Source organism: Eutrigla gurnardus (genome assembly GCF_963514095.1).
Source record: "Eutrigla gurnardus genome assembly, chromosome: 17".
Lineage (NCBI taxonomy): Eukaryota > Metazoa > Chordata > Actinopteri > Perciformes > Triglidae > Eutrigla > Eutrigla gurnardus.
In genome coordinates, this window is record NC_139928.1 from 10248063 (window position 1) to 10782577 (window position 534515).

Genomic DNA, 534515 nt, shown 5'->3' on the forward strand with positions numbered 1-534515 from the left:
ATTCTATTTTTTACCCGTTGGTAAGTGTAAGAATATAGAATTTCTCAAATTTAAATTTAAATGCTTTTCTTGTTGTTTTGTTCGACTGCATTCGGGTCTTAATTGTGTTGATAGGCGCTATGTAATTTGTTTTAAGTGCTATAAAATAAATATGTTGATGCAGGTGTAATAAAGCTTCTGGAGAGGTAACATTGTGAGCAACAATGACTCACTTTGACTCAACTGTCACTTCACCACACACACACACACACACACTCACACACACACACACACACACACACACACACACACACACACACACACACACACACACACACACACACACACAAACACACACCCAATAAATGTGTGTCTGGAAGAGTGATCAGGCTTAAATGATGCATTAAGCACTTAATTACTCAGGTGAAGCATTACTGAGCCTTAGCTGTCTGTTTTAATTTTATTAACCGACACATTTACCAAAGTATATCTCTGTTTCACGCTGCCTCGCCTCAGGGACGCGACTCGCGTTCCTTGACGTGTATCACATCTGTGTTTGGTATGAGTGCATGAAGGCACGTACCTTTATTTGAAGCCTGTGAGGTGATATATGATTCACGGCAGTCAACCTTGGAGAATCTGATAACCTGGCTTTGATATAACATCTATGATATAACAGCTGCTTCACTGTTGTGGAGGATCTGAGTAGGAGGCTCAGTGCTTGACTTTTGGTGTTTAGTCCTGTGCTCTGGCACTGATGGTAATGGGATTGACCTAGATTGGAGTTTGGTTCTGTTCTGTTTCGCCTGCATACGTGTGTTTCTGCGTGGATGCTCTCCAGCTTGTCGTTATACTTGCTTGAGGTGTTGTACTTTCAACGTGATGCATGCAATTGTAAAACTTGTGGATTTACAGATTAGAGTTTGCAAACTGGGATTTTCTGAGAACTAATTTTCACAATTATTGCCATCATTTCATCGGATAACCACCGTTCTCAACGTATTAAGCAATTGGTGTATCTTACAATCAGTCGACATATCAACAGCCCTGGTCTTAACGAACAAAATGAGATCCAACTAACCTGTGCACAAAAAAGTTAGATTTTTTTTGTCCACTTTCTAGGTGGAAGGAGTTATTTGATATGAGACTGTTATAAGAGAATAGTTTCTTAGCTTCACCAACTTCTGTTTGTTCCCAAATTATCTTATTTGACACTTTCAGAACAAAATGCATCTTGTTACAGAAATGTTCAAGGTGAACATAAACATGTTAACATGCAGGTTAGGTTAGCTACTCTCACCTGTCTGTCTGAGTCTGTCAGCCGTGATATGATGGCGACCTGTCCAGGGTGTCCCCTGCCTTCGCCTCCACTGTCCACGTGAGGGCGCTATGGTGCAACGGATGGGTCTGCTGAACATTTCACTGTTGCTCATTGACCCCCAGCCCGGCTACACGTTTTCCATGCAGGTCGTTACTTAATCTTGCCGTTAGATGGCGCTAAAAAGAAGCCTCACTTGTTCCTGTGGCCAGCTGTGTGCGCTTGGAGAGAGCAGCGTGGACAAGTTGGCAGTCAGACAGTAAACACAACATGGGCAAATGAGCCATGCACCTCCGGAAGCAATCACTCTGCAACGTGTTGTCCAACTATGCGTTTTATTAACGGCTAATTGAAGGTTCCGTCCTCAGTTGTTTTTGGTTTGGGCTTTCTCTGTCTCTCTCGTTGTCCATTTACACTGTTTCTGCAACAAAAGGAAGCGGTGGTTTACGAAATTGTCTTTTTTTTTTTTTGTCGTTTTGTTTTGTTTTGTTTTGTTTTTACAGCTGATTGGTTCTGTTGCGTAATTGCACCCTCATCATTCTGTGACTTTCTTTCTCAATGCGACGATTAAAAAATAAAACGCTACAATACGCTACTGAGAGAGAATAAAGTGTCCACATTGACTCCCCCCGTTTGATCACAGTTGTCTGAGCGTGATTGATGTCTCCCACCATTGCGCGCTGTGGAGAGATGATCATTGTACCCAGCGGCACAATAATGGCACCGCTGACAGAGTCCCACTCTCTCACGGTCGGCCCTGGCTACTACCTGAACTGCACCTGTGAGCTTCAGCTTCTCTTGTCATTTACGCACGCAACACAGGCTCCAGACACGCGGGTGCGCGCATCACGTGAACTCCTCCGCTGACTGGGGATCGCATTGTGCTGACTTGACCGGAGAGCTCCTTGTTCATACAGCTTCCGCGGTTTAAAAGGGGAGCGACTCGCACATTTGGACGACTTGCGCCTTGGGTAACTTTGATGGGGACTTCGATATTAAGCAGAGAAAATGCCTGTGATGAAGGGATTATTAGCGCCACAGAACACGTTTCTGGACACTATAGCCACACGGTTCGATGGCACTCGTAAGTTTGCTTTTAATTACTCGGATCTTTGTGTGTGTGTGTGTGCAGCTATAGCTTTTGGTTGAGGTTTTGTATACTGTCCTAATCCTTGAGTAGATTACAAGCCCAACACCTGCAATTGTCTAAGGAAAATGAGGGGCTTCTCGATGTATTTTCCTTGATGCAAATGGTCTTTCAATAGGCATCAGGGTACCAGATATGTCAGACCCAGTTTTTTTCCTTTAACTTCAAGCTAACTCCAAATAGTTTCCCGAGGACCACACAAAGAAACGCTGGAGACGCCGAGGCTGTCGCTGTCCGCGGTGCTGAGCTTTCAGCACCGCGGACAGCGACAAAGGGTTAACTGGGCGCCAGCAGCCTCCGAACTAAACACCACACACCTGGACAAGTTGCCGCCTCGGTCATCTCTTTGAATGAAACTTTTCAGAGTTGTCCACATGAGTTTTTCTCTCTCTCTCCATGAAGTTAACCTTTATTAATCCTGCTCTTTGGCCCGACGTGTATTGCGCCGAGTGCGATCTTCCTCCCGCAGGTCTGAAACCAGCAGTTGCATTTATTAAAATTAATTGGTCGGCGGCGGCGTTACCGCTAGTCTTTCCCCGGGCTGAGGCACTACTGAGGCATTTCTAAACGACAACTTTTGTCTGAACTCTCGCCTTTTTATCTAAGTAGACGGTATTTCTCTGGGAGGATTCATAGAAATCAGCATGGTTTACAGCTGACGTTTGCTCCACGTTAGTTAAGCTGAGCTGCCCTGCTCTCATTCTTCAGGCCTTAGTCTCCTTCTGCCTCATGTTAAGGTTTATAACGGGTTACATCTTAGTTCCTTCAGTTTGTTGAGGCAGCTATGCATTTTCCAATAGTTTGTCTTTGCTCTCCGGGTAGTTATATGAGGGATCAGTAGGTTTGCAACTCATTTTTACCAGTCCAAAACTTAAAGATACTCAGTTTAGTGTTAAGGCAAGGAAACGCTGCACATTTATTTGAGAAGCTGAAACCAGTGATTTTTTTGGCATTATCTAAATAGTTCATTCATTTTCTGTCAACCAGCTAATCGATCAATCAACTTATAGTTGCAGGTTCATGTATCAGTGCATCATAGTTCATCTTATTAGAGGGGCATCATACTTTATGGAGAATTTGTACATTGTCGATTTGTCAAAAACACAATGACACCTTTTGTGTCATTATTGGTGTGGGGGAAAGTCACTACAACCTCCCTAACACACTTATTTTTAAATCCCTATCTTAGACATTCAGTGGTAATACCCAATAACCCAAACTCATCATCTGACCCCACTCATAATCCACACTTTGAGACACTATAATAACCAACATCCTTCCTTATTTCAGTGCCCATATCTGCAGGTTGAGCACCACGAAGAGCAGTTTATATGTCGAGTGCCAACAAACATTCAGCTGCCTGAAGAAGCTCTGTTTTAACACAAGGGAATTTAGGAGGTGCTGTACAAATGGGTTGTCCTTGAGCTGCAAAGTAGAGGAAATTAAAGTTGGATTTCAACCGCATGATGGGGCAGACTAGAGGCAGTGGAGCTCAACTGGACAAATTAGGTCTGATGGCCTATCCAGGAGCAAATATAGGGGATGTGCTTGGTTCACTGCTATGTGATCCCCTTTTACGTCATGCACAGCACGGCCAGGCAGGTCGGACCTGGAAACAGTGAATGATAAATGGATGAAAAGTGAGAGTAGGCAAATCGTTGTCCTTTAAAATGGATTAAACCTTTTCTAGTGCTTACAAAGAGCGAGGGAGGAATCCATGCTCATACCCAGGTGTATTTAAATAAATCAATGTGTCCAAGGCATAACCAAGAGAAGCTGGAAGAAGATACCAAAAACACTCCTGCTCATTAAAACAGCTGAGATGAGAGTAGACTGAAAATGTCTTGAAATCGTTTTCTTAAAATCTAAACAGCTGATTTGGACCAAGTGTCTGTTTATTTTGAACAGTGTTTACATGCTTTGTTTTACTGAATGGTTGACAGACACAAACACCTCTGATAACTGTGTTAAGGATCCGTGTGTCCTTGTTTGCCCGCAGAGTCACTGACATAACAGAATCTGTCTGTGGCTCTGCACTGTGATGACTGTGAGGGTGCTGTGACACCTTCTGTCATCACTACAACAGTGGCCCATCCAGGTGACTAATTTCACCACCTTTCTATCACAGGAGCCGAGTGCTGCTCATTACAATTACACTCACTGTCACTTAGCCCATAGTAATCTGAAGCTATGTCAATTTAGGGCTGCAAATATCATTTTTTTATTTTAGTGATTATTTTCTAGATTAATGGTTTAGTTCATGAAATAATACGTTTCAACAAAGCTCGAGTTTCAAATTGCTTTTGTTCAACAAATGGTCCAAACCCCATAGATATTTATATATTTATATAGATGTTTTATTTAGAAGACCAAGAAAACCAGTTAATCTTCACAACAGAGAAGTTTAAAAAGTTTTTAGTTAAAAATTGATATACTGAAATACTTTTACTCCTTTTACAGTGTAATATTGTTAAAGAATATTATATAATTCTGTTGACCAATAATAAATGCATTTTAGAGTTGTTTTTCATCAATGTCAATTTGAGATACTTTGTAGACTACTGGGCAGATTGGTAGTACTACATTATTTCCATATGAGAAAGTACATTAGTGAAGTACATTAGTGAAGTACCAAGTGGCGTAGAATGGTAATGGTCGAGTACAATTATGTTAAAGTTTAACTTAAGTATAATAAATGGACACTTCTGAACTGACGTCACTTATACGGTCTGATCGCCGGTTCCTACTTGCTGACCAATGATGGCTTTTGTCGCAGCGATGGAGAGAGCGTTGCGTTGTCCTGCCAAATTAAGCAGACAGTTTGGTGGTAGCGTTGTTGCAGAAGGCTGTGTAACATCTCCCAATATGTGCTGCGTGCGCCCCGTCCTGCACCATTGTTCCAGATTGCTATATTCTAGCTCTCAGCAGACACTAGTTCCACCTCCACTAGGCAGGTAATTACTGTCACAATCACTGATGCCAAGAGTTGGAACAGCTGCATGGTGAGTTGGTATATTTAAGTGTGTGTGTTTGAACGAAAGAGAGAGGAGGGGGGGAAGACCATGAAGTTACAGGAATGTGTGCAGCATGTCAGCACTTTGCTAGTTTGTGTCACAAAACTTTGTTTTGTGTGTGTGTGTGTGTGTGTGTGTGTGTGTGTGTGTGTGTGTGTGTAGCTGTGTCTTTGGGCACACGGGTAGTAAAGGAGAAGTTTCCTCTCCCCTGATTAACTTATCTAAATGCAGCACACCTTATTGAGCTGTTAAAAGGTGGCTGTGTGGATCATGTTTACCACTCGCTGCCATGTGAGTGTTTAAAAAGTCATCAGAGTATCGCACACAATAGCAGAAACCGTCACGACCACATTCTGCTGTCTCAGAGAAGACCACGGATATACTGTTGCCGTCCCTGTGGATCGGTCTCACCAGCAACCTTGTGACCCGCAGGAAGACCCAGGGAGCTAATTACTGGGTATGAAAGACCACATGCTGACGCATGCTTCAACGGGGTTTGTTAAAGTAGAGATAATCAAGGTCCTGCATTGGGAATAGCCAGGACTATATATGTCAAAGAGTGTCAGAAACATCAGCAACTCTTTAATTCCCTTAATAGACCCTTTGCACGTTGTTATTTTACAATCTGATTAAGCCAGCGTGTGAAAAGGTTCAGTTCTAACGTCATCCTCAGCTAGAGAACGGCTGTGAAAGAAGTAATGAGTGCAGTTATGAGACTGTGAGGGAGTAATCAATCATCATTGACTGTAGTGCTGCAGGGTGCAGAGGGACGCTCACTTACTGCCAGTGGATTGGCACTGCTGTTCCCATTTTCTCCAAAGCCCACTTAATATCGAGACTGTTTTATTTCAGGTAAAAGTAAGCACAAATGAAGACGCTGTGCTATATCCTATGAACAATGTAGAACACGGAAGGACCGTTTCCTATAAAACCGTATCCGTTGCACTGGAAAGTAGCACAGCCAAATTCATTCATGCATTCCTTGTGAAATGGACCCTTTCACAGCCAATCACATCAAAACTCTCCGTGCTCATGTTGGCAACCGAAGTGTCGCTTTGCCCCGGCCCTCCAGATGAGTTAGCAAGTTTAAACGTTTGGTTAAAACTGCTACCAGCATCAACATGTCTGGTTGTTGCATGCTGGACTGTCAGAATCACAACAGAATCACAACAGAATCACAACAGAATCACGGCCGTTTCAGAGCAACAGGTGTTAAAGAGTCGCAGCGTTAACTAACTTATACATATTACATATTTACAACTGATTGAAGGCGTTTACACCGACACATTCTGTTGGTTCAACATTTCACATTCTGCACATGAGCACAGATAACTTGGTTGGAAGCATCTATGTGGTCTCGGTGGTCTAGCATCACATGCTAGGAGTCTCCACCAAATACATTTATTAATCTTGCTACTAAATACTGGATCTGGATCTTTGCTGGTTAATGCCTTTGCCTAACTTGACAAGCTATTGTACTTGCTGTACTTGCATTGCCAAACTGCGTGCGCACACTTATATACATCATCAAATAGCTGCTAACTTTTGTGTGCCGTTTGTTTCTGGGCATGTAGTGAGCATTTACTGGGTTAATCAGAGGGTTTTTGTTGATGAAAATAGGTGCTTGCTGCTCTGATGAATACACTTAAACAACAATTATGTGCCTCAAGACAACATGTTTTAACATGTTTTAATCAGAAAAGGGCTTACAAGTAACAAGATCCTGAGCATCAATCAACTCACTCACTGTAAAGCGACATTGCTAAAGGCATTGGCTCGGTGTGGAAAATGTAAATTTGTGTTTTGAATTAATAGCAACCCAGCAGTATCCACTGGCTTTAACAAGGCGTTGACAAAGTATTCTGTTAAGAGAATAAAGCCTCCATCATCAGACTCAGCAGGCATTTGCTGTCCTCGCTGGAAGTTCATAGACTTTGATATTTCTGTGCACTTAAAGGGGCAGAGGACCCTGTCTGTTCCACCAAACTACTGGGACTTTGGTTCGAGTGCCTCCCAGTTACCACGGACGTTCTGCCTTGTTAAACCCCCTAATTAGCGAGATTCCTCTCCTAATCACCGTCTCTAATGGACTGTCCAAAACGATGGACAAACAGGGTTTAACCAGCGGAAGTCTTGGCCATGTCAGCCATTTTTAGACCCAATTAATTTTTCAAATGACAGGATTGGGTTATGTGGGAAACAGAGAGGGAGGCTTGACAGGAATTTTGAGAAGGCGGAGAGGGAAGTAGCCGAGACAATGGAGGGTTAAAAAGATACTGAGCGAGAAGAGTAGATAACATTTTTTTTTTAAAAGCAGGGAGACAGACTTGCAAATTACAGGAGTGTACCGGTGTAATGTTTCAATTGGTGAGAGCCAGGGGGACTGTATAGTAAAACGCCACAGAAGAGATTAAGGCTGTGGATTTGTCTAACGATTTTCTCTCTACAGTGATATGGCGAGAGAGGATTACCACATGGCTGTGTGAATGTGTGCATGTGTGTCTTCTACCTGTATGTGTGCGCCCCGACTTCAACACAAATAAATTGACAACTCCGATTTGTTGATACAGTACAGGGACTCTGGTGTGTGACATTAATCTTATAACCGCATGCGCCGACTAGATTCAGTACACAAGACAAATTGCACAGTTGTAACCTCCGTTGCTATGGTGTGTGTCAGTGGTTACTATGGCAACTCGAAAGTGACTTTTTTTTTGTGTGTGTGGTTATGTGACTGCTTTGTAGCGGTTTCTCAGAGGCTGCCATGAATTCTGGCAAAGAGGTGAGGAGGTCCTTCCATCCATCTCTCCACTTCCCTCCCAATTTTGACCACGCTGCATCTCCATCTTTCATCATCCCACATCTCGCAGCTCCATCTCACTTACTTTCAACTTTTCACATCACCTCATCACCCTCTGTCCCTTTCCCACTCTCATCGGTCTGCCTCGGTGTCGTTCTCAGGCTCCCCTTCTCTTCCCCTTATCTGTCCACCCCCCATCGATCACTTTCTCTCACCTGTTTCGCCATCCATTTCCACCCGCTGTCTCTCCCTGTCAGTTTCTGCTTCCCTCTCCCTCTCTCTGTCTCATGCTGTGTCTCCATTCCTCCCCTACGCTTGCTCACCCATCATGTGAATTGTTGTGCTGTAAATAGCTCAATGCTTACTTTAGGAATGGTGTCTGTCTAGGAGCTGGCGGATGTGCGTACGGTGCATTTTGGAAGTGTGTTTAAACCAATCAATCTGGGACACCGCAGTGTGTGAACAAGGTAACACAAACTATAACATCGGTTTAGAAGTGAAGGAATTCACCTGAGAGTGCAATTTGTGCCTTAGACTTTCCTCTGACCCACCTAGTTATTATTTTTTCTGGGGAACCATGAATAAAGGCATCAATCAATCACCTTGTGTGGATCAGACATATTCAATGAATCAACACTAGAGTACAAGAATGGAGGCTCTGAAGCCGGGACGCCAAACTTGATCACTCATTTCAACCTTGACAAAGGCAGCAGATGGAATCTTTCTGTTCACATAAACAGTGTAATGATTGATTATTAACAGTTGAAACAAAAATTCACTCAAAGCACTTCCCTAAAAGAAAACTAAATAAAATAGCCAGTAGCTTGGGCTATACAACAATGTATCACTGCCTTTCTGCGTTACCTGAAAATGATTTTGGTTATTGTGCAAGGTAAGCTGGACGTGCCGCATTTATTCATTATTTATCTTTGCTTCGAGATGAACTTTGGTAAAAATCGGCTCATGTGCGACCGTGCAGAGAGATGAAGAGACAGGCCTGGTACTACGAGGGTGCACTGCATCCTCACAAGGGGGTAGATGCATGGACTGTATGGGCGTCTCCATTTCCTTCGTCTTTGGTTCATGCATGTGCAGCAGCAAAACGTGCAACACGGCTGAGTGAAGGTGAATATCGCTGTGCTGTGGTGAAATCACATCACAGGTCCCATAGTTGGAAAGGGGGAACCCTTGTAACCTCCAACACCTTCATAAGGAAGCAGAATATTGAGTTTTAACCAAACAGTCTGGTGTGTGATGTCCGTGTGGTTATACTGTAGCAGCCTGGTGTCGTTTGATATGATGAAGGTAAACACTGAACAGTCGTGCGTAATGGTTCTGCACTCTAGCGCAGCACTTGGCTTCATATTTATCAGCATATGTTTGCCACTACATTCTGTAGCGATTTCATGAACTGAAGGAGAAGCTTTTCATTCAATCTAGAGCAGCTGTGGACAGCAGATACTGTGTATTCCTTGATATTCTTGTTTTTATTTATTTATTTTTAAAATTTTAACTTTGAATTGCCCTGTTGTTGAAAGGTGCTACACAAATAAAATTGCCTTGCCTAAGAATCGACCACAATCATTCACAGATCAATGCAGAGGGAGTTACTGATTTTCCTGCTTTAACAACATGAAAAGTTACTTCCTGTGCTGATTTTGGTTGGAGGGGGATCACAAAAGGAATAGTATTATAATGAGTAACATACTTTCCATACCAAGTAGTGAAGTGATATTCTTACTTGCAGAAATAACCAGTGTTTAACCAGAATGAACAGACATGAAGACAAAGAACAAGCTGCACAGTAGAGCTGTCAATTTTCCTCTATAGATCCTATTCGCATTTCATTCCATATTTTATTCAATATTATATTTCAATATACACTAAAAGGAATGCATTCCAAGGAGGAAGCGGCACTCTTCTGCCAGTGTTTTGATGGTATGATTACACTTGAAATTATCTTTTATTAATAGTTTGTACAAACCGCTCGTTGACCAACAAATACGAAGCACTTCAGTTGACTTTTATTGCATGAGAAGGCTTAGTCTCCCTTTCTTCTTCCCATGTCCCCTTTCCTCCTTTGTCCTTCCTCCCTCTCGCTCTCTTTCTTTGTCTCCATCCTTCCTTCCCTGCTCCCCCTCTTGTGTCCCTGTGGGGTTTCTCCAGCAGCTGTCATGCAATAGTGTGAGCATGAGTGGAGGTGATCTATGGGCTTCTACACCAGAGCAATTAGCCAAAAGAAATTCAGAATGGAGAAAGAGATACAGTAGAGAAATGGGAGGCGATGAAGGGGTTGACCCAGAGTAGGAAAAAAAAAATAGAAAGAGACTAAAGAGAGGCAGTGAGATTTGAAAAGGGCTCAGAAGGAGAGGCGATTCAGACTTTTCTTTAGCAGAGTTTCGGTTACAGGAGAAAAGTAGCAAAAGAAGACAGATGATGCTCTTGTAGAGGTAGTGGTGGGGAAAGGTAAACGTGTGCAAAAAGTGAAAGAAATAAATGGATCGGGGGGAAGGGGGGGGTAGTCAGGTAGAATTCCAAGGGTAGAGAGGATGAAGAGTAATTAGGTGGAGAGATCCAAAACGCTAACAGCTTGTATGGAAGGAAGGAAGGAGCCAAAGACAGTGGGAGTGATTGAGAGAAAAGGGCAGTGTAGAGGAGAGGAGAGAAGGAAGCATAGTTGGGAATAGTAGTGGCTGGGGGAGGCAAGAAGGGGGGTGTAATGCTGGTGTATTAGCAAAGGAGGAAGGGAAGGAGTCAGGGAAAGTAGGACAGAAGGAGGGAGGAGGAGAAATGAAAGGTAGAGTAGGAGGGAGGAGGATGGCATTTTGTGGAAAGGAAAAAGCAAAAAAAGCTTGTAAAGATTTAAAAAAATAAATGTTTTCTAAAACATTAAATATATAATGAGAATTTATCTACGTTTGAGTATTTTTTTTAAAACATCCGATATTCTTTTTAATGAATATAGCACCCCAAAACACAGCCTTCATCGTGATCGAGATACGGTTGATCTGATGGGCGGTGGCCTGGCAACATTACATGTTAATTTAAGTATCGCTAAGTCTTGATTCATGTTTCCAACAAAATTCTCTCCACTGTCTGTCACGAAATAAACAAAACTGTTCCAACATCAGCAGAAATTTTCATATCTGCTCATAAAAGAACCTATAGATTTTTAGGGCCTTTAAAATTGCCAATGGTCATGTTTTTTTCTTGATTATCTTTTCACATTTTTAATTATTTTGTTACTTGTTGATTACATAAACTCTAAAAAGAAGCACATTTATTATGTCTATATAAGGCCATATTGTTGCAACCGCAAAACACATAACTTCACATAAGTAAAAGAAAAAAGAAATCAAATCCAATCTCTCCTGTGTTTGGAGTAGTGCGTGTAAAACTTTCAGAAGTATACAGTATGTCAGTCTCGTACTTTTATCTAAAACAACAAGCTTTCAGGTGAGGACATTTTGCTTGTGTGTCCATTCATGCAGTCAGCGAACATTTGAAGATCTGCATCTCAACACAAGATATAAACCAATCAACTTGCCTCTCCTCTATGCACACATGCATCAAGTACACTCAAACAACATACAGCACATCTGTCAAATATATCCAACCAAACTAATCCCCCGTCAAACACAGTATGGTGTGTGTTTCACTGTAAACATGCGTTTTCCGTCAACACCATCCTCTAATGCTCTGGGGAGCTGCCACCAGACCGGATGCAGGGCTTTGCTCCGGGTCCCTGAGAGGCCAGCAGTCCTGTCCGTTTCTCTCTTGCTTAGCCGGGGCCTGAGGGGCCTCAAGTCTGACAGCCGGTCCCAACGCTGAGACCCGCACTGACCATCTGTCTGGGCCATGCAGTCAGACTATAACTGCTGACATGACGTTCTGCTTTGGTTTTTCTCTTTCATGAATGGGTATCAAAATACAGTATTTACTCCTGTTTGAGTAACTTGCTAAAAAACTACTATTTTCAGCTGTTTTAGGCAATTATTCAGTATTCAGCTCATTTTAAGTGATGAAAGTATGTATTTATGACCCCTTTTTAAAGATGTATGCCTCCAGAAACAAATGGACTTGTGGCTGTCTGAGAGCCACAGACAAGAAAACTATAAAGTAAGGCCTAAAACCTCAGTTGGCCAAATGTTGCCTTGTCCCTAGAGTGTGATGATGATGAAAATAAGACCCAAACTTTAATCAAACAGAACTATCCTTTATTCACTATTGCATAATCCCAGGGTATTTAAGTCCCACATTCCTGATAGTGACATGAATTACAATGTTTAGTGCCAGCAGGCGTGCAGAAGCAGTAGTTGATCGCTGAATGGGATTATAAAAAGGAACATGTTGCTCATTCCTCTTGAGGGACGCATACAAGGGTTTTGCTCTCTCCCGTTGTATTTCCCGTTCAAACCGAAGGTGCTTTTCTTCAACAAAGCCTGACGTATGACATCAAACAATTAAACATCGGGGTAGGTGGAAAAAGGAATTATTGATGCAGAAAATTGATTTTTTGTGATGAAATGTAATTGAAACAAGTCGCTTTGCAGGACGTCTCAAGAAATGATTATAAACAGGCTCACGTCGCTTTGAGTGTTTCTGTATGCGAGTGTGTGGCTAAATGTGTGTGACTCATTTTCTCATTGGGATGATAATAATGTCTGTAAATGTATTGGGGTAGAAATTTGTGAATGCTGCATGTATCTTTAAATATGTGTTTGTTTGATTTGAAACTTAGGGGCTAGTTTGAGCAGGTGCACACACAAACACACACACCTCTACACGCAAGCACATTATAGAATCTGCCGAACCATAATAGCCCACTGTCTTGTATAATGGGTATTGTACGGCAAACATTACCTGTCTATCAGCACAGCTCAGCATCATTCTGTGCTCCGGTGGCTCTGTGGGGGTTTGTTTGTTTGTGTGGATGGGTGTGTTGGTGTGTGTGTGTGTGTGTTTGTGCGCCATAATAGATGGATTCAGGTATAACCAGCTGGTCCACTTCAACCGGGTATTTAGAGCTGGACACAAATAGTCCAGTTAATTGTGATCGACTTCAGCACTAACGTTTTTTTTTTTTCACCGTCATCACTCCCCACTCGTTTCCTCTCTCACTCTTTTCTTTACTCAGATTTCATAACCTCACTTTACTGCAACTCTCTATAAAAGTATTACAAATTCGGGGTCGCTTCCTTGACACGAGGGAATGAGTTTCGAGAGTAGTATTCCATTGCTGTTCAGCTTGCAGATAAATCAGTCGTTTATTGAGGTAAACGACCTTCATGTTGCAGCCCACACAGGCCTCCATCCACCTGAGCTGAGGATCTCGTTAAAACAGAGCCAGAGAGGCACCCGTGGCCACCTGAATTTGTTTCCATTATTATGATCAGAAGTTACAACAGTGGTGGGGGATGAGAGAGCAGAAGGCTGGCGATACAACATCTGAGAAGAACTGTAGTCAAAATGTTAATCTGGGAAAACTAAAATTAAACGGGACATATAATTAAAAGAAAATCCTGTTTCGGTGTTTGTGCACAAACATGGGGGTTTCTGGAGTGCCTAGTAAACCAGAAATAAGGATGAAAGGATAATGTATTGCTATTGTGCACAATGAAATCCAATTGAAGCCCAACTGCTACATGAGAAAAACAAAGGCACAAAACAAAGTAAAAACAGCACTTTTTCATCAGGAGGAATGTAAACAGCGACAAACTTTCTGGGCACATAACATATGACACCCAATAATTGTTTTGTGGACTGAAATTATGATGAAGTAACTCAGAGTCAAACCTATGAGATATTGTGACTACATCTTGCACGGTATCACGGTGAAGACTCCCCCACAGAAAGAGAAATATACACGACAACAACTAGCATCCCCGGGACTACATTTTGCCATGATGACACACAAGGTGAAAACAACACGGATGTCACTGCCGTGGCCAATTAGAGAGCAAACATTTGACTAACATTTGTGAGGAGACCAGAAACAAGACTCCTAATAAAACTTAATGCCTGCTGGATGTTAAAAAAAACACCATTATTTGTATTGTAAGTAAAATGTTCCACTGAGATGATGTCAGTGTTGTGTTTAGAGCTGGTTGTGCTTCTCCCAAGTGGCCAAAACAAAATAATAGCAGGTTTCATGCTTAGTCGACTGAAGTTCAAACACATCCTCACCAGGGTGCCAATTACTATTACCAGTGTTAATTCATTATATTTGCACTTTGCCTCACCGGATATTTGCCGTGCTATGGATCAGTTGTTGTCCAGGGATTATTCCTGGGACCTCTAGGGATTCTTGAAGAAACACAATAATGAACTGTTTAAAACTACAGTTGGGTCTGTGGGGAGTCCCACTACTTTTCCTTCTTGCCGGGTGTCAGAAAAACACACTGAATGGTATTTTATTCTGTCACTGCATTCAGTGTGAAGATATGTTAAACAGGGAAGTTTAACGGTGCATTTCTTTGTTTCGTTTTTTTAAGAGACACTGTGAATTGAGCTAAACTCGCTGCTTGCCTGCTCATTATTTAAACTCAGGGATAAAAAAAAAAGACAACCATGAGTCCAAGTCTGGATAAGCAGGAAACATCAAATAATGCTACTCAAGAATGATATTATCACCTCAGCTCCTTGTCCTCCTCTCACCTCGCCTCGTCTTTCCTCTTTTCTCCTGCAGACAGCAACTTCATCCTGGCCAATGCACAGGTGTCCAAGGGGTTTCCCATCGTCTACTGCTCCGATGGCTTCTGTGAGCTCACAGGTTTCTCCCGGACCGAGGTCATGCAGAAGAGCTGTGCCTGTAAGTTCCTTTACGGGATAGAGACCAGCGAAAGCGTCATCCTCAGCATCGACAACGCCCTGGAGGAGCGAAAGGAATTCAAAGATGAGATCATGTTCTACAAAAAGACAGGTATGCAGTGGAAAGGCCAGTTTCTGCTTTAAGTTGTTGGTTGAATTGTTGTCTTTAGGGCTCACATCTCGCCACTTTACCATAAAACATGCTCAACCATATAACAATTAAGTGTTGGAACCAAGACAAGTAGACCAGCAGAGAAAGCCGGACCGTGCACAGACAGATTCATTAGTATGTTGAACTTTGCCTGTGTATTTCCATAAATGAATGGCAGTTCTCTGTGGCTATTTCTGGACACGCCACATTTCAATCGGCTAAGACGGACCCCGGCTAGATGAAGGAATGGCTGGATTAATGGATGTAGAACTTTTTTATTGGCTCATTCTCATTAAAAGGTGATTAAATTAGGCAATCAGTCACATAAGTCCGGCGGTTATTATTTAACATTGAGACACATTAAATTTTCATATCTGTCAGCTAGTGACTCCTTAACCCTGTCTCCTTTGATCAGCAGCTAGCCACAGTGTGGTTGAGTGTGTGTGTGTGTGTGTGTGTGCCTCGCTGATTAGCCAGCTGGCCAGTGAACAAAAACGAAGCCGAAAATAATGAGCACATGCACCAATGGATAAATGCTGGGTGTGATGTGGGATGGTGCCTTGTGCCCTTGCATGATTAGTTTTCTTCACTTTCATGCTTCACGTTCTTGCAGTAGATTCAGTCGTTTTATTGATCGAGCCAGGCAGCACTTATTCGTTGGTAAATTTCTTCACACCCGCTGTGTCGCAAATCAAGAGAATCATTGATTTTTTTTGTTTTTTTTTTACTTTATCGGCTCTGCAACAGTTCTCCCGTGTCCGGATCACGCAACTACAAGGACTGGACCTGAAAGCTCACTCTGATTAGACTGAATTGCCTTTTCATTTAACTTTACCCTTTCAGTGCGATTGTGTTCACGTTAGGGAGGGAGTGACTTGGACTTGTTTTGCCCTAACCACTCAGTGGAGTGTCGATATATCCCACCAACAGAGCGGCGACAGTGGTTGCACATCTCATTTGTGTACAAAGAAATATGAGTTTAGAGGGGGTTTTTTTAAAGGCACATTTCACAGATGACTCATGCAGTTTGCACAGACACAGCTCTGCTAACAGCACCACAGATGTGACTGTCTACACCAGTCTGTCACGTGCTTTGTTGTCTTTCCTGTCATCCACAGATCTCTTTTCCCCTTCTGTACTCTTTCCTCTTGTTGCCTTTCATCACCCACTGTCACTATTTTCACCCATATACCATTTTCACATCAGTCTGTGCCGGCTTGCCTGTCTGTCTCCCTTGCTTATCATACCTTTTTTTTTTCCCTTTTAATGTCGTCTCATCCCTCTCTTTCCGTCTATCACAGCGGAGTCGCAAAAGTAAACGTAGCTGACTCAGTTTGTTTGCAGCCTGAGAAAAAAGGAAGCTGCATGCTCGCAATCAGGGACGCTATTTCTCTCGCCGTGGGCTTGATGGTGCCGCCTTGTCTCGCAGGCATGCCGACAATCACACACACACACACACACACACACACGCTCACACACGGGGAGAAAACGTCTGTGATTGAGTCATCACCAGGCGAGTGTATTAGTGAGTGGGAGTGATGGGAGGGAACTCCGTGGGAAATCCCTCGTAATCAGTTCAATTAATTTCCAGAGAAATGAAGGGTAGACCATGACCGCTGCTTTGAAGGCACCCAGCTTCACAACATCGATGCGCTACGCATAAGTATTTGAAGGTGGAGTTAAAAGGCGACGAGATAACAAACATATTAGTTGACTTTCAAATAAGGAATGCATTCCGTAATCAAACTATCAAAGAGGAAAGATGAAAAATACCCCACGTCTGATAGAACTACCAGGGAAATAAATATATATACCAGTGACACTGTTATGCCTTTGCCAGAGCATGAGGATGAATTTAATGCGATTCATTAATTAACAAGAATAAAACCCCTGAGACGACATGAAGAAAACCACAAGACCGATCACATTGTTACCTCATTTAGAATATGGTAGCCCATTTAGAGAACAACTCAGACTCCGCTTGTCAGGTTCAACTGTGTGTTGTCCGACTAATTATATTTAGTTTCCCAACTCACAGTGCTTTATCAAAACAGTGTGATGCCATAGTTTATTATGCTGCCGTTCTGCTTACGGATGAGATATACTTGCTGTTAACAATGCATTTGAGGGAACGTGGCGCTGCATCACGTATCCTGTGACCATTTGTATCATCGTATATGTAGTCAGAAGTTAGTCATATTACATAACAGCTGGGGCTGATGGGAATTCAGACAGAAGTTCTGAAGAAGAAGAAGCGCTAAATGAATTAAAGACTAATTGAAAAAGTGATTGCTCACACCTATGCACAGAATTATGTAATACTCTGGCATTTTACAAACCATAACTGGTTTCCTCTCATATCTTTTTGATTAATAAAAAAAAAATGGATACAGTAATGAGCACAAGCACTACACAAGTGTAGAAACACACACACACACACACACACACACACACAAACACACACACAACAACACACACACACGTTGACCCACAGTTCCTCTGAAAAGCAATCCATTTAGCAGGAGATGGGACCTCAGAGATGGGTTCATCTCTTGCTGTGCCTGGAGAACAGGGACTTGGTCTATTTAAGGCTCCGCTTGTCCCCAGGGACGTCCAACTGTGGATAGGCTTACTAATAAGTCTGGGGATCAAACCGGTTCTGCTCTACACACTCGTGGTAAATCCATTCTGAGTACAATCGGAGATGGTGTGGAAAAGTGTTAATGAGAGTGTTTTTCTCTTTCAGCTGTGCTGTTCTGGTGCCTGCTGGACATCGTGCCGATTAAGAACGAGAAGGGAGATGTGGTGCTCTTTCTGGCTTCGTTTAAGGACCTCACCGACACTAAAGCCAAAGCCATCCAAGAGGACAAGAGGGAAGGTCAGCATGTGCACGTGTGAAAGATGTGCCGTTATTGTTGCTGAATGGATTCCAATCGTTCACGCTCACGTTCTCACTATGGGGAAATTTAGTCATCAATTAACCTGCATGTCTTTGGGTTGGGGAGGAAGTCGGAGAACCCGGAGAGAACCCACGTTATCCCCCTCCTGCTGTGAATACCTTTTATGGGGAATGTAACTGCTGCCTAGATCATCCTGAACGGCAATGTGTTTTTCCAGTGGAGGGAGAGTTAAGTCATCGTAGGCACGCGGTGGGTGTAAAGAATGGCTGAGTGGAGGAAGGTGAACACAGAGGCCAGAGTAATCTTCACCGAGTGGTTTTAGTGGAACGTTACACACCAACAAGTCGACAAACAAAGGAGGCTCGTGACTAAGCGTCAAACAGATCTGCACCTGAACTGAACCAACTTTAACTCCAACGACAAACTAACCCTGAGAAGCTTCTACCTCGTGCTTTTAAACATGAAAATCCTCCTTCAGTCAAACACAAGTCAGTGCATCATCAATTTAGACAATAAAATAAAGCATTAGTCCAACAGTCTGTAAACGGAATTATCAACGATGTAGATATAATGTATTTCAAAAGACTATTCCCTCAAACAATGAAACTCCAATCTGTACTTGGAAAAAAAATGGTACAGTCTGAGTTACCACCACTATGAAGCTCATGGAAGATCCCATTTCCTTTTTGTCGGTTTGGAGCCATAACAAGCAGGTTATATGGATGAGAGTTCATTAACAAACGTTGATCACTTGAAATATATAAGTTTATATTTATAACTGAGTGGTTATTTAATTTTTGAATGACGACAGTATGCATGATGACATATTCACTCAGGTGGAAGAAAACATCTTTAAAAAAATGCATTTGCCGTTGGAAAGTAGCACTAAATAAAGGTAATTATGATGATGGACAGTCTGATGAGTCATAATCTCTATATTAGATCATAAAGACACACCTTTGTGATATCCAGGTATTTGCAATTATAGTCGTGCATTTGTAAATATAAAGAGCAACGAGGATGCAACGTTGCAAATTCTGCCCTCAAAATCAATTTCCTCAAAGGTTTACCTTAAGGGCAACATCTAAGCTAAAGCCAAAAGCCTCCTACAAAGCAAAGGACAAGGTCAGTGTGTGTGTGTGCGTCTGTGAAGGCAGCAAACCTGACTTTTCTCATCTGCCTACCCTAGATTTGCCTAATTACTCTCATTACTGTAAATAAGGGAGAACGAAGCAGAAAGCAAAGTTATTTTTGCCCACATAACGAAATGCTTTTCTTAGAAAAGGAAAGAGGCCGATGCAACAAGCCTTGAGACAGAGAACAACGCCTCACAATAATGGGTTAGGATCTGAAAAGCTAGTTTGAATCAGAATATGCCTTTGAATCTTACATTTTTCTTCGTGACGTTCTCCGTGCAGCTGAAAGGGGTGTTGTTTTGTAGTTTTGCATAAGATTTATGAAGTATGTAAGTAAACTTGGCTTGTATGACACCAACATTTACAAAGTTCACAGAGAAGAATGGTATGAATGATGATGGACAGGAATTAAAGGATTTAAGGTTAAAAAGAGAAATATTAGGTACCTGGAGGTATGCAGACACTATGACATCGACGGGACATTTCCATACACAAGGGGGAAGTCTTTCAAGGACTGATAGACACCTCGGATGTGACCCAGTTAGCTCTCACAATGTGGACAGTGTGTGCAAAATGGGGAGACCCAGACTCTGGCGTCACAAATCTCCTCTTTCACCTTTTTTTTCTCTTTCCTCACCTCTCTCTCTCCCTCCCTCCCCCCCAGCCATTCTAGCGCTGCTTCTACAGTACATTCCCACATCTCCTATCTGTCCTACATGCCTACAGCCTCCCCCCTTAAACACAACACCCACCCGTCCCCACCTACACTCCTCCTACCGCCACAGGAAGGACTAAAAAAGCGGAGGGAAATTCATTAGATCTAAAAATAAGCCCGTCTCTGTCTCTGTGCTCCTGCCGTGTCGCGTCCCCCAAGGCTGCACGGTGTTATGGATGGGCTCTGTCTGTTCGACTCGTCTGGGGTCCACACACACACACACACACACACACACACACACGCACACCACAGAACGCACACACTTTTCCAAAGGACACTCAAAAGCAGTTATCACTTCAATTCTCCGGCTTCGTTATTGCCGTTACCCTGCCTTAAGCCAATCTGGCCTCGGCCCATTCCAGTGGGTTCACAACTGTGAGAATGGGGCTCAGAACCCAGCGGCAATAAAGTGCCTTCTCCCATTACCCATCTGCTCCGTCTGAACACTCTACTCCTACACCATCTACTTTATCTACTACTACAATACCGGGCGGAAGAAATACACGCACAAGCACATCAGCAAGCGCACACAGACCCACTCAAACAAAGAGTAGCTACCACACTCCACTTAACTGCCTCTCTGCCCCAGTAGTGACTTATCAAAAGGTGGAAAAATCGCACTGCTTAGCTGAAGAGAGTGTTGACATCATCAACCAATATTTATGGCTGAATAATGTCAAACTGGTAACACATTGTTTGACATTTACAAAAGCAACATTTTGCAATTTGCTGCAGAAACAACACATTCTTCCTTTTGCATATTCATGCTTTTTTTCCCACGTTCATCAAGCAGGATAAGTGATTCTGTCATCAGGAGTTAACCTCGGGGGGTAAAGTATTGTCGGGGGGAGGATGTGTTCTAACTTTTGTCTGTTTGTGTGATGGCAGAGCGACGGCGCGGCAGGGTGAAAACAGGCTCTCCGTTCAGCTCAACTCGTCTGCGGAGCAGCACGGTGCTCTACCACATCTCCGGTCACCTCCACAGCAGAGAGAAGAGCAAGCTTAAACTCAACAAGGTATCATCGGAGCACTTCACACAACGGGGCAAGACACGACGTGAGGAAGGATCATTCAAAAGTGGCTGTGGGTTGTGATAGGGGAAGCAAGAAGATCAACGCTGTTGTTGAAGCACAATGGACACAATGAAAGGACGGGGAGCTGAGGAGAAATATTGTGTCTATGGGGCTCTCCAGTGAACAAAACACATCGCACTGGCTGACGATCGCCATCACAGATTACATTAAATAGCAAGTTATTTGTAGCAATTCATCCAGAAGTGACCAGAAGAAAAACATTTTAGGAAACAAATGTCTACAATAAAAGTAATGAACTCCAGACAGGATGCATCTAGCTGGTGTTACTGTGATGTCTCTGGCTCTCACTAACCTTAACAGAAGTTGATATACAGTATAGTATAGAGTACATGAGTAATTGATTTCTGGCAAATGTGTTAGCAAAGAGCTGATTTATCTTAAAGAAGACAAAAATCCAGCTGACAAATCAGTCCAATATTCTTATTAAAATGCATTTATCCGTCTTTAAGCAGGCACGTTGGAAGTCCTCTGACAATAAACCCGGAAATGCCTTTATTTAATTAATGTAGTGTGGGGAATTACAGGAAACAATTACTTCCAATGTCTGTTTGTTTGTTTGTTTGTTTTTTTATTGTTGACCACATTTGCAACATGTCTTTTTAACAGAGTGCGTAAATGAGAGGGGGGAAACAACGTCAAATACATGTAAAAATACAACCACGATGAAATAACCTGTAAATGTACAAACATACTTATAAAAGGCACAGAATCGTTTGCACAACTCAACACATCTTCAAACCGCGACCAGAATGAATGTAAACACCGTGTCTGTGCTAACACGGCGGTAGCAGTAAGAATGCTAACATTAGCTTACCCCGCAAATGCTAACACAGCGATGGACGACGGGAGCCGGACCTGTGCTAACGACGTGGCATACGCAGGTTTGTTTGTTTGTTTGATTTTACAAGTTCGTATTTAGCTACTACTCCACACGACTAGACAGTCGCCTCGGCAAACCGCCGGGTTGTTCGCACGTAAACGGGAAGAAAGCCCATGATGCACTTGGCGGAGTAACTAAAATGTTACTCAATGCTGCCCTACTGTGGTCAAAGGCTGCAATGGCAAGTGAGACTCTTAACTGCCTGCTTAAAAATCTTAATATTATTTCACATTTTACTTCTGATTCACTCAAAATAAAACAACAAAGAACACATTTAAGAACTATAACATACCTTAGGGTGAATTACACCTAGATAGATTAACCATCCGGTTACATAAAGAAAGCTGGTTTGTGTGTGTTTTTTTTTATTATTATATTTTGTTTGTTGACTGGCCTTATCTTGGTTTATCCTTGGGTGCTCCATGATGATGTTGTATCCCCACTGTAAAATGCAACATGCTCTTGCTACTTCATCACTCCTACTGTTTCATCCTGTCCTGTCCAGAATGTATTCGGGGATCTACCTGCTCTGCCGGAGTACAAGGTAGCAGACGCCAAGAAGTCCAAGTTCATCTTACTTCACTACAGCACATTAAAAGCTGGCTGGGATTGGCTCATTCTACTTGCCACATTCTACGTCGCTGTGACGGTGCCGTACAACGTGTGCTTCATCGGTGATGATGACGACCTCACCCGCAGCACAACTGTCAGTGATATCGCAGTGGAGATACTGTTCATCATAGGTCTGTTGAAAAATATGATTATTATTATTATTATTATTATTATTAATAAAATATATAATTAACAACCAGCATTTGCAGTAACCTAACCCCCACATCCTTTTGTTTGTCTTCCCCGCCAGACATTGTTTTTAATTTTCGCACAACTTTTGTCAGCAAATCGGGCCAGGTGATCTTTGACGCCCGTCAGATCTGCATCCATTACTTGACCACATGGTTCGTCATCGACCTGGTGGCCGCGTTGCCCTTTGACCTGCTCTATGCCTTCAAAGTCAGCGTGGTGAGTAACAATTGACCTGTGGCTTGACCCCCAGTGCATAACATAGAACACAACCAGTGAGCTGCTGTACATTCACATTGTGTGTTTTGATCAATCTTTGATCCAAATAAACTATCTAAACAATAATTTTGTATTAAATACAAGTCTATGAAAAAGAAGAAAAACAGATTAAAGAAACATGGAAGGAAGGATTAAAAAAAAATGTAGATACACTCATGATTGATGGATTGCCCAGTAACAGTCATACATCAAGTGCAACAACCTCCAGCACATTTGATGTTTCATGAGAATAGATTGCATGGACTGTTTTCAGCGCTGCCTCAGCAGCTCTTTGATTCTGCGTATTGATTCCACATACTGTACGAGGGCTGAGAAAACAATCAAAACTGTATCATTAAAACCTTTTTCTATTCTGGTTGAGACCAACACATGGCCCCCTAAAGAATACTCCGATGGAGGAAGAAAGGAAGGAGCAATTAGGAAGACGTTCTTGTCTTGTCCACAGCTGAATGATATCACCCCATTGGAAACAGTAGGGAGCGTTTGATTGGTTGCTTATGGAAGTTTTTGCTTTCTAATTTAAGATTTTGGATTTCTAATTTAGGGAAATATAAACCACTGTAATGTGTGTCAACATTTTCAATATAGTTTGTTTTTTTGGATCCCCACTAGCTGTTGTGTCATATTCTTAGTGGGATCCATATGGAAATTCACACGCTCTACTGCAATACAACATGTTGCACTTATAACATGACAAAATGTCATTGGGATATTACATGCATTGTTTTAAGGAAGAACAAAAAAAAGTAGAGTTTCACTCTTTCACTGCACTGCATCAAAACTCAGATCATTCATATTTCAAAGCTACTTTGTAGTCATATAAAAAAAAAAATCATCTCTGCAAAGTGATCAGCAGTAAGACGACAATGCCACTGCTCTCCCGTAGTGATAATGTCTTTACACCAGGGCCAAAGACAGCAGCTTGTTATTAATACTTAACTGATATCGTTAAAGCTCCTATGAATGTGTCCCCTGGGCCTGGAGGCCTAGTTGCTATTGGATGCATCCTTATCGGCCTGAGACTGCTGCATCAATAAAATAAATTAAAATAATCACGAACAGCCGCACTGTTGTGATTGTCTTGTAACGAGGCTACGGGGAGAGAAATAATCGGCATTTCCGTGACGTCTAAAAGCAGAGGGAAAGCACGTCAATCAAGTAGCTAAATGTAAATTTCACACCTGATGAGAAGAGGAAATGCAAACATGAGCGGCAGAGGGAAATGGCAGAGGGAAACGGAGAAAGTGTCAGGAAGTGTGTGTGCGCTGTTGGATACGTTGCATTGCTTTACTGCTCGTGCTGCTGGAGGAGAATGGGGACGTCGTGTAGGTGGGATGCAGGGAGGTGATAGATGGCGGGGAGGAGATGGAGCTTCTCCCCAGGGCTCAGCAGGTGTCTTCATTACACCTCGTGCGGCACCAGTTCTCTATTTCTCACAGCGAGTGTGTGCAAAAACCACCATAAAACATAGCGGGGACGCAGACGGGAGCAGCTCTGATAAGGACCGTCCTCTCCTCTGAGCTTTGTGCAGTCGCTCTGATTGTGTGCATCCTCTCTCTGTCTCTCTCTCTCTCACACACACACACACACACACACACACACACACACACACACACACACACACACGCCTATCTCTTCTTTTGTCATCATTCTTTTGTTGCCTATTTCTCCCCCCTCCTCCCCTCTATTTATTTGAGTTATTAAGTTTTATATTCCGTTTCCATAAAATTTCTGTCCCAATTTCTCAGTCTCCACCTCCCCCCCCCCCAAACCCCTACACACACACACACACACACACACACACACACACACACACACACACACACACACACACACACACACACAGACAACACACACTACACGAATACACATGAAACATACATGTGTGTGTGTGTGTCTCCAGTGGGGTTACACAATGTTAGAGTGTTGGTGGAGATTGCCTGAGGAGCAGGCGCACAATGGATGACATTCACATCACACCTACAGTGGGAAAGGTAACTTTGCGGGAACACTGTGTGTGTAAGTCAGTCCAAGGGAAGCTAAAGTATTTTAATTTATTAAGCGTGAAAGAACGAGGTGGCGAAGAGCGAAAGTGAAGGAAGCATGGTGAAGAGAACTAGTGTACTCTGATGGTGAGGACCAGGGAGATTAAAAAACAAAACCACCGAAGAGCCTGATTGCTCTAATTGGTCGTTTTATAATCAAGGGGAAAAACGTCACATAGATCATATTGTTGATGTTTTTACAAGCATTCGTCAAGGTCTAATTATAGAATATGAATTTGAGCAGCCACTAATGTTGGAGAGGACATTAAGCCTGGTTAAGAGCTTTGTATCACTTCAGGCAGTGATATTAGCGTGTGTGTGTGTGTGTGTGTGTGTGTGTGTGTGTGTGTGTGTGTGTGTGAGAGAGAGAGAGAGAGAGAGAGAGGGAGAGATTTACTGTCTGTAAAAACGGAGCGGTTGCAGCCTACTCCTCACTTTCACACTGTTTTACTCTCTTCTTTGTGTGTGTGTGTGTGTGTGTGTGTGTGTGTGTGTGTGTGTGTGTGTGTGTTACTTTGCCCTCAGCACAACACCAGGAATACTCAAGAAATGAAAAGTAGGTTATGTTGTTGTGGTACTTGATCACTGCTTAGCGAGGAATAATGCACGTTGCCCCGCGGAGCCGTACTTGTGGAGCGGGAGGTGAAAACAATACGCTGCGTGTGTTTTAGTGGCAATCCCAATGTAGGTCTAACAAACGAGAACTGGATTAATGGTGACATCCGCCCGGGGTCCTTGTTCTTCATCCCCAGGTGTCGGTGGTCCACCTGTTGAAAACCGTACGTCTGCTCCGTCTGCTGCGGCTGCTCCAGAAGATGGACCGCTACTCGCAGCACAGCACCGTGGTCCTGACTCTGCTGATGTCCATGTTCGCCCTGCTGGCCCACTGGATGGCCTGCATCTGGTACATCATCGGCAAGATGGAAATGGAGGCCAACGCCCACAACTGGGATATTGGTGAGTGAAGGAACATTAAGAAAGGAAAGCTCCCGGCTCGGTTGTTGACGTTTCAAAATGAAATGGAGAATTGTAGTGAGATCCACGACGTAATGACTTCCTCTAGGGGAACTCTTACAGAACCAGGAAGTGTGTCTTCAGGCACCGTTGGAGTTTAGATTAGTGTTAGTGATTACTGTTGCTGGGGAATGTCATGCAATTTCACAGGCCTGTGGTATACCTCTTTATAATGTCATTGCCACCTGGTATTAACATGCGTTAAGAAGCGGACAGTATGGTATTAGAATCATGATCCCATTTCATGATCATGATCCCATTTGAAATGACAAAAAGAGTCGCTGGATAGAACACGTCAAGGTGCAATAAGGTTCACCCACACCTGTTAGCTAGCTGACAATACAGATTTGTTCTTGGCATTGTCAGGTTGTAATTTCAATGAAATCAGCCAAGACGTTTGATGGACTCATCATATCTCCATGTGCTTTATGGATATTTTCAGACGTCGTGGAGAACGCCAGCTTATGATTTGATATGGACATGAATGAGTACGTACTTCCGCTTATGCAGAGGAGACATTCATGCGTACACACTGCCAACATAATGTGGCCACACCTCTGGATCTGGTCTGAGCAATCAGATCTGGATGCGTCCTCAGAGCGCCTTTAGGTACTTGAGCTGTCCTCTTGTGATCGGATCAATCAATGTGAACAGAGCCCTCGTTAGCGTGACACTGAATCTGCTGATTCGCCACACAAAACATGACACCTCATAACATTGTGGAAATACGCTTGAATGTATTATCATACAAAATGATTCATGCAGTTAATGCAGCGACAAACCTGGAGGGACCTGGTTGCAGTGAATATAAAGTGAAACAGGACAAAGGTCTGTAAGGTCAAAGTTGGATAGCGTGTGAAGTGTTCCTTGAAGTGTTCAACATGTAATGTGTATATATATATATATATATATATATATATATATATATATATATATATATACACATTACATGTGTGTGAATGACGGCCCTTTAGTATCGACCATAATGCTGGTTGTAGATTGAGGTTTTTTAGAAGGCAGAGATTTGAGATCTCAGTCCAGCAGCCCTTCAAGTTCAGCGGTTTCCAAATGGATGAATCTTCAATGGCTACTTATCATGTGACATACAGGCGGCTTCGTTCCTGATGTAGTTGTTTTTGGTTTGCAATCGTAAGCCAGATTATACATTTTCAGTTGATCTCCATTGTTCTAGCTGAGTGAGACCTTATCCCGCTTTGTCACACTCCGTATTAAATCAATATAAAGGAAACACTGTGCTTTTATGAGCAAAAATCTGTAGAATAAATGGCTCATGGTTTGTGGCTCAGAATAAATGCTGTAAATCTAAAATGCAGATTTCTTTTTTTATTATTGATCACGTGGCATTAATAAAAGAATGCCAGATCTTTCACTGTTTTTGCACATAAATCTCTTTCTCTCCTTTTAATATCTGCTTTATTTCATCTATCATATGTGGCACACCACGTTAACATGCCGATACTCTTTGCAATGTAGTTTCATAGCTCATTATGTCTGAATCAGCAGTCGTTCTGAAATGCTGTCAGTGCATTAAACCTGCAGGCTGTTTTTATCTGGTTTTCAGGCTACCAAGGCAGATGTGTATGTGTGCTGTGTTGAGAGGTCCTTGCTACTAGAACTATATCTGCTCATGCCTCATCATGTGGGTGTTTCCAGTCCTGCGTGCTGATTGTCTGGGTTCATTTCAGTAAACGACTAGATTAAGTTTATGATTTCCTGGTCGATATTATTGATTTCCAAGTCTGATGTAAAAAACCTGATGAGTGGGAAGTGTGAGAGCAACACTTACATCACTTGTGTGTTTGTGTGCACGCTTGCATGCAGGTGCCTGTGTGTGTGTGTGTTGTAAAATTGACTGAGTGAATGGCATGATTCCTCTCGTAATTCCCCCTCAGCCTCCAGGTCCCTCAGATAATGAGGCCCCCTGGGCTGATCTCTGGTCAGTATCGATGAGCCGCACTGCATGCAATTACCTCGCTCCGACGTCTTCATAACTGGTTCTGGATTAGCATTGACCGGGTCATGAGAACGATGCAGATTTATCTTCACCAATTACTGCATCTCAGTGTCATAAAATAACAGGTCAGTGCATGAGGTAGGATTAATGTGTTGTGTCCTAATTATGCGTTTCTGACGCCGGGCTGAGCGTTGGAGTCAGGCAGCTATGAGGGGCTTCCATCCAATTACCATTCATCAGTGTCTGCTGAGAGACTCTCCTGGGATCAGCTGCATGTCTGCACACTGTGCTGACCAGGGACCAGGTTTTGGTTCCCAAGCATCTGATCTGTTCCCACTGTTCTCTCCGTTGTTCTGGATGTTGCATGGAGGAATGCATCGCTTACAGCTCCATAACTAAGAAACAATGGTGTCAGCGTTGTCTGCATTGATATGCTTCCCTGCACCAGACTGCAGGAACATTTAAAATATAGGATGTTTTGTAATAAGGTCCCATTTGCATTAATTACTCTAAATATTGCTCAGAACAGTTAAGGTGTCTTTAAAACTATTCTCCCAAGTTTGCCTCTGAATGATCATCTTAGGATGGGCCAGTGTGACTAGCCTACAAAACACAACGAGAATCCTTACCATCCATTCCTCCTCCCCATTTACACCAGGATGGCTCCATGAGCTGGGGAAGCGTCTGGAGTCACCGTACTACACCGTAGGAGGCGTGAACGGGACCAGCAGCGGCCCCGGCATCCGCAGCGTCTACATTGCCTCGCTCTACTTCACCCTCACCAGCCTGACCAGCGTCGGCTTCGGCAACGTGTCGGCCAACACCGACACCGAGAAGATCTTCTCCATCTGCGTCATGCTTATAGGAGGTACTTGAAACACTAGGTCCACACGTGTAGGAGGATACTTAATATGTATATTTACTTCTACTGGTAATCTATGATGTCAAAATCCAACGTGTAAGCAGTTTTAATATCTTCCAATGGCGAGTGTAATGTATATTAAACAGGCCTTTTGCAAGATGGTCCAGTTTAAACTGGATCATTACAGTAAGTTTGTATTTTGGTGATGAAGAGAGGTCAACGTGGTGGGGTTTTCCCTGTGGACGCTCCCCATTCTGGTTTGTTAAATGTTAAATGTCTCTTGCTGCCTAGGGGCAGTAGCAGTAGCAGTCCCACACACACACACACACACACATCATCCCTCGTGTGTTAACGCGAAATGAAAATGAATACAAAACACCTGTTCATATTTATAGCAGAGCATAGGTCAACTGCAGCGAGTGTGTGGAAGGAATTGAATAACTGCATGTCTGAAGAGGATCAATGGCACATGTCAGGAGAAGGATGTCGTGAAAGTCGACATGTAGTCTATGTTCGGTGCTTTCATGTCCAGAGGCGTGTGTCAAACCTGCGACGCAGCTGGGAACGGGATGACATTAGAAGAACACATTTATATATCAGGCGTATTAAAAGGCAGGTATCTGTCACACCAATCAAATCAGCGCCTGACACTGATGTTCCTGTCTGGGAGGTCGCAAGATATTAACGTAAATATAATATTGGGCTGGTTGACTGGTTTGTCTGTTTATTAGAAATTGGGAATCTGAATCTGAAATTGCTCGGACTGTGTGAAGATAAGAAAATAAGTCGTGACTGCTGCTTGTTGTGTCTCTGGCTCCACCATTGACCTGGTTTATCCCAGACATCCCATTAATGCTGCACGGCTCCCCGTACTGTTACTGAAACACCCCCCTGCTGGTTCTCTTGCTATACTTGTTGAATTTATAGTGAGCTACAACAAAATATTTCACTGCCGGCGCCCCGCTTGTGCCATTAAAATAGCATCAGATGGGTTTTTTTCCTTTTTTGGATCCGCGTTTATTCCACTCTATTTCATTCATGCTTACGCTCCATTATCTCTCCCTTACGCCTGCCTCTCCTCTCTGTCTGCACCCGCAGCACTGATGCACGCATTGGTCTTTGGTAATGTGACAGCCATTATCCAGAGGATGTACTCACGGTGGTCCCAGTACCACACCAGGACCAAAGACCTCAAGGACTTCATACGTGTCCATCACCTGCCGCAGAGCCTCAAGCAGCGAATGTTGGAGTACTTCCAGACGACCTGGTCGGTCAACAACGGCATCGACTGTAATGAGGTACCACATGCACCTGCACACACTGGGGGGGGGGGGTCGTAAATCCTCATCATCCATTTTCAGTTAACTCTTGTTTTTGACACCATGCAGGGATCAATAATTAATTTGATAGGTCACATACTTCTCAATCCTCATCATTCACGTTCAAACTCGTGAGAGTGATAGTATGATCAATACTACATGATCCTCATCGATGTGAGAGCATGACGTTTCCCTCACTGACTGACAAGGAGGCCACAGAAGACAAGAACAGAAAACTGTCTTACATGGTCATTTGTGGATGACGGGATATTTTATAACCTGAGGGGGTTTAAAAACCCTCACACTCGCTTTAAGTGCAAAGTACAATAAATGTACAGACTTAGGAGATGTGGGGAATCTAGGTCACATGATTGCAGGACCGTGCCAATGCACACGAAACGGGGCATCACAATAAAACAACATCAACAACGTGATGACGCGAGGACAGCTTAGAGAAAAGACCGACAGAACAAGGAGGCTGAACAACAGCCTTTCTTGACAAGCCCGGTGAAAAGGAGGCGCCCAGTTAGTAGTCTAATAGCTGCTCGTCTCTCTAGGCTGTGAATGCCTGCGAGACAGCTGTCAGAGCCCAGACCAGCGCTTAGATGGAGTGATGATGATGAATCCCAGACAGATGAATTATAGATGGGCCTGTTGATTAAAGTCGGCCTGGCTCTGATGACTCATTGATCGACTCTGTGTGACGGTGAGCTCCAGATCTTAGTCCCAATAAGTAGACAGACGGATAGATGATATGCAAAAAAATATAGATTTGACTGTAATCGGGCTTTTTCAGTAGTATTTCACTGTTTATGTTATGTGTGTGTAGTAAATGTGCATGCTGTGTTGATTTAAACAGTAGCATATTAGAAATATTATATTAATATTATATTGTCTGTCATGGTTTAACATTTAGCTTTGTCTCAGCATCAATTTGATATCAACATTCTAGGCTCTGACATCATAAATCCATGTTATTTTTTGTTAAATTACAAAAACACACTCTCACACACACACACACACACACACACACACACACATCAACGATGATGATGTCCTGAAGAGGGAGGTTTCCAGGAGGTTTGCTTAGGAAAAAAGCTCAAGGCTTAAGGATACAGGGTGTTTGCAGATTGTAAAATGCTCCGAGGCAAACAATTGGTTTGGGGCTATTTAAATGAACTCATGAACCGGCTTGACACCAATGTTTCCTGCAGTTCCATAGCTCAGGAATCAAATCAAAGGCAGCCAAGGAAATGCAATCACTGAGGTGCAGCATGGCCGTCCTTTCCAGCTTTCCTGTGCTGCTTCTTCATTCTCTCCCTCCCATCATCTCCACAGCTGCTGAAGGACTTCCCGGATGAGCTGCGCTCCGACATCACCATGCACCTTAACAAAGAGATCCTCGAGCTGTCGCTCTTTGCGTCTGCCAGTCGCGGCTGCCTGCGCTCCCTCTCGCTGCACATCAAGACTTCCTTCTGTGCTCCCGGAGAATACCTCCTCCGACAGGGAGACGCACTCCAGGCCATCTTCTTTGTCTGCTCCGGGTCCATGGAGGTGCTGAAAGACGGCATGGTGCTGGCCATCCTGGGTACGATAAAGGATGTGGGGGGAAGACAAGACTCCCTCTGCGCCATCATTATAGTTTTACAAAGAAACTCAGCGGAAAGATTCATAATAGAGCCCCGCAAGGCTTTTTGTGATAAAGCTGGGCCTGTAAATGAGCACCATGATTTATAACTAGGAACATGATGGTGTCCGAAAGGCTGCAGCTCACCACCAGAGCCTATTGTCATTAAACTCCCATAAAAGCAACCCTAGTTGTGTCATTTTCAACAGTATGTTCTAGCAGTTGAAGCCAAATCATTAAGTTAACAATTAGGTGAGCAGAGCTGATCGACAGATGTTGAAACAGACACATTCAGCTGCAGATTCTATTATATCAGTAGCTCAGCCCATTTCATCAACCCAATTCACTGTCAGGGTATTTCAGGTCCATCTTTAGTGCTGTTATGAGCAGTTCATGGTAGGTATAGTTTAAATAAGTCCTCATGGGCTGCCTAAGGCCACATATGCATTTCTCTTCTTTTTTTATTACAGTGTTAAATGAATGTTTGTTGCTAAGGCAGCAGATAATTACAACATCAGCTGCCAGCATCGCCTTTGTGTGCTTTCTACAGAAGCAGAATAATGTAAAACTTAAAAGGTGTTTTCGTTGGTGGAATCCTGAAATCAGCAATTCCAGAGTGATGCCAAAATAGGAATTGGCTACTCATTAATGGAGAAACAAGCTTCTAAAACATTTGCTGGGGCTGCAATTCGGTTCAAATTAAGAACATATTTTTGGGTCTCTTTATTTATTTTAATAATCATTATAATAAAAAAAAAAAAAGGTGTTGTGCAATTACTGCAGTAGGAGTCATGTGAAGTTCTAATCAAAGGAAAAGTCATTGTTACATGAACACAGCAGATGAACGCTATAGATGATACTCTTATCACTGTCAAAGCATGCAATTACCAGATTAAATTAACAGCTCAGTAAAGATTTAATTGGTGTGTAATGTCACTTATTAACTACTGCACTTACATATAGTAAAATGTGCCCCATAATCAACCCCATATGTATGTTAATGCAGATTGTATTCAAGCTGTTTGCAGATTGCAAATTAAAAAAATATATCTACAGACAGCAGCCGGTTATCGTTAGTTAAAGACTGGGAGGGGAAACAGTGTGGCTCTGTCCAAAAGGTAACAACATTCACCTCTAAAGCTCAGATAAGATGTCCATCCTGCCAAGAATTATTCATATGCTCCTTTAAATGACACACATCTGCTGTGTAACACAACCTGTTGTCACCTTAATGACTTCTGCTGTCTGACCGTCATGACAGAGTTATATACCAATCTAGTGTGTGTGTGTGTGTGTGTGCGTGCATGAGAGCAAGCCAGTAAGACAAAGCGAGAAAGATCTGAATCTGAACCTCCATTCATCACGTTGTCTCTGTTGTCGTAGGACTCACGATCATGTTTGTCTCCTTGTTTGCTTTCTCCCCTTGCTTGTTTTCTCCCGCTGAAAAAAAGTTTGCATATGTGTGGGCCGGTGCGTGCATGTTGTAGGCGGAATTGTTTACTGGCGTACGGAGTGTGTGTGTGTGTGTGAGAGAGAGAGAGATGACAGGCAGACAGCATTGTCTCTTTGCTTGCCTGTTGGCTGTGCAGAAGGTCAGGCTGACATTGAGTGTTTGACTGAAGGAGAGAAAAAAAAAGCCCTGTTACTCATTCACTGTCGGCTTGTCTATCTATCTTTCTATTCCCCTCGTGCTCCCCTCGCCACGAGAGTAGCCATGTAGCCACAGCTCAGTACCTCCTCGTAGAGAGAGGGGGAGAGCGAGAGACGCCATGTTGAGAGAGAGGATGAGGAGAAAGTGGGGTTGATGGGGAGAGAGAAAGGGAACAATGTGGGTAGTGGAATATCTGAAACAAATGGACAGAAGGCGGCGAGGATCTCGGGAGATGGTGGGGAAGAAAGAGGAGGAGGGGCTTCGAGATGTGAGGAAAATTGAGAGTAAGTTTGAGGACTGAGCTGAGTTAAGGTATGGATGAGAACGAAAGAAAGGCAAGAAGGAAAACAGGGATGAAGGAAGGAGAAGAGAAGAAATGGAAGGAAACAAAACAGAGAAAAGATGGAAAGAGTGAAAAGGGGACACGTGAACAAAGCAAGTAAAAAGGGGGATATGAAAAGTAAGCAAAGATGACAGAAAGAAGGAGGAAAACAGGGAGGAAAGGAGGAATGAAAGGAGAGATGACGTAAACAGGAACAGAGGAAGACAGAAGGAATGACAGTAAGGAGGAAAGAATGAAAATGGGAAGTAGGAAGAAAACACAAAGCAGGGAAGGGAAATAAGGATTAAAGGAAGGAAGGTAAAAAGGATGTAAAGAAAAGAGATGGGAAAGAAGAAAAGGAAAGACAACAAGCACAAAGAGGAGAAGAATGGAGGCAGATCCAGTATAAGGAAACAGAAGACAAAGGGTTTGATAACACAGGAGGAGTGAGGATACAGAGTGAAGTAATGGCTGAGGTGAGAAGGAGTGGACAGAGGGAGGGAGGGAGAATAAGAACAGTCACGACTGCTGCTCCATCAGCCTCCATGTAATTGAGCAGCGTTCACAGTTCACAATGACCGTGTTGAATATTCTAGCGCTGCTTAAGGGGCATTAACACTAACGTGGTACTTCGTATAGCCTCGTCCTATGTGAATAAAGAGATCAGGAAACAGGGAAATTCACCAAAAGCCATGAGAGTGCTGATGTTTTACTGTATTAATAATAGTGGAAACTCACTAATTGTGTTCTCATTTTGTTTGGTGGCATGTAGATATTGGCGGCTGGTTCCCCAACAATATCTCTTTAGCGTCATGTCTCGTTTAATTTAGTTCTCGATGCAGTCGCATGGCCAGTGCTTTTATTATTTAACATGAGCCGATGAGAACAGTCGACTTGGCAACAGACGACAGTGTTAGTGTAGAAACCGAGGAGAAAACTTGTTGTTGGCTCTGCTCTTTTCCATTTGCCTTGCTTCTAATGTGCAGTCCAATTAACAATTACACACTTGTTAGATTGTTGTCAGAACAATTGTTTAAAAGTCATTTATCATAATTATAGACTTAACATTTGCTGACTTCTTAGAAAGTGACAAACCTGTGTAATATAGTAATATAGCTAGCAGGGAGACAGGTGGTCTTCCTAATGACCGGACTCTCCCTGTGAAACACTGATAAATGGAACCATGAACCATGTTACAGAGTCTACACGAGAGAATCCTAGTCTGGATCTTTTTCCAGAGAACACACAACATGCTGCGACCCTTCCTCTGACCCATGTCCATCTGTCTGAGCAGGTAAAGGCGACCTGATTGGGGCGAACCTGTCCTTAGATGATCGAGTGATAAAGACCAACGCGGACGTGAAAGCGCTGACCTACTGTGACCTGCAGTGTGTGAACCTGAGGGGGCTGTACGAGGTGTTGGACCTCTACCCTGAATACTCTCACCGCTTTGTCCAGGACATCCAGCAGGACCTCACGTACAACCTAAGGGAGGGACACGAGACACATGTGAGTCCATAAAAGGTGTTTTGAATCCTAAATGTGCGACTTCCCATGGAGCTGCTGTCTCTGTTGGGCATCAATACAGTACGACTGAGTTGCTTTTTGTGGATTTACATCCCAAAATACACAGATTCTATAAAAGGAGCTGATTGGTTAATCAGACGTTCACCTTGTTTTCATGTCCCTATGCATCCAAGTTTACAATAGTTTACAATAACCACAAAAAAAACCTTCCACTGATGTGTGGAGTGCATTAATGAGGTGTTGATTATGCACCAGTTTCTCTTGAAGAAATACAAATTAAGTCAAATGTGGATTTGTATTCTTCCATTTTTTATAGGAGTTTGACCCTTTTTTTATAATCTGCATAAAACCTGATAGTCCCTGATTTTTAATTAGATATTTTTTTTATTATGAATAAAGCACAGAAATGAATTAACCCTATAAGCAGTAGTTTGTGTGTGAGAGAGAGAGTGAGTGAGAGAGAGAGAGAGAGAGAGAGAGAGAGAGAGAGAGAGAGAGAGAGAGAGAGAGAGAGAGAGAGATGGGGCACTTGGAAGAGCTCTGCTGCTGTAATTACGGTCAGGTATTTCTGGCTCTCCAGCCCAAACACCTCTGGACCACTTACACACACGTGCATGGATGTGCACACACACACACACACACACACATGGACACACACACAGGCTTTTAGGTGAAGCTAGTGTGCAGATGGTCAGCCCAAATCCCAGGACTGAGCACATGGACATAGGAAAGAAGGACACATTGCTTGACTGTACTACACATATGAGTACAACACAGTGGCATCCCTGTGTTAAAGTGAATTCATTCCCATCATTGGATCATCGCAAGCCATACAGTCTTATTGCGCCAGCTTTGTAAAATAATGTACTGCTGAGCGTCGTGAAATGGCACCTTCGTAATTTAAAACCGGGAAAGGAAAGATCACATCTTGAGTGCTTCTCCCTGCAGTTCATTTACTGTATATTTCCTCTCTGACTCTCTTGCAGGTTAAGGCCCGACTCTCCACGACGGCTCTGGATAGTCAGGTAACCGACGGCAAACACTGATTGATGATGAACAATCTAAAGGAAATACACCCGGCTTTGGCCCGGATAACATTAACTCAAAGGACTTGAGAGACGTTGATCATCTCACCCTATTTATTAATACCAGCCTGTAACATTTTAATCAGCTCATGATAGAAAATAATGACTCCTATTAACGTTCACCCGCAGATCAATTTTTCTTAATCCACGAAAAGTCTGCAGGGCGACCCAGCGGTAGACCTCCATGGCTGATAATGGACTCGTCGCTCTTCTAGAATTAATGATCATGATGGAGATTTTTTTATTATTTGGTAGGGAGATTAAGGGAGGAGATAGATCGATTCTGTACAGACTGGGATAGTTATGAATCCAGAATAATCAGCTGCTCTTTGAATGTTTAAAATCTGCACAATAATCTGTATTCAGATATTTTACAACCAAAGAAAAAATCGATTCAGCTGTCGCAGCCATTAACCTCACTCGTGTGTCAGCTTCCTCTGAGAGGGTTGGGTCATAGGCCGCTGATCAATATGTTACCGTTGACCTTATTTCTGTTATTACCTCATTGCATCCTCAGCTTATGGTTGATTGCATCCATGCAATTTTGCACAACTTGCAGACGTTTGACAGACGAAAACACAAGGCTGATGAGTTCACTCCTGTTTCCAACACTGTTCTGCAGATCAGTCTAAAATGTTGGAAACTTTTGGTCAACCTTGTCTCTCACTGATGCAGCTGAGTGGCTTATCCTTGCACTTAGAAATGTTCTTCTATGTGTTGAAAAGAGCTCAGGGTCAAGGTATTAACTGTGCAAACACAGCTTAGCGTATTCAGAATCTTCAGAGGAATCCGAGAGGATGGCAACATTTGCTGTGAAACAACACACAGACAATCGCTGATTTGTGTCTTGTTTTTTTCAGAGAGGCATTTCACATCGTCAAGGTTCCTTCAGATATATCAACTTGGCATGAATAGAATTTTGTTTTCTGGAATTATGTCATCTCCAAAAATGTTCTCAGGTGATTTGTTGCTACTCTGTAAGGTTCTTTTCATTGTTTTGTTTTTTTTGTGTTTCTCCATTTTATTTACAGTCTGGGGTGAGAAGAAATGGACGAGTAGTTCAGGGCTATCCGTCCGTTATAGAGACACGGGAGGAACATGAGGAAGACGAGGAGGAGGAAGAAGTGGAGGAGGAGGAGGAGGAAGAGGAGGAAGATGAGGGTACGTCTGTGTCATTGGAGCGAAACCGGGCAGTGAACCTCAGAGACACGTGTGGGAAGCCTCTGCTGAGCCAGAAGACCTCAAGGAGGTCTCGGAAAAAGATCCAGGAAATTACTCTCACCACTTTAGCCCCGCCCAACCTCAGCCCCCGGTGAGTTGGATCGCCATTGATTGCCTTTCTGCCTGTGTGGGCTTGTGTCTCTGTGTTAGGTCGATTCTTTACATTCTGTAGCACAGTACATGTGGTGCACAACAATGTAAAAATACCCACATTATTAATGATGATATTAATTTATGTCTCTCTACAGGATAGTGGACGGCACTGAAGACAGTGAGCGAACGGAAGGTTCCCTGGCTTTTCCCTTCTCCACCGGCCGAGGTGCCTCGGCATCGGCCACAGGTCCTCCCATACTATAAAACTCAGCCATTTACCCTTTAAATATGACCCACTATCCATCTGCCTTCCCTGCAACTTCCCATATTCTGTGAAGTGAAAAATACAACATCCACATGCCAGCAGTACTGCTGTATAAGGAGGTTGATTAATGTGAAATTGTACTTCATGTCGATGCCTACAGTGTTTATCAGCTGCCTGGATGCAATAACTGCTGGGTGTAAACTTCTTATCCGTGGAGTGATTTATAGCTCTGCTAATCTGTGTCACAGATATGCTGCAGATGAGCACGGCAGCGTTAGCAGCGAATGCAGAGGAGACCAGAGGACAACTGCGACACCTCGACCAGCAGGTGTGTGTGTTTTCGTGTGTGTGTGTGTGTGTGTAAGAGAGAGACAGACAGGTTGGCTCAGGTAAGCAAAGCCATATAGCTTTATAGCTATATCAGCATGTCAGGAACTAGTCAGGTGAAAGGTGTTAAATGAGGCATTATATGGTAAAAGATTTCAACATAAACCCTACATTTCATTTGCCACTGTAGTCTACTGAAGCTCAGCGAAGTGTCTCTTTTGTATTTTGTTTCACGCCAGCTCTACTGTGCCTCGTCAGTGTCATTGTATAGTATCACATTCTGAGGTAATATGGACTTTGGTGGTTCATTGTCCAGCTTGAATTAATCCGTTCACAGAGACACACAGCCTCTCATGCCGTATCCTATGGTTTTGATTGGCGGGTGGCTAAATTGACATTAGACATTTGGCAGGTGAGAAGGAGTGTTTGCTCCCTCCAGCTAAGCCTCGGTCTGTATCCTGGGATGAGCAGATAGAGGTAGAGAGAGAGAAAAGAGACATGAAGAGAGGGAAATAGAGGGGGAAGGGGAGGAGGCAGATAGCTTTTGGGGGGTAAAAAATAAAAAAGCAAATAAGAGAGGCACGAAAGAAGAAAGTGTGACAGACACGGCATCTTCACAGTTATACACACTGGCTCTGTTGTCCTGTCTGTGTCTCTGTGGGCTACCAGTGTTTGACAGGAAGTCTCTCAGCATGGTCTTGTAGGTTGTTAATCCGCACTTGGATCCATCAACTCTGATCACTATATATGAGCTGAAAAGGGGGTGTTGTTCTCTGCAAACTCAGATATTACTGAAAAATCAGGGCATTGTCCATTATTTGGTAAACGCAGGACCGTTTCATAATGATTTGCAAAAAATGACTGTCCCAAATATTGTAATTCAGTACTTTGGGGGGCTCAGTTTCTCATTCAGTGAAAATAAAATCACCTAATGTTCCACTTCAGCTTGTGTTATTACATCTCAACGGTGGGTAGAAATCCATTAGAAACACTTAACTTCTCAGATGACATATGCAAACAATTCATGATTGCTTGGACTCAGTGTGTTCGTCGGGATTGTTATTTTTCTTAATAAAAAATATAAGAAATTCTGCAACAAGGGCGTTTTGCGACCCGTATCCATACCTGTGAATTAAAAAGCGCAAACTGGGGATTTTGCCGTCCGATCAACCATCTGAAAAAGGTTAATGTCTTCTGTCTTGTGATTGTGACCTGAACCACACAAAAGCATGGCAGCATTTTAATGAATTACAAAATGTGCGAACACGGTAATAAACTCTGCCTTGCTCTGTAACCTCTTGTCCCTACCCTTTAACCTTATGCTACATGAATGAGGCATTACTATAGTTTACGCGTAACGCGGTGACCTTTGCACCGTGTTATGGAAATCGTAATGGGCAGCTGCACAGCAGAGCTGGAGCAGTGGGAGATTTGCCTGAACAGTCAGAGTAATTGGGCTTATGATGACAAGAGGAGACAAATCGAAACAATCAGTACACAACAAATATACTTGAGAATGAGACATAGGTACACACATATGCACAGCAGTGACCCACATGTAAATGAACAGCGGGGAACAACCCATAAAACAGCGGGGACTTGTTTGTATAATCTACTCGCACATCGCTGCTGCCAATATTCACACTCCGTTTTGGTCTCCACCAGCTGAAGAACATACTCTGTCTTTTGAGAAATAAAATAACCGACTTCGTTAGCCTTCTTGAAAAAGCAGCGAATTACTAGATTTGTGTGCTGTAGTACTACTAGAAACATACACATAGGCATGTGATGCTATGACTTGTGTTTTGGGCTCAACACGTACCTGTAGCTGCAGTGAGCGGTCGTCATCCCGTTTTGTCTCACTATCTCCACAGACGGTTGTCTCTGAGGTGGGAGCGCTGGAATCATGTTGACAGCGTGTCAGATTGGACTGTCCTGTCGCTCTCAGCTTTTCTATTTTTATCAGAGCCAGAGTTTAGACACTGGCTTTTATCAGCCACTCCAGAGAGGGAGAGAGAGATGGGAGAGAATATTGTTATTCTGTTTAAACTATTGTCTGGGACCCAGCGTGCTAGATCAAAGTTAAACAACCTGGATGTTAAAGAATACCGACGTGTAATAGAGAATACAATTACGTGTACGCTGGGGACTTTTTAGTGATAAGACAATGAATTTATAACCGTTTCAAATTCACACATGCAACTGAGGGAAGCCGACGTGATGACAATGCACTTGATCACCAGAGCAGCTCCCACCTGGAGCTGTGTGTCCTGCTGAGGGCTGATGTGCATCCACTTGCACTGATGTGCATGATTGGTCTGATGAATGGTCGTGAGTGATTTTGACTGGTAGAAGCAGATGGCGCGTTGGCAGGGCTTCCTGGTCGTGCCCTCTGTGGACATGCCATGTGCAGCGAGGAAGTAATCACCACCAACCCCCGCCCATCAGCAGTGTAATGACCGATTATAGCAGCACGATGTTAACATGGCACATAAGAGATGGAAATATTTTGATTCCAAAGGGACTGACCTGGAAATCGGAATTCATGATGATGTAGCATATAGGCTACTAATCTGCAGTAAAAAAAAAAACATCATTATTATTAACTTGTTAAAATGCTTTTATAACACTACCTACTTGCCACACCCCTCCCATGGAAAAGGAGGCGTGAGGCATTTCTTTTTCTTTTTTAAAATGTGTGTTTGTGTGTGCAGGTGAGCACCCTCGGGAGGGAAGTGGCCGACCTTGGACAAGTCATGAAGAGAATGTCTCAACTTATGGAGACCCTCATGTCATCAGCGTCGCAGACTAGAGTAGTCTGCCCCACGCACTACTCCCCAGTGCATCTCACATACCTGCCCCATCCTACCCCTCCTATGTCGTTCCCTTCACCATGCTCCTCTCAGACTGCCTCCATCTGGACGGACACGGCCATGTCGTTGCCCTCGTCTCCCCTCACGATCCCTCAGCAACATGGTGCGATGTGCCACACAGACTCCCTCGCTCACAGACCGCAGGACCTCCAGCTGGGCTACGCTGCTATCCCCGGCTCGACTCCGCCTCCGACTAGCAACTCATCTGCTCCTCAACTGCAGTCCGTCATCACAGAGCCTTCGTCACCCCTCAGCTCACCAGAGATTTCCCACTACAGAGAAGGGGTTTCTGTCCCCATCAGGTCAAGGGTACACAGTCCACCTCCACAAGGTGGGGGAGATGAGGGCCCTCATCACAGCTCTGGGTATTCTCTGCAAACTGGACTTGGGGGCACCTACCACAACCCAACCAAGGGTTTGTAGCAGCCCTCCATCTGAACTTTTCTCAACTCCGGAGGAATTAATCTGGGATATTTTGGGGGATATGGTCCTGAACTGGAGATGAAACTGATTGAATCAGGTCTGCCATATCATCGGAGGACGTTTGCAGGGATTCGACTCAGATTCCTTTTGCTTTAAAGGCACGTATTTAAAAATCTTGTTGCATGAAAACAAGTACAGAGGTTTAGGTGCATTAGCTTTACCTTATAGAAACATAGTGTTGTTAGACCGAATGTACAGGATCAGTTGTGGAGCTGCATGGCGGCAGCTCCCTGGCACGGCTCACCCACCCAGTCCTCCCCCAACTCCAGTTTGGATTGTGCCATAATGGAGGACAAGAAGGATACAGAGGGGGAGAGCTCTTTCTGCCCTCCCTTTTTTTTTATTTATTTTTTGCTCCTGGCTAATGATGGTTTCAGGTCGGCTGGGCTGGTTGGAGAAAGAGAAAGCATCGTGAGTGGTGGAGGTGGGCTTTGGAGACAGGGAGGGGTTGAGGCTGTTATGCCCCCCCCCCCACCCCTCCACCCTCCTATCTCTGCTATTTCCTCTCCTTTTAACCCTTCTTTCGTCACGCATTCAACGCACACACGTTGCTCTGGATCGCATGTTCCAGTGCGTTGGCTGGTTGGACTGGGAGCACAGAATGGTGCGAGGAAGGAGATGGGAAGTGCTCTTTACCGCTGGCCCTCGGGGAAGAGGGGATGGAGGGTGGAGGAAGTTGGTTATAGAAGGGGGGGTATGTTATGCCTCGGGCAGCACAGCCCCTGCTGTCGTCTGTCACACTGAGCACAGGGACTCGTTCTCCCTCTCTGCTTCCCTTTTCCAGTGTTCTCCTCCCCACACCTACACTCTCTCCCTCTCCCTCTTTCTCTTGCTCTCTGCATGCCTTTCCAAGCCTTTTGAGTGGTGCCTGTAGACACACATTAACATGCTGCATGTCATCCTGGAAATCCAGCTTGCCATTTATCTATCTATTTAAAGGAAACACGGTTCAACCGTTTAATAGGTGAACCTGGCATTTACTGAAGCATATTTATTGGACGTTCAGTTTAAACAACTGGGTAATTTGGGCACAAGGTAGTCGCCCCTGTTGTGAAGTGGCCCGGAGCAAATTGCCGATGCTAAATTGGTTCACGAGCCACGACGGAGGCCATTTCCCTGATCGTCACCCCGGGATACCATCTCCGATATCCATTTTCTCAGCTGTTCAGAGCAAAAGGCAATACTCCCCACATAAAAGCACAATATGGAAATAAAGACACTTTTATATTTCTATGAATGTATCAATACTAAAGATGTATTTTTTTACCTCAAGGAATGCAAGAGTGTGGGATGGCAGTTAATGATGCTACTGTATATGGAGTTATGGCAGTGCTGTTTGCTGGTTCCAGCCAATGCAATCTTATACCAGGAAAATGGTCCGAACTCTCGTCACCACAGATCTACTGTGCTCTTCTGACTGGTTTGCCTCTGCTTCTCTGCAAATGGAATGTACTGTAATAAAACATCTTTTTTTCCCTTAACATTTTTGATATTATTAGATACGAAAAAACTGTTATGCTAATAAATGACAAATATGACTGTTATGTCCCTGGCTTTTTGTTTGTGTTCAATGTTCACAGAAACATTCACTAACGCAAAGAAAGAGAGGTTAAGAGATCGTCACTTCCATGAAGAGTATATTTCTTTAAACCCACATACTAAACAAAACAATCACTATCAAAGGCCTTTATTCAGCTCAGTCAGTTGGTAGGTGTCTGACCTCCAGATAAATGAATGTGTGAACACATAATATGATTAGATTATAACTAAAACAGGTATAGATTACGTTATGCCACATTAACATTTATAAGTCCATGTGAGCAGCTCTGTGTGTGAGGAAGCTAAATGTTAACATCGGCACAAACATGCTCGCAATGACAATTTCCACAAGCTGATGTTAGCAGGTATAATTTTTACCATGTTCACAATCTTAGTCTAGCATGTTAACATGCTGATACTTGTGAATTAGCACCCAATAACTACAGAGGCTGGTGGGATTTAGTATTACATGAAAACTCTGACCTGATGTTGACCGCACTGGAAGTGTTTTGGGAGTTCCAAAGTTCACGATTCATCGTGAGGGAGACATGAAAGTGTTTGCAGAGTTCTATGAAAACCCATTCAACAGCTGGTGCTGAATTGTTCTTGGACTCCCCAACACACAAAGTTAAATCCAGATCTCCAGCTGCACGATGCGTGCTTGTCCACATTGCTATAATAGTGATGTGTTTTTCTTTTGCGGACGTGTGTGTGTGCGTGTGTGTGTGTGTGTGTGTATTATGGAAGTGGAGTGAGGGGAATACTGGCTCTGTCTGCATTAGATGAATACACCAGTAGAGATGATGTGAGATATATTTTATGGGCAACATTTTTTCTGATATGAAATGGCGAGAAGGTGGAAATGGAGATATGTGTCATCTAAAATATCCCCGACTTACCGGTAGATAATTTCTTGTGTGTTTTACTGGGAAGGGACGTGGCCATTGATGTGTGTGTGTGTGTGTGGGGGGGGATGTTTGCACTGAGGATGATTATTTGTGTATTTAGCAGCGCCTCAGCACATCTGTGGGAATGCTGTTATTTAGCCTGGGGTCTTCAAGGCCCATCCATATTTAATGGTGTACAGACAATCCCATCCTGGCTGTTTATGCATCATTTTATCCACCTGCTAGCGAACTCATCTTTTATTCACCGCATCCCACAATCTGTCATGAGCTAACTGAGGCCCATCTGCCTTTCTCCCTTGCACCCTTGCCTTCCTCTTTCCCACCGCTTGTGATTTTTGATTAAAGTTGGGTCCAACTCAAAGCGATGGACAGAATGGAGACGGGGGGGTAAAAGGAGAAAAGCGTTACAGAAGAGGTGCGATGTGGACTTATGTGTGTGCATTTATCTTTATTCCCCAAATGCATCTAACTGTGTTTCATATTCCCCTCTATTGCTGTCTGTTTAATCTACGTTGTTTAATGATGGCCCTGACCCAAATACAGCAACTATTCATCCCTGTCCACTCTTTTCATCTGTATGCACACACACACACACACACACACACACACACACACACACACACACACACACACACACACACACACACACACACACACACACACACATTCACTCTTCCATTCAAATGAGCACTTTATCCCAGTGAAAAGAGCCTCTTCACTTTGTCCCTCGCCCCAGATTTCAGCAGAAAAAAACCCACCATCGCTGTGCAGGAGGTGTGAACTTCCCTCTCAGGTAAACTAAAAAAATATGTCCCTTTCTCTGCTTTCATCTCCATGGACATAATGGAGATATGTTGAAATCTGCCAGCTGTGGTGAGGTGTCTCCGTTCGGCCAATGATAGGCCGCCTGCCTGCTAGCAACAACAAAAAAGACCGAGCTGCGTGCCGAACCAAGGCCACATTATGTTTGTGTTTAAATGTGTGGGCTACTGATTATGTGTACGTCCGTGTATATCGAGTGTGTATGCGCCTGTTTGCAAACATAAGAGCACACATATCGAATAAGGGCAAAGCTATCCACAGAAGGGCTTTACATTCATCGGTTCCACTCCGGGTGACACAGCCGCCACCACTGCACATCTGAATGGTTACATTTGCATGGCGTACAGCAGGAAGGCAGGGGGGACGCTCGCAGGACATCTTGTGTGTTTGATAAATGAGTCTGAGCTGCTCCCCTGGGTGCCGAGGTACAAGTGGTGGTGCTGGTGGGTGGGGTGATGGCAGAACAATGCGCATGTCAGAAGTGGAGATTAATGGTGGTTCCTTCCCTGGGAAGTGCAGGTCCAGCTATGCCCATCAAGCGAGGATACTGGAACGGCTTCTAAATGACCTCCTTTGTTGCTCACCTGTCAGAGACGAGCCTGGCATTTTCAAAGCAGCAGATAGGAGGATCATCACCATGTAGAGCTCTGCAAAATAGTTGTCTCCCATTGTGTTGCATGTAACAGTGATGTAAGGGGTCCTCATAGAAAAGTCGGGTCCAGAATTACGGAAGGAGACAAAAGGCATTCATTTTAATGTGAACACCTGGGAGCGTTTTACTCTTTAAACACAGTTTAAAACCGTTTGAAAGCCGTAGACGATGTTTGCCATCCTGTTGTTCGGCGGGGTGTTTTTCAAGGATAACTATTCAAAAAGTGACATTACAAAATGAAGCAATTTCTTTATAGCCGTCTAATAAGAGGCTGCAAAAACATTTAACTATCTGGTAAGATGGTAGCTGTAGGGCTTGCTGTCTGTCTGTTTGATTTATGTGATGGGTCTCACGGTGTTCAAAGCATTTATTTGTCAGCCTCCGTAGTTGTTTAAAAGAGATTGGGACTGCTGGTTCCAACATACATTTTGTCATTTTTCAGGTGTCTATCAATGAACTTACGGTATCTTAATTTCTTGACGTAGAGCAGCTTAAGGGCCAGATATTCCCCTCTGGATGGGACTTGAACAGGAGTGAGATTTTCCAAAGCAAAACACATATAACTACAACTGAATGATCAAATAACAACGTTTGCAACACTTTCCGTGTCCATTATCAGTGTGACCGTGGGTCACCTTGTCAACCAGCTCTGTGGTGTTAATTAAGGGCCTCTAAACTGTAAGGTGTATTAAATCACATTTGTCTTTATCAACTCATCATTAACCTCCAACTAGGTTGAAATTCAAAAAGATGTCATACATCTTATCATTGGGGGAGAACGCATGCACAGTAAAAGCTGGTCTGCACTCGCCAAAGGACTCACTAGCTGGCACACAAGTGTGCCCAAAAATGTAAGCAGTAGAATTAAGAAAGACTGCAGCAATTATTTTCTCCTTAGAGTAATTCCAAATGTGTTTTTTGACCTGAAAAAAACAGTTTTTAGGTATTTGGTGTATTACGTCATTGAAACACGGATACGGACTTTAAAGGGTGCCCTTAGAAAGTGTTTGTGTCACCAGGACTCGCTAAATGAGACATTCAAAAGCAATTTTTCTGTCTCTGACCTTAATTGCTGCTGCAAGCCAAGTTTTTGTCACATTTTAATGCACTTAATCTTTACTCAGTGTCAGCCTTGGCTCCCGAGGCCCATCCACATAGAACCCTAATTGCAAAACAAGCACATAACCAATCACTCCAAACAACAGTGTCTGTGTAAAGAACACCCAAGGCTCTTAAAGGCACGCACAGTTAGTACAGCCACCACCGTCCTGGGTGAAATAGCCCCATGGATCTTCATAAAGAGGCCATGGCTCCCCGCACCACAGCAGCTGACATCCATCTGAGTCTCACAGGTTCATTGGAAGATGAGTGTGTGTGTGTGTGTGTGTGTGTGTGTGTGTGTGTGTGTGTGTGTGTGTGTGTGTGTGTGTGTGTGTGTGTGTGTGTGTGTGTGTGTGTGTGCAGGTCCTCTTTCAACTTCCTTTTGGTTTTCACACATCCTTGGGTGCTGACTCCATAGGTTTGATGCATGAATCGTGGTCTATCTACTCTCTTCTTATCTGTTATTATGAGTAGTAGTAGCCCGTATTTAATCGTGATATAGACCTGAGGTCTCTGAGACCCCAAACTGGAATGATGTCTCATGTGAAACATGTCCATAAATTAATCTCATAGAAACAGACCATGCGGGTTAAACTGTCAGATCTGTCTGGCTTTGTCCTGTTTTCCTTTAATAGACGTTATAGCTGCAGGCTACCGTGTCCTGCAATCTTCTGGACAAACATGGATCTCTTTTCAGTGAAATTAGCCACGCAGTGACCTCTGTGTGCCCCTGCTGTCCTGGAAACCCCAAGCAGAGAGATGTTGCCATTCTTGTCCAACAGTTCGGCAGCCTATAGTTATGAGACTGAGAGAAGATGTATTAATCAACAACATGTTGTTCATCCAAGTGTTTGACCTATGCCTCCAGGCTGCAGACATACCATATGACTGGTTTTTATTGAAAAGGTGCTGTGTACTTGACTGGGCTAAGTGCATCATGGGTTAAGAAAAGCATTACTGTGACAGGGTATAGGAGGTTATTTGCACTCAACGCCCAGGGGGGTCAAGGAGAGAGTCGCCCCTGCCTGCCAGTTGCCATCCTAACCTACGTGGCTTCAATAATGCAGTTATGATTATCAGAAGATAAATCTCTGACAGTATCCGGTCCTCCCAATCCCATTGGATATCACTGTCACATGGAAGGCTTACTGTACAACATAACAATACCAGCTTCAATCACAGAAAGTCAAAACAAAATAAATGATGAGAACATCCATAATGATCATAAGTAAATCATATGGGGAGGTTGTTGGTGCATAACAATAACAAAGTGATCAGTTGGGGCTTTAGAGAAGACATTTGGCAGTCAGATGGCTCCCTCTGGTGTTGGCAGGTGAGCATTTATTTTTGGTCAGAGACTTGATATATAAACTGTTCAAAATAATTAAGGAAACACTTAATCATCACAGTATTCACCAAGTCTCTAGTTTTGTGTTCTTTGTCTGTCCTTGTCAAATGGGAGCACCTGATTTGCATTTCTGGCACACTTAAGTTCAGTTGCACCTTTTCAAAGAGACATGTTCACATGGAAAGTGGATGTGTGTGATCAATTACTAATCTTACTTTAATCTCAAATAAAATATAATATTATGTGTTATTAATATCTCTTTCCAAAACCAGTATATATGTAGGGCCTTAATAAAGTGACTAACTAGCTTGTCTAACTATCTGTATGCTACAGAAAGTTTCTTTTGGTGTAATTGTGAGTATATTTTACCTGATCCCTACCAGAAATTGAGGAACCATTCAGAAAAAAGAGCCCATTTATTCTTATCTCTTCCTATTCTTCTTGTAAATTGTTTTTTGATTACCCTGTTTTCTAATTCTAATTCTACTTGAAGATAAAGCGAGAGAACGGGCGGGTGGCGCCTGCAGTCAGTTCCTAGCGATGCAATGGTTTTAATGGGATTCTGTCTGCTGAATACTTCCATGCAGGGTTTTTTTAACAGTATAAGATTAAATATACATGAATACAAAATATATTCCTGATTTAAAAAAAATGTAAATAACATTTGTTTCAACATAATCATATGCTATGGTTTTAGATAGTATGTTGTTTATTATTTAACACAATACATGTATTTGCAATCCTTAAAACAGGAACAAAAAGTGGCAAAGTGGCACAAAAAAAGTCATCTTTTGTTGGTATTTTTCTGCACTACTGTATGCCACTATGCACAGTACATAGTATATGATAATATACATTAATAACATGAATCGTTCTATACTTTCTGCATCAGGCACCTTTAGGAGCTACTAGTTGCTCAAAGTGCCACTGTTGCCTGGGGTGATGGCTGCAGGGACGCAGGAAGAGATCTCCCGTCTTGGCGTGGGTCTTGACTTCTCTTGGGCTGCTTTGGGGGAGCCCTCCTTCCTTCACCACCTCCAGACATAACTGGGACTGCTGGTGAACCAGTTGCCCGCTCAGCTGAAGCAGAAAACACACACTGAATTACACCCACCCATCTATTGAGATAGATACCAAAAAAGTTGAGTCTTGCCTTTATAAACTTCCACTGGAATCTGCTGGCGGTCGGTCGATGTGCGGGGCACGGAGACAAGATCACCCTCCCTCCCTCCGCGTCCAAACACAAGGCTCCCATGGGACCCCATCGCACTTCAAACTCAGAGTTTAGATCGCAGTGCTGCGGTGACAAGAGAGATGGTCTTTGCCACTGTGTGTTACCTGTCTACCTTCGATTTTTTTTCAACTGTTGCCGTGGTTACCTGGCTGCCCGTCCCGCTGCAGGGTGCTGCCTTCATGGCCCGTCCCTGCCCTCGGGAGTAGTCTGCACAGCTGCCAGTGCCGACATTGTACAGCTTCATGGGGACACAAATGGGACACGGGTAGAATGAACCGTTTGTGTGTGTGTGTGTGTGTGTGTGTGTGTGTGTGTGTGTGTGTGTGTGCGTGTGTGTGTGTGTGCTACCTCGCCCGACAGCGTCGGTCTGTCCTGGGGGATGTAAAGTTGTGGGTAAACTGTAGTCAGGTACCAGTGGAAGTTCCTGCAGCCCAGACTCCTCTTGAGCCGCAGACGCTCTGTGATGTTTGGGCTCTCGGACTGAACAGAAGAAAGTATCTCCTTAATTATTTTCTTTAATATCCGGTACGCTCACCGACCAATCTGTGGACTCGGTTCCCACACCAAACATACACACCTGCCTGATGAAATGAGCGAGTGTGTCTCTCCTGTAGAAGATCTTCCTGTATGCGTCCATCCAGGTGTCTGCGGTCCGGATCTTGTTCCTCTGAAGCAGCTCCTGGTCTGGGAAGCGGTAAGGCAGGTGGTGGTGGTCCAGGTGGGCCACACGAGAGCAGGGAACCACCTCCATGGAACCCCCACATGACCACACCTAGGGTGCAGCAAAAACAGGCTGGTATCCAAAATGATCTTCTATTTTGTTTGCAAGCTGCGTATTGATTTTTTTACTTCAACAAACTGCCATTTCCAATTTGAATCTGTCACACAACATTACACTACCAAAATATGAATATGTGTACAGTCTTCATAGGAAAACAGGTTTCTTCTCTCTGTGCATTTGTCAACCGGCCCAGACATTCCCAGACCACTTCACAACCTGAGATTCACATTTGCAAAAGGCATCATGTCTCCCGGCAAAACACTCCCGAGGCCCTGACAGACGGCAACTGAATCAGCCAAAGCCTCGCTAACAAAAGCTTGTGAGTCTTCAGATGAGAAACAAAAGCAACCTGTCATCTCTGTAATGTGTGAGCAGGTGAATTGGAGCATTTGGATGAAAAGTTGGTCATATTTGGAAAGGGGGGGGGGGGGGGGGGGGGTTTACCCTGATTGACAGCTCAATTTGTTCCACTCCCCATAGCAACATCCCAGGGTCGTAGGCTCCCACACTCTGGAAGAAATGTCTGTCGATGGCCACAGCTCCGCCTCCTAACGCTGGGCTCCTGTCGTACACAGAATCAGCATCACTTTACTGGCCGAGGACAAACACAGGACATTGTCTCAGTACCACTGGAGCACAGAGATTTCACAAGCTTCAGAGTATTGCAGTCTCAGTTAGCGAGGACAAACGGATCAAAGAACAGGTTTTCTTTAGTTAAGGTGTGACGTCCAGTATTTTTATGAGCTATGAGCACTTAAAGCAAATAGTACCTAACGTTACCTAATGAGGTTAACAACGTTACTTCAAATAAAACTTAAAACTTATACTTGTGTCATGAAAGCCCAGCTGACATCATGTTGCTGTAAACTCACTGCACGGGTCGCACCGCTGAGTCCAGGTCCTTCTCTTGCAGCTGAGGGTTAGATTCCCAGTAGAAGTCAAGTCTCCAGTCGAACACTCCTCTGACCGGCCACTGGGTGGCATTGTACTGAAAGGTCTGCCAGTCTATCACATCCATGATGGGGGACACCACTCTGGTCCTGCACAGAGACGCCACATTCCTCCGTACATTCATTTTTTTTGTATTCAATTGTATCTCTTTGCATTGACATTTACCAAGTAGGCTTCTTCAGAAATGATGTTATGTATGAGAAGCCCTGTCAGTCAAAGATTTTGAAGAATAACAACATTTAAAATTCCTAACCATCCTTCCTCGGTTAGATTTCCACTTATTATTCAAAGTGTGTGTGCGGTGAGACTGAGAAATGGAAAATGTTTCCTCCTCAGCGTGTGTGTGTATTTGTCTGTATGCGTGTGTGTGTATTTGTCTGTATGCGTGTGTGTGTGCCTGTTATATGTCCCAATAGTCAAATCTACAACGACAGACACCATGTCCTTTGTTGGGGTCTGTTCTGGTTCACATATGTTATTTTGAAATATTTGCACCATGAAGCCATGTGTGATGTGATGCTCAGGAGGAAATGGATTGACGAGATTAAAGAGAGCAAGGAATGAGCGAAGGGTCAAACATGTGGTTGAGAGAGTCGAGTGGTTGCAGACTGGAGGTCTGAGAGTTCAGCCTAATTACCTAGTCTAATTAGTGCCACGCTGCAGGCAGCCTGAGACACAAGAGCCAAACCAGGAGAGCAGTAATGTTACACACACAGCACATGTATCCTGTGCCTCACTAATGAGTGAGGACAACTGATAACTCTGAGCCCTCCGTCTTCTCGCTTCTCTTAAGTGCTTCTGTCAAACGGCAGAACACAGAAACGAGCAGACCCACAGAGGTTGGGCACAGCTGCCTTGTTTTTCCAAATCAAATGTTTAGTTATATCTTAATTATTCTTCATTACAAAACTGTGGCCATCTTACAACAGAGGCATTTTTAATTGGCCATTGTAGAATACTCATAATAACACAACAGATTACATGATGAGGATAAACTCCTTTGATATGCTAGTTTTCAATTTTTTATTATTACTTTTGTACATGTTTATTTCCAATGTGTTTAATGTTTTATATTAAGCACTTTGAATTACCTTGTTGTTTAAAGTAGCTATACAAATCAAATTGCCTTGCCTAAACAGTACCTGTCCTGGGCCACTCTCTCCAGCAGCGGTTCCAGCCAACCCTTCTGGCATTCACAGTGGGAGTCCACGAACACCAGCACCTCCCCTGCAGCTGTGGCAGCACCCAGAGTACGGCACCCTCCAACGCCCAGGCGCTTGGTGCTGCGAATCAAACGCACCCCTTCCAGACGAGACACGTACTCACTTAGCACGCTCTTCAGGTGACCTGAGACCAGGAAAAAAAAAACATTGGGTGTCAGCAGCACAGGTCAAGTGGATGGATGGATGGATGGATGGATGGATGGATGGATGATGGATGGAAACTCACCATGCTGGCTCAGGTCGTCCACCAACAGAACCTCCTGCAGATGCTGTGCAGGTGCGGTATCCAGCACGCTGTGCACGGTGCGCAGCAGCGTGGACCAAGCCTCGTCGTGAAAACAGATAACAACACTGGCCGACGGCAGCGACTCGCTGTACTGCTCCCCCAGACACCTGTTAACCACATGCACACTGTCATGCACGTTGTCTGTAACTCGTTTAACACCAAAGTCGGGGAGAAAAGTTCTAGTGCGCCTTTTCAGTCGTGCACTCACTCGGGATGGCGCGCCTCGGGCAGCATGCGGTGCAGGGAGATCCTCTCGCTGACCACCTCGTTGAAGCCGTACTTCTGCGCCGCAGACACCTCCACATCCCTGCCCGCGCCCTCCAGGTGGAGCCGCACCGCTCTCCCCATTTCCCCGTGGATGGGAGGCGCGGGAGCGCGAGTGTCCTTGTTTGCACCGTGCAGGATCACCTTGTAGCCCCCCTTCTTCTGCGCCGGGTTCTTGGTGCCGTGCATCGACGGCACGAATAGAAGCTGGTCTTCTTGCAGAGATTTGATCGGGGCGAGGTCCACACCGAGCTCCAGTGCGGGGTCCCGGGAGTCCACGATGACCTCCAGGTCCGGTGCGTTTGGAATCCGTTGCAGGGGTCGGCGAGGGGGGGCAGGCTTCTGGTGACCGCGGTCGCGGTCCCGGTTGAAGAGGTGTGAGAGTGCCAGGGTGACCAGGACGAACCCGAGGAGCAGAAGCCAGAGCCCGAGCACTCTCCTCCGGACGGTTCTGCCGGACAGCCTCATGGTGAAGAGTGCAGGAGGGGAGAGGGGGATACGAAGCTGTTCCAGTGCTGTGTTGACTTAGACATTTTTTGGAGCTTTGACTCAACTTTGAAGTCAGTTACATTTCATCAGAGTGACGAGACTCTGCGGAGATTATCCAGAAAGTAGAAAAAATAAATAACTCGACCATCAGTCGTCTGGAGTGCAGCACCGCATCCATGGAGTCCCAGACCGGACACGTTTGACAGGTTCAAGTCCTCAACTTCTCCTCATGCTGGAGGTGCGCAGGCTTTGCCTCTCGTCCAGCTCCTCCCGCGGTCCTAAAGCCCGCGGATTAGAGCTCCGAAGATGCACCTGATACACCCACCTGCTCGTACACCTGCACAGCTGATCCTCAAAGCGACCTCAATAGTTCACCTGATAACAGGGATTAGAGCACATTTTAATCAAACAACATCCGATGGAGAGGAAAAAAACAAATTCCAGCTCCCACACAGAGTTTGTTCCAAAACTCATGAAGTTTTTTTATGTCGCAGTGAATCTGTGGGAGCCAATATTCCTGGCAAACACTGGTTTTAAAAAGCCCACGTTGCAGTGAATTGAAACGGTGTTTTCATAGCTCCTCCACTTCGTCTGCGTGAGAGCCGACAACCTACAGGCGTTTCCCCGGTGCGTCACACATCAAAGATGCGCTCTCCGGCCAGCTGGCGGCGGGCCTCGCAGTCCCATGACCGTGTGTCGGTGCTGGGAAGTCGGAGATCTTGGCAGCCCAGGCAGCTGTTTTCAAGCTGAGAATAAGTTTGAGGGTTTTTTTTTATTATTATTTATTTATTTATTTCCTTTATTTAACAAGTGGCTAATTGTTTTCCCACCTTTATCGTAATGAATCTAACAGAACCTAAATGTGGAAATAAAATAAACAGTTAAAGGGAAATCACCCAAACAGTGATGTTAGAATTTCAGTGGAAAGGCTCTAATAATTTCCTAATGTATTTCCAAGTCCAGGCGAAGTGATATTTTCTTTATGGCGATGCCAAGTAAAGGTCAGACCGTACTCCGGTTTCTAGTCAAGTCACTGAAGACGAAATGAAGACCATCTGTGTCAGCCTGCTTCACGCGCTCTGTCGTGGCTGACTGGAGCTGTGAAAGGCCCCACTGCATGCAACTTGGCAGTGCAGCGGAGCTCAGTCAGAGGCCAGATCATCCTGATGGAGGTGACTGTCTGGTCCGGGCCTTGTGGGTGGGATAAGCAGCTCACTGCCTTCCTCCCATTACACAAATAGAAAGCTCAAGATGACAGGGCAGAATGGCTTCTGATGCTTATGATTACAGTACACACCGAGGTGGGAGGGGGGGGGGGGGGGGGGGGGAACACCTGGGGAGACAGTCTGAGAAGTTGAAAGAGCAAAAGAGGACTTCGGGGCAATGAGATGAGGGTGTTGCAAAAGAGGGTGGAAATGAAAGAGACATGAAAGATCACAGGGTCAGAAAGAGAGCGAGATGAGGCGATGCAGTTCTCCACTTCTGTCTCCTTGTGGGAATATGTTCGAAGCCTCGAGACTGAAAGGGAAGAAAGTCTTTGTGTATTTCCAGTGCTGCACAGTGAACACTCCCATATGTTCCATCCCGCAGCCAAAACACACCGAATTGAAGTTTCCACTGCCAGCACACTTTCAGACACGCACATAAACACCAAAAGATCATGGACAAACACAGTTATGAACACACAAACACACACACACACACTCACACACACCCACACATGCCTCGGGTCCTCGGTCCAGTCCACATGCTCAGGAATGTGCCTGCATTCCACCATCTGACTAGAATCCAGAGCTGTAAATGAGAAGGCACGACAAGTACTTGCATGCATCCTCTCTCTCTGTCTCTGTCTCTCTGTCTGTCTGTCTGTCTGTCTGTCTCTCTCTCTCTCTCTCTCTCTCTCTCTCTCTCTCTCTCTCTCACACACACACACACACACACACACACAAAGAGAAACAAAGATTGAGAGAGAGAGAAAAATAAAAGGGACTTTTATGGAATGCTGTTCATTCATATTTCTGTTTTACAACCTGGCTATTTGCCTGGAACAGCTATAGATTCATTATGAATAGATGAAAAATATGGCTATACTTTATATGCAACCCAACTCTATATTACTAACTGTGCTCTTCTACTTCAGGGGAAATCATTGTAGGACTACATTTATTTTACTAGTAGTAATGTTACTGGTTTAGCCGCAGACGCAGATTGACTCACAAAATATAAGAATTTAGATCAAAAGCATTTTTATTCCTTGACCTATCCTGCATCATGCTAGCATTTAAAGCATCTTGGACAGATGTTAAGTCAATTTAAGCACATTTAGCTGATAGTTCCTCTCTTTTACTCTTCACTGAAGTAAACATTTAAATGCAGGACTTTTTTTTATTCATAGTTTTACTTCTCTGGCTCTGGAAACAATGGATGCCCGCTGTAAACAGCAATCTCTGAGAAGGACCTACAGCAATCACCACACCGAAAATAAAAGCAACCATTTTTAAATGACCATTAGAGAATCCTGGGGGAAATATTTATGAAAATAGAATTAAAATCAAGGATCTGAGGCACCTTGTTAAGAGATAATTTGAGGAGAGAAGAGGGCCACACAGAGAAGCACAACACAACTGACTGGAAATAGGAAACTATTCAACGTTGTCACATCATGTTTCACAACACGACAAAAACATCAAATAATAGAAAAACACTTGGTTTCTTGCTATGTGTGCGTGTGTGTGTGTGTGTGTGTGTGTGTGTGTGTGTGTGTGTGTGTGTGTGTGTGTGTGTGTGTGTGTGTGTGTGAGTGTGTGTGTGTCTTGGAGGAGCCCCACCAACTTTTACAACTTTCCAACATACTTAGAGGAGCTGCGGAGTGGTGCTGCCCTCTAATGGAGGACTAGCAGTATTGATCTTAACTGATTTTTTTTCCTGCAATTCATGTTTATTTGACAAAAAAAAGGTCTTAACTCAGGATCCACTTACCTGATTTCTCCTGGAGCTTTCAGCCACATTCCATGGCCTTCATCAGTGGATTTGCTTAGTCGTCTTGGAGATTGAATGAACAACGTTTGATGTTGTGTTTCAGAACGTCCCTCCGTGTTTATAATGATGATACACGCATGAAAACAGTTTAGTAAGTCGTGTGTTTGAAGAAGAGGAACACAGAAATGACAACAAAGTCTGTCAGACGATCGCAAAGAGTTATTCTGGAGCTCCTTGGATTTCAAACAGCTGCAAATAAATCATCTAAACTTTTAACATCTGGATCATGAAGCACGAGAGACACAACATGTCATCATGCTCGCCTTGTATTTTGAATAAAAGCTCTTTGCAGCTAATTTTTCGGTGGTTACGAAAGTCGTGGAACAATTTTTCTTTCTTTTGTTTTTCAATTCATCTTCAAATCAGTGACAAATAATTGATTTAATCTCCCAAATGTTCGCATTCATAAGCAATTAAGATTTTAATTAGTATCTTGAACATTTAAAATCGTACGGTTTTCTTGACGAAACTATTTTTCCTCGACTTTTAAACAGAAAATGTCATCGTGCGTTGGACGTCGGTCCGAAGTTTCCAAACCCTCCTCGTGACACGAGATGCCCGCTACGTTAATGACGTTAATGACGTCGATCACGTGCAGGGTTGCGACTGGAAATCGAACGAGCGTCTCGGCCGCACATCACACGCTGCCCTTCTGCTTTTAGGAGCGCGGCTGTGGCGCAATGAACTCGCTCGGACCTCGCGTCTCGCGCGCTCCTCACCGTGACTCAGCTGGACGAGACGGAATGAGACGAAATCTATCAAATAGTTCCGTCATGTGCTCAGCTGTCACAAGACGTTTAATGTTATGAAAGATAACTCACGATCACATCTATACAATTATTTAATGACGTTAGGCCACATTTGATTGATTCCGATCCAACTCATTTAGGCGCGTGCGTCCCTTTTAATAAATAATATGTCCCCATTCGGGCAAGGGTTCAATTAAGTGGAGTTTTGTTGAAACGTTGACAACATGCATTTCGTGTGAAATTCTTTTTATTTAGATGTGCAGTGAAATAATAATGATTTCGGTCCAGCAAGTTTCAGAATAAAATCATCAAAGATGAAGACAAAGATGACGCATCAAAAGTACAAGTACGGAGAGACATTTGTCGTTTTTTTAATAAGAGACATACAAAATATGCAAATAATAAAAGGTACATGTAACAACTTTAGATCAGTGAATAAATAAACACTCTTTCGAAATAAAAGCTTTCACAATTTCCCTGTCAGGGCAAAGGGAGAGGGAGCGTGCGCAAATAGCGTGTCCGCGCGCACCCCGTCTCTCATGAGTTTCCTGCGCCCAGGAGACTTAATAAGGGATGAGATGCGTCCAGTTAGGACACATCACATGTTTGTGAGGTCGGCGGGCCCCAGATTAAATTATTGAACATCGGGACAAACAGGGGGAAGTACTTGGAGAGAGAGAGAGGGCGAGAGAGAGGCACAAACCCTGACTGAGGGTGAACACATTATTATTATCATTAGGTATTTTGGGGAGGTGGATAGGCGATTTTTGGAAATATATTGACGAGCAATTTTTGCTTGCTGAGGAGTCGAAATGGAAACCCTGCGGTTCGTTTTCCTCCTGGTTTGTGTCTGTTTTGTCTGTCAAGCTAATGGAAGCAAAAGTAAGTTCTGCTGCTTTACTCACTCCGCTTATCTTATTGAAGTTATGATACAGTATTTATTGTTTTGAGTCTGACGTGATTTGATATAGGACTCATCATATATTTGCTAAATGTCCTAGAAATTCATATATTCAAACTGAAATCACAGGCATGATTTACTCTCCTTGATTTAAAACGTGTTGTGTCGCAGCAGTTAGTAAGTGTGATTCGATGTTTGTCACACAGTTTCTGTTATCCAAACTGGTCAGTCATCAACTCTCAGAGTCCCATGAGCTCAATTAAAGCGCGAGCCCTGATGACGCTCTCCGGCCAGAAAACGGAATAAATATATAATCTTGATCTCTTTTAATTAACATCAATTGTTAAGTGGTGTCATATCAGATTACAATGGAGAAAATTAACCCTCAACCAATTATAAAACATATTTTTTGATTACTCCTGTCATCAATATGTAAACAACAAAAGCAATGTTGTTTTATTATTACAACATTTGACGTTTAAAACGTCTGTGATGAACTGATTACCTGTACACACGTTCCTACAAATATCTGGATTATTTTACCTTTAATCCGATCACATGGATGGAATTAGCTGTCTCCTTCTGACAAAATAAATTATTCACTCTCAAATTAAGAGTGAGACATGGGCATGGATAGAGAATAATATAATAATTGCATAAAGGAGATAGAAACGGATTCACATCAAAGGGGGAGCTACTATATTATCTGGGATCAAAATAATGATCACCTCACTCACAGAACAGCCAGTGTTAAAGGGTTATTCCAAATGTCCACACTTTTTTTTGGTTTGTGTGTTTATGTGTTTTATTTCTTTTAAAACTGATCTCATCATTATTATTTAGTAGTTTCACATCATAGATTTTTTTCATTCAAAGTCATGACTTATTGCAGACATGGAATTGAAAATTCTTTTTGCTTTTGAGGTAATTCCTGATGTTAAGAGGAGTCTTAAAACACTCTTTGTTTTCTCTCTCCAGCATACCGGGACATGTTCCCCCACAAGCATGAATTATCAGGGAAGATACCATTTCCAATTCCCCCAATCCCTGGCTGGGACCCTGACACCAACCCATGGGACGATTATCTCTACCCTCCACTAAACCCAAAGCCAAAAGGGCTCACGCACCATAAAGGTGAGTAAAGTCCAATGCCTCTGAATTCTTCCTGTTATGGTTTGAGTTTGTCACCTCAACATTCACTTTTTTCTGCAGGTACTCCGAAGGTTCAGCTGACCAGCGACAGTCCGGCTCTCAACGGCTCTTGCATCTCCTTCACCGCGAAGCTGCAGTACCCTCCGTGCCAGAAGGAGGATGCCAATGGGGACGTTGTATGGGATGAGCACTGTGAGGACGGTACGGATCTCGAGGCCTCAGGTGCTGCCAAAAAGCAAGGCCAGGCCACGCCCCCAAACACATGATATCACTGCCTTCCACAAAACACCACAGCATCACATCGGACAGCCACATTACCACAGGAATGTAGTCATCAAAGACATTGTCTGCCCGTACACACTTAAAGAAGCATTCAGTCATTTTTTGGCCACTTGGAGGCAGCACAACACACTGATATCACATCGATATTATCACTTTATAAAGTTGATATTGTGAACATTTGTCTATTAACACATCCAGCAGACAAAGAGCCCCAATATCATTCATTTGGAGTTGTGTTTCTCTCCACCTGGTGAATGTAAGTACAATATTCACTCACATTATCTCCGTTTGATTGGTGAACATAGTGGAGCATTTAAGAGCTGGTGCTTCCCTCAAGAGTCGGTGAAGTCACTTTCTTTGTGTATCTGCTGTTTGGAGTTTGAAGTGGAATTTATCAAGGATATTCTGCTTTTGAAAAAAAATGGCTGCTGCTGCTAGAAACAAGGATGGCAAGACTGAACCAAAACAATAATGTTGCAGTGAGCTGAAAGAGGATAAAACGGTACATTTAGCTGAGTGGAACTGCAGTATTGAGGGATTATTATGGGACCCCGTTCACATTACAAGTAGTCATTTGAACCATCGTTGATATAAAAATATAAATGACTGTAGCTTTAGTTCTGTATATCTCTATAGTGTAGACATGTTTTTAATAAGACAACCTCTCTCTCTTCTCTTCTGAACAGCCAATGGACAGGTGCGTTCCGGCTACGTGTACAACTGGACTTCCTGGATGGACGACTACGGCTTCGGAAAGTGTACAGACATGAAGAGATGCAACGTGTTCCCCGATGGGAAGCCCTTCCCTCAGAGTAACGACTGGAGCCGCAAGAGCTACGTCTACGTGTGGCACGCAATGGGTGAGGCTGCGCAGGTGTACCGACTCACACACACGCAAAAACAAAAGGAGTGACCGCCTTGACTCTCCGTCCGTCTTCTCTGTTCGTCCCAGGCCAGTACTACGAGACATGTGACGGTTCCTCCTCCAGTTTAACCATAAACACCACCAACATCCCTCTGGGGGCAGAGGTCATGGAGGTCATGGTCTACAGGAAACGTGAGCGCAGGAAGTACAGCCCCCTCACCACTGACAACGCCGTCTTCTACGTCACAGGTGGAGACAAACATACACATTCAGCACTTTCAACATGGTTCAGACAAACGGACACAAACAAGGAGAAACCAGGTAATTAATTATTCATCATTCCTTAAACACCCTCTCTTAGATAAGATCCCGGTGGCAGTTGAGATCTCCCAGAAGGCCGCGGTCAACCAGTCGCAGAATGTTTTCTTTCGCGGCGAGAACGTGGTCTTCAAAGTCCAGCTCCATGACCCCAGTGGCTACCTCAAAACCGCGGCCGCCATTGACTACTTCTGGGACTTCAAAGATGGCAACCAGCTGGTGACGCACCGTGAGGTGACCACACATGCCTACAGCACCCTGGGGAGCATGAGCGTGAAGCTGAGAGTGGAGGCGGCGTTCCCTATAGAGTGCCCGCCTACACCTGCAACCCCGACTCGGACGAGCACCACGCCACCACCTCCCACGGGTACACACACACACACACACACACACACACACACACACACACACACACTGATATAGTGCTTTAAAGTTAATCAGGCTGCTCAATGTCAGATTTGGTTTTACTTCTTCTTTGATATCTTCATTCAGGGACTATTTAGTAACTGCAACATGCCTTGATTAACACAAGCTGCAGCTTGACGGACGAGACAAAGCAAGAAATTACCTTCCCTACAGAGCTCATTGAAGTGTCACTTCTACCTCTCAACTAGATGTGTCATAACTGTGTCTTTTCCTCCAGAGGCTCACACACCTACACCTCCTGGCACTCACGCCGGGACTGTCAGGATGGAGACCACTCAGGGTGAGTTCCACGGCGTCTTTGTTTCTACAAGAGAGAACGAGAGTGAGGCAGACTGAGGAAGTGCTTATCTGAGCGGGAGCTCATTAAACATGAATGAAGACCGAGTTATACTTCCATCACGTACAGAAATTCTTGTCAAGAGAGTGAATACTTTGTCACTTTTTTTCCTCTTTCAGCGCCACCCAAGACCAACCAGCCCCTTCCATCCTCCTTCCCCACTTCCATGAAAACAGGCATGCCCACCACGGAGCCCATCTCCCCAGAGTCCGACCCCACCGCCCAAGCCTGGCTCCGCACCCGGCGCCTCAACAACAACGAGTGCTACCGCTACGCCTACGGGACTTTCATGGGCAACATCACCATCATTGGTCAGTAGACTTTCAAAGAGACATGCATTGCTGTCTGTCTCAAGGTGTCTTTTATATCATAACAGACACCAGATGGCGCCAAAGTCAGACATTTTTAAATTGTGCACATTGTGGCTTTAAGGCATAATTGGAAAAAGTGGTGGATTATTTTAATAGTATGATCCTATACTGAACATGAGATCAGTTTACAATTCAACATTTAATTTATAATTAATTTAGAGATATGGCTGCAGCGTTGGTCAGTCAGTCAGGTGGTTTATCAAGTTAACTAAGATGGTAATCATGGCAAACATGATTAATGCCTGTAAAGTAAGTGTTGTGCTCAATGATTTCAAAAAGTCAAATACCATTCTTAAACTATAATGTAACTAAACCTTGTAAATTTTCAAGTCAACAAGTAGATACCGTAGAGAGTAAACAAGTGAGCCTGTTGTCCAGCTCCGCTGAGGAGAACAGAGCTCCAGTCAGCCAGCTGGCAGGGCGACTAGCCAATCAGCGGTAGTCGTATTAAAGTAGCCTTTTGTGTCCCAAGTTGAATTCTGTAGGGATTTCTGCACAACTCAAATGGAAAAACATGTCCAATTTCATATTCACATTTTCATGTGATGGGGGGATTGTAGTTCACACACACACACACACACACACAAACACACACACACACACACACACACACACACACACACACACACACACACATCACCTTCCACTATAAAACGTTCAGCTTCATCATTTTAATGTCATAAGAAGATGATTAAACATCTAAAAACACTTGAATCATGAATCTGTTCTCCGCAGAGCCCAAGAACGTACTGCACAGCCAGCCAAACAGCCGCATTGTGGATGTGTCGGCTGCCAGATTGACCGACACAGACATCAGCTTCCTGGTGAAATGTCTGGGCAAGTGAGTGCTATTGATTTTAAATGAATGTTAAACAGGCTCAGGTTATATTAGAGTTTCTTTTGTCTGCTGGTGGGTTGAATCCAAAATTGTACCTCCAGAGAGACAGTAGTTCAGGTGTCATGGAGTGACTCTTCCCTCTTAGTAATTGCATATAAAATAAACATTACTAGCCCATAAAAACACAGAGATTAATAGTGTGCCGTTAAATGGGAATTAAGTAATACGTTTATTTTAATTATATTACGGGGTCAAATTCCCAGTAAGTTTTATAATAATAAACTAGGAAATTAGAGATTTATTAGTAAAGTCATAACACAATTCACAGTTCATTTGTGGACATTTAAAAACCTTCTATTCTCTACAGATGTTGATGATTTGGTGCTATAGTACATTAAAAGAAGATAAAGGATTGGTGGTTTTATTTACTCCTTCATCTTTCCTTCAGCATCCCCACTACAGCCTGCACCGTTGTGTCGGACCCCACCTGCACTCATGTGCGTGGCATTATCTGCGATGACTTGCCGCCGTTGACACAGTGCGAAGTGCGTCTCAGGCGAACATTTCCGGAGCCTGGCACCTACTGTGTCAACATCACCATGGGGGACTCCAGGACCCTGACCCTGAGCAGCACCACCATCACCATCAACAAGTCCCAGGATACTCCTGGTGGGTTACACAAATATTTTTAATCTGATTCCTGTTCACAATCTAATCTCTTTAATTTTTTAGGAAGTAGACAGATTGATGTTGTCTGTCTGATCGTGTCTGTCCTTGTAGTGTCCAAGACTTCACACACAGCAGAGGTGGTGCTCTCTTCAACCGCTGTGCTTGTGGCCGTCTTCGCATTCATCGCCTATATGGTCTGCAAGTGAGTAGTCCTATACAACTAAGAAATCTTAAAAGTATGTGCTTATTAATGCACATAAGTGGCATTTCCTCCCGTCTCATATTTCCCACCAAATCTTCCCTCTCATCCCTTATCTCACTCGTCCCTCTCTCCCAGGCGTTACAAGGTGTACCGTCCCATTCGTAGGTCACTGGTGGAGGACGCCTGCCGCAAAGCTGGGGTCGGAGGTCGCATGGTGCGTTTGAAGGAGACCCTCTTCCCCTCCTGTGAGGAGAGCCATCACCTGCTGACTGAGAGACGCCCTCTGTAGGCTCGATGATGCTGCTCCAAAGCACTTCGACCCATAATGGCGAAGATTCTATAGAAAAATCACAATTGACAAATGTACCCAATTTTAATAATTAAAAAGGCAAGATAGCACATGTCTGTAGAGAAATATTAGTAAATAACACTGATGGCTTGTCTGAGTATTAATTGTGTTGTGAACGTTTTGGCTACAGCTAAAGCAGTATATGATTGGATGATTTATTAAAGAGGCTGTTAAATGTCTGAGGCAATGCTCCTTTTCATATCCTTGTTCTGGCACATTATTGGATTAGGTAGTTGCTAGGAGATTAATTGGGTTTAAGTCATGACTGTTTTCTGATAAAAAAAAAATACTTCCTGCAAATTTTGTGCCAAAAGCTTTTTTGTTGTTTACATTAGTGTGCCGTATACTGTAGTATTAATCAATAGTTAAGTATGAAATCCTTGATGGTTTTGCAATAGAAAATGTATACCAGTGACATTGCATTCTCTTCCTCAGTTGAGTGAATGAAAATTAGAATTTAATCATTTAAAAATATGCAAAAAAGAATTAAATATATTTCCTGGAAATTTGACCCAAGGAATAAATAAAAGGTTGTGGACTAAGCACTCGTCTTTCAAAACAGTCATCTCCGTCTTTATAAACTGAATCCTGACCAATGTTTGTTTTTTTTAACCCTTCATTTCAAAGCATTTAAACCAAGGTTGACACTTTTGAATGCCCGACAGCAACATATGCACAATTCAGTTTGATATCAGAAAAGAAAAACGAAACGAGAAAATGTAATTATTTTTTTATTCAGAGGCATTTGACAAGTGGAGCTGTGTGTGAAAGGGAGGTGAAGGGGCACAAGCATGGTTGCAGAGAGGGGAGTGAAGGGAGTATCATGCTGAAGTTGGATCACTTTTCCAAAAAAACTCAGAGACCCAGTCCCTCATATCCGTCTCATACCAAGATGTTCCATATTACACAGCCAAGAAATGCTTACAGAAGAAAATAGCTACCAAAAAAAATCAGCAAGTGAGTGTAGCATCTGTGAAAGACAAAAAGGGAAAAAAAGACAGGACTTGTATCTATTTTGAAGTCTTACAAATCAGAAACAAAAAAGGCAGGCCCTTTTTTTTTTTCTTTTTTAAACTGTATTTTCTCATTTTAAACTATTGAATGCAAAATCAAACACGTGATTTGACCTTTTTCACAAAAAACCCAAGCAAAAGTTCAAATACATGTAAGCCACACCACCAAAAATAGAAAGCAGAAAGAAATAACCATTTGAGGATTTCGATTAAGCCAAAAAGAGTACATATAAACACTGGCAAAAGAAAAAATATTTTTTGATCACTTTCGATTCTAAAGAGTACATGATTTAAGTTTTAAGTTTTTCATTCATATCTGGGGAAGCATGGGGAGGCATAAAGGCGGGGCGGGGGAGGGGGGGCTAAATTCTAACAAATAGAAGAATGCCTCTACTTCAAATACGTGTCTAAAGAGGTAGATCAAAACAAACTGCGGCGGAGGGGGAAGGGGTGGAGAGGGTGGTTTGGCAGGAAGGAAGCAGGGAATTGGGAGGTCTCCGGGATATTTTAAGTATCACTTGTGCCCCTCAGTTAAGCGCAGTGTTAGGATGGCGCGCCCGTGTAGAAAGAAGTGTTCGGGGGGACTGAGGTATCAATGCGCGCTGGCGCTCAGTGGGGGCAGGGTGGGGTGCCTCGTGCCACAACAACCCCCCACCCCCTCAGCTGAGGTAGACGGCGTTCTACTGTGGAAGCATGGATACACTCGAGCACTTTTACCACAATCAACATATTTACATTCTGCATGAAGAGACAAATGAAATAAATTGTATATTTAAGTTTTGGATTCCTTTCCTCTTTTCTTACCCCCTAAGTTAGGGTTCATTCAGTATTCTGTACGCCTTTCCTGGTTGGTTTTCCCCGTTTTAACGACAAATTGAAACATCACGTTACATTTGTGGGTTAAAGAGAATGTCTAATTTAAGTCTTTATCCTATAGCGCAAAAAAAAAAAAAAGTAAATAAAATAAAGATGTTCTGCGTCTATCAGTGTGACTCCCCCTACCCTCACCATGCAGTGAACAACGTTAACATTGACTTGATGGCCTGGCTACAAGGGCCACTCCGAACTGACAAAGCTTGCTCTATGAAAATAAACCTAGTTGGGCTTGGACCTTGCTAAGACACCATCATCAAGAAGGTGGCAGATGGCCTGGGAAAAGAACAGACAAAAAAATTAAAATAAAAAAAAAGACGCTCTGCTGACTGTAGGGCAGCTAGAGAGGACCGTTGGAGTCCACGCTGCCCTGACCACAGCCCTCCTAGGAAGGCGAAAAGGATTGTTTTTGACAAATTAAAGTACCATTACCAATAACAATATCAATCCCAAAACTAAATGGCATTGCTGCAATTATGTACGGTTGGCATTATTTGCATGTCTTTGTTGTTATGTACTTTTTTTTTTTTTTTTTTTTTCATAAGATGGTGGACCCTCAGGGGAAAAACTGAGGCGATTTTCTGGATACTCCTGTCAGCCGCCAGCTGAGGGGGCGCCAACTCTTGCTCCGGGGCTGCTATGTACAAATAGACTTTATGTACAGGGTCATCTTAAGTCACACATACACAAGAACAATGTCACCTAAAGCACCCGAGTTGAAGGCAAGGTCAGTTGGCAGCTGACCAAATTTTAAATTTTCTTAAAAAAATAAAAATGTTCAAAGACCATCAGCTTTATAAAGTATACAAAATACCACAAAAGCAAAATAAAAAAAAGAAAGGAACATTTTTTTTTCATATATAATCATTTTCTTTTCTCTTCTGAGGTACTAGATCCTGAGGTAGTTAAGTAAAATGCATATTAAATTGGTTTTCCTGGGCAGCAGCAGTTCGGCACAGTTTCCCTAAGTGTCAGTCGTGGCGCTGCCCTCACCTCTAAATATATATTCATCTATGTATATAGGTCTATCTATAAAATGCATCCAAATTTATAAAATGCCACTATCATTACAAGGGCAGGACGCCCATATAATCCACCCTTTCAGGGGTCCTGTCCTGAAACAAGAATCTTTCCCCTAAACATGGCCCACCCAATCTGAGCCAACCCTCCCCCAAAATAAACCTCTGTTGGTCCAACCAGGACCTTGATAGCAATGCCGTTTCCTTTCCACAGAAAACTCATGAGAAAGCTTCATCAACCAATTAAACACTAAAAGGAAAAAAACAAAACAACAAAAACAAAAAAAAAACTAAATCTGAAGTCAACCAAAACATCTCGTCAGGTTTGAAGTACCACACCAAGGAGGTGATAGGAGGGGGATCCTTATTTCTTCTTTGTGTTACTAGTGTAAAAAGGACAAAAAAAATTGAACACACCCGTGGGGGGAGGAGGAGAGCGGTCGAGGGGTGTGTACATGTGAGGGCAGGTGACGCTGTTGGGAGCCCTCAGAAGTACGTTCTCGCAGAGATGCAGAGGTGAGGTGGGTGGAGGTTTAGACGTGTAGGGTCTCTTATTGGCCACGCTTGAAAGTTCATCAAGTGAGACGAAGAGGGGTGGATGCTTGGTTGGGTTCTGATAACCTTTGACCCCTGAGATGAGCGTTACGACCCCTTCGCCTTCTTCTCCCCCTGGACTCTGTTGCATCCTTCCATCAGTCGAGTCTTCTGGCATTTTCAGTCACCATTCCTCCAGGTCCGCTGAAGCTTTACTTCCTGCGGGGCTGTGGCGTTTGGGCTCCAGATGTTGGCTTGGGCTGCTGCTGTCTCCTCACCTGGGCCAGGATCTCTTGGATCTTTCTCTGGGCCAGCTACAGGACAGGAGAATGCGTTAATGTGATCACTTTTATGCGGTGAACAAGGACCTTTATTCAACTACACGACTTAAAAACACCCACCTGGCATGCAAAGAAGTGTCCACTGATCTTGACTATAACCTGGTCGTTCTCATCGGGTGTCTGGTCCCTGGGCACCACCACCTCTGCACAGGTCAGGTTCTGCAGCTCGTTTACCTACAGCCACAAAGACACAATGGAATAATTACAGGTGAATGCCGTTTTCACATACAGTCCTCTTTAAAACAAACCAGGCCTCTTACAATGGACCGACAAGAAAGGTCAGTTACGTTTCAGAGGGTTTTGAGCCCTTTTGGTGTGTTCACATGAGCACAAAAAATGCAGACTAATCCCCCCCCCCCCCCCCCGAGTTAGTTTGGAGGAAAGAATTTAATACAAATGCCAATATTTAAATCACTTTAAAAATAAGTGCCGTGTTAAGTGTTGCAAATATCAAGCTTGGGTTACTCTGCTGTAATCCCTAGAAAGAGATGCTGCATTCACATGTATGAATTTGTAGGCAAAAGCAAAAAAAAATTCAGCATTCAAAGCAATTATGGGTTTCCTTTTGTAGTCGGAGTAGTATTGACCACTCATGTTCAAGTGCGTATTCAACTAAGGACTACTCGTACAGAACGAAATACAATCTCTGAAACCAGCGGCTATCGTCTGAAGATGGTTTAAATTGTTAGTGGCTTAAAATTAGCTTGTAAACTGGCTGCTTGTATGTCATCTCCCAACACCAACGACTGTGTTGAATCTGTAGTCGCTAATCAGACTGTAAACAATATGCAGTGCACAAAAAAAAAAAAAGCGTCTTGGCTCAGACATCTGCTGGCGGCATTGAAACCCCAGAAATATGGATGGTGCTCCCAAAAGCTTTATCCATCATCAGACCGGTCGCCGGTGGGTTCAGAGATCGGTTCAGCAATTGTAGTGATTAATTCATTGATAAATGAGTCAATCCCCTTTACCGTTTTCCCTCCTTTCCCGATGACTCGTCCCGCAGCAAAGGAAGGGACCTTGATGTGAGCCTCCAGCTTCACCTCTTCCTTGGGTCCAAAGAAATTCTCTTCCTTCAGCTTCCCAAAGATGCGACACTGAGCCTGCAAAAAGACGGGTTGGAGTGCCGATTACTCATGGTGCACTTAAATAGGACTTTTTTTTCCACCAAAAAAAAAAAAAGGCATATGTTCATACTGGCTGTAAAGAGAATAACAGCTGTAAGTGAAAAATAACATCCAAGAGTGCAAAATAAGTCCAAGAGCTGCCAAACAGCTGCTAACAAATTTAACTGCGGCTCCATTCTTTTATTTCTACCAGTGTTTTATGTGTTTATATGGCTGTGAAGAGGTATGACACCTTAAATTGAGCCTCTGGCGGTCCAGCGATGGTTACTCTCCTCTGTGGTGTTGAACCCAGTTCTTCTGCAGGGGCGATCTGAAGGAGGGCAGACGGTCAGCGTTAAAATATAAAAAACAACCTCCTGTTGCACTTTCAATTCCTATTGGTTAAGGCAACAGGCAGATATCCAGCATCAACACGTCGTCATTGAGATCCCCCCCCACTTCCTGTCCACCGCTCACCTTGATTGAGGCTCCGGCAAAGTGCGACAGCTGTTTGATGTGTTGACCCTGTTTTCCAATGATGGCTCCCACCGCAAGAGCAGGGATGAACAGGTGAACCGTCTCAGACTCCGGATGTCCCTGCTGGGTACAAACACTTTAGTGCGACTGTGACCAGGAGATCACACAGACAGCACCCTGCAGACCACCTGCTTCAGCCACCGCTATGCAAATGCAGACAGTGGATAAAAGCGAAAGCTGTTCAATCCTTTGAGAGACATTGGGAGTTCATGCCCCATGGTCATTACATCCAGTAGGAATTTGTTAACACTGGGTTCCACTTCCTTGTTCCCAACACCAGAGTTTTAGAGTCTGCTTTATTCATTCATTATTTCATTTAAATGTTTTTACGTGTAATAAATGCTGGTATCAAAGGCCACAATCTTGAGTATGTGGCATGCATGACTTTGGTAATTCCATCTGAAAAGCATCTGGATGAAGTTCGTGTTTCATTAGAGACTGCATTTATGGATACCTTGTTCCAAACTGCTCCAGCGTGTCACTTGTGTTTAAGAGAGTGTGATTGACTCGAACTCAGGAAGGGAAGGTGTTTTGGATCACCCAAGAGGAACAAGTAGCACTGTTGATTTTGGATCGAGCCCAATGTTTCAGTCAATATGTCAGCTGAGGGTGCTCCGACAGCACGCTCAGGCTTTTATTGTGGAGATGTGACATATTCTGCAGATATAAACACTGTAAAAACATCTGGTGATCTAAAATATGACTAATAGCCAAGTAACCGTTGCCCTCCAGGATCTAGGTTTCCCCCATGCACAAATATTAAGGCCTGTCACACAAAAAAGGGTCAAAGATCAAAGGGCAGCTCTTTGTCCCTCTAATCCCGCAGCGAGCAGCCAAAAAGCCGTGCAAAGCACTTTGGGACGGGTGACTTACAGCAAGGGGCTGGCTGCTCGCCGACAGCATAGAAGCCCAAAATGGCCCCTCACCCCCATAAGGACTGCACTAAAGGAAAAAAAGAAACATGAAGCGGAGTTGCTAGAGACTTGCTAAAGTCCAAAATCACTCACTACATAGTGAGCTCGCTATTTTGTAGTGCTATCCAAATGTTTAGAAGTATTATATACCTTAAAAGTTAACTCAAAGTATCCCACAAGTCACCTTGAAAAGTTATGTCAAACCCGATGGTCACTAACCAAGCATCATAAACCATCATGCATTGCCTGAAGGAAAAAAAATGACAGATGAACGAGAGAGGAGCCGGATTGAGCAAAAATCCAAGAGTTGTGGCACGAAAAAATTAAATATATGCTCTTACCTTTCACCACAAAAACCCTATAAAAAGATATATGCGGCATCACTGGTTACCAGCGGAACTGCAGGTCACTCACAGCATTCTGACAAGGGGCAACTCAATCAAATAGCTCACAATATGTATGTATGTGTGTGTATTTATTATGGATGGTCCGCCCGCTGCCATTGATCTGACATGGTTTAATTGTGCGACAGCAGTGATGTAATTAACGGTGCAGAGAAAACGTGGAGTAGTGTCCAGTGTTTTTAAATTTTTACTATGAACTCACCATATAGTCCTCTACAAAGAAAGAACTCACTGGATAGAGAGCAGGAAGCCGTGAATGAGAGTGATTTCAGGGCACAACATAAATGTTTTAAAATATTCTCTTTTCTTCACTACAACCCAAGAGTTGCAGAATATAGTTGGACAGGAAAAAAACAGCCTGTTCTGAGTTTGTAATGGAAGTGTGTGGGGCCCTTACTCCAAATGATGAGCATCCACCATGAGCTCCTGGCGGCGGCATACTGGACATGGAGGGACCCATGCCTGGCGCTCCGCTGGGGAACAAACCCAAAGCGTTCAGATTCAAGCCAGGAATCAGGTTCGACTGGAGCTGGAATGAAATGAGCATATTTCCAGTTGTATACCAATCCATTATATATTTGTTTAAACACACAGGTGAGGACTTTAGATAGGAGCTAAAGAAAAGGCAAAGCAGTCCCTGGAAGGTCAATTCTGACAGTTGAGAAAGAATTTACAGAATTTACTTGAAAGTCTGCAATCTCCTTTTTATTAAGGCTTTAAGAGAAATCTGGTTCACGCAAAAACATCTTTTCTGTTTTGTAGTTGTGCGACAGTGACTCAGGACATGAAAGAAAGTTTACAGATCACTGTCATGCATGTAATCTTGTTGAATAAAATGTCTCACGTTCATAGCAGCCATGTCACTTTCATACGATTCCCTGATCTTCTTCATCACTTCCTCCTCGGCTCGTGCGCATGCCTCGATGGTGCCCTTCACTGTGATGGTCCGCTCTGGGTTGTACACAGTCAGGTCCTGGAGACTGGACAGAACAATGAATGGGGGGGGGGGTGAGCACAATTCAGAGGATCAATTCTGACAGCATGGCATGCATTTTTAATGACAAAAAAAAAAGTGAACAGAGTGCGTCAAACAGTCTTACGCAGAGATTGTGATCTTGGTCCCAGTATCCTGCTCAATTTTCTTCAGGTTGCGTCCTTCCTTCCCAATTAACCTTCCTACAAAGTTGTTGTGTGCAAGTATCTTCAGTGGGATCTCTTCAGTGCTGCGTAAGACAGATGGCATGTTGAGTCAAATGTTCCTACAGCATTCAGATGAGACCTCTCCTACAACCGTCTGATTTGTCTGCAGTACATTGTTTCTTTTACATTCCATATAAAGCCATAAAAGCTCATTTTCTTGGCCAATAAAAAAGGTATATCCATCCACACCTGCCAATTATGAACCGACACAGCTGTGCAACACATCGTGCATACATTACTATTTCACATCGTGCATACATTACCATACATGCTCATTTTGGCTAGATTGTAACATGGGAAGATGGCGGATCGTGTTATAGGAGAGAGCTTTGAAAGTTTAAGGCCATCAAAGGAAAGGTGTGTTTAATAAAAATCACACGTTTATAGGTGATAAAAGTGGAAAAACCAAGTTGAACTAAGGCAAATATTCCGTTTCATTTTGTCCAGGTGCAAACTCACAATTTAGTGTCGAGGGCTTCCTTCTGCATGATCTCCATGATTGTTGTACAAGCGTTCGAACAACCTTCAGGGGTGGAGTGGATTGTGATGGGCTTCTCTGCTGCGCCAGCATTTTCTTTCCTATGGATGTCAATCCTGGAGGAAAGGAAAGGTACATTTACTTATGGCACCTTTCATTAACAAGACACGCATATAAGACAGCTAGGATTTAAGATGAAATAAAAGAAACTTGGGCAATATAAAGACTAAAAATTATTAAAACAGTAATATTATTATATTAAAGTCAAACGAAACATTAAAAACAGAAAAATACTATACAGCACAAAATATGAATAAATAGTCCCAAATGTAATCTTGAGCCTAATATATAATAGATCCGGATCTGGAGCAGACTTCAGGTTATGCGGGGGTTTATTCCAGATACCAGTGCTTCATAAACTAAGAGTAGCCTTTTCACTTATATTATTTTACACAAAAAAGTGAGCCAGTGCAAAGACAATGAATAAGATATAAGCAGCTGTCTGATCAACATTTCAGAGAAACCAGTAAAGACAGCTTGACAGTATTTGAGCCTGCTGAAGATAAACAGATTGACAAGTTTGGGTCCGAGTCCATGACTTCGGCAAGGTTTGTGGGCGTTACCGATTGGAGGTATAAATCACTCTTCAGAGTCGAAAGCAATCCATTTGTTCCATCTTTGATGGTACCAAACTCTTCTACAGTTAAATTGCTTGAATAACACCACGGTTGGCATGTCTGTTATATGCCGTGTGCGGACTGCATAATTATGGTAGGACTATGTTCAGACAGCAGGTAAATCCCATTACTTTCTCAAATCAGATCTTAAAGACAGACCGTTTTCACTGTAACTTGCAAGCGATCAGACTTCTGTGTGGTAATGACATAGCTGTCCATAGCTACAAGGAAACATTCCCCTTCAAATTTAGTTTTTTGCCGTCAAGACTTTCTTAATGTCAATCTGGATACAATCTGTATATGCCGACTCAGATTTGAGCAAGGTGTCTGATCAAGGCCAAAGATTGTTATTTTCAATACTCTGCTCTAGGTGGAGCCTGTAAATGTTGAACAGATGAAGTCCGAGAATGGAGCCTTGGGGAACTCCACATAATGTTCATCCTCAGATGTACAATTACAGATTAACACAGTAGTCTATGTCTTTTAAACAGGATTCAAAGCAGGCTAGTGGGCCGCTCTACTCTGGCATTCTTCAACCGCAATACAGACAAACTGGAGAAGTGGGTGGCAATGAATGCAGCAATGAGATCTAATAAATCTACACATCCACAATATGTATTTAAGTGGATGTCATTCAAGACCATAAGAGCAGTCCATCGGCTGTGGTGTGGTCAAAAATAACAACTAGAAAACATCAAAACAATGGTTAAGGGCCAAGAGAGCATTAAGCTGCTGTCTTTTCAATGATTTTACTGAAAATGGGAGGTTTGATATGGGCCTCTAATGGTTTATTTGCGAGTTGTCTAGATTGTTCTTTTTTTTTTTTTTTTTAAAGAGTGGTTTAATAACTGCAGTTTTTCAAGGCCTTTGGGGAAATAGGCCGAGTATTGACCATTTGCAGGAGATCTGATGCCATGCCGTTAAAAACATTTGAGGCACAACAGCAGGAAGATTTGGAATATTGCACAATATCCTCTAAGGTTATATGGTTGACAGGATCAGATAGTGTCACGCTAATTGAATTGACATTGGGTGGACAAGCAGAGCCTATATTGAATTGGTATTGGGTGGACAAGCAGAGCCTATAACTGATATAGGGGAACAGACAGTTCCAAATACAAAAAAAAAGGGCATGTGCATTGTTGTTGTTCCTGGAAATGATGTCAGATAAGGACTGCCTTCCATCTGTCAGTTCTGCATTATACACGTCTCTAAAGTGTCTTGAAAGTTTTCATAATGAACCAGGAAATTTGGTATCCAACACCTGGGTTCAGTTATTTGATATTTCATTATTTTTGACCGGCGTGGAATTTCTCCATTGTGATTTATCTTCCCAGAGACTACCGTTACAGCAGAGTCTTAGTGGGAGGAGAGGAAATAACTTTAAAAAAAATTAAAAAAAAGCCTACTTTAATTCTGGATGTCAACAGTACAGAAATGGGGAAGGACGCAACTCATTGGCTCACTATAATTCCTGACCTCTGTGTACATACTTTGAGTGGGTCTGTTTGGTGATGTTGCGGATGGTGGCGCCTTCCTTGCCGATGATTGCCCCTACGAACTGTGTGGGAACCAGCAGGCGCAGCGGGATGTCCGACTGCAATTTCGGGCGGGCGCCCAGACCTGGAGAGCCGGAACGAGGGGTTCCACGGGCAACAAAGCCTCGCCTGCCCCCCACTGAAGGACCCTCTGGTGCAGCAGTCTCATCTGGGATATACGACACTTTCAAGGCATAGTTCTCCATCATAGATCCATTAAGCTTCTCCATCGCCCTGAGAAGCATAAAGAGCAGGTATGATTTCACAACACAGGAAGGTTGTAGACAGAAATGCTACAAGTGGCCTCTGTCGAGGCAATTGACAAAACCGCAGGTTTTATGTCTCTCATCACCTTACTGATGGGAAAATCCAAGGAATGGAGACTTTTAAAGACAATCAAGAGGCTTCCGTCCAAATTGAAAATGCCAAATGACGAGCACACAGAATACGGGGGTAAGAGGTCCTTTTAAGCGCAACAAACGGAGTAGTGCCAAAACATCACTTCTCGTGAGCTGTGGGAAATTCACTCTCAAGATAGCATTCACACATTATGCACACCCGACTCGTCAGCCTCAAGGATTTAAGCGGATAGTGAAACAATCAATTATGCCTGAGAATCCTACAACCGCTCGTGCAGAGAACAACATTGCAGTGTGATTTATGTACACCAGGGGGCACCAGATGGCTAATTTACCCCCCCACCCCCCCCCCAAAACACATACACACTCCCCCCTCCTCGCTGTCATCATTGCATGTCAAATTAAACTAGACTGTTTTTTTGGAAGGATGAAATCAGGTGCCCTGCAAGAACACTAGGCTGAGGACGTTGATGTAATTTGCGAGGGAGAACGCCGGGTGAAGTGAAGAACTTCAGCAGATCCACGTCAAAGACATCAAGACGGATGAGCTGGAGGTTAATGATGTGAACATGCTGCGTGTATGAGTGTACTCACAGCCTGGCCTGGTCCTTGGCTGCATATCGAACGTTGACTACCGCAGTCTCCGTGTCAGTGTTTACTGTGGGAGAACACGCAGCAGAGTCAATCCACACATTCAATGGCACTGCCACCATATGCTACTTTTACATTGTTTCAACAATTAGTCAGGAAATTGCGATTTCAAAACAAAATTTGCAGTTGTAATTTAAAGCATGGCACAAAAATACTGAACGCAGTGTGAATGATGTGTTGAAGCGAGATGGGATTATATTTTCAAGCAAATCAAAGAGTCTGTATTTACCTTGTTCACAGCTCTCTACTCCACCATAATGAGCAAGCATACCATCCAAAACCTGTGAGAAAGAAAGAAAATCCGCCATTACTCAGAGTCCTTTGAAGGCTTTTAACAAGAACCTGTTCGTGAGCAGAAGCTCATTTGTGGGAACCAGCGCAGCTCACAGCCAGGACACAGTCCATTAATTCCCGAACCCCAGAGTTCAATGTTGAGCTACGTGGATAAATTTGCTGCCTTCTTGTAAAAGCCCATCTACCTCAAATTATGACTGCAGACCTTGCATGTGGCTCCGGGCGCTGAGCTGGTTTGATAACTTTTTCAAAGTGCCAATGTATTCATTGTAAAATCCAATTTCTTTAAAAATAAATAAATAAAAACAAATTCAATGTTCAGATTCACAAGCAGACCGCTTCTCAAACATCAAACATGGATTTATTGGATTTTGTAACAGAAAAAATTATGTTTCTACTGTAGATTTTTTTTAATATTGATAAAAATATTAAATACATTAAAAAACAAAAAAAGGGCAAAACTATTGTTTTACTGGAGATGCATTAAAAAGACAACCACACCACGCTGGCGACCTTCCTGATACTGGAGACCACAGGATTTCAATTCTTAAATGTGATCAAATGTGGGCGAGAGGGGGAGCGAGGGTTTTAAGCTAAGCTAAGACATCCGACCATGCTCAGTTGACTCAATGGCCACACCCCCAAAGAGCTCAACCCCACTTTCTAGCCAACAAGACCGCGTCCCCGCCCCCCCCAACTCCACCACCTAACCAACCATAAACCTCCCGCCTCCCTCCCTTCTCCACTCCCCGCCATTGGCTGCTGCTCCAGCGATACGAGTCCCCTGAAGCCAAGAGTGGCTGGCTGCTGACTGGAAGCTCCGGCTGCCTGTCTAGAAAGCCCGGCCAATGGGAATCCAGGCCATTCAGGAAAGGGTGGGGTACATTCCAGCAGGAAGCAGCGGCTGGGGGAGGGGTACGAGCTCATGCTACACATTCTGTGAATCGGTGCACATGGAAGGGAAGGGGAAACAGTCCAGGCCCACCCACCCACTACAGCTTGTGAACACGCCACTTATCGCTCGCTGTAGGTACACAGACACACACACACATACAAACACACACACCATGACCCATCGTCTTATCTACCTGATAAGATGCATAAAAGGCATTTGCATCAAAAGATCCCATTCTATTCTGTTCCTCCATTCTTCAACCCATCCCCCTCTGGAGGAGCGAAACCTCCATGTCACCTTTTGAGAAAGCGGAGCTCGCTCGCCACATACTAGGAACATGGGTGGATCTGGAGCTGCAGTTGAGGGACATGCGTAGGCAAAGCGAGCCCACCATTACAAAACACTGAGCCTGTCCGTAGCCATTTGATCACACCGAGTGAAAAGAAGCTGAAATCTAAAGCCACGTATTAACCTTACAATTTAGAATAATGCTGAACAATTTCAGCCTCCCATAGTCTTTTCAGAGCAGAAAATTAAACCGCAACACTACAGGCACACGTCGCAGCTAAACCTCTGCAGAGGAATGAGGGGGGAGAAAAGTCACGTAAAAGCTGTGTGACTGGCACATGAGATTCCACATGGAGGTCAACAATGGGATCTGGAGTTTGACTAATTATTTCTTTAAAAAAAAAAAAAAACACACACATACATTTTAAAAAAGCGACAGTGAAATTTGTCAGACAACTTCAAAAATGTTGAAATTAAAGTCCGGACAAATGTACGTGTGTAATCAGAATAGAATGTGTAGCCGACACTGAATAAGAGTTTTAAATTAAATGCTTATCACATGCAGAGAAAGAAAGGCATGACTGCACAGACGCAACTGTGGCTGAACACACTTTTTTTGGGGCTTTTTTTAAATATCAGGCAGTGGCCTTGAAATCCGACTATGCTACAGCTCATGATTTCTTTTATTATTCTTTGCTTTTACATGACATTTTGACACCGGTTAGCGTAAATGGATTATATTTGAGATTAAAATGGCAATCTGACTTTAATTTAAATAAATATCTGTTAAGTCACCATCGCCAAAGGAGTTTACACAATGGTCACTGAGCCGACTGCCCACTGGTGAACATATTGCAATATTAATACAACAGCATTATTATGAATCGAGTGTCTGGGGGTGTCATTCCTGGTTTAAACTGCATTTGTTTCAGGTCTTTTCTGAATATGTGAAGGTCATGAATAAAAAATAAAAAACAATTCTAAATCTACAAAGACTGAAATCTTAAGTATTGCTGCTTGAATTACCCTCAAGCAAATTTTACTGCTTCAAGTCTCTTTAATCTATAGAACCTTGACATAAGAACATCCAATGAACTCAGCTGAGTTCTACTTATGACAGTCTTGTACGATCAATTCAAAACATGTTTTTGAATTGTCACAAAGAGAGTGTGTGTGTGTGTGTGTGTGTGTGTGTGTGTGTGTGTGTGTGTGTGTGTGTGTGTGTGTGTGTGTGTGTGTGTGTGTGTGTGTGTGTGTGTGTGTATTTTTGCCTGAAACACCAAGGGTCACTTCCAGGCTTAATCAAAGATAAAGTCAAATAAATCGTGCAGCTGAAGTTACCTTGAGTGAATAGTTCTGGGGCAAGATCATTTTGGGAGAGTCATGACAAGTTCTGAATTTTTATTTCAGTTCATTTTTCTAATGGCAGACCACTATGTAAGCTGTTTGTATATGCATAGCAGACATGAAATGGGCTTTTTTTTTTTTAACACTTAGAATTTTAATGAGAAACAGCACAATAAATCTGAAGTACTTTTAGAAGGTTTTTACTGTGCTGTATATTAGTAACTGCTTCGGAATATACAGTCATTTGAGCAGATTCATTCTGTATTTTTTAGTTTGACCAGCAAAATGCCTTGTAATATATTCTTGGACACCATAAACTGTGTCCTTAAATCAGGATAGAGTTTTATTTCTTAAATAAATGTGAAGTTTTGAGTCAAACTTCACGCTCCAGACCTTTAGTGGAGGGCTGACCCCTCTTTTTTATGATGAACAACTCATTTCTAAAAAAGGAACCTATGAGTACATAAGGGTAAAATGTGATTGAAAGTGGTGATTTTGTGTGATTCTCTGTGGTTTTACAGATCTAATTAATATTTAGATTACGCTGGTTCATGTAATGGATTATACGGCACATCGTACGTATGAGTGTTGATCGACTAAGCATTTGTCTAGTCGAGGACAGGACTGATTTTGTGGTTCTTGCATGGCCAGAGATTGAATTGCACAGGTGCCGATTTTATTTTCTCCACCCTCTACATGTCAAGGAAACACCCATGTATGTGCTTCTTAAATAAATTCAAACCACTTAAATTCAAGACTCATTTTGTGAAGCAAGCACAAAAAAACTATCTTAAAAATGAATAATGACCAACTTGATTTAGTAAAGAATAGAAATATACCATAAACCATATCGAGATAAGCAGACTTGGGTTAACACGTCCCCCTGTCACATAACTGTTTCAAACATCTCAGACAGTATACTTGCTTTATTCTTATTTAAGTATTTTGTTTTTGCTATAAAAGAAGACTAAAAAGACAGTGTGTGAAAAATAATTCACTTTAAACTAGCATGTGATCAGCGTTGAAAGACAGATCAAATCGAGTCACATTTGACATTTTAGACCGCCGGCTCCCGTGTAGCCCAAGAATCAACTCGAATCAACAGCAAGCGTTTTCAAAATGCTTCAACGACATGCCTAGTAGGTAGCCGAAACATGTAGCCATATACTCAATATGTAATTGCTTCAAGTTTCCTCCTGTGCCTAACCCAGCCAAATCACATGGAGGCCTAACTCTTTTCTTACAGTGACTTTAGGTAAACTATGACCACCTACTCTGGCTTTCCCAAGTTCTTGTAGCCAAATTGTAAAAACTGTACTGTAAAAATCATTAAACCAAATTACAAGTTGTATTTGCGACCATTTCTGTTCTACCAATCACAGTTCCGCCCACCGGCCGGCGCGTTGCACTGGCTTGAGCTTGTTCAAGCGAATCATAAAGCACACGCTCAACTGAAACCCAAAAGGGAGCCAAGGTGGCTCCTGAGGCCCACTAAATGAGAGCCCAGTTGGGCCACCCGGTCCTGCCCCGCCCTGGAAGCAGTTAGCAGCCTGTTAGCACTCACCTCCCACTGCATGTGAGGCGGGATGTTCCTGATCTGCAGCTTACAGCTCCTGGAGAGAGAACAAGGGAGGAAAAAAGGGTGGGGGGGGGATGGATGCAGGAGGAGGGTGAGGAAAGAAATTGATGAAGGTAGATGGGAGAGAAGAGGGGAGAGAGACTGTTAGTAGCGTACAATACCAAGAGCACGACGACACAATTGAATTTTTTTTTTAAAAACCAAATGAACCAACAGGTCTTCATTCTCTGTGCCATCTAGTGAGAGAGATCAGGGTGGAGGAGGCTGCAGCAGCTATGAAGTCTGCTTTAATTCTATTCCCGACCCAGCAGGTAGACTGAGACGCCCTGGGTAAACGTGGGAGGAAGTGATGGAGAAAACACAGGCAAAAGGGGGGGATTTGGAATCACCACTGGTTGGCTTTAATTGAGTTGTGGGTGCTCAAAATTACGGGGAAAAAAATAAATAAATAAAAGGAACGTATGCACCCTTTGTCCCACATCACTGATTGTGTCACAGGGAGCCGGAGGACGAGATAGGGAGAGAAGCTGCTCGACAGAACGGAGTACCAAGAGGCATCGGGAGGAGCTCAAAAGGGGGAGAAGGTGATTGGAAAGGTGGAGATACATCTGAATATTGTGTACACAGTTCATGACAAGCACGTGCCCTGTAGTATTGCATAATGAGGATTCAACCACTGCGAGGTTCAAGGCGGCTCTTTCCAACTTAAATAGACACTCATCCAGGAGCATCCAGCTGTCGTATCACAAACAGGGAAAGGGAGGGGGCGAGGGGGCGGCAGGTGCCAAACTGAAACCAAAAAGGTGGTTTAGTGATGCAAGCCGCGTCACGCCGAATAGGAAGAATCTAAAATGTGTGCCTGTTCATGAGCGTATGTGCATACAGCAGAAGCAAATGGAGACTAGCAGTTACAATGGCACTGCTGTGCTCAGTCACTAGAAACAACCAGGGCAGAAATCCCCAATTCATCCCTTTTAGCTTAAAGGTTCCCAAATTTAGTTGCACGTCGTGTACAGCAGCGTGACTATACTGGCTGTGTGGAGGTCATGCAGACAATGGAACTTGTGGAGTTTCGCAAGTGTCTGCATGCATGTGGATGGTGAAAAAAAAAAAAAAAAAAAAAGTGAGAAAAGTGCAGGCTGCTCCAAAGTCCACTGCCTGTTGATACGCACAGATCTAAAAAGGAACAAAATGTACATATGGCTGTGAGCTGAAGCATGAACACGCGTACACAATGTGGAATCACAAACCCTGACCCCCCCGACCCATTTCCACACCAGCTTTACGCTCGCATACCTGATACATATGCAGCTAATTGAATTTATACCGTGCGCAGACATCATTTCCTGTCTTCTGTGTAAAAACTTTACCTTAAAAAGTGTTGGACTATAATAAAAAATAAAAACATCCAAATGCAGCTCATCATCTGGTACAAACGGCTCCACTGGCAGTTGTTTTCTTATCTGTCGTGTAGAAGCTAACACCTTACAACATGCAGCATTTATAAACTCACTCTTTACACCACCAGCTTAAATTTAGATTAAAAAAAAAAAAGGGGGGGACTACACCCAAACACATCTACACAGTAATGTATCAGTAATGTGCAACAAGGGCCGCAGTAGTTGAAATTCCTCAGCTTAGCCACTACGACCGTAATCAAGTCAACAGCAGTTCGGCAACGTATTTCATTTTGAGGCATTAGGGAAACTACTTCATTCTAAATGGCCAAAAATTGTAAAGAAAATTCCCAAATAACTTCCAAGAGGAATTCCAGCCCTTTCCGGCCCACTGTGCCATTCCTAGCTGATCCGGCCCCCTCTCCCCACACATTCTGTATGCTCTGCATTGCGGTGGGAACGCCATGCGAAAAGTGCAAATGCACCAAGCACTTCCAGTCGGATTAACCTATAGCTCCACACACAGAAGAAGTCAGCCAGGGTATAGGGGGGGGAGGTGGGGGTTGGTATACATTCTCTAGTCCAAGCCTTTGATTTGGGGAGGGGGAGGTGTGTGTGTGTGTGTGTGTGTGTGTGTGTGTGTGTGTGGTTTGGGGGGGGGGAGCCCTGTTTCAAGCAAGGGTAACAAGGGCCCTCTCTGCCCTGTGGGGGTGGGGCCCTGTTGCCATGGACACGGACAAGTCCACTGACAGGAACATGTAGAGTGGGGTTTAAAGTGGGAGGGGGGAGGGAAGGAGGGGAGGGCCAGGAGTGACTGGGATTGGCTCATCATGTGATGGCCAGGAGGAGGCCGGGCTCCTTATTTACTTTTTTAAAAAATGGACCAACATTCTACATGTTGGCCCGCTTCCTCCGCAGCCCAGCTGAGACCTACGGGGCCTGCACCGTGAACACCATGCACACAAGTGGGTGTACGGTCATACATCCATTTATTTATTTAATTAAAAAGTGCAACACCTGTATTCATCTCCATTTATTAATCATCCACTCTTACTGAAGCTTTCTACTCGAACACTAGCCGGACGGTGTGGGACCCACGAGACCTGTGCTCAACGCCCATCCACAGCCACCGACTCTTCAGTATGCAGGTTCTGAATGACTGAACTCCACACAGTTGGTTTCCGCTGCCCTCCAACAGGCCTTATATGCACACGCTGCATCCTATAAGCCAACTTCAACGTTTGTGTTTGGAATTCCCTTAAAAAGACATCAGTTAAAAATTGTTCATCTTCCGTAAACACCTTTCCAGATTTTGTCTAGCTACCAGCTACACAAAATAGAGATTTTAGATGCAATTAAAACACATTTTAAAAATGCACTGTCATTCTGATTTGAGCAGAGCAGGAGCGTTTAAGGAACCTTTGCTTGCAGTCGGGGTAAAACAAGGGGCCACATTCATAATTCTCTGGCACCCCAAGTCTTCATCCCAAATCCCCAATTTTGCAGGTGGGGCCCCACGGTGACCCCATGACCCAGAATTCTTGTAAGTAGAGCCAGGAGACAAGTCTACATAAAGCAGGGAAACGATCTGCACTATCGTCTCAATTTATGGATTTTTTTTCCTTTTGCTTCATTTAAAAAAAAAAAAAAAGGGAAAAAAAAGGGAAATAAGAAAATAGGCAAAGGACTGAAACTTTGAAAACAGACACCACTCACTGACAACAATCACTATGCCATGTACGTTATTAAAGTTTCAAGTTGTTCGCCTATGAACAAAGTATGTTTAACGTCCACTTCCCTCTTGCTCAAGCTCACACACACACACACACACACACTCACACACACACACACGGGGCCACCCCTCCTGCAGCCATGCCATTTTCTTTCCCTCTGAACATGTGGGGATGGGCAAGCTACATTTTGTCCAACAAGGAGCATAATCTGATCCAGGAAGTCGATTCACAATTCGGAGTGTACACAATAATGACTCTGCTGCAATTCAGTTTGACTTATAATAAATATAATTAAATAAAAGGTTGGCTGAAATTAAAAAAAAAAAAAACTTAAATTAATAACTGTTGGCAAAAAAAATAAATGTGGCCCATAGAAGCAAGTCTGTTAATTTTTTGTTAAGAGCCATGTCTGAAGTGAAAATATAACTGCCATTTAAAGCAGTTTTGTCAATTGTGGAAAATAAGGCTGTTTAGCAGCTGTGAGATTCTGAATAATGCTTGGTGTCCTATCACATGCCTTCCCAGTAGTAAAAAAATAAATAATTTAAATAAAAGCTCAAACTGTTGTAAATTATGAGTAGGTGTCATCTTTAAATGCCAGATTTCTTAAAAAACAATTTTCTCATAAGCCAGGCAGTGAAATGTAAATGTCCATACCACTAGAGTGAATCTGAATTTTGTTATGTGGTCAATGCATACAGTATATATTTCCTGGGGGTCACTATTGGACACAGCAGATGCTCTGCTAAATGCACTGCGGAGAATTTCACTGGCCTTTTGACCACATGACAAATTCAGAAGAATGCACGTCAAGGCTACAGCGATTACATGATGTATCCTGTCTCAATGTGAAACGCAGCACTACGCAACACGCCATCATACACATTTGTAGCTCGTTGAACCCCCAAACTGCAGCCACCCCACCTTGATCCCCGTCTGCTGTAGCACTTCCCCTCGCTGATGGGTTCAAAGGTTAAGCCATGGTGATTGGCCGAGCCCCCGGTTGATATTCGTAGGTTGGAATGCAAAGAGGGGCCCCAGTGTGTGTGTGTGTGTGTGTGTGTGTGAGAGAGTGTGTGTGTGTGTGTGTGGCCTATACTCTGAATACTGTTCCCATTGACTGCTGCCATGTTCCATGTTGTAGAGGGAGGGCACGTTTTACTTTTTAGAAGTGTGGCTGAAACACGACTGTTGCTGCCATGGCCACCACAGCAGACTGGGGCTAAAAAAAATCCAGAGTGATCAGGAACATTTTGAGGAAGGTTCTCCTGATTTGAAAAGATCTCCCGTGTCTCACCTGGTTATATTATACTATACTATTTAGACCAATAGGCTGCCATTGCTACCAGGGGGCGTCTATGGAAAATACATTTTATGTAAAGATGTCAAAAAAAAAAAAAAAAAGTCACTACATCCCGCCCCCCAAACTACGTACTTAAAAAAAAAAAAACTAAAAACAATTTAGGTCACGTCTAACCGTCTACAGCCTACGTGTTTCACCTCGACTCTGATTTCAAAGTCACTTAGCGTAAAACAGCAATCATTCAATCAAACTTTTAAACAAAAGAGACCAAAACATGCATATTGCGTGTGACGCCTCTTAGAAATTACACCAATTACCACGCCATTTCATTTAATTCAAGAGACGGATTAATTATAACGATATTGCGTCACGGCCAAAAAAAAAAAATACGCGCACCATGCCAAAAAGCCCGAGTTTTTAACCTTCTCGTGAGAGACTACGTAGACCTTCGCAAAATATATTTACAGCATACGAATCATTGACGAGAAACACGAGTGTCCAAGTTTGGCTACGGGGGTCGGGGCTCTGGAACTAAGGTTTTTCCGTGACTTGGGCCCCAAACCACTCATTCCACTCGCGTTTGGGAGTCCATCTCATGCAACAGCAGCACAATGTGCAGAGGAGGGCGGAAGCGCAGGGCAGGCAGGGAGAATGACGGGCAGATCCTTCTCAAATGGACGACTCCACAAGGCCTGCACGCCTCGAATCCTGCCTGCACACATTTCAACAAGCACACCCGGGCTCCTGCTAGTCGCCCTGCGGGTTGGAGCTCAAGTGGTAGCATGTATACAAAAAAACTAACGTGGAAAGGGGGGCGAACGAGAATATAGCTGGCTAAACTTATGCACGACGGTTTTTTTTTTTTTTTTTTTTGGAGCAGCACCCTACAGTCGCGGCGAGAGGAGGGAGGAAACCATCATACGCCCCTTTCATTTGACCCCACAGCATTTAGGAGAAAAATAACCCTAATTTAACCCCCCAACAAATAAATACTGAATTAATAAACACAGCAACATAACGCAGATTTATGGCAAATATCACTTGAGAAAAAAATAAATACAAGATGGTAAGGGGACAATAAATAAAATCGTAGCTTCCACCAGTTGACCCATGAAGCAAAAGCCTATATATATTTTTTTAAACTCGACCTACCTTTGACGTTTAGGGACCGAGTGCTCCACTTCGAGAAGTTTCCCATGAAGTTCAACTTTACCTAAAAAAAAAAACAAGAAAACAACAATGAGTAGCATTCATCATTTGACCTCCTGAACAACCTCCATTCCTGCTCGTGGAGACGTATTTTAGGGGGTTCGTGCTCACTGGGGCCTACGTTTCAAACAGGCATACACATGGACAACGTCGTGGATATTTCCCCCCAGCATTATGGGATTTTAACACAAATTGCCGAAAGTGTGCGAGCACACGAAGGAGCCAGGCATTAGTCAGATACGTGGACAGGGAAATTATACGTATTTAGCTCCATTGTTACACGTCCCCTCACACGAGCAGGCACTACTCACTGATTTAATAACAAACCATGAGACGACGTGAATTATTTACACAAGCAAATGGTCGTGTGTCTCTGTTAGTTGGCCTACATTTGACCAACACAATTAAACCACCTGGTGTGTCAGCATGGGCGAAATGGCTTCGCAATGTAGGGAGTTTTTGGGCCACTGGAGAAAAGAGGGGCCTGTAGTTTGAAACCTGGGGCAAACTAGTTGATATTGAAGCTGGGTATCAGGGTTTTAAAAAGGCAAGCAACACGCCACGGTCCGTGCTCCCAGTCGTGCCAAAGTGTGTGCGATAAAGCCCCACAATAAGGTTCACTTCTCGGCGTACACAGTCTGCTGCCTGTGCGCCTCGCTGCCCCGGACGACACATAACAGGAAAGCCCTTTGGTATTTCTCATCCTCATGATTGTGTTTACTCGACCATTTTATCAGGCGACACTCAGTGAAATTACAAGAGCACAATTTCACCCGAAACACCCCAATGGCAGCTATTTATCGGAGCCCACAGTGTCAAAAGGCCAAGTAAAAGGTTGTGTGAGAGAACGAAACGCTTGGGTACACCCCCCTCCTCCTCCACCACCACCACCACCTCCACCCTACAGGACTCAAGTAAAGGCAATCTCCGCGTAATTGCAGCAGTTCGTGCGTCTTTCCGAATAACACTTTTCACCCCCAAAAAATTAAATTCTCACCTGAAAGAACATCGATGGCCTTCATTGCAGCTTTCTCGTCCGGGCAATCCACAAACGCATAGCCAGTTTTGACGAGAAACGGACCACTGTGCGGAATCTTCCATTGCTCAAAGATAGTTTCGAAGTCCTCCTCGCTCGCCTCGGCGCTCACGTTGCCGATGTATAGCTTATTCATGTTTCTGTGCCGAAAAAAGGGGGACAATCTTCACGCCGAGGGGGGGGAGATAGTTGCTCGCGGTCGCGGATGTGCAGTGTGCGTGGAGCAGCCGAAATCGCCGTTACTACTACGGAGTGGCTGTGGCGTGCTTCCCGGTCGTTCAAGCCACAGATAGATTTAACCTGGCAGCCTCGCAGTGCGTCGCTCTCTCCCTCGCCCCTCTGTCTCTATCGCGCAATAAATAAATGCTCAATTATTAATCTCGTGTCTCCAAACGATGGCGGGCTGGGTGAAAAGGAGGAGAAACTACTTTGTGTCTTCCTCCAAACCCCTTTGGCAAAGAGACAGAGAATGTCACACACGGTAAGGCTGGCGCCCGCCTCTAAGTCGAGAGCCTAGAATAAGAACAAGAAGAAGAAAGAGAAGAAGAAGAAGAAAAAGAAGGGGGTGAAGAAGAAGAAGAAAATCCTCTGCTATTCCGGCTTTTTTGAATGAGCCACGTGTTCAAACTACAAATCAGCCCACACGTGAGGAATCCCAATTGCTCAATTAAGTGTTTGGGATTGGGGAAAATTGCACGGGAATCTGGGGTGGGGACAGCAGAGGGGAGTGGAAGAAAAAAAAGGAGGGGAAGAGTGGATTGGTGTTGGGGAAAAAACCTGGCGAGCTATGTGCGTAAAGGGATTCCGTGAGAACCCAGTGTATCTTTACTAGAATCACATTCGTGAGCCTTTCTCTGCAAAAGCCTCGACTCTCATTGGTCGGCGGAGGAATAGTAAAGCGGCAGTGCGCTCGCGCACGCCCATTGCAGGAGCGACGCTGATTGCGGGGGCTTGTGCGCACGGCTGTGCTAAGTGCGCTGCTGCTGCTGATGATGACACAGTAGGAGGAAAGGAAAGGGGGTGGGGCCATTCATAAAATGATGTTGCACTATATTGTTAAATTGCACGATGGACACATTTAGTTTTCAGAAACTTGACCAGGGAGGCTCACAGCGCCCGTGCCGCTCTCCTCGGGGTCTGCGCGGCGCAATGCGAGAATGACACGTAGGCCTACTGCGATCCACATGACGGCCATGTTCTCCAGCGAGAGTGGAGCCATGCCCTCCCCGAGCCACAACTCAAAGTCCAACGGCAGGCCCGGTTTGCCCGTGGTCACACAAAATGAGATCGAGGAGGGTGTATTTGGGCGAGATGACACTAGTAGCTGTAGTACGCTACCCGTTCCCCCCCTACAGTTCTAGTCGTTTGGCACGACGAGGAGGCGTTGGCCATGTGGACCGAAGGCACATGGCGAATCCTCTCCGCTATACGTCCGGCATGGATCTGCATTCGCTGGGAGAGGGAGGGGTCTCTGACGCTGAAGTGCCCCTAGCGTCCTGTGTAACGCACAGCCGAATGCAATCACGTGTGGAATCCATGTCTCAAATATAAGCCCAACTGTCCATAAGATATTTTATAAATCATGGGCGAAGGCCGATACGTTACGTAACTGTGTGAATCTGGTCGTGTTAAACGGGGAACTGAAACCAGAGCAGAACTTGTTCTAGTTTTTCAACATAACGAAAATATCTGTCTATCTATCTATCTATCTATCTATCTATCTATCTATCTATCTATCTATCTATCTATCTATCTATCTATCTATCTATCACCTTCATAAAGGTCATAATGTTCAGTAAACAAAATTAAATAAAATGATGATTTTGTGCACATTTTGTTGAGTGAGAGAGGTTTTGATTCAACTTTATTGACATTTTAGAGGCTGTATGTTGTTGAACTGCATTGTGTGATACCAAGTGTGGTTTATTATTTAGTCTGGGGTGGATTATTCAAAGCAACTCTCAGTATATTGTGGTATAATTCAACAGCACTATAAAGAAAAATAGCTGCCATAAAGACAATGAAGTTGAATCAACACTTCTATTAGCCAGTTGAACACAAACTGAACACTATAAATGTTGTGATGGGAGAGTTACCATGTTTGTACTTAATAAACTATCTCTATGGATAGGAAATACTGTGGGTCTATTTATATTTAGCATATTCATAATCTTTAAGTTTAATCCCCAAACTCTCCAGACTGAGGCCTTGGGCTAAACCTGTCTTTAGGTCTGCTAATTACACAGCACAAGTGACAGTAGCATATCTCAGATAGGTGTATTACACATAACACACAGTTTTTTTCTGAATCACCTGTCTGCATGTACACACAAGGGCACAATTTATGAGTGTAACATTTAGTTATGAATGTCAGATTTAAAGACTTTGTATGGATTGTAGCCAGAAAGTAACACTGTAAACTATTTTTAAAAGTTACCTTGACATTACCTTCTTCAATTTCCTGTAAATGTATGTTTTTTTTTTTCATTGCAGCACACACACAGACTACGCTTGTAAAGTCATTCAGCCTTTAAACAGCTGGATTTTTGAAAAGCTGTTTAGCTGTTAAAGAAAAAAGTGATGGAAAAAAGAAGTTTAGGTGGCTGTAACCTCCAGTGCATAGAGCTATGCTGTGAGCTGAAACTATAGTAGCAGTGTCCCTGCAGTGTTTGCTAATGAATAGGCCTAGGTGTGCATGCACGTGTAAAGCAGGTTACAAAGGGACTGTTGGTTTAGTGGGCCCTTCAGCCACTAGCTCAGGCTGGGGCCATGGCTGTCTCAGTGGGTTTTACTCCTCTGCTGCTGAACAAACACACGAAGCGCCCTGATTGGTCGGGAGGGCGGTCCAATCAGAGGGCAGCAACCCCTCTCCGTACTACTGCTGCTGGCGCGGCCTCAACGCGCCCATTCATTGGCTCCTCGGCTCCGCTATTCTATATGAATCAGCGCGCCAATTATGCATTTCTCTCCCGTGTTTCCTCCGCCGGGCTTTGTCATCATAACACATAAAGATGTAACGAAACAAAAAGCCGATGGCCAAATCCGAGGCACTTGTTAGAAGTCTTCTCGGCTTTTTCGGGAAGTTTAGGTTATGTTTACACTCGCGGAGCAGATCCTAGAAATGGTTAAACGAAAGGGGAATAAAAGGGTGCGTTTAAAACTCGACGTGTAGCGTGCCTCCCGCTGACTTTTAATCGTTTTCTAATCGGTTTCGACTCGGAAAAGAAGTTTCTGAATAACTTTTAACTCCACATCGGCCTGATCCGACTGTATGGATCAATATATGGGATTTATTAAACCCGGGCGCTTTGCGTCGGCCTAGTTAGGCGCAAACAATTTTTAGAAACTCGTCTAATATGGCTTTAATGATTTCCACTGCGGATGACATAACGAAACGCACAGCGTGGCGCTCCTGCCTCCTGCTATAGCACGTTACATGGTGGATGTGTACGTATACAGACGGCAGCTCGCCTGACTGTGTCGGTTTAAATGAACCGATGCATGGCTGCAGCCTGTGTGTGCGCGCGCGTGTGTGTGTGTGCGCGCGTGCGGCTGCGGGCTCTGCAGGAGGAGCAGTGAATGTATCGCTGAGGAATGTACAGAAAGTCTCCCCGCCCCCAGTCTCAGGACTCCTCGCCGTGGACAAATTCCATAGGGGGCAAACTGACATAAAGTTTCAGACTAGACTGCATCCTATGTGGGAAGATTTCTGCGGTTTAATGTCAGTACAGGAAAGGGAAAAAAAGACCAAAATCGATGAGGACAAACATAGTCTAGGATATTTCTGGAGAGGAAGAGAAGGAGGTAGATTGTTTAAGTAAAACGCAGTTCATAGCCCAACTTTGAGCCGTTGGCCTGACTCCAAGAGATATAGTCTACGCCGCTCTTTCACCAACAAAAAAACCCTTTAGGCTACACTCAAATCAAGGGATTCTGTCTTCCGGTGAGATTGCTTTATTTCGTATTTATTGCCAGCCGATGCTAATCTTTAACAGTGTTTTCTTCCCACTCGAGATGTGAGCATTAAAGCCACACTGACCGGGCTCGGACAGAGTCCGGGAACACGCTGCTGAACGCCATGTTGAGGATCTGGAGCCTCACAGCAATATGAACTGCTGGGAAGTGGTGTTAACGCAATGCTTTTTTCTTTTTTTTAAGGTCCAGACATATGTTTTCTATTTACATCAATGAGAGAATGCAGGCTCCAACTCATCATCCAAAAAAAAGCAACACAAAAATGGATGTTTTCTCCACAGATTCTCCTGTGTGATGACACCCTTCATCTCATTAGAAAATGGCGGTTTGTGCCCCCTCTAAACACATGCCAAGGAAGACTTTCAACTGTAAATAACAAGTCAGAGATAACTGCTGGAATATTCAAATGTAAATACATTCAAGCCAATATCTTTGGTTGTTTTTTTTTAAAGAATAACACCAGGAAATAAAGTGGAGTTTTTCTCGTTTTCTCATCACGTACTCGTTCTCTCTCTCTCTCTCTCTCTCTCTCTCTCTCTCTCTCTCTCTCTCTCTCTCTCTCTCTCTCTCTCTTCCAAACAAAAGCCAAATATTGCCAATTAGTATGAGAAAGTTTACTCAGTCTTCACCAACAGTTGCATAAACGATTATTTCAATGTGAGGGTATTTTAAAGACAATGTTGTTTTGTTAAAAAATGGCCCTAAAAAGCTATTAATAACAGCCAAACACACACCGTCACACCGTCGTGTTGTTTCACAACCCTCCCTATGTTTTTAAGGAAATATATCTTTAATTTCAATTAATTTGATGCTGTTTTGCGCACACTGCATTCCACCGCCTTGCAGCGTGTGAAGAAATAACTTCTCATTCTTATTTGTTCTTATTTGTTTTTATTTCCCCATTACTTTAATATATATATATATATATATATATATATATATATATATATATATAATTTGTAATACACATCTGTTGATTTTGGGATCTTCAGATGAATACATTTATGTTGTTGTTGAGCATTTGACCAAATTAACACCACATGCTCAGCCAAGTCTGACGAAAGTGGGTGTTTTAACGTAAAGTCACATGAACATTAGTTCAGTTGGAAACATTACATCCATGCTGTATGGCCCTGCATGTATCTATACCTATCTTATATGAGTACTTCCCTCCCATTGTTGTTTGCTCATTCAGCACCATGATTGATTAGTTGCACTGTTTGTGTGTGTGTTTGTGGAGGAAATTGCTCTTGAAACAACCCAAAAGCAATCTTTTTTTTCAATATCTTGTTTTCTAAAAGCAGAGAGAAATATGATTTATTGTGCTTCCAATTTTCACACTTGTAAATTTACATTAGATTATGTATTTTTTTTTTGCTGAATAAAATGCAGGACTTGTTGAAATAGAATGGACTGCTTTGTGAATTCTCTGAAGTGGAAAGGTTTCTGTGCATTCTTGTTAATATATATAGCTTTTATGGAGTGTATGTGCATATGGACTCGCAGTGAAAGTGTCAGAAAATACTCATCTATCAAGGTTACAATCAAATTAATTTCAGTGAAGAAATTATCTACACATTATTTGATGTGGATTCTTAAAAAGTTACTTTTCCACCGTCTGTGAATCAAATCAGAAAGATAAATATGTGCAAAAATATTGGATCATCAGTTTCAAACTTTTGAAATTTATAATGTCCTATTTTACTATGTTAATACAAAAAGAAAAAAAAAACAATTAAATATAAATTAAATGCATTTAACCTAAAGAGAAAACATTTCCCACTAACTAGGATCAAGAATTGTCTCAAAGTTAGTTGATAATAATATAAAAAAGGGTCAGTGCATAATTCTTTTGAACTTCTGTACCATCAAGAAGTCTGACTAATAAGTAATATAATCAGCATGTGCTGTTAATGTTTCTTCTTTTAAGTGGAGCCTCGTGTTTACTGCTCTGATGTGAACAACTCAGAGCTAGGGAATGTAAGCCCCACCCACCAGTCATCCTGTGTTCAAAGCATGTAGGAAACATGGACATGTTGCCTGTTAACCTTCAGACATTGTCCTGTGGGTTAAGAGTGCACCTCCCAGTTTTATTCTCAGAAGCACATGGAGTCAAAGCTTGCACCTGGTGCTGACCTTCAGTTCACCAATACAATACGTTGACCTCTACAGTTAAACTGTATGGGAAAGATGGACGTAGTGTATTTTGATAAAGAACCACAATGCACTGCACGCATCTGGCCCCAGAGTGCAACAGTGCTTTGGTTCATTTTTTTTTCTCTGTCTTAGGTGTGGACGGCTTCTCCCAAGCAAATGGTTGACATTACTCTTGATATTGGGTTTTCTTTGAACGAGCAAACGCTGTCCATTGTGTCCCATATGAAGCTGTCCACCTGTTGTATCCTCTACTGTTCAACCTGCCGCACACATCGTGCAAATTCAGAAGACGCGAGGAATTCATGTCACAACACAACCTTCTAAAATGTTTAGAAAGTGTCAGCACAGTCTAGACTATTAATTCATGGACATTTTTGTGAGTATTACACAAACTTATCAAGATTTTTTTTTTCTGAAGGAACTGTAATGATTGAAGTTCACTTTAAAAGGGGCTAATGTGAAGATGAGCATAAAATGCACACAACAAACATTCAACTATGGTTCTCTGTGTCAAATCTCATCTAGTGAACCTTCCAGTGAATGAACGTGAAACTCCGAGGGGCCCCATGACATGTCAGCAGTGACAATTAACCCCATTTGAATGAAGTGCCTTATTATTGAGGCCAAGGTCTACAGATAAAGAACCCTCGGTTCCTTCAGGATTACTTTTGCGATTAGCCACTCAGCTTCAAGACCGTTTGTCCCGAAAGACAAAAAAATCCCCCCCCAAAACCAATCATTGCAATCTGAAAGGTTTTGTTTAATGCAGGGAAATAGGACCGGCAACATTGTCTTATGTTGAACCAACTGCTGCATTCTGTCATATCTTTATAGTGTAAAACATACATTTGGCTGCTTTAAATAAGGAAATGCTCTAGTATGGTCATCAAGGTGAATCAGTCACATCAAATGTAAAGTTTATGTGCACCATGCTTATGAATTTTGAGAAAAGGCAACCCTTTTGTTGGTGCTGTGATAATGCTCTGAGAAATGTCAGTTTTCTTACATGTGAACTTTGGATCTTATGTAATGAAAGCCACGCAATAAAAGTCCTTTGAATGTCTTCAGCGGTGGAGCCTAAATGTCAGAAACTTTTGAAGAATATATTATGGTTTCCAAGAGATCAGCTACTTTAAATGTGTGTGAACATTAACTTATCATGCACATCGTCTTGTCTGTGAAACTCTCCCAATCGTTTTCCCCACCTCACCCACTCAACTTAAAGCATTCACTCCCACCTAAAAGCTCAACTTTAATTTCATGCACATTAGGTCAGAATAACACATTACAACTTGGGAGTTTTCAGATATTTGTATTTCTATACAAAGAAACAACAATAAAAAAATGTCGTACATGTTAATAAAACTCTAGAGAAACTCAAATGATGACTTCAACTAAAAAAAAAAAAATGAATGTGAGCAAAGAAGCAACAACTGATGGCACTACATTTTACAGCCTGATTTACCTGCTACTTACCAGTGAACTCCGTTAGTTATGGGTGATAACACACACACACACACACACACAGACACACACACACACACGTGTACACACACACACACACACACACACACACACACACACACACAGGTTGTAAAATTCAGTGTCACCATAATTTACAAGTTTCCCATCACAACAAGGACAATGTTAACAGTGATCAGCACGATAAATCATATCCAACCATTACTGAACAGGAAAATGAGGAACCACTGCTGCAGAAAATGAAGAGGGAAGTAAGGGAAGGGAAGTAAGAATTAAGCAGTAGTTGCCGAGTTCTTTGCTCACACTCAACATGGATGCATCAAATTGTCTAAAAATTAAGACATCTACTGCATGTAAACAAGAACCATTTCAAAACGTCAGTTCTGTTGATATAGACATGCCAATTCAAAATGTCCCCCTCAGAAACACCTTGGGGAGTCACATCAATTATCGGAGGGAAGCGGAGTGTTGAAAGAAGCTTAGTATCGCCCTGCAAAAAAGAGAGAAAGAAACAGATGAACATTAGTCCAAAAACAATACTTATAAAGTTGATCTGCTTTCACCAGTAATCAGGATAAATACATCCATTTAAATAGATGTTAGGCAAGCTTTCCATTGTATGCACCCCCCTTCATACTTACGTGGGCTGTAGGAGCGAGACCGGGAGCGAGACCTGTATCGACTGTAGTAGGGGGATGGAGAGCGTCTGCGACTATAAAGAGACGATGACAATTAAAAATATTTACTCCCACATAACAATATATTTCGTACTTTGTAGTCCCAAATAATGACTAACCTGTACCTATAGTCATACTCTTCATATCTGTCGTAACGCTCATAGCCACGGTCATAATGAGAGTCTCTCCCCCTCCTGCTTCCGCCGCTGCCGCCGCCGCCGCCACCACCACCACCGCCGCCTCCTCCACCGCCGCCTCCTCCTCCACCACCACCACTGCCGCTGCTTCCACCACCATTGCTGTTGGAAAAAAAAAAACAAGCTCATGATGTCCAGAGGTCTTATCTCTCGAGAAACACAGCACCATGTCAAAACTGATATAAACTGTTGCAAATCATCGGTTTCAAGAAAGGATGCAGGATTAGATACAAAAATGATGCGAGTGAGCTCTGACGTCAGAACATTACACCATACCAGTTTATCTTTACTCCCGACAGCTCAAATGTACATTAGTGCTTCGTAGGGACTTCAAACAGAGACAATTCCACTAATGTTAAGGAAACACTTTGTGAGCCTTCTACATCTGTGTGGAACTTACTGAGTTGGACGGCCCATGTAGATTCCTGGTGTGGGGGTATGGGCACGTTTAGTAATAGAATAATCCACTCTGATGCGCCTCCCGTCCAGCTCCATGCCATTGGCTCGCTCCATTGCCTGAGGAACACAAGAGGGAGGAGACAAAGATGTGACTGATCAAACCATTTTAATCCTTAAGGTACGAATCATCTCTTTCACAAAGGCCCACCTACATTAAACACTGGAACCCCCTTGCTATGAGATTTATGACTGCAAGGTGAGAGAATTTGTGGCAAGGCAGACACCTAGTGGCTTCCTTACGTAATCACACCTACATTAAAAAAAATATATATATAGCCTTTATCTCAGGCAGAGGACCTTTGAACTAGCATGTACAAATACTAAGAAAACGGACTGCCAGACAGCTGTACAGTTATGAAGTCAACTAATCAAAGCGACAAAGGGCAATAATCTCATAGATTTAAAACTTTACATAATAGTCAAACTCCAGCATTTTTGTTCCACGTGTGTAGCATACATAAACAGCTCTTGGATCACAAACATGGATGCCGCATTCCAAACAGTCTGTAGTTCATTGAGAAAATACATACTGTTACACCGCTGCTAACAGGCCATGACACTGTTCATTTAAGCCATCTGAACAGGGGATATTTTTACACTTTTTAACACCAGATGAATGCAATTAACCAAGTTACTAGAAAGAAAATACATGAGTGGCTGGGACCAGGAATGAAGATTAACAAAAACACAAAAACCTTTCCCATACCTCTTTGGAATCATCAATTCTCTCGAAGTAGACAAAGGCAAAGCCTCGGGAGCGGCCGGTGCGCTGGTCGTACACCACATTGACCCCAGCCAGAGGACCGTAGCGAGAAAACACCTCCCTCAGGTCACGCTCTGTAGTATACAGGCTCAAGCCAAACACCCCCAAACATGTGCTGGGGTCAGGGTTCGCCTGGAAGGGTCAACATAAGGGTTAGTGTTGATGGCGTGGCTTACTGCATCTACCCATCTGATGATTTATATACAAAATCCAATAAATGTTTTTTTTAAATTCACTTCTTTCACACATGTTAAGACATGAAGGAACAAAATGTGTTACCCAGATCCAGCAGTGTACAGAATAAATTACATTTACAGCATTTTAGCTAAAAATAGACCCTCTAAATAAATAAATAATAACCTAAAGCCTGTAATAAATGACATCAGACTATTGCTCCTAAATGCTTAGAGTGAGTTACAGAGGACAAACGTCATGCGACATGACAATTCTAATTAAGTTTACATTTTTATCTTTCCTTAAGCACAAAATACAATACTGCACCAAGGGAATATGACATCATTATTTATTAATCCCATGGTGGAGAAATGTGTACATTTTATATCATGAATTAGCTAATTTAGAACTTTAAAAAAATGATCATTTATAGAAAAAGGGTGGCTTCAGCTCTTGGCTTTAAGACTAAGACATTTATTTTTCCATACACACATGCACTGAATCTGAAATCATCCACATACTATATTGTTGTATTAAAATAAACATATGTAACTAAAATATCAACGTTCTATTTGATCTCCACTAGGTTCTATTTATCCCTCATCCAGTACTACATGTGGAGCAACACATTTGACCCGTGCACAAATATCACATTTCTCTTGCCCAAAACATGTCGGAAGGTCCACATACCCTAACATCAGCATCTCCGCCCTGACTGCTTGCTTCTTTTGTGAATTCGTGGCTCTGCTGGTATAATGAAAGGAATGAAAGGTTTATGAAAAGGTTGTTATCACATGTTTGGTTTCCCACAGCATTAACCACGATTGCCTGAAAAATTACACTCACAAATAAACAAATGAGTAATTAACTTGCTCTAGATTTTTAACAAAATGTTTCTCAAATCAGACAATCCTTGTCAAGATGTTTAATAATTCAACTTGATGCAATATGGAAAACAATTTAAATACATGCAAGTCATTTTGCTTGCAATAGTCACTGATTTGTTTAACTAAGAAGATGAAGAACTGTAATAATTAAGATATAAATTATATATGCAAATTAAGGAGATTAGTCTGTTGATCGTAAAACATGTAGCAGCTTTAAATCGAACTCTAATGTCAACTCGTGTGAAAGTCACTTTATTTTTTTAACCTACAGGTACAACATCCCTCTCAAAAAAGTATATCTTCGCAAAACATTTTGCACATGACTCATTTTGGATTCACTCTTAGTAACAAGTCATGCAGTTTATACTCATGTCCTCAATAATTACAGGCCAAGGTTAATAATAGGCAAATATCCCCAAAAACCAGAATAATATATTTATAATAACTGTAATAAACACCTTGTAAATATGTATGAGCATACACAAAGGGTCATCTGGCTCCCTTTCTATAGCCGACAAAACAGTAAACCATCAGTTGTCACTCACCCTGCTGCCAGTGTTACGGCGCCTGCTTGACATAGGGGAGGTGCTCTGGCTCTTCTTGCGGCGGTACTCAGGACTGTAGGAACGAGAGCGGGATTTCCTCCGGTGGGAATAGGACCGAGAACGTGAGCGGCTGTAGCGGCGATTTGAGTGTCGCCTAGATTGAGACCTGAAAAAGGACGCGGCAGAGGAAGAGAGGACACGTCAGAAATAATAGGGGGCAACGGTATTTGTCCATAAAATACAATCATGGCGGCAAAAAATGTGATCAAAGTATAGCAAGGGCCATCATAAAATGACAACATACCGAGATCTTGAACGAGAACGGGATCTGGACTCGTTGGACCGTTTGGAGGCCCGGGCTGGGCTCTGGGAGCCGGACCTGCTCTCCGACTTGACCCGAGCTGGACTCCCCCGATCCGATTTGGACGGGGAGCGTGACCCCTATTGCCACAGCAGCATGTTAACAACTTTCTCATGGACAAATGAATGTATTTCATTAAAAACACAGTATTGACATGTGGTAGACAGAGTATGTTGGACACATACAGCACACCTGTCTAAAATGTACAGCTTATGTACTGTGGAGGAAAGGGTTAGCAATCTTATGATTCCAATAAATAAATATTTAGTTTAAATTGTGGCCTATTATCGACTATAAATATATATGTATATAAAATATACATGAAAGATCTATTTCCATAACCACCTGGGCCATCAAGAGAAAAATAAAACATGCATTTCATGTTACATAAAGGGAGCATGGAAAAGAAAAGACATTTGTGACACAAACAGTATATTTACTTAACCTAGGGACACATTCATTCTTCCAGATTCTTTACATGCTACTCCCTTTTCTCAGGATTTCTATCCTTCTTCGTTCTTCTTTTTTCAGTTTTCTCATTTTCTGATTCCAGGTCTTTTTTTTAGCCATTACACTGCAAGCGCTTCTATCTGACACCATTCTTCAGTCACATTTCCCCCCTTTCCACTTCTATGTTCTGCTCCCTGCTATGTTCTGTTTTCATTAGCCTTCTTTTATCTTGAAAATTTTCTTCATCATTGTTGGATAAAACTCTTCAAATCCTTCACGATCAATAACCTTAATGAAAAAAGAACATTCAATAAAATTAAGATCATAGGTTTAAGAAGGAGAATATGTTTAAATGAAATTAAAAAGGAACACTGAATGCAGTACAATTACATTGTTGCTTCCATTAAATTTTAAAATCCAGAAATTATGTAAATTAGCAAAGTGAAACAATTTAAGAAAAAGGATTACAAGTTAAGAACTTAGATAAATGCGGGAGCAACGTTTCAACTTGCTAAATAAAAGCGTGAAAGCAGGGAAGGGATACTTAGGACATAGGTTACCTCTAATATAACGGAATGCTAGACCAGTAAATAACTACTTGCCAGGGTGCAATAATGGGCTGCAGCAGTGATATCCGCACAAAAGGGGTCATACACAAACATTGTAGATAATTCGTACTTCTTTATAATAAATATAATGTAAAAGCAAATCAGTCAGGTGCAAAATATTGAATTGCCAGCACAAACGTAGGAATGATAGCAAATGCTAAGCTCCAACCACGGTGCTTTTTAAGCTAACGAAAATTAGCATGCTAGCTACCGTTGTGGGAGGCTGCTTGTAGTGGTCTTGCTAGCAGACACGAACCGCTCGTGTACAAAGAACGGTTGACTCGAGGCAAAACCTGAACACGTCTGCCTCTCAAACACAGGTAACGTTAGCCAACAAATCAATACAGCCTCAACGGTGAGCGATAAAGTAAGCAGTTACGTTAGCTAACGTTGTATTAGTGGTGGATTCGCCATAATGTTAATCGACAGCCACACGGAAGGAGTAGGAAGAAAGGAAGATATTTGTTATCATTCGATTTAATTACTTACCCGTCCCTTATAATGTCCCTCCTCAATATCACTCATGGTTCAATATAGCTAGCAGAGCCAAGTATTTTGACAGAAAATAAACTTCACAAGTGTTGAACACAATGTCTTATTTTTGGACGGTTACTAGCTAGAAGATGGCGGGCGAGTGAAGTAGGTGGTATGTTTATGTACCGCAGGATCGACGTCACTTCCCGTGTCGTCTCCAACGTCCGCCGCTGAGGGCAAAAACTTAGTTTACTTGAACGTCTCTTAACACATGCTTAAAACTTTTCAATGGCTACCTATCAAGAGAAAAATACTACAGTTGTCATATACAGTATGTTATTGAAATATTAATTATTCAGTGGGAATTAAAATGTTAAAGCAGTTAAGAGCTAGTTTTATCCACTCTATACTGTTGGGTAGCTTCATCTGTAAGAATTGATCATATTCTATAAAATATTTCTTATATGTAAAATCCTTATCACTAATAATAGTTGGCCTACTTTACCTGACAGCTGTCAAAATGGAATGGGAGAATTAAAAAAGTGTAAAAAATTGGAAACATTCATATGTAGAAGGTCAAAATCTTTGTAGATGTTTGTTCCACCTTGGTAAGACATGATTTGGCTGGTTAATTGTAACATTAAGTGCCTCAGTGTTTTGCAGTGTGGTCAGTAAAACTTAATCAACTGAAAACTCATCTTTATAAATGCACTTCTGCACACACACACACACAGGCACACACACACACACATCTCATGGAGGATACTCTTTGTCAGCCACTATCTAAATATTTGGACAGAAGCAAATAAACCCAGATTTGATGTCTTGTGAGGTACACAATCTCCTGAATGACACAAAACATAATTTTTCCCCCATCGCAATACAATTTATTTAAATGAGGGTAGAATATTTCTTCCATAAGGTCAATTTATTAGTAAAGATATCTCACAGCAGCTGACTGGCTCACCATCTTTTCTACTTTACTATTATGAAGCAAAGTACATTTATGGCATCACTCAACTCAAACCACAGTTTGATAATTCTGTTTGGACATTTCAATCTGTAATGTGTGAGAGCCATTATGAAGCATTTATCTCCTCGTGTTTTAGTATGCAACCCACATTGACTTTGTCTCATACAATCCCCAAGTAGTATTGATGAAAGTATTGCCCATCTTTCCTGACGTCATCATTATTGAGCAACATGACGTGCAAACTGAAGATCTTATTTCTCTTGCGAGTTGCCAGAGTTTCTCAGTTTAAAGGAAACCGTACTCAGAACCAACAGTAAGACTCCTAAAATACCACTCGTGTCAAAGTTGGATGAGGCCAGTATTTTTAGAAAATATCAATAGAGTCACAGTGCAACATGAACCCTGAACATGTGTAAGCAGGATGTCAGTCATCTTAACAGCACTGAAAGGCTTGACCGACTACACAGTACATTCAATCTGCTACACATTTAAATTAAAATATTTCTCAACACCGGGCATGGGAAACATTAGATTTCAACTGAGACAAAGCGCATACACACTCGTATTTACAGTGGCAAATGGGCATCATCCCATCATAGTCTGCATAAACCTAAAACTGCCTTGCAGTATATTGTTGTAAATACACAATTTACACATTGCCTGCAGATGGAGTGCAAATAACATTCTTTGGATTATCACTTACAGGCGACCTAAACAATTTAATTATTCTTAAAACTAGGTGTAAGCTTAAAATAGAATATTCTTCATACAGTAATTGCAGTTACAGCAACTGCACCAGCTAAAAACGGACAAAAAAAACAGCTGTTCCTATCTATTATGAGTGTACTGTTTAGTTCAGCATTTTGATATATTGAAGCGGTATTGTAAAACAGTTTACAATGTAGATAGGGGATCATTTCAAGCCATTTATATCATAAAGTCTAGGAGAATCCGGTTCGGTTCCAAGAGTAGTTATACCTCTCTGCATTTAAAGAGACACTCAAACAGTCATAAAATTCAAATATGTCATTATTAAAAAAAATGCTAAAGCCAAATAAAATCAGTAATGCAGGTATCAAAAAATGTGCTGGATAGTCTTGGTACAAAATAAATAAATATCAGCATATAGAGCATTAAGAGGTCCTCCTTCCTCCCTCTGGGCTGGTTGAACATTTCTGAGAAGCATCCCAAACTTGACGTTTCTGGATGTCTATATGTCTCCCTATTGCTTTCATTTATCTGATGTTGTTACATCAGTATTACGTACTGTGAAAGTGTGATGTGCTAAAAAAAAATTAATCAATACATCCATCAAGATTATGCTCCTTAATGAGGCCGAGGCCTATTAGGGATGTGTGGGTGGAGGCGTGAAGTCCCTGGGGGGCCGCCAGGTGTGTCCTGCTTTGAGGTTTTCTGCAGGGCAGCGGGAGCGGAGGCAAGCACACCCCCTGTTGTGTGGGAGGTGTTGGTGGAGGAGGCATTGACCGCCAACTCGATTTTCCCCTCCAGTTTGACCAGCCGAGTCAGAATGTCGTCCAGTAGCACAGCGATAGTCCTCTTCAGATCAGCTATGTGTGCATATGAGAGGGAAAGAGAAGAAGGGAGAAAACAAACTGATGCTTGAGTCTGCTTTTCTCACGTCTATGAAATACAATGTTTATACAGAAATAAGCAAGTCATTTCATGCCCATGAAAGAGAGCAGTAACCCCATAGATTGCACAGCATCCCAGACTTCCCCTTGAATGCTTACCATAACCAGCCATGGAGGTTCCCTGCGGCCCACCTGGTGCATTCTGGTTCTCCTCTGTCAGGACCTTGACATAACGCCGGCTGAGCTCCAAAATCTGCTCACGTAGCTCGGCGCTGCTCTGATGACGAGGCTGCTGCACAGTGTAGCGCAGCAGCATCAGTCCCCACGCCAGGCCGAAAACCAGCAGCAGCATACTCAGCTTCTGGGACATGTTCCTCCGCAGGAGTGTACCCAGCATGGTACTGGGGAGGAAAAGTAGAGGGGAACTGCAGAGGCCCTGTCTGAGGCTGGATATACCAATAAATTGATAAATAGAGTGACAATTACTTGATTCCCGCAGGAAGGTTCTCGTTTTTACTGTCCAAGTTCAAAGTCCACTGCGAAGCATACCGTAAACTGGTATGGATTCAGTGCCTCAGGTAAACTTCAGCAGGGCACGTGCTTGGATTAAACCCCCTTAAGGCATCCTGCCCCTCCTGAGAGGAGATGAGAATGTGTTCAGCACGAGCAGAGGCCAGGAAGTGGAACCAGAAGGAAGCTAACGCCTACAGACAACGGCAGTCAGGGTTTTTTCAAAAGGTGATTTGGTTGCAAGATGTCTAACTGAAAATCACCATTGCAGACTGGGCGTCCAGAGCGGGGGTCTGCAGGCATTGTCGACTGTGTTGGAGACATACAAAGGAAAGATAAAATTAACCAAAGGAGAGAAACACAGAGAGACATTTGTAATTATCATCTTTTTGTAATTAAACAGATTATTCTAATCTCATGTTTTTGTATGACGCTTACATTTTCATTGTGCAATGCTGCAATGTTACTAATTGGGAAAAGAAACTCATTCTTCTGTATAGCAAAAAAAAAAAAAAAAAGCAAATAGGTAATTTCTAGCCCTTCTGTTGTTTTTCCTTCATAATGACTATATTCCAGATTTCTGAGTTGATGAATGCAAGATTTTCCACCAGAATCACAAACACCAGTGCGTGTGCTGGATAATGAACAAAGTCCACCTCATCATTATTGGCAAGGAGAATCAAAGTACCTCAAGTGGCTTCCTAGACTATTTAGCCATTATTAAACACATATTTCTTTGCTGCTTTCGGCCAGGGTGCACAATAGCCTACTCATCAACAAATGTTTTTCAGCACTCCGAGAAACCTGATTACCAGTTTAGATTTCATGGGACCCACTTTGCAGCTCCAGATAGGAGACACAGCAATAGATGAGGCACAGAGGGCATTCATTCTCTAATCCCAACTCCATAATGGGTGTGTGACTGACAAATAGCCTGTGATTGCACAGTGCACATGCAGGGGCAGTTGGGTGATCATTTCTCAGTTTTCACAACTTCGTCACCAAGTTCATTCTCTGTGATCTCTATCTCCTGTGTGAGAGAGTGTCACTTCCTATTGAGATCAGAGAGGAGACAGTGAATGAAGAAATTAATAATGAAAAGAAATGTAACAGAATACGTTTAGTGATGCTTCCCTGTCTCTATCCACACATACAGACACACACAAACATGTCCTTCCTACGACCTCGATGCTACTGTGTATCAGCAGGCAAGAACTACAGGAGAAAGTAAGGTGTAAAGACAGTGGAAACTGTTCAGGAGGCAAAACACATTATGACTGACAAATAAGCCATAACGACAAAACCTCTGCCACGCCTTTAGGTGCTGCAACTTTTAGATTCTCTTCTCAACAAGCTAATGAGTTGGCATCATATTCTCAACAAGAAAAGTGTAAACTCTGCTTGTCAAATGAATGTCAAACCAAAAAAACATAAAACATGCAGTGTATGACACATAGGGACCTTATGCACAATCAGGTACAGATAACATACTTTCTGTGGAAGGTGGTGCTATATGGGTGAGCTATTCCAGCCCCAGGGAAATTAAACCCTCAGGAGGATTTTCTGCACCTTCCATATGTCAGGCAACATATCGCATGCATCTTGCTTAATCACAGGGTTGACACTTGATAACAACTAGAAGAGTTTTGGTATTCAGACACTGTCCCATCTTTGCTGTCACGTCAGGCTATTCACCAGGCTTGGTCATTGTTCCATGGAAAGACACACCATTTAGGCCTGGCTTCAGACAATGAATATTCCACTTGTTTAGGGGGCTGTTTAGACACAGTGAGTGAACCATAATGGGAGGAGCGACAATGATAAGGCACAGTCAAAATATCTAATCTGGAGGTTAAATATTGACCACGACTGCTGCCAGGCTGGGCAACAGACTTGACTACTTAAAGCTTAAGTGTCAGTCATGTTAGGAGTGGCGAGGTAAACTAACAACGTAACTAATTAACGAAATGACTACACACTACATAAACACAGAGTCCAAACAACACACAGAAGGACAACTTGGCAAACACGTTGGACTAGCTTAACTTGGCCTGCACAAACAACGTTACATGAAACTAACAGTCCAACATGACATGGACTTTGTTCGGATGCTTCGTATCGAGAAGTTTGCACGTACAATATATTTTTAGAATAACTGTTAGCAGCTGCCCAGACGAAGCTATTTCCAACTCCACTAACATGTCACGTTAGCTCGATATGTTAGGTCGCAACGCTCAAACTTAACGGTCAAAAAAGAAGGATAGTTGTCGCCTGCAAATGTAGCAAATCTGAATCAAAAGGAGATAACTTACCCCAGTGTGTTGTCTGATAAACTACCTTGAGGTTGAAGCAGGAATTTACAGGCTCCAGGGGAGCAGGGACGAGGTACCTGAGAGCTTCAGCTGCCGCTACCTCTGGCTGACACTAAAGATGCTCTTGTTGTTTGGCAACCCTGGGCTTCCGTTGCTCTCGATGGGAAAATATCTCGAGCGCCACACTATCTCCGTTAAAAATGTTAGCTGCTGAGCTTTACGTTGACGTGTCGGCTCATCACGACAGTCATGTCAGCTTCTTCCTCCACGGTCGTGAAAAAAAAACAAGGTTCTTGAAGGCAAAAGTCGGTAGCTAGAGTTCCAAGCATGCAACTGTGCTGACTGTCATGGTTTCCCCTGAACGTCTACTGCCTGCGTCATTACTACGGCATCATGGGAAATGTATTTATATTTTGCTCGTTCTCTCTCGACTTAGAATAAGAAGAGAGAAAACATTTAAGTGGTACTTTTAGTTGTACTTGGCTTTAGAGTAGGTTTTTTAAACAAGAAAACCACTATATATAGCGCTACGTGACATAATACAGTTTGTGGATACGTGTTAGCTAAGCGAAGGTAAATGGCTGCAAATGCAAATGCTAGCTTGATTTGAGTTTAGTTGGGCATCCTAACTCTTCTGCTGTTCTCTTCCTGTATGCGTGTGTTTGTGTGCGTGCGTGTAAATGTGTGAATGAGTGTATGCGTGTGTGTGTGTGTGCGCGCGCGCGTGTGTGTCTGCGGTTCCCTTTGCGACCGTGAGGGACGTCTACGTACATTTCCATGGCAACGACTGTGGTAAATAGTAGCTAGTTGTTAGCTGTGCAAGATACTACGCAGCTATCTCTTTTGTGTGTTCGACAATGGAGACGACAATATGTCTCGATAAATCAGCTTTACAAGCAGTGGATGACTACTGGGAGTACAGAAGGTTAGACTGTATGAGTGTAACTGCTAACTTACCTGATCTATGGAGGGGTTTCATACTTGTGATCAAGCTACCATCATCTGACATGATATAACATGCCTTTTAATGTTAACTATGAGGAAGTGATATAGGTTCACAGCTAGTACAACACAAATGCTAAAATAACACAATAAGTACAGGTAAGCTATCATGCCAAGAAGAATTACTGTTTTTATTTGTGATTTGTCTTTTCAAGAATTGTGGGCGATGATGACGGAGGAAAACTGTTCACACCAGAGGAATATGAGGAGTACAAGCGGAGGGTGCTCCCCCAACGAGTGAAAAACAGGCTGTATGTCAGCTTTGGGGTACCTGGAGGTATCGACTGCAAACACATCGGTCCTGAGACACAGTGCTTTTGTACACATAGGTAGTACATGACTTGGTAACATGAAATCAGACATCCCCTGTTCGCCACCAAACACTAGACATACATGAATTAACACATTTGGGATGTAATGTTATTTTGTCCAGGTACAAGCAACATAAGACAGACTTGGAAGTGGTTCCCTCTGAGCGACCTCTAGCCCTACCATGCCAGGCCAGAGGATGTCATTGTTCTGCCTACCAGTATGTTCCCCAGATTGGAACAAACCCTGTCCGCTGCCGGTGTAAACACTTGCCTCTGGATCACAGTGAAGCTACTGGTCACTTGTGCAAAAAATGTGAGTCTGAAATTACTTCATTTAGAGACAGCACTTGTTTCAGTCAAGCCCAAATTAACAAATATATTTTATGCATGTGTCTTTTTTCAGGCAGTTCCTGTTCTGGTTTCAAGAGCCCCTTAACCTGTTGGTGTGGCCAGGCCAGCTCTGCTCATCAGACCCTGGTGAGAAGAGTCAAACATCAAATACAGATCTTTGGTGTAAAAAAAAAATACTTTACAAAAAATACGTTTGTCCACAGACATAAATATGCACACTTTGAACTCAATTTGAACTCTTTTTTTGAAGGTTGAGACAAAACTAGAAAGGGAGTCCCGTGGTCAGCCCGTAGGCCGGGATGTCCCTTATGCTGCCATGGGAGGGCTGACGGGGTTCAGCTCCTTATTGGATGGTGGCCTTGCTTTGGAAGCCACCACCTCTGGTAGGCATCAGTTATGTAGCCTATATGTGATGAATTATTTTAGAATGGAATTCTGCAGCTCAGATTTTCTTTGAATGATGGAGTTACTGCTTTAGTAATCCAGCCTTATTTAGACTGGATCACTAGATGTGTGTCTGTGCATGCATTAGTTCAAAAAAATTCCTTTAAGAAGCATGTGAGGGCAGCAAAGAGCAGCACAGCATTCGTGTTGAACAAGAAAGTCAGCAGATTATGGATTTGTTCAGGTCAAAGGAGTACAGTGTATATCTTTTGATGTTATTGATTTCTTACCCAGACTATATTTGTAGTAGATCTGTGTAGATGCATATTCGCTGAATATATGGTTATATCCTTAATTGGGTATAAGCAATCTTTGAGTTTATTTCTTATAAATTCATTCTATGCTCATTTGTGAGTACAGATAAATACATTCTAAGAACATCCGTGTGTGAGATTCTAGTACAATCAATAACATAGAATTTAGTTTTAATACTTGTGAGGTATACAGCATCCACTGTTGCTTCACATGATTTTCATAATCTCTTCCTGTCGTGTCTTTTTCAGATCACGGAGACGATGGCTGCCAGCAGAGATGCTCTGCATCAAGGATCAAAGAAACGTCGACTTAAGCATCCAGCATCGCGATTCTCTGCAAGAGAGAAACAGTGAAAAGCAACATTCTTCTCAGAGTCCATCTGTTAAACCGCAATATTTATCATAACAAATAAATCATACACATCTTCTCTTCTGAAATATTTCATTTTTGTCCAAAACTTGAGAACATTTTTGATTTGTTTGTTTCACAGCCTAAGCATTTTATTTTTCAGTGAAGCGACGCTAGTGATTAAATCCCACCTCGAAACTAAACCTGACAATATATTGATCCATCAGAGTGTGGGGAGCATTACTATGGTGATCCATATTTCAAAGTTTGACACAGTTGTTAATTTTAAAGACACATTGCAGGTTGACTGAGGCTGAATCCATTGTAATTCAAGTAAAGCATAGTTGGGAGATCCTACCTGTGTTATTTTCTGTTTTATGGCTGCTCATGTGAACTGCAGAAATACCATATTATCACACACATGTGTCAGGTTAAATAAATTGAATTACTTGGTCATACCCAGTTCAATATATGAACATCATCTGTACATAATTCCTCACAGTCGTATTTGACACCCTCACTAACCCTTGCTTTTATGTATTTCAGTTTTCTAGCAATGCGTTTACACATCTGAGGATTGTTCGATTGATGTTCTGTTATTGAGCCGCCCACTCACCGTGTCCCCAAAATAACACCAGAACCACGGAGCTACGCGTTCGCTGATGTTTTTAATTACATTTTTAGATAGATGTACTGTCTCCGATTGATTAATCCCATTCCTCACGGCAGATCAGCGGTGATGAGAGTTGATTTAATCCACCTGGTGAATGGAGAGATTGAAGCAGGTCATATTTCCTCTATTGGTGGCCCACTTTCTAACATCTTCTGCTGAGAAACAAAATAAAAAAAACGGGGATCTGAATGAGGATTCACTCCCACTCAAATGTTTCCACTGTGAGGAAGCCAAGTCAAACCGGATCAGCATCTACACGGGTGCCGGCAAGTGCATCTCAAGTCACCTGTGTCGTAATGCAAACATTACCTGAGGGTGTGTGTGTGTGTTTGTTTGTCTGTGCGTGTGTTAGCGAGCTCAACAGGTGGTCTCGAGGGAAAAGGAGTAGGGCTACGTCTGAAGGAGGGAGATGGATGCACCTGGGTCTCTGCATGCAGCCGGTTGCTGAAGAGGAAGCGAGTGGAAGGGATCCCATCTGAAAGCTGACACTTCATATCCAGTACAATGGCCATGGCGTCAGGTCGCCACAAGATGTGAAGTATGTACACGCACATTCACAGCTGCATTAAACACTTTAAACCTCGTGTTTCACATCGTTGGCTGCTGGAATCAAACGTCTTTTAAAAACACACTTGGCTGTTTCTCCTGCTTACTCCTGAACACTTTAACTCCCAATTAATTTAAGAGGTAAAGGCCTGACATGTTAAGTCTGGTGCAATTACAATTTAGTGTCCATAGCAACCTTGTTTAGGAGGCCACAGGTAATTTACTTTGGCCATTGGTTGAAGGGAATTACTACTATACTTCTCATGTCCCCATGGAAACCACGCCCAGCTTGACTGACAGATCCAACACAAAAAATCTGGACAAGACAAAGGAAGATTAAATTGGCAATTACTGTGCAAGGAAATACTTACTTACCCCAGTGACAGTTGCAGTACACACACTCTGAGACGAAGAACACACTCCCCTAATTTCCCTGCGGACAGCGAGAGAGGTAACAAAAGTTCAGGGGCCTTGTAAGACACAACCGACTGACAGGTACTGACAAATCAATTGAAACTGTCGGATACTGTTTGGGCATCTAACCCTTGTTCATATGTAGTGATACATTTTACCAAACCCACAGTTCTCCACAGTTCTATGGGACATTTTAGCATCTTTCTGGTAAATGATTTAGCTTCATTAGTCTATTTTGATGCGTTTTTATGCACTATGATCAAATGATGGAAATGTTCTAAGATGAGTGTATACTGCAGTAGAGGTTAGCGGCTAGCAAGTGAACGTAATGGAGCCTTTTCGCAGTTTAAGATCCAGATCGTTGCCTCAGGAGCTGGTGGAGACCTAAAACAGAGCTAAAAGAGAGTGAATGGATGAACTGTCAGATAATAACAAACACTAATGTTACTCTGCCTGCTGGATTTGTAAATAGGCAGCTTGCTATCATGTTCGCCATATCAACTTGATACAGGGATGTTGCATGTATGCTAGTTTACCCATGTCGCAAAACAAACCTGTTATTGCAGATTTAAAAAAAAGTTTTAAAATAAGTTCATATCTGAATGTCCTAAAGGTGCATTAATGCATAAGGGCTTGTTTTTAAATACCTTTCTTTTGTGGTAGAAACAGTGGGACATTGTAGTGCAGCAAATTCATAGAGACTCAGCTTCGAGCCCCTCCGGTGTCAGCAGAATCCGAAAGGGGGGATGGCGAGCGTGTCGTGAGAAATAGATTTGGCTTGTGCACAAAGCGCAGTGATAAGAAACAGAATGGGATCTTGTATAGCTGTGTGTTAAATCAATAGTAATGTTTGACTAACACAAGTGTGTTTAAACACATGCGGACGCATACACTTGCGCACACATTTGCACATATTAATGTAGTGCATATGACCAGAAACACACACACACACACTCACACACACACACACACACGGCATACTGTGTGTTTGACAGAGAGGAATTAATGTCTCTGTAATGTATTTGTAGCTGCTGCTTTTTTGTGAGAATGTAGTGTGCTCCTTGTGTGTAACATTTGTGCTCGCAGAAATTCAACATTATGCGCCTGAATGATAACTTTAAATCTGGAAATGTCCCTTTAATACCCACTCAATGGTTGATTGACAATGACATTTGTTCTTATAAATACGACACGCTGGTGAGAAACAATGCTTTAAAACCACTTTCTAATGCAGCTCATTAACTGCACTGCGTGAATATTTCTCTTCCATTATCGGGCGCCTGGCCAGTGAAGCTTGCATCTAGCATGTCTAACATGCTGCTAATATATTTAACATGGCTGTGCCAGTGATGATCACATTTGCTCTGACCTCCTTCTTAATTCGGTTTGTGTTTAAATACATTCATTCCTCCATGAAAATTAAAGCGTGTTACATGATGACGATTTTTAAAAAGTGTATTATCTATCTATCTATCTATCTATCTATCTATCTATCTATCTATCTATCTATCTATCTATCTATCTATCTATCTATCTATCTATCTATCTATCTATCTATCTATCTATCTATCTATCTATCCATCCATCCATCCATCCATCCATCCATCCATCCATCCATCCATCCATCCATCCATCTATCTATCTATCTATCTATCTATCTATCTATCTATCTATCTATCTATCTATCTATCTATCTATCTATCTATCTATCTATCTATCTATCTATCTATCTATCTATTTTAAATAAGAAATCTATTTTAAATCAGAACTGTTGTATTTAGACACCATATCCAACATAACCTTCTGTCTGTCTGTCTGTCTGAGTTTAGTGCCCTCTGGCGTGGTTACAACTTTCATCAGGTTTCTTAATATCAAGACTTGGGACTCTGACCTGCACACCTGAGCCGAACCAACCTGTCACAGCATGGAGGCTTGACCTTCTGTCCATCTGTCAATCAAAAAGACCGTATATGATGTCACGCTTGACGTGACATCTGTGCTGCTTTCACTCCAGGAGCAGATGTGGCAGACACACACACACACACACACACACACACACACACACACACACACACACACACACACACACACACACACACAGAGATCATAAAAAACAGCAATGAACATTGAGAAAAAAGTTAAAGACAGGTACACACTGAGACTAGATAGGGTGACTCTTATAGCAGTGGGGGCTTAATTAGAGCTGTAAAAGAACAAATGAGAAAACGACAAGGACATCATCATCTCTTGTTATTCCCTCACTGAGCGGTTGTCAGTACTACTGAGAGCAGAGAAAACCTTGTGTTCTCCCAGATCTTGTATGGTTCAGTAATTGCTTGCGAAGGCTGTCAATTAATGTCAAAGCCAAAATAAAGAGGAACAATTTGGAGACTTGCTTCTTTGAAATGTTGATAGTTAAGTGGATGGCAGAAATTATACTTCTTGTCTTGGGTGGTGGACCACTTCTGTAAAAACAAGCCAATTACTGCTGTAATTTATGCAAACTATGAACCAGTAATAAAATCTTAACTATATCTTTTTCACAGCTCAATACCAAAAAAAGGTTTAATTGATCAATTTCATCATTTCAGTTGATTTAATCAAGAACAAACATCCCTTGAGTATGACTAATATTATGACCTCTTTTTACTTAAATCACCTTCAGTTTGAAGCTGCAGCCCACGCAGACAAACAGGGGGCTCTAGGTAATAGTAGTGCTTGCTTACCAGAAGTAACACATTGTCACCATAGCACAATAGCATGGAAAGAAGCACCAATTTAGATGTCAGACGTCTGTGTAAAAGAGCTGTAATAGCCAAGAAAGTACCAACGCTGTATGAGAGTTTGTCTCTTTTCACTTGTCTTCCCAGTCCATACAGGCAGCCTGCTTGTTAGTATTTACTTTTACAGTTGTAAACACTGTAAAAGTGAAAAGTGTGATTCACTGAGAGAACTTATTCTCCAAACCAGGAGGCTGACGGGAGGAGGGGAAAGCAAATTTGCATTTAAACAGCTTGCTCCCTAAAGGACTCGTTCTCCACAGAAATGATTTCTGATAACATCAAAACAAGCTCCAAGAAATAATCTTACACAGCATAACCAAAACATGCTTCATTTAGAGTAGCAATATATGCATGTTACGTTAATTGTATCTGCTTTGATTTAGTGTAAATAACCACCACTGTATTGGAGATGATTGAAACAATTTGTTTTAATAGCATTGATATTATAAGTGCTAATGCCAATCAAAATGAATGACCAGATTTACCCTGAACCCCATTCGCCCCATTATATTTGCTATTTGTCTCCTTTGAGCTGGAAGAACGGCACCCTCTTCCTCATTTGTGCTGCACAGAAATCCGAAAATCTGACCTGGTTGAACCATTTTAATTATAGACCATGTTTTAAATATTGAATTAGTAGAAAACAGGCTGAGACTGATACCACCCTAAGCATTCGCTAAACCACAGTGCAAATTCATTGAAGGCTGATTGCATTAATTTGTCCCCAATGAATGTGGCGATTCACTTATGTTATGTCATGTTTCAGTCTTTCATTCAGTGTGCCGAAGCAGCACTAACATGAAGAGCAATCTTTCTGTGGTCATGTTTTTTTTCTCTCCAAAGTTTCACTATCTAATAAGCTTCTCTTTCTGACTGTCTAAAGACATGTTGGGTTCATGATGGCAAGGATGTTCAAAAGCTGTTCAAAAAGCTTTAATGTGTTTTCATGTTACAATAACCTGAATGGATGACCCAGAGGGCCTTTTTTGCGTTTTTACATTACCTGAAGGCCACTGTAGTCCGACACGCTTGGAAAGGGAGGGGTGAGCAGAGGGATGTCCAGTTGGATGTGGACGCCACTTAAACCTACACAATGCTCCTTTAACTAGAAGCATTAAGCAGCCAAACTATCGTTAGCATTTAGCTTTGTGAGACTGCCCAGGCAACGTAGCGCACTGAGCTAAATGCTAACAATAGTTGCATACTTGCAAGCAAGACAGCAGACTCCATAGTGTCATTTGTTTTGAACAAACAAGTGTTACCCAACATGGCCTCTTCTATTTTAGCCTGCTTCAAGGATCGATGAGTTGTGCATTCAGAGGAAGCAAATCTTAAGCGCTCACCTGTGTCTTAAACATTGGAACCACTGCATTCAATATGATCAAATTGACCTTCCAGTCCCCGAGTCTGATGTTTAAGCAAACACGAACCGACCTCTCAACTTTGTCTGCAATCTTCAGACAGACACTCATGTATGCGCAAGCTGTTTGCTTAAAAAAAAGAAGGTGTTATACCATTGAAGTGAGCCACGGAGCGAGGGTTCGTCTCTCCTGAAGGGGACTAGAAGTTCTGATTCCTGCCTGCGATCATCAGGATTCGGTCATGACTTTGTGCTCGGCGTTCTCTCACTTGCGTCTCATTCCTCATCTCCCCCCGAACATCCTGTGTCACACAAAAAGCCCTCGACGCATCCTCTGCGCAACTTAACATGCCGCACTGCTGAAGAATACTGATTTTTGATAGATAACACGGCTGCGAGTCGGTTCACAAAAGGATTATGAATAGGACGTAAATGAAGCACTCGCTGATACAGATTCATTTGAAGTGCTATTTGGGTTTTCTTATTAAGTGGGTTTTGAGGAGATTGGGCTCTTTACCGACTCGTCTTGATATTCATATTTAGGTCTTTTGTTCACATCGAGTGTCCCAGTCTCTCTTTCCTGATGGAATGAACTGCAAAGTCGAAATTAGTGGACTGATTCACTCGAGCAGCGAGTCAAAAAAATGGATGTACATGCAAGTCTGTTTGAGATCCTTTTTCATTCCAGATCACCCGAGGCGTACTTATCGGGGGGCTTCTTTTGGCGAGGAGGATTCATTTGAAGTTTGCCCCCTGTGTCACATTACTGCCATTCTTTTGTGACTTCAGATGGGATTATTGATCTCGTTGTGCAGAAGAATCCCTACGTGATTGTGAAATCATGTAGCCTATCACCTTCTGCCTCATAGAGAAGCCTCATAAACAGCAAAACATCACACTCGGCATGTGTTTATCTGTTTGGTGGGGCGTGTTTGAATGGTTATCAAGAGGGTGTATGTGGTAAGTGTATGTGTGTATGTGGTAAGTGTGTGTGTTGCCTGTTTATGTGCACGAACAGCTGCATTTCAGACAAAGAATATAATGAAACATAATTATACTCATATGTATTGTTATATTAACAACACAGTAACGTGGTTCAGTCACATTTCCAAACAGAATGTATTGTGATTTTGTTGTGAACTGTCAGACTTTCTATTTTGTTAAATATCCATGTAACGTTCGGGGACATTAGTTTTAATGGTTTATTTGTTGCTAAAATGTAATGGTAGCAGCGGGATTGACATTCTATGAAAAACGACTTCATCCATAATCCCTCTTGACTCATTGGGGGGAAAAGGCTTATTAAATTATTCTAATTTTAGTTTGCATTCTTTTACGTCTATTTAATTTGTGAAAACAGCTTCTTTTTTTTTTAAGCACACTAATGACAGCATCACCGGTGACGTTCACGTGAAGAAAGACTTGCGCTAACCGGAGCGCAGCTCTGACGCGTTTTTCTGCAGCGCGTCTGGCGCACACCGATATAAAACCACGCGGCTCCGAGCACCCAGAAGAGCAGACGAGACGCCTCAGGACAGCGCGCAATCCTCTAATCCTCTGGGAAATGTAAGTAGCACCTTGATACTTGATTCAACCTAAAAAACGGGATTATTATTGTTAAGAAACTTATTTAAAGTCTCTCAACGTGACTTTTCACGATTGTCTGCCGCTGCAAAAGTCTTGGTTAATGAAATATATTCCTAAAAAATAATGTTTGACTATTTTGTTCCAATAAGGATTTTTTTTTAGCTCAATAAATAGAAACAATTTTAAACGGAAGAGGGGATTTAGTGGAAGAAGTGTCGAGTGCTGTATGGACAAACCGTTTCTACGTGTTGATCAGATGCATCCTAATCTGGTGAGCTGGTTGGGGACTCTGGGGTTCCTGCTGTGGGCGCTGCTGTGCCTGGGCGCCCTGACGGAGGGATACCCGGTGAAACCGGAGAACCCGGGGGATGATGCCCCGGCGGAGGATCTGGCCAAGTACTACTCAGCCCTGAGACACTACATCAACCTCATCACAAGACAGAGGTAGGCGGATTGATCACACCTCTCTGCAGGAACAGAATTGTTCACTGGAGGAACTTGATTTCAGGTTTAAACTGGTTGCAAGGAATATATTTTGCACTATTCTTTTCCTCCTCAAATGACTGGAATGGTAAAATGTTTCACTTTCCTTTATAGCCCTAAATACACCAGCTGCAAGGAGGAATGTGGGACTTTAATTTTGGTGGATGGTTCGTCATACAAAAATACAAACAAATAATATATTTAATATGGAGGGAAAATGTTTTTTTCTTTGCTATTATTCAACTGACAATGTTCTTTATAGGAAACATTCCTCAACATTTTAGGATTTTCTGTTTTGTTGTTGACATGGTAATCTGATTTATAAAACAAAGTTTTGCCTGTTGGAGCTGCTAAAGTCCTGCAGATCTGGCTGCAGGTTTTACACCAGTGCAGGGAACACCCGCTGCCCATTTGTCACCTGTAAAAAACCCCAGCATGGCGTGTCCAATCACCCACAGTTTTCAGCTTTCTTCGTGTGTGTCGGGGGCTTGCATGCCGGCTGCAGGCGTTAAGCCACCCAGGGGGACGAGCGCACCAGCACAGCTTATCATCTGAGGGACAGACAAGGAAATATGACCACCTGCGATGCAACTCCTGTCTGTCCCTGCAGGGTCTGGTTCTGGCTGCGTTCAGTCTTCACTGAGATTATAATTGGACTTACAACACAGGGACATGCAGAGTAACGTGTTCCGTTATTTATTTCCCTTTGCTCCATTCAGTCACGGTCTCTCTTTTTTCTCCCTGATGTTTTGTCCCAGATAGTCAATAGGTTAAGCCCTTTAAATTGATGTCTGACTGCCTGCCTGTCTGTCTTTCTTTGTCTCAGGTATGGAAAGAGGTCCAGCCCCGAGATCCTGGACACACTGGTGTCAGAGCTGATGTTGAAGGAAAGCACAGACACCCTCCCACAGCCACGGTGAGTGTAAAACTGTGGGTGTAACATTGTCGTAACCCTCCCCAGAAGCTGACCTCGGGCTTTGCTTCTCTCTCTCCCCAGATATGACCCATCATTGTGGTGATGCTGTCGTCGGTGTCGGCTCCGCCTCGCTGCTGCCCTGCCGCTCTGACATTCTGACCTCGACACATTTGCCACTACACACCCTGCCCCTGTCTCGTCCACCTCGATGAGCCGCCACGTAGATCCGCCCCTTCCTCCTTACCCGTCAGCTACAGTCACAACCGCTTCTAGTATGTGCCATAAAATTGTAAATAGTTTATTCAGAGTTATCATCGTTGAAACTTCAAAGTAAAGTGGGGGGGGGAGGGCATGTTGATTGTATTGTATAATTGTGCTATTAAAGATGAATTGTTTGAAAGAAATGCATTGCTTTGCATCTGTTTGATAGGTGAAATTATTTTAAACAAACTCAGACGTAGCTGAGCAGACTTATAGGGGTATTGGTGCAGTGATTGTTGGCTGACATTGCACTGTGCATTCTATGTGATTAATTATTCGATAAAAAAGGTCACCCAGTTGTCGGATAAGGGAGGGCGTTGGTCCTGAATGCTCCCGTGGTGTCAAAACGGTTTTCACTATTGCTCTCCAGACACATCTCAGACTCTATTCGCCTGATGTCTTCCATCGTGATGAGATCAAATTTAGATTTACTGTGCTGCTCCTCGCCTCCCAGCTGAAATCCTTGACTGTAGCAGCTAATGTAGCTCTACAATAGGTAATTGGGCGACGGGGCATTTAAACTGGGTCTAGCAGGCATGAATGGTCCAGTAAAAGCATAAATGGTCAGAAAACATCAGTCAATTTGAAGCTGCCAATTGGGTAGCTAATGGCGCTCTCTTGTGGCCACAAGGATAAGTACCTACTCTGAAACTAAATGAAGGACGAAATGGCATTTCCAGTAACATCATTGCAATTACACGAGTGGTTAGCCTACCGCAACCTGACATCACATCTGTCCATAGGGAACAAATCAAGCAGTTAAGAGGCAATGCAGACACTCAGTCTGCAATGGAAATGAGATAACCCAAAGGACAGAGAAAAAAATGTACAGGCGGACCCCTGAGTTATTGGTATTCATGTGGTGGTTCGACATTTTAGTGTGGAAAGATATGCAAGCATTAAGAAAATAGTGGACTAACATTTATAACACTCAACCACTGAACTGAGACGCTTCATGGCTCCCTCTCACAGTTTAAGCATTGGATTATCTACGGAGAGCAGATAAAAGTAGATGAAAGATGAATGCGGACATGGAGTCTGGTAAAAAAAATAATGTGCAGGCTGCTATGAGACCATTTATGCTAAGCGTCACTTTGGCTTATTGTTTTAGTGTGTGAATTTGTCTTGTGTCATTAAGCTTTCATTATTGTGATATGCAATTAAGGTTAGTATCATGTTTCTGTTGTTAAAGAGGAAAGCTTTGTATAAGAGAATGTCCCCCCATGGGGATCATCCTTATGTTCCCTAATTTCTATGAAATTTGCCGGCCCATCAAAATTAGTCCCTATGTTCCCTCAGCCCAACATTCCCTCAGCATAGGGGTGGCCCTTCCCAAATGCAAATAACATGTTGTTATGAATCTGAGGGGAAATAGTGCTGAGGAAACATAGGACTGAGGGAACAAAGGGTTGATGGAACATAGGGTTGAGGTTACATGGGGTTGAGGGAACAGGTTTGAGGAAACATAGGGTTGAGTGAACATGGGGTTGAGGGAACATAGGGTTGAGGGAACATGGGACTGAGGGAACATAGGATTGAGGGAACATAGAGCTATAGGAACATAGGGTTGAGGGGACATAGGGCTGATGGAACATAGGGTTGGGGGAACATAGGGTTGAGGGAACATGGGACTAAGGGAACATAGGGTTGAGTGAACATGGAACTGAGGGAACATAGGGTTGATGGAACATAGGGTTGAGGTAACATGGGGTTGAGGGAACATAGAGCTGATGGAACATGGTTGAGGGAAGATAGGGTTGAGGTAACATGGGACTGAGGGAACATGGGGTTGACGGACCATGGGACTGAGGGAACATAGGGTTGAGGTAACATGGGGTTGAGTGAACATAGGGTTGAGGGACCATGTGACTGAGGGAACATAGAGCTGATGGAACATAGGGTTGAGGTAACATGGGGTTGAGGGACCATGGGACTGAGGGAACATAGAGCTGAATGAACATGGGGTTGAGGGAACATAGACACTCCCCTCGCCGTGTAGGTGTAGCTATGCCTACAGCCCTTTGCCCATTTGTTGTCAGAACGAGTAACATTAGTCTTACGCTGTACTTTTTTAAAACTATGCCAGTTTCCTTTTAGCTCCATAGACTATGAAAGTCTAGCACCACATTTACACAATCTCTTTTCCCTGGTAGTCTTCTTTCATACCGACATGTATTTATGTGAATGAACGTGTGTTGGCGATGGTGAGAGAAATATAATACTACATGCTACAATGTATTCACATAGCGAGGGCCGTGCCTACGCTGCCATTGGTCGGTGTGGCGTGACGTCGGGAGAGGAGGCGGGGCGTGTCTGTTTGATTGGCGTCGTGTTCTCTGGTAGTCTGCCGCGGGACCAGGACAGACAGCTGAGGGGGGCCTGAATGTCCAACCGGGACGGTCGGTGGACTACCGCGACCACACACGCACACGCTTCACAGGTAAGTAACGACTCGTGGTCATACTTGTGATATGAAGGTTTTGAATTCATTCATCCTCCGCCTTACAAGCGGGAGGACAAAGAGACTTTGCCGTGTTGGAGATGCAGTAGAGTTTGACAGAAGGGGGAGGTCTGCCCCCAGTAGAGCAGCCTCTCTTCAGACACGTATCAGTCCGGTCGGGCGCCTAGAGTGGAGTCGGACGAGTCCCTTTTCCTTTTCCTGCACATGCAGGACGGATACAGCGGATGAGTTGCAGCCCAGTCGTAAAGTGTGCGCACGCCACGGCCACAATGGCTCGGATGGGTAACAAAAAAATGGCCGCACGTGTGGCGAGGTCGGTGTGAACGTTTCTGGTTGTCTGGTCAGCCGCCAGGAACGGCGCGAGCGTTTTGATGCGGATCCGGCGCACGGTTCGAGTGCCGGGAATCCTGGCGAACTGTCCGGATGCGGCCATGCGTCAGAACCGTGGCGTCGACCCCCCCAACCGCGACAAGGAAGGTATCGGGAAAGAGCCGCAGGTTGTAACGCTGACGGGATGAGGAGGTTGGGACGCGCCACCGTCCCGACCTCGAGAGACGGCGCGTAATGTCAGTAGCGCGTGCACCTATTAAGAACATGCTCTCGTATTTAATTTCATCTAAACCAAACTTTCACAACCAATACCAACATAGCTTTGCTGTAAACTGATGGTGAACATAATGGAGAGGTGGTTTGGCACAGGCTGGCCGACCGGAGACGCAGTCAGACGCTCCTATTGATTTTTATGTTTTGTCCTCCACTGAGATGTATGAGTGCACCACCTAATAATAATACTAATAATAATACTAATTCACGAACACAATGTCTAAACCGCTTTATCGTGAGGGCTTAATCGAAGCATGAAGACCACATACACAACACCACAGACTGCAGCTCTCAATGAGTCCTGGGACTTCCTTGCACACTTGTTAAAGGGTGCTTAGTCTCGTGCACGTGATGGGGGAGAGCCCATGCATGTACAGCATCCTTGGGGATCCTTTCAGGGAGGTGCATGGATCTCGTTGCATCTAAACTAGACTTTATGGATTTTTCTCTCTTCCTTTCAATTTTTGCAATAATCCCTAATCAGATTTGTTGAATCTAATAGAAGGAACAAAAGGAGGAAGAGAAGGAGACTGAGACAGTTTAGTGCATTAGAGGAAATCTGCCATGGGCAGGAGTATCCAGTAAGACTTGGTAAGACCTTCGCGTCCAGGATGACCTTTATTGTTCTGCTAAAGTATTTGGAATAAGGCAAAAAGTTAGACTTCAACCCTCATGCGCATTCCTTCCTGTCAGCAGGGCGGAGGAAAACATGAATTTCAAGTTAAACACATGCTCCCAGTGTTGGAACATACTGGATGAGAGTTGTCAGTGAGTCACTCCAATGCTCGGAAGCTTCTTCTTTTCCATTATTAATAAACGGCTATGCTAGAGATGGTACAGAAAAATGAGGGAGGGGTAGAAAGAGGGAGATGGTCACAGACGTGGCTTGGAGTGACTCACATTTCTCAGTCATGAATATGACCAGAGGGTTGTTATATACACACCTACGATCAACCCTCCCCCGTATAACTAACCCTGTCACCGTTTTGAAGAGTTAATTGCATCTCTGTCAAGAAAGTACACACCTAAATGAATAACCAGTGCAGAGAGGAACGTCGTCTCGGAGGGAAATTTGTGTAAGAATTGCTAGAAGGCAAATGTTTTTGGCAGTTTTTGCTGCAGCCTATAGTGCTGACAAACTGGATTTTGTCCATCACTTAGGCCTTAAAGGGACATGCCACTATAAACAACAACATTCTCCATGACACAAAAACTCTTTCATCAGCTAAAAGAAGACAGATATGTTGAATCAGTTAATAAACAGGCAGCTAAAGATGACAAAATAATACACGTGAGATAATTACCATGTATCTTTCTGCTGAAACGTCATCTGCTGATGAGATTATTTGAGGTTATCGTGTAAGCATATCAAAGTCACTTCCATTTTCACTGGAGCAGCACCGAAGCCCTGAAGGAGATACATGTGTGTTTGCAATTCTTGCCAATATTCAAAAACATGACAAGATGAGCTTGGAAAAAGGAAAACGCGTCATTTGATGTTACTTATCCCTCCCCCCTCGCTCTCTTCTCACACCATATTTTCATCATGCACCATACATTTTTAAACTTTTGCAGTCGTGTTAGGTGCTGTTGCATCACTTCACCCTCCCCCATCCACTCCCTATCTCTCCTTAATGCTGATGAACACTAACAGGAGACTGAGGAGAAGCAGGCGCGGCCATGTGGCGGGTAAGATTATGTCAGGAGGAGGTGCTCATTATTGAGATCACTGCGTGTTCAGTACGGAAGGGCTTTGACGAGCCACGGACGGCCGTGTAATTATATCATCCCAAGCTGCGTGGCAAAGCCCCCCCCCCCCCCCCCCACCCGCCAGCTGCACGATCACGGATGAGGCGAATGAGGTCATTTTTGGTGATGCAGGGAAAGTGCAAATTACGCAACAATTGATGCCCTTGTGACATATTGTGGTAATTTAAACTGCCGTGTCAGGCGTGGAGGTAAGTGTGAATCAGCAAAAAGGTGGATGAAGCTGCATTCTCATCGTTGTGGTCAATTTAGAGACGCTGAGCTGATCTAGTGATCTTTCTGTAGACGGCACCAACAGCTGCAATAATAAGGTGATGACTGGTGAGAAAACAGTTTTGAGTTTAATATTCTGTAGATATTAAACCGCTAAAATGGGCATCTCGGGGGTAGTAGCGTAATCCTCATGTAAGGGCAGCTGTGTTAACACACGGAGTGACCTATATAGGGTTAGTATGAAGGCAGAGGGTGATGGGTGTGGGGCAGGACAGGATGGGCTTCGTTAAGGGATGGTGGTCTTGTGAATTATATGAAAGCCAATTAGGAGCTGCCCCCTCTTAAGATTTCTTTAGTCTATTATGTTGAAGGACTTATTAACAAGAAACGTATCAGCACATCTCTGGGAAACATGGATGGGAAGCAACTAAATCAACAAATCGATTCTAGTTAGTTGAATATGAATTTCTTTAGTCCAGGACAGCCCTATAGCCATTACACATGTACATCCACAAATACACACTACTTCCTTGAATCCCCCTCAAGCACTCTCACTACCATACTGGTTCCATACAGCGCTGCAGCTGAGCACTCAAGTAAAGTTTGATAATTGCCCTCCGCTACCCCCGCAGTCAGCCAAAGAAGCGACATCTGGGCTCCCAGGCGGGAGAGAGCTCGCTGGCCTCTTTTGTGATTCTCAAGTCATTGAGAGGAACTGAGAGTGACGGCGGCTCTGAGAGCCCCTTGCCCCCGGCTCTGTGGCACACAGGAGGGAAAGTTTTAGAGAATAGAGGTGGAGAGAATATATAGAGACGGATTGAATGGTCTCTGCAGGATGGATGCCCGATGGGTTGATTATGTGCGCGTGTTTGTGTTTCATGAGCTCGGGGGGAATGTAGCATCGTACTCCATACGAGAACATGAATTCACAAAATGTGCTCATTGAGACGCGGAGTCGGAGGCCAGATGAGATTTCCCACTTGCGTAAGGTAGAACTGGAGGAATTTAAACCGGCCTGCTGATGTTTGTCTGCGTTGTGAATAGCATGCGTACACACAGGTTTGTGTGAGACAGTAATGATGGTTTGTACAAAAACAAACCCTCTGATTTCTCCCCCCCCTCCCCCATAATCCCACATCCATGAGCTGTCCATCATCTGTGCTTGGCAACTAGGGGGCACTCAGAGGACGTTTGTTGGCTCGTACTTTGCCACGCCAGCCAATGGCAGCCGGGATCGCAACAAAATGACCACTTCCTGTGATTTTCCCCTCCTGTCCCAAGTGGAGGAAAGAGGAGCTGACAGTGATGGTGATTAAAGGACATCTGGGGAGTCCTTTGTCCAGTGTGCGTTCAGAGTTTAAATCAATGTCAGAAAGGTCGACCTGGCTGGTGGAAATATTAAATCGCGCGTCGTAATCATGAACATTCCCCCATCCTTCCATCCATTATCGGTCAACGCTTATCTGCCAGTCCATCACAGGGCTGACACAAAGAGCCTGACAACCATTCATGCTCACATTCACACCTACAGGCAATTTAGAGTCATCGAATAACCAAAGAACAATTTTAATTGCAACGATCACAAAAGAAGCTACAGTTACCTGGCGGTTTCTGGAAACAGACTACAGAGGTGTTTGTATGCGCCGACCACTCCCAATAACCATCTGTTCCCTCTCATCGTCCCATGCATGAGAAGCTTTATTTCTATTTTTTAGGAGTCTCCTCTCTTTCTCCTCTGTTTCATGATTCCCAATGAGCATCTTCCTTATTCTCTGCTCTGAATCTCTTCTCTGACTCCCTCTGCCCGTTTGTATTCTTTCCTCTGAAATCACGTTGCGACCCTTCCCGTCTTTTCCTTCTCGGGTTTTCACCTCCTCTATTCTCTCCTCCCTCTCTGTTCGAAACCTTTGATTGGCCCGGCCTGACTCCTGCCTCGTGGTGCGGATGATTTGGTGAAGAATTGCACCAGTGGCTTTGCCTCCATTAACATTCTTCCAAGGGATATCTTTCACTTTCAATGAGCCTGATTGTAATCTGTGTTGCGTAATGAATTGACCTCTCCCTCTCTCTTCCTCTCTCTCTCTCTCTCTACCTCTCATCTCGTGTCACAATCACCTTGTAAATGCTTGGAAACTGAGTGTTTCCAGTAGAAACTGGGTTGGTATGATGGCGACTAGAGGTCAAGGGTTAAGTGAACGGTGTAACAGGTATACTACTCTACTTATTATCAAATTTTAGGAATAGTTTTGGATGCGTTTATGCACTTAACACAGTGGGCAGGTAGAACCTGTTATTGAAAAGGCCATCCCTCCTTTACTCAGAGCAAGAGAACGAGGGAGACAAAGGAAAAGAGAAGTGAGGCTGAACGAAATGAAGCCTGCAAGAGTGATTATCTTTTTTATTTCCTGGGTGATTGCGGTTATTGGGTATTTGTTATCGCACTATTTCTTTGTTTGTTTTTGGTTGGCTTGCATTTCGTAATGGTCCATTGCACAAAGCAGAGCAGCATGGATTGGTTTAGTGCTCTCAGACTTTGAATTTCTGTGAGACAGATGCTGTTTGAAAACTGTTTGTGTAAAGACCTGTCCACATTCAGAGTCACCTGTGAGTGATCACATGTTGACCTTAGAAATGGCAAAACTAAGATTCCACGTGTTTGTTTTGAAGCTTTCAATCTTCTCTCACAGATTTCATCAGCACATAGTTTCCCAGATGTCTTACAACGGTCTGTGGTTAAAAAAAAAACCTAGGATTCTTCTTGCATGTCAGCTATGAAGACATGTGTTTCTTTTGAAATGCCAATATAAGCATAGCATGATATGAATCCTCCAATATACAGGTCTAGTTCTCCATGATCTACATACAGAAGGTGTGTTTGCGTGTGTTTGCAAGTCAAAGCGAGACTGGAGTTGTTCTGGGGATGAATGCATACTGCCCAGTCATCACTTTTGGAGAACAGTGGCCATTTACTACGTTGGCGGCACCGTGCCAGCTGATGATGCAGGCATCCTTGAATAGCTGAGGACAATGAATCGTCCTGGGTGACTCTGCATTACTCCGAAGGTTCAGTGCAGACGAGACTATATCTTGCAGAAGACGGGGATGACGGATAGATGAAACCGATAATCTGCTGAGAAAGAGCTGATGAAAATGAATGATGAAAACTGGTGTGCGGGAATGCAAGAAGTACTGAATATTAGTGCCTCATAAGGATCTCTCTGTTTCCCTCTCTAGGTCCTCACAGTTGACTGATGAGCAGCCAGTAGGGTCGGGGCTGGGCTACACAGACTGGCACAGGTAAACACAACTTCCTCCCCACCTCTTCCTCAGATCTGACCCTCTGGGCATGTTGGGCGGTTTCCTGCACGCTAACATGATTTAGTCATTTGAGTGGGAGGACAGCCTCTTCAAAGAGAGGATGTGCCGATCATTGCTCTTAAGCCTTTTAAGGGAGTGAGGAAGCGGCTGTTTTTTTTCTGTGTATGGTTATACATCCATGTGGATTACAGATGAGAATATTTACACAAAGGGCCGTGTTAATGTTGTGAAATGAATGTGAAACTGTGAAATTGAAGACAGAGATTTGTATGCAATAATTTACTCCTTATGAATGTTAATTATGATGGTCAGAAATGACATCTGTTACATTACTTGCCCTTGTTGGATACCTTGTATTTATTTAAATGGTGCAGGGTAGTATATCATGTGTCAGACATGGCCCACGAATCTTCACATGGTGATGAATATCAATATCTTGTCCAGGGTGCAGCTTTCTTACAGGCTTCTCCTCCCTTTAAACATACATAAATTGGCTCATTGCTGAATTTATTTGAATCTTATATTTGCTCATTACTCGTAGCTCGGTGATCCTTTATTTTCTTAAAGTCAGTGTTAACGTCCCATGATGCTTGGTTTAAGAAAACAAGACACAGCTGTTCTGCCTCAGTTAAACTCTGTGTGAACTTGGCTGGCGTCTCTCGTCTTCTTATTTTTCTGACAATAAGGCAGACATTTCAGAGGAAAGTCACACACGTGATCAACAAACTGTGAACTGCATTCAGTTCTGCGGGTCTTAATTTCAACTAACTGAGCTATACTCTTCTAAAATCTTCTTTCACACATAAGTTAGAGGCAGTTAGCAAGCCTCCTTCAGCTAAACGCCGAAGCAGGCGGCGTATCGCACCGTTGGCCATGCAGAGATGCTTGAACGCTGGATATTGTGAGAGAAAGAGAGAGAGAGAGATTCTGTAATCCTGTGCTTTCGTGGCCGGATTAAAATCCCATGTCCCAAACTGGGGGGAGGGGTTGACTGGTCATGTTGAGGGTGGGGTGGATGGAGAGGCGGGGCAGATTAAAGCCTACAGATCCGCTCCTAGCACAGCTGTGTTGCTGTGGGAGGGGCCTGTTTTGGTCAACGCTAAACACCGGGACGTATTGGCTGCATCTATTGCGTTTCCTCTGCATGGTGACAGCCTTGATATTTCAGACGAAAGGACAACAAAAACATCTGCTGAGCTTTTGTCTTTTGTATCTTGGACATGTTTACGGTGCAGCTCAAGGGATGGCCCTTCAGTCAGCAGTTTCAGTCAACAAGTACAGGAAGTAATGCGTCCAGCAAAAAAATGGAAATCACCTTGAAATGTTCGTGCATCTATTCTCTGTGATTATTCATTCTCAAGATTTCCTTAAAGTTAAGTCCTACAGTCTCGTGATTAACTAGAAGTTGGTATAAGGTGATAAGGGTGTGTTAATTTAAGAGAGCAAAAGCTCCCGTTAGGCTGACAGGTGCTGTGTTAAGGAGGTGGATGATCGCTGGCCAACACAATCTGCACACGCTGAGAGTTTTCTGCAGTTTTTGCAAAACCGTGAGCAAAGTGAAGGAGAGGAAGAAGGAGGAAAATAATGGGAATGCAGGGTCAGGCCCCCTTCAGTAACACTTATGTAAGATTACTTACATAATGACACATTCAACTGGTGTGTGTGTGTGTGTGTGTGTGTGTGTGTGTGTGTGTGTGTGTGTGTGTGTGTGTGTGTGTGTGTGTGTGTGTGTGTGTGTGTGTGTGTGTGTGTGTGTGTGTGTGTGTGTGTGTGCGCGCGCCTCTGTCTAGACAAGTGGGGCAACGCGACGTTGGGTGGGGTCGGGGGAAACAAGAGGAGGGGTACCCAAGCAAGCCCTTAACAGCAGGAGAGGATTGTGGGATTATACGTGTGTTAGTGTGTGCGCGCGTGTGTGTGTGTCACATCAACGGAGGGGGGTTGATGGTTAGGAAGGGAAGGTATTAAAGCCAGAGTGGAGAGAGAGAGAGGGGGACTGACGAGCGTTGAACGCATGTCCACATCTGTGTGTGCGATCCGGCTCTCTACCTCTCTCTGTCCTTTTTCACGGCCGTCTTTCTGAACTCATCTCCACTTCAGCCTCTTCCCTCTTCAAATGTTTCCCCTTCATCCGTCCTCATCCTCTCCTCCTCTTCCCTCCTGGTATCTTAATATCTCCTGATCTTAATCTCACTCTATTGTCGCTCTCTTTGTGTCTCTTTGCTCCACTCATTCTCTGTCTTCAACCCCCCTCTCTCTCTCTCTCTCTCTTTGGGAGTTTAGCGGGTCAGCAGTGCCAGACAAGACGATTGGAGGACAGAAGACATAGTTGAAGAACTACTGGTGGTTTACTCGTGGTTAGCCTTAGCATACTTGTGGCAGCAGAGAGGCAGAAGGAGGTCTTGGCGATGGTCACAGCTATGGAGGATGCCTGTCCCAATGGGGTACGTGAGGAGGAGGAGGAGGTGACGCCCCCGGCACAGCTTGGCGTGGAGGGGCCCCCAGGAGTGCAGTCCACCCAGGACACAGATACGTCTGGAGGTGAGGAAAGGAGGAGGGTGAGGGGGTGTGTCACCTGGGAGGGGGAAGATATTGTCCTCTTTGTTTTTAAAACTTGAGCAGTATTGTTTGTAAAATGACTCCTACAGAGAGAAGTGGTTTGACAGTTATCTTTATATGGAGATGATGTGATGAACGAGCAGATGAGATGATCATTTTACAAAGTTTTTCATGTCACGTAACACTGGTAATTTAATAGAATAATATTTTCATGTAATTGAAATGTTAAAGTAGGTTTGGTTATGTTTGCATTTGCACTTGTTGTTACTTTAAGCTATTTTACCTCTTTATCCTGTTAAATTAAGTGTCTATTTCAACTATTTAAATTAAATTGAGCAATAACAATTTCAACTGTTTATTCACAATCTCGAGTTTTCAACCTTTCAAATGTTGACCCATTACTTTTAGCTAACATGTGCTATTGCAACCTTTTATTCATTATCTTAAAGTTTTTGCAAACATTGATCTATAACTTTTAACTATGAATTTCAAGCTTCATATACAAACCATTCCTGCATTACCTTTGGATCACTCAACCATTTACCTATTTGTTTAATATGGTAACTGTTTATCCATTACTTTTACTAAATACTAAAGTGTTTGGCTTTTAGCTGTAACTGTTTAGACCTCTCAGCTCCTTCATTAAGTTAGCTAGTTTTAATGCACTCTCAGTTGCAATAGGTGCAGATATTACTGGCTTATAGAAATGTAATTCTTTACTTTTTTCCTATTAGTTTAGCTAGTCTACAATGTTTCCATGTAACCTATCAGCTGCAGGAGGAGTACCTGTTTGTAATCATTGCTTGCTTGGAGAGTTACCTATTTCCCCCAAAGACAGAAAAACACAGAATTAAATATAATTTCCATCTCGTCTCACGTTCCTTGAGAAACAGAATTAGGAATTCTTAAGCAGAGAGGTTCTGTGTTTACAGCACACAGTGCTGGTAGGTGTTTAAATGGTGGCAGAGCCTGCAGACAGACCACAGTGCCACAGAGTGAGGAATTAAGAGCAGGATGATTCATTATGTAAATATGAATGAACCAGCTGAAAAAAAAAACCCCAAAACATTCTACTGGAACTGTCCACAACTTCTTCAGGCCAGGCTTAGCAAGAGGCTCATAGGTGGTTGTATCTCCATGCCATATTTCATGGGATTATAAAGACTTTAGGCAGGAGGCTTTAGTTCATCTCCAATCTCTCACAGGATAGAAAAGCATCTTAGGGTTGCTGTTGGGATGAGTAATGTACACACACAAGTACACGTGGCAGGGGGGGGGGGGGGGGGGGGGGCTGTGGAAGAGCAAACATACCTGTGGCCGAGGACTCGATGACACAATAAGCACCACATCTCTGGATCCAGCTGTTATGTTGAGTCTTTGGAAAACTGAGAACACAGTATTCTCTAAACTTGATTGAATGTAAAAAGTGCGGTCAGGATGGTGGTTTGATGCTTGATCATGTGTGTGTGGATGTGTTTACTACATCTGCAGCTCTGCTCTGAGACGTGTGTGTTTTAGCTTGAGAGTCGTAGTGTGGGGTCCCCAACAGGAACTGAATGTCTTGCTCATACGTACTATTTGTCTGATTTGAGTTTTAGATGTGTCAACATGCAGTAAATGCATTGCTTTATGAATATACTGGTTTTAACAGTCTGCAGTGCGGGTTTAATCTTTCAGTTTGTCCTCCTTTAAGAGGGCCATTAATATTTAAGATATGTTTCTGCTCGAAGCCTTGTGTTGTCGTCCGTGCTCGGTGGTTTTTAAGCCACGGTGAGGTCTTTGATTCAAGAGGAATTGCATTTTCATTCATATCTGACTCCTCTTTCTTAATCATACAACGTGAGGCTTTTGTATATATGGTAACTGATAAAAACCTGACAGTGTTGAGTTTTAGTGGAACGTGTATAATGAATGTATTCATTTTGATGAAAAATACTACCTCCTTACATAACAAGCTTTTTTTCATATCTAGCATGATATGGTTTGTCTGAAAACACATAGAGGAGACTTGAGTGTGACTTTATGACACATGAGTGAAGTTTAAAGATAATAATCATAGTGAATCAGCTGTACCCACGTGCTGACTGGACATATTTACTACCCACATAAGGGTATGATGACAGAGACACACGCTCAAACATAGGCATGCACGTTCCCATGGCTTTAAGGGTCTTAACTGGGTTTACGTGAGCTTTGAGACCCTGGCATTAGGGCGTTAGCTGGCTGATACCTGCGATGCACACCTCTCCCCCTCTCTGTCCGTGTGCACAGAATACAAGACTCAGTAGATTTCATACAAATAATATGTAGGACCATGTGGGGAGTTTTATCATGGACATTTCCCAAACTGATTCAATTGTATTCAGCCAGAACAGACCAGACTTACTATACATCCAGACTTTAATTTGATGTTTTTGGGGCCAAGCTGTGTGGTCGGTGTGCAGAACTCTGCATTAAGATAGTAAAAAATGAACATCAGTGTATAATATTTATATGATATGTGCTTTTTAACCGAGTTGTGCAATAATTGAGTCACTAGTGAAGGTTAGTGTGTATGCAGATTCTGAATTTATCTTGTGTGTGTTTATCCTTCGTATGACTTTCACACCTGGCTAGCTCACCTTATCTCTGTCTCTGTCTTTCTTATCTCTCGACCAGTCCGTCCAGCCATGCAGCAGGTGTTGGATAACCCGGGGGAGCCGCCCACCTCCGGGGGCGCCAAAGACATCGACCTGCTCTTCCTGCGCGGCATCATGGAAAGTCCCACTGTACGTTCCCTGGCTAAGGTAGCACACGCACATAGCTCGGGGTGAGCGGACTAACCGCTGGCCACCTTCGAGCCCCCACCCCTCTCACTCCGCTCCCAGCAGTGCTTTGCTTGCTGTGGCCGAGGTGCACAGAAGGATTGCACAAATGAATACATGAAAAAGTGCTGCAGCTTCACACTGCTTTGCCTATTTTTTTAATGATGTATTGCATCACCTCTGCACACAAAGCGTTTGCTCTAACACACACCTTCTCTGCTGTAGCGAGTCCAGCGAGCAGTGAGTTCAATAAGAGGACAGCTGTTGTTCCTGCAAGACAGGCTGCAGTCATGTTCAGCCATTCAGCTTCTGACTAAACATTAATAAATATTACTTTGCCTTTTAGCGTTGTAACACAAGGAGGCCGCTTGTTTACAGAGCAAAATAAACTCATAGTAAATCACCCGTATGAAGAATCCCACTACACAACAAAATCCAGTTACATTTATCCGTCCGCACTCCCAAATACTACGCGTAACACAGTCATAGTCAACAGTCCTTTAACCAAGGGACCACAATGGAAATAAGCCTACTGGCTGTTTTGTGTTATCCTTTTGACACAATGTACTTATGTATGTTTATCTTTGTACATGTGTCAATGAAGAAATATAAAAAAAATAGAATAGAAGAAGAATTATAAAACTTAAATTCATAAGCCTGTCTGTCTCCCTCAGGCTCACGAACAGCTGGAGGAAGTGAAGCTGGAGGCGGTGCAGGACAACAATGTGGAGCTGGTGACGGAGATCCTCGGCGACATCAGCAATCTCAAGGTGAAAGACGACAGCGCGGCGGAACTGTCCAGGATCCTCACGGAGCCACATTTCCAGGTGAGATGGGGGGCGCAGCACACACAGGTAGAGCTCAAACAGACGGCATGTATGGATGTAATTGTCCTGCCAGTGGATTGAATGTTGATTCACCGCCGGAAGTAATCTACAGGTGGTAAGTGACAGAAATAAACCTCACAAAGGCTTTTCAAATGATGCTTTTTTAGAGCTAAATTCACTGCATGTTTATGTGAATATGAGATTAGTCTTGATAATTTTTTTGTTAAAGTTTATTGTACCGTGAGCGTTAAGCTCAGCCTTTGTTGTAATGTAATTGACTGTAGTTACCGTAGCACAGAGCTGATGTTTTGGATCTCGTCCTCATGCATCAATAGAACGTTAACCTTTATCCTTGGACCTACCAGGGGCTTTAGACAGGCTCAACCAATAGGAGTTAGACCTCTGAGCCAAGCACAGCATCTGCACCAATCAGAGCCCTTTCTGCTGTAAGCTGAAGGATAAGACCCTGTTGACCTACTGAGAGTAGAGAGACAGAGAGGGAGGGAGTTACGGTTAGGAAGAAAGGAGACAGGAAATGAGGGGATATGACAGATATGACATCAAATAGGAAGTGTGAGTTCACAGACTTGTTTTCTTCACCAATACTTTTGCCTGTTTTTCTAATTGTTGGAAAGATATTTCTGAAAGTTGTGCTGGAAGCATCTCAAAAACCAGGCTTTGATTAAAGTTAATGGATGGATACTCAGCAAACCAAGAATTTATTGATGAGGTTTTGGTGCTAATCCATATTAGATTTGAGCCATTAGATTATTAGTTTTTTTGGCCACTATTTAGGCAAATCCACACAGCTTGATATTTACATTTTACTTTGGAAAATCAAACCCGGCAGACACATGATAAACAAACAGATGCCACATCATTATATATTAGTGTATTAGATAGATCATCACTGCTGGTAAAAGCTTCTGCTCTACTGCCTTTCAGTTGACTCAGTTCATCTATCCACATATTATACAGCTATGATCTCATTTTGACTTTCTTACACGACACTTCTTAAAGGTAACACAAAGTTGCAGTTTTGTTGACATTTACACACTCAGCAAAACCTAAAAACTGTGTGTTTCATTTAGCAAGGGTGTATTTTATTCTTCTCTCCTTCTCACTTTTGTCCTCCTCTCTTTCTTGCAGTCTCTTTTGGAGGCACACGACATGGTGGCTTCTAAGTGCTACGAAGTCCCACCCCCGACTGAGACGACCAATGATGCAGCAGTGAACAGCGCTCTGATGCAGGCCGACGCCGTGCGCATGATTGGCATCCGAAAGAAGGCCGGAGAGCCACTGGTGAGCAGAGAAAGAGTGTGTGTGTGTGTGTGTGTGTGTGTGTGTGTGTGTGTGTGTGTGTGTGTGTGTGTGTGTGTGTGTGTGTGTGTGTGTGTGTGTGTGTGTGTGTGTGTGTGTGTGTGTGTGTGTGTGTGTGTGTGTGTGTGTGTGTGTGTGTGTGTGTGTGTGTGTGCTGGAGGGGAGTGATTGAGTACATGATTAAGCAAATGAATGGCTGCCGGTGCAGTAGATGTCAGAACGTAGAATTGTGGGTGGAGGTGAGTGAATCGGGGCGTGTGTGAGTGCTACAGTCATATATCTAGAGGACACACATGACCCTGCTATCTTCTCCCTTTTCAGGGCGTGACATTCCGTGTGAGAAAGACGATCTCGTCATTGCTAGAATCCTTCATGGCGGCATGATTGACAGGCAGGGTCTGCTCCACGTGGGCGACATCATAAAGGAAGTGAACGGGAAGGACGTCGGCAACAACCCCACCGAGCTGCAGGAGATGCTCAAAGACTGCAGCGGTGGGATCACGCTAAAAATACTCCCGAGCTACCGGGATGCTCCCGCCCCTCCACAGGTAAACGACCGGATAGTGCAAACACAAGCACGCACACTTATGTAATGGGTGGCAGATGTTGGGCAGTCGTACAGGGCTGGTGATCTGTCCTATGGCTCTCCCACAATCCCCTGCGCAGGAATGTGAACCCTGGGAGCCCTATTAATAACACTCCACAAGCTATCTGGGTCACACTAGCTGTTTCTGTCTCACACACACACACACACACACGTACGCTTCCTGTGACCTCATGCCCCCTCACATGGAAACTACAGTAATTTACGGTATTTTTAGATATTTCCTCTCATGCATGAACCACAAAATCCTGAAGAAATAAGACATGAACTTGGAAATGCTTGGAGGAAGAGCAGTGAAAGCGAATGAGACATGTTTTAAAATCCCATCCTGCTCCCCGGGCCCAGGGCGTGCTGCGCAGTGTATTTTACTAGCTGGTTTTATTGCCCCCTCTGGTTGCTTGTTTAATCAGATGCATCAGCCAGAGCACTTTACCTTCCTGGCAAAGGCCTCCACTGTTGGTGCAGCGGGAACAGCTGTGTCGGGTGCAGTGTGCGACGTCGGACGTAATGGGTGTGAATGAGCCACCGTTATTGTGGCAAAGTGTGACACCATGCTGGGCTTGAATGTGTGGGTTTGTACGTACGTGAGGGTGGGCATGTTGGGTGTATGGCTTTCTTTTGTTATTCTAAGGAAGCCAATGAGTATGAATTAATTTAAAACTTGTACGTCATAGGTGTATGTGCGGCCGTACTTCGACTACGACCCAGCAAATGACAACCTGATCCCATGCCGAGAAGCCGGGATGGCCTTCAAGAAAGGCGACATCCTTCAGATTGTAAACAGAGAGGATCCTAACTGGTGGCAGGTGAGCTCTCCTCCATGTGTTTCCTTGTAGTGTCCGCCATTTAAAAATCACAGTGACGTGAAGATTTCAAGCCTTAACCGCACTGATCTGTAATCTGTGCCAGGCATGCCATATGGTCGGGGGGGCTACAGGACTGATACCCAGTCAGTTCTTAGAAGAGAAGAGGAAAGCTTTTGTCCCTCGAGACTTCGAGGGATCAGGTATGTGTGTTTCTCAGTGGTGTTGATGACCTGACCTTTGAATTAACACTGTAGATTGTGTTTTTGTTGGAGCTTAAACATGCAGGAGTGTCCTGTTTCTCTCTTTGGCAATCCTGAGGTTGGGAATGTGGAAACGCATTAAGGCTGTCAATTGGTTTGCACTGATTTGCTATTGGTTTTACTTCTGAAAACATATTTATGCAAGAAGGCCTGAGAAGATTTCCAACACATGGAAAATGGTCCATATCTGCCCCCATCTGGCCAAAGGCTGTAATAGCACAGACATACGAGCTCATAAATGTCTTGTTTTGTAGGGATCCTTTGTGGAACCATAGCTGGAAAAAAGAAGAAGAAGATGATGTACCTGACAGCCAAGAATGCAGGTCAGAAGGAAGACTGTTTATGCTGTTGATTTGATATACATTTTTAGTATATGTTGCTCTCATTGGGTAATAAATGTACCTGTGTTTAAACAGAGTTTGACAGACATGAGCTGCAGATCTATGAGGAAGTGGCAAAGGTGCCAGCATTCCAGAGAAAGACGCTGGTTCTGATCGGTGCTCAGGGTGTGGGCCGACGCAGCCTGAAGAACCGGCTGATGGTCCTCCAACCCACGCGCTTTGGCACCACTATGCCATGTACGTCATGTTCGGGTTTTTGATTTTGAAATCCTGCCCCACCCTAACACAAAAATGTGTTTTGAACTTTTACAAACGACTGAACAAACATTTAACCGAGTGGGTGTTTTTTTTTTTCAGACACGTCACGGCGGCCCCGTGATGATGAGCTGGACGGGAACTCCTACCACTTCACTACAAGGACAGAGATGGAGGTGGACGTGAAGGCTGGCCGCTTCCTGGAACACGGCGAGTATGACGGCAACCTCTATGGCACCAAGATCGAGTCCATCCACGAGGTGGTGGGCACGGGTCGCACCTGCATCCTGGACGTCAACCCTCAGGTAAGAGGAGGTTGTGTAGAGGGTCCTCTCGGAGAGAACCATTAGCAGAATTATGGATGGATTGGGGAATGACTAATGAGCCATGGCTGTATTGTCACCTACTGTGTCTCTCCTCAGGCTCTGAAAGTCTTGAAAACAGCAGAGTTCATGCCTTACGTGGTGTATATCGCAGCGCCAGATTTCGACACGCTCAAGGGCATGCACAAAGCTGTGGTGGACGCAGGCATCACCACTAAGCAACTCACGGTGGGTCATCATATCCCCACGGGGCAACGACCTCAAGGCATCCTGATGAAATGAAATTTTCTCTGAGCAGCCCTGATGTGTGCAGGCTATCTGTAGCTTTCATATACTTCCACAACTCACCTGTCCGCTGTGTGTTGACAGGATGTGGACCTGAGGAAGACGGTGGATGAGAGCGCTCGGATCCAGAGGGCTTACAGCCACTACTTCGACCTGACCATCGTCAACGACAACCTGGACAAGGCCTTCGAGACGTTACATGCGGAGGTGGACAAACTGTGCAGTGAAGCCCAGTGGGTCCCTGTGAACTGGGTGTACTGAGGACCAGCTGCAGTGACATTGACCCACCAGCATGTCTGTGACCACAAAGGCCAAAGAAGAGGAGAAGAGGGCAGAGTTACTTCTGCAAAAATAACATAGTTAAAAAAAAAAATCATATTGCTCTTCCTCCTCGAAGGCCTGCACACGGTGCAACTTTTTTTTCTACTCAAAACTCGAAGGGAAAGAGTGCTTATTTATTTTGTAACTTTTTATGAAAGATCTTTCTATTCAATGTGGAATTCCATTGAGAATGAAACAAAAAAATCTGGTCACATACGCGGGCCATATTTTTGCATTAATTTATTGTCGTAGTTACACGTCTTATTTTTTAGTCGTTTTCCTTGATTTAATTGGTTTAGCCTGTCTTCGCGGACATCCAGGATTCACAATCTCCATCCGATCTCCAGACGAGGAAAGGAGATGGATTAGAAGGTCTTTGAGCAGTCATTGTCCAAGAAACCTGTCAGTGTCACGCATCGTTGTCATGCCCGAGCGACCCGCGTAGCTGTTTTTATTTTCACATCCAAACAACTTAATCCTTGAGTGTTTTAATGCAGACGGCCCCAAACTCTGATATCAGTGTCCTCCACGGGATCAACTGGGCAGAAATAAAGAGGTTAGAAATGCCTGTTTGCGCACAAGTATGTAACAGAAAAACTTTATAATGTACTTTTTCAAGATCAAGCACTGTTCATTTTGTCTAGTTTTGTTTTCTTATACTTGTTTTTCATCAGTGTGGTGGTTTATACATGTAGCGTGTAGTGTTTTGTTGTTCCATTGATTTGTTTTTAATGATCCTGTCTGTCTGTGTGGAGTATGACCATCTATGTTGTCATTGACCCCCTTTTTTGCCGTCTACATAAGCCAATTTGTGAATGTTTTATATATGTGAATGTGGCACAAATCCACTCCCTCCTCATGGTTATTCTATTAAGTGTTGCAGTATGCCAAAGCCCTGATCATACTCCAAATAAAGTTTAAAGTTCACCCTATTATTACATTTGGTTGGTATTTCAGCTCTAGGCTTTGTAAATGTAAAATTCAACAAATGACTTAAATCGTAAAATACAACTAGGAATGCAAAAAGTTATAACTAGCAGCATTGTTTGTCTAAAAATGTCTATTCAAAACAAGTAAAACAAATATTTTAAAAAATGCCATTAAAGGTCTGGCCATTTGACTAGTTTTCATTTCAAATTAATTTGTTCTGATACCCGTTTTGGATTTCAGGAAAATACATTTTAGACCCAAATAAATGACTATATATGAATATAATACTGACATAATACTGGGAATGAAACCTCGGTCACCTCATCAAAATGTGTGTGTAAAACCAAGTGTAAAGAACTGTCGAGTACAAAAACTTGCAATTCATTTTCTATATTTTTAGACGATTGTACTTAATCAAAATACTTGAATAACATTTAACATGTGAGAAAATGTTACTCTTCTGTGATTAAAAAAAAATTACTGTACTGGAATGGTGGCAGAATATCTTCAAAACCGGGCAAATAAAGCCAAAACTATCTGCATGCCTAAACACCACAAGCGGTAAGAGAGAAACTGTAATTCCTGTGAACTCGTCCTCTCCAGAGGCCGTTTTGGGAAAAGCACAGGTGTTACTAATTACACTAACGAGCGCTGTGTGCAATCAAGCGTCTTCTGTATGGGAAGCCTGGGCACACAACTATCCGCAAGATGACGTCACTAGAGGTAAGTGAGAACGTTTTTAATTTGGATGAAATTGTTTTGAACAAAATTGCGAGGAAGGCATTGTGTACTTATATGAAAAGTTAGAATATCTGCCTCGCTGTTAGATCTCATGCACTGAAATGGCCGGGTGATGAGGAACCACTGCCTTTAACTGAACGCAGAAGCACTAGTGTGTTTTTAATGATAACAATATTGTAATTTAGTTTTTTTAACTACTAAAAAAACGATTAATTCAAGAACTCTGTAGTTTTAGTGGCGTTTCTGGCAACAGTTTGTTTAAAGTGAGTGAAACATGAGTGATGGTTGAATTCCATTTAGCTTGAATTCCATTTTTACTTGAATATAACTGCGCCATTGTTAATATTACCAGTAACGTCTGCGCTTTTGCCTGCGGTTGCATCCCGGCTCAAAGGCTGCAACAAAAATGGGAGACTAGACGAGATAAAAGTAATAAATATACACATGTATGTCCCAAAATAACTGAAACTAACCAAACAAATGTGCAAAGTCTGTGATGTATGCTAGCTTTTAGACCTGGAGCCACAATCAGGCTCAGCTGTGGCCCATCAACGTTTAACGTCCTCCGAGACGAGGGAAAGGAATACTGACCCCTGCTGGATAGGAGGAGTCGTCACACCAATATGTGAAGTCAACATGTTCAATTTACAAACCATTCTTAATAGGAATCACAGAATGTTTCAATCATAACATCAAATTATTACAGAGAACAGTAAAGTTTTTTTTAAACATTTTTATTAATTAACGCAACTTACAGTCAAGCCAAAGAGTGAGCTATATTAAGTGATACGTATTCACATTATGTCCTAACAGGGTTTACAGCATATCTTGTGTTCTGTAAGCATAATTGTTAACAAAAATAAGGAAATGTAAAATAGAAATCAAAAGCTTACACCTTTTACAACAAGAAACAAGGAGCTTAGCAGTGGATGTGAACAAATTAAAATCAGCAACATAAAGACCCTCACCAGAACAGGAATGACAGCAAATTCAGTTTTGGCATGTCGTGGTTTAAATAAGGGAGAAGATAGAGACAGAGAGAGAAATAAAAAAATAACAACAACTCAAAACTGAGCTCAAAATGACACAGATGAAGGGAGGTTTGAATTCACACGGCTGTGCAGGGCTGCCTTTGCCAAGAGACTTTGGTCACTTTGATTCTCAATCATGGCTTACAATGGAAAAAAAAGCACAATGTATAAAATAAAAAATGGCCTTAGATGAAAAAAAAAAAAAAACATCAAGAAAAATGGAGTGTCCTGGAATCAGTTCTATGAGTGAATGAATGGGGGAATTTATTTCATTTTTTTTATTAAAGAAACTACAGATGATTTGGTTTCCTTAAATGAGTGGAGTACAACTCCAGGACAGCCCCTACATTCATAGGAGGTAGATAACATGGCATTGAGAGGCAAACTCTTCAAGAAATGTGTCGGATGGGAAATAGAGTCTCTGTCAAGTCTGTGAAATTGTCGTGCATAATTTGTTCAACATTTAAGGCCAAATGGGAACCTCACGAGTAGATCTAAGGCTATTTTAAGACAAAGGTGTGGGGGAGGGGACAGCAGATAACAGCCCTTTCACGACAATACCTGAGTCAACAGTCGCGTTATACCGCAGAGCTTCGCAGGATGCTCCGTGTGCATCTACTAAACCCGATATTTATTTATTTTTTTGGCTACACAGACACAGAGAGTATGCAAAAACAAAAAGACAGAGCACAGAAACATGATGCGGCTACAAGTGAGAAATATTCGGAGGAGATTTTGCGTAAAAATTGCATAAATGACGCATTATCATTTGGCCACAAAGTGTAACGTACTCCTTTGTTACAACAGAACTATATTCAGATTTACCAGTTGCGGGGGTGTGCACAGCCTGACGTGACATTCAAACCTCCCAAAAGGGGAAAATTAAAAATTTTATTGGACAATATGAAGTACAGAAAAAAAGTCAATGCAGCATATATCAGGCTTATGAGGTACTTCATGAATATATAGATATATCAACCTTTTTAGAAAAGCTCTTCAAAGTCATATTATTCCTTATAATTCCTATTGATAGCATAAAATACCTCGTCAGTTATTTTTTTTACTTTCTGCCCGACCTTAAGTGGGCAATTTCTTTTTGAGACTGCTTTGAAAGTGCAAAACACAAATACTGATCGTTCTATGCAGCATCTACACACAAGGTTGCATGATAATTAAAAAAGGAAATTATTGTTTGTATGTGGTGCAGGAGATTTTGCCAAACCTTTATGTTGAAAAGACTCACAAACCCAATGGTTGGGATCAGATGGAGAAGAGAGAGAGAGAGAGAGAGAGAGATCTGACAAAAGGCACACATAAAACAACTACAAACACACAGGATGTTTTCAGTTTAGACTAAATCACAACAATCTGTAGTTAATTGCCACACAGTTGCCTCATGTACCTTTTGCAGAAGTTTACAATGGTCTGCTATATTGCAAAGCATGTTCAAATGAGTATATTCCCTTTTGTAAATTGTTGCATGCAAAAAACATTTCATACCCTTAACGAAAACGGCATCAAGTCTGACTAATTCTAGGAGAAACAGAGATGAACTGAGTAGGAGACAGGGACATCCACCCTGATTTTATTGCAGTACTGGGTTAACACGGCAGAGAAATGTAGGCATTTGATCACACGGAGTGGCTCTATCCAGTATGAAACCTTAATTTATAAGCTGGTTCCAACTATTGAGACAAATTAATCTACCCATTTGCAAAGTATTGTGCCGCTAACTAAAAGTAAAATGTTTGAGCATTGACCTGCACAAAGAGTCTGATGTAAAGACAAATTAATTACCAACGATCCACAGCCCACACACCAACGTTATTGCTGCACATACATCTCTCCAACAGAACTTCACCGCTAAAACAAGCGCTCCTCATTATCACCAACACTTTGCTGGAATATCGACGCATTTTCGTCGTGAATAGCAATTCCTTTATGATGGTACGTGTAGTGATTACAGGCTCCGTCACCACATGAACGAGTCCTAGGTTGTGCTGGGTTACTTTTGTCGCTTTCTTTTGGAAAAAATTAAATTAAAATCAAAGCCTCACATGAAACTGCGAGGCTCAATTACAAAAAATTTGGTCCCCCAAAATGTAACCAACTAAAGCAACCGACCAGTCATACATGATTACTTGGTTTTCCATTTATTAAGGTCAAAGAAAAGAACAGTGCTCTCATACGATATTGGCTTGTGTTGGTTTGGTCACAACAATTTTTGATTTTGTCCTTTATTATAAATGAGGGCTAATATTAGCTAGCACCTGACACTGCTCTGAGGTAGTTTTTTTTCCAAGTTGGTAAATAAAAAGCCAAGTCATTTTGAGGACTAGAAATGCTTTGAAGATACAAAGATACCCACACCAGTCTTGCATGATTGGATACATGTAGATCAGCTGGATGGCATTGGTTTGGATTGGTGAAGCTCGATAACAGTCCTACTCAGTCAAGGTCAGATTTACCACAGTCCGTAGCCCAACCCCACCCCCAACGCCACAGCTACAACACATTCAGCCTCATTGGTTCTGCTCTGCCATCTTTAAGCGCCGGGTGTCCCTGAAGCTTGAAATTTACTCATGAACGTACAAACATGCCTGTATTTACTGACCATCGCCATGAATTAACAACCGACAGATACGAAATAAGCTTAGTAATCTTGAGTGTTTGTCACCACATTGATCATATATGAGCTGTAAATGTGTTTTTAATCCTTTACTAAAGCCTGAACAACAGCCTACACTCATGGTATCAGCTCTGTGAGGCTGAACCGAAGCATGACTGTACTTTGAGCTCAATGCTAACATCAGCATACTCTTCACAATTACAATGTTAACATGCTAGCGTTCATCATTGTCACCATCTTAGTGTAGTGCATTCCAACATTTGCTAATAAGCACTTAATACCAAGTACAGCTGGGGCGTGTGGAAAAGCAATGGGTTTTGCAGGTCATAAACCAAAGTTATGTATAAATATAGACTTTTGACACAATTGTGGCACAGGATGAAAAGTTAGGGAATCACCAAAGTCATTAAGATTAATTGTCTTGAAATATTTCACTGGATAAGTGAAAACTTTGCTAGTGGCGTTAAAGGAAAGGTCAGGAGAGCAAACCCTGTGCTTATTCTCTTGGGACCATGAACGTCTCAACCATTGGCTGGATTGCCATGGCATTTCTTTCATATATTTAAGTTGAGTGGTAGACAAAGTAGTGGATTGACCAACATTGGTAATGCGGCTCCTGAAGGACTGCCATAAACGCCCTCCAGGGAACTCTGAAACCAAGTCTTCCTGCCTCTTGTCTGCCAGTGGCATTTCAATTTGTGCTCAATAATTCAGACTTGTAGCTAAAAACAATGAAATAGGCAGTTTAACTGCAAAGACCCTGTTGACACCACACAGATGTCACATGGCTCCAGGTAACTGGGTGGACATTGGCATGATAAAAGACTGTCGAGCAAAGTGATGCTTCAGAAAGGCTAATCTAGGGAGAGGATAAGTATGCAGCACACATAAATCAGAAACTGTCCTTTTTAAAATTGGGGGGATCCGTGTTATAATACAATCACCAAAAAGTAACGAACACAAGCAACACTCAAACAAAAACCTTAGCTTGTTTGCTTCCAGGTATCCCCGCGCCAACGAGTTAGTGAGCTGAATTCTGGGAGGATTTTACAGGACATGGATATCAGACCGGGGGGCTTAAGCAGAAAAACAAATGATCTAAAAGCAAAACGAGATCACACACCAAAGCAACCATCATATATATATATACATATATATATATACACACACACACACACACACACGCACACAGACACACGGCTCTTATGTTACAGCACCTCACACAAGCGTGATGCCAGAAATGGAAAAAGATGACTACTCTTTGCAACAGTGTGAAACATGCCTCCTAAAACTACAGTAGCAAACATCCAAAGACATCTCAACTGTAGACTTGTATACCTCCTGTTTATCATAAGGATATCAGCTGTGACGTGGGCAATATTTAAAAGAAAACGTAATACTTTCTGCAATTCTTAAAGCCTATAAATAAAAGAAAAACAAAACAAAAGAGAAAGGAAAAAGCTGTACACAAGAAGCATATATATATATATATATATATATATATATATATATATATATATATATATATATATATATATATATATATATATATATATATATATATATATACACATATATATATACACACATATATATATATACACATATATATATACACATATATATATACACACATATATATATATACACATATATATATACATGTATATAGAGTGTAAATGTACTGGATGGATAGCCTATACAATATTACAAACCACGCAGGCTCTAAGTACATTCATTGTTATTATTTGGAGCTAAGAAAATAGGTTCTACTCTACAAGAGGTTTCTTTATGTCAGCAATAGGTTTCTCTACAAGAGACGGACGAGAGGCAGAGAGGAGAAACGTTACTATACAGGGTCATGGTTTGGAATAAACTGATGTATAGGTTGTCGCCTCGCTGCACGTGAGGCTTTATTTCATCCCATTTCGAAAGCAAAAGAAAGTAAACAGGCTGATCGTTACACTTGGAGGAATTTTAGCTCAGCCTCTTCCAGCCCTACATTTAAAACATACTTACAAAAAGAACCTGGTATCGAGAAAAATAAAAACCCATCAATTAAATTAGCTTATGATGATATGCCATTTAGTTTATAAAACAGCCGTTTCTACACCCTGCTTTGTCCTAGATTTGGACACAGAAAAAAACGACACAAACTGATGAGAAGTAATGTGGTAAGGGTTACCACTGCAGGTGATTTTGAATGGCTTCCTAAGCTCCTTGGGCACCATCAAACTTAGAAAGTAGTGCCACATTCATATGGGCTGGTGTACTCATTTGTTTGGTGCACAGTCTTGATGTAGCTCATTGTGATCAAGCATATTTATGGAAAAAGCCTCTTCTGAAACTTGATATGTATAGTCTATGGTGGCGTCTGACACAGAAATGAGGCTATAAAAGAGGATTATTTTTCTATGCATTCCAAACAAGGACTGTGACCGTCAAAGCTTTCTGCACATTTCATCCTCACACAGCACTTTGGCATCCAGGCCTCAACAGAAATCTCGCTGTCCATAGCTAATCAGCTCTTTTCAACACCTGTCAGTTTGGTTTGCATAAAGCACCTTTCTCCAACATCACTGTACAAAGGCAACGCACCCACGCAACTACATTTTACTCTTTTGTTAACACTTAAAAGGCATTTTTCTCAAAGACGACACGCTGAATGCTGGTTAACTAGGTGGAATCCCTCTCGATAAATGAATTGCTAGTGTGCACACTGAAGCTCTCAAGCCTGTTGGCTGTACCTCTTTTATTTTTGAAAAGCCACCAATGCCAACTGCTCCTTTCTAAATGAAAAAAAAGAGGCTGCCACCTGATAAATACTCAACAGCTACAAAGGTTTATTCCTGTTTAGTGCAAAAACAACATTATCAAATGTTTGAGTTTTATCTCCAGGAAAAGCAATGCCGTTCTGATCTGCTATTTTAAGGTGCTGGTATAGGTAATGTAAAAGGAGCAGTAACAACAAGTACAAAGCCATCTCCCAAAAACGATAAGTTCATGTCCTGAATTTCAGCAAACTCATTTAGGACACACATTCGCTCTCCTACACAATACGACGTTCACATTTCCCAACACAGACCCAACAAAAGGGCTCCACCTCCATCTGTCTCAAGAAAAGCCAACGGAAGATCGCTGAAAGATTTCAATGCATGATGGCATTAAATGTTCTGTGATGAAATGTAACTGATCAAACGCCTACCTCGATATTTCCACATGGATTTCAATACATGCTCGACTTTTTTTCAAAGAGGCTTTTCTTTGTATTGTATTTAAGTTTGTAAGCAACTTTAGTCCAACAGCACCAAGAGGTTACATTTAAAATTTCTCCAACTCAAGGATATGCAATTATCATAGCTGATGTGGGCTTTGTATTTGTTGTTATACTGTTCAGGTGGAAAATCAAGGTGTCAAAAATTCTCATTTCACTGGTGCATAGAATAAAAGGAAAGAAAGAAAGGGAAAGCTGTGTGTGTGAATACAAACACACTACAATAATTTGGTCGTACAGCTCAACGCTCAAAACCTCTAAACGGAAAAAAAACCAAGAAACATTCTCTCTTATCAGTTTGAGTAAAATATGAAATAAAATATAACTACATAAACTGAGAGCGCGTTCACCGTAATGCACACCAAACATTTAAAACCTCCACTGTCAATGCGAGACTCAAACAAACAATGCCAATTAGATAGATAGCAGGGGTAATTATACAGAAATGGCCAGCAGTGTGATGTTACCATAACACTTAAACAGGTAACAAGAGGTAGAACACGCGGCCATTTCCATACAATTACACCAGTTTCACGCAATATGGCCGAGCCTCCTGCTTCCATTGAGAAACACACATCTACAGAAGTCACACCAACGTTCTGCTATCGACGTTTCTGCTATCAAAAGTGCATCCAAATTTATATGTTGTGAGACCAGCACCAATAACAATATTGACATCATAACAGTAAATATCAAGTACATGATTTTTCAGAATGCCCCACAAACACAGTCAGTCAGATTTCTAGTTGCTTTACAGGTAATGAGTAAAAAGGGTAACACAGAGAGGTTGTCAAAGGGAGAGAAAACTCCTCAAAATGATGAAGCATCTTTTTTAGTAGACAAGTTAAAAAGCCTTGTTGGCCAGTCCAGTGAGGATTTAAGGTGGTTTACAGTGAAAACTTCTAGCACCTAGAATCAAGATGTCCTTTTGTGCTTCCATGTTGTTTGAATCATTGATCATGTAAAAGTTTGTAATCTTGTTTGGCTAAGAAAGAATGTGTGTTACAAAGGATACACCAAATGTTTTAGGCTATAAAATCTATGTTACAAATGACCACAAATACTTCATCCTGTTAGAAAGGCATGAAGACGCTGAAAAGCACTAAGAAACGCTACTAAATGCAACATGCTAAAAAAAAACAACAATAACAAAAAAAAGCCCTGATTATCTACCTCTATAAATGACCCAAATTCATGTGAGATATCCCACTGCTAAATCTCTTGGTTAAAAATGATGCATAGTTAGAAAATATAGACTACTCGCCTCCAATCAAGACTACAAGAACATTCGCCAGCTTAACTTAGTAGTAAAACGTAGGTGGGATGTTAGGAAATGTCTAAAATTATTAGTAAGACTGTACCAGTCTTAGAAGGCAAGAGAATATTTGCATTTAAAATCTGTATACAAATAGACAGTGTTAATTTAGACTACATGTGGGCCAGTCATTTAAAAAAAATCTAAATTTTCAGCAGCCTCCACTGAAAGCTTATTCAAAATATACCTCATTACCAACATTACTATATAGTATAAAGACTCACAAAAAGTCATTTGCATAAAACCCAAGCCTTTGTGCGACGATGGCTCCCAATTCATGGAGCAAACACTAGTTTTGTTTTTTGGGGAATTTCAATCAGTTAAACTCTTAACATGCTTTCAGTCCACTGTACCGAATGCCAGAATATCGAAACGCCACACAAACATCCCGCTCTGAAAAAGACACTGCAGAAAACACTATCCTGCTGCTATATACATTAAAACATAGAAGTTGGGTTAATGTGTAAAAAAAGGAAGAAATAAACAATCGTCACAACTGCCTAAAACATGAGTCAGCTACATGCATATTCATTACAAAACTGATTTGAAATTAAATTAGACTATTAAAACAGAAGGGAACAAAAAAAAAAGGATTTCATCAAGTACCCCTCGCTATGTTGATTTCTAAATCATGTGTCGGTATATCAACACGGCTCAGGCTACATAAGAAAGATGTCCTTGCTGGGAACCGGTCCCAATATACTATGTCTCGGCATGGAAATTGGGGGTTACTGGTGAAAAAATGTTAGTTCAGACTAACAAGAGAGGCAGAGAAAGATGAATTGCTGTTCTTTCAACTCTAGCTGAGCACTAAAAGCCCTCATCTAGAATAAACTAAGTGTTGGTTCAAGGGTTGATAACAAATCTGATGCAAAGAAACTTTTAGTTAATTGTCACCAGATTTGGCATAAAATCGTCATCAGTGTCAATCAAGGAAAAATACTGAAAACCCAGCAAATGCGGGCCTAAGAATTCATAGTTTTACACAGAAATGACAACAGAACGATGGTCTCAAATGGCACTTTTCAACACATAGTGCCCTATGTGAGAGATCACACACAACCCTCAATATATTAAGTACTTTTGTCCTGATTGAAGTACCCATTCTGGTCAGTGCACTTTGCTTTGATTGGCTGATAGATGTTTGTCAGAGGAACAAATCTTTAGGCATATAAATAGTGAACAGGCCTCCTTATCTTTTGATGCATTTGATCCTTCACCATTCAAGCAAAAGGCCGTAGCAAACAGGAAGGTAAACATCATCTTCTTAATTAGAAATCACCCCCAATGTATGATACTGCCCACTAGTTTAGAAATGTCTTCCATCAGTGTACAAACTTTTCCTTTCATACTTTGCAAAATATTCCCCTCTAACAAATACAAACTCACACTAATGCACAATATGTAAATAAAACCTCTTTCAGTGACCCAAGAAAGAGGGATTCTTTTGCCTCGTACAGTCTAATAGCTGGCTTGATTTGGGTGGGTCAGGGGCTGAAGTACAATTGTAGACATATGGGTAACAGACAGGTCTGTTCAGTAAGGAAATCATTATGTGAAACCCCTGAGGAGGGGTAGTGTGTTCCATCAGTGGGGGCTCACCCACGCCAACCTGGGGTTGTGTGCTCAGGCAAAGTACATGGTACGCAGGGTGTCCTGGTGGATCTGCACAGCCTTGGCCAAGGCCTGTTGGTCACGCCCGTTACTCTGGCCTGATGTGTGACTGCCCTCGGCACTGAAACGGCAAAATACAAAAAAAAATGTAGTTATAATTATGTAAAAACTGCTTTCATGACCATTTTAGTATGTTCGATTTACCAGTATAGATGTACACAAGTCTGCCAAAAAAGGTTGGCAAATGGAGCAATTCAGTCCTTACCTGTCATGCTCTTTGTCCACCAAGTGATAGCGAGCCCGGAAAGCAACCAAATGGGCGTAGTAAGCTGGTGCTGGGATGGAAACGGACCGTGTGCAGCGCACATAGGTGTGGCATAGCTGATAGGTGAGGACCTGCAGTTCATCTGAAGTGAAGTGGTTGTCGTCCCAGAGCACATGGTAATGAGATGGCCTGCTGGTACCCTGCAAGGAGTGACCGTTGATGACAGGTGTTGCTTTTGAAATGGTAAACACAGCCTACGAGATCCAGTCTTATAGGCTGAGGATCCACTTGTTTTTGATGCAGACAAAGCCATTCAATCTGCCCATAGCTTTAATTCCTTTCCCTAAATTATTGCACAGGCACAATTTAACTTTTCAGCTCAATAACACTTGATCCTAATTCAGCACTTACCTGAATGCCAGCGTGACTGCAAAGATAGAAGTCAAATTCTGATGGGTGTGTGATTTTGGTGTCCACTGTGGTGCCTGCAGGAATGTTGCCACTCTTCCCAACCTGCAAAAATCCACACAAGAATGCATCAGCGAGTCAAACTTTATTCTGTCACCAAATAAAAGGTTGACCAATGCACAACCACAGTTACAGATATGGGAATGCCATTTCTAAGTAGAGAGTTTAAAGGGCCCGTGTCACCAAATTACTTAGGATTAGCCAATGTCCCCAATGTAGCCACCAACACCTGTGGAAGCTGGCTTGGAACCATCTCTGCAGGCTCAACATCTTTTTCTACTGCTGGTTCACTCTTAGAAGCAAGTACCAAAAAGTAAGTCTCAAACTTATACATTCTCTCTGATTTTTATACTTTCGTTAGTTACAAACCTCCCACCCAAACTAAGAAAACTGACCCGCTCATTTCTGTCCATGCAGAACAGTCGTGTGTGGTGTCTCTTCTGCACGACCACAAAGGTGATGCCAGGCTGGTAGTCCTTCTCTAGTTTTATGCAGGCCTCTCGGATCGCCAGCAGCTCGTGTTGAAGGACCTGCATCTCAAAAATGATTGAAGATTAGATGAAAAGTTGAGGCAATCTGCTAAGTTAAATGTGCAAACTACAGACTGACACAAACACAGCATTAACATTAGGCTCTGTGAAATAATAGCTAATAACACTTTTCTTATATTGGTACTAGTGCCTTTTCTGCATGATCCTTGCTATGTGTATCACCTGGTTGAATTGGCCCTCAGAGATGCCATCGCGGTAGTAGATGATCCTGGTGGGCTTGAAGCGGGTGGACTTGTAGAATTGGATGAGCAGCTCCCTCACCATGGTGGCCAGATCCTGGATAATGTCCTGTCGGTGCTGCTGCACCCGCACTGTGGCACAGTATCTGCTGGGATGGGCATCCATACTACCAACAACCTGAAAGGGAAATATCATTTAGTAATTGAATACAATAAATGTTCCCGCAATAAAATCAAAACAAGGAGTTGAAAGCAGCTGCAGAGATGGTAGGTGCTTCTGGGATTGTTGGCACTTGCATTACACAGGGTTTAATTATTTTATGAAGAGGGTAGAAGGTAGATGTTGTGATGTTACTTACAGCGGCGATTGAAGGCTTTTTCCCATCTCCTGCAGGCGGATGAGTCACATCTGCACCGAGGAAGATCACTGGCTGCTGGAAGACCAATGGCCTTGAACAAGAATACAGAACGTAGACAGGTGAAAGTCAGCACTGGATAAAAGTTGATTCATTGATTGGTCCCAGGACTGATTGGAATCTTCACTAACCTGCCCTGCGGGAGGAGGATGTTATTGACACCGCCCAGCTTGACGTTGATCTTCAGACAGAGGTTGGAAAGCGTCTGGGGTGTTGTCTTTTGGACGTTCTTCACCTGCACACACTGCGTGGCCATGCCAAGTACTGTGTCTCCAACACGTTTCACCTCAGCTGCAAAGCACATCAGGTAAATAAGGAGATGTTAAATGATTAAACAAGATCAGGTACAATACTGATGAGGGTAAATTCTTTAATGTAGTTATGTAAGAATGGGATGGGATTACTGATGTTTAAAATAGTGAGTTGGGAAGTAAATAGGAGAGCTGCTCGGAATAATCAGAGGTAATATAGCTTAGTTTGGTTTTAAGCCTTTCTACTGCAAAATAAAATCCAACAACTAGCGTTTGTGCCTTCAGTTCACTTCACACTTTTTTTAACAACTGAAACCATCCTTCCCTGCCATCATATGATAAGTGTCGTTATCAATCAGGATTTCAATTGACAAAAATTGATTTCTTGGGCTTTAAATATCAATGTCTCCTCTCTGCTGCAGGAATACAATCGATGGAACTCTAAATATCACAACAACAGACTGCATGAGTGAATCCCTCACCGTAGACGGGCGTCTTCCCCGGTAGGATGACCACCACCAGCTGGAGGCCCTGGTAAGTATACTTGAGGTGCCTGAACATGGGCTCCACACTGTCCGCTCCCTGGGCGTACTTACAGAAGCAAGGCTGACCCTGGATGGGCATCCCTGCATCCCTAGAGATCTTTCTCAGCTGATCTGTGAATGCTCTGAAACAGATGAGGAACGTGTTTATGTACAGTGAAGTTTAGCAGGGTAGGTTAGTGACAGGAAAACATCAAAGTGAGAAAGAGTTTGTGTGGTAAAATTCTACTTCTAAAACTTGTGCTATCTTGTGTATCTTGACTCAAGTGTTCAAAAACGAACCAGTAACAAATTGACTTATGACGGAAAGTTAAGAACATTGTTTCCTCTCAACTACAAAACATCTGGAAAGAAAATCATGAAACCCAGATAAAATGGGACCTTTAATTCAGGCACAGGCTATCCTCTAGCTCAAACACGTCAACACCCTTACATAATTACACATATACAAATGACAAAACCTGGCAAAGACATTAAATTGAATGACAGTTATACATAATCAACATGCATTCTTAAGCACCGTAGAGCTAAAACAACTCAGTCCTCAGGGGGGGCAATAGAGAGAGACTGTAAAGTTGGCTGGCTTGGTTTAACAGTTGTGAAAGACCCATAGAGGCACAAATCAAATAAGACAGATTTGGGCTGTTTCTTTGTTCACGACTGGAACATTTGAAACTCCAGGTCATGTTCAATGTATCCTTGTGTTTGTGCACTTCTATAATAAGTCTCAATTGCAATGTTCCCCCACCAGCCCTTTAATCATAGGCTGCCTGCCATCAAACCCAACTAAAAGGTGCACAATCACATGAAATACATGCACTTTATGTATCTTGCTTACTTGAGCAGGAGTTCAGTGCACTGCCTCTGTGGTGCGAAGCAGGCGATGGCCCACACTTTGATCTCGATGCCAGTGTGGAACTGTTTATTCCTCATGTCCCACACTCCCTGGATTGGTGTGGCTATTGCTTTGTTCTGCAAATTGTAACAACAACAGCCACAGTTAGTACTGTTCACAAGATAGTTATTCCAATAACGCTTAATATCAATAAATCAATTGAGTTGCAGCTCAATGCATGAAAAGTACAAGCCACTATAAACACATCCAACCTGGTGATCAACATACCCTGCCTCCATACAGAATGGAAGGTGCTTGTAGGACACGGCCATTCACTTCTGTCATCTCATCCCTCACCATCACTCCAAATTCACGAACGTAAGGATCAGTGTTGAAGTTGGCACTTCTCATCTGGAAAAAACAAAACACAGGTTCTTCTTCAGATGTAGCCACGATAATGATGCATTTTGAAAATGTGTATGATTATCTATCCTTCTCTGAAATGTGTTGGTGTGGACATGACTATGTTGGTGACTACACTGACATGTTGCTATGGCACCAGTTAATTATGACCAACGTCATGAACCCTCTATTCCAGTAGCCAATCGGCAAACACCCCTGAACCTTTGCTTGGCATCAAACTGGAAAAACTTGGCACCATGGGAACAAACTTTTTCTTATCATACCCAAACAGTCACGGTCTATTTTTTTTAAGCTATGTCAAGAACTCCCTGGATCTCGATACATTTCAAACCACAACCACTTTTCTACTGCTACCAATTTAAATTTTCTTGACTCCTATCAAAACCACAACTTACCAATTTACTAATCTCGTCTTGACGGTCTGGTGCTGATCGGGCTGTGGCACGGATCATAGTGGAGGTCTGATTGTCAGTCAGCTTTTTGATGCATCGCTGTCCTGCCACTATGTTACACACCTGGAGAAGAAACACAGGAAACAAAATTAGTTTAGAGGGAAAATCATAAGGGAATGGGGTAACTTTAAAAAAAAGCAAATTAATACTGGAGTATAGTGATGCTTACCTCTAGAGGTAGGTAGGTGTGCTTCTGCTCCTGTCCCACTTGTAGACACGGGAGGTGGGGGTATCTCAGGATGAGCTTGTACTTGTCTTTGAAGTACTGTGCTACTGTGCATTCAATAGTTTGACCGTTCTCCTGCTGCAGAGGGAACCTAAGGGGAAGCACATACCAACAAATTAAGAGGAAAAAAATACAACAAATACAGTTTCCATTTCCCCCCTCACATAATTCAACAATAAAACTATGAGACATCTTCTTTGACAAGACTTATCTTCTAATCTGAGCAACAGATCACATTTATGGACTATACAAAGACCAGATTCAGTAGCAAATTAAACTCGTGGGAAAATATACAGTGGCAGAACTTAATACCAGTCTTTCCACATTTTCTAGCATTTGTAGTACATTATCATATTATGTCCTATCCCTGTGTGCATTATGTTCCGTGCATGTATGCATTAACTACAGATTATGCACTCCAGCAACAGTACACTTAAAAATGATATAATGTGAACAAAGATGAGACAGAATAGCTTTCTTACGTTTGGTGGCTGGCTGGTCTTCTGGTCACGTTGCACACTCTGTACTTCCTCTTCATCTGCCCACAGTGAGTGATTTCCACTTTCAGGCCTAGTTGGAATCATGAGCATGGATAACAGAATTTATTTATTTTTTTAAAGTAAAACTTATTTAAAAAACAAATATAAAATATGTTTTAAATGCCCTGTGACAAAAAGACATATGTCTTAAATCCTTACAGGAAAAAAAAGGTTATATATAAATTGCTGAGGTCTTAAAACTTAAAGAGACTTTGGAATAAAGACTATGACACTAAACTGGACATTGAATCAGGGACACAAATTTGAAACATATATAGATATAAGAAATGGAATCAAATGTTAACATTACCACTTATTATAAATCAATTTCATCAAGAAATAACTAAATAAAACTTCAATGTCTAAATAAAGACTTCAACAGCCACTAGTGAGTGAGTTCCAGAGCTATACTAACCTTTGATTTCCTTTGTAAATTTCACTCGTTGAGAGTCTGTTAAGGGCTTCTGTTGTTCTTCAATGCTTTTGAAATCCAAGACCTCACACATGAACTCGATTACAGGCTGGGCTTTGTAGAATGCAGTGGCAGACACTGCAAATAAAACAAGCACACAGAGGTGAGATTCAGAGAAAATGTTTTACTTCTTACAACTTGCTTACAACCAGCATTAAAGTTACCATCGATGTTGAGCATCATTTTCCAAAGGGAAGGCCTGACAGACTGGTGGAAGCCAAACCACACCTCTCTCCCTCCACCAAGGGGGTTTGAACACCCCTCCGAGGGAGTGAAGAAAGAGCGGCCCACTGGCGTATACCTGTAACAGAGGACGGTCAGTCGTGAAATCCAATTAATATGTTCTGGTTAACAGAAGCTTTTCTACAAACTGGTTAAAAGAACAAACGGTTACACAGAACAAAGTAATATGTCTGAATTACCTAAAATTGACTGTGAAGACACATTGAAACAAATGTAACCCAATCTCTCGGAAGTACGATCAGAAAAAAAATTAATGGGAAAAAAACGACACTTTACTATCATGCTAGGTTTGTTCATTTTGGCTGCTTTGCCTTCATCAGGGAGGTAAATTATTTGGTTTCAACAACACTCATTGTGCGATCAGATATTGACTTTTGGATTGGAGTTGCATTGCTTGTGACTGCAGGTCTGCAACTCACAGCAAGAAAGCTTTAGAAGAATGATCATCAATAATGCAGAGTTTATCCAATTTGTAATTAGTGCTAAAATATCCATCATGGTCATCTGACAACAGATATACAATAAGCCATGCATGCAGAACATTTTAGGAGATATATGCTTGAAACTATTAGGACAGTCAATAATCAATAAATTAGTGAAAGTCCAACAATAAAAAAACTCACCTCATAGAGGGCAAATGTCTCATGACCACATCCAAGGCTTGGACGGTCTCAAAGGGGACGCTGGGTAGCCGCCCTGCTAGTGCCTCGTGCAGCGCTTGCAGGCTTACGCAGGACACCCATTTGATTGATACTTTGAAGCTGCGGTCTTTGCCTTCACCAGGAATGGTTACCTCAAGCTCCACCTGAGTGGTAGATGGGCAATAAAGGGGAAAAACAGAGGCACTGCTGTGATATTTTCAAACTAACATTGCTTAACAAATGTTTATGCAATTTCTCCAGAGGTGGAGATCTTATTTCTGATGTCTTGGAAAATACATACTTTGTCTCTGCCTATGGGCAGGGGCATGGCAGTATAGAGATTCTTCCTCCCGTCGTACACTGGCTTTCGATCACCAAAGATTTGTGTTTTAAAGTGCTGGACCATGTGCTCCACTATTTCACTGAGAACAAAATGAAACGCATAAATGGCGTTATAACAACTGATTGACCATGTAGCCTACCAGGGGTTGCAGATGAAGTAGGCACATAAACATACCGGTTGACCCTCCTGGGGCATTTCTCAGGCTTGATGTCGATGTCATAATGATAGACCTCCAGTTTGGGGATTTCCATCTCGAAGAAGTTTGCCTGGAGCTTGATTGTCCTACCCATGGTGCCAAAGTCCGGCCGTGATGGTGGCTTGAACACATATTCGGGCACTGGGGAGGATGGCGTGTCTAAAACAGGGGGGTTAAATGACAAAATGCAAAATTAGGATAAAATTATACAGACATTAGAAATTTCATACATGCTCTTTTCTAGTGAGACCTTATCAGGAACCCTTCCCACATCTTGTTGGACAAACAGTTGTGGGCAGGCAGGCTTGATCTTTGTTTGTCTTGTGTTTTTACACATCAAAGATAGAAATTATCTCCTGAAATTTTTGATTAACTCTGTGGTGAGACATGAGCATGCAGCTACAGAATCAAGTCTCCTTTTACAACTAGCTTTATCATAGTTTTATATTTCAGAAATATTAAGAGGCAGAGACTCGGGTCATTATATAAACCACCGCTTAGTTTGCTGATTGTTTTGGCCGGCAGATGGCCGACTGAATTGATTGTATTATATTTCAGATAAATATCTTCTGTTGACTATTGAGCTGGCGGGTTGGCTGGCATCACTGCGCCATGTGATCATTTGGACCGTCCCAACTCCAAATTAGAACCGGTCTGTTCAGATTTGTTTTAGCTGTCATTCATTCTTTGTATTATCCTGGAGAAGCTACACTAAGCTTTCATCATAGACGGTCGTAAAAAAGACACTCCATATTTTCAACTACAGATATTACATTGAGATGGTCAGTGACAACTCTCAATTCCCTGCACTGCCTTCATCTTTGTGTTGATTCATGCAAAATAACACAGATAAATGTCACATACTGTATGGTGGCTTTATTGAATAACCTTTAGTGTGTAAAAGTGCACTGCCATTAAGAGCATAAAATTAAGGTGTAAAATGACCTACAGCGGAAAGGCACAAGTGTCTAATTTCCAGGACAATGTCTTTATTCAGTAAAAAGGTTAAATTATACTTCAGATAAGTACATATAGTGAGGCTTGAATGATGTAATAAAAAAAGTACATGATGCCACTTACACTGGACCAAGAGTAAGGCTTGAAAGCCCAAATATTGTAAAAGCTTACCAGAGCTTGCTGACCCAGAGGAACGGGGTCCCTCTTGCATCTCGGTTGCTACAGAGGACAAAAGTAATGTAGTGAACGCTCAAGGCCACTTGATCTCTTATATGCAATGTACTTAAATTTGTAGAAGTGAAAACATACATTTGAGTCACTAACACACGATAGAAATGTAGGTTTACTTCTTAGGTTAACATAATGATTCTGATTCTAATGATAATGACCTTGATTCTGCCACTTTGTGTGGCAAAATACAGAGTGCCGCTCATCTTTACGCATACATCTCCATTGCATGCCACTTAATTTCAGTGTCTTGCTCTCTTATCACTACAATGCCATGTCCACAATCAGGGCGACTTTTTCAAAACTCTTATCAATACGCACACACAAGGAATAAAGCAAGCTGGCAATCTAGCTCTGCTGAAGCCACCCTTTTCTCTGGGAAATAGCCCGATCCTAAACGCAATTCATATTTTAGCAGAGATCCCCCAGCAGCGTAGAAAACAAACCCACAAAACAATTATTGAATTTAACAGAAATACCATTAAGTGTTGCTATTGTTTGTTACTCGTGATAAAAGACAAACGCAGAGTGAAAATATTACATAGCAAATGCTAGCATATTCTCCCATAATTGGTCTAATGGACAGATGGGAGTAAACGGTTACATAGTCATTGTACCTAGCCTGTGTCAAACTTCATATCGCTAACGATCCTCCTTTAAGTGTCCCATGTCACAAAACACTAGCAGAGCCGTCTGGAGGCTTCGGGAAATGTATCTCGTGGGCAAAATCGACACAACATAACTACAATTACCTAAACTAAAGTTGGATACTGTTAGCTAACTACAGTCAAGATCGGTAATGATTAGATAGCATGGTCGGCCGCTGAATACTGTTTTATCTCTGTACTCTCTTAAATTGAGAGACACTCACAACGATGATCCACGCGTCTACACTTGTATTGTTCATCAAGAAAATGTAAGCGAATCGATCCCACTGCGTGAAGTTTGATCGGAAGGCTAACTAACAACAAGTTCGTGAAACGAGGTACCGTTGTAGCTAACTTGGCTAGCAGCAGCTTCTTGTTGTTGCACGCTAGCTAAGCTTGCCTCTACTACTAATGCCTCCACTTAAGACTGGGACGACATGTTCTTGATCAAAGCGTGTGTTGAGTTTCGTAATAACCAGTTCGCTAAATTAACAGAAGCCAATGCTACGTTGTAATAGGGGAGATTGAGCAGTGAAATGCTGCAACTAGTGTGTTAATTCTTGCTAGCCGCATCACTTAGCCGATGCTAACGTTAGCCGCACCACTTACCTCCAGGAGAGGAATACATTTTGTCGACTTTTTTGAGCGTGTCGTGGACGTACAGATACTCCACTTTAATTTGGCAAAATTCCACCTAAATTCATGCGTGGTCGGAAAGTATTAATATGTACAAGAGCGAGGATTGAAGCTCAGTTCGGAAATGAAGGTATTTAGTTAGCCAAGTGGTAAATATTTTGAGTCTCTCATCCTCGGCACGGCCCCATCCCCCCAACACACAAAACGGGAGCCGAGAGAAAAGATAGCACAGAACAGACCCATGCAGGGCAAGATAGTCCCCTCCCTTCTACTTCCGCCGTTGGTCACCTTCCGGCTTTAAGAAGCCTAAACCTTCATAGTTATCATGTTTTATATCTGTTTTTATCCCACGAAAGACGCCTTTGTCAAACAAAGCGTAATCATTTGATATATCAAGCATATAGTATCCGTGATATCGACTGCAGCTTGACAATTCTGTGAAAGAAACTTATTATAACAGGCTATTTTTTTAGGCCATACACTGTTGTTACCCCGGCAACAAGTGATTTACACATGCGGGAAACGCTTACATTTTGGTTTATGTTGACATTTTTCGCAGGGGAATTATCTTGCTAGTTGAACCCGTCAGTGACGTCAGATCCCGCTTCAATTTTCGTTTATGTCGATGTTATTTGGGGGGGAACCATCTTGCTAGTTGAACTCTTCGGTGACGTCAGACGCACGCTGCACGACGTGCGCGCTCTCGTCCTTGACCCGAATTCAAATCTGACAAACACAGCGACGATTGTTTTCTTGATTATAACAAGAAAGAACTTGCCTTGAAGCAGTAGAGAGAACATACATTTTGTTTTATGTTTATAAAAGTGAGGTGTGCAAGTTTACACAGGTAAGAGTTGAAACGCTACAATATTGAAAAACAATATTGAAGTGTGAATAAATGATGAGTCCCAATAAAAGAATGACGAAAAGGAAGCCAGCATTGTGTGGACATGAGACAGATTTCCAAATAATACATGCAGTTAAAAAAGCCGGTCTGTTCCCCCGTCGAACTGTTAAAATGATAGCGCCCCCTTCGGTGGTTAGGGTTAGGGACAAGGGTTTGTTCAGATTTAGGAGGGGCGGAAGCTCTTTTCGATGGGGAAACAGTATTCGACACTACACCTGTCTGCCCAGTGCAGTTCTGCTTCCTTTTCCTATTAACTGTGTAAAGGATGCAGGCAATATATGTATATATCTAGCGATTTATATCCTCGTAAGTGTTGCCCTAAAGCCATCAGAAAAATGGTTTGTTTTAATAAACGTTTATTCTAAGTATATTTTGTATTAGGGGCATGTACAAAGACATCCGTGCGTCTTTTTACATATATATTTGTGGGTTTTCCAAGGCTAAGCATGGAGTGCAGTTCCCCAGTTTGACCACTGGTCGGTGCTGTTCACCACTGAATGTGAGGACTGAGGTCCTGAGCGCTGATTTTGAATTTTCGGCTGCAGGGTTTGAGATAAAATAGGATCAATGTTTAATACCGTTGGGGAAACTGGTAATGTATTTTTCTTTTTGCATGATTATACGTACCAATCAAATAGTACTCTGTATGGATTTGAAAAATCGCTTATGTGGAAGGGTACGCCTAATTATTGGCGTGGAGTTTATTTTATATAGTGCATTAAACATAGCGGATTTGTTGATTAAATATATCAGACATATTGGGCATTTACAATGGTTGCATATAAAGATGTGCATTTTCATGAAAGAGTTCAGGTATAGTGGCTGTTTAAAATCAAAATGAATAACCAGTAATTCGTTATGTCGTATTATTTGTCTTAAATTATTGAAACAATTGATCTGACGCTGTCATTTTTCGAGTTTGTAAAAACAAAAATAGGGAATAACTGAATTATTAAATGTACATAAATTAAGAATAATGAACACAATCCTTTATTAACCGGTCAGAATTTGCAATAATGTTTTGTCCCTATAATTCATCCTCCTTAAAACACGTCGACTGTGACACAGCCAGCAATTTAATTGCTCCCATTGATTGATAGTATAAAAACACAATGCAGCCTCATAGCCCGGGTGGTTTCCCCCCTATAAGAAAGCTGGCTGAGTGAATTGGGTGTAGCTGTGTCTGTGTGCGCCTTGGCCAATGGAACCAGATCCTCCCTGCAGTGCGTAAGAGCGCGATTTAGGATTTAACCAAGTCTTTGCTGCGGGGCTGGCTGCAGTCTTCACCAGAGCCCGACGGCCCAAGAGCCTTAAGACAATGCCAGTGTAGTTTTTTTTTTGTACGCCACTTTGGAGTCAGACTTCCTCGGTTTTTGTCGCTTATCAAATAAAAACGAACCCACGCGTTCCCCCCATCGAAGTATGACTGGAGTATTCGACCGGAGGATCCCGAGTGTGAAAACTGCAGACTTTCAGAGCTCCTTTCAACTCTCTACCATGCACCATCCGTCTCAGGAATCTCCTACTTTACCCGAGTCCACCGCCACGGATTCTGGCTACTACAGTCCCGCCGGTGGAGTCACTCACGGCTACTGCTCGCCCAGCTCCACCTCGTACGGGAAGCCCCTCAATGCCTACCAGTACCAGTACCCGGGCGTAAATGGATCCGCTGGAAATTACTCGACAAAATCCTACACTGATTACAGCTCGTACACGACGCCCGCCTACCACCAGTATGCGGGGACTTACAGCAGAGTGCAAGCCCAGCCGAGTCCACAAGGTAAGGCCCGCGAATGTGTTCCCATTATAATAATATACGGAGAGCTGATGATTTGTTGATAATAAATAGAATAACGCGAATTGCCAATTAGTCAAATAATCGTGTTTTATGATTTTCTTTGCTTTTTTTGCCCTCTCGCATAAAATCAAAAATGTGCATCTGAAGCTAAATGAAGAAATGGGAAATTACTGCTAATTCATTTATTTGACACCACGTCATTCAACGTGATTTTGACGTGACGTTTTACGACAATAGCTTACATTCCTTATTTCTTCTCCCAGCCTCGTAATTTCTCTCGCAATTTAAGAGAAATCGACAACAACCCGCACTAACAGAGGTATTTTAAGGAGTTGTAACACGTGCTTATTCTTGTTGTGGTTATTTCAACAGAAAAAGAGATAAGCGAGCCCGAGGTGAGGATGGTGAACGGCAAGCCGAAGAAAGTGAGGAAACCCCGGACCATCTACTCCAGCTTCCAGCTGGCCGCCCTGCAGAGACGGTTTCAGAACACGCAGTATCTGGCGCTGCCGGAGAGAGCCGAGCTGGCTGCCTCGCTGGGTCTCACGCAAACACAGGTGGGATATACCTTTTCATTATTTATCAACACAGTTTTAGATGTTTATAAAACCTCTTTGATTAAAAAAAAGCAGCGATGCTTTGTTTCCGTGCGCCTTTACGCGCCGCAAGTCCCCCGGAATCTACTGCTATACGAGATATTAATGCTCCTGTTCTTTCGCTCTTTTCCAGGTAAAAATTTGGTTCCAGAACCGGAGATCAAAACTGAAGAAGATCATGAAAAACGGCGAGCTTCCACCGGAGCACAGCCCCAGCTCCAGCGACCCCATGGTGTGCAACTCTCCACAGTCCCCGGCCGTTTGGGACACACAGGGCCCCTCCAGGCCGCACAGCCTACAGCCACAGAACATCAACACGACGGCGTCTAACTTTTTGGAAAACTCTGGCTCATGGTACACCGCAGCCAGCACCTCCATGGCTGCCCACCTGCAGACCCCGAACTCGATACAGCATTCGTTGGCTATTGGAGCAGGGACGTTATATTGAAGAAGAAGAAAAAAATACCCCTGTTGTTCAATTCAAATATTTTTTTTTTTCCTTTTTCTCCTCCTTCTATGGGACTCGTGTTCAGATTTCAGAGGAATATGCAATGTATTTGATGACAGTCATAGAAGAAACGTGTAAAATGTGTAAATGTGTGCATGTAATTTATTGCATTTTTGGAAGACTATTAAACGTTTAAATGGACAATGGCATTTTGAAACCTCCGGCCTCTCTGCAGTTATTTACACTGAAAAATCACGACAAAGGCTCGCAGACATCAATAATGCCTGGAGCCTCAGGTGACATTTCCACACAAGGTGGTAAATCGCATTGAGACGAATCTAAATGTCCTCTTTCTTAGTTTTCATTCGCCATAACACCCACGATTTATTTGATGTATTCTGTTATTTAGTCTTTATTTTATTAGATACATCAGACTTAAAGACGTGTTGGAGAAGGAAATGAAACATACCTTTTGTGAGGAATGTACCTTTTTTTAATTTTTCCTTCATTATCAGGCTGATTTTAATCATTTTGCGAAGACATGGAAAGAAAAATTGCAGTGCAAATGTTTGACTTTATGAAGCAGAAATGAAGCAAAACGCGGAGAAAGCATGGCTGCTACAACAGTAAGCCTTAAAAACACTTACCTTCATTTCATAGTGGTGTTTCTTGATCCATTTGTCATTTATGATTTCTGCAAAATATCATGATAATAGTCCTATAATATTTTATAAATTCGAGTGCATCAGAGGAGGTCACTAGTGGCTCATTCCCCTATTTGTTTTTGTACAATCTGATTTATAGTGATACTTCTAATTGTATTCTGACATATTTTTAAATGAACCCACATTGTTACAATAATCTCACAGTATTTCCCCTTCATATTTAATGTCCTGAAACCGCTGTATTATTATGAATATAATAATTATTATTGATGATCACCAGAACGAGCACCTTTTCCATCACTCATATTGTCTTTTAGTGGAGAACCTGATTGAGTCTTTCAGCTGGTTCCAGCTCGTCTGTAAAGAAAATGCCTGCTTCTTGCAGCAGACAGTCTGCAGTCGCGCTCGCTTTGTGTCCCCTACAATTAGCCGCTTTGAATGGCAGAGAGGAGGCGAGGGGGGCGGCACGAAGATCTGAGACAATCCGCATTCCTGTGGGGGTAGACCGGCTCCAGAGCCCTGCCACTCCCGGCCGCAGCCCACCTTCCGGGTGAAATAAAAAAAAAGAAGAAGAAGAAGAAGACGGGGGAAAAGAAGAGGAAAATCCTCCACAATTTCACCATATTATTAGCAGGCAGTAATACCAGCGCTGCCGCTGCAAACACGAAGAAGAAAGAAACCGCTAAACAAACCGTGCCACTGTGGGAAACGTTGGGGGTTTGAAAATTGATCTAATAGAATTTGCCCGGAAATATGCACGAAGATATAAGTGAGTTTTTACAGACGAACGTGTTGCACAAAAAACACAAATACACCCCCCTCCGTTTCCCACACACACACTGCATCTGCCCCGCACACTGACCCGTGCGTGTTCCCATTTCCACCTGACACAGAATTCCTCCTCCTGATTGCAGCCGACACACACACACACACACACACACACACACACACACACACACACACACACACACACACACACACACACACACATCTTGTTAATTTTAAATCTCCTTGTTGTAGTTTTCAGCCTGTAACTTCAGCTGTAGGCTAAACGGGAGTCCCGTGATTACGAGGCGAGCAGATCACTCGAGAAATTTAGAATTTTCACATTGCACGTGCACGCTCTCAAGAACACTCAGGCGCGCGCCCAGCCTCGTGCACAGATGCAGCCCTTTATATCTCTGTCATGCACCCATACCACTACTGTATGCCCCCCCCTCTCCCTCTCTCTCTCTCTCTCTCTCTCTCTCTCTCTCTCTCTCTCTCTCTCTCTCTCTCTCTCTCTCTCTCTCTTTCATTCAAACACACACACACACACACACACACACACACACACACACACACACACACACACACACACACACAGCCATTATATCGAGAGCCCCCGTTTATTTCCAACCGAACATTTTCCACTCAGTTTCCCCCTGTTTTTGCAAATCGAGTCTAAATAATGACAGTTAGCTTTACTGGACAGATTCAACTGTAACACTCCACAATAATTATTCTCCAGGATTAGGGCCTCCATTATCATAATCTGGACATTGACAATTACCTATAATTTGCAAAGATGCGCTTGGTTCTTGATTGCAGAGGGCTTTTTTTTTTTTTCTTCTCCAAGCTCGCCATCACTAAACAGTGACAGTAATAACAGCTAATTTTGCAGGCAATATATAAGAGCTTACCGGGGTGTGCAAACACTTTCCCACCTGGATTTGCTTATTCAACCAGCAGCAGTAAAGGCGTGCAGAGCCTTTTGGTTATCTATGTTAGAGAAGCGGAGAAAGGTAAGGTCTTATTTTTTCCTGTCCTGTGGCTATTCGTCATCTGAAAGGACTCTTGGCTCAATGTTGCTCTCCGGCGACCCGCGACAGAGAAATGGAAACCATGAGGCATTATTCCTAAAATCATTTTTTATTAATCATGTTTGCATTGTGGATGTGTTGTGAGGGTTGCTCCGGCGCCGTGGAGGTGAACCGTTAATGTGGTGATGTTGTGTGAGGTCTTGTCAGGTGCTGTAGGAGCTTTTATACGTGAGGAGCCATGTTGCATATAGTGCATCAGCTCCTGCTGATAGAGCTTACAGAGCAAGAAGTGACACATCCCTCTGTGGACCCCCACCCCCATATCTGTCACTGTTGTATATCTGTCTATCTATCTATCTATCTATCTATCTATCTATCTATCTATCTATCTATCTATCTATCTATCTATCTATCTATCTATCTATCTATAATTGAGTTATCCATCTATTCAAATGTATCTGATTAAGCTCATCAAAGCCCTTTTTTTCTCCATTTGCAAAACACGAGGAAACGTGTCAGCTCTTGGAGCTGAATAACCCAACTGTGTAGCCTATTTAGGAGCTTTGTTGATGTTTACTGACTGCAGTCTCGGGGCTCCCTGCAGCCAGATCAGAGTGCACGCGGGGCCCCCGTGAGCCGATAGGCCCCAGCTCGGGGGGGCCCAGGTAGGCTGAATGTGCGCCAGTGGGACATCCGCGCCTTGACAGCTGCATGAAGCTTTTCAGCGTTGTAATTTCAGATAATATCCCGAGCTGCCTCACTCTTCTCGGCAATTTGTATGTGAATAACCGAATAATTTCCCCTTTTGTTCCATCTGTGCTACCTCAAATCCAAATAAAGATGCCTTTTAGTATTAAAAGTGGTAGAAAATTACAGGTAATTATCTTTGACGGTAAAAACGCTGTAATCAGCGGGCTACATCAAAAATTACCCTAATTATGCCTGCATTTATGAGAATGGGAGAGAAAAAAAAAGCCTCACTTGGATAAAAACCCACAAATTGTCCCAAATATCTCCTTCATATTGAACGCGGCTGCAGCTGGCTGCTTTGTTCAGCATCGATCCCGCGGAGCTTGGCATTTAACGGCCTGCATTAGGACGGAGACAAGGGAGAAAACATTTTGTCAATACTTCTAATAATTGAGGGTGAAATGACAAGAGGAGCTGGACCTGGAGCAAATGTCTTTCGGGTGAATGTAGACAGCAGCGGGGCTGGGTAAGTTCATTTCCTCCGCTGTTGATAAATCTATATACTTCAGTCACTGAGCGCTTTGGATTTATTTACCATGTTTACTCTGATGGAATAGGCTTTTTCACTGAGCACCGCCATTACCTTTTATGTTCGCGATGTCTGTCAGAAGCTCGTAACACACCAGGGGGGGACGTGGAAATAGGCCTGTTATAATGTGATGTTGGCCCAATGAAGCATTCAAAAAAAAAAAAAAGAGAGAGAAGAATTTATGAAATCATGCAACAGCCGGCATCTGTTTTTGAGTCACGGTTTACTCAATCTGACAAAACATAAAAAGTGTATGTACAACTAAAATCGCAGATTATATTTACAGACAGACATATTTGCTTGGTTTTGCATGTTGGAGAAACAACCCAAAAAAAAGCAGTCAGGGAGTCCACCATGGCGAAGGGCTCCGGGCGCCACGGCGCATGGAGAGTGTAAGCAGTATTTTGCCCAAAGTGGCTAAAAATGTCACTGATAATATTTGGTATATTGACGTTCAGATGTTGACATGAATGAAAGCATAACAAATATGCGAGCCCACTGAACAGCCATGTACGCTTTAAAAAAAAAAACGGTTAGTTCCCTTGTTTGTCATCACGCCGAGGCTTGGCTGCGTGTTTTTATCCTTCAGGCAGAGGAGCAGCCGATGGGTTGTTGCTTCTTTTTCTTTTTTTTTTTCTCTCCTCTCCAGCATCCAGTCTCTGCGCTGACGCAAATTGTAGGCTACGTTGGAAACTGCATGGCGGAGGTCCGGAGGCCTCCAGACAGCTCACTGACCCCCTCGCCTCCTCAGTCTATCTCTGCATTGAATCTTGATGCGGGGAGGAGTACCAGTGAGAGTAGCCGGGCATGTAGCTGTTGGCCGGCATGTTTACTCCTTTGGAAGAGGCCGAGACGTCCCATATCGGAGGGATGGCCGGGGAGCGCGGGGAGAGGGACATGGAGCCCGGCATAGGGTCGCTCTCGTGCGGGTTGCCGCCTTGCTTGAGCAGCTTCTTGAACTTTGACCTCTTATTCTGGAACCAAATCTTTACCTGCGGGAGAAGAAGTCATTAAGTGACGTGAGCCATGTGTGCAGTTGTGAAAATTACAGCTGTTAAATGTAGTGTTAAATATTACAAGGAGTATATGCAAAAACACAATAATAATGTCATAATCGTTATGATAATGACAGGACGCGTGCGTCATACCTGGGTTTGTGTCAGTCCCAGAGAGGCGGCCAGCTCGGCGCGCTCCGGTAAAGCGAGGTACTGTGTTTGCTGGAAACGGTGGTTCAGTGCTTGGAGCTGCAAACTGGAATAAATTGTCCGAGGTTTGCGAATCTTCTTGCCTTTCCCGTTAAAACGAATTTCCCCATTTTCAATCACCGTGGTTTTCTGCTGCTCTGCAACAAAAACAAGCAATGTTATTATTATTTTTAAAAAGCACCAGCCTGGATGTGTGCAGTTCAGCTGAGCAGGTAAAAGCACAAACGCATGAAATACACCGTGTGGATATAAACGCAGGGGAGAAAGTGTCTTGAAAATGGAAAAAATCTCACATTGCCTCGAAGCGCCGCGACAGCCACAATCCTCGTACGCTGTCATATTTAGGATATTGCTGGTAATGACATGTCAATTAAATGCTAATTACAACATTCAAGGCGTGCGTGCTGCCTAATTTTCGCGAGTAGTTGGTTGAGGATCGCACGGCGGCGATGATCACACCCCGGGCATTAAAACAGGTTTTTATGGGAAGCGAGGGGAGTCGAGCTAGACGGGACAGCCGAGCGGGCCGGGGAGGTAATAGGCTGCGTCTCGAATTATCCGGTGCCATTTTACGCACGATTTTCTCCAATGTAATCGCCCACCTACGCCTGAAATGATCATTCGCCGGGAGTTTTGGAGTGGCCGCGCGGCGACTCGGGCGCGACACTGGCGGGGGGAAGAAAGAAGGTAACCGGCGTGGCTGTCGTCGGACGCGCCGCGTTCTCCGCTTGGCGAAAATGGGGGGGTGTTTCTCTTACCTGCGCCGTCTAACCTTGTCTGTCCTCCCGTGTTGTTGTGATAGGACGGCAGGTACGGGCTGTGGTGCGCGTGGCTCACGTACGGGTAGGGTAGCGACCTGTTGTAGGTGTTGGTCCCGGTGTACGCGGTGTTGTCGTGTTGGTGGTGAGCGTGTGAGCCGGAGTGGAGACAGTGCAGCGGGTAGTGGCCGCTGGCCATCGACGGGGAGCTCTGCTGTGAGTGCGACTGCTGCCCAAACTCCATGAAAGCAGACTTGGACGAGTCCTGAGCCTCCAGACCGTCAGCCATCGTAGTCATGGTCATCATCGAATTTTCTTGCCTTGAGAGCACTCACCCCCTCTCTCTCTCTCAAGACCAAATCGCTTTTCTCTCTCTCGCTGTGCTGTTGTCTCTCTCCCCCTCTCCACCGCGAACAGATATTGTCCTATTAACACCCGCTTTTTTTTTTCCTTTCCAGAGGCGTCTTTATTTCCCCCCTTGTTGTGTGATATTCTCACTCAAAGTGGCGGAAGGTAGGCATACGTTAAGGGAGAGATTTTAAGGTGGATTCTGTTAAAATTGAGCCCTCGCTTCCAGACTTGATGCAGACACTACAAGTAAAATGGTTTGTCTCCAAAGGGCAGCGCCTCCCGATTGGTCATCCAACCCAAACGTCATCAGTGCTCTGAGCTTCACGGAGACTTGAGCTGGAGTTAACCCACCTTACCAGCTCCCACCACAACTATGGGGAAATAATATACGGTGGGAAAGACGCATAATTCCTACAGACAAGCTTCACACGTTAAAAAAAACCCCGCTCTTTCGGAATAACCGAGTCGATTTTTACGCACGACGCACAACATATAGCGTAGACTTTAATTTAGCTCGATGAGCCGGCAGTTACATGTGGCTCTTTTTCCCCTCAGCCTTTAACTCCTCCTCTCCTTAGGAATTAATTGCGGATAAAGGAAATCATCATTTTAAACAATATTTAGTCGAAATTGATTGCGATATGAATACGAATCAAATAGCAACCCCATTATTTATAAGGTGGCACTGAATATGAAAAATATGTATCCGCACATGTCACGTAGCGTTTAGAAGGATGAGATATTTTCTATCAAATTTGTTTTTGAAAAAGTGTGAAATAATCAATAATTTCAAATATTAATTTGATTTTTTTTTTTAAGTCACTATACATATTAATACAAAGTGACCTGTTTTATGTCAAGGACGCTCCTGAAACAGGTGGAATGGCCTCGGAAATAAGTATAACTCCATATATTTTTTAATTTACAGATTAAATGTTTACTCCCTCGGTGTTATTTTTCTTTTACAAAGATGAAGTGTTGGTTTCATACTTTCCCCCCCAGTGACGTATTTGCTTTGATGCCTCCTAATGAGCAGTCCCTCTTTAAGCCCCCCTTTGCTCTGAGAGTAACATATATTATAACTGTTAGTTTCCCCGGGGGCTACTGACCATATGATTAAGCATCTTCAGACAATTGAAAATACCGTACATGTGACACATCAAATAACAATATGCCTGAGGTACAATAGGTTATTTTGCACATAGAAGGGTGGATACCGTGATAAACTGACAGTGTCTTTTATCCCCGTTGTAATACGAGGCCTGGTAGAGTCCTCAATATATGTAAATTATACAGTTCCTCTGAGGGCTGCGATGTTCGATTCGCACATACGAATAAAATGCTATTCCCGCATCGCTTTCAGCACACAGTCTTTCTGCTGCAATGTTGAACCATTTCACCGAGAGAGGAGAAAAAAAAACAGGACGATGAAAAATAATTATGGTTGCAATCAAGTTACTACGAAAACCTATTTGATTAGCGGCCACACTTTAGTGAAATTGCAGCTGTAAAATTAAGAACAATTCGCCTGTAATGATTATGGACTGGATTTATTTTGGGAGGGTGGAATAAAAGTGGATATAGCATAAATTATCCCCTAATTATACGCCAGTGTCGCCTCAATTATCCTCTTATCAAAAATGGTTGTCTAAATGCAGCGTTTAGTTTCAATTTTCTCCTTTTTTGTAACAAGAACTTGGTACCTTGCTATTATCGTCGGCTACGGTTGTTATTTACTTTGTGGGGATTTAAAAAGTGCACAACCCCGCCGGATAATCATTTTACAGCCGCGGACCAGGAGAGCAGCACACAGGCGGGGATGTGAGCGCCCAGGCGGATGCTGCCGGACGATTCGGTTAATTTTATTTTTGAAACCAAGGTGCTTCTTTGTCGCCGTGCAGCGCTGCAGGTAAGAGCTATCTTTGAATGCTCTGTCACTGATGAATGCAGTTTCTTGCCTCTGATAATTCTGTATTTTTAGTCTCAGCGTGTGGAGCCCGGTCCTCCTCGGTCACCCCTCACTGATCTAACATAGTGGCCAATTCCCCTGCCCGCGTTCCACTCGGACACGCAGAAGAGAAACCAGATCCTCTACCTTTTCTAATCGCCTTTTGAGTGCTGCTACAAAGACCTACATGCTTCGCGGTGATGTTACCCTCCCCTCCCCTCCCCACACCACCCCCCCAACCCGCGGGCTAAAGTCTCCGGGCTCGATCCCGATGAGACATCTTCATCCTTCAGCAACATCCGCATGCCACCGCAGGATTATTGCAGCGCGTTCTGATGATTACGTTGCGGGGTGCACTGCGCGGGGTGATGCCAAAGTCTTGGTGTCCCGCAGGCGCGTTGGGAGGCTTTTTTTTTTTTGCTAGGCACCACTGAGATTAAGTGAAGTGCTGAAAGGAAGGACTTGTTTGAATAGAAAGAACATGACATACTCGACCTTGGCGCGTTCGAGATGTTTAAAATGTAAGACCTAACGCGTGCGTGCATGCTGACAACCGTGTCTGATTGCGAGGCGCACGGAGAAACCATGGGCCCGCATGGATGTTACCAGCGGAGGGTTTCTAAGCCTCAGTCTCGTTGAAAAATCCAAATGTTTTCAAATGTCCTAAATGACATCATGGCCCCTAAAGCATCCTCCACCTGCTGCACCCCCCCCCCCCCCCACTGTTGTACGGTGGCCCATTAGGGGTTCATAGCCTTATCCTGGAGAGAAATTATTTTATATTTCACTTCGTCAAAATGTCAATCACAAAATGAACTGCGTTCAGCTGCAAATCTAGAAATCACTTTGTCCCTAAGTAGATGATTGACCTTCAGCACAATCAATGGCCGTGGTGGTTTAACAGAAGTGGTCTTTATTTCCAGCTGTCTTATAAACGCTGATGAATGACTCTCTAAAATCACTCTCGGCCTGCAGGATTTCGATGACATCCACTGTCTGTGTCGGGATACAGGGGAACTGAGCATATTTTCATTGCGTTTGTGGAACCTGGCCTTATTTTTTTTATAGCTGTGTCACCGTCATTTTGAAGATTATTAAAGTGGGATGGAGACATTAACCCAATTGGTAATCTCAGCACGCGCCAGGTCCTTTTACGCACATATACCATGTTAGATTTATGCGCAAATTGCGCTAGTTTCCTCATCTTTCTCCTCTCTCTGGATGTGTGTCACTGACTGTTTTTATTCCTGCACAAATGTTTTATTTTTTTGTGTGTCTATTCTGGCCACATGTGTTAATCATATCTGAGCGTTAACGCGGTGTTCCAGCAACACACAGGTCATAATTGTAGCGAGAGGCTGGGCGTTTGCGGTCGGTCCTGTAACAACTATTGACTGGCTCGCATGGAAAGCCACCTCCTTGGCTGCTCTGCGATCCCGGCGGTTTTTTTTGGGGGGGGACGCTGAGGCTTGTCACTGCAGACAGAGACCGGGAGGCACTTAAACAACATGTCTCCCTTCTCCGCAGCGCAAAAGCCACTGGCGCTTCACAGACAGCCAGGCGTCGACGGCTCTCCATCTCTGCTGTGTGAACGGAGCGCATGCATACTCCACACAGCTGTCAGCATAACATGGTGCATTATAACTACATTCAGGGGACCCCCCCCCCCCCCCCCACACACACACACACACACACACACACCAGCCCAAAATGATCACCGATCAGCCTTTAATGCTAGTACAATTCATCCGTGGCGAAATGGTGGCGCGCCACTTTTACGCACTAATGCAAACCCACTTATGCAACGCTTTGATGTGTTTTCTAAAAGCGTGCAACTACACCAAGAAAAATTAGTGCGGTTTTGTCATAAAGAAAGCCATGCGCTCCCGGGCAGAGGACTGTTTACAATAAGTTTTTTGCATCATAAATTGCGATCGCATTATCTCTCCAGTAAATGGCAAAAAAAAATTGGCATATGTATGGCCCCAGGTGCAGACGGAGCGAGGGCCTTCAGATGCACCCAGCGTAGCGTGTTGGTAGCGAAGCTAAATGACCACAAATAAGCAAAGGCCCGCACCGTCGAGTCTTCCCAGCCTCTCATAGACTAATGGATTTAATTTGGCACGACTGAAGCTGCACTGGTCCCACTCAGGCCCCGCGTCCTAATTAAGACTGCTTGTTTCTCTTGTCGCCTCCTCTTACTGCATGTTTAAGTCCAGCTGAGTGATTGCATTGCTCGGTTTCTTGTAGCAGTCAAATGGGCTTCTTCTTCTTTTAAAAAAAATATGTTGTCATTTGTTTCTGAAATAATGAAAATAAACGGAGGCCAATGAATCTGGAATTTTAATTATTCGGTGAAATGCAGTTTGTATGATGATCCTGCAGGTCATATGGCAACAATGTATCAAAACTGCTGGCCGTATCAATATAATAAATACAATAAACGGAGAGGAGATACGCGTTTAGAAACACATGTCAGTTTAGCACGGTGCTGCTGCGTAATGTCTATAAGACATAATGAATGAATGGTCTCTAACATCATGTAAACCAAGTCAATAACAAAGGAGTTATATATAAAAAAGTTGATCTAAATTTTATGTTGGTGACAAATTAGACTATAGTGCCGCGCATCTGTCTCCTTTCCCCCTCTCTGACTTAATACGCGACATTATTAGCTCTGACAGCACAGTGGTCGCTCTTGAAGGAGAGGATTTGGTCGATAGATGACAGACAGGAAGGCCAGCAATCATGGGCTCTTTTTTTTATCAGAATGTACTGTTCGATGCCGTTTATCCCTGATGATAGAAAATTGCTCTGTTGCCAGGACGCTGCCGCCGAAATAGAGGGCAGGAGCAACATTTCCATTTTCCTGTTTGAAAGCCATTGAAATGAATTAGTAAAAATGAAAAAAAAAGGATGAAAAATGAGAAAGAATCCCCTGGTAAACAAAGGAGAGCAAACAAAGATACCATTTTCTTTTGCCGAGAATCCACCCTCCTTATTTTCCCCTCGGTTTTTCTCTCTCTCTCTCTCCTTCCTGCAGCAGAGTGAGGGTTTTACTTCAACAGTTGCAAATCACATGCTTGGCTTCTAATGTAGTCCAAGGCCCGGGCCTACTTCAAAGACAATCATTTATTTCCCAACCTCCTGGAATAATTAGAGCGCTTTTTCATCTGTCGTGACCGAGAGAAGGAGAGAAAAACAAGGGATATTAAGAAAGGATAGATGACGAGGAGGAGCATTAAACAAACTCCTGAATGTTTCATCATTAAGCGCAAATTAAGCGCAAAAACACCCCGAATATTAAATACTTTAGACAGCATTTGGATCCCGTGTAGGAGTTTGCTTTAAATATTTGTGATCCTCCAGTATTTTGCGTTGAGGTATTATTGTTTTATTAGAGAGCTATTATTCCTGATGTTTACGTTGCTGTTGGTCCTGATTTTACCGCCGTAGTTCGTTTGAAGTGTTTTGTATTTGGCATTATGAGTAAAAATATTTTTTTGTAACTGAATATAACATACATCTTATTATAGGAGTGTTTTTAAGTGTAATGTCAGGATTGTGCGTATTTTAGGCCTCATGCGGTTTTTTTTTTTTCGTTAAACTGATATAATTAACTGCAATCTGAGGAATATTCATAAGTGGCAGACGGAACCTGCGGCGAGGCCATCATCGGTCCACGTGGGGAGGCGGTTTACTGTGTGTCCGAGCAGGCAGGTGGTTCGAAACCTCCACGGTGCCCTGAGCTCGAGTTGCCGCGTGGAGACTGATGGAGAAATGACACCCGAATCACTCTAGTGAACCGTTAGGAAGGGATCTAATACATAGTGATAGGAAATGTCCCACCGTGGTAGAGGCATCATAATAGGCTGGTATAGGAGTTAAAATGGACGTGGTGTGCAACCATTAAAGATGACTGAGTAATTGATAAATAAATGAAACGCCTGTATTCTGTTATTATTAAAGACCTATACATGAACAAATATGTTTTTCTGCTTTGCTGGAAGGATTTGAGCACATTTCTGCCTCTCGCCTGATAATGGTGACAATGAGACTCAAAATTTGAAGCATGCTCGATAAATGAAGCTATTATCACCAATTAATATCTCACTCACACCTGAATGTGAGGTTAAAGTGCAGCCAGATGTACCACATAAAGGAGAAATAAACAACGAGGAAGAATACTAAACAGTGAAGGGCTTTGACACTAAAGAATATATTGATTTATATGTTGATGATTGATCTTATGCAGGATTAAACTGCTGGGAAAATACTGAAAAATCCTGTTGGTGGGAATATTTCTGTAGACCTCTCACAAGAAAACATACTCACAGGTCCTCAATGTGCACAAGTTTATAAATTAATAAAATAGTCTGTGTGTGTGTGTGTGTGAGAGAGAGAGAGAGAGAGAGAGAGAGTGTGTGTGTGTGTGTGCTTGGCTCTCATGCAGGAATGAATGGCCCACTGGAGGAAGTGCTGCACACAATGGCCAACACTGACTGCAAAATAAAAGGGCTTGAAATTTAAGAGCTCGGTGTGAAGCGAGGTGGAAAAGAAGGGAAGAGAAAGGGAGTCACACCTGGTGAAATGTGGTGCACTGGAGGACGAGACGCCGCCCGGGTTCTCATCAGCTGCAGGTTGGAGGGGTTTGTCAGCTGATAGCTGTGGACCTTTGTGTGCTGCACCTTAAGACACTCCTACCTGAAACAGCAGTGCAGAGCAAGCTGGGTTTTGGGGTTTGGCCCTGTGCTCTGCCCTCGCGAGTCATCGTCTTGCTGCACAGAAACGCTGGATTAACAGAGCAAATGATGTGTGGCAACTGTGCAAACCCTTCGTTTTCACCCAAAGTATAGGCCTGCAATGGAAAGTTCACATCCCCAGTCTTCACATTCTTCTCAGGTTATTCTGTGTGGAAGACAAACAGGAAACATTCCTCTTCAGGCGGACAAACTAGACTAGTTAGTAAAAGTGCAAAGAACAACTATGACAAATGGTTTGTTTCACAGAGCCGTCTCCTTTTAAAGTCCCCTCTTAAAAGGTTTTCTTTGTCGCATTTAATTCCACCCCCAACATATTAGAGCTGAAGGATGTGGATCCCGATTAGAAATCATGTTTTATGTATATTTAACATATAGTTATACTCCAAAACAATTTAGTAACCTATTTCCCCCCCTCCCAGCTCATCATCACATCACCATTAATATTATTATTATTAGTTGGCTCTTGATGTTTATTTTGGTGCTTCTAATGTTGCTGCTATTATCTTAATCATCATCGTTACATCCATCACCTCCAGTTCGTTTGAAAGTCTTTAAACAATTCCACTAAAAACTCCAAAGTATAGAAGAGGAAAAACATTAGAAAATAGAATATTACTGAATTATAATTGAACAAGCATAATGTCACTGAGCACTACAGACGCATTTCAAATCCCTTCAATAATTCCACGAGATTAAGCGACATAAATAAACAAATGAGAAATTAAATAGGCCACACTGTGATGCACATATAATTCCAGGGAATTTAAAAATGAGGAAATCTGTCTCACAGCTAAACACTGATAAGAAAATGATCATCCTTTCAAATGTGAAAACACGTTACAATTCCATCAATTCAATGGCTCATGAATGATTTTGATAATAAATGCATTTATGAATGATCCAGGACCACGTCAAAATCACTTGGGCTTTGGTATATTAGTCGAATCACATGAACTGCAGTGGAACAATTTAAGCAGGACAGTCCAAGGTCCTCCTTAGTTAACAAACCGCACGATCAGTGTAATGATATGGCCAGGAGATATAGCCATCCTCATAATATCATTGCTTTTAATTCGTTGGCTGGAACGCCCTCAGCACCTTTATTTTCATTTGCACTGAACTGTCAGATTCGAGTGGAGATTTTTTTTAGGACTTTGTCCATTTGGGTGAAGTGAAGGTAGCCAATTATTGCCATCATTGCCCTTGAAAATGCATTACGCCTCACCTGAGGGCTCGCTCAATCAAAGAGACTGAAGGGCCGATTAACAGATGACTTCTGACCTTAATCCATTGCAAAATCACCCAAAAGAGTCAGGCGGCAATCAACATTTCTCCTTCAGTTTCGTGTTGCAAACTTTCTTATTGTCGACTTCTAACCTTGGGCCGTCACAGTGGCCGTTCTGGGTTTGGGACCTTGAACGTGGATTTGCCACATTCACTCTACTCAAGTATTTTTGAGTCCATCAAACAGAGAAATTATAATTTAATTTATTTAAAGTAAAAATGTGTTAATTAATATTATTATTATTATTACAATATTTGTCCGTAATTACCTGCATAAATGCTTTCATGCTGTTTATGAACGGTAAAAATGGACACCTTGTGTGAATTGTTACAATTTCAGGTCAGTTCAGATGATTTCTCATATAAAAATTACACAAAATCAAACCATCAAAATGTTTGAATTCAATTTAAACAATTGAAGAGTGCCTTCTGCCAGGCCTTCTCTGGTGTGTGAGGGCATTAGCAGCTTCCTCACCTGGGGAATCATCATGTCCTGGTGTCAGACTTTTCACTCATTCATTTCCCGAGTAATTAAAATGAGCACAAAGCCAGTGAATATAATGTTTTTAATTTCAACAATCAGCGGAAGGTGAAATTGATTTTTTTAAAATGATCTTTTTAGGAACTGCTTATGAATAACTTTTTTTTCTCTTTGTCTCCCTGTTTTCTCCTCTCCAACCCTGGCTTTTCCATCACGCCCACCTTCCTCTCATGTGTCCCTCCCCCCTCCCCCATGCATGTCCAGCCACTGGTCTCCATCCCTCCTCCATCCCATCCCCTTCTCTCCTCTCCATACTCTTCATACCCACTCTACCCCCTCTTCCTCTCCCCTCAACCTCGCTGCCTCTACCCTACACCCCTCGCCCCCCCCCAAGGTACGCCTCCATCCCCTTTTGGCAGCTCCATCTCCTCCTCGCCTCCTCCCTGTCTCTCCTCCCTCTCCCTGGTTGGTTTCCACAGCTGTGGTGAGTGAGGGGCAGATGACCGGAGAATTGGCCCCTGGGAGAGCGCTGAGCCATCCTGGTGCTATTAGGCTCGTGGCTAATAATAGGTGTTTCAGACCAGGGGAAGATCAATCAGGGGGAATCATGGGGAATGTTCGGAGCAGCGCTTTTTACACATCGGCCCAGATGGATGAAATTACACTTGTCAGTTTTTAGTTGCATTACTCCCAAATTGGTTGTCTACTCTTTTTTCCCCCTCTCTCCCTCCCTCGCTCTCCCTCTCTTTTCTCTCTCTTTGCCCTCATTCATGTGTCAGTGGCCTGCTAAAGGGATTCAACGGTGAAATCCCTGTCATTTTTGTCTTTTCCCTGTTTAGCCCTCAGCCAGCATCTCCGTCACCTGCATACACACTTAAAAGAAATCAGGCAAGTGTGCAACTGACAGTCTGTAGTGCTTTGCATGTGTCATAAAATGATTTGATTGATACTAAAGTGATTCAAATTCATTGGCAGATCAACTATTTTGATAAATAATTCATTATTTTTTAAGACAAAAACCTAGTAAGCTGTGTGTGTGTGTGTGTGTGTGTGTGTGTGTGTTTAGACTGTTGGTCCAACAAAACATTTCAACATTGCATTCTTGGAAACTGTGATGGACATTTTTTTTCACTATTTTAAAAAAAGACTAAAGCTAAAGAGAGAATTTTAATGCATATACCTACAATCATTTTATTGTTATTGCAGAAAAATCTTAATTGTAATGTAATTAAGTCTGTCAGGTGGAAATGAAACCTTTGGGCTGTATCTCACTGTTTGAAATGGAATAAAACTCCCGACACAATACTCATTCTCTCTGGTGTTTATTTGAAATGTATTGATTTGTCCGATGAAAGCCTGAACTGAACTTGTTGCAGAAATGTCTGAAAGTAGCAAATGAGCAAAGATTTCCAGGACCAAGCAAACAATGAAATGATGCTGCAGGAGGTATAGGGCAGGTAGACACCACTGCTTTTTGACTATTTCCACCCTAATACCCTAATACTAATTTGGAAAGGCTTCACCAACGAGGCAGCTCGGAATGCGATGGCGAGGCAGAGATGTGGTAATCGGACGATACAAGCTGTGGTGTTTCTGTACAGTCGCGGGGAGACAACAAGTCCAGCACGGTGGAAAAGGGGGGGATTTACGCCTGGCAGTGCATGCAAGCCACACAGCATATCATCCAAACCCCCTTAAGCTCCTGATGTGTTACATGATAACCAGCGCCGCGTGTCAGTCGCAAAGGTGACTACGGAGGCTGAGAGGGATCATTTCGAGGCAGCCACACAACAGCTATTTGTGTCAGGGATTTCCACTTCTGACTAGCTGTTGACAGACTAAAATGTTTAGTGTTTACAATGCTTTCCTTGCAACTTGTCCTCACATTAGTAATTTCCCCTTGATGTGGCTACCAGCTAAAGCCTCGGGCTCAGAGGGAGAGTGGGGTGGGCTTGATGCATTAAAGTGCTTGCTTGTGTTACTCCTGTGTAAGACAAGCGGCGACTACACCCTGCCATCAAAACACAAGCACGACAATCACAGCAGAAGATTGGCTGTGTGCTAAAGTAGAAGCTCACACCAGAGACCCCCCCCCCCCCCTACACACACACACACACACACACACACACACACACACACACACACACACACACACTGGAAATCAATACAGCCCCCAGATGTTGGGGTCTCCCGGTCCACGCAGCAGCCTGATGATATGCTGATGCGGAGATGTTCCTCAGTGTCTGATTGCACCAGGAAGACTGGAAACAGAAAGGCTTCTCTGACGGAAAGCACGGTGACCGTGGGGGAGGGAACCGGGGCCTCTGTGTGAGAGCGAGAGAGTCTCCTTAGCAACAGGAAGAAAATTAACATTGACATCCTGACTTCCCAGCAAAACTCGTCCCAGGGATTCTGCTGGATATTTTCATGGGGTGAGCAAAATAAATAAATAAATAAAGAGATGCTCAAAAGCCCATATAAAGACACACACTCCCTGCTTGTCTTCCATTTATATTGAAATGAGTTTTCCCCCCTCAGCTCGGCTCGTGTGTAGTGAATACAGAGAGTCCTAATGTATGTATTTTGCTCATTTTACTGTGTCTGGCGTTTCCGCGCCTCTCCTCTGTGACTCTGTGTTTGCCTCCTGCTGTGGTAAACACAACATTGCTATGATAGCACATGCATTTCAGAAAGCGCCAAACACCGCAGAGGAGCCGAAACATTCATTCTTTCTCTCAATCCCCCCCCCCCCCCCCCCACACACACTCCCTCCCTCTCCCTCTGCCTCCATCAGTCCTCTCCCTCACTTCCAGCCAAGGTATTCAGCTCCCATGATTGCAAACATGCATAATGACAGCATCTCCCGGGGGCCAGCGGAGGTACCCCACTGATGCTGAGAGACTCTATCCTGTCGTCACATTGCAGGGAATATGTCGGCATCGCACAGTGGAGCCTGGTGAGCTTTTGGCAAGGCACCGCCAGAAGCTGCGCTGGCTGTTTTTTGTTAATAAAATGAAGTGCAAATTGTGCCGGTCTCGTATGCATTGGAACAGCTCACTGCTTCCTCCCATTACGAGGCCAGGGCGAGCGCCATGGAAGCATAAGCGTGAATACATTATAAAGTAATGAGGAAACATCCAGGAGAGGGTCACGGGGGGCGTCAAGCGGCTCCAGAGGCCTCACCAAGAGCTTTCAGTGTGCTCTGTGATGGATTAGTCATTCGCGTTTGAAGAGCGAGCAGGAGGTGGAGTTCAACAATGTTACACATAGCAACAGTTGCTAAGAGTTGCGTCGAGCGAAGGCCTATTCAGCTTGTGAACATGTACAGTCGCCGGGCGAGCGGGAATATAGGTGAATAGAGATGGAGCTGTTTTGTGTATCAATGATGACGACGGTGACATTTCCAGCAATGCCACATAATATTCATGAGCGTGGAAACGCCGCTAGGAACCATGGGTAGTGGAGGGGATGTTAATGTAAACCATTCACGCCATAGCGGCAGAAGAGCGGTTAAGACAAAATGTCTGTGATATTTGGAACGTGAGGCAAGATTTGCTTTGTGGGTGTTAAAGAATGACATCCCAGTTCCTGCCGTGGCTGCAGATGGAGCATATCCCCCCCCCCCAAAAAAAACCCATACAGACTTGGTACTTGGAAACCCCTGGGGTACAAAATTCATGAATGCACATCATTCCATTCACCAGCAAATCACTTGCCAAACCGGAATTATGAAGCCTTATTTTAAACCCAACTCTCTTCGATATGTCAGTGAAAACGTTTGGGAGTGACACATTTAGCTAACCGAGGAAGCCAGCCCTGAGTTACATAGACTCTCCCTGTCAATCATGCGTCACAGGTCACATTCTATACATTCCCCGGGGGTGGGGGTGGGGGTGGGGGGGTGCTTTAGAGCCACTTTCGGTTTCTCCACGGCACAAACGCCCTCCCGTTGGCATTCAGTCTCTGATGAGCCCGCCGAGCCGCAATGGAGTCGCCTGATGGAATGCCATGGCAACGGCCGACACCTGGCAAGAGTTCATCCCACCTCCTCTTTTTCTCCCCTTCATCATCCCCCTCTCCTCCTCCTCCCCCCCCCCCCCAGATGCTGGAACATATTTCCCTCAGACTGACTGAAAGCCCCTGTGAACAAATAATGGGTGCACGCCAGTCTAAATAAAGTGTGGTTTATGAGTTGCGGTCAGAAACGTCTCCCTCTCTCTCCCGCTCTCTCTCTCCAGCTCTCTCTCTTGCTCTCTTTTTAATGTTCTGCACAAAAAAACATTGCCAACATTTTTTCCTTTTTTTTTTTTGGAGGGGAGTATATGGCTGGTTGGTGATTATACAAAGCCATTTTTTCCTTTCTCGCAGTAAGGCACATAGTCAAATAAAAGAGAGCGGCTCCACACCAGTAGTCTGCAAACCCATTTCGTAGAATGGAACAAGGCTCCTAAGCCAAAACAAACCAACGTGTCCCCTTTGCCATTTTTCAGCCTCAGCTTTTCAATAATATGTGAGACCTCAGCATTGAATAAATCTTCGGCAGCAAGCTTCAGCTCGGCCGTGTTATCAATTAATCAAATTAATCAAGACTGCAGGGAGTTTAGCAAAGGGCCTCGCAATTTGCTGCGAGTAAACCACCGTTTGATGGAAACCCCAGATGTATTAATCATGTAGCCTTAACCAAACGTACCGATGATGGAAGATGTTGTTTCAGAGTTCTTCTCACAGTCAGGTTTAAGGCTTTGTTATTAGTAATATATTAAATCACTAGTTCAACATTTTGGGAATCGCACACATCTTTCCAAGTGTGACCCGAGAAGACTGATATGAATTTCACGTCTTCTACGGAGTCAAAACATGTTTAGACTGGAGACGGCGAAGTGTGGCGCTGTCCAAAAAAGAAGCCTATAACTCAAGTTGAGCAATGAACACGGTGTATCATTGTACATTTAAACTGTAAATAAAATGGAAGGACAGCTTGTGGTTTTGTGTGCTGAAGCTTTGCTAACAAGAATAGAGAAATCTAGCAATACCTGCTGAATGACACCAAACTGAGTATTGTGTGTGGATGCAGTTTGTATTTGACACAGAATTGATGGTAAATGGATTATTTTCTGAGTTTGTCAACTCAACTGCCCCAAGTAATGTTGTAAGGCTTGAAACTAAAAAGGCAAGACAGGGAAATAGCAAACACGCTAGGATTCGTAATCAAACTGTATGATGTATGTTGTTTCTTAACAAGATACATCATAAGACATCTTCAGAGTTCCAGACAAACCTGATCTCCTCAAAACTCACAAATAGATATCAATCAAAAGTATGTTTATTTCCTGAAATGTTGAATTTTGCTTCTGTGTTTTGAAATCTGTTGTTGTGTCAGATTGATAGAACATACTTTACCTTTTGTTTTAGTTCTTGATATTATTAACATGAGTGATGTGTCATTAAGTGCACCTGATACCATCATTGTACACAAAGCATCGATGACAGCTGAGAAGATAAAAGAGGGAAATGGTAACTGACTGTTTCCACTTTGTCCCGCTACACCAGCTATCAAGACTGGGTTTAGCAACCTGCTATTAGTGTCTGGGTCAATGCTATGGTTTGGTGAAATTTATGAATTTATGAATGTAACACATCTGCCAGAAATGATGTCCTCCATTTCATCAACTCCCTTTCAGAGTCAGTGGCCAGCGTAGAGCTTTTTTCTCCATCTCCCTGGTGTTTCAGCGATGAAGCATGTGGACAACATCAAACTATTTCTTTGCCAGAGCCAAAACGCTATGAAGCTAAAGTGGAACGGAGAGAAACTGGAGAAAAAACGTTGAGCGGTGGCTGACAGAATTCTGAGTAATACTTTGAAATACTGTAATGGAGCAATGTTTAATTCTAACCAGTGATCACGCTGCTCTCGCAATAATCTCATTCATACACGCTGGCAAGGTGGGAAAATCCCTATTTGTGAGTCTATTACAACAGTGCTGTACTAACAATCACCACATGAGCCTAACAACCTTCAGCAAGTTTAATATTTGCCTCCGATCCCAGGAACAACAAACAATTGTAACTTGCAGGAAAGGTGAGCAACCTGTGCGTTGTCGTCCTCGTTTAAAACTTTGGAAACCTGGTTTTAAACTCCAATGTCATGTTGCCAGAAAAAATGTTTACGGCTCTTAGTGAATGTTCTGCTTTCAGTCTGTGACAAATAGTGCCTCGTGTGTAATGTAATGTGTGTTAAGTATTTAAGTGGTTTTACATAAATAGCGGTAGCAGTATACTAACTCTATGTTTATGGAGACATATAAGGGGTCTGGATAATATGTTGTGCCACAGGTGTTTCACAGACTGATACACAAAATTTGGGTAACCCAATTTACAAATTGATCTTTTCTCTTTTTATACAAGAATTTGCACCATTCTTCTAATCTCTTACACTTCAGCTCCAGCTTCATGTTGGTTAATGGAGAAGTAGCCGGGCTTCAAAAACCGAGGCCTGAGAGGAGCCAGAAGTGTTAATGAGCATTAAAAAGCTCTTAAAATGCAATCATCTCCATGGACCCTCGCTCTGAGGTAATGCCTATCACATGGCCTCAGTTGGCACCCTCACTCCAACCACAACCCCCTCTCCTCCCCGCCAAGAATCATGAAACCAGAAGCCCCGACTCCACCAGCTCACACTACAAAGTTACACTTTTATAGATGTGAAGAAAAAGAAGATGCAGCATTGATATTATTTTTGTAAAACAATCTACTCAGATATGAAAAACGTCTACACGTCAGTCATTGGAACGACACGTCTCTGGGTTGTTCATTAATTTGTCTTTGTGGGAGCAATTATTAGGTAGCCTGTTATGAATAAATGCAATAATCATATATTTGTTCATTGACTGTGCGGTTCACAGATTAAAAACGAAAAAAGATCCTCCCGTCACGCATGGAAAGGCTGATGTGAATGACAGGTGTGAAGTGGCCAAAATACTCCACACACAACCAGAAACAATAGTCTTTGTGTTCGCTGGAAGAAGACAAACAGGTGACAAAGAGTTTGTGTGTGACATTCTACGTCAATGTCACATTGAAGGGTCTGGAAAAAAGAAGTGGTGGATGCTTGTTTTTCCTCCAATGGACTACTTCGTTGTGGAATTCCACTTAATAGGGAAAGAAAATGAAAAGAGACTGCTCCTGTGTTTTATGGCAAACAACTGCCAAAAAGGCGACGAAATAGTAGTAGTGGATCTGGAGACTCAGCCCTGTTTCATATGCTGCATAGATACCAAGCATTTGTGATCGTGTGAAAAGGAGATTTGGGGGTGCAGGATGCCCTAAAGGTAAATTAGTGGGGGATTACTGGTTTAATCTCCGGTAGGTTACTAACCGGCAGTGCTGGGGGTGTTCGACATAGAGCAAGGCACAATCTCCCCAAAATATCCCAGACATGTTTTCAAGCGACGTCATTTAAATGCGTGTGAATGTTACGGTTGGAAGAAAAACAAACTGTACCGACTGAGAGTTTACGGGGCCATCGACATGAGAATAGCTAAAGTTATGGCTGGAAAATCCCAAGACGGAAACTCGCCTTTCAGCTTGTGGATTCATGCTAAGCTATTAGCATCTATTGGCATTTTGGCTGTATGATCAATGACAACGTAGCACCTGATTTTTAGCTGTCTGGAATATTTGGAATAGGGGTCCCGGCACAGACCAAGTCCAGAGTGTGGACTGGTTGCTGGAGATGTGCCAGTTTGCCTTCTTGGGCAGCTGCCGAGGTGCCTTTGAGCAAGCCAGCTGCCCACTGCTCCTAAAGCTAGGCTGGGTTAAATGCAGAGGCTAAATGTCACCGTGTGCTGTGACAATAAAAGGTTGATTTACATTATTTATAACATGATTAATGCATATGTTAAGCATAATATCCCCAATAAAAGGGCTTCTGTGCTCCCAACTTGAGCAGCGGTCACACAGCAAGAATGTCATCTATGCTAGCGCTACTTGTGTGAGTTGGCGTCTGTGCTTCTAACCCGTTAATGGTTGTTTCATCCTTGCATGAGCTAACGTCGTGCGGTTAGCACGGGCACATGCTACAGGCTGCTGTTCTCTCACGTTAGCGCGCCAGAAGCAACAGATGTCGATCAACGTGTGGCGTGTAGCTAAGCAGTCGTTTGTTTTACGGCAAGTTGCCTGATATCTAAACTGAAAAAAGTCGGCGTGTAAGCTATCACGGCAATGTGGCAACGGTTGTAAACAGGGAGCTGTCTGTATACTACGGCCGACCACACACTCGAAACCCCTCTGTAGAAATAAACATGTGTAGGGGGATACATACATTCAGCACACGTCGATATTAACGTTCTTTTCACTTATAAAGTACATCAACACCTTCTGGGTGTAACTCCTTTTCATCACAACAGTCACGGTAACACTAGCTCACACTACCTCTGGGATTTATTGGCTCTCAGTGCAAAATTAAACAAGTCTGCTTTTACATAACCACCTCAGAATGGCCATCGTAAATTATCGCACGCTCCTGGTGTGTAACGGTGTTGTAGCTCCGCTGTAAAAGGAAATCGTGCCCAACGAGAGACTGTGGGACAAACGTCACTCTGTCCTCCTGATTACAACAAATAAATATCACGGGGGGGAGAGAGATACGTCTTCCTCGAGAGGATGCATTCATGAACCGGAGCAAAGAAACATGACATGTCAATCTCTCCGTGAGCAGCGGGGCTCACTCATTCAGACTGTTTTACAGCGCTGACACCCATGACAAGCAGCTAAAATGCTGCCTAATAAATATCGCCTTCATTTTTATGCCTGCTTTGAGGTAGCCCTAATTAACCAGGCGCTACACGCACTCCCCAGTGACATATGTTCCAGCCCGGGCCAAAAATAACACTGGCCCCAAAGGAGGACGAAGGAGGAGAAGGTGTGTGCTTTGTTGCATGCATAGGTGTCTGTGTTTCTGTGTGTGTTTCTCTGTTGTGTGAGAGAAAAAAAAATGTTCCAAGAGCCACAGTCTCTTTTCTGGCTTTTCAATTTGTGCGTGTCTGCACATTTGCATTGAGAGTGCAGGCCTGGGTCTCTGGTGGAATCTCCCAGAGGAGTGCTTCAGAGGCTGAGGCCCCGGGCGATGAGAAAAGCCTGCTTCCATGTGAGCGAGGACGGGAACAGCCACCTGTGAGAAGGGTGGAGGAGGAGGAGGAGGGAGGGAGGAGGACGAGAGATGGTGAGAGGAACGTATATGGCGAGAAAAAAACGATTCACCTGCCTTAATTTGTTGGTTCATCCCCACATATGGTGACGCCGTGGAAGAAAAAACATAAATTAATACAATATGTAGCACCTAAGTGCGTTGTTAAGATGTCCTACCAACTTCCTAATAAGACATTTTTTTTAGATTATGCCAATGATATCAGCTTTTTGTGCCTGATGATGAGGAGCCAACAGTCATCAGTTGAACCTCTTAATGATGGAAGGTTATTTGATCGTTGGTCACTGGGGCAAAACAACAAGCTGTAAACACAACAATGACTTTTACTTCATCAAGTTGATTCAGCGAACATGTTAGCCAGCAGTTTCCTGCCCTTTCAGAGCAACATTAATAGGAATATAGAGCTTTATTTCTGCTCACCTGGAAAACAATATTCAATCTCCTTTTTAGCTCTGTTTTTGGTCACCACCAACTCCAATGCTGGACATGTGGTAAGAGTGAAGAAGGAAAAGTGAAGTTGCTCTCTGGAATAGCAAAACAATGAGCTGAAAGACATTAAAACGCTGTGCAGAACTGAGGGGAAGGGGCATGTTTTTCATTTCATGAAATTAGTTTTATGTAACTACTGTTTTCAATAAATTTGGGAGTAATGACAGAAGATTGGAAAATGATTGAAATATGGACTTCATAAATTCAAACGTACCCAATTCCTTAAACTAATTGTTACTCTGCAGTGTTAGAATAATATGGAACTGTGCTATTGGATCCAAACCCAGGCGTCTACCACTAAGCCAAGAGCCAAGAGTTGAATAGCTGATCCTTTTAATCCAAGAGTGATAATTGCATGCATCAAGCCTCAACACAAAAGTGTGGTTTCAAGACACAGCTGTTTCTTATACATCACCTACAAAAAAGAAAAACATTAAATCCACATTTACACCTATATGTGCCCCTAAACGCTCAGCCGCAACTTCAGATCCAAAACATTACCTCTTTTTTTTGTAACCAAGGGCTAATTGATATTTTTCCACAAACAGCATCCAGTAAAGTTCTCTAATGGCCTTAAATCTTAATCACTGCAGTTGCTCCAGACCAGACATGACATCATGGCAACAGGTAGCCCGGCCTGTTCCGCGGGTCTTTAATCATCAAGATTGCCATCATAATGGCTGAGTGGGCCACTGGTTCACAAAAGAAGGCCTCTCTCTCTGTGGAGGAGTCAGATCAGGTATGTCTCCGCTTCAAACGGTCTGGAAACAGCAGAGAGGAGAACAGTGTTTCTTTTATTGCGATGTCCTTCGGATAAGATGATACTTCCCTTCGCGAATACCCGGAAGCGGCGAAGAAAATCAACCAAAATGGAAATGATGTGAAGATACTCTCTTAATATGGTGCAGTGCAATGGACCAAAACAACCACAGATGGCTCTCAGATTTTGTGCAATCAACAGTTATAGATTCAAACCCATCACCGATGACCAGATAGACCCCTGCCAAAACACAATCAAGTCCCTGTCAACACATTCACTGCACTCCTTCCTCCTTCCTCTCCCTCTCCTCTTTCCTTCTCTTCTCCTTAGCCCTGCATGTTGGATGCCTCGGTGTCAGCCACACCAGTTATTCCCTTAATCCTAAACAGATTGGCTTCCGCCACAGAAGAAAACCCTCAGTCTGGCCGTCTCCTCGGCGCTTGCTCCGCAGAAACCCCATTAATCGGCAGCACATGGCGATAGGTTGTGGAATGGATTATGGGCCTTGCAACGTATGTGGTCCGCTAGCTGCTCCGATGGTTGCATGGTGGTGTTCAGGGACACACTCCCTGACGAGGAGAAGGAATTGATCGCCGCTTTTCACGCTTTTACAGCCGCCCCGACCAAAAGGAGGGGGGGGGACAGTTGTCAGTCATTCTTAATAGTTGCTCCCCTCAACAGCGGAGTCAATGGCTTTCTCCCTGATGTGAACACTGCATAGAAACTCATGCGGCGGGCTGAACGTGTAATTATCAAACTTGGAGCTGCTTATTAAGATGAGAAAGAGGACAGGGCGATTGTGTTTCTTTTATTTTTTTGTTCCTCGGTACAATGGAGTAAGTGGAGGTCTGTGAAATCATGGCTAGGAAGAAGGATCTGAGAGGAGGAGGACAAGGGAGGGAGAGGGAGGGGGCAGAGGGAGAGAGAGAGACATGGGGAGAACGAGATAAAGGAGAACGAGACAATCAAACACACACACACTAACACACAAGAACACAGGCATACACACACACACAATAGTCGCAGAACATAATAGTGAGGTAACTACAGTTGTCTTGTTTTCTTCTGCTGTTCCAGTAGGTGGTATGTGTGAACAAGTGTGCATGTGTGTGTGTGCGTGTGTGTGTGTGTGTGTTTGTATAAACCTCTTAGGGGGTGGGTGAGGTCTCAGAAACACAGCTGCAAGGCCTGCTCTGCCTCTGTCATTTGTAGAGCACTAGTCTGCCAAGGGTGAAAAGTGACCAAAATTATCCAGGAATCCAGGGTTAACGTGTGTGGTTGTGTGTGTGTGTGTGTGTGTGTGACTGTGTGTGTGTGTGTGTGTGTTTGTGGTAGGGGGTGTCCTAATTCAGGAGGAAAGGGTGAAAATTACACCTCTGCACACATGTCCAGAGAGTGGATCATACACCGGGTGGTTGCAAAGCCTTCTGAAAGGGGAGGACAGTGTGTGTGAGTGTTTGTGTTTGTGTGTGTTTGTGTGTGTGTGTGTGTGTGTGTGTGTGTGTGTGTGTGTGTGTGTGTGTGTGTGTGTGTGTGTGTGTGTGTGTGTGTGGTGTGTGTGTGTGGTGTGTACGTGGATCGGACATTGTCATTTTGTGCATTTGTTTGTGTGTCAATGCGATACCTCAGATTTTGACCTAATAATCAAGAGAAATGCTCCAGCGTTTGGCAGAATTGTTTGTATGCTGCACATTTTATTTGAATGGGAATTTGACACCGGATATCAGGGTTTACGTCTTGCATATTTTTAAGTTTTGGTTAAGATAAAGGAGGGCTGTGGTTTTGGTTATACACTGAAAGGTCGATGACTCCTGTCTCAAGCTTCAAGATGTTTTTTTTGTTTATTCCAATATCAAGCCACACTCTTTCCCAAACTTTAACCTTAAAGAGCTTTGAGTTTCCATAACATAAGAATACAAATCTGTGTCATGCTTAAGTTACTAGGATACTGTAAGGGAAAGAAAAGAAAATACATTGGCAGTGAATGTTTTGTAGATATACTCATTATGACGCGTTAGTGCTGGCTGTGTTTGCACACAAATTCAAAAATAAACAATTCCTCATTATGTTGAATTGCATTTATTTTATTTCCGTGTAAGTTTACATTTTACACAGCAACGCATCACTGAGTAATGTGCTTAAAAAAGGTGCTAATGATGTAACTGTATGCGAGGGATACACTCTTGTTCACTTCGGTAAATCTCAGTTAATTTAACATTAACTCACCACAGCCTCGATGGAAGGTTGACGTTAAAGGTGTCCTGTGGAGCTTTTGGCCACTAGTAGTGCTACAGAGTCATGTTTTAGTCCCTGTTTTGTTAGCAAATGTTTTCACACTGTGATCTACAACGTGGTGGTAATGTGTCAACAAAGGTAACATGGATGTAAACAACGCAGGATTTAAAACGTGTTCCAGTGAGTAATGTAAGCAGAACTCCTGATAGCTAACAAGGTATATTCCACACAGTATATTTAACGGCATCTCCTGTGGGCGATGTAGGAAAATGCTTTTTAATTCCTTTTGCTGTTATGTAATTTCTATAGTAATGTATTTACTTTTTAAACAAGTAAAAATGTAATGAGTAATTTATTACATTTACAATAACCTGTCCAACACAGCTCTCATACATTTAGTTTTAATGATATTCTATTGAATTAGTGTGTAGATTTGCTCCCTGGCATTCAACTGTGTGTGTGTGCGTGTGTGTGTGTGTGTGTGTGTGGGCTTATGTCTGTGCATGCACGGCTGTAAACAATGGGACTGGTTCACAGACGCCACTGCAAGCGGCCCGAGGCCAGAAGTACGTTGGCCCATCAACAGCTCATACAGACGACTCCCTGGCCTCTCGCCCATTATCTTCCCCCAACCAGCCAGCCAGAACTACTCTGTGTTTTCTGGCCTTTTACAAAGGCTAATGAATAGACGCAGTATAGCAAAACATGAGGATGCGTAACAGGCCATTCTGGGCATAACACAACTTCAACAGGACTGTCTACTCACCCAGTAAATAGTTGAGAAGTAGAAACCCAAAGATACACTTTTAAATACGACAAGTGAAAATACTATGCAGATGACAGCCCTCTATTATTTTAAGTCATTTTTCTGATACATCAAAGACCAGGTCAGTATTCCACAGATGGACATGCAAAGTTTAGAGAATAAACGCTGTGATGTTCTGAACCCTTGTGCCTTTCGGTGTCAAGCAATCTGACGCAATCGAGGTTGCTGTCGTTTTTAATTTCGTACAGTATCATTACTATCCAGACTCAGCTGGATTTTATTTCATTAGCGCTTGGGGCTAACCTCTTCACACTGCGGCTGTGTACAGCATGCAGAGCTGCTGATAATATAACCAGGTATGAGCTTTTTTTTAAATGCTCATCATTATTTACTGCGGATGTTCCCATAATGGAAAAGAAGAGGTGTTTTTAACCGAACAGGTCATCGCAAAGTTACATCATTCCAAACTCTTTAGAACCGCTTCACAGAGTTAAAAGCATTTTAAAAATTTGTGCACTTTATTACATGAGGGGATATTTGGGAATCACTCGCATGCATGGCTGTGTTTGTGAGTCCTGCGAAAATTGATTCTGGAGCCTTATCAAATAAACTCTAACACTAAAATAGCACAGCATTGTCAACATGAATGGCATTCTCTGAAATTAGGGGCTACAAATACTTTTATTTATGAATTTGTTTTGTGTTTTTCTTTCAAAATCACCGACATCAAATATTTCATCGACAGCTACAGAACATAATGTTGATGTTGATTAATTGACTCGTTCTGGACCAAAAGACCAGATTATCCTTTCCAACCTTCTTTTTTAGGCAGGTGGTTGGCTCCCCCATTAACTCTGCTGATAATTAACTATAATCTTACTTTAAAATGTCTTTCTAGGAAAATCTCATTTTCTTCTGCAATGGAAAGTGTCCAGTGCGACCCTGACCTGCCCTGCGTTTCCCCTTCACGTGTCTGGAGATCTGAGAACCTCCCACGCAATCCCAGACTGCCTTGCTCTTGATCAAAGGTACGCTGTGTTATTAAGAGAAACTATAATAAAGGGGCTCCTGTTGTAATTAGTGGGAAGTTGTACTTTTTCCCCTCCCATCCTTGTTTTGTAGTCATGTTGATAGGACGATTGTGGACATTAGAGGCTCTGACCTCTGTTTGACAGTAATGATTGTGCCTTGACCCCAGGCTTTTTTGTCTAAGTGATGATGACCCTGCATGTATTTTGTTGAGACACGACAAAGCAAGATATAATGCAGATACTTGGGGGATAAAATGTCCGACAGCACTGTATGTACGATTAGTAACAGGATGGTGAAACAATTAGTGAGATAATAGAGTTTCGCTAACACTCGGCCATGTTGTGACCCTCTCTAACTTCACCTTCGTGGACTCTTTAACCCAGCATGCAGCAGCACTTTCAGATCTCATATCCCAGTATGTATGCATGGGAACTCCCCCCCCCCCCTTCAGTCTCCCCTCCTTACATCCCCCCATCCACTTCCTGCTATCTCCAGGCCCAATCTAAAGCTGCGCTATTATGAGTCCTGTACTTGGTGTGTTGGCGGACGATTTAGAACATCAACACCATCAATCAACCTGCCGATGGGGCCGACCAGCTGGCTGAACCATCCTGTCCCGCTGCCGGACAATTTGTCATCTGATGAGGCCAAGTTGCGTTCATGTAACTACACCCAAAGCTTTCTCCTCTCCGTCTCTCCCCTTGCTAAAAACCTCCCTTGATGACTTTTTGACTCGCCGTTTCAACTACTTCCTTTAAGCCTCGTTATCACAGCTGACAACAGGCTCTTTAGGGAAAGCTTTACAATTACTTCCTTTCCATCGGCCCATATGAACATAGTCAACACTATGAGACCAGGCTCACTTTATGTTCCCGGTCACAGCCTGTTTTGTTCATGTTTTCTTTCTTTTTTTTGACATTCCTTTTGCTGGAAAAAAATACGTTGTGCATTGGCCGTTGCAAATGTTTGCCCTTTTGCTTTATGTGGTTCACTGAAGTGGGTCGTTATGTGCCAAAATATATGGCCAACAAATAAACAAACAAATAAAACATGCATTGGAGACCATGAGTCATCGTCGTATAAAACATTGAATACGGCTATCCTGCTCAAATAAACGACGCAAATATTAAATTTTATGCTCGCTTCCTGTATACTAGAGCGATAATAATAGATTAGAACATACTTTATGTGTTCATAAAAGTCGTAGACACGGTCCATGAAAAGGAAGGATTTTCCCAAAATAATGAAACAGAATCAAGAATGATCTTCTATTTTGATGTCATCAACTAATATGCAAAAAAAGGAAAAAGGGGGTAAACCTGCAGCTTTTTCAAATAAAATGACAAGTTCACTATTTGGTAAATTACAGTATGAAAATCTGAAATACTGCAGCTATACATGTGACAAATGGCTTTTATAAATCTATGACAATGATGTCATAGATTCCTCATCACCCCATAGCTCCCCTAACACACACACACACACACACACTTCCCCTCGTAATTGCTCAGCGTTCACTGCTTTGCCTTATTACTGGGTTGCTCTCACTCTCCAGTCCAGCTGAGAGGCCCCCGGGGGCACTGTGGGGGCCTTAGAGTTGTCCAAACACCCTAAATGAAGGTCTGGGGAAGTTCCTTGCTCTTTTGTCTCAGCCATCTCTGCCGGGGGAACAAGTGCAGCACAGTGCGCAGAGTTGGGAGTGTGTCTGCCGGGGTCATGATATGGCTGCTCCGGCGTCCCTCGTAGTCACGCTACCATTTCTCCCCTCAGCACCCCTCTGCAGTGGCCGGCCAGACCGCTGGCCCCAGCTGCACAACTGGCTGCCCTTTACCAGTTCAATCAGCCAAGGTCACCAACAATCAACCAGTGATGATGCACATCTGTGTGTCTGTGTATGCAGGCGGGAAGGTATCGAGCTGCGTGCCTCCTCTGAATTCTTGAAATAAAATGGTAATGTATCGCCCACTGCACATACACATTAACAAGCGACTGCAAGTACACACACTCTCACACACACACACACACACACACACACACACAAAAGATTGCGTTGTCTGCAGAGAGCTGTGTTAAATTTAGATGATCAACGTTCAAGTGTGTGCAAAGGATTAACAAGAGTCTGCAGCAAATCGCAGACGACAGTGAAAACGATTTCTGCTAAACAGAACCATACACCCAAACTGGGCGGCGTTTTACACTCTCGCACGCAACTTTATTTGCCTGTAAATAATTTTCCGACATCCCATTCAAGGATTGGAGCGTTTGATTTCGGTTTTATGAGAGCATGTTTTACAAACGCTACTCGGGCCAAGAGAAACTGTACCTGGCAGCCGCACTGAAAAAGACTTTCCTCACCTTCTCTCTGTATTAATGAGCCCAGAAACAGCTCGGACCCAAAGCCAAACTAGATTACATACGGCGCGAGGCGGTTGCCAAACATATTGCACGACAAACAATTGGTGCGAATGCTGTTGAAAAGATGCTTTAACAGAGACCAGTTCTAACAGTTCATGTTTGAAAAATGAAATCCAAGTCGTAATTGTTTAGCAACATTATAAAAACATTTCTGGCATTGTTAGAGGAATGTGATATTTTTGCAATTAATGACATACTTCCAGTTGCAACTTACGTGGTGTTCTTTGGATACCTGGAAAAAGAATGTGTTTAGGGGCATATTATAACAATTATAACAAGCATCAATTGGACCCTTGGCATTGGCCTTTCTTTAAAAGTCTTAATGACAAATCACCACTTTCCCTTTCACCTCCTACTGTTTCATGTGGGCTCTACCCAGGGTGCTCTACTCCGATCCTGAGCGCCACATCATTGGCTGAGCCGCTTAAGCCTCGCCCATGGCCATATCCTCAAGAAAACATTTTTTGGTTTTATGCCTGCCTGGACTTCTGTGCTAAACTGACGTTTACTGTTACCACTGGCTGCTGTATCAAAAGGCAGACTGGCAAAGTGTGTGGGAACTGTGGTGTTTTGTTGTGGTGCGATGATTGATTCTGTGTCCTTAATACACTTACACGAAATATTACTGAAATGATAAATCATACATGTCTTAAACTATTTCTTCCTCCTCTAATTTTAATGTGAATGAGAACCGAACTAAGGAAGCATTACAATCGTTCTACACCTGGAGTACTTTGTTGCCTTTCCTCTGCTCAATTTAAGATGTTTATTTTCCTTTTCTCTCCCAGAAACTTGTGAAATTGACGCTGAACAGACTGTGCATCTTTGTTTAAAAGTTCATCGAAGGAGAAGAAACAATTAAGAAACAGTAATGACTTTACCAAAGGGGGAGTTCAATGCCTACTCTTGCATAAGTTCCTCTCTGTTTTATCATTAACTTCCCCCCAAAACAAATAACTGTAAATGTGAAGGGAATTTAAATCGATACCAAAGGGGGGTAACGTGAACAAGGATCGAAAATGCTGAATTCAAATTCTTGACTTCATAATTCCCTATCTTGTGGACAAACATGGATTGATAACATGCAAATTCAAAACACACACACAGGATGGTTTCCTGGTTGTGTTGACGAAGTGCTAATAATTACATCTTTTTACTTGACCAGGCTAAACAAACACACAACCTCTGACCCTGAGTGCAGAAGAGCAGATTGTGTCCCGTTCACAACACGAAACCGCAGTCAGACCTCCAGACCTGACTGATGGTTTGAGGGATGCCAAAGCTAAATTCAAGCCCAGGTGACCACCAGCGGTCCCTGTCTGCAGCCCTCGTCTTGAGGGTCTAACTACTTAATAAGTGGCTGTCCCAGGTTTCCTGGACACAGTCCAGACCCGCAGAGGCCCCCTTCGAACGGACGCCCAAAAGCATAAGGAGGGCTTCATTTATCAATCAGACCAATCACGGACTTTTCCGGGGCTCGGGACGGCCACATGTTGGGGATTAGGCACACGGAATTCAGTGCAACCAAATTGTGGAGGGTTAGTCAGTTAGAGATTATAGCAAATCAACAATGAAAAGAGTTGGATTACACTACAGTTGCAGCTGGATCGATGTGCTCTGGGTATCACCTATCAATGTCAATTCAAGACACAGTGGCCACCGCGGATACAAATCATTTAAAATAAGCTAAAATACTAGGCTATTGTAACGGTAGCATACTGGACTGAAGAAGAGTCATATGAATTGACATTATACAGCAATATTTATACCTACTGATCATACAAAACCAAGTACAGCTGCAACAGCAAAACCCTCAGTGCATTTGTATTTCTTATTGAGGCAGCTTTTCATTTGTAAGAGGAAGAGATTTTTTCTGCTCTCAAAAATAACATTCTGGCTTATAGGGTTGTATGTAGATGGATGGATCTGTCAGCGTTAATCCCAACCTGATTTGCTGTTTTACATGATCAAACATGTGCAGACCGACACTGAGTGCACGTTTCTCCCGTTACTCAGCTAGCACCCGAGTCACGACCCAGGCGACCGACGGAGGAGCCAACGGAGAGAGGTGGGCCGTCACCTCTGGCATGTTGTGTCACTCCTGTTCATTTCCATCTCTGCACACAGATGACAGATGAGGCTCTGACAGGTGTCAACTCCACCCACCACCACCACCACCACCCCCCCAACCACCCCGCTGTGTGGGACATGCACACTTTGATATACCATGACTATAACTAGAGAGCGAGGTAGGTGTTTCTGTTTCTGTGTGTGATAGATAAATAGAAAATGACTGGGGAGAGGAAAAGAAAAAAGCGGAGAATTGAAGAAAAGAGACCCATGGGTGGTGACAGATGGCTACGGCGGCAACAAACAATATATAATGATCCTCTTAAAATATCAAGCAGACAAAAAAAATGAAGGATAAGGGAAGACATTGTGTGGCACGTAGGGGACAAAACTTTTAGAAATCCAGGTATGCATTTCTGCATGGACATGTGACGTGTGTCTGCTCTCACAAAACCCTTTCTGATCCGGGGACACATCACAGCACAATAGGCCTTCAGTTAGCAAACGCTCAATGATGAAGGATAGAGAACATGCATAATGTTTGCCTCCTTAGCCATTCATTTTATTTTTCAAGTGAAATCATGAAACCACAGAGCTCATTAAAATGTACCTGCATGTATGGTGTAATATTTTATACCTGAGCGGCCCACTATTTAATTTACATGAAATTTATTTTGTAGCAATCAAGGAAAATTCGTGTCAATTCGCCGTGCACCGTTGCCAAAGAAATTAATAATGATTTTACACAGAGGACAACTTAAGCTAATGACTTTGTGTCAGCATGAAGATAGACTTTGCAGATAATGGGTACTTCCAATAAGAGTGCTTTGCACAGAGGGGGTTATCACCTATGGTAAGAGTGTGTGAGTGCTTTTCACATACAGTATAGGTCCATGGCATTGGACCATGGACACAGAGGTAGTACACTATTAGCGCACATTACTGGAAATAAATTAGCATGTAATTCTATGATTTTATTAAATGATATTTTGGAGGTCTAAAAGTACAGCTGCTGTAATTGTGATTGAAAGTGTTTATCATGCATTTATGCAAATAAATTGTTAAATCTGAAATGGTTCGCCAAAGCCATTGAGTGGAATTTGTACCGACTCAGTGTTTGGCAACAAAACGAAGCAATATTGGCAAATAACTATGTGAATTTTGGAGTCATATGCTGTTGATTCCAACCCTATAGATGGTCGAGCTCCACCAATAGAGCTGTCATTGTTCTTCAACTCTAGATTTCAAGTAGGGGCTCAGGTAGAATGGAGATAGACCCCCCATATTTCATTTCTCCCTCGCTGATAGCATTTATCAGCAGTTTCCTGATAAAAACAAAATATGCAACTTAAGCCCGAGCAGAGTTAAGCCGCCGAGGTGGACAGGATTACCTAGAGGCTAGCTGGGACAGGCATCAGATTGTACTGTCATAAAGGGCCATTAGCCTCTTGGCAAACTGTACCTCAAGCCCAAGATGACAGAGCTTTTCAAGACGGACAGGGGGGGAAAATATGAAACTTAAATTCGTCGTGACAGACATCTCCATGAATGGGACCCCCAGAAAAATGACTCTGTTGAGCAAAACAACGTTAAAAAAAAAGATCCTTTATTTTTTTTTAGGTTCATTTGACACCTGTGGGAATTTTAATTGATTGTATTACCAAGTTTGAAATAATCAATATCCACTATTCATGCTGAATGTAAGCATTTATATGAAGAGACTGGGTTTCCACACAACACACAATGGAGTAGACTTACTGACTGCCTGGGATTAAATTTAATACAGGATCTTGACAGACATATCCTGGAAGCATATCGCGCTCTCTGCAGATTTCCTCGGAGCAAAGCTTACATGTTTTTTCTAGGATTTGCCTCATTAATTGGCTAGTTAAGTCCCCTTAATCCACGATGATCACTTTCTTGTATGTCTCTACATTTCTTTGAGCTCAAGTATCCTGTTTCTATCCTTTTTTCAATACTGCACAATAACAAAATTATGCTCAAACATAAACTTTCTAATATGCAGACATTCAGTTCTGAGTGGCACCACAGGAAGCCTGCATTAAAGACAAATGACAATGTAAAGGATCGTTGGGAGGGAGTGTCTAGACAACGTGTCCACAGGTACAGCAAGTATACGGTCAGACGACACAGCAGACAGCCGGCTGTCTTCCTATGTCACTTTCTCTGACATGTGGAAGAAGGGGTCTCGTCTGTTATCTCCGGGAGGTGATCTGGATTATTTGGCGAAACACACACACACTTCTCTCTTGTCTCACAAATCTCCACCCCATTTACATCCATCCACCTCTCACTGTGCACCGCCTCAAGGCCATATCATGAGCGGGGTGATAAAGAGTCAGGGAGTATGGCAGGGGGTCAGACTTCAGCTGGAGTCTTCCTCTGTCTGCCCTGTCTGTCTCTTTCAGTGTACTTATAGCGGCTGCCGACCTGTCCTTTCCCAGAGGGCTTTGTGAAAGGACAGAAATGTGATGCTGCTACTCAGATACAAGTTGCGGTGGAGTCTGTCTGCAGTGGCCATGTTGTATCTCCCTTCTATGACCCCCCCATCCCACCACCACCACCCCTCACCCCTCCACCTCCTCCTATATTACCTGAGCAGAGAGACTCCAGGCGCCAGGCGCGGTGTAACTGCAGTCTCAGGTATGCTGGATGGACGTTGGAGCCACTTCCCAGGACTTCACCTGCACCTGAGACTGAGCGACGCGGGCACCAGAATCAGGGAGGGCAGGCTGTCATTCATAATCAAATGTTCTATGCCTTTCTACTGCCTCTTCGGTTATCATTGTATAACTCTTTTTTTTATAACTTATTAAAGTTGCTTGTATCCATCATTTCAATTGTGGTGTCTCTTTAAAAATAGCGAACAGAAATATTGTTATGGTCAAGCCCTGAGAGCAGCTAATAAATGCTATCACCTGTATAGTCTGTCAGCTATATCCATAATCAGTTCAAAATTTTTCAACCAAAAATGTAAAAAAAAAACAACAACAACAAAAGAAATGATGCGTTAATTCCAGCTTTTAGTTGTAAGGATTTCATTTAGGTTTTATCTTTTCCTCATTTGACATATATTTAGGCTTTGGACTGTTGAACACAAAACATTTAAAGATGTAAAGATAGGAATTTTGCAATATATTTGGACACTTTATAAATCAACAATTCATCAGTTAAGTGATAAACTAAATAAACATTAGTTGGAGCCTTAAGAAATGTTACTAAATATATTCTGGTTTAAATGAGGACGCAAACCTAAAACCTTTCGTTTTAAGGCATGCATTTCTATCTCACTGCAACTGGGGTTATTTAAACATAATGGTATTTACTTCCTGCACTTTCTCTCCATGTCTTGTTCTTCTTTCATTTAAATGTTGTGGCATTGTCATGTGTAAAGGCTTAGGATGATTACAAAATAATTTGAAAATAGAATAAGTATGTAGAGCCTAAGTTGAGGTTTGCGCCATCTGTCAACATATGACAGCTGCAGAGCAATTTTCATTGTGGTGCGAGTGGTTTTGTGGTAAATGTGTGCTCTCATTTATCTAAAATACATCCTAAGCTGTGGCTGCCGCTTCATTATTTGAGCAGGCCACATGGGTTACAATGTGCATTTGTTCCTAAACGAAAAATCTTTGCTGAAATTTGACTGACTTGTGTGCATATGTTTTGAGGAAAGAGGACTGCACAAGGCTTTGTGGTGGTGTGGCAGAGAGGGAGCGAGCGTGTGTATGTGTGTGTGTGTGTGTGTGTGTGTGTGTGTGTGTGTGTGTGTGTGTGTGTGTGTGTGTGTGTGTGTGTGTCTGTGTGTCTGTGTGTGTGTGTGTGAGAGAGAGAGAGAGCGAGAGAGAGAGGAGTGAAACTAGCCTATGGAAGAAATTCAGTGGGGTAGAGAGAAATAGTTTTCTGTTTTTCTGAATAGTATCTTATATGCTTTGCTCCACCTTCTCAATTACAAACAACTCTTACTGAAATCCATCCATGCTGAAAACAAACAAACAGATTCTTTACAGTAGCCCTATCTATACCTGCAAGGCGCTGTATCGATTAAGAGATGCATACCTTTTAAAATGTCTTTATCAGTAAGGTCATAAAAAAAAAACATTGTACACGCCAAGGCGACCTAAATGCAAATGTTAAAATAAATAAATACAATTAAAAAATTCAAAATAGTTTTCCCTACTTTTATTTGTACATTGTAATGTAATTCAGACCATTCATTTCTATTAATTCCACCATGTTCAATATTTCTCTTTTCCATTATAAGCATTTGTAATGATCTGCTGCCATCTCTACACATTGTTTGTCAGTTTAGTTTAATAACATTCAACAACATTGCATGTCCATGTGATTGTGTCTCCTACGCAGGTCTTTGCCTTTGCAATAATAATAAAAAAAGAATTGTTTATTTTTGTGAGTTAGCACAACTAATCTAACTTTAGGAGCAGAGCAGCTTCACGTCAGGCGCAGGAAGATGGACATTTATATTATTCTAAATTACATTTCATAGAGATAATAATAATAACAGCAACAATAATTAGATGTGTTTTTATTTATTTTCCCCCTATTTTCCCTTTAATTTGCTGAGGGCCACCCTGTTAAAATCACGAGGTTAGACTGCTGTAATGCTCGTTGCATATCGAGTTTATTTCTAATAAAGTGTGTTAAAAAAAAAACCGTTCTGCTGCGCTTTCCTGCGCAGTCAGCGCAACCTTTACCCGCTCGAACAGCTTCAGCGTCCCACAGTCCTGCCATAGACAGCCATTCATTAACAACAGCAACGCAGCAGCACCGAGGCTAACATGTCAGACAAGAAGCAGACCGTGGACCTGGGTCTACTGGAGGAGGACGATGAGTTTGAAGAATTCCCAGCCGAGGGTAAATGACACAGACTCTGTCTGAAGTTCGCATTGCTCCTCTTTTTGCGGTTGCCACCGTTAACGCCATCTGTTGTTTTCGGGGTTTGGGGCCCTGCCACTGTGACTCAGCTAACCTAGCCATGTTAGCGCGAGCTAGCAGGAGGCTAACTTGCTGATAACACGCCTAAACCGGCTAATTTAGCTCACCCAATTAGTCACCTCATGGAGCTGTTTATCACCACGTGTCAGGATCACCTTAATACTTAACAGTTACCTCTCGGTTATTTTCCCGGCGTGTATACTTTAACTCCGTTATTAACATTAATGCGGACGACCGGCTAACCAACTGCTACAGTGTTAGCCGTTCAGGTAAACAGTAGCGTCAGGCTGCAGCTAGCTTTAACATTAATGCACTGTGGTGCTTTTAACGTTTGTTTTCGTCTCACAAGTTGTGCATTGGTTCACAGTACTTTGTTTACTAATGCTGGTGATATTCCGCTGTTTAATTCCTAGATTGGACGGGGCTGGATGAAGATGAAGATGCTCATGTGTGGGAAGACAACTGGGATGATGACAACGTAGAGGATGATTTCTCCAATCAGCTGAGGTAAGATTCATGTAAATATACAATAAACTTCACACTGTTGAGCTGCACCCCTCAGAGGCTGCCAGTGTGTCTAGGACAGTAGGTCAGGGAATCAACTTGTCCGGCACATGTGGGTTGTTTTAACCAATAATATCACTTTAATTAATAGGACAAGTTAATGAAATCATTGTGTGGAATAATTTGTTGCAGAACACGAGACACAGCTTTTTAAGTTATTTGATGTGTACTAACAGGAACTGACAATGTGACAGGCAGAACTTTCCTCTAACTATTACTGTCATAATGGTGGACAATATATTGATCCTAGAAAGATGTCCACATTTCACTGCATGCTTAGCTACTTGGGTTTTATGTGTTACTTTTAATATTTTTTACTTATATATATATATATATATACACTGTGAAGTATTGCTCTAAAACCAAGAGACTTGTTGGAAATGGTTGTCTTTCATATCATACTTATCAATAAATTAAACAAAATGAGTGAACAAAATGTAAAAATGAAGGAATGTTTCCTCTAATATACAGCTTAAATTGTAGGTCAACAACGGATTTCTATTTGATCCGTATGAATGTGTCTTGTAATGTGGAACTTTTTGGCTTCTCTTTAATATGCTGCTGCATGTTTCACTTGTAACTGGAATTTTGCAATAAACACGGTGTATTACACAACCATGTTATCAACATAAGATCTGTGATCCTTACACACTTATTAACTTATTGGATAATCAATAACAGATCATAGATAAGTGGCTGGTCTGTTTTTATTTGAGTGCGCTTTAGACGGTATTATGCCATTGTTTTATTGAGGCCAATTATGATTGGCTATTGACTTGTTTCTTAAACATATCATTATATATATATATATATATATATATATATATATATATATATATATATATATATATATAAAATCATCAAATCCATAGCTTCACATATTATGCAGTATTTATATACTTTTTTTCATCCCATCTCTTCATGGTTCTTGCAATCAATAGCAGAGGGTACTTATGCCTCACCCACCCACCTGTAATCATCTCTACTGATCTTTCTATTTTCCTTTTCCTTCCTGCAGAGCTGAGCTGGAAAAACATGGTTACAAGATGGAGACCTCTTAGCTAACAAGGCCTTTCAGCATCTGATGATACTGGATATGGACATTTATATACGAATATTACTGGTTGACCACACACCACCGGAAGAGATTTGAGGATGTTAATTTGTTACTTCTTTTTTTTGTAAGAAATATTGATGGAAGTAAATTGTCTGGAGAAAACGGCTCCTTGAGTGATTTTACTTACTGACTGTACTGCAATTATTTTGATGATGATATTTATAGATGATACGCTTGCGATTGTTCACACATTAGGTTTGAATTTTACTTAATCATATTTAATCTGATCTACAGACTGGTCTAACTTGAATAAAATGGAGTGCATTTCTTTAGTAATCATTACTGAAATTGAACAAGTTATGTATAAGTAAATAAATACTCATAATTCCCTTCATACCTCCAATTTAAGCTGCATCGCCAATTGCTAAGTTTAACTGATTCTGGAATGGTCATTTACAGAAATCTGGACTGCGTCCTTGTGTTTCACCTATTCCTTGGACGGCTGCATGAACAAACCTCTTTGCAGTTATTAGTTTGTGTATAGAAGATGACTCAGGGTTTTGCTAAAATATCTACAAATTACAGTCTTTGTAAGAGCTGTTGATCTCCTCAGGAGGACACCTGCCAAGTCAACACAATCTACCTGTAATGGACAGCTTGGTATTGCCCTCTGACACATTGTGCATTTAGTTTGGACTACATGAATTTTGCATATCATCGCTCAAGTTCAAGTGCGCTCAACAGTATTTATCAGAGATATCGGGTATCGTTTTGAAGCAACCACACTTTTATGTAAGGCTCTGTTTATTGAAACTGTCAAAGTGATGTCGGCATGACAGGAGGAGAGGGAAAAAAACACGGGGAAATGGAGATGTGAAAAAGCTGTACGCTTTTACACACAAGCAAATGTGTGTAAGAGTGTTTGTGTTGCATGCTGCACACATAGAGAGGCAGTTCCTCTGCACTGTGCAGTATAACAGCCCCCTTCCCTCTTAGCCCCACAGCGCTGGGCCGAGTCCCTGAAGGAGAGATTATCCACTGCCGTGTTTGTCAGAAGCAGGAGGGGGTCTCAGCATGGGGCCTCCCAGCTTGCCTTGCCTGGGCCTGCCCCTACTGCCAGCCAGGCCCTTCTCTTCCGCTTGGCGCAGCAGGGACTCTTGTACTGAACCAGAGGCCAATTTATCCCCGCCACACTCCCCCGGCAAAATGATTTCTCTCAGTGTTTTGTCGACTCTCAGTCCCAGGGTCCTAATGAGGTGAAATAGATGCCAGTAAGACCAAGGCTGCAAGAGCTTTTATCCTGAAAACAACATTCATCCTCTGCCTCTAGAATTAGAAATAACCTAAATAAATGTACTCGCACCATATTGACATATTTTTTTTACTTGAATGTGCCTAGAAATCCCCATTTAATCAATCCGTTTCTGTTAAGCCCCAAAAATGTTGTTTTAAAATCCAAAACAAGGTCTACAAAAATGCCACACAGTGAGAGACTGTAGAACTGTTTTCAATACAATCAATTTGTCTCGAAGGATTTTCCAAAACTTGAGTATTTTGAAATTTGAAAGAAGAATTAAACGGACCACCTCGGTAGAAACTTGATTTAGAAAAATACCTCAAACAATGATATAAATCACAAATGTATTCAGTTTGTACTGATTGTTTCATCAACAACTGATTCCATGAGAAATGTCTGGCTTTTCTCATCCACATTATTGTGAATTCATCCAAACTGTCTGTTTGTCACAAGACTTCCTGCTTCCAAACAGGACAACAAAAATGAAACATATTGAATCCTAAAACCAGTCTTTATAAATCTGATCGCCTGGTAATTCCTAACAAGTTATGACATTTCATAACGTTGGTATTAATTTCCATCACATTTGGAAGCATTTTTTCCACCACTGCCACATTTCCTCTTCTGCTGCTGAATTTCCAACGCAATATGCAGTTTTGCATCTGTTCATATTTGCAGCGAGTCATTCTGCACTTTAAAGCGTTACACTCAGTTTGGCATTCAAGGCTGGAAAAGGTGGAAGTGGAAATCTGTTAGCTCAGGGTTTTAAATGTTGGCCACTGTCTCTCATTCTCTTCTGGGAAAATGTTTACTATTATACCAATCAGCTGAATGTCACAGCCCAACAGCTCTCCTGGGCCCACATTGCGGTTGAAAGACAATGCTCCAGCTGCTCTGGATATATATATATATATATATATATATATATATATATATATATATATATATATATGTCAATAAAGAAAACAAATATTTTCTTGGCAAGCATTGTGGGAAATAAGGCAAGGTCACGTGTTCATCAAGTGAACTTGAAGAACTCTGACTCGTACATCGGTGATAGTCTGATCTGTTTATACCCTTGAAACTAAGAGCCCTGGGCCAGATGATTATTCTCAGGGTTGGGAAGTCGGTGAAGTGAGAAAATCGGTAAGTGAGAGGAACAGAGGAGGACCTGTGACCATTTTGTTTGTGCTGAGAGCATGAGATTGGTCCCTTGTGTTTGCCGCCATGAGGGCCTCGATGGGCCCTCAACGTCACGCAGCTCGACGGGCTTTTCAGTGTCTCTGCGCTGGTTCTTTAATCATATTCAATCGGGGGATTTAATTTGTGTGAGCATTTTTGTTGTTCCTTTGTGACCCACATGATTCCCCGTGACATGTATGAGAAGGCTCACTGTGGCTGATATTGACTGATTTACAGGGGTCTGAATAACAATGGGCTGGATGAATTATTGAAGGTTTCATGTACAATATATTAAACAATGGATTACTTTTTATAAAAGCAAAATCCAGGCCATGTGTACTTTAACAAATTACATTCTGGATCAGCCTCTATATAATGACTACTGGATGCTGCCAGTTCAACCGAGTCTTGTCTTCATGAAAGACTAGATTCTTCATAAAGCATTTTCTTATTTGAAAATCATTTTCCCTCGGCCCACGCGGTTCTGAGACCACATGACTCCATGCGAGAGAGCAGCCAATGGCACTGTGACGAAAACTATTTCATAACACTTCATGTTGGGAGATGGTAGATCCATTGTTCTCAAGGCCCACGAGCCTGTGGGCGAGAGTCCCTGCTGTGTCTACACGGAGGAAGCACGCCAGCCTCCCAGGCTATATTTTCCTCTCTCCTGCAGACACTGAAAGCTACTGAGACCATTCGAAGTCTCTCCCCACCGCTGCAGGCCCTGATCTCTCCACCTCACCCTCTCCGATCCCTTCTCCGCCACGCCAGGGAGAAGACGAAGCTGTCTCTGCACAGCTAGGAAGCATGCAGCTGCTACTATAATAGCCCTAATTGCACGTTTCTTTTGTTGGGCTGAAATTAGCAGCGGGGCTACAATACTAGCCTAACCCCCCCAAAAAAACGTCCAAGTAAATATGCAAGGGAGAGTAAAAAAAAAAAAAAAAAAAAGACACTCAGGGTGCGTTCACCAGTGAGGCTGCCAACCCACAGCCGAATGGCCCACACCTGCACGCTAGCACCCCCGCTAAAGTAAACACAGATAATAAGGTATAATTACTTTAGAAAATAATAACGAGGAGCAACCCTTCAGACCCCCCCCTACTCCCGTTGACAAAGGGCAGCCTGTTTATTGTGGGGGGTGAGACAGCCCCAAAGGACGCTGGCGAATGCCCTATCAAAGGACCCGAGGGCCCTACTGAGGGTCCGTTATAGGACAGCCATCAGTGTCAAGGAGGACTGGGGCTTTTAAGTCGCTTCTACCCCAACTGCCTCAATTAACCAGTATGGATTGACCACAGGCTACTTTTGCTGCTCCATTCATCCTCATCAAAATGATCCTGTGTTGTCTTGAATGCCCCCCTCAGAAGATACCCAGAGTACGTATCATATGGAAACGTACCAATAACCTCTTAGATATCGTAGATATTCTCTTAACAGTAGATGCGTTAAATTACAGCCTTTCGAACAGGATTAGGGCGTCTGCCTGAAGCCGTGGATGTAACATGCAGGACTGTAGACAGAGGCTTATTTATGCTGCCATATGAACTTGTGCATCACAATGGAAATAAGCCTTTTAATTTTGTGTTAAGCAAAAGTTCAACATTATGGGAAATATGCTGACATTTGGATAAAATTATCACTTTCATATTGTCCCCCAAAATATGAAGCTGCAGCCAATTTAATTCCAGAAAGCAAATACCCATATTTCTCATAATATGAAAAACAATTCCAGTAACTACTGAGTTGTGTGTGATTTATTGTCCTTCCTCTTGTAACATCAAGCTAAACTAAAGTCATTTAAAAACATGGCTGCAGCACAGACACTGTTCAGACTCAGCACACACCATTCCAAACTGAAGCCCCAAATAGCTTTTTAATCTTAATAATAACGTGTATTGTAGCTATTATTAATTTGATCTTTGGAAAATTACTCTGAACCAAAAAGGCCATACCTGGTCGAGGGAAGCATAAATATCTAAAAAGGGAAATATTTGAACTAGTAACCATAACTAACTGATAGCTTCAATATCTGGGTTAGAGACGTCTAACATGTATCAACTTGACGAGGCCATCACAACATGAAAAATGCTTAGAAACGGCTGTATTTTTAAGGAAACTCGAGAAGGCAAAATGAGCATGCCAAGTTTTTGTTAACTTTTCAGAGGAGCAATAGAAGCTTCCTGAGTGGAAACATTACACACTGGCATGAGATGTGGACGGTCCGGGACAAGAGGGCTCTGCAGCGGTTGATTAAAACCAACTTGAATATTGGTAAGAAGAGGTTCCTGCGCAGAGCTCAAAGAATATTAAAAGACAATACTCAGCCCAGTCCATCCTCCTACGAAACCGCTCTGTGTTTTTGTGCGAGTCATCACAGCTCAGCTGAAAATGAGGGATGAAGCCATTTGAACATGTGGACATGACACTGGATATTTGAGACAGTGAAGGATCACGCCACGGCCTCACCGTCACTTAAACCCGCCAAGATTTTAACCCAGTCTGACATGTTGGCACACGGACAGAAACAGATGGGTATGTTTCAGTTTAACGCTATCCCTGGTGGTCGAGTCGCTGTGAAAACACAAGGCTTTGGTTTGATGTCAGGACGGATTATGAGTGCCCTGTTTCAGCCGCGCAGTTTATGACATGATCCATCACGCAGGTCTCTGACAGATAAATGTATAATTTCACAGGCGAAAAACAGAGAATGTATAAAGTAGTCTGTGCTGACCTACAAAACAGAAACAGGTTGGGTACGGACCGATAATATGCCATAGAAATGGGAAATTTGGAGTCCATCCATCCATTATCTGTAACCGCTAATCCTATTAAGGGTTGCTGGGGGGGGGGGGGGGGGCTGGACCTGATCCAAGCTGGCCCTGGACAGGTCGACAGTCTTATCGAGGGCTGACATATAGACACCTACAACCATTCACTCTCACATTTACACCTACAGGCTATTTAGAGTAATCAATGAACCTCTCCTGTAGGAGGCTGGAAAACCCGGAGAAAACCCACGCTGAAAACCGACTAACGCCACGTGGAGGAAGGGTCCGAGCCCCGGCCCCTCTTCCTGTGACGTGGCGTTGCTAACCACCACACCAGCATCTATGTGGACTTTTCTCAACACATTGGGGATAATAGCCGCTCGGGTCTCATGTAAAGTGAATCGTTGTTGCATGTGAGTCATCCTCATGCCATCATTACACCACAATGTGCAACCGAGCCGAACGGCTCCGCGAGGATGGCAGCTTGTTTTTAACAGTGACGTCTATGACAACAACCCCCCCACCCCCACCCCCCCGTGGCGTTTCCTTCCCATACATCCATGATACCTGGCAATTAGGGTGTTTGTTTTATTTATTTTTACTCCCAATTTTTTACACCAATCCCTCTCCAGACCTTCAATAATACACACTGTAACAGCCATCCACCTGTCCTGCTGCACTTAAAAGCATTGGACAGTGAAGGAAGAGAAATTAATAAGGGTGGGGGGGGGGGGGACAATTTAGACACTGGAGAGGCTTTTTCCGCCAGAGCAGTAAAGCACACTTGATGTTATTATCATCTCTGGTGAATTAAGGCCTCTGATAATTGTAATTAATCAATCAGGCTCACTCATGCACTCCCAACAAAACCCAGCATCACCGCTGATCTACCTGAGCAGTGTTGACCTACGAGAAATCAATGTGCAGCCGCGATTCAAGGCAAGACCTACGGAGCCCCCGTTTCACTTGGATCCATTAATCAGAACGCGGTAAATGACATGTCCCGGCATCTGCATCGAAGCTATACGAGGGAGGGGAACAATTGCATGCAAAAGTCCATTAAAGACCCTTTAACGTTGCACAATCCAATTCAAGTGAACATTAAAAGGTTGCAGGACAAATCATCCCCTCAACTCACATCGATCATTTTCACCACATTCGACCAAAAAAAAGCCTCACCACTTCACTGTGTGGCCGGGCTCAAAACAATAGCATGTGTTCCGAAAAGAGATCACAATGACAGACAAACTCGTAAAATAGGACATAACATTCTCTCTCTTTCTCTCTCACTGTCTTTGCCTTTCATCACTCTCTTGCACACACACACACACACACACACACACACACACACACACACACACACACACACACACACGTCTGGTAAGGCTGGGTGGGAGGCCTTGGCCCAGCCACAGTCAACTGGTCCCAGTCCCAACAAGGAAACAATTAATCATGTGTGAGCGGCTGTCTGAGTGTCTGCTCTCTGGACAACAACAACACTCAGCCATTTATCTCCCCTCCAGGCAGGACGGCCAGCCAGCACACCACGCAGGCATGCACTCCCTCATCCTCACACTCTCACAGATGTGGAAGCAGAACAAAAGTGCACACACTTCCAAATGCACTGAAATGGACCAAAATGAACAAAAGCATACGTACGCATGTACAAAAACACATTCATGCATTGATCACTTTCAACAGTGGATGAGAGTAACATTTGGCAATGCGAACACACACTCATACACACACACACACACGCTTGAACACAGGTGCTTGCTCTTTTGTCATCCTAATCAGATAGATGTCAGCACTTCCTAATGGCCGTGGTGACATATACAGGAGCTACATGTTGCTCCCTCACTTCAAATCTCTGAGATCAAAAGCAGACTAAAACAACTCAACTTTCTTTCATAATTCATTTGAGAGCGATGCCTGTTACCGCGGTTGCCTTTGATATTTCCAACTCTGCTGTTCATTATGCAAAAACAGAATGGAAGGAATGAGGCCTTTTCTTTTCTTTTCTTTCTTTTCTTTTTTTTTTTTGCACTCTTCTGGGATGATGGAGCAAAGTTGAGTTGACAGTCATTTCATTTCAGGAAATTTAGTCCTTTCTAATTTAACTCTTGGTCTTCCGACATGGCAAGGCAGGTTAGGAGTGAGCTAAAGCAGGCGAGACTTAGTGCAATGAAAGAGGAAATTTGTCGTTTGGGGGTGGGGGGGGGGGATGATCTATGGTTGAGTGTGTCTGAATATCATGTTGGTTTCCAAGTGGGTATTTTTAGTGTGAGCTTATGTGCATCTGTATATGTGTTAGTGTCCAACTTGGTAAAAAAAAAAAAAAGGGGGGGGGGGGTCTTAAACTTCAAGTGGAGCAAACAAAGAGGCCGGTGTGTGTTCCAGGATGGGGCATCTGGATGGCATCAGGAGAGGCTGGCAGATTGGAAGTGACACAGGTTACTCCTGAGGTCCCTAGTGAGAAACACATCGCCGTAGTCTGCCGTGGAAAATGAGCTTTTTTAGTGCCACTACGTAAAAAGGAGGCTTCTGCATTACAATGTTTTCATGTAGCTCGTCTTTTTTTTTTCATCACACCACCCACCTGAAGATGTGGTTCTACTTTGCAGGTGGACCCGCTGTTGCAAGTGTGTTTGCAGATGACGATGATCAGTGAAAATCAGTGAAAATCAGTGAAGAAAAGAAAAAATCAAGATATGTGTACACGCAATCATTTTAATGCTGAGATCATTGAATGCAAATCCCTACTGTTCGGTTGGATGGGAAGACTATATTTAATACATGATAGTTAGGAGAAGGTTTCTGCAGATCATGAGTGATGCCAAGTTGTTTCAAAGTAATAGTAGTAACCAGCAGCCGAGTAGCTTAGCTTAGCATGAAGACTGCAGGAAAGGAGCAAACCTGGCTCTGTCCAAAGGTGCCGGGCAATATCTTGGCTCGGCGTCCGGTCAAGAATTGTTACCTTTCCAGTCTTTGTGCTAAGCTAAGCCAACCGGCTGCTGGTTGTAGCATCTTATCTACCTTTTACATATTAGAGTGTTATCAATCTTCTCGTCTCGCTCTCTGCAAGAAATAGATTATTCCTGGGACAGGAGCTATTCTATAGACAGCAGATTGACAGCTGAGAGCCTCGGATCAAGTGTGCTGTTAAGATGAACAGCTAACCCACATCTATCCAACAAATCCTTCAAAGGCATTTAATCACACTATTCATGTTACATCCTAAAACTTCCTGCGCCAACTTGAACTTCAATTAAGTCATTTAGTCGAAGGCGACCATCATTCTCTCGCTCCCTCCTTCTCGCTCGGTCCAGGTGGCAGCTTGACAGGAAGAGGAACAGGAAAGGACTTAAAGATTTGCTGCTGCTCTCATTCTCCTTCAAAGACAAATGCCGCTCTGATCATTTCCCACAATGCTGCTTGCACGGAGGCCTCTGTGATCAGCGGTTATGAGAAAGCACAGGAATCTCAGGACAGATAACTGGCTTCGACTAGGGGAAGAAGAAGGGGAAAAAAAGAGGTAAACCCCCTCATTTTCTGCCTCTACGATCTACCCCCCCTTCATTCCTTCAGCCTGGTCGCTCTGCATGTGCGGGAAGCATCTGGGTTCATTTATCCCAACCCAGGCAGGCTGGAGGACCCCTGTGCCCTCTCGGGTTGCAGGGTCTGAGTGTGCTTCAGTGTGGGTCCTTGTTGTTGTGGAAGAGAGGAGCTCGAGCCTGCCCGCTAGCCCGTCTGGACCGTCTCAAAGCTCCCATCCACCCTTCCCGTGCTTCGCCAGGCCCCCCCCCCCCCGGCCCATCACAGATGCCCCGAAGCATGGTTAGTGTAGCGCTTCATCTGAGCCGAAAGATACTAAACAGATTCATCCAGAAGCTGCAGAGAAGACCGCCCGCCTTGGGGCTTTAAGCTGGCAGATTGGAAAGGAAGGAGAGTCTGCAAAGCTGGTGCTTCGAGTAAACGGGCGTGTGTGGGCTGATATTAACTCTGCGCGTCTCACATGTTTATGAATGCACACGTCAACATTTGCATAATGAGACAAGCGGATGTACACTACATCTGCAGTGCGTGCGCATGAAATGCAACTCCCATGTTCCCAAGACCGCAGGTGAAAAACCTGAGTAGTCAATTCAGCCCTACTGCTCGGTACAATCCGCAGTCCACTCCATGCCAAACGTCAGTCCAGGTTATCAGGCTGCACGGCTGAATGGAAGCAGAGTGAGTCTGGCTGGTTACTTAAAGTCATTGAGAAGTTATTCAAACACCCAGTTATTATGGTGTAAACAAAAGTGGCTTGTCACACGTTATTACAGATATGGTGTTTACAAGAAATGCCACTTTAATGCAGTGCATGTTATGTATGATGATTAAGGATAGTGTTTGACAACCGACTGATTGGAGAAATGAAAGTAGATGATAACAGGCAGTGTTTTGTTTCACAGACAGCAGAGATTATGCATAGAAAGAGCTCTATTGTTTTGCTAATAACTTGTATGTGTTAGCACAAAAAAAAGAGAGTAGTCCACCATAAAACAAAGCATGAAAGAAGCACGGAATGATTTTTTTTCTTCTGTTAGATGTATCGGGAGGCAGATTTTTCCTATCATTTCTCTTCTCAACACCTTCTGGTCCTTTATGCAAAACAGATTTGTCTGAGTCGTCTCGTACTATCTGGTTGGTCTGTGTGGTTTTGGGGACACTTCTAAATAATATAAAATTCCCACTTTGGCATGTGTGAAGTTGTCAATGATTTGTCATTGCACAACAAATTTCATCGCCGAATGTGCAGCTTTGAAATACTGAGAAAAACCGACTCTGGCATCAATCTGGGCTCTCACATGAAACATGTTTAATTAGAGGGCAAGTAACGTGGTTATAATCGAGAGGTTGCAGGTTGGTGTGCGACAACAGCAATGTGTCCGGCTGTTGTGTCCTTGAGAGAGACATCAAGCTTCTCACAAATGACAGATATGAATAAGAACATCAGCTGAAATTGCGCAAAACAAAAAAAAAAGTGATTCTGTGGGTAAGGTCAGGGCCACCCATATAGGGGACATAAAAATTAGACATTGCCAGTGTGAAAACACATTTATCTCCACTTTTAAACATTTTTAGAAAACAACCCATCTCTGTGTGCCCACAGAGCTATAAATCAAAGTCACTCAAAGCGGGTCATAATTTTGTCTCCCCAGCACTCCATATGGCCAATGAGAACAATAGATTTGACATGACTCTGCATCCTGGCATTTATGTACTTTTTTTTTACTATCATTTTTTGGACTAATGTTCAAAGAGATAAATCTGATATTAATTTATATTATTCTTACAAGTGTTGTCGTGTCTTTCAATACTTTCTGACTTTCCCGCCTTATCTGTGCATTCATCCCCAAAACGAATGGTTGCTACGGAAGATGTTAACCTTTAAAAATGACTCACACATATAGAGTTATATTTTCAAAAAACTGGTTGGGCTCTGTAGTCGTAGAGTAAACAGTGCATATATTTGGGACTAGTGGATTAACACATTCAGAGCTCTTTTGAGTATTTCCGTCACTAGCAGGCTAGTTAACGTTGGCACACTACTATTTTCCCCATGATTTTTTAACAAGAAAAGGTCTATAACATCGAAAAAACATAAAACTAAGATAATAAAATGTCATCATAACTTTTTAAACCTTTGTTAATTAATCTAACCCTCCATCACATCAAGACTCAGGACACATGCAAAACGGAGGGTTAAGGGCCAAGTGGTTGGGGCAGGGTTTGTATTGGAATCGGGCCTTTGTGTCTACATGGCATATATTTTAAAATAGCATTAGAAATAGTGAGAGTGTCTGCGAAACTGTATTCTTGAGCTGTTGAAAACAGGACAAAGGCATTGCCACAAACAGCCTATTTTTCAGGTCAAAAATGTCTTACAAATTTTAATCTCATTACCTTGTCATGAATACATCTTTGGGAATCCATTAGGCATTTCTTGACTGAAACGACAATAAGAATTCACATTAAAAAAAAAAGAAGAAAAGCAGAAAAAGGGTGGAGAATGAGAATAATCAAGAACATGAATCTAAACCGGTTTTTAGCTCTTTCAGTCCACTTAAGAAGAGGCAGCAAAAAAAAAAAAGAGAAAGATGTGAGTGACTGACAGATGATAGCAATAAAAGTAAGAACAAACTGGCCATTTTACTGCGGTGGGGCCATTTGAGAAGGGATTATTAACTTGTCAGCATTTCAAACTGAGACACAACTTTTTCTCCTACAAAACACATCCCCATGTCTCTGTTACTTTTATTAGAAAGTCTTTAAACCTTTTGACCCCAGAGGGCCTCTGTTATTGGCTGTTAATAGGGACTCACTGGTCAGTGGGGAGACCTTAAGTGCCCTATTAATCATTTGTTTAGAGCTCCGGTCTATTTTGGAAACTCTGTGTTTAGTGTGAGTTAAAAATAGGAGGAGGCAGATCGAGACAACCGTCCACCACTCATCGCTCAGGCTGTCGGGACGCGTGGGCCCTTGGGGACACGCGCAGGAGACCCCTCAAGCCGTTTGAGTTCAAAGGTCACAAGGTTTATCATTATTATCCACTTCCTCTTTGGCGGCTGACAGAATCATTGTTGTTTTGATTGCTAAAAATAGAGGCTGAAAGGGAAAAAAAATTATTTCACTGAAGGTAATTTCTAAAGATTCTCTTTGACATAAACAGTCAAGAGTTTCGTGTCAAGTCTGCGAGACACTGTAGTTTACATGTCTCAAGTGCATTTTGCAACTCATGAATAATACACAAGCACGTCAAATGCTGTTGCATGCTTCCTACCAAATGCCACAAGTAAGTGAGTTGTTTGCTGGCAGATTGACAGTGATGGGAAATAAAATGTCATGGGATCAAATTATTAATCTTGTCAAATATTGTCATATGACAGGGGAAAATACAGGTGTGGAGATTGCATTGGCTGATAAAACATTACTTACAGCCATTTTCCAATAAGTGATGGACTCAGTGCTGTCAATATTTGGAGGGGATGCATGCCCTAGCGAAGGCCATCTTGCATGGAGCAGAGAGCCTGCTGGGAAAAATACAGTGGTTCATGCTGGGTCTCCGGGAAGCTGAAAAGCCACCGGCAAAAAGCTATGAATTATTTTGAGCGCAAAATACATTTTCTTTGAAGACTGTCGGGCCATTAGAGCCCTTTTGCTCCCTTTTAAATTGTTTTTATGCTGTGAGTAATGTTAACCTTTGCTTTTGTAGTCATGAAATTCTCTCTGCACCCTTTTCCCTCCTGGCACAAAGCACAGATGGGCTGGAAAAGCTGGAAATAAAGTATAGGAACCATTTATGGCGAAGAATAGGTGTGCGGAAGGAACTGAGGCTTTTATTCTGATGTCTATTAGACCTATGTTCCTTAGTAGGCTACGGTACAGACTCAATGTGCATTAGAATAAACCCGCACATGGATAACCACGTTTAATAGCTTGAAGTGAATATAGCAGGAAAAACTTTGAATACTTTGCTGCTACTGGCATTCAAAAATCATGGATCACAAGAGCTATAATTGTCCTAAACAAAGGAACGGTCCAGTTGTTGACATGATACCCATGGATGTATGTAATGGGTCCCCGCGCCGGACACTAGGAGCCCCATCTCTACCAGAGCAACCCCACAGCATGAAAAAACGGGCCTGTCATACAAGATATTATAGGAAACCAACAAAAGAGACCTGTGATGCAAATCTATTAAAGCAGGCCAGTTAAATTGGCTTCACTAGTTTTGCTACTGTAGAGTTCCAAGAATGGTAATGTGGATGGATTATAGAACTTTCACCGAATAGGTTAACGTTTAATACAATGAAGTCTCTCGCTCTCAAAAACCCACACTCATTATCAGATCTTCTTATGCACAAGCCGCTGACCAGTTGACCTCTCGTGCACCACGTGCGCAGCTGATCCTCTCTCATCCTACTTTCACCGCACCGGCGCGTGATCTCCATGGGAACGTCGTCGTCACGCAGGAGGAAGTGAACGCGGTACTAGTTCTAGTAGACAGACAGTGGTCTCAGCTTAGCATGGCAGCAAAGGTAAGCTGAGTTTCACCCCCCACTTCAGTGTACCCTCTTCCGGAGGAGCCGTCGCCTCGTCGGGCGGTTCACTCGCGCCTCCTGGGAGTGTCTCCTCTCTGTGACTCTCTAAGAGGATGTGCTAGAGGTTAACGCTCACCACACCGGCGGGTGACATTGAGGCTTTACTGTAGTTTAGCTAGTTAGCCCGTTAGCTAGTTGAATGTAAAGTTGGCTAACGGTTCCGAAGTCAAACTAAACTCAACTGTCATTTTCAACAACGATGCAAAACGCAGCAATGATACTGTTTTTTTTAATGCACGTTACTTTTTTTAGGCCCTGTCTTAAATTTACAGGTGTGTCTCTGCTTAAAAAAAGCCTGTTAGACTGACAGGTGATTCAACGTTAACCTTGGGGTTAGCATTGTGCTACGTGCCGTGACACCCCTGTCATAAACCCACAGGTGTCAGGACTTTTTTCAGGCTTGGTGAGACGTTTTAACATGGTTGTCATTGTTTGTCAACAGTGTGTTGTTTCAGAAACCTGCTCAAATGTACACTGTTTTAATATATAACAGCAGCAACACTTAAGGCTAGTTTCTCTCCCCTCAAAATGTATATTGAATTAATATAGAATATTTTAATCAGAGTTGTTAATGTTACCATTAAGGTCAAGGATGAGTGTCCAAGTTGAAAAATGATGTTTGTGTGTAGTGCATTACTAGATTATTGACATCTTCAGGACATTTTTTTTTTCAGATAAAACATAAAAGATGCAAGTTGGGGCATTATGTATGAAAGATGTATTCACTTATTGTCTTGTAGGCAGTCCTGCCGAGGAGGGCAGACCCCACCGAGTTGAAAGCCATTTTTGACAAGGTAGGATTTTACCTATGTATTCATTGTTTTCCTATGAAAAAAAGAAAGTTTCACATATTATTCGATTTATGCTTGTTTCTTAAAAAAAAATACAAGAATTCTAAAGCACAGCATGTGTCCTTGTGTCTGTTATTCTCTTTACAGTATGCCAGTGTCGAGAAGAATGCCGAGCGCTTCATGTCACCGCAAGACTTTGTGAGCCGTTTCCTTCATGCCCGCACAGACATCCAGGTGTCGGATGAGGCTGCAAAGCTGCTGGCTGGAGTGGTGGATAAGAAGAAAGATGGGTTGGTGTTCTGATGTTTCTTTTTTACAAAATAGGTGATTGTGAGGTTTCACATAAATTCAGACGTTTGTCCACTGAATTTGACACAGAATGAATTCGGTTATCCATGCACTACAGGGTATACTTGGAATAACTGCTATTATAAGTGGAATAATGTGTCACGCATAACATGATTTATTGAGGACTAATATAACCATATATATTTTTTCAAAATGAGGCTAATAGAGGATCAACAACAGCAGTGTCTCATGGGGATTGTTCTGTTTGAAAATATCTCTAAGTTGCTGATCAGACGGTGAAATTGCTATGCTGCGTCTTGGTTTAAGCCACAAATGTGTCTCCTCTCATTAATATCAAGCCAACTGCAAAGTAGTAAGCTTATGAAAGACTCTTATCAAAGCTATCAGTACATGTATTATTTATCTCTTTGATCTCGTGTGACTACCTATCCAGTGTTATTTTGCATTTTATAAACAAACCTATGACCGAAACCTTTGGTGTAAAAAAAAAAATCACACAGAGGGATGTTGATACTTGAATTATATAGGAAAGAGACATCAAACCACCAAAGACCCCTTTCAGGTGTTTCCTTCTTTGTAGATACACCCCCAATTTCACACTTACTCCTCCCCCCATCCCCATCACCCCTATTTTTTTTTACATTAATATGTATGTATTTAATGATACATAATGATGGGTAATAAAATGTTAGGGTAAGTCAAAAAAAAAAAAAAAAACCTCACATTGCCATGGTAACCACCTGGGTTTCTACAAAGAGCAAAGTGCACATGGCTGCGTAGCTTCATGTTATTACATCTGCTTTAAGGTGTGTGTGTGTGTGTGTGTGTGTGTGTGTGTGTGTGTGTGTGTGCGTGTGTGTGTGTGTGTGTGTGTGTGTGTGTGTGTGTGTGTGTGTGTGTGTGCGTGTGCACAGAGAGATGGCATAGTGGGGGTTTTGGAATTGGAAGAAGAGAGAGAGCAAGGCTCCCACACGCACACACACGCACATAAAAAACACACACATGCACTGTAATTGCCCCTGCTATTCAGGAGCACTCGGTTGCATTGTGCGGCTTTGGTGCAGGATAAATGGTGGCCGTGGCATCAGGGTAAATCTATTACGAACCCATGGCCCAGGCTTTGTATCTAAACCTCATTTTGGTTTTGTGGAGGGAAATGGAAATGATATGGGGGGCAAAACAGGAAAAAAGTCTGTTTAGACTGAGTTTTAGGTATGATTCATTTTTGTACAGTTGACATTGTAAAGGCCCCACGGTGCTCATACTTTGCAGTGTGTTATTTTCCTCCTGAACTTTGATAGATAAATTATTTGACAAGACAAAGAGTCTGGATGATTATTCTGAAAACCTGTGTCTCATGAACACAAAACAAATGGATATAAAAAAGTAGAGATGCTGCGACATCAACACTGTCAGTGGTAGCTGGAAACACAAATGCAACACAAAAGCATTCATCCGTGGAAACCATATGAAAAGAACGGGATGCGAGACAAAACAAACCAATTTGGTGACTGTATTTTCATCCAGCTCGCCTGATCTCATGCAAATATATCTGTGAACAATAAGTTCTGTTTGGTACATGTAGCGTAGTATATTTGAAGCCAGTATGCCTGCTGCTGTTTTTGTCAGATAGGACTCCATTTCAACAAGATGAGTCGGGGGTAATAGATTTTGCAGGGGGTTGAATGGCAGGCAGCTTGCTCGCTTACTTTTCTGTTGAAGTGTACCTGTGTGAGAGAAATTTGACTTGGATGCCAGTGTGAGCTTGAGTGTGTTTGTGAGGCGGTTTGGAGTGTAGGCTATGTATGGGGATGTTTACGTTGAAAATGCATTTTGTCTGCCTTCCTGCGTCTGTGTAAATCAGGAGATATAGTGACAGTCGTAACTATCTGTTATGTGGAAATCACTTTTCTCCCCCTTATTCTTGCTGCTCTTGGTGAGACAGAGAGACAGATAGATAGCTATAAGAGAGAGAGAGAGATGTGTGCAATGACGTACAGTGCTACAAGATGGTTTGAAGATTTTCCTCTTTCACTCGACTTATTTATGTCCTCTCTTTTTGCTTTGGACTTTCTTTGCATTCCTCATCTCATTGCTCTTCTTTCTTTTTTTTTACACCCTCTCACATACCATAATGCACTCTGAGCTCTCTCACCTTTCTGCTTCTCTATTCCTTCTCCCCTCTGATATTTTGATAGAAGCATCTGTTCAAGTGTGAAACAAATCCCCCATAGACTCTTGGAGGTTCGAAAAAAAGGAAAAAACTTTGTTAAGGGAGCGTGCTGGGAAAATAGCAGTCTGCCAGCTACTGTGGGTATTCTGGACTTGCACTGGTGGGTGTCCACTCTTAGAAACAGAACAGATACTGGCAGCTAGCACTCATCTCGGTGTGTTTGTTTTTGGGGTGCGTCTGTGTGCAAGCACACTCTAGGTGGGTGGAAGGCTGTCAATAACAATGCCAAGATGCCAGGGACAGGGGATGATTGAAGCCCATCTAGGCCCCTCTTTCCCACTACTATCAATGAAAGAAAGCTGTCTAACCTCACTAAAGCTGCCCTAACCAGCACCATGCATTTATGTGACTTGTAAACAATGTTTCCAAGCCAGGTTTTTCATTCAGAGCAGTGTATTTAGATGCCTGCTGAGAGGAGACAGAGATAAAAGCTAGGTGGCAAAGATAAGATAAAAACAAACAAATATATATGGAATATAGGGTGGAGTATTTATTACGGAAAGGCGTAGCAAAGACAGTCTAAATTGCATTGTAATGGCATCCTAACAAAAACATCATTCAGCTGTCATCCGTAGAGGCACATGCTAGAATCGAGTCTTTGTTTATGTCTCATCTGTTACATCTCTCGTCTGATACATGTCACGGATATCTCAGTGACTGTTTAAAGATTTAGCAAAATCCTGCTGAGTAAAGTAACTACACAGTACAGTGAGGAGATTCCGTACTACAGTATCACATTCGCGCCGTCTGAAGTTCATCCCAGGCTGCGTACATGGATCGGGCAGCTCTGGACACATGCCATAGCAGTTGATGGTTGGGAGATGCTGTCGGTTGATTTGATTATTGAGTGTCTCGTTTGGGTTGGATCTGCACAGCGAAAACGACGGCTTCCCCCTCTCTCATGGTAATCATTTTGCAGCCGTCATGGCGCTGCTAATCAACCATCATAAGCTCCGTCCCTGCTACAGAGCTGCATGTAAATGCTTGCGAGTATGTGGAATGTTTTTTTCTGGTGTGTGTTATGGAGATGCCCCCTGGATCTTGTCTGGAGTGGACTCCCCGGTCTAAACCAAGGTCCAATCCCTTCATGATCAACAGCCCTCTCAGTTACACTAATATGCTGATTATCCACGTCTGGGACGACCAGTGTGCATGTAAATTGATGCGTGTGAAAAAGAAGAAATCTGACTTTTTTTCTTCTCGTCTGGGAACACTAGTGCTTGCTGAGTCTTCGTACTACAGCCTATACCTGCTTAACTCCTTTATTAAACATATTGAGGTGTAATTTCAGAGTGTGCTGTGTGTGTCACAAAAAAATAATCACTTTTGGAGAGTTTGATAATATTCCAGCAGCGTTTGCGCCTATGGAATTAGCCTTGTTTTTAGAGGCGAATCCATTGTCGCAGCAGTGTGCTTTTATGCCACTTCCGCCTACTTACCATCAGCAGGGCCCTGCTCGACCTACTACCTACTTAGTTTATAAAAAATTAGTCTTAACTTTAAAATGACAGCTCATTTTATTTGCCAGGAGGAGAATTCTATGCTCACGTTTTTTCTCTTAGTATCTCAGTTGCTCACTGCAATGCACACAGTGAATTGATGCTATAATTCCAGTATGTATTTCTGATTTTGTGTTGCGTTGACTGGTTTGGCCTCTAACTAGATTTAAAAAAATTTTTTTTATAGTTTACATTTTTGAAGACTGAAAACATGCATCTAAACATGCCTTTTCTTTCTCTGGCAGTACTGGTTTTATATTGATGAACACTACTTTTGTCAGTAGCTCTTCTGAATGTCAGTCTTTTTAATTGATATAGTATTTTTCATATATTTTCATCATATAAGTACATATGAGGATGCACAACAGCACCCACATACAAACACTCAGTGTCCAAACAAACACGTCTAAATTTCATCAGTACCATAATTAATTAAAAATGTAATCATTGCACTCCCCTCTTTATCCATACTCCCCCCTTGGAAATTGAAACAGGTTTAATAGAAAGATGTGCAGGGACCACTCATTAGCACTGACCCCTCCTGTAATTATCAGAGCCATTTGTGAAATTCATAATGGACTTGAGGCAACTGTGAACTAGGGCCTAAATAAAGGCTACACCGCGTGGTCCAGTCCTCCACAGCAGGACTCTCCCATGGGAGCTCTCAGTGGATCCACACAAAAGCGATGTTTATGTTTATTATTTTTCTTGTTAATGATGCATGTGGGCATTTGTGTTTACTATGTAGAGACAGGAGACAACATAGTGTTTATCAAAACAAACTACTACAAACTTGGAAAGAAAGGCGTCGGTGTAATTAGAAAACTAATCGGCTGTGTTTACTTTCAACACGTAGACACATTTATTCCCCATTTAAATTTTTTTTACTGCTTCTATTGACTTGAACTTTAAGGCATCTATTGTATTACGTTTATATTGAATGGAAATATATTTCCTTAACTGGCGACCGACTCTCTCCTCTCCTGCCTACTTGTTTAAAATGGCACGTTTAGGCAAGTTTAAGACTTCATATTCAATCATTTTTTTTCTTCTGTATTTGTAATGTTTGCTCTCTCTCTACCAGCTGCCAGCTCAGACTGGGAACACACACTGAGCTTTTTAAATTGTTTTATTTTCTTGCTGTCACACTCGATGAGTTAATGGCATTACATATGGACAGACTACTGGATAAAAGGGCTCTTGAATTGCTCGTAGCAAAGACTGATAGGCTGTCTAAGTGTGCTGGTTTGCCAATGTGTGGCAGTTATTACAATGGGGTATATTAATGCAGTGTTACAATGACTTATTTTTTTAATTTAAGAATTAATTTTATTAGTGCAACTTTTGTGTATTACATGACTAAATTAATATGAAAGGCCGTCTCACATGTTGAACTAATAAAGTATTTATACAGGGAACTTGAAACATGAATACCACATTAATAAATCAACTCAAATGACAGTGTTTACCAGTCGATCACAGTCCTAGGTGTCCTTTCTCCCCTTTTCTCAGGTTGATCTCCTTTCAGGAGTTCGTAGCATTCGAGGCGGTGCTGTGTGCCCCAGACTCCCTCTTCATGGTTGCCTTCCTGCTCTTTGATAAAGCAGGCAGTGGAATGACCTCTTTTGGTAAGTAACTGACTCTGATTTACAACGTTGTATAGAATAATACTGCAGTCAAGCCTGCAGAGAGAGCATCTTGTTGAAACATTAGCATGTACATTTATTATGTCACGCCCTCCGCTCTTCTGGAAGCATCATTTTCCCGTGTATTGGCTTTTTACTTTGTCTTTATTTTTCAAAAATCAAAGGACGTCTGTTTTACTCACTTCTGTGAGGAAGACCAGGGAAACAGGAAGTTGAAAACATTTTTTTAACATGAATTGCTAATTGTTTTGTAAGTTCAAGTCTCAACACTGCTTTTATTTCTTTGCATTTGACATTTAACAGATACTAATTCAGCCAATCCTGACCGAGTGCTGACCATGCTCCTCTTTAATACACCACTCAAGAAGTTTTCATACAAACTCCTAATTTATTTATGTCAGGGTTTGTCCTTTCTCCTGGTCTATTCTGTTATAGTTGCAATCCAAAAACACAAAAATACTGTATGTGGTACTGTATCATGCCTGTAAAGAAGATAAGGTTAGGTTTGGAGGTGGAGAGGGCTGGTTGCAACTAAAGGATGGAGATGAAGATGGAGGAGGGGGCGAGTAGCTCTATGTGCAATGATTGGCACCATTACTCTGATGCCTGGAAGCGCCGAGGTGAAAAGGGAAGACATTTGTACTCGTTGCTTATTTCACATTTGCCTAATTGATTTAAACAAGTCTAATGCCAGCCTTCTGTAGGTGTGCGAGGCGTTAGCACATTAGGCTTGATTTGAAATGCAGTGCACACATCAAGCTCGCAAACAGGGAAGAGTAAGTGAATTTCAGTTTAATTGTTGCTGTCGACAGGGTGCAAGATCATTGCGGGTGATTATATATGCACATATGTAAATTTTCATATTTAAAAGGATCAATTAGAGTGACGTTGTCTTGGTGGCAATTAAAAGGTCTGCTGTTTTTCTGCGTCTCCCAAAGGTTAATGAATATCCCAAAGCCTGTGAGTTATGAGACTCGCACACAAGTGGAAAATTGCATGAAAAACATACCACACATCATGCCATGCACAAACACTGACTACAGTTTCTGCCACCAAACGCAAATAAATTGTGACTGAGGTTACAGACTTGTCAAAGTGGCTTCATGGTGATACATAACAGAATTCTCCCCTTTTCTCAGATTAAAGAGCCTCCCTAAGGCAAAAAAGAAAGAATTCTTCTTTATGACCTATTTAAAAAACATTAATAGCCGAAGCTTACGTCGCATTAAAGGCCCTTTTGTTTTCGCATGCAATAAAGGTCTGTACTCTGATTTCATTTTTCTATAAAGGCATTTTTATTTGATAATAACCTGAGTAATTTCTGTTAAGTACAGGCGGCACAGTGCTCTGAATTCTTAGCACTTAAAAAAATAAATGCATAATTTGGTGGAATGTCGAGTTCATAAAAATTGCAACGTAACATGGCATATGAAATGCAGTTGTGCGTCAGCCAGAAAGACAAAAAAAAAAAAGAGAGAAAAAACTAAAGAGGACTGAGTGTTGACAGGTCTATAAAAGCTGATAATATAAACGGCGGGCTCTGGAGCGGCCTCTCCTTTAAAGAGTTAAAGGCTGTATATTTATTGCCTCATTAAAGTGTAAAAAAAACAAAACAATGCACAAGCTGTCTCCCTTCACAAGGTAAGTCTGAGCTGAAGTAAATATCACCTTTCTCTCTCTTTTTTTCCCTCCCTGTCTGTCTTTATAAAAAAATTGTTTCTTTCCTCCTTTCCTTTCTCCACTCGTTCAGCGCGGCTTGTTTGGTAATAAGAAACAGGTCGCTCTATTGGTTTGTTTTTGTTTCTTTAGTAAGGCTGTAATTTAGGACTCATGTTCAGTGTCTCTCCACTCCGCTGGCTGCAGAGGCTTATAGGGTTCAGGCAGAGGAACATAAGTGAGAAGAAAAGGCTTTCCTTCTGAATGCAGAGCCTACAAAGCTCAAACAACTTCTGCCATGTGTCATTCAAGACTGATTTGGAGTTAAGGAACATAAGTCTCAATCAGAGCAGAATTGTGTTCTGGAGATTGACGTTGACATTTTGTCACAAACAGTCACAGGCATTTTTCCCCCCAAAATCTAATAATTACATATGTTAACCGCAAGATAGGAAACACATGCTATTTATTAAGACCCGACTCGACAAAGACTTTGTACCGACAGATTGTAGCTCTTCATTAGAGCAAACTAAAAGAGGAAGAAGTAATTGATTAATGTTTGTTATAAAAACACGAACATATAGAAGGGAGCACGAGGAGAGGATTTTAAGGCCTCATACATGGTTAATGTATGGTCATTAGCCTTAAAAGTGGGGTGTAATCTGTAAAACCCAAACATAACTATTACTCTATAAATGTAAAGGATCTGAAGAAAAAATGTTTCGCTTTAGCCTGATTGCTTCCTGATTTGTGTTTACATCTATAAACGTCTATATTTTACATACATCAACACAGGAAATCAGTGGTAGTAGGGCAATTTAATACAGTAACTCAAGTACTGTACTTGAGTACAATTTTGAGGTACTTGTACTTGAGGGCTTCTGTTTTATGTTACTTATATGGCTGAAATTAGCTCTAGCTTGATGAGCTACAACAGTATAATGCTGCTATAAATTGAAGTAAAAAATATCCCATTATGCAATAATAAATGTTTATTTTTTATACTTTATGTACATTGTGCTCATATTATTCAGTACTGTTACTTTCACAAGATTTGTACTTGCACTGCAGTATTTCTGAATACTTCCTCTAATTCCAGTACTGTGCTGTATGGAGTTGTTGCATCTTGTTATTAGGCTGTCAAATGCAATCACCCTTCTGTTGTTATTAAAGCACCATCTTGCCTCTTTTTTTTTGTCTGCTCTACAGAGGATGTGAAGCAGGTCTTCAACCAGACCACCATCCACCAGCACATACCTTTTAACTGGGACTGTGAGTTCATACGGCTGCACTTTGGCACTGACAGGGAGAAGCAGCTCAACTATGGAGAGTTCACCCAGTTTCTCCTGGTAGGAGTCATGTTGATGCCATTTCCCCCCACTCATGACATGAAATTGCATTGTTTTTGTCTTTGTCTTTCCTCTTTGTCTTCCTATGTTTATCTCTTTGGCCCTGTTTGTCGGCATGTCTAATTCTGTCTTACTTACCATTAACCAATGACCATCAACGATAGTCAATACATATATATTAACACGCCTGTACACACCTCACATATTGGTTGTAACCTGTTTATGCAATTGTATTGTTATACTTCTCTAAGCTTGGCCAGACAAATGTGTGCACATGCAGACACACAGGTTTTCCCGATTCCTCTCAAACACAGCCAACCATATTGACCAGATTAGTCATTAATGAAACACTGAGGTTTATATTTGGGACATTTTTGGCATTTGTTTTCCATTAGCTGACGTAGACCCAGCATTACTCCACTCCACCTTCTCTGAAGCAGGTAGAGACGCAGTTCTACCTCCATAAATAGTATAGCTGGAATATTCCTCGTGTATTTGTGGTGTATGAGCCATTTTCCAATATGATGTCTAGACTTAAATCAGGCCTAAGCAGGGAGAGGTGGTGGTGGGGGTAGGAGAGAGTGCCTGCGCTGTGCCAAGTTTGCATCCACACTCACCATGTATCTGAATGAGCTTTTTATATTACACTTAACTTAGACCAGATGGGTTACACACAGTGGGCAGCAGCGCATGGATATTGAGACATTGTTATATGTGTGTGCGTCTTTACGTGTACGAACATACAGTATGTGTGTCCGTACTTACGTGTGTGGTTCTGCGTATGCATGTTTATCCATCTTATCTGCTTTACCATATATGTGAGCAGTGGCATGCAAGCTTTGTGCAACTGTATTTATGCAGGGTTTGTGTGTTTGTGTGGGCTTGTTTTGTGTGTGCGTATGTACATGCATACAAATCGGTGGTGCTGTGGCCAGTAGACGCTGTACTTTGCATTGACAGCATGCCCAGTCCTCTCCCAGTCAGTCAGTCACACAGTGGTTTCCAGCACCTCACAGCAGCAAGCCAGCAGCCAGTCACACTCATTGCTCAATATGAAGTGCACATTTCCTGCTTATGCTTTCTGTATTTGATCGTTCCTCTCAGGTTTGATTCATGCCTTAATGAATGGCAGAAGAAAGTAGATATCCCGTTATTGTAGCAATATTCAACAGAGACTTTATTTAACGTGTTTTCATCTTTTATCTCATGCTTCACCGATCAACAAATAGTTATGAAAACAATATATGATAATGAGAAAATATTATTATATAACCTTATAATATTATAAGGTGCAATGCCATCTGAATAATACCCCAAAACCTTTTTTTTCCAGCTGAAAACCAAAGTTTATGGGTATTTAATATGTATATGTATGTGTTTAATGTTGTTGATTGATTCAGTTCCAACTGATTATTGTTGAAACAGATGCATTTTGCTATTGGGCTGATCTGGAGCCAGCTGACGTGAATATAGAGCCAGCTTTAGTCACCAACTGTCACCAACAAACCCCTCCCCGCGCCCCGTCTATGAAACCGATGGCTTCCTCTCTGCAGACTGTGGAGTGAGGAGTATTAAGAGTAACCTTATGCTTACGCTAATTTCTAATCGCTATCCTACAAGCCTCACACGTAACCACAAAATCACAAATGTTTATAAGAGTTTTATTATAATAAGTAATGCTAGCATTAGTGCTAGCAATTGGCATAAGCATCTAACGGTAAGTTAAAAACGATAACGTTTGGCTACGTGTTAAATTAATTGAGACCAAAGAGAGGGCGTTCCTGTCACTGACACTTCAGCCAAGCCTCTCGGTTGAAGTTACTCTTTAAAGTGTATCACATTTTCACCAAAATATCAATATCACTGGGACAGTATATTACTTAGGTACAAGTAAAATCTAGGTATTGGCAGTTGACTCTCACAGTGTGTTATCCAGTGATGGATGACAGGGCAATTAGGAAAAGTACGACACCATTTCCTGAACCAGGACTCAAACCTGTGCCCAACCACTGCCCATCTACCCAACGCTGTTATGATACTTTTGTTAAAAGGCAGTGCATTCGTAAATGTCTGCTGCTATAAAAGTTGTCAGTGTCGTGAAAACACCATATTCTGATTATTGTTGCATATGTTTTTTAAAATAATTATCTACCACCCAGCGTTCCCCCCCAAGAATGTTCCCATCCTTTATTTCCTCCCCTTCCTGCCATACATGCATGTGTTTATTGTGTTTTTCTGCCATTGTAACCACGCCACTGCCAGATGCTCACAAGATGGGATTATCGGGGAAAACGTTTGCGCCGCATATTTCTCACAAGGGCTCTCTCTGGCCAATTACTGTCTTGATGGAAGCCAGAGATTCTCACCAATTACATGCATTTTTCCCGTCTCACGCGTGGACGCCGGCCAAGGCATAGCTCGCACTGTCGGCATGGTGTTGTCTCTGGCAATGGTATTACTGATGTCCAGAGAAGTGGCACATACTAGTAGCCCATATAATAAAACCTGGCAAGTAAAGGGCTTGAATTACATGGGGCGGGGCGGGGGACACCGCATGTCCCACTTCTTGTCTAAGCACTCAAAAAGTGAATTTTTGGCATTGCTCAGATTTTAAAAGTCCCAATTATGTGTGACTCTCCCAAAAATTTGAGGGCAGCCCTTAACATCACCGTAGAGGGCTCACTGGCACATGTAAATGGGCAGTTGTGCTTAAGTTTCTCCATGTGCAGCTTTAGCCCTGCACTGATGAGAAGCATAGATTGGTAAAGAGATACAATCCTGCTCCGCTCATATCTATTGTTTACGTTTTAATGAGATAGCGGGGAAGGAATCGCAGCCATTGAAAACAAACAGAGGTGGCATGTCATGTGTTTTTAGTCTCATCCGAGGACTATTAAAGCGTCTTAAAATGCCTTAGCGGTCTCTTGTTGGCTGCCTAAAGCCCTCAGCTTTTTGTCTCCTGCCTCGCTCACTCCTCTCCCAAATAAAAACCATGTCCCTGAAACACACATACAGTTGCAACAAGTTAGGGTTTTAAGAGGCTGAGGCTATAAACTGCTCTATCCCCTGGACCACAGTTGTGTTGTTGCTCTGTGTGGTTGGTGTGTGGCTTTTCGGCGTTTGACTTGTCCAGAGAAACAAGATCACATTTTTTCCCCCGTCACTTATAGATGGAGACAAACACTAAGATAAATCCTCACCCTTACATTTGCAAATTCGCAAAACATTTCTCTTTGTGTTTTGAATATTCAGATCTTCTCCCTTCCCTCTCTCCAGTTTCTTCCACACCAAAGTGTTTTGACCTTCTCACAACCGACCGGAGAAGTCATTCACGGCACTCGGGATTCTGAAACCAAAATATCTCACCTTATTTACCTCAGGAGTGTTTACACGTGTCAATCTCTCTCCATTTCCTTGCCTTCCATTCACTTATACGCTCTCCGGAGCCCCTGCTGTGCTCATAGGTGATACTGACACATGGCTGCTACATTTGCTGTTTTTGCAAATTTGGCTCTTTTGTTGCTATCTCTATTCTTACTCCCCTCCGGTCTCCACTCAGCTTTGTGTAAATGTCACTCTTCCCCAGTCGTTTCTCTTGGGTGCTGCAAATTTAGAGTTCGATCAGTTAGGCTGTCAGTGAAATATCACTCAAATTCAACACAACAATAAGTCATAGCCTCATAGGGTTTTGTGTTGCGTTAATACCATTTTTTTGAGTTCCTTTTTATGACAATAACATCTGAATCAATCAATTGAATAATGCCATGCATGTTCAGATTTATTCAGTCCCCCTTCATTATTTTTTTTTTGTCCAACGTGTGGCTTGATGAAAGAGTGTCCATTCTTCTTGGACAAATTGATAAATGTTTATTTTGAACAGAATTATTATTCTGTTACTATTCTGCATCTACACAAAAGTTTGACATATTTTGATTCTTTATATATGTTCTTTTTGGAATAGATGTTTTTTAATTTTAGGACATTTATGACATGTGTATATTAAACATAATATTTAAGTTGAATAGTGCCTTTTGAAGAGATACATAGTCTATATCTACCTATAGGTGGGAAATAGCAAGAGATAATTCAGAAATGCTCTTAAAAACTAAAAATAAGTATATGTCACCATATGTTAAAAAAACTCAGAAATAAGTATAAAAGATTAACTTGTGATTTCTTTGCCTCGTTGTTGTTCTGACTTAAAGGCTATGATACACTGCAAGTGGATCAACAGCCAAAGCAACTAGTTGTAGCTCGCTGCCCTCAAGCTTATGGCTGTTTTTCACACTGACTCTTTATAGATCATAATTATTCTGATGTCCCCATCTTTTGCTGAAACCAATTTTTGTTGTTATAAGATAGAGGAAGCATCGGCAGCAGCGGTTTGTTTACAGCCTCTGTAGACGTGTGGTTGCAGGTACCGATAATGGCTGCTAATTTCTAAGGCCTTGTGGGATGTCTCCCACCACAGCCTGCTGTTATCCCTGTGTACCTTTGTGTATATGTAGAAGAGAGACAAAGTGAGCAGTTGGGTGATTAGTTGTCTTGCCTATGTGTGCACATCTGTGTGTGTGTGTGTGTTTGTATGTTTCTCTCTCAAATGGGTTTAATGGGGATTTGGGGAGGGTGTGAAAAGCCCAAGCGACACCTCGCAGTAGGCAAGCCACTGTTGGTAGAGGAGGCGAGTGAGAAGCCTGGCCAAACGTGGCTCCCCCATAACTGAGAGGTGGAGACGGCGCCAGGGGGCCCATCAAAGCAAATGCTGTGTTTTTATGCATACGTGTTTATATGAGTGAGTTTATGTGGATTTTAATTTATGAAGGCAACTTAAAGAGGTGTATGACCCACACATGTCCAATAATGTGCATTTACTGAATGATCTAACACCTAAACTTCCCTCCTTTCTTCTTTTCACTCCCTTCCACAGGAGATGCAGCTGGAACATGCGCGGCAGGCTTTCATCCAGCGGGACCAAGCCCACAGCGGCTCAATCTCAGCTATGGACTTCAGGGACATCATGGTCACCATCCGGCCGCACATGCTGACATCCTTTGTGGAGGCATGCCTTGTGGCGGTGGGTTTTTGTTTGGCCGTGCGGTTCCCTCTTCCGTTTGTTTCACCGTGGTTCACAAGTGCCAAAGTCTGTTTAAAAATAGTGAGATTCACTGCTGCACCTGGGAGTTATGATAATCTGTCTTTATATGTGAAATAGAAATTGGGTGTTTTTTTATTCAGCAACACCTAAATGATAAATTGGGTAACTGCAAGACTGGGATAATTTTATTTCCAGATCAAAATTCACATTTCTGACCAAATGTGAGACGCACACTTTGGATTTTCAGAAACACGCACATGTTGAGGTGGAGTGCTTCTACATACATACACGATAGGCAATGTCTGCGGCTGATTCAGTTGCTGATGCCAGTTAGGAAGGCAGGCAACCAAACGGTAATCTATTCTCCATTAAAGGGTTAAAGGCAAGGCTGTTTTCTTTTATTTCACTACCTCTTTCTTGTCTTTTCTCTTCTCTGCTTTCTTTTTTTTTCTGTATCTCACACCCCCACAGACCAAACACTTTGGCTTTCTCTTTCCCTCTGGCTGTCCATCTATCATTTCTTCCTCTTCCTCTTTACCTTTTCTGTCACCTCTTATCCGTCCTCTCTCTTTTTCCCCCCTCCCTTCATTTTTTCCCTCTGTCTCAACCGCCCCTCTTTCTCTCCCTTCCTCCCCCGTGTCTCTGTCTCTCTCCCAACTTGTCATTAAGTCTAACCTCTCTGGCAGTGTCAAAGCCGAGCAGACCAGCTGAATGGGACGATAGAGACAGAGATAGATGGAGACTGGAGCTTTTCAGTCCATCATCTTTGCCTGTGTGTTTGTGCGTGAGCTGCTGTGCATGTGTACTCTATTTGTTTTGAACACTTAGATGTTTGTCTTTATTGTATCTTTCTTTTCTTTGTGCCTGTTGGTGTTTTTGTTGAACGTGTATAAGTCTCGCGTCTGTGTCAATGTCTTGCCCCATTTCATAAACACCTTGTAGACTCTGTCATTTTCTCCACTGTGTTTACCTCACCGACCAGACATCTTGGTGTGCTGTAAGCTCTCTTACTCACACTCACACACACACACGTGCGCACACACACCCCATAAACACTGCAAACACATTAAATGTGGTATTATGGCAGAACACAAACAATGAAAGGCAACCTTTAATTCACTCACCAAACATGGCGAATGATCAGCGCATATTCTTTTCAGCCAAATACTGTTTCCCTCTCTGAAAGCCTTTATGTTGGATATCGTGGGAAGATCCATGCCTATGGGCTCATAGATATGAACAGATGCAAAAGTGTCTCTCTGTTTTGGCAGTTTTATCCAAGCCAGAGCTTCCCCCCTCGTTGCAAACGCAGTGAGCTGCAAGCGACTGTCCTGAATGCGTCTGTAAAGCAAACAGTGCCATCTAGTGAAAGGAAGCTCTACATTTTCTGTCGCCTCGACCCTTAAAACTGTTCATCTGATACTCTGACTTAAGCTACCCAAAACAGCATTTATGAAATGTACTTGTGCACCCATTTTTAAACAGACGGTAGTTAGAGCTGCTACTCTTAAGCGCTTGAGAGTGTGATTTCATAAAGATGGGATGCTGTTTCACATAAAAGAGTTTGTGTGCAGTCTGGAATGTCCTCAAGGGCCCAGCGTCTATTTTTAATCTGTTACCTTTTTTTATTTTTCTGTTCTTTTATCACTTCCTCCACCTCATAAAGAAAGTTAATTAAACTCCCTGTGAGTGTTCGTTGTGTGATGGAAAAAGTAGTGGTTGAGGTAGGTTTATTTCTCCCTGTGGAGCAATGGTAAAGAGGAACGTTGATGATTAACCGCCGGTGTTCGTCAAGATTTCCTCTTGACGTGTGTTCTTGTCGTATGTTTCTTCTGTCTTACACGTAATAATTATCGCTAGATGCATTTCGTCTGTTTTGGACTGTAATGGGATTGCGTTTGTGGGGAGTAGCTTGTAATTATAATATTTTATTACATGTTAAAATATGTGTCTCTTGTCCAGGTTGCGGGTGGCAGCACATCTCACCAGGTCAGCTTTTCATACTTCAACGGATTCAACTCGCTTCTCAACAACATGGAGCTGATGAGAAAGGTCTACAGCACCCTGGCTGGCCACCGCCGAGATGTGGAAGTCACCAAAGGTACAAGGGGAGGCGAAAAACACAGCAACTCACACACAAACTTCCAAAAATCAGATGCACATTTATGAATATATATGCCCTCACATGCAATGAGGCGCTCTAAGACAGAATGCATACAGGACACACACTCGCAAATGTCAGCATGCACTGAATGTGCTCGGATGCACTCACATTCCTGCAGTCCTGCACTACGAGCAGTATTAAATGTGTTTTCCAGATAACGTATTTACGTCTGTGTGTGCTGAGGGTGGAAACTTGTTTTTGTTTGGTTTTCTTCCTTCCCGGTAGCATTTAAATGGGCATGCTGGATGTGACCCAGCACACGTACTGCATACCCACAATCCCTGATGGAGCCTGTCTTGTCTATTAGACATCCTGGCACTCATCTGAGGACCACTCTTTTTTCTTTTTCTTTTTTTTTTTTTGTTCTGGGATGCCTTTTGCTGATAATGAGATTGTAAATTATTCCACACAAAAAAAAACAGAAAAAATGACTCATGTTATTATTTAAAATTCTGTAGAGCAAAGATGCAAAGGTGATGGAAATGAGGTATTATTATCTATTGATCCAACAGCCTTTGTCTTTATTAGCAATTTTCTCTATTTCTCTGTTTCCCATGGTTAGTTTGTTCAAATCCTTATCTCTCTCACTTGCTTGCCCCACTTGCTGCCTCTCATTCCTTCCCTCTGTACTTGGCAGGAAGCCCAGTTAGATTTCCCGGTCTCTCTACCTTTCTGTGTCTTTTTCTTTCTGACTCCCTCTCTCCGGCTCTGCTTGTCCATTCTGACCTCGCTCCACATGGCCTAGGGCCACTAGTGTAGCCTTATGATGCTATCTGAAGCCTTATCAGGGGTGTGGACCATAGCAGAACCAGACCAAGAGCCCATATGCTCCCAGGCTGTTCCCACCATGGGTACACCAAGGCTGGGGCTTGGCTCGACCCATGGTGGCCTGTAGCCAGCCAGAACTCCACAGCCACCACCCATCCACCCTCCACTCCCTGAGTCATTAAGGCCTCCTCTGGGACTGCATGTGTACCGCTGGTTGGCCGACAAACACATACTGTACACGCACACCCGCGCGTATCACGTACGTGCGTACTTTGTAGCACACTATTGCAAACATTTCTCGCATACACACAAGCACTCCGATGCATTAACACAGCCAACCATGCACACATGCGTAATAATCCTGATTGATTCCGCATGTGCAACGAGGCCACTGTTTTTGCCTTGGGGACGCCATTACAGTGCTTAACGCCTACACAACACTGAGTGCACACTGTGTGTGAGAATTTGTGTGCGTACGTACATGGGAGACCCTTAAAGAACACACCTTTTATTGAGCCAGCAATGTAGATCCTAAGTAAATCATGATTGTGCATCTTTGCAACCAGGTTAAAAGTCAGACATGATACTGTAAATGCATTTTACAACATAGTATCAGAATTGATGATCACTTCCCTTCTAAAGGTCATTTGACACCACACCAATGATTGTTCTCAAATGTAAATTGCCCAGTAGGGTTTCCTGGTCATGTTACATTGTCAGGTTATTTTTATATCAGATATTTCCAGTCCAAACGGATACATTTCGGATCCATGCCCCCGAGGATGAAGCCTACTGACTTGATGTCTGGTGCCACCATGAATTTGACATTTGTGGTTTTGAGTCAAATGTCTCAAACTATTAGATACTTTCTTCGGAAATCTACTTAAAACAGTTTTCAAGTTGTCATTTTGAAAAAATTTGCATTTAGCATCGCTGTGTATAAGTACAGCTTCACAGATGTGTTAGCATGGCTGTGGACTTTTCTGTAACAGCATTTCATGTTTTACTTACTTCTGTATTTTTCTGTTTTGAATCCATTTGTAATGTGCTTCCTAATTGTTTTCAAACGTGCTGTATAATTAACAACTAATATTATAATACTCCGTTAGGCACTCATTAACAACAAAACAGCAATTATCTTATCAAAGGATGGTAGGAAGAGTTTAATTTGAACAAACATGATATGTAAATACTTGTGAGTAGTTAAGTGTCAAGCTGGAAATGTCAGCAGCAATGTCCAAACTCATTTTTACATGGCATTTTATTTCCATCCTCAGTCACTTTGGAAATATTAGGTTTGTACAGAGGAGAGTGGATAATGCTCTGCTGACTGCTGCACAGGTTTAGCTAATACATATACTATCGAAAACTGTGCGTTAACAAGGTAATTGTGTGGGTCTCTGCTTGTCACTTTAATACTTTATGGGCAAGACCTCTTCACAGAGGTTACTCAGGTGTGTGTGTGTTTGTGTGCGTCTGTGCATGTGTGTATTGATGACTACAGGCTATAGGTAGACAGGCTATCAGCATTATGATCTGTGAACTCCCCGGACAGAACTCTGCCTGTGTGTGTGTGTGACTCCATTCTTGTGTAAGTATGCACTCTTACATGCTTGTGAGCACTACCTCTATGTACTCATGAGAGAGAGAGAGACAGAGAGAGAGAGAGAGACAGAGAGACAGAGAGAGAGAGCATGCCTCAGGGGTAAGCTGAGCCTTGGCGGGGTGAATGGCTCCAGTGTAGGACGACTTTGTCACAACCCCAGCCTGCTGCTCTTTGAATAAAGCGGGTCAAACAATGCTGACTCCTCCACTGTAAGCCAACCTACAGTCAACCTGTTCTTTCTTCCACCAACAATAGGCCAGGTCTTAAGTTACGACATACTAAAGGTGCCTCAGAAGAACTCTCGAAGTCCCCATTTCTCCATGGCCATATTTTTTAATTTTATTTACTTATGAGGAATTCAGCATGCTTTGGCACCTCTCACTTGTAAGTTTCAACCAAGTCACAGAAGGTAACTGGTTGGAGTGACAGAGATTACTTTTTACTTATCTTTTATGTATTTATTTGACCTGTATTTGAAGGAAAAAATATCCACCATCGACTCCGAGTGCAAGCCTGTCTTTTTCTCAGTTCTTAGAAGTTGTTGATACTGTGTGTTTGATGCACTGGCATGAACGGTTTACTGAAAATATGAATCAGATAAGAATAAAAGAGATGTCAGTCACGGGAAACTGCTCGTGTATGTGATAAGAGATTGTGGCTTTAAGTGATTCATTCAGCTCAGTGCTACATATATTGACTTATTTGCATGTTGATGTTATCAATGACGGTGTGTAATATATCATGCAGTCATGAAAGTATATCATGACAAAGTGAACGTAACAAGTGCAGATTGGTATCAAAATCTTTTTTTTTACTCTAGGCCAACGTTTTTCCATCGCTTTCTACAAAAGCCATGACAAACCAATGGAAATGAATTGTAAGAAAATAAGGTACAGCAAGCCCTTGTTCTTAAAGTAAAGACATGTAATTATACAATCCCTGTTTATTGAGCCCTAGATTTAGGAGCAATCCATATTCTGTCCTGCTTGTAAAACTGGGGACCAGCTATTCACCCCCGCATGGAAACTGCTCCGTCAATATGGGGTACGAGGGTTGTTGGTCACAGCTAGTGTTTGTGTAACTGCCCCGAGAGCCGTGTCTGCATTCTGTCCAGTAAGTCAATCATCGTCACCTATCTGGTTTATAATTTTCATGGACAGAATCCCAAAGCGGTGCCGCCTGTTCAGCTGTTGGGATCATTTTCAGCTCCTCCAAATTTTAGGTATTGCTTTGAGTCGAGAGTGAAGGAGTGTGAGATATAAATATACATGTGAGGTTATGTCTTATGGATCATCATAAGATATACTGACGTGGGACCTGAGGCTCCTGAGTTCCCTGTAAATCTACACTCATGTACCAGCGGGCATGAGCTTTGAGTTGGTATCTTAAGACGTGATGCTCTTCATCGAAGTGAAATCTATATAAATACCTGTTTTTCTTGCAGAGGAGTTTATTGTGGCAGCTCAGAGGTTTGGTCAGGTGACACCAATGGAGGTTGACATCCTCTTTCAGCTGGCTGACCTGTCAGAGCCCCGTGGGTAAGACACACACACACACACACACACACACACACACACACACACACACACACACACACACACACACACAGGCATAAACTTCAATTTTAACAGTGCTTTGGCTATATCTTGCTTTCCTGTATTGAATATGGTTGAGGGATGGAGGGTATCATTTCTGAAAAATAATATGGATATGCCTATATCAGGTACAGGCATTAATCCTGAAGAAAGGCAAATAAGTTCAGAAAATTGGAGCTTTGTGACAGCTCGAATGGAGGAGTATCATTTCACAACAGAAATCAAACTTACGTCATTTGATTTTTTCCCTACACTTAGTCAGGGAGTTGAGGAGAGTAAGTCAATCCGACACTTGCACCCCAAAGCGCACCTTCAGCCCCGGGGTCCATACCTCAAAGAGACAAGCGCTTTCTTCCTTCTCAAACTTCTCTGAAAAGGATCAAAAGAATCAGCCACGACTACATCAGTGCCAGAGAATCCTCTTTCAATCCAAGACAAATCTAAACTCCCATTTATCTTTAAAAAAGGGCAATTCCAGTCCCTATGATCCGTGGCACACAACAACTGTATGCGTTTCACATTCCCCCATTTCCTTTGCGTCTGCCTCGCGGCCCAACCAGTGCACTCATAATTCCTAACCCTGGCCTGAGACACCACCTGATTATTATTTCTGGGCAATGGGATACTTTAATAGCCCTCTCCACTCCCCTTGATTGGAGATGCGAGAGATAATAGCCTCAATATTCCCTCAGCCTGGGAAATCTGGGACTGCCATAGAGATGCAATGGAAAGACTCAGAAAGGCAGTCGTTTTACATCCAAAGGTTAAATATCTTTGTTATACTTGGAGGAAGGGATGAAGGAGAGGGAGTTGACTGCTCTGATAGATCGGTTGTCTTTCTCAATCATGCCAAGCACAAGCCTGCTTGTTTGAATGCCACAATATTTTCACATGGAATGATGGCAGTATCCATAAACTTGGAGCAACTTCAGAGTGACAGATTTCTCTTCTAAAGGGTTGGTGATGCACTGATGAAATATTATATTCCTCTGAGACTTTCTACAACAGTTGAAAGTTACTTGAAACCTCTTACTCTCTCCATTCTGTCTCCCCATCAGACGTGTTGGTTTAGTGGACATTGAGCAGATTGCCCCGCTGGAGGAAGGCGCCCTTCCCTACAACTTGGCTGAGGTCCAGAGACAGGTACAGAATATGAAGACTTGTTGATGTATTTGGTTTCCTCTTCCACACTGGTGGCTCTTTTTTTTAACCTCTGTACATTCTCTATAGAGCTAGATGTCACAATGTAGAGGACTAAGATTTATTATTAAGCATAATGATGTCTTCTGTTCACAAGTCATTAATCCCCTATTGATATGTGAATATGGCATGAGTTACACAATTCAGTGAAAGGGAAAAAAAACATAGATCACAAAAACCTGCCAGTGTTCATCAGCCCCGCTCATTTACATTTTTTTTAAGTTCATACTAAGATCCAGACCAAGTTGTATCCAAGTAACTTCCCATCACAGACTTAAACTTAAAGAGACTTTCTTGAGAGAACACTACCAGTCCTCTCCCTGACGTGTGGTTGAAGTTGAAGAAAAATCCCAGACAAAATCTTACAATCCAGGGAAATATAGACAAGCAAGGCTATCCTCAAGGCCTGATGAACCTCAAACATGCTTCACATTGCAAATGATAGATGTGCAGCAGCTAACAAGAGCAATTTGTAATGAAGAAGAGGAAGAAGGAACGCCAGACAGATGAGCAGAGGGCTGTTTTCCTTCTTGGGCTGTTTGGTCAGAGTTGTGTTGCCTGGTGGGTTCCAGCACTACAGTGAAGGCTTGGCCAGGCCATAGTGGAGCAGGCGGGGGCCAAAGGGGAAAAGCAAAGGGGCCCAGCACTACACAGACGCCAGTCCCACCACAATGAGCCACTTTAGGCCCTTGTGGTTTGGCCTCAGGGGCTGGCCGCCAGCTAGCTGCAGCTCTCTCTCCTCATCTTTTGCTACTTCTCTCTATTTCCTTTTTTGATCTACTTCTCTCTCCCTGGTTCTTATTTCTCCACACGTTTGTCGGCTCGCCTTTTCTCTCTTTATATCCTGTTAACTTTTTCCCCTCTTTCTCCCTCAAACATCCCGACAGTTAGTTTTGCAGAGTCGAGTCCAGTCGGCAGGCAGACGGAGGATGGTAAAAGTGTAGGAGGTTGTGTTTAGAGGAGACATTTGGGCAGGAAGAAAACCTTTTGGGGAAGAATTGTAACAGGAGGTATAAGTTCACTCTGACAGGTGGATCTGGTCGAAAGACCCCCATCCCCCTCACACAAACGCACACACTCACACATACATACCTACTCACAACACTCCAGCCCCTACTCTCCCCAGGGTCGAGAGGCCAAGGCTGGGCTGGACAGACAAGGCAACAGGTACCTCAGGTTGAGGGGGGAGTCTGAAGAAAGAAAGAAAGAAAGAAAGAATGAAACATAAAAATCTCGAAAGCGTATTAACTTTTGTATTTCTACACACCACATACTGTATCTCCTGCATTAGATAAGTAGACCCATTTCTACTAACAGAACTGATAGACTTTAAACTACTAATCTACCCCCTGATCAATCATGCAGGCCTTTATATTGCTTATAATTTTGATAATTAAGTATTTGTTTAACTAGCTTTTCTGTTTCTATATCACAGTGAAGTTGAGAAGCATTGTGAGGACGTCATCTTGAGCTGTGGGAAGTGATGATGGGCGTTTTTTCTTTCACCATTTTCTGGCATTATATAGTCTAAAAAAATGATAAAACAACAATGAACACATGAATTGGTTTACTAAATAGTTAGGTTACTGTGGCCCTGATTGTATACTCATATTATATTACAGGTTTGTAATAATCAAAAAGTTGACATCTGGACTGCATATCAACATATTAGTCTTGTGTTTATTTGTTTACTGGTCTCACCTATCAAAATCATGTAGTGACCTTATATTCAAGTAGCTTCCCACTCTCTTTCCTGTCTGCATAGTTTTATTAATTGACCATGCAGTGCATACCTGTGTCCGTCATGGAATTTAGACTTTCTGTCAAACACTATACAGCAGGTGTGACAAATGATTGATTTAAAAGCCTGTAATTTTGCTTGCAGGGTGGTGGAATTAGATATGTGGCATGCTATGTTTTTTAAGGAACAGTATTGAAGGGTATGTGGATTGCAGGAGAGAAATCAATGTCTTAAACAGTGGCACGCCTCACTGTTGGTAGTTTGTTGTGCTCCACTTTTGCACTAATGTCTCCATTGTCTCTCTCCCGCTATGTGAGCAGCAGTTGGGCAGTGACGTCTCCCGCCCCATATTCGTCCAGGTGGCAGAGTCCGCCTACAGGTTCACCCTTGGCTCAGTGGCAGGGGGTAAGAGTCACGCCCCATTGGCTCCCTGCATACCTTCACCCCACCACCCACCCATCCACCCATCTACCTACTTGCGTGTCTACCTGCCCCCCACCCCTGGCTGTCCTCATAAGAAAAGGGTGAGAGAGAGAGGACAATGGCCCCTCTATTGCCCTCTCCCTTCCTTACGAGAGCAACGGTTGCTCCCCTGCTTAAAGAGAAGTGCTCTCTCTCCTTTTCTCTCTCTCTCTCGCTGTCTCGTTCCCGCTCTTTACCATCTCCCTGCCTCACCCTGTCCTGTCTTTCGGCTCTATGCGTGCCATGGGAAAACCCTCCTGTGTGGATTCTTTTGTACCTGTGTGAGTGATCAGGAGAGGGCGGATGAAGGTGGGGGTGAAGGGCGTTGCCTCGGCCTTGTGTTTTGCTTCAGACTCCCCACTGTTTTTCTACTCCTCCTCCTCCTCCCTTCCTTCATTCTTCCCTTCTCCTCCTTGTTCTATCCCAAGGGAGACAGCTTAATAAGGAGGTACGGGTTTGCCATCCGTTCTTCTCTCTGGGTCTCTCTCTAATTAAGTCTGTCGCCTTGGGTCGGTTCTTTTTGTTTGTGTCCGTCTGACGGGTCGAAGACACTGAGACGGAAAACACTTCGACATCTTTCTTAACATTGCCTCCACAGACTTCCCCTTCCTCCTCCGCCTTTTCCTCCTCTTCTTCCTCTTAAAGGGTCATGTCAAACGAATTAAAAAGACATTTTCTCACTTATCTCCAGTGGTATTTAGCAAAGCTACCTTTTCCCCACCCAATGTAATAGAGGTGAGGGGGATTTTGCAGTAATCTGTGGTAATACACAATATTCTAAATCTAAACGTCTTTCTATAAGGTTTGCTTGTATAAGTCTTCCAGTTAGTTAACAGTGCAACCTGCCACCTGTTTAGTGTGTGTGTTTTAATGAGAATTGTCATTCATTTAATCGACATCTCTTGTTGCATTTATCATCAAATAGCATAATGCTAACAACACCATCTTCTTTTTACCAACTCAACCATGTCTGTAGCGTTTTTCACAGTTTTTGGATTAATGCTGTCTTCACCTGCAAAACATATAACATGTAATCACTATCTTAATAATATGTATTTGTTTACTAAATGCTTTGTAGCTATGGGTGCCACAGCAGTGTACCCCATTGATCTGGTGAAGACACGCATGCAAAACCAGAGGACCAGTGGCTCCCTGGTGGGAGAGCTCATGTACAAGAACAGCTTCGACTGCTTCAAGAAAGTGATGCGCTACGAGGGCGTCCTCGGCCTTTACAGAGGTCAGTATGCATGGGCACGAATTTTAACCTCACAATGTTTAACTTGTAATATGAAGTAGCTGCATGCTGGTAATCGTAGCTGGAAACTGCAGTTGATACCTTCTTCGAGGACTCCATGCAGCATATACGCTGCATCAATAGTGCAGCAGCTACTGGTGCTGGAGTGTCTATTATACATTCACTATAGTGCATTACCTCCAATAACAGTATTTACAAAATCATGATGGCTACCATGGTGTTGCTTGACCAGTGTGCCAAGTAGGTTCAAAATCCATCCCTAAAAGTGTATTTACAGACGCCTTGCAGTCCAATCCACCTTTCTTTTAAAAGAAAAAAAAAGAGGTGAGCTGTGAGAGAAGAAAGAAGAATCGAGTAGTAGGGACAATAAAAGAAAAAGAAGGAAGAGGAGACGAGAGGAGAAGAAAAGTGTAGGGTGGACAGGAGGGCTGTGTGAGTCCACCTCTCCGTTGACCTGTCTCCTTTGATGTGATTACAGACTGGCTGGGAATTCTTAGAGCAGGACAATGAACATGACACGCAAGGCCACATACCTTTAGGCCTGTGTCACGATGTTGTCGTGTCGCATCTCTGGACTTACACACTCATACGGTCGCGTACACAGACACTGAGCAGACAAACAAGTAGGCATGCACACACAGACATGCAGGCAACTGCTTTTGCATTCAGGTACACACATATCCCTAATGACTACCTGCCCTGTTTTCAGCTGGAGTTTGGGTGTCTCGATCTGTTTTGTCGGGGTCGTATTGAAGAAGGATTGGGGAGGAAAAGGGATACCCTGGAACAGTGGCAGGGCCTTTTAAAAATCCCATGATTCTGATTGACAGCGCTGAGCTCCCGAGAGGAAACTTGAATGCTTGAATTTCTGTGGGAAACACAAAGGCCATCAAGAGTGGAATGGCTTCACAGACGCAGAGACAGACAGGCCTGGCTCCACATAGATGGCGAGACAGGTATCCTGACAGCCAAACAGTAGTTATGTAATATAAGTTGAAAGTGCCCGCACTGAAGACCTTGGAAAAAGATCTTCCAGCAGGGCAAAATCGGCACAATTACTAATGTAGCACAATCTCTCATAAACCAAAGGGCATGAGAGAAACAGGAGCATCTTTTTATGGGGATGTTTCAGCCGACATAAATTCAGTGTGTTTTCAAATGTCCTGTCGTGTGTATTCATGTATATTCTGTGTTGAAGAAAGTATGTCAAAAGAATGTAAATGATTTTGGTTTGCCTTTTTTTTATGAGCTCCAGACATCAGGTCCTTTTCGCCAACTTCCAAATTAAGTGTATGATTATGTGTGTGTGGCCTCGCTACACAGAAACTACTGTAGATCATTAACTGTGTTTGCTAGTTTGAGGGAGTGTGTGTGTGTGTGTGTGTGTGTGTGTGTGTGTGTGTGTGTGTGTGTGCGTGCTTCTTGGCTTGGGGCTGGGTAGGGGGCCAAGTTTCATTGTGCTCTGTTGTGATTATTTTGTTTATTTTTATCCTGCTCTGGGTTGTAATTGAGGTCTGCGTAAACTTTTGGTTGGTTTGTTTTATACTCTGCCCTTTTTTCCTATTCTGGGAAGCCGTTTCTCTCTCTTCATCCTCTCTTTACCCCTTCTTCCTCTCTCTCTTGTTGCTACTCTGATGTCCCCACACTCCACATCAATAGATTTCATTAGCGTCTGGAGGATCTTAAAGGGTCAGACGCATGCAGCGGGAAGCCACACATCATGTGGAGTGTGTGGAAGTGGTGTATGTATATGCATGTATGTGTGTGAGTGAGTAGGGGTACCACAGCGTTCTTCTTTTTTTTTTTTTTCTAATCATCTCGTCATTTTCTAATGATAGGTCTTGTACCACAGCTACTGGGTGTGGCGCCCGAGAAAGCCATAAAGCTCACAGTAAGTCACTGCATTAGAAAGCACATAGAGACATGGATGCCCACTCACACAGACTGAAATCCAAGAGCTTCCTCCCTTTCTTATTATGTCATACTACACTTATTATTCACCAATGAATGTGAATAATGAACCGATGTATATTCTGTTTATTTTCTAAATGTCCTCTATAAAACGTTGTATATTCATGTCTTGTTCCACCATAACATCTTTAAACATCCTTTGCCTGATATTGTAACTCTTGTATTTTCAGGTGAATGACTTTGTGCGAGGAAAGACCAGACAGAAAGATGGTACAGTCCCGCCGGCAGCTGAGATCTTGGCCGGTGCATGCGTAAGTCTCATGTTAACAGAAACATTGATGCAATTTCGTAATGAGAACTTTCTGCAAGTACAGTGTAGAACTAGGTCAGTGGTAACACCTTTTTTAAGAGTTAGAAAATGATTGAAGACTGATGCTCTCAGTATTTATTACAGAGGAACTTACATATTTGAAAAGAGACCATACTTGACGTAGACAAGTATGGCCCCTATGTGGACATCCACATGCAGCCCAAATAAAAAACAAAAATGGATACTTGATGTGAAGAGAGATTATGCAAGGAGATCTGCATTCATGCACATTTGTATTTCATCTTTAAAGGAATACAAAGACAGCCAAACGGCTGGCAAACAATGTAATGGTATATTAATGCTACTACCTGGAATGGAGTGTGCATTAGGAAATGCACATACAGGGAACGCCACACTGACGCAAACCTTCTATTGTAGTATAAATGGCGGTGTGGCGGATAACTGGAAGTCCACAGCTGTCTGGAAATATGAAATTTGGAAAGAATGTCGAAGGCTTGAAACAGCAGTGCAGGTAGTTTATCTTAATCAGGTGTCTAATCCCATCTAGCAGTCACACTTCTTCACCGACGTAAAGGTTCTCTGAGAACCAAAAATCTTCCCTGCGTTCTTTGAGAGTGTTGTCAAAATGAATATGGCCACAGATATTCAGCATGTTTGGTCACATACATTCAACATAACATAGTTCAGTGTTTGCCTCTTTTTCCCATGAAAACTCAAACCCATCGCCCCTCTCCCCCTCTCTTCATCATCCTCTTCAAAGTGCACTGTGCCGAAATGATGCTGTACGGTGCACAGACAGCGCATGCAGTACTACGGCAGCATACATCTCCTAACTATGTTTACCTGTCTTCCGAGGGCCGCCCCTCTGACAGTTGAGCAGACAGACACGGACCTGTTTGGAGGCCAGACGTCGCTGTTTGTTGATGGAACGTGTAAAGATTACACATGAAAGAGCAAATGCACAAACTGTACATGCTCACAGGACTGTTGCATGTACGACAAACAGAAGAGCATACAGGTGCACGGACACACACACACGCACACACTTGCAGGGAGGAGATGAAGATTGACAGCGGCTGCTACCTGAGACCCCAACCAGTCTGTTACCTGCTCCCTCCCATCATAGGTTTTGATCACTGAGCTGTCACAGTCTCCCCCCAATTCACCCCCCCCCCCCCCCCCCCCCCCCCCCTCACACACACACACACTCACACACACACAGACACACAAACACGCACACACACACACACACACACACACACACACACACACACACACACACACACACACACAGGGAGAGTCTGGCAGCTTTCGCAAATGAAAGAAGGTCTTTCACTCAACCCCTCTTTTGATGCTGATCACTAAAGCAAAGTATTTCAGGATACACAAGTCATTATGGGTTTAGCTCCACTCAGGCACATTCAATTGACCTTATTAGTTCTAGGAATATGTTCAAGAAATGTTTTAGCATGCTACATTTGCTATACATTTTGTGGCCATTTTTGTGTGTGATTTTGTTTTTTGACAGACAAAAATGAAGAAAAATTGCAGTAACCACGGGAAAGCAAATATACTGAAGAAGTATTTTTCTACACTGTACTGGGTGTAAAAAGTAGTGGTTGCCTTTTTTTTATACAACTCGTATGGATTCAGAAGCAAGAGTCATAACAGATGCATAGGGAGAGGAGGGGATAAATGTAGAGGAGAGGAGTGTGGATGGATGGATTTTTCCTCTTTTCCTCTGTGAGCCGTCGTGACAGCTCCTTTCATCCTGGCTGAGGCCCCGGTGTTAGTGCTGGCACTGCACTCTGCCTGCCACTTTATCTTATACATACACACACAATCTCACACACACACATAGACGTCGAACCCTCCTGAACCCTGTTTTAGTGAGACTCCAGCCGCAGCACATGAAATCTGTTTATATCATTTGGTAGCTGTGAAAGTGTTGGTTTGGACCACAGTGTCAGCCTCAGGTCCACAGTCTATAAAGCAAAAGACAGAAAGAGAGAAAGACGAGGGAGAACAGGGGAATAGTAACGTTATATGTTCACTTTACGCAGTCAAAGAGGCTTTATCTCATCTAATGTGCTGCCTCATTCTTTTCTCCGCACCTCTCATCCTTTCTGGCTTTTCATACTCCTCTTAAACATGCTCCTTTCCTCTCCTCTCGCTTCCTCCTCTTACCCTCGCTAAACCTGTGGCTCAGCACCATTAAGCTTCAGTGTAGGTTGCCAATTTCTAATGATTATTTGGTAAGAATGGCATGCTCCGTTGACTGAGCTGGCTGGATGCTTATCTGGCAGTTACTGGCCTGCATTTTAGGACTTAAGTTACACAAAATACTTACTGGGTCATTGCTGAGAGGGGGAGTCGGGTAAGACTGAGAGTCAAAATACAGTAATACTTTGTTCGTGTTCATTGTGAATGTAGCACAGTCTGCACGGTTGGTTTGAATCTTTGTAATGAGTTTCTTATTCGGGCCCGATGTGAATTTTGAAAACATTATCAGAGAATCTTCTACACGCACACACCTAGACCTGCACATGTAGCGTGAAGGGTGTTAAGTGCAAATGAATTGTTATTCATGGAGGGCAACTGATGTGTGTATTTGTGTTGGGGTGGGGGTGGTTTGTTCCTCAACCTTCACTAAGCTGTTGGTATGCTCTCACACACACATGGCCTGGAGCTGGGATGCATAAGGTGCTGACGTCCCAGGTTTCTAAGGATCACCTTGCCTTGTAATTACCTGGGAATCATCAGAGCGCCGCCGACGCTGTCACTCCATAATCACAACCCTCAACCTTGACCTTCCCTCACTTCTCTCTGTTTTGACTACTTATCCCTCTTGTTTCTCTCTCACCTTCTTTGTCATGAGCTCATTTGGTTTATTTGTCCGACCCTCTTGTTTCTATTTGTCTCCCTCTCTTGTCCCGTACGCTCAAAAGTTTTTGAGCTACTTCCCACTTTTAAGTAGGAACGGGGTGGTTTAGCGCATCGAAAAGCTCTGCTCCATCTCTCGTTTTATCTCGTGTTGTCACGGCCTAATTGTCAGCTCTTCTCTCTGAACAATGTTGTTGTTTACCCTCCTTGAGTAAACAACATCTCCATCTCCTCCATCTCCAGTCTCATTAGTATTCAATTGAAGCAGCCAACACTGCTTGGGGCCGGAGCCAATGGCCTCTTGATGCTTGGTATTAGCCAGCATGTAATCAACTCGGTTATTTCCATAAAACAAGTCATAAAGTGTTAGCTGGGAGATGTAGCAGGTTTAGAGCGGCAGCCCTCCTGCTATTCACAGCCTCTCGTTGGGTCTGGAAGGGAAGCTGTAGCCCATGGTACTCTGGGTTATTTAAAGAGTGGCTGCAGACACCTTCAATAAGACTATTGTGATCTCTGTCTCAGCCTTCTCCCTCTCTTCTTGTAGGGTAATATATGGTAACACTTAAAGGGGAAATTGAGCCAAAGAAATGCCCATGTTGCATATTGCTTGATGCCTTCCCGTAAGGCAGGACGCAACAAGCACAATCCGTCATTCATAACGAAGTGACTGAAGGCGGGGGGAGAAAAGGAGAGAAACAACAACAAACAGACCAGGCCTATTTAAGACAGAAATGGAACCATGGCAACCGATTGCTATCTAATTGCGATGTGCCGCCCTTTCGCGTGTAGCTTCAGTAACCACTGGCAACCGTAGAAAGAGAGACAATATTGGAGAAGATGAGAGAGCTCGTTGCATAGAGAGTAGGTCAAAGCATGAAAAGGGAGAGAGGCGATACTGGAAAAGAGAGGAACAGTTAAAGGAAAATGGGAAGTCAGAAAAAGCCTACTTATGCCCAATCTAAATCTTTAAACACTGCAAACATTTCTCAGTATCAAGAAGCATCCTGGAGATGCCGTCATGTTCCCTGACTAGACACAGTTACCATTTGTCTCGCCGCAACTCTACCACAGCCGTTACCTCTTATACTTAAAAGCCCTGCCGACCTGAAAGTCAAAGAAACCAGTCTGAACTCGCCGCGGTACTGTTGCCCTCACAAGTACAGGTTTGGAGAACGGTGCGAAGCGAGAGGTAGGAGAGAAAAAGAGTCCCCGCAGGGTCTGTGTGATGAAGACAAACAGCTGACAGACTCCACTGCATCAGCTGGATTTCCCGGTACTCTCCTCCTCCTCCTCCTCCTCCTCCTCTCTACATGTTTGTTTTGCAGCTGGTTGCTGAGGCGGCACTATTGTTAAAGTATCACTTGCTGTGATTGTGTACAAGTAAGGCAATGGTTACATTTTGAATATTGATTGTATTCAAATGTTTTGGTTTTATCCTTTAAATTAACACGTCTTCAGAAGAACTAAAAAACACACTGAAAATCGATTTGCTGCTGTAAAGTATCCAATCAATGCCTCTTTTTTCTTGAAATGTATTTTATTGAATGTATTTTTTTGTCTATCTGCTCCTCCAGGCTGGTGGCTCCCAGGTGATCTTCACCAATCCTCTGGAGATTGTAAAGATCCGTCTGCAGGTGGCAGGAGAGATCACCACAGGGCCGAGGGTCAGTGCCCTGTCCGTCATCAGGGACCTAGGCTTCTTTGGACTTTACAAGGTGAGAAACATCGTTGGGGTCAGAGGTGCATGTATAGTTTGCATGTCTGAGCTATAAATCATTCTTCAAGTGCCTTTTTTACCCCGATTACAGTATTTGAATGCGTGGTCTGTTTTGATGTGATCTGCTTGCATCTGATCAGAGAATACAGAAATGCAAATGTTATGTAAATGTACAGAAATACATTTTGTTTTCACACAAGACATCATGGTTTCAATATTTCATTCAAGTCTTCTGGCTTCTTCTATACTTATTGTGCTGTAGATAAACAATATTCTCAGTCTTGCCTAATGTTTGCAGATGTGATGTTTTTTTCTCAACTCACAGTAGGATCAGACAGAAGAGTTTCATAATTATTTTTCCTCCATGTTATTTCCTCCCATCAATGCCAAATTATACACGTTGACAGGAAACCAAGAGGATGTGTTGGTTTCATCCTCTTGGTTTCCTGTCAACCTGTTCTCCTGCTCCTCAGCACACAAACCTACTTTTCACATTGTCTCCATCTCAACATACAGTCCGTTTTAATGAATTCCATTGCTAGGCAACAGCTTGAGTCCATGTTTACTTCCTTTCAGCTTATGTCATTGGCATACGCTGCGACAGGAAATAAACTGGGAAACATTTGGAATCATTCATTTTTACAACGGTGAAATGATCTCTATGTAAGAATATAGCTCATTGATTTCTGTCCCAGAAGTGATGAAGGGAGACGCATTGGTTGGAATATTCACTTTGAAACTATCAATAGGCTGAAGAAATGAACTGAGAGGAACAGTCAGTCGTGGAGGAGTAAAGCCATATTTTATGTAACGCTGAATTCAAGATAGATTTGTTGTGACTAGATTAATAAGACGCCCAATATCCAGATTCTATTGTATTTTCATCTGACTCACAATTTCACAGCAATCCATTATTACTTATTACTGTTATGACTAAATCCTATGTGATTTTTCTATTAACTATCATACAATTATACGTTATTTTACCCCACATCAGCTATCATTTAAATCAACAGTTCCATGTGGTCGTCTTGCTAAAAGCTGTATTTAACCTTAATTGCCATAATTGGTATTTTTCAATGGCACAGGGCTTACTATTTCAGTCCATTGTTTGACCATATTAGAGTCATAAGGGGCTAATATGAAAATATTGTTGCGTTGGTGTATTATAAACAGCATTTTCTGTATTTGATCATTATCCCGAGTAAGGTGGAACGGCCACATAGTGGTGTTTTTTATGCTACCAGTTAGAAATGAGAACTATAGGAATCCATGGATGAGTTGTGGCTACCACTAACACGAGCAGCTTAACTAGACAAGGACATTAGCCCTCAGGGTAAAACAGAGCATGTCTAATTAAATTACATAAATAAGTCCTAATGGAGCTCGGCAGGGGACATTGTGCTTCAATTGTAAACACAATCAACTGTGAAAATGTCAATCTCATACCTGCGGTTGTATTAATTTGCAAGTAAGATGATGGCACTTTTGTTGTCAAATAGTAAAACTATTTCTCAATGAAGATCCAGCCGTCCTTAGACAGGACTTTCATTTTGACAGTCTGCTGATTATTTACTACACTGGATATTACGACGGCGACTGTTGGACCGTCCATAACAAGTACCAACATGCTTTGTTTTGGACATTTGGATTTCGATGTGTCGCTCTGCTCACAGTATTATTTTCACTCCACAACTCATGCATTTATCCCAATCACGCTGCTTTGTGCTCTTTTCCATCTGCTGTTTTTCCTTCAGTCCAGTGCATGATGGTGTATGCTGACCGTCGGTTGTAGTACACTACTTGTTGGCGAACTAGAAGTGAGTGATTTCCCCCCGGTCCCAGAGTCGTCCAGGTTTGTCTGTGTGGTATTCTCTCTGTCTGCTGATGTGACCACCAGCTGGGACGACTTCCATGTAAATATTTTCATTTAATAAGGCTGTAGTAGTGTGGAGCCTCCTCTTGTCTCCGTCTACCTGCCTCTTGTGCCTGTGCATGTGCAGTTGTGCACTCACTCACTAGTATTTTATGACTATGAAGTGATTTTGTGTGCACGTGTGTGTTCATTTAACTGTCTGTGAGAACACCGCTCCATGCTACCTATATGAGCGTGTGCATGTATGTGCACATACTTCATTGTGCTCGTCTCCTGCTCCGCGCACAGAGAGGGGACAAAGTGCATTGAGAAAGCGTTAGCGGTGTTGGCGGCGGTGGTGGTGGAGGAGGGGAGGCGGGGAGGAGACGAGCTCCAGCCTGCAAACCCCAGACGGGCTGGCTCCGGAGGGGCTGCACCCAGGCACAGAGCTGCCTTTGTCAGGGTAATTATCCTGACGCTCACCCTCTGCTAGCGGAGCTACCGGTTGGCAGGGTGGCTAACACACTAGCGCCACCATTCATCACTGGGGGAAAGTTGTCAGTGTAGGAGCATCAAAACAGACATTTCCTGGATGAGGTTTTTGTGTGCAGGAGGGCATCCTAGGCATTTTGCATATTCTTACTCAATGAAATAATGTCTTTTCATCTTGGTGGAAGAGGAGTGAATACAAACACTTGCTCAGCCGCCAATCTGCCGGTACATTATCCAAATGGACACCATTGCTCTGGTATTACGGCTTCTTGTCCCAGCCCCTGTGACACTGCTGTCAGCCCTGCCTCGATAGAATCTCCCAGCTTTCAGCAGCAGCTCAGCCCCAGCAGACAACAAGTACCAGAGCAAAGAGTGTGTGTGTGTGTGTGTGTGTAGGTGTGTAGGTGTAGGAACCCACAGATTATCCCATTGGAGTTACATGTCCACAGTTAAATGACCGTCCCCAGCTCTTTAACACCTTGTGCTGACTGTCGTTTTTTTCTATCAAGCAGGTGGCAGCAGGCCAACAGACTTACAGCAGGAAACGCAATAATCTTGATGATATAGTGTTGTTTACAGTGGCAGACAAGGAGTCATCCTCGTCAGCCAGCCAGTCTGTCTTTCTCTGCGTTTCCCCACTCTTTTTGTTTTTTCTGTTATCTTTGCTTGTGGAGCCGTTTCCCTCACCTGCTGCTGAGGACACGGACCGTTTACATATGGAGAGACATGATTTGTTAGACACGTGGTTGATATTTCACTCTGTTATAAGAGTTCCAGGTGACTTTTTTTGAAGTAGTTTCTTTGGTGGTAACATCAGTTGATGCTTGAATATCTGGTTTAGGAAGAGACGGTTGATTTTACATATTGTGGTTCTAAAAAAAACAATCCATCTTTAGGGACGCAGGCCAGAAGACACGGTTCAAATCCCCACAGCCCTATCATTCTCCCTCTGCGCTTTGTTTTCCCTTTCTGAGAATTTAACTCTAAATCTTCTACATCTTTTTCCTTCTGACCGTCTTTCTCTAGGGCTCCAGGGCCTGTTTCCTGAGGGACATCCCCTTCTCAGCCATCTACTTCCCCTGCTACGCTCACCTCAAGGCTTACCTCAGTGAAGAGGACGGAAGGATAGGGCCAGCCAAGATGCTGTTTGCTGGCGTGCTGGCAGGTAAAATACTTCAGCCTTCATACTTCAACAGTACAAATAGTTTGTTTTTAAGTTTCCAGATTAAAAAAACAGTTTGCAGGAATTCTACCTCTGTCAAGGTACTGAACATATTGCATGTACACAAGAATGAAAAGGAAATTATATCCTACCTTAATTTTTTCCCTGGTACTGTTGAGACTGAATGTCGCCAGTAAACATAATTCAATTCGTCTACCATAATTGGTGTGCTGTGGGCATACCACAATTAATCAGAACTTAAACAATATTAAGACGATTATTTCTGGGAATATCACCCCTTCACATAGTCATTGTCATAGTCAGATATATTGCTAATATAAAAATAATATTTATAGCAGCATTAAAGTGGGATTTCATTTCACTGGGTTCATCTCTGGTGAGACTTTGGCGACACTAGACCACCAACAGAAAGTCAGTAAAATCTGAAAATTTGTATTTAAGTCTGGTAATGTCTACATTGCTGTATACATGTCTAGACATTACTGTCTAAATGAATCAACCATCTCATGTTGCATTTAAAAAATCTAGCCTTTTAGACCGTATAAATTTGAAAAACAGCGTTTTGTCTCTGAAAATGTTTGACTTTTCATAGTGAGCCAAAAAAAGCTTCGGTCCCTGAGGCAATATGTAGCGCCCTTTAAGTTTATGAAAATCTTTGGTCTGGTTCAGTACTGAACAAAGTGTGAGAGCAGGTCTCTCTCTGATCTCGCCTCAGACCTCCACAGGCCCTCGGTAACAGTAGCAGGGCTCAGAGTTTGGAAGCGAGGCAGCCTCTGACCGCAGGCTCCATGGCGGTAGCTGCTAATTAGAGCGCTGCTCAGTGATTGGGGACTGGGGTTTTTGGAGCTCTGCAGCAGGGAAGCGCCTCAGATGCCTGCCAAAAGGGAAGCGTTCCAATCCTAATATACTGGACTTGCACATACACATATGAAGGCAAGCCGAAAAACACGCTTACGATACTTTATGCATGTTCACCCTGCAAGACTGCATAGAGTGCTGTCTGAAGGTTAGTCATAACAGTGAGCAAGAAAGGCCAAGAAGACCAACATCCACTGATGACTTAACAACTTAATCCTCTGCATGAAAATATGATCCAAGTTTAAACATTGGATTTATCCCGAAAGTAAATACTAATAACAGACCAGCACTCCCCTGCCAAGTCAAAACGCTTTCAAACATTTGCATAAAAGACCTAATATTTATTTTGAATCCTCTGAGATGTGTCAGCAGCACTTTCTTTTTGACGCAGAGGCACAGCACAACACGGAAAAATCATAAATCCTGCCTGCCTTCTCCCTTTTTACTCCGGTTTCTCACCACAAGACTGGCAACCCTGGCCCACAGACTCCGAGCTGAAACAAGCCTCATGATTTCTTGATTTTTTTCATTACTTCGACACATTTATCATCCCTCTTTCACATGTATTTATCAGCGGTTACAGCATTCAGGCAATTAGTGTTTTACAGTCAGCACAGGAAATTGAATTACACGCTTAGTTAGCTAGCACGGCACTATTTACCTATGAATTACTCTGGTCTGAGTAGAACGCAGTGTTGGCCATCTCTAACTCACAGTGGCGCTATAAAAGAGTTGTGGAGGAGGGAATGTCCAGCTTTATTCCCTGTGGGCTGTAAGCAATATCCATGTTGTTCAGTCTCTAGTTATATGAAGTTGAAACGTGTTCATTCATTGATTAATCGATCGACAGAAACTATTTTCAACTATTTCACTTTTCATGCAAAAAAGCATCTTAACTTTAAGTGTTTTCTGCTTTATATCAGTGTTAAAGGTACCCTGTGGAGTTTTTGACCACTAGTCCGACAATGGGTTCCCGCTTTGTTTGTATCGTACACAAGAACAAGTGTGTGGGGGACAAGATTCACATCCTGCCATTGTTTTCGATGCAGAAACGCAGCAATGCACCAACAAGGGTCTAAGGACAGTGGGTGTTAGAGGCTGTACACGCTTTACTGTAAGCCCTGAAGAAAAGAAAACCATTCATCGGTAATAAAAGTAATTGTTCAGCTCAACATTTTTAGACGCATTGGCCCAGAGTTTACAAGTAGTAACTCCAGCATGGTTTTACTTTTTCTAGGAGGAGGTCGGAAAGTTCCAAGTTGTCTGGAAGGCAACATCAGATCCCTTGTTCCTAAACCTTTTTTTGTCTCCATTTACTTTTTTCACCATACCTCCTGCAAAAGCCACAGGGAGTCTGCTCCCCTCCTCTCTCCTCTCTCCTCACCTCCCGTCTTCTCACTCCTCCTCTCCTCTCTCACCTCTCCTGACCTCTCCTCACCTCCCCTCTCTCCTCACTCCTCCCCTCCTCTCTCCTCTCCTCCTCTCTCCTCCTCTCTCCTCTCCTCCTGCAGGTGGTCAGTCTCCACCGGGTGCCAGTCTGCTACCTAATGCTGAGTTGATTAGGCTCGCTGAATAGCTCGTTTGGCCGTTACAAAAACCAAGAAGTCAGAATAAATTGTCAAGAGGGCAGTTGATGGTAATGACTGAGCCATCAATGATTGAGCCCATTCATGGCTGAAGTGGCTGGAGTGGGGGACTGCAGTCACTCCCTTTAGTCAGCCAGTCACTTTCACCGGCACATGGGGCACAGTGTGCATTGGTCTCATTACCATCTATTGTGTGGCCCCGTTCAAACGGCTGCAAGAAAAGTGGCAGACGGAGGAAAGGGAGAAAAAAGATAGAGGCTAAATAATGGCCACGCTGGTGGTATGGATTGGTTGATGGTGAAGTGATAGGAACTGGCCCCTACTTGTGTGTAGTGTATGTATGCGACAGACTTGCTTCAAGATGGTCAAGATCCAAGATGACGTGTTTTTAAAAGTGGGAACAAAGAACGCTGGAACCACTCTATCACAAGCAGTTACGACGATATGCAAGATTTCATTGCTGATTTTCTAAAAAATCAAGTCATTTCTTTGGGGTTGGTTTAAAACCCCTGCTCTATTTAGAATCAAACACAGCAAAACGTTCTTCTCCCCAGGCATGCCGGCCGCCTCTCTGGTGACCCCGGCTGATGTGATCAAGACCAGACTACAGGTGGCAGCACGTGCCGGTCAGACCACCTACAGCGGCCTGGTGGACTGTTTCTGGAAGATTCTCAGAGAAGAGGGACCACGGGCTTTCTGGAAAGGATCTGGAGGTAACATTGGCGATCGCCATTTCTATAATTTAGTTAGTTAATATAATCCTAAGAAAGTGCTGGAATTGTATATAAGGCTAATAAAGGACTGTGTATCTCAGTGTGGAATTCAATTTGCCATCCAAGTGATGATGGAAGTTTGTTTTTTTCCTATTTAACTGGGGCCTACTTGGCCTTGATGCTTATTTGCATTTTCATTAGTATATATAACTGGAAGGTGCATGTTATAGATGTTTGATAAATATTGTAGGAGTTTTGTAATCCTATTTGGGATGGGACAAATATTTAGTTTGGTATAACATGGAAGTATTTTTTTTTTTTCAATATAATTACAACTATTACACTTATAATATATATATAAATATGAAAATATTCAATATATGCAAGGCTTATATAAATATAAAGTAAACAGCATAAACTTTTTCAATGTATTTCATTTTATAGGCAGACTTCTTCCATGTTCCCCTCATGTCTGAAACCAAACCTTGATTATACGTTTGTGTAGATTGGCGTCTAACTATAAACAGGGAATCTGTGCCTTCCTGTCTGTCTGCCTGTCTGTGGGTATGCGCTTTGCATCTCTCGAGAACCGTTCATTATGGAGCTTTTTTTCTTATCTTTATTTAAGATCTTGGTCTTTCAATTTGAGAGCATGGCTCATTGATGTCTTGTTCAGACTTTGTTATGCTTTCCATCAAACCCCGGTCTTCACACATGGATGTGCTCTGCTTCTGCTCCAACGCTACGCCTGCACTCTGATATATTGTTGCTCCATCTTCAGCCCTTCTCCTCACACTCAAGCTTCTGCTTCATGCTTCTGTCTGCTCTCACATTTCTCCTCTGCTCTTGGATTTTAATGAAATGATCCCGTCTCGTTGTGGATTGTGTGTACTTTTTCGTTTGCTTTTACTATAATAATACTTGGCATCATCTGATTCTCATGGTAAAAGCGGCGGCTACCTGTGCCACCAACTGTAACGTGCTCTGCTGACCGACACCATTGTTCATTCTCCAATAGCACAACGGCAGGAGCTATGATAGTAAAATAAAACAGTACGGGTGTATAACAACTGTACATTTATTCTAGCAAGGGAAGTACAGTTGAAGAACTAGTGAAACTACAAAGCACAGAATCTCTGAACTCTGAATGTAGTGTGAAGCACCTTGAGTAGTTGAAAAGTGGTAGGTCCATTTGTAAAATTAATTAGTTTAATTAACAATCATAAAGTATAGTATGTTACCAACAAACTCCTCGTCGCCTCCCTGGAGTCACCGGACTAGTTCATACACATTCAAATGTACCTTTTCCTGCAGCCCGTGTGTTCAGATCCTCGCCTCAGTTTGGAGTGACCCTGGTGACCTATGAAGTCCTGCAGCGCTGGTTCTATATCGACTTCGGAGGACAGTAAGTCTCATTCACTGTTACTAACCTTCCACCAAACTTAGTTGCCTGTTTTAGTTTGTTGTTGGTCATTAACTCAACCCTCCTCCCCTGATCTACTGCTGAGACCTTATATAACACATAGCTATATCTTCTTGTTTCTTTTGAAGAAAGAATATTAAATCTGTTCATCACATTATCAAAGACCGTCTGCGTTCAGAACAATATAGTTCATTTCAACGTGCACTAGCTGCTCTTGGTGTGCATCCACTCTCCTCTATCACGGAGAAAGAAATGCCACAAGACCAAAAATAAATTATAAGCTCTCACTTGGAGCTTTGGATGTGACAATTTTCTCAAACTCAAGAGTCTTGCTGCGCAGTGATCCGAGCAGGCAGCACCCATTTGACTTGCACATGTACTTTCCCCACTTCTGGAGCGAGCTCATTTTCCTCCTCAAAATAGGTCACTCGGGAGTAATTCAGTCATTTTCTGAAGTTTAAAAAGGTCCAGTGGGGAAGAGAGATGCTGAACCTCTCTCTCTAAGAAAGTGCTTCTTTCACATATATGTCATTGGATGGCTGGTGATTTTTTTACATGTTGCTCCCTCTCTCCCAGAGACTTGCAGGGAAACAAAATCCAGTGCTGATCCAATGAGAATTTGCTGTGGTTTTTGGGCGAGTGGATCTGGCAGCCAATCACAGAGCTTGATGTGAAATCAATAAGTGGATTTGATTTGTTCTGCTGTTCCCCTTCTGGTTTTCTATTAAGACTTTCTCCAATATTTGGTTAAAATTGCATCTTGCGCCGTGTTAATGTTGGTTTCCCTTTAACTCTTACCACACCTCACTCTCCGTCACTGGGCCTCAGGCTTACTACTCCCGTCTCTCTCCCTCTCTCTCTCCACACCACAGAAAGCCGGCTGGCTCAGAGCCCACCCCCAAGTCTCGGATCAGCCTGCCGGCGCCCAACCCTGACCACATCGGAGGCTTCAGGTTGGCCGTGGCCACGTTCGCTGGCATTGAGAGCAAGTTTGGGCTCCATCTCCCACGCTACACGGTGGCAAATGCAGCAGCAGTGGCCCCCTCTGATGCAAGCCGCCCCTGAGCCTCCACGGGTAGGGGGGGTAAGTGAAAGAGAAGGCTTGCATGTTTTTAAACAAGCCATTGTAGTATTTCAAGTTTCTTCTCATGTCATTTCTTTATATACGAGACATATTTTCATATCTATCCGAATATTTTGGTCCACTTTCAATTGTACGCACATTTGATCAAACGCTTCCACAAGAATATGAGCTAAAGTACTTGAATGTAAAGCTACAGTGTGACAATCTGAATGTACACAATGTTTACTGTAAGATGTTTGGTTTCAGGTCTAAATGTATACAGATGTGTAAATATCTGAGAGACAGCTGGCACCGACTGCAGCTCTGTAGTGTGTCATGACTGACTATTTAAATGTGTACAGTACAGAAAATGTAGGAGTTACATATGGTGTGTAATAATCGTGCCTTACTATGCGTATGGCAGCAACATGTGTACTAAAGAGTAAAGAGAAACTTATATTAGTAAACTGAATGTGTGTCGGAGTTTTCATTTACGCTGCGAGGAAAAGGCGAGACAACAGATGGTCAGCTACGCTTTAATAGTAAACATAGCAGGTTTAACAGTCAGCACGCTCCATTACAATATATCTCTTGATAACTAACAGTTGTTGCTCTTATCAGAACAAAAGACAAAGTGCCAATACCACACTCGATTCAGTTTCTGCCACCCTGAAACACTGACACAAAGCAGCCACAAAGCCCCGCGTGTGGAAAACGTCACCATCATAACTCCATGTTTATGCATCTGGAATATTTAAGAAATGTGTCGCATGCAGGCATCACACGGAGAAAAGAAGCACGACATGAAGTGAAAATGACAGTTTGTAAACAATACATGACTAGTCTATGGACCCTGCTTTATTTTGTTTTTTCGGTAGTGCAAAGCGTTGTCACAGTACATCTTCATAAGGCAATAAGACTGCCACTTTGTATATACTGTAAGCAATAAATCACCTTTAAATAAAGAAATAAGGGTGGACAAATCAGTAGAGGTCAACAGTTTAACCATTCACGGACAGTTTTGTATTCACAGGAGCGTAAATGCAAGAATACAATAAAAGCGTGGTCTTCTTTGCACCAGACAGGAACATGTACATGACGAAAAGAAGAAACCAAACTGATTGAGACACACATGCTACAGTGACACCGATAAAAGGGCACCGGGTGGGTGTACCACGAAGCAAGTTCCACCAGGCTCTCTCTGCGGTTCAACAAAACCTAAAACCCCAATCAGAGATAATGGGTATCAGGTTGGTGGTTATCAACTGTCTCTGTTAAGGCAGGTTTTCTTCACCAGGCGCACGTTCCCATTAAAGGGGCCCGTCTGGTGCATCATTTGAGTTTCCTGCAGTAGCAGTGGAGCACAGGCTTGGCAGCAAGTCAGGACCAAGCATATAAACACAAGCCAGAGTGGTGCGTAGTTTTATGTGCCTTTATCATTCTTTTACGTATGATATGCTCAGATTTAAAGTGTTACTCTTACCTGAAACAACAATCAGCAGCAGCTCCACTAAACTATTAATTGATGTTGTTAACAAAATCACCCTCATGTTCCCTTAAGGCTCCAGTGATGGATATGTGGGTGCCATCTACTACACTCGTCTAAACGGCATATTGCTTATTGGTGTAGTGATCATTTGATGCGTGTTACGTGGGATTTTATAGAAGATTCTTTTATAGTTGCTGTGGGAGAATGTCCAGAGAGCGCTTCAAACATATTCAGTGTTTCAGTGAGAGTAAGAACATACAGTATATTAACATACGGCTCCACGCTAACCCATTAATCTTGCTTCATAGTACACCCTGTGGTCTCTGATTCCTTGCTCTTTGGTTGGGAGTGCTGCTCTATGAAGCCAGCTCCATAGGCCCCTCCTCCTCGCCGTCCGCTCGGTTCGCACGGATCTCCATCAGGGTACGAGCGAAGCGGCTCCAGTCGTCGGTATGAGTCACTGACAGCTGGAAGAAGCATCAAAGAAACACAGGTTAAATGACATCAAGCCCTGTTAAGACTGACTTAAGCCGTCCTCTCAGTCATTTGAGAAGGTCAGTCCTGTAGCGGTCTGTTGGTGGCACCTCGTGAGTGTCCAGGGAATCACGTTCTGTCATCACTGCTAGTGCCGTTAGCTAAAGTTAGCGATTTTGGTGGAAAAATCAGCTGTTTAAGGTGGAAGTAAGATGGAAAAGCTACCATGGAAATAAACGCTGTGTGGTTGAGAAGAAAAAGAGCTTTCATAAATGGACCTCGAGGGAAAGATGAAGCGATTTGCACAAAGTGATCGGTGCCTGAAGAATTTAATGCTAAATGCCATTATGGGACCAATTACAAATTTTACTACTTCCTGTGCAGCCTTCAATCATATCCCTAAATTGGCACTCAGCCATCAAAACTCATACAACCCATTGAGGTAATGTCATTGGATCATCACAATCATTTGGATTCATCCTCTGGGGACAATAAATGTCTGCGGAGAAAACAAATTATAACAATCCATCAAATAGTTTGTGAGATAATTCAGATTGCTGCTAGCATGAACTGCACTGACCATGGTGGTAATACAGGATGTCAAATGAAAAGTTCTTTGAGTGTTTAGCTGTGGGAGTCAGAAGGAGTGGGACAAAAGCTGTGGCTGCCACCCAAGCTGTCTGTAACTGCTTTTCATGGCCAGGCTGTAATTAAACAGGAACCAGGAGGAGGGAGGCAGCCATTTTGAACCCCCCCAACCCCCCATGGAGCTGGGATGAACGCAGCAGGGGGCTCCGCCAGAACATACATAATATATATATATATATATATATATAGTTCCTGAGTGACTTCAGTGCTATTTGCGTTAACAGACGCCATGATGCTCAAGTGAAACACGGTGGGATTTAGTGACGTATTTCAGAGCGAAACATGTTATCAGTTAGAAACGGGGAGGAATATGATTTGATCTTTCAAAAGCTCCGTGCAGTGCCGAAGTTGCAGACAGATTGATGGATGTCATGTCATTATTGGTTGTAAATGGTTGGCACTAGATGATGTGAGCATGCATCATATGTTGTTTTCCAGGAAGAAAAAGATATTGGATTTAATATAAATATACAAAACATTTTTATTTTTTAACATTTTTTCGGGGCATGATTTAAAAGGGCCTTTTAAATTTGGTTTGGTTTTATAATTTGGACTCCATAGAGGACAAATGAAAACAGTTAGGTTTTATTCACATGGTGTTCCTAGTTTTAGTTCCTAGTGAAGTAAATACCCCCACAACCACCACATATACAGTCCTCTTTGGAATCATAAAACCTTTCAACCCTGCTCATTTTTATTGATGACTTTTCGTTACCATTAACCCGGTTTGGAGGCCACCAGCTCCACCAAGCCTCTTTCCAACTTACCACACAACAAAAAGATGCTAAATTTAGCCCAGCGGCTAAGCTACTGCGCCCTCACATGGGGATCCCAACCAAAGCCCTCCAAACATGAGAGAACATACAGGCAGGGTGGTTGGCCGCTTTGTGGTGATGGCAAAGTCATGTGGAGGCCATTTTACAGGGCCACGAAAGAGGGAGGGGAAAAAAATCAAACGCATACATTCATGGCAATGCTGACAGTTGGGTAAACATACAGAGCTAAAAGACCTAAAATGAATGGTTGTGGTGCATGTGGAGGATTTTCTGTGGAAAAAAAATGCACTAATTTCTACTCTTGTAGTACAGTGTCAGTCAAGTCAGTGGAGCAAATATACATGAAACGCAACAAGACTACAGTATTATGTCCCTTTAAAACTCAGCAAATACAATCATGTAAATCAAGATTCGGTTAAAATAACAATATTTTGCAGCAGTTTTCTTGGTAAAATAGGGAAAGACGGACACATTACTGATGAGTTGTAACTGATTCTGTGCTGTTTCATCGAGCAAGACCACAGGCACTACTATTTCTGAGTCTACTTAAGTGCACCGGTGCAACACATTTTGGTCATTGTAGTTCACTCATGCTTTGGCACCTACAGTGTAATTAAATTTGAAGTGTTTGAAAACAAAACCTGCAAGAACCACCAGCTCCATGCTATGCAACTCATTGCAGTTGTGATTAATGTACACAACTATGTGCGTATGGTATGTTGAACACAGCAGTTGTTTGCATCCCCTCAATGACTTCACACCTTTGAATGCGTTGACTGTGCCAATAAATAGGAAGGAAAACTGTCCCGGTTTAATAATGTTGTCTCTTTGTGTTTTACAAAGACTCTTAAGGTATACCTTAAGTAAGTTATTTACCTTTTTTGTCCAAACCAAACCCTAAAAGTCACAGTGAAGCATGTCTTAAAAAAGTCAATAAAAAAGCCATAGTGTAGGATGTCGAAAAAAGTATTTTATCGACATACTATAATATAGTACGCTAATAAAAGACTAATAAAAGACCATACTAGACTAATAAAAGTCTAGTACGGCGCAACCCTAAAACTTCAGTGTTAATCTCATCTCATGACCTTGTGTCTCCCATCATGTCTTCTATCACTCTGAGCTATTTGTCCTGTTATGCTACAGTGTGTCAAAAAAGTGATAAAAAAGTATAACGTGTTGAAAAGAGTCATAAAAAAGTCATAGTATAGCATGTAGAAAAAGTCATAGTATAGTATGTCAAAAAAGTTATGAAAAAAAAGTCATAGTATAGTATGTCAAAAAAGTTATGAAAAAAAAGTCAGTATAGTATGTCGAAAAAAGTTAAAAAAAAAAAAAAAAGTCAGTATAGTATGTCGAAAAAAGTTTAAAAAAAAAAGTCAGTATAGTACGTCGAAAAAAGTAATTAAAAAAAAGTCAGTATAGTATGTCGAAAAAAGTCCTAAAAAAGTCATAGTATAGTATGTCAAAAAAGTTATGAAAAAACAGTCATAGTATATGTCGAAAAAAGTAAAAAAATAAAAAAGGCATAGTATAGTATGTCGACAAAAGTCCTAAAAAGTCATAGTATAGTATGTCGAAAAAAGTCATAGTATGGCGTAAAACTTAAAGCTATGGTCTACGATTTGGAATAAAAAAAATCCATTCAGTCTATCAGCCGTAAGCCTGCATAGAAATTGACCAATGGGAGCCATTGCTCCGGAAGGCTCCCATTGGCTCGTACACTCCATCCAGTCCCCTTGTCTCCCCTGCTCCTCATCATCCTGCCTCGTCCCCTCCCACTCCCACCTCGTCGGGCGGGATGCTTTAATTACACACTGCCTGTATGTTATCCCCTTATGTTGAACTTATCACACCTGGGAAGTGAACTCACATCCTCATGTTTCCCAACCTGTCTTCAATCACACTGAGGTGTCCTGTCATAGTACAGTGTATCAATAAAGTGATTAAAAGAGTCAGTATAGCATGTTGAAAAAAGGTCATAGTATAGTACGTCGAAAAAGGTGATAAAAAATAATATATACTGTATGAGAAACAATACTATTCAAAATGTCAGGATTATACCTAAAAATGAGGCGTGCTCATCGCTCTTATTTCTGGATACCAAAAAAGGTTCTGCTCACGCACATGCGGTATGTTTCTGCTTTACACTTAAAGTATTATTTGATTCATCTACTTTAATAAGGATTATTATGTGTACCTCTCCAGTATCGTAGATCCAGACTCGGCCCTCTGAGTCACCAACAGCCACCTCCTTCCCCCCTGACGACCAGCGGACCCTGTTGAGGGCCGAAGCGCCCTCAATGGTCACACTAGCAGTTGGTACCTGGTGGATAACAAATTAAACAGATAAATGTTCCGTTTGTGTATGAACTTCTATGATATAGGTCAACCAGCTGCACTTTACATCCATGTCTGTCCGAAAACATCATCATTTTATCCTTTTAGACATTTAGATACATTTTCTAATAATTAGCAGATGAATTCTTGAGTTATGGCTAAAACACGTTCTGTGAGTTTACAGTGACTTTGACCTTTGACCTTATCAGTTCATCCTTGAGTTCAAGTTGAGGTGAGATATCGCGTTCATGTACCATGTACTTGGACAACCTGGAACCATAATGCCATGGATATCGCCTCCAAGGAAGCACGGAAATGTCATTGTTTAATATGCCATACAAAAGAAAATGTGATTAATAAAAAGTCAAAATATGCTATACAAAAGAAGCCATAATGCCATAATAATTTAATTAAAAAGTCAGAAAGTTGCCATAAACATGTCAAAATATAATATATATAAGGTCATCAAAGGTAGAAATAATAATAATAAATAAATAATTTGTCAAAAGTCATAGAATAGTATTCCATGAGATGAGACAGAGTATAATATGTGTATAAAAATACCATTATAGTATGCCATAAAAAGTAAAAGTAAAAATGTCTTAGTTGTTTGTTGTTGTGGGTGAGCCGTTGCTGTTTCTAGTCAACAGCAGTGCTCGCGTTGCACCTTTAAAAACCTAAAACCATCCGCAGCATTTCCATAAACTGTTTCTGACATGTGGCAGGCGAGTCTGACACATGTCACCAGTGGAGACAGAGGCCTTGGCATCATGTCGCCTCACACACCGAGCTTCTGCGTATTTAAAGCAGCGTTAACCACAGACTGACTGCCATTAGCCTTCTAGCTTCCACCGCTCCGCCCGAGTGGATCTGAACTGGGCGCTTTAAATTGGCTGTATACGTCTGTGTACGTGTGCTGGAAATGAGAACCAGGCGCGCCGCACTGCTCCGTTGGTGTCGTTATGTGTGTTTTTAATATGACGGCAACAATGGAAGTCTGTTGCTATTAGACCCACTGTTTGGAAGCCAGTGTGTGTGCATGTGTTTGGTACATCCGTTTGTGTGTGCCTGAGATTTATGTTTCTCATAAAGAACATTGTTAGCAAAGTTAGGCCACCGATAGTGAACTTCCTCTGTCTGTGAAAAGCCTTGGGAAAAATTGTCATCTGTGCTGCAGAGGCAAGACTGTGCGCTGGTGATGGGATCAGTGGAGGAGAGTGTTGAGGTTAAAACGTGAAGAGGGGATTAGATGAGGCGGATGAAACTGAGAAGAGACAGAAAATTCTGCGAGATGAGAAGTGACTGGGGATGGTACGAAGGGCTTGCAAGAAAACGAGAAGAAGAGTGAAAGGGCATCGTGAGAGAGGGAGGAGAGCATCTGTAGAGATGCAGAGTCGTATGAAGGTTCAAGGTGTTTGTGGGTGTTGTCTCCATGGAAACCAAGAGAGAAGGAGACTGGAGGATCCTTTCATCCCGACTTTTACCTGAGTGATCAAAGCTCTGGTTCCCACTCTCATAGCTGAGCAGAGTTGTGATGAAGTATGCTTTTTAGACTCATGGCTGGAGATATCTTTTCACTATAATGCAACTTTTTCTTCCTTAAATGGGTAGTCCAACATTTCCTTTTCCTTTAATCAATAAGAAAACTGCAAACAAACATGATTTGCAGAAAAGAATTTCCATAAGGTCATAAATAATGCTTCTGTTTTTGATAGACAGGTATGCATTTATTTTATACTACACACAAATTATATTTTATTCAATATTTTATGTGATATATAATTAAACTGAATAATAAGATGATATTTCCTCTTCTGTGATAAATGCTGCCCCACAGCACTGAGAGGCATACCGTTGCCTTTTATTACTTCTTATCTCCAGCATGAGGCTCAGAGCTGGGGCGACTCTGCTCGTGGTCTCTTTCACATCTGTATACTTCGCTGATGGAGCGGCGTGTGCGAGGCAGATGAGACGAAGTGGTACGGTCCTTGGGTTGCCTGAATGTCGGACTGAGGTTGTAGGAATGTTAGCGGGGCGTCTGGCTGGGAGCTGAGAAGAGGAGCTGTCACCCAGTTTGATTTAAAGCGAGGGCTGTGGGAAACGCCCACAGGGGGATCTTGAATCGTGTGCGTGTGTGGAGGGGTTGGTGTTGGGGGCGGGAGGGGGGGGGAGGCTTGTGTGTTTGGTTGTGCGGTTCGTGCTGAGGCCCGGCAACGGGCCCTGAGGACACCAAACACACACGCACATCAGCACACAAAGACATGTCACAGAAAAACACGCCCATAATGACCTATGTTCACCCAGCAGTGCACACACTTACATAACGTAAGCACACACACACACACACCTCAGTGTCGTTGTTGAGGTTCCACAGGTCCAGGCGGCCCATGCCATCCACAGCGGCGAAGATCGCAGGGTGTACGGGCGACCACATGACATCATACACATAGTCGGCGTTGTCCTCGAACGAGTACAGAGGCTTGTTGTGCTGAAAGAGAGAGAAAAAAGGACATCGATGGAAGTGTGTATGGTGTGGAAAAGCATGCACTGTGGAGAAAAAGAGAGATAGTTGCAGAAGATGACACAATGGAGATAGAAGGAAAGGAGAGAGAGAGAGAGAAAGAGAGAGAGAGAGAAGGAATGAAACGAGGGAGCGAGTGAGCTTCAGACAGAGTGGCGCTGCCTCAGCCTTGGGGCCTGTCTGGGTGCAGAGCCTAATTAAAAAGCCTAGCACATTCACACAGCACCATAAAACCGCTGGGAGAGATGAAAGGGAGGGCCCCTCCACAAGGTGTACTGTAACCTCAACACAACAGCTGTCAGAGAGAGAGAGAGAGAGAGAGAGAGAGATGGGAATAGATGGGAATGGGAGGAAAAAGAGGGGTGGACAATGGATGGAGGATAGGATGTGCACACTAGTGTGTGTACATACATGTGTGTGTGTGTAAAAGCTATCGATACTGGATTTTTATCAGCATTTGAGAGGAAACATAAAACCTGATAACAAAAAACAGATCAGCAGAAATCCATCTTTTAACAAAACAAAGAATTCAATAAACGTGTCAGTGCTCTCTGGTGGCCAATTTCATGGTGACACTGTTTCTAAACTGTCTAAAGAAGATCTTTGACTTACCTTAATGCATTTACTTGTGACTTATGGGCCAAACATATCATAGCATTGGATGGTAATAGCGTAAATATTCCACTGATTCATTCTTTTGTCATTTGAGGTTATGGTCAGACATTAGGGAGTAAAGGTATTTTTGAAGTGTCCAATAATTGTGTGAACATTATCATAGAAATGGATGTGGTAATATGGCTAAATAGAAATACGAGTGTGTTTGTGTGTGTCCATCACTCAGAGCGGCTGTTAGGATTCCAGAGGCTCACAAACTGCATTCCTGACAGGTAGAGAGGGAGGGGTGGAAGAGAGGAGACAGGTTGGCTGGAAAGCAAATGAAAGAATGTAGTCTCTCCCTCTCTCTCTCTCTCTGCCTCCTCCTCTTCTCATTCCTTCTCTTTCTCTCCATCACCTTTACTCTTTACATTCTGAAACACTCTGAGACCGGCGGACAAATAGCAGTGCACTCTCTCAAACACACACACACACACACACACACACACACACACACACACACACACACACACACACACACACACACACACACACACACACACACACACACACATAAACACAAACAAACAAACAGAGCTGAGCCAATTTCAAGCCTCGATTGAACCTGTTTTCCAGCCGGCGGGGTGACGGCAGAGGTCATTTCTCTCTATCTCACAGTTTCAGCATTTGATCAGCTGAGTGATTCCAGTTTATGTTCTCTCTCTTGTTTTTCTCCCTCTCATTCTTTTAACCATACTCTACCGCTTGTATTTCACACAAACAAATTGTATTTAAAAAACGCAATGTGGTAACCTGCCTGTTGAACAATGCCTTTTAATCACTAGTAATTTTGTTCAAGGAAACTATGCCTAAATATGCTCGTTATGAATTATTTTCCTTTAATAAGATGAGACGATAACAAGACATCATTTAATACTGCAACTATTTCACCATGCAATATTGTTGATGAACGAAGATGAGACTAAAATCTAGTTTGAAAAATTAAGGCTTTACCTTTCTTTATTTTCATAGACAAAAAAGAGGAGAGAATATATATATATATATATATATATAGTCCCAGAAATAACTAGTATGGAATGAATTAATGATGAAATGAAAATAAAAAATTTAAATAAAAAGGATTATAAATGGCCTGAAAAACGATTATATCAACATTTAATGTAGCTGTATATGTTATGTATATGTATATATAAGTATGTATATGTATATATAAATATGTATATGTATATATACACTTCAAGTAATAAAAAAACATTATACATAAGTTGAATAAAGTCCTATTTTCACAATGTAAACTGATATTTTACTGTAATATGTCCGTAATCTACCCACCTAAAATGAGGTGATTTGGGTAAATAATCTACGGCGACGAGTCTTAAAACTAATCTTAAAATGAAGCTTAATCCTCGTGGCGCCGCTCGTGATGTTTCTGCTTGTCATTATCTTCCCTGTGCTGAGTAGATGGGAGCTTCTTGCACGTTTGAACTGGAAAACGGCTGAAAAACTGGGACACTGATAGATATATAAGAGTGCAGTGCCAAGTTTGGAAATGGATGGATGCAGGTTCAGTTAAGCATTAAAGATTTTAGATATTAATGCTTAAATATATATATATAAAATCGAATAAAATCACACAGGAATTATATAACTTATAAATAAGTTTTAAATACGTATCGTTTAATAATATTTTCAGGAATACAATCAACACAACATCTTTTTTTAAAAGCCTCTCATTACTTGGACTTTCAGAGGGATTCAAACCATCTCATCTCATGTCATAACACTGATGGGACCGAGACGCTGTCGTCAAATTAGAAATGATCAAGACGATCAAGAGTTCAATTTTCAGTACAAACACGCTTGCTAACAATCACAGGAGCTGACTGCGATGTAGACCTTAAATTAACTTCTTAGAGCTATAGCAGAGCGGTTATGCTCCGTCCAATCACTGAGTAGATGCTGGCTTTGCGGGGGTCAAGAGAGCAAGACGGTTCAAGTTATGCACAATCATAAACCCACTCCCAGCTGTCGCGACGATCTTCACACTCCGGCCCGCTCCGAAAGTTTTCACTAACCACAATATTTGCACCGCCAAGTGTGAAAACATCAGCAGACTTCTGTGCGACGGCCTTTTTGAACTGTGAGGGCAGACGTGAATGCAAAGAGAATTCACTGCAAATGTGTGTGTGTGTGTGTGTGTGTGTGTGTGTGTGTGTGTGTGTGTGTGTGTGTGTGTGTGTGTGTGTGTGTGTGTGTGTGTGTGTGTGCGTGCGTGTGTGTGTGTGTGCGTGTGTGTGTTGCAACAGTTGGGTTGAAGGCCAATCTCAGGAGGATTTTATGTAAGCAAAGACAGCTTACTTAAGGTGCATGTGAGGCATGTGTGGTGTGACTATATTTGCACACACACACACACTTTTACACTCACACACACACACACACACACACACACACAGTCAGGTATTCCGCCTGCCCACACACAAATATGGGTTTTGTGGGATAAGAGACAGACACACATTCCTGTGGTGCCCCTCAAAGGAAAGGGAATTCCCAAATCCTGAAAAATAACACGCTCTTCTGATGAAAATCCGCAGAAATGTTTTAATATGTGTCGCGGGACCCTTCGCACAAGACTTATGGTCTAGCTGCATGCAAACATGAGCTAAAATTCATCAGAGTGCTCTACTGCCTGTCACGGCCAAGTATGAAAGCTGTAACCTGATCTCGCATAAAGCTAAAGGTATTATGCAATATGCATTATGTATTTTTCTGTATTTAAATCGGTCTCTCTTTGATTTTTTGACTGCGTTTGCTGTTCGATGTCCTTCAATGTTAGCATCACTCCACTGTTATCCATGACATTTTTTTTGTCTTAAAATGCCTCCTGACGCTTCCCCCTTGTTTAAAATGAATGCCTTATCACACCATATTTATATCTCATCTGTTGTTATTATTATTATTATTTGTACTGAATTGACAATTTCTACTTTTACTGTGAAGGCAACTAGCGAGGATATTTTGTCCTAACAGGCATACCATTCCTTTAATGTTACAAAGACATGCAGCCTACTACTGCAGTACAGACTGCTCACTTTTCTCTGCTGCCTAGGAAACCACTGCATTGTATTCTTGGATCTCACTGAAGGCTGCCCACAGATTTTTGAAGGAAACTGCGTGAAAGGCTAATTCAGGTCAAAATAATCAAAGTTTCAAAAACAATTTGTGCAGCAAAAAGCTTGCAGCTTGTCCAAGTATCAACATCAGAACAGCTTAGTCACATGATCTGAATAGGGGGATTAACAATACCGAGAGATAATTGATTATTGCCACACACACATATACACACACACCATACCTTGGTGCTCCAGAGTTTGACCGTCCAGTCGAAGGAGGATGTGATGAAGAGGTGGGAAAAGTCGACGGTGCCCACTGCGCTGTGACAGCTGATGCCCGTCACCGGCCCCTGGTGGCCCTCGAACATCTCGCAGATACCGGCCTTGCTGCAGAGTGAAGACACGTTACCAGACTACTCTGAAGTGTTTCAGTCTCTGAACTTTAAATACAATGCAGTGAGTTAGTTTTAGTCAAATTAACCCATAGCACAGTAAAGGAGTTTTGATAAAAGTTTCTTTTTTTTTGCTAAATTATTTATACACTGTAATGTTGCTAAAACCAGTCCGAATATACACAAGTGATCCAGCAAAGATATGCCTGTGATGTTTTCTTCATGTGTCCATGTCCACCCACCTTCCGTGTCTGGAGGCAGTGTACACAGTGCCCTCCTCGCTCCCGACCACATAGTTGTTAACGTCTCCCGTGGGGAAAGCCATGCCTGTCACCGCCACGGGTTTGGATTTATTGTAGACCAGTTCCATGGTCTCCTACAGCACACACACACACACACACACACACACACACACACACACACACACACACACACACAGAAGTTAGCACTACTGGGAGCCTATGTACAGTGCACACACTCGAAGACACAAACATTAAATCACTGCAGTGTGTCGGGTGATGAGTGTGTTGTGTACCTGTGGCTGTGAAAGCATGTCCAGACTCCAGGAGCACATCCTGCCATCCGTAGAAACAGTGATCAGGTTGTTGGCATTCTGTGTGCCGACCACGTTCACCGAGTACACTGGGTGCTACGGACACGGGGAGAAAGAGACACACGGGGCACATGAGTGAGATGGGAGGGGATACATGCTTGCCCAACAGAACAGATAAGCTTTCAGTGTCTCGTAACTTACCTCAACTGTGGTGTAACTATGGTAACTATCGTCTAAAATGCCTGTTCTTCTGCTGCATATTATGATCACAAGCATAAATCCTTATTAGTCTCATTGATTAGCATTAAACATTTCATATCATTTATATTAGGATCGATCCTAACTGCACTAGGCTGTAACATATTTAAATGATTTATGCTCATATTAGCTTCTAAACATGCTGAAATCATAATGTGATTTTAACCTTAAACACATGAGATACTCTCTACATGCAGCAGGCATACATGCCAGTGTGTGCAGTCATTCCTTACGACAGGAGTGTGTAAAACCATTATGTCATTACTGGGCTGTAATTGATTAGTGTACTGGGCAGCACAAAGAATCCATTCAGCCGTCAGCACCATGTGAGCTTTCTGGACTGGAACTGACTGGAGAGGATGAGAGCGACAGCCTCATTGTCGGAGATTAAACCTAGAATGGGTGACGTGTTATAGTGTGTGTGTGTGTGTGTGTGTGTGTGTGTGTGTGTGTGTGTGTGTGTGTGTGTGTGTTTGTTCATGCGACACATTTAAAAATCACTTTAACACAGAATGTTCCTACCGAATAATTTTTCATGATTGTTCCATGTAACTAATTAAAGCTCAACAGGGAACTTTTTCCATTTAGGTCAGAGCTTATTCCACCAGAGCTGCAAAAAAACATTAATTGAATTTTTGATTGAAACTTTTTCATTATCAATGTCCTGCGACGTAATAAAATGACTTATTTTGTCAGACAAACAGTCCAAAATCAACATAATTGACCAAATCCGATGATGTTCAACTTATTATCATTTCAAACGGGGAAAATGTGGACGAGTAAATCATTTAGATTTTTGCTTTATAAATGAGTTAATTAATAAGCTGATTATGAATCTTTTTATTGTATTTTCTCTTGATCAACAAATCATAAAATAATTGTAAGCGATAAAACAAACACAGTTTGTAATAAATTAAGAAATAACTTGAAAACTAAGGCACAAAACTGATCTTTTTAAATAATGTTTGTTTTTTGTTAATGTGTGGAAATTAGAGTCTCGGTTTGTTGTGCTAGACTGCATGTCTTACAGTGTGAGCAGCAGCAGACAGAGGAGTCCTCTGGACGGGGGTCCGGCGGTGACTGCGGTTGTCCCACAGGACGATCTGCCCCGAGTAAGTCCCCCCCACCACCAGGTTGGGATGAAACCTGGCAAAGCCCACAGATACTACAGGAGACTGAGGAAGGAGAAGGAAAGAGGATGAGATAACAAAATCACTGCGTATTATTATGCTGTGAGGTTATTTTATTAATTTAACCAACGGCAAAAGGAACACGGCGAGGATGGAAATGGTATTGGTCGGATAAAATATGGAGATAAAATGGCAGACAGTGAGAAAAAGAGCAAAAACAAAGAAAGATACGAAGCAAGAAAACGGTAACGCTAGACGGAGCATGAGTGAGAACAAGTGATCAAGGCATCGTGATGGGTGGCACACATCGGGAGATAGACGGAGGGGGAGATGATGAGTTTGGCTACGGTGAGGGTCCGCTGAGGAGAGGAGAGAGGGGTGACGTAGGGGCGGAGACCAGACAAAGAGGGGAATTGTAGTCCTCTTTCCCCCCACCCGTTTCACATTACAGCATCAAAACCCCAGCAGCCACTGGAGCGCTCACTGTAGCCTCCATCATGACAAGCGCACCCTTGAACTCCCTCCCGTCCCAATGGTGTGTTTATTGAGTCTTGGTTCCTCTTCAGTGCTCATCCCATAAGGGCTTCTGCTTGAAGCAGCTAGCCTTCCCTGACCCAGAGCCACTCAACCATTTGGTCTGTGGAGTTATGGGAAAATGTTTCAGCATCGCATCGCTCCCGCAGGGTAAAGTGGTTATGCATTGACAAATTCATCCCTCTATCCATCCATCCATCTAGTGAAGCTGTGTAATCATAATTTACAGGCAGGACACGGTCTGGAGAGCATTAAATAAGAAGCTTGCAGACACACATCACAATGATAAACAGTGAAAATATGAAAACATGGAGGGCGGATTTCCCAAAAGCACCGTTGCCCAATATGGTCGTAGATTTTGTCGGAAGAACCGCCGTTGAAAGTTTTGGTGCAGGAGACATTTTGAGATTTTCAGAACAGTTCTGTTTGGACGCAAAACTTGTCATGAATTATCAAAATCCTCCCAATTAATCACCTTAATTATATTGACAACATTTATGTGAACACATTGACGGTATAGTATTCAATACAAATGTTGCAAATGGTTGAAACCTGATGATACTACTACTTTCAGTGTGCAGTTCAATAGACAGTAAGATGGATATGATGTCAAGAACTCCAATAAAAGCATATTTGATCTTAATATACATTGAAGTCATTCTAAGAAACATATGGTGAATCACCTCCTAGGAATGACATTTTGTGACCAATTTATATAGAATATTAAAAATCAAACATGACAGTATGGATACATTGCTGAAGCTACAGGATGCCAATTGTGCAACACTTTAAAACATCAGATTTCATCATCATAAACATGCTTTAGGCACAAGGCACTAATGTGCCAGTATGTGATGTGGTCATCGTGGCAGTTTGGGGTACCAGCTGTTACTAGATAGGTCGGAAAACTAACAATGGGGAGTAACATTCTTATTTTTATTTCTTTTTCCATTTCTCTCCGTCGTGCCCCCCGCCTCCCCCCTCCCGCCACCACACCATGTGTGAAGCGGCCAACTCCAAACCCCAGTTCGGTTTGAACGGAGACTGGAAAACAAACAAGAGGGAAAGAAAACACTGCGCACTCTTTCTCTGTCTTTTTGTTTTTCCCGGAGAGTCATGGCTTCCAGACGAAACGGCTCGGGAGTCGCTTCAGATGTCAAGGCTCAAAATAAACCCAACTCTGGCGGTAAAAATAAAGTCCCTCGTCGGCTGGCGAGGAGGCACTCTCACAAAAGTTATTTACACGGGCAGATGAAAAGGGATCACGAATTAACACTGATTTGATCATTCATACTGCAATTGTGTAAATTGCTTTGCCAGATTTATTCTTTACGAAATATATATAGCTGTCTAAAGAACATCTTCTTAATTTATTTGGACAATGTAAGAACATATTCCTAACCAATAATAAAAATCCACAAAGTATTGCAAAAAGATTTTTAACAGTACAACGACTTCAGTCAAGACCACAGCTCTCTCATACTCAAGTACACGTGGCTTTGTCTGCCTTCAGCTTGATTGCTTTCGATATCCACAAGTTTGGGGATGACCTTTACACCCTGTGGTTGTCTGACAGGCTGCTGTGTGAGGTTTGCGGGCTAATGAACCCAAGTCCTGTCCGCTCTGTCATCTCTGCACAAACACACACACACATACAGTATACTAAATAGGTAGATACACACACATGACCAGGGTATACCGCATCCATTTATCAGTCTTCTATATGATATTCATCCTGTGGAAGAGGGAGGAAAACAGAGCGATGGAAGCACATATTTCCTATCCTGTTTGGATGTATCCAATATCCATAAGAGCGAAATGTTTCTTCATTCTGAATAGACAATTTTGGAAACACACTTATGCTTTCTTGCAGAGTCAGATAAGGAGATTGATTCCACTTTCTGTGTCCATTAAATAAAAAGGTAAGTGGGGACGGCATAGCTTAAAAACAAGGCTAGTTTTCCCCCCTGTCTACAGTCTTTATGCTAAGCTAAGCAGCTCAATGTGTTTCCCCAAAATGTCAAAGTGTTTCTTTAAATCCTTTAATACTGTCTGTTTCCTCCATCATCACTTACTCTGCTGAAGCTTATCTTTACGCCTAAAGAGATAGAAACCATAAGGCTGCTATAAAAGTGTCATTCCCCATTTTAATTTCAAACATCTTAGTTATACTCCAGATTGTTCCAATTTAAAAGTACTGTACATCAAGTATATTAATGCAATTATGTTTAAACTCACGACAGACCTTTCTCTCTTTGATCTTTCCAGTAAAAGATGAATATGACCCTTTTTTTTCCTTCTTACTATTAACACCATCGAAAAATTCAAAATAAACACACAAATCCACTAGCATATACAGATACAAATTGAAAACATCCCTGCTCTTTCTTGTCATTCTTCCACCAGTTATCACGCTAAATAAACATCTCTACCCCACATGAGTAATGACAAAGAGAAGCCAAATCAAATCAAAAGCCCTCTCTATTTGCTCCATATGTTAGTTTAACTCCTAAGCCCTATCAGTGTCCCCCATCTTAAGAGGAAAAATCCTGACTACACTCCGAATGCACTCTTTGAGAAACCACACGTTATGCCATCATTCCCCTCATGTACTGTCAGGCTTAGTGAAAGAGCTACTGAAAATTAGCCCGGCTTTGTCCCGATGGCGTACTTTGAGGCGCCTGCCAGCAGTGAGCTTAGACTTAACATAAAAGTAATTCCCCCTAAATGCTTCTAATCAAAATGTCACATCGGCACATATGTTTCTGGAGTTTTATGCCTTTTAAACGTACCGTGTGAAGTAAGATCAATTTGTCCCGCGCTATAAGGAAGTTTATGATTTAAGCTCAATGGGAATTGGGTGACACTCTAAAGCGGCTTCTCAGCTTGAATGTCATGTGGGGAAATTAATGACTGAGTTCAGAGCTGAATTATGGAGCGCTTGCTTATGTGTCGGCTGGATTTCTGTTGTCTTTCCGTTTACTTTTGATTCATTGATGAGCCTCTGCCATCAATGACTCAAACACTTTTTTGTCTCGCATCTTTGAGAGGAAATTTAGTCAATATTCTGAATTAAAAGAAACACATCCACATCACTCTGATGTCTGTATGGTGAATAGAGTCCTAAAACCCGGAAATGTCAGGAAATATCCCACTCGTGGATGTTGAAGCTTTTACTTTATCTTGAAAAGGGCGCTTGCTAACATGTGACTAAATGTGACTGCAGAGGTTGTTGATGATATTTGAACGTCAAAACACTGAACACATCCAGCTAAATGGTGGTGAAGTTGAAGTCATGTGACCGCACAGAAACAGAGCTTATTCTCTGCAGTGATACAAAATCCAATGGAAAAATCTCATTGGCTTTTTGCTGCAAACTTCTGGAGGCTTAAAAAAATGCATCGTTCCTGCAGAATTCTATATAAGGAGGGGGGAAATGGCTAGCCTATTGTCCAGGAGCAGTTCCTTTAAGTTACTGGTCTGCTACATAATGTTCCATAAAAAAGTGAATTGTTATTTTTTTACACATTAAAAACAAACAAGTTATGTGTTAATCCTTGAGCTTTAGAGGCGCCGTTACCCTGGAAACTAAGTTAAGTTAGCCTGTTGCTGGCTGTAGCTTATCAATCTATCTCCTCCAACTCATGAATACGCATTTTTTTCCCCCAAAAATGTCAAACTGTTCCTTTAAATCAAACGCAGCCACACTCCTCCTATTCCCCCGCAGCTCCTCTTCGTTTCAGATTAACAGCTTCGGACATATCAGTCACGGGAGCACATCTGTCTAAATAACACCTCAACAATCCTCGTGTCGACAGTATCAGGGGCTGACTCGATAGCGAGCCTGACATTTCATTTCCAAGACGCGGAGTGGCTCCGTGGATGGTTCTCATCTCGCATGCGGCTCGGGCCAGACACCTGCCAAGTCGTCTCCCGCCAGCCCAGACGGAGGGGATGTGGGGAGTGACGGCTCCCGGAAGAAAAAGCAGTGGAGAGAGTCACTACCATATATTGGACCCCAGATAAATTGTGGAAGTTCTGCAGGGAGACACGCATGCAGTCAGAACAGTGGGCTTCGTTTCTGTTCCTGTACAAGGTCTGCTGTGTGTCTGTGTGTGTGCATGGAACTCAAACACACGGTGTATCATCTACCATATCTCACACAGGCTCACAAGGCTAAGTGCTTCTGGCAGCCCTTATTATATTGATGGGAAGTGTTCTGTAGAGGATAATACACACATGGTAGGCCCTGATGAAAGATGGCACCCAGCAAGAGATTAGGGAGGTTTGAAGGAATGACAGAAAGAGAAAGAAAACTAGAAGGAGGCGAACACTCCCTCCTTTGTTGCCTCCTCCTCCCGTTCGCGTTCTTTCCGCGGGCAACAAAGTGTTGCTCAAGTCGGCTCGGGAAGGAAGAAATGGAGCAAGAGTGCTATGGTGAGAAGAAAGAGGGAGGCGGGGGGGCTGATAGAGCACGCCAGACAGTATATCCTCCCAAGTAGATCCACGCTCCATCCCTCTTCTCCTCCCGCTTCTCCCCCCTCGCTCACCACACTCATCTGTTTTCCACTCTGCCTTATCAGGACCAGATGGATCCGACTGTCTTCCCTTGCATCCCCGCTTCTCAACTTCCCCTCTCCTCCCAACCACCTTTCTCCTCCCTTTCTCCCCCAGGCTTCGCTCGTTTATGACACCCCACGGATTTTGTCACTCTGTGGTTTCTGGCAAGGAGAGAGAAATACCAAGTCGAGTCTCAATTTCACCAAGCAAAGAATGAGGGTTTGAGGGAGCGAAAGCATGTGGAGGAGGCTCTGGGAACACAAACAGGACTTTCTCTGCCTCCAAGAGCTCCTATCCCTTTATTTTCCATATCTTATCTTGCTTGGGTCATATTCACTTCTGCTGGTTTGTGGCTTTAATGGTGGATTTGTGTTCTAAATATAACGATTGTTCAACTCAAGCATACAGTCCTCTATTCTATTCTCGTTCTTCCGTTTCCAAACAAATATGATTTGCAGAAATATTGCCACAAACTTGAGTAGTTTCAGAGAATGTAAAAATATGTCAAATTATCCTCACTTTCTGTAGTTAAACTGCTATATTTGTCTTTTTTTAGTATTGGTGTCGAAACAAGAGTGAAGATTCTGTACAGATCTTAAAAAAGAAGTACTTATTTTAATACATGGTACCAACAGTATTTTTTTTTAAGGTTTACCATTTGGAGAAATGTGCTTATTAGCCTACTTACTGGCAACCTCACAGTTAGGATAACATAATAAGAAGAAACCTGGAAGAAAAAGTCCAGCAAATAAAATAGCCCCTGTTCTTTTTTATTTTTGCAAATTAAATAAACACGATACGTGTTAATTAGTGAGTTTTATGTGGATTTTTGCTATTGTTTCCCTGTTTCCAGGCCTTATGCAAAGCTAACCAACTGTAGCCTTAGAAATATAGCGGTAAAGATTGTGTCTTCTTATTCTCTGCAAAGAAAAGTAATTTCCATATTCCCTAAAACTATTTAACTCTTCAAAGACAAACCAATTGACCTGCTGATTCTCAACAGGTTGGTAGTTTTAAAGTAAAAGTAAAATACTCGTACTCTAGATTGACACATATGAGTATTTCTGAGTTCTTAATTTCCTTTTTCTTCAACGAGCTGATTCTACCACAGACACTGGAACGACTGACTGCCATTAATTTCTCCATAATACCAATAAAAACAACCTCCACTCAGCACAGCCAAAGTTATAAAAAATAATCTAATTTACTACAAAATTCAATAAATTATAAAGCTACATCTGTTTAGTGTGCCACAAATGAAATGCAGTCACAAACTTTTAATCCATGTGTTCAGTGAGCATTTACAAGACTTCTCTGCTTAGCTTTCTCAACACATTGAACCTCTTCCTCCACTGTAATTTCACATGGGTTCCCACTTAGAAAAGGTCTGTGAATAATGCTGTTGCACTGTTCTCTCTTTCTAAACCTCTCGACCGTCGCAGCACCTCCCACTCTCCTCCTGCTCGGCTTCTCTTACTCAACCTTTCTGGAAGTGTTAAAGGCCTAAGGACTGAAGCAAGACAGCAAGATATTAATAAAAATATGACTGAGTCCAATGGGATATGACAGCAGCGGCGGGGGTTGTTACAGGGAGGCGTGTGGTTTGGGGGGTTCACCAGAGGTTTTAAGTCAAACGGGCCCTTTAATGTGGTGTGACTTTGCCCACTTGAGAGGCTGGTGTGAAGTTACAAGATTGGACCCAACTGGGTTGGGGCGATGACGGGTCCAACTGCTGAGACGGCCGTGATGAGGGGAGACACGCTCAACTGGTACCAGAATCCACAGCAGAGGCAGCCCCTTTCCTAAAGCACAAACCCAACCCACACACTGATGGATCACACACTTCCTCCACCATATAACAGATCAATGGCTCCTAAAGTGGCGTCATGAAACTGCCACAGGTGTTTAAAGGGATTGTTAAAAGCCCCCCTTTATACTGATTCACAGTCTAGAATTAAGCAGAGTTAAAGAACAATTATATATTTAATTTGCATAGTTCATTAAAATATGTTTTATATAAACCAGAAGGACATTATGCAACAACACAAAGAACAACAATAGGTGAATGTAGAAGGGGCATAACTAACCATATTAACATGTGTTGATTGTTTCTGAAGCCATGCTTTAAATGCTTTAGAAGCAGCAATAAACGGGCCCTTCCACCTTCCCGTGTGTCGGGGGTCCCAGCGGAACACCAGCCAACACGGCCATGCAGAATGATTTAACTCTGCCGGGTTCAACGATAGACAAGAGTCTATGGCAAAAGGTTCAGGTGTTGTGAAAGTGGGCGGGGCTGTATTACATGGGGCGGTGTACACCAATGTAACAGTAAGTCTCTGCTGAGTGCAATGATGACTCCCACAAGAATGTACTACAAACGGTTTTATGAAAGGGGCGGGGCTACATTGTAGGGGGCGGGATTATGAGTCCATATTGGCATGTAGATGTGTTCAGGCCTGAACTCTAATGAAGCAAGTTGATCAGATGAAACTAGAGGTTCAAAACTAGAGGTGGGGGGCTTTTACTTTGAAAAATGTTTGGGGGTGCTGTGGAGCCGATTTTCCACGCCCAAGGTCAATTTCCATATCAGAGATCTACTTCACCACATCTGACATGTGTGCAAAGTTTCTCTCAAGCCACTGAAAAATCAACTTCCTGTTTCACAATTAAGCATCAACAACATCTTGAAGCTTCTCTGACCACATCTGAGGTGGATCTGGTCAACATGAGGACGAGTAAATAAAAGTGTAAAACATGTCATTCCTTGTTGCCAGTAGTTGGCGCTACGATGGTGAATTTTAATAACAGTTGCAGGTTATGTTCCAGGTAGGTCTGTTGATACATCTTGCAAGTTTCATTATGGTTGGCCCAGTGGTTATGGAGTTAGGTCTATGGATATGCATTGAATGCATTAATGTCAGATTTGCTTGTGCACAACAGAACACCAATCGTCACACCAGGACCTGTCTGTCTAACTACTGCATTAGAATGCAACATGAGTATATTGCCAAAATGTTTGTGCACAATTCCTCAGATTGCACTTGCCTAAAATCACACACGACTGCACCGAAAATCAAACCAACACCAGCGTTTAAATGTTTTACTTCGCACCACACCAGTGGGTCACATAACGACCAATAAAGCTTTTGCAAAGTAAAAACAGAAAGGTTTTGCATTGCTAAGCCCATTCACCAAACTGCACACAGCCAGGCAAGAAATATAGAAGCTTGACCTCACCAAAACCCAATCTGCAACATGAAGCCAACTAATCATAGTCTCATACAGTAAAGCCCCGCTCAACCTCAACCGCAAAACCCCAACCCTCCAATAACAATCGAGCACTGTCATTCTGTTGTATCCTCCACACACACACAAACACACACACACGCACGCTCAACAGCCTTTACATGTGTGTATGACACTCCCATTAATGTAACACAGATAGTACTCAGACATCCACCTATCCACCCACCAGATGAACACTGCAAGGAATGCAAAGGGAAAGCATGGGAACGGTTTGCCTCTCTGTTCCTGTAGCAGACGATGGGGAGGTGGAAGGTGAGAAACGGGAGAAAGCAGAGAAAGAGAGGGGAGGAGGCACCCAGCCTTGTGGTTTTTTTGGGGGGGTTAAACGGCAGAACATGCTCGCACATTAAGGGCCATCTGATCCGCGGCTAACTAGGGAGTCGGGACTCTTTTTGCAAAAGGCCTCGCAGAAAGAAAGAGCAAAACAAAATGTCTTTCTTTCCTCTCATATTATCCAAATCCAACAGTGGAGAAGGCATGTCAAGTCAAAAGTCTTTTTATTTTATTCCCAGTCTATTTGATTCCATCTCCTTCTCTCTCTCTCCCTGTACGAGCACTCCATGCAGCTCAAAACCCTGCTCATCTGTTCCCCACTATATCGTTCTCTGTTTTTCTGTCATTCACTTTTCTTTCTCCCCTCATGAAGAGACCGTGGCACCGGCCCAGGCCACACTAACGCACTGACTAACATGGGGGCGGTAGGAAAGTGGGGCACTTGGGGGTTTCTGTTCTCTCTCAGTTTTTCTTCTGTCTTTTCTCCATCTGATATCACTTCATCTAATGCACGTCTTTCCAGTAAACACTCACTTAAAACAAATCTCTGCATGTGGACAAGTCGACCGTGTTTGAAGAAGTGGTTTGTATGAGCCCGAGAATCCAAATGACAATGCTTTGTTATGGTACAGATAACAGTTTCTGCTTTTCAATGCAAAACAGACGCCATTGTATTCCGGCGATCACATGTCCACTAAAACATGAGCATAGTCCACCTCTGTTGTACACATTTGAGGTAGATTTGTCCCCCTTTTCATAAGCTTTATCAGCCGCTTACACAAATATCTTTGTTCCCAAACGTCTAATATTCAACACTGACAACTCACAGATCAGCATGCTCCGAAACCGCATTGTTAATAAAGTCAGATGTACTGTACATATTTCGTCAGAGAACCACATGGAAAAACTACCGAATCGTACGGCTACAAGATGCATCCCTGTAATCTATCCGTAAGACCACATGGATTTCAGCAGCGGCATAAATTATGGTGCAGTGAAAGAAGGGATTGCTTTAAAAATCCATTATGGAGCTAGACTTTGTATGGCAAGCTTTAGTATTGAAATATTTGCATGCAGCATGTGGCCTGCAGGAATATGTGGTTTTGTATGTGTTTGAAAAAAAAAAGGAGAGAAAAATCTACTTCCCCTGTTTGAATGAAACTTAAATGTGAGAGTATGTGTGCTCATTTCCAACATTATTTCTGAGCAGTGAGGTGAATGTCTGTGACATTAATACTATTATAGGTGTATTTACACATTTAGAGTGACATGTATGAGGAAGGCCTGTCAATTATTGGGAAACACAGCACTGCTGACATTAGACGCGGCACCAGTGTGGGTGGGCTAACACACACATGTGGCAGCATTGGATTAGGAAGTGGTAGGCCACATCACTTTACTACCAAGATGTCTCTAAACGGCCTCGCCTGTCTCGTGGGAGCCGTGAAGCCCTCACACCCAATACTTCCATCCCTTCTCTCCTCCCTACCGTTTTCTCAGTGTCACTTCCTATTAGCATCTCACCCATCAATGACTTTCTTTCCCACCAAAACCTTAAGTTTCCTCCATTAAATCTGGCCTCTAGTGGCAGCGAGGGTCAAATAAATGCATGCAGACCTGCCTCTCGTTTCCCTCTTCTTCACTCCTTATTTTTTAAGTCATTAGAGGGTAAAAAAAGAGGAACAGTAAATAAAGGAGACATATGGTGCTTTTCAGTGCAAAATACTGAGAGCCAAACGGAAATGAGAGGAAGATGGAAGATGTTTTCTATTTTTGTTTTCAGCGTGTAGCTGTGTCGCAGTAATTACTAACGACCCACAAACAGAGAAGAAACTAACTTCTTCCCTACAGCGACCTGCAATCATGGCTGCCATCTTATTCTACAGTATTGGGAATATGTGAGAGGTTTGATAAGTGAAGGTACCTGACAGTGAAAGATGTACTCTGGTGTGGCCTTCTTAAATTTCATGTTCCATACTAGAGCAACACCATCCGGTTCATGAGGAGCATCTTCATTATTGTTGTAAGAGGCGACCAGCAACTCAGGGTACTGAGAGAGAGAGAGAGAGAGAGAGAGAGAGAGAGAGAGAGAGAGAGAGAGAGAGAGAGAGAGAGAGAGAGAGAGAGAGATATGCAGGATTAAAATACATGCTTAACACCTGCATATTTGGTGCTAAGATGTTGGGAATTTAGGAAAGCATAGTTTTGGAAAATTGGTTATCTTATTGTTTGAATTCAAAGTGACCTGTACACCGCAGGCCTCACCTGAGGGGACCAGTCGAGGCAGGTGATCACTCGATGTTTCGACCAGTGTTCATCGTAGAAGAGTCTACTGAAGGACAGACTGGAGCCGCTGCCCAACTCTCTGAAAAAAGATAGACGGGATAAAAAAAGAGATGAAATGTCGTCTGTCTGCAGGAGTCATTTGAGAACAGTATCTCCAATCTGGATATTCACAAAGTGCTCTTCCCCCAGTAAATATGGATGAAGTGCAGGTGCCTTTTAAAACCTTAATGCATTGCGGTTAGGGCCGTCACTATTCATTGATTCAATCAAAGAGCTGCACTTCACTTAACTGATTTCTAAAAGTGGAATTCAAACTCCTTGGTAATAAGGAGTTTGTGTCTAACCCATGAATATAAATAACAGTGATTGAGATATAGCATCATCTAAAGGTCACATAAGTGTCCTGACACACCAGGTTTTTGAGCTCGTTGGCTCGAGTCTGCCCCAAACAGCTCAGCATATTGAACTGACCCATGGTCGACCTAGATCTTTTGCAGATTGTTGCATCATGTCAGAAAGTTGTTATCACATATTTGTGTTTTCTCCTTAATTTCAATTTAGTCGCCAGACCTTACGTTGTAAATTACACAGATTTGGTACTCTAATAAGTGCAAATGATGTAAGTTTTCTTTGATGCTATGTGAGAACAATAGTAATGAAAACAAACTAGTGAAATGCAGTGTTGGGTGTTAACGTGTTTACTGGAATATTAATTACTTTCCCCATTAACAAGAAGCGTATGGGATCACTATTTCCAAAACGTATTATCTTACAGTTATTAATCCAAGTAACGCTGCGTTACCAGAAAACGTTTTGTTATCGGTGTCAGAGCTTTTTAGTGAGTATCTTATCAGGCGCATGTGTGACCGTGCCCCGAGGGAGAGGAAGAGACGGTTTTTACAAGGGTGCAAAAGCACGCACTGCTCTCCAGTCTAATAATTTACACCCTCAGTTGAAATTTGAATAATAAATGCAGAGTGCAAGGTGGTAGGTTCAGAGACTGTGTGGGCGTCTCTGTGCACGCCTTCTACTTTAGTTCATGTATGTGACAACGTGCAAAATGGCTGGATGAAGGTGAACATCGATCAGCAGGTGAGTATATTATTCTCTCTCAGTCAGTACGGTTACACTGTAGCAGCCTGGTGTCATTTTCAGGAGATATAGGAAGTAATATAGAAATATAACGAGTAATGTAGCTAATTAACTTGATACCAAGTCATAATAATACTTTATCAAGGAGTAATAAGTAACTCATTACACTTCCAGAGTAACTTGTCCAACACCAGTGAAAATGTAGATTATGTTGTGACTATTTCATAAATAGCATGTCCATGAAAAAACTGAGGACTGATGTTAAGCACTGGGCCATGGCCTGTTTTAGACATAATCTCTATTTGACCACTGGCTTGATGCTTCTCTGTGGCTACAGTGGTCAAAGTTGAAGTGAGTTGCATTCTTCCATAATAGCAGAGCAGTATACTAAAACAGTTTTGCACGTATAACTTCAACCGACACTTTGATAACATGCATTTGGAGGCAGCTCTTCAGATGGCAAGACAATGCTCTTAAAGATGTGATGGTTGTCAGTTCACAGGCGTTTTTAAGCCCCTGAGACTGTGACATCAGCAGGAAGACATGTATTTGGAAGAACAAAGGAGCCCCCATTCCCCCAGAGTGACAGAGTGGGCATGAGTCAGTCTTTGCACATTTCTTAGTTTGAGGCATGCAAGTAAACACTCACATGTGCTTTCATATCCAAACACAGACTCTTTCCTCCCTCCCTCTTCCTGGCCCCTCTCGCCTTCTCCCTGCTCACCCCTCTTTGTCCTCCAGGTCCCGGCCGCTGTAGTCGAAGAAGATGTTGCCGTCCTCGGCCAGAGCTCTCTCCATCACACGGATGCTGCAGTCGAAGAAACTCTGAAACTCAGAAGAGTGCAGGATCTGCTGCCTCTCCTCCTCTGTCAGCTCCCGCAGAACTGGGAATGAACCTGGTGGAGGGAAAATAATAAAGAAACATAATAATAATAATTTAAACGGTCTAATGCGCATCTTATTCACAGACTAAAAGGTTTCCTGTAATCAATAACACCACAAATAATAATGGCAAAAGTTATGCAATGAAGAAAGTTGACGCTTTTTTTTCTTTTTATGTTTTATGTAAACATTAAACATATATCATTTCTTTCTTCCTTCCTTTAAGCTATTATTTATAGTAACAAATTGACGCATTTGAATATGGAATGTAAAATATAGCAAATATAAGTAAATATTGTTTGATGTGACCTGCAACATAAAGGCACATTTTTATTCTGAAATCAGTTATTTCTCTATTACTGTCCGATGGTCTTCAACTGAGAAATGTGGATTTATTCTATTCAACATTGTGGCAGTGACCCCTCCTGTGTCTCCTTCTGGCCTGCTCACCTGGGCTGATGAGCTTGAACGCCGACAAAGCTGGCCAGTGAATAACATGATTTAACAGTGTAATGTTTGACCTCCATCCTATTGTGTGTTGTCTGGACTGTGAGCCAGTTCATGACTTATTTTCCTTGTAATCACTGACAATGGTACAGATACATCGTTGTATTTTACTGCACCGCACACAGAATCCTCTATAAGTACATCACGTGCTCCCGGAGTCATATTAACATTCATTTCATCTCGATCAAAACCAGAATCACATCCAGGACATAATAAACTACAAACAGTTCCTAATGCATCTTTTCTAATAAAACTCTGGAGCGAGAACTTCATAAACAAGAGCAAAACAAAGCCCTCTGAGCGGGACGCCTCCGCTTTGAACGTAATGGCTGCACAGCACGGCGTCCGGTTTTTGAAGTCACTGTCCCCAAGCGCACATGCAATTTTTACACACACACACACACACACACAAGCATGCACAGACACACACATATATCGACCTTTACCCTGCCTCTTGACTTTGATCCCCCCCATCCCTTTGTATTTCTTACGAGTTGTCAGAAAAGAGCCAGTGAATCGAGTGGCAGAGATCAAAGGCCAGACCTTCTAATAGGCCAGGATGGAGAGGAGGCGGATGACTGAGTGTTTATGAGTGCGTGTGTGCATACATCTGTCTACGTGTGTGTTTGAATCACATCCAGTACAGTCAGAATTGGGCTTATTGTCTGAACGTGAATTAATGTTCATGCATCTGTGTGTCCATCGTGTGTTGTGTTTTTACTCGCCCAAGGTCTTTTCTCCAAATGTTACGACATGAAGCGTCCACATAGGCGCGCACGCACACACATCTCCATTCCTCTCCGCTTTGAAGTGCGGCCCGACGGGGTCAAGTGACAGGTTTTTAATCATCGTTGACCCCCACATGCCATAGAGCTGATATGCTGGACCCGCCTTGACCCCCAACATAACCCACCCCCCACCCCCCCATCATTCCATCTGATACACCCAGTGACTGGCAAAGGGTGTCACACACAAGTGGCCGTGTTTCGTGACAGCGTGGACAACGTTTCAGAAGTCAAGGGAAGAAAGAGACTGGAGGATAAAGAGCTGCAAGTTTTGTCTTTGCAGTAATTGGGAGCAAAAGTGCTACATAAAGTGAATTCATGCAGGAGGAGCCTCAATTAAGAATCACTAAAATTATAAGAGCTGGTCCATTTTCATACTCATATCATCTGTTCTTTGTACCTTCTTTGTTTTCCCTGTTGTCATCTTCATCCTGCTGCTCCGAATCAGGGCCCGGCTTCGCCTCCATCATCTCCTCATCTTCCTCTTCCTCCTCTACTGAAAGAAAAAAGAAGAGAGAGAGAGAGAGAGAGAGAGAGCACTCATGTTAATCAACAGCTGTTCCAATTTTCCTCGACCTCCCGCTGTGTGCTGCCTTCCCCCCCTTCTTAGCGATATAATCATTCCCAGAGATGCACCGGTACACCTGACTAACTAACATTTGGTCCAAATGGGTTTAATTTACAAACACACGCACTCTTTTTTTTTCTTTTCTTTCCAGCAAACACAAAAATGTGAGGCACGAATGCTGCAGAGTTTCTACTCCTGTTGCCGATGTATATTAAGTATGGTCTTGGGGAAACTAACTAAAACAGGAAACAAGCCCGTGCCGAAATCCGTGTTGGTAACTGTAGCATGTGTTCACATGGTTCACATGTGTGGACATTGTGCACTCAAATCACACACACACACACACACACACACACACACACACACACACACACACACACACACACACACACACACACACACACACACACACGCACTGACAGCAGGAAATGTCAGTTGTGTGAGCTCTCCTCTCCTTCTCTCACCTTTGACCCCAAGCAAAAAGATCCAATGATGTGTGTGCGTAAAAGGGGATTCCCTCTGCATTCCCTCCAATCAGGCTGTGCAATTACACTTGCCTCTCCAGGATTTATTGTAAGTGTGTGTGTGTGTGTGTGTGTGTGTGTGTGTGTGGAGGTGGAGTTCAAGTTTGAAGGGTTACTGTCAACATAGGCACCTGCTTGTCAGCTACCGCACCCCCCCAAACAAGCCCCCACTCCCCTCAGGGTATGTGTTGGTAACCCTCGCCAACCTCTCCTCCTCTTTTCTGCCGCTCCCTCCCTCCAGAAACAGATGCTGAGAGTTGGGGGGGGGCCTCTCAGAAGACCTCTTAACACCCTGACACCGTGACCAGACACCTGTGGTCCGCCAACACACACGCTACACACATACAATCTGTCTTTCTCTCTCTCTCAAAAGCACACACCCAGGGCCCTCGCCTGCAGTGCCAGGGGTGGCGAGGGGTTAACTGGCGCGGGGTCAAGCTGACAACAGTCGCTCAGTCCGGTGGGAGGAAGTGACTCTATCACACACTCTCAGACGTGTCATGTCTCTCTCTCTGTCTCTCACACACATACACACACACGTCGGGGTGTGTTTAACTCGGCTGGAGCATGGCCCGGGGCACTGCTAAAAACACTTGCTCCAGTGCTGCTCTTGCACCGGATGAACTGTCCATTCATCACTCCAACGCGCATTAACTCACTGGTGCTGCTTTTTTTTTTTAAAAGGTAGAATGATTAGAATTGGTGGAGCACTTTCAGCAATTTCATTATGATGATTGCAATCATTCCTGGCCTTATTTGATTCATAATGTTAGCCTTCCCGTTGCATGCTCCTCTCACCCTCTCTTCATATTTTCTTTTCTTTTTTGTCTCACAAGTGAAAGTTTTTGATATATGACTTTCATTTTCATCCTGTGTGTATATAATAAATGACTAAGCTAAATCAAACACATGGCGGTGAGGCTCAGTCCAAGTCGGTGGTTAGCAGTCAGCTGTAGTGATCCAAACACCAGTGACCCACCAGAGGAGAGACCGGAGAGGACCAGACAGGCAGACTGCCAGACTAGCTCCATGTCTGAGTTGCCAAAACAGAACACGCAAACACAGACGCACAGGAATACCCTTCTGTCAGGTCCTTTTGTTTCTCCCTCCAAGTTTCAGCTTTAAATGCTTTATTTCTCCTCAAGGAATGTGTTGTTTTTTTTCATCACGCACTGATCCGTTCTCATCACATTTCCTCTCTAACGGACCGCCGTCATTACTCCACAAAGGCTTCAGGATGTGAAACAGCAACCGGGGTCCTGCTGACCAGCATTTGCAAGACGCATTACAAACTCCTATTCTATTTTCTTGACCCTACATGACCGGTCCAGTGGTTGGAATGTGTGGTGATGGGGATGGGAGGAGCGTCAGTAGAGGAGAGAGACCACATTGAGGAGCGGTCAAACTGTCAGCCCCTGGGACCACAGGACTCTGAAGCAAGGCAGCGTGATTCATGGCCTATGGGTTACCTCACCAAGGGGAGACGGTCCAATTCCCGCATGAAGATACTGCTGATGTCGTTGCCAGCGGCCATGCATCAAGTTGTTCTGTCAGAGTCCCGCACCAAAAATATCCCGGCTATTTCCTTTGAATGGAAACTTTCGGAGATACATTTCTGTGTGTGTAAGCAAAGCAAAAGCTATATTGCGATAAATGATACTGGAAAGTACGACTCATGGGTTGGAAATGACAATATCAAACTTTATGTAAAGCGTACACGCGAGCGCACACAGAGGCACTACGGGGTTTCCTGTTGAGTTGCAAAGGAAGCAGGGAGGGGAAATCGAAAGAGACAATCTTCCACAGTTTGAGTGCGTCTGCCTGCTACCCTGTAAGTATCTGCACACTTTCTTGTTTCCACCTCTTTCCAGTCACGGGTTGCCTGCTCTTTCCACCTGCCGTTTAATACCGCTCCTCACTGCAGGACAACAGGTTAACCGGTATCCTCCCCCTCGCCGCAGACGGGGGTCCACCTTGATGAAACTCTGCTTGGGGGCTCCCGTTTTGGCCGGCTACACACCCGGGGTAATGATATCCTCGGTAGCCCAGGGCCGCCGCATCTGGTTGCCTCCATCTTTCCCTGGCTGCTTACTCATGCTGACCGTGCCCAGACAATTCAGCACAGCCCAGCAGGTATGCAGACACACAGATTCACAGCGCAGAGAGACACAAACACCAGTGAACACACACATGTGTAAAAGGTGTTTGTAAATGTCCACACACACACATGCACAAAAAGAGGCATGGCTCACATGTCCGAATTTGTGAAATAGTTTGGAAGCACAGAAATATTACTTGCTGTAAAAAAAATGACGGAAGCGTAAAATATACAGCTTACTATCACAGAAGGCAAAATATTCACATTATAGATGAATCCAGTGAATTGTTCTCATTTTTGTGAACAGAATTAAGTAATAATTAAGAGATGGCTGATTTTCTGTCCATCTAGAGCAATATAATCCTTAACAGTTGCACTGTAAAAATGACCGTAATGTAGTTTTGCCAGTAAAACTCTCATCTCTTAATCGTCCCAGACAGACAAGAAGGAGTTAGCTGTTAATTACAATGCAACTAGTAGTAAATCAAGGCTAATTAACACTTTATTATCATGTTTTCTTATTAACCTGCATTAGCATCATTATTGCTTTAATGAACCAACAGAAGAGTGAAATAGTTCAAGTAAGAGTCATCAGTTTGGGAAATAATGAAAACATAGTCTTAATTGAAGGCCGCTACACTGCTGAGAGGTTCATTAGCTTAAACATCTTTTATTGTGTCACAGTAGGCAGCTACTCTCCAGTATGTGGTATGAATTTTAAGGATACTTAAAGCACATTAAAGATGTCCGCACACTGTCCTCTGCTCCCCTCGGCGAATAAACGAAGCACAATGGCGTGGTGTGTCACGGCAATAAGTTGTTAGCATGCGTTCTGTTCGGGTAAGGATCAAAGTGTTCGCTAACCTTTTATTCTGAACCCAATCCACAGTAAGTGCTAGTGTGCTGAAATGTGTTAGCACATGCTTGGAGCCATTGGCATAGTTATCAAAGAGCTGCTTGGTGTGTGTGTGTGTGTGTGTGTGTGTGTGTGTGTGTGTGTGTGTGTGTGTGTGTGTGTGTGTGTGTGTGTGTGTGTGTGTGAGAGAGAGTGAGTTTGTGTAGAGGGAAGGATGACACCAAGCCCCAAGTTTGTCATGGACTACATTATGGGGGCAGCGCCGCAGACTTATTATAGCAGTATGGAGGTGACTGATAAACTGAGTCAGGCACAATCACAAGTTGAAGGAACTCGTCATTTTTACAGATTTCTATTGTATTAATCACAAAGAAAGCGACACACTGATATGATGGAGAGGAGGCGGCGGAAACAGGAAGAGGGACACAAAAGAGTAAATCCAGCAGGATTTTGGGGGATCCCACGCACTGGGAATAACCCTTCAACATTATATATGCATTCATATGGAGACACACACACACACACACACAGAGTTCGCAGGGGTTCTGGGAGGTTGGCTGTTGAGCCGACCACAACAAGCACTATGCGGAGGAGTAGGAGGAGGCCGACATGACTTGAAAGGCTCCTCTAATGTGGCCCTGGCACGACACACACACACACACACACACACACACACACACACACAGGCTATGCATTAACTTCACTGAGAACAACTCTTATTGTCAGAGACAGACACCACACGCACTGCATCCACCTCACCTCTGCATATATTACAGATGACCTGAGGCGTCTGAGGGGAATTTTCTCTCTTTAATTCGTCCCCACCTCCAGTAATATAATCCTTGTTATCCGAGTAGGAAAGAATGATTTATATAACCATGATCATTTTAATAAATGGATGGAATAATGATATAGGTCACAAACAAAACGACGCAATTCGAAGAGAAATCAAACGATGATGTGAAAGGCCTACGGGGACATTTGTACATCTTATATAGGGTGATTCTGTAAATCTATAAAACAATATAATCTGCCATACTAAATGCATAAACCTGACTGTTCGCCTCACTGAGGATAAATATACCATTAGGTTATGTAATCCCTATTATCCCATAGAGACTGAAGTTGCTTGTCACCACACTTATGATTCCTTTTTGTGAATACAGGGAAGATGTGTTATAGTATCCTGGTCACGATGAGGATAAACTTCCCTGTTTCTTACAGGCTATGTTAATGTTTGAAACGTGTTTTTTTAATGATTTAGCCACGTCAATAAAGGCTTTTCAATATGTCCTTTCTCGTTGTTACTTCCTGAGATTTTAAAGTGCCTGGATTGCCTTCCTGTTATTGAGATGTGTCTTTTGATTTTGGACATTGAAGGAGAAACATGTTGTCAGCCATATGGAACAAGCTCATGGCCTTCGAATAAACACTGTCCTATCTTATTTTTCATGCTTCTAACAGTCAGACCAGCCATGATCTGTGTAAGTACCCACTCACAAGTGTCTGTGTGAACGGCCCGGCCAACCTAAGACAGATCGGTTTTGTTAATACTCAGCTGGACGAGCACAAAAATCACTTTCTGAACCAAAGAAAAACTCCCCAAAATTTTAGGGACCTCTGTTTGTCAGGTTGGACAGCAAATTGATGGGTCAGAGCCAGCCATGCAGTTAAGTTGAACAGATCATTTGCTGAGAGGTGAGAGGGCAAGAATCTCACTGATCCGTAGATGGCCAGAACGACAGGACAGACTGTAGAGGAACGTGGAGCAATATGACATGAACCGAGTCCACAGTTGCAACTTCTTGCAAGTAAATTGAATTCCAGAGACACAAGACCACTTAAGCCTCCTGCTGTTGGATACTTTTCCCCCACACAGTGACCCATAATCTTATTTAGATAGAAGACAATGTGAAAATGCATAAAATGTCAGGGACTGATAATCTGCAAAACACTTAAACCAGTTTGTTAATTGTATTCTTTTGTTGCCTTTCCATTTCTTTTGTATGAAAAGAAAATGCTTAAAATTCATCATGGCTCATCAAGTAATGATTACCACAGTAGGGGTAAAAGTATTTGCCGCATACACTCGCATTAGCAGCAAGACGTGATGTAAAACTGGTGAGGCTAAAACCCGCAGGACGATTAATTCATCTCTTCACCACACTTCCTCAACTGATCAAACGTGTGTGTGTGTGTGTGTGTGTGTGTGTGTGTGTGTGTGTGTGTGTGTGTGTGTGTGTGTGTGTGTGTGTGCGTGTTCAAGTCTATGTACACCCGAGTCTGCACCGTATGCACACATGCATGCCCCAACATAATCAGCTCTCGTTAATGCAGCCCATTCAGGTCTTTGCGAGTTTGCGGCCAACTCTGCTGTGTGCTGCGGCCGCATTCGGAGTAGCTTCTCCGCATCTCCTTCTCTCTTTCAGCTCCCTCCCTTCTCTGCTGCACCCATCCCCCCCCCCCCCCCCCCCCCCTCTCTTTCTAGCAGTGCCACCCAGGCTTGGCCCCGACCCAGACCCACATCTTTAAACTGAGCCATCATGCCACGCCACGCCATGCTCTGAGCCCGGCCACAAGACCCTGATTAAAACCCATGACTTCAAACTTTCCAAACTGTCAAACACCCAGTCAGAGAGAGAGAGAGAGTAACAGAAAAGAAAAAGTCTTACATAAAATCACCGCTGTGGCATCGACTCACTTTTCAACGCGTCATCTGAGCTGGGATTTGTGTCACTCAGAAACAGGGCTCTGTGTGTGTGTGTGTGTGTGTGTGTGTGTGTGTGTGTGTGTGTGTGTGTGTGTGTGTGTGTGTGTGTGTGTGTGTGTGTGTGTGTGTGTGTGTGTGTGTGTGTGTGGCTCAGATGGTGATTGGAGGTCTGTGTTTGCCACTTGGATGACGATGGTGTTTCATTTTGTTTTAATGAGGGACGGACGGACAGATGGTACAAACTGTTTTATAGACCTGCTAAAGGTTAATGCTTGGGGTTGAATCCTTCTGAATTGTACTCAAATAGACAAAAGTATTTACAACAATTTAGCAAACACTGTCAAATAAATCTACAAACCCATATCCTGAATCAAAGAAAGCATTTATCTTCAATCTGATGGGTCAATCAAATTGGCTTTAAAAGGCATCAAATGTTTGGCATTGATTGCAAGGCTGTTAGTTTATGATACCATAATTTAATTCCAGCTGATACTCATTTCTGATAAATATCTCTTGACACTTTTGGTTGGTGAAACTTTGAGGGAGGCCTGGAGTATATGTGCCAAGAGTGCTCCCTGCTGTAGAGTTGCAGGATAGCATGCCACACACAAAACCAGCAGGGCTATCAAATTTCACTTCAATCAACTGTCGAGCTATAAACTGTGATAATGATGTGGAAATTTAAAGTTTGATTCAACGAGAAAAAAAAAAGTGAAAGCCTGTTAAATTTCACCACCAGGGTTGACTGAAGAACAATTGAAAACAAACGTATGCAGATTTATTTGGACTTGACAAATAATATTTGGGCTTTATAGGATTATTTGACAGCCTTTACTAAAATGTGCTATTTTTAAAACCAGGAGTACGAACACATGAAAAGGCATAAATATACCAAACAAAGGGTTAACAAACATCAAACTGAAACAACTAAAGTGGAGCAGAGCCATAAGCTGCAGGCTAGCTGTGGCAGTGAACCGCTACCCTCTCAAATGGAAATCCCTGGAGAGTCGAAGGGATCTCGGAGAACAAGTGAGACCACCCAGGCAAAAGACGCACTGTTGTTTTACACATGTATAAAAACATTTTTAAAGAAACGCTACAAGGAGGGGGGAGGGTGGGGCTCACATGTCAAAAAGTCAAGTTCAACGAAATGCAAGCGAAAAGAAGAAGAAAAAGAAAACACTTGAAAAGAGGCAAAAAAAGGACACGTGAAATTGTATTCCTACTCATCAGATGGCAAATATTATTTTGGATGATGGCCATTTTGCCAAAGAGAGAGGGAGGGAGATGAAGAAGGGGTTCATGTACCTTATTATACGGTGGTCGTAAGGGGAAAATTGCAATCATCTGTGACTGCCTTTGAATACTTTACACACTGTGAAAGACATTATTTTTTTTCTCTAATATCAAGAGTTTGTCTGGGTTTCGACTGCCATGGCCATTTTGACAGAAGCCACTCGGGACCCTGCATCAATTTCAGGAGTGAAACGGGAGTGAAGGCAGCGCCCTTTTGAGGGCGATGAGGATAAAAGCCAAACTCCTGGTTGTTTTACGAGGGGAGGAAGTGAGAAGCGCTGGCCCATTGTGTGTGTGTCTGCAAGGAAAGACGAGGGGAGATCGTGATAACAAAACCCAAGTACGAGTGTGTGAACATGCATGTACAGCACATTCACACTTGGTTTAAACTGTATATCTAGAAGCTGCTACCTCCAGGCAATAACTCATCCACGTGTCCAGGAGTCATCAAACATAAAAAGTACTTTCAGAGTAAAGTAAAGTAAAACAACGGAGTACATTTTCTTCAGTGACCACTGGGTACACTCACTGTGGTTATTCTCTATTTTCTCTATTCTTGAATTTTGCCTTGAAAACACACACACACACACACACACACACACACACACACACACACACACACACACACACACACACACACACACACACACACACACACACACACACACACACACACACACACACACACACACTCTGGTCTGTTCGGCATGTTGTAGCTGCCTGACTGGAACAACAACAATGTATGAGACAAGCACTTCCATATGTGGCTGCATACACATGTATATGCACATTCATATAAGTACCTAACCATGCAAAGCGCAAAATCATGCAACCACATTCCTCCCTCTGGAAGACCTTGAAGAAGCCCACAAACCCCTCAGTCATGTAGGTTTCGTACAGACTGGGAGCGTTAGATTCGCTGTATTTATTTGAATGCATCGCCGCTTCACCGGGTTGTAGAAAATCTACAGACACAAAGCTGCCACGCAACACAGCGATACTTTCCCTCCCGATGACGACTTGTGGGAGAAACTAGACGAAACAAAACAGCTACAATCAAGCTTTCATTTACACGAGCGCAACCACATGGCAACGGCCAATAAGAGAATAGTGTCATTAAGCCGTTTACCCTACATATTACATTACAGTATTTACTGCATTATTGATCTGAGCACCCCCTATATGTCAATATGCAAATTTAATATGTTTCTCTGCTTGCAGCACATCACACAAACTTGTACACGTGTACTGCAAACACCAGTCTCAGACGGACAACATAAAACCCAGTCGTATTTGGATTAAAATCACATTTTGTGTACAAATGTTGATAAAATCCTACCAGTTCAGAACCATATTTGATATATTTAGAAGCTTGTGAAAAAATAGACAGAAGTAAACACTCTAATTGGACCAATGTGCTGCCAATGGTCAGGATCATTTCATAAATTTGCTGTTTGGTTTCTTAACCGCTCCATTATGGGATTACGTAGAGCTCAGGTGACGCTGGTGCGTGCGTGTGTGGCCGCATTGCCGCTGTGCATGTGTGCTTCTGTGCATATTTCTGGTGGTGTGTGTGCATGTTTGTTTATTCCTGTGTATGTCGGTCTGCACATGTGTGACACATTTATGAATCGTGCGTGAGTACACTCGTAAAAAAAAAAAAAAATGGTATGTCTTTTCAGATTAGTGCTTGGAAATGGGTTTTCTCTTGCAATTAGAGGCCATTACCAGTCCACCACATGTCAAAAGAAAGCCACTTATTGCAGTAAATATACTTAAAGAGTGAATTACTGACCATCTATATACTCAAGCTGTACAGACCCTGAAAACTAATGGACCAGAAAATACTAGAGAGGGGAGGGAGGCATGGAAGGAGAGTCATGCACACATACTTTTGCATACGGATTCACGGACATTAATAACACTTTTGAACTTTCAACCCTGAGAAAGGGGGGGTTTCCAAAGTTGCAACATCAAAATATACGCAAACACACACACAGTTGTATTTCTGGAGGCCTACTTGTGGTTCACTGCAAACAATTACTGCTGTAATATCATAACTGCTGCAACATCTCTCAGTGGCCTCCACTGCTTCACCCCCCCATTTGTTTGTCTCTCATTCTTCCTCCTCCTCTCTGTTTATTCTCACGTCACCGTTCTCTTCACCTTTTACATTCTCTTTTTTTCCATTCCTTTTTTTCCCTCTGTTTCTTTAGCTCCCTTTCCACGAGGCCCATTTTGGACGTTTTAATGCTCCAATGAGCGAAACCAATTTGCTACGAACAGGGTCAGGCTCACCCTACACTTATGCCAACCTGCACATGCACGAAATGCCTGCAACGCCTGCTATCCCCGTTGACCTTTCCTGCTCTTGCCAACATCTCAAGTACGTAAGTTCTCTTCAGATGGGTATCAGTAGAAAGTAAAAGAGTGGGTTTGTCAGCGTTCTGACACTCACTCCCTTCATGGCCAAGAGGCATTGGCGGGTCCAGAGGAGGGATCCAGCGAGAAACAAAGAGAGGGGCGAAAAGGTTGCCCACATTTTGCTGAAACTGCAGTATAAATGTGTTATTTACACCTATTCTAAAAACGGTGTATTTGAATATTTCTGCATGCTGGGGTCCCTAAACAGTGTTGGAATTGCATAAATGGAAAATGTTAGTCCTAGTCATTTCACATAGTGAGACCATTTGTTGAAACTTGACTGTATGAAATGACCCGCTGTGACCTCTAGGACAATCACAGCCCCGTGAAACTTTACGATCACAAACTGGAGACTTTGTGCATTCAAAGGATGGATGGCTTTCCTGGATATATTGACAGTAAGGTTTTTTTGATCACCATCCACTCATCAAAAAATGGAATTCTTGCATAAATCTACAAATGTTCAAAGTCTCTGATACTAACTCACCACATGGGGTTATGGTTTTCCCGAAGGCCTTGGTGTCTTACTGTGGTATTTTATAGGGATTTAAAATATTCAGCCATTTTTGAGTTGTAAAAATGGTTACATTTTGCAACAATTCTGTGTAACAAATGGTTTCAACCACCGAAATTGATACAACATAACTGATCATAATGGCCATCATATACTTCCATCATCATGTTCTAAGCCCTTTACACTGTCACAATTTGTTTTCATTCATTCATCTTTATTTCTGATTTATAACTAGAATTACTTGACACACTGCTGAGCACACAAACCAATCTTCAGGTTACACACTTTCCTATTATACGTCTTCGATGTGGCACCTACTGTTGTCCTGCTATCTCCCCTAAAACACACATAATTGTGTTAAAAGCTTAACTCTTACTGTGATCATGCTGATGGTATGAAAATATTCGGTGGTGTGAAAGAGCTGAAAAATAAGAATCTTAATAGTATTGATAGTTGCTGTATTAAAGGAAAAGTTCGGAATTTTGGACATAGGACCTCATTTCCAACTTACCCGAGGTGATATAGGTCGGTGGAGACCGTTTTCAGCACAATTGGTCCAGTCCTTATAGTTGCACAAGTCAGTGTTGCTAAGCTGGTGTTGAGCTAGCGCACGTCAACGGTAACATCCAGCCTGTCACTAAAAACAGCTTTAACTGCTCCGCAGAACACCCGAGACAAATGTATTATAACGTCGGACTATCGATGTACATGTCAGTGTTGGTAGAATAATTTTTGAAATTAAACCAACCTTGCATTTTCAATGATAAAACATTTTGAGGGACTAGTTTCTCGGCAGCAGCAGAATTTTACTTTGCGTGTTAGTAGTAGTGAGTAAAAACGAAACCTAAGCGCCCTACAGTCGTGACAGCTAGTACTCGTAGCAGCGTTAAAACATTTTTTTTAATTATTCTACCAACACTGACATGTACATCGATAGTCCGACGTCATAATACATTTGTCTCGGGTGTTCTGCGGAGCAGTTAAAGCTGTTTTTAGAGACAGGCTGGATGTTACCGTTGACGTGCGCTAGCTCAACACCAGCTTAGCAACACTGACTTGTGCAACTATAAGGACTGGACCAATTGTGCTGAAAATGGTCTCCACCGACCTACCGTATATCACCTCGGATAAGTTGGAAATGAGGACCTATGTCCAAAATTCCGAACTTTTCCTTTAAGGCCCCATAGCAGTGTACTAGTCTTCCGTGTCTCGCTGAAAGGATGCCACAGGTGTAGTGAAAACCATCCATCTGTCATGACCTTGCCTTTGATAATTTATATAGATTATTTTGAAAACAAAAAATAATTTGCAGAATAAAGCTCAAAATCCCCAATCCTGATTCAGTGATTATTGATATTAGATATTATTTTAGGGCAAATAGTCAAGTTGAAATACAAGCCACTTCTTTTCCTCAAGAACATGTCAACATGGTTAGGCACACGAGGCATGAAACAGAAGCTACCCAACACACACTTTGCTTGACCTTAGGTTACTGTCACACACCACATTAGACCTTACTTTATTTCCCTGCTATGTCGTTAGACAAAGCGTCCGTCCCTCACAACAAGCATGTCCATTCATACCCATTAGGATAGCAGTAAATAGCTGGAGCCAACCGTGACTGGGACTAATCTGATTGCCCGACACAATGGAGGCTCAGGACAGACAGATCAGTGAGCAGCCAATGGGAAAAGGAACATACATAGACAGCTACACATCACGATTATAGGAAAGCAATTGGTCACGGAAATGAAAAGCCATATCATTAAATGGTTTAAATGAGAGTCACACACATACACACATCGTGGGAGCTTTAAAACACAAAGTCTTGTGTAAAAGATGAACACACAGAAACTCATATCAAATCTATACAATTTAATAAACTCACGCTTCACACGCACTCAACCAGCGACCTTGGGCATTAAAGACAAATATGAGAAGTGGGGAGGTCAGTAGTTCATCAGATAAGAAGCAAGTCCGTCGATTATTTAAAGTGATTATGATGAGACTACACTACTCCTTCCGTTCACACACACTTGATGTCAATGTGTTTTAATGCCCTACTAACATTTGATAGACATAACAATGCATCTAGTCATAGAGAGAGAGATCATATCGGGAATACGAAAAGCATCAACTGTGGCCACATGTGACCTCGTCAAATCTTTATGATAGATAGACAGGATACAGTCGAATTTTCAGTTGGACAGGTCGAAGATCAAGGTCCACTAGAGTCCAAAAAGGCTAACCGTGAGACACGCTAAATCACAAATTAAATGATCCTTAAACCAGCACACTTTTTAACACACTGAGGGAAGTTAACAAACACACAGGACTCCAAACAAGGTCCCTCCAAAGAGATTTAACAGCCCTGAGACACACCACCATTATTAAGACAACAGATTTACTCTTCCGTTCATTCCTCCAGAGCAGCCAGCTGGCTTTCTCCCCCACTAAATCTCTCTTCTCTCTGTATAATATATGTTTTAACATAACACAGAGGTAGCATTAGTTGCTTTACAGAACAGCCCAGCTCAGACCCCCGAGGGCAGAAAGGAAAGGTAGGAAGGGAGTGAACGAGAGACCAAGAATGTATAAGAAACACAGAAATAAACAAAGCATTACAGGTAAGTATCTAAGAAGAGTAAAAAGGGCGAATGAAATGATTTTTAGTTTCTTGCATTATTTTTGATTTAGCGATGGGATAAATCATTTAAAGTAAGGCTGAATTGCTTTGAGGTCAAAATGAGTCAATAAGTCTTTTAATAAAGAGAATAATTATTTTCTGATAAATACATTAAAAACATTTTATTAAATAACGTTTTGCAAGCATGCACATCAAATCCCAAACTAAACCTAACAGCATTACCGTCGCCCTGCTAAGTCAATTCTCATACAGACTTTGGAAACACTAAACATCTGCATGGGAAAACCACCAGCAGCTTCAAGGTTCTCGAAGCTCAAAGCTACATACACACACACGCACACACACACACACACACACACACACACACACACACACACACACACACACGCACGCACACACACATCCTAAACACACACCTCTGCCTTTGACGCTCAAAGAGAGTTTGTTGTATTTAACCCTAAAGGGGCCCCATTGTCCAACCTTACAATAAGTTGGGTTCAGCAACGTGTTATTAAATAAGAATCGTTTTTACAAATTGATTAAGGATTAGCATCCATTGTTTTTTGGTACTAACAGTTATAAATAACTTACAAGCACATTAACACTTTCCTAATAAGCAATGTATAATCCCCCTGCTGATGAGCCACTAGAAATGTGTGGTGGTGTCTGTATCTACAGAGACCTTTCCCAGCCTATTTTGTCTGATTTTCTTCTTATTTTGCTGGGACATTTCTGGGTGGCCGCCCCTATAAAAACATAGCAACCAGGTGCCAGATCATGAGCACGCATTCAAGGGTGCGCTACGAAAATGGCCGACCAAACAAAGCAAACAAAGCAGGTTTCAAAACGACAGTGAACCTGGGGTTGGCATTTACCTGGGGTGAGCACCATAAGGGAGGAGGGGGCCACTTTAATGTTGACTTTAAACTGACAAATCCTACTCATTACGCCTTTAAGATTTAACCATAAAAACTCAGCGATTCAATAAAAATGTGTAGTCTTTAATTCACTGGGATGACAGAAAATTTCAAGTCGTCACCAAAATAATTATGTACACAACCTGAGGTTGCAACCTGAACATGAGATGTGGGTTGTGTGCATGCTAGGCTCAGTAATCAACAAAAGGAACTGGCCTGAACAAACATACAGCCAGAAGTGCAGGCAGGTGCTACCATTAGCCTCTTTTCCTCTTTCTCCAGACACACAAGCTTTGTGGTAGTCTGCAAAGGGTCTCCTCAGGCCAGGGTCACCTCCCTGTAGACCACCACAGTTCTGCTCTGGCTCCCAGATGTTCTCTCTCTCTCACACACACACACACACACACACACACACACACACACACACACACACACACAACAGACGGACCTCCAGAAAATACTGTTCGTAGCTGAAAACAAACAAACTGAAATTGACCGACACAGAATTACTCGAGCATATTTATTTGTTTGGATGTTTATCTCTTTAGCAAATTGCTCAATTTAAAAGTTGTCTTGTTTGTTTGTTTGGTTGTTTTGGCGCTCCATGTACTGTAGGTAAACTGACAGCCTTCAACAACAAGAGTTCTTGGTCGTATGAGCAGACATTAATAAATGGTGAGTGTGTATGTGTGTGTGTGTGTGTGTGTGTGCATGTCTCCCAGCACACACATGTGAGTCAGTGCCTGTGCACTTGTTGAATAAATGATCTATTCCTGGGTCTGTCAAGGAAATGGGGGGAGTTGAGGCGTGCCATTGGATGCTGATCAGGACAGACGTGTGTGTATGTGCGTGGTGGTTTGCTGTTGGAGGAGGGCAGTGGAATCCACACCAGACCATCTATTATAATGACAGGAAGCAGGAAGTACAACCCCTTCACAGTCACATGGCTGCCAGCTGTCTTGGCAACTAAAAGAGGGAAGACAGAGAAGATGATAGGGAGTGGGATTGTGTGTGTGTGTGTGTGTGTGTGTGTGTGTGTGTGTGTGTGTGTGTGTGTGTGTGTGTGTGTGTGTGTGTGTGTGTGTGTGTGTTATATACATGTCCGACACTCAGTTTGGATGGAGAGTGTGTGTAGGTGGAGTAGTATTTGTGTGAACATTCCTACACGTGAAGATGACGTTTCTGATAGAAGGAATATCTGCATTGGAAATAGGAACAAAGGCTTGAAGCTCAATTTAGTGGAACAACTGCAACTGTCGCACGTCCAAATCTGCCTCGTCCTTCTCCTCCAATAGAAAACTACTCAAATCTCTATGCCTTGAATTAACAACCACCACCGTTATGCCAAATCCAGTGCAGGACTAACCTCAGTTTTCACCATATGGATGTGTTTAGGAGCTGCAGCTCAGCACACATGCGCACGCCCACTCGCATTACACAAATATGCACATATACGTTTCCATGTATGCACATATAACCTCTCATGCAAACACACTCACACACACACACACACGGACAAAAACACACATTTTTCTTGTGTTTTTTGCTCGACCAAAATCCTGAAGGAATGAATGGCAGCTGTTCCTATTCAAGAATACTAAACCATGCATAATGGTAACAAATACATAAAACACACATGTGTGCATACACCACACACACACACACAGCAATGCGTCAGCAATCATCTTGGGTAACTTTCATCTGTCAGCCTTTAAATTACTCCAGGTTTACAGGCTGTGAACTGGCTAACAGAAGGAGTATCAAATTCAACCACACAACGACGACAATCATCCACAACCTGAGACCGACTGTTGCCTCTTATGAACTTTGGTGCCCCTTTGGCCCTAAAACAACTTGAATCGTAGACACACACACACACACACACACAACACATTTACTCACCTTCAGACAGGTGGGCGGTGAGTGGCGTCTGTGTCTCCTTGCAGTAAGAGACCATCTCTTTGGGAAGGAAGTCTACCTGTGTGATCTTAGAGGCTCCCAGCCTCTGCATCCTTCGCCTGAGTAACAGAGACAAGATGTTTCCATCAGCATAGTTATATTTCTATTTGGCCTGTATTCAATTTGCATTTGTTTTTAAAATGTAAAGCAATGAATAACATGTAGAGCAGTGTGTCTGTAGGAACCACTGAATAGTCATTGCATCATTCGAGCAGTTGATCTTTAATTAGATTATTAAATGCCATGCAATAAATAAGGTGTATTTTTGTGTCCTTTTTTGTCAAGTAGAGGAGAGAAGGAAGATGTACCCGAGCTCAGAATCAGCCTGCAGCTGCAGCACAGAGGGGTCTGTGTCCCACTGCAGCGTCCTGGTGTCACCAACAGGGGGGGCAAGAGAGGACATGCAAGTTTACAAACAGACACTTTTGAACAAACACAAACACTGGCACACCAGTGGCGCACAAACACACACACACACACACACACACACACACACGCAGACCACTTATCTAGAGAACAGCTTAACACGGTGATTCCCATCGAATTTCATGCAAAGATGGCACTCTCAGTGGAAATGTTTCAAGGAGTGGATAGAGCGTGGGAGGGCTTTACATTATATTCAAATATTCTTTAATGTAATCTTTATTTAAAGCTCTTCACTCATCTCTTGTGATAGATTCCTTGGTCTTCTACCAGGAAGAAAACACCTATACATTTATGGACAACAAAAAGGCCCCGTGGAAGAAGGTCAAAATGATCCCATTGTATTCAGTGGGGAAATAATTTCAAATAATGAATTTCAAATGGAGGAAAGCTGCAGAAATCTTTGCTTGCATCCACAGCATCTAATTTTAATGTATGACATTAATCCATTTATGTGACCGTCTGTGTCTTGGTGTTTCATACAAACTTGTGCCAAATGATGCATGAAAGCCGTTAACAACGTATCCAGGAACATCTCACCTACAGCACAACATACATCATCTATGTTCTGGACACATGATAATGTTCAGCATGTGAAGATCACATTAAAATGCATCCATAAAAGATTGAGCTGGCTCAATATACATGACAATATAATTGACATGCACCATCGATGCATAATCAATGCTGAAGGAAGTTCATTCAGAGCATTTGCATAGTTCTTCTATTTTTAGGGAAGTAGGAATTGCTTGCTTACAGGGAACTCAAGCAGAAACTGAAACGGTGGTAACTTGGTTGAAATCCACCAACTGTGAAAAGGATAACACTTCCATCATCGCTACACTTTGTTTGAATATACCTATTAGGGCCAGTGAACACGCCCGTCAGACCTTCAGCTTGTGCCACGCGGCGCCAGGTAGGAGTGGCAAGGCATTGCTTTAGCCTGACAGGCCCACTGATTTGCAGTAACAGCGATGACACTTTAAGCAGCGGATTGTCAACCCTGTGAAGGCTGAAATGACTTCTGTGGCTCAACTCATGCAAACAGAAATCGCTCGAGCTGGTATTAAGGGAGACGGTCGGGGCTTCAGACAGGAAGTCACCGGAGGGGAGCGAAGGAACGGAGGACAGAGTGGCACTGCACTGTTTTGATCCCCAAAAAAAAAAGGAAAAATCATGACGGGAACACATCGCTAAGACCACTGACAACACTGCGGGTGTCTCTGTGTTCACATGAGGGTAAACTCATCTAAAGAAAGTGAGGGGGGAGGGGGGGGAGTCCTGGGTTTGACGTGAAGATTCTTACCTTGAGATCTGTGCTTGGGACTTGTTTTTAGAGATACCTGACCTAAGAAGGGACACACACATACACAGCCACAGATGGAGAAGCTCAAAATGGCATGCCATCATCCAGGGTGGATTTGGGGGGGGGATGAATCTTACATTCCAGGCAGTGGAGCTAACTCACCAATTTGTAAAATCCAATTGGTAAAAGCTAAGAAGAAACAACAGGTCTTATCGGAGAGAATGGATTTCAGCGAGGAACTCTGAGCTCCCACGCGTTTTTAGTCCCCAATTCCACCCCTGGCCATACCAGAACAACACATCACTGATGACCCCTGAAGGCATCACTCACACACTGACCTTTGCAGTCAGCTGCCATTAAAAAAAGCAAATGGAAAGCGCTTGATGACCTCTCTCTTTCTCAACTGTAGGTTTAATTCACCGGAGCGGCCGTGGGCAGAACTTACAGGTAAATAGTTGCTCAACTATGTTATGGATTTACAAGCTCATAAATTAATGCAGGGTTATGTATTACACGTGAGTTAGTAAGCACTGTGAATGCACCTTACACAACAATGACAAAGGGGAAAAATTAGGCTCCATATTTAAAACACATCACATTAACTGGCTCACTATGGCTGCTTTCTGAAAATTGACCAATGTTTACATGGATAATATCTGGAAATGGGCATCTCTCGTTATGAGGAGCAACAACCTGTACAATGGGCATAAAACACCAGATGCTGTGGCAAGTGACAGAGACCACAAACAGGGCACCACAACCTGACCATCAGTGGCATTCTCCCTTACCGAAACCTGTTGTGCCATCGACAACAAAAGAGACAGCATATGCGTCAAAAGTGAGTACGTGCCAAATTATCCACAGCCCAATCCAACTGCACATTAGCAGCATTTTATGTGAGTTTTTCCAAGTTTAAAAGTCGGGCACCGCATCCAGTTTATTGGTAACCTCTCAAAAACATGCCTGGTATGCAAGAGAAAGCAAAACCCTTTTGGTTCCAAATTTCAAATTGTGATTATGTCTTTCACCTCTATAATTTCTTGATTAAGTCTCATGAGCCCAGAGAGGTTTCTGACATTGCACTTTGGTATGACGTGTGATTTGGGCCTACCTGCCTGCCGCCGCTGCTGCTGCTGCTCCTCCTCCTTCAGTTGAATCCTGGCTCCCCGTCTCACTAGGTGTACTCAGTGATTTGGAGGGTGACACAGGGGTCGGGACTAAATAATGAAAAAAACATGAATCGAGCATTAACGGCTGCAAAGAATGGACTGGTCAAAAGAAAATTTGGGATGAAATGCAACGAAGCAAAACGAGTGATGGACAAATAAAATAAACGTTCAAAAGAAAGGAGAGGGAGGGCAGGGCATCAAATTCATTGTTTGATTTTGTATTTGTTATATTTGTAGATTTGAAGATGCACTAAATATAACCAAAGCTAAAAACACAAACAAGCAGTGACCCAATTTTTGAGGGTGCTGTTACAATTTTAGACCACTAGAGAACAGTGCTTCCAAACTGGGGGATCTAGATGTGTAGCATACTTTTCTAAATTGATGTTTCAATCACATTGATATTAAATACCAAGGAGGAAGAGGGAATTATAAAAGGGAGTTGTTAAAAAAAGTGACATATCAAAGTAATCCCCTGCGATGTTCAGCACAGTCCACACGATGTGCACAGCAAATAATGGAATCAATTTAGGATAAAAGACAGTCTTTTCTGATGAGACCTGCTAAAATAGTACGTGCAACAATGTTACTGATAATATATAAAACTATATACTAACAACATACTTCAGTTATCTGACCATTTCATTGTCAGTTAGGATATGGATATGACTGATCCCTCTCTGTTGCTAGATTTGTGGCTCTAATTAATGAAATTGTGTGTCTTTTCCTGAACCACCTTGATAACTTTTAGGTATTGTAACAAACATTTTTCCAATACAATCACAAGGGAACGGTGAAATAACCTTTAAGGTTCATTTATTGTGTAGGGTGTAGGAGTGTCACATACCTAGCGGAGGCTCCGGTGAGATGCCGATACTCTGTAGCAGGGCCTCGGTCTCTCTGCGCTTGCGGTCCAAGTCTGAATCCTCTGGGGTGGCCTCTCTCTTCTGCTGGCTCTCCGACTGCTCAGGGTGGATAGAAGTATGTTAGCTACCTCGTCACGGCTTAGAGGACAAGCTAACAACGTGCATTTTTGATCGAAAAGTCCAACACCAACCTTCTGCACACACATAGTTGACTGTATGGACACACACAACCTGGGCCCTTTACGTTCCACGGCCTGACAGAGAGCCACCAGACGCACAAACAACACCCACCAGAGAGCGATGCAGTACAAGTGGCACTTGTGTGACTTTACTCACTTTTTTCCTTACCTCTTTCTTCTTCCTCTCCTCCTCCTTTATCTTTTTTTCCTGTCTGATTTGGGCGAGGCGCTGCTTCTTGCGCTCCAGCTCTGCTTTGAGGTCGCTTTTGTCCGACATGGTGTCCTTCAAGGAAGACAAAGGAATGGGGATGAGCCTCATAAACTTGTCACCAATGATGACTTGATATCGGCAAATACACTTGTCAGAATGAAGCTTGTATCTGACACTCTCAGTCCAGCGTGTGTGGGCTGTATTTAGACAGCCACTACTTCTGTTAACTCACCAATCAATCAGTTGTCATCACAAACATTACAATATTCTACAGTGATTCAACACCTCTATTGACACCATTCACGTTCAATGAACATGCAGGAAACACTTGATTATTTAATTAAAACAAACCAGGTGTCACCTTAGGAACAGTATCTTTTAAAACTGATTTAATTACAGAACGATGGGCTCCCTAAATCTGCACCAGGACCAGTGATTTAGCAAATGAGTAACAATAGATTTTTAAACGTTTTGGAACAAGGCATGTGGAAATAACAGTATATTTATAAACATATTGCAACCAGAACAGAAAACACAAGTCACGTAGATGTGTCCACAAACAGAACAAACCCTTGGGGCGTGTGTTTGACTGGACGTGATGCATTCGCAGCTAGCGAACCACTACTTAACCTACAATGGGTTTGAGGCCTTGCCAATCCTACATACAGTACATTCATAATCATCACATAGACAGTACATGAATAACCGTACAATAATGCACTATTGTACAGTATTGTTTGACTCGAGTACCTTGGTTCACTCGTGCTGATAATGGTGTGTCACCCGGCAAAGATGCTGTCTCACTGCTGCTCCCCGAAATAAAGAAAGAAAAAAGGAAAAATCAACACATCCTCGACCTAAATGACGCTGAGTCGAGGCCTCTCGGGAACCGCCGAACGGGGCGTTTGAAGCTTTTCCGCGTGGCTATTGATGACAGTGGTGAAAACAGAGCATTTTAACAAAAACATAACGCATATAACAGGTGCACCGCAAGCCGATACATCCCTGGGAGGAGTAGGATGATGTTGAGGAGGAGCAGGCGGAGGAGAGGATATCCCACCTCCTTTAACGCGCACCGTCATCGTTTCGTGGCTTTTGCAACGCCGCCATCTGCTGGCCGTTTTGGAGAAGTGCGTTGGAGTGGTCAAAAAACCAACAAACAAATGTTGTCAGACGGTACCGTGCGGTAATACACCGGTCTGTCGTCGGTCTAGATGTGTAAAGAGGCTGAACACGTAGTGAGTTTTAGTTACGGTTAACTAAAAACCTGAAACAACGGTTAGGTTCGGCCAAGTTATGTTGCAATGCCCGGGGACACATTTGTTTCTAATGGAGGAGACCCGTACGGTGTCAGAAATACACGTATACTTCTGCTGGCTTACTCATTACGATAAGCATTCAAAACTATAAAACAGACAACTTTTCTTCTGGTAGCTCGTCGGTAGGGGATGCTGTGATAAAGCTTTGTCTTTTTTACTGCACGTCTTCTTCTCCTTCAGGTTCGTTTTCTTCTTCGTGAGTGTTTATTGGCGGTTGTCAAACCAGCTTAGAGGTGCATTACCGCCACCCGCTGGACTGGAGGGGCGCAACAGCGATTATGCGGGGAAATAAATACAAGAACAAACTGTTTTTTAGAGCATCCCTTTATTAAAACAATTTACGGACATATATCTAATTTCACAGTGCCACATATATTGTCTGCCCTTTTTCCAAAGAGACATGACAATAAAAGGCTGTGCTATGTTTTTATATTTATATGTGCTCTTGCATAATGTTTAGGTTTACATTCTTAATGTCCTGTTTGGCCAAAATAGCCACCTGCTAATTTCCCTCTACTCCAACATGAGCAGTACAGTCAACCCTGCAGATTTTAAGGAATGTGTAATCATACTATCCGTTGTAATTGATAATCTGCAAGATCTAATGCTTCTTTTTAGTGCTGAAAATCTGTCAGATGGAATAGCGGTATTATTTATGTCATTATCCTCTATCCACTGCAGGGATATGGCCAAAAGCTTTGTGTTATGGTCTGGTATTTATTTCTTAATATATGACTCACACACTGGCATATATACCGCTGTGCCTGCACACCCTGTACCAGGATCTTAGAGGCCATCTGTTAATATAAACACAGAATCTGAACAGTGCTGATCCAAATAGTCCCGGAGTTTATGTCATACTGAAAGTTGCTCTGAGGTCTATACTTAAACTATGCTTTCTGCCTTTGCATCACCAATCCACCCCAAACTTTTGAAACGTGTCTCATTATGCTCCATATTTCCCCTGGAGATTAATCCAGTATGCCATATCTCGAGGTGTGATTCAGCTGCTGTCAGCTATACACCCATAGTCAACGTCATGAGTGCCCAGTATATATATATTTTATGATGCTCTACTCTCTCCCTACTCCTGTTCTGAAAAGTATAACGATGACCTTTTTACATTTGTTCATAACTTTATCGAAATTAATATTCCATGTGAGCTTTACGTCAAATCAGACCCCAAGAAATCGAAAAGCTTTTACTTGCTTGTTGACCACACAATTTTAAGTGAAATATTTTTTTCCTTAAATGAGAAACAAATGACCTGGGTAAGTGTTGCTTGCCCAGCCGCTCGGGAACCAGTTTTCCAGGCCGAGAGCCGGCTCTTTGTCTGTGGAAACAGGAAGAACTGGTTCGCGATTGGGCACCGGCTCCGAACCAGCCCTCAAAATGCCTCGGTGGAAAAGGTCTTCGTTCTTGCTGCTTCATCTCCCTTTACCAGGAGGCATGTAGCTCTCTTTTTAGTTGTAAACTCAGTGCCATCCTGACAAACGCCATCACAGAGGTATGGGAACTGCATTACACAGGACAGGATGGCTCTCCAGCGGGGGATTGAAACTGGACAATACATCTAGCAGCCGTCCCATCACCCCAGGACATTTATAACACCCGGGCCATAAAGAGGGCACACACAATCACCACGGACACTACACCCCCACCAGACACTGTTCACATATACCGTCTGACAGACGCTACAGGAGTGTGAAAGCCAACAAGACTCAGAAACAGTTTCATCCACAAGCCATCAAGCTGTTGAATGACCCTGTCACACACAAACCAATACCTCTGTGAACTGTATATTTGCACATTTTTACCATGTTCATTTGCACTCTATCCATAGGATACCGTCATATTTGTCACTATTTCTATACAAAAATTGCTGCTTAACCTTACAGACTGTAAATACATTTTGTTCTTTTGTACATATATATTATTTTTTATGTTTTATACGTTTATACTTTTAGTTCTTAGTATACATTTGTATTTTTTTGTATCGTATCTTCTATTTGAGGTCACTGTGTGAAGGAAAAATAAGAATGTCATTGCTCAGTGCGAACTATGTTTCTACTAATCTTGAATTTTTCATTTGATATTATATTAATCCACTACTGCAGGTATCGATATAAGACGTGTGTTTCATATAAATATGTTTAAAAGCTGAACAGTGTTCCATCTTTCATTATGTTAGCTGACCTTAAACTTAAGGAGTTATTAAGAGTAAAGTCTTTGTAATATGTGCACCATTTAGGTACAACAATATCTTCCTAACTATTATATATTCTACAGTTATAACTGTTTTCAACCAGCACCCTTTTTAACTCTCCCAACTCTCTCTGCTCTACCTCTATGTTTGTCCCACCCATTAACCAAAATGCCCTATTTCTGTTGTTCCCTATGGCCCTTCCATGGTACTGCGTTCCTCTTTAGTTTTGCCTTTGCTCTGAGGGATGGAGTGTTCAAATACCTTATTTAATTTTAGCATCAAGAGTATTTCCTGCCCTTATAGCAGCAATTTGATTCTGATAAACATCACTCTCTTGCTTTAACTTCTCCCAGGTAGTTTCAAAGTCCCAAAGAATAGTTTCCAGTAACATATTGAAGCAATATTATTTGAAACCAATAATAAAAAAGACACACATATCCTTAGCCTGCCTTTCTATTTGAATTGACTTCCACATCCACAGCTTTCTTCTCCTGAACCCACACTTCCTGCAACAAGGGAATCCCCGGCGCTCATTGGTTGGTTTTAACCTCAATCCCTCCTCCGCCCCGCCCAGCAGTGACGTCACACACAGCCAGACCGCTCTCTCGTTGCCTGAAGTTGCACTTGAAGGGCAAACAGCCAACTCGCTGCTGAGATGCGAGGAAGCTGCTCGACAGAAACAGTGATGGGGAACTCGTACCGCGTCTTTGAATAACGATAACAATACGAATGTGACGAACGCGTCCGAGCACGAAGCCCTGCTAAGCTAGCTCGTCAAACTGGAGCGCGCTGCGGTAAAGAAAGGACAGCTCGTCCTCCACAACAACACACACTGAGAGTCGGGAGTCTGTGGAAGGAGACGGGCGCTGGGAAATGAAGTTCGCTCAGCTGTTGCTGAAACATGGCTCCGTCGCCGGGATACCGAAGCAAGTGGAGAGGTTCGCGAAGTTCTCGCCCTCTCCGCTGTCCATGAAGCAATTCATAGACTTTGGTAAGTCTCGGCACACACACACACACACACACACACACACACACACACACACACACAAACACACACACACACACACACACTTGCGCAAGTCCCGTTATGTGACCGTGTGGTGGCAGCTGCAGCTCTCACTAGTAAAGCACACATGCAGTTAGACGTGCATGCTGGCTGATATGGACACATATGCAATATCTCATGTCACTGCTACCTCATACAGATGCACATACACTCTCCGTGGATTTACCATTACATTTATACAATATTTTCGTCCCAAAGGAGAGATATTCGTGTTTTTTTTATTTAATTTGATTCGACAGGGTGAGGTCAAAGTGTGTCTGTCCCCTCATGTGACTGCAGGCTCGGCCAACGCGTGTGAGAAGACCTCCTTTGTGTTCCTGCGGCAGGAGCTTCCTGTCAGACTGGCCAACATCATGAAGGAAATAGATTTCCTCCCCGACAAGCTCCTCGGCACTCCGTCCCTAAAGCTCCTCGTCAGCTGGTGGGGATCTCTAGACTGCACTGCAAATCTCTTATGTAATCTGTTGTACCAAAATCACTGTGGAGCCGAACTGTGGGGGTGATGTCACGTTAGCTCTCCGTCCGGTCTCTCCTGCACCTCTCTGCAGTACGGGAAGGGTGCACAGAGGGTTATCTGTCTCACTCTCTCTATCTATCTGTCTGTCTGTCTCACCCTGTGTTTTGTGTGTGTGTGCCCTCGCTGGCTGCACGCCATTGATCCCGGAGCGCACTATTTGAATGAAGTAGGCTAATGTACTGGCTGGGCTTCCGTCGTGTTGGTATGCTATTCCGGTGTAGATATACCATAATTACCATAATAGATTATTCATAAACTGCAATTTCTTTTTGTAGCGTGAAGGCAGCGATGTTGTTGCAACCCTCAGACAGCACGATGCACACACCCGTTCCAAGGTGCACTCCATAGCTGTTAACACTGAGTGTGCAGCTGGGTACGTGTGTGTGTGTGTGTGTGTGTGTGTGTGTGTGTGTGTGTGTGTGTGTGTGTGTGTCTGGTGTGTGTGTGTAGGACAAGTCGTCGCAGGTAATCCTGGGCGATCGTGATCACTTTTTGGGCATGATGATATCAGAAAAACTGTGTTTTTGCTGCAGACCCAAGCACATTGTTTATGTCTGGTCACATGAGGACATGCTAACCCCCCCCCCCCCTGATAAGAGCCATATGCCTGTATATGGCTGTGTACCTCCTGCACTGTGTATTTCTACTTTCACTACTCCATTACTCTTTTTAATCTGCTAGGATAAGATTTAATATGTCACTTGTTGTTAATCTTGTTGATGGTGGAGGAGAAAATCACGCCTTGATATTTTCCTGGCAAGCTGACAGAAAATACAAGTCTATTTCAAGATGTACATCTGTTCAGGTGACGGGACATAATCCAAAATGTGAGGGCTGAAGGTCAGCTGAGGGACACAAGTAGCTTGTAAAAGTCTATTGCCGGCCACACTGCTGTTCACCTTTCACCCAGTTCCTCTACCAGGAGTATGACAGTCTCAATGAGCTCAGTCTTCTTTATCCACTTATCTATAGATCAGATCTGTGATTAAACGACTGTCTAAAGAGGAGACAGAGTTATTCTTATCAGGGGAAAATGCTTCTCGCTTAATTACACAGTTGTTAAACTGGGTGAGCATTTTTAAACATGTCTTATAACAGAAGTTCCCTGTTGATTAATTCTAATGCTTTCACATATTTTATTGGAGCTTTATCATTTCATTGTTCTATACAGTAAATTAACGAGTTGTTTGTGTATTTTCTTTTGAAATCCGTTCTTTTGTGTCCACCAGGTATTCACAGAGTTTGTTGGAGATTGTAGATTTCTTAGAAAAGGATCCCGACGATAAGAACGTCCTGACAAAGTAAGTCGTTCACAGACATTTACCAGTGCATCCGCATTGCTTATGTAAACATTAAAGTTGCCAAATTCAAAATTCAGAGCCCAACTGTTGCCTCCACATGGCTCTCAGCATGGGGACGGCTGAGCCGGCGGCTCATGGCTAACAGTGCTGGTGGTGTTAATGGTGCAAACAAAGATGGCAACAGTGCTGATGGAGGTGGGACGCTATGCTCCTGTGGCGAACCATCGGCCCTAATGGTGGCTTATGGACACAGAACAGCCGTGGGGAACAGCGGCGGCTGTGGGGAGAAATTAATCCTGTTTACCCAGTACACTTTTCAATATTTGCTACTTGAGTGTACTTTTACTTATTTATAATCAGGTTTCATCTGTAAGAACTAGTTTTACCGCTTTTGAATAGAGTTTCTTCAAATTCATGATTGAGCAAGTCATTAATATGTTATAATTGGCACTGAAACGCAGGTTTATCTGTTTGATGCTCACCTCAGGCTGTTGTAAATGTTGATCTTGTGGGTGTATTTTTCCCCACAAAGCTCAGCCCTGTTACCAAAGCAGTGTAGAGATTCAAATAAACCCAGTGTACTAGCCCTCCGTCCATGTCTCTGCCCTCAGATTCACGCAGACTTTGGTGAACGTCCGTAATCGGCACAACAACGTGGTGCCCACCATGGCTCAGGGCGTGGTGGAGTACAAGGAGGCCTTCGGCGTGGACCCTGTCACCAACCAGAACGTCCAGTACTTCCTGGACCGCTTCTACATGAGCCGCATCTCCACGCGCATGCTCATGAACCAGCACAGTCAGTATAGCACTCTGTGATCGACTGTGAGTTAATCAACACAGTTGCTCACACTCAAAGCTTCACGTCATTCAATTCAACTCAATGAAGTGCTGATAACGTCGGAGAGCTCACACGTAAAAATGTGACGGCACGTTTTGTACCTTTTTGTCTTATTATATTTGATCTCATTTTTGAAGATTTGACAAAAATGCCACATCGTCAACACCAAGCCTGCCTTGATAGCTTTACAGTCATTTTATATTTGATTTAATACTCACAAACATCTACGGAGGGTGAGTTGTGTCCGTATGTGTTTTGAGTCACACACATTTCTTGCATTGTGCCCTGTAGCATTAATCTTCAACGGCAGCGTGAACCCGGCCCATCCCAAACACATTGGCAGCATCGACCCCAGCTGTGACGTCGTGGAGGTAGTCAAAGGTAAAGAACGAGCTTCCTCAGCTCACGTGGAGGGAGCGTTATCTCTTGTCCACTTCTCCGTTTGTATTGATCCATCACGGTTTGACCTTTTATCACTCGATGTGAAAGTGAAAGCGTGTCATTAGGTTGCAATTTTCCCCTTTGACTATCGTGTAAACTGGTTCAGTAAAAACAGAACTTGATGCCCTCTTGTTAAAGTAACAGCAGATTGTCTTTTTCTTTCACTTAGATGCGTACGAGTCTTCAAAGATGCTATGTGAGCAGTATTATCTGACCTCTCCTGAAATGCAGATCACAGAAGTCAATTGTAAGTGTTAGAAAACAAGCAGAATGCTTCTATTTGCAGATGTTTTTATGTCTATCCACATGTTTCAGTCACTCTTGCCTATACTGTATCACCTGGAAGCGTTCTGCTGTTTGAGAGGACAGTTTAACAGCTGGAATTGAACTGAAACTTCTGCTGCTACTAGTTTAGTTTAGTGGAATAAAGATGGTAGTTATTGCTAAAATATGTTCTTTAATCAAATCCACATAGCTTATTACAAACAGAACATGTACCAGAACTTTGACAGACTGTACATACTTGGCAGATATGGTCCGGATTATATGAATCAAAATGATGAATGAAGTCAGGTTTGCTTAATTTGGTAATGCTTTTTCCACAAATGTTGAAAGTGTCTTGTGTCAAAGTTAATGTAGCATTATAGCAGTCATCTTTAAGTACTTTTAAGATGTCAGGGTTATAGATTTATCATAGTTAAAACAAATAAACTAACATTATGATTTGTTTTCACAGCTAAAAACCCTGACCAGCCCCTCCACATCGTCTATGTGCCGTCCCATCTCTACCATATGTTGTTTGAGCTTTTCAAGGTACAGTACCGGACAAGGGGGAAAACCAGACGTACGCTATTCCTCGACACGTGTCTGTTCATTCATTTTGTAATCCACGGTGTATGATCTCTGTCAGAACGCCATGAGAGCTACAGTAGAGACCCACGAGACGAGCCTGACGCTGCCCCCGATCAAAGTGCGAGTCTCCCTGGGAACCGAAGACCTCACTATCAAGGTAGACGGGGACGTTATCGTCCAGAGGGAATCAAGAAACAACACAGAGGAGACCCTTGTAAATCTAACATTCCTCCCCTGTTTTATTTTTAGATGTCGGACAGAGGAGGCGGAGTCCCTCTGAGGAAGATCGAGCGTCTGTTCAGCTACATGTACTCCACGGCTCCCAGTCCAGTTCACATAGACAACTCTCGCAACGCACCGCTGGTGAAGCTCAAGCCGCCTCTTGTGTTGATGAGTGTGTTAGTCAGGGTGCAGTAGGCTACAGGACTACAAGCTCGGGATCTAAAGTAGATGTAGAGTACAGTAATAACTCACACAACTCAGCATGGCTCCTCACAAAGAGGAATGCAGTAAACAACATTGGATTAAACTGTAACCACATGACAAACTGAAGACTTGTTCGCCCGTCACATTATCCCCATTTAAATGCAACATTGCTGTAACTGTCCCTGATAGGCTCATCTGTATTGATCCTGTAAGCCTGTTGTTTTCCCCTCCAGGCTGGTTTCGGCTATGGCCTGCCCATCTCCCGGCTGTATGCCAAGTACTTCCAGGGAGACCTGCAGCTCTACTCTATGGAGGGCTACGGCACCTCAGCGGTCATATACTTGAAGGTGAGAACTGCACACTCGCTGTCAAAAATAAAGCCCCGTCGGTGTGGATTTCACGTACTGTCAACGCCACATACTGGATTGATTGATTGGTGGCAAATGTAGAGTAATTACGTAATACAGACTTTTAACTAGTGTGTCCCATGTTGCCAGTTATATCTCACCACATGCTCCGGGTCAGGAGACCTTTGCTGTATCCGATTAATCAAGCGATGAGAAACGACCTGGATCTCACCCTCACTCATACACACGCGTGATAAGGACAGGGACTAATTTGTTCCCTTCTGTTGCGTATCACAGGCCTTGTCTTCAGAGTCAGTGGAGAGACTTCCTGTTTTCAACAAGTCCGCCTTACGGCATTACCAGACAAGCATAGAAGCTGACGACTGGTGCATGCCCAGCAAGGATCCAAAGAAATTGGGCAGTTCCTAGAGGACTCTGTGGTGGCGGACGGAGGTGGAGGACACTCGAAAACAGATGAAATAAAAGTATATGGAAGTATAGGAAATGGATAAACTCGTACTGTAAGTGGGAGAAAGCAAAAAAAAGGCTTCCAGCTTGCTGCCAGAGGTGGAATGTGGATTATGAGAAAATGTTTTTTTGCTCTCAGTGAACTATTAAAATGTAATTTCATTCAAGTGTACAATGATTACAGGCTGCTAATGGCAATGGTTCAAGTAATAATCTCCTTTGCCAAATTCAATAGATCTACCTTTCAGTCATAGTAAGCGTTATGTTGGCGTTTTATGTTATTTTTATTGTTTCACAATGTATCGTTTTCACAATTTCAGGCAAATAGTCTTTGCTTAATTCGATCACTGGGTTTGCATGAGGTTAAAAGTGTGTCTTGAACGACCCGGCCCAAGCCAGCTGCAGCAGGGTCACTTGAGTTAAACAGAATGGGAACATGCGATTCCAGCATAAACACAAAGGGAGCAAAGTCTGTCCTTCCAGGTTTCTACCTGCAGACCTTTATAACTCACAGCGTTGCTTCACACACACACACACACTCACGTCTGTATTCAATTGCTGTTCAGCTCTCATACAACCACAGCATCTCAGAGACACTCTAAGAAGAATTTGCACTGGTTGTGTTCCGTCTATAATGACATTTTAGACTTTTAGCTTCTTCTATATGAGATTTAAACATGCTTGATGGATGTTGAGTTCTGTGGAGCGAAATGAGAATGTGCCTGTCTGGAGAAGAGGAATTGTTAAAACATAGTATTGCGATATATTTGAAGTTAATATTTTCTGTTGTACTGTGAATAATTGTGTTTTAACTGTAAAAATGGCAACTTAACCTTGCCCTTCCCTATAATAATGTTCAAGGTGATTGAAGTAGCAACTAAAATAAACACCTTTTTCCAAGAAAGTTTTCAGTGTCCTCCAGTAACTGTTATTTGATCAAATCACTAAGTGCTTTGTAATGATGCATGTTGTATATTTATACAACGTTGGCGGGTGTGAAGGCCTTGGTGAAATGTTGCACTGCAGGAAAGTCTAATTGAGCTTTCTGGGCTGATACACACTGAGTTAAGTGAAGCAGACACATTCAGGAACGCCACAGAAAACGCGATACGAGACGTTTATGATTCATAAACAGTCTCTGCACAAACTGACATTTTAGATTTTTAGCCTGTATGTGTAACTGTAACTTGTGGACACCAAAAGGACCAGTGATAGTGGGAAATAAACATAAATGAATATGTAATTTCATGTGCCTTCTGCAGCTTGCAGTATGCTGTTGAACTCAACCCTGTGCTTCTGTTCGGCCCAGAAAGATGTGGAATTAAGCTGTTTATAGCGTGTTAAGTACACAGCCCCATGTGCCACTGCTCTCTGCAACACGTCTGGAAGTTGTTGCTCACCCATTATCCCCCGGATTCCCTCCTCTCTCCACCACCACAACTTGTTTTAGGAAACTTTGCTCTGTTTGTCTGTCACCATTGCAGACACAGGCCAGTGGCTTTTCGTGGCCAGCTGCCAATAGGGGTTTGAGAACAGGCCGTCCCGCTCTGTTTTGCCCCTTCATTAGTGTGCCCACATGCCGCTCTGTTCTGGTTTCATGGCTCTCTGCTTGTCTAGCTCAATTCTGTTTTCGAGTTCGTTCAGGCATTACTGGCGTCGCAAATTCAGCATCATGCAAGCCCGTTAAAGACGAGAGAAAAAACAATAAGAACGTCAGAGTCACTGCAGTCAAGTTCTGTTAAATATGAAACCTATTTTGTCCTTCCCATTACAATGCATAAATAAGGACTGCTGACTTTGAGTGGACTATTTAAAGAGCTCGGTGGCCGAGGCCTGACCCTTTAGTCATCCAGACAATGTTCCCTCTACAGACGATGTCTGATAACCATGCCAACCAACAGCACTCAGCCACACCTGTTTATAATATGTGACCTATGGACTGCCCTTATGTTCAAAATGAAAACATGATATGATAGATAAAATGACAACAGCACACCAGAGGAACATGCAAATGTTCTAAGAAAGTGAGGTCACTGTGGTGGTATTTCATTATATATATTCTTAGAATGGACATATTAAAAATAAAACACAGACATTTCCATTCTTTGAAATGTTTCCAGTAAAAAAAAAAATCTATCATTTGTCTTCATCAAACCTTTTTAGTGACACTTCTGTGTCACTATGATTGTGGATGTAGAAAAAGCTCTTTTTCTTTTCTCGCCTCCTAATTGGGCTTTCATCGTAATGTTTCCTCAGGCTGCTAGTTCATGTTCTCCTCTTTCTCCTTTTCAACAATAACACTATAAAATAGCTCCGCAGCACCTCTCTCTCTCACAAGGCAGCGGCCTCACTCTCATGAATGCTTCCGTCTTTTGTACACTGGAATTATCTCCATGTAATATCATATATTTATGGTTCTCTATACAAAATTCTGAGTATATCTAGAGCCTCCCCACGACTCTCCACACGGCAATGCCTGCAGTACTGTGTTATCACCTGTAATGACTATAGGAGCACGGTGGGCCCAGCTATGTAAACACAGCACAGAGACGCTCAGATAACAACACACACAGAAGCAGAGCAACTTCATTCTCTGCTCAGGTTGACATTATTCCACTATATCTCGACGTAGCTAATACATGTATTATTACATTAGTAATAGTTTTCTACTGCTATATTAATGCTCTGAATATCAAAGTCAGCACCTTAAAGTTACCGTTGTTGTTTTCGCAGCGTGGCCTCTGTTCTGAGGGAGTTGAGAGAAGTATTTATTTTATTGCTGGCCAAGGAAAAAAATCGATCCATGTACATGGCTTTATGTGCAGTCCAGTGGAAAAACAAGCACTTGTGATTGAGGGCTTTGTTAAGTGTTTGCTCAGCGAGTAGTGGGATGTTACGAGAGCATGAGCTCGAGAGTGAGCGTTGAAGCAGGTTGCCAGGTAGATTTGGATCCTCTGAAGAGTGAGGCAGCACTGTGACAGAGAGACGCAGAGAGACTGTATTTACAGACACTCGTGTCACTTTCAAAGAGACGAGCACCTCCTCTGTAGACGGTGAAAGACATAAACAACACAAGGATTACAGAAGGAGAGGCTGTGGGGATTTGACGGCGCTTCCATGTGACCCCACGGAAAGAAATCTTGACAATCACTCAATTATACAAATTATTATTATTGTAATTAGCACTAGCAATTTTTTATTGCAATTCAGTGAATTGCTATTTTGTCACCTGTCCCTTAAATCTCTTCATATGTCAAAGGACTATAATATGTATTTGTTGAATGGCCGTCCTCGGTCATGTCCAGAATCAAACTGCCATCATAAACCAGTTTGATGTGTGTCGTCAGCTGCTGTAAGTCACGAAATCAGAGTTCCACTCCAGCAAAAACAACCTGCACGTAGTTTCTTCTCTGAGGGATTTCTTATGTTCCAGACAAAAGCCTCTGGGAATGATAGGCAAAAATATAAAAGACACACCTTATTAGTACCAGCTTCCAACTAGCAGCATTTTCCACTTTCCTGCAGGCAGGAAGTGAACTTTACTATTAAAATCGTCAGATGACAGGCTTCGTCAGTACAGGATCCCCTCGGGCTCCAGGAGGACATATTTCTTCATGGGAGGAGGCAGAGGCAGCTGGGCGACCCCTCTGTGGCAGAAGCCGCCCAGGCTGGCTCTGATGGCACATCTGGTCAGGTGAAGCAGGCTGCGAGGAGTGTTGGCGCAAACGGCAAACATGGAGTCGTAGAAGTCTTTGCGTCGCTGAGGAAGAAAAGAAAAACAGGTTATCTTACATCTTTCAGTCATAAACAACCCCTAATTGATTTCTAATTAAGGCGACTTATTTTCTCTTCATACAGTTCTCACTTGATTCTACACTGAACACACACTTCTTACTATCCATGTACAGTAGATCGTTTTACTACCTTGTAGCAGTCATCAGGGATGGCAGCTCTCCACTTATTTGTGGGCTTTAAGCGTTCATAGGAGTTGACCATGATTTCCACTGCTCCTGGATAGTCGAAACACGTCTGCAACACCTGCACAAAACAACACGCAACGCTGCATTATGCAGCAGCCCAAAGCTTGCAAGGACCAGCATATAATTAGTCACTGTGGTTAATGTGTAAAAATATTCTCTAAAAGCATCTCTGTACCTTGTGGAACTGAGGCGGGTAGATCCGTGCCGCGTTATGGTTGAGCAGCAGCTGGTAGCAGAGCTCGGGGATGGCCATAGGCCTGACATCCGTCACTTTGAGGACGTACTGAATGGGGGCGCAGCCATTGATGTCCATGGCTCTTGTGTCTGCTCCGGACTCCAGCAGCATCTGCATCAGGACGTGATCACAGTTCCAGGCTGCCTTGTGAAGAGCCGTTTTATTGTCCTCTTCACGGATGTTGGGATCTTGGAAGAGAAGGAAAAAATGTTTCCATAGGATACGACAATCACAGTATGAGTGAGAAGTCCCCAAAACTCACCTGCCTGGTGGTCCAGCAGGAGGCGACAGACAAGATGGTGATCTTGGCTGTAAATTTGATCTTTAGCGTCAAAAGCCCAGAAGCAGGCGGTCATCAGGGGAGTCTCCTGGAGAGAGTTGACCGCATTTACGGCCGCTCCGTGGGTCAAGTAGAGAGCCACCAGCTCTGGGACCCCGAACCTGGCTGCTGTGTGTAGGGGGGTGTCCTCCTCATTGTTGTAGCTGGGCATATTGACTTGTGCACCTCCATGGGGGGGAAAACAACAATGGTTATTTTTTAGTTTACACTTTCATCACGTATCCATGCACGCTTCCCTGCTGACCTTTGAGGATGAGCTGCTTGGCGCAGTCCACAGACTCCCTGGTGATGCAGTAGTGAAGCGGCGTGTGTCCACTCAGCGACAAGCTGTTGACTTTTGACTTGTGAGCCAAGAGCAAGGCGACGCAGTCGCCGTTGGAGACCTCGCAGGCCACGTGCAGCGGTGTCTTCCCATTGGGCATCCGGTTGATGGCTGCACCTTCCTGGAGGAGCACCAGTGCCGTTTCCACAGCATTGTACATCACGCAGACGTGAATAGCCATCGCCCAGGACTTCTCCAGTTTGTAGCCTGGGAGCCAATAACCTGTGGAAAAAAGACAACCAGGCCCTGATAACCTACTTTCTCAATCAGGACCCCAGTGAGTGATCGGGTCCTACAAGCTATTATCTGTCAAATTTTTAAATGTTATTGTAGGTTATTTGTTTGTGCTGTGTCTGCATTTTCTTTGAAATAGGTGGGGCCCAATTAGAACCATTAACATTAATTAAGGATATTTATTTTCTTTTTACAAACCTTTGTTTTCTTTTTGATTGTCCTAGTTTGCTGTCAAACCTGCTTGTAAGTAGATGTACATCATCAAAATGGCTGTGGAGCCGAGTGTGCATGTTATTGTAATTCCCTCAGTATAGAAAATCATATCCAGCTTTAGGATCTATGAGGATTTACCACCATCTAGTGGAAGAACTACACAACACATGTTTGATGTTATGATATTCAGGAGGTGTTTACAAATAACTGTTGTGTATTCTGGATACTCACATCATAACGTAACGTTTGATATATGACAAACATACAACATATCACCATTTTATCACTGCTGGTGATAAATGAGGCTGAATCTGTTTACTTTCTCCATACCTTGTTTGTATGAGGCCAGCACCATGCTGGGGTCATCCACCTCCAGCACAGTGTCAATGTCTAGTTTTCCGGTGTGCAGAATTTGCATAACCTCCTGGGCATTGTTGGTCCGCAGGGCCTCCAGGAACTGTCGCTTCAGCTGTTTGACAGCCAGTTGTCTGGGGCTCAACTCCTCCATGAGCTCCTCGTACGGCCCCGCCAAACCCGTCGTCTCGGACACTAATGTTCTCCACACAGCATGGAGGAGATTGGAAATAAACGCACAGACGGTGATGATAAAGATGTCAATCATTCCTATGTCGAAAGGCATCCATGAGGTAGTGATTAGATACGGGAGGTGTATGAGAAAGGAAGACGGAAATGAAGAGGGGCAGGAGGGAGCCGTTGGAGAGAAAGAAAATAGCCCTGAAGTGAAATTAGGCTGAATATAAATAGAAAGAAGAGGGAGGGACTGGAGAGCTACAGCTGACTGGCTGTCCAGGGTTCAGTTTGCTGAGATGTCCACCAAGAGAATGTCCTCAGACCAGACAGCGAATGGTGACATAGTCAAAATAACAGGTCGTTTGTACATGGTATGGGGATGGCAAATGTTCAGCTGCCTGTTCTCTTCCATTCTAACCCGACTGTCACATTTACCAAGACAGAGAAGAATGAAAAGGGAACAATCATAAACAGTCATAACACAGTTTTACTGAGTTCTGTCTCTAGCTAGCATGACGGCTAAAACTATGTAGAGGAAGTCAACCAAACGGTGAAAAAAGGAAGAAACAAAAGCAGACAATGGACAGTGGCTGCACATTTTATTCAGTGTGACAGGTAGCTGCCCTTTCAAACTTTTTCAGAATGCGAGCAGGGTAATGACAAAAAAAGGAGGAAGAGGAGGAGGAGGAGAATAAGCACAGCTTTTTTTTTAAAACAGTGAAAGCATGGCTAGCAGTTTGTGGTGATTATCTTTTGCACTCTCCGTACAGGAAAGACAAACCCTCCCATGCACGACTTGACCGCCTGCCAGGAGCACCGGGGTCTCATCCATACGTTGGTTTCATCGTGCCAGGCAAGTCAAGCCCCCACAAAACATCCAGGAATCACATTTTGGCCTCAGGTGTGAACCTCTAAGCCTCCTCAGCCCTCAGACAAACTGTGCACACACACGGCGACGCGATAGAAAACAAGGCTTCTTTAGGGTTCTTACAGCATATTGCTCTCAGTGTTTTACTATACATACAAAAGAGTCAAAAGAGGTCAGTCGGCAGACTGAACTTGACACAGGTCGGGGCGGGAGGTATTCACAGAAAAGGTTCAAGTGTTACAAAATATTCCATAAGAATACATCATGAGCAGTTTATTGGAGTTGCACTGGAGCAGCACTACGGTTGTATTAGAGGGGGGGGGGGGGGGGGGGGGGGCACAAGCACGGTGGGGGGGAATATTTCCTTGAAACTTCAAATCCTTCATTTGATAACAGCCATTTTAATCCAAATCAATTTTAACATGTTTACTCATGTTTTGGCAAAAAGAAAAAGGAATTAATCATACAATTCTGGATAAATCTTTAGTTTTAGTTTAAGATGTTAATAATACTCTTATTTTGTATAAGTTATCATAAACAGTAGTCAGTTGCTTCATTAAATACAGAAATAAATAAATAATAACATTAACAAATCGGCGATACCTGTATTGCATGGAGGTATCTGCAAGCCCTACTATTCTTCCTGCTGTTGACCGGTTAACAAAACACCAGGCAGGGGGCTGCAGACAAGAGGCAATCATAACCGAAGCTGCCTTTTATTTTGATCACGGTGACACTGGCGTCTCTGTATTTACTGTAAACCTGTGGAATGGTTCTCGGGAATGCTAAAGAAGTAACACAGGGAACACGTGTCTCGGTGAGCATCATAATCCTAAAACAAGAATTGCATAAAGTACATATGTCAAAATAATTTCAAAAGGTATATTTCTTTTTCTTTTTTTTAATCTAACAAGTAAATCAAAATGTTTCAAGTCTTACTAAACCAGTGTCATAGGAACATTTAAATCACATTGCATCTATCGTGCAATTTCCTGTGTATCATCAGTAGTATCAGGCGCGGTCATCTTTAAGACAATTTCTGGACTCGCTGCATCTGTCCTCCCTCAGATATGGCAGCATTCCTAAATATTATTCAGAATATTCCAAAGTAATTTGCAATGGTGAACCTGTATTTTTTTAAGAATTCATAATAATAATTTAAAAAAAAAACAATTAGAAAGATTTAGTCTACTGTATGTGTCTCAACACTCACACAGAAGCGGGTAGAGTTCAGAAAAATTCTACTACTCTAGAATTTCTAAAGGCAGCGGCGGGGTATTACTTGTTATTGAGAGAGAATATCAAAAAGAGGTCAAAGCAGGTTACAAGCGGTGTCAAAGCAACAGTATGAATATAAGCAGGAAGTTTCAGTTTAACATATTTTTTTTGTTTTGTTTTGTGGTACAGGTTTGGTAAGTTACAAATCTCATGATTACAATGTACCTGAAGTCTCCATTAGAACCAGTCCAGTTTGTTCCAGTATGTCCATGTCAGCATTCCTTCTTTGTGAACTACTTCAGTGTGGTTCATGTACACCATGAGGAACGTTGGAGAAAAACCAAAGCAGAGGTTTAATTTACAGTATTTGTACTTCCAGTGTTCTTGCAAGCACGGAGAGAGTTTGTTTTCCCAGTGAATCTTGGTTCCCACTTCAGCTCCTATTGGAAAGTCCCAGTGTCGCCTCCTACAGTAGTGAAAGTAAGCAGCATGGGGACACCCAGTGGTGGGAGATGATTACTGCCTCATATAGTCCTCCACACAGTCCTGACCAGTGTGTGCTTCGTCAAAGCAATAGAGCAACTTCACTGATTTATGTATTGGAGCGGGATATACATAAGTCTGTCAAATGGCACATCAGACATATTTGTACCTGTATTTACCGCTGTACATGTACGGTGTCTGTGATGGGAAACACAGACGGCTCTGAAGATAATGTGGGATGAGACGGACTTTTCACAGACTTACTCGGGGTATGAATAAATAAACCTAATTTACATCAACAAACAGCTAAATAAATAGAACCGAGTAAAATCTTAAATGACTAAGAAAAAAAAAAGAACACAGGATGGGTGTAAAATGAGGCAACTGAACGGGGCAGGATCCTGTTAACTGCTTATTTTGGTTTAATTTGCTCGGTGAAAAAGTCACTCGACACTTTCCTACAGTTGGGTGTGTAGCTCCACCACTGAGAACTATTGAACTACTGAGCAGGCGTCCCTCAGGGTTCGCTTGCGGGGCCTACTGACGTTCTGTTCCTCCAGATGCTACTTGGTGTGGTGCTACAGTAAAGCCAGAAGTGATCTAACAATTCACTTCACTCTGCTGCGCTCTCGTTGCGCCCCTCCTTCTGCTGCTGCTCCAGTTCTCTCTTCCGTAGCTTCTCGCGCTGTTTCTCCACTTTCTCGCGGTTCCTCTTGGCTTTCTCCATCAGAACTTTAAGGTCTTTGATCTTTTTCTTGATCAGGGCTCGGTCCTGGGAAGAAGAAACTCCAAGGACCTGAAACGACAAATACATGCGCATGAGCATGTTCCTTCCTTTGGTCTCGAGTTTTGATTCATTCTCGGCCAATATCGCCAATATCCCAGTGTTTGTTTTTTAATGCAGAACTTATAGACTATATGTTTTGGGGTTGTGCTGAACATTCGGTAGGAGATGTTTTTTGTCACAGTTTTTCATTTTAAGTCAGGATTGGGTACAAAACTGCTGCCGTGGCTCAAGCTCGAGTCTGGTTTGTACAAACCATACGGAGTCATGTAGGATCAGACCAGATCGTAGCTCTACTTTGGTCGACCTATGTATTTTTTTATATTGATATTAAGTGATCATGGTAAACTGGATTTTCTAGGCTGATACCATTATTGATATTTGGCAGTTCAAATCTGTTAGTTTATCTGTCTATGTTTAGATTTCTATTTATTAGATTTCTTTAAATATAATAAAGACTTTTAAAGGATCTTACATTTATTTTTGTGATATTTTTATACAAATATACTTGTCATTGCTCTTTCTAAGACGAAGCCTTTAATGGCAGCACTGTTTCTATATCCCCACTAACATACATTCTATACTGTAATTGCATGCATACCTTCAGCTCAGGACTCTCCAGCTGTAGAAGCTGTTCTCCATCTATGTTTTTGGCAGTGAATTCTGGGATGTGATGTTCTAAGTTTAAGCCCATTAGCCAGCGGGCCACTTGCTGGGAGGTCCACTCTGTGATGCTGCGGTTCTGCCACTGATGCTGCTTCGGAAGCTGACCCTCGTCCAGGATCTGAACATACAACAGGGAGAGATTTACACCTCTTTCATACCATATTTAACTGTACAAGATATTGAGTGTTACTGAACGCCTCATGAGCTCAGATGAAATAACACACACACATTCAAGCCATTTCCTAAATGATGATTATATTCTGCAGCAACACGTATTTAAAAATCCTTCTTCACCAGGAATGATGTGGGAATGAAACAGACGAATGGTTTACACTCGACGGACACGTGAAGAAGACAAGCATGCAGTTTAAACAGGTCTCACCTCATCATCTATCATATCCAGACTCTGAATGTAGCAGCATTGAAAATAACAGAAGCAGGCTGGTTTGTTAACGGGGAGAAAAACATTATGGCTGACACTACAGCAGCCTCACACTGCATTTGAATACTAATGAGCCTAAACTGGTGCGGTGATTTTTTAACTTGTTTTTTTTTCTGCCGGAGGAATATGAGAGAAGCGTCTTTCCTGTTGGCATAATGTGTTTTCTGTCACTTCATAGCCATTAAGATTATGCATGGGGGCACTGGGGCAAATGAAAAAGTTGTTTGCATTTAAATTTGTATTTTAAAACAGATGAACAGACAGACCTCTACATTTTTACAAAGTTGTGAATCAAAAAGTGGATTCTGATCATAGTTTTTGGACGTCATCTCGACGGGTTTACAGCATTTTGGCCACTTTTAAACCGACAAGGTGTTTAAAATAATCAATTGTATTTTGTAAGCTTGTATTTGGGAGGGCGTATCTTTGATGTGATGAACTGAAATCAGTGTTATTCGTCATCATCATGCAAACTTTTATCGCCGTGTCCCGTTAAGAAAATAAACCATGTAGAGTTTGCATGCATACCTCATCCGAGGAGAGCACCAGTGTGTGCGAGCGCCCCGACATCTTGGCTTCAGTCAGCAGGCCGCTGATCTCCACTGAGCTGCTGCTGCTGGCACTCAGATCATCGTTCAGAGCGGGTCCCTGAGAAATCAACAACACACTTAGAAAACTGGAGGCGAGTGCCAACTGGCTCCGAGCCCGAGTTCAGCTGATTGGATGGAAGAGCTTCTCCATTTCTATTTCTCACACAGAGAAACACGACGAGGAGTGAATGAATCAGGAGGACGAAGACTTCGCCTCCCTTTGAGCATGTAGCGGAATGATCGATGCTACCCTTCCTAATATTTGACAGTTAATAAAAAGGAAATTTAACGAATATATTTAAGCTGTTTGACGGACTACACGGGCTGTACACATCCCTCATTTTCAAGATGTTCCATTATAGCGCAAACTACGAATGTGATTAGTGGCCGAGGAGAGATGTAGCTGGATGCGATCCAATTCAGTGTGCCAGAGTTTGGACATTTATGGAATTAGTGATCTAAGATCTGCACTCAAAGACGGAGAGACAAGCTGCTGCTGAGAAATACAGACATCAGGAGGAGAAAAACCAACAAACGGAGCAATCGCAAGGCCTCCTTTTCTCCTACTGGAATATACCGGATTTCCATTGGTCCTCTGAGTAAAAGATTTTGATTTAAAAGCCGAGAGCTTCATCTTACATTTACTGTACGGCTGTAATTCACTATATGCTGTAGCTCAAAGGAGTCCTGTCTGAGGTTAAAAGCGAAACTAATCTCACAAGCTCAGCCTTCCGAATCCTCTCTTAAAAGCTCCAACTATTAATGTGAATACGTTCTGCATTGATCTATCTGCTGATGTGCACTCGTCTCAAGCTAAGAGCATGCCCTTGGAGAGAGACGGAAAGAAAAAAAGGATTGTATTGGTAGAGGATGAAAAATAATCTCCTTTCTAATCCGATGGTAACCACATCTGATATTCCACAGGATTAGAGACACTTTTCATGCAAGTTCCTACACTGCAACGAATGCCCATGTTAACAACTTCGATCTTATTCTATCAGCATGACGGATTGAAGATGCATTATGAAACAAACATATATTGAAATGTACTTAAAACAGATCGTACAGTTGCTAAAATGGACATTTTGTTACAGAGTCGCTGAAGACGGTTAAGATTAAGAGATATTAAGGATTATCTAGGATTCATTGATTCTCTTGGAATTAATAATGCAATTATGCATTTGTTGCAGTACAATCATTCTCTTCATTATTAAACCCTGTTTTCCTCATTGTCATGTCAGTGGATTGAGGTACAAACAAAACACAAACGAATACGATACCAAGTAATATGAATAGGAGAAGAAGTGGGGCCACGTAAGGGAGTTCTGTTCAACAGAAATAACACAACACGTCAAAGCTAAAGGGCATTCTAGAAGAAAACGACAGCACGGAGGATACACATGTACGTCTGACAACAAGCCTGCTAAGACTCCACTTAGAATCACGTTGATACAAAGCATCTTCTAACGTCTTGGCTGTAAAGAGAATCATTATGTGCAGTCATGGATCCTCATGTACCTTGAGTTTCTCCGGACTGTCCTCTGCTGACGGCTCTGCGGAGCTGAGAGAGGGAAGTGAAATAGAGGTGAGTGGTGATGATGATGACTCCTTCATAAACGGTTTCTGTGCCTGGACTCATTGAAACATCAAACAACAAGCAGGAAAATAACACTGATACAGTTATTCTTTACCTGTACCTGAAGTACTAATACTATGTATGAATACATTTAGGAGTAGCTGTCCAACACAGATACACTAGATACTTTCCGTGTGTATTTTGTGTAACATTAAATTGAAATCCTCATCCCTGGTACTCCTCTCACCATAACAACCATCTAAAATAAGATGTTTAGAAAGACTTAATCAGAAGATTAAGTTTCCTTCTACATGTGTATGTCGTCTCACCCAGCATCCGGAGCTTGTCTGTCTTCCTCCACGCTGGACATCGCGGGAGACTGAGAACCTGTGATCACAAACACAGAGATGGCTGCTACTTACAACAGGTGAGTGATGTGTACGCAGTTACAAATGTATTGGGGACCGTTTGATCTTTAATCATGGGATGTGGCGAGTGTGCAGGAGTGCTAACCTGCAGTGGCCGGTGGCTGCAGCGATCGTCTGGGGGAGCTCTCTGCACCTCCTCCATCGCTAGAGGCCACACTACGAAGGGAACCGGGCCGACTGCGAGCCGGACTGGCCTGCCCCTCTGAGACCTGAAGACAGACGGACAAAGAGAAAGAGCGTGAGATGAAGGGGAGGAAGCGGGAAATGCGAGGAAGGGTGAGATGAGGCCAGAAGACGAGAGCGAGGAAGTGAGAGAGAACATTAAAGCAATGGCTCAGAAGTGGTGACAGAAGAAGGGAAGAATAAAATGCAATCAAAGGGGAAGTGATGTGAACAGCCAAATGCTGCAGACTAATCTGAAAGAAGTCACTTGACATACTTTCACTATTTCTAATTCCTCGCCCTCGTTACCCCCTGGAAGCTTCAGACTCTCTGCTTTCTGTGTTCCTGCCAATTCCGATCCAGCTCTGAAAGTTGTTCATCCCATTTGAACCCATTCCCGCTCTAGCTGAGTTAAGTGACGGCATTAGAGCGACGACAGCCTTTCTTCCAGAAAAACGACAGCGGCTGTTATTATCGCAAGGGGAGAGACAATACGTTGTGACAGCGCCGCGCCCTCAATTTGTGCCGCAGAGCAACACGTAGCAATTAATCCATTAGAGGAATAAAGCGGAATGGACAGGGGTTAAAGACACACCCACACACACACACACACACACACACACACACACACACACACACCCTGTGATGGAATTAAAGATTTAGTAAATTGAATATATTGAGATAAGTCTACTGAGAAACACCTGAAGTTGAGTGGGCTTTCTAATACAAACCTCTCCCTCTGTGGAGCTGATGCTGTCTCGGGCAACTCCTCTGTAGTTCTTCTTTTTGCTGGGGGAGTGGGGAGACCCCTCCCTCAGGTCTACAGTCACACACACAAAGAAAAGAGAGAGTGAAAACGATTGTGATTCAGCAAAAAAGAAACACTCTATAATCCATGTGTTTATTATGTGCATGACTTCTGTTTCAGTCTTATTATAATACTTAATTTGGCTTGGCCCCAGACTCGACACCCCCATTAAGCCTATAACATCAAGTTAAAATATCAATTGTTGTCTGCCAAAAGCAGCACCTAATTAACATTAGGCAGGCAATCCTAATGTTTCTGCTCATTCCCTGAGCGCTCAGGCAGAAACAAATCAGAAATGATTTCACTTATAAAAGACCACATTCAGCCCCTTAACATTGCATAAGGGGCTGTCTCACTGCATCAGTGCGTATCCAATCACTCTGTCGACCCGTCTGCATTCTATAGTAATCACATATGCCACTGATCTGCACACACTCTGGTCTGACAGATGCGGACACTGAAGTAAAACCGGCGGAGTTCACAAAGACTTGATGACAACAAAAGCGGACGTATGTGCTTGAAGGGGATTACGAGCTTGTTTTTGTGTTGTGGAAATCCAGAGTGCGACTTAAGTCAGCGGTGAAAGTGCATGTGAAGGTTAAGGCAGCGGAGGAGACGAGGATGTGTGTGTTTGCCCCTTAGCCTAAGACACTACTACTTCCACAGGACAAGAGCAGTCAATAAACTGCAGGGTTTGCATCATGGGTCATCGTAGGGACAACACAAAGCTACACAGCTACAATAGTTAAACAGTTAAATGCAAGACCTTCATTTAAGGCCACATATCAGACATAAATAGGAGGAGATGCAGGTGTTCACGTTATCGCTTACTCTCCTATTTCAACTTTAAGTGCATTCATTAAATAAATAAAAAAAAACACACAAAAAACACAGGAAAATTGATAGATAGCAAAAGACTGGGCACAGGGGGAAACGGCTGTCCTGCCTCCATTGTCAGTAATTAACATGTTCCTCATGATTCACCCCTAACTCTTTAATTCATTCATTCAAATCTGTCCGTGAGCGTTCCCCTCTCAAACACACCTCTGGCTTGTGGCGCAGCCCTTATGGGGCTGTGCTGCTGAGCGCTGAGCCTCTCGGCACTGTTGCTATTGTTGTTGTTGACCTGGATGCCGTTCTGCTTCATCAGCTGCATCAGCTCGGACTCCAGTGTTGCGATCTGTAGAGAGAGAGGATCCTGTCAATGTTCATCAGCTGCAGGCGTTCACCTGTCAGAACAGCTGCTTTAAAGCTTTTTTTCTCATTCCATTCGAAAATAAGACAAGGGGTCACGGTCTCACATCAAAGGCACAAGTGAAGTCAGTTTAGTTAGAGCACAACCCTCCTGTCTCGCCGTCGTCTTCCAGATTATACAGTTTTTTTTTTGTGCCACACTTCACCCCTTCACAATGCAGTGCCGTGAGAAAACGAGTGCTCACTGTGCAGAATAATAGCAGGGGACAGTCGGGTTGACTGCACATTCAACTGTGGGGCATGGCCCGAGACTTGAGCAGAAAACAACACGGCTGTCATGCTTTATGACTAGGAAAGCGTTAAATCAATACAGAGTTTGACAATGGAACAAACTGCAGGCCTCTGGACACAAAGTCCATCCGCTGTCACTGTCCAAGGACAGAGGCAACCTTTTTTATGTGGCAAGGCTACATTTTTAAACCTTGTTCAGGGAAAGCGGTGTGTGGATTACTGGATTTGGATTTAAATTCTCTTACACATTTACAGCCTATGCTATAAAAGTGCTGCATAAATATATGTAATGTGCAAAACAGAACTGCAGTGTTCAGTCGTTTATTGTCACTTCAGGGATTTCTGGGGCAAATATGCAGAATTGTGCACACACTAAAATAGAAATAAAAATAGAGAGGCACACAGGGAAAGACGGAGGTGAACTTAAAGGATCTGCTTTACCCTGACTTGCAGCCCCTGGATCTCAGACAGGTGAGCCTTCTCAGCCTCCTCCAGTCGCCTCCTCTCCGCATCCTCCTTCTGGATAAACTCCACCTCTCTGGAGAGACGGGAGGGAGGGGAGATCATAATGTGGTGAAAACAAGATGCATTCATGTGTGTGTGTGTGTGTGTGTGTGTGTGTGACATGAGTGCCCCTCGCTCATGGTGAACACATACGTTTCCATCCCTAAGATTACTAAATTCAGCAGTTTCCTCGTGCCTGCCTCGCCCTTGCTTTGTGAGCTCGCCGTCTCTCCTCTGTTGCTCGGCCCACAGATCAGCACAGAGAGTTTGTTTCATCAGTTAGCTTCCGTTTGGCCTGCAGGGCCGGAGCCAATTAGAGGCAGTCAGACCGGAGCTGAGCAGGAGAGGCTGGGACGGGACTGACCAAACAGATCAACGCATGAGAACAGAGACTCGGCTCAGCTCAGACTTCGGCTATAAAAAGAGGTGCTTCGCCTCGCAGATGGAAATATATTTTCATATATATATTTGATTTGTGATTTGTGATCTACATACACGTCCAGGAGCCGAGAGTAGACAAACCGAACACCGACTCTGGGTATCAGATCTTATTAATTTGTGTCTATATTCCTTGTTGAGATGCTGTGGCATGATAATAAATTACACCTGAACGTTAAAAGAAACTTATGAAGAACGAGCGAATGTAGGAGCTTGACAATATTCCGTTCTTTAATTATTAAGTCCTAGGGCATGTTTTGTTACTGGATCTCGGTACCTGTCCCTAACTGCCTCTAGGGAGTCTTCACATTGTCACCTGAAGGCCACCGTAGTTCTCTGGCACACTTGGAAGGGGAGGGGTGAGTGGAGGTGTATATCAGTTCATACAATCTGCAGCCTGCTTTTAAATCCTACATACTGGTCCTTTAAGTGCCTCTCGTCGAAAGTAAAGGAGACAGAATGATTTAAAAACAGTATGTAAGCAAAATGTCTAATGTCATTTAAATATGGTAACCACAGTAACTGACTGATCTGGTCTGAACTGGAATGCTCAGAACAAAGAAGACAGACTAATGAAATATCAACGTGATTTCAGGGCTGCCTGACAGACGTTAGACCCAAAAGACCCTCTTTGAACAGAACCAGGTTTAAGATCTTAACCACCTGTTATCACGTGACCACACTAAGAAGTTGAAGAATTTCAAAATTGTTAAATTCTTTAACTCATTTTAACTAATATATATCACCATGAAACTCCCCCAGTTGATTACTAACATTGAGACAAAACAATTTTAGTAATCAAATATTATGCTATGAATGATACATGACCAAAAATGTAATTATAGGAATTATAGGAATTAAACTGAAAAGCTGTAAGTTCTATTGAAGGGTATATTTCGGGCCCAGAGTATAAGAAAAATAATCAAATTCATAATCTTTTTGCTACAGTCTATTCAGAATATATTCTCCTCCTGAATCGCAGACTAGAACTGAAAGTTGAACCTCAGTTCACTCACTTCTGCTGGAAGTCTTTGATGAGTTTCTTGGCCTTGTTGTACTTCTTCTCCAGAGACTGGTACTGAGCCTGGGCCTCCTTCAGGTGCTCGTTGACCGTGTGGCAGAGGGTCTGTGCTTCGATCCAGTAGCTCTCCAGCTTCAACATCCTCTCCTTGTTCTCCTCGATGCTGGCCTTCAGCTGGCTCTTCTCCTTCTCCCAGCGCTGCTTCTCCCTCTCTACTGACGCCAACTGGACAAAAACAACGTGGCAACTTTTAAAAGGCGAGAACATTTTTATTAATATTGAGTGAGGAATCCTAGAAAATGGTTTTACCCCCCAGAAAGATATTATGTTTTGGAATAAAAGCTTTAATATTTTTCTTATACAGTTTGTCCCTTGTCTGCAAGTACATGAAAACAACGAGACCAAAACAAACCGGTGGGGATGATGTCACACAAAGCTGGTCAAAGAGAAATGCGACACATTTATTGAAAACATTGAATCAATATTTATCTCCTCTTCCTCCAAAAAAAAGCTTCTTAAGCACCACTTCTCTGAATTTAATCATATCCTCACAGCTCATTCATTTGGAAGTTAATCAATTTAGGCCATCAACATTTGACAGAGAGTATCAATTATACACTTCAGATGTGTATAGAAATAAACACACACATGAGAAATAAATAGAAGCTCTCCCAGGTATTCATATTTTAAAGACAACCATTGCAGCCTTTTTACAAGAAGCTTGGTCAGATTCCTTAACAGCCTATGCTTTAGTAAAATAATCTGCTTCTTTTTTCTTAATAATAAAATCTATTCATAAAGCCTCCCCAACAAACCTCACCCCCCTGTAGTTCTGACACGAGTCCAACATCGATTTCCAAATTATCTGAACTCAGACAAACTTTGACAGCCAACAACCAGCACCGACACTTTTAATCTCCTACCTTGTTTTTGAGCTTCTGGATCTCGGCTTCGGTCACCGTGTGTTTGATCTGGAGCTGTTCGGGGTCGAGGCGGAGAGAACAGAGACGATGGGAGAGAAAAGAGAGGGCGGTCAGATAATCAAATGCATGGCTGCCCAGCTTCTCTGTGCTGTCGATACAGTGTGACGGACGGAGGCAGCCGAGCCTGTCCTCCCCTGACAGCATCCCAGCCCCAGCACTCTCAGAGGAGAGGCACGAGATGATGGACAGATAGGGATGAATAAGTTATTTTACATCGCATTTCATCTGAAACTCTACATTTATGAGATTTTTTTAATTTTTTTTATCCAAATGCAATATTTAAAACTGTTAAAACAAGATTTTTTTTTGTATTTCTCCCTGAAGTCGAGCACATTAGATGGACGGGGATGGAAACGGAGAGAGAGCGACAAATGGGTTTGCCGTGGAAGTTGAGCGGTCGTTTACGGGCAGAGAGGGAGAGATAATGACGGAGCAGAAATCAAAGAGGAGAGAGATGGAGAGGAAGATGTGGACATGGAACAAGAGATGTAGAAATGGGATCAAATGAGAGCTGTAGTAAGTGAAGCAAAAGTAGAGAACATTTTTACTTTAAAGGATAGGGTCACTCAATCTGTCCTAAAACAACAACCTGATATTTGCATTATGTACAACAGTGTTTACCGTACTGGCTCCTTATTTAAGAGAGGATAAATCCATAGTCCTCGTTCTATCTTATTGTGAGGCTTGAAAAGACAAAATTAATTCTCAAGAAAATGTAGATTATTTACGACGTCATTAGACTCACAACATAACAAAGTAACGGTCTGTATCTGCTTGTTCCAACAATTACATTAACAGAAGCTTAGTGGTGCTTAAAACTGCGTGCCGTGTTTCCTAAATAGAATTATTCTAGATGCATAAGCATCATTTTAAACACGTCTCCTCACAGCTCAGAAGGATATTCTTCATATTTTCTGCCTCTCTTGACATTCTTGATTAGGATATAGGATCTTCCAGTTTGAACAATGTTCGGGTACCAGGGTAGCGCTAATGACATTATTTAGGTGTGTGTGTGTGTGTGTGTGAGTAAATCAGTCGATACTGTGTCTGTGTTGACCGAGGCTCCAAGTTCAAAACGTCATCGAAAAGTAAATGGACCTGAACGGCTGCCTGGTAGAGAATTATAGTTAAAAGCACATTTAATAGAAAAAAGATGTATTCACTGTTGAACGTCGTTCTGCTACTGCGATGATATTTTTATTATTTTTTAAAGGCTAATGCATCAGTTGCCTGGCTTTGTTTTTTTGTGTAAAAAGGCAGCAAAGAAAGTCGGGGAAGATTAAACGAAGGAGGTAAAAGCTTCACTCTGGGAGACGGAGGTCAAGATGCAGAGAAACTGAGTAAAATGGAACAAATGTATAAATCCTGTGAACAGGGATGGGATTCTAGTTCCAGTTGTGAAACGTGTCACACAGCTATTACTGCAGCCGACAGAGAGGCTCGAGTGTGATGGTGCCAAAAACATCGCTGGAGTGCTCAATCAATATTAGCAGCTCGGCGGCAGCATTAAAAAGAAGAGACGAGGTAACGGGCGGTGAATTCAATCTGTTTTATAGCTCTGCTTTCGATGGCGAGTTCATTGAGAGCGACAGGTTCAAGAAAATGGGATTCTGTTCTCGGAGGTCGGCTGTATGAGGAGTAGCCAAGAAAAAAATACAATTAACATTTAAGTACAGTTTAAAAGTGTGAGCTCTTTCTCCTCATCGGTGGGCTTTAACCAAACATGGGTAATTAGAGATGTAATGGCCATAGGTTTTACATCGCTTTTGTACTCGCGTCTCTAATCATCCAGATTAGGAATTAGGGAGGATAAGCGGATCTTGGATCGTGATAAAAACTCTGCCAAGTAAAGCAGCGGTGCTAGACTCCATTGTGTTGATATCGTTTGATTTTTTTTTTTTATTGAATTAGATTTTTCATTCTCGGCGTGCGTTATTCTTTTGAATGTATTCTTCAAAGAACAGAGAGAAAAATGTGGCGGGCTCCCATCAGTTGTGTAATCTTCACAGTGGGGGTTGAACAGTAGATGAGAATGGGTTTTTTTTAAGGTTTTTTTAGCTTACCTCTCTGAACTTCTGGTAGAGTTTATTGGCGTCCAACTCTGAAGGAGACAGGATGTCCTCTGACTCTGGCAAGTCAAACACCTCGATGCTCTTGTCCTCGCCCGCCACCGTTGTCCCCGCCTCCTCCTCATCCGTGGCGTACTCTCCCGTCTGCTGGAAGAGGAAATGCAAAGTCAGTCATGTGGTCCTTTTTTCAGCAGATACAGTCCACTATGTGCTAATCCAGATAACCAGACACACCTGCATAATTTCATAGTGAAATAAAGAATATTGGGAAGAAACATCACTATATTCCAATACACTTGATAATAATTTTTGTTTGGTTTGGCATTCAGTAAAGAGATATGTCATTTCTGGCTACCATCTTTGTTGGGATTGGGGAAAAGTTGGCACAATTTGGGAAACGGGTTGTTGTTGTTTTTTTTTAATTGTGCAGCAGATGGAATATTTATTCATCCAGATGGTTATAAAAGTCTTTCAGGATTCTGGAAATAACTTCAACAATAAGTATTATTAAACAACTTTCTGGATTTTCTCCAAAATTATGCTTAGGCTTATCTCTGTGTCTCTAATGGTAATCAATGAAAGATATAAACAGGGGCTAACTTTAGACTTCTAGCACAATAAAGTCATCTATAAGACCCTTCTTACAAGATCCATGTTTTAAAATCAATCAGCTGAAATATTTTAAAGTTCAACCAACTCATGAAGTCTGCAAATGTTTATTAAATGAACGGCCGGCTATCGAGCTACAGCTGATGAAATGTGAGAGTGACAGTTGTCATGGCAACCAGTAAGACTGATGGTCACTGACAAGAAATGTTATAAAAAAGCCTGTTTTTGTCTAAACTACTGTATTAATTCACACTTTAATACGGAGTCAACAGGCTACAAAACAGCCTGAAGAGAGAAACCAGCCAGTCAAATATCCAGCATCTGTTTGTCACTTTCTTTCTCCCTCCGTCTTCTTTCATCCCTCCATCTCCCGTCTCTCCTCAAAGCTCAGAGTGACTCCTCCAGAAACACCTACCCGTTTTCCTCATGCCAACCTTTCTTCACTTTGGTTTTTTTGCATAAGTAATGTTATTTTAATGCTACCGGTTATATAAGAGTGAGGTAACGCACTTAGTTGGCCAAAACTTTGGCAAAAATAATTTGGTTTGACAGCCTGGTCGGACATTTCTATAAAGATAAGTCGTACTGGCCAAATTTTAATGTCTCTTTTTATTAACTTCAAATGTCAGTCACTACCCTGCCTCGTCTGTAAGGAGGCTACTGGTCAAAAATAGTGCTGCCTGGAACAGTGTCTCTAATGGAGCCTCGATGTTAGCGATCTAGGATTTATAAAGAAAACCTCACTAATAAGAGCTACCATTTGTGTGGAGTTACATTAATGACGCCCATCACACTGCATGTATTCTAAGCACTTTTTCTTTTTAACAATTCTCAAAACAGCATGATGAGCAACAGAGACTGATATTTCCAACGTTCGCTGTCTCCGTCTTAACATCACATACGTATCCTAGCTAACGTCCTTCCTTCCTATCCATCAGTTGATGTGTACATTTAATCATCTACATGTAAAATATTCATGTCACTACTCTCTTGTCTCTCGATTTTGTCTGGTCCATCTATCTTTCCCTCGTTACCTCGTCTTCTATCTTGATCTTTCACACGAACACACTCACACACACAAACACACACACACACACACACACACACACACGGTCTCATCTGCTCTCTCATCATCTTGGCCTATATCCTCATCTCGTTCCCTGCGTTTGCCTCCATCTACCTCCCACCCAGACAACAGAGCTCAGGCCTGATCTACTTGAATGCATGACCGATATAGAGTTCCATTTCCATAATAGGCATGCGTGTTGCTATGGTACCAGCATCCTGCATTAAGGTCCCATTCACCGAAGATGGAGTTAACCATTGAACACATGGCAGGTCATTCAAACACCGATTTGCATATGATAAATGCATCACCTCCTACCACATGCATAAAGGATGGTTTGGCTGTTGCTCAGAGAGCGTTCAGCTTGTGCTGATCAGCACTGTGAATGTCTAATATGAGCAGGATGCCGGCATAATGAGTGTCACTCACTGGAGGAGAGGGCTGTGACTGCTGCTTCGCCTGGAGGAAGAGTGCACGTGTGTGTGTGAGTGTGTGTGTGTGTGTTTGGGTGTCTCTGTGTTGACATAAAGGATCTGTCAGCATGTTGATGCATACCAGCTAGTTTTATTCATTCTTGATTGACGTGTTGCTTTTTGTTGACTTCACTGGAACAATGTGCCTATTATGATGCATCTTCACATTAATTTCAACATAATTTGTATTAAAAATCCCCCATCAAGTATCTGAGTCAATGGCTGCATCTAATGATTCTTTTCATTGTTGTGTAGACTATTTAAGGTTCAAATCCCAATTAATTGGTGTGAATGATGAAATCATTCAAACTATTCCCACTTTTCCAACTATTCATACTACTTTACCTTCTTCATACACACATTCATACTCATTCAACCCATTCCCACTTTTCCAACTATTCATACTACTTTACCTTCTTCATACACATTCAAATCCTCATACCAGCGTAGCGTCAGCTTTTCATCATAACTTAAAATATTCCACATCTCTCATACATTCATGGTATTATTCAACTCTTCAAAGACATTCATACTAATTCAAACTATACCCACTTTTCCAACTATTCAAACTACTTTACCTTCTTCATACACACATTCATACTTTATTCAATTCTTCAAAGACATTCATACTTATTCAACCAATTCCCACCTTTCCAACTATTCATCCTAATTTCACTTCTTCATACACATTCAAGTTATCATACCAGCGTAGCGTCAGCTATTCAGCAGTCATCGCACGCTTTTGCCAACAGCGCTTTGTGTTAGTTGTTTGCTGCCTTAGTTCCCGTTTTGCCTGTGTTCACCTGTCTCGCGTTTTTTGCAGACAGCGCCTTTTGTTAATTATTAGCTGCCCCCCTTAGTTCCCCTCTTTAGCCTGTGTCTGCTTTGCATTTTTGGGGTTTAAATAAATACCTTGTGTTGAAACTGCTCTGGCCTGTCTCTTTGCCTGCACTTGAGCCTTGGGTTCTGTACCGTGACAAATCTGAGAGGTGTCATGTACATGGGTGGCTGAGTTGGCATGGAATGACCCTAATATATTTTCAGAAATGTGAGGGGTGTACTCACCAGGAGAAGGAAGCATGGTCAGGTAGATGGATGAAGGGTGTTTTTAATAAATATATACATACATACATTTGTATGTACTGTAGATATTGTGGGAGAAACCTGAGCACCAGGCGAAAACCCTTTTACGTTGGAGGTGAGGAAGGACAGAGTGGAGGGAGATGGAGGTGAGGTAGATGGATGAAGGGTGTTTTTTTTATATATACATAATATATATGTATATATTGTGGGCGAAACCTGAGCACCAGTAGAAAACCCTTTTATGTTGGAGGTGAGGAAGGACAGAGTGGAGGGAGATGGAGGTGAGGTAGATGGATGAAGGGTGTTTTTTTATATATACATAATATATATATGTATATATTGTGGGCGAAACCTGAGCACCAGTAGAAAACCCTTTTATGTTGGAGGTGAGGAAGGACAGAGTGGAGGGAGATGGAGGTGAGGTAGATGGATGAAGGGTGTTTTTTTATATATACATAATATATATGTATATATTGTGGGCGAAACCTGAGCACCAGTAGAAAACCCTTTTACGTTGGAGGTGAGGAAGGACAGAGTGGAGGGAGATGGAGGTGAGGTAGATGGATGAAGGTTTTTTTTTTATATATACATAATATATATGTATATATTGTGGGCGAAACCTGAGCACCAGGCGAAAACCCTTTTACGTTGGAGGTGATGAAGGACAGAGTGGAGGGAGATGGAGGTGAGGTAGATGGATGAAGGGTGTTTTTTTATATATACATAATATATATGTATATATTGTGGGCGAAACCTGAGCACCAGTAGAAAACCCTTTTATGTTGGAGGTGAGGAAGGACAGAGTGGAGGGAGATGGAGGTGAGGTAGATGGATGAAGGTTTTTTTTTATATATATATATATATATATACATAATATATATGTATATATTGTGGGCGAAACCTGAGCACCGGTAGAAAACCCTTTTACGTTGGAGGTGAGGAAGGACAGAGTGGGGGAGATGGAGGTGAGGTAGATGGATGAAGGGTGTTTTTTTATATATACATAATATATATGTATATATTATGGGTGGGCTAAACCTGAGCACCAGGTTGGAGGTGAGGAAGGACAGAGGTGAAGTAGATGGATGAAGGGTGTTTTAGTATTCTAGTAGATTTCACAAGGATATACTGAAGGAAGTTGAATCAGAAGCCTCCGCCAAATTTTCAAGGCTTTCATGGTTGTTTATTCGGTGCATGAAGCTAAAGAAACCCTTTTTCTGTTGCTTCTCCTCACGTTCTTTTTCCTCCTTCTTGGATATACTGAAGGAAGTTGAATCAGAAGCCTCCTCCAAATTTTCAAGGCTTTCATAGTTGTTTATTCGGTGCACGAAGCTAAAGAAACCCTTTGTCTCTTGCTTCTCCTCACGTTCTTTTTCCTCCTTCTTCTCCTTCTCATGCATCTTCTCCTTCATCTTTTGCAGCTCTGCCTGCTCATCCTGGATCTCTGTACTGAAGAAGAATATTCCTCTCTTCTTCTTCTTCATGTTCAGACAGAGCTTCTCCAGGACCCTGTTGTCCTCAAGGACCTCTTGGACTCTTGTCTCAGAGCTCTGTGCTTTGTTGGCCAGGGCCTTTGTGAGCTCGTCCTCCAGGTCCTTTTTCTCGTCCTCCATCTGTTGGACTTTTGTCTCCAGCGGGTGGATCCTTGTCACCGAGCTCTGCTGTGACACAGCCAGGTGCTTTTGGAACTTGTTCTTCAGTTCCTTTGTCTCGACCTCCATCTGTTTGACTTTTGTCTCCAGCAGGCGGATGCTTGTCTCCGAGCTCTGCTGGGACACGCCCAGGTCCTTTTGGAACTTGTTCTTCAGTTCCTTTTTCTCGACCTCGATCTGTTTGACTTTTGTCTCCAGCAGGCGGATGCTTGTCTTCGAGATCTGCTGGGACACGGCCAGGTCCTTTTGGAACTCGTCCTCCAGTTCCCTTTTCTCGTCCTCCATCTGTTGGACTTTTGTCTCCAGCAGGCGGATGCTTGTCTCCGAGCTCTGCTGGGACACGGCCAGGTCTTTTTGGAACTTGTCCTCCAGTTCCCTTTTCTCATCCTCCATCTGTTGGACTTTTGTCTCCAGCAGCCGGATGCTTGTCTCCAAGCTCTGCTGGGACACGGCCAGGTCCTTTTGGAACTTGTCCTCCAGTTCCCTTTTCTCGTCCTCCATCTGTTGGACTTTTGTCTCCAGCCGGCGGATGCTTGTCTCCGAGCTCTGCTGGGACACGGCCAGGTCCTTTTGGAACTTGTCCTCCAGTTCCTTTTTCTCGTCCTCCATCTGGTTGACTTTTGTCTCCAGCAGGCAGATGCTTGTCTCCGAGCTCTGCTGTGACACGGCCAGGTCCTTTTGGAACTTGTCCCCCAGTTCCCTTTTCTCATCCTCCATCTGTTGGAATTTTGTCTCCAGCAGGCGGATGCTTGTCTCCGAGCTCTGCTGGGACACGGCCAGGTCCTTTTGGAACTTGTCCTCCAGTTCCCTCCTCTGGTCTGTGAGCTGCTGAGAGAGATCCTCCTCATGGTCTTTCCTGAGTTGTAGGATTTCTTTGTCCCTCTGGTGGATCTGCGCCTCCTGCATCAGAAAAACGTCCCCCCCCTGCGTCTGCATGGTTTCACAGCTGTTCTCTGTCTTCTCCTCCTGGGTTTGAAGATGTTTCTCTGGCTGGCCGAGCTCCGACTCCTGCTTCTGCATGGTTTGGGCGCTCTCCTCCTGGGTCTCAAAATGTTTCCTCGGCTGGTCAACCTCCCCCCCCTGCGTCTGCATGGTTTCACAGCCGTTCTCTGTCTTCTCCTCCTGGGTTTGAAGATGTTTCTCTGGCTGGCCGAGCTCCGACTCCTGCTTCTGCATGGTTTGGGCGCTCTCCTCCTGGGTCTCAAAATGTTTCCTCGGCTGGTCAACCTCCACCCCCTGCGTCTGCATGGTTTCACAGCTGTTCTCTGTCTTCTCCTCCTGGGTTTGAAGATGTTTCTCTGGCTGGCCGAGCTCCGACTCCTGCTTCTGCATGGTTTGGGCGCTCTCCTCCTGGGTCTCAAAATGTTTCCTCGGCTGGTCAACCTCCCCCCCCTGCGTCTGCATGGTTTCACAGCTGTTCTCTGTCTTCTCCTCCTGGGTTTGAAGATGTTTCTCTGGCTGGCCGAGCTCCGACTCCTGCTTCTGCATGGTTTGGGCGCTCTCCTCCTGGGTCTCAAAATGTTTCCTCGGCTGGTCAACCTCCCCCCCCTGCGTCTGCATGGTTTCACAGCTGTTCTCTGTCTTCTCCTCCTGGGTTTGAAGATGTTTCTTTGGCTGGCCGAGCTCCGACTCCTGCTTCTGCATGGTTTGGGCGCTCTCCTCCTGGGTCTCAAAATGTTTCCTCGGCTGGTCAACCTCCCCCCCCTGCGTCTGCATGGTTTCACAGCTGTTCTCTGTGTTCTCCTCCTGGGTTTGAAGATGTTTCTCTGGCTGGCCGAGCTCCGACTCCTGCTTCTGCATGGTTTGGGCGCTCTCCTCCTGGGTTTGAAGATGTTTCCTCAGCTGGTTGACCTTGGAGTCCTCCTCCATCTGTATGGTTTTGTAGTTGATTGTTTCTGTATTAGATCCTATCTCAAGATTGTTTTTTTCCTGCAATAAAGGTTGTGTTTAGCCAGTACCTGCACTATATTTATAGACTCCACAGTGCTTTGATCAAAGCCACTGCTTTGATGTCTCTGTGATGTCATCAGAATGGAATGGAATCACTGAAATGGAATGCTCTCCCTAAACATCAAAGCCACCACTGTGTATTCTTTTAAAAAATGCTGAAAACACATTTTTATAGAAAGGCCTTTTAGCTAAACTATTTTTATCTGTTTTAATATGTTGGTTTTAATTGGTGTGAATGATGAAATCATTCACATCCTATGTTATTCTACATATTTATTATTGGTGTGAATGATGAAATCATTCACATCCTATGTTATTCTATGTCTCATTCATAACATTCATAAATTCATTCAAATACATTCATAAATTCATTCAAATACATTCATAAATTCAGAAATATTCAACGTTTTACGTCATTTTTTTAACATTGAAGTCAATGAGCGGAACATTCAAATTTGACAAAATTCCGTGCATTTTCAGGCACATTCAACTGCTCACCATTCATTCATACATTCACCTAGAAACTCCATTTAAAACTTTAAAATGTAGACACAAGTCTTCAATAGGTCACATAGTTTCTGAGCAATCACTGTTCAATGACCATGATCGTTTTGGGAGAGATCATGAGATTATAATGGGTGTGTATTGCACGGAACTCTCCCTGCTAGAGTGGGTGACATCATCGTCAGAGTGGCAGAGCAGCCGAAAGAACTTCAGATTTTTTTCCTTTCCAAACTCCTCCTGGCCACAATTTTCACTCTACACACGTGATATTTTCCAATTTTGTAGACAAACTTGTCCTGTCTCTGACAATGTGCTCAAAAACTCTGTGAGATTTACAGAATTTGAACTAGCAACCTCTAAGCGCGGCCATGTCGGTTTTTCTCCCAATAGACTGCAATGCAAATTGAGAAGCAGATTTTCAAAGAAATGCTGAAACTCACACATTTCTAACTCGCCCTAGCGTCCACATTTCTGACACTAGGAAAAAATAAAAGTCATCAGTGTCTTCAGCAGAGTCTTGTGGCGCTAACGCTGCAAAGATTTTGGCGATAGGAGTTTCGGTGTGAGCGTGGGAAGCTTTTGTTCGGACCCTCCACAAAGCCGAAATGGAGAAATAGAGAGAGGCTGAAGGCAGTCATACACACGCAGAGTAGAGTGCCGTTGCTATGGTGACGGCACTCTGTGGCTCTGATCTTGAGAAGTGACAGCAGGTGTGCTCTGATTGGTGGACAGGAGCAGTCAGTGGGATTTGTAGTTTTTTTTGTCAAACATCTTCTGCTCAGGCATACATTCACCTAGAAAGTCTATTCCCACTTTTCCAACTATTCATTCTACTTTACCTTCTTCATACACACATTCATACTTTATTCAACTCTTCAAAGACATTCATACTTATTCAACCAATTCCCACTTTTCCAACTACTCATCCTAATTTCACTTCTTCATACACATTGAAATCATCATACCAGCGTAGCGTCAGCTATTCAGCAGTCATCATTCACACCGCAATTTCGTAGAAATTGCATTCTCTAGTTTAATTTACAATCGTATCAAGAGGATTAGCAATAAAAGTAAATATGGCATGTGTGTGTGTTTCCCTATGCTTTTGTCCACGTGTGTTGGATTACAAATAATGAATTGCTAACTAAAGGAGCGTCTCTTCCCCTTGGGACAGGAGGCCCAGCACCATAAAGAACTGTCAGATCAACCCAGGCAGCGCTCAGAGTGAGAAATAACCTCCCTCCCCGCCCACCCGGTGAAAACGTCTTCTAATATTTATAGAGATATTAATATTGATGACTTCCTTTTATTGCCCCATAGATCTCTGTAATGGTTCGGTAACTGTTTACTCTATCAGCGGTTACGGAGGGAGTTATAAATGGCCCGGTGCTCAACGTGTTTTTACTGCAGTTGTATGGATTAACAATTTTAATACAACCACAATTCTCATGTTAATGTGTTCTTGTGGGGATCTGTGGTATAGCGTATTAAAAAAATCAAATAAAAATGAAATGCTGAATTCTCAACTTTCTATAGGAGCTTTTAATTAGCTGACAGCATTGCAGGTGTATGGGGCCGTGATTATGGGAGCATTGATTGATGCTACTCATGTAGCATGAGTTGCAGGGCCGTGAGCTCGGTGTCTGGTGGAGGAAACGTCACAGCAGAGAAAGGAAAACGCTGAGTGAAGCTTTCTAGGAACTCACATGTCATCCTCCCAGTGTGTGTGTGTGTGTGTGTGTGTGTGTGTGTGTGTGTGTGCCAGCATCTAAGCCCACTGTCAGTCAGTTTTATGAAGTTAATAAGCTAAAACTTCCAGTCAACCATCATGAGAAGGGAGCTGATTTACATTAAGTGACAGCTGGAAGCCTCAGTGTCGTGTATGAAAGTATGTGTACCGACAACAGAGGAACTTCAAATAAGTGTGATATAATGAGCATTATTAATATCTTTTTTTATTAAGAGGCACATTGTAAATATTTTGGTCATTACCTCGTCGTCGTCGGCATCGTAGTGGGCGTACTGCTGCTCCAGCAGCTCTCTCTGTCTCCTCTCCTGCTCCAAGGTCTGCTGGATGAGCGTGGCCACCTCGCTCTGCTGGCCTGGACGCTCTCGGCCAATCACGAACCTGCAACAACCCGCACCATTATGGACGTAGTTAACCAGCTAGCGACTACGTTACAGTGACTGCACGTTTTGAAAGGGCTGACGTTTACATCGGTGATTTCACAATTGTACGTATGGTTGTTAAAATCAAAAATCTCTGTGTGAGAGCAGCAGAAGCCCACAGCCACACAGCAGTGACATCTGCTGACGTATCAGGGCTGGGCTGGGAGACCAGACACACATAATAATACGAGAAGACATTGAGCTCAGCCAGGCAGCCTGTTATTAGCCTGGCAGGGAATTAAAATGGAGAAAGCCACAGGCTCTGCCTTCGAGCTACTTACTACTGCAGTTACACATGGGACCTAGCAACGACGCATAGCACATTCATATGTAGACAAAGTGGGAAAGAAAAGTCAAGGAGCACACATGATGGTTGAAAAAAGTGAAATAAGCAGCAAATATATGCTGCCTTCCTGTAAATAGTGTGTTTGTTGTACGTCAGGGTCAAAGAAGGATGCAGTCGTCTTAGATTCAACAGCACATAGTTTACATGATCGTAAATCTAAAAATAAAAAGGCAGAGGCAGAGTGATTTCCTCCTCCCTCCATTGTAATTTCACTGCAAATAGAGGTTTTACTGCTCACTTTTATTCTGCAAAGTCTCTGACAAACCAAGCAATAATTTCACTCTTCCAGGAAACCTCCAACAGCAGGGGCGGTAAAACACCGCATGTTCTTTGGGATCTGCCCAAAGACCATTTTGTGAAAATATTTGGCCGTTTTTGCTGCAGATTCTTGGGCTGCAGATCCCGTTGGCATTTGGGTCAATGTATTTTCCTGACCTGCCAGAAACAGTGACTGGAAGTGACAGATGCCTCCTGAAAATATTCAAAGTACTGTAGCTGCAAAAAATAAAATAAAATAGCAATCGCTCATAAATGGTTACAGGCCAGTCCACCAACAGGGCTTGAAAGCTTCAGGGAGATTCATGAGATGGAAACACTGACTTTTATACTAAGATGGAGAAAAAACAGATACAAAGCAGGACAAAATGGACAATCTATTTGTGGGAATAAGGAAGGTGCTGACCTTGTCTCCTACAAAATGACATTCCCATACAGCTAAACTGCACTCTCAATTATGTTTCCGAGGGAAATGCACTTTCTTAAACTGAAACAACACAAAAACTAGCTCAGTGGATTTCACATTTGAAAGGCAAACGTTATCCATGACAAAATATGTTTCCCCACTAAAAGTAAATGACAGCACAGTTTCATTGTATGGGCCCGGCCCTGCTCATCCTCTCTGCTTCAAATGATTCACCTTCCATTTACGATCTGCTTATATATGCATGAATATGTCCTTTATCTGCCCATAATCCATAATATATGACATCTGTTATTGAGCTAATGTGAATGTCATAATGCCTGCCAATGATATTTCAGTTCTGTTCTATTGTTTTTGACACAAAAAAAAAAGAGGAAGAAAATCCAGCAGCAGCCCTACAATTGACGGAGAGAGAAAGAGAGAGTGGATTCGAGGCAGGGACCTAATCAAGTGAATTCACTTCCCCAGAGCTCTTTCATATATTTCTAAAGGCGAAGTGGAATAGGCCTTACGCTCCAGCTGAGAGGCGTATTTGATCTACATGTGAAGGAACAACTGTAGGGCAGGAGAGACACACACAAGAGCGAGGGGCTGGCTGGGCTAAGTAGTGTACTGGAACAAGCCTTTGGACAGCAGGGAGGTCTGAGGAGCAGCTGACCTGGAAACAGCCTTTTCTCCTCACGCATGGGGAGTCTGTCTTGGGTCCTCCTTACCTCCCACCGGTCTGGGGCCACCACACACAGAGCCTTCCAGAAACCTTCGCTACTCATATCAATTACTGCAACTAATGCAGGCACGGCTCTCGTTCAACATGCAGTACGGTGCACGAACACGAAGGGGACAGCATTTTTAATTTGTGATCGACAAGAGAAGGAAATAAAAGCACAACGGGACACGTGTTCCTCATTAGGTTGCACTGGGCTGACAGGCATTATAGGATGCAGGTGCACACATAACAGAGATGACTGATGGGGCCACAGATGGGAAATGTAGACCTTTTCTCTGTAGTTGGGAGCATCATTATAGACGTAGTCAAAGGGTGAGGATAGTGTTATTATGTATTTGAAATGGAAAACTGAAATTAAACCGCAAGTCCCCAAAACAATAGGTGATGTCACAGTGATCAGTCTATGGTTTTATAGTGAACATCTGACTAAAACCTGGGTGGTGCACTGCTGGAAGTTGGGGTTAAATTTAGCTTAAATGGCAAATCTAGGACAGTTGGCTATAAAACCTCTGGTGATCAGACAGAGAGAGAAGGATTTACAGGGGAGGTGGAGGAGGAGGAGGAGTGAGTGAGACATGATGAAGGAAGACTGGAAGAGTGAGAGAGCAGAGAGGGAGAAAAGAGTATAACCAGTCTATGAGAAATAGCAATGAGTGTTACTATCATTATAATTTTGCTAAAACAATGTCAGTGTTGTATTTTTCATACAGTACATTTAAATTCATCCATCTTATAAATCATTCATTGTATTTCTAAATATTCAGTCGGCAGATTAGACCATAAACGGCTCACGTTAATCTACGTAAACGTGGGTGATGGATGGAAACTTCTCAAGGCTGCCTCACCTATAGTACCACATCCTGGTATGTGGAAAACCCCCATTGTCAATATTAGTCGAGCAAACAGTTCTGAAACTGTTGGACGTGTCTTTGTTCAGCGACCAGATTCTCCGCAGCACACACATCTATCTTTCCACAACTCCCCGAGAGAACACGGTGACCAGATTTTTGACACCACTGAGGCTTTGGATTATACAATAATCCAAAAATAATAAGACATAAAAAAAACAAAGCATGAGAAAGAACCAACTTTAAGTAAGAGACGGAAGGCTAAAAAATATTTCCAGGCACAACGCAGGCTTTCCAAATCAAAGCCTCGCTGCCACGCTGCTTCTGTCTGTGTGTCTGCTCCCCACTGCTGGAAGCAAAGCCCTGCCAAAAACCCGCTCCACTCTCAAACACACCACACTTTTTGTCACATATTGTGTTCCCACATCCTCAAGTATGTCAGATATGGTAATGACGTCAAGAGAGCTGCCAAACAAAATCTCTCCGAGTGTGGCTGCTCAAGCGGCTGTTTTTTTTTTGTGTTTTTTTTTTGCAACTTTCGCGTCCACGACGGCGTTCGGAAACGACGAAGAGTGAGGAACGTCCTCGCTGATCGCTGCCGAGTTTAGGAGGAGATTTTTCGGGGCTTCGGTTTGTGAGTAATTACGTCTGATACTGTACGTCTGGTTCTTGGGGCTGATAGCTGCTTGACACACTTCTATAATCTGATGGTAATCCAAAGGTCTTCATCAGCGGATGAAAACATACAAATCTTATGGGTCGATGCAATAAAAAAGAAAAAATTATTTAAAAAAAAATTAAAAATTTAATCAGGCACTGAATGTTAACATCTTCTTATAAATACAAGCTTCTACTGACCATAATTGAATATATGTTCAATCTAATTGATCTTGCTCTGACCATTTAATTTTAATATTAATGAAATCACTGGCATCCCTCTGTCCTCTTCTTATATATAATATACTGTATATATAGATGGCTCGTACCTGACCACTCCTGATGTGTTCCTGAGGACGGAGGCAGCGAAGCTCTGGGTGACGCCCACCAGACTGGTCCCATCGACCTCCACGATCTGGTCATTCACCTTGATCCTGGCAGGCACACAGAGGGAAACATCATTCAACACTTTATTCACCAAAACTCTGTCTCTGATTAACTGGTGATTCTAGTGTCAGTCTGTGTTCACGATGTGTTAGTTTACAAAAACACATTACGACTTATCCAGAACTAACACAACAGGCGCAAGGGACAAAGTGGCCCGCATATTCACATTATTCTCAAGATTACAACAGTGTCAGACTTTCTTGTGGTCACACATTTCCACAGCGATAGCTTCAGACTGTTTCCTGCCAAGGAGACAGAAGAGATGAGAACTAAGAGGGCTAACGAGGACATGTTGGCCGGCTAGCCTTCCACCCTGAGCCACGACGCAGCCGGAATATCTGCTCTGCTCTGGACGAGACATCGGCTAAGATCTTGATCCGATAATAAACTTCTGATCACTATAACAGAGACGTCTTGCTAAATATTCAATTTAAATCTGCATAAAAACCAGACAAAGGCGGATTCTGAAACATAGTTTTGAATCATTTATTTTCTATTTGAATAAAACAAAAATGAGCTCTGAGTATATTTCAAGAAATATAGTTTTAACATCACCGCTTGAAGGCTCAAAACATCGTTTTCTTCTACAACAAACCACTCTGGTCTCTGTAGGACTTCCAACAATCTCTTCAATATCATTGACATTTAATAACACTTATCATTTTTATCCATTAAACCAGCACGATGCCGGGGACTGGAGAGTGAGCCCACTCAGGATAATTGAGAGGATAATGAGTTCCTGTTTCATGAGTTTTATTCAGGTTCACAAAGATAAATCAGCATGCACCAAACAAATTATGTTATTATTTCTGAATACTTGGAATACATTCAAACCAGCTGATTCTACAGCATTTGGTGCAAATGTTTATGAATGCTGAAATCTGAGCACCACTGATTTAACTAAATGTTCTTCCTGAACACCATTCAAAACATTTCTGAGGGACATTCATTGTTGAAAGAGTAGAACGATTTTATTTATATTTCCATAAACTACAAGAGACTGATTAATTAAATAACATTTTTGTGCAGTCGAGATGTAAATCAAGCAATGTCCTCCGATGGCTGCATCAGCATCTGCAGTCGCCAGTGTCCATTCAGCTCCTGTCACAACACGCTGCAGAGGAGGATTTGATATGACCGTGACACCCAACACATCAGCCAGAGCTGTCATGTGGACGCATGGAGACGCATCGGCCTGACAGGTAGACAGGGAGCGAGGTGGTTGTCTGCCGCTCAGACGCTTCTCTGACCTTCGCCGCATCTAACGTGTCGATTCGGCTTCAGGTGGCCGAGGCTGGCCGACGTACAGCCGCTGAGCCAAAGGCAGCGGGGGGGAAAACACCCGCGCACACCTTCGTCTCATAACCCCATCTCACCCCTGCACACACACACACACACCTAGGGTCATCTGCACTAGACAGTACAGTGAGCCACAGCCGAGCCCATCTATCTGTCTGCCGGTGTGTGTGTGTGTGTGTGTGTGTGTCTGTGTTTGTCAGACCATTAAGTCTGACTCAGCAAGAGAAAGAGAGAGAGCGCCCTATAGCTGGAAAGGGTAATGATGGAAAGGAAATTACATTCTGGCTAGTGACTGTAAACCTGGTGTGTGTGTGTGTGTGCGTGTGTGTGTGTGTGTGTGTGTGTGTGTGTGTGTGTGTGAGCACTTAATGGGCGACGAATGTGCACAAGTTATCCATTATTTATCACTAATATCTGGAGCCTTGGGTTCATTTCGCTGATATTGTGATCACGGTTTCATGTGAAATCCATCACGGGGACTCTGGCAGAGCTGCAGATTCACAATGAAGGAGGATTCAGTTTGCATAGAGGCCCTCATCAGTCAAGCAATATCATGGTAGAATACTGCATTAAACTGACCTTTACAGTGAAAAATTTGTTTTTACTGATGTAAAGAGTAAGTATTGTTGAAGTTGAAATTGGATGAATTGGACAAACACCTATTTGACTTTTTCCTGCTTCCTTACTGTGCGTGTGTACTACTCAGAACCCTCGCAATTTATCCTCATTTAGTCATTTTCTTCATTTAACTTTTATTTTTTTATTATTTGTAAATGATATGTATATATTTAGAACATTTTCGGACCAAAAGTGGATTGGACTTCAATTAAGAAAAACACATAAACTCGTTGAAATTGGAATTGTGTTGGGGTGTATTCCAAATATCTATCAGCTGTCCATGTTTTTATGCATTAACATAAATCTATGCATATTTGCATTTATGGATATGTGACAGTATATAGTCAAAGACAGAATTGTCTGGAGAGATAAAGGCATGACATGCAATAAAAGTCTCTAGTATCATCTTAACCACCAGAATGAAGGTCATTGATGTCACAGCCATCTGGACCAAAGCAGTTGCTGAAAATGCAAGCAAGCGTCGTTTCTCATGACTTCTTTGAGTCTGACAGAATGGTTAAGAGTAATATGTTGGATGGGACACTGAGAGCTGAAAACAGTAATATTCAAAATATGTTCAGTTTAAATAAATGAGAAAAAAAAAGGATCGAATCAGCCGGCTCAGAACTGAATTGAATCTGAGATTTAGCAAAGCCTCCCTCTGATCTCTCCAACTCTTCAAACAGTCGCTGAGGGGAAATGAGACTTTTGGAGTCGATGTAGCTGTCAACTTACAACAACTTCTCCCACTTCTGAACAAGCCGTTTCTCCCTGTTCCTCTCACCCGTCTCTCTGCTCGCCACATTTTAACTAATCTCACTCTCACGTGTTCCTAAAAATGGCAGCCTTGGCTGCTACATGAAAGGGCAACAAAATTAATCCCAGAAAGGAAACGCACCTACCGACCGCAAACAACCCCTTTGCGGTCGGGTTCCCGGCGAGTACACGGAGCTTACGGTGCTTATTGCTCTCATGCTGCATGGGATGGAAGTGCCTATCTGTCTTTTAATCTGTTTATGGGGAACCTGAACCACACAGACGCACTAATAGATAGAGGCTGGTGGTTTAGAGGCCGGAGAAAAAGAAAAAAAAACACAGCTCGCCTGCTGGGAAGCTGTCATCTCCTCCTGGCTGAGTGCTTACTCCACAATGTTCACACTTTATAAAGCACAAATACACACACACACACACACACACACACACACACACACACACACACACACACACACACACACACACACACACACACACACACACACACACACACACACATCATCTAAGGACACAGACACACTGACAGACTAACTTTTGCAAACTTGCAAAAAACACTCTTGACACACACACACACACACACACACACACACACACACACACACACACACACAGCCAGTGGGTCTAATCCGAACCCCTGCTATGTAATCTGACAGGGACAGAGTGCGACTGCGTTTGAGTGTGTGTGTGTGTGTGTGTGTGTGTGTATATGAGAGAGAGAGAGAGAGAGAGAGAGAGAGAGAGAGAGAGAGAGAGAGAGAAAATTGCTGACTAATTGTTGTGCGTTTTCGCATTAACGTGTCTCCAGACAGCCGTGCTGATCAGTGCTATGGGTGACGTCCAATGGGAAAGCGGATCTCACCTGGTGTCTCTCTCGGCAGCTCCGCCCTCAATGACGGTCTTAACGAAGATGCCCAGCTTCTCCAGGCCCGCGTCAGCGCCGACGCCCATCCCGATGATACTGATCCCGAGGCCGTCATCATCTGGAAACAGAGACACACCCCGTGGTTAAAGTGCGAGCGCGTATGATCGTGTGACGGGTCACGAGCCGCAGTTTCCTACCGCTGTCGGGCGGACTGAGGGATACATGATGAGAACAGAGGAACAGTTGATTTATTAATGGAGAGAAGGAGGAGGAGTCATTTAGTAGTTTAGGCACATTCACATGAATAGGAAAATGAGCTGGGTGGGAAATTCCCTTCCAGTGTATTCGTCAGTCTCCGTCCTGCGTTAATTATTCACAAGTTGCCAGGGTTACGTAACAGCAAGTGGATGGTGAAATCCATTGATGTGAAGCCTTTTTATTTCAGGTTCTCGTGCAAGATCGTATTTCGACAGAGGCAAACCTCAACAGAAGAAAAAGACAAATGAAGAAGCTAATGCTGGGGAATTGGGACACCTTGTGTCTTTTAATCTAACCTAAGCAGACATGTAGTGAACTGGAGGGATATAAGAACCGATAGACAGACAGAAAGTAGAAATATCACACCTTTGAGGAAAAAAGGAAAACGTGACATCCCATATGTGGGTGAGTTTGTCTACTGGGTATATTGGGTAACTGACAGGATCCTCCTCCTCGTTTTGAGATTCTCTCTTTCCCACCTTTCTCCAGCTCCACAGGGAAGAGCTCCAGTTTCTCCACCCTCTTCTCCAGCTCGTACTCCGCGGAGGAGGCCACGGGATCCACCTCTTCGTTACGACGGTCGTAATCCTCGTTGGAGTAGGTGTTGAACACCTGGAGACGGAGCACAAGGAGTTAAAGGACGTAGGCGCACACGTACATTCAAAGAGAGCAGCTAGTTCTCATTATAGAGCAGGATCCTGGATGTTTAGAGGTTTTATAAAAGGAGATATGTTGAGTAAAAACATAGCAAAGCTGCAACTACAACCACGTTTAACGACACGTAGTGTAAAGAAACATATTGCGGTGATGGGGAGTCTCCGTCACTGCACATCTCATCCCGACCATGCACTCCCACTGCCCTCTGCACCCAAGGGAGGGGAGGGAGCTGTGCACAAGCAGACTCCAACGTGCATGCCGTTGTCAAAGTCTGTAGTGCGCATTCTGCAGAACGCTGGCTGCTGGAAGAAGAAGGAGTCGGGATGTAGAATGTCTATGAGGAAATGTGAATTGCGCTATTTCTGTTTCTCGCCCACATTGAGTGCAGCCACTATTATTAAAATCTGACATTTGCCACATGATGCTGTCAACATTTAACTATCAATTATCATCATAAGCACAGAGGTTTACCACCCCCACCCTGCTGTAGTGTCACTGAGCAAGTCAGTCACTGCCCGTCTCCGTGCCCTGACCTCTTTGAACTGAGTGAAAGAGGAAACACCCCGGAATAGATCAATAAGGCGTCATGTCACAGCGCATGTACTGACCTGGCCTAAAGCCTGATTTATGTTCGTCAATAAGCAATACTGGAGTCTGTTTGTATTCGTTAGTATGGCTGGAAACGTGAAAAGAACATACCAAAGAGGGCAAACTAGTTCAATAAAAGCATAAATATTGTCACACAAGATATTTTAGTTACACATGTTCCACACTGTGTGGGTTTGACTAATAACTCGCCACATGGTAAAGACACAACAAACTCACAGCTGAGGCGTATTGATGTAGCGTGATGCTGCCAGCGTTGGTTTTGAATGTTTCCTCTGGGGGATCATGCGTGAGCTCTATGAATGACCTGCCTGTCATCAATCATTCAGGGTGATAAACAGCACGCATTAACAACGCTGGCGCACACACACAAATATATATATTTTTATATATATTTTTATACATTTATATGATGTGCACGGCAATAAAGAAATATAAAATATATAAATACCAACGCTCAAACACGCACTGCTGACGAATCCACCAGCACGACGCTTATTTAGTAAGCACTCTCTAATGGCCTCTCAGTCACTGTGTGCTCTCTGCAAACACATTAGCATGTGGCTGGTCGAGAGAGAGAGAGAGAGAGAGAGAGAGAGAGAGAGAGAGAGAGAGAGAGATGGGGACAAATGAGTGGGCATCGGTGAGAAAAGCCAAGCGAAGAAGTGGCCGAAGACGCGAAGACACAGAGACAGATAACAAAAAAGGCAGAAGAGGGAATTCCAAAAAAAAAGACACGGACAGAGAAGACAAAGAATGGGCGAGAGAGCCTTGGTGACTGAAAGAGGGAGTGACAAGATAAATAAAAGAGCATGCACGGGGGAAATAAGAATAGGTGAAAGAGAAACAAAGAGACAGACTGCACCATCAAATAGAAAGCATTTTCCCAGAAGATAGAGACGTGCCGGTTATCTGGCTCTAAGTGGAAACGAGCAGTTTATTTCTCCAGACTGTCAGGCAGAGATCAGACAACTAGGTAGACATTTGGGCATCCAAAATAAAGAACACTCAGAAATGACCCTGGATTAAAATGGATAAAAAAAACTGGTGGGAGAGCTGAAATGGGAAGGTCAACCAGTGCAGACTGATGAGCGATTCAAAAGATGTCTTTTTTTATGGTTTAATGCGAGTCATGCTAGGGTTTTTATGAATAATCTTCTTATTCTCTGAAAATAATTGGATTTCATTCTGCAAAAACAAGCTTTTTCCCCCCTGAAGTAACAGAGGAGAGATAAGGGAGAATGTAAGATGATACAGTAATATGTGCCACTGTGTTTACCCTTGACAGTGTTGTAGGTTGCTGCTGCCCGCTGTCTGTTTTACTATAGGGAGCTGGACAATGGCCAGAGGAGCAGGCCTGCATGTCTGACAGCTGTGGAAGCAGACACTTAACCACACAGACTGTATCATAGCTGGACTCAAACAAAACTGACATTGAAACAACTCAAAGCAAATAGATTGCCATGAAATGAAGTACACAATGATGGATCCCAAAGGACGAACCCTAATCCCCTGACTTCTCCCACCTTTGACCTGGCACCATCACCCAATCCAAATTACAGTTTGTCCAACTTATTTTGTGATTCAATACTTCAATACTGCAATACTGCACATACTGCACAACTCATGACATTCCCATCAGCCTCGGCTATGCGTTGTTAAGTGTTAGCGAACATACACTGAACCCAGTGCTGTCTGCATGCAGGAACACACTCAAGGAAAGGGTGAATCTATGCGGCTCCAGCAATCCTAATATGACGCACATCGATATGTTGACTCACATAATCCGATAAATGGATCCCTGCGACCGGCAACGTCTGAGCATACCACCCATATCTGCATCAGTAACTGTGTGACATCTATTTCCTCACCACCTCAAGATGACAACATGCCCATGAATTTGCACTTTCAGGCTCAAGTGGAGTGTGCTGAGGTCATGGTGCTCAACTGAAATCCAGTTTTAAATAGAAGCTACCCACCTGGAAATGGAATAGTATTTTAAAGGATTAAAGACAACGCACAACCGTCCGCATGTAAACATATTCCTCTACATATAACTGTGTCCTATAGCAACTCTTTCAGTGTAATCACCTCTCATCCGCCCACACACAGTACACAGCCGACACACCTCTTCCTCTGAGATCAAACATACACTGTGAAGTGGATAATGACAACCTCTCTTCTCTCTCCCTTTCATTCTCACGTTACCACTCACCAATATCTCATCTCTTCTTACGCTTATCCTCATGGTTAATCTGTGCAACACACTGATTAGTACACAAACACACTCAGTAAACAAACTCCTCACAATGGAGATACTGGTACTTAAGTGCAGACTGTTCATTCACAGATTTGCAGTGTATCTGATCTCAAGGCCTCGCAGGAGGATGGAGGGCGTTCGGTTTGCTCCTCTGAAATGCAGTTTTTATGCTGCAGCTGTGAATGCAGACGCCCGCAAACGACCTGAGCCACTAATGTCAATAAAGCCGAGCCCTCTCACTCTGTGCAAATGCCTGTCTGTCTCCCTGCGTGTCTTTATGGGTGCTTGAGTACGTATGCTGAGAATGCACATCAGGTATTTGAGCAAAGACAGTATGAGAATTGATGTGTGCAGTCCTGCAGTGTCATTGCAGGTAAGATCCTGCAGAAGCATGCATGCAAGTTCATGCTAAGATGGTGTCCATTTCTGTCAGTCTGTCTGGACAGCTGTTGGTCTAGCCTCGGCAACAGAGGAGCGGGGATTAACCAAGGGCCCACGATGTCAGAGGGGAGAAGAGACGAAGAGGGAGCAAGAACACAGCTGGACAAGAAATAAATATAAATACATATAATTTGAATGGGGAGGGAAAGGGAGGAAAATGAGAGATGGAAATGGAGGACCAATAAAGGGACATAAGAAGAGATGCTTTAGGATGATGAGAAAATTGAGGAGTAAATGAACAGGAAGAGCCGAGTTCACAGAGGATGACAGGCAATATCCACAGAGTGACTCATATGATTCATGAGTTAGAGCAGCAGCAGGCGGAGAGGCTATTGAAGAATGAAACAGGCAATAAGAGGGAAATAAAGAAAAAGAAAATTAAAAAGAACAACAAACAAAAAAAAATAATGAAAAACTAAGGGGTAATTTGCTCCAGGGTTGTTTGAGTCCCTGCCTAAGATGTCACAGCATGGCGCCAATGCCCAGCCAACCGCCTCTGATGGTATTAAACCGGCCCATCGCTGTGTCTGTGCCAGCGCCGTCGCCCGCCCTGTGCCTTGCAGACAGTAGGCGCTGCCCAGGGCAGTAAGAGGCTCGAAAGCCCAGGAGAAATATTCCTACTGCTGCGGCTCCAGCCCAGCAAACCCTGCAGTGGATTAGCTACAGCCTCACACACACACACACACACACACACACACACACACACACACACACACACACACACACACACACACACACACACACACACACACACACACACACCCTGTCTGCTCTGCTGCGACAGCTCAGCACATTTGCATTCCATTACTTGTACCTGTGGCCACACAACCCACTCACACAACACTTCACCGGAGCTGACAGGAGCTGGAGAAAGTGTCTGGATGCTGAGGGAGACGAGACAGGTGCTGATGATGGAAATTAACTCATGTCTTGTTAGAGCAGACCAAGAGAGACTGACAGATATAAACGAGGTGGAGATGGAAAGAAGTGAGAAAACAGTAATATTATATATAAAATAAAGATCAGTGAGAGGACGTACGGATTCTACAGTTAATTCAAGCCTTTCTGTCATCTTGGCATACATCAGCCATCATCTGAGGAAGTGACACTGACTTTTGACATGTGGGGGATTGCCAAAATCTAAGTCAGCATTTCTTTTTTAAACCGAAGTGTCTTCTGCATACAGAGTAGACACAGTTATACATGTGGAGATCTCTGAGAGAAATGCTCTGCTAATATGAACCCATTAGGATTTAATTTCAAGGCAGATTCAGCCTCTGTTTCTGTGGCCGACATGTTTTTTCCCCCCTAAAGAAATAGAACTTCAGTCCGCTGTTTATGGCACAATACCACCGGGTGCCATGACTCCCACCAACACACCAAGCCACTGGCCAACTACAGGACGAGAGACACAGCAAGGGAGGGAGGGAGAGAGAGAGAGAGAGAGAGAGCGAGGGGCCAGCTTTAAACAGGGGGCAGAGCATACTAGTAAACAACTAGAACTGAATGGCTGCAGACAATGTGCTGCTTTATTTTATATCTTGGTCATACAGAGCGAGTGGGAGGCTGGGATCAGAGAAAACACAACGACAACATGCTGCTTGAAACAGTACGATGTTCCCACTCGCTACGCTATGTGCATCATTATGACTGAGCAGAGTTTGGGAGCACACGTCACAATCACCGCTCTGTGTGATCCGGAATAATTCTGCTTGTGGCACGGAGCTCGGGACAGAAATAAGTCCAGAAGGCTTTTCAGCATTCCGGTTTAAATTCAGACCGTTCACCTTAATCATTTTCCTGACTCACTACAAACAAGGACACGTTGGCACCAGCTTAGCAAATACTGAGTCACTGTGGCATTTTTTTTTTGTTTTTTTTTACTGCAATAATTAAACCGGACAGCCCGCTCATTAGCAGGAGACCAGATTGGACTGGGTCGGGCGATGGTTCATGACACGGCCCACTGTACGGCAACTGACGGGCCTCGGAACCCGCAAGGCCCGTCTCGCCTTACCTGGATCGTTAAAAATGCATCCCCAGGGGAGGATCGGGTGGCACCGAAACAAGCAAAGAAAAACACCCCTGCATTAATAATGGAGTTGCTCAGCTACACGCACAACTACGCACACACCCAACACCCGAGGTTGGAGTAGTTGTACCTGTCAGATAAGTGAGGAAGGAAAAATTCCATGGAGTCGTGAGGACGTGCTTTTCCATTCACAGCTGGTCCTTCTTCTACAAAATCTTAATTTATGATACCCATAAAGAATATTTATGAAGAACAGTGTTGGATTGTTTATGAAGCCTTTTATTCAAATATCTGCATGCTAACATATAAATCCATCACACAAGTTCCTCCCATACTACACAATCCGTGAGGAGTTACCTAGCCGTCCTGACTGATCTACGCTGCTGTTTTTACTGGGAGTTATGACTCTCTCCCAATAACACCCTACTCTCTCCCATTATGCCCAGCTGCACATTGCATAATTGGGAAGCAGGCAGCCAGCTTCTCTCACCTCACAGAGGGGAAGTCACCAGAATTTAGCGCAGAATGCTAAAAAGAAATGTTGCAATTAAAAGATATGGAGGTACAGAAATTTCTGTATTGCAAATAACATAATATAATATATTGATGGCATTAATACCATTTAGCAGGAGTCAATCAGTTTTATGAGTTTTTGTAGGCTTTGAGTCTTACATCTACGCAAAATACATTTTTAGCGGATGAGGCATCCGCTGCAACACTACACTATATTAAAAGGTGGCTTAGCTATAGCAGTGCTGCCCCTTTAAGTACCATTTACAAACAGCATTGCCAACAACATCCATGTCAGCATTGGTTCCAAAATTCAAGCAACGCTGTTACACATATACCATCATCCAGAAAGACAGACTGTTCTTAAGTAGAGTAATCCTTTCCATCAAAAAACACGGTCAGAAAGATCCTGGCTGGGGGCCATCTCATCTGAGCTTGTGGAGCACACGACTGTATTATGTGATGCTCCAGTTAAGGAGGATGTTTGAATCGCACACGGATTCTGTCGCATTTACATTGGATTTAAACGGCCATGTGCAGCAGGGAGGATGGGCTCATTGTAAACCTGCATACAGCAAAAGTACACAAGAAAAAAGGAAAATATGTCTATTTGTCTTGTTCTTTAGTGGGATCTAATCTGTAAGCATGAGGATATATCTGAGGGAGGGGCGGGTTTAGAACGTTGTGCCACTCTTGGGGTACAGCAGTGTACATTATTAATAGTTACCATGCCAAATAAACAACTTCATATATTATAATATGAGAGAATATCAGTCAATACTAAATAGCTGCAATTTGTGACTCCAAACAGCCTTTAGCCACGCGGAGATTACGAGACAATGGGCCCGTGGACGCAGACATGTAAAATGTCCCGGAGGAGCACACTCAGACTGAGAGACTTTGTGGATAATTTGCATCTCTTTGCGGTCTTCATTTCAATAAGTTTAATAGTCTCTTTGCAGCCATTTGATTGACTTTCCAATAAGACATGTTAACAATCGGAGGCTGCAGTCCGACAGCCCCTGTTATCATGTACAATAATATATCCATGATACAAACAAGAGTGGCAACTATCAACTTCCGACTCTGGTAGGGGAGGTCGGCCAATCAGATTCCAGGAGGTGACCCATGCCACCACTCTGGTCCCCGCCCCTGGCATGAGGCAAATGACTCATCTAAGTAACCTCATATTCCCCCTGTGTTGGTCTCACATCCATTTAGAGACAGGAAACTAAACCTCCCAAAAACAAAAGTATTCACAAGACACCGCAGAAAAAAAAAAAAAAAAAAAAAAAGACCGAACCATCCCTGTTACAGAACAACACGCCTGTCAAAACGTCTAGTAAAAGACATTCATAAAAATGTCTCGCGGCTCTTAAACCATTTCCACAGAGACGAGCAGCGACACACATCCATCACATCGATCGTGGCTCTGAACTCAGATCCATGCTACTCAGCATTCTGCCAACGGCGCGGCAGCAGAACCTAATGGACAAAACGCCAGTCTCTTTGATACAGTCGCAGACTGCATGCGGAGCGGAGGGGCTGATTTGGGAGCCAGTAAACCGGTGCTCCGCTCATCACAGCGGCTTAATTCCATTAAGATATCAGGGTGTCTTGACTGATGGAAATGCGGCACACAAAAAAACAAGTTGCATTAAAAAGACAATCTAAATGCCATTCACGTTGAGTGGGAGGGAGGAAAACAGGAGGCCACTGACACAGCAGACTGTGTGCAGAGGGAGAAGACTTCTTCCACAAAGAGAAGAAGAAAACACAATGCTGGCAAAATAAATCCGCAACAAGTGCGAGACGGTTAAAAAGCTTTAGGGATTTCGTTTGAGATCAAGGCTGAATTTAGTTTAAACAGTGGGAGACGCAGACAGGGGTTCCCAAACATCTGAGATGTGATCAAACATCAGATTCTAGATATCAGGACATCAAAAGTGCAATAAAAGACTACTTCAATGATACAACATCAATCTATGTGCCTCGGAGTGAACCAGGAAACCGGAGGCTCCGACATCGAGGATGAAACCGGTCGCTCGATTGAACACGAGATCTGACTCCGTCTTCTGTAGGTCACTGCCTTCGGGAGAGCAGGCCTTCGCCTCGGGCCGCTCAAAGCAGTCACTTCTCACTGGGTCAATCAGGAAGTTACAGCTGAGGGAAAGGATGTGGAAGTAATCGTTAATAATAAAAAAAAAAAAAGGAATTAAAATTAAATGTGTCGAGTTCACAGCCACGGTAAGCAGCTCTTGTGTGCACGGCGATATGTGGAGCTAAATGGTGACATAACAATAACAATGCGATAACAATATTGTTTGAAGTTTACTTAGTTAGCGTGTTAGCATGCTAGCATTTTCTAGCAATAGACTGATGGGGAATGAGGGCTGGGTTCAAATATTCTATGTCATTTATTGATTTCAACCTGATAATTGCAATGAATTGAAAAGTCAGGAATCACCAAAGTTACAACAGTTTAGAGGCATGACTACCTTAACCAAAATTCATGGCATCTATACAATAGTTGCTGGGAACATTGTGATGGCACAAGAGGAAGGACAATCACCAAAATCATTGGGATTAATCATCTGGAAAACATGGAATGTCGGTACGAAATCTTTGTAGTAGATTGAGGATGTTGAGATATTTCCCAGGATGACTGAAAACTTTGACCTGCTGGTGGCGCTAGAGGAAAGATCAGGAGGATCAAGTGATTAAGAACCACATTTCATGGGAATTCATCCAATAGATGTAAAGACACTTCAGTGTCAGGGGATCATCACTCAGGAGGGCCACTAGCAAGACTAGATGAATAATCCCAACACAATAACAGGCTTCTCTGAGCATCTGAACCTGTTATTCGTCTCCTCAAACCTGTTTACAAAGATCTCGCCAAAAGCTTGTTGTGTCCCTGTATCTCCCTGTGGCTGCCGTGATGATTTGTAAAATTAATTAAGCTTTCAAAGCCGGGATGTAGAAATGATTTATCTGCTTCATGGGGCCGGACCAAGAAATATTACATGACGGGGAGGGGACGTTGAGTATTAGATTCTAATACGCCGGTTTCTGCCTGCCCGCCTCCTCCCACAGGGGTCAAGCCGGACTTGTGCGGGGCCGAGGGCAGAGAAAATAGCTTGTTCTCTTTCACTATATAGACGAACAAAAGACAGAACCCTGTTTGTCCCTCGTGTGCTCAGAGGAGGGGGGGGTACGATGGAGGAGTGGGAGGGGTGCATGTCTAATTGTGCGTGTGCGTCTATGTAAAGGGGGAGGGGGTGGTGTTGGGAGAGGAGGGGGGGTGTTCCACTTGAATATTCCATATGATGAACGAGCGTCTGTCCTTTTCATAGAAAACAGAAGCCTTGAGATGACAGACAACAACAGAGGAGCATATTCCCTGCCTGTTCAACCTAAATGGGACAACGAGCTTTGCAGCGCTCTAAATTGTTCTAAAAGAAAAGAAGAAAAAGACAATTTAATTAATCAATAAGCGTACATTTATATTACAGAATAAAAGAACTGATATCCTGAGTGAAAATGTACGCCTACGATTGTGTTTTCATGCGAGAGTCGTCCTGAGGAGGAAAAGAGAAAGATGTTTTGCGTCGATGGTGCAGCATAATTAGCACCTTTTCATGTTTTCTCTTCAGAATAACTGGGCTAATTGTTCTGGCTCGTTATAGTATGTTAATAGGATTGATCCTCGACTTGTGGAATGTTTGTGTTGATACGTCTCATACATAAAGCTCACTCTCTAAATCACATGTACACACACCTCTTGTATGTACAAAAATATACTTCATTGTATTGTATTTCACTGACAAATGAAAGAAATAGGATTAGGATAGGATAGCAGGGCAACCTAAAGCATGTTGTTTACCACTGCACATGTTAAGCTTATTGATCCTAAATGCTTGAGGATAAAGGCTGCAAAATATTTCCCATAATCTTCCAAATCCATCTTCCCAATCCACAAACACTGGCTGCATTGTGTCCAACTCGGAAAAACTGCATCAAACACTTTATGGCAGATGATGCAACAAACGCCATGGTAACACTATTCTGTTCATTTAACAACAAAAAAAAAGCTATCAGGGTAATGGAAATCTGTGGGAACTGCACATAATGGATGTATTTTCATCAGAAACAATTACATTTTTTTTTCACAACTAAAACCTGATTGTTGTGTAATTACGATGTTTCCAGCCCTTTTGAAATCTCTCTTGGCTTGATGATGAAAATCCATGTAATTTCTTTCCAGAAATCGACTCAAGGTTCAAACTCAACACACGTATAAACTATACCACTATATTATGTACGTACAGTACACAGTATTTGACTCTGCTACGTAAATATAGAAAAATATCCTCCTGGAGAGTCGATTAATGGCTCCCTCATTTAAAAAGACAGAGATGGGAATGGTTGAGAAAAAACACGCTGTCCGTGTGGGTGCAGAACCAGCATGACTAACACATGCACAGATGTTCTGCTCATGAACACGTCGATTTCCCAGAGGGCGATGCTTTGACCCTCGAGCTCTGCATCACAAAACAGCTACAACAATTTGCCATTTCATGTAGCATATCACAGAGCTTATTAAGGGGAGAAAATGTGAAATGACGATAAGAGGTCCCATGGGGATAAAGATTTCCTGATGTCAGAACATTTTATGGCGATCATATGACCCGATAAAGATGTAATTGAAAAAAAAAAGCGAGCCACAATGAGTAGTTCAACAGCACCTATAAATAGAAGTGTATAAAAAAGCAGCTCTGAATACAATATTAGTTTTCCGTTTGTTGTTTTAACCTACATTTGATAAGAGCTGCACAAAGCCTTTTATGATGGATTGCGCTCAGTGTTCAAAATTAAGACTTGCACAACAGTTCAGTGTCCCAACTTACTGTAATGGAGCTGGTGCTGAAGCGAATCTTCCTCTTCGGAGGGATGTCCTCTTTCTTTTCGTGCGGGAGACCGGGAATCTCTGTCAGATCGGAGCCCGGGTCGTAGACGATATCCTCGTCGTCTCCGTAGAGGTCGTCCTCGGGGTCTGTGCAGCTTTCCCCCCAACCCTGGTAACAGGCGTCCCCGTCTGCATTAAAAACCACCCGCTCGTTCCCACTGTATTCCTCATCAGGTTCTTCCACCTGCTCCTTGGGAGATTCAGGGGACTTGACTCCTCTTGAACCGTCCCCATCCTCCTTGCTCTCCCCAGCTGGCGGGGTCGACGATGGCTCAGGTGCATCTTCAAAAGCTCTGTCGGTAATCACGGCATCATCTGTAGGTTTTGAAGCTTTGGACACCCCTAGATCCTCTACGTGTTTTTCTGTCTCTGAAGGTTCCTCCTCTTCTTCACACGAACCATTGACCTGGCTTCCGTTGGTGGTGAGCCCAGAAAGACGGCGTCTGTCCTCGCCCGTAGGCTCCACCTCGTCTCCTTTGTCTTGGGCTTCTTCCGTTTGCCCTACTGGTTTCAGCTCTGAGGCCTCTGTGCCAGGACTGGAACTTAGAAGGTCCTCAGAAGACAAGGATGAGGGAAACTTCCCCCCTGCCCTGCTCCGGTAGCTTCCACGAACAGGAGATTGTCTTGAATCGTCTTCACTGAAGTCGCCTCCGGGGCGCTGGAACCCATCTGGTGAGTAGAGGGCCCGCCTGCTGACTCCTCTGCAGGGCGCACCGTGCTGGCTGTGATCGACATTTTCAAAAACTGCACTCAGTTGACTGACAGTTGGCGAGGACGCCTCCGTTCTGGAGCAAAGCGAGTCCAAGGAGTCGGTGCTGCCTCGATTGGATCTGGTACCTCGCCAGTCATCGAGGTGCTCATGGGAACCTCGTTTATCACGTCCCATTGGAAAGACCGGTGACTGGGACTGGTCACGGGACTGCTGCTCAAACAGCTTCCTGGTTTCAGAGAACTTTGCTCCGGCTCCTCCGACCCTGTCAGCTGACAAGGAGTGCTGGAGTTTTATCACTGATCCATCGGCCTTGTTGATGAAGTTGGTGGGCTTGACTAGCTTTTGTGGCGAGGTATCCTCCTCCTTGGCCTTAGCCGGCACAGTGTCTGTGCCCATCTGCATGAACATGTCCTTAATGCGACTGACATGGCCGCCATACTGGCGGCCCCTTGGCTGTTTCACCCGTTCTAGGTCTTTGGGCTTGGAGTCTCCATCGATCCGAGGCTGGTCAAAGGCCTTCTTGAGGGCCTGAAACTCGGCCCGGTAGGCATTGCGGTGGGGGGAGGCACTCCGGAGGCTGGTCCTCTCCCCCGAGGCCTCCGTCTTCAGCATGACTATGTCTTTGGATTCACAGGGGACGTCAGCATCGCCGGGGCCTCATTAGAATGTGGCAGTTGGGAGTCTAGTTTGACCTACCGCAGCGCTGCTTTATCAGATCCACCTGGTGATATAATTCCTTCAGGCCCATTCACACCTGCAGAGATAAAAAAAAAAAAAAAAGGAGATGTAAAGATAGAAACATTTTGTAACACTGCATGATTATATGTGAGCTCAGAGAGTTAACTATTTAAACTTCTGCACCATAACGCCACATAAAATTAAACATTAGGGCTTTTTCTCAACAAAATCATGATTGAAAAGCTCATTCCGACCTTCCATCAATAACAATGTTTAGAACCATGGCAAGGTGCTTATGTATGATTAAAAAAAGCTCTTAGTGCACGAGAACAAGTTATGAAAGCCTATCAGGCTCGATAAGCACTCCGACTATGTTGTCTTTTCAGTACTGCTGCGCTGTTTACCTTCTCAAATCAATACTTCCAGCTCTCTATGTTAAAACGGGTGCTATGTTGCAGGAACTACTGTGGTTTCCTCCTCCTGCTTTATCTCTCCCACTCCCTCGGTTTTATATAGTAAGCCGTGACCCTTGTACGCCACCACATCCCACAGCTCTCTACACCATCACTGGCACTATGCTGGCTCCTACTAAATGCCAGCCCTCAAACATAGCATTGCGCCATAAATGTGATGATAAGATCCAGGCAACAAGAAATAGAATTTCATCAACATGAGAGTGGTTTACCCACTGCAGTAAGACTGTGTTTGAGCAGAGGGGATAATGTTTAAATATTCCATACCTACAGCCATTAATGTTTAATCCTTTCAGGAAATGTATTCCACAAAGATGCAATATGAAACAAAAAAACATTCCTCTGGGACACAGGGAATCCATTAATCTCAGTAGTGCTGAATGGCAGGGATGCAGCAGCAGCAGCAGTGGCTGAAAACCTAAATTCCCTGGTTCAATATTGCTCATTCACCATGCTGGACTCTCGCTGGTCCATGGCAACACCTATGTGAAATCCTTGTGCACAAAAAAAAAAAAAAAGAGCACCCGTTTGAACTTGAGTAACATCCTGTGCTGCCGGAGGACAACGCGCAGAGACAAAGAAAGTTAAAAGGTGAAAGATGAAATTGGAGGCTTCCACATTGTGTCCGCGGGATTAAACAAAACCGGCAGAGCCGCGCATCAGCCGCACAAACATGACAGCTCACTGTATCGCCGTCTATTTACCTCCGTGTTATTTCCCCTCCCGTGCACCACAGCGCTCGAAATATCAACGATTCCTCTGAGAAGAAGACTGAGTTTAACTGTTAAAACCACAAACCACGGCGACGATGCTTCAACGTTACAAAAACAAAAGACTTACATTCGCGGCTCCGGCTCCGTTTGAAGCGTCACGCAAATAAACTGTAATCCAGAGGGTTAAACTCGTGCAAAAAATAAATAAATACATATGGATGCCTCTTGTTGCGAAAACCTTTCGGAAAAACAAAAACATCGCCCGGGACTCGAATCGCAACCAGCACAGAGACGCCTGGACACACCGGAGTCGCTACCACGCCATTGCGGGCGGCGGAGGACGCGGCCGGTCGCGCTATGGGGGTGTACGGGGGGGAGGAGGGGGAGGAGGAGGGGGGTCGCTGCGATCCGGCAGCTCGTCCTCACCGGGAGCTGCGCTGTGGCAGCGTCTGCAGGCGCCGGTCCGACATCACGTCTTGCAGCATAGAGGAGCAAACACGCTCGGCTGCGGTGCTAGTCGCTGGTTTGCGGACGTGGAGCCTCGTTGTGACAGGTGCGGAAAACCTGAACTGCGGCAATGGTTCGGTCCGATAATCTGCTGCTGCTCGGAGAAGGGGGGGGGGGGGGGGCTGCAGTCTGGCATAAATACCAGCACACGGCGGTCTGTAACTTTACTCGCTGTTTATTGTTCACCAGTGGGGGTTTGGGTGGGGTATATCATGGATGGAGAGTCAAGGACCACTGAGTCCCAATATGTAGTGTGAGGACCACGAGGGGGGGTTGAGGCAGAGTTAAAGTTTGATTTCACTGTTCGGTCACTCATTAACAGTCAATCTGCTATGAGGAATAAAGATAACTCATTTACAGCATGGACTCATATCAAAGATGCAGCCGAGCATTAATTCAGTTATGAAAGATTACTGACAAACATGCTATTGTGTCTAAAGATTGCAGTTATTCATCCACAATACATCTGCACACATTAACAACGTCTTATAATGAAGAAGATCAGTGTGCAAAAAATATAAAAATTCTAGCCAGCTTGGTCACACAGGAGCCAAGAGAACCGGCCTAAAGCATGGGGCTGAATTCATGTGATAAATCACATGAAAGGAAGCTTTGTCGACATCCAGCAGAGTTACATAATCAATTTTGATGTGTTATAGCCTAGCAGTGGCATTATTGCTGGCAAGCACATTTTCTCAGCCCACATTATAAGTAATATTATTAATTTCTTTAAATTGAAAAAAGTGTAGTCATAACTCATATTCACATAAACGTGCTGCATGAATTTGATCTGACAAAATATGTGATTTACATGATTATGTAAACATTTCAGTTAATACTGGATTCACTCAAAGCAACATATTTTCTTTTTTTTTTATAATAAAGTTGGCTGCTATTTAACATTCAACAGTCCTCACTTCTGAGTGGAGTGGACAGTGTTGCATTTTGTCCCACTGCTCAAAACAAGCAAATCCAGCACAACTACAGTCTAAATTCTCCGTACTGGAACAGAATAGCCTGAAATCAATCCAAAGTTCAGTTCGTGTTCATCAAATCAACTATCTGGCCTCCATCTGAACCGTAGCATGTCAAACATCTTCAACTCTATGCATGCGTTGACCTAGTGATGGTTGTGACACACAACTCATACGCGGTCCTACCGTTGGCTACGTGAAGATGTTGCTAAGCAACCTAAAAATAATCTCAGGATGAAAAGGGAGGGTGCAAGAACAGAACAGAGCAGCGAAGGATGGATAGCATCATGTTTATCAGCACAGGAGGGAACCGTGGATCCTGTTTCAAATATGCCGTTAGAGCCATGCAGTGTCAGCATGATTACATCAAGTAGCTGGTAGCTGACATCAAGGGAGCGTTAGGGGTGAATTAAGGGTCCCGCAGCCCTTCGGCAGGCCTGACTTGGAGCCGTGGGGCCAAAACACGACCATCTGTCGGGCTAGGACCGTCTCTGCAGGGGGTCAGATTGGAGCAGACTTCCCCAAAAACATGTCTCTGCCATCTTCACAGCTGGGCGTGAGAGGTCATGCTCTGGTGAGGAGGAGGAGGAGGGTGTGACCTGTCTTTACAGCACCCATGGTCCAGGATATATCAAGAAATCAGTGTGAATATGCCGTCAGAGGGTTACATAGTGAAATGTCCACGGATCAGAAGGAAGGGGAGGTCAACAGAACAGCTACTGCTTGTATGTGAAGTCACACACGATTTAATTTTTTTTGTTTTACTCAACAACCATGATTTTTTCTTCCCCCATCCAGATGTTCAGCCAATGAGAAGTCGCGGCGGTTTCCACTGAGGGAAGGAGGCGGAGGAAGGAATGCTGCAGGATGCTTATTATTATGGCTGTCAAACCCAGCGGTGACGATGAGATAAAAACACCCCTTTTAATGTAAGATTCACCGGGACTGACTGTGCACCATGTCCGCCGCAGCTGTCGCGGTGTGGCTCGGGACGGGTACGTATTGATTAAACACACGCACACGTATATATTGTATCCGGGTTCTCCTTTGATGCTGTAACGGTTATCCGTGCTAGCTAGCTAGCCCGTTAGCATGCTGCTGCTGCGTTTAGCTAGTGTGCTCATTTTTTCCAGGAGGCTGAGGAGGAGACTCGGGAAAAAATGGCTAACAATAGACAGCTATACCGTTACACGGGTGGAGTGCCTACGTATTCAATGTGGGGAGGAAAAAAAGCGTTTCAAACGATGTGTAAAAAAAAATAACGTTATACGTTGTCTTGGTAGTTAGGTTTCTTGTCTTTCATTCGGCTTTTAATGAACGTTTTTGCGCCTTTGTGTGTATGTAGAGCAGCAGCAGGTGTGTTATGAATGTCTAATTAATGCCAGTTTAGCAGCTCAAGCACCCTTAATTACATGTGGGGAATATATATGACAATATTTCACTGCTGCTTGCATCACTGTTAACGTATATATAAATAAGTTATGTGTTTCTTAGTTGCCAGTTTGTTAGGTACACGTATTTTAACTAATGTGAGATCCTGGCAATAACTTCGACCTTCATGAAGGTTGTAATGTCCAGCAATCTTGACACCCATATACATTTACATCTATAAAGGAAACTGCAACTGTTTTTTTTAAATTAAGTTACATTTGGGAGCCTGTTTACACTTAAATATGCATTTCTGCAACAGGAAATATGTGCAAACATGCATGCAGGAATACTTCACAGCTGGTGTATGAGTCTGCACTAGTTTGAGTTAGGTGTACCGTATAAACTGGCAACAAACCAAATGTGTTTACAGGACACACTTGTCCCATTCCCTCTTTTATTCATTGATCCAATAGTTTACATTGTGCATGCCTCTGATGTCAAACGTGCAACTTTTCATGAGCGAAATGCCCCCACGGAGCGATCCATGGGCTTGAAGCACAGAACAGCCCAGTACAGAGATGGTGAGTGGGTGTGTGCAGTGGTGAACTTCGTGTGTTGACCCGCTGTCCCCAAACCCCCCCTCCCTGTCATAACACACGCTCAACTGGTGCCCCATTAATACAGGCATTATTGTTTTCAGCTGTCTGCTGTATCAATGACATGAGCCTCTTACATTTGCTGAAACAGCAGTTTACAGAGTGTCTTAACTTTGTCCTTGCTAGACGTACCCTTTATCCTCAATCATTAACTATAAAAAAAACAATTCTATCTTCTGTTTAACACAACACTCATACTGACCGGATCAATAATCGTTTTAGATATACGAGTGATTTCCTTACCTCTTTTGAGAGCCAGAAGGGTGAGCTGGCTGTCTCATGTCCACTCTTGTCTTTAGCCACAGCTTTCAGCTTGTTGTGACACCGACTGCTTTCACTTCCAGGTCTGTGCTTAGAGGTCCAAACAGTAGCAATCCTTGTTGCCTGTGCTTCCCCGCTAAACACCAAAGAAGCACATGCTTCCTCCTGACCCGGACGGCGTGCACATACAAAGCTGATTCAACAGAACTAAAGGACATCCCTCCCTCGCTGCTGCCTCCGCTAGCTTGAGGCCTCAGTTAGCTAGAGCCATTAGAGGAACAAGGGAGGTTTACTCTCTCTCTGCGTTGCCAGTGGCATTTTTAAAAAAAGGCATCACTCCTGAGACTGCTCAAGGTCAGCCCAGAAAAAGCATAAAATCTGATAAGGTATTTCCACCATTTCCTCCCCCACCAAGGCCTGTCAGTGATCAACTAACAGAGTTTTCAGCTTATTACGGTTATGTGAAATGTATAGAGAATACTTAAATGTTTGTATTTGATCCCCTTATCGGGAGAGTGTAGCTTGTAGTGTGTATCAGCATGCACTTCTCCCTATACGTTTGTCTTCAGTTGACTGTCTAGCATTAACTTTAATTGGTGATGTATTATGTACAGTTGGCGCTGCAGTCCATCATTTCGAGAAGGCCTGGCAGAAAGACAGCCGGCCGCATATAAGCAGATCTGATGCTATTAGTAGAGCCTCGGTGTAGCTTAGTTAGTGATCTTAACGTCCACCGGCTCCTATCTTAATGGAAGTGCCGTATTCAAAGGTGACAGTGAAACACAAGCGAGACTGACCAACATAAGGCTGCCAGGAGCGTGTTAGGCCTAAACGCTTGCTGTTGAATCAGAGCTTTAGTGTCGATAGGCCAAAACACATTTCAAATCCCATAGGTCATTTCCTATTCCTCACACCATTAGGTGAGACCAGGCCATCTGGGCTCCCTTATAAGCCCCGCCTGCCTCATCAGTGGACATGCCACAGATGTTTACACGGCATCCAGTTGGTCTCTGAGCCGAACACAGTAGCCACTACTTGACCTTGACGAGGAGAGTGTGACTTTGGTCTTTTGTGCGGTGAAGAATTGATGAGGCCCCGACGGGCCGGGTAATAGAATCCCAACGTGCGCATTCAGAGTAGGATTTGCAGATCGACTCGAGTCTTCACCGAGGGCGCCACTGGGGTGCTGAAACTGAATGAGCTTTTATTCTTGGTCCCTGAATAACCTAGATCCTAATGTCATGGGTGCAGTAGTAGCAGGGAGAGGAGGTGCGCCACGGATTAGTCATGCTCAGGTGGTTCCTACAATCTATTCTTGGGAAGAGATATGGAGGATAAATAAGTAACGCCACATTTATTGACCACTAAATGCTATTGATTGTATCTAGCTCTGACTGAGCCCTTGGGGATATCTGACATATGGCCAGTTCAGCATCTCCGTTTGTGGCCGCAGACGTAGCACAGTTTAACATACGGGACCTTTTTAGAAATTAACACTCCCAGCAACTCAGTAGACATGGACTTCTTTAATAATCTGTAGCTTACTGTGTCACCTAATCTTCTTTTACCCTTTGTGCACCCTGGTAATAGATAACGCTTAAGAACCAAAGATCACATGCTGACTTCCTCTATCATGGGCACGGATTAAAATGTAAATCCTGCTCCATTACTCTGTTCAGCGGAGACTCTGTCTCAGCTTCTGTTGAAGAAGTCCAGCAGTGGAGGCCCTATTCATGTTATGATGCTGATTATAGCTATGTAGAACATGTTGGTTTGCTGAATGCTAATGGGAAGATGAAGCAGGAGATAAACAACGGTGAACATTGGTGACATTGCTAGCATGAAGGCACACACACACACACACACACACACAGCTTTCCCATGCCTTCTTGTAGCTGCTTAATGTGTCTCGAGTTATGTGTCTGCAGGCGAGTGCAGTTCACTCTCAGCACTTCATAACACAGATCGTCAGTTTCCCCTCGCTCCCTCTCTTGTTATTTCTCCCTGTCCTCGTTGTCCTTGCACACTCAGTGAGTGCCCACCCACTGAGGAATAAGGGTTTGAGGGTGGGTTGGGGGTGAGAAGAGGGAAAACGCTGTGTAAAACTGCTTAGAGGTTGAAAGAAGACAAGTGAGCAAGGGAATAAAAGCAAAGGATGCAAAGAGAAGAAGAGAGCTTTGCACATTCCCCTCCAGTCTTACATTGTGTAAACGTTAGTAAAGGGGCTGCCATTTTCCTGGCGATGCCCTTCACAAATAAAGACTAAATGTCTTTGTTTGAAATGGAGTGGGGCTAAACAGAGAATATTTAGAATGCAGTGGGAGGAGAGCATGGAAACAACTGTGTACAGGCTCTTTTCTGGTGCTTTTACTTTGACTACTGTGGCTCCTTGGCCCTAGAATTCGTTATTTTGGTTAAGCAGCTTGCTCTTATAATGTACAAAATAGTTTTTACGGCACATAATCATTTCAGTTTACGCCTTCATGCTTGGCTGTTTTCTGCGCTGCATCTTTATGTGCAGCAAATACATTTGTCTTCAAGAGAAGCAGAAGCCAGGCAAGAAAAGGAGACTAATCTTTCATTGCGAGCCATATTGAGATTCAAAGCATGAAGTTGGTTAGCAGTTGCTAGTAACCCGAAGGTTTGCTTTAACTCCATTAACACCTTTGCTCCTTTTCTAATTAGTGCTGCTGGCAGGTCATGATGTTGGTGAAGAAATAAATCACAGAAAAAAAGAGCAAACGTTCTACTTTTAGGTGCCAATTAACTTTTTTTTTTCATTTTTATTCTCTTTTTAATCTGTGTTGCAGTCGTCACCATCTTGTCGAGATCGCATGCAGACCGTAACGTCTACCCATCTGCAGGAGTGCTGTTCGTCCATGTTCTGGAGAGGGAGTACTTCAAAGGAGAGTTCCCTCCCTACCCAAAATCAGGTAGAGCACCATCACATTAACACTTTCTGCACTGATTAATAGTGTCTGAATTGTTGATGATACAGTTTACAATGAGAGCGTGCAGTTTTTTGCCGCAGTCATTGTATAAATGCAGCGGTGGATTGTCCGTTCATCATATCTGACGAATGGAAACTGCTTAGCTGCTGTTGGCGACACATCAACAATTCAGCTAATGGCTCTTAATGCCCATCCTTAAAATTGGTTCCGAACCATAACGGATCATTGGGGTCACCCCTCATTAAACAGCTTTACCTGCAGGTGATGCCAGCAGTGACCCCATCACTTTCAACACCAATCTGATGGGCTACCCCGACAGGCCAGGCTGGCTGCGTTACATCCAGAGGACCCAGCACAGCGACGGAGTACTCTATGGCTCCCCCACCGCCGACCATGTTGGCAGGCCCTCCGTCATAGAGGTGGGTGGTTGGGCCATTTTCAGAGTGAAGAGAAGGAAGATAAAGCCAGATGTGTTTTTTTTTTTAGAACAATAAGGAATTTGAATGGAAGCCAGTATCACACGTGTGTAGTCTTAATCAGAAGGCACACATAGAGTAAAGGTAATGGAGCATTTGAATTAATTTCACTGAGCACAGCTGATTTGTATGCATTTGGTTGTAGCTTAGTGCAATGTGACGCTGAGGCCAGACTTAAATTTTATAATGTTTTTCATGCTTTCTTTGTCCCCCATAAGCTACTGTAGAAATTCTTTTCCCAGAAGGCTTAGCGTTCCCAGCGGCGCACACGTGCCTCTATAGGGTGTCTCAGTTGGGTAACGAGCCTGCATCTAGTGTATGTAGCTCAGCCTCGTCCACAGAGCTGCTGCCATATAAGCTGCACTGATCTGGGCTTAAACTTTCACCACTGTGTGTTGCAGATTACTGCCTATAACCGACGCACTTTCGAGACGGCGCGGCACAACTTGGTCATAAACATCATGGGCACAGAAGGTAAGCGGTGCCATTGGACTTCCCTGAGGAGAAAATGTTGTCGCTTCTGTTAACACTCACTCAACAATACATTATGGTTATGAATTATTACGGAGAATCGATAACGAGCAGTCGTTCCTTTTCATCAGAGCGATGGCGTCTCACATCTGTGCACGTGTGTTTGCACAATATGGCTTGTTGTTGCGGTACATGCCCTTACAATATGAAATTAAGTGGGAGAACGCTAAGCAGATGTTCACGGTGTTTACGTGACATCACTCTCCCTTTTGTGTGATGTCATCTGCCATCTGGCCCCAAAAGAGAGCCAAGTCATAACAGAGTGGGGCAAACACACCAGGTCTGCTGGACAGAAATCAGTGTCAAATATGCAGCAGTCATAATGTATGAATGATGTCTTAGTCAGCAGAACGCCATGTTGCTGTCTTCTTACTCTCATTTTTATGAGTCTCTCTTCTTCATCCCTATGCACAGAGTTCCCTCTGCCTTACCAGGCGGAGTTTTACATCAAAAACATGAATGTGGAAGAGATGCTGGCCAGTGAGGTACTGGGGGACTTCCTGGGAGCCGTGAAGAACATATGGCAGCCTGAGCGCCTCAACGCCATAAACATCACCTCGGCGTTGGACCGTGGCGGTCGCGTGCCCCTGCCCATCAACAACCTCAAGGAAGGGTGAGACTTGAGCTTATAGTGAATGAAAGATTATCCAGTTACAGCTAAATCAGGGTTTTCCCCCCCCATTCACACTCATTATAAAAATGATTTTAAAAAACAAACTAATTGCAGGATTAGTTTTATGATTTAGGTGGAGTTCCTCAGGAAGTCATGCACAATAAGCTGCATGAGGTTCAACAGTTATGGATTCCTCCACCTCTCTCAATTAAACAAATGACTTATATTTTCAGCCCACTCACATCACGGTGACATTTTATGTAATTGGTCCCCTGGGATCCACAGTTCGCTCTGATTTAGATTAACAAACTTGGCCGCCAACGCTGACAGATACTGTCAGTTGGTGTAGAGCCGAGAGGAATAGACCCAAATCACTGCCATAAATTGTGCATCAAAGATTCATGCTGATGTATTGGAAGATGAAAGCATGTAGGAGAATGCTCAGTGGAGGAGAAATGCTTTGACTGTCACAAGCCTCAAAACATGTAACATGAGGCTCCATCTTCTCTTCTCTCATGCTTTGGATTTCACCGGCTCCTCCCCTCCCTAGAGTGTATGTGATGGTCGGTGCTGATGTTCCCTTCTCGTCGTGCCTGCGGGAGGTGGAAAGCCCACATAACCAGCTGCGCTGCAGTCAGGAAATGGAGCCCGTCATCAGCTGTGACAAGAAGTTCCGAGCTCAGTTCAACATTGATTGGTGTAAGATCTCTCTGGTGAGGATAGCAGGTTCTTAAATGCTGAGGCAAGAGGGGAACATGTACACCATTCCTCTTTGTTGTTGACTTAATTGGGAAAAAAATGCTGAATTAACTACGGCTTATTTCTTCAGGTTGACATCAACAGAGTTGTCCCGGTATATATTACCCGTCCAGACCCGGGCACCGGGATCCTGCCTGAATTTGGGGAATACAACCCGCCCTCGGAGTATCTGATGGCCCGGAACTACTTTTCAGACTTCGTCATCACACTGGCTGTTCCCTCCGCTGTGGCACTAATCCTCTTCTTCATCCTCGGCTACACTATGTGCTTCCGACGGGAAGGGGTGTAAGTGTGCTTGGTCTTACATTTTTAAGTATGCGAGAACCAAATGGGAGACAGGATGGATAGTGCAGGATATTTAGATAATGGATTAGATCTAGGAATAATCTGGACTGGAATTGCAGCTTGTCATTACCATCCAGTCGTATGGTCCATTTATTTTAAGTTCCCCATGAATATCTGTCACAACCTCTCTTTAATTCTGTCATATACATCTTATTGTTTTGAAGCACAGCCATGCCATCGGCAGCCATTCATACGAGATAAATCCGTTCATCATTCTCCATCATTTGCAGGCTGGGAGAGACGTGCCCCCTCGTTCACTCAATGTTCCACAACCCATCACCACCTCCACTCTGTCTTTACCCAACAATCCATTCACTTGTGTGTAGATGTCTCTTTAACTATTAATATTAGTATTTAATCCATCCATTTTGTTTTGTTTCTAGGGAAAAAAGAAACATGCAAACAGCAGAGTAAGTGTTTTACCCTCTCCTGTTTTTCTTTATTTTGGGTCTGTTTCTGTTCCCTCCCCCCTCAATCTTTGGTTTTGCGATTTTTGTCATGTCGTCATTGATGGCTTTCTCATCACCCCTCATGTGCTCATCTATGTGTTGACATCCATTCATCCAATGGGCTGCTCAAAAATTCAATGGCCAGATGTAGGTAATCGACGCTGTAACAGTAACAAATGACTCAAAGAGGTGACAGCGATAGGTAAGAGTGGAGGTTATGTCGCTGTTGTGCATGCATGAATTGAGTGCAGAGCTCACCATAGCTGATACGAGTTGATTGCATATTCAGAGATATTTAATGAGAAAAAAAAATAACACCGCCAACCATGACAACACACATGTTAACTTCACCGCCACTCTCCCCATTCCAGTATCCAGCTGGTTCACCACAGCTCCATCCAGAAGTCCACCAAGGAGCTGCGGAGCATGTCTAAGAACCGGGAGATCTCCTGGCCCCTCTCCACACTGCCGGTTTTTAATCCAGTCAGCGGCGAGGTGGTGCCCCCCATTCACCCCGACAACTATGAGACCACCAGCATGCCGCTCATGCAGACACAGACGTGAGTTGAGAGCTAATTTGGTTTGTGGCGTGAAATGCATGTACGATAACGCAGCACGTGAAACTGCCCACATGAAATGCACACATGCTCATTAGCAGGCACGCAGACATACTTCACAGCTTATAGGCATCATTATAAAGTGGAAATATAAGTAAAAACAATACCATTAGTGTCTAAGCCTGTTTGCAGTGCTTCTAAGAGAACCATGTGTACAGATAAAGCTGCAGCAAGCCTGTCAGGCCTTTAGAAAATATGACTACAGCTTAGGAGGTTGAAGCTGTCCCATGATTTTTCCTAATGGGCTTGAAACTCAGAAAAATGTGCTAATATAAGTACAACACATGATACTAAAAGCTCTTGTAATGTATGTGAATGTTGACCATAATATCATTGTTAATAATTTCAGAAATCTGCAAAACCAGATTACGATACCACAACAACGGCCATCAGGTTAGTATTCCCTTTATATAGGAGTCAAGCAATCGGCCTCACTCCATCTGAATGTGTAATAGGCCTCAGTTACTGCAGATGTCAGAGCAATATTTAAGCTTTGACTAGTTATGTTGGCGGCGTTCTGACATATTTCTACATTAAATAAGGTCACTCTATACAGACAATAATAATACATTCACAGTCTGACCCGATCACTGTAAAAATTCAAGCATCTTCACTTATTCAGGCATGGGAACTTTACTCACTCTCTAGCTGCTTCTCAACTCCTGCAGTTCTGGTGTTGGTGTGTGAGCGCCCTCCTGTGTTCATGGTGTTCAGTTGCATGACAGTTCCAGCACTAACCTGCTGCTTTCTCTGTTCACTGCTAACAAAGGAGATAATTATGTCATGTCAACATTTCGGAGGCTGGAGGTAGGTGCTGCAGTCTGTTTATGAATTAGTGACGAGATAATTAATACAGATTCATTTATTTTTATGTGGTTATTTCAGCTCATCTTTTCTGCAAAAAAAGCACTAATGGCATGTCAAAACTTCAACGAGCTCTTGTCAATAAGTAAGGAATAAGAATAAGTTTTACATTCTTTCTCCACATTTATCCTAGGTAAATGGTATTCCTGAGGAGAGAAAGGTGGCCGAAGCACTTAATTTGTGACCAGAGACAACGAGGGTTGGAGTCGACTTTGTTTTCATATCTATATCTTTGTTTTTTTTCTAACATTTGTGCCAATCTGCATGCATCAGAAGTGTCTTTACAAAGTTTTATTGTCTTATAAGCACTTACACCTTGAAGAATGAGTGTAAAAGGGATCAACAGAACTAAGCTGATTATAAAAAAACTGAATATTTTGATTATATTTTACATGGAAATGCTTTAGTTGTCATATGTTCATCAATTGTATGTAATGTGTCACATGAGAACAATAAATTCTTTAAAAAAATAATTATAATTTTCTGTAAGTACCTTTGTCCCAATGACAACCAGGACACTTGTAATGTCTGAATGACATGAAAGGTATATTTTTGTCCAAAAAAGGCAAAAAAAGAGCACATTTTATGAAGGTATTATTAACAATGTACAACAGAATAAAGGCATTTATAAATAATATGGATACATTTCACATTTTTTAAGACATCACAATTTTGTTTACATGTAACATGTTTGAAAGAGGCCCTGCAAAGGGGTATAAATAGTTGTTGCTTTTACAAGATCAAAAGATCTATTAAGGCCCGAAACAATTACGAATTATAGCCGTTCAGTAAAAGACGAGAAACCGGATGAGTAAACTTCAACATACTGACAGAAATTGCAAGGTGGAAATGCCAAACACATCTGTACAATGAGGTGATGACTCGTTACAGAAATTACAAATACACTTCGCTCTTACTTAGTTTTAGAACCCAACAGAGGCTGCACATCATCAGATAAATGACATTAGAAGCCCCGAAAACTATAGACAAATCGATCCACCGTAAAGAAGAAACACATCTGTGGGCTCTTGTTTTTCTTTTAAATAGATGCCACATAAACAACTGACAAATCTTTTACCACCCCATGGTAGATTAAACATTTTAAAATGAATAAGTGGTTTGGATTGTGTAATATTATACTTATGTATTTGCCAAATGACCATGGCAAAACCCCCAAAACCCAATAAAAAAAGTACAGAACATCTCTGCACTGGTACCATGTTAAGCTCTTGTTAAACATTATATTTCACTGCAAGGATGAAAAAGAAAATGCAGGTCTTAAATGAAAGTGCTTATTTCTCTTATTGTCGTGAGGATACATAGGCAAAAGAGACATCGCCTATTTGTCAGCTGACAAAATATACAATATTTTCCTTGAAGCAACAGTAATGTGTCTTCCGAGCACAGTCAGCGCATCACTTAGTACGTCGTTTTAAAATGTTGTGGTGTGGCCCTTAAGTGCCACATCACATATGTAATATGTGTAAGCCACCAAGTGAAGCTGCATGTTCAAAAGCATTCAAAGTCTAAGAAAATCACTGTTTCACTCACTGACCAAAAGGTTCACTGGCTGTGACATCAGAGGGAGGATGTGTGTTTAGCGGTTTAGCGGTTATTCCTACTGTACAATAGTATGTGCAAGCCAGTGCATTTTCCACCAGAGCTAACGAGGCATGTTTTTAGACGTAAAAATCAAAGGAGGACTCAAAACAATGCTGAAGGGTTGCCGTATAAAATAAAGTCGCTCACTTTGTCGTACAAATATACACAGACTATGAAGTGAGCTAATAGGACACATGAGTATTAGACTTGTAAAGGCTCAACCTCCGCAAAGCGTCTCTGAGGCAAGTGATCATCTATGAGATGCTGGGATGGGTACAAAATCCATGTAATACTTCCTTCACAAACAGCAGTCATGAGCAGTACAAAGTACAAAATAAAACAAAGCCAAAAAAAAACCTGTATAAAATATAAGCTTAATTTAAATCATTAAATACTGTACATATCACATAGAATTTCAGAGCTACAGCAGGTGACCACAGTACCTTTCAGCACAAGGCAAACATTTCTAAAATCACAAAAATGTAGAAAAAAAAAAAAATATGTTGAGGGATAATCCAACATTTTAACAATTGCACTCCAAATTTTTACTTTAGTCTCGACAGTTTTTCTGATCACCCAAGCCAGTTGTTGGTCCATATTTTGCATATTTAGATATCTAACACTATTTTAAAGTCATCGGAATACTGTATAAAGAGATCTTGATAATAAAATGCAGCACAATTGAGTTTTATTTTTTCGTTTAAGATATCTGAATATGTAGATTATGGATCCACCTGAGTGAAAACGCCTTCAACTGCTACTGCTATATGGACGGAGTGCGCCTCGTGATCCCTTCCAGAGTGAAGTTATGAAAGTACATTTTGTATGTGACAAAATAAACTTCTTATTAGTTTGGCTAAATAGAAGCAACGCTGCAAAAAAAAAAAAAAAAAAAAATTCACACAGCAAGCATGAGGTCTGCAAATGAGGACCTCCAAATCTTTCCTCTTCTATTGAATCCAGATAATGTAAACGTTTTGAGCGTTATTTTGTTTTTATTTTCTCTCTTGCAATTTGCACTTTGCCCTGAAAGGAGCAAAGGTTTATTTTTAAGCATTTTTTTTTTTTTTATTCAGTGTGCGACTTTCACAGCAGTCAAAAAGTACAGACTCTGCTCAAACATGGCCAGCAGAGAGACGCTGTTGTCCCAGGGGTCCCTGTGTCACTCAATACAACTGAGGGCATCATCGCCTGTGGTCATCAACAGGCTAAAACACTGGGCCTGCTCCTGGCTTGGACCTCACTTCAATCTCAGCAGGGGGTTGGCAAGTCTGCTGGGTCCGCCTCCCATCAAGACATGTCCATCAGGCGCCGGTTGTAGGCTGGCTGCCTCTGGCCAGCAGCAATACAACCAGACTGAAGATCCCAACAACGCCCAGTCTCTTAAACAGGGACACGCTGTCTTTGGGGATGACCACCTGAGCCAGGTCATTGGTGATGAGGGAAATCTCGTGGGCCACACAAACAAAGATGAAGGTACTGACCATGATGTTAAGTGAAGGGTTTCCTGGGATCAGGACCAAAATTCCCTTGGTGTCTGCTGCCAGCCAGATGTGGTACTGGCATATGAACAGCTGGGGGAGACAAACGAAGCATATTCAATCGTGCAATTTAACTTGGTTGCCTCCAGGGAGCTACAGAGCATCAGAGACATGGTGGACTTGATTTCTCTGTTTCACCTCTCATGTCTGTTATGGTTTTATGGTACCCTTTGCGAAGGGCCCTTTGTAATAGCAGTTTTTATGTAGGACTATATACACATCTTATTATAGATTACTCATTATATTATTGCAGCTCTACTGCCAGATCCTACTTACCTCCAAGGAGATCTTTCCAAACCAAGCAAAGAATGAGCTATATATAGAGCGGGCATAGCCAGGAATGTTCCTGATGAGAATGAAGGCTAAAATCTGTGGACAGAGAGAGTGAGGACACGCTGTACTATGAGATTCTTATCACTTTAAGTGACAGGTACACAGATACACAGTCACGAAGACAAATGTGAGGTGTAAAATGTGCAACACTGGACATTTCAGGGGGGGATAATCTTAACTATGTTTTTAATTAACTTATGTATTGCACAAATTCCAGATTCTCCAGTGGGAACTGACTGCACAACATACCAGCACTATTTTTAGCAATAAAGGAAGGACACTCCCTTGTTGTTCAACTCATATTATCCTGCCACGTGACGAGGATAATGACCTCTCAAGTCAAATTAACATAAAAATAAATGGAAAAAAAGGCATTTTGCTGTAAAACTGCACAAAACGAAAAAAAAAGGAGAAGAGGGAAAAACAGAGCGAAATAAGGACAAATATTTTACCTGGACCACAGAGATGTAAGGATGCATCTCGTTGCACTCTGTTTTGGTTTTGCAGCTGCTGGCCCATATTGAGTAAGTCTGGAAAGACGGGAACAAGGATAAATTGGCATATTTTAATCTTCAGACAAGAAGGTGGTTCAGTTAATGTAATCTCCAACAAAGAACGGAGCTGCCTCAGTGCTACACATGGTATAATCTATGCAAGATGACCGGATTGTCACTATACTGAGTTCATGTTGTATCCTGCAGACCTTTTCCAATACAAACAAGAAGAGGATTGTTTTTGTCACGGCAGCTACAGAGTGTGGCATGTTTGTACAGTAAGAAGCTGCTGTCGTGAGGACGCTTTTTGTTCGTTACCTAAAATAATACTTGGAAAGAAAGAGACATGGATCTAAAAGAATAAGTCTTCACCCCAGTACTGGCAGAAACCCAAGTGTGATGAATCTTACTATGAAGGAGACAACAGAGAGGAAGAGGAGCAGGTTGGAAATCTTGGCTGAGAAAAGAGCCTCTCCTTTGCCCTCCGACAGCACCTGGCACTTCTGTAGCACCAGATAGATGAAGGCAAATAACATGCCGTGTATCACAGCCTGCAAAAAAAAAACAACATTAACATGTTAAACAAACACAATTTTACAATGTTTCTAGAATGTGATCCCACTTGACAAAGCTTCAGCTGTGCTCTGCAACACATTCTTTGAAATGTAATACGTGGCAAAGACTGGCTCCTGAATGGGGTGCAACTGGAGCGAAACTCATTGGACTTACAAATCGGTCCAGCTTCCATCTGAACCACCACTCGTTTATGCTTCCGTTCAATTCAAAGAGATTGGAGATGGGCCACACAGAGAAGATGCGCTTGAAGAAACCCTGGGGTCACAACACCAAAACAAGAATGTTAAATTAGCATGGAACAAACCATGACTTTGAGTAAAAACTATTATCATAAAGTGGAGCAGTTCTAGTGACTGTAGTTTAATAAAATTCACAACTCATTCACAATTGTAATGCATATAAATAGATGTTGCTTCATTTGGGCTAAAAAATATAAACGTGATCAAATACTTTCTTATTGCTGTTCATATGTAAATCAATACAAAACTTGGAATTGAAAGTTTTAAAAACTCTAAACTAGAGAATTGACCCACCTGTGAAAAGGCAAAGACACAGATGAACAGGAGGAGTCCCAGTAACTTCGTCAGGACCCCAAGGTACCACAAGCCACTGCCTGTTCAAACAAATGCAGCTATTAGCGGAAAACGTTATTTTCTAAATGCAACACTGTGCAACAATTTGCATACATTCTGACACCTACTGTTGGCCTTCTTCTGAAGGATCTGAGGCCACATGGCCAGCGTGGCGTAGATGACAACAAACCAGAAGGTCACCAGTGGGACGAAATAATAGAACTGGTAAGGTCTGTCCATTACCATGCACAGCACCAAGACCAGAAAGTTTAGACGGAAAAGTACCTGGAGTGGGACAAACATGAAAACAGAAGCATCCACAGAACAATCAATAATAGCACACACCAAATAACTGCATTTGTTTTGTTATTAATAATATGATGGTAATTCATGCTTAAGTACAAAAATATGTAGTGTATACTGTAGTCAAATCTAAATGCTTTTCTAGAGCAGATGGAGCACCAGCAAATTATTGACATAGGTAGCCAATCTAAACTTCCCCTTTAAGTCTCTAGGTTTGCTAAAATGAATAGTGATTGCAAGATCCTGGTTAATGTATAACTGATTATACCCTCACCTGGCACACCCTATAAAGTCCAAAGTCTCCTTTGAGCCAGAAAAAAGAAAAGTGTCCATAGCCAGTCTGAAAGAGATACGCTGCCACCAGCACCCGCACATGCATGTACACTGGAATGAACTGAAAGACAGGAAACAATATTTATACCTTTACATTTACACATACACATATGTATACACATACAAATAAATAAATATGTAGGTAACATATTTAGGACTCACAGCGCTGGCTCCAGATATGTGATAGATGAGGATGACCAACTGCATCCAGCCTTTCCACTCATCTGTTTGCTCACGGTTGAGTAATTTGGTCTATTTGAAAAAAAAAAAAAAAAAATCAAACGAACCAGAATGAATTTTAAAGCAGATTCTAATCATTAAATGTGGTGCATCATTAACAAAAGCAAGTGATTTCAATTTTGGGGGAATTTTACTACTTTATGTTTCCTACATAAAAGAAAGTATGGATGCATTTCTTATCAGAGTAATAATGTCAATCAAATGGGATTGAAAAGTTAAGGCCTGACAGTACATTGACACATGAAGCCACCCATCTGCTGGATGAATTTGTCTTATAGAAACTTAGAAAGACAAAAATGTCAAATGACAGAAAAACACATTAAGTCAGAATGTTCTACACTAAATATGCTGAAATGAAACAGAGTATTACTCAAAAGGACCAACTCACTTCCTTGCTGTTCTCGTTGTAGAACAGTCCCAAGACAAATATATAGATGAGCGGGATGAAGAACGTGGAGTGAGTGTAGAACTTCTGCTCCTTCATGAACACATCTGCTCTGTCACAGAGGTAAAAGTAGCTCATGATGATGCCCATCCTGCAGAGGGCCTGGAATGGCGCCTTTGGACCAAGGGGGGCCGACGCAGTCGCTGGCTTCTTCTCCTCGAGGCTCTCCACGTCTGAGGGCACAGGTCGGCGGTGACGGTTGTTGCCAACGACGTGGAGGACCAGGAGGACTACGGCCGAGCCCAGGAAGAAACATGCCGACAGTTTTTGCAGAAGGTTAGGGGGTGGTAACGTCTGGCAGCAGGAGCCGTCAATGGGCCTGAGCAGCTTGTTGCACACGGAGTTCATGAGGACCATGGCACCCTGACAGGAGGATTACACAGAGTGGTAGTGGTGAGAAAGGTATCATGATTTTCTAGTTAAGTCAAGAAAACTACCAATACCATAATAGAAGAAATGTACTCATAACAAGTCAAAATCCTGCATTGAAATTTTCACTTGGCAACGAACTCCCGACCAATGTCAGGATAGCAGAATCACTTGCTGTTTCCGCAGAAGACTCAAGACTCACATGTTCAGACTTCACCTCGACTCTGCATAGCATGACTCAACCCTAGGATGGGGCGATTTATGGATTTTAAATCAAAATCGGTTTTATTTGCTTGGACGATGTTAAAAAAAAGATTTTTCCTTTAACTTGGGTAAAAAAACGCGGTAGTTTACTGCTCTCTCTCGGCTCCCGTCCGCTCCATTTCCCTCCCCCTCCCTCCACTAGTTCTCTGACAACATCAACATGTCAGCGTGCGCAGAAAACAGGGAGGATTTACTTCCTAAAAAAGGCTCCGTCACCTCAGTTGTATGGAAATGGTTCGGGTTAACAGCAGCTGACCAAGAGCAAACGGGTCTATGCTGTAAACTCTGTTTTAATGCAGTGGCAACAAAAGGCAGCGCCACAACTAACCCTTTCCAGCACCTTTAACGTAAGCATGCAGCCGAGTGGGAGCAGTGCGTTGCCCTGCAATCTGCTGCGAAGGATAACGATAGCCTCAAAACAATAAAGAAGCAGGTAACATTAGCCACTTCATTTGCACATAGTACCCCATATGAAGCGAAAGGGGAAAAGACATCACCGATGCGGTGGCGTTTCACATCACGTTTGTTTTCCTCCCTAGCCAGATGAACAGATGTGAGCCATATTCTAAGATAAAATGCAAGGACAGAAATCTTGCCTACCACATCCCTGGTGCTCTCAGGCAGGTGCAAACCATCGTCTGACTGGGCGATAGTTTCCAGCGCAGCCTGGCGGGACGCAGCCAACAGCTTAATCCGGGACCTGCCGTTACGCTTGCTGCTGTTGAGCACGTCCACCGCTGCTTCATTGTACAGCTCCAGCTGTTGGTTGGTGATCATTTTCCTGTTCTCACTCAACACTTCCTCATTTACTGGGTCTGTGAGGACAGAGGTGTGATAGGTTTTTATGCAGTGTGAACAGGAAGAGAGACTTAGCTTTGTGGTTAAAAATACTACATCAGAAAAATTAGGATTAAGTGATGACACTGCATCACCTAAATAACCCGAAGCACCTAACCATCTGCACTGTGGGAACACTTTGGAATCAGTGCTTTCAACCATCAAGTCATTCCAATGGTAATCCTGTTTGACTTGACTGCAGTAATCACATCAGAGACTAATCACTGTGGTTAAGGGAACATGTAGAAATACTTTACTAACCCGACTGGGATGACAGATCATAATGGCCTGAAGCTCAGTTTACCTTGCAGGACCCAGTAGACCTCTCCGTCGTCGGCCAGCCTCTCCAGGTGCACAGCAATGGCTGTAAGGTTGACTTTGTACTGCTGCAGCGCCTCGCTGCTGCCACTGTGAAACTTGATGGACCACTGTGGTAAATGGAATAATGGATGAGATTAAGACTGACATTACTCAGCCACCACCTTGTTTTTGTCTATCAGTAGAGCATTGTGCAAGCATCACCAAGCAATGATTTATACAGCTTACTGTTGCAGCTCCAAGGATGAGAACATCCGGCTTTGCTGAACCTTCCTACAACGCATGAGAGAAATTGGAACATTTAATCTATGTTCAAACAATGAGAATGTCAAGTTTATGAGACGTATTCAATCAATAAAGCTCATTATATTAAAAAAAAAAACATGTATACTCACACGTGTCCATGATATCAAGCGCTCCTTCATTGAATTATTGGCCTCTGGATACCACAGAAAGTCCTACGCACAAAGAGGATGTTGATGTTTTATAAGAATGTTTTTACAGGCTGAGAATAGGAGATACAGTCACATTCAGAAATAGCTTACCACATTAATAGAGGAACTCTCATCTTCAAAAGAAATGTCCTCATGCTTCAGACATTACATGTGGACAGACAGAGAGAAAGTCTATTAGGCAGAGTGTTCCTCTTTTTCCCTGCTTCAGATAAGACCAAGAATAGTTACAGCTGCTGCATGATTGCAATGCTACATTATTTATGCAAGCCACCAGTTTACTTATATTTACACACGCTACATTACATGCTACCGGTTTCAGGATTTCCTGCATGTGTTTATTATAGAGTCTGAAGACATTTAATTAAATCACATCTATACAGACAAAGTGGGAAAAGGGCTGTAGGGGAAATGTCAGGCTTTATAGTTGCAAGTCGCAGTAAATTGCTTATAAACAGTGTAATATTTTACACAGGTGTGCATTATCAATAATCAATGTGAATCATTAATACTTCAATGTTTGTCCCACAACTCTTGCTACTCTGCTGAAAAAGAAAAACCCTGGTTTTACTTGGCAATTCTTCTCATATTTACCTTGTTTCCATCTCCCCGTCGTTCAGGGTCAATAATTTTGGTGAACGAGTAAAATAGCTGCCTGATTCGTGAATCACCAGCAAAGGCCACTCGCTTTTCAGCAAGGCAGGTTTTGGCTTCACTGTAAGACAAGACCAACTGTGAGGAATCTGAAAACTGTCAATCCTAACAACTGTAGAAAGCAGTCACTCATGTGCTGCATTCTCTAACCTCATTCAAAATAGATCAGCGTGATACTATCTTGTCAACTGGTTATTCGTCTCAAGAGTTACTCATCCACCCTTACAGTGGTAAGTACACACACCTCATCTATCGCTGTAAGTATCTATCACTGTAAGTACACACACCTCATCTATCACTGTAAGTACACACACCTCATCTATCGCTGTTACAGGCTTAGTTGTTCATGTTGTATCAAACATAATGTACATATAGTGACTTTGCAGATACTGTGACTCACATGCGTTTGTATTTGTGCATCATGCAGCCATAAGGCTGCCATACGTTCTCCCCCAAGTAACGTCCTCTGGACAGCAGCCATTCACATGAGTCTCCGCCTGGAGGCAAGACACAGAGAACCTCCAGTAAGAAAACAAACCAAAAAAATGCTGTTCTTGCCTTCACTCAGTTTTCTGTGATTGAAACCTGCCGTCTCAATAGTACCCAGTCTTCATTCAGTGCTGTCAAAAGACTGGTATACAATACGGGGATCTGCTCCGGGCCATAGTACAAAATGAATACATCAGCAATTTAGCTCAAACATATACATCTCTCCCGCTATTCATGTGTGTGCAAAATGAATGGAGCCATCAGCAACTGACTGAATCCATAGAAACAGCATAACATGAAGGCTTATGCGAGATAGGCGGTCAGTGGCATCGCCAACAAAGGCAGCTGCTCTCAGTGTGCACACACAGAGCCCATGATTCATTTTTATGAACAAAGTCCACTCTGTGGTGGGAGGCGGATGTATGCCATGCTAACAATCAAACTCTGGTTTGTGCCATCGCTGTCACTGCCAGGTATATCCAGCCTATTACACCTGAAAATCAATGTGCGTACGGATCCATGCGGCTAACTAATCTTTGCCAATGCAAACTTGGCAGACTACTATACTGCTTAAACCCAGCACAGCTAGTTTGTTAGTGTGAATGCACCACATTACTGAGGAGCTTTATTGATAGTGTAGCATGCATCCGTGTAGTTAGCATCAGAGACACTTGTGAATTAAATGGCATTGTCCTCCTAATGAGCTGTTAAAAACTCTACGTGTCAGTAAATAGTCGCATCAACCTACACACCCCAGCAGTAACTAAGCCTGTGCTGACAGGAGCATGTAAACACAGATAAGTGTAGTGTTAGCTTTAATCGGCTAAGCTAGCCACGTAAAGCTTTTTTTATAGTTCGCGCAGCTGTGTAATAATTTAGTTTGGAAATGCAACCATATATCGGCTTGCAACTTGTAACGTCACGTCTCAGCTTTTAAAAGCGACGCCGGATAACGGCACCGTACCGACCCCGCAAAGAGTAACGGCTAGGAACAGCTAGATTCAGCTAGCTAACATTAGCGATGGCTGTTGTCAAGCGATTCCCTGGCCGCGTCAACACTAACTTGAACAAACGGGAGACCACTCACCTCCATAGTACCGCGAAGCCGTGTGAAACACGAGAAGTAATAAGACGACCACCAGCGATATCAGTTTGGCGTTTTTGATGGTGAAATGATGATTTATTTCGCGTTTGCCCAGGCTATAGGCCAGGACCGCCATCTTTGCTCCTCCATGACAACAAGCACCTGTGCACTCTAACAGCGGCGCTCCTCCCTGCGCACCATCTGCCGGGTCTGCCTCACGCGCCGCCGCCTCACGCGACGCCGCATCTTGCTTTTCCATCGCCGAAGCAGGCGCAGATCCAAACACGCAAATAAATAGCCGGGAGCGTATTCGGGTAACTATCGGACTAGGTTAAAAGTGCGGTACATTCCCATAAGAGTTTGAAAACTTGAGCCATGATGGAGAAATATTTTTCAGCGTGAGAACTCTTTGTAAAAACAAATAAACGAACGTCTGCCAACGTCTCCAGAGGCACAGACAGTGGGCCGAGAGCAAAACGATAGACTAATATAGGCCGAGCATAACGTCATTAGTTGCTGAACCTGCTTGAGGGCTGAAAGCATCCAGCTTTGTTTACCCCCCGAGCAAAGTGCAACCAAACTTATAAAGGATAATTGCAGTTTTGCAGATTTTGGCGCATTTTAAACCTTTTTTTAACAGGGCGGAATTAATTGATCTCCCTTGAATAAAGACTGATCTAATAGCTTGAGTTTTGTAAATAGCACTAGATTTTCTCTTTTTTCTAATGTATTGTTTGTTTTGTTGAAGTAAAAGTCCCCTGTTGGAATGTGGCATGTTGGAAATCAATTTAAATAGTGTTGATTTACAGTAAGATTCAGCTTCTACTTGCCACTCATCAAAAGTGATCTAAAATACTGTAGTTATTGTGTTTGAATGATCCTACTTCTTGCACTCTGTTTTCCATTCCAATCTGAGTAACAATTTAATTTCAGTATATATGCTGTATTTCCTGTTTCCTTGCTTCATCAATAATGGGGAGACTTTTGAGTGTTGTACATGCTGTACATTCAGTCAGTCATTATTAATCACTGTGCATTTAATTAACGCTATGGCAGCATGAAAACAATTAAACGCATCAACTGTAGTCTGCCACTCTGCCGTCATACTGTCACATTACTTTGTACACTTTGCTGCTTGACATGTATTTCTTATTCTTCACTTGCTTGACTCAGAGAGAGGCCACCCTTTACCATAGACCTACACCTGTGCTGAGGCTGAATGCAAATGACATAATTACCTCTCTACATGTGCAAACAAACAGCAATCTGTTGTAAAAGTCTGAGGACATCCAAGCAAGTCTGTAGACCACCTGCTCCAAATCAACGGCAGCTCTAATACTGTAAATCAGCAGGTCTGGATGAGACCTGGCGTAGACCCAGAGCAACCCAAGGCTCCCTAGGGACAGTTGCACAGCTGTGTGCCAATTGGTTGTACGTTATTTGATTACTTGCAAATGCATTTAGGAATTTCCACTCCTGAGGCGGGTACTGCATTATTACCTCAGTGTTGTGCCCTGGTTTAGGGTTCCTCGTCTTACCTTTACATAGTGGGCATCCCTATATGAGAACTACTGAAAACCTGCAACCGCTTGGTCTGGTAGGGCTAAATCATAATGTCTAAAAAAGAAAAAGTTTTTATCTGTAACTTTATTCTTGGCTTCTCCACCAAGAAATGTGGCGGAGAAGGAAAAGAAAAGGATAAAGTAGAATATTTTCCTCTGAAATGTGAAGTAGAAGTCAGTAGAATGGAATGTAGAGTGAAAGTTTCAAAATTGTACTCAAGCACATTTGATTAGATGCATTTTGCAACTTTCCACCACCACTATTGAACAGGACTTTATACATCATGAATATCAACAAACGTGTCACATCCATCCATCCATAGTCTACCTCTTATCCTGTATTCAGGGTCACAGGGGGGCTGGAGCCGATCCCAGCTGATATTGGGCGAAGGCAGGGTTCACCTGGACAGGACGCCAGTCTATCACAGGGCTGACATGTAGAGACAGACAGGTAACCAGTCTATCACAGGGCTGACATGTAGAGACAGACAGGTAACCAGTCTATCACAGGGCTGACATGTAGAGACAGACAGGTAACCAGTCTATCACAGGGCCGACATGTAGAGACAGACAGGTAACCAGTCTATCACAGGGCCGACATGTAGAGACAGACAGGTAACCAGTCTATCACAGGGCCGACATGTAGAGACAGACAGGTAACCAGTCTATCACAGGGCTGACATGCAGAGACAGACAGGTAACCAGTCTATCACAGGGCTGACATGCAGAGACAGACAGGTAACCAGTCTATCACAGGGCTGACATGTAGAGACAGACAGGTAACCAGTCTATCACAGGGCTGACATGTAGAGACAGACAGGTAACCAGTCTATCACAGGGCTGACATGCAGAGACAGACAGGTAACCAGTCTATCACAGGGCTGACATGTAGAGACAGACAGGTAACCAGTCTATCACAGGGCCGACATGTAGAGACAGACAGGTAACCAGTCTATCACAGGGCTGACATGCAGAGACAGACAGGTAACCAGTCTATCACAGGGCTGACATGTAGAGACAGACAGGTAACCAGTCTATCACAGGGCTGACATGTAGAGACAGACAGGTAACCAGTCTATCACAGGGCTGACATGTAGAGACAGACAGGTAACCAGTCTATCACAGGGCTGACATGTAGAGACAGACAGGTAACCAGTCTATCACAGGGCTGACATGCAGAGACAGACAGGTAACCAGTCTATCACAGGGCTGACATGTAGAGACAGACAGGTAACCAGTCTATCACAGGGCCGACATGTAGAGACAGACAGGTAACCAGTCTATCACAGGGCTGACATGCAGAGACAGACAGGTAACCAGTCTATCACAGGGCCGACATGTAGAGACAGACAACCATTCACATTCACACCTACGGGCAATTTAGAGTCACCAATGACCCTATCCCCATCCTGCATGTCTTTGGACTGTGGGAGGAAGCTGGAGAACCCGGAGAGAACTTACACGGGGAGAACATGCAAACTCCACACAGAAGGAACCCGAACCGGGAATCGAACCCTAGCCATCGGACCCTCTCGCTGTGAGGCTACTCACTACACCACCGTGCAGCCCAAAAGTGTCATTAGCTGTGCAATTTTAATCAAGTCAAAGAAAAAACTGTTTATAGCCTCATGTCTGTATCATTAAAGGTCCAATCTGTGGTTTTAATATCACTATTTTATCCATAGAGGATGCTGTAGAACCATTGTTCCAACATGCATCTTGTGTCCGAGGCATCCAAGTCTTTGCTGCTCACTGGCCAGATATACTGAATCTATTCGAGTAACTGCATTGTTGGCCTACCGAGAGCAGCTATGCTAATATAACGATTCCAGACTACCCTCTAGTGGTTAAGTGCTGAAAGTGACTTTTTGTGTATTGATGCCTTCATCTCCAGCTGAACAAAACCGCTTCCAGATGAGAAGGAACTATATAATAATATTTTTAGAAAGCTTGCACATCCCTGTTCCCTCAACACACTGAACTCACACCGCTTTTCAGCAAATGACAAAACAAGTGATTCCTGCAGGAATGCCATGTCCCCATTTTGAATCTAATATATTATCACTGCAATTCAAGCCTTGATCCAAACCACAGAAATTTATTTGGATGCAAAAGCTGTATTATGCAAGTAAAGCAAACATCAGAGGATGTATATTTACAAGAAACAATGCACGTTAGTAATCACACATTGGCATGGACAGTGTCAACAGAAATGTACTGTACATTGAAATCGGATGTACCATCGAAGAGCCAGAAAGAGGGGGGAAGGTAAATAAGGATATGGCTGTGCTTCCACAATAAAAAGATGTTTAAGTTAATGACGATGTGTTATCATCAGCCAAACTAGAACCAAAATGCAGTGACAAACCTTCAATGGTGTCATTAAAACATGAAAGCACTTAAGTCACTGAGTAGTGTGTTTTGGAACATTGGACATGCTTTATTTCAGAACTTTTCACAATTTATTTAAACATCTCACATATACAAAATAGGTACAATAGACTTTGTGGTATCATTTTTTGAGAGAGAGAGGCCGCCTAAAAACCATTCAGAATTGGATGAAATGTGTGCTGTCAGTATGAACACTCGGTGTGGGGGTTTGAAGAGTAAAAAAAGCCTGAACAAAAAACCAAAACAACAAAAAAAAAAAAAAACCCTTCGGGACAAAACAAAACAAAAAAGAACAAAATAATAAAACAAAAAAAAAAACCAGACATCAGATTTAGGAACATTCCACCTGCTTAAATTGGGGGAGTATCAGGGGACGAATGCAAGACTCCTCAAATGTCAATACAAAGTAATACAGTAAAAAGTGGTTTGCTCCACAGCTGCATATTAGCACCATAGATCTCTGTTTCAAGTAACTGAGCACCTTCGGAAACAGGACAAAGCGTGAAGCATTAGAAGTCTGAACATCTCGGTTGTGGACCCAGGTATTGTCAAAAGTATTTTCTTTAGGTACAGGCATGAGGTAGCTTAAACCTTTTTTTCATGGAAATTGTGGTTTTAAACCTCCTCTTTGGAAGATATACAAAGACCACAAAGTGATGCATACTTTCAGCGTTTTTATTACACTTCTTTTATTTTTTACAAAAGGATGACATGATGTCCCACAACAAGTTGTTTTCCCGCGTCCCTTTGGGTTGCTGTATTAATTTGCATTGCACAAACGCTCCGTTCAGTCCGTTCAGTCCTTTCAGATAGTTGCCCATCTTAAGCAAGTGGATGTGCAGAGAGAAATCAGCATTCGGTATAAAAAAACAACACAGAAAGAAGGGCAGAGATTTTTTGTTTTTTCGTTCTTTCTCTCTTTTTGGTGTTTAATTTATCATGAGTCCATTTATTTGAAACAGACTGGGCCAATGTCCAAACCAAACTCCTGATCAGCTCCACCAATGTCCAAAGGTGCAATGTCGAGGATGGGCAGGCGAGATGGTTTATTTGTTCTGTACTCAATCACTGTCTTGCTCCATTCACCAGTGTGTCTCTGCGGGAGGAAAAGAAGACACAGCATTTTAGAATAATGAGGCCTGTGCTGTGACAGCAAACATTGCATGGATTTAGTAGTTTGCAAACAGAATATTTCCCTTCTCGTGAGCAAGAACGATATAAACAGTAATGACCAAAGAGCTACTCACAGTGCAGCCATCCTCCAGCACGGAGAAGGTGAAGCGGCTGTTGCCCTCAGCTCTCAGCTCCACATCGTTGGAGCCCTGGATCACCACAGCCTTCTTCAGGTTGCCGGTCTCGTCACTCATGTAGGCATTGCTGTTCTTGCAGTGGTAGGTGATGTTCTGGCTAGCCTGGTTGGACAGCAGGCGCATGAAGGCGAGCTGGGTGGCCATGCTCTGGGGGCTGAGGGTCTCGTCGTTGTAGGCGAACTGAATGAAGGAAAGCATGACAAATGAGTCACAGCGGCTACAGTTATTTCCTGGGCTTGTGTGTTGTGTTTAAAGCCGTAGGTAGGAGATCCTTACCTCGGTACCACCATTGATGGTCTCTCCGAACCAGACGTGCTTCTTGGCCTCTGTGCTTCTGAACCAGTTCTTGCGGGCGATGCTCTCGGGGTGAGCATGGACGCAGGTCTCGCGGGTGGTGAAGTCGCAGAAGACCTTGATGGCATCACTGCTGCATCCCTGGTTGGGGTCAATCCAGTAGAATCCTACCGGGCAGGAAGAAGAGTGTCAAATCGATGGAAAGAGGGCATTTGACTCCAAAAGGCATCTAAGCTGTACTCAATGTAGGGGTTTGTATACCCCACAGTGCTTTCAGAGTAAGTTGAGCTCACCGGTGCTCCATTCGGGGTGGCTGAGTTTGATGTCACGGCAGGTGCGGGCAGGGTTCTTCCTGGATCCCTCAGGGGTGAGCAGGTTATCGATCTGAGTGTTGAGGGACTTGATGGTGGCATCGACCTCGTAGTCCTTGGCTCTCAGAGCGGGCTGATCAGCTCTGTACTCATCATATCCGGAGACATCATATCCACCACCAGCGGGGCCGGGAGGTCCGGGCAGACCAGGAGATCCAGGAGGACCCTGATATGGAAAACAGTGGATTGATATGTGAAATACAGTTGCAGTCGGATCCTTAGCAGAAGATCCTTTGATGTACAGTGGAGCTAAATTGTGCTTACAGCAGGTCCGACGTATCCAGGGGGTCCACGAGCACCAGGAGAACCAAGGGTACCATGTCCGCCAGCTCTGCCGTCCTTACCAGGGGGTCCGTGGGGTCCAGCAGGTCCCTGAAGAGGAGGTCATAGTATGACACAATCAAACATTTGTCTTTTTTGGAAATCTTACGTTCAGTGTTTTAGTGATCAAGGAAAGAACACAATACAACAGAGAAAATTCAGATAGTTATAAATGTTCTGTCATTAGTTCTGAATGTGGTTCTTCACATTACAATGAACACTATTTGATACTTTCTCTACCACACGGTCTTAAAATGACCCACACTAAATCCTATCTCACATACAAGCATTTGATTTGTGGACTACAGGTGGAACTAGAAGAAATACTGGTGTATTGCGAGTCATAAGGATTCCACTCACTCTGGGTCCAGAAGGTCCATTTTGTCCAGCAGCTCCAGAGTCACCGGATGGTCCCTAAGGGGTGAGAAAGTGCATCAGCGAATGGAATCGTAGTAGACCTTGCAGATCAAGTAAATATGAGCACATGTCGCTGTACGTTTCTAGTCTGTGTGCATTATGATGGTGGGCCGTCACTCACAGAAGGTCCGGGCATTCCCTGGAGACCACCATGTCCGCGCAGACCCTTCATGCCTCTCTCTCCCTTGTCCCCACCAACTCCCTTCTCACCACGGATTCCAGCAGGTCCCTATAACACACACACACACACGTTAAATCTGAGTACTTCTATTCAATTAACACTATTCTTTCTATGTGCTATTTCTATGACTATAGGTGCTAATTTTACTTACAGAGGCACCTCTAGCTCCAGCGGCTCCAACAGGTCCAGAGGGACCTCCTGGGCCCTAGAGACAAGGAGAGACAGGAATAAAAGGATGATTGAAGTAGGCAGATGAATGTAGATGTTACTATTTGGAAATGGTCTGGTAGTGAATCTCTATTAAAAAGGCTTGCTGTTTATACTTACAGACTCTCCACGGCCTCCTGCTCTGCCAGCAGCTCCAGCGGGTCCAGCAGGTCCAGGGGAACCAGAAAGTCCCATGGAACCAGAAGGTCCGGGCTCTCCACGGTCTCCCTAAGCATGGTGAAAAGGTGCAGATGTGGGTTAGAGGACATCATGCGTGCATTCAAATATGCTTTAAGGTGTATGAAAGGGCCTTACCTTGAATCCAGGAGAACCAGGACGGCCAGGGGGTCCATCGTTACCAGGGTTACCCTGTAGATGGCAAATAATATGACAGTTTACATAAAAATCTCTATCTTTCTCCACATCTGGTTACCACTAACGGGCAATTGCAGTCCTTGATATTGGCCTGTTCAAACCTTACCTCACGTCCAGCCTCTCCCTGGGGTCCGGTCATACCGGGCAGGCCAGTGTTGCCAGGGGCACCACGGGGTCCACTGGGACCAGCGGGTCCAGATCTACCAGGCTCTCCCTGTGATAGGATGAAGAAACAAAATTGCGGGATCAAATACAGTCAAAGACTTCATGTTGGACTTTTGGGGGTTTAAATGATAAATAAAAAATGGTTCTGAGATATAGTGCAGGGGAAATCTTTGGAGGATACTAATTGGTACTTACCAAACCACCAGCACCACCAGGTGTACCACGCTCTCCTCTAGCACCAGGCAGACCAACGAATCCCTGAAGTCCAAGAGGACCACTGCTTCCAGAAGAACCAGGAGCACCCTAAACACACACATATGCATGCATTGACGATGGTGATCTATAGATCTATATGACCGTAACACAGATATAATCTCAGTTGTATTTATGTATACAACTGTTGTTATTTTTAACCTTTTAAGTGCTCTCATAGTGTTGAACAAAATAAGAGCTATGACTTACAGGGGGGCCAGACTCTCCAGAGGGTCCCTTCTCTCCAGATGGACCAGGTGGTCCAACCATACCCTGATCTCCAGAAGGACCGGCGGGACCAGAATCACCACGGGCACCACGAGGGCCATCCTTACCAGCGGCACCAGCTTGGCCAGAGGGTCCAACAATGCCCTATGAGGAGAAGAAGAGGAGAATGTGTTAATGTCACTTGTCATCACTGTTTCACTGATATGACAAGCAGTTCAATGTGTGTGTGTGTGTGTGTGTTTTAACTAATGTAATGTAATATAAAAGTAATACTCACACTGGGACCGGGTGTTCCCATTCTGCCAAGACTACCAGGGAAACCAGTCAGACCCTGACATCAGAAACACACATCATCAAAGGTTACACAGTGGTCATCAAGAATGTGTGGTGTCAGTGTGTGTGCGCGCGCGTGTGTGTGTGTGTGTGTGTGTGTGTGTGTGGATATCAGAGAGAAAACATAAGCCATTTCTGGCCCTTCAGCACGTATGAAAAAATAAAAAACAACCACAGAAATAACACAAAATGTTAAATTTGTCTGCCCTGAAATTGTAAAACGCTTTAAATACTACTGCTGCGTTTTTGGTTGATTTCCCCTATTGGAGTTCATTTATAGTTACTACATGCTCAGGTAGCCTTTACTTGATTTAAAAGACAGCTACAACAGTGATTAGATTGGTTTATGCGTGTTGTCATGTTTTTCATGTTCTTAAATGCTCCTGGATGCAGTAAGTGTGATCAGTAGGAATTATTTATCGTGTTTCAGTACTCACAGGAGGTCCGTTGTCTCCACGGCCACCAGTAGGTCCAGCAGGGCCAGTGGCACCCTAGATAAACACAAATCAGACACCATTCAATATCAAGCATCATTAGTGGGTTTATAAATTCAGTGCAAGTGTCCAATGCAAGTGTGTATGTCAAGTGAAAAGGCTACTAACAGCAGGTCCAGACTGTCCAGCGGGTCCAGAAGGTCCAGAGGAGCCACCTTCTCCCTTTACTCCAGCGGGTCCACGCTCTCCTCTTACTCCGGTCTGACCATCAGAGCCCTGTAAGACAGGAAGAGGAATGGTGCTGGGTCAATATCTGGATAATAGGTGTGTATGTAATTGTACTATAGAATGTAAGAGGTTGTATTGCAAGGCGATTTGGCTGCTGGCTTACAGGGGGTCCAGCGAATCCGGGAGATCCAGCAGGTCCAACCTCTCCACGCTCTCCCTGTGGACAACAAGCAGTGAGTTAGAATATGGGTGCGTCAGTTGAATATGGTAAAATGGGTGATGTTTGTAATCATCAGCCACAGCTACTCACAGAGACTCCACGAGGTCCAGCAGGGCCGGCAGGTCCGAAGGCACCTCCCTCACCCTGCAGGAGAGAACAGTGAGCGTTTCATTAGCTTAGCATTGTAGCATCCATGAGTCCATTGATTCATCCGTCTCTTCATTATTATCCATCTGTCCATTCATAAGTAATCTTTTGTCAGCATCAGAATGGTTTTAAACTGACTTTTGTACCGTCAATTTCAAAACCCAATCAATGAATTTGAAAACACCGCTGCCATCCTAAATGTAGTTGTAGGTGAGCCACTGCTGTAATATAGTAAAACAGCCACCAGGTGGCAGTGTTGAGGTTCTACAGATACAATGCTACAGTGGGGGTTCTCCCACAGAGCGTGCGGTACACAAGGACACGGATTCGGGTTGGTCAGCCAAGAGATCATTTCTGGCAGTGATTTGATCTCAACATGTCTTGATGTCTTTTTATTTCTGTTGGTCGCCGTTACGAGAGTCTGGCAGCCATCTTGAATAATGTTGGGGGCAGCCATTTTTTAGGTCTTAAACAAAACTTGGTAACATTCATTAATCTGCGTGACAGTGTGGATCCCAAACACCTTTGTTCTAATGGTTTAGATTTTTTATTTACTTTGCAGTTAATGATAACCACACGTGACTTACCTTATCACCATTGGCTCCAGTGGGTCCAGGAGGTCCAGCTGGTCCTTGCATGCCCTAGAAAGACAGAGGAGAGGACAGTAAGACCAAGGCTCTGCTTACTAAACTCAAACTTGTGGAATGAGTGGCTACTATTTTTATGTAAAGGGCGTTGAGAAGAATAAGAGAGTTGAACTTACACGGCTACCATCTCTTCCAAGATTGCCGTCGGGTCCTCTGTGGCCACCCTCTCCCTATAGGAGAGAGAGAACGAGAAGGAGGGAGATTTTCTTTCAAACATGTATTTAATAAGTTTTATTTAACATGGACCATGTATAATAAGCATAAACTTCAATAGAACAGAGATACAGAGCTAAAGCTTGAATCTAATGTATACATATACATTACATACAACAAGCATTCTAAAATAAATACTGTTGAATGCTAAAATCCCACTTTATCTACAGATGATAGAATTTGGGAACTTACCTTCTCTCCCTTGCCTCCAGGGGCACCAGCAACTCCACGCTCACCGGGCATGCCTCCAGGTCCTTGATGTCCAGCGCCACCAGCAAGTCCAGCAACACCAGGCTCTCCCTGGAAGCAGACGCAACAAATTATGGTTCCTTTTTGCATAAAGCACACACGCTTCCATAAACGCAATATCTCATATATGAACTTGCCGCTGAAGTGTTCTGTTTTTCTAGGATTATTATACTCTTAAGAGCATATCCAATAAATTCAATTATATGGCATCATCCTACCTTGCCACCATCGATTCCGGGGGCTCCAGCGGGTCCACGGGGTCCGATTGGTCCCTGAGGTCCAGAAGCTCCAGCAACACCGGGGGTACCACGCTCTCCCTGGAGGAACACATAGAGGAAGTCAACAAATTGCCTTCAGCTATTGAAAGCTGGTTGTTGCAGGAGATGTTTTATCATACGTGTGCAAATGTACAAGGCATGGACAGGTGAACTCACCTTGACACCAGAAGGTCCAGCAGCTCCATGGTCTCCTGGGATACCCTGTAGAGACATGAATCCTGGGTTAGAGGTGTACTGCTTATTCTACATTTGCTATGTTTGACTGTACAGCATGTGGAAGTCTGTGTGTGTGTGTGTTAATTACTCTGTCTCCGGCCTTGCCAGCCTCTCCAGCACCTCCAGCGGGACCAGGCAGACCCTGAAAACATCAAGCCACAACATCAGGACCAAAAAGTACACATTCTAAAACATCTCAGGAAAATGGGTTGTGTAGGTACCAAAATGTACACAACATTTGCTCCGATTAGTGCACTTGTATGTTTTTGGACCGTTTTAGATCTGTTTACAATGAGCATTGGAATAGAATCAGTTGTTTGATCCACACCTGGAAACCAGGAGCTCCAGATGGTCCTTGCTCTCCCTTCTCACCAACACCGCCCTGTGGCGAGAAAAAGAGAAGACCAATGTTAAAACCGGCACACCTGTGGTAACAGCAACAAAATCAACTCAAAAATGTTTCATGTATTTGTTGGAAAAGGGTGACATATGTATATAAGGGTACTCACAGCAGGTCCAGATGCACCAGTGGCACCATTGTTGCCATCAGGTCCAGGGCCTCCCTAGATAGAAACATGATGACATGTTATAACAACTGACAAAACACGTTGAAACGTTTTATCAGTGAGTAACTGGATGTAACCCTCGCAGGGTGTTTTTTTCTTTACTTACTCTCAGTCCAGATGGGCCAGTGGCTCCCTTGTCTCCAGGCTTGCCAGCTTCACCCTGAAGGAGGCGAGAGTTGGGGAAGCACAGGTTACGATTAACTTACGAACACTAAAACAAAGAAAAAAGACATCATTCCAAGTGAATGATTGACTTCTACTTACAGAAGGTCCTTTGGGTCCGGGGAAACCGATGTTTCCGGGCTGGCCTCTAGGTCCAGTTGGGCCGGGAGGTCCAACACGGCCATCTTGTCCAGCAGCACCCTGGAAGAGGAAACAGAAAGTACAGCATGAAGTCCATGTTAATCATATGAATATCCTAAACAGCACAGAATGAGACTGTGTCCCAAAGTAACATTTTAGAATATTATTAATAATTTCAATCGGTGTAAAATGCAGATTTTACTCACAGCAGGTCCCTCCTTTCCTGGGGGTCCAGAGCTTCCAGGGCTTCCTGGGAGACCCTGTACAAAACAAAACACCAGTCATTAAGATGTTTCATGAATTTGTACGGCTACAGGTGAACCGCAGGTCATTTCACATCAAACAACAGCCTCATACTAAAACAATGACATTACTGCCGCTTCTAAGCTATTATTACTCAGCTATTCCAATTTGCTACAGGCCTATTCTCTTACAACTCCAATCAGAGAAGTGACACAGAGATCAGAACCCTGCGACAAAAACAGAACTCACCCTGAGACCGGCTGAGCCAGACTCTCCGGCGCGGCCAGCATCTCCTGGGATTCCACGGGCTCCAGCGTTACCAGTGGAACCACGGGCACCAGGCATACCCTGTTAGAGGGAGACAAGGAGCCTTAAGGGAAGTGAGGAGGACTAAACGCTGATTATATTTGGGAATAAAAGAGAACTTCATTTTGTCTTCTTATCAGTGTGATCAAATATAGATTTGCATGCTGGTGGAATAATATTCGCTTATTGAACACTTACAACTGGGCCAGTTCTTCCCTCACTACCAGGCATACCACGGCTTCCAGCGGAGCCCTGCAAGAGGAACACAGGCATTAGCAAGTGATCCAAGAACCACAGCTCTGAATATAGAATCATATGACCTGGTACTCACTCTGGCTCCACGGTTTCCAGTTGGTCCAGTGGCACCAAGCTCACCAGTGGGTCCTCTCTTGCCCTCCTCACCCTGAGGTCCGGGGGGTCCCTGGGGTCCTGAATTACCCTGAGGACGGCAACAGAGGAGTTGAAGGACAATCGTAAACAGAGTATTCAGATGCATTCAAATTCAGCTTGGTAACGTTTTAAAGTAAAGTAGAAGATCAGGATGTGAACTTACAGGCTCTCCTTTGGGTCCGCCATCTCCCTTAATACCCTGAACACCAGGATCTCCCTAAAACGGACAAACAGACACTATTAATGAGACAATCAACCATCTGTGTGTATGTATGTGTCGGATGTCTTCCTTTTTTCGTGGGCGTTGTTCGTGTGTTGGTTGTGTACTTACGGAGAGACCTCTCTGTCCAGCAGCACCCTGAGGACCCTGGGGTCCGGGTCCTCCTCTTGGTCCAGGGAAGCCAGGAGCTCCAGCAACACCAGGGGCACCCTAAATAACAAGCGAGATGGACAGGTGAGCGTCCCATCTCTTCCCTGTGTCTGGGTGTCACGCCTTCATCATTGTATACCTCTTAATATAATAGAGACTATATTATGTTGAGTTTTAAAAGACAACAATGAAAGATGCATCCTGCAATTAAATTATGTTTTGTGATTAAATGACCTTTGACCTAAGCATGCTCGACTAGTACAACTTGAATACTTACAGTAGGTCCCTTGGCTCCATTCAGTCCATTAACACCGGGGTTACCCTGCAGGGGAAGAACAAGAAGTTGGAGAATTAGAGAAAACACTGAAACATTCGGCAACACATACTTATTGGAGTTTTGTACCTAAGGAAATAGATAATATACGTGATTTAGATTTTCCCAGAAAGAGGACACCTTCGTATACTTACAAGGGGGCCGACGGGGCCAACACCACCATTGACACCGGGCTCTCCTCTAGATCCCTGAGCTCCAGTTGGGCCATTTGCTCCAGCAGCTCCAATCTCTCCCTGTCAAAGACAAAAACACATCCACAATCAATCAAAGGCATTAATAATAATGGGTCTGCTTGAGGATGTGTGGGTATGGATTTGTTTGTCTTGTCATAATGAAACAAATGGTGTATGCCGAGGCTGTTGAAAGTATGAACTATTCCCGTGGGGATAGTGTATACTTGAACATCTCTGGGAGGGTGTGTTGTTGCCGAAGGACAGTAAATGCCACGGGAAGTGACAGCACATTTACCTTGGGTCCGGGACCACCGGGGAAACCTGGGGGACCAGCAGATCCAAGAGGACCCTGGGTAAAAGAACAGCAGATATGGCATCAGGTTAAATGTCATAGAGGTCAAAGCTCACATTAAGTCGGGTCCAATTCTACATTTATAGTCTTAACTAGTGGCATAATTTCTTCTTCCTCTGATGCTATATTACAAATGATTCTTTATATTTAAATATATTAAAGGGCTAATACTCACAGCGGCACCGGAGGGTCCAACATTGCCATCAGCACCACGAGCACCAGCAGGGCCAGCAGGACCGGCACGGCCTCTCTCACCAGACATACCACGAGCTCCCTGAAAGGAAACCGCAGCGATGAGAAAAGTGTCTTTGCTGCAGTCGTGTGATGGCAAATGGTGAATTATGTGTCATGCACCAAGGTTTACTACGGTGACTCAGGGTCTGTGCATAAATGGTGAACTTACAGCAAGTCCGGGACTTCCAGAAGATCCGTGGGCACCGTTCTCACCCTTTAGGAGAGACAGGAGAAGGTGGATTAGGTATCTGCCGTGAAGTGGCTCAAGGTTGACAAATCAAATAGAGACATTTCATTTTATCAAGTGAGGTGAAAACCGTGGCGAAGGATTGGTGATGCTATACTTCTTACCTTGGAACCGGCACCACCGGGCTCTCCCTTGCGTCCATCCAGACCAGTGTAACCCTGTAAGACAGAAAGAAAGATGATGGAAGATGTTAATAAGGGCTAACAGACACAACTCGGCGGTCTGTAGGCTATATAAAAGGATAAAGCACTTCTACTATTACTGCTAAAAAGTGCTGCTTCAGAGACAGGGATCCTCGTTAGAGCAATCAAGTCATACCAAAGTCATACCAAGTTTGTTTGCCAGAAAGTTCAAAAGTTCAGAAGAATTTCTTATGAGTAAACATGTTAAATAGCAGCCATTGAGCCCTGTGTTATATCTACTACACAGGTGTAGCTTTTCCAGCATTTCCTCTGCTGTTTTGGGCAAACCCGATCAACACTCACTCTGTGTCCCTTCATTCCTGGAAGTCCAGGGGTTCCGGGGAATCCACGAGCGCCCTGCAATTCAGAATCAAGAAGAAATTACTGAGACATGCTCCCATATTTACAGATCAGACGTCAGTTTTGTATCCGTGTGTGTTTCATTCTTGAGTGGGGAACATCTCTCACCTGGGGGCCGTGGGTACCTCTGTCTCCGGGCTTGCCAGGTCTGCCGTTGTTACCCTGTCAGACAGCGAAACAGATGTTACCATGTGACATTCCAGCTGCCAGGTAACTCCACGGCAGAAAAAAGTAAAATCCATTAAAAGACAGCAGGGTAACAATATAACGTCTTCACAAAATCTGTAAAGTCCCTTAAAAGTGCTTGTAGAAACACGAACGTATACGTACGTCCTCTCCGGATTTGCCAGGAGGTCCAGGGGGGCCGCGAGCACCGAGGGGACCCTTTGGAAGGAAAACCAGAATATTTCAGAGCATTTCAGAACTGGAAGATGGGAAATGCTTCTGAGATGGCGGTATCACATGGGTGAGTGAATATTTTGGAGGATAATCTTACAGTTTGTCCAGGCTCTCCAGGCTCACCGGGGTGTCCAGTGTGTCCCTGAGGTCCCTGATGAATGATAAGAGGCGATTAGTCTTCATATAGGCATTGTAGAAATGGCAGATTACGTTTATGGGTCTTAGTAGCTGGTCATATTGCTCAAATCACTCTATAGTTTAAATTAGCAGTGTGTGTGTGAACTTACAGGGGGTCCAGACTGTCCAGGGGGGCCTCTTGGTCCTCCCAAACCCTGAAAAGGAGAAATAAGTCGATTTTACATATCATTCATGACACTAAATGAATGCACGGTGGTGCACTTTGTCATTGTGTGAGTGAAACTGTGTCGGGTCTGGAATCAGAAAGGTGTGAGATGTAAGTATTTATGTGCAGGGAAGGATGTAAACATCTCACTATTGAAATAAAGGTAGGTATGTGGGCAGATTAAATGTGTGTGTGTGTGGTAGAAAGAGAGGGGGGCCCTCACCGTGGGTCCAGGTCCGGCATCGGGTCCTTTTACGCCATCATACTGAGCAGCAAAGTTCTGAGAAACAGAAAAAAACCCACACAGATTGAATAATCATATTGTCACCGTGGGACAAACAGAGATACACACTGATAGTCCCCTTGTTGTGTTGTTCTGTTGGGAAATGGTGACAACTGGGTAACCAAGGTTCAAAGGTCACAGGTTTATGACATCCTAAACCTGTGACCTTGATTATGATGGTGACTATGAACCCTGCCAGCCAGCGCTGCACAGAATCACCGTCTGCAGCCCCGATGATGTGGGTCGAATGCACACAGACATATTTCAACATTATTGCTGAATTATCCTTATAGGTTTTTGGAACACTTTTGAGATAAATAAGCGGTGCGGACTTACTCCTCCGAGTCCAGGGGGACCAGGGGGGCCAGCGGGGCCAGGGAGTCCGGGGTTGCCATCTTTTCCATTTGGGCCCTGAGGACCCTGTAAAACAGACGATAGCGTGAGAAAACGTTGCTACTGAATGAACAGCTGCCAACAGGTTTTGTGTGATTCTTGGATTATTCTCTTTCATAAATGAACAGAAACATTAGATAAATAGAGAAAGCTTGAACTCTATTGTAGCACATTATTATGTTATTATAATATATGTATTATTATATCATGAGCAGACTTTTTGCAGCACCAGTGAGAGGGGAAAAGTGCTTTAAAAAATGATAAAAGAAATGAGGTTAATAGTTTAAATAGTACCCATCCATATCCGTGTATCGTCCCTAAACACTAGGGCTACACTATGGGTGATGTAAACAAAGGGGTGTGGCCTACTGAGGTTAGAAGGTCAAATGACGTTGACAGACACCACACCAAAGATCCATCATAAATAAATAACGTTAAATGCCTGAATCACATATTTGGTAACAGTTGTTGGGTCCAAGGAAGGAGAGTTTGACTTGAGCTTACCCTGTCACCTCGAGGTCCTTTGTCTCCTCTGGGACCCTGCAGCAGAAAATCACTCAGTCAGACCAAAACACAGAGCAGATGACTCAGCTGGCAGCTTTAGCAACATGTCAGCGTCCAACTATCCCTCTAGCAAAGCATCGAAACCATACAGCATGTGACTGAAAGCAAACAAATCATCTGGTGTATGCTAAAATCAATCAAATGTGTATGGAAACAAACTTCATCTTACAGTGAGAGGGTAAGCAAGTTAAATCCAATCTAAACTATGTGTCTGATTTGGCACAATGTAGCCTCTAAATGACACATAACAGCGTCACACGCTCGCCATGATGCTTCGCCAAGTAGAAAAGAAGATAAATAAATGTAAGATTTATTTATTTACTCTTCAGGCTGCATCGGACATTCAGCTCTCTTATCGTTTACCATAAATAGCTAAACATGCAAAATAAGACATGATGCCGTCACAAGCGTGGATTAAACATGCTCATGGAGATATGGGGATTACAATGAAGACGCAGTAATGCAGAGAGATGCTAAAACTGACTCAACAAGCTCTTAGGAGAGTTTGTGTTAGTCCGTGGACCTAATAAAGTTCTGAAATCAAAACCACACAGTGCGTACTGCACCTTTAAAACATGTTAATGCTGCAAACATGTTAATTTGGGCAATCTCAATGATGAGCAGAATCGTTCCAACAAACTCATCTGGTTCTGTTGGTCTTACATTAGAGGGGCCTCAGGCTGATTGATAACAAATCAATTTGTTTGATCTGAGCTGAAGATCTCAACTTTTCCTAGCTGGTCTGAGATCGGCTTTAAATCCAAATGAAATCTTATCAAGGAGCAGAGGGAGACTCCAAGCGGACCTACAGCCAGCTGCTAGGGGCAAACCTCCCATCTGCCCCTCAGAAAGGATCCTTTGTACCAGGCCCCATGGGTGCCTCAGAGCTGCGGTTTTAGCTTTCATTGACACAAACTTTAGCCAATAGGACCCTCACCTATTCATGGACAGGAAGGGAGAGAACTGAGAGAAATAACTCGGTTCAGAAATTCCTAAATGAAACGTCTGCCATCGCTGAGATTGCTCATATGACCGACAGCAGCCGAGGGGTCTTCCTTTCATGGACTATTTCACAGCGTTTGGAGGATGTGAAGAAAAAGCAAAGAGACGAGGTAAAGCTATCATTAAGAAGTGTTGCTTGAATGATTAAATGCATTTGTACTAACCGAGACTGTGGCGTCGGAGGGACGAGATGGAGGGAGAGGGAGAAAAGAAGGGTGGGGAGAGAAGAGGGAACACTCCGTTAGAACATGATGAGCATTTTTAGAGCAAAACAGTAAAGTGAAAAAGAACAACAATGTCATTTCAATCCATCTCTATTCTTTTTTTTTTAACTGCGTTAACCTCTTTTCTGTAGCTCAGTGAGATATACACACTAGACTTCAACCACAGTCTGCAGGAAAAAAACAGTATGCCTTCATGTGGGATTTAAAATGCACAGTAACTAATCTAACAATTCCATGTTAAAAAAAATGCAAATATTCATCGTGAAACAGAAAGCCACACTGCTTAACCTTCACCTGGGGCTGTGAGAACATAAGGACTCACATCACCAGTATCTCAACAAACGCTCAGGACCTAAAACAATGAGCCTTACTGGTTATTTGCTATACATCTGCAATCTGTAGCACAAGTCTCAGCTCATGTCTGAAAGTGTAGCCGAGGGTCATGCATGATGCATGCTCGCTCCTTCTAACTGTCTAACTCTGTCATGAATGTGAATTTCAGTGTTCAATAGCATTCCAGAAATCAAGGATGCGGCTGCTAGCAGGCCTGAACAGGTCGTTTGTGCCCTTGGGACAGGAATAGTTGGACTGCAAAAGAGATAAGACTATCACTTGGCTTGTTAGCTGCATGACATCTATTATTGACAGTTCTGATTTCTGCTACAATATTATTAAAAGGTGCATTTTCTGATTTCTTTTTTAGTTAAAAAGAGGTGAATTTTAGCCCAATTGGATTGAATTCTACCATCCGAAAATTGAAAAAAATATAGAAATATATATTTTTGGATTATTTGATGAGTGCATTGTGGCTGACGTCCATTGCTGATGTGTGTGTCTCTCATCCACACTTGCAGGTGGACATCAGCTGGTTATGGCTGGCCTTGACACAGCTGGGACCTCCCATGAACCCTAACGCTTCATGTCCCATCTAGACCACAAGGCGGCGCGCTTGAGTTCACTTGTTTCAAAGTGACGTAAGACTCACTATCTCCCAATTTAATGTATTATAACAATAAAACATTTTTTACCAAGAAGCTTCTACGTAAAAGCACATCATGTGGTCTAATCTTTAAATCGTGCTGTGCCCTAAACAATGATAAATCCTGCAGTAAACTGTAACTATATAAAAAAGTCAGTGACAGAGTTTTAACTAACTATAGAAATACCAGTATGCATTGAGTCAAATTGTAGTTTTTTTTTAATACAGATTTTCCTCTTTTTAAAGAATGGAAAATCTAATTGTGCAAGTAGATGTTTGCACCCATGCCCACCAGGGGGAGACATCGCAGTTTCCTATGACAAAGCCTCATTAGCTGGACGTCTGGATGGAACAATATGTACAACGCCCCACAACGTTTTTCATCCTATGTCTAAAAGAAAAGCCCCGTTTAGCCTATTTTAATGACACATGCACTAAAACTCTTTGAAAATACACTAGACCGACTACTTTAGAGATTTCTTCAAAGCGAGAAAACTTTTTTTTTTTTAATGGAGCGCAACTTCTCCCTTTCGGAAACTAATCAAATATAAAATAATTGTATCCTTGGAACAAAAAAAACGTTGAAGAATCCTCTGCATGACCTCAATCCGTTGAGCTTTACTCTGCATTGCTTTGAGCTGTCTTCAGGTTGACCTTCACGTAAGTCCCAAACAAAAGCCAAAGCGCAAGATCCTCAAGCAGTGGGGGAAAAAATATCCATCACAGAGAAAAAAAAGAGCAGATATTCAAACTTACGTTGACATGTTGCTATGTATGAAGTTACTGCAAGCAGCAACAGAATCCGAGTATCCACAAAGCTGAGCATGTCTATGCAGACATGCAGACTCCTTGTGCTGCTAAACCCCTGTTTTTAAACCTCCTTCAAGCAGGCATACAGTTGTAGGTGACACGAGTAACTCCAAACTGAGCAGAAACCTGCTGCCGTGATGCTAGAATAATAAAGTTCTGTCGGGCCTATTTATACGGCAGGAGGGTCCCTGGTCTGCGTGTCAAAAGTCAGCCCACCGGCCAATGAGAGAAGAGAAACCCAATCTGACTCCCATCCCTCTCCAGCGCGGACTCAGTCATGTGGTGCTGCATCTCCCAGCCTCCTCTCCACCAGAACGCTTTGGCAAAGCTTCGGCGATGATGACGAGTGCAACGTTTTAATTAGATCCATTCTTTTTGAGGACGTGGACAGCGTCGAGCTTTAAAAGGGAGAAGGAGGCCTATGCTTTCCCCCTTCTTTTACGGGTTGCATTGAATCCGATGTGTCAGTGCTGAGACACGGGCGCCGGGTGTTCCACCCCAAGTTCAGTTCGGGGGTTTGTGCGTAAAATGTGCCCGTTTTGGTGCGCGTCGGGGGGCTTCAGTTGGCACCGAGAGGGCCCGGATCGCCTCTTCTTCTCTATTTCGGATTGTATGGGGGGGAAATCACTTTTAGACATATTGTAGTATTATATATTGAATTGTTGTTAATCTATTGAACTGTCAGTTTGCCGTTTTTACGCACGGATATATTTTAAATGTCAGCCTTCTATTGCTTTCTAAGGCGTTCACGTGGCAACTTTATTTCTATTTCTAGTATTATGTGGCTACCAGCATCATCCATCATGCAGCCTGACAGATTTTCTATCAAATGTCATAATAATAATAATAATCCTGCAAACCACATGTACCATTCGTGAACAATTCAAGTGCGTATGAAAATCAAACGACTCCTACACCTGGGACAGTAGATCAGTTAGAGTATTAAATTACAATAAAAAAAAGCACCGGCACTTTGCACAAGTGTATCAGTGGAATGCAGAGATTCACATTGAATACTCTGCTGGAGCTTTAGACTGACAAAGGACAGGTGTGAAGGAGAGATCTAGTTTCAACCTCTCTCTCTCTCAGCAGCTCCCTCCCTGCCCACATGACCAGACATGTCATCTATACTTCTACCTCTCCAACAACACTCAGCGTGGCCCTCATGTTGCCTTACACACCTCATGTCCATCCCAGTGAATAAAGCACACAGCATGAAAGAACACTGTTAGGACAGTGATGCGCTCACATTTACATTATGAACTAAATGCATCTATTGAGCACTAAAAAAGGAAGAAAATGCATATCACAGTGCAGCAACCCTGTGACCTTAAAGTTCACATTTTTCCAAGTCACAGGACGAATGATCACTATTGCTGCGGACGGATCATTTAAATGGGAGAAGTTTGCTGGTTGTGTAGGAATAGTTCAGCCTAACTTAAGTCTTATTCTGCACCTCGCAAAGGAGATTTTCTGCAACTTAAATTCAACTTCTGTACAAGTATTTTATGGATCTGCCTCAATACACACTTAGTATGTAGTAGTGTGTCTGTCAGGCAAAATATCAAAGGAAATGGATCTCCACTTAGATCCTCCTCTGCAAGCATGAACGAAGAACTCTTTATTGAGATTTAAAGCTGATCATAATGAAGAAAAGCCTGTTTCTGAATGACTTCATACGTACATTTTTCTATGTTTTCTTAATCTTTAGCAACATACAGGTACGTGTGCAGCGCTCACTCTGTTAGACAATACAGGAGGCTACATATTCTCCTCATCTACCCATCTAAGCTGTTCTTTGCCTCCTGCCCACAGACAGGCCCCGTTCTCCTTCCTCCCCCCTCCGAGCCAGAATAAAAGTAATTGTTGGACACTCCCGACGACTTCACCTCAACTCTTCCCCGAGTCGAACCAGAGGGGAAGACAGAAAGGCAGAGAAAAAAGCAAAGGGGAGGGGCGAGCGAGATGAAATGTGTTTTAAAGATGGCAGAGCTCCCACTCACTGCAGAGTTACATTCTCATGTTTGCTGAGGGGCCGAAGCCTTGAAGTAACTGAGAGACCAGACAGGCGGCGTAGGAAATCAAAGATGGCTGCAAAGCTCCACATCATCAGACTTTTTTTTTTCTCTCTCTCCTCTCGATTCAACCACGTTACACATCAAACAGTCAACTGTGTTTTATCCTTTCATCCCAGTGAATGGTTGCTCTTTGTAGACATTCAAGAATATGGTTAGCAACAAAATACTTATTATAAATTTGAGTTTTAAAAGCTCACTGTTATATATGTGAATTATTTGTATACTGAAAGAACTATGAAATTGGATTTTCAGTAGAAAAAATTCTCATTTCCTCAATGTGAGTCAGTTGGGGGAGTAGACGGCTAGTTTAGGTCACCTAATCCACCTGTTAACTGATTTATTAAAGTCTTCATTCAAACAAATGCCAATGTTCTCCTGTGGAGAAGCTACACACTGCTACAGTCTCCCAGTTCAACTTCTGGTCAACGCCAAACATATATTGTGCGTTGTTCCTTTAACTGTGCTTTTTTTCTCTAAATAATGATTAAGGTAAAGACAGCTCCACTGAAACGAGGTGGAGATTTCTCTAAAAGGCTCAGCCATTTTGGGTCTAACATCTTGCTCCTCTGCTCTGCTGTCTCCCATAGTGCTGCCAGCTGGGCCCGCAGACGGATTCCTCCAGATGTGCTGCGCTCCGATTGGCTCGTCCAAGTAGTTTCCTCACTGGCCTCATCTCACTGGGGCTCATCTTTCCATTCTTGCGCGGAAGCGAGCGCTGAGGATTGTGGGTGGGGTGGATCCTCTCGTGTCGTGGAGTGACGGTCCACCAGTCAGTCAGCTGGTAAGGCGTAAAATGCGATTTAGGAAGAAGCCAGATTTGATCAACTGCTGCATGCTTAAATTAAATGAATCACTGTTGCATCGATGACAGCGAAACACCGGAATACATCTGATGTTATCGTCTCACACTGTGCATTAAAATTACAGAAAAGATAAGATGGCAACACTTCAAATGACACATCTACTGAATGTCAGCATATGTGGTTTTAAAACATTAATGTAGAGCATAAAAACGATGACATAATTGAAGATATGCCCCTATGTTAGACATTAACTTTGTGATGATTTATAATAGCCATGCCCTCTAAGGACAGCAGGAAATTGCCTCTCACCTGCATGGAATCATTAATTGTATTTCTTCATCCGTTCATTATGCTTTATTTTGTCCCCATGCTGCACCACGGCCTTGAGGACTTTAAGTCAGAACCTGGGAAATGATAGTGCTGAAGGAGGAGCTGGAGGGACATACAGGTAACTAAGAGACAGTTATCTTAGTGAGGGATAACAGCAGGACATTCTCTGTTTGGTTTCATTTTGCAGAATGCTTCAAAGCATTTTGAACCTTTTTCTAACTGTGAAATAAAGTGAATGTTGGTCACTGGGTTTAGGTGGCCCACACACACGTTTAGAGATGAAGCACAGAGAAAGAGAGTTGGTGTTTAAAGAGGACACACACACACACACACACACACACACACACACACACACACACACACACACACACACACACACACACACACACACACACACACACACACACACACCTATAGTCCTTTCACCGACTGAAGCAAAGAGATGAGAAAAGATCAAAAGGTGATTGAGGGAAGCAGAGTGCTATGGATGAAATATTCAGACAAACTGCCCTCTGTGACATTCACACACATGTAGAGGCACTAATTAAACAGGGCACCACACACACACACACACACACACACACACACACACACACACACACACACACACACACACACACACACACACACACACACACACACACACACACACACACCAGCAGACATGCAGGGGCGGTTGAGGTTTTCAAATTACAGCCTTTATTCCAGGCAGTTTTCCTCTTTCTCGTCTCTGAACATTTGCGACGGACTTTCCACGTAGGAATACTGTCGGTAAAAACCAGAAACTATGAAACTCAGCCTCTCTATGATAAAAATGTTTTTGTTAAATAGTGAATTAACATTTCTAAGCTGTTGAGGGTCGGGTGACGAAATGAGCATCAGTTGTACATCTTGGGACCAAATATTTGTTTGCTATCAGTGGTTATGTGGCTTTGGACGAACCAGTTTCCAGTGTTTGTGCTAAGCTAGGCTATCCAGCTGCTGGTGGCAGCTTCACATTTACTGCACAGACATGAGAGAGGTTTCCCAAAATGTCAAACAATTCCAACTGTATGGAGTGCTGCACGAATGAGGCCTAAAAATTGGAAACAAGTTAGCATTTTGACACTTCCTGTTACTTCAACTTGAAGTCAACTTTTAGTTAATAAATAAATAATAATAATAATAAAAATACCCCTTTCATGAAATTTGAAGCCTTTGTACGTCTTAAAAAAGGCGGTTGCTACTTGCTGACTAGTCAACTTCAGTTTGTTTATAGCTTAACGTTTGCTTTTTTACTCTGGTGGATTCATAAAGCATAACTGGGTGTTCATTTGTGACGATTATCATGCTGAACGAAACATGAAAGATTCATAAACCTGCTAGACTTATGTTTATTTTCTGCAATAATCGAAAATCAAATGGGAAAAAAATCCCTTTGGCTTTTTGTCGAGGGAACCAGTTTGATGCTAACTTCCTTTACCTAACACAATTACGTCATCCCTGCAGCACTCCATTATAAAGTATATAGTCTGTATTGAGTTGTTAAACTTCTCATTAAAGCTATACTCTATTTCATGTATTAGCTGAGTGAAAACTTCTCCATGTCGCCATTGAGGACCCAAGTGGTAGAAACATGTTGAATTGCCTTCCATTTCCCAAGATTCATAGGGATTTGAATAAAGTGTAGCACACAATTACAAATACAGACTGTTGATGAACAAGGAATAATAGCCACCGTCTATAAAGTATTTTGATTTTGTTCCACCACCACCATCACACAGTAATATCTATCTAAAGTTTGCTAACATAAACCACAAGCAGATCACTTGTAAGAGGAAGGTAATGTTCATTCTTCTTTCAAAAGTTACACAGTCTTACTTTAAGCCCAAATCAGTGTTATAATTGGCAGCACCGTCCCATCAGAGAGAAATATTCCAGATGCAGAGAGTGCATCATTTGATTCAGCTCAATATATTTGGCTTCTTCTGGAACTTTGTGACTTCTACGAGAATTTGAGATAAAGTTATGTAAGTAGTTATTGTAAGTATGCCCTAAATGCAAATGTAAATGTGTGTTTGAATAACGTCTGGATCTGCAGCATGATTTTGTGATGACTTATTGAATTTTTATTGAATTTCTTTATTTTGATGTGGCGATAAGCAGAGAAATCACTGCGGCAGCCAGCGGCAGAACAGTCAGGCATGTAGGTTTAGCAGCATTTAGATTAAGAAGAGAACCTGGAAGCTGCTGGCACTTGTTCGCGTCTTTAAGCACAGCGATCAGAAAGGCTGGCTGAGTCAAAGAATTCAGCTCTCATGTTGGCTCGACAGGCCTGAGCGCATATCAGCATGCTGAGGCCACTGGTATTATTCGCCCGCTGACTGACTCTGCAGCACCCAGGAAGGAAGGAACTGGGGGAGATCTAGTAAAAGACAAGCCAGGGCTTTTTAAGGAGCTCTCATTTACTTTGAGTGCCTCAAATTATACAACACCCCAGCCAAGTATCTGATGCGTCTACGTTGTGTATTTTCTCCCTTATTCCCTTCTCTCTCTTGCTTCCCCCCTTAGTTTCTTGTATCATGTCAGTGTCTCCCTGCTTTTTGCCACATCTCTTTGTCTTTGCCTCTCTTTTCTTCCCCGTCTGCCTTCACTCCCTCAGCTTACCACATCTGCAGGCACTTTCCATTGGAACAGATTTCTTGAACTTTTAGACTTGAGGCGCAGGGAGGCGGGCTCATTTAAGAGCTGATCTAATGTCAGTTTGGGGATGGGTGCGGGGGAAGGAGTGAGGGTACGGGTAAGAGAGTATAAATAAGTGTCAGGAAACACAAGCGAGCTCGGTGGAGAAGTTGAGTCACAGCGAAAAGCTCCTCCACTGGAGATGCACTTAACAATCGCGTTGAAGAAAACGTTTTTCTCTCTTGTGGATGAGGCTTCTTGCATATTTCTTGCATACTTCAGAGGATATATCAAAATTAAAGCACAGATCCCCTCAAAAAGCCTTTCCGTCAATGAAAGAGCTCAAGTGATGAGGACGAACGTGAGAACTGCAAAAAAAGGTAGAAGGCAAAAGGGAGAAAATCAAAGTAGGGAACCTCCCTTGGCTGCGACTAACACATGGTTAGGTTTGCCTGTGCGTCCACATGACTCACAGTCTGGTCAGCAAACGCATAATAAACGCGACAGAAATATCCCAGCACAATGTCACAAGAGTCCATGGCAGGCAGCTAATTGCTAGATAGAGCTGAGCCGTGGTTTGAGAGAGGAAAAAGAGTCCAACTCACATAAGTGTACAGCAAGAAAATGTCCATATATGTATTTTTCTTTTCTTTAGTGTTTTTTTTAATTTCTCTTGAAAGGATGCATAAATATGCAAGAGTCGAGATGATCTTTTGACTCTGAGTTCAGTCAAGGTTTTGGTGGCCATATTCTCCAGGAGCAAAGATAAAAACCAGAAGGGTTGCTCTCACGACGAGGAAAATTTACCATTACTTTCTAATTCTGTACAGCATCTTGTGTCTCTTCAAATAAAGCAGAGTGCATCACATTCACAGCATATTTACATAATATTCACATTCAAATATCAATGTGTTGACTCCCAATTAGGAATAACTATTTCACTTCGTAGGGTGCTAGAAGTCTCAGATATGTTGTCAGGGTTAAACCTCAAATTCTGGTAATATCGTTGTCATGACCCTAAAAATGTCAGTTGGTTAATCGTAATTTGGTCCAAACCAATAATATCTCAACATTTATTGATTGGATTGAAACTTTGAGCAGAATTCATGGTCCCCAGAGGATGAATCCTAATGATTCTTCCTGCACCAGTAGGTTGACAGATTTGTGATATTTGAAAAATGTGCAAAATGACTCAAATTGGCATGGCATATGGTGCAAATATTCATGCTCCCGGCAGGATGAACAGTTTTGGATGTCTTATGTTTTAATCGAGCTCCATCTTCAGGTCAAAAGTTCAATATGTCCAATGCTTTGGTTTATGACCAAATACCTGCAGAACTAATGACATTCCCATTACTCACTGCTGTTCTTTAATTGTTTTTAGCACATTACATTAGCAGATCAATTCTAAAAAAGGATAGCAAACAAACTGCTAAACAGCATGTTAGCATGGAGTGCTGCAGGAACAAGTCCTAAAACCGAGAAATGAGTTAGCATTTTGGCACTTCCGGTTCCCTGGTCTTGAAGTCGATGGGTTTTTGGTTAGGTGCCTGAAATAAGGTCTGCGGTTAAGCTTAAGAGATGTTAACATTTTAGCATAGCGATAGCATCCATGCTTTAAAAATTCTCAAAGATTATCTTGCTGAGCAAAATGTGTAAGTTTTGCCAGAGTTTATTTTCTGCAATTATACAGTTTCCAAAGGAAAAATCCCATTGACTGTTTGTTGAAGGAATCAGGGTGAAGTTAACTTCTGGCTTGAACTACAAAAATACATTCTCCCTGCAGCACTATTGTCATTGTGAGAAGATTACCATGCTCATATTAGCATTTATCTCAAACACAGAGTTTAGTCTTGTTGAAAAATGTTGGATTAAGACTATATTTATGTGGCACAGCATTAAAGTTGTAATGGTCAACAATTAATGTGTTTTAGTAAACTCCCAGACAGAAATTGCATCTTTTCAACACTTTCAGACTTTTTATGGAGGCATAGCAGACCTATAGCATATTGCTTAGCCCTTTAAAAATAGAAATCTACAGTTACAATTACATGTTTTCTAATGTTTGTATTGAAGCCTGCAATCTGACTGTACTGTTGTGCATGTGCTAATGCTTGAGGGACAGTTTACACAGCTAGAATAAAAGATACAGGACCCGCAGACTTCGCTAAACTGCCTTTATCCTGTTGAGCGCAGTCGGAGCGTTTCGGACGTTAAAGGGTTAAGCCGAGCTCGGGTATGGTGAGCGGAGGGGAGAGCGCTGAAATCTTTTCCATATTACGGCACACATGAGGAACACATTTAAGTGAGTTCAGCTGTCTGGAGTCTCTCTCTCTCTCTCTCTCTCTCTCTCTCTCTCTCTCTCTCTCTCTCTCTCTCTCTCTCTCTCCTCTCTCTCTGGCTGGTTTAGGGCGAGTTCAACCTAGCAGTATATCATTACACATCTGGGAAAATGCACTCAGAGCCCCGGCTGACACACCAGAGAAAGCAAGGCAATGCTCTCCTTCCATATCTAACCTCTGTGGTAGACGACAATGGCGAGTTTAAAAAGGAAACAAAGCCTTTACAGAGACTGGATTTACCTAATGTGAACAAAAAGGTGTCTAATTCAACAGCATTCACCATGAAACTACCACTTTGTCTCCATTAGAGCTAGAACGGAGAGCAGCAGGGTCGTCGTGAAGCCAATCACATCCTCATACCCTCAAAGAAAAAAACAACAAAGCACGGCAAAAGATGTGAACACGACGAACCGTGGCACTGATATCCCTAATGGACATCCGATACTTCAGCTTCTCTCTCTCCTCCCATCACTTCCACCTCAATAACTCCACCTCTTTCAAATTGCTCTGGTTCCTGCAGTTTTATTTTGGTATGATGGACGTAGACTGGCCCAGCTTTTGGGAGGGAGGAATCTTAAAAGTTTTTTTTTCCCTGTATGGAAACTGTTGTTTCCCTTCAGTCCCAGGTTCCACATACCACAATACTTCCATGACTTCAGCTACCTCGGAGTAGTTCTCTCTGCAGATACTACTTGGTAGAATAAATGGAAGCTATCTAGCTTTCCGTCGCTAGTTCTTCCTCAAGACACTAACAAACAAAGATGGTGGGTCCCTGCAGTGAGAATGATGGGTGGCAAACAAGAGTTATAGAGGTGGGGTCAAAGTTGAGGAGGGGGGGGCTTCACGCATCACTAAAGGGCCACATGTGCCCCATTAATGCCTGACCACCCTTCCATGTCTTAGAAGGACACATTTCAGGGAACCCAAACTAGAAACCTCCATTTTTCATCTCCTGTTATAACTTATTTTCTTTTATCTACTAGTGATGCAAAGTGTGACCTTATCTATTTTTTTATTCCTTCATCAGCTGTCACAAACCATTTGGAGAGACATTTCATGATCGGTCTAACTCCAGTCAAAACCATTGAACAGTGGTGCAGGTATTGTTGTCTCAAGGGAAACAGATGTTAAAGTGCAAACTTCCCAGAGGCGTTACTTAGATAGAAAATGTTTGTTGCAGTGGTGCTGTACATTTAAGTTGAAGATAATCCCCTTCAAATCAGCTTTGCTCACACAGTCTGTGAGTTTTCGTCAGGAAAAACTCCAGCATCAGGCCTCTCTGGCTTTACGGCCGCAAGTCGATGTGACAACAAGGAAGTAAAATGACTCCTCCAGACCTCCTCCGCACATGAATGATTTCACAGATGGGAAGGAGGAGAAAGGTCTAAAAAGCTGTTGGGTCTTGAAAAACCCAGTGAGGCTTCTGATGCAGGAACAATCCTTTTTATTTGGTTTTCTTACATTCGTGTAGCTGTACAGACCTCTGGTTGGAGATTTGGTCTTGACAGTGTCTCTAATAATTACAACTTTACTTTGGCATCTTGAGATAACAAATTAAATTTTTTCATGAAAACAGGTACATTTAGTAACTGGATAAAACAAAAGGTCAATTTCTTGAATTGAAATCATGTATCACTAGAAAACTGAATAATGATGGAGAACTAAAAAAAGGGTGTCTAGTACATTTGAAACCTGATTTTCACTTTCAAGAACACGGCTGTCGGGGAGGATCCATAACTGAGTAGTAACATAACTTACTTATTTGCTGCCAGGATAGAATTTTCATTATCTTCTATCTTCAACGGAAAGACACAATGTCTGCCTGTCTGGGAACCAGAGGGATGCAAACTTCTATGGTTGGCCTAAAATCTGTCCTCTAACGTTATAAAAAATAAAACACCATAACCATAAACCCCAAATACCCATTCACAACCTTGTAGAATGAAGCTTCCAGGACTCGCTCCCCTCGGCAGGGAGTTTGTCCAGCAGTCAACCACTAAAATGGATTGTGTCCTGCTTTTACCAGGTTTAGAGCTTAACTGAGCACTTGAACCGTCTGCCACCTGCTACCAATCAAACCTCCACCTGCCACATAAAACACCTGGTGGGTGCTTGCTGAGTGCAATCAGCCTTCAAACTTCCCCAAGCTGGTGGTTAAAGCGATGCAGCCTGGGGACGGACTCCTTGGTTTGGTACACGGGGGAGAAGTAGTATCGTTCTTCTACCACATGCTCTGAAAATTCTTTGGAAATTTTAAAAACTTGTCTTTGACTGATGCTTAAAATATTTGTCAGTAGCTTGAAGGACAACATAATCCCCACATCTCTAAAATATATAAGTGGGCATGAAAGGATGAGTTATTTATCAACTTCAGCAAATTGATGGCTTTGGATCAGAGCAGAGACTGTCTGGGTGTGTGTGTGTGTGTGTGTGTGTGTGTATGTTGGGGGTTGGGAATGCCATCTGCATCCGTCTCCACAGTTGAACATGTTCCATATGTTGTTGTTGTTTACACATTCTGTAGTTGGTATTTTGTGTCACACAATGACCAAAGTCACTCATGTCTCTGACTGTGTGTTCATTAGATGAACAGTAGGCTGTTTTGTATTTATTAAATAAAGCCTGCAGAACCAAGTCGAGCTCTGGGCTCTTTTTTTTGTCTCCATTTGATCACTCTGTCTGGGAGCAGCGTTACCTCTTGCGTTTTAGCTGCTGTGTCACTTTTTCCACCCGCTAAGCCAGTGGGAGGAGGGCCGCTGCCATAGACAGCTAAAGCTAATGGTGGAAGACGTCTCCTATCGGCAGCAGGAAAACCAGCCAGTGTTGATTGTAAAACCCCAGCAATGGTGGACAAAACTCACAGATTTTGTTGAAAAAAAAAACTACTTTAAATCAAACTGAAATGGAAAAAATGGGAGGCTAATTTCAAGTTTAATGACACTGTACAGACACTTCTGACCTAATGTTTGTTTCTTAGTTGATATAGAAGAAGAAGAAGAAGACGAAGAAGACGAAGACGAAGAAGAGGATGCTGATGACGAGGCATATATAAGCAAAACATATACAATATTTTTTAAAAAGAACCCTGGAGGGAGACAATTAACAAGAAGATAAAAGCTAAAGCAGACTAGTAAAGACAACGCCTTTGATGCCGTACAAGTCTTCACTTAATTTAACGTTTGATTTAATTAACGAACACTTCATTACATCCATTTAATTAATCTGTGCTAGCCGAGCATTACAGTTCACGTTTTAATGATGAAATATGTGATGAATGTGAACTGTCTCTAGAAAAAAGCTTCAGTCGTTCTGCTTATGTTAAATGGGTTTGTTAACAAAACCAATGTACAAATTAAAAATCTCCTCCTGGAGAGGGAATTTAGAAAATTAAAGTATGGCTCTATTACTGTCACACACACACACTGGCATACTCATCCCTTTTTTCCTTTCTCCCCTTTTCTAAAAGTCCTCCTCACTCTCAGCCCGACTATATTCTCGTTTCATAAGCTCCACATCATCACTTCTCCTCCCCCTCACGTCTCCCTCAGTGCTCCTCTCATTCTCCCTTCTCCTCTGCCTGTAGCACAGCTTGTCTGGATCCATGGTTTTGGATCACCGTCCAAATGTTAGGGTTTGCTGTCCAGAGAAAACACAGTGCAAAGCCAAACAAAAGGAGAAGAAAAAAAGGGAAACTCAAGTTCCTGCATGGAGAAGTTTTCTGTTATACTGTTAGGAGATACAGATTTGAGGCCTTAGATTTGCACTTTGTTTCTAAGCTCTGAAAAAGACAGATTTATGCTCCAAAATACAAATGAATTTGGGCATAATATTCCTTCTGTTTGTGAACTATCACACAAATAACCTGCACAAGCACTGTATGGTTAAGAGCCACAGTTGTTTTACTGACAAAGGTAAGTTTAAGCAAATAATCACAGTAAGGCTACAAAATCTGAGATCAGTGCACTAGAGGAAAATACTGATACAATATTGCTTACAATGCATACAATAATTAAACAATACAGTGTGCAATGAAATACTGCTTTAAAAAAATAGAAGATCAATCAAAATCAGACGTGGTGTTAAATGTGTAAGACGTGGTGTTAAATGTGTAAAGATCTGGCTAGAATTTTAGTTTACAACATTCAAAACATGGACTAACATGACCAACAGAATGTAAAGAATTAACATATGTACTGTGTTACAGAGATACCTACTTAAATGAGCATGCTGACCAGCTAGTCTTGGCCCGTCCGGTCTCGTAATACCATTTGTACCTGTAGAGGCGATAGTGAGTCACTGTAACGAACCAGGTCGAGCTTGTCAAGTTGATCGTACAGGATCCATGTATTTAATCCAAAATGATAGAAACAAGAAAAGGGCTAGTGACTGTATATTTAGATTGTATGGACCGCCGATGAAACGCCGTTCAATGATAATCCATTCATTATAATGGTTTTGGAGCATTAGGGGGACTTCATTTAGGGAAGTGGAGTACACTAATTGGTGAAAATGCGGCTTGCCTAAGGAAATCCCTAGGTGAGCTCGGTAGTTAGTGGCTGAACAAGTATGTTTATTACAGTCCTCACAGACAGGTCGGCCTCATGGTGACTTTGTGGTTTGTGCAGGTGAGCGCGGTTACATCACTATAGCACAAAAAGGAAATGGGCATTGTATTGATGATATAAATATGAAAAAAAACCTACAAACATCATGGAACAATATTAAATACCAAGCCTTTATTGATAACCTTCATATAGAGGCTCATATAGGTGGTAAAGAAACACAGAAGAGGATCATTAGATCTAGCTTGTATAGCTCGGCTTGAAATGCTTTATGTTTCCTGTGTACGCCATAAAACACCACTTAGCACAAAGCATGCAGAAAAGGTGAGGTTTAGCACGTTAGGCGACCATATATGTGTGTTTGTCATGTGGAGCCATGCTGCTGGTCCTGGTTGGTGTAAGTGGTTGTCAGGGCTGCCTCCACACTAATATTCTTTTTTTCATGGAAAAACATCTTGCAATTTTGAGATCACATATGCAGATTTGTTTGTGTGTGTGTGTGTGTGTGTGTGTGTGTGTGTGTGTGTGTGTGTGTGTGCCTCCCCCACACCTGGAATACATTACATCCTTTTGGAACCATGTGGTGGGCACTTGAGTCTTAAAGTGGCAGGGGTAGTGTTTCCCACATTACACTTATTAGTAAAGTCTGCATCTCCCACCACCCTGGCTGGACTGACCTGATGACATCATCACAAGCTGGGTCCCTTGTTGTGTTTTTAGGTGTAATACCTTTAGATCGCTAACCCTAATTAGTTTTTATAGTTAAGGTGTAGCCTGAGGTTAACATTAAACACACAACACAGATCTTTTTTTACATTTTCAGTTGGGATCTCTGATCGTGAAGGAGTGAGGGTTTTCTCCCACTGCTCTAAAAGGAGTTCAGGTAGTTTTGTTTACTCCCTCCTATTTAACTATAGGAGGGGTTTAGGGTGACCTACAGTGTATGTGGGCCACCAAATATTCTTAGTACGTGTGTTCATGTGCGTTGACCTCCTCTGCTGGTTACAGTTGGAGGTTTGGCTCATGATGGAAGAAATTCCATTTGAGAATTACAGATGTTTTTTTTTCTTCTTTTTTTTCCCCTCCCCACTTTCTTTTGTCTAGTCCCTCCCTCTCCGTTTCTGTCTCTCCCTCACTTCTTGAGTGCTCAATGGAAAATCACCATCATAGCGAATGCTAGCCTGCGTGTCTGTTCAAACTCACCCAGTCACACAAAAATCAGTAGAGTTGCGTTTCAACGCCGTGTCCTTTAAGTCTACCACGCTACTAGATGAAATTCACAACCAGCACTTATCACAACAGTCCACGTCCCCCCCTTTTGTCAGCCGTCTGTGTGTGCAGTACGTGGATGAGTCAGAGCATGAACGGAAGGAAGGGAGATAAAGAGAGAGAGAGGGGTTTACATCGGGGTTTAGAGAGGTTGGGAGACGAGGGGTAGGTGAGGGAGAGAGAGAGAGAGACGTTAAAAGTGATAGAGAGAGGGAGAGAGTGAAGGAAGGGGGGAGTTTTAGGGTAGAGCAGGCAGCCCATGACATAGCTAAAGCATGAGTACATGCCTGTTGGCTGACGTCCACTGTGAAAGTTCTACATCTGGTTAAAATCTACTGCCTCTGCTGCTTCCCCCCCGCTCTACTTCCCTGCTTCCTCTACTCTTTTCTGTTTAGTCGCATATCTTCCTCACTAAGTTCTTATTTTATTCTATTCCCTATTCCTTGTCTGTCGCCTGGTTGCTCTCTTTCTTTCTGTTTGTGTCTCTGCCTATAGAGAGATGGAATGAGAAGCAGAAGGGAGGCATCTGAAACGCCATGTTTGTCTCAGTTTTGGAGGAGAGAGATTCGCCACTGGCCGAAGTGTTTTTTGCTCTTCATCTTTAGTTGTGTGCGTACTTTCCTCTCACTTACAAACCTCTTTGTAACTCTGTTCAGATTAACAGTAGAGAGACTTCCTTTTTGATGACATTTATTATTCCATTCCTATTAAGAGAAACTGTTGTCATTAAGGCAGCAAGTGGAAAGCAAAGTTGGAATTTGTTTCCTTTCTTGCTGAGAGTTAGATTGATGTCACTCTCAGTTGTATGCTAAATATTAATCTAGGCTAATAAGTTATCTTAGTTAAGCACAAAGACAAGAAACTGGGGGGAAAATAGCTGGCCTATCTCTTTCCTTTAAAGCTCAGCATTTAACAAAACATCGTGTTTGTTTAAATAACCTTACAGGGAGTTAGAGTTAAGATTAAACAAACACATGATATAACATGTTAATTTGTTTATCACCTAGAGCCAAGCTATTTGTTTTTCCTATTTCCATATATTCTGCTTAGCTAAGCTCTATCTAATATGAAGCCTTAAGGAGGCCTTGACTTACAATAACAAGTATTTGCTGCACGGTTGAGCACACGCCTTTGCCTTCTCACAGATTACTGCAGGTAAATTCTATCGATGTGTTGCATTATGTTGCACTTATTTTACTACAGCTTTGCGTTCCTGCATTGAGCAAATGTGAGCCAGCTGAGCACTGGTTTTATAATGACAGTAAAGGCTAATGGAGGACTCCCCTAGTTAAAACAATGAGGTGGTCTCGCCGTGACTCCCAGTCATTCCAGTGTTTACGTGGGGCAGTGGGACAGACAGGTATGGGCTCGTCTCACTCTCTCTCACACTCAACGTACACGCCTTCTCTTCTCTACAGCTACCTGCACATCCACCAAAGAAACCCCAATACCAATAAAGAAAATAAGCTTTGAAATTGTTATTATGGTCGTTTTCTGACATATTGATGCACTATATATAGATTAATTCATATAATCATATAGAAGGAGGAAAACAAGTTTTGGTCTCTTTCTATTTTCTATTCTATCATTCCCTCTTTTACTTTAACCTTCCTCAGTCCTTTTCTTTTTGTCTGTAATATAAACACACACATGCCACACACACTTCACAGCTTCAGGGCGTGTCCACACTTCCCTCCTTCACCCAGTTCAGCTTGTTGACCAGATGATCTCCTCCAGCCAGTTGTAATGCCTGGGTGGAGTCTGATTTTACAAAAAAAGAAAAAAGAAAATGTTCTTTTCCTCGTCTCCACTCCTGCTTTTCTTTTTTTCCCTACTGAGCAAAAAACTTCATGATGACCAGAAAATTCTTCCACGTGTCCACTGCTGGATTTAGATGGAGGAGGGTAGGAAGAGAACATATCTGGATTTACCGGAGCATTTTTTTTTTTTAAATGTCTCCTCTCCTGAAATATTAACAGTAGTTTTGGGTGCTCGGTGCTAAATATCCATTAAAATGAGATGTACATTCACTCACACAGAAACAGGCAACATCAAATATGTTATGATTCAGGATATTTTGATTAAAGCAGAGATCAACATTTTAACACCACGTCAGTGTTTCCAGGTTTGAAAAGAATGTTTAATTAATAAGGAAACAGAAATAAAGGTTTAGCTGACTCCATGTAAAGTAAAACAATACTATAGGAAAGGGTGAAGGTTAGAGAAAAGGTTTCGCTCTAGCTTGCAGACTCGACCATTGAAAGGAGATGTCCTCGATACTCAGAAATAATGAAGGAAACGTGCACTATGTGCAGTATATAAAGAAACATCAAGAAAAGGCAAGACTAGTTGTGAAAGTAACGTTCACATAAGGATGATTGGAAAACTTTGCCACACTTCAGTCAACCTACATTGGGATTGGCTTGTGAACTATAATCTCCGTCTGTCTCTCTTTGCTTTTGTCATTTCACCGTTTTATAATCATCCTTTTGTCAGTCCACTATTTTAAGCATGGGTTCATTAATATGACAAAGATGGTGACTTCGACACCACTGTATTGTTGTCGTGACCTGAGTAACCCAGGCTCTGGGAGGAGGAGAGACTGAAGGCGGTCTGCCTGGGGGGGTTGAGAGTGGAGGCAGAGTCAGAGGACAAGCCCTGACTGGTGGGAGGGAGGGAGGGGGAGGGAGGGGGGGAGAGAGAGAGACCTCTACTTTAGTAAAAAGGGGTGTTTTCATCTTAATTGTGTTGCATAGAAGCCCTTTACAAAGTGGGTATTGATGAACCCTTGTTTGCACATTTCAATCACATTTTCATGCAAATATAAGAAGTCCAGTCACACATTTGGGATTCGTGGGATCATTAAAATGCATCCACTGAGCCTGAAGCGAGAAGTGCCCTTCAGTGGCATAATACATGAGCACAGCTTCACTGGTCTACATTATTAAGCAAAGCTGTGCTGAATTAATAGCCAATTTAACCAATTTGAATGAAAAAAAAGACACCTGACAGAAAGTGTCCAAATGTATGATTTTCTACGAGTATTATACACAAATCACAAAAAGTTAGGGATATTGGGCTTTCAGGTGAAATTTCAGGATGAACCTAAAATGCATTAGAACCTTTACAGGTGAACTTAATGTGACCTTCTCTAAACTTCTGAATGCACATGTCCAACTGTCCAATGTTTCAGTACTTTTTGCACAACTAACAAGCAGCTGAACGGCAAAATCCACAACAGGTCTTGATCTATAAATTGACCAATCAATGTCCTGGTTCAATTAGAATTGGTATTTTAATTATTTCATCATGCTGTTCACATTTGGCATCGTGAGACCAAGACGACACCTAACAATTGATCAACAATACCTCGTCATTGTGAGGCTCCAAATTGAAGGCTTGCCTGCTTGCCTGAGGTAAAATGCCACGTTGGGTCGGTATAAAAAAACAAAAAAACATTTGTTGCCTCTGAACTTCCGATACCAACGGGCTATTTAGTACGCTAAACGAGTATGTGAGACTGAATGACCGATTAATTAAATAGTATGCAAACTGCATACCGTTCCTGGAGAAATATTACAGTATGCAATCACCGGACACAACAGTGGCATAAATATCCCACAGTGCAATGCACTAATAACGACAAGCTCATAACAGATGATGACAGTCAATCATGTTTCAATGTAAGTATATGATTCAACGCTGTATTTTTTACATTTATGCAAACTGTGCAGCGAGTCTGAGAGCAAGACAGATAAAACACAACATTTTACTTTATTCTTAAAGGATTTCTTACCAATGTGGCCGATTGAGTGAGTGAATAAAAGCTGAACAATGAGTGAATGTTAATCCTGCACCTTTGTTTCGGCGCTCACAGTTTGGTGTTTGATCAGTTTCCTGCCCCCGTAGAGTACAAGCTGTCTGTCTCACATCTTTGAAGCCGATTCTCCGTGGGAAGTTTCAACGCAAAACTCTTCTTTTAAGGAATTAAGATATTGTTGGGCCTTTGAAATGAAACTGCTGTTATTTATCAAAAGGTTCCCACCTGTCTGTAATCAGTAATAGCCCCGGGCTCCATTTTCATCCCATGTTCTGACTGGATAAAAAAAAAACTGAGGAAAGGACTTTGAAGCTGGGGTGGTTTTTAAAATAAACTGTATCTCAAAAAGGATGGCACCATATTATGATCTAAATAAGGAAATAATAACACTGTAAGTGACGGTGGGCCTTGATCCTAAATACATGTTTCCTCTCATAAAAGCACAACTCAGAAGATAGTTATTAAGGATCTGAGCTCAGTTTGGTTTATGTCTTATAATTTTGAGACACGTACAGCAATCTAAGAGAGGCTCATATAAAATGTGATTTTATTTTTGTAAACGGCCATTATTCCTCATTAATCACTAACCATCATCTGTCCGGTAATAATTTCTTCTTCCGTTACCAAGACCGTTGACATCATGGATGTGTCAGACTGACCGGGCTGAGATCAGAGATGTGCTGGGACTTGTTGTGTGAAATGTGACCCCTTTCCTTCCCTCAGGGACAAAAGCACAAATAAAACGTGCTTTACCTTCCAAAACATTAACATGGGACTGAAGCATCATATTTTCTATTTTCAATCTTTTTCATAAAAAGTCACTCAGTAAACCGATCACATTGTGGTGATGAGTATGGGTAGGCAGTAGGAATATCACTTTTTCTTTATCACGTTTTAAAGATATATTCCATAATTATTTACCCTCACCTGCTCTATCATTTGAACCAAAATATATGTATATGTGAAGATATGTGAAAGTATTGCACACACACACACACACACACACACACACACACACACACACACACACACACACACACACACACACACACACACACACACACACACACACACAGGTGAGCATGTCTGGTAGTGAGGGGCTCGTGTTGCACTATTTTCTTAGCCGGTGTCAGACAGGATGACCACACGGAGCAGGAATCAGGGGTGTTTCCTCTAACTGCTCCCTGGGGTCTACCGTGTCCACACACAACACACACACACACACACACACACACACACACACACACACACACACAGTTTTTTATCTGAGGATGTAATTAGGAGACAGTTTTGTCGTCTGAGCTCTTAATGTGAAAATCTTCTTCCAACATGGCAGGAATTCTCTCCCTCTTTCTGTTTCTTTTTCTTCAATCCCTTCGTCTTTTCTCTTTTACATCTGTTGACTACACCCTCTGAGGCAACACTCACATTTGAAATGGAAAGCAGTAGCATTTGCCATGATTGGATTTTTGTCTTACATTTCTCAAACTACAAGCCTGCGGGTTAACAAGTCATTATTAACTCATGCCATGTTCAAACCAATACAGCTTAGTTTCACTTTTAAGCAGAAATCCCAAAGATGCCAAATCTGCTTGAGTTTAGTGAAATGTGCACAAAAGGATTTCAAGAACATTTATTGATTATGGAATATTTCCTTTTGATGCAAGTCTGCATCCATAACAAACATGGATTCTCTGGTTTGAGACGATGTGGAGATGATTTAACAACCTAACAAGAAAACTAAAAGAGAAAACTGTATGCTAAGGGGTTAAAAAGGCTCACACAACAGTGGAATGTATCTTCTTTCCTCCTTTGATAAAAAAAAGCCTTTTCTTTTTTTTAAATGATGTGGTGCACAGTGATGATTTCCCTCCACACAGACCTGTAGATGACGTGGCTGGCTCAGGCTCCTGAGACGCTGCTCAAGGCTCAAACTGATTTCTAAAAGAGAACAGAGAAAAAAATTCTTAATGACAAGCCCTAGCGACCAAAGTGAATCAAGAGCTGGCAGCGTTGGATTCAATTTCCCTGCATCTGCCCGCCTATTGTGGAGAACGAGTTGGAGTTTCAGGAGGAGCGCCTCCAGCTTAGAATAACTTTTTACAAATGTTCTGCTTATCTGTCACTGTGTAAACTTTCTGCTTATATTCGCTTCTCCTTCTCCCCTCAACCTTTTCTTTTATATATTTTAAAAAGGCACATGACATCTCACTTAGGTCACTGTGAAAAAATACTTTCCTAACAAACCCTTTACAACCTTTTAACTGTCCTGAAGGAAATGTGTTTTCTGCTCTTTTCTCAATCCTATTCTTTTCTTTTTTCTTGCTAACCAGATGTGTTTCTCTTCTGGATCTCCCCCTGTGTAGGCCCCCATGATTCATTTTCCACAGACATCTTAAAAAGGTCCAAACCTCTCCCCTCCCCCATGCCTTCCCCCCTCGTCTGTCGTTCCCTGAGCTCAGACTCCCACTGCTGGATTGTCTCAGCCTGCAGTGCTTGTCTGTAACAGTGGAACCAAAACTCAACACAGGGAAGAGGAATGAAGCTTATGTGGAGCTCTACAGCCAAATGGGGCTTCTTTTCGCTTTGCGAGCGATCCTCATTCTCCTCTACCCTGGTGGTCAGAGGGGGGAGGTGGGACGACCCTGCCCAGGTGCTGTTGTGGGTGTAGGTGGGTGGATCCGTAGGATGACACCCTTCAGGAGGTAAACACACCTCTAGTATGAGGGGAAGTGTTAAAGGAGGCGGACCGCTGTTCTTATGGGCTGCATTTATTCTCCTTTCACTGATGGGAGAAAAATAGGGGAGGGGGAGAAACGTGCAGCCACTCCTCACCCTCCTCCCCCGTTCACGTTGCTCCCCCGCCACATTCCCACCCTTCCCCACTCCTCCACAACCCAGACACCCTTTGCTTCCTAGCTCCTTACCCGCTCCCTCGTTTCTCCAAGGATTTCCTGGCTGGATTCAGTTGATAATACACCAGCAAGCGACTTGTTTGGAGTTAGATGAGAAGATTGATATGACACTCACAAATCTCTGTTAAATATGAAGCAACCAGGAGACAGTTACATTAGCTTAGCTTAGCATATAGACTCATAACAGAGCGAGGCTAGCCATTACCTCGGATTTTAAAGATGGAAAGAATTCTGCTACCAACACATCTGAAGCTCACTAAATATATGTTATGTCTCATGGAAAAATTTGTAGTTTTACGGGGGTTTATGAGCCAGACTACTGACATCTTGCTTTCTCTGGTGTCTGCATGGCAACCTCGGGGTGATGACAAAACTCCAGAAACAACAAAAAGTATTTAATGAGATAACACATCTTTATTAGTGAGCTTTAGAGGTGCTGGAAGGTGTATTTTGTTACCATCAGTGTCAGGCTAACTGTTTCCCTCTAGTTTTACTCTTTACACTAAGCTAAGCTAATTTGGCTGCTGGCTGTAGCTTTGTATTTACCATACAGATAAGAGAGGTATCAATCTTCCCTGCAAGAAAGCAAGAAGGCATATTTCCAAAAACTGTTCCTTTAAATATACACCATGAATATTGCTCAATGGTCGGATCAAAGTATCTCACAACACAGGTATCCTAAAAAATGCAGAACTCGTTTTGTATTTTAAGCAGATGTTTTACAGACGACTGCATTGTGTTGGTTAGTAATGAAGGTGCTGTGACTCTGGGTCTTTGGAGTTAATCTGTTTATTCGGACAATGAAAAAATAAAGCAAAATGCCAACTCCAGCTCATACACAAGTGAGATACATAAAAAGTCAAAACGAGTGCTTAGTTTAATAGAGCATTGAGCTAGCCAGGGAATATCTAGGGTATGTAAGATTTTTACGTAAGAAAAAACGGTATTTGTAGCTGTGGTGGGACTGTAATAGGCCATAAGCTACATACCCTGCTTGCACACACTCTTGCAATCATTGTGCATCAATAGTCTTCCACAAGCTGCCAGCTTGATGAGTTTACTACAGTCATGTTCAGTGTTTACGCTAATTATGATCATTTTTGGGGGAGTGGCCTGAAGGGGCAGGCTGGAGGGGTGACAATCACTTGGACACTTTCCTCATTTAGTGACTTTTGGAGATGGTGCTTCTACTTTCATTGGAAACGAGATGAGGAGGGACAATTTACTGAAACAAGGGGAAGACATATACACAGTGAATATGACAAACATTAAGAAAGAAGAGATCAAATATGAAAGGCTAGGAACTAGAACTGTAATCTGTAGGTCTGGACGTGTTTCTAGTAAGCTGTTAGCTATATTTAGACCGACAATATATGGTACATTATGACTTACATTTCATTGCACAGAAGGCAAAGCAGTTTTACACACCTGTAAACCCCAGGTCTGCTTCTGTGAGGTGTGTGTGTGAGTCTGCTGGCCATCCCTTATCTTTACAGGCACGTGGCCTGTGATTGCATGTTAAGAGAATCCCATCCTTTCAACAGTAATCAAGTGTAAATTGAAAGGTGGGCCTCGAGGTGAAACCTTCAATTACCTGCCAACTGCTCTGCAGTGCATCTATATTCCCTGACAGTAACAACCCTTCACATGGAGCTACAGAGCCTCTTTTCTGTCAAACAAGTCGAATTGCAAGCTTTTACACATTTTGTACTCCTCCAGTCTTCCCTAAAGTACATTAACACACAGGCATGAACAGTTTCAGACTTTATTCCCCTAAAAATGTATGTATTGTCATTTCTCTTTGCATACCGTAAGCTGCTTTCTTCTTTTTAAAGTCAACATGGATCGCCGTCAGAAACCAGAACCAGCAAAGATAACAAGAGCTCAAACAAGTATGGCTGAAAAGGTCAAACAACTTAAAACATTTTTTCTCTGTTTGGTAAGGATTTGATATATTCAACAATCTTCTTCTGTAGGCAGTGACCTTAGAGAGGCTCCTGATTAATTCAACAGCTAGATTTTGTTGGGTGTAAACAGGAAGTTCCTTTTTAGTGGAGCCCGATCACTGAGATAAAGTCTGTCTGTAAGAAGGAAACACAGACAGGAGAATATCGTGCTTTTGACAATAAGTTTAGTCAAACCAAGCGATCCTCCTCTATAATACCAATGCATTACATTGTAGTACTGCTATGACACTGAGACTATGTTATTTTGCCATGTATTAAACTGTGTTTAATACTGTGGGTGTAGCATCAGATAGATAGTGAAAACTAAATTGCATTGTGCAGAAAGTCCACCAGCTAAAGTGCAAACAGCAGTTAAAGGGGTTTGAAATGTAATGACTGTTTAGCTGCAGCATGCTTATGAACGGTTATGCAGAGATTTCTTCCAGGGCACATCCTCAGATGAACCTGAGTCCTATCATCTCATCCAAGGTCTACATCGGACGAAACCTCCTGCCACGTCGTCCCTCCAGTTCTTTCTCCCCTCCCTGTCTCCCTCCGTCTTCCCTCTCAGTCTCTCTCTCTTCCTCATTCCCTCGCTCAACATTTCTCACTGTTTTCTTTGACTGTAATCTGCCGTCTGTTGTCTCCATCTCTCTAATGACACCTTCTTTCTTTCTTTCCTTCTTTCTTCCTTCCTTTCTCTCTCTTGCATATGATGTGGTTCTTGCAGGGATGAAGGGGGGGTCAGTCCAGTCGACTAGCTTCCTTTGCTCTGCACAGTCTAAACGCCAGCTCGGTGACCACAGAGCGTTGCATTATGGGTGCAGTGATGGTTGAGCTGCTGCACCTCGGTCACAGGCCATTTTCACCGAGCTGCACTCTCTCATTTGCTCAAGACTCTCAGATAGAGACACAGTTGAACCTCCACACACACAAAAGTTATGCTGCGTTTTTCTCAAAGTTTAGTTGAGAAAACAGTCCAGCAGTATTGTGCTCACTGATTATTTCCATTTGTTTAATACCAGACATTTCTTGTGTCTTTGCACAGCCTGCGTTGTGTATTTCGTTTTGTATTTTACTGCATTACTGTAGTTGAAATTGAAAGTTATTCTGAAGTACAAGTCTGTAAATTAGACGACACTAATCCATCCTCCTTTTTCTGTTTTGCAGATTTTCCCTTTTCTTCAGTCTGCCACATAAACGTCTTTCAAAACTAAGTCACCAAATGACCAGCTTCTTAATACCAATCCCCCTATTATAGGTCAGTTATTCTCTATGCTTCTGAAATATTCTACTGTATCAAGAACAGATTTTTGGGTGCAAATGGATTAATTATGTCCCAGTCTGTGCCCCAGTCTAAAGGCTGCGTCCATTAGATGACCTGATTTCTCTCCAAAGGTGAGACACCGTGGTCATACAGACCAAAACGCCTGGTAAACGTGGGCACTCCACTTTGACTCATAAAGTCAAACAATTTCCAGATTAACCACCAGGAATGCTGTGCTTTTAAAAAAAGCAAAGAATGAGGTTTGGTGTTTAGCTTTTGCACGTGGTGGAAAACTGCACTGTTTATAATAAATATATGTATATAAGTCACATCTGTTTGCAGATTCATGTAAGATATATGTGTATTTATGTCTGGCTTCCACTATTTACATGTTGCAGTGTCTTTTTTGTTGTTGTTTGGATTAATGGGTAATTAACCTGTGAATGAGCGCCTGAAGACTAAAACCAGGTGATACGACCGTATATGGTGAGGTGATATTTCCCAACTTATTAAGGAAGTGTACACTTCACGTGCACACTGTCGATCCACCAATACATCCCAGTTTTGAGTCTAAACTGTAGCTCTTTCTACCTGCTGAACATTAAAACATATTTTAGAGAATCCCATATAGCACGTCACCTCAAACGCCTCTGGCAACAGACGTGGAGCATCTAAACGCCTCCCACAATCCTTTCTAGGGACCGCCCCGACCATCTGAAGACCCCCCCCCTCCCCTCCCCCAAAAAAGGGAGGAAAAATTAACTGCTCCCAAAATAAATGGTGAAAAGAAAACAAGAAAGATATAACAAGAGGGAACCATTTGTAGAATTCATCCAAGATTTTGTACATTCACTTTTATTTTAAAATGCCATCCAATAGACTACTTTTACTTTTCAACACAAGTCTAACTTTTCCAGCTGTGCATCATCATTTTCTCTTTTTCTGGTTGTTTCTGTTTCTGTCAGACAAAGACTCCACGACTGCACGTACGGCTTTCCCCCAGTCCTTTCATGAGTGAGAGAGCAGCATCCTCTTCTGGTTAAAATGCACAATAAACAGGACACTCCCCATGTTGGACTTCTTACCCCTTTCTTCCTCTGAAGTGTCTACAGAGCACGTTGCAACTGCCACAGAGGAAAACTATAATGCTACAGTTATCTGTAAAGATAATGTCCATGACTGTTTTAACTCCATGAATGCATTGATTGAATACATGTCTAATAAGCATTTCATGCATTTTCTTGCAGGAAATATAAGATCAAACTACTGTATGAAGCGTTATCACAGTGTCTTCATTACACGAAGCAACTGTGGAAAGCAATGTCACATTGTCCACTAGAGGGTGCCACCGCTTCACATACTGCACAATCAGCCTGTGTGTTTCTTCCATTAAATCTGAATTGCCCAGTACAACCAGTCTGAGGTGCTGGTCACAATGTCTCCACTGGAGCAACCAGAGCTTAAAAACCTCAGAACCCAAATCTATTCTGCCAATGTGACTTTCATTTCTTTCACAACAAGTCAGCTGTTATCACATAACAGCCTGTATTTACCCCCTCCTGTGAGATCCTCTTATGTGTAATCACTCCATTACTACAGTCATTTTGTTCAAAGAACAACAAAATCAACCACCAAAAAAACAAAATCTCTGCCAAAAGTGCTCGATTCATCTTGTTTCTCCACTCTCAACCCAAACGGCTGCGTTGTGCTAATTTTCACCATTAAAGTCTAATGTGATAATGGTCAACCTTACGTGGGGTTTATCTGCCTCCAAGCAAAACGGACTCTTTTGCACCTGATCACTGCACGTTTTTCACCACCACCACCCCACGTTGTGGTACCAGATGCATGATTTCTCTGTCCAGTTGCAGTCCAAAATTCACAGCGGCATCCAAATATTTTTTTCTGCATGATTGGTGAACCCTTTGTGACCACCAGAGAAAGATTAAAATATTTCTGGAGGCCTGGCTGTCAGTCGGCAGAATAAATTTGGTTTGGATTTTCTCCTGCAGCTGTGTATTTCTCTGACGATGCAGGAATACAGTCTGGCTGCCAAAACTGCCCTATGAATGAACGATCCGTCAGTCCACGTTTATAAGTAATATCTGGCAGCAATAAATCATTTTCTGTTTTTAGTAAGATAAAAAAAAAAACAAAGAGCCGTGTATAAATCAGTTTGAGATGAATCATTTGAGCAGACGGTTGCTGTAGTGATTAACATGTTCACTATCGAAGCAGTTTAAATCATTATGATGAAAACTTAATAAATTAAGCCTGAGGTGTAACTTTCTCTAGGAAAGGCGTCTCTCCGTAAGAACAACAGAAGAAGAGGGAAGACGATACTAATGTCACATGAAAACCAGTGTTAGAAGGATTATTCAGATCCTTTACAGGTAAAAGTTGCAACACTACATTATCCACTGCATTATTATAAAACTGTATCAAATGACAATGACACAGGAGCATCAAGTGGCCAGAAAATCAACATCAAATGAATGATAATGTTGCTCCATAACCGCTGGATGTGTTCTTAATAAAACAACACACCTCTGACATTAGGGCTTCTGCTCATTTGAAATGTTCTTATATCTGTCAAACAGCACAAATAGTCCTGGGCAGGGATACGTCTCCTCTCATTACAGCACACTGTGTATCTTACCCGACTTGCTCTCTCTTTTTCTCGGTTTCCATCGTACAGCATGACATTGATTGACACCGGTTTAATGCCATCTCCCCTGAAGCAATGCCTCGAAGGGTTCACTCTGAACGCATTACTGCTTCTATAAGCTTTTTTCATTACGTGCAATATTCCCACCTAATATCAGCCTAAAACCTCCAACAATTCCTCTGATCTGTCTGTTTTTTTTCCTCTTTGAGTCAAATAACAAAACCAATATAGAATAACAAAACCAATATAGAAACGGTGGCACGGGTGTGTCCAATGTCATTTTGATTCACTTCTCTGGCTCCTCTCTAAAGCTAGTGTGACGCAGTGACACGGTGAGAAAGACTCACGACATGTTTGCTTCTCCCGTCCCCGCTTTAGCTGTATTTACCAAAGGTCTCGTTCACTCATTCCTGAGTCACCTGGAGACTCAGTAAGGAAATGAAAGCTTGATCTGCATACATTAGAATTGCAAATGTAGTCAGATGCTCACGACTGCAGCCATACATAAAGATTAGTTCAAAAAAGTGACAGAACTTCATAGAGGGCGTAGGGGAGGAGACGGGCACAGATCAACGGACCGGAGACAGATGGGCCATCAGGACACATAGATAATCATATGGTAATTGGCTCCGTTAACTGAAAATGTGCCTTCGAGGAGAAATAACGAATTAGGGGGCTCCAAAGATTTTTATTGAAGTTGCTGGGTAATGGGCAGTTAAATGGATATTTTGCCTAATTAACAAGCAGTACAGCAGTACAGCATGGGTATATAATAATCTACAATCAAACACTATTTGTCTCCATGTGTTCTGACAACTAAACCTTTCACTTGGATTGATGTTTATGAAAGAAAAAGTCATTTTGTGTTTACACTGTTCATTGCTTTTCATTAAACGAGCTTCATATAGTTCATATTAACTGATTTACACATCTTAACTGGCTAAGACAAGTTTTAAGTTCAATCCAATTTAATAACACATAAGTTAACCGAGGGCTGCACGGTGGTGTAGTGGGTAGCACTCTCGCCTCACAGCAAGAGGGTCCTGGGTTCGATTCCCGGGTCGGCCCGGGCTCCTTCTGTGTGGAGTTTGCATGTTCTCCCCGTGTAAGCGTGGGTTCTCTCCGGGTTCTCCGGCTTCCTCCCACAGTCCAAAGACATGCAGGATGGGGATAGGTTCATTGGTGACTCTAAATTGCCCGTAGGTGTGAATGTGAGTGTGAATGGTTGTTTGTCTCTACATGTCGGCCCTGTGATAGACTGGCGTCCTGTCCAGGGTGAACCCTGCCTTCGCCCAATGACAGCTGGGATCGGCTCCAGCCCCCCCGCGACCCTGAATACAGGATAAGCGGTAGAAAATGGATGGATGGATGGATGGATAAGTTAACCGAGTCATCAATGAACAGCTACTGCCACTCATTCATTCTGTACGAAGTAGCATGCTCATATATCTGGAGCCGGCCAACAAGCCGACCCTCGGATCAGATGCTGACTGGCCGGTGAAATCTGCAAGTAAACGTGTCTGTTCCTATCATGTGAGAAAGTCCTTTTTATGTGGGCCTGACATGTGAAAAGCTCTGCAGGCTTTCACACAGCAAACAAATCCCTCCTCATTTCTAAACAGGCCGAGCTACCTGAGACATACATGATTTCTCCGCGTGCGTTCACACCCTAGAAGAACACATAACATAGCCGTGTGTATAGCATCAAGCTGAGATTCCACTTCCAGACGATTCACTTAATCACCAGCCGTGGGTCCGGACCATCAGGAGGCCGGCTGTTTCCACCAACACTTGATTAGCGTACTGAAAGTCCATGGCACATCCAGGGCTCAGGTCATTAGTGCTGATTTGACATGAAGACCTTGTGTTCCCAACACAGTATGGAGTTAGAGAACACGTACATAAGTGTGTTTGGAAACAAACCCTCCAGTGAAGTCACCAACAAGCTGAGATAAAACGGAAAATGAGCAGGGATTGTGTTGCTTTTTTTAGTAATAGTTAGGAATAAATACTCAGTCGATTATGTATTAATATTATTAACTAACAAATCGCAATTTGAAGGGACTCTTGGCACACAAACCTCTGTCAATGTCAGTACAGTGCAAGTTCAATTTAATTATTGAAAGACACGTCATTAATGTGTGAAATCAATTCTCTCCGTTACATTTACAATAAAGGAAATCAGCCAGCTCATCAGTTTTTCTGCAAATGGTTTACAATCATATATTCTGTCTTTGCTACAATCAAACCTGCCCAGACTCCCACTGGTTTTACTCCTAAAAAAAAAAAAGGATGAATGTACTGAAACACGACTCTTAAAAAAGGTCAGTACAAAACTAATCAAAATGAATAGTGGAATTCTGGCATTTGTGATCTAGTTTTCTGAAAAGCTGATTGCTTGCCATGTCTGTATTAATATCCGAGGTGCACCTTCTTCTCCTTTGCTTCCTGACATTAAAAATGTCTCCATATAGAACCCATATTTGACCAGTGTTACGACACAATGGCTGACGCTGTAGGGGATCGTGGGTTTCACACATTTTCACCACAAAGCCGCCTCGTACTGCAGAAATGATGGCTTTTCGTGAATTTGCTATTAGTTAGGCAGCTTGGTTCCAGCAACCAACGGTGAACAATCTCAGCCTTGTTTGAAACCTGGCACTGACCCGAATACAACCTGAGCAGCAGAGATAAGGAGCTGGTAAATTACCTTCCAAGTATAGACCGGCATAAAAGGCTGTCTGACAATACACATTCAGACTTAAATATATGAAGCTATCACAGGAGGAAAGAAATAAGCAGCTTTTTTCCATTAAAAATCACCTCAAAATGGAAATTAAAACGCCCTAGTAAACAATTAAGCTTTATATTTACTGAGTTTGATTATTTATATTCATTTAGCTGCAGAAAGAAATTGTTCCCATTGAATGCATGACAAATTTGCACAAAGGTTTCACTAATCACTCCAAAATCATTGTCTCTCTTTGTCAGTTGAAGGACTGTCAGTTGAAACCAGCCATATTGATATTTCCTTTGGCCAAGCAAAACTGCAAACGCCAATCAAGTCTCTGTTTTGCTATTATTCTTCATGTGCATTGTCTTTTGCAGCGTCCTTGTGTCCAAGATTTAACTGCATCTGCCTGTGCCTAGTTTTCTAATGTCAACATCACCCTCGGTACAAGCCTGCAGATCTAAAGATGGCATCAAAGTTGAGGCGGTAGAGAACAGTTTCACAGAAATCAGGGGCAAACTAAAAAGATTGGAGGGCGTGAGCACCGGAGAGAATACATCTGAATTCAACACGTGTTTACGGTTGAACTAAAGGCAAAGGGAACAAAAAGAAACATTCCTTTATGCCTGCTCATCAGCGTCTAAAATCCCCCTTCGCCTCGCCGATTGATATTCTGCAACAAGCATCCTTGTATACCACCCCAAAACATGTTTTCCCACCTCCATATCACAGCTCATGGCACACAGCATTACACCTCAAATTGCCTCTTTGAATCGAGTTAGCACAGGTCAGCTGGGAGAAGGAAGGTATAATGATGTGTTCCTCAGCTGCGTCTCTTCACTGAGAATGCCAGAAGAGAGACAACTCACTTACCTGTCGATCAATACGAGTCTCCTTCCTTAAGCAACTGAATTTAAAACTTAACTCATGCATGAACAGATCATTGTTTGTAGTCTAAATTAAGTCGTTTCATATTTATGTGCAACTCTTCCCACAAATATTTATCACCGCGGTGATCTCGGGGAAGGTCGTGCCTAATGTATTCCTGACGGCATTATGTTGATGCGATCTTCTCTTCGCTGACACAGCAGGAACAGACGGACTGTGCCAATCACTCATTACGTCAATCACTCTTAATATACACACTATCTAATTATACTCCTCGTCATTTAGGGTGAATGCTTCAGAGTGAAGAGAGCGAAGAGGATCGCTCTCGTACGTAAAACTAGTGGGCACTGTTGCTCTTCCTTCAGTCTCATTAAGGGCCATTGTATTCATAAGTACAGCAATGTGAGTGATGTGACAAAATCAATCATGGTCTCAGTAATACTAGCCATTATTAGTAATACTTTCATAGTGCCGTCACCTTTACTATAAAATCACTGAATCATTTCACCATGTGCTCTTACAGCAGTTGTATTAGAATTGCCGTGTTGTAATTATCATACGCTTCTGTTACATGACCTCCAGGCTTTAGATTTCCATTATCTACGCGATGACAAATTTCACAGGTTCACAGTCGCTCCTCTTTAGAAAAACGCTGCCGCACTAATACCTGTGCTGGCTTTTTAGAATCAGATTCCATTCATATAGTCGGGAAAGTGGGTCAGGATGTTATAGAACGAAACAGGCAGCGGGGGATCTGACTCTTCCTCCCACACTGAGGGAGGTGGTGTGAACTCAGTGTCAATGTGTAACTTTGACTTCAGAAAACAACCCTCAACCGTGTGAAGGCTGCTGCTTTGATAACGGGCTCAGATGTGAAATGCTGTGTACAGCCATTACACAAATCTGTCTATCAGTCAATATATCAAGAGCTCTGTCACTGCACAGCTGCTAAGATATCTGCATATCAACAATGGGCGGTGGATTAGTATGTTTAATGTGAAAGGGATCAATAAGATAAGTCAGTAATAGATAAAAAAAAAATGTATTAAGGAAGGAAATTAAGAAATAAAATGGACAAGACATGCAGGAAATATTTGACTACGTTGGCTTCGTCTCAGTTACGTGGCTTTTCTCTTTTGACCATAGCCGACTTTCGAGCAGCCCTGTAATCTGGGGCAATACGCCAACAAACAGAATATTTATGCAGGTCACAGATCACTGGGAGAATATTAGCACTGGCGTTGTGAGAATGATGCATCGCAATAAACAGGCTGCAGTTAAGCCCATGCAATCCCTGTGTGAAATTTGCAAACAAGCCTCATTACGTCCACCATATGGTTCGTTACTCGTGGTGCACATCTGCTGCGGCAGTAATGCATTGGGAATTCACTGGCGGAACCTACTACCGCCTGGACATACATATATAAAGCGTATCTGAGCCAGACCAGCCAGCCCACAATAAGTATTCTACAAGTGCAACAAACCTGGGGGTTTGACATTATGCCACATCCCTGAGGGGAAATTAATGTAAAGAAATTCATAGCCCTACTCAGTGAGCTATGAATTACTTGTCAGAGCTTGCCATGGCGACCGTCAGGGGTATAAGACGGTGCTGGAGTTGAGCCCTGGTGATACTCAATTATAGCTGGACGAAGGCAAGCAGTGCAGCAACACAATGTAGGGAGGAGATGTGCAGCAGAGCAAAGCTTTGGTGACATGAGGGACACAGCAGTGCATAAAATTGTGATTCTGTTTTTGGCGTGTTGGTAAGCCTTTCAAATGGAATTCACATCAGGGTGGGCTTTGTCTCGTTTGCTCAGGGCTGTGGCAGCTGCAAATGAGTATGCGGTGGATTGGCATGCCCGGTCAGTTCCTAGACTTTCAACATTAAAATTATGCACGGCTACCATATGAAGTTAATGTTAATGATTCCACATTGAAATGAAAGCAGCTTGACGAGTCTGCAGGAATTTAAAAGCGATGACGGAAATTTTTTCGCAAAATGATCAAAGACAACAAGCTCAATCTGCTCCTGGCTGGCTTATGACTCACGTAGCTAAATTGCATGTCTGCAAACGTTTCTACTTCACGTGGACATGCAGGAAAAGCCAATTAGCTGGTAGCATTAAGCATGCCTTTTCATCTTGATGGTTCATTATCTGCGTGTGGCGGGATAGGCTCCATGACCCTGAACAGCATAAACGTTTTAGGAGGATGGATGGATGGACCCTCACACCTTTATGCCTTCCTCCTGTCCTGTTATTATCAGATGACTCTCAAACAAATGCAATGCCTTCATTATAAGAGGTGAGATCTCTCAAATATATAACAAAACACTGTCAGCTCCTCAAAGGGCTTTTTCCTGATTGTTATTTTATCAGAGTTTAGAGTTGGAAACTAACTATGCAGCAAACATTTGTCATCAACAAAACTCCCATTCATGTTATACTCCTGTGAATTGCTTTTTAATTAACCGCACTCTGCTGTTGCTGCTAGCCATGCAAGTCCTCTCTCTGTACTTTCTACCACCGTGATTTCAGTTTACCTTCCTTTTTTCTGTTTGAAGTACCAAAAATAATTCCTGGACATTTAATTTGTGTCTATAAATGTTTACTGCTGACTGGAAGTGTTTCCCAAAACAGGCTGCGACATTCAAACATCCTGAGACAAATGTTTGCCCAATTCAAGGAAATAACAGAGTATGTTTTTGATTTACGGATTTAGGCGCTACCACTCCTTCACATCAGACCAATAGACTGCTCATTTAATACATTGGGACCAGTGGTATGTTACAGAGTACATTTACTTAATTACTTAAGTAATTACTTAATTAAGTAAAACATACAGTAAAAACAGTCTTTTAAACTATACAAAACAATCAACTTCAGTGTAAAAGAGAATATTTGTCCTTGAGGATAGTTTGATGAAAACACTTTTTTGATCAAATTTAATAAAACTTTTAAAAGTACTCCAGAAGTTGCAAATTGTTACTTTTCACAGCCGCACTGGAGCGATCAGTTCAGATTGAAATAAAAAGAAAAAGTGAGAAGGTATTGCAGCATCATTACCATAATGCAAGATCATTTCCACCAGGTGTTGATTCACTTACATTCTGTTGCATCACATCTTGAGGTAAACAGCCTGCAGTGGGCTTGATTGAATCTGCTGCGGCTAAACGGACACGTGTGATCAACAAAGTGTCTGGGGTCGGCGAGTGCAGCCGGCGACCACACCCTTCGGCAGATGACGCTGGGATAAAGACGTGCAGCAGAAAACACATAGATGCTAGGTACTGGAGTTAAAAGGCTTTAAACATACTGCAAAAAGCATTTTTGATGATCAAGTCTATACATTATTGTGATCTGTATCCTGTCTGTCAGCTAATCTATCAACCGCCGAATCGTTTTCAGCTGTGTTAAAGATAATGAAACTAAGACATGCCAGTGCTATTTGAATTTATGGGGTGTTTTAGTGTAATTCCATAGTGAACAACAGCAATGACCAACACCAGTGTAAACACACAGCTCACGTATTCCCTTTTTCTGCCAGATGGTGATCATTCAGCCCACTGATAATATATCTGCTCTGCATTAAGTGTAGATAGAGAAGAAAGGATTGACTATTAGAGGGTGTGTGTGTGTGTGTGTGTGTGTGTGTGTGTGTGTGTGTGTGTGTGTGTGTGTGTGTGTGAGTGAATGTGTGTGTGTGTGACAAGAGGAAGGACAAAAGGCAAAGCCGTGGAGTCAGATGACGTTACATCGAACACAGTGATGGAATCTTCAGATGCACTTTGAATGACACACATTGATAAAATGTCGTGTGTTGGATTGAACTAAACAGGCTTGTGTTCATCATAATCAGAAGGAAAACAAAGCCACTCAAGCCCAGCTCCCAGTGGGGTGAGCCAACACTAAAGTGAATCCATATTTCATTTCATTTATAAATGGTGTTGCGTCTCCTTTGTCAAGGGAATCAGTGGTGGTGTCAACCCGTGAATCAAAGCTCAATTTGAAGAGGACTCATGTTCGGGTTCTTTAAATGGGGAGTTTTGTGCATTTCAAATGGGATTCAAGGGGGTTCGTCGGGTTGCCGACACAGACGCGCACACTCGCTGCAAATGCGCTGATGCACAGATGAGACGAGTACATAATAACATGGATCCAACAGGGCGACAACTTATTTCAGTCTGAGTAATAGTCTTGTTCATTACGAGTGACGGGGGATTCTCCTGAAGGAATTCGGCAGCATGGAATGAAGCTAAATGTGAGCTTCTCCCCTGATTCATTTGAGAAAGGAACAGTTCTGCCCCGGTCCTCTTTCTATTAATGTCACATTTCTATTTCACTTCCTTTAAAATATTGTCTCCTTAAGCTTTTTTTTTTAAATTGTGTTTATTACTTTTTGTTTTGACGTATCACAAATACGTTTCAAATCAACGGGGGAGATCGCCGTGATGGACGGGTCAAACAACACAGTACTTTCACCCAGGAGACCGCAGTTTGTTTCCAGTGTAAACAAAAAAGGTTTGTTGCATTACCAAGTACTTATAATCAAATTCACAGTCACTTTATGCCAAACCATGATGTTTTTTGTTTTTAATAAAGTAGTTCTGTAGTGTTTTTTAGGGGGTTTTTTTGTTCCAATTTAAATGAGTTTTAGTAATTATTTATTTATAACGTTTACTTTTATTTTGAAATGTACTCCAATTTTATTCAACCGCACATCTCATTAAAACCCATTTACTAATGAATGAGAGGATGTGCATCCATTCTAAGGAACATCTATTCAGGAACCAAATGGTCATATTAACAATTTACAAGCCGGAGCATTGCTAAAGGGCTGGCAGAGTCCCTTTAACAGCGGTTCAAAGCCATGTTAAGTGTGGGAATCAAAATCCTTTCTCCTGAGACCAGTAGTAGGACGCACAATAGTATCCTTTTGATCTTTCCTCTGGCATGTTTTCCTCTACTCTTCTACTCCTCCGTCATCTGACTCATCCATTGTTCCATCCTCTGGAGAAATTATGCTAAACAGTGAGCCAGATATTGTTAAGCATCAGCAGTACCAAGTAAGAAGTTCAGTGCAGTGACTGAAGATTTCTTATTTTTAACTAATTACGCTCCTGTCTCACCAAATGGCAGCACACTTTACCGAGTGGGGAGTATCTCTTTGATTCTTGAGCCATCCTACATCATTTATTGCAGCCGTTTGTAGCACTACAGCCCAGGCAACATTTCCCCTGGGGACAATAAAGTACCTTATATTGTCCTACCTTTATGTGTAGAACAGCCGATGCGAGTCTCTTATCTTTTCTTTACCTAATAGATGAGCATGAAAATGATTCTTTTTGATACTAATTAAAGAAATTATCATTCGACATCTTGGGAAACTATGCCCATTTGCTTTCTTGCAGAGAGTTACTTTAGAAAATTGACACCACTCTTATGCAAAGCTGGACCAGCAGCACTTTACTGTAGCTGAGCTTAGCATGAAGACTAGAACCTGGTAAACAGCGAGCCTGACTGTATAAAGATAAAAAAAAACCCTGCTTATACCACCGCTGGTTGTCTAGAAGTAGTCCCAGTCAAGAGATAGTCCATCACATTACGAACCTACACATCAGTATTTGTACTGATCAAGCAAACAAGATACAATGTGTTAATTAAAGAGCTTTAAGGGAGCTACGTGGACTTTGCTACCTTTGAAAACCACCAGGATAGCTGTACAATGTATGCTAAATACGCTAACCCATTGTGTGCAAAAGCTTCCATACTCATTAGGTTTTTACCCAGGTGGCAGTGACTGCTGAGGTGCCCTTGAGCAAAGAATCCCTAACTGCAGAGCACCTGACCATGGGCAACCCCCATCACTATCAGTGTGAACGTTTCAAACAGTGTTTCACAAACACAAACAGGGAAGAATATGAACACATATAGAATAGCACCATTGCACCAGGAGTGCTCTAGATCCACAACAAGGATTATGACCAGCTTTCTACCATCCAAACGCCTTTCTCCACTCTAAAGACCAATCTGATAAATCCAATCCTTTCAGAGCCATGAAGGCCGTGATGCGCCCACAGTTCAATCAATATTCTCCGTTTCTTTGACACTCATGTCTCGGTCATGCATACAGCAAAGCCTTTAGGTGATGCATAAAAAGATGAGAGCTGCAGCATTGAAATGCATTATAGTAGATAGGAGCTTAAAGTTGTATTTATTTATAAGATATTGGATTGGAATAAATTAACATCATGAATGCCATTTTAATCTCCTATATCATATTAGCTGTCTCCTGCGATATTGGCACAGGGATAGGTGAGGAATGATGTATGAGGGGATCAGGAAGGCTAATCACTGCTAAACAGCACATCTGGGATTTTGGAAATATTGAGAAACTCTTTTCTATCCTACACAGCACAGATGGATGTGTCAGTTAGTGCCGTTATTGAATATACAAAGGATATTTGTCTTCATTTCATGGTGGTCACATTTCAAAATGTTCAAAGGAAACAATCTGTCAGTGTCCAAAACAAGATCATAGCAATTTTCTCCTTAGAATAATGTGTTTCTCCACCCAAAGACAGATTAACTCTTTACTGTTTTGCTTTAGGTCCGACTGTGCTTGTAAGATAAGAAGGTCTGTTGTTTTCTTTTTGAATACAGCACTTTGTCTTGAAAATTATATGTATATGTAAATCATGCATTGGACAGTAGACAGTTTGAAATATTTTTTTGTGCTAAGGCGGAGCAACTGGTAGCCATGGAAACCATGTAGATGTGGCCATTACACAGCATTTGATGCAGATTATATCTTGGGCATTCAACCATTTACTCTGTAATACTTCCCAATGATTGTCAGCATTTAAATAATCATTAAATAACAAATCCCTGTTAATAAAAGAATGTGACAGCAAAAGAAGAAAGCTTTCTCTCATCAAATTTGCCACATTAATTGGAAAAGCAGTGTTTGTTTATGCAAGTCATTCCCCAATGTATGAGGCACAGTCAATACAGACAGATGAGTTTAGTTTGTTGGCTTACAATATTACAATGTTACAGTAAAGTACTGAAAACAAATGTAGTACTCGCCTGCATGAATGACACCACAGCCCAAGTCCCGAGCACCGCACTGGCAAGTCCTCCACAGTCTGCTCCCGGTGTTTCAAGTCCTCCACTCGGCCTCTCTATCCCAGTATTGCCGGTCAATTCTCTGTCCCGTCACATCGGAGACATAAAACGTGACCCAACTTTTCAGGTCAGGTCACTTAACGTACACGCCAGGTGGCGCATCAAATTAGTCTTTAATTATGAGAAAAGCAAATTAAAAAAACAAAACAGGTATAATTATGCTAATTGTAACCACAGCCCATTATTTCCGGAGTGTCGCCAGCTGTGGATACTGAGCTCTGCCCTCCTTCGGCCACAGACAGAACTGCAGCAGCTCGCAGTTAATCGGGACTTTTTTTGTGTGATCCAATTTTAATTTAATTTTATTATGTTTGATTAAAAAACAGTATATACAGACGAGTTGGACTGTAGAAGACAATAAACACACACAACAAAAAGGGAATGCTAATATATGAAAGGTGATAACAATACAATAATAACCAAAAGAAAAAATGGCTACATGTCGTTCGTACTTTCACTTCCAGTTTGTCTCATTACATGCTATTTTCTGTTGTTATTTCTAGGTGCGTTACGTGCTTTAAAGACAGACATATGACCCACATACAGAAAAAAAAAATCAAATTTGTATTATGTATTTATCATTTATATTTATTTGTATACCTTTTATTACATCAAAACAACCACATTTATTTCAAAATAATTAAATGCGGCAATATTACACACACACACACACACACACACACACACACACACACACACACACACACACACACCGCATTATTGCGTATTACATTTTGCGACTTTGTCAACGCCAAAGATTGCCCTCGTGAGCCACCGTATGATGACGTGGCGTCCATGTTGCATGTTACTTCCCGTACTCAGCCCCATCACCGTTAGCTGTCATTTCTAGCTCATTTGCTCGGCGTGTGTTTTCTTGTACGTTACACAAACAACAGTTGAAGATGAGGCGCGCAGGCTTGGGTAAGAGACAGACGTAGCGGTACAGCTTCATTTTAAACTCGTACTTAACCCGCTTGCCAGCTAATGTTAGCTAACAGCTAGCTAAAGGCTCCATACGGCTAAAGTAGCCACGTAAAGGTGTGTTTACTGTTGTTTTCTTTCCACCAAGGCGAAGGGGGTCCTGGGAATTATGTCGCAAGTGGATACAGTGTGTATGAAGAGGAAAATGAGCATCTACAGGAGGGGCTGAGAGCTAAAGTCAACGCTTTGAAGAGTGTGAGTATCTATGGATGAACTGTGTTGAGTGACTATTATTGATGAATGCTACAACAATAGGCATGACTGTTATAAATGTAACATATGGTACGCACATGGATTATAGGTCTTAAAGGATGTAAACTAATGGCTGCATTGTCTTTTACTCAAATATTGATATTTATATATTGTTACTTATATATTGGTACAGCTTTCTATCGACATTGGAACGGAGGTCAAATACCAGAATAAAATGATGGAGGATATGGTGAGTTTCCCTTTCTTTTCTTTTCTTACTTAAGAATAAACAGTTATAGTATTTATTATGATTTTATTCTGCTGATTCAGCATGTTAACGTTGCATCCGTGAACCATAATACAATTTTGGTTAATGACCAAACATTTGTAAAATCTATAACCATCATAAATGAATTGGTGTAAAAAAATTGGTAGCATTTCCCAATTAAATGTAGTGGAGGACAGGTTAGTGCCTCACAGTAGTACTTAAATAAGCACAGTAATAAAGTAAAAGCATTTGTTTCTATTCCACCGTCATCACTGCCTCGTCACTGGCTTGCCTGGACTTTCAACTCTTTATCACTCTTTCCCACATTAGGACACAGACTTTGACTCAACAGGCGGCCTGCTTGGTGCCACCATCGGCAGAGTCAAACAGCTGTCCAGAGGCAGTCAGACCAAATTGCTGTGCTACATGCTGCTTTTCTGCCTTTTCGTCTTCTTTGTCCTGTACTGGTTCATCAAGCTAAGGTGATAGGAGGGCGCTGTTGGATTAGACCTTTTGACTCCAACATCTTCATCCCTATTCTGTGCCACGCTGATGCAACTCAAAACTACACTCTCATTATGTTGATGAGGGGGCAGGGATTTTCAAGTGTCTCAGATTTAAACATGCCCACATCTTAGAGTATTTCAGAATTATCCCAAAAATGACTCGGTGAAGAACTCCTACTGATGTTATGTGATGGATCCCCCCCCCAAAAAACAAAAAAGAGGACTAAGATGATTAATGACTATTGGAGTAGTGATCATGTCTTATGTTTATCTGAAGTAGACACTGCCTATATATGTACAGTATGTATGTACTTGATATCAACCTGGATAGTTTACCTGGATGACACATGCCAATGAGCATGTAACAACTGGAGAAGTTAAATGCAGTCTTGGGCACATTGTATGATAGATGTGATAACGGTGATGAAATGGTGAATCTGTCGAAACAGACCCAGTTGTGTTAAAAGTGATTAAGTTATAGAATGCTACTTGAAGCAAATAATTTAGTGTTTGTTTTTTAGATGACTGAATGCATCACAGCATTTGGCATCCACACAATAGCAGTGTTCATCGTTTCATCTGTGTTGTAAAAAATGTTTTTTAATGTAAATAAACAAATTTTATGCTCTAAATCATACATGTGTGCAACTTAACACAGATTTTTTTCGTTTTAATACATTTTGTCACTGACACAAAAAATGTCATAATCTTTGTTGGATATTTATTATTTTATTAATGTTTACATTATTAAGTCTATTTAAAAAAAATAGATGTATTCTTAAAAGGATGATTAAATTAAATTATTACAAATTACACATTTGTCAGGTCAAGAAAAACAGAAGCTTCACAATTCTGTGAGTTTGACCTGATAAGCTTCTTTTGCACTACATGCAGTTAAAAACATAGTTACAACAATCAAAGGCAAAACAATTTAACTTCCTTGTATATGTCAAGCGTTTTAACATATCAGAACTGCACTTGGGTGACCTGTGTTTAGTAATTATTATTATACACATTATACATTATCAGCAGTGGAGCAGCAGACTTCAGTCCTCCCCTGGGTCAGGTACTGATGACATCAGTTCTTGGGTAGTGTTTCCATGTACTTGCAGATGATTCCCAGCATGACCTCATCAGCCCCTCCACCAATCGAAATTAACCTGGAATCTCTGTGGAAAAGACAACAGATTTTTTGTTTGTGTACTAATCATCTACATTTCCTTCAACATCTGAATTCACTTAATTTGATATGATATTTTGTTTCTCAGACTTCATCCTGAACCCCTTGTTCAACTGCATTATATGCCCCATCAGTAGATGTCAGCATAGTGTAAAATAAAGGTTTAGAGAATCTGAATCAAACAGATGATACTTGATAATACACAAATAAACAGACGAGGAGAATTGTAGTCCAACAGTGCATAGCAGTAAAACTGAGCCTAATTGTACGTCTTCAATAATTATTATTACTTGATGACATGCTATGTTTATGCAAAAGCCATCAATCAATCTGATTTAACTCCCTTGTAAAAAATACATCGACCACCAGCTTCATCGAGCTCCAGCCAACTGGTGAGGCTGCTTCTGCCGTAGAAATGTTATACTCTCACAAAAAGCATAGTTGGCAGCCAAATGTAACCATAGTTGGCTAGTAACCTGCGTTAGTGACTGGTGCTGCCATGTCAAGGTTTTGCGGTCAAATATTATTTGCTTTTTGGGATGAGATGAAAAAAGTGCTCATGGTTGAATATAATTCAAATATAAATCACAGTATTGGGGAAAACAGCAAAAAATGTTTCAAAACCAGATCACCGAACAAAAGACTTTCTCTGAACAGGCTCACCTGTAAAATCTGCTGACCAGCACGTCACTGGTGAAGCCCATTCCTCCCCAAAACTGGAGACAGCTGTCACCCACTTCCCTAGCCAGGCGGCCCCCCTTTAATTTGGCCATGGATGCAAGCTTGGTGACATCATTCCCTTTAATGTACAATGCTGCAAAAAAAAAAGGGAGGACAGAAGTAGTAGCATAAGAAGAGTAAACATACGAGTGAATTAAAGGAAATTAATGTAGAATAGAGAAAAGAAAAACAAATGAGTTACTGGTGGTTCATCAATACCTCTATCGCAGATTTCCAGAGGAACATGATTTTTCCTGTCTCAGTGTGTGAATAAGTGTGTTTGTGTATCTCTGTGTGTGTGTGTGTGTGTTCGTTCCTGTGCCAAACAGATTGAAAAGCTTTGTTCCGTTTCTGTGCCAGTAAATCGGACCAGCTAGATGAAACAATTCAAAGCTGCTAGCAACTGAAGTAGTTAAAAACACGAGAAAATCACAAGACCTTGAACAGACATTTGCACACACCCACATATTCACATCATAAACACTGCAGTGTAAAGCACTCTGGATGTATTTTGGAGGAGCTGGGTATGTGCCATTATCTAGTGGGCAAGCCTTTTTTGTTTGAAGTTGTGCCAATACACACAAAAACAACAGCAATTTAGTAGATCAAGCAAGACACTCAACCCCCCGCTCCATAACATCACGTATCTTTAAAAATATGTTTACATTATTTGAGAAGCAAATAAAGATTAACACAATAACTAACTATAGCGAATAATTAAGTAATAGAGTTAAACAGAAAGGCAGAAAAGGCAATGGCTTAAAAAATGGAAATAGCCTTTAAGTAGGATAGAATTTAACTCTGACAAAAGATAGGAGCCAAAATAATCATAATAAACCAACCTGCTGCATTGTACATGGATAAATTACCCACTCAAGGCTTGTTTGGCATTCGCATCATTCTTGCAAAGCTAAATCAACTGTGGCCTTTGCTGTCGAGGCCTCACTATTATCTATTGTATTAAGTGCCACAAGGACAGCTGCATGCATTCATTTTGCAGGAGTTTCCTAAAATACTGCACATGCTAATCCAAGCATGTATGTTCCCAACCCTGGCCTGGGTGGTGAGGGAATTTTGGATATGTTTATTTATAAATAACATTAATACAATCTAAAGGTGTACGGTACCGACGGATTGGTAAGTAGGGTTCCTGAAAAAGTAACTACACACAAAAAAACACACACGCTCTGAGCCAAACATGGAAGACATTAAGAGGAAACGGAGTCATTCACATCCAGCACGACCAAGCTAATATCTTTCATTTTTGTTGTGCCATGTCTGCACATAAAGGCGACCCCACCTGTAGCACGGTGTAGGAGGGAGCGGAGCAGCTCGACCTCTGTCTGCAGCTCGGCCAACCTGAAGTGGACCGACTGGTGGTAGAGGACAGGCTGCTTGAAGATCTTCCTCTGCCGTGTGTACTGGATGGTCTCCTGAATGATGTTGTCCATCATGGTCACGACTGGAGGTGTAAAGATAGAGAGACAAAGACGTGAACTTTCTACTGCCACTGCTTCCATCTGCACTGCATGTCTGCCCAAGGAAATATTGATGCAAGCTTGCGAAAGCAAACAACTACTTTACAGAAGATTAATGGCTTCAAATCTAAGACCTGAACTCCCATATTCTGGTGAAAAACGGAGTGTAGAGTGAAGGATGAAGTGAAAAAGAAAAGTAAAGAAATCTGGGAAAGATGATGTCTGATTGCTGCATGTGGCTGTGAGAGAGGGAGCGATTAAGAGCTGTAAGAAAGGCTCACTCACCGTTGGCCACTGCCCAGAGCCGCTCTTCCTGGAACTGAAGCATCTGATAGGTAAAGCCCATGCCTTCCTGGCCGATGATGTTCTTGCAGGGCACATGGACGTCATCAAAGAACACTTCAGCTGTGTCTGATGACCACATACCCATTTTTTCAATCTTGCGGGCGATGTGTACTCCTAGAGTGGGAGGGCCAAAAAAACAGAAATAGACGTCACTGTGCATCTTGGCAAAAGCATACGAATAATAACAAATCCTATTGATGGAACAGATTCTGACATTCCATAAGAGGGTGTTTTAGGGTAATACGCACAGGCGAATCATGTGGGAATACTGATGTAAATCATCTGTTATAGTGGAAGTGAAAAACACAAAATCTTACATTTGAGGGCCATTTTTAGATTTGCTTAAATCCCAGATGATTTATGGCAATCATCCCACAACTAATTGAAAGACCTACCAGGCAAGTTCATTGGCACACAGATGAGGGATTTGTTCCTGTGTGCGGGCCCATCACTGGTGTTCGCGAGGAGACATATCCAGTCAGCCTGGGTGCCGTTGGTGGTCCACATCTTCCCCCCGTTGATTACATATTCATCCCCTTTCCTCACCGCCTTGGTCAGGATACCTAAATCGATGTTTGGTGGAGTGTGTAAATGGATGGAGAGAGAAAGAAAATTGGGGAAATGAGTGTAAGGACAGAAGGTTAAATGGAAAGTTTCCACAGATGAATAATCCAAGAAATACAATTCTGTCCCTTAAATGAAAGGACTTGAGAACCTCACAAGATGTTCCTCCGAGTCTAAAACTGCTGTATTACTTAAAGTGTCAAACAATGCATGCAAATCCAGATAAATTAGAGTGGTGAAAACTAATGATGGAGAAAAATAGACCCATCGCATTCATCATGCGACTCTTCTCTAGTGAGAGAATATCGGTGCCAAATTGATTGTTAAACTGCTGCTCAATCATTTCCGCAGCATGAGTTTGTTTAAAATGTTCCTTCAGTAGTTAGTAACTAAATGTGATAAAAAATGACCACATGATGATGAAGGAGAGGCATACTTGAGACATCAGAGCCGGCTCCAACTTCACTAACTCCGAGGCAGGCCACTTTGTCCCCCATGATGGAGGGAAGGAGGAACTCTTTCTTTAGCTCAGCTGAACCAAACCTGCACACACACACAAACACACACACACACACACACACACACACACACACACACACACACACACACACACACACACACACACACACACACACACACACACACACACACACACACACACACACACACACACACACACACACACACACACACACACACACACACACACGAGAAGAAAATAAAAGCATATCAGTAACCAGCAGTTACTCTTTAAAACTAACAGGAATTCAAGACCATCTCTTGTTGATTTCCTGTAAACTAAGATCTAAAAGACAAAACTGTCTTTATCTAATACGAACATGCTTGTCGGGCAGCTGTCTAATTAAAGTTGTTTGAAACTCTTTAACTTCACCATGTAACTGCAGCAAGACAGAGCAGTGTGTGCTTTAAAACAACACTGCCATGTTTGAGGCAATTACAGTTCCAGTGGGACATAGGAGGGAGTCTCGGCCTGAAGCTCCCATAGTATTCTTTTGCTGCTCTCTTAGCACTTAGACCTCGTTGCGAGCTAGCGTAGATCTCGTAATTAAGCTCCCGAGACTCCAACTGTCTATTTCATCAAATTCTGTCTTGTGTCACCAGCAGCTGTTTCACAGCGGGATGATATCACACAACAAGCCAAGGCCATACACGGATGAGACAAATAATTACTAAATATATTAAAACACATACCCTCTCTGGGGAGTGTAATTTTGATAAAGGGCAACCACGGAGATACAGTTAAAGAGGGCATAGCCAGATACTATTTAGCCAGTATATCATAGGGCTAATATTCTTGGCTTGTCATAATTACATCTATATCAGTGCAAATATAAGCTGGCCATTAAAAAACATGATCTATGAAACCATAAAACAGTAAAAAGAATTTGAGCTGATACTTGTTTGTGCAGCAGTGCACTTCAGCTTCAGTTGTTTGTAATACTCTGCAGAGCAGCGTGGCAGCAGGTACTGTTATGGTCAATTAACCGATTCAGTGTATTTGGCAGTGGTCGGGATCACCAGTAGAAAAAGTATGGATATGGATTTGGTTATAGAATTTGTAGCACTATAAAATCGATTCTAACTGCATCACATTTAGTGTAATCAGTGCAGAAATGCACATTCTTCCATTGTTTGGACACCGGCTTGGTTTGAACAATTCAAACATCAAACACAATCTAATTATCTGCAGGCTAATCGAGGCAACACTTGCTGCCCAGGGTAGCAATACAAGCAAGCTTTTTTCACCTCAGAATGAAACCCGCCCATGCAGGATGAATGTTTGAAAATGTACAAGTGGTTCGGGGTATGTCACGTTTGTGGGATTGTACCTGGCCAGTGCAGGAGTAGCCATGTCCGTCTGTACACCTATGGCCATGGGGATGCCTCCACAGCGGATGTTGCCCAGCTCCTCTGAAACCGCCACGCTGTAGCTGAAGTCAAGACCCAAGCCTCCATACTCTGCCGGGAACAAAACACACACTTCCTCAACTTCTGCTGACAACGTAGTGTTGATTAAGTTATGAACCTTTACTACTCGGCTAACAAAATAAGAAAAAAAAGGGCGTATCAATGTCACTTTTGATAAATATAGCCATCCGGACTTTAGTCACCTTTAACCAGCCTTGTGCCCACCTTTCCTGTATCCCTTCATCTTTTCCTGTCGTCTCTGTGATAAACCTCCCCCCACACACACACACACACACACACAGGTATATACATACAGTACATAACAGTCTGAACGGATCTTTTGGCACTGGAGCATGCTCTCAAATTAATTACAGAACGTTATCATTAATTGCGCTATCTGTGATTATGTGTAAAAAAGCACTGCTTGGAGACCAGCAGCGCGGTGCAGATAAGAGTCACTGTCATCTCAGTGGCATGTCATCCGTTCTGCTTCGTATATCAAACTTGATTTTGATCTTTTAAACAACCCATTTAATGTAAAAGTAAAAAATGGATCCCAATTTCCTTAATTCTAGCACTGGAAGCATTTGCAAAGACCTTAGGTCCTTAATGGAGTTGAACAGTACATAATAAAGCATGTTTAAAAGATGAGTTATCCTCATAAAGAGTCATTTCTTTTTTCTTTCCTTTCTTTTGCCTTTCATCATCAGTGGCACCTCTATTATGGACTGAATATGCTGGTTTTTACATTAATATACTTAATGCTAAAGGCCAATTTTCTTTCCATTATTCATGGAATTAGCTGGCTAATGTGCTCACTTTTATACACCATTTCTCTTAAAGTCATTTGTGTTAACATAAACACATTCGGATCCTTTCAAAATATGACGATTTAAAAACTAATAGTCTTTCATTCATCATACCATGCTGGTCTAGCAAACGTAACCTGACAGTTATTCATTTAGGACAAATCTCGATAACGTCCGGTCAGCCAAAAGTAACAAGAGCGAGCATTTGTGAAACGGCTGGTGCTCAGTTTTCCCATGACTAAATACAAAATGCCAGCTACTTGATGATGGATACCAGCGCTGACTGACAATGAATAATTATCAGCAAATTTACCACATGGCATCCTGCAACTCTCACAAAGTGGTTTAATATCATCTGTCAGACTGGTCATCGAACGGAAAGCAGTCTGGCAGACGGTCAGAGAGAGACAGGGGGGGAAGGAAGAACGAGAGCTAAATTAATTGGGACAGAGAAAGAGGGAGATATAGCGAGACAAGCAGAAAAGGGAGTGGGGAAGCCAAAAATAAGAGGAAGCAGGTGCAGCTGTGCAGCGATAAGACTCCGAGCGCTGGAAACCCTGCGGTGGATAATGTGGACGAAGGGAAGCACCGAGGTTTATCCCACCTAAAGCAAAACAGCAGGGCGTCTGGTTGAAAAAGCAAGCAAAAGAAAAACAAACATAATCCTGTCACAAATGTCAATCCTATACACATGTGTTTCTTCTGGACACCAGATGTTCCACAGCATAGGTTCTCATCCGGTGGAGCTCTATATGGAGCAAATATCGAAGGATAAAGATTGAGAGAAGGTAAAAAAGGTGCAGCGCACTGTCACGGAGAGAACATTTTCTACTCTAAATGCTCAGCAACATGAGTGAGCTGATGACGAAACCACTTCTCCCAGGATGACAACATGGGAAGGAGGGCTGATGAATCACTGTTGTAAGCCCAGATCCATGAAAATTGCGTAACAATTACTACGACAATAGTGTAATTGAACTATTCCTCAACACTCAAATGCGTGCAACGCCATTCCAGTGTGATGTGTACTATTAAATATGAGTAGTCATAAGATTTGGAATAGAAACAACAGATTGTGATGCATGTATCACAGTATTACTAAAGCAGAAATAGTGAGAAAGGGAACAGTATGGACACACAAGTCTCTCCAACAGGCTATTCATCTTAATATTAGCAGCACATGATTCAGTTAAAGGGGAAACTGTGGAGGCTGCCAAGTCCTATCTGTCAGGCAGGAGACAAGAGGCCATTGCCATGGTGTGAACAGCGGATACCTCTCTCAGAGCAAAGGAAAACAGGCAGGGTGCCAATGGTCATCCCTGTCTTCTCCCTCAACATCCAACAGCCTTAGGAAAACTTCCTGTTCTTGTGTTTTGAAGGTAATAATGCCTTTCCTTGGAAAAAGAGTGGGAAATGAGTTGTGAATGTTCTTGTCAGTGGGTTAAGTAAAGGGACATGCTGTTAACAACAATACAGCATAAATAATTCCACTCTCCGATCACTCTGTTTTACCAGAGAAGTACCAAGTCATTAAATGCCTAGAAACAAAAGATGCCTCAATCACATTTTTTTTTAAATTTCTTTCTTTTGGGGGACATTTTGTCACGTGTTTCTTAAATAATGATAGTAGAGAGATGAAAGACAACACGTCCTCTACCAGATTCAAACCTGGGACCTTGGCTCCTTAAAGGAAAACACCACCGCATTTCCATACTGAACTATGTTCTGCCCTGATCTTAGACGAGGTGATACATACCTCCCTCTCCTCTGTGCGTGCACTCAATGGCTCTTGCGCGCACTCCGCGCAGCGCTAATTTGCTAGCATGTAGCTTGTCCCAGTATATTCCTTAGGATCCAAAGGGGGGTGAAGTTAGAAGCGACCAAGCACTTCCACGTTGTCCCTATTTAAATACGGTTACGTGAGTAGTTACACGACCCAAGTTTGGTTACACAAAATGAAACATGCCAATTTTTCTAAGCGGATAACAAGGATAACTATATAGTATGGCGGAATAACAACTGGAAGCACTTCGACGTCGGCGCAGTAATATCATCACTCCGCTCCCCCTCTTACTTCCGTCAATAGAACCTACGTGACCTGCACGCCGTCGCCTGCACTACCTGTAGTAGTTTATGCACAGTTGAGGAAGCATCAGGTTGTAGTAAGATAGTTTGTGAACAATCAAACATCATGGTTATAACGTGGATCGTACAGGGTTGTGAAAACAAGCACAAGGTATATAGTCCCGTCATGTTTTGAGTGATGATATTACTGCTCCGACGTCGAAGTGCTTCCAGTTGTTATTCCGCCATACTATATAGTTATCCTTGTTATCCGCTTAGAAAAATTGGCATGTTTCATTTTGTGTAACCAAACTTGGGTCGTGTAACTACTCACGTAACCGTATTTAAATAGGGACAACGTGGAAGTGCTTGGTCGCTTCTAACTTCACCCCCCTTTGGATCCTAAGGAATATACTGGGACAAGCTACATGCTAGCAAATTAGCGCTGCGCGGAGTGCGCGCAAGAGCCATTGAGTGCACGCACAGAGGAGAGGGAGGTATGTATCACCTCGTCTAAGATCAGGGCAGAACATAGTTCAGTATGGAAATGCGGTGGTGTTTTCCTTTAACCCCTAAGCCAAAGCAGCAGATTTGTTTTACGTTATGACATGTACAACATGGCACTTTTAAATGTTTACTGAAACCAAAACATAACAAATTATTTTGTCTTAAATAAAGACATTTAGTCTTAGGGTTTTAGGGTTATTTTCCATATAACAATACATCATTTCAGAATTTTACACCAGTTCTAACTATAAAGTAAGATACAGTTGTTCCCCATGCATTACCCTTTCCCTTGAAACACAATAAGGTAGATGGCCCATGGCACATCAAGACAAGATCTTTTAATTCTGGGTAATTCTTGAAATGAGGTTATTACCAGTCTTGACAGCAACGCTGGAATAGTTTTAGTCTGTATGAGTCATCACTGCAAAATGTGGTCCTGGATACTGTAGCATAAACTGACTCACAGAGGCTGTTTTGAATACTGCAATATGTTTTATATGTATCAACATGAAGGCCACGGTCTAACGCTGAGCAAGAGCACTGATAGTGGTGGGTAGGAAGTGGGGACAAGTTTGTTTTGTATTGTATCTGGCTTTGAGTTCTTCTCTAATTACACCCGATGAATCCTTTCTTCGTTATCAGATTCCTAAATCCCCATTCCCACTCCTCTAATCCAGGCCTCTAAATCAATGAACCCAGTGCAGAATTCTTTGAGAGTCTACCTTATTAGTCAGCACAGCTGCAGAGCTGCATCTCATTGTACACGTTCCCAAAGACATAGTGGCAACTTTGGTTATTGCTAAAATTCAGACAAATATTAAGCCAATTGTAGCCAGAATTATCGGAAGGAGCCAGATTCCAGTGTGGCTACAGTCTTTCTGAGAAGATTACAATGTTTTCCCATTAGCCTTTGCTGTCAAATCTTCAGTTTTAAGGATTAGTCAGGCTATAATAATACTGAGGTCAATTTAAAATTCACACTGAAACATGTCAATGCTGACAGTTGTTTCTGTATACTTACAGGTAATCTACCACCTGATAATACAGTGTCTTCACACAGTCTTCCAGTGCCTGGGCTGCGTCTCCTCTCTAATCCTCTAGTCCTAAGACTTGTGTACTCTGCACATTTTAATTCCCTCGCCCTCCCTCTACTTTGACCTACAGACCTGTGGCGCAATCCTCTTCACAGAGCTCCGTGTTCAACATTATTGTTCGCAGATTTGTTTTTTTCAGCATCACATGCCAAGAACCGCAATAACAGCTGTTTTAACCACAGCCATGTGATCACGGCAAGGTGAAGGTAGAGATGAGCAGAATATGGTATAATTGTGAAACTTAAGATCTATGCTGCTGATGGCTGAATTAGACATCAAAACCACAATTATTTTGTGGTCCTGTACTGTACGTACTTAGTCCACTCCTTCCTCCACCCCAGCAGTGACACAGCTGAGTACACATCTGGAAATAAGATAAACTGTAGCAGACAGCTTTTGTGGGATGTTGCTGTGACACCAGCACGCATCATCCTAGTGGGAACATTTCCAACCCAGAACAGCTGTAATGTATGGCTGTCAAACAAGAGAGAAAATGACTGAAAAGTGAATGTGACTGTGACAAAGAAATGCCAAACCTTGAAGCAGATGAACGGGCGGGACACATTTTAATATACCTATCCCTTCAGGCTAATTCGAACCACAACTTAAATTATGATTCCTAGTGTCTTTTATTATTCTTGGATTCAAACATTGCATCCTTAAAAGCAATGAGTTAGATTTATTTACATACTTGAACAGCATGTCCCAAAACCACATATATTTTAGACCAGTGATTAATAAGTTGTCATACAGTATTTGTGTGGTTTACCAACTAAAATGCCCAAGAATACAATTGGACTTAAATCTGTGCCAATGCCCTCAAAACACATGCGAGTACATATTCTGCAAACACAAGTCAATATTCTTTCGGTTTTATTAAGTTTTATGCTTTTGACTTGTCCATTTAAGGCATCCAGCTTAATGAAAACAAACAAAAAAAACATGTAACATATTAAAAGAAGGGCAAATACTCAAATGTTACTGTATCAACTTGTTAAAATGATGTCAGTGAGACACACTCAGTCAACATAGCTATCATTTCCTGGGTTTGGCACTGTGATATGATGGTTATTATCATTTCCCAGCAGACTTATTATCTCCTTAGATCCTTTCACAGAAAACAAATATCCTCTAAAATCAAAAGGCCTCTGGGTCTCCAAATCAAACAGACCTTTTCCCTAATTGCGCTGCTCCATATAAAGCACAAAAACCCACTAGATCAACTAAACCTTCGCAAAATCTCAGAAAAATGGAATTTGTGCCGGATTAAAAAAACCCATAATCACTCACATTTAAGCAATCCTAAATTCCTTTCCAGAGTTTCAGGGGCTGTAGTGCTCCTGGACAAGGACTTGTGAACTTAGCATCCCAAGTGTGTGTTCATGAAAAGGAATGTTGTCTTACCAACTGGTTTGTTGACTCCTAGAAAGCCGGCACTTCCTAAGATCTTGAAAACTTTATGGGCTGGAAACGTCCCTTTTGCCTCCCACTCATCCACGTAGGGGTTGATGTCCTGGTCGATGATCTGGAGCACAAAGGCGACATGGGAGAGATCATGAAATACTTTTTTGTCACTGTGTTGCAACATGCACAGATTTTTCCCCCCTTAATATGATTCTATCAAGAAATGGAAGCCCTGCTTTCCTATTTCCTGTCTCATTACTAACACGAGAAGATATACATTATGAGTAAACACAGGTTTCCTGCTGTGAGGCGCGCATGTCTACTTAAGTCTATGTAATCTATCTCTAGAAGACAGCGAGATAAGGTATTATATATCAATGAATAGAAAGCAGGCTGGGAAAATGGAACATTTGGTGAATCTGTAACGGTGACAACACAATGACAGCATGCATGTTTTGGCATTTCAAGTAGTACATGTCATCAGTCCCCTACGGCTAACCGAGTCTTGGTGAGTGACATACAATATGATAAACTGCAGGCTCATAAAACGGGTTTGTCCTCCCCCAATCTGGGACATTTGGGAGCAGAAATAGTGCTTTAAACAAGACCGTGACAGAATCCAGTGATAATGTTGGTAACACAAAATGGGTTTTTGAGGACCAACACTTATATGGTTACTTATATTCTAATACTAGAATTGTTGGTAGCCAATAACGTTGTATGCAACCATTTGAAAGACAATATTTTAATGACTGAGCGTTTCCTCCACCATTTTTATTCTTGGCAGGGTAGAAAAACCTCTGAAGTAAGATTTAGAACAGCATGCAAAAATAAAGCTCTGTACTGAAACCCATACTAGACATTCCTTCTGGGTTGGTAGCCACTCCATTTATTCAGCCACAAAGCCTGGATACACTACAGCCTGAAAATGAAGGATTGCTCTTATTATATGCTGGGACAACAAAAAAGAAACATTTTCACTATATAAGAGATGGATGTCATTAACTGGCTGATTTTAACAACTTTTTTCACATATTTTGGATCAGGACTAAATAGATCTTGTCGCAGGATTTTACATAATATTCTGAAAAGGTGAGAGCAGCTTTCGTTCAGTCTCTCAAAACAAAGTCAAGCATCATTGTGCTTTATCAGAGTCTAGAACTTGGTTCTGGTTTTTTGAGTCATGGCCAAAATGTGTGTAGGGAGGCAGCGAAGAGTGGGACGCAACCTGGCTTCGGAATAGACTTTGGAATGATTTAACCTAGGGGCCGTGACTCATTTCGAGCACCTGGAAGTGGTCCACAGCTGGAGAAGCACTTATGAATCTGCTGTGATGCTCATACGGTTCTATTTTTGAGGGAACTCACAGTGAATGGACTGCAGATCTATAGCGTGGTATTTTGTTGACAATTCTTTTAATAATTCTCCCGCAGCAGGCTTTAGTGCACAGGATGTCAACAATGGTTTCTGCAAAAATAATGTTGGTAAAGTGCTCTACCTACCATTCAAACCAAATAAATTAACAAACAAAAACGTCTGTTTCTTGCAAAATGGTTTTACATTGTAATATTAAAATTAAAATGCCCTCCAAAATATTGATTTGTACTTGTTAGCCAAAATATATATTAAAAAAAAAAGACTACAAAAGCTTTGCGATTGTTGTTATTCACTTTACTGCATTAAGATCTTCAATAGGTCACGGTTTCAACAGACGCATGACAATCAGCTTCACAATGTGTTTCTCTGCTCAATAAAATACGCTCTAAATTGTGTTTAAAAGCAATGAAACGAAATGATCAAAACAATACGAGGTATCTAATGGAAACAGGTGACATTCTAGCCTAGATCAATAAGAGAAGTGACAGTAAATGAGCCATGTGTCATAATCTGGATTGTGAAAAACAAACCCTATTGATTATTCTTTCAGGTAGCTTTGGTTAAATCTCTGCTTGAGAGTAAAAGGAAAACCAGCAACGATTTAAGATTATGCTTGTGTTTTACCTTAACACCCCCTAAGGTTGCAAAAAGTGATGCATACTCATTTTGTCCTTCCAAAACACACAATTCCAAACCAGCCTTCCCCTCAACAAGCCAGGAAAAACCTGCTGGCTGAGAAACATCTGACTACGAGGTAGAAAGAAAACATGGACATCAAGTTTTCAGAAAAAAGACACTACTTTCAACAGATATATGGGGCACATGCCTGGGCTTGAGTCTGTGAAAATCAGGCTAACATGCATAGTGTTAAAGACAAGACCAGATACTGGTTCCCTTTAACCTGCAATAAACTCATCCATGTTCAAAGTTCAAATCCTGAGGAGGGAAAGGGAGGGATCACTAGCTGCGGGAAAGGGAAACTAAAAGGTCACCAGGGAGTGATTTTACACCTCTATTGTGGACTATTTGTGTTGCATACCAGAACAATTTCACATCACTAAACCGAACTGAACTGAAGAGAGAGAGAGAGAGAGAGAGAGAGAGAGAGGTGAGGGCAAACAACTGATTGTTTTGATTGAGAGAATTCAACATATCATATTCAATATACGGGGCCTCATTTTACTCAAGACAAGGCAATTCAAGCAAGACAGTCAGTAACTATAGGGTACATCACAATATACTTATGTGTAAATGAAGCAGAAACAGTCCTCCTGATGCAGAACTCGAACACTTGTTTTATGAAATCACTTCATTATAAAGTGCCTATAGTTACATTGTTCTATAGTACCAAAGTACAGTCCCTCACTGATTGCAACACGACAACAACCAAAAACTACCAAAAAGTCAGAAAGCAGTAATCAGCTAAGCCTCAGAATCACTTCATCTTGATATGTGGTATTGTGCCTTTGTCCGACCCCTTCTTTACTGCAGTGACAAAAAAAATGCATCTTAAGTAGTTAGTTGGTGACACCAGGAGCGAACTAATTATTTAAAAAACACACACACACACACACACAGATGCTGAAGAGGGCCCTGCTGATGTTACATTCAAGTCAAATTTTGAATTTGCTGCAGAAAAAAAAAAATTCAAGCAAGGAGAATGGGACGCCTTTATTTGGTTTATTTCAATACCAGCCAATGTCACGGGACCGAATTCTAAAAAGGTAATTTCTTCCTGATGGCACAAACCATATCAGGCACACACATCTGCAAATTACAGCCACTGGCCAGTGTGTGTGTGCGTCTAGGGTGGGTTGGGGGATCCCAGGCTGCACATGAGGAGTCTCTTCCTAGAAGTGTTGAGAAAATATCTTTTGGCAGCTCCTCATTAATGTCCAGACATCAACACCCACACAGAGACACAGCAGCCAGGGTGGTTTGTATATGAAGGAGACTGGAACCCTGACTACAGGATAAGCAGTAGACGATGGATGGATGGATGGATGGAACCCTGACTAATTTCTTAGCACAGGAAGTTGTTTGTTTCATCTATAAATGGCCAACGCACTATGTAACACACACAGACACACACACACACACACACACACACACACACACACCTACTTTGACAACAGTCAACAGAAAGTTGGTAGTGGAAACATGGCCGCTATGAACGTCTGACCTTGGAAAGTCACTAAAGGATTTCCTATAACCCCATTTGTATACCATCTATAAACACATTATCCTACAGTGAATTCCTTTAATAAACCATGTTTCCTCAAGTTCCCTTTCCTGTACTGCCAAACTATTGTTCTGTGCTTCCTTTTCACATTTTCATCCATCCCATTATTCCCAGAGCTGGTTTATTTTCAACCCTCCGTGCATCCTTTTGAAGGTTTAGTCACACAACAAGCTTCCCTTACCGCAACATCTTTGCTCCCTGCCTTGAATTAGACGCTTTTGTTAGTTCTGCAGTCTATGTCTCCAATGTCTGTCTAGTCGTATGCATCCTACATGAGTCATGCTGATTACTAATGCTTGGTTTGAATTTTCACAAACATAATTTGCACCTGACAATATTTAGCTTTTCAAATATAATAGCCGTGCATGTCAGAAATCTCTGACTGGCAGAAAAAGACGAGGTACGCTGACTTTTACTAATAATAAAGCCTACCATTGCTCAAGCAAAGAGCCAGTCGGCTGCTTAACCTTATTCAAAAGTCCCTAACAAAAACATTTATTAGTAATTACGTACAGTAATACTGGAGAAATCCAGTAAATGCTAAATACATTGTCTATGTGTTCTGTTCCAAGCTTTTTGGAGAATATTATCAAACAGATTGAAATTAAACAGCCATTCCCATTCTTGATCATCTCAACACCAGAATAGCTCATGGTTTTATTGAGCAATCTCATTAAAAAAAAGATTAAATCATTATAGTATGTACCGTACAAAAGGAAAGTGGGAATAACTTTTCACTTTTTTCCCATTTTACACAATCTGTTTTCCAACAGAATAGCTTTGAATCAGTCAAAATTAATTGGCAGAGAAAGTTCTCAAATGTGCAAGATGTTTAACTTCCAGATAAGGAAGATGTAAATATGATTTGGTGCCAAATATTTGTTTGTTACAAACAAACACGATACCTGGTTTGGCAAAACTACGCTGGCTAACCCCACAGGTTGATAATGCAGTTTCATCTGAATGCCTTGCCCCCCTTAGTTGCCCAGCAACCAGCAATAACTGTTCCCACAGGTGAATCATGTGACCTGTCAGAGGGGAACAACACGGACTGTAAATGCTGGGTGCAGTGAAGTCTACAGGGTCACCACACACATCCAACACGGTCCTCAAACGCAAGCTAATCTCGTTTAGCCAACATTAGCCGAACGCAACCTGTGCTTTTCACAGGACGTAGACAGGCACATTAGCACCCCTTCCTAAGGATAGCACGTTAAAACACACGTCACAACAATGTCCATGGGTGAAGCTGTGATACAGAGCAGAACAGCAACACAGCCCGACTGAGGGCAACTACTGTTCATAACAAGCTAGCATAGTGACCTCTCACCCACTTCTGTTATACAGCCCCTCCGCTGCTTCTTCCAACTACATTCAGTCGAACAACACTTGAGACTTCCAGCAACGGACATTGATATCATAATATCCACGTATCGCCCGTGAAACAAGGCAAAACACACAGACGTTAGCAGCCCTGCCATTATATCACCGTTACCTTTCTGAGGGACTCCTTAAATGCAAAGTGCTCTTGTGTGTAGATTAAATGTTCGCCGGAAGTGTCTGGGGCACTGGAAGTTACGGGTTTAGATGACACGCCGTCCGACAACGAGCGGACACAAACACTTGAGGTGAATTTGTAGAAATTACGACCCCGGGCCAGCAGGTTTAAACAGCGAGCTCCTTCACGCAGCGCCATATCTCTTGACAACCGTTGGTGTGCGCATGCGCGTCCCGCGACTGTCACTGCCATATGTCTATGGTCACTGCCACCGACTTTGGGGAACTTTGGGTTTAAACTTTAACTCCACTGGGAAAGTTATAATGTTCCCGGCTCCGCTTCTGTCATTTGGGGAAATACCGTTAAACAAATAGATTTCAGAAAGCTCCCACCACGTACAGCATTAATGCAGTGTTTCCCAACGTGGAGGTCAGGACCCTTAAATGGGGTCACAAAATAATCTGAGGTTGCAGAATGCAAAGGAGGAAGATACTTCCTCTACACAACATGATAGATTGGTCTCTTATCTTTGCTTCTTTTTTTTTTTGTGAAATACCGGATAGTTTTAGCTCTTCAGACTTCTAAAAAAGTAAGTGAAACCACTGAATGACTCATTGTTTAATCAAACAATCTGAAAGGGAAAATCACTCTTTGGTGGAAGTCATGACGCACATGACTTCCACAAAGGGTCACAAATTGATACCCTTCATTTAAAGGGATCATAAGTCAAAATGTTTTTTTCCCATTCCAGTCAAAAAAAATGTAAAACCATGCAGGAAAGAACAGACGAAGGTTCAAAACGTCCACACTGGGGTTCTTTAAATATCCTACAAAATGTTAATGACTTCAAAAAGATTTATGAGAAAAGGTTGGCTGAACTCTAAATATAAAAACGGAGTTATGAAGATGTATCTGTTTCTCTACTCCATTCGAAACGTCCCACAGTGAATGATGGAGACAGGCGGAGTTATAAACAAGCACATTTAATGGTTGCTTCTGTTTGAAACAGAACACATGGGCCCTTTTGCTCAGACTATATACATCACATGAAACCGAATCATCACGCAAGCCTTGCCGAATACAACTCATATTTATTGCATCTTTTCAAATGATAAGATTATAAGGCTACAAATCTGTCCAGAAGATGGGGGGGATTGTTTACATGTAATCTCGTGAAGTTTTATATATATTTTTTTCTTTATTATGTACCCTTGTCTTCTCAGTCTGCAAATCCATTTCATGAGGGGAGGGAGAATGTCCTCGGGTGCTAATCTGAGATTTGAAAAGCTCTTTGGGTCCGGTCTAGCAGATGACACAGCCACCTTTCTCCTTGAAGGGGTTCTTCTCCTCTGGAATGCCTTTGACGAGGATGTCCTCCTCCTCTCCAGCCTGAATGTACTCCTTGAGTTCTTCACAGCATTTAGAAGTCTAAAGTGATCAGACCAACAAAAGAAATGCGTTGAGGCGGTTATTATTTTTGTCAGATGAAAGATTAAAGTCTGAATATAGCATTTATTCACTGGTATCTTTCAGAACAATAAAGACACTGACATGTTCGATCACTTTCGGTGTAAGAAAAACACTTACCAACCACCTCTCAAGTTTCACTTCAATTTTAAGTTGAGTCACTTCCATTACAGCCTTGTCCTTGTCCGTCAGGTCATCTACATTTATGACTGGCATTCTCTGTCAACAAAAGGAAACATTCAGCATGTTTTTGCGAGATCTTTACCACCATCTGACAAATAAAAGACCTCAAAGGATTCTACCTCACAATGATGAACAAAAGTCAACAAAAGAATAGAAATGTACTTACGCCTGCTTACAGGGAGCAGTTCTTCACCCCCCGAAATCCTTCTGAAGAATCCTTCTCCTCTCCCGCAGTCTGCGTTATAAAGTAATCTGCATAAACAATCCTAATCCAATAATCTGATTAAAACAAGCCCCCCCCCAAGGCAGTATCTGAAGTATGCTATCAAATAGGACAGTGCATTCGAAGTGCACAGGTGTCTGTTTGGGTTCGTTGAGTTGTACGTTAAACAAGACGCCGCATTGACGACAAAATTAGGATTTGTGCTGTTTTGACTTTGCTTTATTTCCCATATCCAGAAATGGGTTGAAAGGGTGGTGCTTCATGTATCAGGTCACTTTGATAAGACGGCTAATCTGGATTTAGCCTCCACCTGTCAAGGTGGAGACACTTTGTTCTTGACATGACTGCTAGCAGTTTTCCACTAACATCCTTAACAATATGGAGTAAAAGCCATTTGAATTACGCAGATACGTAAAACACAAAAGCTACATTTTAGTCCCCCCTTGTATTTAATGCTGCTTTCAGGTCTACTTAGAAATAGAAGAGGCTGCATTTATTAAGCAAAACATAAGATAACGACCACAAAGATGGAAACTAGGCAACTGTGCTTTGACACTTTGAGTGTGTGTGTGTGTGTATGTGTGTGTATGTGTGTGTGTGTGTGTGTGTGTGTGTGTGTGTGTGTGTGTGTGTGTCAGAACCAGTCAGACGGGGGTGTGTGTGATGGGAACTTGGCAGGATGGATCAGACAATTAAATTGTGTCAATATTTCACAAGAGTGTCTGCCTCTTAGGTAGTTTTGGGGTCAATCCATGAAACAGAAATGCCTGTGGGTCTCTGTACATCATCATCATCATCATCATCCTGAGTGACCAGCAGTGACCAGTGAACGGAACTCAGCTTCCTCCCGTGTGATTCCCGTTGCGTTGAACACGCCCTTAGTCACCATTTACCTCTACGTAATACGACAACGTAAAAAATCGAGTCTCCCTGATGTCACTAATGAATTAATCACCACTCTAATGTAGTTTGCTTCGTTGGAACTGAGTCATTGCATCCCCGCCCCTACACTTCCTCCGGGAAACATTCACTCAACTATAAAAGTGGCTGCGGCTCGGATGGTCGGCAAAAGCGGAAAACGGCTGGAGAGTTGGAGTTTAACAATGGAGTTTTGCATATTAACGCTGTTTACGCTGCTCTCCTCGCTGCACAGCGTCCTGGCGTTGACGCCTAAAGGTAGGCCCTTATAATAACTCACAACCATGTTCTCCTATTCTCTACTCTATTTGAGCGAACTTTTTTAAGAACTCTGTAAGGGCTCGCAGTTGTTGGCCATCAAAAGACTTCCTGCGTAAGACGCGTTGGTGTCACGGATCGCCAGTTTGGAAGATTTTACGCGCAGCAACATAAGCCGTTCTTTCCCGTTTGTGGTTTCACGTCTCAGTAACGATGCATTTGCCGCTTTCAGCCGCGTGTCTCCTAGAAGTGGACGAGGGACCGTGCCGAGCAGACATCGAGCGCTACTACTACAACACCATCACCCAGAAGTGCGAGCGTTTCTACTACGGAGGGTGCCAAGGGAACGCCAACAACTTCAGGAGTTACCAGATGTGCCAGAAGTCCTGCTTCAGAATCCCAAGTAAGTTCTCAATGTGATGAGCATATGCACTTAGGAAAACAAGTTTGCTATTGGATGTGTGCTGGGTGTGGTTTACTCTTAATTCACTTTTTAAAACGGGAAAATGCACAGAAGTGCGATAAATATCTTGCTTTCATACTGCTGATTGTATGATGGGTATTATCTATGTAGGTCAACTCAGGCATGTTGTTGTTTAAACTTCAGCAAACAACCCTGCAGCCAAATTAAAAACAGGCTTGACTTGATATTTCAGTTGCTATTTTTGATTATGTAGGCCACTAGGTCAATCCTAATTGTGTGTTTGCTTCTAGACGTGTTGAAGTTCGTTATTTGGTTGCAAAACATGCACAGATGCTTCACAATGACTCACATTTTGTCATTCTCCCCATCCAGAGGTTCCCCAAATCTGCAGGTTTCCTAAAGAGGAAGGACCATGCCGTGCCCTCTTTCGCCGCTACTTCTTCAACATGACCACCATGCAGTGTGAGTCGTTTTACTACGGTGGCTGCCAGGGCAATTCCAATCGCTTCCAGGACCTCGCCTCTTGCAAGGAATACTGCAGTCCACATAAAAGTAAGTATAAATGTGTGAAAACAATGTCTCATGCCTTTTGTGAGAATGCACAATGGAGTTGGGTTATAAGGAAATGGTTCAAACAATGATTTTTTTTTAACTTTATTGTGTGTTGTGTCTTGTTTTCCAGGTGTTCCTGTGCTCTGCCTGGACCCTCTGGACAAAGGGAAGTGTTCAGCCTCCATTCCCCGGTATTACTACAACAAGGCCACCAAGATGTGCGAGGAGTTCATCTACACGGGCTGCGGAGGGAGCAGCAACAACTTTGTGTCGAGGCAGAGCTGCATGGACGTGTGTGCTAAAGGTGTGTGAGGAGAAGCTCGCTGTACGTGATGAAGCCTGCAGCTGGAGACGAGCACTTGAGGCGTATTTGCAGATTTGAGTTTGGAGAGTTCCCAAAGTCACAGATAAATAATGTCACCCTCTTAAAATATTGGCCTATGTCATGTTTTCAAGTTTATCAAAAAAAAAAAATATATATAAAGTATATATTTATTATTTGGTTCAGTTTTGTTTTTAAACCTGAAAATATGACTTAAGGTGACGATAAGAAATAACTTTCATTATCAGAGTAAACCAAGGGAAAACTGTCTGTAGAATTTGCACTAAATAGAGAACAGAAGTATATCACACTAATCAGATGTTATATATTTTTGTTCCAGGGGGGAAAAAACTCACACACCAACGAAAAGGCCGGCGAGTGAGACGATATAGACATAATCGGTTGGCTTTCTTGCAGGCGTAGATGACTTGTCACTCAGGGATTCTCACTTGGACGAACCCCTTCATGGAAATAATTTTTATGCCAAAATGTGGACCAGCTCTTCTGTTGTTGTTACTGTAAGAGTTATAGTGGCTCATACACACATTTTTGTCTGTATTTTAATGCCTTATGAGCAATTTAAAATGTGATTTTAATGAAGTTTGTTATTGTGTATTTTGATACTGTGTGTAATGTGTTGTATAAGTAATCTATAACGATGGTGAACATTTTTATTCACCTAACTGTTTAATATGCACGTGTTTTTTATATAAATATACAGAGTTTTTACAAAATATCGTGTGCTTCTTTTGTGCTAATTGTGTTATGTTAATAATGAACAAACTCCAAATGTGTTCTTCAACCGCCTTCAAGGGCGTCTTGATTAGTCTCACCAAAGCACATCATGGCTGCAGCCAATAAAACAGGCTTGACTGGCTCCTTCACTTTCTCACAGTCACTTCCACTTTATCTCTAGGCCTCTTCCGTTCCTTACTAATGCTGCTGTCGTCCCTCCTTATCTGGTAATACTCGGCGAGGCACTCAGGCCCGTCTCGGCTTCTGCATAGCCTTGAATCAGGACGCAGGCAATCACACGACCGTGGCAGCTTCATTAGAACATCTCGGCATGTTTAGAGGAAAGAAAAACCGCAGGCTTTCAAGACGTGAGGTGCGAGCATCCTGCAATGTTTTCAGCAACTACAATGTAAATGTGTTGAAATGTACACAACTATAAGAACAAAGGGGGATGCACAAAGCGTGGTAAACGCTTATTTATGCACATATTTTCTTCTAAACTCAATTATTAAATACGATTTTCCTTTTTTCTTTGGTCAAACCAGTTTTCTCCAATATTATATACTTTAATGTACCACAGGAGAAATTGAAAGTATTCTGTTTTTTGAGAATATCCTGATTGTCCTAAATCTCTGCTTTGTTCCGCCTCTTATAATAGAATTAGAACACTGTGTGATTTTTCAGACAAAAAATATTTATGGAAGATATCAAAGAAGGCTGTTCACCCATCTGGCTCGGGTATAAATACCAATAAAAGTTAGGATAGGCTCTTTGCTATTAAGAAAGAAAGCTAAATCATCTCCTCGATGGCCACATGAGACAGGATGTCATCTTAACGGTCTATACTCAGCTGCTCAAAAGCCACATTTCTTCCCTACATTTCAACCAATCAAAAAAAGAAAAGAAAACAAATAGTTATGATATATTTAAAATGTGCAGAAAGCAGAACATGTTTTTTTGCATGAAAATGAAGGATGATGCAGTGCAGCATATTATCTTTCTGTTGCACGTGATACTAAAACTGACCATTGTGGTAACAAATCTGTTGTTTTGTGTTCAATTACACCTCGCAGCGACACATGCTTACGGTTTATTTTAATCACCAACATGACAAATGTTGTGAGATAGTACAGATGGACACAGCTGGTTAACTTTTAATTATAATAAAGCTTAGTCTGGGACCATTAAAGGGTGGCAATATAATACTGACTGCAAAAAATAAATAAATAAAAAAAAGGTCCAGAGGGCTTGAGATGAATTGATCCTGCTCTGGTTATTTCATTAGCTACAGTGCATTAGGCTGGGCAAATTTGTCTCTCATTCTCATTGGTGATTAATGGACATTTACATGGAAGCATACTTATCATCTAAAATTAGATTCAATCCATACCATGTAAGAAGATTTGACCGTTTGTCAGACAGTAATATTGTTTTGTATTTGTGATTTTAATAAGATGTCGTCAAGGTTAAATACAGATTATAAAGTGGATGCATGTACAATGGCTGTTTTTTGTTTTGTTGTTTTTGTTAAGTACAGATAAAGCACCAGAATGCTAATTTCAAATTTCAAATTGCTACTTTTAAGATACATCAATTTAGGTGTAGGTAGCGCCCCCTGGTGGCAGATTCACATATCGAAAAACAAGCCAAGTAAAGCAAATTTGACTTGTATTTAAATTTTTTAAACTTATAATAATAATGTACAATGTGCAACAAATTAGCTTGTTTTCTGGCTGCATTAATTTAACTATAACTGCAGAGACAACAGATTTTGCAGCCACCTGTAGCCACTATGTGTCAGAACATTACAGCGGCCCACGCCACGCAGCTCAGGTGTTGACTCAGCATTTCTGGTTTCTACCACAATCTGTTTCTGTGGGTGGCTCTGGTTTGCTGAACTGAGCGCTGCCTTCAGCGTGCTCTCACAGCTTTGGCAGCACAGGAGTATAAAAACCACCGGGTGGAGATCCAGCTACATGGTTTGCAAATTTCCTCTTTTTTTCTTCTTTTTTTTTGGACACAGAATCAACTCATCTTGAGTTTCTCATCTTAGAAAAAATGACATGGGAAGATGGACAGGCAGTAATTGATTATTTTAAAGACACAGTTCCTCAGAAGGAAACAACATCATAATCTGATATTGTTTTGTAGACAAATCAATCTTGAACAATGTGCCAGTGTCCCCAATGCCAGAAACAGGAAATCCATTACAGCTATTTGTGATATCATCAGCAAACAAAACAATCCCCTCTATAGATTTATGGCTATATGGATCGTTAATTCTCACGTAAACTCTGTAGCTTATAGAACACCATGCGTGTACTAATGTTTACAAATGTTGAATCAAACCTCATTAGGTTTCAACAATCCTTCTGTTAGCTGAGTCCACTATGTCTACCAGTTCAAACCAGTTCAACCAAGGATTGATTTTTGTTCTCAAGATTGATTTTTTGATCATTTCAAAACTTGTACTTTCATTCATTTTCAGCAAAACAAAATTTTATGTATTGTAACTGGATTTTTCAAGCAGAAATGTGTCTCTTGTGCAGTTAGATGCATCTTGCTTATATTCACACTGCTGCATTAAATCACAGCATTTTACACAGACTGTAGGAAAACCAAATGAAACATACTGCATGCACATTTAAGTGAATTTATGCGAACATTCATCACCGGTTTGTCAAAGTTTGGCCTTTTTTTAAACTATAAACCAAACATGTCATGCCCCGACGTGGCATCAGACTTTCCCCAAACATCCATCACCCTCCGTCGTGTAAAATGGAACATCTGAGGCCTCCGCCTCTTCCCTTTACACACAGAAGAGTGATGCGTCTGGCGATGTGATTCTGGGCTGCGCTTCGCCGTCCATCTGGCTGCCAAACACGTGTAGCCAATAATTAAACAAGTCAGATGTTTTGGAAAGCTTTCGCAGTTTATCAACTGATTCCTAGATAAATGCCAACGGTAGAGATTAATTTGCCAACGCGTGTGTTGCCTTTTCTTAGGTGTATTTAGGTGTACTAATAGTCATTACACTACTGAAGTCCTAATGTAATTTCACCCTGCCTTGGCTCCATTAGTGGTGCAGTAATTGAGTTTCGGAGGCGAATACTAATTTCTACAGTTTCCAAGACAGACTTATAGATTTGTTTTATTGAAGAATTGTCCTATATTATGTTATACTATTCGTATTTTAACCTATAGTATAAGTGGTTGGACAAAAACATTGACCAGACCCTGCCCTCTGTCAGCAGGTCATTACTGTAACCTGTGCATGTTGTTTGACAATACCCGTCACACTGCGGCAGATGACTCATAGCTGTGAATAAATCTACTGCTTCCAGCTGCCTGCAAATGTGCCCGGATCCTTTTCCATCAAGGTGGAGAAGATTAAAAGTGATTTGAGCAGAACAAACAAATACATACACCTATTTTTCCCCTAAGCAAGATGATGATCTTCTCTCCCCCAGCACAGTTGAAAAAAGGCTTCTCCCTCCTCCTCTGCACCTGTGCGCTTCAATTAACAGCTTCCCACATAAATCAAGCTCCAGTTCAGCAATCCTCTGCAGACTTGGCACAGTGACACATTGGCACAATTGGATTTTCAGCTTAATAATGGGGTTTTAATATATATTAGCCTACATCTAGGAAAGCTGACCCACCGCATGCCGCCCACGAGAGGGTTTAACAGGAGAGCCCAACCTTCCCTGAATAACAATGATGTTTGCAAACCAGAGGTGAAGAGCAATCTGTCTTCTGTGAAACCTCCTGGAAACTAAACTGGGTATATTTCTGGTGACTGACCAAGGATATGCGCTTGCAATACAGATGTGTGAGCATAATATTAAGAGTCTGAACATATAAGACACAACAACGGAGCCCTCTTACACCTGGGCTACTCTGGTGCAGCGGAAACAACCTGCAAGAAATGACATATACCTTATTATCACATAATAAAGTTGAAATGGCAAACATGCAAATCCAGCAGGTACAAGGTTATTTTGTTGAATGTAATAACAATTTCCAATGTCTCTTTGTTGTGTTTTACTCTGCATCAAGGCGTTCCACCACGTTCACCAGCGAGTCACTAACATTGTCTGCCGTTTGGTGCCGAGAGGATTTTTGTTGTTGCTGCCGAAAACAGTTGCCTTTCATGGCTGAAACTGTAGTTGATCAGGTTTTTTTATATATACAATTATTGATCATAACAGTTCTAATTTTCAAAGCAATCAACCAGAAAGTGAAATACAAACGTGGCTTCAATAAAATTGTACAGCTGGAGAGAGAGAGAGAGAGAGAGAGAGAGAGAGAGAGAGAGAGAGAGAGAGAGAGAGAGAGAGATGTGATTATACCAGCTCGAGTCAAATTGTGAAGCTGCTCCACAGACACTGAAGACGACAGCCGCCACGGTGATTTTACTGAGATATGGCCACATTTCCTGATTCACCGCTGGGAGCCGGAGACATTTATCAATGAAATGTCACGGACAGGCAAGCATTCAACTCCTGATGACATCACCCAGTCATTCGTCATCCAATAGATTAACCCATTAAAGAGGGCGTGAGGTTCTGTTTCTAAATTGCTGTTCAGTATTCACTGTTGAAAAGACATGAAAACAGCCAGAGTTCATGGATCCCTCTTTTATTAGCATAATTAGCATCAGTGCACCGCCGTCTCTCATCTTTAGTGCTAACAATCATTCCGGCCTCATTTTTTATCCCTAAGTTAACCAAGATAAAAAGAAAGATTGCATTCCGTCACGCCAGAATGTGATACAGTGACGTCCTATTAAATCTAGAGACACATGACCTTTTCTTCTGCATCATTATCCTCTAGTTTCACATCACAGCATGTCCCACAAAACAGGCATCCCTCCAGCTCCATTTTCCCTCATTCATCCCCCTATCCATCCATCCATCCATCTATCTTTCTTTCTATCCATCCATCCATCCATCCATCCATCATCTATCTACCCATCTTTCTATCCATCCATCCATCTATCTTTCTTTCCATCCATCCATCCATCCATCCATCCATCCATCCATCATCTATCTACCCATCCATCCATCCATCTATCTTTCTTTCCATCCATCCATCCACCCATCCATCCATCCATCATCTATCCACCCATCTTTCTATCCATCCATCCATCTATCCACCCATCCACCCATCTTTCTATCCATCCATCCATCCACCCACCCATCTTTCTATCTATCCATCCATCCATCATCTATCCACCCATCCATCCATCCATCCATCCATCCATCCATCCATCCATCCATCCATCCATCCATCCATCCATCCATCATCTATCCACCCATCTTTCTATCCATCCATCCATCCATCCATCCATCCATCCATCCATCCATCCATCATCTATCCAACCATCTTTCCATCCATCCATTCATCCATCCATCCATCCATCCATCCATCCATCATCTATCCACCCATGGTTAAATGTTATGTTGTGAAATTGTGATGTAGAAATGCCAACATAAAATTAAAATATGTTCTATAAATATATGATTCTGTCAACTATTAATACATTTTAATGGCTTAGCATTGTAAACATCATTACAAAGTACTTTTATTCATGGAACTATAGGCTGCACTACACATTATTGGCCAGTTTAATAAGCAACACAATTTTATATGATATGTAATAGGGGGTCCCTCCACTGGGTCACTATAAGCCAAGGGGGTCCTTGGCCTGAAAAACGTTGAGGACCTTTGTTCGAGAGCACAACTTCAAATGTGACCAGTCAAAGTGAGAGGTTCAGCCCAGAAAGCACTTATGATACGTCTGTTCAGAATGACTTATAGGTATGGATAATCCGTCACTGACAAACTCTCCCAAAAATTAAAATCGATTTTCTTTCCCTATCCAGAAATGGGTGCACCTAGAAAGTCACGTTGGTTACATAGCATGATTCAGGGTTAATCTAATTAACTTCTGTACACGTCACATGTAGCTGACAAGGGCAATGTTGTTTGGAGCTTGGGAAGATAACATTTCTAAGTAAATTGTGTTTGTCCACTCCTCTCCTCACGGGCGGATGCTCTGTCTCTTCTGCTGGTTTGTTTGCAGTTCTTCTGGCTTTAGAGATGACAGCCTCATCATGTCTATCACCATTATAATGTGTTGGAAGTATGCAGCAACATGCACTGACTCTCTCTCTCTGTGTGTGTGTGTGTGTGTGTGTGTGTGTGTGTGTGTGTGTGTGTGTGTGTGTGTGTGTGTGTGTGTGTGTGTGAGTGTGAGTGAGAGAGAGAGAGAGAGAGGTGAGGGCAAACAACTGATTGTGTTGTAATTAAGTGTTAAGAGAAGGCTGTGCATCAAAAAGACAACACTTAGGAACACTTCCTGTTTTTTTAAGCACTCCCAGAGGTGTTGCTTCCCACAGATGTGGCCTGTTTTATATGTTTTATACACCACAAGCTGCCTGGGAGTCAAGAGTCTGACTGCAGGCATCAAATCACCACCTCTAATAAAACACTCACCTGCTAGGTGAGTGTTTTATGCTCTCAGTGATCTTCATTTATTTGCCTCATCATACAACCCCCACCTTTCTTAAAACACAGATCCATAATACGTCTCTCCAGGTTAAATAGACTTTCTCAAAAGACCTGTATGAAAACCTGTGAAGATAACTGGAATATTAGATTAGACATCTGGAGGCCACGGTCAGTTGTCCTGTGGAAATCTTGCTCTGAGGCTTGGTTGAGTAAGGAAAGAGGGAGTGTGTTTAATTCCCATGCTAATGAGTCATCATAAAGAGCATGATGAGACAGAGCATGAGGAGGTCCTGTGAAAGGTGCAGTGTGAAGTGTTTGGCAGCGAGGCTGCAGATGCCAACCAATGGAAACGTGGAAAGCATGGGAGAACTACGGTGTCCGGTAAATGTGAAAACGTGAATGGCCCTTTCTAGAGCCACGTTTAGTTTGTCCGTTCTGGGCTACTGTAGCAACATGGTGGTTGTGATTCTCAATTTCAGAAAAGAAAACGTATTTCTGCCAATAGATCCTCCAAAATGTTCATTTAGCCTTATTTTAATGTGATAACAACATCTACGAAACACTTATGAAATCATTTCCTGTGTTTTCATCTTACCTGACTTATGGTCACCTTGATTTTGGAGGGCCGTCTGCCGATGACGATGAGGCCTACCATGCCACTATCACGTTGACTGAATGGATTCTGGATATTCAGCATCGTGTTCAGAGTTGACCGAGGTCAGTCTCTGTCCAATCAGAAACACAGTTTGACACCGGATGGCATTCATATTGATCTGCAGAAGGAGGGAAGCTCATCTACATGTTCTCACCTTCAAGGTGCTGAAAGTTTTCTTTTAAGCAAATAAAGTTTACGTTGAAATTCGTTGTTACGTAACAAATCGCGTTGTGCGTAACCCTTGAGGTCCAACAAACGTGTGGACTTCATTTCTTTCCCCGTAAACATTTGCAAAACTATTTTAAATCCATTGTAAACCTCCATGTTAATTCGCTCGCTGTCTTCTTCTTTCACGTTTTTGCCGGTGCATTGCAGCAATTATTGGCACGTTACCGCCGCCACCTGGTGATCAATGGAATGGTGGGACACCGTTAGTAGGATTGTGTAAACCTGGCAGCATATAAAAACAGCTCCACAGCGCTACTAGAGGCCCGGAACTCCACAGGGAACCTTTAAAGTACAGCAGCATGCTTTTGTGACATCACAGCGTGAGACCAATCATGGTCCAACAAGCAGGTTAAACAAGCCTGATGTGGTGAAGGGACTTTTGCAGAGACATCTTGTTCTAATCCTTAAATGGAAAACATTCACAATTTTAGTATTTTTTTTTTCAATAAGTATCAGAGACGTTGTAACTCTTTTTGTTATCATATTTGTCTTAAAATATCTTGACCGGGTATTTATGATTATCTGCAGTGATGATCAACTCACACAATCTAGGAAGGATTTAATAAGCCTTTCGTGATGAGATAATCATTTTGATAATCAAACAATTTATTTGGCCAATGTGACATAAATCCTTTGGCCATTAGCATGCAGAGGTAGTAGTGATAAGTTGGTATTTAAAAACAAAATATATATATATAAAAAAAAAATATATATATATATATATATATATATATATATGTGTGTGTGTGTGTGTGTGTGTGTGTGTGTGTGTGTGTGTGTGTGTGTGTGTGTATATACCAGTATATAAAGTGTATAGTGTATAAAACGAGCGCGTACACACGTGCACACACACTGTGCAACGGCTGCCTCCCCTCGCCTCCGCGCGCGCGCGTGTGTGTGTAACACACAGACCGAGATAAGGCGAGGAGGAGCCCCAGCAGCTCACGCTCGTCCGCGTAAAGGCAGTTAGACGCACTTGGATTACCGGGCAGTCAGCTGTCACCGCTCATAACGGCTCCACCGGCGCCCCGGCCAGCGCTCCTCCACCGCCGCCGACCATTAATTCATCTCATAAAGAGGCAGACACCTGCATGGCCAAATCCGCGGCAGCAGCAAGCAGCAGCAGCTGATTGATTCTTTTTATATCATGGTTTTTATCTCCGGGGATGCAAAAAAAAGAAAAAGAAAAGAAAAAGTTTTTTTTTTTATTGACGCGACGTTTAAATAGGAGCGCAGAAGCTGCGAGTCCGTCTCCGAGGAAGGATCCTCTCTGAACCTCCTCAGCATCCCAGTGTTGCACCGGAGCTGCTGTTTCGAAACATTCTTGGAGTAAGGTAAGTCACCGACTGAGGGTTTACGTCCTTAACTTCTTTAAGTTACTGCTGCTGCAAGCATGAGTCACTTTTAAAGTTGTTTCCCACATTTCCAGCGCGTCTGTCAATCACATTGTGAGGATGAAGGAGAATCCGATCCTCTTTTGCACGGGGTGACCATGACTGTTGACGCAATGTGAATTGGTTTTCCATTTTCTTGTATTTATGCTGTTAAAAGGATTGTGATGACGTAGCCTGTAGAAGAGGCGTTTGAGTCTAAATTCCAGTTTAGCTAGAAAGGGAAAAAAAATGCAGAATGTGACTCATACTCATGTGCTGCACAGTCGTCTATGATGCTCTTCTTAAATGGCTGAAAACCCTGAAGTAAAGGCTGAGAAGAGTCCTCTGGATTAAGAATTGCAATGAGTGCATGCATTAGACACGCAGCAGGGTTTTTTGGGGCTTCTGCTTGGAAGTGAAGTGCTCCACGGCTAAATTGATATGCATTATGCTCAGGAATACCATAACAAACATTCTTGGTGAGTCAAACACAAATGCGTCGACACATTTCATATAGCGGAGAACAAACTAACCAGATAGCTCAGCTTCTTTTGCAGCTAAAGAGATGTGAACCCTCTACGTCACACACACACGCATGCACACACAGGCTACACACAAACACACGATTTGCATATCCACACAGACAGACAGACAGACAGACAGACAGACAGACAGACAGGATTCTCTTCAGAGAAATGAACAAAAAAAATGGAGTTTTCTTCCCAGCAACGAATATAATTTAAAATACACAAGCTCATGACACACACACACACACACACACACACACACACACACACACACACACACACACAATGAGGAATCACGTAGCTAACAATGCACAGAGGGATGCCACAGATAAAAGGTCAATGCGTGCAACCTTTCTGCATCCGCCGTTTTAATAATAATGGCAAACTTAAAGGACACGCCGTCTGCAGAGGCTGAGGCTAGAGCTGCATTTTTGCTTTGCTCTCAGAAAGAACTGTTGACTGATGAGTCCTAATTCCACGAGCCAAATCCACCCAGGACCCGATCCCTCTTCTCCTCTCTGTGAGAATTTTTGACACCGCTCTAAACCGCCCTCATGCATTTACCCTCATATTGATCATATTAGCACATGTAGGGGGAAAAAAAGGGGAAAATGAGCATTCCTTCATGGACACCCCGGCCCGCGAGACGGAAACAAAATAAGCCAAAATGTGCGGCGAACGCTGCGTGCCTCACTTCGTTCTCCAGTTGTGGCAGAAACAGAGCAGAAAGTGCCTTGAAGATGTCTGAGGGCTAAATTGGGATTCTTCTTTTGGGGATTCCTTTGCGTTTACGTAACTCGTGTTTAGAGTAATGGCATGTGTCATCCGGCGGTTTATAAGAGGCAATGGCGGGTGAAGCTGATATGACTGTGAGGAACGAGGGCTCCTCGGCACATACTGATATGTGCAACGCAGACGAAGACGAGAATAGCAACAGACCCACGGTGAGGCTGTCAAAGACAGAGAGAGAGACAGAAACGGCAGGGGATGAGACAGACAGCAACGGGGAGATATGTACAGACAGGCAGACGGAGATATGTGCACAGCCCCGCCGTGAGCTGGGCTGGGGAGGCATCGCATCTGCTTTCTGAGTCCCCGAGATAAGTTCATCATTCATCATCCCACATGCTGGCCGTCGGTCTGGTCAGAGACGGGTGAGCGGGCGAGCCAGCGAGCGGTAAATTTGCTCCACGTTTGAAGGGACAGGAGTCTGAGTGGTCCGCATGAAGAGACGGAGAGAAAAACAAGCGAAGGACGGTCCTTTAGAGGGACATTCTCGAGTTGATGAAATGTGTGTTTTTTCAAGCTTTTCGCCTCAAATGAAAGAGAAATGGATGCATGGGGGGCTAAGAAGCACTTTTGGGGGTTTTGGACCCACAATGCAATGTGTGGCTGTGTAGCCAACTGCAGAAATACACGGCCGTGCACACACAGCTTCCGTCTCCTGTCACACACACACACACACACACACACATTGAGTCATGTGATTGAGATCCATCACTCAGTCAGCGCACTGTCTACTGCTTGTTATTATTCCACAATATTAATCAAGCTAATGCGCCATGTTTTATTCATAGGTGCACGCGGTGACCTTAGTGTCACTCCTTCCCTCTGCGTGGGCATCGTTATCGTCGTGCTCATGAACAAGACGCCCAATTTACTCCTCAGGACGAAAAGTGATACTTATCCTGCTGCGTAGATGCTCCTTCGGAAACAGGGAGAGGAATCAAGAATTATGTAAATTACCGTGATTGCTGCCAATGTGGAAACGCCGTCTCCTTTGACCCCCAAGCTGCCTTTAAGCCTGTCGGATAATGTGGACAATTTCGCTGTCATGGAATTAACGAATTTCATTGGCTGCGTTGCAAAACCCTGAAAGAAGAGAAACTGCATAATTTGGGCCGACGCGGAAATGTCACACGTTAGAGTTTCCCGTGTTCGCAGGCCATATATCAGGCTCAGACAGATCCAAGGGGGGGTTTAACCTTTTTCCATTACATAATAAATAGGACTGTGTTGTCAGAGCCAGAGGTCAGGCTTTACCTCTTCAGTTCACGCTACCACAGACGTACAGCAGCGGCCCACAGCTGGCTCCGTGCAGCAAATAACGGAGACGTTTAAAGAGTAGCAAGAGACGCTCCAGTTGACTTAGCTGAAACTATTGAGAAGCTGGACTGGTTATGGGGTGCAATTAAAGTTAAGTGTTGCAATATGTGCGGCACAGCTGGGGCCCGTTCTGCACAGCTCCAACGTCCATCCTTCAGGTCCATCCAAACGCTCCCGTTCATGATTTTCCATGAAGACAAGCGGCTCTGCTCTTGTAAAATTTAATTTCACGGTCACGTGTTGCAGTTATCTCTGCCCCGTAAAGCTGGGGAGCCTGGATGAAGCAGTTTTAGAGTAATAAAAGGTTGATTTGTGACCGAACTCCAGGAACGAGATGCACATGATACTAATGCAACAGATATTACTTTTACATGTATTTTATGGAGTGATGCAGCTCCTGTAAACAGGGTTATGTCTGGAGCACTTCAGCATCAATAGGTGGTGCTAGAATAGAGTGAATGGCCGATGGCTTGGAGACGGCATGAACAGTGTGTGTGTGTGTGTGTTTGTTTGTTTGACAAAGACGGAGATACACTCAGATACATCTCTGGTGGTTTTCTCATCTTCATAAAAATGTGTTTGCGTCTCCTCTGACATGTGATATCTCCCCCTCCTCTAATACCTGAATTAAATTTGCAGCGACGCCACTCGAGACTCCACAGCTGCTCGGCTAATGGCAAAACGTGCTCCCTTACTTCCTTGATCGATCCAACGCTCCCGATCTGAAATCCTGGACGTTTGTTAGCAGAGCCGAGGAACGTGCAGCCCCCACATCACACTTTTATTATTCTCTTTTTCGGGTTCGTCTTTTTTTATGTTTTGAAACATAAAAAGCAATTTGTTGAAATGATAAACAAACAAACAAAAAAAACATTTTCTCTGGGGTTATTCTCACATAATGGACTGTTGCCGTTCTTGATGGTAAGGTGGCTCGTTTGAGAGTGTGTGTGAAAGACAGATTAAAGTATCCTTACAGCTGCTAAATTGGGCTTTTAATGCAAATTAAATTCTCCAGAATGGTTTTCTCAACAGACAGAAAGCTCTTAATCCTCTTCAGCAATCTCAAAATCTTTTTTAAACAAGTCACTCCCTTGCAGAAAGCAACTAACAGTTACCCCGCTAAATGTTTGATAGTGAACTAATTTGCTTTAAAAATGATTATTAATGCCTCTGTTGAGTGTGAGAATAGCACGTTCCTTTAGGGTGAGATATCACACTGTAAAAAGAACATTCTCTGATGAAGCCTTTAAACAGCTACTTGTGTCAATCTTTACCCATCTGGATGACTTTGACAGCAAGTTGAACAAACACGTCCGTTTAATCCAATTAGCATGTAAATTCACTTCTACTTACTGCTTTCAGCGCAGACACCAAATGACAAACCATTGTCTAATTCTGCTCTCTTTATCTTGCTGGTTGCTGTTCATTCACGTCAATTCTTCTTTGCTTTTATTGTCCCTTTCTTCAAAATGTACTTACTTTTCGGCGTACGTGCCAGCTTTTTTTTTTTTTTTTAATTCACTTCCAAACTCACTCATTTCATCTCCAAAGTGTCTCCTCTGTCATTTCTCGTTTCCTTAATTTACCTATTTTCTTGTGTTTATGAGAAGCCAGATCACTACACCGACATTTGGTTTCATTTTCTGTCTCTTTCTGTCTTCTCCTCTCTTCATCTCTGTCCTCTGCTTTTGTACTATAAATGTGTCCTCCACAGCTAATTGCATTCTCAGTCTCTCCTGTTTTCCCCCCCATTTCTCCTTTCCTAACATCGCTCCCACTTTTTGCCCTTTTCACGTTCTCACTCATGTTTGGTTGGAAGCTTCCGCTTTTTTCTTTCTTTCTTTCTTTTTTCCATGCCAAAGTGTCAACTCCTGACTCGTTCTGTCGCTCAGGGAGACACATGAGTGTAAGTCACTGACGCAGGTGGCTTACCTTGAAAAGATCCTTGTTAATAGGTAAAATCAAACAATCACAAAGGCAAACATTTCTTTCAGCGTTTCAAGCTGTACTGCTTGAAAATTCAAGGTCCTAATATTAGAGCAACAAAAAAAGAGGATTTTGACCTTTCATAATGTCCTTAATCGTTTCCGCCTGTATTAACTTTTATTAAGATCTGTTTACCAGCCAGGTGTCCAGATTATCACTCCAGATATGCACGTGCCTTTTTGTTTTTTAAACAAACACTGACATTTAGGATGACGCAGAGGAATATTCGTGGCTCTGATCCTTTTGGGTTTGGCGCTGATGCATCTGTCTGCATATGTGCCTGCAATCTGTCAAGACGATGGCACGGATAGTGATGTTTTTATTAACGAGAACTTAGGTTTTGCACTTAAAAGAAAAACAGAAAGAAAACATAAGCACTGGAAACACGGGGAGCGGCTAGTCTATTACACTTTTTTACACTTCAGGTTTTATGTGTGGATGAAATAAACAAGATGTTAATTAGTCAGAGGTGCTAGTAGGCAGATTTTGGCACAAAGCAGTCAGCGTTTTAGAAATCCTTTGAGGCCCGAGAGAAATATCTATATAGCATGAGAGCCACACCGGGCCCCTATAGAGGACCCTGCTGTTCAACATGGAAACCTCTCTCTCAGAGGAGCTAAGCCCAGTGTGGTTGGCAGTAATTAATGTCGCTTACCTCCTTTCTGTGCATGTGTGCTGTCTGATATCGCTAATTCTGACTTATTACAATATCCCTCGACTACCAGACCACTCATTGATTTCCTTTGCCGTTTGGCTCCTTTTCATCCTCATTTTTGGCTCACGCATCGAGCCTCTCTATGACTCACAGGGTCGGCTGTTATGCCGGGTGTAATCACCGCCTATTTAGGTTTCCGTGATTGATTGGTTGCACCCACGGAAAGCCGTTACGCTGACTTTGGAGGTTGTGGCCAATGATTTTCTCCACCTTCAAACACATTCACTTTCTTTATTGTTGGTCCCTCCATTAGGCAATTTTCTCTGGAAATTTGGAGGTGCGTTTACGAGTTGGATGCAACCTCGTCGCTGTTGAAAAAGCACCAAAATGTTACTATTCATTTCCAAGCCATTTATCATCACAGCAGTGGTATTTGCACAAACATGCTCTCTGCAGAATATCTGTGAAACTTCAAACACTTCTTCTTCTTGCTTTTATAAAATTGTTTTATTGCCTCAGCAATGGTGATGATCGTGGTTATTTTTACACTCTGGTGCCCCTCCTTCACGGTGATCTATACTGGATTCTTCCTACAAAAAACTCTGCATATGTAATGTCCACAAACTCCAGAGCGAGGTATCGATATAGAACTGTTTACCATGAAGGACCCTGCTTGCATGGCAAACAAGCCCTTTGATGCTACAGTAACAATAAGGCAGCGCAGCAGAGAGGCCCGGGTGGACTCTTTCTGAGGGTCTGAGAGGGATTCAGGGGCTTCAAAATGAGGCTTCAGGGGCTTGTTGTTCAGAGAGTGATTTGCTGCGTAACCACTCAGTTCTTGAATAGCTCTCTGCTCGCATTTTAGTGCTTTAGTCTTTTTCTCCTTTGTCCCCGGCTTCTGTTTTTCCTATTTTCTATCCAGCAATTCCTCTCCTATCGCAACATTAATTGAACGTTTATTGTATTGTTTATTTTCACCCCTATGATTACATTTTTAACCTCTACTGTCAATATTTAAGACAACTTTTCAGTTGTCCGGCTACAGTGTATCCTGATAACAGCACCCATCGCTCTGTCCCTCTCTTGGTCTGTTTACAGCTTGTAGCACCCAGACGGCCCACTCCATGACCCCACAGACCGTATACTAGGAACACTGTGGCCAAGGGAATCGTAGTTAATGCCTTTCATCTGATGTCCAGCGACAAAATACTTCTTTAATTGCTTTGCCTTAGCCCTCAGCTGCAGTGTGCTTCCTCTCCAATTGCCTATTGATGCAAGTGGGAGTTAGCAATGTGGGACAAAAGGCAGAATCCTAATGGGATCTGTATTGCATGCAGATATCCATCTTTACAAGCAAGTTTGTTGTGATCTAGAGTGCATATAATCTATCCTCCAGGCAGATTTTTGTAATTCTGCTCCAATCACTTAGTGCCATCCTTTATGCTGTTTCTTTTCTTCTTTACCTTGAAAGGACTATTTAGATTTTAACGAGCAGACTTGAGAGAAAAGAATGCAACAATCTTCAGCCTCCAGTTGGATAAATTATGTTGTGTGTCTGTATGTTTGTGGATACGTTGATGCTGGCTGCCGTCAGCTTGTTTTCTGCCCAGACCGGCTCGGCTCAGTGACTGATAGGTGATTTAAATTCTTTTGAAAAACATATTTAATGTGGAAAGAAGAGCAAAGGTTGAGGGGGAGGGGTTTTCTCCCTCACAGCGATAATTGAGAGCATACTGTGGAAGAATGTGCACACTTATGTTTTATTTCTCTGGGGTTGAAAAAGCAAGGTTATCTTTAAGATATGAATTATGATCTGCAGATGGAGAGTGCCGTTCAGTAAGTCACCTAGATGACAGCGCAGGCCTCCACTCTCAGCCCATCTGTCATCCTCTTTCTTTTTCTTTGGCTCTGAACTGGCTTTTAAGATCTTGAAGGGGATGTTTTTCCTGTTCATGCAAATTCCAAATCGTTTGAAATTGGCTTTTAAAGTAACACATGAAAGGGACTTGATACAAAAATTTAGTCGAGAAATCAGATCTTATTGAGAGAATTCTCACTGGAGAAACTTTAAAATACAAAATACCAAATGACTTTGAAAATAGAAAAGCGTAGGCGATACAATTGTCAGCTATATTACACTATAAATATATGTGTCATGTTTTAGGACACCAATAAAAAGGACTTATTGTGATTTCTCTCAGAGTTCTTTAATCATATTTGTTCACCCTTCTGTATGTCTTAATTTGTTTTGTGTCTGTATTTTATATCCAGTTGTGACAGCTTTATTAAGATTTATTTAAGTGCCTTTGTTTGCCTGTCTGAAAACTCTGCTGTTTAGTCTTATAAGGATATATAAATGTCTGCTTTTAAGTTAACCATAATATATCTTTTATTATGGGGAAACAGTTTCCAAAAACAAGCCAATGGGTGCAGTTTTAATTACAACAGAGAGTTACGTTTTTAACATAACTCTAATATTTTTAAGTGTAAATATAATTAATTACAGACTTATTAAGAGAGCAGTTAAATGCTAGTTTAACTAGTTTAATTTTTAGAAAATATAATAATTGATCATAATTAAATAATAAATCAATTCTAAGTATTATTAATCATGAATAATTGCAAGTCTGTAATATATAAATGAGTGGGCAGTAAATATAATTATTCAAATAATAGCTTGTAATAATAATAACAATAATAATATGACAATTATTATTCCTAAATGTAAACTTCAAAAGCCACTTTTGAATCACAGTAGATGCTCAAAGTGTGTTTCACAAAATAAAATCCTTAATAAAGATATGTTTTATGCAACATTAGAAACACACACACACACACACACACACACACACACACACACACTTTGAAATTGCCTTTTAATTGAACATTGCACATTTGAGAAATGTTGTTTTTAATCAGACAAATTCTTTAAGACATTATTTCCCAGGAAAAATTGTGAATTTTATCCCCAAACATAATAATTACATTTCTTTGTAATTAACATCAGTGTATTATGTGTTTTTGTCCATTATTAAAACACAATAATTTGTAATTGTATTTGAATTTGGAAATTGGAAATACAGCTATATACAGTATATGAAACGAACTTAAAGAATTCACATGTGGCACGTTGTCAATTATTAATGTCAATCAATCCTTTAATTACTAAACGAACAGTTTGTTGCTTTCTCAGTGAAATGTCTTCACGCTGAAACTTAATTTGGCTGGTTCTAATGGATTATTATGAGGCTGAATATGATTGTGGCGGTGCAGAACATCAGGCACATCAGTGAACATTTCCACTGATTACTTAATAGTGGGCCAATTTACAGTGTCCCTTTCTGGCCAGACTCTTCCTGCGCTCTAAATGGTCGTCATGAGCATGGCACACATAATGGTGATGGTATCAAACAGAGAGGAAATGAGAGACTATCTTCACCTTTGTGAAAATGTGTGTGTGTGTGTGTGTGTGTGTGTGTGTGTTTTAATACAGGACCATGTGCATTAGTGTGAAGCGAGCAGCACATATTCACCCACAATGTGCCAGAGAATACCTCCAGACGTCGCTGATAAGGATGTGTTAAACCACTTTGACCTCATCAACCCAATGAATGCACGAGCAGCCAAGCATCCGGCCAAATCTATAATAAACAGACCCCCCCCCCCCCCATACACTGTTTTATTATACTCAGAGACTTGAATACAAAAATTCAAAGACTGAATATTGAATTTGAACCTAAAATAAAGAGATTATCTCATTTGAAGTTATTTTTTATCAGCAGATTTGTTCATGAATTGCCTTTGCATGGTATTATATAAATATCTCTCTTTCAGTATCTGTAGTCTTTGCATGTAGGTACCACTCCATCATCATCTTCATTTGTGATGTATTTAATTGTTTAAGGTCTGGTATCCTATGTTGCTACAAAAATGAGATTCTAGAAAAACGACTTTTTCATTTAATTGAAATGAAATCCTTTGACTTTTAGAAACTCACTTATTCATTTTTACTGAGTTACATGACGATTAAATGCAGATATATCCTCTCACATATGAAGGTTAAATGAAGCTACAGCTGAGAGATGGTTAGCTTAGCATGGCCTCAGTCTGAGCCAGGCTAACTCGCCCCCGACTGTCTATGCAAATGAAACCGTCTTTGATTTAGGCTTCCAACATGAGTGGTATCGATCTTCTCATCTTACTTCAGGCAAGAAATAGAACAAGCATGTTTCCTCAAATGTCTTATGTAATCCACTCAAAATAGCCTATAATATGAGTTTTTATCTAGTCTTTTCCACAACTACTACTATTTTAGACCAGCAGAGAGCGCTGTAGAAAAAAACAACAGCACTTCCTGCTGAGTACAATAAGACAGTGAACAATAGCAAGTTTAAAGCAGAAAGGAAACAAATCCAGCAGAGTAGAAAGTATGAAGCAACATAACACCTTAGCTTGAAGATTATTCTGAATGAAACGTTCCAAAAATGTAGGATGATTTCTTTGTAGGTGAATCAACTTTCCCAGTATGAAGACATACATATATATTATAAAAGTCCCAAAAGTTGTAAAATGCCAATAGCCGAATAACCTGCACAGTCATGCACAAGAAAAATGAATTAAATGAATTTGGGTTACATTTCCAAATTGTTGAGGAAATATATCAGGGCTGTGTGCAGGGCATTAATATTAACGTATGTCACTGAAATTAGTGTGGGAGAGTTAAGGAGTCGGGTAGTTGCAGATGAAAAAGAGGAGTTTTGTTATCACCACTGCACTGAACCGCAGTCAATAATCCATGCTCTAGCAAAGCCAGCTTAATGTGGTTTCACTGCAGGTGCAGGAGCATGACCAATCACAGGGTGTGAAGGACCCCCCAACCCCAACCCCATTATATTACTTTTAGCAGCAGCCACTAAGGAATTACGACTGCAAAAAAATATATGGAAACAAAAGTAGAATGTGAAGCGTGATTTGGCAAACGGTCAAAAATGATGCACCTTTAATCAGTGTCATAGAGCCAATAAACGAAACAAACCACTGTCATGTAGATGGAGAAAAACAGCACAAGACTACAGCTACTGGAGCAGATCTTCTTTTTTTCAGCCAGGAAATGTGTGTCCTTGTGTAGGAGAGAGTTGCATCCTTCCCATCCTCAAAAATGTAATTAGATCTGTTATTCAGGGACATGAAAGAAATTGGCTTGCCCATATCTGTAAATGATTTGGGAACCTTATCAACCGGACTTGGTTTCATTCCCGGCAATTCTGCTCAGGCAGCATGCAGCACCCAGGCCTGTCATTATCTGCTGCCTCCAATCAAAGATTCTGAAAACTTCCAGAGGTTTTAGGACTTTTAGAGCTTTCCCCTCTCCTACCTGGGTGTTGTTGACAATCACCGCTAATGGGCAGCAAATGATCGTCAGCGGTTCAGCACCTTATGGCTTTACCAACAGGACCAAAGAGAATCCTGCAATCAGCCACCAGTCATCGTATATCAACGTCACTGTTGTCAGCTTACTTCATGACTTTACACAATTGTTCTGTTTAGTAAAGCAAAACAATGTAAAATTCATGTCTACGTCTAATCAAGTAAAACAACTCCTCATTCACTCTCCCAAGCTGGTTGACTGACAAAAAAAACAACAAAAAAAACAGCTATACAGGAAGGTAGCCTACTCATTATGACATTAGTATGTAAACATATTATGGAAAGGTGTGTTTTTATCTTGTTTATAATAGATATTGCTTTAGCCATTCAGAAAACCAAAGACAGGCAAAAAATTAAATGAAAATAAAAAAGTAATTAATTATCATCAAAATAATAGTATTGTCTGCAATATAAACGTAAAATGATTAAATTCTTGCCATGATTGAAAGCATAATTTATTCTCTTGGAGCTTTGATAACAGTTGAAATAATTAAAATTAAACCATTATCTTTGTTCAGTTCATTCTGAACAGACACAGTTGTCTAGCACTCATTAGTTTTAATATAAACAGCATTGGTATATTGTTAGTATAGAAAATACCACCGGGTTCCAATTAAAGCCAGTTTAAGACTAGACCGGGGTACAGACTGGCACATCATTAGAGAATGTCACATCTATTTTATATCTGTGGAAATATATATATAGATACATTTATATTCAGTTGAATAGTTGGATAAACACAGTGAAGTTGGAGAAGGTGTGTGTGCAGCTCAGGTTTCTGCTGCTCTGTCTGAACTAGAAGAACAAGAAGAAACCCGCTCTGGTCTTCAACAGATTATTGTTCTTTGGCTAAAAATAACTTTTGGTCTTCTGCGAGAGAAAGATAGAGTCTGTGTTTCTCTCTCTCTCTCTCTCTCTCTCTCTCTCTCTCTCTCTCTCTCTCTCTCTCTCTCTCTCTCTCTCTCTCTCTCTCTCTGTGTGTGTGTGAGTGAGTGTGTGAAAGCGATAGGGACGAGTGAGTGATTGCTCTCTTTACCTCCAGGGTTCGTAATGTTCCCAAAACAAGTCACGAAAGCCTCATTTTAACATTATTTTGCTGGTGCCGTTGCTGTGAGGTGTCTGTGCATCAGGACATAATGTTTTATTGTTATAGACGTGATAATGCTTGAATGCTTGTAATTACAAATTATGAATGAAATATATTTTTTCCAGTTGACACATTTCCAGAGTGGTTATTTTCTGCCCCCATGTTATAATACCACTTGACATTTCATAATGACACTTTCAGAAATGAATTTTTGCTCTGCATTAAAATGATGGAATGGCTGATTTCTTCAACATAGGATAAAGATAAGAATCTGAGCTTTATATCAATCAGAACAGAAAGCAGTGCTTCACCACTTGGACTGTAGGGGTGACGTTGCAACCGTGCTTCAAAAATATTTGCTAGCCTAAGTTTTCCATGTAGCACCACAACGTCTTTCTAGTGCTTATTTTTTGCCAGAAATTGAGAAATTGGAAAGAGATTGAGGATCATCTGCTTTGCCCAAATTTTGCGGGAAATACAGCTGTGTCATCAGCGTAGAAATAAGAGGTGTTACATACATACAACATACATAATACTCAGCACTGTACAGTTCTGAAAATACTAATATAATTTATATTTACTGTATTTACAGTATATACAATATACAAATAATGACACAGCATGACATATTAAAGGTAAAAATACAGATATTGCATATAATTTTTTATTTATTTAAGGTACAATCTTGCTTTGTGTTTTTCAAGTTCTAGCAACCACTCCAGAGAAGAGGGAGCTTTCGTCTCTTTTCCATCTCCTCAATAAAGACTACACACCATTAGTTAGGTAGCTTGGCTCAGTTCTGCATTTCTACTGTCTCACTGCTAATGGATCCCGCAGCACATACAACCCGCAAGAGATCATTCAAAGTGATTGATAGATATCGCCCCTATACAACTGCGACTTGTTCCTAAAGTCTTGAATCTTAGGGCATTGTCAGAGGACATGGAGTAATGTACACTCCAAATCCTAACTTTTCCAGCATACTGCTGTTTTTAAGGCCTAATCGATGTCATCTGGAAGCTATCCATTAGAAGTGATTGAGGATTTTAAATTGAGTTTTACTTTGATGTCCCCTGACAACTTTCTTATGTATGTTCTAAAAACAGACTCAAGGCATTTTTGAAACAATAACAGTATGCTCCCCTTCTTCCTTCAATACTCATAGCCTCACTAAACAAATGCTTTCTAATTGATCTCCCTGAAATATGTTTTTCTCTTCTACTCATGAACCTGAATATTTCACTCAGTGTCACGCATCGTGTCTGTAAAATTACTACTGCTTGAAAAAAGCCAAACAATAACTCAATTCAGGACAAATAGGTCAGAGTTTGCAGTTGTTTTTTGAGGTTCTTCATCAGAACAGGATTAATGCATCATACAACACATTTATTTGTTCACCCTTTTAAAATACCCTTTATAGTTTTCCATTTGTTACTCATTTACTTGTTATTGTTGTACATGTGAATTATGCACAGAGAAGATGTGATGACACACACACACTAACACTGGCACCACTTATATGTTTATATGAGTGAGATAAGTCGCTTGTAACACTTCAGCATTTAATCACACACAATTGCAGCCAGTAATACATTTAGCAGTGTATAATTATAGATACACTTGTGTTTTGCCTTCACACACACACACACACACACACACACACACACACACACACACACACACACACACACACACACACACACACACACACACACACACACACACACAGAGAGAGAGAAGATAAAGCTCCCTGGTCCTCCTCCCCTCGCTTCTCTCTGTGCTGCTTCTCCGTCGTCTGCATATAGATTACTTGGGAAAATAGGCTACTGTGCATAAATTACCTGCAGACATGAGAGATGCAACGAGCTTTTGAATATTTTTGGTTTGATTGACTATTGTACATCTCTGTGCAGGTATTCTTTGAAGCATGTCTATGGCATTGTGGATGATTTCCCTGCCAGCAGAGACTGCCACTAGTGGTGATATTTACAGCACAGTTGGTGTTCTGCGTGGAGTTGAACTCTGAATTTGTTCAGGGAAATGCTTCCTGGATTTCTTGGAAATGTGTTTTCCATATTGGTCAAAGATTTTATGGTCGTAAAAAGGTTATTGACGGAACTAAGGTATTTTGTATCCAATTTAATGGGATTTCTTCAGTGTGTGTCCGCGTGCATGCGTCTCATTGGATCGTGCGGGAGCGATACGCCTCTGAGCTTTGACTGAAATGACTGAGCTGTGTGTCTCTGATGTGCTCTTGCTGTGGCTGCTGAAACTGAGCTTTTTTTGTCAACCTCTCTTTTTTTAGATTTCCTCCCACCTCGCCCGATTTATCACCGTCGCTCCATTCACATCCCAAAGCTATCAGTCGCTCCTATAGGTGTCGATCATTTTCCAGTCGAATAAGTCCTTTTTTTCCTGATGTTTTTTTCAACTGCTTGTTTGAACTTGAGAACAAGCAGGTCGGATTTCTGCCCTCGGCCCTCTGATCTCATCCTCGGGGACCTATTTTCTGTCTGATTGCGCCCCTTGATCCAGAGGGGATTATCTTATATTTCTGATTTGTAGCACCTCTTCTCTGCTTAATGGCTCTACAAGGACTTTGTGCAGCCGTATTGAACATAATGTCAACTCTTTTCCCATTCAACTCTTTGAAAGTTGCATTTTTGATCCACTTTATCATTTGGTAATGGCTTGAATGTGACGCCTTAGAGTGAAGATTTAACCCTTGATCTTGTTCAAGTCAAGGACCTTTAGAGGGCTCAATGTACAAAGCCATGTATGGGCCTATAATGCCTGCAATGGAAAGGGTAAAGTGTTGAAAAAATATAACATTAAGCTTCAGCTGGAAACCAAGAGGACTTCAGTCTATCTTAAATTCCAGACAGTGTACATGTTGATAGAAATCTCACTTTGAATTTATAAAATTTAAAATGCATCACTTTCTTGCAGAGAGATAGATGAGAAGATACCGCTTTCATGAGTGTATGTAAATATGAAGACAAAGCCAGTTAGCATAACTTATCATAAAGACCGGGGAAACAGCTTTCCTGGCTCAGCCCAAAACTAACAAAATCCACCAGCCCCTCTTTAGCTCAATAATCAATACATTATACTCATTTGATTCAGCAAGAATGTGTTTAAATATATTTTCTTAAAATGTCAACCAGAAATACATGTATTCGAGAACTGAATTTGAGGTCTTTTGAAATAAAATGTGGTTGTTGAAACGAACCTGGGAGAGGTCATACGGCACTCACCATCTGTCCTCCGCGCTCTGCTTTCGGGAGATGAGACAAACAAACGTCATGAGTTGACAGACGAGATGTACACTCGGTGGAATGTCAGGAGGAAATGAAGAGGCTGGGGAAAGGAACGTTTTGCCAGATGAAGGGACTTTGATCCCCTGAAAATACCCTCCATTCAGTGGCAGATGTCTGCGAGCACCTGAAGCCGTCCAGCGCTGCCTCGGAGAGGCTGAGAGTATAAAGTGATGCCTAATCAGTTCAGGAAATAAACAGAAAACTTAGTGGGAAGATGTCAGTGTCAGGGAGGGAGCTTCTTATTCGCCAGAACAGAGCCTGCGCTGGTAAACAGACTCCTTTGTTTACCGGTATCAGGAGGAGAAAATGTTATTCGGGGGATTATATAACGGAGTGATATATTCAATAAACCTGACACCAGGGCTGAAAGGTGTCTGTACTTATTGGGAATCCTGTTCATGTTTTGTGACAGTCTGAACTGCAGTTACATCCCATTTCAAATGCACAAATAAAACTACGTAGCATGACATGTATACCGATGTGCTTAAAATTTGCATTTTTTACAGTGTAGACCTTATTTGTCGTACTTTCTGACCGCCTACGGAGAGTATCACAGGAAATGAAACCATGTAAATCGGCATTGTGATGAGAGGAACACTTTCAAAAGATTGATTATTGCAAAATTATATGAAACAGGAAACTAAGATTTCAATGTCTTTTCCACAAGTCAAAAAGTTCCCCGGTACAATTCAGCCTTATTGCCGTGTGCTCCAGAGTGATTACATTGGCATGAAACCAGGTATTTAACCAAACACCATCTCAGCAGTGACCCCTCGGGACGGCATTAGCATGAATTAATCACCTGTATGCAAATCAGCTGAAGCTTTGAAAGCAGCAATCACACCAGTGTTTTTCTTTTGTTAGCCGAGCTGATTGCACGGTTGACACTGTTTAACATCCGCTGATTATTGTGTTCTGTAATGATGTGGATCCATTCACTGGGAGATCTGCTGCTCCGGAGAAATCAAAGCAGGTGATTGTGTTGCAGTTTTTCCATAGCCGAAAAAGAAAGAAATCGTCCCCGACAGAAATCTCTGATGAGTGGAGGAAACAATCCACTATGCAGTATGATAAGCTGGAAATAAATGTCAGACAATAATGAAACCAACATTTTGATCCTATTGGGCTTCCACAAATGGTGAAGATGAAATTATAATTTATAAGGTTGTATTCGTCACAGAGTTGTATTGTTGACGCTGCATTGTAAAAAATGAAGGTGCACTGTTTTATATGCACTCCCATAACGTTATTGGGTTCATGAAGAGTAGATATTATTGATCATAAATAAATATTATTAATTTGTTATTCACTTTTCAAGCAAACAAGCCATACATTTGCTAGTTCTAACTTCTTAATAATTACTAAATTCATCAAAAAGAGAAATAATCATTAGTTGCAGCCCTGCAGCAAAAAGAAGGTTTAAAGAAAAGTGAATCAGAGCAACAGATGCCAATATATCCTGTGTTTTAAGTTTGCAGTAAGGCTCTAATAACACCACGTTTCTAATTATTACAATTTCTCCAACCCTTAGTTAGGCTTTGGAGAATGAAACTTAAAAAAACACTAACAAATGTGGCTTAGATTACTCATTACACATGGAGACCGCGTATCTGCAACTCTAAATGTCAGTGCCAATTATTATATTAAGCTTCCAGTGTCTCCCATTTGGCCTATAGTTATTTGCACTCATAATCAAGTTTTTTCATGGGGGAAAAGACAATTACTCTGTGGTATTTACAGAGAGAACAGAAACGGCTCGTTGCGAATGAACAAAAGCTGGTCAAACAGTGGTCGTGGTGAGTCTACGGTCAGTTGGTTCAGCTGTAAATTGGTCTGAAACCGGCGGAGAAACTCTCTGGATCCTTTGGCTTGAGAGCGCTGGTGGTCTCTCTGCAGATGAATGTCGACCACCATGACTGTAACCTTGGGAGACAGATGGACATGGAGAGAACAAGAGACGGAGAAAGAGAAATGGGAACGAGAGAGTGGAAGAAGTTTGGAATAAAAAGATGCATATGTAATCTAATGCAGGGAGGAGTGTTGTTCCCCTTTCTGACTTCAGTATTTATTATAAGTCAATTTCAAGCAACGTTAAACAATATTTTTGGAGTAAAAAAGGAGTACATGACTATCACCGGTTCCTCCCAACAGTCCAGAGTGGGTTTTTTTTTAGCAGCTGTCAGCTCATTGTTTTGGTTTTATGGCTATTTTACTGTTTTGGTTCAGTCCTTCAATGTTCTCATAGCTTTTTTTAAAAACATTTTCCATTTCTAGCAGCTGTTTTCAGTTTAAAAATCCACCGTCGGCTACCTGCTCAGAATCAAACGGCAGGACAGCCAAAATTAGCGACTAGCTAGTGGAACATTTTTTTTTGTGGAACAAAACAGAGCAAATGATTTATCGATAAACTGTGTGCTAAGAAGTTCACCATATCACCTAGAGACCATTTCAGGGGATATTTATGTCCTGAATGAAAGTAATGCACACATTGTATTTATGGCAGGCAGTATATAGTACACAACAACACAACATTCCATAGAGATGGCTGAAACTACTGTAGCATCCAATTAAGGTTCATTCGGAGACGTTGAAGAAATGGAAAGAACATGTTGAAATTGCGATCTTACCTAACAGAAAAAAAAGCAGTTATCATAGGATGCATTGGCACACGTAAGGCTGTGAACTGCTGTTGATTCATTAGCTGTTGGAGTCGAAGAGTCCAACCGGTTCCATGTAGTCATAAGTGGAAAGAAGGAAACGGCTCCCATCCGTCTGCCTGGCAAACTCTGAATAACACCAATTTACATGTGATGTATGTTTGAAGCAGCTGAGGGCCATGCCAGTTAGAAGAAAAACGAGTCTGATGAATCTGGATGAAGTCTATGACATTGTGCCCACCAGAGTCCATCACCCTGCCTGTCTGCCCCCTCACGGTCTCTCGGGTCTAGCAGAGGAAGTGTGTGGGATGTCATGGCGGTAGAGAACAGGAATAAATCACCTGTTTACACGCAGCCAGGGACAGTCCTCTTACTACTTGTTTTCGCACAGCTGGATCACTGGAGCACACAATGCTGTTTTGCTTCAGCGCCTCTAACCGTATTCCTGCCACTTCATCGCCGAATAACAGGCTGGATTTAGAGAGAGAGGCTGAGCTCGAACGCTGGAAGGCAATGTGGCTCCTTTAGGGTGAGTTACAGCACTAAATGTCTTTTCAAGGGCAGAGCTTTTAACAAAAAAGATGCGGGAGATGGCGACCGCCAGCACAACTTCAAATAGAGATTCCACTCTCTGGAAGGTAATAATTGCTTAAAATCTGGAGTGAAACAGCTTAAGAATGCATAACATGTAAATTTGTGTCTGCAATTAAATATGCTGACCTCCCCGAATGTGAATCACATTATGCTGGAGAAGATTAACGGTCCAATCAGTCCAGACGTTGAAGGTTTGTTCAGATTAATCTTTAATTTGTTTACTCGTCATGGAGATGAATCATAATGCGTTTGGTCTTCCACTGGTCAACTAGCAACATATTCTTGGGCAATTTGGGATGCTGAGACAATAAATCAGGCTTCAACAATCTTCGCAGCAGGGAACCTCATTGTAATCCGCAGACATGATCAATCCCCTGCCTTTGTGTGGAGCTCAGAGACCGCATGAATATCCAATTCATTTCATCATATCAAAAGCATCAGCGACCAACAACAGTGGCTGGTGGACTGTGATTGTCATTGTTTTGTTCCAGTGCTGAGTCATTGCTAACTAATTGACTGAGCAGCTATTTGATGAGCTCTCGATATCAAGAGTTCAGGCTGATACGCAGCAGCAATTCAACATCCAGTGGAGTAAAAAAAAATTAGATAAATTGGCAAAATTGCCAAAGAATGTGGAAAATGAGTTGAGATTTGTGGAAGTGGACACAGCAAAACAAGCTCATTATTTTCTAAATGGTAATCATCAATGTGTGCCTGTGGCTGTGCTGAGTCAGCCGTGTCTGGTTTGCTAAACAAGGCATTTCACATGCACCTCTGAGTACGTCCACAACGGTTCAGGAGGAGGTCCAGCTTGGTCATCTGAATGATATCAGAATGGTCTACATTATTTGTTTTATTTCAACACAGATTTAGATTTTTTTTATTTCCCTTGCAGACTAATTGTAAAAAACTAACAAAAGGGGTTTAATTGAAAAGCATTTTTTATTATTTATTTACAGTTATTTTGAGATTTTGGGGAAAGAGGTAATGTAGTTTTAAGTTTTTTTTTTTTTTTGTCAGGGGAAGGATCCAAATAAAATATTACTGTAATAACCCTGAAGGGTCGTGCCTTTAAAGTATTACACTCCCCACTTTAATATGTTCCTTATAGTCCCAACTGTGTTTATTTAACACAATTCTTGTGAATTTTCTTTCACCAAATCATTATTTCTATTCTAAAATATTACAAAATTAGCTACTTTACAATCGTTTGGAACCCCCTCTACGTGGCCCTGCTTGGGGATCACTTCCCTCAGAGGAGGATCCAGCCCCTGACATGAAATACAGCTTACATTTCTCCCCTGAGAAATTAAAGAGCCATTAATATCTAACTTTGGACAACACAGCTGGGTCAACTTTACCTAGAAATCTTCACTGTTAATAACATCTTTACATCCCAATAGAGGCCTATTTCATTAAAGCCACCAGATGTGATGTCACTGTGTTATTGAAAAACATTCCTATTTACTCAATCCAAAAAAATAACATAAATAAATAATAATATGTAAGCAAACAATTGTACACTTTAAAAAAAATCTGTAATGCTGCTTTTCTTTAGGTTATTTAAAGGTTGTAGCAGTTCTGTGTCTTGTCTGCTTGCTTGGTACGCAAGTAGAACAGAGAAGTGAACCAGGACTGTGCAGCACAGAGAGATTAGTTGAAAATATGACATGTCACCATAACGGGAACCTGTTTAATGTTTAAAGGATTTGCTAGCTGATGAATCTGTTGGATCAGCCCAGAGAGGTTCAGAGAGAAAACCTTGAAAATGGAGCCCGGAAAGAGGGAGAAAGAAGCGACTGGAGAGGGAGGGTGAGTAGAGCTTTTAAAGGGGGAGATTGTACAATAAGGAAGGGAGTTGGAGCGAAGACGGGGGTGTGTGGGGGAGACAAGGTGAGCGGGGAAATAGATTAAAAGAACAGAAGATATATGGAACTGAAACGAGGCCAGAGAGGAAATGCAGAGAAAAGTGGTATTTGGGGAGGAGAGGGAGGTAAATGCATGTTGGGAAATCGCACAAGCTTGTTCTTTTTACCTTAATTGGAGTGACTGGCATTGAGTTTATTTTTAGAAGGATGATAGAGTTAAAATACATGAAAAAAGTCCAACTGCAGAGCTTTTACCGATCTCACGGTTTAACAGTTTTTAAAAAATGGACGGATCAGCCCTCATGAGCCCGGAGCCGGCGGCGGACATGGCCGGCGGCGGACATGGCCGGCGGCGGACATGGCTGAAGGCATCATGTTTTCAGGGTCGTCTGCCTCGGTCCATTCTGATGAAGACCGCATCTCCAGAACGCCTGGAGGGTATTTCTTTAAATTTGGCACAAACTTCCACTTGGACTCAAGAAAGAGCTGATTAGGGGCTTAAAGGTCAAGGTTACTGTCACCTCAAGTCCGTCCTATTGTCATGAAGGCGATATCTTTGGAATGTCTTCAGTGAACTTCTGCAAATTAGGCACAGAAGTTCACTTGGACCCCGTCTCCAGTGTAGCTGGCAGGTATCTGGGCAAAAGGGTTCCCTTTCCATGTGCTGCTCATTGTTTACGGTTCATTTTAAACCAATAAACAGCTCAGTCATCATCAGACGATAGCCGACAGGTTGAGAGATTGCATTTTGATCATTTTTGCTCTCCACACGGATTGTTTTCCTGCATTCAAGCAAAGAAACCAGAACGTTTGAGAACAGCTGCTTTAAAGAAGTCCATAACAGTTTTACCCGATTATATTCTTTCTTTGCACATTTAAAACATGCATTGAACAAAGATAAGAATGGTTCATATTCAGTGCATGTGCACCGTGTGTCATGCCTCTATACAAATATACCTTCATTGTGTGTATTTCACAGAAGGCCACACAGACATCTAGGACACCTGATGCTTCCCTGATGTTTCTGACAGCACAGGCAGGAGGTTATGGCATATGCCTTTCTTTATGGGAAGCAGGATTATGGATGCCTTGTTGCCGTGTTGTTAAATTTCTGTCTCAGTATAGTGGTAAAATGAGTCCTTTAATATAGGTTTTAGATCATGTAGATGAGTGAAAATATTTGCTCTTTGAACGAGACTTATGACATGCCGTCCCACAATCTGTCTACCTGTCAAACTAATCCACCTGAGCTTGCATTGTAATCCAGCTCATTTGTCGTGGGCCTGGAAACGGGATGCCAAATCACGTCTGCGTGGCCGCTCCCTTCAGACTGAGTGATGGGCTCCAAAGTGGTGAGACGTAAAGGGGGGGGGAAGAGAAGAAGATTGAGCTGCTGCTGCATCCTCCATCACTTGTGATGTCAGCACAAATCTGTGTTGTCACTGTGCCTGTGAACGCTCGCTGCAAGAGGAGGGAGAAGAGCTGGGCGGCTCCGTCTGCTGTGGAAAGAGTGATGTAATGATGACAAAAAGAGAGGATGAGGGGGGAAGAAGAGTGCAAAACACATCAACAATAATACTAATAGAATTTGTATAGAGATTTTTGCAATAATGAACCTAAGGCGAATGTTTACTGCCATCAAATGTACAAAAAACTTTTCAAACTTTTCTGCATGAATATGACTGTTATTGGGACTGACAATCAAAGAGAATAGAGATAACGATGGTGGATGATTGATGAAGCGTACAAACAGATAAGATATGTGAAGCTTGAATGTCAGCCACACTTTCATTCTGTATCTCTGCAGGGGAAATAAAGACACTTTTAAAACTCACAAAAAATGTTAAAAATTCCTTTTAAAGTTGTTTCGCTTCCAGTACAATCACCGTGAGAATGAATGGTTTTACTCTTAAATTGGTCTGGAATATAAGCAGGTATTCATGTTCACAGATTCTCTCAAAATCCCCATTTTAACTCCTAGTCTTTTCATTTGATGGTTACAGTGGATTTAATGCGTATCGGCATGAGAGAATCAAATGCTTTACATGTACACTATGCACTAAGCACTCATCCGGAGTGAGTGCTTTCCCTTGTCTTCTCGGTATGGGGTCTTGTCTCTTTAATAACCTACACATGCTTCAAGCCTTACTGATCATATCAAATTGGACCTAATGGCCCGCAGAATGCCCAGGGGACTCTGCTTAGAGATGCATGACTAGTTAAAGGGTAAGACAGAGAGACGTAGCAGAAAGAACCTTTTGGAGAGTTTGAACGGGCCGTCACATGTGCGGCAGAGATATTAAAATATAAATCGTGTTGTCGGCAAATGTATTATTGATGGACTGAGAGTGTGTTATAATGTTGAAATATTCCAAGGGGTGTCTCAAATAATCCCAACTACTAACCACCCAGACACATACTGTAGATTTCACCAAAAAGACCTCATTTAAATGACGAGCCAAAGTCGGTAACCTCCAAAATTATTCATCCGAGTGTTTTTATCATCTGCATAAATCTTGTCGTCACCCTTAGAGGAGGTGTTGATAAGTGTTGTTTTGTTGTTGTCGTTTTTAGACAGAGCCTGGATAACTGATGTTCCCAGGCTTAAGATAACCGTCTGCTGGCTGACACGTTTACCCGTCAGTATGCACGTTTATTCTCCCTGACCTGGACTTGGAGAAACACATCCCATTTTTAGACAAATCCACATGCTCGTGCACGCCGAGAGGTGATTCGTCGATGATCGACTGGTGTGAATTCTCTGCTCTGGCTTTCTATAGATCTTCTCTTCCTAGAGGTCATTTTGGGATCCATACTTTCCCCCTCCGCCTTGTGTTTTTTCCCTACGTCTTTGATTGGTGTTTTTTGTGATCCTTGCCTACTTATTTGCGCAGCATCGACCCGGAGCGGTCGGGTGCCGTGCCCTTGACTGAGCCTTCCAGCATGCTGGATTCACATGGGATCACTGTATCGTCCTTTGTTGTACTGGGTGTATTGAACAGTTTGGGCTGTAAATGGGTCAATAGGCAACGATTCCGATACAGACCTGGAGCGAGATTTACAATGATAGGCACCAAACTGAAAAAAGTAGTTTTATTTTAGTGCTGAAACAATTCATCTGTCAATACATTTCTTATTAGGAAATAATACATTTGCCAGCAAAAATCTGTAGAATTTAAGAAGCAACATTTAACAGGACAGCGACCTTTGACGAAGACTTATAAGGACTTGCTCATCTATCTGTCGCCCACATTATGCGATGTGTGGACAACAACCGGGAGGTCGTCCTATCTGTTCAAACTGCAGAGTGATGGGCTTCCAACAGGGAACAAGAGACCTGAAGAGAATTTTAATCTCACATACACTAAACAGCTCTGCTGCTGCTGTCCTGCAGGACTGGAGCCTCAGCTCCAGATGATTAATGACCGTCAACTATTTTTGTCTGACTGCGTCTCTGTCTTCTTCTCCCCCTTTTACTCACGCCATATAATGTTACTCTTTCATTGTGTTGTTTCCCATATTGACAGGTATGAAATGCCATAAACCGCAGTGCCTCTGCTGCAGTGTTTTGCATTTCAGATTAATGATTGCTGTTTCCTCCGGAGGCTATAATCCTCATTTGTTTGTTCAGTCGGTCACTTTCACGCTAGACGGCTTGTTTTCTGACAGTTATAACCTGTCGTTCTCTCCTCAGTCTCTCGAGGTTCGTCTGTAAGAAGAAGATATGAAGTCTCTTTGGTTCCTTTGGTTTCTCCTGGTGGTAAGTCTTCATTTTTTAATTGAAAGAATGCTGTGAGGTAAACCAACCCGTCTCTTTTTCTCATTATTTATGCTCCGCATGTGTGCTCGAGAAAGATTCAGTTTTCAGTGAATGGACATGTAATACGATAGAGTCTAATGGTTTTCTTTTCTCAGCAAAAAAAAATCTCATGATTAATTTTCACTCACCATTTATAATTGATAATTAGATTTTATAATTAGCTCAGCTTGTTCATTCCAAACCTGGATGACCCAAAATAAAGTATATGTGATCTGTAGCCCCATGTGTCTGCATGTTCTTATTACATCCGATCCTTTTACGCAGATGATGTTACGCTTAAAAAAGTCTTGTGTTTTGCCTGTTTTTTAACTTGGTGTTGTGTTGTGGACACTTCTTCCTGGGACTGTCTTCCAGTTTTTAGGATCCAGGCATGCCAACAGCATAACCTCCCTCCACCTGCAGAGAAACAAAGCATTCACACGCCAGCTCTTCATAAATGCTCTCCGACACCATTAAAACCATGAACAGAGACGCTCCATGTTCGCCGATATGCTGACAGCAGTGCACCAACATATATGCATATATATACATTTCATTAACATAAAAAACATGTAGAAATTCAACATTACAATAAATAAGACATAACATATACACCTGTGAAAATATATTCAAAATACTTAATTTAACACCAGAAGGGCTCACCTGTACCCTTCAAAATAAAAGTCTGCCTAATCCACATCAGTTTGCAGGTATTTTACAGTTATTTATTACGGCCCTTTCATATTTTTACAGCATAACAACATATACAGTTCTACTAATTCCTATGCATGGAATGTGTATGTGTGTCTGTATTTCCTGAAATGATTCCTCTTTATAATTTGTGTATCACCATCTGATTTCAAATCAGCTTGAAGTGTTGAGCCGTATTCACACTGCGCTCCAGCGTTTGAGAATTGACACCAATTAACTTGGGGTGGTGTTGTAATTTTCAGTCAAAGATGTGAACGCAAATGGGACATCTCACATTCCGGCACTGTCATTTAAAATATGCTGATCTGAAGATATCTGAAGAAAGGGTTATTATTAAACCAAACAAACTTTGAAAAGTGATGACAGTACAACAACTGAGGATTCTATAATAAATGGCATTTTAAACAACATGGCGGTACATTTTTGGACAGCTCAGAGACAATATTGGTCTTGTTGCAGACAAGCTTAAGCTTCTACAGAAGAACTGAGGTCTTTTGGAGTCATTATAAAAAAAACAGTTGGTCCACTACGAAGTGACAGTTTCATTTTCCTTCGCTGTTCAGCATCACGCTCGGCATTGAGGTCCAGAATAATATCTGTGCCAAATGTTTTCTGCCTGGAATATCTATGCTGTTTTTTTTACCTTTAATTCAAGAAGATGAATGAACCGTGATAGGCGAGGAGAAGCCTTGGCATCTTTTTTTTCTCATCTGTTGATATTGGTGGTGGCCTGGTGGTCGTATGTATGACGTCATTTACTTCAATGTTTGGAGTGACATCATATGTACGGCTGCTAAACTGCTACATGGGACATCGGCGTTCTTACACCTTTTTTGCCTTTAACAAGTGTTTATCAGACAGGTAAGAACGACATTTTGGAGGTTTGCATTGGAATTACGATATGGGATGTGGAGACAATCACCCAGGAAAAGTCTTGAGATTCCCTAAATTATTCAGAAAATGTGCATGAGCCCGACACAGTTAGAGGCTTAACTTCAATGCCGGAAAATGTGCTGGATAAGTCACACCAAAATGGGCTATTTTTATCCCTTCTCAAAATCAGCATCTCACACGCCGGGCTCTTTTATGAATAATGCTACCTCCAAATACAAACAATCGTGCAAACATAAGAATCATTGGGGGGGAAATCAGCTGCTTAACTTCTTTTGTGAGCTCCTGAATTCACTTTAATGAGTCATATGAATAATAAGTGACTATAATTTCAAAGGAGAGTGAAATCCTCATCTGATCAGCTTTGAAGACACTTCAAAAACTTTCCATCCCTATTCTGCCATTTAAAAAAAAATCTTATATAAGGGTCCATGTGATAACATCTAAGATACTATTTATCCTTTATCTTTTCTTGTCAAGGGAACGTAGATCAGAGCAGCAACCACACAACACAAACTCCCTGTCGCTACACCCCATCCTGTGATCTAACTCAGTACAAACAGGTTTTCTCTCCACTTCCTCTCGACTCTTGTGCCTTGTCTCCACAGTGCAGGGTGGCGGGAGGCGCCGAGCCGCTCTCACGTCAATCATTCAGGTCCGGACACAGCGAGACGGACGGACAGGGCCAGACGCTGAGCAAGGATCGATATAAATGTCTTGAGATGTCCCACAAAGACCACCAAGAAAACAGAACCGGTGAGAGGCTCGAAGCATTTTAAGGGTGATGATGTTGTAAGGCGGTGGATTGGAGAGCAGAACACAGTGGTTGTCTTTCAAGGCATTGACAGCAGGAGGTCAGCTGAGGGCTTTTTGGAGTGGAAGCTAGCTGAAGAGAACTTATGTTGGTCGGATGCACGATTACATTACATACAAACAAAGACACAGAAACATGTGCTGGTAATAACCCAGAACACCTTTTTTTCTCCTTTCAAGGAACCTTCTGTAGACGCATGTGGGATGGCTTCCTGTGCTGGAGCGAGACACCGGCCGGGACGTCTGTAACTCAAACCTGTCCAGATCAGCCTGACCTGGACCCGACTGGTAAGAAAGATGTGCACTTCTCACGCGAATACACGACAACAAGCTCCCCGATCCTTTTGATTTCAGTTCAGCAGGCAACACAGAAAACAATCCAATCTCCTCTGTGTGTGTGTGAGAGGTCAAAGGTCATTGTGCTCGTTTTATGAAAAATGGTCCACTGACCAGTGTGGGGCTTCAGAAGTTTGGAAGACTTTATTTTCTATTTTTATCTGTGACAGTCAGGATGTTGGTTCTTTATAAGGCTGTGCTCTAGGTTTGGGGGATTGTATCAACTCATAATGCAAGAACTGCAGGTATTGTAGTGGTAACAGAGCAATAATGTCATAATATGCCTTCAAAAAGTAATTCAACTCTTTTGTATACTTCCCAATCACAGGCTCTTCCTCCTTATATATTCTGATATTGTTGATTTAAATAAGATTTAAAGTCCAAATGTTTAGTGTTTAGTTCTCTGAGCAGAAATCGTGTTACTGCTCAGATTCATTCGATTCTTTCTGCTCCCTCCAACAGCAAAGCAACACCCCACAAGTCAGTATAGGCACACTGGTCAGGTCCTTAATACAAGTGTCTCTGATTAAAGCACATAATGTAATTGTATTTTATGCATCGTGTCCTAGTACGATGTGATTTATGTTGAGCAGTACTAAGTAGGTATTTCCTCAAATGGCAGATTTTGTCATCAATCATCACAAAAAGTGGTAACCTGCTTTATTATCTGTTTCTGTTCTGCAGGTCACGCTCTGTGTTGCTTATTGGCATTTAGAGAGATTCATGCTTCCTACCAAGTTCTTTTTTCTTTTCTTTTTTCCAGTGACACTTGCAGCTCTAATGTCAATAACAGTCCATCACTTTGGTCCTGACTCAAATATCTCAGCTATTTGATGCTGGTCATGTAATGTGATATCCAGAGTACCCAGAGAATGAATCTAACTTCATCTAGCACAAGCAGCAGGTCAAACTGTCCACTTATTCAGTGAAATAACTCAATATCTACCGGATGGATTGGATTTTAGAGTAAATGTCTCAGAAAGTATTGGATGGATTGGTAAAAAAAAAAAAAGTTAGACTGCTGAAGCGCTGCTGTGCCTAGAAGTGTAGCGTTGCAGTGCCGCTGGCATAGCTGTAGACTCTCAGGGCAGCGAGTACAAAGGACAGCTCGTATAAGAGACTTAGAAACTGGATCCAAAATGTACCTTTAGCCTATTGTGATTTAGCAGTCAGACTGAATGAAAACAGACATTTATTTATAATGAAATCGATTGTGGAAATGTATTACGTGAGCCCGCTTTAGATTGCTGTGTACTTCATTATGAGCAGCTTTTACATCGCGAGGAATGCATGGCTCAACAATGTCTAGTTGAAGAAATCCAGAGTCGAGTCACGTCTGATTTAGGAGATGTAATATGATGGAGGGGGGGGGGGGGGTGAGGAAGAGGACAGAGCAGACTGAAGGGCATATGGAGATAAAAAGAGAAGCAAAGAAAACAGAGCTTTACAAAAAAAGAAGTCGGAGAGATGGATGGGGAGAGAGAATGTGCACGAGTGAGAGAGGGAAGGTGTTTTTGTAAGAGAATGCTCATAAAGGATCTTCCTAAAATGCCTGTGACGTTAAGAGTCCCCTTATGGCTCCTTATGTGAAAGCCGATGCTGCTGATATGGAGCTTCGGGGGAGACGTACGGTTGGACGAGGAGGCTGAACAGTTGATGAGCTGTCGGGGAAGACTAGGCAGTCAGGCTACGGTGGCTGTTGTCAGGACCAATGTGATCTCATTCTCAATCCAGTCATGCAGCTTACAGTACATGTGGTTTTAAGGCCGACATCTGAGAAAGATTCCTCCGAAGAGGGAATTTTTCTGTTTGACATAAACGTTTGATGATGCCTGCCGAGTTAAATTAATCGCAGTTGTTCAGTAATGCCAGGATTCAGGTTCCAATTTATGTTTTTGGAGGATGCCGAAACACAAAGACGGAGTGAAAATGTGGAGATTCTCTCCTGCATATGAACCTCAAACAGAAGCAATTAAAGCTTTCAGAATAATCATTGATGGACTTTTCAAACAACTGTCATCTCATTCAGTTTTTTTTTTTTTTTTTTTACAGAAAAAGTGTCCCAATATTGTACCGCATTGGGTAACTGGGTCCAGACTGGATCCGCTTGTCAATCAGCTTCAAAGCAATCATTAAAGGTATTTGGTTATTGGCTTTTCCCTGTAACAAAGCCAAGCTAGGCTCAGCTGCTCTAATGTTCATGCTAAACTATCTGTTTTTTTCTTAGAAGGGAATCCCACATTTTTTAATGGATGCTGCCGGAGAGCCGACCACAGAGGTCACAGGGGACAACGCAGATGAAGTCAGTGTTGTGGATAAAATGATCCTTGAGAACGAAAGGAAATGCTTGGAGAAAATGAAGAAGGATCCACCTTATAACAACTCAGGTAGTCAAGCGTTGCTCTGGTCTACAGATTGTTTTATGATGTATGTTATGAACATGGTTTTTACGTGATCTGAGTTCATGTTGGACAACGAGAGGCCTGTAAACATGTATCTGTTTGTCGGCGCTGCAGGGCTGCACTGCAGTCGTAACTGGGACGGCTGGCTGTGTTGGGACGACGCTCCGGCGGGAAACCACGCCTCCCAAAGCTGCCCCACGTATTTTACCGACTTCGACCCCACAGGTTAGACTTGCTGCTCTGCTTATTTCTTCCTCCCGTCATGTGACGAATTCAGCTTCAATCATCCGTTTACTGCATTGAATGAAACTAGACTTAATCACACAAATGCTTTTTTCCAGAAAAGGCAACTAAGTACTGTGGAGAGGATGGCCAGTGGTTCCTCCACCCAGAGTCCAACAGGATGTGGACCAACTACACACTCTGCTCCACCACCCACGAGAAGAGACTGATGGTAAAGTGTTGATGGAGGAACAGGAGCAGTAACCTTTGATCCGTTACAGCACTACGGCATTATTTAAGGATACAAAATTGCACCAATTTAGTCTGCAGTGAAGGTGCAATTGCTAAATTGAGTTACATTATCAGAAAAAGCATTTGGAATAGCACCTCTTTCTTGTTGGTCTGTACACAAAGTCTCTGTCCATGCAGTACAATATCTAAATAGGTTGTTTTATCACTGCTTTCTGAAAGGACCTGCAGTATATTTGGCAGACCTATTGTCAGTACGACGTTGTCTGCGAGTTTCTTCCCAAATCAGTGGATATGGTTTGTTCTGGAACCAGCATGTGAACAATGCAGCACTAAAATGACTTAATGCTTCTTCTGCTTTTGCTCCTCCTCAAAATAAATAAGCATAGACATATTTTCATTACATTATAATCTGACATCACTCGTCCCAACTGAAGTGTTATTGGATTTACATTTAGACTGCAGCCTTCTATCTCCTCATCTCAACAATTAGTGTCGTTTTAATTCCCCCAAACAGTTTGACTCAGATGGCCGACTATAAGGGATTGTTGTCGACACTTTTAGTTCATTTCCATATTGTGTATTAAATATTATGCACTGAAACATCTTCTTTTTTTTTACAGAAACTGAAAATGCTTGAGTATGAACACACATGCCTCCAGAGAATAAATCAAGACCCACCTTTTAACAAGTCAGGTACTGATGCAGTCTAGTGGAACTACCGTTGCTGTGTAACTGTTTAGGAGGGTTCATGAAGAGGCCTGTGAACATGTGTCCTCATGTTTGTGTGGTTTTGCTGGTCCTGCAGGGCTGCACTGCAGTCGGAACTGGGATGGCTGGCTGTGCTGGGACGACACTCCAGCGGGAACCTTCGCCTCCCAAAATTGCCCAGATTATCTTTTCGACTTTGACCACACAGGTGAGCCGTACACCTTAAGAGTTTTGCTTTTGTTCAAAATGTGTTTGTTCTGACCTTATTAATCTGTATTTAAAGAATATGGACTATAAAGTTGCTGGGAGGATTACTTAGTGAATCTTGCTGAGATTTATGGAGGATAGGGCATTTGCAGAATGTGTAACACACATTATATTTATGACATTATTGTTCTTTTTTTTAGAAAAGGCAACTAAGTACTGTGGAGAAGACGGGCAGTGGTTCCAGCATCCAGAGAGCAATAAGACTTGGACCAATTATACACTCTGTGCTGTCAATGCTAAGGACAGGTTGAAGGTAATGTATCCTATTAACTGCATCCAAATTCTGTTGTACAGATTAGAGATTCTTGATAATTAATCTTACCGATACATGTGGGTTTTCTGCAGTTTGAGAGAAAATCATAATATATAATAATCATACAAATGAATATATATTAAGCGTAGTCAGCCAAACAAGGCATTAAGTTTGTGAAATCCATAGCTGAAAGGAAAATGTGCAAATACTCAGATTTTCTTGTGAATTTGAACATAATGAGTTAATTAATAATACAGTGAATTACAAGCATTAGCATTTTCAGTACAGTTTGATTTGCACTTAAACTGTTTCTTTCTTTCGTTCATTTTCAACAAAAGAGAAACAGGACGAGCATTTATTCTTGCACTTAAAAGTAAAGCGTCTTCAATATGATGTCACCCATTGCTCGTGATTGATCACGACTCCATGTGTGTGTTCGTGTCGCTTCAATGAAGGCAGCCGCCCAGCTGTCGGGGGACGCTGAGGTGGAGCCTGCTGACGAGGCCACCGTCAGCCCCATGGTCAACCCAGAGGAACAGGAAATAGTGAGGAAGAAAATCCTGGACAGCCAGTACAAATGCTTCGAGAAAATGAATCGAGATGCACCTTATAACAAATCAGGTAGAGATCTACTGAGACTCAACTCGGCTGCTTCCTCTCCAGATGACTAACTCTCTCTGTTGCCGTGGCGGCGTTGCAGGGATGCACTGCAGTCGGAACTGGGACGGCTGGCTGTGCTGGGACGACGCTCCGGCGGGAACCTTCTCCGCTCAAAACTGCCCCAATTATTTTGTCGACTTCGACCCAACAGGTGAGCAGCGAGGTCTGCTGGCGCATGATGAAACCACCTCTGACACTCTGTTGACTGTTTTTCCAAGAACTATAAAATATGAATTGCTTTGAGGATGAATTATTTACCAAAGCTAAGAAAACCTGAATGCATGGACACAACTGTATGAAATGTGAAAACATTCGGAGAACAAGCATTTGTTACTTAATTGTTGCTTTCAGAAAAAGCCACTAAGTACTGTGGGGAGGGCGGGCAGTGGTTCCGTCACCCGGATACCAACAGGACGTGGTCCAACTACACACTCTGCAATGAAAACACCAAGGCAAAGTTGAAGGTAATTTATATAAGATGAAGTAGCCTATTAGTATAGATCTACTGCATCATCTTTTTTTGCCTGGATTCCTTTGGTATTTGGAGTGTGGGCAGAGAGGAGGAAATATGGAAACTGGGAATTCTGTATGTAGTCTGACGTAGTTGCCCATAAATATTGTAAGACACCAGTATTTATAGGCATTTTACATGGAAAAAAAACAACTCTCAGGCTCCACAGAAATATTTAGAGATGGAAAGTAACATGTAAGGTCTGTGTTTGTGAGGCTAGAGAGGAGCCTCGTGTTGACACGTCACATATTAACAGCCTTCTTATCACCAACAGCACCAGGCTGCTGTAAGACACTAACAATGTTCCCTACATGGAAACCAGATCAGGACACCGCAGGGCTCGTTCTCACGTGACTTTTAATCAGCAAAGCAATTCATGTAAACACTTTTTCCACATATAAGTTGAATCAATAAATATTTTTGTTATTATATGTGATACAGAAAATGGTTGCTAGAGGTCAGTTCTGCCTCTCAGTGATTATGATCCTAAGTTCTCTGGGTGATGTAATCATTTTATAATTTTTCATCTTTTTTACCAATAACTTTGCACCTTTCAGTTGTGATGGATTGGGAAAGAATGTTGGACAAGTGAAAGTGGATTTATGTATTTTTTTGCAAGTCTAACTATTTTTCTAAGTTTGAATGACGGGAGATGACGACAGTAATTGCTTGATTACGTAATGTCTTGCACAAACCAACAGTTGCACTCCGAACCAAAAGTGCCCTCAGAGGCATTTTTGCTCATTTAAATTTTCTTTTTGCAAACGTTTCTATTTTTCAAACTGATTATTAGGCAACCTCTTTCTTATTGACAAGTTTGCCAAAACATTTTTTTGGGGGTGAATGATAAAAACAACAACTCTGGACTGCCCATGTGGAAAAGAGAAGACTGTCAATGGCAAAGGATGGCAGTTTGCAAACAAAACAAAGTGCAAGAAAGTGTACCGTGCACAAACAGGACTAGGGATACGAGAACCGGGAAGTTAAAAAGTCTTCACTTTGCAGAGGCTCAGTACACAGGAAATCAGCCAGCGAGGCCGGCAAGAAAAGGATTCACAGTCCAAGAAAAGCAGGCGAGGTTCAGAAACACTGAGTGAACTGACGCGAGGAAGAACACGGAGGTAATAAGACAAACTGGCAACAGGAGACAGAATACACAGGGCTTAAAGACACAGGGAGCAGGGGTTAATTGGACACAGGTGGATGAAATCAGGGGCAGGAAACTTGTGGGAAGTAGAACATCTAGAATGTGAGCAGCGAAATAAAACAGGAAGCACAAGAACCCAAAAATGATAATGACAAGGGAGAGACAATCTGTCTTGTGTCCATCCAGCAAACCCGGGAGAACGATGCTGATCGATCTGAACTGCAAATCAGCCGCCCGCTCCATCTGTTACCACAGAAAGCTGATATTTGCTGACTCAGCCTCCCGCTTTCAAGAAACTTCTCAGAACAAACAGCCTCAGCAGTATGAACCCGAAGAGAAATAAGGCAAAAATAAACGGTGCTTAATTTCTGATAAGAGTGAGATGATGCCAACTTTAAGATCTTCATCCTTTCTAATGATCACATGAAGTGCAGTTTATATCCTTTGAGATTCTGCCACATTTCTCCCAAGCCTGTATGATGTCATTCTTCTGTCACCTACAGATTATCATTGTTTATTAAGAGTTGTGACCACCTTTAAGTAACGTTGACATCACAGAAAGCAAACTATTTGTGTCACATTTCTTCTCTATATTTACTTGTTTCCCTGCTAAGTAGTAATGCTCCACGTCTGTTTTTTTTTTTTTTTTTAATTAACAGTCGGCGTACATCCTGTTTTACATGGCAATCGTGGGTCACGCTTTATCCATAGCCTCCCTGCTCATCTCTCTGGCCATCTTCTTCTACTTCAGGTAATCGATTCAATTCCAATTCAGCTGCAGTTGCAGTTCCTACTGGTTTGATGTTGCAGATGGTAATGAATGATGGTGGAACCAGAATGAAAGCTGATCAGTAAGGGCAGTACTGTGGTGTCAGATTTTATAATATTATCAAAAGGGCTGATTGTTTATTCACACGTAGAGGTGCTAAGAGACAAGTAACATAATCTAAAAGTGTTTTAGGTTGAACTTGAAATTGAGGACACAAAGTCAGAAAATTGTTAGTGTTTGGCTTCTGTCCCAAATGAATGCAAACCTAAGTTCTGCAGCTGAGTCGACTCAACTGTTGCTAATTTCATGCCGAATTGCCTTCCTTGTGCTGCATGCTTATGTCATGGATATTTAGGATTCAAAACTGGAGAGCTGTGACCTCCATTGGCGGTTTGCTTTTATCACAAACGTGCACTCGAGCAGATTGCTCATTAGGGTCGTTCATCCCGATGAATTGCTTAATCCCGAAGGGGAAAAGTGTGCAATTAAAGAAGGAATTAAACTAAAATGCAACTAGATTTCAACATAACAATGTGGATGAAGCTGAGGGAGGTATAATATTCATGTACGTGTAATTTACTGAAGCCTGAGAACGCAGACTGCATTGTTGAAACTTTATGGTTTATCTTGAGGGAGGAAGGAACGTAATCAGCATTATTATTAATGATGCAATAAGGTTTAAAGTCCAACAGATATCTGTGGAGAAACCTCGGGGGGGAAATTTGACTTTATGATCTGTGACAATTTTTTGGAAAGCTGTCTTTGTTGGCCGTGTTGTTCATGAATGCTGTAGTTGTAAAATGTGATATGCTGAAGGATGTTGACCTCCTAAACACAGCTGTTGCCCAGAACAGACCTCATAGGAGACCGTCAGTGTGCTGCAAAGTTTTATACGCGTCCGTAAATCTAGCGGCCGTGTTTACGGCAGGTGCATTATTGCAAAACCCCATGACCCGCTGAGAGTCGAACCCTTAACTCAGCTACACCGAAACATCAGTGGGACATTCGCAATCCATCAGGATCAAAGTCCCGACAATTAAGATCTCAATAAAGCAACGCAGTTATTGGCTCAGAACAGCTTTTTAAAACTTTTTTTTCTCTTCTTGTGAGCCATGCCTTGAACTATTTATAGCCAAAACACTTTAAATTTTGGAGACTTATGTTGTATCATAAGATCCAGATGTGGAGCTTACGGTGGTATGCGTTGGTGTACAACGGCACTACTTTGTTATTTACAACGCTACGTCAACACTGTCAGGATCCTCAGATAAAAATACTCCCGCAGACGTGGTTGAACGGCGGGCCGAGCAACGCCGCCTCGAGGATCCAGCCTGTGTTTTCACATCCCTGTTTAGATAAAAACCCTTGTATACAAGCATTCAGCAGCTCCTGCGTTTCCTTTTATGTCTGGAGCTGAAGCGGCATTGTCGGAGATAACCACGGCCTCTGAATACGACAGTGAAAATGTGTAGTTGTATATGCTGTTTTCTCCCGGCTAGAGGAGATGTAGCGCTCACGCTGTTTTTCAGAGGAGTTTTTTATGGCTCAGCAGAGATAAAATTCTCCATGAGACTCCTTAAAACTCCTTAAGGACACAGTGATTGCTGTGCTGACATTAAATCACTATTTAACCAGTACCAACAATACATCTGATTGACGTGTAACGACTATTTTTCACTTTTTTCATTTAATATAATTGAACTCTAAGGTAATGATGCATTTCTAGCATCCCGGTGATTTTACCAACCACAAATAATTCTGAGATGAAAGATCCAAATAATTTGATATCAGATATTATTTTGATGTCAGAAAATGATTTATTCCCAATGTGTATATGGTATCTTCTAAATTCCTGGTATGTTGCAAAGTCTATGATGGCATCTCTCCTCTCTCACAGGAGTCTGAGCTGCCAAAGGATCACCCTGCACAAGAACCTGTTCTGCTCCTATGTGCTCAACTCAGCCCTCACCATCATCTCTCTGGTAGCAGTGGTCAATAACCCCGAAGTTGTGGGCAGAAACCCAGTGAGTACAGCTTCTGTCAAATATAATGTATAATATCTCACCACAAATCTTTCTTTTCTTAGAGTTCCTAGATCAGAAAACTTGATTCAACAAGACATTCAGATCCTTATATGTCAAATATCTCCACCCACGGCTTATACAAAGGTGCACCATATTTTTATTGCGAGTCAAATGCGTTCGATAATTAAAAACGCTAAAGATAAAAATGCAAGGAAGGCTTTTGATTAACTTTTTAAAATGAATTTGCTCATATAAGAACAGGTAATGCGAGGAGCTGCTCTATATTTAAAATTTTGTTCGGCAGAGTTTTAAGTTCAACCTCATTAGTTTTTAATCTCACCATGGCATATCTTGGCAGTTACACAGTCAACAGACAGCTTTTTCTCTCTTCCACATTCTCCTGTCAGGAGTTTTGGAGCCACGCTGAATGCATTATGTGAATTCTTTGAAACCCCCGGGTCTGCTTTGGTAGAGAGGATAAATCTGTCTCGTAGGAATGCCTCACTATCGGGGCCGAACATAAATTCATGTGCTACTTTTCTCGAACCACTCCTTTGTGGAAATAAAAATAAAGAAAACCTGTTGACTTGGTGCTTGCTGTTTCTTCAAAGTTGTTATTGCAATTTTTTTCTTCCAAAAATAATAACATTCTCTTTTATGTGGAATTGAATACAATGAAACACATTCAGTCTGTAGAAGTTTGCTGAATATCGCCTAAACTAACAACTTCAAAACTCAAAAGCCTTCATCCTTCGATTTATGTTAATGCAGAAACCTAAATTACAAAAAGAGAACTTGAGATGATCAAAGTTCCCAACAGAGACGGCAGATAGGATTGTAGAAGTTGGCTCGCGGTGCATACAATCCCATTAGACTTCCGCCAGCTTTCAGCATCTCTGGCCCGACAAAGTACTGGAAACATCCGAGAGACAACAGAGGCTTCAGCTCGGGGTTGAATCCGAGTCCTGCTGTTGTTCCTTTTCATGCATTCACCAGATCTGTCTGGCTCGTCCCGGCCGCTGTCTCCATTCACATCTCCTAACGTGTCCAAGAAGCAGCGAGGCAAACCAGCCGTCATCATCAATGTCAAGATATATATTTTTGTGCAGTGGCTCGCTTTCAAACCTTTTCCTCCTCGCAATTTATCAAACAGGTTTGTGTCAAATCTATTACTTTCCGACACAGTACTGTCAAGCTGTGCTAACTCGCTGCCGCGTGTCAAAACAAAAATTGGTCACCGCGGTCCCGCTTTCCGAGAAGGACGCAGATAAAGAAATCACAAGCGCCGCTGGTTGGGATTCACGCGCGTCTTTGGGGAAATTTACAGTTGCCAAAGTGAGACTTAGGAGGCCGTTTCCAGCCCTGGTGATTTAGGAAAGGTGGATTGTGGCGGAGATTTGCTCTCACAGAGAAGCTCTTTTAATTCTCTCTGGCGATGCGGAGTCTGCCAGCAGTGCGGGGGAGTGAATTCCCAAAGCTTATGTCAAACCAGGAAGGAGGCAGAAAACACGAGAAACACCTAATGATGTATAGCAGCTTGATTCCTAAACCAGAACAATGTCTGTAACTGTAGACGAGCCTCAGTTAGCCACGATGCAAAAACAGTTGTGGAGTAGAAATGTGGAGTTTAGATCGCCAGGTGTGTTTCGGCCGTTTTCACTATCCAAACACATTAATCTAATGCTAAAGCTAATGTGTAGCGTAGGCTAGGTTCAGCAGTCAACGACGGCATAAAACAGTCAATAACATATGTTTCAAAAAGTATAAATCAAATATCAATCAGGGTCCAGGAGTATATGGGACTGGTCGTTGACGGACAGACAGATGCACACGCACGCATGCACACACATGACCAAACACATCATCTCCTCCGGCTACACATGGCGGATATAATAAGTAAAAGTGAGTGACCTTATCTCCGCATGCTGGTTTGAGTCCGTGTCTGTTAAAGTGGAGATTCCCGGAGTGGAAACGGAAATGTAGGGAAGTGAGGAGACATGTGGTTTAAAGTTTAGAAGTGAATGACTGTTGTGTGTTCAGAGCTAAGAAGACCTCGGAGAGCAGCCGTTAATAGCGATGCCAGCATCTTTGAGTTATGCTACTGTGGCTGCACGCACGCTCTTTTAACACAAGACTACAACTCAGAAATATATATTGTGTATATAGACATTCATTTTATTGTTTGTGCGAAGGCTTCTTCTATTTATCTGTTTCAAGATGTCTTTTACAAGAGAGACCTGGGAGCAAATGTTCAAGATTACAACAAGATCATTTAGTCACGCAAAAGAAAACAACATACACAAACACACTAATTAAAACCATCGTTAAACAAATATCAGCAAGCATACGTTTCCTCAGAGGAAGACGAACTAACTTTCATCTTGTAGACTGTGGGAGTATGAGACTGACATCATAATGTGTCAAAATCATCTCTTTTAATGATGTTTTAATATCATACATTATTAGATATGTTGTCGTAATGCACGGTGCTGGATGCGTAATTGGAAATATGCACTTGCAGAACACGGCGTTAGCTTGTGCAACGTGAGAAAACAAAAATAGAGCACTCGGAATACAAAGTCACATCATTATTTTTTACCCCAGTTCACCTTCAGAGGGAGAAAAATGAATAAACATCCTCTTGATCTGCAGAACCAGCCTGTGTGTGCCGATACCCTCCTGTAATATTTAGTATGCCAGAAAAAGATTTATGTCCTTGTATGTCAAATGGAATATGCCAAAAATACCAGGATGTCCGACTGCATCCTACTGTGTTATACTACTGATTTATAACCAAGAGGGTCAAAGTTCAAGGGGCAATACTATGACACTACATACAACAATATGTATGTTGTAAGAGAAGCTGCACAATGTACGGTTTATGTGATCTGGAAAGCAGGGATCCTCAGATGTTTTCTTGTATCCTGCTGAGATGACGTGACGGAGAATCACCTCTCTGTAAAGACACATGAAACTGATCCCTGTTGGCTCTCTCTGCAGGTCGGCTGTAAGGTGCTGCATTTTTTCCACATGTACATGCTGGGCTGCAATTACTTCTGGATGCTGTGTGAAGGGATCTACCTGCACACGCTCATCGTGGTGGCCGTGTTTGCAGAGGAGCAGCATCTGCACTGGTACTACCTCCTGGGGTGGGGTGAGTCCCTCTGCATTTCATCACATCACACTGGCTTTTTTTTTAAATGTTATTTTGTTATATTGTTTTTGCCTGAACTCAATCACGGCTGAAAAACTCAATGAAACCAATTCAACGAGACAGGATTGACTCGTATATTTGGGCCTTTGACAGCTTTATTGGCCCTCCTGTCGCGTAGCGCTGTCCTGTTTTCACCTTGTTCAAAGGACTGATGGGTGTAGTCTGACAAACAAGTAGGCGATGGAACTAAATTGAAGGTCATCATTACAAATGGAAGAATAAACCTTGATGCCTGCGTTACACATTCATGTGTTTATGTCCAGAAGAAGTAAAAAGCAGGTCCAGGTCCAACCTCGAGTGGGTTTTTATAGACTGCAACCGTGTGTTGATGTTCGCCGCCTTTCCAAGAATTTGTGAAGGAATAATTTATTCGATGAGGAAGTCTAAGACCAGTAAACCAACCGGGCCAAGCTAACCGCGTCTTTTAACTGTTGCATAAATGATGAATGAATTTTCACTCTGCACCTCATATGGCCGCCGTCTCTTTCCCGTCCAAGGCTTTCCTCTAGTTCCTGCATCCATCCACGCCGTGGCAAGGAAAAAGTATTTTGACGACAAGTGAGTAATGTTCCAGAAACCTCTGCAAATAAACAGGAGATGTTTACATTCACGCTCGTCTGTGTGTGGCAGAGAGCACGAGCGTGCAGATCCCCACACGTGCATTTGTGTGTGTGTGTGTGTGTGTGTGTGTGTGTGTGTGTGTGTGTGTGTGTTTTGGGCGGTGGACAACACTGACTGATGTGTTTTTCCTTCTCTAGCTGTTGGATGAGCGTGGAAACCCATCTGCTCTATGCGGTCCACGGCCCTATAGTGGCTGCACTTCTTGTAAGTCTGCTAATCCGCCGCCAGAGAAACACACAGATCTCAGAATGAAAAATGAGTGGTTTGTTATATTTATTTCATAAAAAAATATTTTTTTCTTTCTGCAGGTGAATCTCTTCTTCTTACTAAATATTATAAGAGTGTTGGTGACCAAGTTGAGAGACACACACCGGGCAGAGTCCAACATGTACATGAAGGCAGTGAGGGCCACCTTGATCCTGGTGCCCCTGCTGGGAATACAATTTGTCATTTTCCCCTGGAGGCCAGAGAACCGCCTCGCCGGGGAGGTCTACGAGTACATCATGCACATACTCATGCACTACCAGGTAGGTGGCTGACAGCGAGGCGCTGCATTCATCACAATGCCTATTAAAAGAACCAAATACGAGCTCAGTTCAAAGGAGAGAGAAACAAAAAAATGGCCGCTTCAATTCTCTTGAGGTATTTTTCCACATGTGTGGAAAAATATCGGTATCAGAGCAGGAATGATCCTGAACGCGGCCCACGCTCATCAGCGCTGTCAGGCTCGAGATTTAGACTCGGGATTTTTTTCCGCACATAAAATCCTTGTTTTCTGCTTCATTGTTGTTGTGATTGATTGTCATGATTCACCGCTGGATTACCTTTTAAAGAACCAGCTAGATACTCTATTAAGTTGATTTAACTACCAGTTAGGCATTTAATCAAACAACAGGCAGGATGAAATTCCCAGGTGGACAGTCAGTTCATTCATTTATCGGTTAGTTGCTATCCCACCTCACTGCAAGAACGTTATTAAATTCCATTCCTGTATTTAACTAAAGCTAACTGTGTCTACTGGTTGCTTTTAAAGGGTCTACTGGTTGCAACGATATTCTGCTTCTTCAACGGAGAGGTAAGCACTCTTCATACTTACATATATTTGCAGTTTAAAGGAAGAGTTTGATGTTTGTGCGTTTATTTGCTTTTCCTTTTTGCCAAGAGTTGGACGAGAGGGTCGACACCGCCGTCTCTTGTTTGTAAGCGAAGTATAGGAGCCAGGAGACAGTTAAGCAAGCTTAGACATTTCTGCCAGCACCTCTAAAGCTCGCTAAGTGCTCTTCTTTAATTAGTGAGCTTTAGAAGTCCTGGTAGGTGCACTTTGTTGTCTTTGGATGGAGCTCGACTCGGAGTTCCCCCATGTTTCCAGTCTGCATGCTAAACTCAGCTAATGGTCTGCTGGCTCCAGCTTCATATTTAACAGGCAGACATGGGGTATAAATCCTGTCGTGTAACTCTCGGCAATAAAGCAAAAACATTCTTAATATGATGAGCTACTCCTTTAAGAAGATCCTAAAAAAAGTTTCGTGTTATGAAATATATGCCGTAGTTTTGATAGAGCGATTGCCCTTTTCATAAAGGTCAACCTGCAATGTCACTCTGGGAGCCGTTCAGCCGTGGAGCAATAAAACTGCTCATTGCTTATGACATTAAATATGAGACATCAGGCTCCATCAAGCAAAACATCTTCATATTTTGTTTTCCAGGTCAGATCTCTGGCGTCATTCCACCTTTTTGTCTGATAGCATATCAAGAAGTGACCCAACATCATTTTTGGCGTTGAATCGTAGCTTCACAGGCATGTTACGTCTGTCATTAGTCCAATCGTAACAGGCTATAAAGCATCGTGCTGCTTGTCTCCTCACAGGCCGGTCTAGTGCTGCGGCAGTAAAAGCTGAAGGGTCACGTCAGGTGAAGAGAAAGAGTTTAAAAATGACTGTGTGGTTTCCAAGCCCAGCTGGAAATCAACTCTCCCTTCAAGTCCTCCTGTCAGCCTTTTTGCATCTGTCAGCAGCTGTCTGACTGCGAGCATCCTCAACTCGGCTCAAACACTAACGAATGAGCTCCATTTCCATTAAAGCCCAGATTTGGGGTTTGTGGTCTCTAGACTCACCTGTGTGACAAAAACTCAACGTCCCTGCAACCAGCAATATATTCTGTTTAAATTAGACATTATTAGCAGAACTCCAAAATAGAATTCGTCCTGTGAAAAAGAGAATTAAAAAACAATATCTGTTAAAATAAAAACTTCAATTTCCTTCTACCACAGGGTTGTTTGGAGGTACATTTTTTTTTTTGCATGAGAAGAAAAAACAGGGCAGAGATGCCTAAACAGAAAGAGCAGCACATTTAAATATTTGGCATGAGGCGTCTGGAAGAGAGGAACTAGCAGCGGAGTCGAGCCTGGAAAGTAGGTCGGGAATTAGCTCAGACATAGACGCAGAATACATCAGCGTGCTGGTAAACAATGCAAACAATGTATGAAGTATCAACAGTGTGCGAGCATGTGTATAAAGGACAAGTCCTCTTTCAGGGTGATGTGGGGTCGACTAACACAAAAACAAGGGAACGCGAGGGTCTGCTTGCTTCACCCACATAATGACCAATTCAGCTCCCTTAATCAGGACACGGGTTTCTGGGGACGGTTTCAGTTCTGTTCTTTGATATAAAGGCCAAACTGCACAGACCTGCCTTGTTTCTTCAATGGCCCCATTGTGATGTCGGGTCAGTGAGACAAACAGCTTCCATGCTGTTTTTGGGACATCAAGCAAGACGCTCTACATGCGAGCTGTGAGCCCAAGCTGCTTCTTTTTTTGTCTCATTGTAACAATGCCTGTCATAATTCACATCATTAGATCGTTAATACAGCCGCAGTGATTACAGGAGGATTTGGCCGTTACAGAATAAAACGATTAACACTGCCGCAGGGTTTTTTTCTTCTTCTTAGGAACTCAAGACTCAAGTCTTTAATCAATCAGTCAAATTGTAGATTGCAACAAAAGTTAACAGGTTTTTGATAATCAACGATTCAGCTTCTAAAATGTGAAGGTTTGCTGCTTTTATTAAATTAATATCACTAGGAATTTAGTGCATTTGGGGTTTGGCTGTCAAAATTGTATTCACAAAACACGTTAATCCTAGAGCCAGCTAACTGAGAACCCCGAACCCGAATCCTAGTTTTCAATGTGGTTATACCAGGACTGGCTGACTGGCCTTCTCCAAGTCCACAAGACACATGTAGACTGGATGTAGACCCCTCCATCAGACCTGCAGGGAAAGAGCTGGTCCACTGTTCCAGGGGCAGAATCATAGCTCCTCCTGTATCTCTGAGTACATCACTTTCCTCGGCAGCCTGGAATAAACGTTCACAGGGAGGCCGAGCAGTGTGCTGCTCCGATAATTGTGATATATAATTACATGATTAAGCCTTTGGCACAAAGCTGAATACAAATTGCGAATTTCTTCGTTTTTTATAACACGACAATCTCGACACAACTTGGTCCACAACTCCAAGAAATGCCACTCCAGTGTTTACGCTTCCTAACTGGCGTCTGTGGAAATGATTGAAAGCCGAGCGATTCACATATGCTGCAGCGATTATGCTCGCGTCAGTTAAGATTGGCCGTCGGTTGGACTAATATTGTCACAAGATGGTGTTTACATGCAATGTGATTTGCATGGAAATGTGTCTGCTGGAATCATTTCGTGGCAGATGAGAGGAGCGGAACAAAGACGTTTGAATAATTATTTATAATATGTAACTTTGAGCATATCTCCAATGCTGCCCATGATCATAAAACATCTTTGACCCGTCTGCTTGTGTGCCGTTCAGGTGCAGGCGGCTCTAAAGAGACAGTGGATGCAGTATAAAACCCAGTGGGGTCAGAGACGGAAGGACCACTGCTCGATGCGCTCCACCTCCTACACGGCCACCTCCATCACCGAGGTGCCCGCCTTCATGTACCACCACGACTGTAACAGCGAACACTTGAACGGGCGCAGCGCTGAGGACTCCGAGCTGGTGGCGCTGAAGTCGGGAGAGGCGTACGCTTGAGCCGCTTGGGCCACGCCGGAGGACAAAGAGTGTAGTTGGTGGGAGGAGTGGAAGGAGAGCAACAAGACATGTTTACCTGCCATATCTCAGTGACTCGATCTCAGAGGCTGATGCTGGTCTGTTCGGCCCCGGGACGAGGATACGGGTCTGACAATAAAGAGCTGCTTGGGTTGGAAACGGTTCAGCTTGGAGGCTGACACTTCCTTTTACTTTACTTTGCTGTCGCCGCTGTTTCCTGAGAACCTCGATGTCAAGAACTCGTGGCACGAGGCGAGAGCTGCTTCTGACGCGTCCCACTTCCTAAAGCTGCTAAAACCGTACGAGGGAGGCGTGCGCCGCTGTGAAGACGGGAATAACTCTGGCTGCCATGAAGGTGCCGCTAAAATGTGACAGTGAGGATGATGTTTGTTGTGATTGACGCGAGGTGGAGCTGGATGGTGTTTCTGATGGTGTCAGGATGATGATTTTCAAAAGGTGGAGGAGAAGAAAACAGTCCTATTCTCACCTATACCAAAGGGTACTGTATGTTGGTCACAGCTATGAAAGGGGCGTACCATGTCCAGCTGAGCACAGGGGTGCCCTAAAGCTAAACACACACACACACACTCAAATAACCTGATCGTCTGTGCCATGATGGAGGTCAAACTTCAAAGACCCTCTGTAAGCTCTGGAATTGTGTACATAACGTATGTTCACCATGTTTCGTTCGTGTTTTAAGGATTTTATTTTGGTTTTCTATTAATGTTTTATGCTCGCCAACTCCTAGATATGTGCTAAGTGTGAGTCCCGTGATGCTGCACTGCCGACTGTCTTTGCAGTTGCCCTGTTTGTGCCGATGCTGAACATCACAGGGCTAAGAAGAAGCTAAATGTACACAAAGTATATGAATCAAATTTAGTTTGAGGTCGGACAGTTGTTTTGCTGCATATGAGTCACATCTGCCGTCAGCCGACGACAACAAGCCGTTTCTCTGCAGCAGAGTGGAAACTGCAGAGATTTTACTCACTATCATGCTGTGTCATTGTCACGATGCCTTTAATCCATTCTTGCCCCTCCCACTCCCTTTAAAAAAAAATGATATTCTATCACCGTGCACCGCATATTTATTCATGAATTTGGTCACATTTTGTATGAATATGCAGGGGAAAGACTCTCTAAAGACGATTGAGAAGATCAAGGTCATATCTTAAAGGCATATTCACATTTTGCAAACATGAATAATCGACTCTTTGTCCTAAATACGTTCATATTATGTCTTTGTCATAACTGTGCCATAGGAGTTTGCAGGAGGAGCGTTAACAGTGGATGTCGAGGTGCATTTTAGTGTGAGGACCATTAATGTGTACTCAAATATAAATCATTATCATACGGGGTTATAAAATCATATTAATCAAGTTATGAAAGTCAAGGGTGCAGCTCTTTACAAGCTGTGAAGTTTCAGTTAAGCCAACAGAAAATACAGTCAGTCTTATTTTGTAGCTTCACCTAACAATCCCCAGAATTCACAATGTTGGATAAAGCAGACGTGCGCAATATATTTCATTGATTTTTTTTCTTGCTAGCGAGGTATAAATAAGGAACAGAGAGAGAGACAATCAATGTGGGAGGATGACATCATCATGCTTTGATGGAAGAGAAGACTTTCCCTGCTAATGTTAAAGTATTTTATTTATTTTAGTATGAAATCTGTCTTTTTAATTGATGATGTGATTTGTCAAACTGCAAGACATACTGTATTAATCTCTTGGGTTCGGGGGAGACAGATTCTGTATATTTTGTATGTTTCTGTAAATACGAGCAGACACTGTGTATATGATTTCTGCACTGTGAAATACTCTGATAGCTAGTTTTTGTTATGTTCCTGTCATTTATTTTTGGCTTGTGTTGGTCTCTTTCTCAGCTCGGACAGGCATCATCTCAAAGCTGTTATAAAAATACAAAACATCAACTGCATTTTGTAAAAGCCAAATTTGTGTTTTTTTCTGTTTTTTTTATTATAATTACCTATTTAGCACAAGAATACAGACGTACAACACTCTTTGGTGTTACTCTTTATTTTCTGAGCAAATGGCAAGAAACAACATGTGTTTTCAGATGAGGGAAAAAAGAAGAATTTAACTACTTAGATGATAATCAAAAGGTACTTTTCATTCTGTAGTTTTGGGAAATTAGTTCCTGTTCGAACCACAGCGACACAAACTTTGTTTTGGAGCATTTCTGCGACGTTCCCTGATGATTCAGCTGCATTTTCCTCGCCAACACTATTCTTGTCAATGTTTCAGGCTTGAGAGATTTTGTATAATGAGTGTTCAGGGAAAACAAAGGAATTCTTACTCCATTTGGGTGTCTTTGTTATCCCTTCGGGCTTGGCAATATCATTCAGGCCTCTTTCGATTCTAAAGGTTCGGCCCAAATCACATACCAGCACCAGATGTGTGAAACAAGAACCAATCGACTCAGGCGCTGCAACAAATTAACAGTTATCACACTAACAAGGCAGGATTCTTCACCTCGTGTAGATTTCCTTTTTCTTTAGGCAACTAAAATATGTAATTTCAGGCTCGGTTGAATCTCATTAGTGGAGGCAAGAGAAGGAGACTTTCTGTCCTGCATATTCACAGGCCTTTTGAATCCACGACATAATGACAATTTTAGGAAAGTAAGATGTATATGGAGCCGTTTTGTTATTCGGATATTGTCCTCTGCCAGCGGCGTCGCACCAAATCCATCATAAGTCAACTTGAAATGAAAATATTCAATGCAAAGTCTGAAATTGGATGCAAACTGTAATGCATATGAAGGCAGAGATGGAGGAGTTATGCAATGATGAAGATACAATGAGGGTGAAATCTCCATAACTGTCATAAATCCTCCTGTTGTGGGCTTTTCTTCAGCAGATTCAATGGAACAATGAAGCGGAAAGTTAGAGGAAGAAGCCGTAAATTGCTTTCGCCTCCATCTTGGGAGCGTGTTGTCCTGGGAAACTTTGGGAAATAGTCAGCAGCTGGTTATTTCAGGCATTTGAGAGCGCTCTCCGACAGCCACGGGATCGCTATCTTCTTGAGCGAATCCAAGAATGCGTTGTTTGTGCTCAGAAATCAGCTGTGGAAGTGAACTTGTGCATGGTTTCACTCGGTAGTGTTAATACAAGTGTGTCACGCCGGACACGTTCACGTCCAGTCATTCATTCCAACTGAAGCAGCAGCAGGACAACGGAGAGAGGACACTTGGTTACACACAAAGACATTCAATCATTCTGGTTTTTCTACCAACCCAGATCACGGTCCGTGAGCAAACCTGAAAGAGGAAGCGTGTCAGTATGTGGCCATGGGTTCTGGTCGTGAGTGTCAGGAGGAGGAATTATACACAATAGGTCATTTATGAATGAAATTCTTCATCATGCTCAATTATAAATGTATGCAGATTAATTAACAGATTATGAATTTCCATTTCAAACAAAACTGTATTAACGCCAAGTCGCTCATCTATATTAGGTTAACATAAATGTAGTGTCACAACTTTATAAAAAAAATCTGTAGCAGAAAAAAAATATGATATGTGATGCCATGTAAAAGATATGCATTTTAATTTTGCATCGTTGTTCATTTATATACATTTTTTTCTCTTTTAGGTTTAGTTTTTTGTTTGTTTTTTTAAGTGGCTTTTTATACTTCACCTGTACATGTATTTTATTTCTATTTACTTTTTCTCTGCTTGACCTTTCCTTTTATAAATATGTGCCAATAAAACATAAAGAGGACAATTGACAAATATAATCTAAATTATTTTTGATTTTAATTCAAAAGATAATAATATTAACATGAAGCAGTGAAGCCACTTTTTGTAGAGAAAAAAACAAATAGATAATTAACTCAAAAGCCATTCAGTCCAACCCTGCTGCTCTAGTCAGTAGAAGTCATCCTATGGCGGGCATGAATGTCTGTATCAATCCATCCAGTAGCTGTTGAGATATTTTAGAGGTGAAGATGCCCCAAATGAGAAATGTTTCTGGGTTTCTTCAGGTGTTCCTATCTGTGTGGGTGTTTGGAGTCTCACAAAGGAAGCAATGTGTCATAGAGCTGGTGTGTGTGTGTATGTGTGTGTGTCTGTGTGTGTGTGTGATTGTGAGGCTCAATATGCCTGTAATGTGGTTTCCAGCCTAGTGTTTGGGGCATAATGTGAGAGAAGTGGACCCCTTCTGTGTTCAGTGCCAACGCTTCAAAGAAAAATAAATCAAACCATCAAAATCTCCTCTCACTCATGGGACTAATCTGCTGCTTTGTCAGTCTGCTCACCAGAGATAGGACTTTTCAGTCGGGGTGGGATTTGACAGCGGCGGCTGCATTCAGGTGTCGAAAAAATTGTAACTCTTGCAGCAGAGCAGAAAACTGCACGGGAGGACGGACGAGGAGGGAAAATCTGTTTTTACATTCATTAGTTCATGATTAGCACATCGTCTGGAGATCATCCTGTCGTCTGTGTTGTGGCAGCACCATCCCACATTTTAAAGGGCAAGTCAATTCATCCACAAAGCCCTGAACAATCAAGATTTATTATTGGATTTTTAAATTGCACATAATGGTGTTTGCAGCCTCAGGAAATCAGCATCCCCCCCAAGACGTCTACGTAGTGATGAGTATAGATTACCTAATATGATAACTCCTCCTCCAGGATTACCACGCAACACTCCTGAATTATCATTTTAAAGGAGCGCTGTGTTTTCACACCCTTTGATGTATTGTTGGAGGACGATGCTTGCCGTGTGATAATTATCGAGGCCCTCTTGATTTAAACCCTTTGATATTAAGTGCCAAAGCAAACCCCCCCGAAGCGGATCACAGATCGTATGATGATATTTACCGCCACGTTCATCTCAGCATCGGATCTGGTTCTGAAGTAGGGAGATGAGAGGCCTGAGGCGTCGCGGTGACCGTGATTTGTGGGGTTGCAGGAATGAAATATGAGAGAGGAAGAGCATATTTTTCTAACCTTCGAGGGAGGAAAGAGGATTCTTCTTAACGACTGAGTGATGTGTCGTCAAAGAAACGGGTGTATATCTGTTGGATCACTAGAAAGCCCAGCACGACCTGATGCTGCGGAGTTGATATCACCTCCTGAGTCTATCAAAGAATACAAAAAGATGGCCTTGGCTTGTCAGCCCGTCAGTCCGCCCCGAGCTCACAATACATCTCAGACGATAACCGTCTCAGCCATGTCTCACTAATAGCACTTGTTCCCTCATTACACACTAATGAGATTTGTGAGGCAAATATTAATTATCAGGGCCCTGGAGTACATGCTGTGGTGGGGGAGAGGCTTTCTGTGAAACAACAATTTATTTACGCCCCGTTCTTCATTTAAACTCAAATCCTGTGCCGTTTCTCTGTGGGTTCATTTAAATGTAATTATTCACAGTGTCAAAATAATTACTCCAACAATGCTATTTGCCAGATACCAGGAAGGTTGAGCTATTTTTTTTTTTCTGCTTGTATTTTGGCAGAGAGCTGAAAAAATAAAAAAGTTTATTCCTCGCTGACATTGCTGAAAGTCTGGTTCATCTATCCTCGAATGTTCTTTAAAAGTCAGGAGGCATTACTCAGCGGTGTGGAACGCTTGTTCAGTATAAACATTCAGTGCACATTCACACAAACCAGGAGCACAGCTTTTTATGAGTTTACAGTTTTTCAAGGATTGAGAACAATTTGATGTAAAATCAAACTGAGGGACTTTGTTCATTTTAATCACACCTCCTGTTGAGTGGAGGCAAAAAGGTCATTTGCCTCTTAGACCATGCTGTCAACCTAAATTCTATCTTAATGGGGGCCAATTGAAGCACATAATTATACAGCAGGGTGGGACATTAGCCAGACCGAATATCTATGCTGGAGACTAAGCTGTTGTTTCACTCAACCTGCAGAAATCTCTGATCCCAAGCTGCTAAAATACAAGCATCCAATCACCTTTGAGCCACACATTTCAACATCTACTGTGCAGAAATACGGATCCTCACCGGGGTTGTAATTCTCTGACACACAGAGCTTACAGCGACACTGGCGAAAACCAAAGTGCTTAAAGTTAAGGGGCCGCGGAGGCTCGTTAAACGCCGGGTTAGTGGCCAACGTTCCCCTTCCATCCAGCGGCTTTGTGCTGGGGTTTTCCACGGTGCTCAGAGCGTTTTATGAGGGGTCCCGCCACAGCAGGAGGAACACCGACTTATTTCAGTTTTATTACCCCTGCAGTGAGGTTTCAGAGACATCTGGCAGTAAGAGACAGGCCATTGATATTCTTATAAATGTGCTGTGCTTGTGTTCACATACTACATGTGACACAAAGCAAAAGAAACACGTATATTTGTAATAAACTTTTGTTTAAATGAGCTATTTAATTCAAAGTTAGCTTCATTTAGTGTAAAAATAAACAAGAAATATGTACACTACAAGATATATCATATATAATAGTGATATCTATGCTGACTTCAGTCTACAGACATGATTGACCTTCTAACTCCTAGCTCCAAGAAAGCATATTTCTGTTATTCATTACAGCGATAAATAACTCTCATTGTTTCCATTCCTTCTCATGTACCCTCGGGCATGGTGGGAGTATTGTATCATATAGGTGGAAAACAAACTCCAGATATGTGTGATATGTTCTGTTGCTACTAAACAAACATGCATTCACATTATTCATGTGTGTGTGTGTTTAAAGCACAAACAGAGCCTCGACAAACAGTCCACACACTTTGGTACGCGAAGGCACGTCGTGCACTCAAAGTCAAAGTCACACACTTAAAAGGAAGTGTGTGTTTCCCTCCCCCAGGGTAATATACCTCAGCAAGGTTAGGAGGGGACTGCCAGCCACTTTCCACCCACAGATAAGGCATTGTTTACTGTCATTCAAACCCACCGGTGGCGCCTTGGCGGATAAACCGCCTACATCACCGGGCGAGCTTAAATCAGATAGCAGCGATCTGTCTCACGCCAAAGGTCTTATAATGCCTGCCGGAGTGGTAGATTAGAGTACCCACACACACACATGACAAATGAAAGTGAGACATGACAGACCAGAGCATCCTACATCGGGGTCAGGACTCTGTTCAGAGGGAGCGCTGTTGTGTTCATGAGCTCCTTCTCCTCCTTCTCCTCGTGCGTTTGGTTGTGTGTCTACCAGCAATTTACTCACAGCGATGACGACATAGACGCAGTGCTGCAAATATTTCATAGTTGGGGAGGAAATTCAAGCACATGCATAATGCATCAGCTTCAGTGAGTTCACGAAGCGCACCTCGAGTTAATCCCGCAGTTAATTTGAATACGTAAACGATTCTGGCGGAGGCCCAGGTGGGATCGGATGAGGTGTCTCGACCGGGGGAAGCAGCTCCGTGAGCCCTCAGTTCCACTCGTCCCCGTCAGCACTCAGTTAGTCAGCAACTGAGCCTTCATCCCCCCCGAGCACACACCTCAACCCCTCAGCAGGGTCGACATCAGGATCGCCACATCACTCAGGCAACAAGAGGACGGGTGGTCATGTGGTTAGAGTGTGTGCGTGTGTGTGTGTGTGTCTGTGTGGGGGGGGGGACTGAGTGGGTGAGCACAAAGCCTCCCCCAGACGTGTCCACATCTGACATCAACAGACTGCAAGTGTGGCAGAGCAGTCTGACGGCCGTTACACACATTTATATGTGAGGAACTCTGTTGACCCTGAAGCTCCGGCTTCTCTGACAAACAACCTCCAGCTGCTTTTAAACTGGCCGGTCTGCCCAACTAAGTCTTCAGTCCACCTTCTTGTGCTTGTGCTTGTGCTTGTGCTTGTGCTTGTGCTTGTGTGTGTGTGTGTGTGTGTGTGTGTGTGTGTGTGTGTGTGTGTGTGTGTGTGTGTGTGTGTGTGTGTGTGTGTGTGTATGTGTGGAGGCAATTAGAGGCCCAGTATTTAAAGGGAGAGCACAATTAGGCAACGAGCAGCAGCCGTGCCGATCGACTCACCAGGCAGCGCTCTCATGAGCCTCCCCCACCTCTGTCTCTCTCTCCACCTCCACAGTGAGACTATCTCTCCAGGAGTGCTGCTCACTTTAACCTCTCTGTATTCTATTAATAAAGGATCACTTTACTGTGGTATGGGTCTTATCGTCATGGTTCCCAGTTCAATGTAAATACGTGATCTTAGTTCATCTTGGTTAAATGTGAAATATAGCACACGGGAAGGAGGTTGGTGTGGTGGAGCCGCAGCAGCAAAACTACATCAGGAGGAGTTTATCAGCTTAATAGAGAGAACTGCTGGGTAACAGCAGCCAATTTGTACACTTCCATGTATATGAATGGGCATTGTAGTCATTGCTGTGGACGAGCCAGGGATTGTAAAGCATGAATCAAACAGCTGATGCCAATTAGCTGATGAAAGCGCTTGTTTTTCGTTTGCTCCGTCAGACTTCGTTGCCAGAACGCCGACTGGTGACGCTGATGATTCTGAACCCGTAGACATGATGGCCAAAACTATGACAACGGTCCAGGTTGTAATTACCTGGAATCATCCTTTAATGTCCCTACTATAACCCAGCTATGAGGAGAAATGTACACTGACAGGGGAATAGTATACGATACATTTCATATACTTATACACTATATATGATGTATTTCTCCCTGCCTGAATCTCTTTAACACACACACTTAGACACAGTCAGCATGGGGGCGAGGCGAAGACGGTGTGTAATTGCCGCTAAAAGAAAAGCTGTCACGGTTTGAGGTGAGCCCGGGACGCGTTAAACCTTTATACGTCGTCGCCTTCACTCCGACTTCTTCGAACTCCCCCGATGTGTAAGGCCGAGGCTTTCCTCCGAGTAATGAGAAACCGAGAGGAGCATGCTGGGGCCTTTTGATAACCCCGTGATTGGAATAGAAGGTACAATATACAGAATGTTTCATCTTTGACAAATTGGTGGGTGAAATATTGGTCTATATGGTAATGGTGGCTGTGAAACACATTTTCTATACAAGAGAATCATATGACGAATTGCTTTCATTATTGTGCCATCAAGTTAAAAATGGAAACACTGTAATCATTTCTGGGTCGCTGTTTAGAGGCTCTTCTGTCGGCTCCGAGTGCAAAAGTGCAAAAGTGGCATCTTTCATGTAATATTAAAAGATTTACTTTTATTGCAGTGGAAGTTTCACGACCATGTTTGCACTTTAACAGAAAAGATCCTGTTGAATAGAATACGCAAAGTAAAAGAGACAGAATGTAATCAAGTGCAACATAAAGTGACCTTTCTCAGTGACTTCCACGTTGCTGATTCTGTCAGTATTCCTGTTACCTGAAGGGCAAAACGGGATTCCAGTACGTAGATAAAAATTCTTGTAGCGTCTTTGACTCCTGAGATCAGGATCAATAGGGACAATGTTAATGAAATTTAAACGTCTCTCTGTTTCAAACCTTAAGGTCAAACGTGTTCCTTAATCGCACAGTACGAATGAATACGTTCAACCACGCAGATTGTAAATATTGACCCGTGGTGTATATTAAATTATTCGTTCCAAACACGTAAAGAAATTGGAGGACGGTGCAAACTACGGACAGGAAGTAGAGATAGCCATTGTATTGCACTCTCTGTCAACGATACATTTGAATGCACACGACACTCATCAGAAATATTAGCATATTTGTGAAGCCGTGACTAAACCGCAAACACAATTAGATGTCTTTGAGATACTGAAGCTGATGAAATGCAGAGACTCTCCCATTTGTTATCCGTCTCACTACTCAAAAGTCATCACTCTATTTGCAGTGTTGTGAAAGGGAGGACACAAGAGGGCGAGACCCATGAAATTATGTTCATGGTTCACTTATTAGGCATAGGGTGTATAAATCATTTTGTTATCAGGAATTTGAGATCATGCCAGTGAAAGAGTATTAAAATGTGATGAATATTCTGTTTTTTTCAAAGGACGCCAATGTTTTTTTAGTTTCTAGAAGGGAAAGGCCATCAAAGAAATGCATAAAAAGGAAGAATAACAAGGATGCAACGTAGCCCATCATATATGCAGAGACACAATGTCGTTTCAAACCTGCAGCTTCAGACCTGCAATTCCAGTCCAACGTATCTTATTCTTAATGTCAGTAGACATCAATGCAAGTATTAGCATTAGGAGGAGACGAGCAAACTGGCCCTCCAAACACTTTTTTCACCAGTCAGATCTGAGCTCCCCTGTGGGGAAAATCAACCTTCACCTCTTTGAAATGAGACGTCCCCGGTCGCCCTTTTTCTGAGTAATTTACACCAAGACAAAAGTCCGGAGGAGAAAAATCAATACCCATTCCTCAAAGATGGGAGTATTGACTTTGTTGTGTGTTATGTGTGAGGGTTTCTAAGAGCAATATATATATATATATATATATATATATATATATATATGTCTATTATTACTACCTGATGTGAACTGGAACCACCAAACTGGACCCTCCAGTTTACAGTGATTTATAGCCTTTTCGGCAACTCAAGTCGCTTTCAGGCATTTTACCCAATCTCACACATTCTTACACTGATGGCAGGATTATAGCACGAACCTCCTGGTGGAGATTAATAAGTAATGAATGCAGAGAGTATGTCAATGAGAATAACAAAAACAAACAGATAGAAATAAAAACATTTTTTAAATATTTAAAAAAAAATTTCCATTATGAAATTATTAAAATAGAATATTTTCTCCCCTCTTATTGTTTTTGTACAAAGATTTTTAATCAATATGGTGGCGTGAACTGTGCCAACATACATTATATATATATATATATTAAAATTCACTTTTTAAAAAGGTGTCTGTGACATTTCCACCTATGACAACTGTGCATTTAAACGTTTTTTATTTTGTCATATGATGACATACTGAACTGACTTGAAATATCTATCCACCCTATTAAACTATTATATTTACGATGACTTGAACTGAATTGACCGCCCCTACTTCTGCTGTAAACGGAGCCCGAATGTTTCCTGAAGGTTTTCCTGCCCTGCTCATGTTTATGACCAGTCACAACATTTGTTTCCGCTCAAGTGCAGCTAGTCAGGCAACAAATTAGCAGCGACTGGCGGAACAAGATTCTCAGAGGGCCGTCGTGAAAGTTCAGTCAGTGGAGTCTGACATCCAATTAGCTGCTTCAATCTGTGAAACTAGTCAATACGAAGAGACAATACTGGCATTATGTCCGATAAATAGCGGAAAACAACTATGTTCAGTGAATAAATGAGGGATATGAATGAATAAATGATCCCTTTCATGCATTATGCTAGATTTCTTTAGACCTAAAAAAAAAACAAAAAAACAATTAGATTGGGCCAATTGCAAATGCTGTTTTTTTTTATAGGAAATAGTTTTAGAGGAAGAATTTGTTGCCAATTTGCACGGTGCAACAACTGGCATACTGATTTTGCCACGCACATCTTTTTGAACTCCCTCCGGTGAGGTCTGTTTGGTGATGGGGCGAAATCAATAAGAGCGCTTCACTGAAAAGCTCTGTGAATACACCGTGCTGTCATTATGAGAGAGAGAACGAGCCGTGCACAGCCGTCCCTAGTTCCAGCTTTTCGATTTTCTGCTCTTACAGAGTGAGACACTGAGATTAAAAGCTTTTAGTGTGTGTGTGTGTGTGTGTGTGTGTAACACCACAAGTGTGTTTTCTAAGCCCTGTATCTCTTGAGGTGAGTCCTATCTTTCTAGACAAG

The 534515-nt window shown here is 42.6% G+C and overlaps 26 protein-coding genes and 1 long non-coding RNA gene across 59 annotated transcripts; 14 read left to right on the forward strand and 13 right to left on the reverse strand.

Moving 5' to 3' along the window:
• The first annotated feature begins 2268 nt into the window (after positions 1-2268).
• kcnh8 (potassium voltage-gated channel, subfamily H (eag-related), member 8) lies at positions 2269-43204 on the forward strand. Its single transcript, XM_084031999.1, has 16 exons — positions 2269-2381; positions 14947-15180; positions 17966-18097; positions 20859-20986; positions 22450-22687; positions 22807-22964; positions 25822-26026; positions 28717-28926; positions 30019-30218; positions 31578-31827; positions 35134-35348; positions 36353-36391; positions 37483-37763; positions 37921-38012; positions 38279-38358; positions 41072-43204. Exons 1-16 carry the CDS (start codon positions 2306-2308, stop codon positions 41651-41653), a joined length of 3120 nt encoding a protein of 1039 aa, XP_083888125.1. The 5' UTR covers positions 2269-2305; the 3' UTR covers positions 41654-43204.
• Positions 43205-48779: 5575 nt separating this feature from the next.
• LOC311027799 (polypeptide N-acetylgalactosaminyltransferase 15-like) lies at positions 48780-53715 on the reverse strand. 2 transcript variants are annotated; one of them, XM_084031960.1, is made up of 10 exons: positions 52767-53715; positions 52499-52683; positions 52192-52396; positions 50971-51138; positions 50543-50660; positions 49895-50089; positions 49666-49797; positions 49463-49555; positions 49237-49380; positions 48780-49163 (listed from the first exon to the last, which is right to left on the reverse strand). In XM_084031960.1, the coding sequence occupies exons 1-10, from the start codon at positions 53288-53290 to the stop codon at positions 48972-48974; spliced, it is 1956 nt and encodes a 651-aa protein (XP_083888086.1). In that variant the 5' UTR covers positions 53291-53715; the 3' UTR covers positions 48780-48971. The 2 variants fall into 2 exon arrangements, with proteins under 2 accessions (XP_083888086.1, XP_083888087.1); XM_084031961.1 differs by having other exon boundaries at positions 52499-52665; positions 52767-53712.
• Positions 53716-57736: 4021 nt separating this feature from the next.
• Positions 57737-63988, forward strand: gpnmb (glycoprotein (transmembrane) nmb). Of its 2 annotated transcripts, none has more exons than XM_084031968.1 (12): positions 57737-57981; positions 58979-59134; positions 59213-59374; positions 60121-60294; positions 60387-60548; positions 60661-60984; positions 61261-61323; positions 61500-61691; positions 62487-62592; positions 63038-63258; positions 63370-63460; positions 63596-63988. In XM_084031968.1, the coding sequence occupies exons 1-12, from the start codon at positions 57912-57914 to the stop codon at positions 63747-63749; spliced, it is 1875 nt and encodes a 624-aa protein (XP_083888094.1). In that variant the 5' UTR covers positions 57737-57911; the 3' UTR covers positions 63750-63988. The 2 variants fall into 2 exon arrangements, with proteins under 2 accessions (XP_083888094.1, XP_083888095.1); XM_084031969.1 differs by having other exon boundaries at positions 57738-57981; positions 59213-59353.
• Positions 63989-64536: 548 nt separating this feature from the next.
• On the reverse strand, positions 64537-87366 carry igf2bp3 (insulin-like growth factor 2 mRNA binding protein 3). 4 transcript variants are annotated; one of them, XM_084033087.1, is made up of 16 exons: positions 86496-87366; positions 85442-85502; positions 79842-79890; positions 75683-75734; positions 75397-75460; positions 74399-74677; positions 72210-72344; positions 71651-71773; positions 71395-71530; positions 70948-71079; positions 70106-70174; positions 69173-69292; positions 68949-69026; positions 68561-68692; positions 67650-67763; positions 64537-67562 (listed from the first exon to the last, which is right to left on the reverse strand). In XM_084033087.1, the coding sequence occupies exons 1-16, from the start codon at positions 86668-86670 to the stop codon at positions 67461-67463; spliced, it is 1821 nt and encodes a 606-aa protein (XP_083889213.1). In that variant the 5' UTR covers positions 86671-87366; the 3' UTR covers positions 64537-67460. The 4 variants fall into 4 exon arrangements, with proteins under 4 accessions (XP_083889213.1, XP_083889212.1, XP_083889214.1 ...); XM_084033086.1 differs by having other exon boundaries at positions 69173-69295; XM_084033088.1 differs by lacking the exon at positions 70106-70174 and having other exon boundaries at positions 69173-69295; positions 86496-87364.
• Positions 87367-94168: 6802 nt separating this feature from the next.
• Positions 94169-99918, reverse strand: tra2a (transformer 2 alpha homolog). Of its 3 annotated transcripts, none has more exons than XM_084032811.1 (9): positions 99759-99918; positions 98155-98291; positions 97851-98016; positions 97109-97162; positions 96188-96376; positions 95423-95538; positions 94945-95124; positions 94790-94860; positions 94169-94638 (listed from the first exon to the last, which is right to left on the reverse strand). In XM_084032811.1, exons 1-9 carry the CDS (start codon positions 99792-99794, stop codon positions 94628-94630), a joined length of 960 nt encoding a protein of 319 aa, XP_083888937.1. In that variant the 5' UTR covers positions 99795-99918; the 3' UTR covers positions 94169-94627. The 3 variants fall into 3 exon arrangements, with proteins under 3 accessions (XP_083888937.1, XP_083888938.1, XP_083888936.1); XM_084032812.1 differs by having other exon boundaries at positions 94951-95124; positions 97109-97165; XM_084032810.1 differs by having other exon boundaries at positions 97109-97165.
• Positions 99919-100554: 636 nt separating this feature from the next.
• ccdc126 (coiled-coil domain containing 126) lies at positions 100555-105495 on the reverse strand. The gene is made up of 3 exons (XM_084032383.1): positions 105131-105495; positions 102468-103127; positions 100555-102284 (listed from the first exon to the last, which is right to left on the reverse strand). Exons 2-3 carry the CDS (start codon positions 102703-102705, stop codon positions 102043-102045), a joined length of 480 nt encoding a protein of 159 aa, XP_083888509.1. The 5' UTR covers positions 102706-103127; positions 105131-105495; the 3' UTR covers positions 100555-102042.
• Positions 105496-105723: 228 nt separating this feature from the next.
• Positions 105724-107900, forward strand: fam221a (family with sequence similarity 221 member A). The gene is made up of 6 exons (XM_084032382.1): positions 105724-106055; positions 106288-106461; positions 106566-106756; positions 106847-106920; positions 107045-107177; positions 107742-107900. The coding sequence occupies exons 1-6, from the start codon at positions 105988-105990 to the stop codon at positions 107804-107806; spliced, it is 705 nt and encodes a 234-aa protein (XP_083888508.1). The 5' UTR covers positions 105724-105987; the 3' UTR covers positions 107807-107900.
• A 7124-nt stretch (positions 107901-115024) lies between these two features.
• npy (neuropeptide Y) lies at positions 115025-116994 on the forward strand. The gene is made up of 4 exons (XM_084032543.1): positions 115025-115183; positions 115461-115648; positions 116514-116603; positions 116685-116994. Exons 2-4 carry the CDS (start codon positions 115461-115463, stop codon positions 116704-116706), a joined length of 300 nt encoding a protein of 99 aa, XP_083888669.1. The 5' UTR covers positions 115025-115183; the 3' UTR covers positions 116707-116994.
• Positions 116995-119167: 2173 nt separating this feature from the next.
• pals2b (protein associated with LIN7 2, MAGUK p55 family member b) lies at positions 119168-136981 on the forward strand. The gene is given in 15 exon segments (XM_084032801.1): positions 119168-119304; positions 125143-125205; positions 127507-127764; positions 130441-130550; positions 131261-131413; positions 132563-132715; positions 133055-133067; positions 133070-133281; positions 134012-134143; positions 134247-134343; positions 134658-134726; positions 134820-134981; positions 135102-135304; positions 135422-135550; positions 135692-136981. Coding segments are annotated over 13 exon segments (1743 nt in total). The 5' UTR covers positions 119168-119304; positions 125143-125205; positions 127507-127631; the 3' UTR covers positions 135869-136981.
• Positions 136982-143979: 6998 nt separating this feature from the next.
• ago2 (argonaute RISC catalytic component 2) lies at positions 143980-157206 on the reverse strand. Of its 2 annotated transcripts, none has more exons than XM_084032769.1 (20): positions 156946-157206; positions 155633-155680; positions 154483-154663; positions 154267-154387; positions 153948-154129; positions 153246-153382; positions 153025-153159; positions 152553-152640; positions 152014-152161; positions 151788-151907; positions 151258-151380; positions 150973-151106; positions 150075-150259; positions 149473-149632; positions 149285-149375; positions 148909-149103; positions 148591-148731; positions 148139-148240; positions 147728-147927; positions 143980-147583 (listed from the first exon to the last, which is right to left on the reverse strand). In XM_084032769.1, the coding sequence occupies exons 1-20, from the start codon at positions 156962-156964 to the stop codon at positions 147475-147477; spliced, it is 2619 nt and encodes an 872-aa protein (XP_083888895.1). In that variant the 5' UTR covers positions 156965-157206; the 3' UTR covers positions 143980-147474. The 2 variants fall into 2 exon arrangements, with proteins under 2 accessions (XP_083888895.1, XP_083888896.1); XM_084032770.1 differs by having other exon boundaries at positions 148591-148725; positions 156946-157205.
• A 1850-nt stretch (positions 157207-159056) lies between these two features.
• dlx5a (distal-less homeobox 5a) lies at positions 159057-160928 on the forward strand. Its single transcript, XM_084032010.1, has 3 exons — positions 159057-159659; positions 160050-160234; positions 160407-160928. The coding sequence occupies exons 1-3, from the start codon at positions 159302-159304 to the stop codon at positions 160719-160721; spliced, it is 858 nt and encodes a 285-aa protein (XP_083888136.1). The 5' UTR covers positions 159057-159301; the 3' UTR covers positions 160722-160928.
• Positions 160929-164990: 4062 nt separating this feature from the next.
• dlx6a (distal-less homeobox 6a) lies at positions 164991-167085 on the reverse strand. The gene is made up of 3 exons (XM_084032293.1): positions 166431-167085; positions 165616-165809; positions 164991-165459 (listed from the first exon to the last, which is right to left on the reverse strand). Exons 1-3 carry the CDS (start codon positions 166735-166737, stop codon positions 165220-165222), a joined length of 741 nt encoding a protein of 246 aa, XP_083888419.1. The 5' UTR covers positions 166738-167085; the 3' UTR covers positions 164991-165219.
• Positions 167086-198966: 31881 nt separating this feature from the next.
• Positions 198967-200993, forward strand: sem1 (SEM1 26S proteasome subunit). Its single transcript, XM_084032297.1, has 3 exons — positions 198967-199125; positions 199620-199713; positions 200789-200993. Exons 1-3 carry the CDS (start codon positions 199050-199052, stop codon positions 200829-200831), a joined length of 213 nt encoding a protein of 70 aa, XP_083888423.1. The 5' UTR covers positions 198967-199049; the 3' UTR covers positions 200832-200993.
• A 13071-nt stretch (positions 200994-214064) lies between these two features.
• On the forward strand, positions 214065-255750 carry slc25a13 (solute carrier family 25 member 13). The gene is made up of 18 exons (XM_084031438.1): positions 214065-214167; positions 214971-215024; positions 215169-215311; positions 220575-220690; positions 223574-223713; positions 228641-228787; positions 230771-230909; positions 234791-234884; positions 236000-236084; positions 238203-238287; positions 239423-239581; positions 241438-241490; positions 241741-241821; positions 246299-246439; positions 249815-249953; positions 252970-253128; positions 254443-254533; positions 255424-255750. The coding sequence occupies exons 1-18, from the start codon at positions 214156-214158 to the stop codon at positions 255614-255616; spliced, it is 2031 nt and encodes a 676-aa protein (XP_083887564.1). The 5' UTR covers positions 214065-214155; the 3' UTR covers positions 255617-255750.
• A 391-nt stretch (positions 255751-256141) lies between these two features.
• dync1i1a (dynein cytoplasmic 1 intermediate chain 1a) lies at positions 256142-305837 on the reverse strand. 6 transcript variants are annotated; one of them, XM_084032473.1, is made up of 18 exons: positions 305563-305837; positions 304759-304884; positions 304404-304518; positions 303499-303655; positions 302388-302429; positions 300967-301026; positions 300602-300717; positions 284546-284641; positions 282696-282867; positions 280859-280958; positions 280518-280643; positions 269819-269965; positions 268515-268628; positions 268222-268355; positions 267830-267974; positions 263689-263829; positions 261202-261327; positions 256142-257570 (listed from the first exon to the last, which is right to left on the reverse strand). In XM_084032473.1, the coding sequence occupies exons 2-18, from the start codon at positions 304876-304878 to the stop codon at positions 257460-257462; spliced, it is 2022 nt and encodes a 673-aa protein (XP_083888599.1). In that variant the 5' UTR covers positions 304879-304884; positions 305563-305837; the 3' UTR covers positions 256142-257459. The 6 variants fall into 6 exon arrangements, with proteins under 6 accessions (XP_083888599.1, XP_083888602.1, XP_083888600.1 ...); XM_084032476.1 differs by having other exon boundaries at positions 303499-303604; positions 304771-304884; positions 305563-305833; XM_084032474.1 differs by having other exon boundaries at positions 303499-303604; positions 304404-304521; positions 305563-305833.
• Positions 305838-308933: 3096 nt separating this feature from the next.
• pdk4 (pyruvate dehydrogenase kinase, isozyme 4) lies at positions 308934-346806 on the forward strand. 2 transcript variants are annotated; one of them, XM_084032494.1, is made up of 12 exons: positions 308934-309328; positions 309683-309824; positions 311150-311221; positions 311833-312017; positions 312351-312440; positions 312670-312747; positions 313237-313313; positions 313411-313509; positions 313602-313715; positions 314012-314125; positions 314423-314559; positions 346796-346806. In XM_084032494.1, the coding sequence occupies exons 1-11, from the start codon at positions 309211-309213 to the stop codon at positions 314552-314554; spliced, it is 1221 nt and encodes a 406-aa protein (XP_083888620.1). In that variant the 5' UTR covers positions 308934-309210; the 3' UTR covers positions 314555-314559; positions 346796-346806. The 2 variants fall into 2 exon arrangements, with proteins under 2 accessions (XP_083888620.1, XP_083888619.1); XM_084032493.1 differs by lacking the exon at positions 346796-346806 and having other exon boundaries at positions 314423-315469.
• Positions 315703-322898, reverse strand: asb4 (ankyrin repeat and SOCS box containing 4). 2 transcript variants are annotated; one of them, XM_084032492.1, is made up of 7 exons: positions 322760-322898; positions 320248-320466; positions 319393-319692; positions 319071-319313; positions 318749-318996; positions 318518-318631; positions 315703-318353 (listed from the first exon to the last, which is right to left on the reverse strand). In XM_084032492.1, exons 1-7 carry the CDS (start codon positions 322803-322805, stop codon positions 318165-318167), a joined length of 1359 nt encoding a protein of 452 aa, XP_083888618.1. In that variant the 5' UTR covers positions 322806-322898; the 3' UTR covers positions 315703-318164. The 2 variants fall into 2 exon arrangements, with proteins under 2 accessions (XP_083888618.1, XP_083888617.1); XM_084032491.1 differs by lacking the exon at positions 322760-322898 and having other exon boundaries at positions 320248-320901.
• Positions 321031-370234, reverse strand: ppp1r9a (protein phosphatase 1, regulatory subunit 9A). Of its 6 annotated transcripts, none has more exons than XM_084032466.1 (20): positions 369818-370234; positions 363432-364956; positions 352495-352627; positions 351755-351875; positions 348087-348191; positions 344303-344438; positions 334968-335120; positions 332845-332898; positions 331917-332146; positions 330400-330496; positions 329518-329653; positions 328397-328485; positions 327589-327712; positions 327405-327462; positions 327018-327060; positions 326780-326824; positions 325438-325557; positions 324850-324873; positions 324403-324585; positions 321031-323813 (listed from the first exon to the last, which is right to left on the reverse strand). In XM_084032466.1, the coding sequence occupies exons 2-20, from the start codon at positions 364812-364814 to the stop codon at positions 323631-323633; spliced, it is 3417 nt and encodes a 1138-aa protein (XP_083888592.1). In that variant the 5' UTR covers positions 364815-364956; positions 369818-370234; the 3' UTR covers positions 321031-323630. The 6 variants fall into 6 exon arrangements, with proteins under 6 accessions (XP_083888592.1, XP_083888590.1, XP_083888591.1 ...); XM_084032464.1 differs by lacking the exon at positions 369818-370234 and adding an exon at positions 366493-366623; XM_084032465.1 differs by lacking the exon at positions 369818-370234 and adding an exon at positions 366194-366602.
• On the forward strand, positions 368365-378610 carry sgce (sarcoglycan, epsilon). Of its 11 annotated transcripts, none has more exons than XM_084032479.1 (13): positions 368365-368542; positions 369392-369499; positions 372646-372768; positions 373036-373205; positions 373664-373736; positions 374208-374406; positions 374957-375119; positions 375236-375450; positions 375894-375920; positions 376331-376519; positions 376926-376969; positions 377245-377383; positions 377574-378610. In XM_084032479.1, the coding sequence occupies exons 1-13, from the start codon at positions 368506-368508 to the stop codon at positions 377575-377577; spliced, it is 1491 nt and encodes a 496-aa protein (XP_083888605.1). In that variant the 5' UTR covers positions 368365-368505; the 3' UTR covers positions 377578-378610. The 11 variants fall into 11 exon arrangements, with proteins under 11 accessions (XP_083888605.1, XP_083888609.1, XP_083888611.1 ...); XM_084032485.1 differs by having other exon boundaries at positions 368366-368542; positions 377346-377383; XM_084032482.1 differs by having other exon boundaries at positions 368366-368542; positions 373048-373205.
• On the reverse strand, positions 378018-388769 carry casd1 (CAS1 domain containing 1). Of its 2 annotated transcripts, none has more exons than XM_084032471.1 (18): positions 388350-388769; positions 387174-387270; positions 386714-386834; positions 386213-386257; positions 386063-386125; positions 385896-385940; positions 385654-385777; positions 385113-385327; positions 383823-384242; positions 383357-383446; positions 383136-383255; positions 382683-382843; positions 382520-382595; positions 382140-382241; positions 381821-381961; positions 381369-381446; positions 380860-380952; positions 378018-380616 (listed from the first exon to the last, which is right to left on the reverse strand). In XM_084032471.1, exons 1-18 carry the CDS (start codon positions 388603-388605, stop codon positions 380347-380349), a joined length of 2517 nt encoding a protein of 838 aa, XP_083888597.1. In that variant the 5' UTR covers positions 388606-388769; the 3' UTR covers positions 378018-380346. The 2 variants fall into 2 exon arrangements, with proteins under 2 accessions (XP_083888597.1, XP_083888596.1); XM_084032470.1 differs by having other exon boundaries at positions 382520-382599; positions 382687-382843; positions 388350-388767.
• Positions 388770-392323: 3554 nt separating this feature from the next.
• On the reverse strand, positions 392324-408582 carry col1a2 (collagen, type I, alpha 2). The gene is made up of 49 exons (XM_084031932.1): positions 408357-408582; positions 405368-405403; positions 404807-404890; positions 404411-404467; positions 404132-404176; positions 403942-403995; positions 403776-403829; positions 403554-403607; positions 403389-403442; positions 403008-403061; positions 402826-402870; positions 402598-402696; positions 402366-402419; positions 402032-402130; positions 401841-401885; positions 401525-401623; positions 401357-401410; positions 401135-401242; positions 401002-401055; positions 400747-400845; positions 400461-400514; positions 400216-400314; positions 400058-400111; positions 399895-399948; positions 399714-399767; positions 399474-399527; positions 399326-399370; positions 399110-399208; positions 398835-398942; positions 398546-398599; positions 398370-398423; positions 397726-397779; positions 397579-397632; positions 397356-397463; positions 397191-397244; positions 396698-396751; positions 396403-396564; positions 396136-396243; positions 395882-395989; positions 395716-395769; positions 395521-395628; positions 395345-395398; positions 395134-395241; positions 394956-395009; positions 394539-394646; positions 394197-394440; positions 393886-394070; positions 393547-393789; positions 392324-393395 (listed from the first exon to the last, which is right to left on the reverse strand). Exons 1-49 carry the CDS (start codon positions 408456-408458, stop codon positions 393249-393251), a joined length of 4086 nt encoding a protein of 1361 aa, XP_083888058.1. The 5' UTR covers positions 408459-408582; the 3' UTR covers positions 392324-393248.
• LOC311027774 lies at positions 405373-419697 on the forward strand. 2 transcript variants are annotated; one of them, XR_014598632.1, is made up of 3 exons: positions 405373-406539; positions 411108-411301; positions 419634-419697. It is a non-coding gene; the product is annotated as an uncharacterized lncRNA (long non-coding RNA). The 2 variants fall into 2 exon arrangements; XR_014598633.1 differs by lacking the exon at positions 419634-419697 and adding an exon at positions 411712-411771.
• Positions 419698-446703: 27006 nt separating this feature from the next.
• On the forward strand, positions 446704-448496 carry bet1 (Bet1 golgi vesicular membrane trafficking protein). Its single transcript, XM_084031931.1, has 4 exons — positions 446704-446833; positions 446982-447088; positions 447279-447335; positions 447684-448496. The coding sequence occupies exons 1-4, from the start codon at positions 446815-446817 to the stop codon at positions 447837-447839; spliced, it is 339 nt and encodes a 112-aa protein (XP_083888057.1). The 5' UTR covers positions 446704-446814; the 3' UTR covers positions 447840-448496.
• Positions 448497-448661: 165 nt separating this feature from the next.
• Positions 448662-465276, reverse strand: LOC311027771 (putative acyl-CoA dehydrogenase 6). Its single transcript, XM_084031930.1, has 9 exons — positions 465068-465276; positions 459954-460074; positions 453997-454126; positions 452583-452689; positions 451978-452145; positions 451523-451696; positions 451060-451221; positions 449703-449853; positions 448662-449028 (listed from the first exon to the last, which is right to left on the reverse strand). The coding sequence occupies exons 1-9, from the start codon at positions 465266-465268 to the stop codon at positions 448938-448940; spliced, it is 1305 nt and encodes a 434-aa protein (XP_083888056.1). The 5' UTR covers positions 465269-465276; the 3' UTR covers positions 448662-448937.
• Positions 465277-466356: 1080 nt separating this feature from the next.
• On the reverse strand, positions 466357-466987 carry gngt1 (guanine nucleotide binding protein (G protein), gamma transducing activity polypeptide 1). The gene is made up of 3 exons (XM_084032184.1): positions 466887-466987; positions 466658-466756; positions 466357-466498 (listed from the first exon to the last, which is right to left on the reverse strand). Exons 2-3 carry the CDS (start codon positions 466751-466753, stop codon positions 466373-466375), a joined length of 222 nt encoding a protein of 73 aa, XP_083888310.1. The 5' UTR covers positions 466754-466756; positions 466887-466987; the 3' UTR covers positions 466357-466372.
• A 965-nt stretch (positions 466988-467952) lies between these two features.
• Positions 467953-470240, forward strand: tfpi2 (tissue factor pathway inhibitor 2). The gene is made up of 5 exons (XM_084031974.1): positions 467953-468119; positions 468352-468522; positions 468916-469095; positions 469226-469399; positions 469758-470240. Exons 1-5 carry the CDS (start codon positions 468002-468004, stop codon positions 469838-469840), a joined length of 726 nt encoding a protein of 241 aa, XP_083888100.1. The 5' UTR covers positions 467953-468001; the 3' UTR covers positions 469841-470240.
• An 8349-nt stretch (positions 470241-478589) lies between these two features.
• On the forward strand, positions 478590-524132 carry calcr (calcitonin receptor). The gene is made up of 22 exons (XM_084031929.1): positions 478590-478885; positions 502846-502911; positions 505161-505308; positions 505546-505653; positions 507754-507839; positions 507929-508088; positions 508218-508328; positions 508445-508557; positions 509198-509270; positions 509383-509493; positions 509693-509805; positions 510261-510426; positions 510506-510616; positions 510817-510929; positions 512783-512874; positions 514790-514916; positions 517917-518070; positions 518628-518688; positions 518889-518955; positions 519060-519278; positions 519785-519826; positions 522584-524132. The coding sequence occupies exons 2-22, from the start codon at positions 502876-502878 to the stop codon at positions 522803-522805; spliced, it is 2433 nt and encodes an 810-aa protein (XP_083888055.1). The 5' UTR covers positions 478590-478885; positions 502846-502875; the 3' UTR covers positions 522806-524132.
• The last annotated feature ends 10383 nt before the right edge of the window (positions 524133-534515 follow it).

Bases quoted from the DNA above. Each gene is read 5' to 3' on its own strand.
- kcnh8 (XM_084031999.1), top strand. From the start codon at position 2,306: ATGCCTGTGATGAAGGGATTATTAGCGCCACAGAACACGTTTCTGGAC. The intron at 15,181-17,965 runs GTATGCAGTGGA...TTTCTCTTTCAG, and splicing joins CATGTTCTACAAAAAGACAG to CTGTGCTGTTCTGGTGCCTG. The intron at 18,098-20,858 runs GTCAGCATGTGC...GTGTGATGGCAG, and splicing joins CCAAGAGGACAAGAGGGAAG to AGCGACGGCGCGGCAGGGTG.
- LOC311027799 (XM_084031960.1), bottom strand. From the start codon at position 53,290: ATGAGGCTGTCCGGCAGAACCGTCCGGAGGAGAGTGCTCGGGCTCTGG. The intron at 52,397-52,498 runs GTGAGTTTCCAT...TCCTGGTCTCAG, and splicing joins GGACGACCTGAGCCAGCATG to GTCACCTGAAGAGCGTGCTA. The intron at 49,556-49,665 runs GTAGCACACACA...GTCCCCATGAAG, and splicing joins GACCGACGCTGTCGGGCGAG to CTGTACAATGTCGGCACTGG.
- gpnmb (XM_084031968.1), top strand. From the start codon at position 57,912: ATGGAAACCCTGCGGTTCGTTTTCCTCCTGGTTTGTGTCTGTTTTGTC. The intron at 60,295-60,386 runs GTGAGGCTGCGC...TGTTCGTCCCAG, and splicing joins CTACGTGTGGCACGCAATGG to GCCAGTACTACGAGACATGT. The intron at 60,549-60,660 runs GTGGAGACAAAC...ACCCTCTCTTAG, and splicing joins CGCCGTCTTCTACGTCACAG to ATAAGATCCCGGTGGCAGTT.
- igf2bp3 (XM_084033086.1), bottom strand. From the start codon at position 86,670: ATGAATAAGCTATACATCGGCAACGTGAGCGCCGAGGCGAGCGAGGAG. The intron at 70,175-70,947 runs GTAAGGGCCCCA...TTTTTCCTTTAG, and splicing joins GTGGATGCTCATCATTTGGA to TGCAGTCCTTATGGGGGTGA. The intron at 67,764-68,560 runs GTAAAGGGGATT...TTGTGGCTGTAG, and splicing joins TCGGGAAAGGAGGGAAAACG to GTAAACGAGCTGCAGAACCT.
- tra2a (XM_084032810.1), bottom strand. From the start codon at position 99,794: ATGAGTGATATTGAGGAGGGACATTATAAGGGACGG. The intron at 98,292-99,758 runs GTAAGTAATTAA...CTGTGGCAATAG, and splicing joins AGGGACATTATAAGGGACGG to GGGTCACGCTCCCCGTCCAA. The intron at 96,377-97,108 runs GTATGTGGACCT...TGACCCTTCCAG, and splicing joins GCGGAGATGCTGATGTTAGG to GCGAACCCTGACCCCAGCAC.
- ccdc126 (XM_084032383.1), bottom strand. From the start codon at position 102,705: ATGCTGGGTACACTCCTGCGGAGGAACATGTCCCAGAAGCTGAGTATG. The intron at 102,285-102,467 runs GTAAGCATTCAA...ATGCACACATAG, and splicing joins AACCTCCATGGCTGGTTATG to CTGATCTGAAGAGGACTATC.
- fam221a (XM_084032382.1), top strand. From the start codon at position 105,988: ATGGAGACGACAATATGTCTCGATAAATCAGCTTTACAAGCAGTGGAT. The intron at 106,462-106,565 runs GTAGTACATGAC...TATTTTGTCCAG, and splicing joins CAGTGCTTTTGTACACATAG to GTACAAGCAACATAAGACAG. The intron at 106,921-107,044 runs GTGAGAAGAGTC...CTTTTTTTGAAG, and splicing joins GCTCTGCTCATCAGACCCTG to GTTGAGACAAAACTAGAAAG.
- npy (XM_084032543.1), top strand. From the start codon at position 115,461: ATGCATCCTAATCTGGTGAGCTGGTTGGGGACTCTGGGGTTCCTGCTG. The intron at 115,649-116,513 runs GTAGGCGGATTG...TCTTTGTCTCAG, and splicing joins AACCTCATCACAAGACAGAG to GTATGGAAAGAGGTCCAGCC. The intron at 116,604-116,684 runs GTGAGTGTAAAA...CTCTCTCCCCAG, and splicing joins GACACCCTCCCACAGCCACG to ATATGACCCATCATTGTGGT.
- ago2 (XM_084032769.1), bottom strand. The intron at 152,162-152,552 runs GTAAGAAAGCTA...GCTTCCCCTTAG, and splicing joins AGACCAGCCAGCCACCAAAC to GTTCCCTCTGCAGCAGGAGA. The intron at 151,107-151,257 runs GTATGTTGATCA...TACAATTTGCAG, and splicing joins CCATTCTGTATGGAGGCAGG to AACAAAGCAATAGCCACACC.
- dlx5a (XM_084032010.1), top strand. From the start codon at position 159,302: ATGACTGGAGTATTCGACCGGAGGATCCCGAGTGTGAAAACTGCAGAC. The intron at 159,660-160,049 runs GTAAGGCCCGCG...TTATTTCAACAG, and splicing joins AGCCCAGCCGAGTCCACAAG to AAAAAGAGATAAGCGAGCCC. The intron at 160,235-160,406 runs GTGGGATATACC...GCTCTTTTCCAG, and splicing joins TGGGTCTCACGCAAACACAG to GTAAAAATTTGGTTCCAGAA.
- dlx6a (XM_084032293.1), bottom strand. From the start codon at position 166,737: ATGATGACCATGACTACGATGGCTGACGGTCTGGAGGCTCAGGACTCG. The intron at 165,810-166,430 runs GTAAGAGAAACA...TTTTTGTTGCAG, and splicing joins GACAAGGTTAGACGGCGCAG to AGCAGCAGAAAACCACGGTG. The intron at 165,460-165,615 runs GTATGACGCACG...CTTCTCCCGCAG, and splicing joins TGGGACTGACACAAACCCAG to GTAAAGATTTGGTTCCAGAA.
- sem1 (XM_084032297.1), top strand. From the start codon at position 199,050: ATGTCAGACAAGAAGCAGACCGTGGACCTGGGTCTACTGGAGGAGGAC. The intron at 199,126-199,619 runs GTAAATGACACA...TTTAATTCCTAG, and splicing joins TGAAGAATTCCCAGCCGAGG to ATTGGACGGGGCTGGATGAA. The intron at 199,714-200,788 runs GTAAGATTCATG...TCCTTCCTGCAG, and splicing joins GATTTCTCCAATCAGCTGAG to AGCTGAGCTGGAAAAACATG.
- slc25a13 (XM_084031438.1), top strand. The intron at 215,312-220,574 runs GTTGGTGTTCTG...CCCTTTTCTCAG, and splicing joins GTGGATAAGAAGAAAGATGG to GTTGATCTCCTTTCAGGAGT. The intron at 241,822-246,298 runs GTAAGTCTCATG...CTGCTCCTCCAG, and splicing joins AGATCTTGGCCGGTGCATGC to GCTGGTGGCTCCCAGGTGAT.
- dync1i1a (XM_084032473.1), bottom strand. From the start codon at position 304,878: ATGTCGGACAAAAGCGACCTCAAAGCAGAGCTGGAGCGCAAGAAGCAG. The intron at 263,830-267,829 runs GTATGGTGTGTG...TCTCTCTTTCAG, and splicing joins TCAAACTCTGGAGCACCAAG to CACAACAAGCCTCTGTACTC. The intron at 261,328-263,688 runs GTGTGTGTGTGT...GTTATCCACCAG, and splicing joins ACCTCAACAACGACACTGAG to GTACCAACTGCTAGTGTGAC.
- pdk4 (XM_084032494.1), top strand. From the start codon at position 309,211: ATGAAGTTCGCTCAGCTGTTGCTGAAACATGGCTCCGTCGCCGGGATA. The intron at 309,329-309,682 runs GTAAGTCTCGGC...ATGTGACTGCAG, and splicing joins GAAGCAATTCATAGACTTTG to GCTCGGCCAACGCGTGTGAG. The intron at 311,222-311,832 runs GTAAGTCGTTCA...CTCTGCCCTCAG, and splicing joins GATAAGAACGTCCTGACAAA to ATTCACGCAGACTTTGGTGA.
- asb4 (XM_084032491.1), bottom strand. From the start codon at position 320,557: ATGCCTTTCGACATAGGAATGATTGACATCTTTATCATCACCGTCTGT. The intron at 319,314-319,392 runs GTCAGCAGGGAA...CCCCCCATGGAG, and splicing joins CAAGCAGCTCATCCTCAAAG to GTGCACAAGTCAATATGCCC. The intron at 318,354-318,517 runs GTAGTAAAACGA...TTTCTTCCTCAG, and splicing joins TCCCTGATGACTGCTACAAG to CGACGCAAAGACTTCTACGA.
- ppp1r9a (XM_084032466.1), bottom strand. From the start codon at position 364,814: ATGCTGAAGACGGAGGCCTCGGGGGAGAGGACCAGCCTCCGGAGTGCC. The intron at 328,486-329,517 runs GTGTGTTTGAGA...GTGTGACTGTAG, and splicing joins GGCTGCGCCACAAGCCAGAG to ACCTGAGGGAGGGGTCTCCC. The intron at 327,713-328,396 runs GTTTGTATTAGA...GTCTGTCTTCAG, and splicing joins TCAGCTCCACAGAGGGAGAG to GTCTCAGAGGGGCAGGCCAG.
- sgce (XM_084032479.1), top strand. From the start codon at position 368,506: ATGTCCGCCGCAGCTGTCGCGGTGTGGCTCGGGACGG. The intron at 373,737-374,207 runs GTAAGCGGTGCC...CCCTATGCACAG, and splicing joins AAACATCATGGGCACAGAAG to AGTTCCCTCTGCCTTACCAG. The intron at 375,451-375,893 runs GTAAGTGTGCTT...TTTTGTTTCTAG, and splicing joins TGCTTCCGACGGGAAGGGGT to GGAAAAAAGAAACATGCAAA.
- casd1 (XM_084032471.1), bottom strand. From the start codon at position 388,605: ATGGAAAAGCAAGATGCGGCGTCGCGTGAGGCGGCGGCGCGTGAGGCA. The intron at 383,256-383,356 runs GTGAGTCCTAAA...CCTGTCTTTCAG, and splicing joins ACATATCTGGAGCCAGCGCT to TTCATTCCAGTGTACATGCA. The intron at 382,844-383,135 runs GTGAGGGTATAA...GTCCCACTCCAG, and splicing joins GACTTTATAGGGTGTGCCAG to GTACTTTTCCGTCTAAACTT.
- col1a2 (XM_084031932.1), bottom strand. From the start codon at position 408,458: ATGCTCAGCTTTGTGGATACTCGGATTCTGTTGCTGCTTGCAGTAACT. The intron at 395,990-396,135 runs GTAAGTACCAAT...ATCCTATCACAG, and splicing joins CTGGTGGTGCTGGTGGTTTG to GGAGAGCCTGGTAGATCTGG. The intron at 395,010-395,133 runs GTGAGTGACGGC...CTCACCCCTTAG, and splicing joins AGGGAATGCCCGGACCTTCT to GGACCATCCGGTGACTCTGG.
- bet1 (XM_084031931.1), top strand. The intron at 447,089-447,278 runs GTGAGTATCTAT...ATATTGGTACAG, and splicing joins AAGTCAACGCTTTGAAGAGT to CTTTCTATCGACATTGGAAC. The intron at 447,336-447,683 runs GTGAGTTTCCCT...TTCCCACATTAG, and splicing joins ATAAAATGATGGAGGATATG to GACACAGACTTTGACTCAAC.
- LOC311027771 (XM_084031930.1), bottom strand. From the start codon at position 465,268: ATGGCGCTGCGTGAAGGAGCTCGCTGTTTAAACCTGCTGGCCCGGGGT. The intron at 454,127-459,953 runs GTAAGACAACAT...TGTTCCCGGCAG, and splicing joins AGGAGTCAACAAACCAGTTG to AGTATGGAGGCTTGGGTCTT. The intron at 452,146-452,582 runs GTATGCCTCTCC...ACATCGATTTAG, and splicing joins AGCCGGCTCTGATGTCTCAA to GTATCCTGACCAAGGCGGTG.
- gngt1 (XM_084032184.1), bottom strand. From the start codon at position 466,753: ATGCCAGTCATAAATGTAGATGACCTGACGGACAAGGACAAGGCTGTA. The intron at 466,499-466,657 runs GTAAGTGTTTTT...TGATCACTTTAG, and splicing joins TGAAACTTGAGAGGTGGTTG to ACTTCTAAATGCTGTGAAGA.
- tfpi2 (XM_084031974.1), top strand. From the start codon at position 468,002: ATGGTCGGCAAAAGCGGAAAACGGCTGGAGAGTTGGAGTTTAACAATG. The intron at 468,523-468,915 runs GTAAGTTCTCAA...CTCCCCATCCAG, and splicing joins GTCCTGCTTCAGAATCCCAA to AGGTTCCCCAAATCTGCAGG. The intron at 469,096-469,225 runs GTAAGTATAAAT...CTTGTTTTCCAG, and splicing joins ATACTGCAGTCCACATAAAA to GTGTTCCTGTGCTCTGCCTG.
- calcr (XM_084031929.1), top strand. From the start codon at position 502,876: ATGAAGTCTCTTTGGTTCCTTTGGTTTCTCCTGGTG. The intron at 509,806-510,260 runs GTAATGTATCCT...GCTTCAATGAAG, and splicing joins ATGCTAAGGACAGGTTGAAG to GCAGCCGCCCAGCTGTCGGG. The intron at 514,917-517,916 runs GTGAGTACAGCT...CTCTCTCTGCAG, and splicing joins AAGTTGTGGGCAGAAACCCA to GTCGGCTGTAAGGTGCTGCA.